We start from the raw sequence: 576,716 nt of genomic DNA, 5'->3' as shown, positions 1-576,716 counted from the left end.
TAAGGCCAGTAAATAAACTTTATCTTCATGTCTTTTTGAACAGTACCGTATTTGGTGAAAAAATCAGTTCAAATTTTTTGCCCGATCGGCGGGCAAAAACTAATTCTAAAAAATTCAGAGAGTGATCAGATAATGTTTTGAAGACGTGATTTTATCTAGATAGACGCTAGCGCTTCATTTAGCGCGGGCGCTTAATTTTCGGAATTTTTTTTCATTACCGTATAGGTTACAAGAGCGCAATTATTTGTTTACATTTTACCGGCAAGTTTTTTACCCCAAGATGGTACTCAGAATAGAATCCTATATGGCTTCTGATTGGATGATACAGGATTGGAATTACATTTAATCGAAAGCTTATCCAATTAGGTTTAAAAATTGCAGAAAATCATATTCACATTTTACGAAGTATAGAAAATATCCTCCATTTCTGCACGTCGGAGCCATTAAAAATATGCCTTTTTCATTAAGCGAAAAAAATAGACGATCTTTTTCAACTGCGTTTTAAGTCAATTTCTGCCGCATGACCCTATATATTTTTTTGGTTGTAATGCAACACTGGCATTTCTAGAAACAGGAACTGCAATCCGTTTTTCCCTAGTTTGTGTAGTCTTCGAGAAAAAAAATACGGAACACCAGTGGTACCCTATGGAAAATACATTACGAATAATTGCGCTCTTGTAACCTATACATGCTATAGAAAAAAGACATCTTTTTTTAATAAGGCTTTGAAAAATGTTTAAAATAGTCATTTTGCTCGGGAAAAATGTGAAACAGCGAGAAATGGGGTCAAATGGACTTTTCATCAACATGAATTCAAGCTATAGTCTGTTTCCTATTTGTGTTGATTTCCATATCTAAATCTAGGGTTTGCTCGAATGTCGACAAAGTATGAAGAGAATAGAACGATTTTGTGATATCTACTGTTTTAATGGAATAAAGCATGTGTATATCTTGAATTTGAAGATTCATTTTGGTTTTTAACCATAATGATCGTGACTCAGTTGCTATTCTAGCAAAAAGCTAATTTGGTGAAAATTGACCAAAAGGGTCCCCAAGCAAACACCAACGATTTAGTTAAATTGCAAAGTAGAAAAATTAATCTTGGCATTGGATATTGTAGTCCAAGAATAGTTTTTCTTGCCAAAGTAGTAATATTATCATATTTTCAAAATTTGGAAAAACTATAGTCTGTTTCAAAAACGTGTTTTTTCAAGAAATGGTTTCATTTAAAGCCATTCTTCAAAATTCGATGTAGCTTTTCCATACCAGAACGGTTTTGTCGACACTATGATCAGTGCTGGATGACCTTTGAAAAATAAGGCCAGTAAATAAACTTTATCTCCATGTCTTTTTGAACAGTACCGTATTTGGTGAAAAAATCAGTTCAAATTTTTGGCCCGATCGGCGGGCAAAAACTAATTCTCAAAATTCAGAGAGTGATCAGATAATGTTTTGAAGACGTGATTTTATCTAGATAGACGCTAGCGCTTCATTTAGCGCGGGCGCTTAATTTTCGGAATTTTTTTTCATTACCGTATAGGTTACAAGAGCGCAATTATTTGTTTACATTTTACCGGCAAGTTTTTTACCCCAAGATGGTACTCAGAATAGAATCCTATATGGCTTCTGATTGGATGATACAGGATTGGAATTACATTTAATCGAAAGCTTATCCAATTAGGTTTAAAAATTGCAGAAAATCATATTCACATTTTACGAAGTATAGAAAATATCCTCCATTTCTGCACGTCGGAGCCATTAAAAATATGCCTTTTTCATTAAGCGAAAAAAATAGACGATCTTTTTCAACTGCGTTTTAAGTCAATTTCTGCCGCATGACCCTATATATTTTTTTGGTTGTAATGCAACACTGGCATTTCTAGAAACAGGAACTGCAATCCGTTTTTCCCTAGTTTGTGTAGTCTTCGAGAAAAAAAATACGGAACACCAGTGGTACCCTATGGAAAATACATTACGAATAATTGCGCTCTTGTAACCTATACATGCTATAGAAAAAAGACATCTTTTTTTAATAAGGCTTTGAAAAATGTTTAAAATAGTCAATTTGCTCGGGAAAAATGTGAAACAGCGAGAAATGGGGTCAAATGGACTTTTCATCAACGTGAATTCAAGCTATAGTCTGTTTCCTATTTGTGTTAATTTCCATATCTAAATCTAGGGTTTGCTCGAATGTCGACAAAGTATGAAGAGAATAGAACGATTTTGTGATATCTACTGTTTTAATGGGATAAAGCATGTGTATATCTTGAATTTGAAGATTCATTTTGGTTTTTAACCATAATGATCGTGACTCAGTTGCTATTCTAGCAAAAAGCTAATTTGGTGAAAATTGACCAAAAGGGTCCCCAAGCAAACACCAACGATTTAGTTAAATTGCAAAGTAGAAAAATTAATCTTGGCATTGGATATTGTAGTCCAAGAATAGTTTTTCTTGCCAAAGTAGTAATATTATCATATTTTCAAAATTTGGAAAAACTATAGTCTGTTTCAAAAACGTGTTTTTTCAAGAAATGGTTTCATTTAAAGCCATTCTTCAAAATTCGATGTAGCTTTTCCATCTCAGAACGGTTTTGTCGACACTATGATCAGTGCTGGATGACCTTTGAAAAATAAGGCCAGTAAATAAACTTTATCTTCATGTCTTTTTGAACAGTACCGTATTTGGTGAAAAAATCAGTTCAAATTTTTGGCCCGATCGGCGGGCAAAAACTAATTCTCAAAATTCAGAGAGTGATCAGATAATGTTTTGAAGACGTGATTTTATCTAGATAGACGCTAGCGATTCATTTAGCGCGGGCGCTTAATTTTCGGAATTTTTTTTCATTACCGTATACATGCTATAGAAAAAAGACATCTTTTTTTAATAAGGCTTTGAAAAATGTTTAAAATAGTCATTTTGCTTGGGAAAAATGTGAAACACCGAGAAATGGGGTCAAATGGACTTTTCATCAACGTGAATTCAAGCTATAGTCTGTTTCCTATTTGTGTTGATTTCCATATCTAAATCTAGTGTTTGCTCGAATGTCGACAAAGTATGAAGAAAATAGAACGATTTTGTGATATCTACTGTTTTAATGGGATAAAGCATGTGTATATCTTGAATTTGAAGATTCATTTTGGTTTTTAACCATAATGATCGTGACTCAGTTGCTATTCTAGCAAAAAGCTAATTTGGTGAAAATTGACCAAAAGGGTCCCCAAGCAAACACCAACGATTTAGTTAAATTGCAAAGTAGAAAAATTAATCTTGGCATTGGATATTGTAGTCCAAGAATAGTTTTTCTTGCCAAAGTAGTAATATTATCATATTTTCAAAATTTGGAAAAACTATAGTCTGTTTCAAAAACGTGTTTTTTCAAGAAATGGTTTCATTTAAAGCCATTCTTCAAAATTCGATGTAGCTTTTCCATATCAGAACGGTTTTGTCGACACTATGATCAGTGCTGGATGACCTTTGAAAAATAAGGCCAGTAAATAAACTTTATCTTCATGTCTTTTTGAACAGTACCGTATTTGGTGAAAAAATCAGTTCAAATTTTTGGCCCGATCGGCGGGCAAAAACTAATTCTCAAAATTCAGAGAGTGATCAGATAATGTTTTGAAGACGTGATTTTATCTAGATAGACGCTAGCGCTTCATTTAGCGCGGGCGCTTAATTTTCGGAATTTTTTTTCATTACCGTATAGGTTACAAGAGCGCAATTATTTGTTTACATTTTACCGGCAAGTTTTTTACCCCAAGATGGTACTCAGAATAGAATCCTATATGGCTTCTGATGGGATGATACAGGATTGGAATTACATTTAATCGAAAGCTTATCCAATTAGGTTTAAAAATTGCAGAAAATCATATTCACATTTTACGAAGTATAGAAAATATCCTCCATTTCTGCACGTCGGAGCCATTAAAAATATGCCTTTTTCATTAAGCGAAAAAAATAGACGATCTTTTTCAACTGCGTTTTAAGTCAATTTCGGCCGCATGACCCTATATATTTTTTTGGTTGTAATGCAACACTGGCATTTCTAGAAACAGGAACTGCAATCCGTTTTTCCCTAGTTTGTGTACTTCGAGAAAAAAAATACGGAACACCAGTGGTACCCTATGGAAAATACATTACGAATAATTGCGCTCTTGTAACCTATACATGCTATAGAAAAAAGACATCTTTTTTTAATAAGGCTTTGAAAAATGTTTAAAATAGTCATTTTGCTCGGGAAAAATTTGAAACAGCGAGAAATGGGGTCAAATGGACTTTTCATCAACGTGAATTCAAGCTATAGTCTGTTTCCTATTTGTGTTGATTTCCATATCTAAATCTAGGGTTTGCTCGAATGTCGACAAAGTATGAAGAGAATAGAACGATTTTGTGATATCTACTGTTTTAATGGGATAAAGCATGTGTATATCTTGAATTTGAAGATTCATTTTGGTTTTTAACCATAATGATCGTGACTCAGTTGCTATTCTAGCAAAAAGCTAATTTGGTGAAAATTGACCAAAAGGGTCCCCAAGCAAACACCAACGATTTAGTTAAATTGCAAAGTAGAAAAATTAATCTTGGCATTGGATATTGTAGTCCAAGAATAGTTTTTCTTGCCAAAGTAGTAATATTATCATATTTTCAAAGTTTGGAAAAACTATAGTCTGTTTCAAAAACGTGTTTTTTTCAAGAAATGGTTTCATTTAAAGCCATTCTTCAAAATTCGATGTAGCTTTTCCATATCAGAACGGTTTTGTCGACACTATGATCAGTGCTGGATGACCTTTGAAAAATAAGGCCAGTAAATAAACTTTATCTTCATGTCTTTTTGAACAGTACCGTATTTGGTGAAAAAATCAGTTCAAATTTTTGGCCCGATCGGCGGGCAAAAACTAATTCTCAAAATTCAGAGAGTGATCAGATAATGTTTTGAAGACGTGATTTTATCTAGATAGACGCTAGCGCTTCATTTAGCGCGGGCGCTTAATTTTCGGAATTTTTTTTCATTACCGTATAGGTTACAAGAGCGCAATTATTTGTTTACATTTTACCGGCAAGTTTTTTACCCCAAGATGGTACTCAGAATAGAATCCTATATGGCTTCTGATTGGATGATACAGGATTGGAATTACATTTAATCGAAAGCTTATCCAATTAGGTTTAAAAATTGCAGAAAATCATATTCACATTTTACGAAGTATAGAAAATATCCTCCATTTCTGCACGTCGGAGCCATTAAAAATATGCCTTTTTCATTAAGCGAAAAAAATAGACGATCTTTTTCAACTGCGTTTTAAGTCAATTTCTGCCGCATGACCCTATATATTTTTTTGGTTGTAATGCAACACTGGCATTTCTAGAAACAGGAACTGCAATCCGTTTTTCCCTAGTTTGTGTAGTCTTCGAGAAAAAAAATACGGAACACCAGTGGTACCCTATGGAAAATACATTACGAATAATTGCGCTCTTGTAACCTATACATGCTATAGAAAAAAGACATCTTTTTTTAATAAGGCTTTGAAAAATGTTTAAAATAGTCATTTTGCTCGGGAAAAATGTGAAACAGCGAGAAATGGGGTCAAATGGACTTTTCATCAACGTGAATTCAAGCTATAGTCTGTTTCCTATTTGTGTTGATTTCCATATCTAAATCTAGGGTTTGCTCGAATGTCGACAAAGTATGAAGAGAATAGAACGATTTTGTGATATCTACTGTTTTAATGGGATAAAGCATGTGTATATCTTGAATTTGAAGATTCATTTTGGTTTTTAACCATAATGATCGTGACTCAGTTGCTATTCTAGCAAAAAGCTAATTTGGTGAAAATTGACCAAAAGGGTCCCCAAGCAAACACCAACGATTTAGTTAAATTGCAAAGTAGAAAAATTAATCTTGGCATTGGATATTGTAGTCCAAGAATAGTTTTTCTTGCCAAAGTAGTAATATTATCATATTTTCAAAGTTTGGAAAAACTATAGTCTGTTTCAAAAACGTGTTTTTTTCAAGAAATAATTTCATTTAAAGCCATTCTTCAAAATTCGATGTAGCTTTTCCATATCAGAACGGTTTTGTCGACACTATGATCAGTGCTGGATGACCTTTGAAAAATAAGGCCAGTAAATAAACTTTATCTTCATGTCTTTTTGAACAGTACCGTATTTGGTGAAAAAATCAGTTCAAATTTTTGGCCCGATCGGCGGGCAAAAACTAATTCTCAAAATTCAGAGAGTGATCAGATAATGTTTTGAAGACGTGATTTTATCTAGATAGACGCTAGCGCTTCATTTAGCGCGGGCGCTTAATTTTCGGAATTTTTTTTCATTACCGTATAGGTTACAAGAGCGCAATTATTTGTTTACATTTTACCGGCAAGTTTTTTACCCCAAGATGGTACTCAGAATAGAATCCTATATGGCTTCTGATTGGATGATACAGGATTGGAATTACATTTAATCGAAAGCTTATCCAATTAGGTTTAAAAATTGCAGAAAATCATATTCACATTTTACGAAGTATAGAAAATATCCTCCATTTCTGCACGTCGGAGCCATTAAAAATATGCCTTTTTCATTAAGCGAAAAAAATAGACGATCTTTTTCAACTGCGTTTTAAGTCAATTTCTGCCGCATGACCCTATATATTTTTTTGGTTGTAATGCAACACTGGCATTTCTAGAAACAGGAACTGCAATCCGTTTTTCCCTAGTTTGTGTAGTCTTCGAGAAAAAAAATACGGAACACCAGTGGTACCCTATGGAAAATACATTACGAATAATTGCGCTCTTGTAACCTATACATGCTATAGAAAAAAGACATCTTTTTTTAATAAGGCTTTGAAAAATGTTTAAAATAGTCATTTTGCTCGGGAAAAATTTGAAACAGCGAGAAATGGGGTCAAATGGACTTTTCATCAACGTGAATTCAAGCTATAGTCTGTTTCCTATTTGTGTTGATTTCCATATCTAAATCTAGGGTTTGCTCGAATGTCGACAAAGTATGAAGAGAATAGAACGATTTTGTGATATCTACTGTTTTAATGGGATAAAGCATGTGTATATCTTGAATTTGAAGATTCATTTTGGTTTTTAACCATAATGATCGTGACTCAGTTGCTATTCTAGCAAAAAGCTAATTTGGTGAAAATTGACCAAAAGGGTCCCCAAGCAAACACCAACGATTTAGTTAAATTGCAAAGTAGAAAAATTAATCTTGGCATTGGATATTGTAGTCCAAGAATAGTTTTTCTTGCCAAAGTAGTAATATTATCATATTTTCAAAGTTTGGAAAAACTATAGTCTGTTTCAAAAACGTGTTTTTTTCAAGAAATGGTTTCATTTAAAGCCATTCTTCAAAATTCGATGTAGCTTTTCCATATCAGAACGGTTTTGTCGACACTATGATCAGTGCTGGATGACCTTTGAAAAATAAGGCCAGTAAATAAACTTTATCTTCATGTCTTTTTGAACAGTACCGTATTTGGTGAAAAAATCAGTTCAAATTTTTGGCCCGATCGGCGGGCAAAAACTAATTCTCAAAATTCAGAGAGTGATCAGATAATGTTTTGAAGACGTGATTTTATCTAGATAGACGCTAGCGCTTCATTTAGCGCGGGCGCTTAATTTTCGGAATTTTTTTTCATTACCGTATAGGTTACAAGAGCGCAATTATTTGTTTACATTTTACCGGCAAGTTTTTTACCCCAAGATGGTACTCAGAATAGAATCCTATATGGCTTCTGATTGGATGATACAGGATTGGAATTACATTTAATCGAAAGCTTATCCAATTAGGTTTAAAAATTGCAGAAAATCATATTCACATTTTACGAAGTATAGAAAATATCCTCCATTTCTGCACGTCGGAGCCATTAAAAATATGCCTTTTTCATTAAGCGAAAAAAATAGACGATCTTTTTCAACTGCGTTTTAAGTCAATTTCTGCCGCATGACCCTATATATTTTTTTGGTTGTAATGCAACACTGGCATTTCTAGAAACAGGAACTGCAATCCGTTTTTCCCTAGTTTGTGTAGTCTTCGAGAAAAAAAATACGGAACACCAGTGGTACCCTATGGAAAATACATTACGAATAATTGCGCTCTTGTAACCTATACATGCTATAGAAAAAAGACATCTTTTTTTAATAAGGCTTTGAAAAATGTTTAAAATAGTCATTTTGCTCGGGAAAAATGTGAAACAGCGAGAAATGGGGTCAAATGGACTTTTCATCAACGTGAATTCAAGCTATAGTCTGTTTCCTATTTGTGTTGATTTCCATATCTAAATCTAGGGTTTGCTCGAATGTCGACAAAGTATGAAGAGAATAGAACGATTTTGTGATATCTACTGTTTTAATGGGATAAAGCATGTGTATATCTTGAATTTGAAGATTCATTTTGGTTTTTAACCATAATGATCGTGACTCAGTTGCTATTCTAGCAAAAAGCTAATTTGGTGAAAATTGACCAAAAGGGTCCCCAAGCAAACACCAACGATTTAGTTAAATTGCAAAGTAGAAAAATTAATCTTGGCATTGGATATTGTAGTCCAAGAATAGTTTTTCTTGCCAAAGTAGTAATATTATCATATTTTCAAAGTTTGGAAAAACTATAGTCTGTTTCAAAAACGTGTTTTTTTCAAGAAATGGTTTCATTTAAAGCCATTCTTCAAAATTCGATGTAGCTTTTCCATATCAGAACGGTTTTGTCGACACTATGATCAGTGCTGGATGACCTTTGAAAAATAAGGCCAGTAAATAAACTTTATCTTCATGTCTTTTTGAACAGTACCGTATTTGGTGAAAAAATCAGTTCAAATTTTTGGCCCGATCGGCGGGCAAAAACTAATTCTCAAAATTCAGAGAGTGATCAGATAATGTTTTGAAGACGTGATTTTATCTAGATAGACGCTAGCGCTTCATTTAGCGCGGGCGCTTAATTTTCGGAATTTTTTTTCATTACCGTATAGGTTACAAGAGCGCAATTATTTGTTTACATTTTACCGGCAAGTTTTTTACCCCAAGATGGTACTCAGAATAGAATCCTATATGGCTTCTGATTGGATGATACAGGATTGGAATTACATTTAATCGAAAGCTTATCCAATTAGGTTTAAAAATTGCAGAAAATCATATTCACATTTTACGAAGTATAGAAAATATCCTCCATTTCTGCACGTCGGAGCCATTAAAAATATGCCTTTTTCATTAAGCGAAAAAAATAGACGATCTTTTTCAACTGCGTTTTAAGTCAATTTCTGCCGCATGACCCTATATATTTTTTTGGTTGTAATGCAACACTGGCATTTCTAGAAACAGGAACTGCAATCCGTTTTTCCCTAGTTTGTGTAGTCTTCGAGAAAAAAAATACGGAACACCAGTGGTACCCTATGGAAAATACATTACGAATAATTGCGCTCTTGTAACCTATACATGCTATAGAAAAAAGACATCTTTTTTTAATAAGGCTTTGAAAAATGTTTAAAATAGTCATTTTGCTCGGGAAAAATGTGAAACAGCGAGAAATGGGGTCAAATGGACTTTTCATCAACGTGAATTCAAGCTATAGTCTGTTTCCTATTTGTGTTGATTTCCATATCTAAATCTAGGGTTTGCTCGAATGTCGACAAAGTATGAAGAGAATAGAACGATTTTGTGATATCTACTGTTTTAATGGGATAAAGCATGTGTATATCTTGAATTTGAAGATTCATTTTAGTTTTAGACCATAATGATCGTGACTCAGTTGCTATTCTAGCAAAAAGCTAATTTGGTGAAAATTGACCAAAAGGGTCCCCAAGCAAACACCAACGATTTAGTTAAATTGCAAAGTAGAAAAATTAATCTTGGCATTGGATATTGTAGTCCAAGAATAGTTTTTCTTGCCAAAGTAGTAATATTATCATATTTTCAAAGTTTGGAAAAACTATAGTCTGTTTCAAAAACGTGTTTTTTCAAGAAATGGTTTCATTTAAAGCCATTCTTCAAAATTCGATGTAGCTTTTCCATATCAGAACGGTTTTGTCGACACTATGATCAGTGCTGGATGACCTTTGAAAAATAAGGCCAGTAAATAAACTTTATCTTCATGTCTTTTTGAACAGTACCGTATTTGGTGAAAAAATCAGTTCAAATTTTTGGCCCGATCGGCGGGCAAAAACTAATTCTCAAAATTCAGAGAGTGATCAGATAATGTTTTGAAGACGTGATTTTATCTAGATAGACGCTAGCGCTTCATTTAGCGCGGGCGCTTAATTTTCGGAATTTTTTTTCATTACCGTATAGGTTACAAGAGCGCAATTATTTGTTTACATTTTACCGGCAAGTTTTTTACCCCAAGATGGTACTCAGAATAGAATCCTATATGGCTTCTGATTGGATGATACAGGATTGGAATTACATTTAATCGAAAGCTTATCCAATTAGGTTTAAAAATTGCAGAAAATCATATTCACATTTTACGAAGTATAGAAAATATCCTCCATTTCTGCACGTCGGAGCCATTAAAAATATGCCTTTTTCATTAAGCGAAAAAAATAGACGATCTTTTTCAACTGCGTTTTAAGTCAATTTCTGCCGCATGACCCTATATATTTTTTTGGTTGTAATGCAACACTGGCATTTCTAGAAACAGGAACTGCAATCCGTTTTTCCCTAGTTTGTGTAGTCTTCGAGAAAAAAAATACGGAACACCAGTGGTACCCTATGGAAAATACATTACGAATAATTGCGCTCTTGTAACCTATACATGCTATAGAAAAAAGACATCTTTTTTTAATAAGGCTTTGAAAAATGTTTAAAATAGTCATTTTGCTCGGGAAAAATGTGAAACAGCGAGAAATGGGGTCAAATGGACTTTTCATCAACGTGAATTCAAGCTATAGTCTGTTTCCTATTTGTGTTGATTTCCATATCTAAATCTAGGGTTTGCTCGAATGTCGACAAAGTATGAAGAGAATAGAACGATTTTGTGATATCTACTGTTTTAATGGGATAAAGCATGTGTATATCTTGAATTTGAAGATTCATTTTGGTTTTTAACCATAATGATCGTGACTCAGTTGCTATTCTAGCAAAAAGCTAATTTGGTGAAAATTGACCAAAAGGGTCCCCAAGCAAACACCAACGATTTAGTTAAATTGCAAAGTAGAAAAATTAATCTTGGCATTAGATATTGTAGTCCAAGAATAGTTTTTCTTGCCAAAGTAGTAATATTATCATATTTTCAAAATTTGGAAAAACTATAGTCTGTTTCAAAAACGTGTTTTTTCTAGAAATGGTTTCATTTAAAGCCATTCTTCAAAATTCGATGTAGCTTTTCCATATCAGAACGGTTTTGTCGACACTATGATCAGTGCTGGATGACCTTTGAAAAATAAGGCCAGTAAATAAACTTTATCTTCATGTCTTTTTGAACAGTACCGTATTTGGTGAAAAAATCAGTTCAAATTTTTGGCCCGATCGGCGGGCAAAAACTAATTCTCAAAATTCAGAGAGTGATCAGATAATGTTTTGAAGACGTGATTTTATCTAGATAGACGCTAGCGCTTCATTTAGCGCGGGCGCTTAATTTTCGGAATTTTTTTTCATTACCTTATAGGTTACAAGAGCTCAATTATTTATTTACATTTTACCGGCAAGTTTTTTACCCCAAGATGGTACTCAGAATAGAATCCTATATGGCTTCTGATTGGATGATACAGGATTGGAATTACATTTAATCGAAAGCTTATCCAATTAGGTTTAAAAATTGCAGAAAATCATATTCACATTTTACGAAGTATAGAAAATATCCTCCATTTCTGCACGTCGGAGCCATTAAAAATATGCCTTTTTCATTAAGCGAAAAAAATAGACGATCTTTTTCAACTGCGTTTTAAGTCAATTTCTGCCGCATGACCCTACATATTTTTTTTGGTTGTAATGCAACACTGGCATTTCTAGAAACAGGAACTGCAATCCGTTTTTCCCTAGTTTGTGTAGTCTTCGAGAAAAAAAATACGGAACACCAGTGGTACCCTATGGAAAATACATTACGAATAATTGCGCTCTTGTAACCTTTACATGCTATAGAAAAAAGACATCTTTTTTTAATAAGGCTTTGAAAAATGTTTAAAATAGTCATTTTGCTCGGGAAAAATGTGAAACAGCGAGAAATGGGGTCAAATGGACTTTTCATCAACGTGAATTCAAGCTATAGTCTGTTTCCTATTTGTGTTGATTTCCATATCTAAATCTAGGGTTTGCTCGAATGTCGACAAAGTATGAAGAGAATAGAACGATTTTGTGATATCTACTGTTTTAATGGGATAAAGCATGTGTATATCTTGAATTTGAAGATTCATTTTGGTTTTTAACCATAATGATCGTGACTCAGTTGCTATTCTAGCAAAAAGCTAATTTGGTGAAAATTGACCAAAAGGGTCCCCAAGCAAACACCAACGATTTAGTTAAATTGCAAAGTAGAAAAATTAATCTTGGCATTGGATATTGTAGTCCAAGAATAGTTTTTCTTGCCAAAGTAGTAATATTATCATATTTTCAAAATTTGGAAAAACTATATTCTGTTTCAAAAACGTGTTTTTTCAAGAAATGGTTTCATTTAAAGCCATTCTTCAAAATTCGATGTAGCTTTTCCATATCAGAACGGTTTTGTCGACACTATGATCAGTGCTGGATGACCTTTGAAAAATAAGGCCAGTAAATAAACTTTATCTTCATGTCTTTTTGAACAGTACCGTATTTGGTGAAAAAATCAGTTCAAATTTTTGGCCCGATCGGCGGGCAAAAACTAATTCTCAAAATTCAGAGAGTGATCAGATAATGTTTTGAAGACGTGATTTTATCTAGATAGACGCTAGCGCTTCATTTAGCGCGGGCGCTTAATTTTCGGAATTTTTTTTCATTACCTTATAGGTTACAAGAGCTCAATTATTTATTTACATTTTACCGGCAAGTTTTTTACCCCAAGATGGTACTCAGAATAGAATCCTATATGGCTTCTGATTGGATGATACAGGATTGGAATTACATTTAATCGAAAGCTTATCCAATTAGGTTTAAAAATTGCAGAAAATCATATTCACATTTTACGAAGTATAGAAAATATCCTCCATTTCTGCACGTCGGAGCCATTAAAAATATGCCTTTTTCATTAAGCGAAAAAAATAGACGATCTTTTTCAACTGCGTTTTAAGTCAATTTCTGCCGCATGACCCTATATATTTTTTTGGTTGTAATGCAACACTGGCATTTCTAGAAACAGGAACTGCAATTCGTTTTTCCCTAGTTTGTGTAGTCTTCGAGAAAAAAAATACGGAACACCAGTGGTACCCTATGGAAAATACATTACGAATAATTGCGCTCTTGTAACCTATACATGCTATAGAAAAAAGACATCTTTTTTTAATAAGGCTTTGAAAAATGTTTAAAAAAGTCATTTTGCTCGGGAAAAATGTGAAACAGCGAGAAATGGGGTCAAATGGACTTTTCATCAACGTGAATTCAAGCTATAGTCTGTTTCCTATTTGTGTTGATTTCCATATCTAAATCTAGGGTTTGCTCGAATGTCGACAAAGTATGAAGAGAATAGAACGATTTTGTGATATCTACTGTTTTAATGGGATAAAGCATGTGTATATCTTGAATTTGAAGATTCATTTTGGATTTTAACCATAATGATCGTGACTCAGTTGCTATTCTAGCAAAAAGCTAATTTGGTGAAAATTGACCAAAAGGGTCCCCAAGCAAACACCAACGATTTAGTTAAATTGCAAAGTAGAAAAATTAATCTTGGCATTGGATATTGTAGTCCAAGAATAGTTTTTCTTGCCAAAGTAGTAATATTATCATATTTTCAAAATTTGGAAAAACTATAGTCTGTTTCAAAAACGTGTTTTTTCAAGAAATGTTTTCATTTAAAGCCATTCTTCAAAATTCGATGTAGCTTTTCCATATCAGAACGGTTTTGTCGACACTATGATCAGTGCTGGATGACCTTTGAAAAATAAGGCCAGTAAATAAACTTTATCTTCATGTCTTTTTGAACAGTACCGTATTTGGTGAAAAAATCAGTTCAAATTTTTGGCCCGATCGGCGGGCAAAAACTAATTCTCAAAATTCAGAGAGTGATCAGATAATGTTTTGAAGACGTGATTTTATCTAGATAGACGCTAGCGCTTCATTTAGCGCGGGCGCTTAATTTTCGGAATTTTTTTTCATTACCGTATAGGTTACAAGAGCGCAATTATTTGTTTACATTTTACCGGCAAGTTTTTTACCCCAAGATGGTACTCAGAATAGAATCCTATATGGCTTCTGATTGGATGATACAGGATTGGAATTACATACAATCGAAAGCTTATCCAATTAGGTTTAAAAATTGCAGAAAATCATATTCACATTTTACGAAGTATAGAAAATATCCTCCATTTCTGCACGTCGGAGCCATTAAAAATATGCCTTTTTCATTAAGCGAAAAAAATAGACGATCTTTTTCAACTGCGTTTTAAGTCAATTTCTGCCGCATGACCCTATATATTTTTTTGGTTGTAATGCAACACTGGCATTTCTAAAAACAGGAACTGCAATCCGTTTTTCCCTAGTTTGTGTAGTCTTCGAGAAAAAAAATACGGAACACCAGTGGTACCCTATGGAAAATACATTACGAATAATTGCGCTCTTGTAACCTATACATGCTATAGAAAAAAGACATCTTTTTTTAATAAGGCTTTGAAAAATGTTTAAAATAGTCATTTTGCTCGGGAAAAATGTGAAACAGCGAGAAATGGGGTCAAATGGACTTTTCATCAACGTGAATTCAAGCTATAGTCTGTTTCCTATTTGTGTTGATTTCCATATCTAAATCTAGGGTTTGCTCGAATGTCGACAAAGTATGAAGAGAATAGAACGATTTTGTGATATCTACTGTTTTAATGGGATAAAGCATGTGTATATCTTGAATTTGAAGATTCATTTTGGTTTTTAACCATAATGATCGTGACTCAGTTGCTATTCTAGCAAAAAGCTAATTTGGTGAAAATTGACCAAAAGGGTCCCCAAGCAAACACCAACGATTTAGTTAAATTGCAAAGTAGAAAAATTAATCTTGGCATTGGATATTGTAGTCCAAGAATAGTTTTTCTTGCCAAAGTAGTAATATTATCATATTTTCAAAATTTGGAAAAACTATAGTCTGTTTCAAAAACGTGTTTTTTCAAGAAATGGTTTCATTTAAAGCCATTCTTCAAAATTCGATGTAGCTTTTCCATATCAGAACGGTTTTGTCGACACTATGATCAGTGCTGGATGACCTTTGAAAAATAAGGCCAGTAAATAAACTTTATCTTCATGTCTTTTTGAACAGTACCGTATTTGGTGAAAAAATCAGTTCAAATTTTTGGCCCGATCGGCGGGCAAAAACTAATTCTCAAAATTCAGAGAGTGATCAGATAATGTTTTGAAGACGTGATTTTATCTAGATAGACGCTAGCGCTTCATTTAGCGCGGGCGCTTAATTTTCGGAATTTTTTTTCATTACCGTATAGGTTACAAGAGCGCAATTATTTGTTTACATTTTACCGGCAAGTTTTTTACCCCAAGATGGTACTCAGAATAGAATCCTATATGGCTTCTGATTGGATGATACAGGATTGGAATTACATTTAATCGAAAGCTTATCCAATTAGGTTTAAAAATTGCAGAAAATCATATTCACATTTTACGAAGTATAGAAAATATCCTCCATTTCTGCACGTCGGAGCCATTAAAAATATGCCTTTTTCATTAAGCGAAAAAAATAGACGATCTTTTTCAACTGCGTTTTAAGTCAATTTCGGCCGCATGACCCTATATATTTTTTTGGTTGTAATGCAACACTGGCATTTCTAGAAACAGGAACTGCAATCCGTTTTTCCCTAGTTTGTGTAGTCTTCGAGAAAAAAAATACGGAACACCAGTGGTACCCTATGGAAAATACATTACGAATAATTGCGCTCTTGTAACCTATACATGCTATAGAAAAAAGACATCTTTTTTTAATAAGGCTTTGAAAAATGTTTAAAATAGTCATTTTGCTCGGGAAAAATGTGAAACAGCGAGAAATGGGGTCAAATGGACTTTTCATCAACGTGAATTCAAGCTATAGTCTGTTTCCTATTTGTGTTGATTTCCATATCTAAATCTAGGGTTTGCTCGAATGTCGACAAAGTATGAAGAGAATAGAACGATTTTGTGATATCTACTGTTTTAATGGGATAAAGCATGTGTATATCTTGAATTTGAAGATTCATTTTGGTTTTTAACCATAATGATCGTGACTCAGTTGCTATTCTAGCAAAAAGCTAATTTGGTGAAAATTGACCAAAAGGGTCCCCAAGCAAACACCAATGATTTAGTTAAATTGCAAAGTAGAAAAATTAATCTTGGCATTGGATATTGTAGTCCAAGAATAGTTTTTCTTGCCAAAGTAGTAATATTATCATATTTTCAAAATTTGGAAAAACTATAGTCTGTTTCAAAAACGTGTTTTTTCAAGAAATGGTTTCATTTAAAGCCATTCTTCAAAATTCGATGTAGCTTTTCCATATCAGAACGGTTTTGTCGACACTATGATCAGTGCTGGATGACCTTTGAAAAATAAGGCCAGTAAATAAACTTTATCTTCATGTCTTTTTGAACAGTACCGTATTTGGTGAAAAAATCAGTTCAAATTGTTGGCCCGATCGGCGGGCAAAAACTAATTCTCAAAATTCAGAGAGTGATCAGATAATGTTTTGAAGACGTGATTTTATCTAGATAGACGCTAGCGCTTCATTTAGCGCGGGCGCTTAATTTTCGGAATTTTTTTTCATTACCGTATAGGTTACAAGAGCGCAATTATTTGTTTACATTTTACCGGCAAGTTTTTTACCCCAAGATGGTACTCAGAATAGAATCCTATATGGCTTCTGATTGGATGATACAGGATTGGAATTACATTTAATCGAAAGCTTATCCAATTAGGTTTAAAAATTGCAGAAAATCATATTCACATTTTACGAAGTATAGAAAATATCCTCCATTTCTGCACGTCGGAGCCATTAAAAATATGCCTTTTTCATTAAGCGAAAAAAATAGACGATCTTTTTCAACTGCGTTTTAAGTCAATTTCTGCCGCATGACCCTATATATTTTTTTGGTTGTAATGCAACACTGGCATTTCTAGAAACAGGAACTGCAATCCGTTTTTCCCTAGTTTGTGTAGTCTTCGAGAAAAAAAATACGGAACACCAGTGGTACCCTATGGAAAATACATTACGAATAATTGCGCTCTTGTAACCTATACATGCTATAGAAAAAAGACATCTTTTTTTAATAAGGCTTTGAAAAATGTTTAAAATAGTCATTTTGCTCGGGAAAAATGTGAAACAGCGAGAAATGGGGTCAAATGGACTTTTCATCAACGTGAATTCAAGCTATAGTCTGTTTCCTTTTTGTGTTGATTTCCATATCTAAATCTAGGGTTTGCTCGAATGTCGACAAAGTATGAAGAGAATAGAACGATTTTGTGATATCTACTGTTTTAATGGGATAAAGCATGTGTATATCTTGAATTTGAAGATTCATTTTGGTTTTTAACCATAATGATCGTGACTCAGTTGCTATTCTAGCAAAAAGCTAATTTGGTGAAAATTGACCAAAAGGGTCCCCAAGCAAACACCAACGATTTAGTTAAATTGCAAAGTAGAAAAATTAATCTTGGCATTGGATATTGTAGTCCAAGAATAGTTTTTCTTGCCAAAGTAGTAATATTATCATATTTTCAAAATTTGGAAAAACTATAGTCTGTTTCAAAAACGTGTTTTTTCAAGAAATGGTTTCATTTAAAGCCATTCTTCAAAATTCGATGTAGCTTTTCCATATCAGAACGGTTTTGTCGACACTATGATCAGTGCTGGATGACCTTTGAAAAATAAGGCCAGTAAATAAACTTTATCTTCATGTCTTTTTGAACAGTACCGTATTTGGTGAAAAAATCAGTTCAAATTTTTGGCCCGATCGGCGGGCAAAAACTAATTCTCAAAATTCAGAGAGTGATCAGATAATGTTTTGAAGATGTGATTTTATCTAAATAGACGCTAGCGATTCATTTAGCGCGGGCGCTTAATTTTCGGAATTTTTTTTCATTACCGTATACATGCTATAGAAAAAAGACATCTTTTTTTAATAAGGCTTTGAAAAATGTTTAAAATAGTCATTTTGCTTGGGAAAAATGTGAAACACCGAGAAATGGGGTCAAATGGACTTTTCATCAACGTGAATTCAAGCTATAGTCTGTTTCCTATTTGTGTTGATTTCCATATCTAAATCTAGGGTTTGCTCGAATGTCGACAAAGTATGAAGAAAATAGAACGATTTTGTGATATCTACTGTTTTAATGGGATAAAGCATGTGTATATCTTGAATTTGAAGATTCATTTTGGTTTTTAACCATAATGATCGTGACTCAGTTGCTATTCTAGCAAAAAGCTAATTTGGTGAAAATTGACCAAAAGGGTCCCCAAGCAAACACCAACGATTTAGTTAAATTGCAAAGTAGAAAAATTAATCTTGGCATTGGATATTGTAGTCCAAGAATAGTTTTTCTTGCCAAAGTAGTAATATTATCATATTTTCAAAATTTGGAAAAACTATAGTCTGTTTCAAAAACGTGTTTTTTCAAGAAATGGTTTCATTTAAAGCCATTCTTCAAAATTCGATGTAGCTTTTCCATATCAGAACGGTTTTGTCGACACTATGATCAGTGCTGGATGACCTTTGAAAAATAAGGCCAGTAAATAAACTTTATCTTCATGTCTTTTTGAACAGTACCGTATTTGGTGAAAAAATCAGTTCAAATTTTTGGCCCGATCGGCGGGCAAAAACTAATTCTCAAAATTCAGAGAGTGATCAGATAATGTTTTGAAGATGTGATTTTATCTAAATAGACGCTAGCGATTCATTTAGCGCGGGCGCTTAATTTTCGGAATTTTTTTTCATTACCGTATACATGCTATAGAAAAAAGACATCTTTTTTTAATAAGGCTTTGAAAAATGTTTAAAATAGTCATTTTGCTTGGGAAAAATGTGAAACACCGAGAAATGGGGTCAAATGGACTTTTCATCAACGTGAATTCAAGCTATAGTCTGTTTCCTATTTGTGTTGATTTCCATATCTAAATCTAGGGTTTGCTCGAATGTCGACAAAGTATGAAGAAAATAGAACGATTTTGTGATATCTACTGTTTTAATGGGATAAAGCATGTGTATATCTTGAATTTGAAGATTCATTTTGGTTTTTAACCATAATGATCGTGACTCAGTTGCTATTCTAGCAAAAAGCTAATTTGGTGAAAATTGACCAAAAGGGTCCCCAAGCAAACACCAACGATTTAGTTAAATTGCAAAGTAGAAAAATTAATCTTGGCATTGGATATTGTAGTCCAAGAATAGTTTTTCTTGCCAAAGTAGTAATATTATCATATTTTCAAAATTTGGAAAAACTATAGTCTGTTTCAAAAACGTGTTTTTTCAAGAAATGGTTTCATTTAAAGCCATTCTTCAAAATTCGATGTAGCTTTTCCATATCAGAACGGTTTTGTCGACACTATGATCAGTGCTGGATGACCTTTGAAAAATAAGGCCAGTAAATAAACTTTATCTTCATGTCTTTTTGAACAGTACCGTATTTGGTGAAAAAATCAGTTCAAATTTTTGGCCCGATCGGCGGGCAAAAACTAATTCTCAAAATTCAGAGAGTGATCAGATAATGTTTTGAAGACGTGATTTTATCTAGATAGACGCTAGCGCTTCATTTAGCGCGGGCGCTTAATTTTCGGATTTTTTTTTCATTACCGTATAGGTTACAAGAGCGCAATTATTTGTTTACATTTTACCGGCAAGTTTTTTACCCCAAGATGGTACTCAGAATAGAATCCTATATGGCTTCTGATTGGATGATACAGGATTGGAATTACATTTAATCGAAAGCTTATCCAATTAGGTTTAAAAATTGCAGAAAATCATATTCACATTTTACGAAGTATAGAAAATATCCTCCATTTCTGCACGTCGGAGCCATTAAAAATATGCCTTTTTCATTAAGCGAAAAAAATAGACGATCTTTTTCAACTGCGTTTTAAGTCAATTTCTGCCGCATGACCCTATATATTTTTTTGGTTGTAATGCAACACTGGCATTTCTAGAAACAGGAACTGCAATCCGTTTTTCCCTAGTTTGTGTAGTCTTCGAGAAAAAAAATACGGAACACCAGTGGTACCCTATGGAAAATACATTACGAATAATTGCGCTCTTGTAACCTATACATGCTATAGAAAAAAGACATCTTTTTTTAATAAGGCTTTGAAAAATGTTTAAAATAGTCATTTTGCTCGGGAAAAATGTGAAACAGCGAGAAATGGGGTCAAATGGACTTTTCATCAACGTGAATTCAAGCTATAGTCTGTTTCCTATTTGTGTTGATTTCCATATCTAAATCTAGGGTTTGCTCGAATGTCGACAAAGTATGAAGAGAATAGAACGATTTTGTGATATCTACTGTTTTAATGGGATAAAGCATGTGTATATCTTGAATTTGAAGATTCATTTTGGTTTTTAACCATAATGATCGTGACTCAGTTGCTATTCTAGCAAAAAGCTAATTTGGTGAAAATTGACCAAAAGGGTCCCCAAGCAAACACCAACGATTTAGTTAAATTGCAAAGTAGAAAAATTAATCTTGGCATTGGATATTGTAGTCCAAGAATAGTTTTTCTTGCCAAAGTAGTAATATTATCATATTTTCAAAATTTGTAAAACTATAGTCTGTTTCAAAAACGTGTTTTTTCAAGAAATGGTTTCATTTAAAGCCATTCTTCAAAATTCGATGTAGCTTTTCCATATCAGAACGGTTTTGTCGACACTATGATCAGTGCTGGATGACCTTTGAAAAATAAGGCCAGTAAATAAACTTTATCTTCATGTCTTTTTGAACAGTACCGTATTTGGTGAAAAAATCAGTTCAAATTTTTGGCCCGATCGGCGGGCAAAAACTAATTCTCAAAATTCAGAGAGTGATCAGATAATGTTTTGAAGATGTGATTTTATCTAGATAGACGCTAGCGATTCATTTAGCGCGGGCGCTTAATTTTCGGAATTTTTTTTCATTACCGTATACATGCTATAGAAAAAAGACATCTTTTTTTAATAAGGCTTTGAAAAATGTTTAAAATAGTCATTTTGCTTGGGAAAAATGTGAAACACCGAGAAATGGGGTCAAATGGACTTTTCATCAACGTGAATTCAAGCTATAGTCTGTTTCCTATTTGTGTTGATTTCCATATCTAAATCTAGGGTTTGCTCGAATGTCGACAAAGTATGAAGAAAATAGAACGATTTTGTGATATCTACTGTTTTAATGGGATAAAGCATGTGTATATCTTGAATTTGAAGATTCATTTTGGTTTTTAACCATAATGATCGTGACTCAGTTGCTATTCTAGCAAAAAGCTAATTTGGTGAAAATTGACCAAAAGGGTCCCCAAGCAAACACCAACGATTTAGTTAAATTGCAAAGTAGAAAAATTAATCTTGGCATTGGATATTGTAGTCCAAGAATAGTTTTTCTTGCCAAAGTAGTAATATTATCATATTTTCAAAATTTGGAAAAACTATAGTCTGTTTCAAAAACGTGTTTTTTCAAGAAATGGTTTCATTTAAAGCCATTCTTCAAAATTCGATGTAGCTTTTCCATATCAGAACGGTTTTGTCGACACTATGATCAGTGCTGGATGACCTTTGAAAAATAAGGCCAGTAAATAAACTTTATCTTCATGTCTTTTTGAACAGTACCGTATTTGGTGAAAAAATCAGTTCAAATTTTTGGCCCGATCGGCGGGCAAAAACTAATTCTCAAAATTCAGAGAGTGATCAGATAATGTTTTGAAGACGTGATTTTATCTAGATAGACGCTAGCGCTTCATTTAGCGCGGGCGCTTAATTTTCGGAATTTTTTTTCATTACCGTATAGGTTACAAGAGCGCAATTATTTGTTTACATTTTACCGGCAAGTTTTTTACCCCAAGATGGTACTCAGAATAGAATCCTATATGGCTTCTGATTGGATGATACAGGATTGGAATTACATTTAATCGAAAGCTTATCCAATTAGGTTTAAAAATTGCAGAAAATCATATTCACATTTTACGAAGTATAGAAAATATCCTCCATTTCTGCACGTCGGAGCCATTAAAAATATGCCTTTTTCATTAAGCGAAAAAAATAGACGATCTTTTTCAACTGCGTTTTAAGTCAATTTCTGCCGCATGACCCTTTATATTTTTTTGGTTGTAATGCAACACTGGCATTTCTAGAAACAGGAACTGCAATCCGTTTTTCCCTAGTTTGTGTAGTCTTCGAGAAAAAAAATACGGAACACCAGTGGTACCCTATGGAAAATACATTACGAATAATTGCGCTCTTGTAACCTATACATGCTATAGAAAAAAGACATCTTTTTTAATAAGGCTTTGAAAAATGTTTAAAATAGTCATTTTGCTCGGGAAAAATGTGAAACAGCGAGAAATGGGGTCAAATGGACTTTTCATCAACGTGAATTCAAGCTATAGTCTGTTTCCTATTTGTGTTGATTTCCATATCTAAATCTAGGGTTTGCTCGAATGTCGACAAAGTATGAAGAGAATAGAACGATTTTGTGATATCTACTGTTTTAATGGGATAAAGCATGTGTATATCTTGAATTTGAAGATTCATTTTGGTTTTTAACCATAATGATCGTGACTCAGTTGCTATTCTAGCAAAAAGCTAATTTGGTGAAAATTGACCAAAAGGGTCCCCAAGCAAACACCAACGATTTAGTTAAATTGCAAAGTAGAAAAATTAATCTTGGCATTGGATATTGTAGTCCAAGAATAGTTTTTCTTGCCAAAGTAGTAATATTATCATATTTTCAAAATTTGGAAAAACTATAGTCTGTTTCAAAAACGTGTTTTTTCAAGAAATGGTTTCATTTAAAGCCATTCTTCAAAATTCGATGTAGCTTTTCCATATCAGAACGGTTTTGTCGACACTATGATCAGTGCTGGATGACCTTTGAAAAATAAGGCCAGTAAATAAACTTTATCTTCATGTCTTTTTGAACAGTACCGTATTTGGTGAAAAAATCAGTTCAAATTTTTGGCCCGATCGGCGGGCAAAAACTAATTCTCAAAATTCAGAGAGTGATCAGATAATGTTTTGAAGACGTGATTTTATCTAGATAGACGCTAGCGCTTCATTTAGCGCGGGCGCTTAATTTTCGGAATTTTTTTTCATTACCGTATAGGTTACAAGAGCGCAATTATTTGTTTACATTTTACCGGCAAGTTTTTTACCCCAAGATGGTACTCAGAATAGAATCCTATATGGCTTCTGATTGGATGATACAGGATTGGAATTACATTTAATCGAAAGCTTATCCAATTAGGTTTAAAAATTGCAGAAAATCATATTCACATTTTACGAAGTATAGAAAATATCCTCCATTTCTGCACGTCGGAGCCATTAAAAATATGCCTTTTTCATTAAGCGAAAAAAATAGACGAGCTTTTTCAACTGCGTTTTAAGTCAATTTCTGCCGCATGACCCTATATATTTTTTTGGTTGTAATGCAACACTGGCATTTCTAGAAACAGGAACTGCAATCCGTTTTTCCCTAGTTTGTGTAGTCTTCGAGAAAAAAAATACGGAACACCAGTGGTACCCTATGGAAAATACATTACGAATAATTGCGCTCTTGTAACCTATACATGCTATAGAAAAAAGACATATTTTTTTAATAAGGCTTTGAAAAATGTTTAAAATAGTCATTTTGCTCGGGAAAAATGTGAAACAGCGAGAAATGGGGTCAAATGGACTTTTCATCAACGTGAATTCAAGCTATAGTCTGTTTCCTATTTGTGTTGATTTCCATATCTAAATCTAGGGTTTGCTCGAATGTCGACAAAGTATGAAGAAAATAGAACGATTTTGTGATATCTACTGTTTTAATGGGATAAAGCATGTGTATATCTTGAATTTGAAGATTCATTTTGGTTTTTAACCATAATGATCGTGACTCAGTTGCTATTCTAGCAAAAAGCTAATTTGGTGAAAATTGACCAAAAGGGTCCCCAAGCAAACACCAACGATTTAGTTAAATTGCAAAGTAGAAAAATTAATCTTGGCATTGGATATTGTAGTCCAAGAATAGTTTTTCTTGCCAAAGTAGTAATATTATCATATTTTCAAAATTTGGAAAAACTATAGTCTGTTTCAAAAACGTGTTTTTTCAAGAAATGGTTTCATTTAAAGCCATTCTTCAAAATTCGATGTAGCTTTTCCATATCAGAACGGTTTTGTCGACACTATGATCAGTGCTGGATGACCTTTGAAAAATAAGGCCAGTAAATAAACTTTATCTTCATGTCTTTTTGAACAGTACCGTATTTGGTGAAAAAATCAGTTCAAATTTTTGGCCCGATCGGCGGGCAAAAACTAATTCTCAAAATTCAGAGAGTGATCAGATAATGTTTTGAAGACGTGATTTTATCTAGATAGACGCTAGCGCTTCATTTAGCGCGGGCGCTTAATTTTCGGAATTTTTTTTCATTACCGTATAGGTTACAAGAGCGCAATTATTTGTTTACATTTTACCGGCAAGTTTTTTACCCCAAGATGGTACTCAGAATAGAATCCTATATGGCTTCTGATTGAATGATACAGGATTGGAATTACATTTAATCGAAAGCTTATCCAATTAGGTTTAAAAATTGCAGAAAATCATATTCACATTTTACGAAGTATAGAAAATATCCTCCATTTCTGCACGTCGGAGCCATTAAAAATATGCCTTTTTCATTAAGCGAAAAAAATAGACGAGCTTTTTCAACTGCGTTTTAAGTCAATTTCTGCCGCATGACCCTATATATTTTTTTGGTTGTAATGCAACACTGGCATTTCTAGAAACAGGAACTGCAATCCGTTTTTCCCTAGTTTGTGTAGTCTTCGAGAAAAAAAATACGGAACACCAGTGGTACCCTATGGAAAATACATTACGAATAATTGCGCTCTTGTAACCTATACATGCTATAGAAAAAAGACATCTTTTTTTAATAAGGCTTTGAAAAATGTTTAAAATAGTCATTTTGCTCGGGAAAAATGTGAAACAGCGAGAAATGGGGTCAAATGGACTTTTCATCAACGTGAATTCAAGCTATAGTCTGTTTCCTATTTGTGTTGATTTCCATATCTAAATCTAGGGTTTGCTCGAATGTCGACAAAGTATGAAGAGAATAGAACGATTTTGTGATATCTACTGTTTTAATGGGATAAAGCATGTGTATATCTTGAATTTGAAGATTCATTTTGGTTTTTAACCATAATGATCGTGACTCAGTTGCTATTCTAGCAAAAAGCTAATTTGGTGAAAATTGACCAAAAGGGTCCCCAAGCAAACACCAACGATTTAGTTAAATTGCAAAGTAGAAAAATTAATCTTGGCATTGGATATTGTAGTCCAAGAATAGTTTGTCTTGCCAAAGTAGTAATATTATCATATTTTCAAAATTTGGAAAAACTATAGTCTGTTTCAAAAACGTGTTTTTTCAAGAAATGGTTTCATTTAAAGCCATTCTTCAAAATTCGATGTAGCTTTTCTATATCAGAACGGTTTTGTCGACACTATGATCAGTGCTGGATGACCTTTGAAAAATAAGGCCAGTAAATAAACTTTATCTTCATGTCTTTTTGAACAGTACCGTATTAGGTGAAAAAATCAGTTCAAATTTTTGGCCCGATCGGCGGGCAAAAACTAATTCTCAAAATTCAGAGAGTGATCAGATAATGTTTTGAAGACGTGATTTTATCTAGATAGACGCTAGCGCTTCATTTAGCGCGGGCGCTTAATTTTCGGATTTTTTTTTCATTACCGTATAGGTTACAAGAGCGCAATTATTTGTTTACATTTTACCGGCAAGTTTTTTACCCCAAGATGGTACTCAGAATAGAATCCTATATGGCTTCTGATTGGATGATACAGGATTGGAATTACATTTAATCGAAAGCTTATCCAATTAGGTTTAAAAATTGCAGAAAATCATATTCACATTTTACGAGGTATAGAAAATATCCTCCATTTCTGCACGTCGGAGCCATTAAAAATATGCCTTTTTCATTAAGCGAAAAAAATAGACGATCTTTTTCAACTGCGTTTTAAGTCAATTTCTGCCGCATGACCCTATATATTTTTTTGGTTGTAATGCAACACTGGCATTTCTAGAAACAGGAACTGCAATCCGTTTTTCCCTAGTTTGTGTAGTCTTCGAGAAGAAAATACGGAACACCAGTGGTACCCTATGGAAAATACATTACGAATAATTGCGCTCTTGTAACCTATACATGCTATAGAAAAAAGACATCTTTTTTTAATAAGGCTTTGAAAAATGTTTAAAATAGTCATTTTGCTCGGGAAAAATGTGAAACAGCGAGAAATGGGGTCAAATGGACTTTTCATCAACGTGAATTCAAGCTATAGTCTGTTTCCTATTTGTGTTGATTTCCATATCTAAATCTAGGGTTTGCTCGAATGTCGACAAAGTATGAAGAGAATAGAACGATTTTGTGATATCTACTGTTTTAATGGGATAAAACATGTGTATATCTTGAATTTGAAGATTCATTTTGGTTTTTAACCATAATGATCGTGACTCAGTTGCTATTCTAGCAAAAAGCTAATTTGGCGAAAATTCACCAAAAGGGTCCCCAAGCAAACACCAACGATTTAGTTAAATTGCAAAGTAGAAAAATTAATCTTGGCATTGGATATTGTAGTCCAAGAATAGTTTTTCTTGCCAAAGTAGTAATATTATCATATTTTCAAAATTTGGAAAAACTATAGTCTGTTTCAAAAACGTGTTTTTTTCAAGAAATGGTTTCATTTAAAGCCATTCTTCAAAATTCGATGTAGCTTTTCCATATCAGAACGGTTTTGTCGACACTATGATCAGTGCTGGATGACCTTTGAAAAATAAGGCCAGTGAATAAACTTTATCTTCATGTCTTTTTGAACAGTACCGTATTTGGTGAAAAAATCAGTTCAAATTTTTGGCCCGATCGAAGGGCAAAAACTAATTCTCAAAATTCAGAGAGTGATCAGATAATGTTTTGAAGACGTGATTTTATCTAGATAGACGCTAGCGCTTCATTTAGCGCGGGCGCTTAATTTTCGGAATTTTTTTTCATTACCGTATAGGTTACAAGAGCGCAATTATTTGTTTACATTTTACCGGCAAGTTTTTTACCCCAAGATGGTACTCAGAATAGAATCCTATATGGCTTCTGATTGGATGATACAGGATTGGAATTACATTTAATCGAAAGCTTATCCAATTAGGTTTAAAAATTGCAGAAAATCATATTCACATTTTACGAAGTATAGAAAATATCCTCCATTTCTGCACGTCGGAGCCATTAAAAATATGCCTTTTTCATTAAGCGAAAAAAATAGACGATCTTTTTCAACTGCGTTTTAAGTCAATTTCTGCCGCATGACCCTATATATTTTTTTGGTTGTAATGCAACACTGGCATTTCTAGAAACAGGAACTGCAATCCGTTTTTCCGTAGTTTGTGTAGTCTTTGAGAAAAAAAATACGGAACACCAGTGGTACCCTATGGAAAATACATTACGAATAATTGCGCTCTTGTAACCTATACATGCTATAGAAAAAAGACATCTTTTTTTAATAAGGCTTTGAAAAATGTTTAAAATAGTCATTTTGCTCGGGAAAAATGTGAAACAGCGAGAAATGGGGTCAAATGGACTTTTCATCAACGTGAATTCAAGCTATAGTCTGTTTCCTATTTGTGTTGATTTCCATATCTAAATCTAGGGTTTGCTCGAATGTCGACAAAGTATGAAGAGAATAGAACGATTTTGTGATATCTACTGTTTTAATGGGATAAAGCATGTGTATATCTTGAATTTGAAGATTAATTTTGGTTTTTAACCATAATGATCGTGACTCAGTTGCTATTCTAGCAAAAAGCTAATTTGGTGAAAATTGACCAAAAGGGTCCCCAAGCAAACACCAACGATTTAGTTAAATTGCAAAGTAGAAAAATTAATCTTGGCATTGGATATTGTAGTCCAAGAATAGTTTTTCTTGCCAAAGTAGTAATATTATCATATTTTCAAAATTTGGAAAAACTATAGTCTGTTTCAAAAACGTGTTTTTTCAAGAAATGGTTTCATTTAAAGCCATTCTTCAAAATTCGATGTAGCTTTTCCATATCAGAACGGTTTTGTCGACACTATGATCAGTGGTGGATGACCTTTGAAAAATAAGGCCAGTAAATAAACTTTATCTTCATGTCTTTTTGAACAGTACCGTATTTGGTGAAAAAATCAGTTCAAATTTTTTGGCCCGATCGGCGGGCAAAAACTAATTCTCAAAATTCAGAGAGTGATCAGATAATGTTTTAAAGACGTGATTTTATCTAGATAGACGCTAGCGCTTCATTTAGCGCGGGCGCTTAATTTTCGGAATTTTTTTTCATTACCGTATAGGTTACAAGAGCGCAATTATTTGTTTACATTTTACCGGCAAGTTTTTTACCCCAAGACGGTACTCAGAATAGAATCCTATATGGCTTCTGATTGGATGATACAGGATTGGAATTACATTTAATCGAAAGCTTATCCAATTAGGTTTAAAAATTGCAGAAAATCATATTCACATTTTACGAAGTATAGAAAATATCCTCCATTTCTGCACGTCGGAGCCATTAAAAATATGCCTTTTTCATTAAGCGAAAAAAATAGACGATCTTTTTCAACTGCGTTTTAAGTCAATTTCTGCCGCATGACCCTATATATTTTTTTGGTTGTAATGCAACACTGGCATTTCTAGAAACAGGAACTGCAATCGGTTTTTCCCTAGTTTGTGTAGTCTTCGAGAAAAAAAATACGGAACACCAGTGGTACCCTATGGAAAATACATTACGAATAATTGCGCTCTTGTAACCTATACATGCTATAGAAAAAAGACATCTTTTTTTAATAAGGCTTTGAAAAATGTTAAAAATAGTCATTTTGCTCGGGAAAATGTGAAACACCGAGAAATGGGGTCAAATGGACTTTTCATCAACGTGAATTCAAGCTATAGTCTGTTTCCTATTTGTGTTGATTTCCATATCTAAATCTAGGGTTTGCTCGAATGTCGACAAAGTATGAAGAGAATAGAACGATTTTGTGATATCTACTGTTTTAATGGGATAAAGCATGTGTATATCTTGAATTTGAAGATTCATTTTGGTTTTTAACCATAATGATCGTGACTCAGTTGCTATTCTAGCAAAAAGCTAATTTGGTGAAAATTGACCAAAAGGGTCCCCAAGCAAACACCAACGATTTAGTTAAATTGCAAAGTAGAAAAATTAATCTTGGCATTGGATATTGTAGTCCAAGAATAGTTTTTCTTGCCAAAGTAGTAATATTATCATATTTTCAAAATTTGGAAAAACTATAGTATGTTTCAAAAACGTGTTTTTTCAAGAAATGGTTTCATTTAAAGCCATTCTTCAAAATTCGATGTAGCTTTTCCATATCAGAACGGTTTTGTCGACACTATGATCAGTGCTGGATGACCTTTGAAAAATAAGGCCAGTAAATAAACTTTATCTTCATGTCTTTTTGAACAGTACCGTATTTGGTGAAAAAATCAGTTCAAATTTTTGGCCCGATCGGCGGGCAAAAACTAATTCTCAAAATTCAGAGAGTGATCAGATAATGTTTTGAAGACGTGATTTTATCTAGATAGACGCTAGCGCTTCATTTAGCGCGGGCGCTTAATTTTCGGAATTTTTTTTCATTACCGTATAGGTTACAAGAGCGCAATTATTTGTTTACATTTTACCGGCAAGTTTTTTACCCCAAGATGGTACTCAGAATAGAATCCTATATGGCTTCTGATTGAATGATACAGGATTGGAATTACATTTAATAGAAAGTTTATCCAATTAGGTTTAAAAATTGCAGAAAATCATATTCACATTTTACGAAGTATAGAAAATATCCTCCATTTCTGCACGTCGGAGCCATTAAAAATATGCCTTTTTCATTAAGCGAAAAAAATAGACGATCTTTTTCAACTGCGTTTTAAGTCAATTTCTGCCGCATGACCCTATATATTTTTTTGATTGTAATGCAACACTGGCATTTCTAGAAACAGGAACTGCAATCCGTTTTTCCCTAGTTTGTGTAGTCTTTGAGAGAAAAAATACGGAACACCAGTGGTACCCTATGGAAAATACATTACGAATAATTGCGCTCTTGTAACCTATACATGCTATAGAAAAAAGACATCTTTTTTTAATAAGGCTTTGAAAAATGTTTAAAATAGTCATTTTGCTCGGGAAAAATGTGAAACAGCGAGAAATAGGGTCAAATGGACTTTTCATCAACGTGAATTCAAGCTATAGTCTGTTTCCTATTTGTGTTGATTTCCATATCTAAATCTAGGGTTTGCTCGAATGTCGACAAAGTATGAAGAGAATAGAACGATTTTGTGATATCTACTGTTTTAATGGGATAAAGCATGTGTATATCTTGAATTTGAAGATTCATTTTGGTTTTTAACCATAATGATCGTGACTCAGTTGCTATTCTAGCAAAAAGCTAATTTGGTGAAAATTGACCAAAAGGGTCCCCAAGCAAACACCAACGATTTAGTTAAATTGCAAAGTAGAAAAATTAATCTTGGCATTGGATATTGTAGTCCAAGAATAGTTTTTCTTGCCAAAGTAGTAATATTATCATATTTTCAAAATTTGGAAAAACTATAGTCTGTTTCAAAAACGTGTTTTTTCAAGAAATGGTTTCATTTAAAGCCATTCTTCAAAATTCGATGTAGCTTTTCCATATCAGAACGGTTTTGTCGACACTATGATCAGTGCTGGATGACCTTTGAAAAATAAGGCCAGTAAATAAACTTTATCTTCATGTCTTTTTGAACAGTACCGTATTTGGTGAAAAAATCAGTTCAAATTTTTGGCCCGATCGGCGGGCAAAAACTAATTCTCAAAATTCAGAGAGTGATCAGATAATGTTTTGAAGACGTGATTTTATCTAGATAGACGCTAGCGCTTCATTTAGCGCGGGCGCTTAATTTTCGGAATTTTTTTTCATTACCGTATAGGTTACAAGAGCGCAATTATTTGTTTACATTTTACCGGCAAGTTTTTTACCCCAAGATGGTACTCAGAATAGAATCCTATATGGCTTCTGATTGGATGATACAGGATTGGAATTACATTTAATCGAAAGCTTATCCAATTAGGTTTAAAAATTGCAGAAAATCATATTCACATTTTACGAAGTATAGAAAATATCCTCCATTTCTGCACGTCGGAGCCATTAAAAATATGCCTTTTTCATTAAGCGAAAAAAATAGACGATCTTTTTCAACTGCGTTTTAAGTCAATTTCTGCCGCATGACCCTATATATTTTTTTGGTTGTAATGCAACACTGGCATTTCTAGAAACAGGAACTGCAATCGGTTTTTCCCTAGTTTGTGTAGTCTTCGAGAAAAAAAAATACGGAACACCAGTGGTACCCTATGGAAAATACATTACGAATAATTGCGCTCTTGTAACCTATACATGCTATAGAAAAAAGACATCTTTTTTTAATAAGGCTTTGAAAAATGTTTAAAATAGTCATTTTGCTCGGGAAAAATGTGAAACACCGAGAAATGGGGTCAAATGGACTTTTCATCAACGTGAATTCAAGCTATAGTCTGTTTCCTATTTGTGTTGATTTCCATGTTTGCTCGAATGTCGACAAAGTATGAAGAGAATAGAACGATTTTGTGATATCTACTGTTTTAATGGGATAAAGCATGTGTATATCTTGAATTTGAAGATTCATTTTGGTTTTTAACCATAATGATCGTGACTCAGTTGCTATTCTAGCAAAAAGCTAATTTGGTGAAAATTGACCAAAAGGGTTCCCAAGCAAACACCAACGATTTAGTTAAATTGCAAAGTAGAAAAATTAATCTTGGCATTGGATATTGTAGTCCAAGAATAGTTTTTCTTGCCAAAGTAGTAATATTATCATATTTTCAAAATTTGTAAAAACTATAGTCTGTTTCAAAAACGTGTTTTTTCAAGAAATGGTTTCATTTAAAGCCATTCTTCAAAATTCGATGTAGATTTTCCATATCAGAACGGTTTTGTCGACACTATGATCAGTGCTGGATGACCTTTGAAAAATAAGGCCAGTAAATAAACTTTATCTTCATGTCTTTTTGAACAGTACCGTATTTGGTGAAAAAATCAGTTCAAATTTTTTGGCCCGATCGGCGGGCAAAAACTAATTCTCAAAATTCAGAGAGTGATCAGATAATGTTTTGAAGATGTGATTTTATCTAGATAGACGCTAGCGCTTCATTTAGCGCGGGCGCTTAATTTTCGGAATTTTTTTTCATTACCGTATAGGTTACAAGAGCGCAATTATTTGTTTACATTTTACCGGCAAGTTTTTTACCCCAAGATGGTACTCAGAATAGAATCCTATATGGCTTCTGATTGGATGATACAGGATTGGAATTACATTTAATAGAAAGCTTTTCCAATTAGGTTTAAAAATTGCAGAAAATCATATTCACATTTTACGAAGTATAGAAAATATCCTCCATTTCTGCACGTCGGAGCCATTAAAAATATGCCTTTTTCATTAAGCGAAAAAAATAGACGATCTTTTTCAACTGCGTTTTAAGTCAATTTCTGCCGCATGACCCTATATATTTTTTTGGTTGTAATGCAACACTGGCATTTCTAGAAACAGGAACTGCAATCCGTTTTTCCCTAGTTTGTGTATTCTTCGAGAAAAAAAATACGGAACACCAGTGGTACCCTATGGAAAATACATTACGAATAATTGCGCTCTTGTAACCTATACATGCTATAGAAAAAAGACATCTTTTTTTAATAAGGCTTTGAAAAATGTTTAAAATAGTCATTTTGCTTGGGAAAAATGTGAAACAGCGAGAAATGGGGTCAAATGGACTTTTCATCAACGTGAATTCAAGCTATAGTCTGTTTCCTATTTGTGTTGATTTCCATATCTAAATCTAGGGTTTGCTCGAATGTCGACAAAGTATGAAGAGAATAGAACGATTTTGTGATATCTACTGTTTTAATGGGATAAAGCATGTGTATATCTTGAATTTGAAGATTCATTTTGGTTTTTAACCATAATGATCGTGACTCAGTTGCTATTCTAGCAAAAAGCTAATTTGGTGAAAATTGACCAAAAGGGTCCCCAAGCAAACACCAACGATTTAGTTAAATTGCAAAGTAGAAAAATTAAATCTTGGCATTGGATATTGTAGTCCAAGAATAGTTTTTCTTGCAAAAGTAGTAATATTATCATATTTTCAAAATTTGGAAAAACTATAGTCTGTTTCAAAAACGTGTTTTTTTCAAGAAATGGTTTCATTTAAAGCCATTCTTCAAAATTCGATGTAGCTTTTCCATATCAGAACGGTTTTGTCGACACTATGATCAGTGCTGGATGACCTTTGAAAAATAAGGCCAGTAAATAAACTTTATCTTCATGTCTTTTTGAACAGTACCGTATTTGGTGAAAAAATCAGTTCAAATTTTTGGCCCGATCGGCGGGCAAAAACTAATTCTCAAAATTCAGAGAGTGATCAGATAATGTTTTGAAGACGTGATTTTATCTAGATAGACGCTAGCGCTTCATTTAGCGCGGGCGCTTAATTTTCGGAATTTATTTTCATTACCGTATAGGTTACAAGAGCGCAATTATTTGTTTACATTTTATCGGCAAGTTTTTTACCCCAAGATGGTACTCAGAATAGAATCCTATATGGCTTCTGATTGGATGATACAGGATTGGAATTACATTTAATCGAAAGCTTATCCAATTAGGTTTAAAAATTGCAGAAAATCATATTCACATTTTACGAAGTATAGAAAATATCCTCCATTTCTGCACGTCGGAGCCATTAAAAATATGCCTTTTTCATTAAGCGAAAAAAATAGACGATCTTTTTCAACTGCGTTTTAAGTCAATTTCTGCCGCATGACCCTATATATTTTTTTGGTTGTAATGCAACACTGGCATTTCTAGAAACAGGAACTGCAATCCGTTTTTCCCTAGTTTGTGTAGTCTTCGAGAAAAAAAATACGGAACACCAGTGGTACCCTATGGAAAATACATTACGAATAATTGCGCTCTTGTAACCTATACATGCTATAGAAAAAAGACATCTTTTTTTAATAAGGCTTTGAAAAATGTTTAAAATAGTCATTTTGCTTGGGAAAAATGTGAAACAGCGAGAAATGGGGTCAAATGGACTTTTCATCAACGTGAATTCAAGCTATAGTCTGTTTCCTATTTGTGTTGATTTCCATATCTAAATCTAGGGTTTGCTCGAATGTCGACAAAGTATGAAGAGAATAGAACGATTTTGTGATATCTACTGTTTTAATGGGATAAAGCATGTGTATATCTTGAATTTGAAGATTCATTTTGGTTTTTAACCATAATGATCGTGACTCAGTTGCTATTCTAGCAAAAAGCTAATTTGGTGAAAATTGACCAAAAGGGTCCCCAAGCAAACACCAACGATTTAGTTAAATTGCAAAGTAGAAAAATTAAATCTTGGCATTGGATATTGTAGTCCAAGAATAGTTTTTCTTGCAAAAGTAGTAATATTATCATATTTTCAAAATTTGGAAAAACTATAGTCTGTTTCAAAAACGTGTTTTTTTCAAGAAATGGTTTCATTTAAAGCCATTCTTCAAAATTCGATGTAGCTTTTCCATATCAGAACGGTTTTGTCGACACTATGATCAGTGCTGGATGACCTTTGAAAAATAAGGCCAGTAAATAAACTTTATCTTCATGTCTTTTTGAACAGTACCGTATTTGGTGAAAAAATCAGTTCAAATTTTTGGCCCGATCGGCGGGCAAAAACTAATTCTCAAAATTCAGAGAGTGATCAGATAATGTTTTGAAGACGTGATTTTATCTAGATAGACGCTAGCGCTTCATTTAGCGCGGGCGCTTAATTTTCGGAATTTATTTTCATTACCGTATAGGTTACAAGAGCGCAATTATTTGTTTACATTTTATCGGCAAGTTTTTTACCCCAAGATGGTACTCAGAATAGAATCCTATATGGCTTCTGATTGGATGATACAGGATTGGAATTACATTTAATCGAAAGCTTATCCAATTAGGTTTAAAAATTGCAGAAAATCATATTCACATTTTACGAAGTATAGAAAATATCCTCCATTTCTGCACGTCGGAGCCATTAAAAATATGCCTTTTTCATTAAGCGAAAAAAAATAGACGATCTTTTTCAACTGCGTTTTAAGTCAATTTCTGCCGCATGACCCTATATATTTTTTTGGTTGTAATGCAACACTGGCATTTCTAGAAACAGGAACTGCAATCCGTTTGTGTAGTCTTCGAGAAAAAAATACGGAACACCAGTGGTACCCTATGGAAAATACATTACGAATAATTGCGCTCTTGTAACCTATACATGCTATAGAAAAAAGACATATTTTTTTAATAAGGCTTTGAAAAATGTTTAAAATAGTCATTTTGCTCGGGAAAAATGTGAAACAGCGAGAAATAAGGTCAAATGGACTTTTCATCAACGTGAATTCAAGCTATAGTCTGTTTCCTATTTGTGTTGATTTCCATATCTAAATCTAGGTTTTGCTCGAATGTCGACAAAGTATGAAGAGAATAGAACGATTTTGTGATATCTACTGTTTTAATGGGATAAAGCATGTGTATATCTTGAATTTGAAGATTCATTTTGGTTTTTAACCATAATGATCGTGACTCAGTTGCTATTCTAGCAAAAAGCTAATTTGGTGAAAATTGACCAAAAGGGTCCCCAAGCAAACACCAACGATTTAGTTAAATTGCAAAGTAGAAAAATTAATCTTCGCATTGGATATTGTAGTCCAAGAATAGTTTTTCTTGCCAAAGTAGTAATATTATCATATTTTCAAAATTTGGAAAAACTATAGTCTGTTTCAAAAACGTGTTGTTTCAAGAAATGTTTTCATTTAAAGCCATTCTTCAAAATTCGATGTAGCTTTTCCATATCAGAACGGTTTTGTCGACACTATGATCAGTGCTGGATGACCTTTGAAAAATAAGGCCAGTAAATAAACTTTATCTTCGTGTCTTTTTGAACAGTACCGTATTTGGTGAAAAAATCAGCTCAAATTTTTGGCCCGATCGGCGGGCAAAAACTAATTTTAAAAATTCAGAGAGTGATCAGATAATGTTTTGAAGACGTGATTTTATCTAGATAGACGCTAGCGCTTCATTTAGCGCGGGCGCTTAATTTTCGGAATTTTTTTTCATTACCGTATAGGTTACAAGAACGCAATTATTTGTTTACATTTTACCGGCAAGTTTTTTACCCCAAGATGGTACTCAGAATAGAATCCTATATGGCTTCTGATTGGATGATACAGGATTGGAATTACATTTAATCGAAAGCTTATCCAATTAGGTTTAAAAATTGCAGAAAATCATATTCACATTTTACGAAGTATAGAAAATATCCCCCATTTCTGCACGTCGGAGCCATTAAAAATATGCCTTTTTCATTAAGCGAAAAAAATGGACGATCTTTTTCAACTGCGTTTTAAGTCAATTTCTGCCGCATGACCCTATATATTTTTTTGATTGTAATGCAACACTGGCATTTCTAGAAACAGGAACTGCAATCCGTTTTTCCCTAGTTTGTGTAGTCTTCGAGAAAAAAAATACGGAACACCAGTGGTACCCTATGGAAAATACATTACGAATAATTGCGCTCTTGTAACCTATACATGCTATAGAAAAAAGACATCTTTTTTTAATAAGGCTTTGAAAAATGTTTAAAATAGTCATTTTGCTCGGGAAAAATGTGAAACAGCGAGAAATGGGGTCAAATGGACTTTTCATCAACGTGAATTCAAGCTATAGTCTGTTTCCTATTTGTGTTGATTTCCATATCTAAATCTAGGGTTTGCTCGAATGTCGACAAAGTATGAAGAGAATAGAACGATTTTGTGATATCTACTGTTTTAATGGGATAAAGCATGTGTATATCTTGAATTTAAAGATTCATTTTGGTTTTTAACCATAATGATCGTGACTCAGTTGCTATTCTAGCAAAAAGCTAATTTGGTGAAAATTGACCAAAAGGGTCCCCAAGCAAACACCAACGATTTAGTTAAATTGCAAAGTAGAAAAATTAATCTTGGCATTGGATATTGTAGTCCAAGAATAGTTTTTCTTGCCAAAGTAGTAATATTATCATATTTTCAAAATTTGGAAAAACTATAGTCTGTTTCAAAAACGTGTTTTTTTCAAGAAATGGTTTCATTTAAAGCCATTCTTCAAAATTCGATGTAGCTTTTCCATATCAGAACGGTTTTGTCGACACTATGATCAGTGCTGGATGACCTTTGAAAAATAAGGCCAGTAAATAAACTTTATCTTCATGTCTTTTTGAACAGTACCGTATTTGGTGAAAAAATCAGTTCAAATTTTTGACCCGATCGGCGGGCAAAAACTAATTCTCAAAATTCAGAGAGTGATCAGATAATGTTTTGAAGACGTGATTTTATCTAGATAGACGCTAGCGCTTCATTTAGCGCGGGCGCTTAATTTTCGGAATTTTTTTTCATTACCGTATAGGTTACAAGAGCGCAATTATTTGTTTACATTTTACCGGCAAGTTTTTTACCCCAAGATGGTACTCAGAATAGAATCCTATATGGCTTCTGATTGGATGATACAGGATTGGAATTACATTTAATCGAAAGCTTATACAATTAGGTTTAAAAATTGCAGAAAATCATATTCACATTTTACGAAGTATAGAAAATATCCTCCAATTCTGCACGTCGGAGCCATTAAAAATATGCCTTTTTCATTAAGCGAAAAAAATAGACGATCTTTTTTAACTGCGTTTTAAGTCAATTTCTGCCGCATGACCCTATATATTTTTTTGATTGTAATGCAACACTGGCATTTCTAGAAACAGGAACTGCAATCCGTTTTTCCCTAGTTTGTGTAGTCTTCGAGAAAAAAAATACGGAACACCAGTGGTACCCTATGGAAAATACATTACGAATAATTGCGCTCTTGTAACCTATACATGCTATAGAAAAAAGACATCTTTTTTTAATAAGGCTTTGAAAAATGTTTAAAATAGTCATTTTGCTCGGGAAAAATGTGAAACAGCGAGAAATGGGGTCAAATGGACTTTTCATCAACGTGAATTCAAGCTATAGTCTGTTTCCTATTTGTGTTGATTTCCATATCTAAATCTAGGGTTTGCTCGAATGTCGACAAAGTATGAAGAGAATAGAACGATTTTGTGATATCTACTGTTTTAATGGGATAAAGCATGTGTATATCTTGAATTTGAAGATTCATTTTGGTTTTTAACCATAATGATCGTGACTCAGTTGCTATTCTAGCAAAAAGCTAATTTGGTGAAAATTGACCAAAAGGGTCCCCAAGCAAACACCAACGATTTAGTTAAATTGCAAAGTAGAAAAATTAATCTTGGCATTGGATATTGTAGTCCAAGAATAGTTTTTCTTGCCAAAGTAGTAATATTATCATATTTTCAAAATTTGGAAAAACTATAGTCTGTTTCAAAAACGTGTTTTTTTCAAGAAATGGTTTCATTTAAAGCCATTCTTCAAAATTCGATGTAGCTTTTCCATATCAGAACGGTTTTGTCGACACTATGATCAGTGCTGGATGACCTTTGAAAAATAAGGCCAGTAAATAAACTTTATCTTCATGTCTTTTTGAACAGTACCGTATTTGGTGAAAAAATCAGTTCAAATTTTTGACCCGATCGGCGGGCAAAAACTAATTCTCAGAATTCAGAGAGTGATCAGATAATGTTTTGAAGACGTGATTTTATCTAGATAGACGCTAGCGCTTCATTTAGCGCGGGCGCTTAATTTTCGGAATTTTTTTTCATTACCGTATAGGTTACAAGAGCGCAATTATTTGTTTACATTTTACCGGCAAGTTTTTTACCCCAAGATGGTACTCAGAATAGAATCCTATATGGCTTCTGATTGGATGATACAGGATTGGAATTACATTTAATCGAAAGCTTATACAATTAGGTTTAAAAATTGCAGAAAATCATATTCACATTTTACGAAGTATAGAAAATATCCTCCAATTCTGCACGTCGGAGCCATTAAAAATATGCCTTTTTCATTAAGCGAAAAAAATAGACGATCTTTTTCAACTGCGTTTTAAGTCAATTTCTGCCGCATGACCCTATATATTTTTTTGATTGTAATGCAACACTGGCATTTCTAGAAACAGGAACTGCAATCCGTTTTTCCCTAGTTTGTGTAGTCTTTGAGAAAAAAAATACGGAACACCAGTGGTACCCTATGGAAAATACATTACGAATAATTGCGCTCTTGTAACCTATACATGCTATAGAAAAAAGACATCTTTTTTTAATAAGGCTTTGAAAAATGTTTAAAATAGTCATTTTGCTCGGGAAAAATGTGAAACAGCGAGAAATGGGGTCAAATGGACTTTTCATCAACGTGAATTCAAGCTATAGTCTGTTTCCTATTTGTGTTGATTTCCATATCTAAATCTAGGGTTTGCTCGAATGTCGACAAAGTATGAAGAGAATAGAACGATTTTGTGATATCTACTGTTTTAATGGGATAAAGCATGTGTATATCTTGAATTTGAAGATTCATTTTGGTTTTTAACCATAACGATCGTGACTCAGTTGCTATTCTAGCAAAAAGCTAATTTGGTGAAAATTGATTAAAAGGGTCCCCAAGCAAACACCAACGATTTAGTTAAATTGCAAAGTAGAAAAATTAATCTTGGCATTGGATATTGTAGTCCAAGAATAGTTTTTCTTGCCAAAGTAGTAATATTATCATATTTTCAAAATTTGGAAAAACTATAGTCTGTTTCAAAAACGTGTTTTTTCAAGAAATGGTTTCATTTAAAGCCATTCTTCAAAATTCGATGTAGCTTTTCCATATCAGACGGTTTTGTCGACACTATGATCAGTGCTGGATGACCTTTGAAAAATAAGGCTAGTGAATAAACTTTATCTTCATGTCTTTTTGAACAGTACCGTATTTGGTGAAAAAATCAGTTCATTTTTTTGGCCCGATCGGCGGGCAAAAACTAATTCTCAAAATTCAGAGAGTGATCAGATAATGTTTTGAAGACGTGATTTTATCTAGATAGACGCTAGCGCTTCATTTAGCGCGGGCGCTTAATTTTCGGAATTTATTTTCATTACCGTATAGGTTACAAGAGCGCAATTATTTGTTTACATTTTACCGGCAAGTTTTTTACCCCAAGATGGTACTCAGAATAGAATCCTATATGGCTTCTGATTGGATGATACAGGATTGGAATTACATTTAATCGAAAGCTTATCCAATTAGGTTTAAAAATTGCAGAAAATCATATTCACATTTTACGAAGTATAGAAAATATCCTCCATTTCTGCACGTCGGAGCCATTAAAAATATGCCTTTTTCATTAAGCGAAAAAAAATAGACGATCTTTTTCAACTGCGTTTTAAGTCAATTTCTGCCGCATGACCCTATATATTTTTTTGGTTGTAATGCAACACTGGCATTTCTAGAAACAGGAACTGCAATCCGTTTGTGTAGTCTTCGAGAAAAAAATACGGAACACCAGTGGTACCCTATGGAAAATACATTACGAATAATTGCGCTCTTGTAACCTATACATGCTATAGAAAAAAGACATATTTTTTTAATAAGGCTTTGAAAAATGTTTAAAATAGTCATTTTGCTCGGGAAAAATGTGAAACAGCGAGAAATGGGGTCAAATGGACTTTTCATCAACGTGAATTCAAGCTATAGTCTGTTTCCTATTTGTGTTGATTTCCATATCTAAATCTAGGGTTTGCTCGAATGTCGACAAAGTATGAAGAGAATAGAACGATTCTGTGATATCTACTGTTTTAATGGGATAAAGCATGTGTATATCTTGAATTTGAAGATTCATTTTGGTTTTTAACCATAATGATCGTGACTCAGTTGCTATTCTAGCAAAAAGCTAATTTGGTGAAAATTGACCAAAAGGGTCCCCAAGCAAACACCAACGATTTAGTTAAATTGCAAAGTAGAAAAATTAATCTTGGCATTGGATATTGTAGTCCAAGAATAGTTTTTCTTGCCAAAGTAGTAATATTATCATATTTTCAAAATTTGGAAAAACTATAGTCTGTTTCAAAAACGTGTTTTTTCAAGAAATGGTTTCATTTAAAGCCATTCTTCAAAATTCGATGTAGCTTTTCCATATCAGAACGGTTTTGTCGACACTACGATCAGTGCTGGATGACCTTTGAAAAATAAGGCCAGTAAATAAACTTTATCTTCATGTCTTTTTGAACAGTACCGTATTTGGTGAAAAAATCAGTTCAAATTTTTGGCCCGATCGGCGGGCAAAAACTAATTCTCAAAATTCAGAGAGTGATCAGATAATGTTTTGAAGACGTGATTTTATCTAGATAGACGCTAGCGCTTCATTTAGCGCGGGCGCTTAATTTTCGGAATTTTTTTTCATTACCGTATAGGTTACAAGAGCGCAATTATTTGTTTACATTTTACCGGCAAGTTTTTTACCCCAAGATGGTACTCATAATAGAATCCTATATGGCTTCTGATTGGATGATACACGATTGGAATTACATTTAATCGAAAGCTTATCCAATTAGGTTTAAAAATTGCAGAAAATCATATTCACATTTTACGAAGTATAGAAAATATCCTCCATTTCTGCACGTCGGAGCCATTAAAAATATGCCTTTTTCATTAAGCGAAAAAAATAGACGATCTTTTTCAACTGCGTTTTAAGTCCATTTCTGCCGCATGACCCTATATATTTTTTTGGTTGTAATGCAACACTGGCATTTCTAGAAACAGGAACTGCAATCCGTTTTTCCCTAGTTTGTGTAGTCTTCGAGAAAAAAAATACGGAACACCAGTGGTACCCTATGGAAAATACATTACGAATAATTGCGCTCTTGTAACCTATACATGCTATAGAAAAAAGACATCTTTTTTTAATAAGGCTTTGAAAAATGTTTAAAATAGTCATTTTGCTCGGGAAAAATGTGAAACAGCGAGAAATGGGGTCAAATGGACGTTTCATCAACGTGAATTCAAGCTATAGTCTGTTTCCTATTTGTGTTGATTTCCATATCTTAATCTAGGGTTTGCTCGAATGTCGACAAAGTATGAAGAGAATAGAACGATTTTGTGATATCTACTGTTTTAATGTGATAAAGCATGTGTATATCTTGAATTTGAAGATTCATTTTGGTTTTTAACCATAATGATCGTGACTCAGTTGCTATTCTAGCAAAAAGCTAATTTGGTGAAAATTGACCAAAAGGGTCCCCAAGCAAACACCAACGATTTAGTTAAATTGCAAAGTAGAAAAATTAATCTTGGCATTGGATATTGTAGTCCAAGAATAGTTTTTCTTGCCAAAGTAGTAATATTATCATATTTTCAAAATTTGGAAAAACTATAGTCTGTTTCAAAAACGTGTTTTTTTCAAGAAATGGTTTCATTTAAAGCCATTCTTCAAAATTCGATGTAGCTTTTCCATATCAGAACGGTTTTGTTGACACTATGATCAGTGCTGGATGATCTTTGAAAAATAAGGTCAGTAAATAAACTTTATCTTCATGTCTTTTTGAACAGTACCGTATTTGGTGAAAAAATCAGTTCAAATTTTTGGCCCGATCGGAAGGCAAAAACTAATTCTCAAAATTCAGAGAGTGATCAGATAATGTTTTGAAGACGTGATTTTATCTAGATAGACGCTAGCGCTTCATTTAGCGCGGGCGCTTAATTTTCGGAATTTTTTTCCATTACCGTATAGGTTACAAGAGCGCAATTATTTGTTTACATTTTACCGGCAAGTTTTTTACCCCAAGATGGTACTCAGAATAGAATCCTATATGGCTTCTGATTGGATGATACAGGATTGGAATTACATTTAATCGAAAGCTTATCCAATTAGGTTTAAAAATTGCAGAAAATCATATTCACATTTTACGAAGTATAGAAAATATCCCCCATTTCTGCACGTCGGAGCCATTAAAAATATGCCTTTTTCATTAAGCGAAAAAAATAGACGATCTTTTTCAACTGCGTTTTAAGTCAATTTCTGCCGCATGACCCTATATATTTTTTTGATTGTAATGCAACACTGGCATTTCTAGAAACAGGAACTGCAATCCGTTTTTCCCTAGTTTGTGTAGTCTTCGAGAAAAAAAATACGGAACACCAGTGGTACCCTATGGAAAATACATTACGAATAATTGCGCTCTTGTAACCTATACATGCTATAGAAAAAAGAAATCTTTTTTTAATAAGGCTTTGAAAAATGTTTAAAATAGTCATTTTGCTCGGGAAAAATGTGAAACAGCGAGAAATGGGGTCAAATGGACTTTTCATCAACGTGAATTCAAGCTATAGTCTGTTTCCTATTTGTGTTGATTTCCATATCTAAATCTAAGGTTTGCTCGAATGTCGACAAAGTATGAAGAGAATAGAACGATTTTGTGATATCTACTGTTTTAATGGGATAAAGCATGTGTATATCTTGAATTTGAAGATTCATTTTGGTTTTTAACCATAATGATCGTGACTCAGTTGCTATTCTAGCAAAAAGCTAATTTGGTGAAAATTGACCAAAAGGGTCCCCAAGCAAACACCAACGATTTAGTTAAATTGCAAAGTAGAAAAATTAATCTTGGCATTGGATATTGTAGTCCAAGAATAGTTTTTCTTGCCAAAGTAGTAATATTATCATATTTTCAAAATTTGGAAAAACTATAGTCTGTTTCAAAAACGTGTTTTTTCAAGAAATGGTTTCATTTAAAGCCATTCTTCAAAATTCGATGTAGCTTTTCCATATCAGAACGGTTTTGTCGACACTATGATCAGTGCTGGATGACCTTTGAAAAATAAGGCCAGTAAATAAACTTTATCTTCGTGTCTTTTTGAACAGTACCGTATTTGGTGAAAAAATCAGTTCAAATTTTTGGCCCGATCGGCGGGCAAAAACTAATTCTCAAAATTCAGAGAGTGATCAGATAATGTTTTGAAGACGTGATTTTATCTAGATAGACGCTAGCGCTTCATTTAGCGCGGGCGCTTAATTTTTTGGAATTTTTTTTCATTACCGTATAGGTTACAAGAGCGCAATTATTTGTTTTCATTTTACCGGCATGTTTTTTACCCCAAGATGGTACTCAGAATAGAATCCTATATGGCTTCTGATTGGATGATACAGGATTGGAATTACATTTAATCGAAAGCTTATACAATTAGGTTTAAAAATTGCAGAAAATCATATTCACATTTTACGAAGTATAGAAAATATCCCCCATTTCTGCACGTCGGAGCCATTAAAAATATGCCTTTTTCATTAAGCGAAAAAAATAGACGATCTTTTTCAACTGCGTTTTTAGTCAATTTCTGCCGCATGACCCTATATATTTTTTTGGTTGTAATGCAACACTGGCATTTCTAGAAACAGGAACTGCAATCCGTTTTTCCCTAGTTTGTGTAGTCTTCGAGAAAAAATATACGGAACACCAGTGGTACCCTATGGAAAATACATTACGAATAATTGCGCTCTTGTAACCTATACATGCTATAGAAAAAAGACATCTTTTTCTAATAAGGCTTTGAAAAATGTTTAAAATAGTCATTTTGCTCGGGAAAAATGTGAAACAGCGAGAAATGGGGTCAAATGGACTTTTCATCAACGTGAATTCAAGCTATAGTCTGTTTCCTATTTGTGTTGATTTCCATATCTAAATCTAGGGTTTGCTCGAATGTCGACAAAGTATGAAGAGAATAGAACGATTTTGTGATATCTACTGTTTTAATGGGATAAAGCATGTGTATATCTTTAATTTGAAGATTCCTTTTGGTTTTTAACCATAATGATCGTGACTCAGTTGCTATTCTAGCAAAAAGCTAATTTGGTGAAAATTGACCAAAAGGGTCCCCAAGCAAACACCAACGATTTAGTTAAATTGCAAAGTAGAAAAATTAATCTTGGCATTGGATATTGTAGTCCAAGAATAGTTTTTCTTGCCAAAATAGTAATATTATCATATTTTCAAAATTTGGAAAAACTATAGTCTGTTTCAAAAACGTGTTTTTTCAAGAAATGGTTTCATTTAAAGCCATTCTTCAAAATTCGATGTAGCTTTTCCATATCAGAACGGTTTTGTCGACACTATGATCAGTGCTGGATGACCTTTGAAAAATAAGGCCAGTAAATAAACTTTATCTTCATGTCTTTTTGAACAGTACCGTATTTGGTGAAAAAATCAGTTCAAATTTTTGGCCCGATCGGCGGGCAAAAACTAATTCTCAAAATTCAGAGAGTGATCAGATAATGTTTTGAAGACGTGATTTTATCTAGATAGACGCTAGCGCTTCATTTAGCGCGGGCGCTTAATTTTCGGAATTTTTTTTCATTACCGTATAGGTTACAAGAGCGCAATTATTTGTTTACATTTTACCGGCAAGTTTTTTACCCCAAGATGGTACTCAGAATAGAATCCTATATGGCTTCTGATTGGATGATACAGGATTGGAATTACATTTAATCGAAAGCTTATCCAATTAGGTTTAAAAATTGCAGAAAATCATATTCACATTTTACGAAGTATAGAAAATATCCTCCATTTCTGCACGTCGGAGCCATTAAAAATATGCCTTTTTCATTAAGCGAAAAAAATAGACGATCTTTTTCAACTGCGTTTTAAGTCAATTTCTGCTGCATGACCCTATATATTTTTTTGGTTGTAATGCAACACTGGCATTTCTAGAAACAGGAACTGCAATCCGTTTTTCCCTAGTTTGTGTAGTCTTCGAGAAAAAAAATACGGAACACCAGTGGTACCCTATGGAAAATACATTACGAATAATTGCGCTCTTGTAACCTATACATGCTATAGAAAAAAGACATCTTTTTTTAATAAGGCTTTGAAAAATGTTTAAAATAGTTATTTTGCTCGGGAAAAATGTGAAACAGCGAGAAATAGGGTCAAATGGACTTTTCATCAACGTGAAAACAAGCTATAGTCTGTTTCCTATTTGTGTTGATTTCCATATCTAAATCTAGGGTTTGCTCGAATGTCGACAAAGTATGAAGAGAATAGAACGATTTTGTGATATCTACTGTTTTAATGGGATAAAGCATGTGTATATCTTGAATTTGAAGATTCATTTTGTTTTTAACCATAATGATCGTGACTCAGTTGCTATTCTAGCAAAAAGCTAATTTGGTGAAAATTGACCAAAAGGGTCCCCAAGCAAACACCAACGATTTAGTTAAATTGCAAAGTAGAAAAATTAATCTTGGCATTGGATATTGTAGTCCAAGAATAGTTTTTCTTGCCAAAGTAGTAATATTATCATATTTTCAAAATTTGGAAAAACTATAGTCTGTTTCAAAAACGTGTTTTTTCAAGAAATGGTTTCATTTAAAGCCATTCTTCAAAATTCGATGTAGCTTTTCCATATCAGAACGGTTTTGTTGACACTATGATCAGTGCTGGATGACGTTTGAAAAATAAGGCCAGTAAATAAACTTTATCTTCATGTCTTTTTGAACAGTACCGTATTTGGTGAAAAAATCAGTTCAAATTTTTGGCCCGATCGGCGGGCAAAAACTAATTCTCAAAATTCAGAGAGTGATCAGATAATGTTTTGAAGACGTGATTTTATCTAGATAGACGCTAGCGCTTCATTTAGCGCGGGCGCTTAATTTTCGGATTTTTTTTTCATTACCGTATAGGTTACAAGAGCGCAATTATTTGTTTACATTTTACCGGCAAGTTTTTTACCCCAAGATGGTACTCAGAATAGAATCCTATATGGCTTCTGATTGGATGATACGGGATTGGAATTACATTTAATCGAAAGCTTATCCAATTAGGTTTAAAAATTGCAGAAAATCATATTCACATTTTACGAAGTATAGAAAATATCCTCCATTTCTGCACGTCGGAGCCATTAAAAATATGCCTTTTTCATTAAGCGAAAAAAATAGACGATCTTTTTCAACTGCGTTTTAAGTCAATTTCTGCCGCATGACCCTATATATTTTTTTGGTTGTAATGCAACACTGGCATTTCTAGAAACAGGAACTGCAATTCGTTTTTCCCTAGTTTGTGTAGTCTTTGAGAAAAAAAAATACGGAACACCAGTGGTACCCTATGGAAAATACATTACGAATAATTGCGCTCTTGTAACCTATACATGCTATAGAAAAAAGACATCTTTTTTTAATAAGGCTTTGAAAAATGTTTAAAATAGTCATTTTGCTCGGGAAAAATGTGAAACACCGAGAAATGGGGTCAAATGGACTTTTCATCAACGTGAATTCAAGCTATAGTCTGTTTCCTATTTGTGTTGATTTCCATATCTAAATCTAGGATTTGCTCGAATGTCGACAAAGTATGAAGAGAATAGAACGATTTTGTGATATCTACTGTTTTAATGGGATAAAGCATGTGTATATCTTGAATTTGAAGATTCATTTTGGTTTTTAACCATAATGATCGTGACTCAGTTGCTATTCTAGCAAAAAGCTAATTTGGTGAAAATTGACCAAAAGGGTCCCCAAGCAAACACCAACGATTTAGTTAAATTGCAAAGTAGAAAAATTAATCTTGGCATTGGATATTGTAGTCCAAGAATAGTTTTTCTTGCCAAAGTAGTAATATTATCATATTTTCAAAATTTGGAAAAACTATAGTCTGTTTCAAAAACGTGTTTTTTCAAGAAATGGTTTCATTTAAAGCCATTCTTCAAAATTCGATGTAGCTTTTCCATATCAGAACGGTTTTGTCGACACTATGATCAGTGCTGGATGACCTTTGAAAAATAAGGCCAGTAAATAAACTTTATCTTCATGTCTTTTTGAACAGTACCGTATTTGGTGAAAAAATCAGTTCAAATTTTTGGCCCGATCGGCGGGCAAAAACTAATTCTCAAAATTCAGAGAGTGATCAGATAATGTTTTGAAGACGTGATTTTATCTAGATAGACGCTAGCGCTTCATTTAGCGCGGGCGCTTAATTTTCGGAATTTTTTTTCATTACCGTATAGGTTACAAGAGCGCAATTATTTGTTTACATTTTACCGGCAAGTTTTTTACCCCAAGATGGTACTCAGAATAGAATCCTATATGGCTTCTGATTGGATGATACAGGATTGGAATTACATTTAATCGAAAGCTTATCCAATTAGGTTTAAAAATTGCAGAAAATCATATTCACATTTTACGAAGTATAGAAAATATCCTCCATTTCTGCACGTCGGAGCCATTAAAAATATGCCTTTTTCATTAAGCGAAAAAAATAGACGATCTTTTTCAACTGCGTTTTAAGTCAATTTCTGCCGCATGACCCTATATATTTTTTTGGTTGTAATGCAACACTGGCATTTCTAGAAACAGGAACTGCAATCCGTTTTTCCCTAGTTTGTGTAGTCTTCGAGAAAAAAAATACGGAACACCAGTGGTACCCTATGGAAAATACATTACGAATAATTGCGCTCTTGTAACCTATACATGCTATAGAAAAAAGACATCTTTTTTTAATAAGACTTTGAAAAATGTTTAAAATAGTCATTTTGCTCGGGAAAAATGTGAAACACCGAGAAATGGGGTCAAATGGACTTTTCATCAACGTGAATTCAAGCTATAGTCTGTTTCCTATTTGTGTTGATTTCCATATCTAAATCTAGGGTTTGCTCGAATGTCGACAAAGTATGAAGAGAATAGAACGATTTTGTGATATCTACTGTTTTAATGTGATAAAGCATGTGTATATCTTGAATTTGAAGATTCATTTTGGTTTTTAACCATAATGATCGTGACTCAGTTGCTATTCTAGCAAAAAGCTAATTTGGTGAAAATTGACCAAAAGGGTCCCCAAGCAAACACCAACGATTTAGTTAAATTGCAAAGTAGAAAAATTAATCTTGGCATTGGATATTGTAGTCCAAGAATAGTTTTTCTTGCCAAAGTAGTAATATTATCATATTTTCAAAATTTGGAAAAACTATAGTCTGTTTCAAAAACGTGTTTTTTCAAGAAATGGTTTCATTTAAAGCCATTCTTCAAAATTCGATGTAGCTTTTCCATATCAGAACGGTTTTGTCGACACTATGATCAGTGCTGGATGACCTTTGAAAAATAAGGCCAGTAAATAAACTTTATCTTCATGTCTTTTTGAACAGTACCGTATTTGGTGAAAAAATCAGTTCAAATTTTTGGCCCGATCGGCGGGCAAAAACTAATTCTCAAAATTCAGAGAGTGATCAGATAATGTTTTGAAGACGTGATTTTATCTAGATAGACGCTAGCGCTTCATTTAGCGCGGGCGCTTAATTTTCGGAATTTTTTTTCATTACCGTATAGGTTACAAGAGCGCAATTATTTGTTTACATTTTACCGGCAAGTTTTTTACCCCAAGATGGTACTCAGAATAGAATCCTATATGGCTTCTGATTGGATGATACAGGATTGGAATTACATTTAATCGAAAGCTTATCCAATTAGGTTTAAAAATTGCAGAAAATCATATTCACATTTTACGAAGTATAGAAAATATCCTCCATTTCTGCACGTCGGAGCCATTAAAAATATGCCTTTTTCATTAAGCGAAAAAAATAGACGATCTTTTTCAACTGCGTTTTAAGTCAATTTCTGCCGCATGACCCTATATATTTTTTTGGTTGTAATGCAACACTGGCATTTCTAGAAACAGGAACTGCAATCCGTTTTTCCCTAGTTTGTGTAGTCTTCGAGAAAAAAAATACGGAACACCAGTGGTACCCTATGGAAAATACATTACGAATAATTGCGCTCTTGTAACCTATACATGCTATAGAAAAAAGACATCTTTTTTTAATAAGGCTTTGAAAAATGTTTAAAATAGTCATTTTGCTCGGGAAAAATGTGAAACAGCGAGAAATGGGGTCAAATGGACTTTTCATCAACGTGAATTCAAGCTATAGTCTGTTTCCTATTTGTGTTGATTTCCATATCTAAATCTAGGGTTTGCTCGAATGTCGACAAAGTATGAAGAGAATAGAACGATTTTGTGATATCTACTGTTTTAATGGGATAAAGCATGTGTATATCTTGAATTTGAAGATTCATTTTGGTTTTTAACCATAATGATCGTGACTCAGTTGCTATTCTAGCAAAAAGCTAATTTGGTGAAAATTGACCAAAAGGGTCCCCAAGCAAACACCAACGATTAAGTTAAATTGCAAAGTAGAAAAATTAATCTTGGCATTGGATATTGTAGTCCAAGAATAGTTTTTCTTGCCAAAGTAGTAATATTATCATATTTTCAAAATTTGGAAAAACTATAGTCTGTTTCAAAAACGTGTTTTTTCAAGAAATGGTTTCATTTAAAGCCATTCTTCAAAATTCGATGTAGCTTTTCCATATCAGAACGGTTTTGTCGACACTATGATCAGTGCTGGATGACCTTTGAAAAATAAGGCCAGTAAATAAACTTTATCTTCATGTCTTTTTGAACAGTACCGTATTTGGTGAAAAAATCAGTTCAAATTTTTGGCCCGATCGGCGGGCAAAAACTAATTCTCAAAATTCAGAGAGTGATCAGATAATGTTTTGAAGACGTGATTTTATCTAGATAGACGCTAGCGCTTCATTTAGCGCGGGCGCTTAATTTTCGGAATTTTTTTTCATTACCGTATAGGTTACAAGAGCGCAATTATTTGTTTACATTTTACCGGCAAGTTTTTTACCCCAAGATGGTACTCAGAATAGAATCCTATATGGCTTCTGATTGGATGATACAGGATTGGAATTACATTTAATCGAAAGCTTATCCAATTAGGTTTAAAAATTGCAGAAAATCATATTCACATTTTACGAAGTATAGAAAATATCCTCCATTTCTGCACGTCGGAGCCATTAAAAATATGCCTTTTTCATTAAGCGAAAAAAATAGACGATCTTTTTCAACTGCGTTTTAAGTCAATTTCTGCCGCATGACCCTATATATTTTTTTGGTTGTAATGCAACACTGGCATTTCTAGAAACAGGAACTGCAATCCGTTTTTCCCTAGTTTGTGTAGTCTTCGAGAAAAAAAATACGGAACACCAGTGGTACCCTATGGAAAATACATTACGAATAATTGCGCTCTTGTAACCTATACATGCTATAGAAAAAAGACATCTTTTTTTAATAAGGCTTTGAAAAATGTTTAAAATAGTCATTTTGCTCGGGAAAAATGTGAAACAGCGAGAAATGGGGTCAAATGGACTTTTCATCAACGTGAATTCAAGCTATAGTCTGTTTCCTATTTGTGTTGATTTCCATATCTAAATCTAGGGTTTGCTCGAATGTCGACAAAGTATGAAGAGAATAGAACGATTTTGTGATATCTACTGTTTTAATGGGATAAAGCATGTGTATATCTTGAATTTGAAGATTCATTTTGGTTTTTAACCATAATGATCGTGACTCAGTTGCTATTCTAGCAAAAAGCTAATTTGGTGAAAATTGACCAAAAGGGTCCCCAAGCAAACACCAACGATTAAGTTAAATTGCAAAGTAGAAAAATTAATCTTGGCATTGGATATTGTAGTCCAAGAATAGTTTTTCTTGCCAAAGTAGTAATATTATCATATTTTCAAAATTTGGAAAAACTATAGTCTGTTTCAAAAACGTGTTTTTTCAAGAAATGGTTTCATTTAAAGCCATTCTTCAAAATTCGATGTAGCTTTTCCATATCAGAACGGTTTTGTCGACACTATGCTCAGTGCTGGATGACCTTTGAAAAATAAGGCCAGTAAATAAACTTTATCTTTATGTCTTTTTGAACAGTACCGTATTTGGTGAAAAAATCAGTTCAAATTTTTGGCCCGATCGGCGGGCAAAAACTAATTCTCAAAATTCAGAGAGTGATCAGATAATGTTTTGAAGACGTGATTTTATCTAGATAGACGCTAGCGCTTCATTTAGCGCGGGCGCTTAATTTTCGGAATTTTTTTTCATTACCGTATAGGTTACAAGAGCGCAATTATTTGTTTACATTTTACCGGCAAGTTTTTTACCCCAAGATGGTTCTCAGAATAGAATCCTATATGGCTTCTGATTGGATGATACAGGATTGGAATTACATTTAATCGAAAGCTTATCCAATTAGGTTTAAAAATTGCAGAAAATCATATTCACATTTTACGAAGTATAGAACATATCCTCCATTTCTGCACGTCGGAGCCATTAAAAATATGCCTTTTTCATTAAGCGAAAAAAATAGACGATCTTTTTCAACTGCGTTTTAAGTCAATTTCTGCCGCATGACCCTATATATTTTTTTGGTTGTAATGCAACACTGGCATTTCTAGAAACAGGAACTGCAATCCGTTTTTCCCTAGTTTGTGTAGTCTTCGAGAAAAAAAATACGGAACACCAGTGGTACCCTATGGAAAATACATTACGAATAATTGCGCTCTTGTAACCTATACATGCTATAGAAAAAAAGACATCTTTTTTTAATAAGGCTTTGAAAAATGTTTAAAATAGTCATTTTGCTCGGGGAAAATGTGAAACAGCGAGAAATGGGGTCAAATGGACTTTTCATCAACATGAATTCAAGCTATAGTCTGTTTCCTATTTGTGTTGATTTCCATTTCTAAATCTAGGGTTTGCTCGAATGTCGACAAAGTATGAAGAGAATAGAACGATTTTGTGATATCTACTGTTTTAATGGGATAAAGCATGTGTATATCTTGAATTTGAAGATTCATTTTGGTTTTTAACCATAATGATCGTGACTCAGTTGCTTTTCTAGCAAAAAGCTAATTTGGTGAAAATTGACCAAAAGGGTCCCAAAGCAAACACCAACGATTTAGTTAAATTGCAAAGTAGAAAAAATAATCTTGGCATTGGATATTGTAGTCCAAGAATAGTTTTTCTTGCCAAAGTAGTAATATTATCATATTTTCAAAATTTGGAAAAACTATAGTCTGTTTCAAAAACGTGTTTTTTCAAGAAATGGTTTCATTTAAAGCCATTCTTCAAAATTCGATGTAGCTTTTCCATATCAGAACGGTTTTGTCGACACTATGATCATTGCTGGATGACCTTTGAAAAATAAGGCCAGTAAATAAACTTTATCTTCATGTCTTTTTGAACAGTACCGTATTTGGTAAAAAAATCAGTTCAAATTTTTGACCCGATCGGCGGGCAAAAACTAATTCTCAAAATTCAGAGAGTGATCAGATAATGTTTTGAAGACGTGATTTTATCTAGATAGACGCTAGCGCTTCATTTAGCGCGGGCGCTTAATTCTCGGAATTTTTTTTCATTACCGTATAGAAAAAAGACATTTTTTTTAATAAGGCTTTGGAAAATGTTAAAAATAGTCATTTTGCTCGGGAAAAATGTGAAACAGCGAGAAATGGGGTCAAATGGACTTTTCATCAACGTGAATTCAAGCTATAGTCTGTTTCCTATTTGTGTTGATTTCCATATCTAAATCTAGGGTTTGCTCGAATGTCGACAAAGTATGAAGAGAATAGAACGATTTTGTGATATCTACTGTTTTAATGGGATAAAGCATGTGTATATCTTGAATTTGAAGATTCATTTTGGTTTTTAACCATAATGATCGTGACTCAGTTGCTATTCTAGCAAAAAGCTAATTTGGTGAAAATTGACCAAAAGGGTCCCCAAGCAAACACCAACGATTTAGTTAAATTGCAAAGTAGAAAAATTAATCTTGGCATTGGATATTGTAGTCCAAGAATAGTTTTTCTTGCCAAAGTAGTAATATTATCATATTTTCAAAATTTGGAAAAACTATAGTCTGTTTCAAAAACGTGTTTTTTCAAGAAATGGTTTCATTTAAAGCCATTCTTCAAAATTCGATGTAGCTTTTCCATATCAGAACGGTTTTGTCGACACTATGATCAGTGCTGGATGACCTTTGAAAAATAAGGCCAGTAAATAAACTTTATCTTCATGTCTTTTTGAACAGTACCGTATTTGGTGAAAAAATCAGTTCAAATTTTTGGCCCGATCGGCGGGCAAAAACTAATTCTCAAAATTCAGAGAGTGATCAGATAATGTTTTGAAGACGTGATTTTATCTAGATAGACGCTAGCGCTTCATTTAGCGCGGGCGCTTAATTTTCGGAATTTTTTTTCATTACCATGTAGGTTACAAGAGCGCAATTATTTGTTTACATTTTACCGGCAAGTTTTTTACCCCAAGATGGTACTCAGAATAGAATCCTATACGGCTTCTGATTGGATGATACAGGATTGGAATAACATTTAATCGAAAGTTTATCCAATTAGGTTTAAAAATTGCAGAAAATCATATTTACATTTTACGCAGTATAGAAAATATCCTCCATTTCTGCACGTCGGAGCCATTAAAAATATGCCTTTTTCATTAAGCGAAAAAAATAGACGATCGTTTTAACTGCGTTTTAAGTCAATTTCTGCCGCATGATCCTATATATTTTTTTGGTTGTAATACAAAAATGGCATTTCTAGTAACAGGAACTGCAATCCGTTTTTCCCTAGTTTGTGTAGTCTTCGAGAAAAAAAATACGGAACACCAGTGGTACCCTATGGAAAATGCATTACGAATAATTGCGCTCTTGTAACCTATAGAAAAAAGACATTTTTTTTTAGTAAGGCTTTGAAAAATGTTTAAAAAAGTCATTTTGCTCGGGAAAAATGTGAAACAGCGAGAAATGGGGTCAAATGGACTTTTCATCAACGTGAATTCAAGCTATAGTCTGTTTCCTATTTGTGTTGATTTCCATATCTAAATCTAGGGTTTGCTCGAATGTCGACAAAGTATGAAGAGAATAGAACGATTTTGTGATATCTACTGTTTTAATGGGATAAAGCATGTGTATATCTTGAATTTGAAGATTCATTTTGGTCTTTAACCATAATGATCGTGACTCAGTTGCTATTCTAGCAAAAAGCTAATTTGGTGAAAATTGACCAAAAGGGTCCCTAAGCAAACACTAACGATTTAGTTAAATTGCAAAGTAGAAAAATTAATCTTGGCATTAGATATTGTAGTCCAAGAATAGTTTTTCTTGCCAAAGTAGTAATATTATCATATTTTCAAAATTTGGAAAAACTATAGTCTGTTTCAAAAACGTGTTTTTTCAAGAAATGGTTTCATTTAAAGCCATTCTTCAAAATTCGATGTAGCTTTTCCATATCAGAACGGTTTTGTCGACACTATGATCAGTGCTGGATGACCTTTGAAAAATAAGGCCAGTAAATAAACTTTATCTTCATGTCTTTTTGAACAGTACCGTATTTGGTGAAAAAATCAGTTCAAATTTTTGGCCCGATCGGCGGGCAAAAACTAATTCTCAAAATTCAGAGAGTGATCAGATAATGTTTTGAAGACGTGATTTTATCTAGATAGACGCAAGCGCTTCATTTAGCGCGGGCGCTTAATTTTCGGAATTTTTTTTCATTACCGTATAGGTTACAAGAGCGCAATTATTTGTTTACATTTTACCGGCAAGTTTTTTACCCCAAGATGGTACTCAGAATAGAATCCTATATGGCTTCTGATTGGATGATACAGGATTGGAATTACATTTAATCGAAAGCTTATCCAATTAGGTTTAAAAATTGCAGAAAATCATATTCGCATTTTACGAAGTATAGAAAATATCCTCCATTTCTGCACGTCGGAGCCATTAAAAATATGCCTTTTTCATTAAGCGAAAAAAATAGACGATCTTTTTCAACTGCGTTTTAGGTCAATGTCTGCCGCATGACCCTATATATTTTTTTGGTTGTAATGCAACACTGGCATTTCTAGTAACAGGAACTGCAATCCGTTTTTCCCTAGTTTGTGTAGTCTTCGAGAAAAAAAATACGGAACACCAGTGGTTCCCTATGGAAAATGCATTACGAATAATTGCGCTCTTGTAACCGTATCATATCTCTATAGCAACTTTAAGATGCTAATGCTTATTCAACAGGTCAATTAATAAGCTATTGCGCATGTATATGAAAGGTGGTCATAGAAAGAACAGATGTATTCCGAATAACATCCGGTGTTCCGAAAGACTACGGACATCGTCCAATATATACTGCGTAAACCCTTAGGGGTTTACGCAATTACAAACAAAGAACCAATGAGTGACGTGTCATAATTGACACACAATTTACCAATGAAATTAAACAAAATCGATAGAAAATATTATTCCATCGACGAGATGTCGCCCTTCCTCCGACCAACGGGGTTTATCAACAGTTAAGTGTGACAATTATCACCTTTTACAGAAAGATCTGGTCCGAAAAGATCAATAGAAGACCACCGCTAGTCTCAATATTCATCAATATAATCAGAGACATATAATACAAGAGATTCGCAACTCTAGTAGAGTCTATATAACAGCCAATGAAATGACGTGGCCACCGGAAAGCCGATTAATCCGATGGATTTATGGGTAATAACCCGTATTGTTGTGTAAAAGGTTCTACGCCTCACGATTTTTCTAATGGATAATGCCGATACCTTTCACAGCTAAAGCATGCAAGTATATTTAAAAGTTACAAAAAACTAATTCTAATAATTTGTTATTGATAAAATGTGTTCTAATGATGAGATTAATCAAATACAAACAAAGTTAAAACTCGACCCATTTTACTTCACCTATTGCCGTAGAAACCATTTGATCTCCCAATTTTTTTCTTAAAACTAGAAAATATGCTAATAAATATATAATTTTATGGGCCAATAGTACTCCCAAATGTTGTTTCGTGAAAATAAGACTATTTTCGTAAAATTTGATCCAATAATGTGGCAATTTTTTCTGATTGATACCCGAATTTTTTTATTAAACTGGCTAAATATTGAAATTGTTCATGGACAAATTTCCTTAAATCAGTCCTTCTTTTTTGTGCGCTATGAAATTTATAGCCTGCATTTTGTTAGACATTTTATTCATTTTTCATTCTGTTTATAGCAAAGTTGTTAATTTTCTCCTATTCTGAAGTCATTGTTTTTTTCTTCTTTTTAGGGTGCCAAAGATGAACGAATGCAGTAAATTTACAAAAGGAGAAAAATTTTCCTAGTAAAGGAAACCTTCTGCTGGTCGTAATATTATGAATGAGCTTCATATGCATCTGTTGTCGTTTCAGACTACGCTTCTCGTTCAAAACATGAACCTAATTCATTTTTAAATTAAAATCGTATTGAGGACATTTCAATGGTGACTGCAAAAGATATATATATATATATATATATATATATATATATAAGTGCCTATAAATAGCAGCAGATGACGTACAAATCTATGGGAGTGTGGATTAATCAGTACAGAGATTAATTCAATTACACAAATAAAATTATAGATTGCCTAACAATGTAATTTTAACACACTATTTAGTATGTAAATATAAGAATGTTTAAAATATTTACAAAATGATGAAAATAAACGCAATATTTCGTTAGACTAACTAGCTTTATCAAGCGTGCATCTATCCAGGTGAAATCGGATGTAGATGATAAGAAACTTTTGCAGCTCAATGTATATGTTGCACTTGAATTTAGCTGCCTTGAAAATAATACATAATTTGGATGAAGTTCAAGATTTTTACAAAATTGGTAGTTGAAGTTAGCAACGTCCATTGGCCAATATTACAGGATAAAAAGGACGATGCTGTGTACTAAATTATTCTTTATCTTTCCTGTATCTTTTCTCATCTTATTCGTTAAGACCATCAGGTTCTAAAGTGTGGAGTTGGTGGATCCAAAAATTTTCTCTTCTCCTTCTCGCCGTGGTGTCCCACTCGGTGTTGACTTCTATGATTTGGAAAGTAACATTATCAAAAGAATGTTTCGTTGAACGAAGATGTCTTGTGAGAGGACAGTTTTTGTTGGTTTTGTACCATGAACGATGGTTATTGAGCCGAATATTAAATTTGTCCATTGTTTCTCCCACATACTGAATGCCACAAGTGTCACATGTTAATATATAAATTGAGTTCTCCGTTTTACAGTTGGAATTTGAGTAGATGGTATAATTTTGTTTAGTAACGGAGCTGATGAAAGAACTGCTTGTATTGGCAGCTTTACAAAGCAAGCAGTTCCTTCGACCACATTGTTTGTAGCAACCGGGAGATGGAGTAGGCTGCTTTGCTAATACAGATGTCACTAATTTGTCACGGATGTTTTAGGTCTTCTGAAGGCCATGACTGGTGGTGAGGAAAATACTTTTTTAAGATTTGAATCATTTTCTTTAATTTTCCAATGCTTCTGAACAATGGAAGACACATTTTTAAAATCAGGATGGTAAGTGAGTACAAGGGGTGTTCTGTTAGCTGCTTTATTCTTATCTTTGTACTCTAGAAGTTCTTGGCGACTAGTTTTGTTTGCTCTTTCGAAAGCGCTATCAATGATGTTGTTATTGTATCCTCGAACAACTAGATGTTTACGTAGTTGTCTAAGTCTAGCATTTTGCGTATTTTCAGTAGAGCATATTCTCTTGATTCGCAATGCCTGGCTGAATGGGATGCCACGGGAGCAGTGTTTAGGATGGCAACTTTTAGGAGAAAGGAATTGATGTTTGTCCGTTTGTTTGGTATGAAGGTCCGTTATAATGGTTCCGTTCTTGATGTAACTCGTAGTGTCGAGGAAGTTTATTTTCTCCATAGATGATTCATATGTAAATTTTATTGAATGGTGGAAAGAGTTACAGTGTCCTAGAAATTATATGTATATATATATATATATATATATATATATATATATATTTGATAATAAAAGATTTTATTTACACTAATGATTTGTATATGTATACACATAAACAATCTTACTTTTAAATTGCCATCTCTTTACCCCAGAATAAAAAGACAAAAACCGCTACAAATGATTAAAAGACAAAAACCACTACAAATGATTGTCTCGTGGAAACAAGGTTATAAAATAATTTTTAAATAGTGTCTTCCGTGTTGCTTTGATGTATGACCTGTGTCTTTTTTTTAGATTTTTTGTTGCTTCGAGGACACACATATCCATCTATGTATGCAGTATTGTCAATTGTTTTTGTTGGTGGGTCTCTCGCTTATGTTTTCGTCCTTTTCACTATCAACAAAGAGTTCGTTATCAGTTTATTCAACTAGGAGTATATCTAAGTCGTAACTATTAAGATTGTCATCCCACGAAATAAAATCGGAATTTTCCATATTGCGTGCACATGAATGAAGCTTTATTCAAATGAGAAATTAATTGTAATTTTCTTAAATATTAATTCTCAATACACACTTCGAACATGAAGAAACCATAAATTTACAGACAGTCATTTAAAAAAAAAACTCAATGCAAGCCTATATGATAAAACTGTCAAACAACACTTAGAAATCAAACATTTACCGACAACCCTACAGAAAAAAACTCAATGAAAGCCCTATAAATGAGGAATATAAAAATAAATAAAATTTTAATAATTTATAAATATCAAGAACAAAAAACAAAGCCTATCATGATTAACAATTAATTAACAAATAAATTAAGTTTTTTTCCATATTAATTAATTATACATTTTGTGACTTGTATTTTTGGAAAGAGTGCGGATACCTGTGGTGTGACAACTTCTTGTTTACAAGGTGTCAATTAAAACTCATTATTTATAACATGTTCGTGATTTACCTGGTCATCGAATAATTCAAACCTAATATACATGTCACACTGTGAAATTATGTCTCCGAGACAGGTGTATATTCAATAGAAACCCATTATGTAACTATCAAATAAAAAGAACTCTGACACAATTTATCAAGTGTTAATTATTCAATATCAGTTTTTTTTTATACAATATCAAATTATGTCTCTTTTTCAATAATACAAATCTAAAATCAAAATTACATTAAAATAAATAATTATAAATGTACTCAAATTATATTTAATTAATTATGATAAATTTAACACTGAAACAGTTTATGTTATGCTTAAACATTCGTCTTTACTTCGAGTACTTTTAATACTTTTATTAATGACTTTATTACCTAAGGAGATCTCGCGAGGTTTAACTAGTGGCCGCGTGTTATTACGGGATTTCGCCGAGTTGCGAATCTCTTGTATTATATGTCTCTGATATAATAAGGCACAAATCATTATCATTTCTTTATGATTTATAAATTGTCTTCAAACAATGCTCCCGTTGTCATTTGATTGTGTTGTTTTTAAATACGCAAAACTAAAATAAGTTATCGAACTATCAGTCATTCGATATCTCATTTACCGCCTATTTTATCCTAAAATTTTACAGCTTTCATTTGTACTTTGACAGGAATCGTTTTTTTATATCATGATTAAATAAGTTTTTTTTTGGTTTTTTTTTTGCAATAGTTGCATTTAACATATACGTTGCACATATGTCAATTGAAATAACATTGAAACAAGATTGAAGGTCATATAAGTCACAAAATTGATGTGACGAAGTAAATTTGTTTTAACATAATTCAAGAAGATTTGTATACGACAAATACATATTACACTAATGTTGATAGGAGCTCGTATCATGGAAAACCTATCTTTAAAAAATATAAGGCAATTGTACCCTGTACAACAAGACGAAGTCTAGACATACAGTTTTAGCGGAAATTTATATGATTCGTGTTTGAATAATGGAACATCTTGCACTTCTTTCTTATACATATTTTACGCAAAGTCTTTTACATGTATCATGTGTCCTTTAACAGCCGAGTCTAAAACATGTATCATTGTACTTGCTTTCCACACAGACGGAAAATAAGGAAAGAGGGGCAACATACATAAACTACCGTTATTGTTAAATCGCATTGATAAGTGTTTAAAACTCTAAATATGTTGAAATATTAAAGAATATTTTCCAATAAAAAAATAAAACAAAAAAGGTGACAAGCCCCCGTGTCTTTATATATATCTAGGCACATTTCTGATTTTACAATCTTTAACTCGCATCATGCTTATCGTTGAAGCTGTTAATATCAATTCCTTAGGTCCCTGGCGGATAAAAGTATTCGTCCCATTGGCTATCATATGACATCTTTTATTTTGCATACAACTCCCCCGTTCACTATGTTGTAATACCTATGCAGGTTGAACTTCATTTTTAAGGTTTATCTATTGAAGTTTTAGTTCTTTGGGTACCAAACGTGACCTTAATAATTTAATTAATTTGTAATTAATTAATTATGCAAGTTGCAAATCTGCAAGAATCTATCAATGCAAATGCCTATATATTCAAATGACTATTCAAAATGTGAGGTTATAATATAGTTCATAAATTAATACTCATTGTAAAAAATGCTTCAAAATAAAAAATCACAGGTGGATCAAATGTAAAAAGAAATGTTAAAGTGAATTGCTTTTGGCAAGAGACGCACACTCATTTCATGATTGTATCTACTAATCAATGCACATAAGTTTTGGACTAGTACTGCACCCGTATTAACTAGCATTGGTGGTCGCAGGTCATCTCCAGGTACTAAAAACAGTGATTTTTGTCGAGCCTGCGACTTTTGTCGCAGAAAGCTCGACATAGGGATAGTGATCCGGCGACGGCGGCGGCGGCGTTAGCTAACTTCTTAAAAGCTTTATATTTTAGAAGGTGGAAGGTCTGGATGCTTCATACTTTGTATATGGATGCCTCATGTTACGAAGTTTCCGTCAGTCACATGTCCAATGTCCTTGACCTCATTTTCATGGTTCAGTGACTACTTGAAAAAAAAGGTTAAGATTTTTTGTAATGTTAGATTCTCTCTTATTATAAGTAATAGGATAACTATATTTGGTATGTGCGTACCTTGCAAGGTCCTCATGCCCGACAGACAGTTTTCACTTGACCTCGACCTCATTTCATGGATCAGTGAACAAGGTTAAGATTTGGTGGTCAAGTCCATATCTCAGATACTATAAGCAATAGGTCTAGTATATTCGGTGTATGGAAGGACTGTAAGGTGTACATGTCCAACTGGCAGGTGTCATCTGACCTTGACCTCATTTTCATGGTTCAGTGGTTATAGTTAAGTTTTTGTGTTTTGGTCTGTTTTTCTTATACTGTATGCCATAGGTCTACTATATTTGGTGTATGGAATGATTGTAAGGTGTACATGTCTAACGAGCAGGTGTCATCTGACCTTGACCTCATTTTCATGGTTCAGTGGTCTAAGTTAAGTTTTTGAGTTTTGGTATTTTTTTCTAATACAATATGCAATAGTTCAACTATATTTGGTATGTGCGTACCTTGCAAGGTCCTCATGCCCGTCAGACAGTTTTCACTTGACCTCGACCTCATTTCATGGATCAATGAACAAGGTTAAGTTTTGGTGGTGAAGTCCATATCTCAGATACTATAAGCAATAGGTCTAGTATATTCGGTGTATGGAAGGACTGTAAGATGTTCATGTCCAACTGGCAGGTGTCATCTGACCTTGACCTCATTTTCATGGTTCAGTGGTTATAGTTAAGTTTTTGTGTTTTGGTCTGTATTTCTTATACTGTATGCCATAGGTCTACTATATTTGGTGTATGGAATGATTGTAAGGTGTACATGTCTAGCGGGCAGGTGTCATCTGACCTTGACCTCATTTTCATGGTTCAGTGGTCAAAGTTAAGTTTTTTGAGTTTTGGTCTTTTTTTCTAATACTATATGCAATAGTTCAACTATATTTGGTGCATGGAAATATTTTATGATCTTTTTGTCAGTCACGCAGGTTTTATTTGACCTTGACCTCATTTTCAAGGTTCATTGCTCAGTGTTAAGTTTTTGTGTTTTGGTCTGTTTTTCTTAAACTATAAGCAATAGGTCAACTATATTTGTTGTATGGAAGAATTGTTAGCTGTACATGCCTGCCCAGCATGGTTCATCTGACCTTGACCTCATTTTCATGGTTCATTGGTCAATGTTTAGTTTACTTGGTTAATGTTAAGTTTATGTGACAGTTGTAATAAAGCTTTATATTTAGGACTATCAACATAATATCAATGATTAGTAAAGAAGGCGAGACATTTCAGCGTCTGCAATCTTGTTTCTTATTGTATTTTTTTGTTGGGGGGGGGGGGGGGGGGGGGGGGGGTATGTAAAATACTGCTTTCATGTGATGCATCTACTTTTTAAGTTTGATGAACTTAGGTTCTAGTCTAGTTTGTTATGACAACAGTTATGCGCTGGAAAAAACTGCAGTTGCTATTTTCATTAACTAAGATAAAGATTGGGGTGCCCCTGCATGACCACTCTTACAATTTTCTGTAAATTTTTCAGTAAAAAAAGAATGTTGACACATATCATATGCTATGAGAATTCAAAGACGATTCAAGTAGATCAAATAAAAAATTAACCGAGCGTTCCGAGAAGGGTAAAGAGTACTCTAAGGGTTGCAAGCGCAACATGAGTTTAAAGGCTGTCAATCCTTCTAAATTTGCTACTAGATACACTCTTAGCAGATGAGATTAATCTTTAGCACTAAGATTGTGCCAAAACTAATTTAGGAGGGAGGTGGGTGTTCTTCAATTCTTAATATTATTTACGCCATTTGTTCTCTATTCTATATAAATTTTGCCCACCATTCTCTATTCTTTATATTCTAGAAGCCCACTATTCTCTATTCTTAACTTTTTGGCCTATCCTTTTCTTTTCTTTTCTATTCTTTATTTTTTTAACCCATTTTTCTCTATTCTGTAAACTCCATCCACACCCTCATAGAAGATGTCATTCTAGTTATCTACGTCTTTTTTATTTGCACTAAATTATTATGATTTTATTTCTTAATGTTATTTTTTTTCATTTCTTTTTTAAAAGTAGTGTCTTTTTCTAACCTAGGTTTGAATGTTTGATCTTGCTCCAGATTTTTTTCTTTTTCAATGCAGTTTCGTGTTCCATGCAAGTGGGCAATTTTTCTTCATAATCCAAAACTGTGTACTTATATATCAAGATAACACGATACCGAATGGCATATCTCCCGATTTCTAAAATTTTCGGCACACTTGTACTTTGAATCGAGTTACATCGGAATATGTAATAAAAAAAATGAGGGTCACCATTTTTGTTTTTTCGTAAATTTGATTAGAAAACGTCAATTTTGACGACAAATTTACATAGGGAAAATGTCTTGTTTTAACTTTTTTTTTATTTTTCAATACATTGATTTGTTCTTATATACGGAGAAAGGTTATCTCATTGGCACTCATACCACATCTTCTTATATCTAAAGACTAATAAACAGCTGCGCCATGTGCGCATGATACGCCCGTCGTCTTGTGTGTGAATTTTTATGCAATAAGCATAAATAGTTTCTGACATACGGCGTGACATGCGAAACCCCCCCCCCCCTTTTTTTTTACAAAAAACTCAATATCTCTAAAATAAAATGTTGAATCAAAACCAAAAAGTATACAGATCTTCAGATTAATATAACTAAGAAGTGTGTAAAATTTCAAGCAATAATCATAAATCGTTTTTGAGATACGGCGCGACATGTGAAACCCCCCCCCCCCCCACCTTTAAAAAAAAAATCAATATCTCAAAAATAAAATTTTGAATCAAAACCAAAAAGTATACAGATCTTTAGATTAATATAACTAAGAAGTGTGTAAGATTTTAAGCAATAATCATAAATCGTTTTAGAGATACGGCGCGACATGTGAAAAACCCCTCCCCCTTTTTTTACAAAATACTCAATAACTCAAAAATAAAATATTGAATCATCACCAAAAAGTATACAGATCTTAAGGTTAATATAACTAAGAAGTGTGTAAAGTTTTAAGCAATAATCATAAACTGTTTTTGAGATACGGCGCGACATGTGAAAAACCCCTCCCCCTTTTTTAACAAAATACTCAATATCTCTAAAATAAAATTTTGAATCATCACCAAAAAGTATACAGATCTTAAGATTAATATAACTAAGAAGTGTGTAAAGTTTTAAGCAATAATCATAAATTGTTTTTGAGATACGGCGCGACATGTGAAAAAAAACACACACCTGTTTTAGTTACTAAGTCCCGTAACTCAAAAAGTTTTAATCTTATTTTCACCAAAAAGTATACAGATCGTTTGACCATCATAAGAAACAACTATTTAAGTTTCATGAAATTTGGATAAGTCATTCTCAAGTTACGTTGCGACATGTTTACGCCGGACAGACAGACGGACAGACAGACAGACGGACAGACAGACGGACAGACAGACAGACGGACGGACGCCGGACATTTGTATAACATAATACGTCCCGTCAAAAATTTGACGGGCGTATAAAAACTAAAATAATATCCAGGATTGTATACTGAATCCATGCATCTAAGATGCATGAGTTTTGTATTAGTTGTTATTAGCTTTCAACTAGCTGTCAGTAACTGCGAGTACTCTAAGATATGTATAAGTACCCTTCCACGTCCACTCTGTTTTTGTTATATGTATTCTATTTATATCGATCTGATGAGTTAAGCCTTTTTTAACTGATTTCTACAGTTTATTCTTATGTTATACTATTACACCACTGTCCCAGGTTAAACTGGTCCGCCATTCCATCTTAAGCTTAGCACCGTTAGTGTAGCGATAAGTGAACACAACAGGGGTCCAGTTTACGTCTTAGGTTAGGGGGAGGGTTGGCGCCTTTAAACGAGTTTAACCTCGCCACATTCTGTATGTTCCTGTCCCGAGTCAAGTAGCCTGTAACTCAGTTTGTTGCTATGTAACATATTTGTTTTTCGTTCATTATTTTGTACATAAATTAGGTCGTTAGTTTTCTCGTTTGATTTGTTTTACCTATGTAATTTTGGGGCCTTTTATAGCTGCTTATGCGGTATGGGCTTTGCTCATTGTTGAAGGCAGTACAGTGACCTATAGATGTAAATTTCAGTGTCATTTGGTCTCTTGTGGAGAGTTGTATCATTGGCAATCATACCACATCCTCTTTTTTTTTATATATATATAGAAACACATATGTCATCATCCTTGTTTTTTTATATACATTGCTTCAAAGTTGACCGATACACTTCGAATTTGACAGAAAACGTGTGACGTTACAGAATAACGTAATTTGGTAAACAGTGATATTGAGGTACAATTTGAATTGATTGATTGATGGTTGCTCAAGGTCCGGTGGGAAATATTTCATGCATTTACAGGACGATAAAGTGCAATTTGAATTGTTGTGTCTGAAAAACCCATTTGGTGCAGCAGTCAAGAAAGGTTAAATATTCTGTTAGTTGTGAAAATTAAAAAGAAAATCAACACCCTGATACAATACACAATCTAAATATAGGATACTCTGTATGATGTAAACGTGTGGGTTGTGTGCTTAGTTAGTCGGACAAACCTTGCAAACTGTATGCAAAATTTCACTCAAATACACCAAGTTCAACAATCTGTTGTTCATGAAAAATTATTAAAGAAAAAATTATCCTGAGAATATATATGCACCCTCAATATAGGTAAAAAAATAAATCGGCGCAATATATTTCAAAATGCCAAATTAGGCAACCTGTCATAAAAAAAAAAGAAAAAAATTGACAAGATGCGAATCTTTAGTGTATGTACTAACACCAGGTACATCATTTAAAAGTTTAAGCTTAAAATCTGTACATAATCCTACGGAATCAGCCGTATAAACCTATACTAGTATACCAAGTGCGGGATGGACTGTCGAAAGGATACTGGTAAAACAATATGATCCCATTTAGCTAAGGGAACACAATTTATATTAGCATATATAATGATGTTCTATTTTATAAATTATTATAAATCATTTGGTGACAAAATATCTTTTTGTATAAGCAGTTCATAGTGGGATGGTAATTGGGAGATCTCAAATATAGCAAGCTAACATGTTCGTCATTTGGTCTTTGATGGAAAGTTGTTTAATTGGCAATCATACCACATCTCCTTATGTCATAATGGTTTGAGTTTTTTCAAGACTAACAAATACGTACTAGGAGACTGAACTATGTTGCTGTTATAGCTTAAATTTGACTATTGTTGTGAACATGTGATGTTATAATTTGATAGATTTAATACTTGCTATACTAAATATACTTATTAACTTTCATATTCAAGAGACCAACGAATCTTTACTAAAACTACTGTAACAGATTAGCAGTAAAAAAATACTTGTCCATCCTGCATTAGTCACGTGTTATCTTTGTCTTTGGTTTTGATTGTCGTTAATTGGCTGGTTGCTGTGTATATCCCACATTTCCATTTATGCAAATAAAGAAATAGCAACCCTTTTAATTTGCATAAGCACTTGTATACTTGTTAGAAAAACTCCTTATAAGACTGTGAATACTCTCGGGCTTTTCCCGACGCCTATGTGACCAATATGCCCCCCACAAAAAGGCACCTTTGCTAATCGTCTGCGAGTCGTTTTGTCTCCCCACTTTGTGAAAAGGTGCATTTTTTACCAGCTGTACCAGGCCTGTTCATCATGTCTAACTCAAACCACCAAAAACACACCCATCCCCGAAGATCAAAGTGCAAATTAATATGAATCTAAATAGACTATTTTCATATTACCGACGTTGGCTTCGGATTATATAATTTGTCGACTGGTTACCTTGGACATCATGGTACTCGGTCAAGTAAGAGCAACCAAAATAAGATAAATCAAACATATGATCGGTGTAATTTGAGGGGAAAGTTTACTGTTTTCCGGTGATTTTGTAGTGAAAAAAAATGTTAAGCAGGTAATTTTCCCCCAAAAGTGTACCGATTGAAAGCTTGGTTTTACTTCTTTAGCTTGCTCTTACCTGACTTGGTACCATGATGTCCAAGTTAACCAGTCGACAAATTATATAATCCGAAGTCAACGTCGGTAATATGAAAATAGTCTATTCAAAATGATTTTAAGATGTCGTTGGATTTTTGTCCCCCGCGCGATGCATTGATGGGGACATAGAAATACCGGGCGTCCGTCCTTCAGTCCGGTCTTGTTAGCTCTCTAACGTGTACAATTCTTGCCAGATTTTTATAAAACTTAAATATCAGGTATATATCAGCCTTGTTGCTGACAAGTTTCAAAAATCAGTGCCGACACACTGCTTATTGCATTGAGTAAAAACAAAAGGCGACTCAAAGACAAACACCAGTTTACAAGTATACGACATAAACATGAGGATGTCCGATGTTGACAGTAAACCGGATTTATTTTACATTTATTAATGACTTGCTATTTTTATTACCGGATTTCCCGTCCCGTTATTGATTTATTGTTATACTGTTATACTGCGGACGAGCGGGCGGGCTGCTCCAGTTGTTTCCGTGCGATGACTTATGAACCTTTCATCCAAAGGTTTTCAAATTATAATATGTTGTCACTGCTGACAAAATGGAGGTAGAGTTTGATATTGACGATTTACTTTACACCATTCAGCAACAACATTATTTTGATTTGAAATGAAATGCTAATCTTGATAAGAAATGTTTTAAAAATTTTGAGCCTTCGATTGGAACAAATACATGTTCTGGGAATTTTGTTTTATATCATTATACCTTTAAATAGGATAAAGTCAAGATCGGGAAACCAAAGGGCACCAATATTTTTTATTAAAATTTTGAATTGATTAAATACTTGCATATATCATTAGAATAAAACTGATACAGGATCAGGAATATTATTGAAATTGATGTAGTTTTTTTCATTAATGTTGGTCATTTTTTTTATTCTTGTTAAAACACGAAATACAGAGATTATACCTGATTCAAAAATTAAATTACTTGCTTTGCATCGAATCTATTATATCTGCTATGAGAAGCGGGGAAACTAGAATGTTTTTATATACAAAAGATAATTGTTTAAAAAACAGTTTTACTGTATATAATTTAAACATATTTTTAGATACAATGTTACAGTAACTGTTCTTATTTCTTCTTTAATTTTCTAGCATGTAAACTTTTAAATTATTTGCGTTTTTCAAAGTATTAACACGTTTTCACGAATACAAACTGCATGTTTAATTACAGAATGATACCGATGTCTTTATCTGGCATATTCTTGGCTTGCGTAGTTGGTATATTTGTATATCATCAATCTCTTTACAACATCTGGATTTTATTATACACAATTAGCGTTATTAGATCAATTTTGGTAATTAACACATACGGTTTTCCTTTTAAGGTACCCTGTAGTGCTAAATGATGAACCTTTTCACAGTCAGGGAAATCCCTTCATTTACCTACAAGTGACACATTTGTCACCTATTAAGGGATAGTTAATTCATACTCCTTCTTTATTGTATTATTAGACATTTGCAATTGTAAACATAAACATTCTGATAAAGTACATGTACGTGTATGTGCATACTCGTGTATTTTCAAATTATATAGGATCATGCAAAACACACGCCTTGGCTCAAGTTATATTGAAATAATTAATTTGTATTCTCTTGTTTAAAATGAAAAAGATCACAAATAAGCAGAAGCTAAACTAACTTTTTTCCAAGTCCACACCAAGATTGATAGACTTAAGCTTGGGTTGAGAAAACGAACCGTGTTTATCGATTTGATATTATTTATTCTAGTTTAGATTTCATTCCTGAATGACATCGTTGTTTTCATATTTTGAAGTACAAAAGGTAAAGGTGCTTACAATTTAGTACAGCGTTATTATAATAGTGCATTTCTTCCTACACCTGAGATTCTCACTGGACGTTTACACAAATCAATCCATCAAACCATTTATTATGTGTCTATAAGATGTAAAAAAAATATCAGTTTTACTGTTACAATTCATCGTCTCAGTTAAAGTTTCCGTTCTGATACAAGCATATCGAATTGTAAACTCTGTTGTAAAGAAAGTTATGAACATTTTAAAGCATTTGTGTTTTGCAAGCAAGATCTTAAAAAAAATCCCTTTTACTGTTTTAATACTTTCCATGGTTCTGGAGTAAAGCTTTGGAGATTTTCTTATTTATTCAAATAGAAAAAAAAATATCATCGGTCCGACATTTAAAAAGCACCCTGCCATTTTTTAATATCATTAATTATATCTTCAATCAGTTCTGTTTTGAATCGGGAAGAACAATATCGTCTTTGATTCAATTATTCGCTCGGTGTGCCTCTCTGAAACCATCAATACGTGAACTTTGCTGCAAAAATTACTATACAATATATGGATTTATTTTTTCCATAAATGCGAAATAATCGACACATCTTACAGCATTTACTAGGGTCTGGATGGGGTCTTTCATATCTGTATTCTATGATAATTTAGGTAATATTTCTCTATTTTTTTATATTTTATGTCCATTGTCATGATTATTTTCTATTCTGTATACATTAGACCCTTTTTATCTAATTTTTTGGGAGTAAATTATTTTCTTTCTTTTTCTTCTTTTAGCTCTAATCACGACCCTCATTTACGTTTGTTGTGCATGCGAGATATAAACTGCAGTCTCGCAAAGCTATATCTCTGTAAAGACCACTTAACAGTATCAATGTTTAATATGATAACTATGAAGTAAATAAAATGCATTTCTTTACGTACATGAATACATCCGACAAATGTTTGCAAAAATAAGCAAATATTTGTCAGCATTTACTTAGGTTGTAAATGTTTTATAAACCGCGGTCTCTCAAAACGTTGCATACCTGTGTAAAGATATGTTGCAAATATCAATATTTAGCAAAATAACCATAATACTGGAAAGTATTAGTAAATAAAATACATTTCTTTACAAACATGAACGATATCGACAAACGTTTGCAAATATAACACAAACATTTGACAGCATTTACATTGGTTGTAAATGTTTTATAAACCGCGGTCTCTCAAAACTTTGCATACGTCTGTAAAGATATGTTGTAAATATCGATATTTATCAAAATATTTATAATAATGGAAAGTATTTATTTAGTAAATAAAATACACTTCTTTACATACATAAACGATATCGAGAAACGTTTGCAAATATAACACAAACATTTGTGCCAATTAAAATTATATAATTAATACAAGTAAGACTTGCATTTGCCTTAAAAGATATAGCAGTACGTGATTATTTGTTTTCAAACACACCTTCTCTGTTTTGAAACTTATAAAGGTATGGATCTCGGCCTATCTGTTTGGTTGAATATAAATGTGAATTCATAGAGTTTCAAAATCAACAGTAAGCCCTATTTTTGTGTGTGTGTAAATAGTCTAATCTTTATAGATAGATGCTAAAATTAAAATCATTTTTCTTAATAAGAAGAAAAAAATGCAACTTAAGCACGCCTGAATGTAAAAAGGTGTACCCGACTTATTCGTTCACGATAAGAATTTACCGATTTCGGTATTTTAACAAAACTGTTTACGAGGGCAAATAAATAAATGAACGCTATCAAATCAACATTTAAATTACGTGGATTTTTCCAAAAGAATTTATGAGTATGCACCATCAGGATTCAAAAATATTTCAACCTGTCCTTATTAGATGTTATTTCATTATAATTCTTTAAACTTATAAGTCGAAGATGCTAGCTTTTGTGAATTGTATTAATAAGTATATAATATTAAGATGACAACCAAAAAAAAAAACTTCATACAAGGTCATCTTTATTCTCAAGTAGAAAGTTTATATAAATAGTTTATGCCGTAGCCACAGCCGGATTTGTATCCCTTGTATTGGATTCTTCTTTCATTCTTTCCAAAAATGATTAATCTAAGGTTAATATTTTTTTTTAATTTAAGCCACCGAGCTTGTTCATTTCTTACTATATAGAGATGAAGTTTTTTTTTTAGAAAATTAATGTTCTTTATTCTAATATATTGGCTGTATCTGCCTTTTACAAATAAGACAATAACATTAATTGAAAAAGGAGACGTGGAATGGTTTTCACTGAGAGGACTTTCAAACAAAGTCCAAATGAAATAGATTTGACCAACTATTGGTTACTATACACTTCACAATGAACAAAACCCATACCGTATCAAAATTGCCTGATTTATGACAAAATCATAAACAAATATGTCAGGCAGCAACTTACGATAGCCGCTATATTACATGTTCCTGACCAGGGACAGACACATATATATTGAGGCGGGCTTAAACATTTTTGTGAGCACTCAAACCTCCCTTAACATGGTGCCGTGGTGTAGCAATACAACATTTTTTTGGCAGAGAATGATAATTCATTTATATTTCATTTTATCTGAAAGTTGAAAGAGAATTCATTAATTCACTTAATGGTTCTAAATATTTAATGCGGAAAAATTCTCCTGCCATTACCTCCTTCAATCCCTCCACCCACAACCCATCCCCGAAATGTTCATCACTTTTATGCAAATGCTGACTAATGTTGTATGGTTAAAACATTTGGTTGAGGCAATCTAAAGTTTGAGAACAGAAACGACAGCTTTAGCTTTTTTTCATTTATAAAAGGGCATAACTCAAGAACGGTAACAGTGACGCTACCCAATTTATAACTTGATCTGTGTTTTGTGGTGATAAGCATTTCGTGTAAGTTTTAAAACATTTGGTTAAGGTATACTAAAGTTAGAGAACGGAAACCAATTATTGGGACTTTCTGGACGGACGGGAGAGACGGGTCGGACGGACATGGGTAACATTTAACGCTACGTCAGGGCAGAACAACAGGTCAGTAAAACAGTGACATGCCTTTCCGAAAGTTACAACATTTGCCAGCTTTTGTATATGCCGTATTCATATTGTATACATCAGGTATGTAAAAGATGTAATAGGACTGTGTTCAAGCCTTAATATTGTGTATACATCTTAAATGGTGTCAAGCGAATTGTATTTTTATCAAATGCATAATTAGATATTTGAACCTAATACTTTATTTTCTTTAAAAAGACGGCAAATAAATATAAATAATTTTGAAATTAGCAAGTTGCCATACAGTAAATTTGTCAACATGAGCAAGTTGCCGTACCCTAGACTTTATTTTTTATGGTCTATATTCTTTAAAAACGTTCATTTTGACAACTAACAATGACTAATTTCAGTAAATATGATGCCACACTATAATAATCTAAAAAAGTGTCTGGAAAAATAATGAAAAACAGTTGAATATCTTGCCAATGGGGCGACAGAGGACGATCGACCTCGAACTTTTCAGGTACTAAATGGCAAGTTCTTGTCTTAATTTTGTACTTATCGGCCTAATAATTTAAAGAATTATATATCAGAAAATCATTTCTTAAGCGGTACCCTCGTCAAATCAGTAGAAATGCTTTAAATTGAATGAATTCTTACCTTGTTTACTTTTTTCCTTTTCTCTCAGCTTCGTTAGTACCCAATTTCCGGTGGCGATGATACACAGTGATTACGCATTAAAAATATTTCATTCAACATATCCCGAATTTTTATTCATGAAACTATAAATATTTTGATATATATACATCTAAAAAAAACATCAAATAATTCAACCGGTATTTAAATATAAAAATAGGGTCCAAACAGAACCAGGGGCAAACCACAGGCGCTTGGGTATACACACTAAGAAACAAATGGGGGTTTGTCTCAGAGTTAGTAAAATCACTCGAAACTAGGTGAGACATGCGCAGTAGTGATAGATATGTAGTATAAATATAGAAAATTGAATATTTTAATCAACAAAAAAAAAATATTTAAAAAAAAATTTCTGTATCATATACCCAAGCGCCTGTGGGAACCACAGGCGCTTGGGTATATGATACAGCAATTTTTACTATCCACACTAAATGACTAAGTTAGTTGCCTTTTTGTTTCTTAGTGTGGATAGTAAAATGGGGGTTTGTCTCAGAGTTAGTAAAATAACTCGAAACTAGGTGAGACATGCGCAGTAGTGATAGATATGTAGTGAAAATATAGAAAATTGAATATTTTAAAAAACAAAAAAAAATATTAAAAAAAAATTTCTGTATCATATACCCAAGCGCCTGTGGGGCAAACGTGTAGGGTGCGAACGTGTATTGGGAGCGAACGGGCCCGATACCCCAAAACCCTAAAAGTCTAAACTGAAACTAGAACACATATATACAGTCTATTTATATCTATTTACGGACAAAGTATAAATTTTACAAACACGGCGAATAGTGCTTAACTTGAACAACCAATCAAATCATCAAATGTCGCTGTATCATGCTCCTTTCACATGTTTCTTACCATTCTAACCAGTGGAAAAAAACGATGAGTTCCGGAAAGACCGTTTAGTTGGTGAAGGAAAATTTCTCATTTAATACAATTTTGAGAAGAAGACAGTAACTATTTTTACGACAGCTACAAGATCACAGACAGAAAAGTTTGGTAAATATTTTTAGTATTCTTATTTTAATGACCGCGCACCTGCGAATTAACATGATTAATATTTTACAGAACATGATGCAGCGTCTGGTGTTTATGCAAATTATGTGTGCATTTGACATTTATGATCATTTATATGATTTTCGACCTGCAGATGACGGAGAACAATTGTTGTTTAACTGAATTATTATATTTGATTCAATAACTGTTATTTGAGATCTTGCAAATAAAATAATAAACACTTTTCCTTATTTGCAGACGTATTCCTAATAAGGGAGATAACTTATGAATTTGTCTATTAAAAAGAGTTACACTAATGTCCTGACAATGTCCTGACAAAGTCCTGACGGATATGAAAATGCTAATTACGTTTTCATTATTCAAAGGATTTACTTTAAATTTGGAACCAAGTAAGATGACAACATTTGTTTAATAAATAAAAGAAAAAAAAAGAAAAACAATATTTTTAAGAGTTAGAAAACTTGACCTGACCAACTTCGACTTTGAAATCACTAATGTCCTGACCGATATGAAACGGCTAAATACTTTTTTATTATTAACAGGATAGATTAATCAAAATCGTATTGGTCAGGTCAAGTTTTCTAACTCTAAAAATTTTTTTTTTTTCATTTTTTTCTTATATTTTTGTATTAAATGTTTTAATCTTCCTTGATATCGAATTTGAAGTCTATCCTGTTAATAATAAAAAAGTATTTAGCCCTTTCATATCGGTCAGGACATTAGTGATTTCAAAGTCGAAGTTGGTCAAGTCAAGTTTTCTAACTCTTAAAAATATTTTTTTAAATTTATTTTCTTTTATTTATTAAATAAATGTTGTCATCTTGCTTGGTTCCAAATTTAAAGTAAATCCTTTAAATAATGAAAACGTAATTAGCATTTTCATATCCGTCAGGACTTTGTCAGGACATTAGTGTTACCCTATTAAAAATGAACTGCTGCTTTAGTGCTTATTTTTATCAAGGTCGTATAACTAACATATATATTTATATATCAAAAACATAGAAAAGTATTAGGAATCATAACATATAAATATAAGTAGATGTGCAGTATATCGCGACTGTACTGTTACAACACAAATTGAAATACCCAAAAGACTATTATATGTCACATTTACTGTAGAATGACGGCTGTGTTCAGTCATGAGTTCAACCATACTGGTGTAACCGGAGAGCATGATTCTCATTACAAATCACTTTGTCTCCTCTAGGACTCGAACCCGGAACATGTGTTACAAGGCAGTGCTTTAACCCACTGAGCTAAAGAAGTACTTCCCTAGCTCAACTGCTTACGGTTGGCTACAAATGTATGTGCAATATATCTACTACATGTACTAAGGGAAGCAATTCCATCACATATCCCCCACCACAAGAGTCATCATACCATTGTGACTCTCCATCACATACCCTGGCTAGATATTTTCTCTATCGACCATGTTTTTTTTAGTTGGGCGCCAAATGTAACCAGATAGCATGAGGCTCTTAATCACAGGGTTGTGGTTTTGAGTCCTGGAGGAGACATGTGTTTTTGACATTAGAATCTTGAACTCTAAATTGTCATCAGTCTATTCAAGTTGCAAATAAATTAAAGCAAAAAGTATCAAAACTACTAAAACATATTTAGACCCAATCTATGAAGTTTATTGAAATAGATAATCTAAATAAATTGAAATACTCGTTCAAATGAACATTGAATATATTGTTGAAACTTGAATGTATTTGGCAGTCTAAATGTTTTTGGTTGCTGTAAAGGGTGAAATTTTCACAATTTTGTGGTTAATCGATATCAATAACCCTTGTGTAAAGTTGATTTTAAATGAAGATCAGAATCTTAAGACAAGAAAAACGTGAAAAAAACAGCATTGTGAACAGGTTTGGGGTTTCAAAATCAATCTCTTAATTTGAAACTCAGCAATGATAAAACACTTTGTTATTTTCATTTTTGTTGAGCCTGCAACATTTATATCAAGAAAGCGGGACACAGCGATCTTAGATTCCGTCAGTGGCTTCAAAATTTAGGTTTAGTCTGTGTATAAAGTTTTTTCAGACATCAATAACTTTGTCAAACCTTCATGGAATTTTATTTTCATTTTTCCATATTTAACTGATAAGTGGACTTATTTTTTTTACCGTTAACATTCAGGTTTAGTCTGAGGTTAAAGTTTTTCAGTCATCAATAGCTTTGTCAAACCTGTAATTTTATAAAATATGGACAGAAGCTTGTTTGTGACCAAAACCAGACAGAACCCCATACAAATTTTTTACTGTATAAATTTTGTTTCTTTGGGTTACTGTCTCATAAACATATACACTAATACACCTTTTATTTATAAGTATAAGCATTGTAAAATATAAATGAATAAAGTAAACATGATTTAAATTTTTTGATGCATAATTAATTAAAAAGTGTGTCATCAAATGAAATTGGCTGATTATTACCTTTTTTCGATACATATTTACGTTGGGGATTCACTAACCAACTGAAAAGAAAGAGGGGTACCCTGCCATGTCCTCTCTTTTTTATACGACAGCAAAAAATTTTAGGATTGGCTTTGGGGGGTTATGGCTCAAACCGTTTAGAAATTAGGGGCAAAAAAGTGAGAAAAGACAAGGGTGTCCTGGTTAATGGACAATTACTTAAGTACAAATTACAGTGTTAGGGAGGTAATTCAAATACAACTTTGAATTACCTCCCTTACACTGCTTTTAAATTATGTATAAAGAATTTTTGTATTGTTTTGAGGTGATTAGGTGTCAATTCATTTTTAGAAGTTACTATTTAATAATTTTAAAAATGCTGATTAGGCCAAGTAAATTTAATTAGTAGATTTTCATCCAAATTTTTGAAAAAAATGGGGTGGGTGGGAGGATTTTATTTTTTATTTTTTATTAGATATGAAACGCTCTTGTGACGTGTTCTTCATATATGCAAGTGTAATAATAAGGTTCTATCACATATATACATGTATAACGAATCAAACATACAAAGAAATGCAAAAACCATAATTTGAAACAGGAAGTTATTAAGCTTTTTGATAGCTTGTAAACGGTCAAGATTCCCACCCAAAAACCATATATATTCTTGTATGGGACAATATATCAAATCAAATGAAATATAGATGAAGTCCACGGGGCTAAATCCCAACCCCTTCTTTTTGAAAACTTCTAAACGGTTGAGATCCCCACCCCTAAACCATATATATTTTTGTATGGGACAATAAAACAAATCAAATGAAATTTAACGGAAGTCCACGGTGATAAACCCCACCCCCTTCTTTTTTAAAACTTGTAAACGGTTGAGATCCCCACCCCTAAACCATATATATTCTTGTATGGGACAATAAAACAAATCAATTGAAATTCAGGGGAAGTCCCCTGGGGTAACCCCCATCCCCTTCTTTTTGATAACTTGTAAACGGTCGAGATCCCCACCCCTGAACCATATATATTCTTGAATGGGACATTAAAACAAATCAAATGAAATTGAGGGGAAGTCCCCTGGGGTAATCCCCACCCCCTTCTTTTTGAAAACTTGTCAATGGTCAAGATCCCCACCCTGAAACCATATATATTCTTGTATGGGACAATAAAACTAATCAAATGAAGTAAAAGGCGAGTCCCCTGGGGTCACCCCAACCCCCTTTTTGAGAACTTGTAAACCGTCAAGATCCCCACCCCGAACCCATATATATTCTTGTAAGGGACAATAAATCAAATCAGATGAAATATAGAAGAAGTTCATTGGGGTAACCCCCACCCCCTTCTTTTTGATAACTTGTAAACGGTCGAGATCCCCACCCCTAAACCATATATATCCTTGAATGGGACAATAAAACAAATCAAATGAAATTGAGGGGAAGTCCCCTGGGGAAACCCCCACCCCCTTTTTTTTTAAAACTTGTTAACGGTCAAGATCCCCACCTCGAAACCATATATATTCTTGTATGGGACAATAAAACAAATCAAATGAAATATAAGGCGAGTCCCCTTGGGTCACCCCCACCCCCCTCCTGTTTGAGAACTTGTAAACAGTCGAGATCCTTACCCCTAAACCATATATACTCTTGTATGGGACAATAAAACAAATCAAATAAAATATAGGGGAAGTCCAGGGGGGTCACCCCCACCCCCCTTTTTTTTGAAAACTTGTAAACATCAAGATCCCCACCCCGAAACCATAAATATTCTTGTATGGGACAATAAAACAAATCAAATGAAATAAAAGGCGAGTCCCCTTGGGTCACCCCCACCACCCCTCCTGTTTGAGAACTTGTAAACAGTCGAGATCCTTACCCCTAAACCATATATATTCTTGTATGGGACAATAAAACTAATCAAATGAAATATAGGGGAAGTCCATTGGGGTAAACCCTACCCCCCTTTTTTTTTGATAACTTGTAAACGGTCAAGATTCCCACCCTGAAACCATATATATTCTTGTATGGGACAATATATCAAATCAAATGAAATATGGGGGAAGTCCACGGGGGTAAACACTACCCTCTTCTTTTTATACGACCGCAAAAATTGAAAATTTTTTGGTCGTATATTGGTATGACGTTGGCATCGTCGTCGTCGTTGTCTGGCGTCGTCCGGCGTCGTCTGAAGACACATTGGTTTTCGCACTCTAACTTTAGTTTAAGTGAATGGATCTCCATGAAATTTTACCATAAGGTTCAATACCACGAAAGGAAGGTGGGGATTGATTTTGGGGGTTATGGTACCAACAGTTAAGGAATTAGGGGCCAAAAAGGGGCCAAAAATAAGCATTTTTGTAACTTCCAGACAATAACTTGTGTGTAAGTGTATGGATCTCTCTGACATTGTACCACAAGGTTCCATATCACAAAGGGAAGGCTGTAATTGATTTTGGGGGTAATTGCCTCAAAATTTTAGGAATTAGGGGCCAAAAAAGGGGCAAAAAACAAGCATTTTTCTAGTTTCATGACAATAACTTGTGTGTAAGTGTTTGGATATTTCTGAAATTGTACTACAAGGTTCCATATCACAAAGGGAAAGCTGGAATTGAGTTTGGGGGTAATTGCCCAAAACGTTTAGGAATTGGGGGCCAAAAAGGGGCCAAAAATAAGCATTTTTCTAGTTTCCAGACAATAACTTGTGTTCAAGTGTATGGATCTCTCTGAAATTGTACTGCAAGGTACCATACCACAAAGGGAAGGCTGGGATTGAGTTTGGGGGTGATGAATCATAAGGGGGTTCAAAAAATTTGGGGGGGGGGGATTTTTTTTTTTCTTTTTTTTTCTTTTTTTCCTTTTTTTTTTCTTTTAAAATTTTCCATTTTAAGTTGGTTATTTCTGATTAATATTTAAAAGCAAATAATAATGATATGGTAGGAGATACACACCAAACAGGATGTGTAAATTATTATATAATAAGTATTGTGCAATAGCAAGAAATTTTCAATTGCACAGTATTGCACAATAGCAAGAAATCTTCAATTGCACAGTATTGCGCAATAGCAAGAAATCTTCAATTGCACAGTATTGCGCAATAGCAAGAAATATCCAATAGCACAATATTGCGCAATAGCAAGAAATTGTCAATTGTACAGTATTGCACAATAGCAAGAAATATTCAATTGCACAGTATTGTGCAAAAGAAGATACTTCGTATAAATTGCTTATTTCTTGATCAATTTCAATGGGGTTTTATTCTTGAATTCTTGGGGTTCTTTAATATGCTGAATCTAACCGTGTATTAAGTTTTTGGATTTTGGGCCCCGTTTTTAAATTGGTCCACATTGAGGTCCAAAGGGTCCAAAATTTAACTTTGTTTGATTTCATCAAAAATTGAATTATTGGGGTTCTTTGATATGCCGAATCTAACCGTGTATTTAGATTCTTAATTTTTGGTTCCGTTTTCAAATTGGTCTACATTAAGGTCCAAAGGGTCCAAAATTAAACTTAGTTTGATTTTAACAAAAATTGAATTTTTAGGGTACTTTGATATGCTGAATCTAAACATGTATTTAGATTTTTGATTTTTGGGCCCCGTTATCAACTTTGTCCACATTGAGGTCAAAAGGGTCCAAAATTAAACTTTGTTTGATTTCATCAAAAATTGAATTCTTGGGGTTCTTTGATATGCTGAATCTAACCATGTATTTAGATTTTTTATTTGTGGACCCGCTATCAAATTGGTTCATATTGAGGTCAAAAGGGTCCAAAATTAAACTTTGTTTGATTTCATCAAAAATTGATTTATTGGGGTTCTTTGATATGCCAAATCTTACCGTGTATTTAGATTTTTAATTTTGGGTCCCGTTTTTAAATTGGTCTACATTAAGGTCCAAAGGGTCCAAAATTAAACTTAGTTTGATTTTAACAAAAATTGAATTCTTGGGGTTCTTTGATATGCTGAATCTAAACATGTGTTTAGATTTTTGATTATGGGCCCAGTTTTCAAGTTGGTCCAAGTTGGGGTCCAAAATTAAACTTTGTTTGATTTCAACAAAAATTGAATATATGGGGTTCTTTGATATGCTGAATCTAAACATGTATTTAGATTTTAGATTTTTGGCCCAGTTTTCAAGTTGGTCCAAATTGGGGTCCAAAATTAAACTTTGTTTGATTTCAACAAAAATTGAATATATGGGGTTCTTTGATATGCTGAATCTTACCATGTATTTAGATTTTTTATTTGTGGGCCCGCTATCAAATTGGTTCATATTGAGGTCAAAAGGGTCCAAAATTAAACTTTGTTTGATTTCATCAAAAATTTAATTATTGGGGTTCTTTGATATGCCAAATCTAACAGTGTATTTAGATTTTTAATTTTGGGTCCCGTTTTTTAAATTGGTCTACATTAAGGTCCAAAGGGTCCAAAATTAAACTTAGTTTGATTTTAACAAAAATTGAATTTTTGGGGTTCTTTGATATGCTGAATCTAAACATGTGTTTAGATTTTTGATTATGGGACCAGTTTTCAAGTTGGTCCAAGTTGGGGTCCAAAATTAAACTTTGTTTGATTTCAACAAAAATTGAATATATGGGGTTCTTTGATATGCTGAATCTAAACCTGTATTTAGATTTTAGATTTTTGGCTTAGTTTTCAAGTTGGTCCAAATTGGGGTCCAAAATTAAACTTTGTTTGATTTCAACAAAAATTGAATATATGGGGTTCTTTGATATGCTGAATCTTACCATGTATTTAGATTTTTTATTGTGTGGGCCTGCTATCAAATTGGTTCATATTGAGGTCAAAAGGGTCCAAAATTAAACTTTGTTTGATTTATCAAAAATTGAATTATTGGGGTTCTTTGATATGCCAAATCTAACCGTGTTTTTAGATTTTTAATTTTGGGTCCCGTTTTTTAAATTGGTCTACATTAAGGTCCAAAGGGTCCAAAATTAAACTTAGTTTGATTTTAACAAAAATTGAATTCTTGGGGTACTTTGATATGCTGAATCTAAACATGTGTTTAGATTTTTGATTATGGGACCAGTTTTCAAGTTTGTCCAAGTTGGGGTCCAAAATTAAACTTTGTTTGATTTCAACTAAAATTGAATATATGGGGTTCTTTGATATGCTGAATCTAACCATGTATTTTGATTTTGGACATTGGACCATAATAGGTAAATTAAAAAAATTGAAGTTCTTAGACCACATTCTTTCTGTGTCAGAAACCTATGCTGTGTCAAATATTTAATCACAATCCAAATTCAGAGCTGTATCAAGCTTGAATGTTGTGTCCATACTTGCCCCAACTGTTCAGGGTTCGACCTCTGCGGTCGTATCAAGCTGCGCCCAGCGAAGCATTTTATTGAAAACTTGTAAACGGTTAAGATCCCCACCCCTAAACCATATGTATTCTTGTATGGGACAATAAAATAAAGCAAATTAAATTTAGGGGAAGTCCACTGGGGTAACCCCTACTCTCCTTTTTTTTTAAAACTTGTAAACAGTGAAGATCCCCGCCGTGAAACCATATATATTCTTGTATGTTACAATAGGAAGTACACCACTAATTCATGGCCCCATTGCTTTCTATGTTAAATTCCTCAATTTCAAGCAGGCACAGCTCTTTTATTTTAAGTTCAAATACAGTGACAATCATTGCATGTCACAGCAACACTTTATGGTGTCTTGTACTGAAAAAATCAACATACCTTTAATGGCATATACGAAAGAACTGGTTCCCGGAACTTCAGATGTTCCAAAACAGGTACTTCAGATTTGACAAACAGGCAAAATGTACCCTCTTTTTAAAATTTGGTGCAGTTTTTTAAATATTCAAATTTATAAGTCAAAAAGTGTTCTACAATGATCACTAGTCATTCAGCTTTCATTTGATACCAACAATACCTAAATATTTTACATATTTTGAAAGTTACACTCATGCGTAGGAACTATTTTGTGTTAAATATGTACTACTTTCTGGTATGTGCTTTCTGGCCGGGCCCGAATTAGTGGTGTTACACCTATAACAGAACCAAACTTGCTATATTGACTTCAGCTTTACTTTATATCATTCTATGATCTATTTCAACCAATAAAAAACATATAAAGCTTTAGTCCAAACACTATTTTATTAATTGTAAGCTCAAATTGGACTGGTAGTAACATATGGGTTATTCATAGAAAACTGCATATGGATATTACCAATGGCCAATAAACTTTTTTTATTCTCAATATCATTGTTCTATTTATTAAATTCTATTAGGAAAGCAATGTGCTTACCAATAGTCATATTTTTACCAGAGTTGTTCATTTAATAAAAATATATTAGTCCAAACCTAAGACATAATTGAGAATATTGTCCCCCCTTTTTTCTTCAAATTGGAAAAGGGGCATTTTTGGTATAAATCATACTTCTGTGGTACAATATAGATTATTAAGAGCAATTTATATATCCCTCAGCTGGATAACTTGCTAAACTGGTTCAAAATTGCATGTACAGTGAGATTTTGGAATTCTTACATGAGTATATACCAATTGCCTAGATTGTAAAAGGCTACCATAAGAAAACCAATAAAACTTGAAAAATCATTGGATTATTTGACAAGAGCTATTTTTTTACCATAAACAAGTCATAATATACATGTTTTATTGATTTCTATCCCAAATAATGCAAAAATAAGAACTTGGAGTCAAGTCTTAACTGCATGCATATTGTATGACCATAAAAGGTTAAAATACCTTATTATGTCAATTTATGAGCTGAAATTTCACTTAAACAGAATTGTTCATCCAAAAAAGATGATTAAACATGATTACTGACATCAAATATGACTAATTTTCATTGGAATAGGTACAACTTCTAAAAAATGAATTCCTGATGATTCTCTGTAATAGGAAGTACACCACTAATTCATGGCCCCATTGCTTTCTATGTTAAATTCCTCAATTTCAAGCAGGCACAGCTCTTTTATTTTAAGTTCAAATACAGTGACAATCATTGCATGTCACAGCAACACTTTATGGTGTCTTGTACTGAAAAAATCAACATACCTTTAATGGCATATACGAAAGAAATGGTTCCCGGAACTTCAGATGTTCCAAAACAGGTACTTCAGATTTGACAAACAGGCAAAATGTACCCTCTTTTTAAAATTTGGTGCAGTTTTTTAAATATTCAAATTTATAAGTCAAAAAGTGTTCTACAATGATCACTAGTCATTCAGCTTTCATTTGATACCAACAATACCTAAATATTTTACATATTTTGAAAGTTACACTCATGCGTAGGAACTATTTTGTGTTAAATATGTACTACTTTCTGGTATGTGCTTTCTGGCCGGGCCCGAATTAGTGGTGTTACACCAATAAAACAAATGAAATGAAATAAAAGGTGAGTTCCTTGGGGTCATTCCCACCTTCTTCCTGTTTAAGAACATGTAAATGGTCGAGATCCCTGCCCCTAAACCATATATATCCTTGTATGGGACAAAAAAACATATCATATGAAATAAAGGGCAGGTCCCCTGGGAAAATTAATCAGTTTGTGTGTGTTATATTTGAACATAAATTAAATATATATAGGGTTCTTTCAAGTGCTGAATCTGAACTTGTTTTTAATTAGATAATAATATTTTTATTATGAGATAACAAGTTTTTGACATTGATAGATAAGTTGCAGATCTGTATTATTTTTTGACACATGAAAGAAACAATATTAGCAACTATTAATTAAATTTGATTATAATATGGAAATAGATATAACATCATATCTGATTTTAGAGAAGTATTTTGCTGGTTTTTTACTGGTTTATGGAAATAAGTTTGAGTTATTTGTTTAGAAAAGTGATGTGTTTAATTGATAGATATAAAATCATATCTAATTTTAGAGATTTATGAGTAGTTAAGTCATATCTAATTTTAGAGAATTATTTTGGTGTTTTGTTACTGGTTCATGGAAATAAATTTGAGTTTTATCTTGTAAACGGTCGAGATCCCCACCCCTAAACCATATATATTCTTGTATGGGACAATAAAACAAATCAAACGAAATATTGGGGGAGTCCCTGGGACCACCCCCATCCCCCTTCTTTTTGGAAACTTGTAAACGGTCAAGATCCCCACCCTGAAACCATATATATTCTTGTATGGGACAATAAAACAAATCAAATGAAATATAAGGCGAGTCCCCTGGGGTCATCCCCACCCCATCCTGTTTGAGAACTTGTAAACGATTGAGATCCCCACCCCTAAACCATATATATTCTTGTATGGGACAATAACACTAATCAAATGAAATATAGGGGAAGTCCATGGGGTTAACCCCATCCCCTTCTTTTTGATAACTTGTAAACGGTCGAGATCCCCACCTCTGAACCATATATATTCTTGAATGGGACATTAAAACAAATCAAATGAAATTGAGGGGAAGTCCCCCGGGGTAATCCCCATCCCCTTCTTTTTGAAAACTTGTCAATGGTCAAGATCCCCACCCTGAAACCATATATATTCTTGTATGGGACAATAAAACTAATCAAATGAAGTAAAAGGCGAGTCCCCTGGGGTCACCCCAACCCCCTTTTTGAGAACTTGTAAACCGTCAAGATCCCCACCCCGAAACCATATATATTCTTGTAAGGGACAATAAATCAAATCAAATGAAATATAGAAGAAGTTCATTGGGGTAACCCCCACCCCCTTCTTTTTGATAACTTGTAAACGGTCGAGATCCCCACCCCTAAACCATATATATCCTTGAATGGGACAATAAAACAAATCAAATGAAATTGAGGGGAAGTCCCCTGGGGAAACCCCCACCCCCTTTTTTTTTGAAAACTTGTTAACGGTCAAGATCCCCACCCCGAAACCATATATATTCTTGTATGGGACAATAAAACAAATCAAATGAAATATAAGGCGAGTCCCCTTGGGTCACCCCCACCCCCCTCCTGTTTGAGAACTTGTAAACAGTCGAGATCTTTACCCCTAAACCATATATACTCTTGTATGGGACAATAAAACAAATCAAATAAAATATAGGGGAAGTCCAGGGGGGTCACCCCCACCCCCCTTTTTTTTGAAAACTTGTAAACGTCAAGATCCCCACCCCGAAACCATAAATATTCTTGTATGGGACAATAAAACAAATCAAATGAAATAAAAGGCGAGTCCCCTTGGGTCACCCCCACCACCCCTCCTGTTTGAGAACTTGTAAACAGTCGAGATCCTTACCGTTAAACCATATATATTCTTGTATGGGACAATAAAACTAATCAAATGAAATATAGGGGAAGTCCATTGGGGTAAACCCTACCCCCCTTTTTTTTGATAACTTGTAAACGGTCAAGATTCCCACCCTGAAACCATATATATTCTTGTATGGGACAATATATCAAATCAAATGAAATATGGGGGAAGTCCACGGGGGTAAACACTACCCTCTTCTTTTTGAAAACTTGTAAACGGTTAAGATCCCCACCCCTAAACCATATGTATTCTTGTATGGGATAATAAAATAAAGCAAATTAAATTGAGGGGAAGTCCACTGGGGTAACCCCCTACTCTCCTTTTTTTTTAAAACTTGTAAACAGTGAAGATCCCCGCCGTGAAACCATATATATTCTTGTATGTTACAATAAAACAAATGAAATGAAATAAAAGGTGAGTTCCTTGGGGTCATTCCCACCTTCTTCCTGTTTAAGAACATGTAAATGGTCGAGATCCCTGCCCCTAAACCATATATATCCTTGTATGGGACAAAAAAACATATCATATGAAATAAAGGGCAGGTCCCCTGGGAAAATTAATCAGTTTGTGTGTGTTATATTTGAACATAAATTAAATATATATAGGGTTCTTTCAAGTGCTGAATCTGAACTTGTTTTTAATTAGATAATAATCTATTTTTATTATGAGATAACAAGTTTTTGACATTGATAGATAAGTTGCAGATCTGTATTATTTTTTGACACATGAAAGAAACAATATTAGCAACTATTAATTAAATTTGATTATAATATGGAAATAGATATAACATCATATCTGATTTTAGAGAAGTATTTTGCTGGTTTTTTACTGGTTTATGGAAATAAGTTTGAGTTATTTGTTTAGAAAAGTGATGTGTTTAATTGATAGATATAAAATCATATCTAATTTTAGAGATTTATGAGTAGTTAAGTCATATCTAATTTTAGAGAATTATTTTGGTGTTTTGTTACTGGTTCATGGAAATAAATTTGAGTTTTATCTTGTAAACAGACGAGATCCCCACCCCTAAACCATATATATTCTTGTATGGGACAATAAAACAAATCAAACGAAATATTGGGGGAGTTCCTGGGACCACCCCCATCCCCCTTCTTTTTGAAAACTTGTAAACGGTCAAGATCCCCACCCTGAAACCATATATATTCTTGTATGGGACAATAAAACAAATCAAATGAAATATAAGGCGAGTCCCCTGGGGTCATCCCCACCCCATCCTGTTTGAGAACTTGTAAACGATCGAGATCCCCACCCCTAAACCATATATATTCTTGTATGGGACAATAACACTAATCAAATGAAATATAGGGGAAGTCCAGGGGGTCACCCCCAACCCCTTCTTTTTGATAACTTGTAAACGGTCGAGATCCCCACCCCTGAACCATATATATTCTTGTATGGGTCAATAAAACAAATCAAATGAAATATTGGGGAAGTCCATGGGGTTAACCCCCATCCCCTTCTTTTTGATAACTTGTAAACGGTCGAGATCCCCACCCCTGAACCATATATATTCTTGAATGGGACATTAAAACAAATCAAATGAAATTGAGGGGAAGTCCCCTGGGGTAATCCCCATCCCCTTCTTTTTGAAAACTTGTCAATGGTCAAGATCCCCACCCTGAAACCATATATATTCTTGTATGGGACAATAAAACTAATCAAATGAAGTAAAAGGTGAGTCCCCTGGGGTCACCCCAACCCCCTTTTTGAGAACTTGTAAACCGTCAAGATCCCCACCCCGAAACCATATATATTCTTGTAAGGGACAATAAATCAAATGAAATGAAATATAGAAGAAGTTCATTGGGGTAACCCCCACCCCCTTCTTTTTGATAACTTGTAAACGGTCGAGATCCCCACCCCTAAACCATATATATCCTTGAATGGGACAATAAAACAAATCAAATGAAATTGAGGGGAAGTCCCCTGGGGAAACCCCCACCCCCTTTTTTTTTGAAAACTTGTTAACGGTCAAGATCCCCACCCCGAAACCATATATATTCTTGTATGGGACAATAAAACAAATCAAATGAAATATAAGGCGAGTCCCCTTGGGTCACCCCCACCCCCCTCCTGTTTGAGAACTTGTAAACAGTCGAGATCTTTACCCCTAAACCATATATACTCTTGTATGGGACAATAAAACAAATCAAATAAAATATAGGGGAAGTCCAGGGGGGTCACCCCCACCCCCCTTTTTTTTGAAAACTTGTAAACGTCAAGATCCCCACCCCGAAACCATAAATATTCTTGTATGGGACAATAAAACAAATCAAATGAAATAAAAGGCGAGTCCCCTTGGGTCACCCCCACCACCCCTCCTGTTTGAGAACTTGTAAACAGTCGAGATCCTTACCGTTAAACCATATATATTCTTGTATGGGACAATAAAACTAATCAAATGAAATATAGGGGAAGTCCATTGGGGTAAACCCTACCCCCCTTTTTTTTGATAACTTGTAAACGGTCAAGATTCCCACCCTGAAACCATATATATTCTTGTATGGGACAATATATCAAATCAAATGAAATATGGGGGAAGTCCACGGGGGTAAACACTACCCTCTTCTTTTTGAAAACTTGTAAACGGTTAAGATCCCCACCCCTAAACCATATGTATTCTTGTATGGGATAATAAAATAAAGCAAATTAAATTGAGGGGAAGTCCACTGGGGTAACCCCCTACTCTCCTTTTTTTTTAAAACTTGTAAACAGTGAAGATCCCCGCCGTGAAACCATATATATTCTTGTATGTTACAATAAAACAAATGAAATGAAATAAAAGGTGAGTTCCTTGGGGTCATTCCCACCTTCTTCCTGTTTAAGAACATGTAAATGGTCGAGATCCCTGCCCCTAAACCATATATATCCTTGTATGGGACAAAAAAACATATCATATGAAATAAAGGGCAGGTCCCCTGGGAAAATTAATCAGTTTAAATTTGTGTGTGTTATATTTGAACATAAATTAAATATATATAGGGTTCTTTCAAGTGCTGAATCTGAACTTGTTTTTAATTAGATAATAATCTATTTTTATTATGAGATAACAAGTTTTTGACATTGATAGATAAGTTGCAGATCTGTATTATTTTTTGACACATGAAAGAAACAATATTAGCAACTATTAATTAAATTTGATTATAATATGGAAATAGATATAACATCATATCTGATTTTAGAGAAGTATTTTGCTGGTTTTTTACTGGTTTATGGAAATAAGTTTGAGTTATTTGTTTAGAAAAGTGATGTGTTTAATTGATAGATATAAAATCATATCTAATTTTAGAGATTTATGAGTAGTTAAGTCATATCTAATTTTAGAGAATTATTTTGGTGTTTTGTTACTGGTTCATGGAAATAAATTTGAGTTTTATCTTGTAAACAGACGAGATCCCCACCCCTAAACCATATATATTCTTGTATGGGACAATAAAACAAATCAAACGAAATATTGGGGGAGTTCCTGGGACCACCCCCATCCCCCTTCTTTTTGAAAACTTGTAAACGGTCAAGATCCCCACCCTGAAACCATATATATTCTTGTATGGGACAATAAAACAAATCAAATGAAATATAAGGCGAGTCCCCTGGGGTCATCCCCACCCCATCCTGTTTGAGAACTTGTAAACGATCGAGATCCCCACCCCTAAACCATATATATTCTTGTATGGGACAATAACACTAATCAAATGAAATATAGGGGAAGTCCAGGGGGTCACCCCCAACCCCTTCTTTTTGATAACTTGTAAACGGTCGAGATCCCCACCCCTGAACCATATATATTCTTGTATGGGTCAATAAAACAAATCAAATGAAATATTGGGGAAGTCCATGGGGTTAACCCCCATCCCCTTCTTTTTGATAACTTGTAAACGGTCGAGATCCCCACCCCTGAACCATATATATTCTTGAATGGGACATTAAAACAAATCAAATGAAATTGAGGGGAAGTCCCCTGGGGTAATCCCCATCCCCTTCTTTTTGAAAACTTGTCAATGGTCAAGATCCCCACCCTGAAACCATATATATTCTTGTATGGGACAATAAAACTAATCAAATGAAGTAAAAGGTGAGTCCCCTGGGGTCACCCCAACCCCCTTTTTGAGAACTTGTAAACCGTCAAGATCCCCACCCCGAAACCATATATATTCTTGTAAGGGACAATAAATCAAATCAAATGAAATATAGAAGAAGTTCATTGGGGTAACCCCCACCCCCTTCTTTTTGATAACTTGTAAACGGTCGAGATCCCCACCCCTAAACCATATATATCCTTGAATGGGACAATAAAACAAATCAAATGAAATTGAGGGGAAGTCCCCTGGGGAAACCCCCACCCCCTTTTTTTTTGAAAACTTGTTAACGGTCAAGATCCCCAAACAGAAACCATATATATTATTGTATGGGACAATAAAACAAATCAAATGAAATATAAGGCGAGTCCCCTTGGGTCACCCCCACCCCCCTCCTGTTTGAGAACTTGTAAACAGTCGAGATCCTTACCCCTAAACCATATATACTCTTGTATGGGACAATAAAACAAATCAAATAAAATATAGGGGAAGTCCAGGGGGGTCACCCCCACACCCCTTTTTTTTGAAAACTTGTAAACGTCAAGATCCCCACCCCGAAACCATATATATTCTTGTATGGGACAATAACACTAATCAAATGAAATATAGGGGAAGTCCAGGGGGTCACCCCCAACCCCTTCTTTTTGATAACTTGTAAACGGTCGAGATCCCCACCCCTGAACCATATATATTCTTGTATGGGTCAATAAAACAAATCAAATGAAATATTGGGGAAGTCCATGGGGTTAACCCCCATCCCCTTCTTTTTGATAACTTGTAAACGGTCGAGATCCCCACCCCTGAACCATATATATTCTTGAATGGGACATTAAAACAAATCAAATGAAATTGAGGGGAAGTCCCCTGGGGTAATCCCCATCCCCTTCTTTTTGAAAACTTGTCAATGGTCAAGATCCCCACCCTGAAACCATATATATTCTTGTATGGGACAATAAAACTAATCAAATGAAGTAAAAGGCGAGTCCCCTGGGGTCACCCCAACCCCCTTTTTGAGAACTTGTAAACCGTCAAGATCCCCACCCCGAAACCATATATATTCTTGTAAGGGACAATAAATCAAATCAAATGAAATATAGAAGAAGTTCATTGGGGTAACCCCCACCCCCTTCTTTTTGATAACTTGTAAACGGTCGAGATCCCCACCCCTAAACCATATATATCCTTGAATGGGACAATAAAACAAATCAAATGAAATTGAGGGGAAGTCCCCTGGGGAAACCCCCACCCCCTTTTTTTTTGAAAACTTGTTAACGGTCAAGATCCCCAAACCGAAACCATATATATTATTGTATGGGACAATAAAACAAATCAAATGAAATATAAGGCGAGTCCCCTTGGGTCACCCCCACCCCCCTCCTGTTTGAGAACTTGTAAACAGTCGAGATCCTTACCCCTAAACCATATATACTCTTGTATGGGACAATAAAACAAATCAAATAAAATATAGGGGAAGTCCAGGGGGGTCACCCCCACCCCCCTTTTTTTTGAAAACTTGTAAACGTCAAGATCCCCACCCCGAAACCATATATATTCTTGTATGGGACAATAAAACAAATCAAATGAAATAAAAGGCGAGTCCCCTTGGGTCACCCCCACCCCCCTCCTGTTTGAGAACTTGTAAACAGTCGAGATCCTTACCCCTAAACCATATATATTCTTGTATGGGACAATAAAACTAATCAAATGAAATATAGGGGAAGTCCATTGGGGTAACCCCTACCCCCCTTTTTTTTGATAACTTGTAAACGGTCAAGATTCCCACCCTGAAACCATATATATTCTTGTATGGGACAATATATCAAATCAAATGAAATATGGGGGAAGTCCACGGGGGTAAACATTACCCCCTTCTTTTTGAAAAACTTGTAAACGGTTAAGATTCCCACCCCTAAACCATATGTATTCTTGTATGGGACAATAAAATAAAGCAAATTAAATTGAGGGGAAGTCCACTGGGGTAACCCCTACTCTCTTTTTTTTTTAAAACTTGTAAACAGTCAAGATCCCCACCGTGAAACCATATATATTCTTGTATGTTACAATAAAACAAATGAAATGAAATAAAAGGTGAGTTCCTTGGGGTCATTCCCACCTTCTTCCTGTTTAAGAACATGTAAATGGTCGAGATCCCTGCCCCTAAACCATATATATCCTTGTATGGGACAAAAAAACATATCATATGAAATAAAGGGCAGGTCCCCTGGGAAAATTTATCAGTTTGTGTGTGTTATATTTGAACATAAATTAAATATACAGTACTACCTGTGACATTATCTTATTAATGGTGGCCATAAAAAATATGGTCACCATGATGGCCCTAAATGTCCATCATTATACCTCCTGTTGCTTAATTAATACACAAGGTATTTATCAAAAACTAGTCAAGGATAAAGGGAAATCATGACTGCATTGAAGTGTTAAAATTATATAACTTACAGGTAAAGTGTCTCAGGTAAAATATATGTGTGTGTCAAATTTAATAACTGTGATTATGACAAGAAAATTCTAAAATAAAATGAAATAATAAAACTAGTTGAACATATAGCTTCCTAACTTTTTTTTTGTAAAAATTTTCTCATGATTGTTTTGATGTTATACCTTTTAAATAATTCTATCAATTTAAGTTATTTTTTTACATGTATTTTTTGGCAAGTGAATAATAAATGAATATCATCTTCTAATATAATGCAAACTTTCACAATGCCTGCCTTTTTCAATTGAAAAGGTGTTTCTCAAATTAATTTTCTAAAATCAAAATTGTTTATACTTACTGCATTTAACATGGTTTAACAAATGTTTAAGATGATCTTAAGGACTTATTCTAAATAAAATTTAGGCAATTCATTATTTCTCTATTGAATAAATACATGTATATTCAAAATATTCATTACAGAAAAATTTGATAATATTTTTGTTGTCATATAAACATATTACAATTTAATCATGTTAATCAAATTTCTGACCAAAAAAAACCAAAAACAATCATTATAATGCAAAGAAATAACAATTTTATAAGAAATCAAAACACATCGAAAAAAAAATTATTAGGTTTTGCCCTCAGTTCTAATGAATTTTTTTTATAAAGGAGCCAATATTTTAAACGTGTTCCATGTTATAGAGGTTTAGCATTTCTTTTACTTTTTGTTCTTGGTTAAAATTGTATTCATAAGATTCCAGATTTTATGATAAACTGGTCAGAGACATAATTATGAGAAGGTAAACAATTTTCAAATAGATTATCTCTAAGTTGTTATGTTAATTTTACAAACAATTCTATCCTTTATAGAAGTTTTTATCCACCATTTTCTATTTCTAAATTATGACCACTAATTCTTTACTGAGTGAAGCATTTGAGTTTACTGTTTTCATCATAAGTTTTTATTTTATTTTCAAAAATTTTCTTATTTTTTTTCTTCAAATTCATTTTTAATCAAGGGCTTTAAAGAATCTAATTCATTCAAGTCCCTGCAATTATTAACTTTATCTAAAAGGCCTGAGTTGAGTGAAATGTTCTTTGCAAATGTATACCAAGAATATGTATCATGCATATGCCAGTCCTGCAGTTTGACAATATAATACACAGAACAAAAAGTGATTTAATTAATAGACCATAAAAATGTCACAATCTATATAGAAGTGTACTTTATTTTTTATGGAGACAAATTTTGCCTGTTAACTGACAAAATTAGCCAAACTGAATATAACATATTTGATAAGTTTACAATACACCTTTCCACTCTCCTGTCAATCATCAGTTAATTGACCAATCACATGTGGTAAATTTACCACATGTGTAAACATTTGGTAGCAGCACGTGTTGTCGGCCATAACCTCGGTCAAACATTCTTATCTAAACAGTTAATTTGATCTAACATTTCTTAAAATTTTCACAATTAAATCGTCCAGAATTTGTTTTTGGGAAAGGAATCAATGTTAGAGGGTAGAGGAAGGTCAATTTGTCAACTTGAAACAATAAAAAATTTGTTTCAATGTATGAAAGTTATTAATAAATCTGAATGAATGAGATATAACGAGTCCAGAACCAATCCTATATATACCAATACATATTCTTAGTATTAGATTTTATTTCATAATCTATTTTGTTCAATTCAATATTTTATCATAAATATTTGTTGTTTTTTAAGGTGTTTCGGTTAAGGTTTAACTACCAAGGCTTTTCCTCATCAGGTATCCCAAGCCTCTAACTAATAAAATAATCAGTTTCAAAAGGAAAGTTCAAAGCATCCATACGCATAGAATTTAAATATTCTGCATACAGGGATACGACACCTGGTAACTTTGTATTGTATATTTTCAAATATTCTGAAACACAATATTTCAATTGGTGTACAAACTGAGTTGAAATAGATATTTTTTGCATTAATTTAAAAGTTTAAACAATAAAACATGCAAGTTAGTACATGTATGCAAAATTTCTGGAAATTACAATTATAAGATAGTAAAGATTCAGCAACAAAATAATTGACACCTTTCCAATTTCAATTACATAGAACAATTCATCCCTAACTTTATTCAAATGTTAAAATATTTGTACTTGGAAGCAGTTTAAACTGAAAACTTCAGGGTATTGATCATCTTTTGGATTGACAGATTTTATACAAAATTTTAATTTTCCAATATAATATTTATACAAGAACTATTCCATGTTCTTTAACAATCAAATTGTTTTAGAGATAATGTAAGTTTTCCCACCTTAAAATTAATCTGGATGAAAAATTATATACAACATCATTGGAATGAGATGGAAATAAGAATTACTGATCTGAAAGTCTGCATGGAATGATGTAGTGAATCAGATATTTGTAGTCTTTTTGTGTACAAAATGTATAAAAATGAAAGTATTTACGTTTGTAATGCCCTCATCGCTAGCATTTTGTTATAAGACAGAGGGGAAACTGAAATAATAATAAAAAAATATATTTCAATAGATGCTTCATAACAAGTAAGATAATGTTTAATTTTGATATGACTTTGGTCTACTGTGAGAGTATTTGCTGATTGTACTTGACCTTTTTCAAATTTTGTGTATGAATTAAAAAAAAATGAAAGGAAGTTAGAAGTATCGGATATATTTTATTTTCTTTATTTGAAAAAAAGGTGAGTACATTGTGCAAAGATTCCTGTTAAGGACAAGAGGTGTAGAGTGGGGCTCACATATTCGCCGTTTTATGATTTTGAGGTGTAGAAACTTCAAAGAGTTGCTGAAATGGAAGAAATATGCCGGTAAATTATATTTTTATAACAAATATGATTATTTTTTAAACTTAGAAAAAATTTCGGCACTTACCGCAAAGGACCGAAAAACGGACAACGATTTTCGGCCAATTTCCTGAATGATAAAAAAGATTTCAAAGAAGTATTTCTTGGTAATTCTTTGACTGATTGCCCTAAATTTCAGTTCTTTACACCTTTGAAATGTCTGATATTCATCTATAAAGAAATTGATTTGATAAATATTGTTTAAAGCTGCAGTTATTTGGTTTTAAATAGATTTGTAAAAACGGCGAATATGTGTCCCCCTATGACAAAACATCAGGAAATTTCAAATAGCCTTTAATCTAACTTTTCAGATGAATTTTTTCCGAGAAACACGTTTTCAAGCTGAAAATATTTTGCTTTTGATGTTATCTTCACATAAAAATATCAGTATACTTCAAAAACTTAAAGGTCTGAACATAAACTGCAGAAAACATGGAAAATTATGGCGAAAATGAGCACTCCGCTCTATATAAATTTAAAACAAAGACGAACTACAATGACCAAATATTCATGTAAGCAAATAATAAATTAATTTTCTTTCCTTCTTTATTTTTTACTTAGTGATAGAATTTTAATTATCATAAGTTATCTATGGATATTAAAAAAGAAAACCGGTTAAATGTTATATGATAAATAATCTAATAGCTACTGGAGCAAGGATGCTTGTTTTACAAGTTGACCCATGCTGTGTTTTTCTACACAGTAAACACACTTATCAGCATTCATTAGCCATGCTTAATTAAATCTGTAATTTATCTTATCAATCATGCAATATTATATTCTATATCTAGTTGTTAGATTATATTTTTGGGGAATGAGGGTAATTTAATAGCTTGAAATTTGCAAAAGTATTTTAATTGTTTTTTTAATAAATCTTTTTATTCAGTATAAATAGACATAATTTCTTCAAAATGTCATAAATTTATCTCTCAACTCTTCAGGAGTAACTATTTCATCATACTTTAACACAAAAACAAATATATGAACAATATATTGCTCTTATTTCATATCTGTTATAACAAATTCTTCACTTTGTTATTATTCAATGTTCATAATAACCGCCATTTTGTTGATTAGCTTGACCTAGGATGCTGGGTTGCCATGTGTTGCTAAGGGGGGCGGGGCATACCAGTAGAAAATGGAAAGGTGTATTGTTTCAAAAAGCAAGACAATTTTTTCTTTTAATAATTTCTTTTCATAAGATTTACTTTATTCATATCAATATAGAGATAAGAACATTTTTCATTATGATTAGCATATATCAAAATTTGATGATAACTAGGTAGCCATTTGGAAAATTTAAGTCTCTAGTGATTCTTCATGCACAACTCCAGTTTTGAGATTTGCAAAAATATAAAAGATAAACAAAAATAGTTTATTCCTATACCATATAATGATATTTTTAGTTTTCCTGAATAATAATCATGAAAATAGATTGTACAACTTTGTTAACAATTTATTGTAAAAGGATTGATATTCATGATATTGATAATTTTAATTAGTTAAGAAACAGGCTTTTTAAATTACTTGCTTCATGGTTCCTTTAAACATATCATTTGCATGATTATAAGTTATAATTAATAATAATCCATTTAAAAATGCAAACAAACAATTGAATACCATGTACATCATGTACAATAACTTTTTTTACTGTAAAAATATTTTTTTTAAACATGTTAAAGGATTCTCTGTTTTGTTTTCAAATGCTAGTCAATAACTTTACTTATCTTTGAATTTTTGTCATTTCTACTCAAGATTCGTTCCAAGAAGAAATTAAAAGAATAAGAAGCAAAAAAAAAACATATAAAAAATAACATTATAAAAAAAAGGAAAATATGTAAATTTAAAGAGAGAAAAATCAACAAATGATATGAATTAACAAAGACTAAAACAACATTCTATTCTACATTTTAAAGAAAAGGTGATATGTCAATTTGAGAAGAAACCTGAGTTACCTGTACAGGTAAATTTTAATGAAACATACAAGCTGAAAACTTCAACCCTGATTGATTTCAACTTGTAACATAATTAGATAAAACATTAACCTATGTTTTATGACCCCAATAAATGTCCAACATCTCAAGATTGAATACCCCAATAAATGGCCACCATTAGATGGTGACCATACAAGAGGGTGGATATAACTAAGAGGAAGTCACAGGTTGTACTGTATATAGGGTTCTTTCAAGTGCTGAATCTGAACTTGTTTTTAATTAGATAATAATCTATTTTTATTATGAGATAACAAGTTTTTGACATTGATAGATAAGTTGCAGATCTGTATTATTTTTTGACACATGAAAGAAACAATATTAGCAACTATTAATTAAATTTGATTATGATATGGAAATAGATATAACATCATATCTGATTTTAGAGAAGTATTTTGCTGGTTTTTTACTGGTTTATGGAAATAAGTTTGAGTTATTTGTTTAGAAAAGAGATGTGTTTAATTGAACAATATAAAATCATATCTAATTTTAGAGATTTATGAGTAGTTAAGTCATATCTAATTTTAGAGAATTATTTTGGTGTTTTGTTACTGGTTCATGGAAATAAATTTGAGTTTTATCTTGTAAACGGTCGAGATCCCCACCCCTAAACCATATATATTCTTGTATGGGACAATAAAACAAATCAAACAAAATATTGGGGGAGTCCCTGGGACCACCCTCATCCCCCTTCTTTTTGAAAACTTGTAAACGGTCAAGATCCCCACCCTGAAACCATATATATTCTTGTATGGGACAATAAAACAAATCAAATGAAATATAAGGCGAGTCCCCTGGGGTCATCCCCACCCCATCCTGTTTGAGAACTTGTAAACGATCGAGATCCCCACCCCTAAACCATATATATTCTTGTATGGGACAATAACACTAATCAAATGAAATATAGGGGAAGTCCAGGGGGTCACCCCCACCCACCTTCTTTTTGATAACTTGTAAACGGTCGAGATCCCCACCCCTGAACCATATATATTCTTGTATGGGTCAATAAAACAAATCAAATGAAATATTGGGGAAGTCCATGGGGTTAACCCCCATCCCCTTCTTTTTGATAACTTGTAAACGGTCGAGATCCCCACCCCTGAACCATATATATTCTTGAATGGGACATTAAAACAAATCAAATGAAATTGAGGGGAAGTCCCCTGGGGTAACCCCCGTCCTCTTCTTTTTGAAAACTTGTAAATGGTCAAGATCCCCACCCTGAAACCATATATATTCTTGTATGGGACAATAAAACTAATCAAATGAAGTAAAAGGCGAGTCCCCTGGGGTCACCCCAACCCCCTTCTTTTTCAGAACTTGTAAACGGTCAAGATCCCCATCCCGAAACCATAAATATTCTTGTAAGGGACAATAAATCAAATCAAATGAAATATAGAAGAAGTCCATTGGGGTAACCCCCACCCCCTTCTTTTTGATAACTTGTAAACGGTCGAGATCTCCACCCCTAAACCATATATATCCTTGAATGGGACAATAAAACAAATCAAATGAAATTGAGGGGAAGTCCCCTGGGGAAACCCCCACCCCCTTTTTTTTTGAAAACTTGTTAACGGTCAAGATCCCCACCCCGAAATCATATATATTCTTGTATGGGACAATAAAACAAATCAAATGAAATATAAGGCGAGTCCCCTTGGGTCACCCCCACCCCCCTCCTGTTTGAGAACTTGTAAACAGTCGAGATCCTTACCCCTAAACCATATATACTCTTGTATGGGACAATAAAACAAATCAAATAAAATATAGGGAAAGTCCAGGGGGGTCACCTCCACCCCCCTTTTTTTTGAAAACTTGTAAATGTCAAGATCCCTACCCCGAAACCATATATATTCTTGTATGGGACAATAAAACAAATCAAATGAAATAAAAGGCGAGTCCCCTTGGGTCACCCCCACCCCCCTCCTGTTTGAGAACTTGTAAACAGACGAGATCCTTACCCCTAAACCATATATATTCTTGTATGGGACAATAAAACAAATCAAATGAAATATAGGTCACCCCCACCCCCCTTTTTTTTGAAAACTTGTAAACAGTCAAGATCCCCACCCCGAAACCATATATATTCTTGTAAGGGACAATAAATCAAATCAAATGAAATATAGAAGAAGTCCATTGGGGTAACCCCCACCCCCTTCTTTTTGATAACTTGTAAACGGTCGAGATCCCCACCCCTAAACCATATATATCCTTGAATGAGACAATAAAACAAATCAAATGAAATATAGGGGAAGTCCAGGGGGTCACCCCCACCCCCCTTTTTTTGAAAACTTGTAAACAGTCAAGATCCCCACGCCTAAACCATATATATTCTTGTATGGGACAATAAAACAAATCAAATGAAATATAAGGCGAGTCCCCTGGGGTCATCCCCACCCCATCCTGTTTGAGAACTTGTAAACGATCGAGATCCCCACCCCTAAACCATATATATTCTTGTATGGGACAATAAGACTAATCAAATGAAATATAGGGGAAGTCCAGGGGGTCACCCCCACCCACCTTCTTTTTGATAACTTGTAAACGGTCGAGATCCCCACCCCTGAACCATATATATTCTTGTATGGGTCAATAAAACAAATCAAATGAAATATTGGGGAAGTCCATGGGGGTAACCCCCATCCCCTTCTTTTTGATAACTTGTAAACGGTCGAGATCCCCACCCCTGAACCATATATATTCTTGAATGGGACATTAAAACAAATCAAATGAAATTGAGGGGAAGTCCCCTGGGGTAACCCCCACCCCCTTCTTTTTGAAAACTTGTAAATGGTCAAGATCCCCACCCTGAAACCATATATATTCTTGTATGGGACAATAAAACTAATCAAATGAAGTAAAAGGCGAGTCCCCTGGGGTCACCCCAACCCCCTTCTTTTTGAGAACTTGTAAACGGTCAAGATCCCCATCCCGAAACCATAAATATTCTTGTAAGGGACAATAAATCAAATCAAATGAAATATAGAAGAAGACCATTGGGGTAACCCCCACCCCCTTCTTTTTGATAACTTGTAAACGGTCGAGATCTCCACCCCTAAACCATATATATCCTTGAATGGGGCAATAAAACAAATCAAATGAAATTGAGGGGAAGTCCCCTGGGGAAACCCCCACCCCCTTTTTTTTTGAAAACTTGTTAACGGTCAAGATCCCCACCCCGAAATCATATATATTCTTGTATGGGACAATAAAACAAATCAAATGAAAAATAAGGCGAGTCCCCTTGGGTCACCCCCACCCCCCTCCTGATTGAGAACTTGTAAACAGTCGAGATCCTTACCCCTAAACCATATATACTCTTGTATGGGACAATAAAACAAATCAAATAAAATATAGGGGAAGTCCAGGGGGGTCACCCCCACCCCCCTTTTTTTTGAAAACTTGTAAACGTCAAGATCCCTACCCCAAAACCATATATATTCTTGTATGGGACAATAAAACAAATCAAATGAAATAAAAGGCGAGTCCCCTTGGGTCACCCCCAGCCCCCTCCCGTTTGAGAACTTGTAAACAGTCGAGATCCTTACCCCTAAACCATATATATTCTTGTATGGGACAATAAAACAAATCAAATGAAATATAGGTCACCCCCACCCCCTTTTTTTTTGAAAACTTGTAAACAGTCAAGATCCCCACCCCGAAACCATATATATTCTTGTAAGGGACAATAAATCAAATCAAATGAAATATAGAAGAAGTCCATTGGGGTAACCCCCACCCCCTTCTTTTTGATAACTTTTAAACGGTCGAGATCCCCACCCCTAAACCATATATATCCTTGAATGGGACAATAAAATTAATCAAATGAAATATAGGGGAAGTCCAGGGGGTAACCCCCACCCCCCTTTTTTTGAAAACTTGTAAACAGTCAAGATCCCCACCCCTAAACCATATATTTTTTGTATGGGACAATAAAACAAATCAAATGAAATAAAAGGCGAGTCCCCTGGGGTCACCCCACCCCCTCCTGTTTGAGAACTTGTAAACGGTCGAGATCCCCAACCCTAATCCATATATATTCTTGTATGGGACAATAAAACAAATCAAATGAAATATAGGGAAAGTCCATGGGGGTTACCCCCACCCCCTTTCTTTTTGATAACTTGTAAACGGTCGAGATCCGCACCCCTAAACCATATATATTCTTGAATGGGACAAGAAAACAAATCAAATGAAATTGAGGGAAAGTCCCCTGGGGTAACCCCCACCCCCTTTCTTTTTGAAAACTTGTAAATGGTCAAGATCCCCACCCCAAAACCATATATATTCTTGTATGGGACAATAAAACAAATCAAATGAAAGATAAGGTGAGTCCCCTTGGGTCACCCCACCCCCCTCCTGTTTAAGAATTTGTAAACGGTTGAGCTTTTCATTATTAATAAGATAATACCACATTGAGGTCCAAAGGGTCCTAAATTAAACTTTTGTTTAATTTCATCAAATATTGAATTGTTTGGTTCTTTGATATGCTGATTCTAACAATGTTTGAGTGTTAAATCATATCTAATTTTAGAGAACTTAGTCATCACTGGTTGTTGTTATTATATTATTGATTATAATTTTAAAAATTGCATCATATCTTATTTTAGAGAACTATTTATCCAGTTTGAGTTATTTCCATTTGCACAGAAAATACTATGGATAAAATTAACCTGTGTTTCATTTCAACATAAATTAAATATATATATATATAGGGTTCTTTCAAATGCTGAATCTAAACTCTATTTAAATATTAGATTTTTAGGCCCAGTTTTCAAGTTGGTCCAAATCAGGGTCCAAAATTAAACTTTGTTTGATTCAACAAAAATTGAATTTATGGGGTTCTTTGAAATGCTGAATCTAACCATGTATTGAGAGATTTGGATTGTGGGCTCCTTTATCAAATTGGTCCACATTGAGGTCCAAAGGGTCCTAGATTAAACTTTTGTCTGATTTCATCAAAAATTGAATTCTTGGGGTTCTTTGATATGCTGATTCTAACAGTCAGGGATATAACTCTATAGGGTTATTACAGAAAATAACTTGCATGTGTTATTGCAGATACTTTTATGAGTTGTCTACTCTTTAATCCTTAAATTTACTAAATCTGTAATAACATATGTTTGTTATTTGTAAAATAAATCATAAATATTTTTATTTCTAGTGGGCTCTAGAGAACTCTTGAAACTTTGCGCAGAAACTACCCTACTGAAAATGAGTACGGGATTCCACTGGATTTCCAGTGAAATTACACTGGTATTCAGTGGAAAAAAATATTCCGATGGAATCCCATCAGAATTTCATCCAAAACATCTGGAATATTTTTCACACTGTAATTCCAATGGAAAATCGGTGAAATTTCCAATGAAACTTCCAAAGATTTTCCAATTAATTTCCAGTGGAATATTATTGTTTATATTTCAGTGGAGTTTTGATTTAATGCAAATATTCCAGTGGAATTTTGGACTTAGAAATTTAAAGGAATATATACTTCTAATTTAAATTTTCAAATAATTAAGTGCATGATTATTATATAAAGGATTTAATTTGTAACATATAATTTGCTGGCCTGATAAGAAATTAAATATTATAATCATGATACTGTAATATATGGGATGTAATGAATATTTCATAAACCTACATATATACATGTATATGAAACATTTGTTCAAAAAATGTTACATGGTTAAATGTAATATGAAATCACTTGCCTAGTAACAAATGAAAATAATCATTTGGTCTGAAAGACCCCCCCCCCCCCCCCCCCCCCCCCCCACATATAAAATAAGTAAAATGGTAGCTCCTCAGATGTAGGGTGAATATAATGCATCACCATATAGCCTATGAGTATGACACATTGAAAGGATACATTTTAACTATTAAGAAATAAAATTAAATGTGCAATAATCAGATAATATAAATAAAGAAATGAATATTTTATATTTGGGTTGAGAATAAGATTCTGTTTGATTTAACGAACAAAAACAATTAAGATTCTTTTTGAAAAATGTGCATGGCTCTTAAAAGGGCCGTTTTAAAACAGTTCTGTTGCAGAAATTATCTTCAGACTGTACGAATTGTTAGGATAACTCCGTTTTTTTCTTCAAGTGACTGTACTGCCTACTGGCAACTGCCCTGCACTACAGTCTACATGTATACAATAATATAATTATTTCTCCTTTGACTCCATCATGTTAATTAACTGTTACTGGTCTACTGTTCTTTTGAGAAAAGTAAAGTGAACAACTTTCATTTTCCACATTGTTCTATAAACTGTTTCGGTATCTTAACTTTGTCGGTGTGATGAATTTTTCATCATTTTCATGTCCTGAACTCGGCACTGGAACTCGGGTCATATAAGTTAATCTATAGAAACATTTCACATATAATCCGCTCCAATCAATTGTATGCTAAATGTCAGTGTTTTGGCATAATTTGAGCAGAAAATTCGTGATACTGTAGTCTATAATGTTGTTTTTCAACACACATGTTTACATTCATGGAGGCTGCCATTTTTTTCTACCAGACTATATATATAACCGCTGATTTGATTGGATAACTCTATTTCCGGGATTTCCGATCGGCCAATCAGATAGTCGTTATCATTAATACACGGAATGTGTTCAAATTTGAAACTAAAAATATTGTACGAGTATGTATCCTGTCCAGCATTGTCCAGCTGTGGTTACATTAATCATGTTAATAATAATTAATACTCAACAACCTTCGATAAATAAAGAAATAGACATTAAAGGCAGAACATTTAGATATGACATTAGCTGTTGAATCAAGAATTTACGATGAGACGATGTGCTGATGTAGGGCAGACGTACAGCAGATACAGGTAATTTTTAAGAGATTTTACATTTGATTTTTACATCATGAATATTTTTAATAAAAATTAAAAAAAAAGATATACACCCCCTTTAGTTTCATTCATGGATTCTGTTAGTTCACACTTTGAGGATGACCATTTGGTGTTCTGAAAAGGGGGAGGTGGGAATGTAATAATTTTTATTATTCAATATTGAATTACATTGTGTGCCTTCACAATCAAGGAAAGATGTTTACAGTTTACTACACAATGTCAGGCACATTCAACTTCATTTTGTCATGTTCTGATTTGGATGGACATGCAACACAAAAAATCCCTAAACGTTAATATTGTGTTTTAGAGTCTTTATACTTAACTGAAAGAAGCTTCTTAATTATATATGTACATTGTATGATACATATCAGTAATATATGATGCATACAGGTCATGACCAGAATTAAAAATTATTAATAAAATGTTTTTTACATTTTTTTTTTAGGTTGTCCATATATTAAAAGGGATTGATCATGGTGAAGGTACAAAGCTGCAAAAATGATGACTGTGCATCGATCAATATCCACTCAATAATATGAAAACACGATGAAAACAAACGAACCAGCAGCAGAAAAGAAATTTAAGTATAAGATTATTGAAAGGTACTTATTGAATTATTTTTTCATCCTTCCCACACTTGAAATAAAAATACATTAATCATGTTAATCATTCACATCTATAAGCTGTAAACACATCTCAAAAACATTGATCTGATCATCATGCACAATGGTTAATCATGGCTATTATGTGAACAAAATGAGGTGTCTGGTATGCTTCAACCAGATAGTAAAACATCAACAAACACAACACAAAGGGAAAGATAATATGAGGCTAAATAAAAATATATGCGTTGTTCCAATTACCTTACCTACCTTTTTTTTTAGTCTTAACAATAGCCTACCCTAAAGATGTTTTTGTCATTTTTCAGTAAGTACTGTTTAAGTCAGAATGTTGCTCCCATAGACATGATAGACTCAATGTAAAAAAAAACCCATAAAATAAAAAAAATTCTTACCTACCTACCCTCATTTTTTTTTAAATGTAACTGGAACCACACATACTATTTTATTTGGCTTTGAGAGACACCTGATCCATGAACAATAAAAGTCTATTTTGATAAAAAGAGATGTGTGTTATAAGTCTAAGAGACAGCAACCCAACAACTATAGCCAAAGATATCTAGAGAACACATAGTCTTCAACAATAGACATACATGTGTCTAAATTGCTCTTAGTGTATAAATGTTGTGAATAAATTACACACAAACACAAATAAAATATGCCAGTAACATATATTTTTGAATAATTGCAGAAATGATAGACTCAATGTTAAAAAAAAACCATAAAATAAAAAAAATTCTTACCTACCTACCCTAATTTTTTTTTAAATGTAACTGGAACCACACATACTATTTTATTTGGCTTTGAGAGACACCTGATCCATGAACAATAAAAGTCTATTTTGATAAAAAGAGATGTGTATTATAAGTCTAAGAGACAGCAACCCAACAACTATAGCCAAAGATATCTAGAGAACACATAGTCTTCAACAATAGACATACATGTGTCTAAATTGCTCTTAGTGTATAAATGTTGTGAACAAATTACACACAAACACAAATAAAATATGCCAGTAACATTTTATTTTTGAATAATTGCAGACTGGAGCATGGTATTGTAATGTTATTTTAATTCAAAATTCTATGCATGTTATGATGTATGATTTTTTTTCTTTCAGATTAATCAATGAAGACTTAATGGAACAGGATTGGAATGCAGAAACTTTGGACTTAATTCATGAATAATATCAATGGATGATGAAGAAAGCTGACCAAACTGACGAAGTATTTCGTATGCATGTAAACTGGACATTTTTGTTTGTTTAATGCACAATAAACAAATTTGTAAAATTGAAAATTAAAACCATTTGTGAAAGATTTCAAGAGGACCAAAAGTTACCATGGACCTATGAATGATTTAACCAGAAAAATGATTTACATGTACAATTAAGTAAATAGATCTTTGACTAAAAAATGATAATTTATCAACGCTAATATTTTAAAGAGGTTGATCTTTTTGTTTAAAAGGTCTTCAATGTAGATGATGTATAAACTGTTGTAATTTCTTTAATTGTTGACTTGCATTAAAATGGTTATTGTCTTATTTCAAGTTTTCTTATTAATTCATTCAAAAATAAGCAGTGCATGCAAAATGATATCTAACATTTTAGTGGAATTGTCAATTTCCATTGAAATATCACTGGTTTGCTTTGTCTTCTAAAGAAAAATATGCATGAGAGCCTAAAACAACGGAGATAATGTTTATTTACATTACAATGCAACCATCAGTCAGGGTACTACTTGTACAAGTAATCTTTATTTACTTGAAGAAGTAAATAAAATATACTTATACATGTATAAGCTAATTATCATGATTATAATATTTGAATAATCTTCCCTTAATTTTCTCAAAAATTTACTTGTATAAGTAATGTTTTTTTTACAATCCCACAAAAATTCTCTAGTTTTGAGAAGTAAAAACATGCCTTTAACAATTTTTCTCAGGTAAGCTCATAATTTTTTATTAGAGTTCAATGTTTCATCTCATTAATTCAACAAAGAAACTGATTGAGCAAAGATCTTAAGTATTTGCCAAGGCCTTAAAAAATTGCCCCTTGGGGGCTTGTAAATGAGCAGTGTTCTGAAGATAACAGACAAATGAGATTTTCATTGTCCATGAAATTACACTTAAACGATTAGTAAAGACATCTGCAAAGGACAGAAAATTAAAAAATCTATTAGAGCAAAGAATTCCTAAGAATTCAAGAAGAGATAATAGGATGACTTTTTTACTTGTAAAAAACTCTGAATGACTAAGGGACATAACTAAGCCCAAATTTTTTTGGTTTCGTATAATGGTATGATGTCGTCGTCTGCGTCGTCCGAAGACACATTTGGTTTCCGGATAATAACTTTAGTTTTAGTTAATGGATCTCTATGAAATTTAATAAGAAGGTTCAATACCACAAAAGGAAGTTTGGGATTGATTTTGGAAGTTTTGGTACCAACAGTTTAGGAATTAGGGGCCAAAAACAAGCATTTTTGTAGTTTCCAGACAATAACTTGTGTGTAAGTGTATGGATCTCACTGACATTGTACCACAAGGTTCCATATCACAAAGGGAAGGCTGGGATTAAGTTTGGGGGTAATTGCCCAAACATGCAAGAATAAGGGGCCAAAAACAAGCATTTTTCTTGTTTCCAGACAATAACTTGTGTTTAAGTGTATGGATCTCTCTAAAATTGTACTACAAGGTTCCATACTACAAAGGGAAGGCTGGGATAGAGTTTGGGGGTAATTGCTTCAAAAGGGGGGGGGGGGGGGGGGGGGGGAGGTTCAAAAAGATTGGGGGGATTTTTTTTTCTTCAAAATTTTTCAAATTTCAAATTTTTTGAAAAGTTTCAAGAAGAAATCTTCAATTGCAAAGTATTGCGCAATAGATTTTTAAGATCTATGACCACATTTAATTTATGTAAAAAATTTGATCACAATCCAAATTCAGACAGTATCAAGCTTGAATATTGTGTCCAAATTTGCCCCAACTGTTCAGGGTTCCACCTCTGCGGTCGTATCAGGCTGCGCTCAACGAAGCATTTTATTTTTACCTATACAAGTAAATAAAATACACTTGTATGAGTATCCTACACATTTACTTATATAAGTATATTAGTATTTACTTCTTCAAAAATTACTTGTACAAGTAGTACCCCTGACTGACCATCTATAACCAAACAAAATGAGGAAAATAATCTTATGTTAAGTAAAAATGTTCAATTAGATAATTAAATATAGATATATGTAGCTCAGGTCCTTATGAACTCTCAGACAGGTTTATGATGTCATAGGTGGTGCACATTGATCGTCAATTAAAGTTACCATAAATAGACCTAAACAAGTCTGTCATTTTCTGACTTAATCAAAACACATTTTTATAATAAATACATTTTTGGACTTCTGTTAGTCAAAAACAAAAAACAACTTGTTTATGTCTGAGCTCTGACTGATGATTAAAATGGTCTGAAATATAAAGATGAATGCATTGTTTTAAACCTTTTGCTTATGAAACCAACAGTTTGTATATTGACTATTTTGACTCCAATATCTTTTTTTTATTTTATGGATACAGATATATTCGCTAATGATGAATAAAGTACAAAGCAACAACAATTCTGTAATTGCCGCTGTCTTGACATTATTGGTTTTTCAAGTAAGTATAAACATCTTTTAATATATATCGACCCGACTGAGGTGGATATATAGAAATTCACATGTGTATGTGTCCTACATTTCGTTCGTGTTTCACAATTTCGTTGCCAAGTGACAAAAAGAAAACATCTTCAACATGTTCAAGTTGATCAGATGAAATTGACTGAGCATATTAATTATTTGCATTGAGTGCTTTGAACAACTAACACAGGTATATATCGTGTTAGGCCTGTCATTTTTGTTTTCCTCTTTCAGGAATTATAATGATTATTGTCCTCAATCGGTAGGGAAAATTCCTGGTTTGTAGTAATTTAGTTTCTGGATGATGAATGATCCACCCTAAATGGAATGATTTTACCCCTTATCATATGTTAAGTTCGATTATCGTCATTTAAACAATTACCGCTCCACATTTATGGTCATTCATTGGTTGCTTCATTCCAAATTATAAGGTTGCCTGATGAAAATTATAACTTCGAATTTTATAATTTTAGATTTTTGCGTTCAAGAGTTATGATACTTGATTTGAGGGATATTTAAAAAAAAAATAGTTTCAAATTAGTTTATAAAACTAACATAAATGATCCATAGCACAAGAAAAGGCAGATATATATCTCATTCAAATCAATTGGAATAATACTTTATATTGTATTCAATACTTTTGCGGCTAAAATGTCCTTCAATTGTATCGTTGCCTGTTTAAGAAATGTTTGTGCCTTGGCTGAGGAAAAACAACCTCATATGACATAAAAGGCACGCAAACACGAAAAAGGAAAATTTATCCAGAATAGGACATTTGTAACTCGTCCTTGCAATATTGAATGTATACACGTTTTTTCATTTCAAAAGCATAACACGTCTCCAATAAAAAAAAAAACATTGAGCGAATTTCATTAGACAAAAAACTAATAGTTGTATGCCTTTTGTTATCCGCATTTCAGATTCACCTTTAGAATACTGTCGTATAAAAAAAAATGATAAACAAATTGATTCTTTTGTCCATAGAAAATGTATCTTAAACTACGAGCAGGGGTTAAAAAATCCACTAGCCCGACTCCCCGGACTAGACTATTACACCTCGGGCAATTAAAACTTGTAACCCAATATGCCCGACGGACTAGTCACAAAAAATTCTTGGCATTTCCAAAATAGAAAGTGGAAAATCCCCTCATCACTATTCTATATATATAGCTATCTTAGCCAAACAAATTCAATTACGTCATCCGGGAGTCCAAGAATTTGAACCCATGTTTTAAAAATAGAAGAACTAACTCTGGGTGGACCGGTATCATGTATTGATCGCAATTCACGTACTTTCAATATCAATTTCTCAGTACAGGGGGTATTGTACATTGCTTATGCCGAGATTTTCAATTAATTGTACTTGGGTGTATAATGTAATGATCGATATTGACCTGTCTTGTCGGACAGCTGTTGAGCTTGAAACCATGCACAAATTATTTCTAAATATTTTAGTACGGCCACCACATGAACTTTTTCAGTTTCAAAACGAAAAACGGTAGATGAAGGGGGTAATGAGGCTGAAAATTCATCCCAAAAAATGCCAAATACGACCAGGAAAAGCGGAAAAAAACATTTATAGTGTCATGGACAGAAAGATTCCCATTGGGCAAGGTCGGCTGTTACTGATGATAAACAAGAGATGATTTTTTGTGAATATTGCTGTTATATTTTCCTGATCAAGCAAATAAAAAATCTGCTTTGTATGTGGGAACAACAAATATGGGAATTGAATCACTGGTTTCACATGACAAGACCAATGAACATGTTTTCTGTGCCCGAAAATATATTATTTAACAACCCATAGTACAAGGGAAATCCAAAAAGATGTCTAGAGATCCTTGTTATAATTAATAAAACAAAAATTTATTTAATTTATTTTATTAGATACAGTGTATATTGCCGCCTTCAAAACAAAGGACACCTACTATGTATTATGCAACAAATTCTGAATTTGTAAGGCATACTCGGGCTAGCAGGCCAGTTTTGATTGGCTAGCAGTTCTACTAACAGGGCTAGTAAAATCCTGCTACCAACAAGTCCTGGGCTAGTGAGCTGTAACACAATTTTTTAACACCTGACGAGGTTTAGCAAGCTATAAACCAGATTTAACACCATTTTCAATGGAAAATGCCTGTATCAAGTCAGGAATAAGATAGTTCTTTTCCAATCGTTCAGTTGATTGATACAGTAACATTTGATTTTGTCAGTTTTTATGAACTTCCCATTTTTATATGAGGGAAAAAAATTTTGCGGTCGTATATTGGTGTCACATAGTCGTCTGCGTCGTCCGAAGACATTTGGTTTTCACACAATAACTTTAGTATAAGTAAATAGAAACCTATGAAATTTAAACACAAAGTTTATGACCACAAAAGGAAGGTTGGGATTGATTTTGGGGGTTATGGTCATAACAGTTTAGGAATTAAGGTCCAACAAGGGGCCCAAATAAGCATTTTTCTAGTTTCCAGACAATAACTTGTGGAATGGTTTAGGATCTCTCTGAAATTATACCACAAGTTTCCATACCACAAAGGGATGGACAAAATTGGCTTTGGAGGGTTATGGCTCAAACCGTTTAGGAATTAGGGGCAAAAAAGGGGGAAAAACAAGGGTTTCCTGGTTAATGAACAATTACTTAAGTAGAAAACATAATTTAAAAGCAGTGTAAGGGAAGTAATTCAAACACAACATTTTGAATGACCTCCCTTACACTGCTTTTAATTATGTATAAAGACATGTTGTATTGTATTGAGGTGATTAGCTGTCAATTTATTTTTAGAAGTTACTATTTTAAAATGCTGATGAAGGTAATTTAATTTTAGCCATGATTATGTATGTCATTTTCTATTTTAAGACTTTTATGATGTATTTAAATGGGTTATTATGGTTGCAAACTCCATTGGAAATTTGAATTGAGATTATGACCATATCTTGAGGGAAAGAATATTTTTTTGGAAAAGGGGGTGGGGGAGGTTAAAAAAAAATGGGGGTAGGGACAATTTGTTCTCAAGATTTCAGAAATTAAAAAGAAAATTTCTTCAAATATTTTTTTTTGGGGAGGGGGGGGGGGGGGGGTCAGTTCGCAACAGCATAGTGTATTTCACAAAAACAAAAAAAAATAATATAAATTCAAATCACATAACCAATTCAAGTACTTTGACTACAGTTATTCTGTGTCAGAAACCTATTATGTGTCAAATATTTAATTACAATCCAAATTCAGACCTGTATCAAGTGCGAATATTGTGTCCATTTTTGCCCTAACTGTTCAGGGTTGGACCTCTGCGTTCATATCCAGCGGCGCTCAGCGAAGCAATTTATTCAAATTACCTTGGAGATCTTTATTTTTGTTATACTTTTTCCAACAATTTTTGACTAGAAGACAAAATTAAAAGATCTCAATATCATTGAAGTTACTACAATGTAATCCAACAGTCAACACCAAACGAGAGAATCTCAATAGATAAAAACAAAACGAAAAAAAAACAAAAAAACAAAACTGGAACACAAAAGCATTATTTGACAAAACAAATATACAAAAAGAACACTGATTAGATTAGAAATCAAATTACCTTCACTAATAGATATGTCCATGTCTTACAGATAGTTTCTGTTGAATCGTACAGCTTAGTATGTCCTTCACAAGCCAACTGGAACATTCGGGCAAAATCAAAGTGTAACAGTACCTTGAAATACTTTTGTTTATACAACAATGTGGAAGAAAAGTATGTTGAGGGATGTGAAGGACCAGATTGGGATAGAAAAGGTATAGTAAAATGATATTTTTCAAGTTAACGAATAGTTCTAATTAGGCATGGGATGTTTACGTCCATTAGACAGTGAACAAGCGACCCAATCAAATGATGTCGTCAACAAAAGATTAACACTTGAAAGTCTTTGAGTTTCAAGAAACTATGATCAAGTGAACATGGTGAAGACACTAAAAGTTCTATTTCAAGTATTTGTACTGGAAAATATTAACATGATTAATATTAATATTTGTTTGGTATAAGATAGGTATAAGAAGAAAATGTACTTCAGGTTTTGTAATTATGTCAAAAACATTTTTTCTTAAAACATAGACTAAGTGCTATTGCCATGTGAAACATTGTAATGTCTAATTAGATTAAGTTAAATTAATTGAAATATCACTATTTATAAACCTGATAAAGATAAGATGTATTTTTTGTGTAAAGACGTTGTTGGAATGCTGTTTTGTTATGTACAAGCTGTACAACCCCATGTCTAATTAGTTGGAATGGATCAACTGTAGTAATGATAGGAATAATACACGATATATATTGTATGACCGGTTTGGAGGACTTCAATTCATGGATAAATATCAATTTCCATGATCAATGTCACAAAGTGTAACAGAGTAAACAGATACTAACGAAAATCAGCAGAAACCAAATGTGAAATTTAACAACTACATGTTAACAGGAATTATTGGATTTGAACTTTGTAGCTCCTAAAAGTAGCAATGCTATATGTATCAAGTTAGTTTAACCAAGAGGTAAACAGATGAAGGACCTCCACTTTTTTTACTATAGTATGCTAATGAAAAGAAAAAATGTAATATGACAGTTGTTTTCCATTCGTTTGATGTGTTTTAGCTTTTAAATCTGCCATTTATTAAAGCACTTTCCATTTTAAATTTTCCTTGGAATCCGGTATTTTTTTTTCTTAACTTTTTTATAAATTTCATGCGTCTGAAGCACCTTGCTTCATCAGATATGCTCATAGCCGAATATTTGAAAGCCGAAGATGTATAAGAAACGAAATAGTTGAAAAGCTATAACGAAGCCAGGGGTTAAAAAAATTTGTTACAGCTCACTAGCCCAGGACTTATTGGTAGCAGGATTTTACTAGCCCTGTTGAAAGAGCTGCTAGCCCATCAAAACTGACCTGCTAGCCCGAGTATACCTTTCAAATTTAGAGTGGGTGTCCCTTGTTTTGAATGCGGCATTATACACGGTATTTGATAAAATATATCAAATAAATTTTTGTTTTATTAATTATAACAAGGATCTCTAGACATCTTTTTGGATATCCCTTGTACTATGGGTTGTTAAATATTTTCGGGCACAGAAAACATGTTCATTGATATTGTCATGTTAAACCAGTGGTTCAATTCGTATATTTGTTGTTCCCACATACAAAGCAGACTTTTTATCAGCGTGATCGGGAAAATAACGGCAATATTCACAAAACATCATCTCTTGTTTATCATCAGTAACAGTCGACCTTGCCCATGGGGAATCTTTCTGTCCATGACACTATAAATGTTTTTTTCCGCTTTTCCTGGTCGTATTTGGCATTTTTTGGGATAAATTTTCAGCCTCATTACCCCCTTCATCTACCGTTTTTCGTTTTGAAACTGACAAAGTTCCTGTGGTGGCCGTACTAAAATGTTTAGAAATAATTTGTGCATGGTTTCAAGCTCAAATTAACAGCTGTCCGACAAGACAGGTCAATATCGATCATTACATCATACACCCAAGTACCATTTATTGAAAATCTCGGTATAAGCAATGTACAATACCCCCTGTACTGAGAAATTGATATTGAAAGTACGTGAATTGCGATCAATACATGATACCGGTCCACCCAGAGTTAGTTGTTCTATTTTTAAAACATGTACAAAATCGGTTAAAATTCTTGGAATCCCGGATGACGTACGTAATTGAATCTGATTGGCTAAGATAGAATAGTGATGAGGGGATTTTCCACTTACTATTTTGGAAATGCCAAGAATTGTTTGTTACTAGTCCGTCGGGCATATTCGGTTACAAGTTTTAATTGCCCGAAGTGTAAAAGTCTAGTCCCGGGCGTCGGGCTAGTGGATTTTTTAACCCCTGGAAGCGAAGATATGCTCCGCGTTATAGTTGACAATAATAAATTGTTAGGACATTCATATTTTTATGGTTTAACGGGATATGGTCTAGATCTATCGGCACTGGTTTAGCAATGTTTCATTTATTTTGTTATTTATTGTTCAAGTAGTCTTATGTTTTTTTAACATGTTTAATAATGCAGTGAATTGTGCATGCACATCATTTTAGGTGTACCTTTCTGTATCTTTAAAGTTAGTTGTTTGTGAATACGTTGTATTGTTACGTTATATATATTGTAATAAAAAAAATCCTGCAATCATAATGTAGAAGCGATGAACATGATAAATGTGTATGTATCTTTTATTGGTTTTATTAATTCTTTATTTTGTAACTGATCAGGTTTTAAGATGGTGCTATGCACATTAACATCATTTGTTTAATACATGTTGAATATTAGTATACGAAATATGCTCTTACAAAGTATTATGAAACATTTAACATTTACATGTAGGAATGTAGAGGTCTGATCCCGAACCAGGCCTGTGTTGAAGGCCGTAATTTGACCTATAATTGTTTACTTTTTACATATTGTGACTTGAATGGAGAGTTGTCTCATTGGCACTCATACCACATCTTATTTCTACCTAGATATACGTTTTGTATTATTTGATTTTATCATCTCTTAAACTTTTAAATAAGTTTTGGATTTTCAAATAGTTTGACCTCAAGCTTTACTGAAGGGATATATTTGGTTGAAATGCACATGTGGTGCAGTACAATTGTTACAGTGAACTTTATGAGATTTAGGCAGGGGTTCAAATTAGCAGTGGTTCGAGGTCCGTGACCTTCCACTGTTGCAATCGGACTTTCGTTTTGGTTACTAGTTACGCCCGACAGACCTTCGATCAGAAAGAAAATAAAACTTAATTTTGCCGACCTTTTTAACCACCAGTATTGTCATTTCAAAGCCATATTATCATTGAAATTTAGATTATAAAATTTTTCATTCCTGACCTTGCCGACAAGTGATAAAAGTTATTTTAAACCTTGTATTTCTTGGAAACACAAGGTTAAAAGTAGTTGCGACAAGTCACGTGGCAAATCATTTAGACTTTTTCGAACAAAATGAGTCTGTTTCGCTTTGGTGTCACGACTTCCAAGAGAAAGCCTGAAGATGATGAACGGTCTTCAATGTCTCCCTCGGGAACAAAACAAAAGAAACCAAATGAAGATGATGAACGGTCTTCAGAGTCATCATTGGGAACGAAACAAAAGAAATCAAATGAAGATATAACTAAAGACCAAAAATACGATCGTGAAAAATGGGAACGGCAATTTAAGCTCCACTGGAAGATCCATGAACCGTGGCTAAATTTTAACGAATATACTAGTCTAATGTCGTGTACATACTGTCAGAAGTTCCCCACCCATTCAGAAAAAGAAAGTGCACTTATCAGGGGAACACAAAATCTCAAAATACACCCAATAAAAATACACAAAGTGACACCCCAGCATTTATCTTGTTTAAAACAGTGAATCCACCAAAGTGACCCAAATTTCAAGTCTAAAGATTTATTGTCAGACACTAAACTTGGGCAATGTATTCTTAAGCAGCAATGTAAGCCTGATCAGTTAAATAGATATAAGGTCCTCTTCAACACTGCATACAGTCTTGCAAAAAAAGGGAAACCCTTCAGTAACTACGAATTTATTAATTTAAATGAATTTGAATTTCAAATAAATCATAGATCTAAATCAATTCATAAACATATACAGTGAGAGTCTAGAAATATGACTAAAGATACAAGACACTTTTACATCAATAATAGATTATGGTATAATTTTCAATAATTGAGACACCCTCCCCAATACCAAAAAAAAGATTATTGGAATTCATAATATAAAAGACAATTACAATACTGTCATTACATGTATTATTATACATGTTATACCACTGTAACACTGACAGTTTGTGCTACTATTATATGAAAGTGGTTGCCAGGCAATATATTTGTAAACTTAACAAAACATTACAAGCAGTTCAAATATGATGAAACAAGCTAATCTAACACCAAAAATTTTGTATCTTAATGAGTTATGAAATATTTCATGTAAAAGTGGGACCTGAGATTTAGGTTGTGGACCTTTCAGTTTGGAATGTCAAAGCTCCTGGACCTTCCAGTACCAAATGCTAATTTGAACCCCTGGATTTAGGTATTCTGCTATTTGGTTGCAGGCGATGAGAAAATTTACAATATTGGCTGATGTCATTCGGGAAGCTAACTTCAAATCACATGTGGAGTATAATTGGACAGTATATATATTTATATATATAAACATATAAAAAGTGTACAAAACAACACCAATATTAAAAAAAGGAAACATTAAATGTATCTACAAATATTTTGGATAACATATATCCTTCATCAGTATGATTAAGGGAATAATAGATAAGATTTTGAAGTGAAAGGATGCGTTTCTGTGAGCTCCTGATTGATAATCACCATGGTTTTACTAAACAGTTTTACTGTTGTTAAATCACTGTTTAATTCTTTTAATGCAACTGTACTTTTTAATGAAAGTAGTGAAAGTAGTTAATTAACTGATCAAGTTTTAGAAAATGAAAGTATTTCATTGAATTTATCAGCTGAAAATGTACCAGACTTTTTGCAAATATCTCCAAAGAAACATAGTGTAACTATTCATGTCTCATCACATATGATACAGGATGTTCAAAGAATTTTGGATAATGATTTAAATTTTATAAGGAGTCACTTTCAGTATGGAAATATATACAAAACTGTGAACAATTCAGTGACAGTAACACTATACGTAAGTACTGGTACAATTAATGTGCAAGGTCGCAATGTTTTTACTTGGATTGATACTTTTGTTGTTAAATGTGAATTACTTGAAAAGGAAATTATTTCATCTCAACCAAGGTCATCAACACCAGTTGAATTTATTTAAGACATTTCCAATAGCTCAATAGATTCAAATGTAGAAAACTCACAAATATCTGAAAATGAAAATCAAGAGGAGAGCCTCAATCTCCAAATGATTCAATAACTGAACTGAAATCAAATTATATCAGTACCAACTCTATATATGAAGGAAAAAGTTGGTGGAAATGACATAAGTGGTGGAAAGTCCTTGAAAGATTTTGAAATGGATTATGAAAGTTTGCTTATAGCAGCTCGTACTTGTAGTAACTCTGACTGTAACATTATAGTCTCAGGACTACCTCCCAGGAATGATGTAGATGTTTACAGGGCGAATGTGGTTTTAGAGAGATTATGTCAACACCTTGGACTGGTTTTTATAAGACAGTATGAAATGTATATGAGTGACAGCTTCAATCAAAACAAACATTTCTATGTTCATGATGGTATTCATTTCAATTCAAGAGGAACATCAAGATACATCAGAACAATAGATAACATAATAGGAATAATCAATTCACATGATGACTGTGAGAACTGTGGTGAACCGTTACCATAAAACATCCTTCTGTAGATTTAATATGAAAATTAAATGCTTCAAGTGTAATAGGTATGGCCACAAATTAAAATTTTGTACTGCTTGAAAAAATGGCAAAGAAGAAAATCAGGGGTTCAAATTAACATTTGGTACTGGAAGGTCCAGGACCTTTGACACTCCAAACTGAAAGGTCCACAACCTTAATCCTAGGTCCTACTTTTACATGAAATATTTCATAACTCAGTAACTAAGATACAAAATTAATGTGCTTTTGGTGTTAGGTTATACTGATCTTGTTTCATCATATTTAAAGAACTGCATGTAATGTTTTGTTAGTTTTACAAATAATTTCCAGGCCACCATATACATAAAGCACTACACTGTCAGTGTCACTGTGGTATAACATGTATAATAATAAATGTATTTGTCTTGTATATTATGAATTCCAATAATCTTTTTTTTTGTATTGGGGAGGGTGTCATTGTGGGTGGGTGTGTTGTCTCAATCATTGACAATTATACCATAATTTCAGGGCTCACACTACTTCAGAATCATAGGGAGAAGTGACTTCTCTTTTTGAAACTGATAGGGAGAAGTGGCGAGATTTGAAAGAGGAGTGTTCAAAGTTGCTCGCGGCGCTACAATGTTTGGTTTTAACTATAATACAAAGGGCTATATATGTATCTTTTTTTATATTTTTGTTAAATTTATTCCCGAGTATACAGTTAAAGTAAGAGTTCCAATTCAAAGCTGTTTAAGTTTATCATATCTATTTGCACAATTATTACATTAGTTGTCTTGTCAGAAACAACCAACTAAGTATCTAGCATTGATAAAAAAAGAACTTTTGTTTATACCAAAAAGGAAAAAAAAGTTGTTCAGGGGTTAAAATTTTTTGTTACAGCTCACGAGCCCAGGACTTATTGGTAGCAGGATTTTACTAGCCCTGTTGAAAGAGCTGCTAGCCCATCAAAACTGACCTGTTTGCCCGAGTATACCTTACAAATTCAGAGTGGGTGTCCCTTGTTTTGAATGCGGCATTATACACGGTATTTGATAAAATAAATCAAATAAATTTTTGTTTTATTAATTATATCAAGGATCTCTTAGACATCTTTTTGGATTTCCCTTGTACTATGGATTGTTAAATATTTTCGGGCACAGAAAACATGTTCATTGGTCTTGTCATGTGAAACCAGTGGTTCAATTCGTATATTTGTTGTTCCCACATACAAAGCAAACTTTATTAGCGTGATCAGGAAAATAACGGCAATATTCACAAAACATCATCCCTTGTTTATCATCAGTAACAGTCGACCTTGCCCATAGGGAATCTTTCTGTCCATGACACTATGTTTTTTTTTCCGCTTTTCCTGGTCGTATTTGGCATTTTGTGGGATAAATTTTCAGCCTCATTACCCCCTTCATCTACCGATTTTCGTTTTGAAACTGACAAAGTTTCTGTGGTGGCCGTACTAAAATGTTTAGAAATAATTTGTGCATGGTTTCAAGCTCAAATTAACAGCTGTCCGACAAGACAGGTCAATATCGATCATTACATCATACACCCAAGTACCATTAATTGAAAATCTCGGCATAAGCAATGTACAATACCCCCTGTACTGAGAAATTGATATTGAAAGTACGTGAATTGCGATCAATACATGATACCGGTCCAACCAGAGTTAGTTGTTCTATTTTTAAAACATGTATAAAATCGGTTCAAATTCTTGGAATCCCGGATGACGTAATTGAATCTGATTGGCTAAGAAAGAATAGTGATGAGGGGATTTTCCACTTACTATTTTGGAAATGCCAAGAATTTTTTGTTACTAGTCCGTCGGGCATATTCGGTTACAAGTTTTAATTGCCCGAAGTGTAAAAGTCTAGTCCCGGGCGTCGGGCTAGTGGATTGTTTAACCCCTGGTTGTTATATCAATTAAAATTCAATTAAAAAACTACTCTGTTATCATGTTTATGAAATTCAGTGTTTCTCATTAAAAAAACATATAGATTTAACAAAGTGAAGCTCTGCTGGGACATAATATAATGATATTAGTATAATAATAGTCCCAGAATTGAGCAACTTTAATAAATAAATTGAAACATTGCATATACATGAAAATATATTGACTGATTGTTGGTTGCTTAACGTCCAGTGGCAAATATGTCATGCATAATCAGGACGAGAACAAATTAACAATAAATACAATAGGTAGGTTCTGTAATAGAGGCGTCCGGGAGTAAGGTCGGAGAAATTGAGACTACCACGGGAAATGAGGGAATATTGGAAAGGCACAGAAATTTAGCCTTGCAACAGGCCACCTACGGACCCCTCAAAGAGTTGTTGCAAGGGTTCTTAACGTGCAAAGAGCTTGGCACTCTATTTACACGAGGCATCGGATTTAACGTCCACATTCTGACCTGACGTGGCTGGAAATTTGTACATCCCGCACAGCTAAACAGACGTTCCACTTTAGCAAGGGTTTTACTGCCGGTCGGAGGAAGACCAATGGTGACCATACTTCTATTCCCCTGTCACCCTTGGGGGGAGCATGAAAATTTATACATCATTCAAGTAGATCAAGTATTAAATGCGTGTGGAAAGCGTAATTTTTCCTTTTGCAATCAATATTATATTCTTCTGATGGGGTGGACAGTGGGTACCCTTCTCTCACCTCCCGCCCCTATCTCCCACCTCCCCCCACCTCCCTCAAAAGCTGTTGAACCCCTCTCTTCTGTCAGCTGTGCCATTCGTTCGTAGTCATTATCGTAAGAATCCGGATTTCGTTCATATCTGGTCCGTTTCCGATGAATGCTGTACAAATATTTCAATGGCCGACGAGAAAAATTACAAAAATAAACGATGTTTGAGACGCTATTTGGAAGGGAATATGGCGTTTTTAAAGCAATACATGGATAACAAATTTACTTAATGCATCTTTCATCACGTTCTAATAAATTAACAAACTTATTTTGCCGACAGTTAAAATGATTTGAAGTAAGCTCTCGAGGGGTATACAATAAAAATATGGCTTTGAAATGACGATACTGATAGTTAAAAAAGGTCAGCAAAGTTAATTTTTATTTTTTTCCAAATCGAAGGTCTGTCAAGCGTAGCTAGTAACCAAAACGAAAGTCCGATTGCAAAAGTGGAAGGTCACGGACCTCGGACCACCACTAATTTGAACCCCTGAAAATGCCAATTTTACATCTGTTTCAAACAAATTTGATGTACTGACAATATTATGTTCTGAATGCAATTTATTTCCATGCATGTGTAAATTATTTTCTTTTGTCACAAGGGCTTCAGATTTCTGAGAAAACTAGAAACACTAGAAAATCTATTAAAGAAAAGAATGAGAGTCATTTCTCACTTGACACAACCCAGGAAATGTCTACTGTCAAACTTTATAGTACTAATGATGGGTTGATTAGTTCTGATAATTTTAACACTGATTCTCAGACATCTGAACAGGATACATTACTTGGTATTAAACAGCATGATACAAACTGTGTAATGTTTGATGATGAGTCTAATGTAGATAATTTATTGTTACCTCTCCCTCAGGTCAGTTTAATGATTGATGTGAAATTATTCTATGTTTCTGTATTTACTTTGGCAATTATTGTTTGTATATATTATCTAATCAATTTAGAAAACCATGCATTGACAGGGAAACAAATAGACTTTAATGATAAGATTTTTAATTCTTATGGTTTTAGTAAATCCAAAGGTATAAGGATTTGTTCTCATAATGTTAATAGGATTGAAAGTAAATTTGAAGAAATTAAACATAACCTTATGTTTTCTGATAACCAACCTGATGTATTAGGATTGTGTGAAACATTTTTAACAAAACACACTACTGATAATGAATTACAAGTACCTGGATATGTATTTGAAAGAAAGGACAGAACATCACAAGGTGGGGTAGGTCTGATTGTTTATTTTTCTGAAACAATTAAATTTTAAAGAAAAAACAACATCGAAATAGGGGGTATTGAAACACTGTGGGTTGAAATTAAACCAGATTACAAAAAATCCTTTTTATTATGTTTTGTGTATAGGCCACCAAAGTCACTGATGGATTGGGTTGATGATTTTGAAAAAGAAATAAGAGTGGCAATGACCATGAATTGAGATATAACAATTACGGGTGATTTTAATTTTAATTTTAGAGCACCAAACAAACCTCCTAAAAAATGGCTGAATGTTTTAGAATCATACAATTTTCAACAACTGATTGTAGATGCCACAAGGGTAACAAAAGATTCTAGTACATTGATTGATCATATTTATGTCAATAATCCAAATATGGTACAGGAATCACATGTGTGTAGATATGCAATTAGTGACCATTATCCTATCTGTTTAACAAGGAAAGAAGCAAATATAGGAAAAAAGAATACACACAGTACAATTACTTACAGAAATTTCAAAAATTTCAACCAAAATGAATTTTTATTAGATCTGCAAACTACACCTTTTCATAAAATTGAATTTGAAGAAAACCCCTCTGACTTGTCTACAATTGTTTTATGATATGTTGAACAAGGCTTTAGATAAACATGCTCCTGTTGTTAAAAAGAGAGTTAAAAGGGACAGACAGCCTGAATGGTATAACAGTGAAATCATTTACGCTAGGAATATGAGAGATAAATATAATGCACTTGGTTTATGGAGTGAGTATAGATTTTGGAGAAATAAAACTAAACAAATTATAGATAACTCAAAAAAGAATTATTATAAAAATATGGTAAAAGACTCCAATGACCCTAAAACTTTATGGAAATGTCTTCACAGTCCCAGCAAACACAAAAACATCTTTAAAATGTTTTTAAAATGTTGTGTCTAATGTCATGAAAATATCACAAAAAAATGTGAGAAAAACATTAAATGTATGGTAGAATATATATCGCTAAAACGTTTTCTAATATATTTTCTAAAACATTTGCATAATATAATTAAAATGTTGTAAAGAAATGTCATGATAATGTGAAAAACAATGGCGTATAAAACATTTTGATAATCTTTTAAAAAATATTTTCTAGGAATATTTTCTGAACGTTTGAAAAACATCATGAACATCAAATAATGTTATAAAAATGTTTTTTGGATGTTTTCTTGCAAGTGAGACTGTGCCTAAAAAATGTTTTCAAAATGTTTTAAGAAGATGTTTTTGGTTGATATCTAGATCATATCAATATAAAAATTTCTGTACTTTTGATTGAGTTTCCTGCTTTTTTAAATTACAAATCATTAGTTAAATTAATTTATACACAGTGATTAATTCTATATACAAACAAGAATAAATCAGTTGTTTTGCTAAGCATATGAAATTCACAATTCAAAGTCTCTAAAAACAAGAAGTATCTACAAATTTTGACACATCCAAAATGGCAGACATAACTCATCATGGTCAAGCCACTTACCAAATATGAAGTCATTCTGTTCATCAGCATTACTAATTAAAGTAATGAAAAATTTGAGAACATTCAACATTTTGAAATACAATGTATAAGCAAACAGGAAACAGGTGCCAGATACAAAAATGTTGACACATCACAGTTCATCACTATCAAGCAGCTCATTAAATATGAACTCATCTTTATCAGCAGTTTTGGGAAAAACAGTGGTGAAATTATTTGTTGGACAAAATCCGACAAATATAGGTGGACAGACGACAGACAGTGCAAGAAAGCCCACATTCCAACCACAATAGTATAATGTTTAGTTTTTCACTCTCAACTTTTATTACCTATCTTATACACATCATGCATATGTCAACCTGAACATGCATGACATATATGCCATTGGACATTATGCAAACATTATACACATTTTTAAGTTCAAGTTACATTGACTAAAACTTGTGTGCCAAATTCAGATTTTTCAATACAACTTCTCTTTCTAAACTATAACGCTACACTTCTAATAGGGTTACATCTTAAGTCAATAATCATTGATAATTGGCTGAAGAGATGAGAACAAAACACCATTTTACATCAACTATTTGATTTATTTAAGAATACATTGAAAAAGTCAATCAATTGTCTTATTCAAAATCACTTGGAATGTCTTGTAGTGTCTTACAATGTCTTATATCTTTTTCTTGCTGTGCCATGCTTCTGAAAAAAAAATTAATCTTACATTCATATATAAACTTCTTGCACATTCCTTTATTATAGAACGATTCACGTTGCCTGAAGGATATACATCCCCTCCCCTTTAAAGTTTTGAAACAAATAACGATGATAGTCTGTCGGAAGGGGACGATAAATGGCTGACCGTGTTAAGAGAGAACAATATGCCACGCTGAACTTCATTTAGTTATTAAAAAAAAACACATAAAAAACTTTAGACTAGATATGTGTCCAGTCAAGAGTCTTATTTCATTATATTCGTTGATTGTTGTCTATCATAATTTTTTTCTTTTATTGTTTTGTATAAATCAGGCTGTTGTTTTTTTTTTTGTTTCTTTTAGTTTTCATTAAATGCATTGTATCATGTAGGGGCCTTTAAAAGCCCTGCTACATAATGTCATTAAACATCTTATTGTCCTTTTTAAGTGTTAAACTCTGTAGAGTGACATAGTTTATAACTTGTCATTTGTATCTTAGGGCATATGATACAGTCCTAGAAGTATACTATAGGCACATAATAACTTATCGAAGTGTTACGCATTGTTTTCGCAATGATGATAATAATATAACTTAACTTCCAAGAAACACGCAGATGTAATTAAATGAGTTGTTTATATGTATTTGAAATACTTCAAAGGAAAGCAAATATGTTGTTTATGAAAGCACACTGTTGGACTAAAAGATTGATTTAAATAAACAACTTGTTTCTATTTTGTCACCAAAAAAATAATTTATTCAAATATCCAGATAACTTTTCTGTATTGTATGCCCTTAATCTTGAATGTAATGCATTGTTTATGCTAAATATTTGAATTAAATATGGAATAACAGTAATTCTGTATGAAAATCTTACTTCAAAAAAAAATTCTCCTGAAAGGTTGTAGACATTCCAAAGAACCTGCGCCACTTCCAAATTGTAAACCTGCATATTAAACTTGTCCTTTGTGGCTTTTCTTTTAGCTCCTGTTAAAAAATAAAAGATACATTGTATGAACATTGTGTGTATGAAGCAATAAATATAATTTTAAGCAACAGTTTATATTATCTTGCTTGTACTGAAGACTTACATAGTCTTTGTAATGTTCATTAAGCTGTTAAGGGAAATTCAATTTAATGTTTTGCAAATACATACATACACTGATTTTACTAGAAAAAAAAATCTCCATATTCAAATGGTGCTTATATTAGTGTTATTGTAACTTGTTTGTGTGCCTCGGAAACAAGGTATTGAGTCATGCTTATTGGAATAGTTGTTGTTGGTTTAAGTCTGTCAAATTTCTTTTTTATAATGTGTATTTAATGTTGGCAGTTAGTTGTTTTGTTTCAATTGTGTTAGAAAAATTTAACATTTGTTTGTTAAGGCTTCAAAGTAGACTATATGGCATTGGTTTTCTCAGTTTGAAAGCCGTACAGTGATCTATAATTTCTTTTACCCAAGTCATTTAAATTCTGGTGGATAGCTGTCTCATACACCTTATCGCTATTTCAGTATTTGGAAATCTGTCCCGCTTGAACTTTTTTCGTCAGTATACGTCATACAATAATACACCTTATCACTATTCCCGATTGACCCGAGAATCTATCCTGCTTGAACTTTTGACGTCAAACAACAATAACTTTTCCATTGTGGCATCAGATATTTTTTATGATGACGTCAAAATTTTAAGGGAACTTGTGACAGTTGTGTGATGTCCAGTAATGGCGGACAAATAGCGATAAGGTGTATTACTTTCAATTGTGGTGTCAAATATTTTCTAATATGACGTCGACATTTTACGGGAAGTTTTGTGATGTCCATGGCCAGTAATGGCGGACAAATAGCGATAAGGTGTTTTGGCAATCAAACACACAAGCCACATATCCTTATAATTTTTTTATATCAATGAACAAATTCATAATTGGTGTACGTAGATGCTTGAACAGTGGCGGATTTAGGGGCCCTGACCCCCTTATGGAGCTAATTATAAGATAAATGTATAAACTATTTACAAGTATCACTCCAAACGTTTGCTTGCCTTGGGCAGGGGCCCCCCTTTTTTCAAAACCTTGATCCACACCTCCAGAAACAGATGTAATTTGGTTCCGATTATGATTGAACACACACAATGAATGCACAAGTTTCGTCTTAACAGATTAATCATTCTTACCAATTCTTACCAAGTGAGTATATATCACGTAACAAACAATTTTCTTGGCTCTCTTTGTTGATGTCCTGTCTTTTTCGAAATGCAAATTTCAAAATCATTTCCGGTGATAAAACAAAAGTCCATTCCGGAAAAGGTCGGTTTTCCGTAAGGCATATAAACGATACGAAAATTGAACTTAGTACAGTTACAGTTTTCATTTCCTAATTTCTAAAATACACACGAACGAAATGAATAAACATTAAAGAAAGGTGATTGTTTATTGATACATTATTGCTTAATTTAATGTTGACTCTTTTGAATTTTAATATAGGAAGGAATAAAATCTGACTTCAAGGATCTTCAAGATATCAATTAAGGATTTCAACCATAGTATCTTGCTTGTCATGATATTGATGAAATGTAGTACTATATATTATCCTGAAAAAAACGAGCTAATTCCACAAAACGTTGTTTGTGGGTGGGGTTTTGAATAAAGTTTAAATAAAATGTTATTTTTATATCCGTAAAATGTTGAATAAAATATCAGTAAGACTATTAAGTAATGTGTATGTCAGAATATTTTATAGAAAACATTAAGCTGATATTTTTCAGATGTTTTATGTAAAAAAAATTAATTTTACGTTATAAAACATTTTATGCAAATAGCAAAACTATATTTTCTTTAAAACATTTTTTTGCAGAATGTTTTTTGGATATTTGGAAAATATTTACTTTAAATGTTGTTAAAATATAAAATACCAATTGAAGAAAATATTATTTTTTTATATTAAAAAATATCTACGGGATATTTTAGAACAATGTTTGAGAACATGAATAAAAGATATTAGCAAATAATATTTTGTTAATGTTGTAAAAACATTTTACTTAAATGTTAGAAATAAAACATTTAAAAAACAATAAAATAAACATTTTTTTTATATTTAAATGATATCTTATTGAAATATTTTGTGAGAGACGTCCATATGACGTTTAGAAAATGTTTTTAAAATGTTGTGTGTTTGCCGGGGTCTGAACCCAAAAGTTAAAAATACACCATATGAGTTAGCCACAGAAGATAACAATACAACAAAAAGTAGAAAATCAATAGCAGAAACTTTTGATAACTTTTTCACTTCCTGTGCTGAAAAATTAAGAGAACAAGGAAGCTATACACCTGTAAACAAAGCAGATTTCAGTAATCTTGATAAATTTGTTAGACATAAACATGATAAATTTTCTATACCACCAGTGATCATGAATGAACTATTTAATGAGTTAACAAAACTTGATATAAACAAAGCATCTGGTATGGATAATATTGGACCAAAAATCCTAAGATTAAGTGCCCGTTTTATTGCATCACCTCTCACATACATATTTAACCGAATGATAGATACTGGCATATATCCTTCTTTACTGAAGAATGCTAAGGTAACACCAGTTTTCAAGGATGGTGACAAGCTTTTAGCAACAAATTACAGACCTATATCTGTTCTTCCAACTTTATCACAATTAATAGAAAGACATGTTTCTAATAATATGTACAAATACTTATCTAAACTTAAACTTTTACACCCTACACAATCTGGTTTCAGGCCGCAGCATTCTTGTCAAACTGCACTTATTAATATCATTGACAAATGGTTGCAAGAAATGAATGATGGTAATTTAAACCTAGCAATTTTATTAGATTTTAAAAAAGCTTTTGATTTGGTAGATCATGACATTCTTTGTTTAAAGCTTGAAATTTATGGATTTAGTGAGGCTACTGTTAGTTTTTTCAAGTCATACCTGAATAACAGAAAACAGCAGGTAAACATTTGTAATGTTTATTCTGAACAACAGCCTGTAAAAGTTGGTGTCCCCCAAGGTTCTATACTTGGTCCTCTATTGTTTGTGCTATTTATAAACGACCTTCCCTTATGCATTGAAAATTGTGAAACAGACCTATATGCTGATGACACCACTCTTCATAAATCAGGAAAAAACATAGAAATATACATGATGATGTTCAAGAAGATTTATACAGGGTTGAAGAGTGGTGCAAAATGAATAACATGTTCATTAATGCAAATAAAACAAAATGTTTGGTTACTGGAAAAAAGCAGAAACTATCAATTCAGACTTATCAACCAAACTTGATAATAAATTCAAAAGTATTACAAAATTCTTCATGTGAAAAATTATTAGGTGTTAGAATTGACAGCACACTTAACTGGAGAAATCAAATTGACCAAGTTTGTGCTAATATATCATCCAGAATATACCTTCTTTCTAAAATAAAGAAATTTTTAGATATAAATGCACGGAAAACATATTACAATGGGTATATTCTGCCCCTACTTGACTACTGCTGTATTATTTGGGGTGAGTGTAAAAATGAAGGGATAACAAGAATTTTAAAACTCCAAAAAAGGGCAGCAAGATTAATTCTAGATGCAGATCCTGTATCCCCTCAGCCCCCTTATTTAAAAAACTTGGGTGGATGACAGTTCACAATAGAATCAAATACCACAAATATTTACTTCTATATAAATGTATGCGTATGGAAGCACCAATGTACCTAGTTCAAAAGTTTAAACTGAAATCAGATAATAATCCTTACTCCTTGAGAGGTGTCACTCAAGGTAATCTGATAGTTCCTTAGCCAAAAGCTGAGCTATTTAAGAAATCTTTTGTTTATTCTGGATCAGTGTTATGGAATGGACTACCACACAAAATGCGTAAAGCTCAAAACACTTATACTTTTAAACAAAGTATCAAGAAGTACTTAACTCAGTCCTGATAAGATTATGTTTTCTACAATGTATTTTTATATTTTTTGTTTTTTTATTGTTATTTGATTTTTTGACTACATGTACATCTTGAACAGCTTTATATCTTATCATGTTAACAATATTACATTGAACTACTTGACTGTTAATTAACTATGTGTAAATATCTGTTTTTGATGGTATTGTAATTTGTATGTGAGGGCCTCAGGGAAGACTAGTTTATTGTAACTAACTGAGTTTACCCTCTTTAAATAAAGAATTTATTATTATTATTATTATTATGATGATGTAAAATTAATGATATCAGTCAATTCTGATTGAACTGAAACAATCTTTACAGCGGCCTCGTAAGGAAGATAGTTGACTAATAAATAGACGTTTGATATATTATTATAACATCGCCTTTATATGTTCCGATATATGACACTATACTAGTTATTGATCCCTATAGGTATCTTTCGAGGAGAAACCTCACCCCCAAATAAATAGGACACTATATATAAGTTGAAGTTTAGTAATTTTGATTTTCCATTTTCTTGTAACATTATAGGAAGTAAGCGAATATTTTCCGTGTCCTTTACCAGAGGACAATGTATACAGAAGCGTTACCAACCATTTAAGTTCCAGACCAATGAAAGCATGAGTGACTGTATCTTTGCTAAATCAATCTGTAGTGAAGAAGGACAAATTTTATACAAAGACTATTCAACAAAGGATGATAGAACATGCCGGTGTGATTATACAAAGAACTATTCATTTACAAAAACCCCAAGACATGCTTGCTATTGTATACCAACAGAAGAAGACTGTTCCTGCTACATTACATCCTGTCCAGTTAACTCAACCCTGACAACAGGTATATTTACTTTGAATTTCATATTAAGTTAATTATGAAATATTTAGATCTAGTAAAACGTTTCCAATCAATTATTGAAAAATAGAAATTTAAATAACCAATACCTTGCTAGGTTATGTTATTCTGTGACTAGACATGCTAGATGTGAGCAATTTTTCTAACAATTTTTTTTTATAGAACGAAATCTGAATTTTAGAACATATCAGTGTACTTCAAAATTCAAAACGAAATGGATTAACATTGACAGATATTTTATGGGCATTCATGATTGTTTTTCATATAGATTTGCATCAAATAATACATTTTTGTCGAGCCTGCGACTTTTGTCGCAAAAGCGAGACATAGCGATCCTACATTCCGTCGGCGGCGGCAGCGTCCACAAATATTCACTCTGTGGTTAAAGTTTTTGAAATTTTAATAACTTTCTTAAACTATCCTGAACTTCTACCAAACTTGGACAGTAGCTTGTTTATGATCATAAGATAGTATCCAGAAGTAAATTTTGTGAAAAAAAATTCCTGTTTATCCGTATTTTACTTATAAATGGACTTAGTTTTTCTGCCAGTTAACATTACATTCACTCTGTGGTAAATGTTGTAAAAATTTTAATAACTTTCTTAAACTATCCTGGATTTGTACCAAACTTTGACAGAAGCTTGTTTATGATCAAAAGCTAGTATCTAGAAGGAAATTTTGTCAAAATTTATTTCCTGTTTTTCCTTATATTACTTATAAATTGACTTAGTTTTTTTTCCAGTTAACATTACATATAGTCTGCAATTAAAGTTTATAAAACATTTATTAGATTCATAAACCATCTTCGATTTTTTCCAAACTTGGACAGAAGCTTCTTACAATCAAAAGATAGTATCTAGAGGAAAATTTTTAATAATTTTTTCCCCATTTTTGTTGAGCCTGTGACTAATATCAAAAGTAGGCGAGACACTGGGTTCCGCGGAACCCTTACAAATTTTGTAATAAAAAGGTGTATGTGACAATGTAATTGTTATTATTAAAAATGCAAACAATTAAATTACCCTGTAATTTTTTAATCATGATGCCTGGTATTGGTGAATGTGATCAAATTAACATCATTCTGACTAATGGGAACAATTTAAAATCAACAGCAGTTTACCGATGTTCCAATCTCATCAATCGATTAGGAAAATACATATTAAGGCGAAAAGGAGAAACCAGGAGGGGATTGCATGAACTCAAAAACAAAACAAAAAAAAAAGTTGCGTCAAAACTAAGATATCCTGCTATGCATGCATCACTTGCTATGCAAATGAATTTTTTATAAATGTCATTTTCGGAAATGATATACAATCGTCGAAGTTAAAGGTGAGACGATTCTTTTGGTGAACTTAAACTTCATAACATAGCGCTAGAGGGTTAATTCATTCTCAATCAAATCGAGTGTCATTTCTTAGAATAGGTAAACAATTGAGAATCCATGTTACATGTGCAATTCAAACAAGTGTACTGCAAAAGATAGAATTTCAGTCAATAAATGTATGCAACTATAATAACTGTTAGAAATTCCTGGATTTTCAATATTAATAACATTTGACAAGCTATAACACTTGGTATTTGAAACTGTATTATGTATCTGTACGTATTTTCTGTGTTTATTTTAGATTATGTTTGCACTCCAAACATGTATAAGGGAAAATCAAAATGTACAGACACAATACGGTAAGACTTCAAATGCCTCGTTTTAAAGATATGTTACAGCTTGATATTTTGTATGTGTTAACTAATATGAATTAAAATAAGCCTTTAATATATATATCAATAAAACATCAATTTCGTAAAACAACTGATGTTTGTCTTTCTCACATAACAACACAATTTAATCAGTTACTTGTCTTTCAATTGTATGAAAAATATAACCTGAAGGAAATAATTTCTTTACAATGACTAATCAATTTTTCTATTTAAGTCAAATGCTACTTATAAAAAATACATATATCTACTTATCTAGTAAATGTATTTCTTTGTCTGTTATTAAAGTGAAAAACTAACTGATTAAAAAAACTTGAAATAGTTCAAAGTACTAATTTATAAGGATTGTCTAACCCAGTAGTTGATAACATTCACTGTATTTTTTCGTTCTCAATGCTCTTCCCCTTTTATTTTTGCCTTTGTTTTTTAACTAGAGCTTCAGTTATGAGTCTTTCTTATTTTAGACAAAACGAGCTTTTGCGTTCACAATTATAAGGCTGGTATATTATGTTATAGTAAACGAATGATGTACTATAAATGCACATGTCATTTGCTCTGGTAACATAAATTGTCACCAAATTGTTAGTCAAGTAGATTAATTAGTTGCAAAAAGATCAACATACTTCAATACATATGTATTGAAAATCTCTTGTAGATATTCCAAAACAATAGAAGAAAAAAACCAAGTAAATATGGAAAAGGATAACTTGTGGCTTGATAACATATGTAAGTTACTACATTTCTTTGAAATTTCATAATCGTAAAAAAATATATAAACTAATTTTAAATCGAGATACATATTTAATGTAACATGTTTTCACACAGTGAAAATTATATTGAACTATCAACAACAATTATATACACATCCAGAAGAAGTGAAAAGCTTGGAAATTTTAATTTGTTTTTAACAGTGGAGGTCATTGTCAACCATCAATGCATGATCTACATTAAACATCACTTAAATTGAACTAGAATTAATATTGAATAATATAAATAAATAGTTGTAATTAGTCCCCTACCGATGAAGTCAAAGGGGACTTTAGGTTTGCACTCCGTCCGTCCGTCTGTCCGTCTATCTGTCCATCTCTCAGTCCGGCAAATCAGTTTTCCAGACTTTGTTTCTTCGTGCTTGAAGATATTGATTTGATATTTGGTTTATTGATTTATCATGACAAGTTACAGGTCAAGTTCAATTTTCACGATTTTAGCTTTTCTCTTTGTTCAGTTAAAGCCCTTTCCCTAGAATTAAATTTTTGATGACATACTTATTAATTAGTAGATTTCTGTTCAAAGGGAAATAACTCATTTTTTAAAAGATTTGATTTTTAAAAGACAAAATGACTTTTTGGATCTTTTTCCTTTTCTTTGGTAAATTGTTTGAAGAATTTAGTGGTAGGTTTGTTTTTCATTCTTGAATATATTGATTTGATAATTAGTATACAGTTTTATAATGACAAGTTACAGATCAAGTTGGAATTTTGTTCCAGTCTGATAATTTTGTGCAGAGTTATGGTCTTTGGACATAGAAAATTCACTTAAATAATCAGTTTTCAACAGTTTTTTTAGTCATGCTTGCAGATTTTGACTTGATATTTTTATGTAGTTTACACCATGACAAGTTATAGATCAAGTTAGAATTTCGTTCCATTACAATGAATTTGTAACCAGTAGGGGACTATGTATTGCCATGCAATACTCACAGAATGCTTGATATTTTCTCTGTCCCCCTTATTATTGAAATTTACACGGTAATAAATGAGGGATTGAGTACAAAGTAGGGACTCTGTGGGATTGCGACGTCAAAGACGTTATATCTGCCACTGTATAAAATATGAAAAAATGAACTTTCTTAAAACTGCCGAATCAATGTTTTGGAGGCAGAAAAGTTAAATAAAAGTAGATATCTATGAAGCAAAGATTGTATTTTGTTTCAAACTGTAATATATGTGCACAAAATAAAATATTTTTTCACCTTTATTTACGATTACGAAAGTGTGTTGATCGCGACGTTCGGGAAAGACGTCCGTTTTTTGGCAGCACTAAGCATATTTCGTCTGTTCTCACTTTAAACCAAGCCATCAGAAATACACCAGAGATGACTATAATGAAAGTCTTTTAGCTCATTAAGATTTTTAGGTTGGTATAAAGCTTCAATTCAACCATTAACTACCGTAAATTTTTCGATTTTTTCAGAATTACGAACAATATGTTATTTCCCCTGATATTCCCGAGGTTTATACTTAGTTCATTCGATTGTATGAAAGTTTTTCTTTTAGAAACCGGTCTTTTACTGCCAAACAATTTTAAAAGATAAAAGCGAATTCTGTTTGAAGTGAACGTTTTCGCTTTCAACGTCGTCCTGATGCAAACGTAAAAGTTGAAATAAAAATTACACTCTGAGATTACACTATCGGACATTTCGCTAGCAAACATAGATCTATAAATCGTTCATTACAGGTACATGACAGTTGTTGTTCATTCGTTTGATGTGTTTTATCATTTGATTTTGCCATTTGATTAGGGACTTTCCGATTGAATTTTCATCGGAGTTCAGTATTTTTCAGTGTGATTTTACTTTTTGCAAGCGTAGAAAAATAATTATGCAAACGATAAAAAAATTGAGATAAATCCGACAGGAAACCAAAGTATTTATAAGGTACGGCAGACAAAATAAATCTTGCTTCCCCGATCAAGGCTTTTTATAGACACGGAATAATAAATTTTGTGAACATTTATATCATCATGATCATGAAATAAATAGAAATAAGGAAATTATAGCATGTTAGATTGGTTACAAACACATTTATGCAAACATGAAGCAGCTGTTTCTAGACTGAACTGGTCAGTGGTAATACAGAACCGGGTTTTCAAGAACATGAAGAAAAAGAAAAAGACATTTAAAAAAAAAAAAGCAAATCAGAAAGAGTTTTAATTGAAATTGAAAAAAAAAGAATTTATAAAAATATAGTCTATAATATGTATATATTTATTTCCGAAAGCCGACAATAAAATGAAAGAAAAATATGTGATGCTTAAGAACATTGTCCAGGGCCGGCGTAACTTCAAGGAGGAAAATGAGTCAAATGCCTCATGTTGGAAATTTCCCGAAAAATAAAGTTGAAACAAAAGCTTGTCTTCATATCAACTTGTTTTCACGGAGAATGTCTTGCAAGAAGCAAGCTCCGTTTACCCCCTGCTGTCGCCCCTGTATGTTTTGCGTGATCCATGTTTCTGATTTACTTTTAGTTTTCAGTGTCGATTGTCTTTTGTTTGTACTTATGTGTCTTATCTGTACCCGGATTTGTCTTTTGTTCATTTATTGTCCTACATTATGACTATAGTCTTAGTGTAAATTTTCATTTGTAAATGTCTGGTTTCGCAATGTTGCATGTCCAACGATGTCCAGACATTGTTCGAAAAAAAATATTTTAAGAAGATATGATGCTATTGAACACAGAAAGAAATGGTCGTTTCTTCATGAAGAATTGAACTTTAACATTAAAGAATATACAAAACTGGCTCTCTTTTTTGTGTATTGCCATATGGCCTCTTACATTGAAGGGTTAAACTTGCATTAAGTCGTGTCCAGACAGACACTTCAATAGAAAATAAAGGAATATGGAGTAAACGTGCACGGGACCTAATCGCAAACATAGTCAATGCATAACAAAAATACAAATTATCAATGGTCAGGGTTTTTATTCCTGTTCATCTTGATAGTCGCTGGAGGGTCTTCAACAATGAAAGAATCATTAATACCATAAAATAAGGTCAAGATGGTCCCTAGTGTCGAATTAAGCGGTACTTTGGGTATAATACTGCACTGTCACTATATTCAAATTCAGTCATAAAAACAATTTACCAAAGTCTAAACACAATACAAGACAAGAAAACACAAGATCCGGTATTAATGATTATGAAAATTAACAATTAACAATTAATTGCGTTTAAGAGTAAGAAAGAGTCGGGGAAACGCTCAGAATGCACGATTTTGCGTCATTTTTTCAGAGCTTCTGGGGGCCTTGAGCGACCGCCAGACCCCTCGCCATTTTTTTCGCCTCGCTCTCACTTTGCTCGTCTAATATATTTTGCCTCACTTTTAAAAGAGGCTTGTTACGGCCCTGATTTAATACTGACAAACATGAAGCATTAGCACTGAATGGATTAAATTTTAATCCGATTAAAATCAACTTATTTACAAATGGGGTTTTGTTTGGACGTAATCAGTTACGCATGGAGCGTCACTTCTCTGTGTCCTTAAAAGGTCATTTCAACTTCTGTCGATTAAAGACGACCTTTGTGATAACAATATTCGAAAGCTTAACTTTGGTTTTCGTAAACTTTACAAAGAAAATTGAACATGTCCAAAACAAGAAACTGTAATTACCACAACAGTCTTCCTGTCCTTCATCCCGCAATTGTTTATTTTTGAAGACTATAAGTGAATGAATAATTTGATTTTCTATCTCAGTACCTGCGCATATATGAAATACTTGCCACTGAACATTGAACCAAGCAAAATCAATACCACACATCGTTTCATATATTAAAATCAATCTACAGATGATTAAGCATTTCTGAGTTGGTAAGACTCCCTTGTGTGATAGTTGGCGTTTTCATCCACCACCAGACAGATTTATTCAAATACAAAATGTTCATGAATTGAAATATTTCAATTGAAATAAAAAAAATAAATAACATCCTTTTATTCAACGAGTTTATTTCACTTGGAGGTAACAAATCCGAAGTATTTTAGAGTCTAAAATGATACTTATTGAATATTTCACAAACAAATTTACAAATATAATATATTGTATTGTTGGTGACAGTTTTAAAACAATATCCGCGGCAAAATACTATAAAATTTCAATTCAAAATTTTGCATTGAAAGACATCCTTAAAATAACTTTAACTAATATGTATCTGAAAAACCAAAAGTAGCTTTGCTTTCGGAGTCAAGTGTGGCGTCCAGTTCAAAGAACAAGTATACAGTATACGTCTTTTTCCTGCTATTTGGTCGGATTGATGTCTCTTTGGTAATTTCCCGTTTTCATTTTATTGGTTTTGGTAAAGTATGCTATTCTTCTTAATTGTTGTGGTACATGTGCATACCTGCAACAATTTACCCAAATAGCTGATATGACCCATAATTAGGTTTAATTTATTTTTTTAAGAAATGTCATAATGTTGTGGTTAGACCTTCAAAGTATATATACCTTAGAATATATCATACTTTTTATTTTGTTAATGATGAAGACTCTTTGGAAATAGTCCGAAAGACATTCAGGGAAATTAAGCTCTACCGTTTTCAGAAGAAGATACCAACATAATATTACCTTAACATGGTCATATTTAATATATGGTAATTCATAACATATAATGAGATTGCTCATATTTTAGTCCATATTTTGAAATGAATGTATAAGTGGCTGTGCGGGATGTATGAATACGCAGCCGGGGCCTCGGGAACAAAGAGTTTCACATTTCTGCACGTTAAGAACTTTTGCAACAACTCTTTTTTGGGTCCATGTGTGGCCTGCATGCTGATGCAAGGGAGAAAAACTATGTCCCTATTTCTTATACACACATTTTCAGCTGGTGGCTGTTGAAATTCCTCTACTTTTCCCCGATCAATCCCTATTACAGGACCTACCTTTTGAATCTATTGATATGTTGTTCTCATCTTGAATGTATTTGAAGTATTTGCCACTGTACATGAAACAAAATGCAATATATTTTCATCTTGACTCAAGAGTGAAAGGATATGTATAACGGAACATGACAGCAACGTTACAACAAAAATAATTTGAAATAAAAATTACAATAAACAAATTCAGGCACGCATCATATTCATTATGCACATAATTTGGTTATCATATTTACTGCAAATTTTAACTCAAAGGCGTTGAAAAAAAAGACACACAGCTTTGCTTCAAGTTATGTTTTTTGTTCTTAATCTATTATTACTACCTGAAATCTTGAAGTCATCATTATCTATGCAGAGGATTCATATGGAAAGATAGATTGAAATTAGTTTTCTTTGATTGTATCAATTAAAAAAATGGTAGAAAGGGTGGAGTCATGCAGTTCTTCTCCTTCCTCCTTCCCCTTCTTCCCCTTGACCCACAAACCGACCAATGGTAGCCTTACTTAATACTTGATGCACTTCTAAAAGAAGAAACTGGTATGTGTTTAAGTAATTTGGTCAAATAGTACATGTAAATAAAAAAAATTTAAAAAAAATGAAAATTTCGTTTTTCAATGTTTTGTGCAAAATAGTTCAATTTCCCATATTTCCCTGTGCGAATTAAGATTTGTATGCTTTACTGAAGAAGATTATCAACATTATTTTATGTCATGTTCTTTTTTAAACGATTTTTGGAGAAAAATTCATAATTTATTGCAAAAAGTAAATATAGAAAAAGCTATCACATTGAAAGATATTGTTTTTGGCTATAAAATATCTGATAAATATTATTTTGGCTTTAACTATCTTATTACTATTATTGGGTTTTCAATTTATAAATCCTACTATGTATCTGATCAGAAAATGAAAAGACTTGATGTTTTTTTGTCTATTCATTAGAGAATTTACAAAACGAATGTATTATTCAAAGAAGTTAGAAGAAGTTAAATTTTTAGTTAATGTTAAGAAACATTTATTAGATTGATGTTTTATTTATTAATATAATAGAATTGAAAATCATATTTATTCTTCACAAGAAGCTTGGACTTGTTGAAGACAATGTAACAAGCAACTGATAGAAATAAAGAAATTTAAAAAGAAAAAAAAAAGATTTGTATGTACAATGATCATACGCTATTAAAAATAATTAATTTTTGAAATCTTTCTGCTCATTCTCTGTATGACGTGTGCTGTGGTAGTTATATTACTAAGTCTTTAAGTATTTTTAATGGTAAATTGAAATGTTGGCAGACAAAATGTATATATTCATGAATACCATGCAGATGCTTGGGGTCAAAGGTCAAACATATAAATGAAAACTTTGGTCCTATTATATTTCTACCACCTATATATTTCAAATAAAACATGCTTTTTGTGTATTTATTTCACTTTTAAAAATCCCACAGAGTCCCTATACAAAGAATAAAATTTCCTGATGTCAACAATATGTACCATAATCCGAAAATGTGCCAAAAGTGATCGTTGTTATATAAAATATATCAAATATCAGTTATTTTTCATGAGGTATTTTGAGTGGAAGGTTCGCAGACTTAATGTACAACCTAACATATATTTTTATAAGTGAAATGTGGTATGAGTGCCAATGAGATAACTCTCCATCCAAGTCACAATTTGTAAAAGTAAACCATTATGGTGAAAGTACGGTCTTCAACACAGAGCCTTGGCTCGCACCGAACAGCAAGCTATAAAGGGTCCCAAAAATGATAAGTGTAAAACCATTTTTAAACAGGAAAACCAACGGTCCAATCTATATAAAAAAACGAGAAACGAGAAACACTTTTGAACCACATCAAATGGTTTAACTCAATCAAAAGACATATTAACACAAACAAGTGAGCATACACTGAACAAATAAATTTGTTTTATGACACAATGTAAATACAAAATTAATAAAATAAGGAGTGAGATGTTAAACAATATCAGAAAGACAACCATAACCTTGTACAAAATGCCGCAAATGTAATACATGTAATACATGTGTAATAAGGTTACTGAAAAAAAAACGAACATAGCTTGAATACCATTACATATCTTTTTAAACTTGTATACCATACAATAGAATAACATACATACCGATCTCCTAGATAAAGTCAGGACGGGGGATTCCATAACTTCCTTCATATTGACAAAATTGGGTGACAACCCAAGCAAACATAATAGATAAATGTGACAACACTTGGGATGCAACAGCCAAACTTCCGGTGCAACTGTGATCAACACCAGTTCTTGGTGGGGTTTGTGATGCTCATTTTGTAATGTTAACTTAAGTTTTGTATGCGGTGGTGTATCTTCAGTTGCTTTTTGGTTTTTTCATATATAGTTACCAGTTATTTTCGACTTCTGATATGTATGAGCTTGAATATTCCGTTTATATCTTTTTCCTCTCTTTTATGGAGGATTCTCTTGTATCTCTCTTATATTTGTAGACTCAGAACCTAGATGGAATGACACACCACTTGCAGCTTTTATATTGATGGTTGTTTGTCTCATAAGTATATTTGGTAAGTTCAAGGTAGTATTATATTACTGTGGATTCATTATTATTCGTGGGATACCAATTTTCGTTAATTTCGTGGGTAGAAGTGAACCACGAATTTCAATGTTTAACGAATAACGAATTCTCTATAGGTTTGTATGCAGACTTTGACAAACCACGAAATCAAGTATCCACGAAAAATCAAGTTTTCCTCAATCCACGAAAATTGGTACCAACGAAAATAAGTGAATCCACAGTATTATAGTGGTTGTTAGTTAAGTATCCCAAGTCAACATTTCCACGTCTCGCACTAATAAACATGATAAAAATAATTTTTTAGCTCAAATTTATTTATAGAATTACTTTATTATGAGTTATTGTCACTTGCATTTCTCAAAAAACTTAAAAATGACAAAAACTTCAAAACATGTTCTAATGTTACATGAGTAAACAAAATTATTGCTAATACAACCGACAAAACAACTATTTAAACAGAACATTTTAATTCATTTATATTTTCGTAGGGCACATTATTCCAACGGAAGAAAATTTAATAGCATTTTTATTTGCACAAAAATGGAAAACATTTTTGTAACATTCTATTTAAGAAATAAAAACATTTTGATACTTCTTATTTGAAAAAAAAAATAACTTGAAATATTTGATAGGGGTAATAGATACATGTACTACATGTACCAATATACTATCTAATTCCTTTATATTCATTTCTAAAATTGCTTATTGTTTAATATTGTCACTGTTGTATCTCAAAAATCTTGCAATTTTTCCAATGTTACGAAACAATATCGCTAAAGCATAACCCAAAAATATACTAAATAAAAAAAATAAAACACTAGTGGTGTCATAACAATTCACAAAATAGTTAAAAACTATTTGATCTGAACAAGCCAGCACATGTCCACTGTCACACTACTTTTGCGACACAATATTCAAAAGCAGCTTTAATATGCACAATCATGGACAATATTTGTTGTAACAATCCATTTTAAAGAAAACGTTTTTTTCCTTCTTTTTAAAAAAAAATAAATGAGAAAGATGTTTGAGTTTTCTGCACCAACATATACTGATTATAACTTTTTCAGTTGCAGGAGCATTAAATGTATTTGAAAATCAACACCAGATAATCAATACAGGTAGGTACATTTTAAGAAGAAAGAACAAAGTATACGAAAGTAAAAAAAGGAAAACAATCTTGCTACCGAAGCGCTTTTTACATGCATAATTGTAATCTCTTGATAAAGCGTCTGATGGTTTTTAAGATATTGCTGTATCCAAAAATTCAGTTTGTCCACTTGTTTTCATCAACCATTTCCTGAAATCATGTCACAATGCCTTATACTGCACATTAACCCTTTTAAAGTATTATTCTTGAATAATACATATCATAGCAAAGTTGACCTTAAACAAGTAAAACACAAGGATAGTGATTGGGTGGCGGCGTTAGCTAACTTCTTAAAAGCTTTATGTTTTTAGAAGGTGGAAGATCTGGATGCTTCATACTTTGTATATAGATGCCTTATGTTACGAAGTTTCAGTCTTTCACATGTCCATTGTCCTTGACCTCATTTTCATGGTTCAGTGACTCCTGGAAAAAAAAAGTTAATTTTTTTGTAATGTTAATTTCCCTCTTATTATGAGTAATAGGATAACTATATTTAGTATGTGCGTACCTTGCAAGGTCCTCTTGCCCGTCAGACAGTTTTCATCTGACGTCGACCTCATTTCATGGATCAGTGAACAAGGTTAAGTTTTCGTGGTCAAGTCAATATATCAGATACTATAAGCAATAGGTCTTCTATATTTGGTGTATGGAATGATTGTAAGGTGTACATGTCCAACTGGCAGGTGTCATCTGACCTTGACCTCATTTTCATGGTTCAGTGGTCAAAGTTAAATTTTTTAGTTTTGGTCTGTTTTTCTAATATTATATGCAATAGGTCAACTATATTTGTTGTATTGAAGGATTGTAAGGTGTATATGTTTGTCTGGCAGGTATCATCTGACCTTGACCTCATTTTCATGGTTCATTGGTCAATGTTAAGTTTTCATGGTTAAGTTTGTTTCTAAGATACTATAAGCAATAGGTCAACTATGTTTTGTCTATTGAATGATTGTAAGGTGTACATCTATTTCTCCTTTGGTTTATCTGACCTTGACCTCATTTTCTTGGATCATGTAAAGTTTATGTGATACTTGTAGTAAAGCTTTATATTTAGGACTATCAACATAAAATCAATGGTTGGTAAAGAAGGCAACATTTCAGCGTGTGCACTCTTGTTGTGTTTTGGTCTGTTTTTCTTATACTGCATGCAATGGGTCTACTATATTTGGTGTATGGAATGATTGTAAGGTGTACATGTCCAACTGGCAGGTGTCATCTGACCTTGACCTCATTTTCATGGTTTAGTGGTCAAAGTTAAGTGTTTTTGTGTTTTGGTCTGTTTTTCTTATACTGTATGCAATGGGTCTACTATATTTGGTGTATGGAATGATTGTAAGGTGTACATGTCCAACTGGCAGGTGTCATCAGACATTGACCTCATTTTCATGGTTTAGTGGTCAAAGTTAAGATTTTGAGTTTTGGTCTTTTTTTCTAATACTATATGCAATAGGTCAACTTTATTTGGTGTATGGAAATATTTTATGATGTACATGTCAGTCTCGCAGGTTTTATTTGACCTTGACCTCATTTTCAGGGTTCATTGCTCAGTGAAAAGTTTTTGTGTTTTGGTCTGTTTTTATACGACCGCAAAAATTGAAAATTTTTTGGTCGTATATTGGTATGACGTTGGCGTCGTCGTCGTCGTCGTCGTCGTCGTCGTCGTCGTCGTCTGGCGTCGTCCGGCGTCGTCCGAAGACACATTGGTTTTCGCACTCTAACTTTAGTTTAAGTGAATGGATCTCTATGAAATTTTACCATAAGGTTCAATACCACAAAAGGAAGGTTGGGATTGATTTTGGGGGTTATGGTACCAACAGTTAAGGAATTAGGGGCCAAAAAGGGGCCAAAAATAAGCATTTTTGTAACTTCCAGACATAACTTGTGTGTTAGTGTATGGATCTCTCTGACATTGTACCACAAGGTTCCATATCACACAGGGAATGCTGGGATTAATTTTGGGGGTAATTGCCTCAAAATATTAGGAATTAGGGGCCAAAAAAGGGGCAAAAAACAAGCATTTTTTTAGTTTCATGACAATAACTTGTGTGTAAGTGTATGGATCTTTCTGAAATTGTATTACAAGGTTCCATATCACAAAGGGAAAGCTGGAATTGAGTTTGGGGGTAATTGCCCAAAACGTTTAGGAATAAGGGGCCAAAAAGGGGCCAAAAATAAGCATTTTTCTAGTTTCCAGACAATAACTTGTGTTCAAGTGTATGGATCTCTCTGAAATTGTACCACGAGGTTCCATATCACACAGGGAATGCTGGGATTGATTTTGGGGGTAATTGCCCAAAACGTTTAGGAATAAGGGGCCAAAAAGGGGCCAAAAATAAGCATTTTTCTAGTTTCCAGACAATAACTTGTGTTCAAGTGTATGGATCTCTCTGAAATTGTACTGCAAGGTACCATACCACAAAGGGAAAGCTGGGATTGAGTTTGGGGGTGATGAATCATAAGGGGGTTCAAAGAATTTGGGGGGGGATTTTTTTTTTTTTCCTTTTTTTTTTCTTTTAAAATTTTCCATTTTAAGTTGGTTATTTCTGTTTTATATTTAAAAGCAAATAATAACGATATGGTAGGAGATACACACCAAACAGGATGTGTAAATTATTATAAAATAAGTATTGTGCAATAGCAAGAAATTTTCAATTGCACAGTATTGCACAATTGCAAGAAATCTTCAATTGCACAGTATTGCGCAATAGCAAGAAATCTTCAATTGCACAGTATTGTGCAATAGCAAGAAATATCCAATAGCACAATATTGCGCAATGGCAAGAAATTGTCAATTGTACAGTATTGCGCAATAGCAAGAAATATTCAATTGCACAGTATTGTTCAAAAGAAGATACTTCGTATAAATTGCTTATTTCTTGACCAATTTCAATGGGGTTTTATTCTTGAATTCTTGGGGTTCTTTAATATGCTGATTCTAACCGTGTATTAAGTTTTTGGATTTTGGGCCCCGTTTTTAAATTGGTCCACATTGAGGTCCAAAGGGTCCAAAATTAAACTTTGTTTGATTTCATCAAAAATTGAATTATTGGGGTTCTTTGATATGCCGAATCTAACCGTGTATTTAGATTCTTAATTTTTGGTTCTGTTTTCAAATTGGTCTACATTAAGGTCCAAAGGGTCCAAAATTAAACTTAGTTTGATTTTAACAAAAATTGAATTCTTAGGATTCTTTGATATGCTGAATCTAAACATGTATTTAGATTTTTGATTATGGGCCCAGTTTTCAAGTTGGTCCAAATCGGGGTCCAAAATTAAACTTTGTTTGATTTCAACAAAAATTGAATATATGGGGTTCTTTGATATGCTGAATCTAACCATGTATTTAGATTTTTGATTTTTGGGCCCCATTATCAACTTAGTCCACATTGAGGTCAAAAGGGTCCAAAATTAAACTTTGTTTGATTTCATCAAAAATTGAATTCTTGGGGTTCTTTGATATGCTGAATCTAACCATGAATTTAGATTTTGGATATTGGACCATAATAGTTGAATGTCCAATTTAAAATTTTTAAGTTCTTAGACCACATTCATTCTGTGTCAGAAACCTATGCTGTGTCAAATATTTAATCACAATCCAAATTCAGAGCTGTATTAAGCTTGAATGTTGTGTCCATACTTGCCCCAACTGTTCAGGGTTCGACCTCTGCGGTCGTATCAAGCTGCGCCCTGCGGAGCATTTTATTCTTAAACTATAAGCAATAGGTCAACTATATTTGTTGTATGGAAGGATTGTAAGGTGTACATGTCTGCCTGGTGTGGTTCATCTGATAGTGACCTCATTTTAATGGTTCATTGGTCAATGTTTAGTTTTCTTGGTTAAAACTGTTTCTTAGAAACTATAAGCAATAAGTCAACTATATGTAGTGAATTGAATGATTGTAAGGTGTACATGTATTTCTCGTTTGGTTTATCTGACCTTGACCTCATTTTTTTGGATCATGTTAAGTTAATGTGATAGTTGTAGGAAAGCTCTATATTTAGGACTTTCAACATAATATCAATGGTTAGTAAAGAAGGTGAGACATTTTAGCATGTGCACTTTTGTTTTATATATAGATAGTATTTTAAATCTTTGAAATATTTTTATATCATGAACATAAATAATAGATTAGTAATAAAGATATATATATATAACAACACAAACAATTATAATATGTTTGTGTATGATAACACACAATAACACACATTTCTGGCTCGCACAGGTAGTTAGTAACTTGGTTTGTCAGATACATCTACGGTATAATTTAGAAATAAAAGCAGAATTGATGATTGTTCCATTGAATATCAATATCCTTTGTTCTCACTTTTAAACATTGATAGAAAGTACTATTTTTCAACACATGCTATGTACAAATTGTTTCAGATACAGATGAAACAGATATCAGAAGAACAGAGTCGGCGAATACCATTAATGAAACTTATCATGAATCTGGTAAAAGTAATACATTTGATAAAACACATGGTATTTACAATTCAAAGAATATTTCAAATTTGAACGCTATGAATACATATGAATACAAATACCCCTAATATGTACTATACAGAAATCAAAACTAAAAGTTAAAAATCATGATGTGTAAAAGTGCAACCATTAAATTCAGTATCAATAATTGCATGCGTTTTGTGACTAGATATTTATTACCAATTGTTAATATTAAAGTAAATATACATGTAACCATAATTTAAAAAGCATTGAAAATCACTCTGCTACATATAGATCAAAAGTGTCTTTGAGTATCATAACTTCAAAAGTCTTTATAAATCTATATGTTGACAATGCAAGAAGAACTCTACATATTAAATATATATGTTGACAATGCCAGAAGAACTCTACTTATTAAATTCTCTAACATTCTTTATCTTAATTATGTTAATTGGAAACAATCATCACTTAAACGAACAAAAGTGAACTCCATCGCCGTATTTAGTTCCTCAGTAAAGCCTGCCTTAACATGATACTGCCATTATTTCTAAAAAAAAAAAAACCAAAAAAAAACCACCCAACTGCTTTACTTCATGTAGAATTGATTAGTTTTTGGTAAAACTGCACTTGTCTGACTTTGGTAGCAATACACAGTAAGGAAAAACACTTAAAATTGACACTCATAATTGTTTAACCACCCTCTTTCTCTTGCTTTTTAACTAATAAGACTTTATGTAAATGCATATTTATGGAATTCAATCACAATTTGATTTCCAATAGTTAAAATATTGAAATATAATCTCTTTTAGGTGTAACCATGGCAACAATCTGCATTTATTTGATCCAAAATATTGAGTAAAGAGGGCTGAGAATGTCACAAAAGTCTCCAAATTTTAGTCCAAACTAGAATTTAAAATCCATTATTATAGTGTTACATCTTCTGAAACATTGACATTTATCTCTCATTAGGTCAAATGGAAAGCATATTTATTTCTCCTCATTTTTCTTAAAATTGAATTAAAAAAGTTGAGCATCAATTATTTGTTGGAGAATCCTACAAAAATTTCTGCACTTTAGGACCGTCACACAGAAAATTACCTATAAATTACGCCAAAATGTTGATGTTCATATAAATCCACTTTGATTCTATATTTTTCCTAAATATCTATTTATTTTGACAATGTACAAAGTATCTATACTTCATTATATATATAGTTTATGATTAAAGAAGGGGAGAACAACTTGTAATTATTGATAATTTTGTGTAAAAAAATAATCCAGTATTAACTTGGAACAGTTATTAAATAACAGAATAAGTGGTTGAACATTTGGAAGATCTAGCGAAAGTTTAATATCAGGCAATCTTATCTTATTATACAGTTGAAATGGTAGGTTACACAAATTTCGTTGTTATGCTTGTTTTTATATACATCTACGGCTTATTTTTCTAATACAAGAAGAATGTATAATAGTTCTAAGAAATATCATTTATTCTTACTTTCAAAGAAGCCTGTCCTATATTCTAGAATATACTAGACAGATATTGTTTCAGATTCAGCTTTAACTGATGTCGAAAGAACAGAGTCGGTGGTAACAGTTGAAAAAGCGCATGGTATTTACAATTTTATAGCATATTAAAAATCATGAGCCGAATTATTTTGCTTGTTTTTAGCTCACCTGTCCGTTAACTTTTACAAAAAATCTTCTCCTCTGACTACTAGGCCAAAGTTAACCAAACTTGGCCACAATCATCTTCGGGGTATCTAGTTTAAAAAATGTGTCCGACGACCTCGTTTGCCAACCAACATGGCCGCCATGGCTAAAAATAGAACATAGGGGTAAAATGCAGTTTTTGGCTTATATCTCTGAAACCAAAGCATTTAGAGTAAATCTGACACGGGGGTAAAAATGTTCATCAGGTTTAAATCTATCTGCCCTGTCATTTTCAGACGAATCAGACAACCCGTTGTTGGGTTGCTGCCCCATAAATAGTAATTTTAAGGAAATTTTGCAGTTTTTGGTTATTATCTTGAATATTACTATAGATAGAGATAAACTGTAAACAGCAATAATGTTCAGCAAAGTAAGATCTACAAATAAATCCACATGACCAAAATTGTCAATTGACCCCTTAAGGAGTTATTGCCCTGTAAATGTTTGTAATCTTTTACAAAAATCTTCTCTCTGAAACTACTGAGACAAATTTAACCAAACTTGTCCACAATCATCATAAGGTATTTAGTTTAAAAAATGTGTCCGATGACCCTGCATGCCAACCAACATGGCGGTCATGGCTAAAAATAGAACATAGGGGTAAAATGCAGTTTCTGGCTTTTAACTCTGAAACTAAAGCCAAAGTATAATGGTTGCATTATTTCATGCATCAATTGTAAACAAAAATATCAGGTGAGCGACAGAGGCTCCTTGGAGCCTCTAGTTTTGTTTTCTTTTAATTTCAATTATTTTCACGTTTTTCTGTATACTATGAACATACAGTATTTGCAACCTTAGGCGTTACTGTTTGACGTGAACTTGACTGATTGGTGAATGGTCGGTGACGGATGTTTGACTGATTGATGAGTGATCGGTGACCCATAGAATCTGTCAGACAAGTCAAATAAGCTATGTGAGAGTTACCATGACAACGGTCAGCGATCGATCAGTAAATTAATGTTATGCACGGATCAGACGGATACGTATATATCTAAAATTCTTATGTAAACCGAACTCCACAGTGTTTACATTCGATGAACGTGGACCTCTACGAAGACACCTTTACTCGTTAATTTGTAATAAACTTGGTTGCAATAACAAATAGAAAAAATATAAATTACTTGTATATGCATCATATGTATTACTTCATATTCTTTTATTTAAAATTAAGCTAAATAAATAACATAAGTGCAGAATAATGATATGCTCAGAATGTTTATGTACCACTTGAACGCGATAAAATGTTATCATTTAAAATAAGTACTCTAGTTAGCAATTTCATGTCACTAGATGATAAAAGTAAAAATAGTATAACAGTGAAGATGCTTAGAGCTTTGTTTGTGTTGATTAAGAGTGTTGTTTTAAATATTGTTTTAAATAACATTACCCAGCAGGCACTCAAAGTTGATACAATGTTGTTTCTCAACATTGAAACAATGTCATATTTATGTTTGATTTTAAAAATTTTAATCAACGTTGAAGTTTCAACATCCATTCAACGTTGATCCAAGGTTGAATAGTAGTTGAAAGTACATAAATAAAATATATTATAAAGCTGCATACACATTTTGACCTGCTTTCCAAATTTGTGCTGTTGTTATTGATGGTAGACAGACAGCTGGACTGTGCAGGGTTTTTAAATGTCTTGGTTTTCCCCCCAAGACACATATGAACTAGATAGACAGGCTAAATGGGAGATGATCCAACATTCTGTGCTTGTACAAAGTCAATTATCTTGACCATAAATGTCAGATCTTAACATCTTTGTTGGCTTCTGTGTCTATTTTCTCAGTAAAGTTAGTGGTTGGTGTGATCTACTGTATTGTCCGATATATTTGGGAGTTCCTGTTAAATTTAATGAATCATGCGTATTTAGCTATTGAGAACAAGTAAAACTACAAGTAGGAATAGCTGAAATGATTGTGTGTGTCCACTTGTATAACGATAACTATATATAATTATCTATATGGTTATACAAGTGGACACACACCCTCATTTCATCTATTTCTACTTGTAGTTTTTCTTGTTCTGAATAGCTATAAAATACAAATGATTACAGTTTGCATAAAAATTATGAAACGCACTTTATTCCCACCACAGAAAGCATCACTAAACAGGAAGAAGATGTTGAACAGTTCTAAACACTTCTCACACGTTACAAGTTGTCCTTGTTAAGCGACTGACCAAATGTTAAGCCATTCTTTAAAGTAGTAGATCCCAAGAAAAGTGAAGACATTATTAGATCAAACAAGTGTACAGGATGATCGCAATACATATGAAAATAAGAAGATGCTGCATGACTGCTAACCAGACAACTCTCCACTAGAAACCAAATGTCCTTGATGATATATATATTACCCTCACACCTAAAGGCTATAATTGGTATAATCCATTACACGAATACAAATTTACTGAAGAACAACATTAACTATAGTAATACAATGATATTTCTTTTGATTCAAGATTTATTTTATAAATTCATTTGTTATCTTTGTCTCTTTTGTCCTTTTTGCATGTCAACTTTCTTCCACCACGTCGAGTTCTTTCTGCGGCAGACTTCAAGCAGGAGGAGTCTTTATCACATATTTGTTTCTCAGTGACATCTTCATACTTTTGCAGTATATTTAACCTCTAGAAAAGATAAGATGATAATAAATATAAATTGTATGTCCTGAAAAGATATCCTAAACTTGAGCCACCTTAAATTTGATTCTAGATATCATCAAGAAGCAATGAAAAATAAAACCATAATGGCAAAGCACATAAAGAAATAAGCTAATCATTAATAAAAAAAATATGAGAAATAAAAAAATACATAAATATTTACTATTGGTAGTTTTTGATATTAAATGAAGAAGCTTCTACTCGAGATTTGTAAAATTGCAGGTTTGACTTTGTAATTGATTACCCCGAAAATACTTTCCTTTCACGTTTTTTAATTGATAACTGCACAAGTCCATTAACATTTTTCGTGTGTGTGTTTGTTCGATTATTTTGTAATTCTTTATTTGTTATATTTCAATGTATTTCATGAGGGCCTCAGGGAAGATTAGTTTTGTAACTAACTGTGTAACCCTCTTTAAATAAAGAATTATTATTATTATTATCATCATTAAATAAAGAACTGCGCCATGAGCGCATGATAAGCCCGTATTTAACGCGGAACACAAAATACCTACCTTTGATGATTTTATAGATTGGAATTCCCAAAACTGAATTTTGATTTTGCTCCACTTCGATTCATTTCAGCCATTGCTTTGTTCGACAAACTTCTGTAAAATAGATAATACATGTTCACGATAATGGAAGGCTGTTGTAAGTTAACGTTCAGCGGCAGGTTAAATGCACATTCAGGACGAGTACATGATAATGTTTTAAGAATACGAAGTCTACGAATATTGTCAAGATAGTTTTCACTGTGTAAATAGATATAGGAAGATGTGGTATGAGTGCCAATGAGACAACTCTCCATCCAAGTTACAATTTATAAAAGTAAACCATTATAGGTCAAGGTACGGCCTTCAACACGGAGCATTGGCACACACCGAACAGCAAGCTATAAAGGGCCCCAAAAAATTAATAGTGTAAAACCATTCAAACGGAAAAACCAGTTCTCATTTATGCTAAACGCAATCTTGGCTACCTCCTTTATTCTGAGATCGGTTTATTCTTTTTATTGTATTATATTTAATTGTCTTAACCCTTCACGTAAATAATTGTCTTTGTAGAGAATACATGTTGTTGAATTTGTGTCTGCCTTGCATATGATAATGTTATTTTTCTTAGTAAACAAATTGCTGAAAGTTTCTAATGTATATAATATTGTAATTTTGTTGTTATTGTTTACTAAAAGTTGTGTCGTCTTTTTGTTTTTAAAACTTCTATTAAGGCGCATGGTCATGTTGATTTTAAAGTAGTCATAATTGATTGGGCGCACATGCTATGTTAACCTAATTTCTCGTATTACACAGAGATCGCCTGAAGATCAGATAAGGGTCAGACAGACTTGTTTTAAAAATAGAATGACTTGTGTAGTTGGTTAATTAGGTGAAAAGTTATGAATAAAATTGAGAATGGAAATGGGGAATGTGTCAAAGAGACAACAACCCGACCATAGAACAGACAACATTCAATTTTCCTCACACCCGTAGCCAGGGGGGTTCGAGGGGTTCGTACGAACCCTACCCCCTTGAAAACAAATAAGCACTGTTAAAGTCGACGCTCTGTTTGAATTGTAACTGTTAAAGCGAGCTTCGCGAGTCCATGTTACCACCCCCCCCCCTTGGAAATTCCTGGCTACGGGCCTGTTCCTTCTCATAGCGTGAAGTAATTGTACTTTGTGGTATTATTTAACGTAATTGTAAAAATAATATAAATTTCACATTTTATTAATTTTTAAATTCCTGCACATGATCGTTCAATATTTTGTTGTTCAGTCCAAATCTATTGTTTATAATCAACAATAGCATGCAGTTTACCTAGCCTTAAACTAAAAGTAGACACATATCTATAGTGTACGTGTTGGGAACACCAGATCACATTTACCAGTGTAAAGCGCTTTACACCCCCCTTTTTTCTTCAAGCATATTAATGTCTCAAATTTTACCTTAAGAGAAAACAAATATGCTTTCCACCTTAAATGCTCTTAAAAATAGTAAAATTGGTGGAAATTATATATTAAATTGTTTACTATGGCTCTTCTCTGTGTTCTACTATCTACATTTGTTGACGTTATATTTTTCTCTGATTGTGCAATACTGATACCAATTCAGCATTTCTTAATACAATTAATACATATGAAAAACCATTATAGCCACATAGAAACATCTACTTACCATAAGGATACTTGATAAACGGCAAGTTTCTTGTTCTTTGTTTTTCTATCTTTTAAACAGGAAAAGAGCGGGTATAAGTAATGCGCATGGGTAACTAACTTCCTGTTTAAATCCAGCGAAAATATGAATAAAAAAAACCCAAGATTTTTGTAAATAATCAATTATTACAAAATTAATGTCTTTACATGTTATCCGTATGTTATTATAAATTATTCATAAATATTATGTGAGATATTATTAATGCAGTTTATTTTTTTTCCAAGAAATTCAGTATCAAACAATATTACCCCCCCCCCCCACCCCCTATTTCAAAGAATTTATATTAAAAATATAAGATCTGATTTCATAATATTCTTGTGAAAATCGAAAACCTATTTTATTCTTGTCTTTATAAATATATACTGCTATAGTTATGCATGTACTGACTTGAGTTAATGATTTTTTTTATATAGGCCTACAGTAAATACTTATTAAAATGTCAATGTTGAATCAACCTTCCAATTTCAACGTTGAAATGATCAACGTTAATTCAACTTTGAATAAATGTTTATTACTCAACGTTGAAAATGTAACGTTGTTTCAACGTTGAATACACGTTGATCACCACTTCAACATCATTTCAACGTTTATTCAACGTTGAGTGCCTGCTGGGTAATTTCTTCTTTTGAAAAAAAGTAATGCAATTTTATTTGTAATTATTTATTTTAAAGGCCTCAAAGATAAGTCTTTTTATTAGAATTTAGACATAATCAGAATTAAAAAATCTTAAACTTTTGTTTTTGTGGAATAAGAATGCAGTTATTTCTTTATTTTAATACAAATTATAAACCGCTATATGATTTCAGTACTTTTTGTACATCAGAATTGGTTGTTTTTCATCAAATATGCTGAATTTAAGGGAAAAGATACTAAATTTTTGTACGCATTGCTTAAAATGCAAATAATTTTTTCTCATATTGGGAATAATGCAATGTCAATTGCAATCAGTCATTATAAATGCCTTAAGATATGTTCTCTTGTATAAAATGTGAATAATTGAAGGATAAATATGCATAAACTTTTGTTTTTGTTGAACAAGAATGCAATCATTTCTTCATTTTCATGGAATATATTGACCGCCATGGGATTTTTGTCATTTTTAAAGTTTAGGATTGGTCTTTTTTCATAAAATTAAAAGATAATCAGAGAAAATATACTTAAATGTTGTTCGCATTGTTTAAAAGTACCCAAATTATTCTTCTTTTAATAAAAATTATGCAATTCTATTTGTAATTAGTTATTTTAAAGGCCTCAAGATAAGTCTTTTTTTTAGAATTTAGATATAATCAGAATTAAAATACTTTAACTTTTGTTTTTGTGGAATAAGAATGCAGTTATTGCTTTATTTTAATACAAATTATAAACCGCCATAAGATTTCAGTACTTTTTGTACATCAGGATTGATTGTTTTTCATTAAATATGCTGAATTTTAGGGAAAAGATACTAAATTTTTGGACGTGTTGCCTAAAATGCAAATATTTCTTCTCATATTTGAAATAATGTAATGTCAATTGCAATCAGTCATTATAAATGCCTTTTGACAAGTAATTTTGTATAAAATGTGAATATTTGAAGGATAATAATGCATAAACTTTTGTTTTTGTTGAACAAGAATGCAATCATTTCTTCATTTTAATGGAAATTATTGACCGCCATTGGATTTTTGTACTTTTTATAGTTTAGGATTGGTTGTTTTTCATAAAATTAAAAGAATATCGGAGAAAACATACTAAAATTTTGTTCCCATTTTTAGCTCACCTGGCCCGAAGGGCCAAGTGAGCTTTTCTCATCACTTGGCGTCCATCTTCCGTCGTACGTCGTCGTCCGTCATCGTTAGCTTTTTACAAAAATCTTCTCCTCTGAAACCACTGGGCCAAATTTAACCAAACTTGGCCACAATCATCATTAGGGTATCTTGTTTAAAAAATGTGTCCGATGACCCCACCTTCCAACCAAGATGGCCGCCAAGGCTAAAAATAGAACATAGGGGTAAAATGAAGATTTTGGCTTATATCTCTGAAACCAAAGCATTTAGAGTAAATCTGACCTTGGGTAAAACTCATTATCAGGTCAAGATCTATCTGCCCTGAAATTTTCAGACAAATCTGACAACCTGTTGTTGGGTTGCTGCCCCTGAATTTGTAATTTTAAGGAAATTTTGCAGTTTTTGGTTATTATCTTGAATATTATTATAGATAGAGATAAACTGTAAACAGCAATAATGTTCAGCAAAGTAAGATCTACAAATAAGTTGTCATGACCAAAATTGTTAGTCGACCCCTTTAGGAGTTATTGCCCTTAATAGTCAATTTTTAACAATTTTTTGTAAATTTTTGTAATCTTTTACAAAAATCTTCTTCTCTGAAACTACTGAGACAAATTTAACCATACTTGGCAATAATCATTATTAGGGTATCTAGTTTCAAAAATTTGTCTGATGACCCCGCCTTCCAACCATCATGGCCGACTTGGTTAAAAATAGAACATAGGGGTAAAATGCAGTTTTTGGTTTATATCTCTGAAACTAAAGCATTTAGAGCAAATCTGACAGGTGGCAAAAATGTTCATCAGATTTAGATTTATCTGCCCTGAAATTTTCAGACAAATCCGACAACCCTTTGTTGGGTTGCTGCCCCTGAGTTAGTAATTTTACAAAAATTTTGCAGTTTTTTGTTATTATCTTAGATATCATTATAATACTATTAATTATGATTTTAACCTTATTTTACATGATTTCCAAAGCATCAGTAAATACAGGTGAGCGACACAGGCTCTTGAGAGCCTCTAGTATGAAATTACCAAAATTATTCTTCTTTTGATAAAAAATGATGCTATTTTATAATATTTGTAATTAGTTATTTTAAAGGCCTCAAGATAAGTCTTTTTTTTTAGAATTTAGATATAATCAGAATTAAAATACTTAAACTTTTGTTTTTGTGGAATAAGAATGCAGTTATTGCTTTATTTTAATACAAATTATAAACCGCCATAAGATTTCAGTACTTTTTGTACATCAGGATTGATTGTTTTTCATTAAATATGCTGAATTTTAGGGAAAAGATACTAAATTTTTGGACGTGTTGCCTTAAATGCAAATATTTCTTCTCATATTTGAAATAATGTAATGTCAATTGCAATCAGTCATTATAAATGCCTTTTGACAAGTAATTTTGTATAAAATGTGAATATTTGAAGGATAATTATGCATAAACTTTTGTTTTTGTTGAACAAGAATGCAATCATTTCTTCATTTTAATGGAAATTATTGACCGCCATTGGATTTTTGTACTTTTTATAGTTTAGGATTGGTTGTTTTTCATAAAATTAAAAGAATATCGGAGAAAACATACTAAAATTTTGTTCCCATTTTTAGCTCACCTGGCCCGAAGGGCCAAGTGAGCTTTTCTCATCACTTGGCGTCCATCTTCCGTCGTACGTCGTCATCCGTCATCGTTAGCTTTTTACAAAAATCTTCTCCTCTGAAACCACTGGGCCAAATTTAACCAAACTTGGCCACAATCATCATTAGGGTATCTTGTTTAAAAAATGTGTCCGATGACCCCACCTTCCAACCAAGATGGCCGCCAAGGCTAAAAATAGAACATAGGGGTAAAATGAAGATTTTGGCTTATATCTCTGAAACCAAAGCATTTAGAGTAAATCTGACCTTGGGTAAAACTCATTATCAGGTCAAGATCTATCTGCCCTGAAATTTTCAGACAAATCTGACAACCTGTTGTTGGGTTGCTGCCCCTGAATTTGTAATTTTAAGGAAATTTTGCAGTTTTTGGTTATTATCTTGAATATTATTATAGATAGAGATAAACTGTAAACAGCAATAATGTTCAGCAAAGTAAGATCTACAAATAAGTTGTCATGACCAAAATTGTTAGTCGACCCCTTTAGGAGTTATTGCCCTTAATAGTCAATTTTTAACAATTTTTTGTAAATTTTTGTAATCTTTTACAAAAATCTTCTTCTCTGAAACTACTGAGACAAATTTAACCATACTTGGCAATAATCACTATTAGGGTATCTAGTTTCAAAAATTTGTCTGATGACCCCGCCTTCCAACCATCATGGCCGACTTGGTTAAAAATAGAACATAGGGGTAAAATGCAGTTTTTGGTTTATATCTCTGAAACTAAAGCATTTAGAGCAAATCTGACAGGTGGCAAAAATGTTCATCAGATTTAGATTTATCTGCCCTGAAATTTTCAGACAAATCCGACAACCCTTTGTTGGGTTGCTGCCCCTGAGTTAGTAATTTTACAAAAATTTTGCAGTTTTTTGTTATTATCTTAGATATCATTATAATACTATTAATTATGATTTTAACCTTATTTTACATGATTTCCAAAGCATCAGTAAATACAGGTGAGCGACACAGGCTCTTGAGAGCCTCTAGTATGAAATTACCAAAATTATTCTTCTTTTGATAAAAAATGATGCTATTTTATAATATTTGTAATTAGTTATTTTAAAGGCCTCAAGATAAGTCTTTTTTTTTAGAATTTAGATATAATCAGAATTAAAATACTTAAACTTTTGTTTTTGTGGAATAAGAATGCAGTTATTGCTTTATTTTAATACAAATTATAAACCGCCATAAGATTTCAGTACTTTTTGTACATCAGGATTGATTGTTTTTCATTAAATATGCTGAATTTTAGGGAAAAGATACTAAATTTTTGGACGTGTTGCCTAAAATGCAAATATTTCTTCTCATATTTGAAATAATGTAATGTCAATTGCAATTAGTCATTATAAATGCCTTTTGACAAGTAATTTTGTATAAAATGTGAATATTTGAAGGATAATTATGCATAAACTTTTGTTTTTGTTGAACAAGAATGCAATCATTTCTTCATTTTAATGGAAATTATTGACCGCCATTGGATTTTTGTACTTTTTATAGTTTAGGATTGGTTGTTTTTCATAAAATTAAAAGAATATCGGAGAAAACATACTAAAATTTTGTTCCCATTTTTAGCTCACCTGGCCCGAAGGGCCAAGTGAGCTTTTCTCATCACTTGGCATCCATCGTCCGTCGTCTGTCGTCGTCCGTCATTGTTAGCTTTTTACAAAAATCTTCTCCTCTGAAACCATTGGGCCAAATTTAAGCAAACTTGGCCACAATCATCATTAGGGTATCTTGTTTAAAAAATGTGTCCGATGACCCCACCTTCCAACCAAGATGGCCGCCAAGGCTAAAAATAGAACATAGGGGTAAAATGAAGATTTTGGCTTATATCTCTGAAACCAAAGCATTTAGAGTAAATCTGACATAGGGTAAAACTCATTATCAGGTCAAGATCTATCTGCCCTGAAATTTTCAGACAAATCTGACAACCTGTTGTTGGGTTGCTGCCCCTGAATTTGTAATTTTAAGGAAATTTTGCAGTTTTTGGTTATTATCTTGAATATTATTATAGATAGAGATAAACTGTAAACAGCAATAATGTTCAGCAAAGTAAGATCTACAAATAAGTTGTCATGACCAAAATTGTTAGTCGACCCCTTTAGGAGTTATTGCCCTTAATAGTCAATTTTTAACAATTTTTTGTAAATTTTTGTAATCTTTTACAAAAATCTTCTTCTCTGAAACTACTGAGACAAATTTAACCATATTTGGCAATAATCATTATTAGGGTATCTAGTTTCAAAAATTAGTCTGATGACTCCGCCTTCCAACCATCATGGCCGACTTGGTTAAAAATAGAACATAGGGGTAAAATGCAGTTTTTGGTTTATATCTCTGAAACTAAAGCATTTAGAGCAAATCTGACAGGTGGCAAAAATGTTCATCAGATTTAGATTTATCTGCCCTGAAATTTTCAGACAAATCCGACAACCCTTTGTTGGGTTGCTGCCCCTGAGTTAGTAATTTTACAAACATTTTGCAGTTTTTTGTTATTATCTTAGATATCATTATAATACTATTAATTATGATTTTAACCTTATTTTACATGATTTCCAAAGCATCAGTAAATACAGGTGAGCAACACAGGCTCTTGAGAGCCTCTAGTTTGAAATTACCAAAATTATTCTTCTTTTGATAAAAAATGATGCTATTTTATAATATTTGTAATTACATATTTTAAAGGCCTCAAGATAAGTCTTTTTTTTTAGAATTTAGATATAATCAGAATTAAAATACTTAAACTTTTGTTTTTGTGGAATAAGAATGCAGTTATTGCTTTATTTTAATACAAATTATAAACCGTCAGAAGATTTTAGTACTTTTTGTACAATAGGATTGGTTGTTTTTCATAAAATATGCTGAATTTTAGGGAAAAGATACTAATTTTTTGTATGCGTTGCTAAAATGCAAATATTTCTTCTCATATTTGAAATAATGCAACGTCAATTGCAATCAGTCATTATAAATGCCTTTTGATAAGTAATTTTGTATAAAATGTGAATATTTGAAGGATAAATATGCATAAACTTATGTTTTTGTTTAACAAGAATGCAATCATTTCTTCATTTAAATGGAAATTATTGACCGCCATTGGATTTTTGTAATTTTTATAGTTTAGGATTGGTTGTTTTTCATAAAATTAAAAGATTATCAGAGAAAATATACTGAAATGTTGTTCGCATTGTTTAAAATCACCAAAAGTATCCCTCTTTTGATAAAAAATGATGCTATTTTATAATATTTGTAATTAGTTATTTTAAAGGCCTCAAGATAAGTCTTTTTTTAGAATTAAGATATAATCAGAATTAAAATACTTAAACTTTTGTTTTTGTGGAATAAGAATGCAGTTATTGCTTTATCTTAATACAAATTATAAACCGCCAGAAGATTTTAGTACTTTTTGTACATCAGGATTGGTTGTGTAAGTAATTTTGTATAAAATGTGAATATACTATAATATCTAAACAATATAAGACCACCGTTGATAGTAAACTATAGTAAATAGCACTGAAATTTACTTTTATAGTATATGTATGTTCATAGTATACAGATTGATAGTAAACTTGGAATTGATAGTAAATAGCAAATACACTTTATTTATATTATATGTATGTTCATAGTATACAGAAAATGCGAAAATAATTGTTCTGTCCCCAAGTACCTATGAAAATTATGTGTAATTTAAACAGTTCTAAATGGAAGTCTTGTCTTTGACTTATTAGTTTGTCCGACGACGGAAACAATATCAGGACATCTTTATTTTCATTTTCCTCCTAAAATAACCCAAAGGGAATAATCATAAGCAAGGATGACAAATGCGACTATGTACAGTACCTATAGGACACAAAGGCATGATGATTAATTTGGAAGGAAGAGAAGCGACACACAAAATGAGGTCTTCTCATTTAATAGTACAGATTATAGATATTGATAAACTGTAAACAGCAATAATGTACAGCATAGTAAAATCTACAAATAAGTCAACATGACCAAAACTGTCTCCTTAAGGAGTTATTATCAATTTTATCGTAAATTTTTGTAATCTTTTACAAAACTCTCCTCTGAAACTACTGGGCCAAATAGAATCAAGTTTGGCCACAATCATCATTGAGGTATCTAGTTTAAAAAATGTGTCCGATGATCCTGCTTGCCGACCAAAATGGCTGACATGGCTAGAAAATAGAACATAGGGGTAAAATGCAGTTTATGGCGTATATCTCTAAAACTAAAGCATTTAGAGCAAATCTGACAGTGGTAAAAATTGTTCATCAGGTTTAATTCTATCTGCTCTGATATTTTCAAACAAATCAAACAACCCGTTGTTTGGTTGCTGTCCCTGAATTGGTAATTTTAATAAATTTATCATTTTTTAAAATTATCTTGAATATTATTATAGATAGAGATAAACTGTAAACAGCAATAATACAAATAAGTTGAACATTTCTAAAATTGTGAATTGACTCCTTAAGGAGTTATTGCCCTTTATAGTCGACAATTTTTAACAATTTTTCGTAAATTTTTGTAATCTTTCTCATGAAGATAGAGAGAAACTAAACAGACTTCAATGATTAGGAATGTAAGATACAAAAAAGACAGAGATTTTTTTCATTAATTTTATACTGGTCTACAATGTTGGAGAGTGTTTTTTGTTGAACATGCATATAGACCAAGGTGAACGACACAGGCTCTAGAGGCTCAGAGCCTCTAGTTTGTCTGTCAAAACAACTAGTTTCTTTTACAAAGTTTTTACTGAATTTCGTCATCTTCCACTGAATCTAAAGGATTCAATTTCTGATACATTATGTGTTCTGGGTATATTTTTACACACCATTTAAGGATTATAATAAGAACACACTTTCTGAATTTTTTTCCAAACTGAAAGACACAAGGTTAATTTAAGATCAGTTTTACGTGTTCATTTTAGTAAATAGTGGTAGTTTTGAAGCCAACAAATAAATATTACATTGTGTAGATGTAGAGGTGCACAACATATTGAAACTTGGTAATATGAAAATAAGAAGATGAAGTATGATTGCCAATGAGACGACTATCCACCAAAGTTAAAATGAAGTGGATGTAAGCAATTATAGGCAACTGCATGGCCTTCAACAATGAGAAAACCCATCCTGTATAGTCCGCTATAAAAAAGCTCCAACATGAAAAATATGAAACAATTCAATAGAAATAACTAACCTCCTAATTTTTAACAAAACAATTTATGAAAAAACTAATGGCCTCATTTATAACAAAACAATTTTATGAAAAACAAATATAACAGACATGAACCAGTTGTTCAGTGGTTGTCGTTTGTTGGTGTGGTTCATAAGTGTTTCTGGTTTCTTGTTTTTTATATATATTAGACCATGTAGACCATGTAGACTGTTGGTTTTCCTGTTTTTACACTAGTAATTTTGGGGCACTTTATAGCTTGTTGTTCAGTGTGAGCCAAGGCTCGGTGTTGTAGGCCATAATTTGACCTATAATTGTTAACTTTTTATACATTGTGACTCGGATGGAGAGTTGTCTCATTGGCACTCATACCACATCTTCTTATTTATATGAACCAACGACAACAACTTGACTACAAGTTTCTGACTTGGGAAAGGCACATAAAAATGTGACCTGGTTAAACATCTTTGAGAGCGCTCAACCCTCCCCTAAACTGGGACAGTGGTGTAACAGCACAACGTAAGACCTGACTATAAAAATCAGTTGAAAGCGGTTTAACTCATCAGATCAATACAAAGAAAACCTTCAAACAAAAACACAGACAGGACATGGCAGGGTATATATCTATCCCTCATCCATAACAACAAAAAATGACACTAGGTTCAGTATATCTTAGGCTCATAATAATGTTTTGTCCAAGTAGTTGGTCCATATCGAAATGGGATCACTAATAATGAATTTGATCTAAATTATAAAATGTTATAATATATTTCATTAAAAATAATTGAGGTGGTATTTTACAAATCTGATCAGCTCAGGGTGACAGGTTTTAGCATTGTTTCGATATATATTTTTCCTAATTATTAATCTTTTGTTCAAAATCCAACAAAAACCATATATATTTACATGATACACTTATTATTTATTCCAGCTGAACTACCAACAGATGAGGTGAATTATTTACGAATGATTCATCTTATATTCAGAGTGGCTTGTCCAGTTGTCCGACTGACTTTTAACCATGAAATCCAACCTGACCAGTTACCTAAAACACTCAAAAAAAAGGAAGCAGTTATAAAGAATGAATACAGGAAGAAAGATGAGATCATTAATAAATTTGAATGGAATCTATTATACAGACCTGTTACAGGTAGGATTTAAACAAACGAAAAATGAATCAGCCAGATCCATATCGTTTACAGTTACCAAGTTAGATAACAAAAAATATTGCTAGATTGAGATTCTTCTTTTAGCCACTTAAACAATTGAATTAAAGGATATTTTGAAATATACCAATAAAACTTCACCCAACAGTACAGAAAACATAAAACATCCAATTGTAAATATAAGTTTTCTACAAAAGAAAGGTGATAGGTATCTTCATTGCATGCCAACTTTTCAGTCCCTCTATCTAACATTATTTTTATACTTTACCAAGTCTAAATAACTATTTTGTCTTGTACTGAGTTGTTACTCTGGCTTCTTCAGACAAAATCATGTCACGGAAAACAATTTTATTCATCTTGACTTGAAGAGCATATTTATCTCTCAACTATTGATACCCAGTTTCAGCATACTATTTTCATTGACAGGTATAAATGTGTGCACATATATTTACTATTTCCTTTGCTTAATGGTGCATAATATTTACCAAAATATCTAAAAGTAGTCATAAAATCAATTACAATTACTACTGAAATGACGATGATCTTTTTTTTTTGAAACATTGCTATAGATCCTTCACTGTTGAGAACACAAAATAATAAACAATCACAATTACATTTACAAAAATTCTGTTACTTCTTACTCTTATCAGTTTCAATTTTATCCCAGGAAAAAAAGTTACATCGGATTGTTTTGATATAAGACTCATGATATACCTGTTGCGTACACTGGCAAACATTGAAGTTGCTGATTTATATCCAGATAAATCTGATACAGAAATCAGTGCAATGCTGTCTAGAATCGAATACATTAGAAATGATGTAACCCAGAACTGTGAAGGCAAACTTTCAGAAGATCTGTTCAATAAATACTGGGATGATATCGCACAGGTTAGAAAAAACTTCTTTCCATTACAAAATTGTATGCAGTTTTTAACCGGATTTTCGAAGTAAAAATCGGTTATTGATTAGGGGAATGTACGGCGGGCGGTTGGGCGGGCGGCTGCCAAACAGTGTCCGTTCAATAACATGAAACCCCTTTGAAGAATTTTTTTCAAATTTAGATATGTTGTGTCCTGCGTCTATATGAAGGTCAAGTTCAATTTTCACGATTTTAGCTTTTCTCGTTGTTGAGTTATCGCCCTTTTTAATATCCATAAGTGGTACTTTTTGGTGATTGAGTTAGTTCCCTTTGAACAGAAATTTTTAATTATATACATAAAGTTTGATTACACTAAGCCTCTATAAATAATTTTCACCTGTTATCAGTTTAATACTTAGCATATGGTTAAAGTCTTATCTCACAATTTAATTATATTTGGAGTGACAGATTTATTTGAAAATGTTCTGTTTTCTAAGTGTTGATGATTAAAAGCTATATAGTTGTATAAATATAGTTAGAAATTTACTGTTCATTATTAGACATTTGGAAGATAATTACAGATAAGTTTTATAGATTTTTAAAAGACATTGTATTAATGATAAATAAAATTTTGGATTTTTTTCTCTTCTTTGGTAAATTGTTTGAAGAATTTTGTGGTAGGTGTGTTTGTTATTCTGTATAAACTAGTTTTTCTGAGTGCTATATATATAATTTTTTTTGTGTGTGTTAATTTTAATTTTTACTTGATCCTGTTTGCAAATTCATTAGATAATAATCTATTTTGATAACTTAAAAAGTTAAAGTTAAGATAAGTTGCAGATCTATATTAGTTTGTTACAAATGAAAGAAAAAATATTGGGAACTATGAACTATAAATATAAAGTTTGATTACACTAAGTAAGTGATTTTAAAATGATTTTATCCTTTTATCAAGATAACATAATGTGACCATCTGATAATTGTCAATCACTCAATTATAAATGGATTGACAGATTTATTTAAAAACTATTAATTATATTTGATTATAATTTAAGATTAAATATAACATCATATCTAATTACCTCATATCTAATTTTAGAGTCTATGGTTAAATCATAACTAATTTTAGATTTACATTATTGGTTCATGGAAATAAGTTTTAAGTTATTTTCTTTTGAATAGAAATGGTTTAACTAAGAAGTATTTAATCAAAAATGGAATTCTTGGGGTTCTTTGATATGCTGATTCTAGCAATGTACTTAGATTTTTTATATTGGACCATAATAGGGAAATGTCCAATTTCAAATTTTTCAGGTCTTTGACCACATTTTTTTTGTGTCACAAACCCATGCTGTGTCAAATATTCAATCACAATCCAAATTCAGAGTTGTTTTAAGCTTAAATGTTGTGTCCATACTTGCTCAACTGTTCAGGGTTCGACCTCTGCAGGAAAATCCGGTTTGCTGTTTCTCTGACAGCCTCTTTTCTTATGTTTGTTTTACACATTGTTGATAATAGGATATTTGAATTGTTGGTTTTTATAAAAGGCCTCTTCGGGTGAATATGAAATACAACTATAAAAGTTTTTTTTGTGGAAGAGGAGCTTTAATTATAACTGATGTAGCTCTGATAAATAAGGAACAAACAAAGCAAAACGACAAAAAATGAAATTGAGGTTTCCTTTTTGTTATTCCTATTTTGAAAGATTTCAATTGATCGAATTGTCGCTAACAGCAAGATACAGTTATGTTACTGAGCCAATGTTTGCTAAATATAAAACATTGAATTATAAAAAGAAGAGATGTGGTATTATTTCAAGTGAGACAACTGTCTGCTAAAGTTATAACGAAGTTGATGTTAGCAATTATGGGAAACTGTAGGGCCTCCAAGAATGAGAAAACCTATACTGTATAGTCTGTTATTAAAGGCCCTGACATGAAAAATATGAAGTAATTCAATTCAGAAAAGTTGTAAAGTAGGAAGGTTTTTAAACTGAACTTGTCTAAAATTCTTCACTGTACTAAGTTTCTATGCAATATATAATAGTAACCTTATCCTTGTTTAGTTTATATAAGGATCTGTCAGTATTTAGCCTTAAGCAATCTTATTGAAAGCACTTTATCTCCTATCTTATTTGATGCAAAATGATTCCTTCGCTTCATATTTATTGAGGATTTCCTTAATTATTTTGCTTAATGTATATATACTGTGGATTCATTTATTTTAGTGGGTACCAATTTTTGTGGATTAAGGAAAACTTGCATGTTCGTGGATATTTAATTTCGTGGTTTTACCGAAGTCTGCATACAAGCCTATAGAAATTTGGTATTTGTTGAACATTAAATTTCGTAGTTCACCTGTACCCACGAAAGTCACGAAAATTGGTATCCCACGAATAATAATGAATCCACAGTATATATATATATTTTATTTTATAGTGCAACCTGATATTACATAATAATTCAACATATTTAAGTACATTATTTACATATCAGCCAGCCTTCAAAGACTTGTAATGCACTGCTATTAAACGCTATCACAATAATTACATGTGCAAAAAAAAGATAAAAAGATATTTAACGTAATTTCTCAGGTCTTTAAATTCAAATAGAAATTAATTGTTCTCTAATTTTTGTTATATCAATTATATAATTCCATACATATTTACTGTTAGTTGTAACAGGAACATATATATTGACGGGACTTGACACTACCTGATTGTAGTCGATTTTATCGTCGTGCCATAGTTAATAAAGATACGATACAGAAACGGACATGTGTTAAAAACGGACTCGCTATTATCCTAATAATTTCTGATATTATCAATAAAATGTCATTCAAACTAGTTTTATAGTGATGCTAGTGTATCAAACTTGTATTCTGTCACTTCAAATTTGTTAAAATCGCAAGCATTTCATCACAGAATTGTGCAGAATGCAACCAGGTAATAAAAAAATGGCGGCCATTGCCGCGATGATTTACAAATTCCCAAACTATTATAAAACACTTCACATCAAATAAATCAAACTTATTTTGGTAATTTTATATGACAAAATATATCTACTAAATGATAAATCTTGTATTTATTTACAATTAGAGTTATGTGGTTTATTTGTTGAGCAGTTCTGATAGTTTTTCAGTCAGACGCTACCAAAATCGGTAAATCTTGGGAAGTCTCAATTTTATACTGAAAAGCGTATCAGATTCATTTCCCGTTAGATATACTGTTCCCAGGTTGTAAGTAGTAAGTCTAAGATGAGTAATTCATCGTCATTTACTAATGATAAGTTGATAGATATGCGCATGTGAAAGTCAGCAAAAAAAGTGTTCCGTTTTGATAAGTACCGAGGGCACTGAATAAGAAAAATGTTTTTCGTCTATAACCGCCGAGGGAGATTTGCATGCTTTACAAAAAACGTCTGTTACCCGGGATTCCACGGTATCATCCTTTTTCAATCTCCAATGGATATGTTTCACTTTTCATTCTAGCGATTGCAGAACGTTGTTGTCTTGACAAGACTGACCTGCTTAATGTATATTGTTAATTTTAAGTTTTTGTGTACAATATTTGTCAAAGTGTTTAATATACTTCTTCAGAAGAGATGACATCATTTAACTGGGTTGATGCCATTGCTGGTTGAGGTTTCTCAGGATACTCAGGATGGTCTACCCAAGAAAAAGATAACCTTTTCTGTATTTGGCCAAACTTTTTCGGAATTTGGGGTCCTCGAAGCCCTTCAAATTCGTAATTTTGTTTTTATAATATTTATGATTCGAGCGTAACTGATGAGTCTTTTGTATACTAAACGTGGGTCTGGCTTGCACAATTTTAATAATGATATCTATGATGAGTATATTTAAAGATGAATGCAAAGTATGCATATCATAAATCCCAAATTATATTTAAGATTTATTTGAATAAGGTGTAATTCCTACATGAAACATGAGTGATGATATCATTAAAAACATCATACAGTTTTTTTTTACTGAGAAATTTAATACGATCATTGTATCAACAATTTCATGTCCATAGAATTGGTAACTGTTTAATGAAACTTTTTTCATACAGGCAGTATTTAAATTGGTATATTCACATGGTATTGCAGAGGGCAGAGAGAAGAATCTACTGATAAGTAAGTTACACATGCTGAAAAATCCGCATAAAGTATCTGCAATGTTCGACATTTTTTATCCATGTTTTACAACTTTTGAATACTATCACTACTGGACGAAAAAACAACTGTCCATACCAGTAACAGTCGTTCTAAGACTGATAATGTTTGTTAAAGTTGTAACAGTTGTTAAATATCACTGCTGCAGTTATTTTGTAACTGTCCCAACTTTAAGAGTGTTTGTCTATAACATAAATCGACTGCAACAACGCTAGAAATAACTGTCACAGTCATTAAAGGACTGATACAACTATTTTAAAGTTGTAACAGTTGATTTACAACTGTCCCAACTCAAAATACGTTGTAACAGTCATAAATAAACTGATTAAATGCCTAAAAGGTTGTCACAGTCATAATAAGACTGCTGCAACCATTTGAAAGTTGTAACAGTTATTTAATAACTGTCCCAACACGGAAAACGTTGAAACAGTCATAAATAAACTGTTTAAACGCCGAAAAGGTTTTAACAGTAAAAATATGATTGCTACAACCATTACATAGTCATAGCTAATTTATAAGTGTAGCAACTTGCAAACAATGATCGTCATTAAGATTTAAAAGTCACGGATACAAAATTTCTGACAGTCAGGGATAGGTTAAATTATTTGTCAAAGAGACACAACTATCACACCCATTTAAAACATTAATTTTAGATAGAAATTGATTTAAAAAAATATTATTTTGAAATATTTGCCGCTGAACATTTTGGTATTCCCCGCTTATTTAGTGAATGTGCTAAATTTATATAATTATTTAACACTCCCTCGCCTCTCATCTCATCGAACAAAATCGGAACCGTCACTAGATACCTGCAATTTCACACAGGACGGTTTTATTCGCATTTAAAACTACTTACAGATAAATCGAAAAAGGTTACCAAATATATGTGTAACAAAATGTATCTTTAACTGTATTAACAGTTGACAATTTTCAATATTATCTAAATAAAAACTTTTTATTTTTTTTTAAATTAGTTAGGTGTGAAATCATTCATGCATACAAGGTTGTCTTCAATACCCGTAGTTTTACGAATCACATTACTAACGGTCAATATACAGGATATACTGTAAACCTAGCGGGGAACTCCGAATATACACACTTGTCAAACTTATCCCCAAATTAAACTGCTTAATTTTCTCCCGGGGGGCTTATTTCACACACTTAATTATTTTGAGCTTTTATTTGGGGCTACATTTTTTTCCTTGCAAAATTATAAATATTGCCGTATTAACCATTTTGATTTCTATACATATAAAAAAAAAATCAAAGCTATGATGAACATTTAACGCATCTTTTGCAGCTATGGAAAAACAAAAATACTCTTAAATCTATCTAAATTTGATTTATTTTACTGTATTTTATTTTTGAATAGTTCAATATTGACTCGACTTTGTATTGTATATTGTAACGAGTGGTCTATTTGAAGTTCAAATGTCCTTGATAAATAGCACTTCGGCATTCATTCATGATTGACTGAGGTAAAAATATTATCACTCGAGATCATTCATATTTTCACCGGATTTTTCTCAACCAATTTACCAAAAGTATTTATAAATAGATGGACGTACTGTACAAGACCGACAAAATAACTAGCGCCAGTGAAAGTTGAAATGTTCAAAACAGCAAACTCGCATTGTTTCAGACAAGGAAATCAAATCTTCTTTTATTTATTCACATAACGGTTTAGGACTTGTTGTATTCTTTAGACTCCGGTCTTGTTAAATTCTACAGACTGACATCAGATTCTCTTTTGTGGTTTCAGTTGATCAGATGTCGTACTAACCATGCTAACGTTCAGTGGCGGATCCAGAGGGGGGGTCCCGGGGGTTGGAACCCTCCCCCCTTTTTTTGGACGATCAATGCATTTGAATGGGGATTTATAGTTGGAACCCCCTTTTAAAAATGGCTGGATCCGCCCCTGACGTTTATCCAAAATATTTTCCAATTTCTATTTTTTAAATTCAATTTATTTAATCATATAAATGCTTGTCCAATATTGATATATATTATTCAACCAGTAAAGAAAACTTTAACAGTTTTACTAGATGTAATGGAAATTTTAAGATGGTCACTTTTATAAATTAGGCAAATGGGTCCATTATTCTAATTATATTCATCTTCAATCAGTGATGAAAACAGTACATATGTATTACCAGCAGAACTTACATTGACTTATTTGGGCGCTCCTAAGAAAAAAAAATCATTGATTAATTAAATCATACTTTTTTTTTGGACTCACTTTAACAATGTTTAATAGGAGGATGGACATACAATAAGTATTCTGGCACTGGTCTGAGTGAAAATATATAATCTGGCTGCCTATATGTTGGAAATTAATATTCTGACCTTATCAAATTTGCCAATTCAGTTGCTTACTTCTATGTCATTGGGTTTTCGGTGAAAAATTGTCTAATTTGTAAACAAGTACCACATCATTTTATTTATTAAATAATGATCTTATTAAAAAAAAATGCAGTTCTATTTAACATTATTGTGTCGATATTTTGAGCAATTATGTTTTCAGCTGTGTATCACCATCAATGATCACTTGTTCTCCAATGAATGAATCTGTCGTAAAGTTTTCACGTGTTTAGACGTATAGATATATGTTGACCTCTAGATTGTTATTTAGTTGTTGTTGGGTTGATGTCATATAGTAGCAGTTTACTCAATTTCACCAGTTTATTATCATATGTTTTAGTCTATTTGTCATGTTTGTATTACATAGGCTTTTCACACCATGCTATATATATATATGTATAATGTACAAACATAGTCGATACATTAATTCTAATTGTACAGCCACAAAAAAAATGTCCAATTCTCATCCCTTTCTTCAGTCAGGGATATAAGTCTATAGGGTTATTACAGAAAATAACTTGCATGTGTTATTACAGATACTTTTATGAGTTGTCTACTCTTTAATCCTTAAATTTACTAAATCTGTAATAACATATGTTTGTTATTTGTAAAATAAATCATAAATATTTTTATTTTTAGTGGGCTCTAGGGAACTCTTGAAACTTTGCACAGAACCTAAATGCATAGCCTTGATAACTAACTATTAATTTAGATTAATATATTTTTCATTAACCATGGTAAATCAATGAGACAAGGCTTTTAAGTAATTAACTTAGCTGTGATAACAAGGCTTAGTTATTAAAGGCATGCAACTTATTAAATGAGACACTTGGGAATTACTGGGAAGCTTGCGCAGAACCTCATTACATGCTCTGATCATTACTTCTTACAATAAATTAAAATACATTGTAATTGAGCATGATCTACGTCTGAGCAAATGCTTTGAAGTGATGTAGAGAAGCTATAATAACACCCTTTAGTTATTACAGGCATATTTGTTCTGTAATAACATAGGTGTGATATGCATGATTGGCAAACTATGAACTGTTATATCTTTCTATGGTTAAGTATACATAAAGACAGTAGCAATATCAATAGAAATTGTATACATTTTAACAAAACTAATGATGTATATTGTCCCTTTGGAACATGTAACATACATATGTTATCACAGTTCTTTGATTTTTTTGTCCACAATAACAAGCATATGATATTTTTCTCTAATAACCCTATAGAGTTATATCCTTGACTGTTTTTGAAACCACTTTTTGTATATTTTTTTTTTCATTTCAGGTTGGTTATTTCTTTTGCTAGAAGTTTTTAAAATCATAGCAAATTAAAACCCCGAAAATATGCTTCCACACATAAATATTATAACTAAATTATAACAAACATGACAAACAGCTCACTAATAGTGCATAATACATGTATGCCTTTGTAATGCTTATTGTGTACATGGTGTATATTGAAAATGTTGCTAAACATCTTGGGATATATATTTAGAAGGCATTTATTCAAAAGCAGATAGAATGGATTTGTAGAAAATCATGAATAAGGGCAGAAACCTGTTAATATTGGATCACCTATAAGTCTTTGGTAAACCATAATACATTTGTCATCACTCATGTTTCAACATGTTCAATGGGTCTGTAAACATGATAAAAATGGGAGACATCAGAAATTATCATCAAGGAACAATTTTTTCAAATTCTAAACATGCTTAACTGTAACTTTGAGGCCCTATATAGCTTGCTGTTCAGTGTGAGTCAAGGCTCTGTGTTGAAGACTGTACTTTGACCTATAATGGTTTACTTTTTCAAAATTTTTGACTTGGATGGAAAGTTGTCTCATTGGCAATCATACCACATCTTCTTATATCTATTAACTGACCCAATTTTATTGCCAACTGATTATTTGTTGCTTTTGTATAGAAATCAAACTTGGGTTTCTCATCTAAACTTGTTTACATTGTGTTACATCATCCAATATGGCTAGGCCTGTTATAGGTTTTTCATTATCATGATTATGTGGTACTGATTTTGCTCATTGTTGAAGGATGTGCAGTTACTAACAATTACATCACATGGTCTACAGTTGATGGTTGTATCATTGAAAATCATACCACATCTCCTTATTCTGGTTATTGTACATTCATGACATTATACATGTTATACAAGACTACAATATTATCAAATGAATTATAACAATTGTTAATAGTTGTCCGACTTTTGTTAACAAAAAGCAGCTATAATCAACATGGTAGAGATGATCAATGGTGATGTAACAAGAGTGACTGTGCACATGCTGAAATGTCATATCTGCTTTGCCTACATGTAAAATTGAATTAATGTTGAATGTAAAAAATGTAATACATGTATGAAGGTTTTACTACATGTACAAGTATCACATAAACTTTCCATTATCAATTACCTTTGAAAATGAAGTCATGGTCAAATTACCCATGCCAGACAGATGATGTACACCCTACAAATAGTATCTGTGAAATAGACTTAACATCCAAACCATGAAAACTAAACATTGCCCAATGAAACATGAAAATGAGGTCATGGTCAGATTTAAAACCTCCCAATCAAACTTGTACTTACGAAAATATCCAATACGCCAAAAATAGTGATCCTATACATGTCATGCATTATGCATGTACATGTACATGTAGTTTATAGCGTCTGAGAAACATTGGGAAATAGACCAAACCACAAAAACTAAACATTGTTCAATGAACCATGACATTTTCATTGAGGTCAAAGTCTGATGCAAGTCTTGCAGTCAGATATATTCACCTTAATTACAATCATTTCATACACCAAATATAGTTGACCTACCATTCCTACTGCTTGTAGTATCTGAGAAACAAACTTGACAAAGTAACTGAAATAACCTTAAACACTGATCCATGAAATGAAGTCAAGGTCAGGTTAACCTTGCCTGACAGACAATGAGACATGTAGACCTTTCAAGATACCTATATATATATATATAGCATATAAATTTATCCAATTACTCATTATGCATGTTATACATGTAAGAGAGTATTTCACTGTATGACTGTTCAAACAGTAATATATTTCTCAAACAGTCAGTGAACCATGAAAACAAGGTAAAGTGTAACGGACAAGTTACTAACAGAAACTTCATAACATAAAGAAGTATCCAGGTCTTTAAGCTTCTAAAATGTACCTAGTGAAGCTTTATACAAATAGGTTACGCTGTAGCCGCTGCCAGATTGTAATACCTTTTTCTTGCATACTTCAACTTTTGTTGCAGGCGGGACAATAAAATTATACTTTGAAGTACATGGTTTATTTGTTTAATATGCTTGGGCACTAATTTAGATTTTTATTTAATTCTAATTCAGACTTAAAGTACAGCAGGCAGTCATTTGACACTAAACAATTGTGACGGACTACGAGAGACCCTCATGGGTGGTTAAGGTCTTTTTACACACCCTGGTGGTAGTTAACAATTGCAATGCCAACATAAACTTCAGATGCGATATACATGCACTGTTTTGTAAATTTCACTGAAAGTGAAACTAGAAATTCACATTATCCAAATTGTTATTATATTAAAATGACTGATTATCCACTAAAGTATTCATGAATTCAGATATGATGCACTATTATTATTAATATTCACTGAAACTATGAATTTTCATTATTCATGTTATTCCAAATGGCTATTTCAAATGAATAATTATCCAAGGTATTCATGGAATTCAGATACAATGTATGATTGCACTATTAATATGCACTGAAACTATGAAATCTTGTTATTCCAAATTCATTATTGATATACCAAATGTATAATTATCATGATTATCCAAGTTATTTAGTCATCTAGTACTGTGGTCCTCCTTTAATACAATTTGTTAGTTTCCTATTTGTACAATGCACAATTTTTTTCTTGTCCAATTTAATCCTAACATCACAACATGCACAAGTCATCACTCATCATCATCATGGAATAATGCTGCAAGTGCTATTCAATATTTCCAAAAACGATAAATAACTAGCACAAAATAATGAATTAATCCACTGTTTCACAATTTGCAGCTATAAGAGTGACTCAGTGACATCTATATTTCCAAAGTGCACATGTAGCAGGCTTCATATTCTAAGTGGGAATCATGCTCAAGCCAATATGAATCTACAAAAAAAAATATACATTGAGACTAAAGTACAGTAAAATTTTAACTAACATAATACTATATACATTGTACGGTAGAAGAAAGTCAATTACAATAACTGTATTTACCTAGATGAAAACTAGCAATCCTCATTTGATTGACAAAAAATTTCTAGGACTTATACAAATATATTTTTAAGTCCCAATTTTAAACAAGAAGAATAAATCTCTTTAGGGGGTCTAAATTCTATATATGGTGTTGTCTTTTTTCCTACATTAATGATTTTTTATGTGTGACTGTGTACTTTCATTGAAGGGTTACTGTCTTATTGAGGCTCACATCATACTTTATTTCATCAATTCTTTAAAGTCAGACATCATGGACATAGCTATTCCTCTCTAAAACACAACAGGTTATTGCTTTTGTTCATGTTTATATGAAATAGATTGATACTACAGAGAAAAGTTTAAAGAATGAAAAAAATAATTAAATGAATAAATGCACTGTTACTATATAGATGCTATTGACTTTCCCTTTGTCGAGTGCATATAATGAATAAACCTTTGTGATGTAAATGTAGAATCTTTGTCCTAAGGTTAATCAGGATAATATATTTACTGTTCCAAGGCTTAACCCTTCCTGTTAATGTTTTAAATCCTTGAGTTTAATTTAACATCTTTTGTGTTACCCGGTATACTTTTTACTTATTACAGCTTGTATTAAATAATGCTTTGCAGCTCAAACAACACTTTCTTTATTTTATTTTAGTTATTTACCCAATTTTATTTTGATAAATCAATACTCGGATAACTTTTAAAATATGCATTTTTTGTATTCAAAATAATATTATATCCTGCTGTTTCATATTTTTCTTAAATTATAATTTATTTTAAAAAAATTATCAAAATTTTGAAGAGGACAATTATAATTTGTGGACATCATTATAAAATCATCTTCAATATATACCCATGACAGTTTAAAATTCCTCCCCAAGGCAATAAACTATTGTGTGTCTTAATCTGTATATTAGCTATAGCATGTATATAAGAATTCCTGATTATTACCTATCCAGTGTTAACATCCTGATTATTACCTATTTTAATGTCACATTTGCATGGTCATTAATTCATGTTCAGTAAATACATATATTTTAATTATTTATTTTGAATTTGAATAAAAGGTATTTTTAAACTAAATTATTAGACATACAATGCAGTTAACACAGTAAATTTTATGACAACTTACTAGATAATACAATATCTATAAAAAATATTTTGAGCTTCATAAAATACTTTAAAAAAGTTTACACCATGTTTAGATAAAAAAAATATGCTTACAGATAGATTTGTTTGTCATGTTTACCCCACATATTGAATGTTAAACATAAAATAATTATGTAGAAAAGGCAAAAAATCTGCAGTCAGATGTGAATGCACATGATGAAAGGAGATGTGGGATATAATTATATATCAATGATGCATCAACCCAACAGTAAGGCAACAATAAAGTAACCAAAACACAATTTAACACACAAATTTGACTCATGAATAGAAAGTCCTTTAATCATTTTAATGGTGGAATAAATAAAAAGACCCTTGAATGTTACTACTAGATAACATTTATGGCATAAATGAATTTTGACTAACCATGCTACAGGGCACAATTTATATAAAAATTTCACATGAAAATATATAGTTCAGGTTCAAAGTATTTACAAATGTATAGTGATTTAATATTCTAAGTTAAATCTAAAAAGAATATAGTTATGATGCTAACTTTGCTCTTTTAATATGTTTTTTATTTCTTTTTAACTTAAAACCATGTACATGTAGCAATTAACATGATGAAATATTTATAGATATTGTATTCATTGTAATTATTCATTTTGAGAAAAGATGCAACAACCTCCACAACCCTTGTTCAATATGAATCCTTAAGTACATGATGAAACAATTACTAATTGAATTAGCACATTTTGTTTAATCAACTGTGTTTAAATGGCAACTGTTATGACTCTGTGCATGGTTTCAGGAACATTAATTTAATAATATTGTTTTATTTTGATGATTAATGTTATTTTGAACCATCTAATAATACATGTATTCACTTTCAATGCCTAATATATTATCAAATATATTCATGTTTTGTTGTCCATGATTTGGGAATTATTTTAGAAATTGAATGAAAATGCATACTTCATGTACTTGCTAAATAAGTCACTAAAATGAATAATTTTCATAAAATTTTATGGTCATATCATATGTTTTTGTACACCGTCATATTAATTTGTACTATGCATGTTTTTTCAATGGAAATTGTGACGTCACAATGCATTATTAATAGAATGAAAACTATCAGCTGATAAAGCAAAACCAGGAAAATACTTGTAATCCAGCATTAGTAACACAATTATATGGATATGTACATGTAAGGATTGGTTGGTTGTTGGTTATAAAAAGTCCAGTGACAAGTATGTCATGCAAATTTAAGACTAGAGAGTTAACAATACATTAACATACAATATGTACATGATGTAAAGGTCCGGTAAAAGGCCATCCCACACAACAAAAGTTAACCAATGCCCCACATGTTAGAGTTTAACAGTAAGACGATGAAGATCAAGAGTAACTTTTTTTATTCCCTTGACCTTGTCACCCTTGGGGTGATGTATGTAAAGTAAATAAGGGATTAAATGACATACACATGATAAAAGGGGGAGGGGGAATGGTGTCATACATGAATTTCAATGATGCACAACTTTTCCAAGCCCAAATCCTAACTTTGCCTTGGAACATGCCATTATGCACGAGTGTGGTGATATAGATCGTCGATTCATAGCCTGTCTGTAGGAAGAACAAATGTGCACATTTTCCCTTCAAAATCTTGGATCCATGATTATTCGATAGACATGCTTTAAAATATTATTCATTTCTACTCACCGATTGTAATTTCCAGCTCAGCTTATATTGTACATGTGGTCTAACACCTGTAGTTTCCTGTGTAAAATATAGTTTGCCGACCTGCAGGTCCAGTTTGCCGACAAGAAAATAAAGAGGGTAAATCGTTCACGGTGAAGAATTGTTTTCCGTTTTTAATGAAACTTGACAGATTTAATTAATTATTTTTTTTTTATTATCGGAAATATCCCCCATGGAGAGTAATTCAAATTAAAACTGTTTTATTATGCTGTACAATATTGGTAACTTAGTCATATTCTTTAAATTTACTTCAGGTACACCGACGGTACATTTTCTATTCCGCAGAATTTATCAAAACTTTTTCAAATATAAATTTGAATGAATTCATTAGCATCTTCTGCAATAATATTAAAACTCCATTTTTAAATAAAGGCTTCTGGTATGTAAAACCAGTTATGAACAAATCTAAATAGATAAAATAAAAAGTAAAGTAAAGATACCTAAAGGAAAGTCAAACGCACATGTCAAAAATAAACGGACAATGCTATGGCAATAAACGGAAAACGACAAAAGACAAACAACGATCGCAAAATAAATAAATAAAAAACAAAACAAGTCAACAACCGCACAATAGATAATAATAGTATAAATTATGGGCTATTTCACAACTATATCAAATCTTGAGAGCCGGGTGAAACTTTTTTTTTTTTTTACACTGAGTTGCTACCGTGACGCTAAAATATTTGTCGACTGCAACAACCTATGAAATGTTTGTTTTAAACATTTAACGACTGTAGCAACGTTTTAAAATTTGTAATAAACATTTTATGACTGTAACAACCTTTAAAAAGTTGTAACAAACATTTTACAACTGTCCCAACTCTAAAAAAGTTGTAACAAACATTTTTTGACTGCATCAACGTCTGAAAAGTTGACCCAAACACATTTCAACTGTCCCAACTATTAAAAGGTTGGGACAAACATTATACAACTGCCACAACTTTTGGAAAGACTGTAATAAATAGTATTTGACTGTGACAACCCCGTAAACCACTGCAACAGTCCTTAAATGACTGTTGATAACATTTTTTGATTTTCACAACCCATAAAAGTGTTGGGACAGACATTAATCAACTGTATCAGTTTCTTTGACAGTCATCTTCAGTCTTCCACAAACTAAGACAGTTGTACAACGACTGTTACTGGTATGGACAGTTGTATTTTCGTCCAGTAGTGTATAAACATGATAAAACCACTGTACATGTACTTATGCTACAACAAGCACTCATTCCAAGAAAAGATTTCTTGGTAATTATATAAACAAGACGTATTAGACGGAATCTTCCTTTGAAATTTCGATATGAAAAATTACAGGTTCATTAGGGTAGTCAATTACTTTTAATCACAATGGATTGATTGATTCTTGTTTAATGCCACTTTCAACACTATTGTACTATTTCGTGGCTGTAATTTTTATTGGTGGAGGAAGCCAGAGTGATCAGATTGAACCACCAACCTTAGGTAGGAAAACTAACAATCCTAGTCTGAATTAAGATTGAAGTCGAGTGCACCTGTCCGTTGCAGGATTCGAACTCACAACCTCAGTGTTGACTGGCTAGTGATACAGTAGTTGGACTACTTTTTTTAACCCTCAATGTTACTGCTTTATCGTACAAAAAGAACCTGAAGCATTGAATTTTTGTTTCTTTTTTCTATTACATTTTTCACCTTTCATATTTTGAGCCTGCCAATATTTCTATTTATGTTTTGATCAGTAAATGCATTATTTGTGTACTAGGAGACTTTTTTGTAAAAGCAACTCCAATTATTTCTGAATCCGAGAAATGTCTCTCAAATGTATTATTTTGTTATGTGATGATTTATATGAATGAATATTGTTAAAATTGAGTTCAGAATAAGTTGAAGCTATCAACTATTAGATTTATACATTTTGATATGATATCATGATCTGTACAGATTAATGTAAGGTTTTGTCCTGTCCCAGGTAACTTTAAATTGCATTTCTAAAAAAAAAATATCAAGATTGTGGCACCTCAAATCAACTTCCAACAAGTTGGACGTGAGTTCAAAAAAATTACTTATAAAGGTGATATACTAAAGAAATATTTAATGTGTCTTAGTGATTTTGAATACTGACTTATTTCATCTGCACTTTTTCATATACAAAAAACACAGATCAGGCATTATTTGGAATGACTATCAACTCTGGAAAATACATTTAATTGTAAAAAAATTTGCTATTTATTTTTTAAAACGTTTTCAAAAAAACAATAACTTAAAGACACAGATATTCAGACAATATTTATGCACTTGTTAGAATATGTCTTTTATATATGACATCTTGCATGGTCCAGAGCTCCAGATAAGCTGCGTATTTGCGTGATCACGCAATAAAAATAATTAAAAACCCAATGCAATTGCCCATTGCAGGGTTCAATAACCCAATTAATTCAAAGGAAAACCCAATTATATGCCAAAAACATGGGTTCTTAACGTTTTTATTCGCTATCGTTTGCGTTATTTACCCTTACTTGATTACAGTCGTCGCGTAAATCTATTTTTATAATATTTATAATTGGAAATGTCCTTTCGTTCTAAAAATAGAGCCCTGCATCAAGTAGCTGTAATGGGTCCCTGTTGGAATTTTCCGTTGCTCAAAAGGTACACGTGTTTATGAAAACATTTCGATCTTCTAGGCGTTTATCCAATTAGCGTGTGACATGCTGTCATATTTTTTCGAATTGCTCGGGATTTATCATAACATACAATGAATTAAAACGAAAGTAAATGTCCGGTAAAAATATTGAATAGAAGCATGTTTTCGGCTTCTTTTTGATAGCTGAGGGAAAGTTATGATTATAACAAGACTCAGCTAGTGATTTTAGGAAGCGGCCATTGAACGCACGGGCGTGTTTGTGTATCCCGCAATGGTGGTAAGTCGTGCACTTAAGGACATTTTTTATTTTATTTTTCTGTGGACTTAGCTTTGTTTTTTTATTACTGTGTATTGTCAAGCTTGGTTACTCATAATTGTTTCTCAGTCACTGAATGTACGATGTTGTTCCATACTGGAGTAGCTGCGGAACCGTAGCTCTCAGGTCCTTATGCTATTTTTTGACTATTTGCGGACCCAAATAGTCAAAAAAAAAACATGAGGACCTAAGAGCTACGGTTCCGCAGCTAATACTGGAGTAGCTGACCCGGTTTGTTTACATTCAAATTCTAATGGCTTCAAAACCACGTGACACATTGAATCGTGATTTCCAATCAAATTGCGCTATTGTCAATTAGGGGATTTTTTAGTCTAAGGCAATTACATTATTTGTTTTTATGATATTGCTTTGAAATAGTTTGCAATAAATTGGGGGTTTATTCAATAGGAAACCTCATTATCAGCCATGAAATTCGACATCAATGGAATTTTATATGAATATTTACTTATGGTCAAAATATCGATCTCTTTATATTGAACCAAAATTTTTTTTTATGAAAAACATATGAATATTTTTTTTTATTAACCTACTCTATATTCCTGAACAAAAATATGGCATGATTATCGTTTGTTTCCCAAAGTTTTTCTTTCAATTTGGATGGTTTTTTTCGCGGGAAAATCGCGTAAGACGTAAGGTGCTTGCCATTTTGAAATTCTTAAAAATACGATTTGCTTGGCCTGTTCGGTCTGCAATTAAGATTGATGACGCTTAATGGAATGTAAACAAAGCAATAGGGGCCGGAAAAGGGATTTTCTAAAGTTCTGGAATGTTTTTAGGCATTCGGAAGTCAGGTTTGAAACGGCCATTAGAAAATTGGCATTTTGTACAATACTTTAGAAAAACAATGAAAACATAACTTTAGAAATGTTTTTTTATTTAGAAGAGTAGAAAAAATGTATTCTGCACTAATTTTGTACGCTGGTATTAGCGTAGTGACGTCAATGCGGAGTTTTCCTGTGTGATAAGTACAATAACAAAATCCGAACGAACCAACATTATGACCGATTATAGACTACGGTAGGATACCATAACGAGAACATATTGCTAGAGCGATAAACACGGGGTTCTGTCAAAAACGAAATCAGTTGGAAAAAGTGAAAGGCCAAATCAATTATGACATATGTAGTTTGAAAGCATCGGAAACCAAAAGTTCTGATAAGGGACAACTTAACCCAGATTTATGTAAATTGAACTAAACGAAAACAGTTTATATATTATTTTTTTTTTCATTTTAGTTGATGAGTGAATTCACATATCCGTTTTTTACTACGTCAATGCAGCTTGACACTTTCTTTGTTTTGGTCTAATTGTTCTAGATGCTTAAGATAGTTGTCTTATTGGCAAGTGCAGTATAACATTGTCATTTAGTCATTTATTTACTTGATGTTGCAGAATTATTTGTAAATTTAAGTTGAATGTGGTCTCCGTCATTATAAACCACCCTATAAACCTCAAGGTTTTGGGGTATATCTTAAATCTGGAAACTACTTTAAATAGATTAGACCGTTGGTTTTCCCGTTTGAATGGTTTTACACTAGTAATTTTTGGGGCCCTTTATAGCTTACTGTTCGGTGTGAGCCAAGGCTCCGTGTTGAAGACCGTACTGTGACCTATAATGGTTTACTTTTATAAATTTTGACTTGGATGGAGAGTTGTCTCATTGGCACTCATGCCACATCTTCTTAGATCTACTTAGCCACACTTACCACAACTATAATTAAACTATAGGGTGATCATATGGGATCTAGAAAGGCAATTAGTTCCTGTCCAACTAGTGACACCAGCTGCAGTTTACATAAGTTTTAAGAAAATACAAAACTGACAGAACGTCTAAAACGGGACACAAATTAAATATACAATTGCTCGTCAGTGAATAAACCAAATAAAACAGCTAGCACATATTCTACAAAGAAACACATTTAAGATGGAAACACATCTGGGGTTGATATAATGTGGTTATAACATGCCTAAATATTGAATATTGTGTTGATGAAAAAACCCAATACATTAAGGAGCTTGGTGGTGAAAAACCCAATTTGATATTTGCTTGAGGGGTGAATTGGAATTGATAATGCAATTAAAAAACTTTATCACCCAATTACATAAAAAAATGGTGGGTAAAAACCCCAATTTGTGAATTCTTATCTGGAGCTCTGATGGTCGCTTTTTTCGTTACACCATATATAGAGAAATTTAGAGGAAAGCAAGAAAATTTGACGTTCATTTGAAATTTGACCAATGAAAAACTGCATTCAAGCCATACGTTGTTAAAAAAAAATATTAAAAAAGTAATCGATCAGGAAAAGTTCAAATTGGGTAAGAATTAGAGAAAAGATTTCATTTCTAATTCGAATGGATTTAAATAATTTGCTTATACATTTTTTTTTGGCTGAAATTAATTATATCAAACTGGTGACGAGTTAATTATTCATAATCGTATAAACAAACAAAGCAGAGCTATCAATCATAATAATTTAGACTGAAAGAGTATATATATATATATATATGATTTTCTCTCTCTTTGAGGGTCAGTCTTAATTTGGAGGAGTCGGGTGTGAATGGTTGATGTGGTTTGTTGTACAGTTTCGTATTTTTTTTATGATTCTTGCTATACATATGATGTTATATATTGTTTTTATTATTATTTATTCAAGGTAGACTACATATGTTGAGCTCAATTGATTTAGACAAACATAAGATATGTAGATACATTGATATGTCTGGAACATATCCTGCTACGATACTTCAAAAAATAATATCTGAATATTGCACATTAACGGAACAAACAATAGAAGGCATTCTAAGATCGGAAAAACATTATCTGTATCATAAACGATTCGTAACAGAATCATGTTGTGTATGTAACGCCAATGATGTGCTTTTCTGTACGTACACCAAAGTAATTCCAGAAAGGCTGTGGGACATCATGTATGAGTGGAAAGAGGATATTGATTCACATATCTGTCCATCTAATCTAGAAAAATGCTGTGAAAGATTTATTCCTAAAATGATTGATAAGTGTGATTTATCAGTGACTGTACCATTGGTGCTTAACATTCCTGATATGTTGGCATTTGTAATAAATCGATTATACGTGAATTTCGATACGTTTCTTATGAATAACAAGCATGCAATATACCATTCCATGGAGAAAAAAAGGTGTTGTAATTGTGTCAAGGATCCTACTGAAAAAATATTATTCAATAAAAAAGAATGGAATAAACTATTTAGAAAGGAAGATAGTGTATCTTGTAAGATTTCCCCTAAGGATTATTGCTGTAAGTACTCTGTGATAAACAATATTAAATTGTCAAACGTTGACGAAATATTATTGTCCAAAATTTGTCATGTCACAGGCCCTATTAGTGTTCTTAATCTGATTGGACAAGATACGTTTTTATACTTTTTAAACTGGACTGTTGATGAACAAGCATTAAGTGGGGCAATAACAGAACTATTGTATGTGATAGAAGATGAAACCTTTCGCAATGATATGTTACAACGAATATCATCCTGCAACCTTCATCAACTGTATGAGAATAATGTAAAAGTTGATGTACCGAGATGGATTTCAAAGCAATTGCAAAATCACAAGGTATGTTTTAATTCTTATCAAACTGATTATAAATAGTATTATTTTATTGTCAGTTAAATACAATTGCATATTATAATGTAGTTTTTGGAACATTTTCTATACTAATAGTCTATATTGAATATTAATGCTGTTATACAAAGCTGATGTTAATCTGATTTTGTAGGCAACCTCAGAAACACTGTTCCCAATGTTTGTATTCGATAAAGGTATACTATGTTTATTAATAATGTTTAATTGAGAAATGAAGTTCAAATTTATGAAGTAAAAAAGACTGTTGTTTTCATTGTAACTTTGACGATTGTCAGTTGTCTACATCACGGTTGCAATTTCTCTTTCAGTGTCGATGACCATATGCATGGTTTCATTGGTCATTTGTTTCTTATGCTATTTTTTTGTACTTTCAAACATTAATTTTTCGCTTGACACCAGTAAATAGGCTCAGCAAGTATGATTGTCTTTCTAAGTTCCCCCTAAAAAACATGATATTAAAACATTGTTGAACTTTTTAGCATTGTGGGTTATCACCATTCTACTGTCAACTGTTAATCATGAAATTAAAACAGGACAATACACCTTCAACACTGATATTGACAAAAAAATCCAACAAACTAATTTGTTGGCAATAATTTATGTTAAAATATAAAAATGAATGACACTGATTTCGATGCTAATCTTTTTTCCAAAACCAATTACCAAGTACACATCAGACAACATATTTACAAAGAATATTTAATAAAATTATGTGAGCATCAATCAATTAGAAGCAATATTAGTTTATGGATGTTTAATTCTCATTATTATTAAGATACAAATCAAATTACAATCAAAATAAGTGTGAACAGCTTTTACTAAAAAAGGGACATTCTTGTAATTGAATAGTTTCCGAATTTGGATCTTCTTATTTTTTTATTCTTGGTATTTATTTTCACCATGTTCATATAACAAGTTATTTGATTCGTAAAATTTGTTTTTTAGTTCTTATCTGTGCATAATTTTAAACCAACGAGGGAATTTTCATTAGGTAGTTTGTTTTATGGGGACGGGAAATTTACTTTGGGATTTGTTTTTTAAACCATAGCTTATGTTTATAGATGATCTTAATGTGAAGAGTCTACAGATTCCAACAGATTTTTCTCTACCTAATAGAACGTTAGTACAATTTTTTTCATAACAATATATATTCATGATAATTGTTACATATGGCATAATTTAAAACTACAAATAAATAAATACTCACTATATAACACACTTTTGTTGCAATTTGTAAGTAACAAAAATGCTTTTGTAATACAGTCCTTTATGTCCATTTAAATGAAGAAGAAAAAAACATTATATGCAGTGTCGATGAAAACGATATAAGATCTAAATGAAAAAGACTTCTATATTAGTGTAATTCAATTTTTTTTCAACCGTTTACTACATATGTTTTTGCGGAAAATCTGTTTATTTATTTGTGGTGAAACAGTGTTTTTCTTTTCAAGCATCTATCTCACGCTGTTTACCTGCAATCAATTGAGGAACCTTCTCCAAATATTTCTTTTCGAATTTTGATATGATGTTCATGATGACAAAATCGATATTGATTATATAGATAATTACTAGAATTATGGAGCAACTGTCTTTTAAAGAAGATAGCACTATGTATTGTTTTGTTCACTAATAAGAGTGCCGAAAAAATGGTGATCAATTTTTATTTTGGACACCTACATTTGCATATCAAGAGTTATTCTCTTTGACTGATTGAAAAAGTCACGATCTGTAAATTTAGTGCGTGAACACATCATCAAATACCATTAAATTATATTATGTGGTTGTTGAGGGGCGATTTGATAGAACCTATCAATACCGCTAACATTCAAAAGCTATCGTCTTTGATTACTTTGATAAAAGAAAGAAAAAACAGATATACTGTCATTTTGACAGCATGTTGTCTTATATACGACGTGATGCAAGCAGCAATTAACAAATCAATGGGTTATTGGTATGTTTGTTAAGGTTCTGTATTTGTTCTTACAGTACTTTGTTTTTGTTTGTAGCAAATAGATGAGTATGAGTGCCTACAATATTTATTCAATGCAATATTCTAAACTGCCTTAAACAAGTACTGCACCTTTTCAGAATCCATTACTCATTTGACACCTGTGACATTGAAAAAAGACATAACGAAAAAAACCTCTCGTGCCTCTCCATTTTTAGAAGGAGTTTATCCCAAGATTACAGAAACTATTACCATGTTGCCTTGTAACTACCTTGTTTTTGAAAAAACATAAATTTGCAAAATTCAGAAAATAGTGGTTATTTCAAGAGTTTAAGCATGTATAATACAAAGCATAATATGGAATCATTGATGTAAAAGAAATATTCATTAGTAAATATATTTGAGGTATTTATTGACAACCATGTTATTCTAGTTTATTCTATGCCAATTAAAGTAATGTAATTTTTTTTTAGCAGACAATTTAGGGATCTCACTGACGAAGAAAACAAATTTTTAGTTATAGTTCATGCACTTACAGCAATCGTTTGTCCTGTAATAAAAGATGAATATCAGAAACTATGTCCTGAAAAAGAGTTTGAAAAAATCCGTACAGATATTTACAAACATCAAGCAACACGTCGCAGTAAGGATTTTGGCAATGATAAAAATATCAGCCAAAAGTCAAACATATACCTTACACGAAAACAACAAGTACAACTTTTTTCCCCAAGAGGTGAGTTTTTTATTACAGTTGGTAAAACTTTTCACATTCACACTATTTTGTGAAGAATGCAAGGTTTTGTTATTTCTATTGATACATTAATTTCTTATTTCTTCTATTTATATAACATAACAATCCAAAGTTGTGCGCAACTCTATCATGTCTATGTCTTTCAGTAGAGCTTTCTTACATTTTGACGCAAGGTACGAACGAACGTAAAGGGAGCACGTATTACATTTCCACAATAACAATTAAGAGTCTTTGTATCTCTGGTAAAACAGAATTCTTTTATAAATAAAATTCATCTTTCAAAAATAAGCTTATCGCAAATAATACACAATTTTAATATCTGAAAATAAAGAAAAAATAGTGTCAAATACACTTACGTCCGATACGTTACTTATGTTAACCACGATTACACATATTTGCGCGGGAATTGTTCAAGCATGAGTATCACGGTTAATATTTAATGAAATTATTGAAGTAAGTTACTTTAAATTTCTCAGAAAATTGTCAACGTGGATCATCGAGATTTGCAAGACCAGGATGCTACAATGTTTTGAAAAAGTAATATGAAATAAATCAAGAAAAGAAAAGTGTTTTTCTATTAATGTTAGTGTTAAATGTGAAAAAAAGTAATGTGACTCTTGTGATTGCAGGCAACAAATGTGAAACTAATACTATATATAAATGCTAATTCAGTTTAATATGAACGTTACAAAGTTCACACTGATTAACAAGCATTATGTTTAAAAAAAAAGAAGAAAAACAAAAAGTTATGTAGAAACCATTCAACTTCGAAAGGGGGAGTGGGTTCCCAGGTAGCACAAACACATTTTATTGATATTTTTAAAATATATTGCAAAATGTCACAAAAATATCATTCAGAAATATTGTTTTGACGTGAAATGTATGGCTGTACTAATGTGAATAGCATATTTTCAGCTGATATTTGTTCTGAATGTTTAAAGAACATTTTTTTTAAATATTTTGATTTTATATTTAAATAACATAATTTTGATATCATTCAGTGTCAATTGAAAATATCCAGAAAACATACATATCAAACGTTATCCAAAAATATCCTTTTCATGTCTAAAATATGTTTTATGGATGTCTACCAAATGTTTTTAAAATATCAGAGGCAAGTTTAGGTAGAAATATCTCTTGAAAATGTAAATTAAATATTTCAACAATGTTTTATGGATGTCTTCCCAATATTCTTAAAACATCTTGGTTAAATGTTTGTAAAAAACATTATATAAATATTCAAAAAACGTTTTATGTTGAGGCCAACTCTCAGCTTGCAGATATATCATGCATATTTAGACTTACATTTATCAGCTCTCCTCCAGGGCACCTGTTTCTTGTTCTATCATTATATGTAGTGTAATGTAGACTGTTTATTTTTTTATTTTGTTTTGCAATGCGATTGTTTTTCTCCGACTTGTGGAAATTTGAATTTTTGGTTGATATTTTTCAAACTCTTTCAAACAATTAAGAGCAGTCAAAGCATGACATTGCATACTGCCCACACAAAAGCATTGATAGAATAGCTTATTCATATGACAGGACGACTGTCAATGAATATTGAATTTTCCTGAATAGCATTTAAACATTTTATTAATTATTCAGAGTCTGTATCTTCTACTGCGAGCCTCCTCTTCTTGTTAGCCTTCTGAAGAAGAAATAATACATAAATGTTTAAACTCAATTGAGATTTAAGCTTTTAAGCCGATATCAGGTCAAACATTATGAAAAAAATTGTATTATAATAATTAGATTACAGGTATGTCGTTATTTAGATTATGATATAGATTCAGGAAACAGAACTATGTCAAAAAACCTTCTAACTAAATAAAGAATTCAAGTGAAAAATACAAAGTCAAATCTAAATCAAAGTGACACTTAGCATTGACAGTAATATTAAACATTTTATGCATATATATCTGCGAATTTCTAATCCGATGTAGCATAAAGGATGGCTATTATGTTACTTACTTAAAGTTATTCATTCTTGGCTATCAAATGGTAGAATGCATTTTGTCCCATCTCCATTTCCATGCATTTTGAAGCCAGAATATTTTCAATGACTATTAAAATTCCTTTTGCACTCTGCTTTAATTTGTCTTCTGTAGTTCTCAAATGCCAGATCTATAAATTTATATGAGAATGTAAAATTGTATATTAAAAAGAAACTCTACTTCAAGTAATTCATACACGAATCTGTCTGCAAATTTGTAGAAGACTTTTTCCGTATGATATTTTTTTCACATTTTACCCCCTTTTTTCACATATACATGATATACATGCCATTTCATTTTGTTTAAAATATATCTTTTTCACTTTTCCATGATATCTTAATGTTTAATTATAACACTGCATACATATAATTTAAAGAAGTAGCGTCTTCAACTTTTTGTGATATTTACTCCTACAAACTATTCAAATACAGATTTTGTTTTGCCAAAGTTTTGCCGAGCACAAAAAAGCAAGATTCAGTCGAGTCCATATATCAATTACGATTTTTTAAAATAACAACTTACATGTTTCTTTCTCTTTGAACTGTGATTTTCTCTTTTAGTTTTCTTTGTTTTCACTGCTTTCGGAAGTTACAAATAGACGACAGGAAATAACCTCAAAAATGACCATCCCATTACATTTAGATTTTCTATAATCTTAATTACCATAGCAACTATCTTTGAAATGTGTCCAACATCTGGTTAATCTATCAGAATGTGTTTGATTAACAGAATGGTTGTATCAAATATCACTCTGTATATATTTGTTTATTATGTTTCATCAATTAAAGTTGAACGAAAAAAGTTATAATAATACACGATTGAAATGTTCCTCAAAGGTTAAAATTATCTGGGACTAGTATAATAGTCCCAGAAATTATCAAGGAGATTATCTCATATAACCTCTTTGGAACTATAAAAATGAGGAGTCATTCATGTTAATGTGATATCTAAAAAATATTTCTTTTTCATATCAAACACTTGCTTCACTCAAATATTACTAACAAACATTTGACAAACATTTCTGTCATACATCTTACAAATATCTAGAAGACATATTATGTTAAAATGTTTATAAAAGGGTCTCCAACTAATATTTTCTAAATAAAATCGAAAAAATATTTTGTTAAGACAGTTATTTAAATATTCATTAGATATTACCAGCTTATATTTTTAATTAGGACAAGAAATTTATTTAGATGTTACATCAAAAAGATATTTTATTATACATCAAACCTATGCTTAACGCAGATATTAATCAAAAATGTTTTATAAACATTTCTTTTACACATCTTACAAATATATATTATAATTATAATATAAAAATGTCCATCAGATATTGTTTTAATATTGTAAAGAAATATTTCTTCGACATGAAACTGTTCTCATTTATAAAACTGTCTTTTAAACGTTTAAAAAACATCAGCAAAAAATATTTATTTATTTATTATAAAAAAATATTTACAAAAAATGTTTTTATATTTGCAATCAAACATTGGGATGAAATGTTATTAGTAAAATATCATTCACACCTAATTTCTGATGTAAACAAAATGTCTTTAAAATATTTTTGTGAAAATATTTCTGATAAACATATATGCAACCAGTCAATAATATCATGAAAATATTTTGTGTTAGCTGGGTTTATGGTTTTTTGTCTGAGTCAAATTTTTTTGTCTTTTTCGACGCTATCAATCAATTTTTTTTCTACAAAATTTTAACACTATAAGGTATGGGGGAAATCTGGATTCAGAATGATTCAAATGCTCGTTCCCTTACACTCAAAGTAAAAACGAAAAGCTTGGATGTTTTGGAAAATTAAACCGTCTTTCTCTCTGTGTGTGGCATACTTATATATAACAGAACAAGGCAAAGATCTAGAATTGGAGGCTAGGAATGTGTCTGTTGAGTAGAGGTACTCTGGTTCGCCTCACTCCTAATCTGCCTTTGAGCTATAATTATAGATCAACTAATTATATACTAGTACATGAAGGTCGTTTTGTCATTTACATACACATTTGAACACCTAAATGTATACCAGGAAAATAAATCTCCAATTTAGCATTTTATATATTGTGGATTTCATAATGACGATTAAACAGTAAACATGTTTGGAAGATAGATGCCTAATGGTCACTCAACTTCTAGTGGCTAATATTTCATGAATGTTCAGGACCAAACACAATAACACGCTGAAAGAACGGTTACATAGGAGAGCCTAACTCCAGTGTATGGCCACATCACAAGGCAACAATGAGTATTACCAAGGAGAAGCGCCGATTCACTGCAATTTATTAAACGAGCACCGGCATATGACATAATATGGAGGTCATCTTTTTTCTTCATTTTATTATTTTGGACGTTGCAAATATTTGAATTTAGGAAGTATTTGGTTTTTTTTATGAGAGGGAAGAAGACAATTCATTTGCTTTGGTAATTTCTTACGTTAAATTATGCAAAGGGGTTGGAGCATTTTTGTTTTTGTTTTAGGGGTATTTTTTTCGTCTGATGAGCCAGTATTTAGGAAATTTTGTAAAGTTACCTCCTTCCACCTGGTGGTTATATATTTTTACCTATTGTACGTCCCAAAATCCGCCATCTCACGAAAAAGTCTTAATTTAACAAGTTTCGTTGCATGTAGGGTAATGATCCTTAATAGGCTAACATTATGATGAAACGCCAACGAAGTTCCATGACGATTATTTAAATATGTCAAAATAAAGGATCCCTAAAACGAGTCTTACGTATGATTCGTCAAGCGTACGTACCTTTCGTCAAATTGTAAAAAAGCTCTATTAAGCGGGACTGGTTGTTTATGTGTATAAAAGTGTGCAGAAAACTTTTCTGTACATTTGAATTTTGCTCAATTTAGTTTTACGATTAGCAAAATTAGTCCTCCCAGATAAATCTACCATGCCCACAATGTAAAGGCAATACAATATTGGCTTTTCCAGTAAAACCATGTCAACAAAAACATTCCCCAATTATAAAATTTCTACTTGTTTTGCTTTTTGTGCTTTCATAGTCTTCGTGAAAATGTATTACAAAATTGTCACTCTTAGTATATATATCACAATGTAGTGTGCTTAGTACAGAATTAAATCAGATATTCAAGTAAAATTTCAGACTTTTGATGTACCACCTTTATTCAATACCAAAAGCTTTTTAAGATTAAAAATTAAAGTTGTGATTAAAAGATTTACTTTTGTTATTATGTAAGTTTGAATTGACTCATGTTGTAAATACAATTTTTTTATTTTTAGAGGAAGAATCGAGGAACTTTGATTTAAATCTGATGATTTACATTTTAAGAAGAAAAACCGAAGAGGAAGGACAAAAAGAGTATGTCGATCATTTAAAAGTCATCGATGCAATCAGACAAGAAATTTTCCAAAGCAGTAGCGGAGTTTTAGATGAAAAAAAGTTCCAAGTAATCCTGAAACTCATTACAAAGGTATTCATTTAGAAAAACAAGGACGCTGAAAAATTATATAACTGTATGAAATTATTTGTATATTTCTATTTTAAATGCAATTATTTATCATTAAATAACCTTGTTTTAACATTCTGCATGTTTTCTGTTAATTTAGTTTTAATAACATGCACAACACATTCGACTAAATAGAATCGACGATTTATGTGAAGTTGTCATATATTTATTTTTGACATAGAATTTTAATAATTTTTTTTACTTGATTGTCGATTTTCTTTTGATTTAGCTGTTGCATTTGAAAAATTTTTGTATATTGATTATAATGCAAAATGAAAACGATGAATTGGTTTTTACTTATGCACAAGAAGAAATTTTTATAATATAACAGAGTATCATTATCATTATAGGCTTTAGTGCATTTTGGAGAAGAACTGTATAAGGAAAAAATAGCAAGTCTACACCGTATTAGTCTAGGTCAGTAAAATAATATCATTCATGATGTTTATTTTCGTCATCTCAGTTGGCAAAGGAGAATAAATAATCTGTCAGTTGTAAGCATTGTTTGTCTTTCATAAGATCATTAATTGCATTGAATACATACATTGTCTGTACTGTATATGTACATTTTTTCACGAGTTCTTATTCTCATGATTCTGATATTGTCGACAAATTCACATGTATTTAACTCTAGGTACGTTGTATTTCAAAAAATATCAGAACATAAGTAAATGACTTATATTTGTAAAAAATTTCCTCAACAGTATGAAACACAATAAACAAAGATTATTCAATCATCTAATCAGTCGTCTGGTTTGATAGATGGCAACGTTCAGTTGTTTCAAATTATCATAGACACAATGGATCATGCATTATGTGTAAACACAACAAATCAGATTTAGGATAAGTCATTTATGACCTATTTTGAAAAAAAGGAAATGAATGAGAAGTGATTTTTGACATTGATTTCAAGTATTTTGAAAAATAAAAAAGGAAAGGTTAGTCAGCAGTTCAAGGAAATGAATATAACTGTTAGAAATAAAGAATGTATCAAGATATATGATGACAACATGAAAATTAAAAAGGACGAAGATATCAAGGGTTTTTATCAGAAACCATTGATTGATGGACATCATAACAAAAAGGCAAAACACAAACAGACAAAAAAACACGCACAGAAAACTCAACAATGAGAAACATCAATCCCTCAGAAGCTCATGAGTGAACTTATGCAGTCATGAAGGGTAACCAATTTCTGATCCTCAAATTGAAACAACATGTAATCATCGCAAGTTAGACATTAGGTAGTCTGTTGCATTTTGGTGACGGAATGCCTATATGATCAGATGATAGTACTTTAGATTTTTTTATATTAGGTTTTTTTGCATTTTACACCATATGAACAATATTAAAAATAAGTTAAAACTTTATTTTTAATTTTTGTCTGTAATATTTTCCAAAGGAAATATTGATGTGAAATTGAAATCTTTATTTTTAATTGTAGACATGGTATATTTACTGTGAAATTGATACTAACATCGTCATTGAGGAAATAATTACATTTTACTTACTGCTATATTGTGCTATAATAATTGTGATTCAAGAGCGATACAGAAAGTACAATAACAAAACTATGCGTGTTTATCAGGCATGGGGTAATGCAAATTTGTAATTGTAATGCATAGTAATGCATTATATTTTTCCAAGTAATTGCATGTAATGTGTAATGCAGCAATTTTTGCATTACATGTAATTGTAATTTAATGCATTACTTGAGAAAAAAGTTGTGTAATTTCATGCATTACATTGCATTACATGGCATTACTTTTTCAGATACTTGATATCTTTCACATATTCTTGGAGATTTAGCTAAGGCAGAATTTAAGATTTCTGGATTAATTAAGAACATTTGTAATCATTTGGATGTTGATTTTTTTAATTTGAAAAGCATTACTGTAAATTAAAAGTGTTTTATTGTTGTCAAAACATTAATGAATACCTTGTCATGATTAAATAACAGAAAATTGACCATTGTAATAAAACACTAATTAGTTTGTTTTACAATCAATCTTTTCATCATTTATATCATGATTATGACACTTGGTCATAAATTAATCTCTTTGTTTTATTATTTAAATAGGAAAGAAGTTCTTAGTAAATATTTTTGATTGGAATTAATAAAACAAATGTATATTTATAAAAGTGAAGTTAACATTAGTTAAAACAAATATTAAACTTCATCTCTGTAATTTCTTTTTAGAGAAAACACAGAGATGTATACCTTGAAACCCTTATGATGCTAAAATGTAATAGTTGTATTGAATAAACTTTTTACTTGAAACTTACATTTAATATGTATACGGAACAGTTATTGCATATGCTATAATCTTTTGTGACTTCATGTTGTTTATCAAGATGTTTGATTTTTTGTCGAGCCTGCGACTTTTGTCGCAGAAAGCTCGACATAGGGATAGTGATCCGGGGGCAGCAACGGCGGCGTTAGCTAACTTCTTAAAAGCTTTATATTTTAGAAGGTGGAAGACCTGGATGCTTCATACTTTGTATATAGATGCCTCATGTTACGAAGTTTCCGTCAGTCACATGTCCAAAGATCTTGACCTCATTTTCATGGTTCAGTGACTACTTGAAAAAAAAGTTAAGATTTTTTGTAATGTTAAATTCTCTCTTATTATAAGTAATAGGATAACTATATTTGGTATGTGCGTACCTTGCAAAGTCCTCATGCCCTTCAGACAGTTTTCACTTGACCTCGACCTCATTTCATGGATCAATGAACAAGGTTAAGTTTTGGTGGTCAAGTCCATATCTCAGATACTATAAGCAATATGTCTAGTATATTCTGTGTATGGAAGGACCGTAAGGTGTACATGTCAAACTGGCAGGTGTCATCTGACCTTGACCTCATTTTCATGGTTCAATGGTTATAGTTAAAATTTTGTGTTTTGGTCTGTTTTTCTTATACTGTATGCAATAGGTCTACTATATTTGGTGTATGGAATGATTGTAAGGTGTACATGTCTATTTGGCAGGTGTCATCTGACCTTGACCTCATTTTCATGGTTCATTGGTCAATGTTTAGTTTTCTTGGTTAATGTTAAGTTTATGTGACAGTTGTAATAAAGCTTTATATTTAGGACTATCAACATAATATCAATGATTAGTAAAGAAGGCGAGACATTTCAGCATGTGCACTCTTGTTTTTCACTTTATGAAAAAAACATTTACAAATGTAATGTGTAATTCAATGCATTACTTTGTAAAAGTAATTGTAATATAATGCATTACTTTGATAAATGCATGTACTAGTAATTGTAATTGTAATATAATGCATTACATTGCAATGTAATTTGCCCCATGCCTGGTGTTTATTGGATGCCAGTTCTTTTCACAATGCCTCAACCTGATAAAAATTTTGAGTTTTGTTTTAAAATTTCTCTATTTTGTTATTCATGATACAAATATAAATAAAGGGGCACATGCTGTCAAATTCATGTTCACCGATTTGACTCATATTTGATTAAAACATTTATCCAAATTATAAAAAGTCTAAAATAAACAATATACTGGGCATGGGCTCGATAATATGTAGCTTCATTTTGTGTCTATTTAAGTCTAGACGCCATCTAATTAACTGTCTAGGTGACCCCAGAACACATCCGATTGCCATATCAGCGATATTAACATAAGTATAGATATAAATAGATATCAGACTTGTGCATTAGGAATTTTCTAGGTCTGTTTAATATCATATTATAGATTGAAAATATATGTTAATCATCGTTTTTACCTGTATAAGAATGATTTTTTGTGGATCGAATCAGTCAATCAAATGATTTACCTTTGTTTTTATTTCAATGTTGACATTCTGTTCATTTGATAATTGAACATGCACAATGCATGCTGTAACCATCTCTAGCTAAGGGGTTAAATTGAAATTCACATGAATACAGATTCAATGAGGTCCAATTATTCACTTGCAAGTGAATAATTCATTATCAATGTTTCTTAGCTTATTTTGACACAATTGAACCATACTGCCTGCTACAGGCGATATATTATTTCACTATTTCACTTTCATTATTGATTGAACAAAAAAAAAATCATATTTTATATTTTTTATATATCTCGTAGCTAGTGCCCCTTTAACATAAAAATATTTAAATGCAAAGCGAAATCATTTAATACATTTACGCGTAAATGAAGTCAAAGACTTACAATATTTTATGTTTCCAGTTAATGTTCGTTTAACATACACAAAACTAGAGAGAAAAATGTTTAAATCTTCCGCAGTGTACTTCTTTTTTTTTTTTTTCAATTTCAAATGAATCAAAATATGGTTTTATCGAGCCTGCTACTTTTGTTGCAGAAAGCTCGTCATAGGGATAGTGATAAGGCAGCAGTGGCATTTACTGACTTCTTAAAAGCTTAATATTTTGGAAGGTGGAAGAATTGGATGCTTCATACTTTGTATATAGAATCCTTATGTATATAAATAAAATATATATATATATATAAATAAAATCTTATAATAAAAAAGCTAAATGTGGTTGTTTAATATGATGTATGCCTTTTTGTCTCGCTTGACAGAGTCAATAAGTGAGACATAGGTATGCTGTTTCCGGCAACGGCGGCGTTAACAATGTATTAGTTTGTGATTAGGTCTAGTTTATGGTGAACCACTAGTGGTAAGTCAAAGATATTTGGTATGCAGTTGTATTAGTATTGGCACATCTCATTACCATTGGAATTATTTGGCCCTGCCCCCTCAGTTATGGTATATTGACTTTTGCTTAGTTTTCGTGTATTAGTTTGTGATTAGGTCAGTTTATGGGGAACTACTAGTGGTAAGTTAATGATAATTGGTATGCAGTTGTACAAGCATTTGCATATCTCATTTCCATGAAGATTATGTGGCCCCGCTCCCTCAGTCATGGTCTATTGACTTTAAAACTTTTGATTAGTTATCATGTATTAGTTTGTGATTAGGTCGGTTTATGGTGAACCACTAGTGGTAGGCCAAAGATATTTGGTATGCAGTTGTATTAGCATTGGCACATCTCATTACCATGGAGATTATTTGACCACCACATTAATGGGCATTAGGTTTTCTGGTCTGTGTGTCTGTTTGTTCGTCAGTCCGTCTGTCCTGCTTCAGGTTAAAAATTTTGGTCAAGGTATTTTTTGATGAAGGTGAAGTTCTATCAACTTGAAACTTAGTACACATGTTCCCTATGATATGATCTTTATAATTTCAATGCCACATTAGATTTTTTACCCCATTTTCACGATCCACTGAACATAGAAAATGATAGTGTGAGTGGGGCATCCATGTACTTTGGACACATTCTTGTTTGAACTTTTTTTCTTTTGATCTATTCTATTCTATAGAAAATGTCAAATATTTCCAATTATGTCAGATGTATCTATTATAATGACATTGTATATATCTTGCATGTATTATATTGTATATAAAAAAGAAGATGTGGTATGATTCCCAATGAGACAACTCTCCACAAGGGACCAAATGACACAGAAATTAACAACTATAGGTCACCGTACGGCCTTCAACAATGATCAAAGCCCATACCGCATAGTCAGCTATAACAGGCCCGAAATGACAAATGTAAAACAATTCAAATGAGAAAACTAACGGCCTAATTTATGTACAAAAAAATGAATGAAAAACAATTATGTAACACATCAACAAACGACAACTACTGAATTACATGCTCCTTACTTGGGACAGGCATATACATTCAGAATGTGGCGGGGTTAAACATATATGTATGTCTTGTATTTGTTTTAATTGTTGGAAATGAAAAAAATCATAATTAAAATAATAATGTGATCAGCTTCTGCTTCTCCAACAAACCATCCTGTTTCACTCTTCAAAGGAAGTATGCTGCATCTAAATCGTGCCAGTATAGAACATACAGCATGTGCGAGGTAAGTCCAACATATGTTTCACATTTATATTCTTATATGTCCTCAATTTCGGAAAGTTTTTTCCTTTAAGTGGAACAAAACATGTAAAGTGCCTTTTACAATAGAAATATCACAAACCAGTTTTTGGTGGAAATAATCTTCCATGGTAATGTGTGTCTAAAATGAGTACGATACAAGATGTAAACAGTTTTTATTTTGAAATTTTTGAAATTACTCTGTATTCAATACAACAGAATTATTTTTATTAAGCTATGTACGTTATTTTATTTAACGGCATTATGTCCAAGGTTAAAGTTTTCTTTCTTATTTTGTTTTTACATCTCTACCCCCTTTTTATACGACCGCAAAAAAATTTTGTGGTCGTATATTGGTATGACGTTGGCGTCGTCGTCGTCGTCGTCGTCGTCGTCCGGCGTCGTCGTCCGAAGACACATTGGTTTTCGCACTCTAACTTTAGTTTAAGTGAATGGATCTTTTTGAAATTTGACCATAAGGTTAAATACCACAAAAGGAAGGTTGGGATTGATTTTGGGGGTTATGGTACAAACAGTTAAGGAATTAGGGGCCAAAAAGGGGCCAAAAATAAGCATTTTCTAGTTTCCAGACAATAACTGTGGAACGGTGTATGGATCTCTCTGAAATTATACTACAAGTTTACATACCACAAAGGGATGGTTAGGATTTGCTTTGGGGGGTTATGGCTCAAACCGTTTAGGAATTAGGGGCAAAAAAGGGGGAAAACAAAGGTTGTCCTGGTTAATGGACAAATACTTGAGTACAAAACATAATTTAAAGCAGTGTAAGGGAGATAAATCAAATACATCATTGAAATTATCTCCCTTACACTGCTTTTAAATTATGTATAAAGTAATGGTTAATGAACAATAAAGATAATTTAATACAGTGTAAGGGAGGTAATCCAAATACAACGTTTTGGTTACTTCCCTTACACTGCTTTTAAATTATGTTTAAAGAAATGCATATTTATAAAGGAAGACCAGTAAAAATATCTGCAAATGTTGCATCTTTTTTTTTTTACAAAAAAATCCATATGAAAGATTTGACACTATATTTTTAATTCTATTATAAAATAGATTAAGTTAGCACTATGGTAAATTTAAATGGGTAATTATGGTTGCCAACTCCATTGGAAATTTGAATTGAGATTATGACCATATCTTGAGGGAAAGAATTTTTTGCGGGAAAAAAGGGGGGGGGGGGATAAAAAGAAATTGTGGGAGGTCAATTTTTTCTCATTTCAGATTTCAGAAATTAAAAAGAATTATTCTTCAAATATTATTTTTTTTTGAAAAATTTCAAATTGCACAGTATGGCGCATTAGATTTGTAAAATCTTTGATCACATTTATTTATTTGTTATGCCGAATCTAACAGTGTATTTAGATATTTAATTTTGGTCCAGTTTTCAAATTTGTCTACATAAAGGTCCAAAGGGTCCAAAATTAAACTTTGTTTGATTTTAGCAAAAACTGAATATATGAGGTTCTTTGATATGCTGAATCTAAACATGTATTTAGATTTTTGATTATGGGCCCAGTTTTCAAGTTGGTCCAAATTGGGGTCCAAAATTAAACTTTGTTTGATATCAACAAAAATTGAATATATGAGGTTCTTTGATATGCTCAATCTAACCATGTATTTAGATTTTTTATTTGTGGGCCCCGCTATCAAATTGGTTCATATTGAGGTCAAAAGGGTCCAAAATTAAACTTTGTTTGATTTCATCAAAAATTGAACTATTGGGGTTCTTTGATATGCCAAATCTAACCGTGTTTTTAGATTTTTAATTTGGGTCCCGTTTTTTAAATTGGTCTTCATTGAGGTCCAGAGGGTCCAAAATTAAACTTATTTTGATTTTAACAAAAATTGAATTCTTGCGGTTCTTTGATATGCTGAATCTAAACATGTGTTTAGATTTTTGATTATGGGCCCAGTTTTCAAGTTGGTCCAAGTTGGGGTCCAAAATTAAACTTTTTTTGATTTCAACAAAAATTGAATATATGGGGTTCTTTGATATGCTGAATCTAACCATGAATTTAGATTTTTTATTTGTGGGCCCCGCTATCAAATTGGTTCATATTGAGGTCAAAAGGGTCCAAAATTAAACTTTGTTTGATTTCATCAAAAATTGAATTATTGGGGTTCTTTGATATGCCAAATCTAACCGTGTATTTAGATTTTTAATTTTAAGTCCCGTTTTTTAAATTGGTCTACATTAAGGTCCAAAGGGTCCAAAATTAAACTTAGTTTGATTTTAGCCAAAATTGAATTCTTGGGGTTCTTTGATATGCTGAATCTAAACATGTGTTTAGATTTTTGATTATGGGCCCAGTTTTCAAGTTTGTCCAAGTTGGGGTCCAAAATTAAACTTTGTTTGATTTTAACAAAAATTGAATATATGGGGTTCTTTGATATGCTGAATCTAACCATGTATTTTGATTTTGGACATTGGACCATAATAGGTAAATTAAAAAAATTCAAGTTCTAAGACCACATTCTTTCTGTGTCAGAAACCTATGCTGTGTCAAATATTTAATAACAATCCAAATTCAGAGCTGTATCAAGCTTGAATGTTGTGTCCATACTTGCCCCAACTGTGTAGGGTTCGACCTCTGCGGTCGTATCAAGCTGCGCCCCAGCGAAGCATTTTATTATTAGCTGACCTGGCTCAAAAGGGCCAAGTGAGCTTTTCTCATCACTTGGTGTTCGTCATCAGTCATGCAACTAATGTTCCTGTTGTGGTCAGTACAGCTTTCCACTGCAATACTAGTTTAAACTATCGAAAAATTAGTAGTGAACTCTACCATTAACCAAGTGAGAAGTAAAAAATATATAACCAGCCTGTTTTCGTTTAGATATTAAGTGTCGAGATAACATATTGTTGCCAATTCCATCATTTTAAGCAAATATAGGAAGATATCATACCTTAGTCTGTTATTTTTTTCTTGTTTTATGACGGTTCCTTCATTTCAACAAAAGTGTTTTCAAGATTTAATATTAATTAATCTTAGTCTGAAATAAGTAATTATCAATTATGTATTTCATGTATTTGGCATTTGGCCGTATCTATAATTGGCAGGAACTGCACAAACTCCATTGAGTTACGATTAAATTCCAATTTATATATTGGGGAGGTCAAACATCATCACGCTATACTAGTATCAAGATTTGCAAAATTCGGAGATGCATAATTAAGTAAATCTACAATTTTTATGCTGCAATTTTTGCATTGTTTCTTTTGGTCTTCTATCAAAATATTTTTGGTTTTAATGTCCTGATTGAATATCGATTTAATAAACTTGCTTACATCAATTTTATCAAGTGTCATTCTAATTGCATGTAAGTATATACGAAACATTAAATTGAACAGTACACGTGGACCAATATAAAAGACATTGCGATTTTAATATAAATATGACGATATATTCTAAGTTCACTAAGAAGTTGCAAATAACTGCTATTGTACTGAAGTAAAGGATTATTACCAAACGCGAATGAAAATAAAATCATTACATCTTAATTTTCTTTTTGAACTCAATTAATGTTCTGATTAGTTTCATAAATAGCTGAGAGCCTATTGTCTTTAAAAAAAAATAGGGGGCGGAGCTTCATGTGCTATCGGTACACCAACATTCCTCTAAGATTCTCTTTGGATTTCATGTTAATTATCAAAGCACTGCAGAGTATTGACCACTGTTTTCATCTAACAAAACAATACTTTTAAAGCAAATTATCTAATTAAAACATCAAAATAAAAAAAGGCAATTTATGTTACCAGAAGGTAATATATTTATTTTTATGTATTTGTTGAAATGGACAAAAAAAGTTAGCCAAAACTATCAAAATGTAGTTGGAACATTGTCAAAAGGAATGCGTGGTCTGAAGCAAATTTTTATATTACTTTAATCTACACAATGCATCTAATAAATCAAGAAAACTCGGTATTTTCTAGACCGATTCGAATCAAACAAAACAGTTTGAATGGATTAAAAGTTCACAGTCAATTGAGTATATGTCGGGGTTAATTATTGCATGATACATAATCATTACTGAATTTAAGTGTTATTTGTTATATCAAAATACTATATGTACCAAAAATATTGACCTTAAAAAAACTGAAGTAAATGAAATTTAATCTGAAAAGGTCATTTTGAGCTTAGCAGCTTCTAAACAGTCGAAACAATATTAAATGAGGTTAAGTTTTACTGCATTATTTTCCCCCCAAACCCCCAAAAAACACAGAAAGAAGCTTTTCAGAATAATGCTTTGTTAATATTGTTGTTTATCTTTAGTTTAAGTGATTTCCTACTTTAGTATCTGCTATATTATTTTCGAAGGAAAAGTTGGGTTCAACTAAAAAAAAAAAAAGTTGAAAATCAATATTCCAAACAATGTAATCCTAAGAGCAGCGTTTTAGTATTGTGCATATAAAACAGGTACTTTTATTGGATTAGATATGTCTCACAAATTTCATCCTATTAAGAGAAACCTTATTGACTTATCAAAAAAACATAATTGTATAGTATTTTATTTATATGATAAAGTGTAAATATTTTCATCCTGTCAAATTCATTTTCCGCATTTCCTTTCCTGCGAATATAATCATATCCATTAATATTGTTGACTAATACTGGGTTTTGACGTCCTTGTTCAAATGATTTGTAAAGCGTGTTACATTTAACGTCCTGTAAAATTTCTGTCAATAATTGGAATTGTTTCAATTTTCAATTTTATCCACCGTTGCAATATGGGTGTTGGGAGTGCAATTTGCTATGATACATTTTAACATATTTTATCACAAAAAGTAGAAAGATTCTTGATCTTATTTTATACATTTTATATATACATGATATATGGAAACATATCTCTTGTCTGAAACACAGACACATTATATCTTACCAAACATTTTGGCAAATTCGTGTACGAATACAGTGTTATAACACGGTGGAAGCTTAAAGAAACATGCTCTGAATACTATTTTGTTTGTTTGACAACATATTGTTTATTAGCATATACATCTTTTAAATTTCAACGCTGTTGAATACTGTCACTTTAAATTTCAAAATATTTTTCCTTAATCAAATTGGTAATTGTATTCAAAGGATTAGTCAGTACATTATGGTTTATTGTACACTGAAAATAAAACGATACTGTTATAATGAACGATAATAATTTGATAAAAACGATTAAAGAATAAGAAAAAATGTTAAACGATGTTATTATAACCGCCTCCCTGTAAAAATAAAGCATAATTATGTGCAAACATGTATGTTTAAATTCTGCTTAGATACCACAAAAAATTGACGAGTTTTACAACACCAGATTTTAAAGGGGCAGTTTGAGATCCTAAATGCACGGCAGATGTCACTGTCTCGTGCTGGGTAATTTTCTATGAGGAAGTAAGTGATATGCATATTATGGAGACAATTAACCAATTAGATATATGTTGTGTTCTTTGTAATTTAGAACTATTTACATTTTGTAGAAATGAACATATTACTTTATTAAGTCTCCCAAACGAAGTTTGGGAAGACTTATTGTTTTTGCTCAGTTCTTATTATTATTATTATTCTTCTTCTTCTTCTTCTTCTTCTTCTTCCGCCGCTTTTAAATTTGAACTTGTCCGCACCCGTTCTCCAAAACCGCTTGTCAGATTAACTTAGGGTTTCACAATATGTTAGACTAACATGTCTAGTGGTGCAATCAGGGTTTTGTTTGTGCAATGGGGTTTATAAAGGGGTACTTTGAGGGGCAAAAAGAAAAGAGGGTTTTACTATAGAACCCTATGGGATTTTATTTTTTTAAATTTTCAAATGATTATAAATTGAAAACCGTTTGTGATAGACACAATCTTTTTAATTGAAAATGTTCTAAATGATAAAGCCCATTAAATGAAATACAGGGTTAGTCCCCAGGGGTCACCCCCACCCCCTGCCATTTAAGAAAGTTCTAATACCTTGTAAGTGGTAAAGATCCCCACCCCTAAACCATATATATTCTGGTTTGTCATGCTAAGATGGTTTGAATGACATACAGGGTTAGTCCCCAGGGGTCATCCCGACCCCCTGCCATTTGAGAAAGTTCTTATATCTTGTAAATGGTCGAGATCCCCACCCCTAAACCATATATATTCTGGTTTGTCATGATAAAGCACATCAAATGTAATACAGGGTTAGTCCCCAGGGGTCATCCCCACCCCCTGCCATTTAAGAAAGTTCTAATATCTTCTAAGTGGTCAAGATCCCCACCCCTAAACCATATATATTCTGGTTTGTCATGCTAAGATGGTTTGAATGATATACAGGGTTAGTCCCCAGGGGTCATCCCGACCCCCTGCCATTTGAGAAAGTTCTAATATCTTGTAAATGGTCGAGATCCCCACCCCTAAACCATATATATTCTGGTTTGTCATGATAAAGCACCTCAAATGAAATACAGGGTTAGTCCCCAGGGGTCACCCCCACCCCCTGCCATTTAAGAAAGTTCTAATATCTTGTAAGTGGTCAAGATCCCCACCCCTAAACCATATATATTCTGGTTTGTCATGCTAAGATGGTTTGAATGATATACAGGGTTAGTCCCCAGGGGTCATCCCGACCCCCTGCCATTTGAGAAAGTTCTAATATCTTGTAAATGGTCGAGATCCCCACCCCTAAACCATATATATTCTGGTTTGTCATGATAAAGCACATCAAATGTTATACAGGGTTAGTCCCCAGGGGTCACCCCCACCCCCTGCAATTTAAGAAAGTTCTAATATTTTGTAAGTGGTCAAGATCCCCACCCCTAAACCATATATATTCTGGTTTGTCATGCTAAGATGGTTTGAATGATATACAGGGTTAGTCCCCAGGGGTCATCCCGACCCCCTGCCATTTGAGAAAGTTTCTAATATCTTGTAAATGGTCGAGATCCCCACCCCTAAACCATATATATTCTGGTTTGTCATGACAAAGCACATCAAATGAAATACAGGGTTAGTCCCCAGGGGTCACCCCCACCCCCTGCCATTTAAGAAAGTTTTAATATCTTGTAAGTGGTCAAGATCCCCACCCCTAAACCATATATATTCTGGTTTGTCATGCTAAGATGGTTTGAATGATATACAGGGTTAGTCCCCAGGGGTCATCCCGACCCCCTGCCATTTGAGAAAGTTCTAATATCTTGTAAATGGTCGAGATCCCCAACCTTAAACCATATATATATTCTGGTTTGTCATGATAAAGCACATCAAATGAAATACAGGGTTAGTCCCCAGGGGTCATCCCAACCCCCTGCCATTTGAGAAAGTTTCAATATCTTGTAAATGGTTGAGATCCCCACCCCTAAACCATATATATTCCTATTTGTCATGTCTCGAACATTTGAATGACGTATACGGTCAGTCCCCAGGGGTTCCCCCCACCCCCAATGTTCTAATATCTTGTAAATGGTTGAGATCCCCACCCCTAAACCATATATATTCCTGTTCGTCATGTAATGAACATTTGAATGACGTATAGGGCCAGTCCCCAGGGGTTCCTCCCCACCCCCAATGTTCTAGTATCTTGTAAATGGTCGAGATCCCCACCCCTAAACCATATATATTCTGGTTTGTCATGCCAAGATGATTTGAATGATATACAAGGTTAGTCCCCAGGCATCACTAATGCATATAACTTTACTGGACCAAACCAATTTTCACTGGACGTTGCCCAATGTCAGCCGACCCTGGGAATTACGAATTATGGGAGCTTCGTTTGGGAGACTTCGTAACAGCATCCTGTTACAATCATTTCTTGTTTGTGAATATATTCGATGAATAAAGGCAGCAGTAGTATACCGGTGTTCAAAAGTCATAAATCGATTGTTAGAAAACAAATCCAGGTTATAAATTAAAACCGAGAGAAACGCACAAATTATAAGAGAAGTGCAACAAACGCCAACATACATAGAAAGGAACTATTTGATAACTTATATAAATTTGCTGACTTGGTACAGGACATGTTAAGAAACAATTTTGGGTTCAACCTGGCTTTATGGCTAGCCAAACCTCCCGCGAATATAGCAATGTTATGTAATATCGCTACGTGACAGAAATACAGCACAAACACACACAAGAACACTCATCACAGAGAAACGCAAAAACAAATAATATAATAGTCGACACAACATGCAAACCACAAAACAACAACGAACATCTTCCATCAACGACAGACACCACAAACAGTGATGCACTTATGTACCGAAAATGTAATCTTGAATTTCACACACTTATTTTCACAACACCAGTCCAAACAATTTTCAAAAATATGGGCATCATATGTATACATGAAGATACTATTGAAATAAATGGACAGAGATTAATGTAAAACTACATTAACTTTTATTCCAAATATAATTTTTACTTATTTCCTGATTTTAGTTTTCAATAAACATGATGAAATATATGTATAATTTCCTGTCAATGAATGTGATCAAATAACAAATATTTCCTCAATGAGTTTCATATCTGTTATGAACATTTCATCGTAATGGCAAGACTGTGCATATGTTTTGTTATATTTATAATAGTTATTAGACGAAATGATGGCAATATGTGCGAATTTAAGACTGAAAGGTAGGTCTTTGTAGTCAAGAGGGATTTTGTGTCGCATGTTGGGTGATGCAGGACTAGCAGGAGACAATTATTTTTCGATGCATTTAGTTTTTGCATGTATCTCACATTTTGTTTGATGACTTGACTTGATAAATGTTGCGAATTCATTTAGAATTTTGATACCTATTGTTGCCTCTTTCTACCGTGCAAGATTTACAACTGATTGGAATCGATAATTTGCTTCTATAACCCATGATTCTACTGTAGATGAATTACCAACTTGTATTTGATATAAACAGAGTAGTAGGTGTGAGTATATTCTTGGAGAAAGTACCTAGCATACAGGTTTAACATTTAATATTATTTAATCTCGGTAAAAATCTCTTATTCGCTTTGTTCAGTACAGTCATTATTGACTTTCCTTTAAAAACGATACTTGTTTTTTTTCATCAATCAATATGAAACTTATAGTAATTGCTAGGTTTAGAAATATTAAGTCATAATAGAATGAAGAAATTTCGAAAACTTTTAAATTATGGTAACAAAATGTTTTACAATATAGTTCAGATGAGCCATTCTTTCACCAATGTTTTAAAATGATGAAACATGTACGCAATAGTATATTTAGAAGCTTTAAATCTTAATTCAGAAAACATTTACAGTTTAGATTGATTAATAATTTAGATTATAGGATAGTTATATATGTTAAGAGGATTTTGGGTGTCTTTTAGTGGTCAACGTAAAAGGGTATGTTGTGCTGATTTTGAAGCAAAAGAGGATGATTGTATAGGTAAGTAGTTTTATAATATTTGTCAGCATGTGTGTATCAATGCATCTTCTTAACAAATCATGTGCTAAAAGCAGCTGCAGTCGGTTTCACAAAAAAACTTACACTCTTTTGGTTATATAATGTGTACTTATTCAGGGTTATATCTCGTCTATATACCAGCTTTGATAAGTGTTTGGTATTACTATAAATTTTCACTTTTTCGTACTATGAACAACAAAATTATTTATTTTGAATAAAATATTTCCATTCTCCATTTAAACTGTATACCTTACCACCAAATTATTTTCATTTACCTGTGTATATTATTGAATATGGCGGCTTTTTGTTCATGGTTATTGTTGTTTTTTTTTAAATAACATCTACCAGCAGTATACTACTGTTGTTTTTATTTATTCACCCCTTATTGTATTGATTTTGTATTTACATTGTATCATAGATCAAATTTATTCGTTCAGTGTATGTTCACTAGTGTTAATATGTCTTTTGATTGAGTTAAGCCCTTTCAATTGATATTTTATAGTGTGTCTTTCTATGTTGTGATGTTACACTATTGTTTCAGATAAGGGTGAAGGTTGGTACCTATTATAACGTTTAAACCCGCTGCATTTGTTTGCACCTGTCCTAAGTCAGGAATCTGATGTTCAGCAGTTGTCGTATGTTGATGTGGTTCATAAGTGTTTCTCGTTTCTCGTTTTTTATATAGATTAAATTGTTGGTTTTCCCGTTAGAATGGTTTTACACTAGTCATTTTTTGGGGCCCTTTATAGCTTGCTGTTCGGTTTGAGCCAAGGCTCCGTGTTGAAGACCGTACTTTAACCTATAATGGTTTACTTTTACAAATTGTGACTTGGATGGAGAGTTGTCTCATTGGCACTCATACCACATCTTCTCATATCTATTTACAACTAAGATTGATCGTAAGTATACTGAATTGCTCATGACTAACGATCAATCGTAGTCGTAAGTTTTTTTTGTGAAACCGGCTCCTGTGCATTTATGAAATGATGTATGTCCTAGGACATTGAGAATAGAAGGTCGAACATTTTAAAGGTAAACACAAATGATAGTATGCTTCGAAAACCAAACTGTCATCAATTGAAATGAGTTGTTTAAGTAATACTGATTTGTTGGTATAACGCATGAACCATGCAAACAAAAAATAAAATTACCAAAAAGGTACCAAAAAGGAACATTGGAGAACTCAAATGTCAAATACGAACTGACTATTCAATGCCCCAAAAATGAAAAACCGGAAAAAGACAAACAATAATACACAAAATACAACACAGCAATCCAAAAAGCATCACGAACCCCACCAACAATTGTAAGTCAATATCAAAGACTAATTTGATTTGATCTAGACTTCAACCTTTGCTACAACATGTATAACTTCATATTGGTAGATGACACAGACATACAGTCTTTTGCATCGGGTTGAAGCCATATGACATTAAAAAAGTGTCAACCAGAAATCACTTTGAGCAAACGGCAAGTTGCCAATTTTCCACTTATTTCATTTTGAAATCACCAGAACAATAACTTTGCATTCGCTGTGCAGTAATCTATTTTATGAAACTAGAAAAACTACTTTGTAAACCGAAAGTAGCGAATTATTACCCTTATTTCAATCAAAAGTAAATAGGCACCTTTAATTTCATGAATAACCTTGAAATGTAGTTCATCAAACATACTAAACTTCTTATCATACGTCATAACGGACGCGCTTTGTGTCTAAATACATATAAATAAGCTATTTTTGTCACTGGCAGACACTTTTGAGTCACTAATTAACCCACATTTTTAAAAGTTAGATTAATGCAGTAAATGTATTTTTTTAGTCAGAGTAAGATTAGCTTTCTCATGACTCCAGGGTAGATGTTTTATTTTAAATATTTTCCCCAACGAAAGTGACTGAGAAAGATAGAAAGATCTTCAATGGTTTTACTAATCAATTGATACAGTTCTAGCAGCATTCCCTATTTTTTAATTAAACATACAAGTAAAAATAATTAAAGATCTTTCAGAATGTTAAATTTTACAGCTTGTTCCAAAGGATACACATCGCAAACGGGACAAAACTGCAGACCATGTCTGAACAACACGTATGGTGAAAGATGTAGATACGATTGTTCTTGCTCTGTATTAGAAATGTTTGTATCATCTTATCTTAATTTTAATTTATGCATAAAAAAAAAACAACAAAAAACAACAAAAAACATAGGATACCGACAATTAATCTACGAGGGTGACCCAATAATGATCCATCTACAGAAGTTAACAATTGTACAAATATATCAAACAAATCATCAATTGAATAATAATGTATTTACCATTAGTATTTTAAGACACTCATGCTAACGACATAATCAATTTAGTATTGGACCTATCTGACAAACACATTTTGCATTTTAAATAGGCTGCAACACATAGTTTACATACAACGATATTTCAGATGCAATTGTGTCTGATCAACAGATGATATAATATGAACCATGCTTAAATCTGTAATACTTCAGATACTTCTCGCTACTTTCAACGTTTCGTTAACGTAGGACACATATATTGCAATAATGTTAAGAACAAAGGCGGTTATGTAAATCTATACACATGTACATGTAGGCGTACAGGAAATAATGTTTGTTTTGAAACAAAGCGTTTACATAGTGTTGATATAGTTTTCATTTCATGTAACATTTTGTAATTGCAGTTGTGATGTCGTGGAAGGCTGTGTTGAAATGCAAACCACAACTGGAATTTCAGTGCATAAAACGTCTAGTAGGTAATTTTATCAATGATAATTTAACTCAAATCAAACGAGACTAATTTCATTGCACCCACTTAATGTTTCTTCCGTAATGCTCGAAGCCAAAATATATATAGAAAAAAATAACATTGCCTAGTAAATACTGCTAGTCCGGTCGATCGGTGAAAAAATTGCTCAAATAATGAGGAAAGCACCAAATTTTGCATGATGGTACATTTTTGTGTACTGAGCAATATTAACTATGGACCCATCTCAACATTTAATATGGCGGCTTATTTCAAGATGGCCGCCATACATTCTAAAATATTTTCCAGTATTGCTCAAACCACTGTTGATTTGATGCTGGAAGCACAAAATTCACTATATTTGAATGATTTGGTGAACTTAGCAAGATTTTGTTTTGATCTATCTTTGAAATTCAAAATGGCGGCTATTTTTAAAAATGGCCGCCTTGAAAAATAAGCAAATATTCATTATTGAGAATTGACCTGAATTTAATCATTTTATTAAAGTATAGTGTCATTTAGTCTCTGTTCCAGTTCTGTCCTTTTGATTTTGCCTGGCTTGTCATTTCATATACAAAGTAGTAGCTTTCGTTAAAAGCTGCAATATTTTTTTGTCTTGGGTCACACATAAAAGCTGTGATTTGAGATTTATCTGCCGTAAGATATTATTCAGTGTCTATCTTATTTCTTGGGTTGCAATATTTTGCAATTTGAGATATTATACTGTGATTTGAGAACTGTATAAACACATATCAGTGAAATGGCAGGAATTGAGGACAACAAGGACAAGAACATTGAAATGGCAGAAACTGAATCACTTGGGGATATGAAGAAACCCACAGCTGAAGACACTTTAACAGAGGACAAATCAGAAATGACTATTCAACAATTGTACCAAGAATGTTTAGCAGATAGGAAATATAATGCCCAAAGAACAGCTGAATTTGACCGCAATATAAAACAGAGCGAAGCGTGAATTGATAAAATATGTGTTGGTCTCATAACGATGCAAGCTGAACAGAAAGAGGCAATGAATATTGATAATGAACAGATGGGAGCAATATCTCAGCAACTTCAGCAGTCTGAAGACAGGATAGACCACAAGGCTAGTGGTAAGCGCTTGTCGGAATTGACGGTCAGACCAATGAGAAATTCAATGTTGTAGTGAGACCGATGGACAAGCTGACAACAACTGAGGAAGGAGACACAGTTCAATTTAAAAGTGCATTTGAACAGCAGGGTACTTTCCAATAAATGGCATCTGTTGTAAGTGAATTAGTGGACAAGCGAAATAAAGAAGTTAAAATTCCTGCAATGGACACATCATCTAAGCCAATATTTGACCTTAACCAGTACAACGCAGGTACACCAAAAATACATAACAAACTCCCTGCCTTGGGTCTTTCCCCAATTTGTTCACATGAACCATCAACCGCACCAACTCTGTTGAAGGCAAATTTGGTGTCTTCACCTAAAGTTGGAAGTCCTATGTCAGGGCCCATGGTCCTGCATGAGACAGTTCAAATTATTCAACAACAACCTCCATTTAAGAACATACTAGAAACCTCTAGCTCTGATCAAGGATACCAGCAAATGGCTTATGTGTCTTCTTACGCACACTTACTACCTACAATGAGTCAATCATATTTGGTTTAGAGCAGCACACCATTACAGAAACAATTGGCTGCAAGTGGATCCTATCAAGTTTCTCCAATGCTGACTGCAGTGCCTTCTAACAGTACCATCCCTGTCGAGTCAATGGCAAATCCTCCTCCTCCCACATTTATGACTCCAATTATGACAACCTCGTCAGCTCCTGGAGCTCTAACAGGCTTGCCACAACAGCAAGCTGACTCCACTGACCGATCCAGGAAAGGGCAGAGGAAACCAAAAGAGCGTGGCAACAGCTCTTCTTCAGACTCCTCTCTGGAGAGAGAATATACCCGATGGCAAGAAAATTCCGGTGTAAGGGACCGGAGCCGAAGCCCACAGCTCCCAAAAATGCAAATATTCAATGCAAGAGGATCCATAACTTGGGAGGCGTTCATTTACCAATTTGAACGGACTGCCGGTAGACGACAATGGGAAAACAGGAAAAAGGTGTGTAGGCTCCTAGATTGCCTGGCCGATGTTGCCTTGGAGTACGCTCGCAAGGTAAACACAGATGATGATTCCAAGGCCTTTAGAAAAGCATTGAAGCAGCGCTTCAGCAAAAAAGACGATGAGACCAGATTGAAACCAAAGCATTCCTCCGAGGATATAAAGACAAAGATTCTGCAAGGCATGTAATAGAAAGGAACCCAGAAACGATCAACAAGGCGTTAGAACAATTGATAAACCTCAATAGCCAACCAGATGGCGATATATGGATAAAAAAATTGCCAATTATGCCCATCGGCAAGTCTTCTTTGCTGATGGCGTAGTATCACTGACCGATAAAGGGAATATGAGCAGTCCTTTGGAAAATGAGGTGCGTAATCTCACTCAAATTGTCACAAAACTAGCTGATGTTATGCTTTCAACTAATCAGCGTAACCGTGGATTTGCCGATCAATATAACCTTGGGCCTTCTGATCAATATAATCGTGGAAGATCACCAGTTCAATGGAAGATCACCTGATCAATATACACGTGGAAGATCCCCTGAGCAATGTAATCGCGATAGATCGCCAGATAGAAATACATCCAAGTTTAACGCCTATCGACCAACAACACCCCCACCAAGCCAGAGATCATATAGTCCCTAAGGACAACGGTCACCATCTCCACGGAGAAACTCCAGAAATCTCGGTTATTTCAGGCACCGGTCACCTTCACCAGGATACAGAGCAAATCAAAGCGCAATCCCAACAACGGAGTCTTTAAACAGCAACGGGTCGGGCCAGTAGGCCAACGCTCGACTCCCAAGTCTATTGGCCATGAAACATCACCTCATGACAAAGCCGAACAGAGGCCCACGTCCTCGTCTGATATTGTCATCAGACGAACCATTGGAAAACGCCTAGCAGTACGAGGTACTTTATATGACCAGAATGTGAGCATGATTGTGGACACTGCTGCTATGATAACATTAGTGAATGAGAAATTAATTCCAGCAGATAATGAAGATTCGGAGACCATAACGCTACGTGGATTAGGTTAACAGCTGGTTACTGGGAAGATTATAAAGAACCCCTCTCTCGACATTGATAGAGTAAACATACAATGGGATGTGTGCAAAGCGCCGTTAACAGACGATGTTATACTTGGGCTAGATATTTTGGACACACTGGGCGCAGTGATAAATCTGAGTACTCCCACACTTACCATCAACAACAAAGTGATAAATGCGGCATTTGTTAACAGTGGAGATGAGATTTCAATTCAGCAAGTTTGCATAAAACGAACCATCACAGTTCCGCCAAACTCTGAAATGACTGTTACCATTAAAACTAATAAAAGTGCTGACCAGGAATTCATTTTAGAACCATGCCCGCTGACTAGTTGCGTATTGGTTTCGCACGTAGTTGGAAAAGGAAATAGTTGTCCCTTAACCATTTTTTATGATGGCAATCGTCACATCCGAAGAAAGGTACACCTATTGGTCACATAGAATAATTTGACGACATAGTGAGTACGGCAGATGAAAACCCGATAAGTGACGTAAGACATGGCATTGAAGAGACACAAGACAAGGTGCCCTCGGCACTGCCTCAAAGTTCAGATAAGTTACCTAATATGCCACCACATTTAACCGACCTATATCAACGTTCAATCGACTCACTTCAACCTATTTCATTCATTCCATTAAAACTCAAAGCGATCAAAGAACAATTACAATAACATGTTACATATTGATTAACATTTTGATTTTCACTATTTGCTTTTGTATATGCTGCCATATTTGCAAATGTATGCGTTCTAGAAATAACCAAACTATTTTATTTATATTTTAAAATTAATTGATAACAAATTCAAGAACATGAAGACCATTTTTAAAGAATCATTACTTTAATTTCCGAAATTATATAGAATACCTTGTGGACAATCTTGATATTTAAAACGTTTTTCCGCCATTTTGAAAATGGCAGCCATATTAGATTTTCTGAGTGGGTCCATAGCTGAAATCAAAGGGTATACAACCAAGAACTACTGTGCAAAGTCTCATGCTTTCCTCATCAAGTGAGCAATTCTGCTCTATATCTGCACCAATCAGCCGGACTATGCTGAATTGAATGAAATAAGAGTATTGCATAACTCGAGCAAGGAATAAGCGATACACACACGGAAGTACTTCCTTAATTTCGATTTAATTCCAATTTCAATAAAACACAATTAAAGTCATTCAAATATTTCATTTACTTTCTGTTAATTTTTTTTTAGCCGAATTCAAATAGAAAAAAATAAGGGTTTTCAAACTTTTATTTTAAAGAGTAGCCTTTCATTGTATATATGTTGCGTTAGGATTATTAACGTATAGAGCCACACCTGTTTTATTGATAGACTTGTAAATATATTATACTTTACTTTGTAATTTTTAGAAGAAATATCACCAGTACGGATCATACAAACAATAATCAATTATGCATATGGTATTAATTCTACAAAGACAACAATTTTTTCTGGTATACTAACTTTTTTCATCAGACTAATTTATTCCTTTCCATGAGTTCTGACCTAGTTGATCGATTTTCATCATTTCCAACGATTTGTACGCTAAATAGCAAACTGTAATGGCATTGATGTTTTTTTTTTTGTTCAACCCATTTCTACAATTTCTTTAAAGTCGGCTTCATTCTATTTTCGGAAAGAATAGCAGTCTGATGAATTATCAAGAGTTATTACTGATTCGAAAGGTTGTAAAGATAAAACAGCGAAATGAGACATCAACACAAAACCAACTTCTTTGTATGACACATTACAACAGTTTTAAGACTTTTTACATTTTCATATATGAACAAAAAAATGGACACACTATTCGACAATACTCGTGAAGTCCAGGATAGCTTCAGTTCTGTTTACTTTTCCAATTACTACATATGTTAGATAACAATAAAAATTTGACTAGGAAAATATGATTCCATACCGGACTTTGATAGTTCGTATTGTATGGATTTTTTTTTTAAGTCTATTCTTTTATATTTGAATTAGCTGTTTTTCGTAAACTATTGATTTTGATTTAGTCATTGTTATCTTCTCTTTTTAAATGCTTTCATGACAATGGACGAAACAGAAACGTAAATATCTTCTGAAACATTGTCATGTCATAGAGTGATGAATATACTAAACGAAAAATTGGTGACGAATAGAGTACAGATAAAACGAAACCAAACTATTTCAATCTTTCAACCTGACCTGTATGAACAATGTATGAATTAGCCCGACAAGCGACTCATTTTAGCAACACTATTTAAAGTAAAAAAATTCCACACACACATACACAACATACAATACACAAACAAATCAGATGTTTTACATGTGTCTATTGTAGATACTACGACTTTACAAAGTGACCTAGATGAAAGTACAAAAATGACAGTCACGGACGAAAGTGAACATGGTATGCATTTATTATTGCACCATATTCTACATTAGTGGTAGGAATCTTAAGGAGTCTTTAGCGTTTTGTCGCTGATAAAAAAAGTCTTGCTAAATTGGTATTAATTGATAAACAAATATTGATTAATTCTTATTTGCTAATTGTCAGATATATGGTATGCATATTTATTAAAAAAATATATTCAACAATAAAGGAACGAACACGAAGAAGGTTCTTGATTGATAGGAATGGAAATTTGGATTACAAATTTTAGGCTGAAATAAGGCCACGCCGTTTATTTGTGCTTTTTAAGACTATGCCAGACATCATCATGATTATGTTTGCTTTCAGAGGTTTAGTTTTTGATCTTTGTAGAATTAATAGTCGATACAAGTTGTTAACTACTAGTACTTATGAGATATATCGCTATTTCAGGACAGCTTTCAACAGAAATGATTTTTAACGTAACATTGTCAGTTGTAGTAGGAGTTTTTGGTGTATGTTTATGCTTCATTTTGTGCAAATATAAGTCTGCGACAAAAAGGAAAAACAAAGCAATCATTCAAGTACCAATCCCTCCATTACCTGAAAGTAATCATATTATCGAAATGGAGGATCGTTTATATGAAATAATCAATGACGCAGATATGCATGATGACCAGCATCTTCGGCAAATACAAATGCAAATATCTTCAGATTATATCGACGCAATAAGCGCACCAAACAGCACAGGTAGTGGTAAAAGCAAAATTGAGGTGAATCATAATCCTCCATGCCAATATCTGTCATCTGCTGAGACGACATATAATGAAAGCAAGGTAGATTGTTGTCCTTTGTCAAGTAGCGATACGTCCTCATCGTCTGGTGAAGAAAATGAGGACACAACACAAGATTACTTAAATCCATATCAACCAGTAATAGAAATGACATCACCCGAAAAAGGAGAGTATCTTACATTAGCAACAGTACACATGCTAGACAGTAATTTGCCTGATTACAAATCATGTGCAATAAATAATAAATGAGTTTGCATTTTCAAAAATGCAGGTAATATATATGCATTACCACCCAGAAAAGTAAATTTCTATTCAGTTAGTTCTCTTATTATCAGTCTGTAATTTATCGTCACAATAAAATACTAGTTTTCTGTTCATATTTGTATTTCAAATAAAATGCAAACAAGAACAACCACGTTTGTTTAAAATTATGTCTAAGAAACAAACGGTTTCATTATCTGAATTGAAGAAATGAAAAATCAATTGCTAGATAATGTTTGAAATAGGTAAAAATGAATATAAGAATCCAAAGTGCAATCTAGATTAAAGCATAAGAATCTTGTATATGTACACAGGGAGACATTGAAGACTTAGTACTATAAATTATCATTCTTTAAATAGAAAAAAAAGTGTTGATTGGAAAGAAACCCTTAAAATCATTGCAATACAATTGAATTTTCCTACGCAATCATTTTCGTCGTCTCCTGGGAGAGTATTTTTTTCAATTGTTTGCTTAGTTTACACATATTTTACTTGCATACATATACATTTGATAATACACATGTCAAACAGAAGTTCATGAAGTCTGTGTTAAGCATGCATCATCATCATCATCATCATCATCATCATCATCATCATCATCATCATCATCATCATCATCATCATCATCATCATCATCATCATCATCATCATCATCATCATCATCATCATCATCATCATCATCATCATCATCATCATCATCATCATCATCTATTTTTATTATATCAAGAAATTATGTGAAATCATTTTATTTGATATATTGTTTTTTGGAATATCATAGTCCTTTTATAAGTTGTTCTAATGACATCATCATCATCATCATCATCATCATCATCATCATCATCATCATCATCATCATCATCATCATCATCATCATCGTCTATTATTATTATATCAAGAAATTATGTGAAATCATTTTATTTGATATATTGTTTTTTGGAATATCATAATCCTTTTAAAAGTTGTTCTAATGACACTTAATTTTCATCATTGTCTTATTTGTTAATCTACATTTTCTCAAAAAATCTCTTCGCCGCTTTGTGTTAATCAGGACTTTTCATGGTTTTGTTCAAAGTGTGTCGTGTTACTGTGTCTATTTCCGATGATACTGATGGCCGCAACATTAACATACTAATAAAGCACGTTTAAGATATCTTATCAATTCTAAATGTAAAGAGTTTTTGTAAAATATTTCATACCAAGTACATATGTATAATTATGTTCCATTATACACATTAGTGTCGCATTCTGTATAAAATAAAAAGATGTGGTATGATTGCAAATGAGACAACTATACACTAGAGACCAACTGTGTTAATTTCAAGAAATCTAGCGATATAATTAATTGTAATATAGTTCATGGAGGACACTTTCTTTACTCCTATTCCTTTTCTTTAGTTTTATTGGATGCTGACCTCGACAAATACATTGAACTTTGTGTTTAAAATGTTCATGTAATTGGTAAACAGTTCACAGAAAAAAAACAAAAACAAAAAAAATTGCATTCTAGAAGCAACATGTATTTGTAACAAATGCAGAAAACTTCGTGAACCGTTTCTTAATTTTCAATAGAATTTTTAATCGCTTAAATGATAGAGCTAATGCTTTATTCATAACTCAGACTATTATTTACAAAGATAAGTGACACTTAAAAGCTTATAAATGTTGTTAATGTAAAGAACAATTAGAAATTACTGTTGATGAAAACATAAAAGTTCATATGAAAGTTTATGTATGAAAATGAAAAAGAATTAACAATATCCATATGAATTATGTAAATGCAGACTGTTTATGAAGTTGATACTTATCAATGCTTATATGTGCGAGCGTATGAATAAAATCTGATATGAAAAAAAAAATATTAATCTTAATAAATTTCTTGGATTAATACATTAAAACACTATGATTATGATTTATATAATGATTTTAAAATTTAATGAAAGCAATGTCGGTATGACAACCTTCTATTCTGGTTATGCTTTAGTTGAATGTTAATAATGAAAACTGTGTTGTTTATATGTATATAATATTCTTTTCGTTTTATATATACGCACATGCTAGTTTGTTTATAATTACTAAACAGAGTTACAATTGAAGTGACTTTTTATTTCTTTCTAGTTTTCTTATACAGAACTAGACAATCGTGTGTGTATTTATTTGTAGATAAATATGAAATTAAAAGTTGTCTTTAATGTAAACATGATTGGCAGTTGATAAGCAAAATTTGTGTTGCTATGCACGATATGAACGTCATCAAAAAAGAATATTGATTAAAATATTCATATTATAGTTTACTCCATGTATGAAAGAAAGTTTTTTAAAAAAATTGCCAAATTCATACATGTCATACTTCAGATAAAAAAGAACCATTACAAAAAAAATGTTGCTTAGCACTATTTTGTTTTCTACGTGGTTGATAAACCTGAAGTTCAATTGAAATAACTTGTATTTCTTACTGCAAGTTATTCTTATATGCCAATCAGTTTTTGTTTTTATTCTAATATGTACAATAAAATATTTGTTTTTATAGGTCTCTTTATTTTAATCATTTTTGTCTGTTGCTAAGCATTATTTGTGTTGCTATGCTCAATATGAACATCGACAGGAAGAATAATGATGACTTGAATATCATATAAGACTGAAAAAGAATTTATGGAAGCTAGATTTTCAAATATTGCTATTATTGAATATCGCAGAGGGCAAAACTAATCAATTTTTTAACTGTTGCTAGGCAACAATTTTGTTGCATGGATGTTGCTAGGCATTTTAGTAAACTGAAATTAAGGTGACCATTTGTTCGTAACTTCAGATTCATCTTAAGCAAACAACAACATTTTGATTTATGCTCATTTGTATATAGATAAAACAATCTATCAGTGATAATTTGGTTATTTAATAAAACCGTTACCTTCAACCGGAACATAAACAAATCATTGTTTTCTCAAGTTTCCATACAAGGGCAATGATATGAATATCAGCTAATTTTGGAGGAGTTAAAAACGCCCCATATCATATTGTGTCCTTTAAAACACATTAAATTTTATTTGAGCTGATTTTTCTATCAATTGCTACTCTTAAACTAAAATCCGTGAAACCGAAAAAGCAAGTTGTCTCGAAAAAAAGTTTCTGATAGTAGTAAGCGTTGAAAATGGCTTAACGAACACAGTTCCTAGAATAAGAAATTACCATGACAGCTCAAGCCATTGTTGAGCAAACAACAGATGAAATAGCCTATGTCAACTATTGCTACAAGTTAATATCATTCTGCAATACACGATTAGACGATGCTTTCGTGTACAAATGTCTGAAAGCAGTTGTAGGCGTTAATTTTTTTTTCTTTCAATATGACTGTAGATGTTATAATTTATGTCCTCGCTTTAATTATGTTTGCACACTGCTTTATTATGTTTTCTTAATCACCAATCTGTATGATATGATGACAACTCTTTGCGAGTATTGTACATGAAAACGACAAAAGTATAAAGAAGTGGTGGCAATCACCAACGCTATTAATCAACAAAACAGAAGAAAACAGAGCTGTATTCCTTACTTAGTACAGGGATTTTCAGAAGTTAATGGTTGGTTAACCTGGTTTTATAGCTAACGAAATATTCCACTTTTATGACAGTTGTTTAGAGTTTTGTTATATTGACAAATTTGGTGAACAACCAAAATTCTTTAGAGGTTTTAGATCAAATACATGCTTTTGATGGTCCTTTTAATTCTGTTGACAGTTATGATTTTTCTACTCTCTACACTACACTTCCACTAAATCTTATCAAGAAAAAGTTTTCATATTTAATTAAATGGTCTTTTGAAAAATCTCATTGCAAATTTATTTGCTGTAACTCGTTTAAAGCCTTTTTTCTGTAACGAAAAAGGAAAGTATGCTAGATACACTTACTGGAAATGTGAAGATATGATTGAAGCTTTAAATTTTCTCCTGGACACCATATATGTACGTTTCGGCGATAAAGTGTATCGACAAGTAGTAGGTATTCCTATGGACACTAACTGCGCCCCTTTAATAGCAGATTCATTCCTGTGTTGCTATGAATCTCAGTTTATGACCAAACTCAGTAAAGACACGTCATTGTTACATTTGGTTGATACATTCAACAATACCTACCGTTATCTTGATGATATTTTTTCGTTAATAAATCCAGAGTTCTCTAAATATACTACCGAAATTTACCCAAAGGAACTTACTTTAACTTAATCTAACATAAACAGCAGTAGTTGTCCTTTTCTAGATTTAGACATTTCAATTTCTAATAGGAAACTCTATACTAAAATTTACGACAAAAGAGACAATTTTTAATTCCCTATTGTTAATTTTCCTTTTTTAGACGGCGATGTTCCTTTGGCTCCATCATACGGTGTTTGTATATCCCAACTCGTTCGTTATGCCCGTGTGTGTAGTGATGTTATTGATTTTTAGTAACGTAATCAATGCATCACTGGTCAATTATTAAGTCAGGGATTTCGTTACCATAAATTACTTTAAACTATTACTAAATTCTTTCATAGATACAAAGATTTAATTAGTAAATTTGGCTGTACTTGTAGAAAACTTATTAAAAACTATATTTCACATCCTAAATTTTACGGTAATATTGTACTAAAAGCGCGGAAATCACTATGTGATCCGTATCATGTTTCCGGAAATGAAACGGAGTTCACGTCTTTGTTTTTTTATCTACTTGTTATATACACTTATTTTTATATCCGACACGTTTGGTAAATCTGTAAAAGCAAAATGTTGTACAATTTCTCATGAAATTTGTAACTTTACGACACCAAAGCGTAAGTTAACTTGTAGCATATTTTTCTTTATATATGTATAAACCTTTTCTGACAAGTATAATATTTTTAAGTCTTTCTAAACAGTTGACAAACATTCTTTTTGGTCTTTTTACATGAATTGTTTATCATACTTTTTTTTACATTAATTCTTAAATCCAGCGTGCTGATTTGTATTTCCTTTGCTTTTATTAAGATGTTTTCTCTTGAAAAGTATTTAATTTGCGTTTTTTTTTTATTGTAAATTACTCACTTCGATTCGTGAAAAAAGGCGACTATTTTGTACTGTAAACCTACAAGCGCATGTGATACTGTTTTTTTCTGTAACCGAATTATTTGATTACATCTATTATGAACTTTGAATTTGCTTAGACTATTATGACAATCATTGTATGACACAAGTTGAATATTTAACACTTCATTTAACAAAAAGAAAAATGATGATTTAAAACCAAATATTTTGTTTTTAGTATTGATAATTTATTGTGTACTGTCATGCTAAATTTTTGTAATGCTTATTGTTAGTAAGAATTGCTTATTTTGTATTTTTCAGTTTTTCACCCTCTCCGGAGGTTTGTTTATCAAGTAAAGAATTTGAAGTTTTATTAGTCTTTCTTGTGAGCCATAACAATCCGTGTAAACTCATCGAACCTTTAAACAAACTTATTAGTAAAGGTTATCTTACCAATGTTGTATTTAGATCTTTGAATATAGTTTACATTGGCACAAATATCGATTTTGTCATCAGCAAATTAAAACATAACTAGATTTGTATTCTTTTCAAACGGGATGTATAAATACACATCCACGTTCATTTTTCTATATAGAGGTTAACTCCTAACTATCCTACTGCCTGTCAATACTTTTATTTTTCAAATTGGCATTGCACAAGTCATGTCTTCTTTGACTGTCCATGACGTTAAAATACTAAATCCCTGGGATGTGTTTTAGTTGATTTTAGTCTCTGATGCATGATTTTTTATTATTAATTGTTTTTGGCTTTTAACTAGCTTTGAGTATCTGCGAGTACTCTCAAATCGTACTTTCTTGTTAATTTGACCTGTTGATATATTTGTAATACTTTTTTGTTATTTAATGTTTACTTATTGAAGGTTATATCTCGTCTCTCTATTTTTAGTGTGTGCCAGCTTTGATAAGTGTTTGGTAAGACTATAAATGTTAACTTCTGTTCTCGTACTATGAACAATAAAATTATTAATTTTGTAAAATATATTTCCGTTCTCCATTTATACTGTATACCTAACAACAAAATTATTTTTATTTACCATGTACCTGTGTACATTATTCTATTTGGCGGCATTTTGTTCAAGGTTATGGTTGTTTTCTGAAATTGTTTAACATCTAACCCCTTATTTCATTCATTTTGTATTTACATTGTGTCATAGATCAAATTTATTCGTTCAGTGTATGTTCACTTGTGTTAATATGTCTTTCGATTGAGTTAAGCCATTTCAATTGCTGTTTTATAGTGTGTCTTTCTATGTTGTGATGTTACACTATTGTTTCAGATAAGGATGAAGGTTGGTACCTATTAAAACGTTTATACCCGCTGCATTTGTTTGCACCTGTCCTAAGTCAGGAATCTGATGTTCAGTAGTTGTCGTTTGTTTATGTGGTTCATAAGTGTTTCTCGTTTCTCGTTTTTTATATAGATTAGACCGTTGGTTTTCCCGTTTGAATGGTTTTACACTAGTCATTTATTGGGCCCTTTATAGCTTGCTGTTCGGTGTGAGCCAAGGCTCCGTGTTGAAGACCGTACTTTGACTTATAATGGTTAACTTTTACAAATTGTGACTTGGATGGAGAGTTGTCTCATTGGCACTCATACCACATCTTTTTATATCTATAAAACGTTAATTTGACAATAATTGGGATCCAGCAGCTAAAACTGTTTAAACATACACCATAGACATACAACACAACTGGCCTAAAAATTCAAACAAAGTTATATATTGATTTAACAATAATGCCAACAAAGAAAAAGTAGTCGATAGCAACTTTTTAAATTTGACAATGACGTCAACAAAAACAGCGTTAGTCGTTGATAGTATATACACTTTCTCGATAAAATAGAAATTTATTAATTATTCATACAAGGCTGAGCGAAATATATACACTGTAAAAACCCTTTGTGTCCAAATTGCACCTTAGGACCCACCTGCAGCAGGAATGCCAAAACTTAAAGAGTAAAAACACGATGTCGGGGTGCAGAAATACCTAATTACGTTAAAAGTCATACGACCGAAAGAAACGTAATAGCTAGAAGATATATTTATGAAAATTAGAATATGTGGTATGATTGCATTGAGACAACTCTCAACAAAAGGACAAACGACAACCACTGATTTTCCGGCTCCTGACTTGGGGTATGCACATTCAAAATGTTGCGGGGTTAAACTAGTTTAGAGGTGCAAACCCTCCCCTAACCTGAGACAGTGGCGTAACAGTACAACATAAGAACAAACTGTAAACTGTAAAAATCAGTTGAAAAGGGCTTAACTCAGCAAATAGATAGAGAGCAGAAATACATCTAACAAAAACACACAGTGGACGTGGCAGAGTACTTATACATCCCTACAACAACAGACACTTCTTACAGATATGAGAATACACGCAGTTACTCACAGCTCGTTCAAAGCCAATAATAACTAATAAAAAACATCATGCATCTAAGACTCAAATACAAATCAGTACAGATTCAACATCTAATGGGTTTAGTATAAAGACGTCATTAACAGTCAGAGAAAAGCATGACCTTGTGCAATGCCAAGATACCGTTATCGACAGATTTTAGAGCCATGAATGTGCACACAATTATGTTCTATCACGATGGTTAAGTTTGTCCGAAAAACTAACGGCTTTGTATATCTCTATATGTATATAAATTTATACTCTAAGTAGACGAAGTCACATTACATTCCGCAAATTAAGTTATGTGCCTTACAGTTGCGCCGTTTTAAACTTACTTTAGATATATGAGTGAGTTGCTGTTTTTTTTTATCAACATTCTGGGTAAAATATTACATGAATATTCAGCATATTAGACCAAATGACACAACCCGTGTGTTAGGTAGTTTTGCCATTGCTAGTACTAAAAAGTTCTACAATATTGTACTGAAAGCATACATGTTATGTTTGGGGGACTAGCGTTGTCAGAGCAGAATCAATAGTCCTGTTGGTACATGCAACAGTGTCCTCCAATTTTTCTGATATTTGTCTGTAATTGCATGAGGCAGCCTTCATATACGAAAATTTCAAGAAGAATAAAGGTAGAATTGTGCTTTGAATTTAAACTTTGCTGTTTATTGATTGGTTGCTACAATGTAACTTTATCACAATATCCCATTCTCAGTTTTATCTATTGTGTTGTATGTTTTACTTTAGCATGAACACATAAAAACAAACGAGAAATTATAACGTGTAATAAAATGAAAACATAAAGAAACGAAACTAAACATAAACGTTACAAAACCGTAAAAAATATTTACAAAGACATCCGATTTCTAAAACAGGCATTCAATACAACATAATCATATGACAACACATTACGCCTTTTGGATTTCAAATCATACAATGAGAAATAAGCAGCCTTCGTGCCTTCGTGTATTATCTGTACATTATTTCGCAATTTTAGTTCGTTTGTCTTTTTTTCAATGGTGAATTATCTCTTTCGGGAATACCATTTTAAAGGGATTCTTGGTGTAAATTCTTTTGTTTGAAGTGAAGTGTTTTATGAACATGTGTTTTTCTCCAATGTGACATGAATTATAAGTTAATACCTGTGACAAGTAACAAACATATGATTCAAAATATGGAGATACCTGTATTGTATTTTAATCTTCGTAAAACGTAGATTTTACTGTCGCAAATTGAGTTTACTCAGCGTAGCGTAGTTTTATGAAGGCCATGATAAAAATACAATACAGCTTTTTTCCATTCTTATGACACAAGTTTAAATAAATTCCATTTATCAATAATAAACTATTTTGGCCTAAAAATGCCATAAATGAAAAAGTCCGAAAAATTTGGCACAGACCACAATTAATTTCCCTATTTGTTCTTTAAAATGTTTTGTCACATTAAAAATTTGCAGCATTTTGTTTGATTAATCTTTTGTGTGTAAAATGTACAGTACACATTCCAAAATATATCAAAAATTCCGAAAAATTGCACTTTTACAGCTCACATATTTAGCAAATACACATTCATTTCCCTATGGACAAGTCAAAAGATGTTCCGAAAACTGTTAATATAACCTTTTTGCACCTGGCCTCATCATTCATTCCGAAGAAAAAAACACATCAGTTAAAATACAACATCCAAACATTTATTTCAACTTCTTTCATTTCCACCAAAAAAAAACGTAGAAATGAATGCGAAAGGGAAAGAAAATAATAAAGAAGAAATGCATTATAATTCAAGGGGTCATTAATTGAGGTCTTGTGCCTATTAGAACCGTTTCCTTCATTAAAATACCAACACAATAGCACGCAATATTAACTTAATTCAATTTCCTTTCCTTCGCCAAAACACTTTTACAATGTATGAATGTCACAAATATTTATGTTTGATGATTACAGGAATATAAAACAGAAATGTATATGTATTGTATACGTCATTCCTACTGTATCCTAACACATACATACACACATCTGAAAGTCTAGCAAAAATAGATAGTACTACCCTTTTCAATAAGTAAATCATCAATAAACTGAAAGACATCAAAAGACAGTTTTTATTTCGATTGTTTTTAGATTAATAATTGATGATATAACGAGTAGAGGCATGGTGTGGAATCTCTTTTTATGAATTTCATTTGGAATCACATTTTTAATCAAAATTCCTATATATGCAGTTGCCTATTCAACCAGATTATGTTATCTTTTCTCGGCTATAAAAGTGTTTAAGACATATAAATTTAAAAGAATAATGGTAAGAAATATACTGATCATTGTTTTACTGTACCAAACACACGACGATTAGAAAATTAAATTGAGGGTTAACCCGGTAATTCTTAAAAGTAGGTAAAATGTTTTTTTTTTTTTTTTTTTTATACACAACAAATGACGATTTAAAAAATCATAAATGCAGAAATCCATTCTTGTGACGTTTATTGTAGCTGCAGTTGCTAAGAGTAAGTAAGCAAATATTGATCAATACAGTATTTCTTCCTAGAACACATTTTGCCTAAAAATAGAATTGAGAATGGAAACATGGAATGTGTCAAAGGGACACCCGACCAAAGAGCAGAAAACAGCCCAAGGCAACCGATGGGCCTTCAACGCAGCAGGAAAATCTCACACCAGTAGCTTTCATGTCAAATAAGATAGTTGAAAATTGTTTGCCATTTAATGACAGTTGTCTTGTGAAAACGATTTGATGAGTAAGTACTTTAGTAACTACGATACATTAATGCCAGCAAGAATGTCATGAATAGTTTGGCATGGACAACGATCAGGTATGGACGATTATACCATATTGAACCCAGACTTATAATATCAGAAATGATTAACTTAAAAACAGACAGTCACTTAATTTATTATCCAATGAAGGTGTTTGATAATCGTTGGTGAAAGGGAAACACACAGGAATAGCGAAGTTCTTATTTTTTTTAAGTGAACTTGAGCCCCGTACAATGGATAAGCGCCATACCTTTTCGTTGTTTGATTAAGGTCAAAAGGGAAATGTGTTATTTCAGTCAAGAACAATTCAACAAATTCAATATAAAAAACCACAATGCAAGTCTACCAGATTTAAGAGCGGGACATTTTGACTGCAATTTTCAAAATATATGACTGTAAATTGTTTATATCGAAAACCTGCGTTGAGGTGACCGACTTCTGACAGGGTAATTGAAGAAAAAAGTTAAAAGGGAAATATATCTTCAGCCTTCTACGTGAATGGAATATAAAATTAATTAAATCTTGAAAAGCATATTCAATCACTCATATTTCATGTATTTCTTCTATTGATTACTTTACATAGAATCAACAAATTTATTTCTTTAAAAAGGGAGAACGTATGGGTTATGTTTTGCTGTCTTTCAAAATTATTCATATAAAAAAGCTGAGTTTTTTTACTAGATCGGACGCTTCAATATTCAAAAATACTCCAGTTTTCAAACTAAATAAATGAATTCTAAGCCTCGGCAATAATGCAAATACCCAATTAGATTTACTTCCTGATTTAAATATGTTGTACAATGCCCGGCCATAAAATGTGATTAAATGAGTAATTATTTCCTTAATAAGTTTCATATCTACATCATGATGGTGAGAGAATGTGTTTGGTTTGTATTATTGTTTACACTTATTCCACGCGCTGGAAGTCAAAAGTGTATTTATAGTACTGAAAGGTAAGTTAAAAAACACGAATGTTTTTTTTGTATTCATATGTCATTTGATATATAAAAAGTGTCAAATTTCTTCATCTAACATGTCTAAGTTTTGTTAATTTTACCTTTTTTACTAATCCGGACTCGTGAAATAATTTCAACTAATAAGGACTAATATGACTCTTCGGATCAACGATTCATACCCTATTATAAATGTTTCATTTTTATGTCATTTACCATCATGTGTTGATATAAGTTTGTAAGTAGTTGTGAGAATGTTATAGACACATTTTCTGCAGCATAAAACTTTTAAGTTTTATCCCAAGTAAGTGATTGAATATTGGTCAAATTCTCGTGTACGCTTGATGTTTTATATATATTTGTTTCTTTCCTATATAAAGAAAAAATGAAACTATTCTTCAATTTGAACAAAATAAAGAGATGTGGTATAATTGCCAATGAGACAACTATCCATTAAAGTTCAAATAAAGTGGATGTAAGCAATTACAGACAACCTTATGGCCTTCAACAATGAATAAAACCCATACCATGTAGTCGGCTATAAAAGGTCCCGACATGAAAAATATGAAACTATTCAACTGAGAAAACTAACGGCCTAATTTATAACAAAAGCACTTCGAAAAATAAATATGTCAGACGTGAACTTACGACAACCACTGAACTATAGGCTCTTGACTTGGGACAGGCACATACAGAATCTGGTGGGGTTATACATGTTTGTGTGCGCTCAACCTTCCCCTAACATAGGATATTGGTGTAACAGCACAACATAAGAAATCACTGTAAAAATCAATTTAAAAAGGCTTTTCTCATCAGATTGATGCAAAGAAAAACATAAAAAACACAGACAGGGCGTGGCAAGGTATATACTCATCCCTAACAACAAAAAGGACACTACGTACAGATCTGAGAGTAATAGCAGTTTCTACCAGCTAGTTCAAAGCCACTAACAATTTATAAAAAAAAAACATGTATCTAAGATTAAAATATCAATCTGTACACATCCGCCATCCAATGGATTTAGTGTAAAGACATCATTAACAGTCAGAGAAAACATGACCTTGTGCAATGCCAAAATATAGGTATTCCGTTTGAAATAGGTTTTCTACTGGTATTGCCAAACTTGCAAACCAAATTTTTGTATCTATGGAAGAATACAGTAAAAGTTTTAAGTAATTTGTGGTGACGAAATCCCTGACTTATTAAGTTACCAGTAATACAGAACTTATGCTCATTGATATCCTAAACATCACTACAGATACAGGCTTAACGAACAAGTTGAGATATAAAAACACCGTAATATGCTACCAGAGGAACATCACCGTCCAAAAAAGAAAAATTAACAATAGGGAAAGTAAAATCATCCCTTTTATCAATTTATTAAAATTTAGACGCGTTTTTACTAAGTTTGGCAATAAACTAAGATTGTGAACAATACAAGAACAAGTCTGCTATTAAAGGGGCACAATTGGTACCCATAGGAATACCTAAAATCTGTCGATCAATGTTATTGCCGAAATGTATATAAATGTTGTCAATGAGAAAATATATGGCTTTAATCATCTCATCACACCTCCAATAGGTATATCTAGCAAATTTATCTTTCTCGTTTGAGAAAAAAAGGCTGTATATGAGTTGCAGCAAATAAATTTGCAACGAGATTTATCGAACTAAAATTTAATTGAACAGAAAAAAACTTTTGTTTGATAAGATTGTGTAGAAGTGTAGGGTAAAGAGCGGAAAGTCAAAACTGTCGACCGAATCAAAAGGATCACCAAAAGCACTCACTTTATTTAATAGATCCAAATATTTGTTTTCACTCAAAGGAAAATTAACTCAACCATTTTTATTACAACAACATGATCAGGTTGGCGTCAGTTTACCGGAAGCATGGGAAGTAAATTTCCCAACTCATTCGGTATTCAAGAGCTTGCAGCTGCTACTCAGACTTTGTAAAACATCACCAGTGTCTGGGCAGAAAGTTGATGAATCAGGGTATTTCAAAGAACCTCTCGTCCTTTTTTTTTAAAAGTTCATCGGAAGATACCAATACCTTGTTGATAAATATTCCGTATCAACTTCGCAAATAATACACGATGGTTTTGAAGTATAGATTCTAGGTACTGACGTTGTTTATCATCTTAATAACGTGTTATAGTATTCATTTATTTGTCTTTGTAAAATATTACTTTAACGGTTTAGTCTATTTTTGGTAAATCCATTTGACGTGGCTCGGTACTTATACATCCCGTCATTGTGTTATTGTGCTTTGGTAAATTTTTCTATTCTTGTCTTTCGTTTTTGCTAATGTGCTTTGTCTATAAGCCTTTTTGTTTTTCTGTGTTGACATATTTGTTTGTTTTTATTTTGATTAAGATTATAACTCAAGGTTGACTGCTGTACCCCTATTTTTGACATTTTTACCTATCATGTCTGTTTATTTTGTTCACACATCGTTGTCAATGTAATGGAATTTGATGTGACTGTCATATAAGTGAGAGGTTTAGCTAGATAAAAAAAACCAGGTTTAGCTATAGGTATAAGGGGAGGGTTTATATCTCACTAAACACGTTAAACCCCGCCGCATTTTTTGCGCCTGTCCCAAGTCAGGAGCCTCTGGCATTTGTTAGTCTTGTATTATTTTTAATTTTAGTTCATTTATATGTTTTGGAGTTTAGTCTGACGTCCATTTTCACTGAACTAGTACACATTTTTGTTTAGGGGCCAGCTGAAGCCCGCCTCCGGGTGCGGGATTTTCTCGCTTTGTTGAAGACCCATTGGTGCCCTTCGGCTGTTTTTTGGCTCTCTGGTCGGGTTGTTGTCTCATTGACACATTCCCCATTTCCATTCTAAATTTTATTAATTAACCATTTTCTACTTAAGAAAATGCCCGTACTTAGTCATGAATATGACAGTTGTTATCCATTCGTCTGATGTGTTTGAGCTTTTGATTTTGCCATTTGCTTAGGGTCTTTCCGTTTAGAATTTTCCTCGGAGTTCGGTATTTTTGTTATTTTACTTTTTGGTCTAGTCAGAAGCCTTTGGCCTTTGTTAGTCTTGTATGTTCTTTTAATTTTAGTTCATTTATATGTGTTGGAGTTTAGTGTGACGTCTATTTTCAATGAACTAGTACACATTTGTGTTTAGTAACCAGCTGAAGCCCGCCTCTTGGTGTGGGATTTTCTCGCTGTGCTGAAGACCCATTCGTGGCCTTGGGCTTGTTTTCTGGTCTTTGGTCGTTGTCTCTTGTTGTTGACACATTCCCAAATTTCCATTCTCGATTCTATAAGTTACAAAGATATTTGAGGACACAACAATATTTTACCAACACATACTCTACGTTTATTTTGTGCCCGTTTTGTAAACATTTTATTGCAACATTAAGAAAAAAAACCATTATTTATAGATTCAAAAAGTCCATATAACGCTAATGACCCTTGCTTAAAAAGCAAGATTACAACTCGAGTATTGATTGTTACACCGATGTCAAATTTGTAATACTATGATCGTGTGTAATAGTGCCCAACTGTATAAATAATGTCTAACGAATTTGAGAATGATAATAAGAAATGTATTATTCTTTTAGATATATCATAAGACTATATGATCGATATAAAGAAGATTTAAAATATCTTTCAGTTGGGTAAAAAGAATTGCATGTTGTGCCGATTATGAAGCAAAAGAGGGCGATTGTGTTGGTTAGTTATCATTTTTGTTATATATGTTTACATGTGGACTATTGTATCATATATCAAGGAAATACAAATATAATTACTCTAAATATCAGCACAACAATGTTCAATCTGCAAATTTGCGGAAGCAAATTTTTGTTCTTCCCTCGCCGGGATTCGAACTCCTGCTATTTGGATATCGAGACAAAACCACCTGCACTGTGTCCAGCGCTCTAGACCACATGGCCACCTAGACTGAACTAATAATTCAGCTGTCGGTAGCCTAGTGTTACCTTTCCTCGTCAGTAGAATCTAGAGTTGTAACACAGTACATGATATATTAGGCATGAAAATGGAATTAATTGCAGATTAGCTAAATATCAATCGTAAAGGATCGTAAGATACATATCATCGGACATAAGAAATGGAAGGTGAATATTAAAAAAAAAGTTGAATTAGTAATTAAAAGTATCATGCTTTCAACGCTAAATGTGAAGTAAATTGGTTTAGTTATAAAGATATTTGACGATACAACAGCAATGTCGTGTTGATAGTTCAATTTTCAGACGTAACCACTACGGTTACCAAAGTTCTATTCAGACATAATCGTGTGCACTGTTTCCCTCTGAAAATAATGCACACAGTTGTTATCCATTCATTTGATGTGATTTAGCTTTTAATTTTGCCATTTGATTAGGGACTTTCCGTTTTGAATTTTCCTCGGAGTTCGGTATTTTTGTGATTTTACTTTACACTACGAAACACATGTAACTATGTACTGTGTTTTCCTAAACACCTAATCAGAATTCTATAAAAAGTCCTCGGAATTTTCACAGTATAATGTCACAGTGCACCTTATATTCTGTTTTTAATTTTTCTTTGGGGTTTCCCTTACTAAAGCATTGCTGTTGCATGTGAGATAAATTATATTTTACCTTTAAATTGGTTTTGCAGCAGATTTATAAGATTGAAAATATAAAACAAAAAAATCAAAGATCTGTCATGGTTGATAGAATGCTTAATTTTACAGCTTGTTCTAAAGATACAATCAGATAAAGGGATACAATGCATACCTTGTAAGAAGAACTCGTATGGTGACAGATGTGGACTTGATTGTCTTTGTTCAATTTTTGAAATGTATTTACACACTGTGTTTGCAAGTAAAAAAAAACATATAATATCAGCTGTTGAATTAGGCAGAAAAAAACCACCAAGATGGTGCCTGTCTACTCATATAGAAATAAAGAGATGTGGTATGATTGCCAATGAGACAACATTTGAAAAGAGACCAAAAGACACAGAAATTAACAACTATAGGTCACCATACGGCCTGGGACAGTTGTGTACCAATATAACATAAAACATACTATGAAAATCAGTTGAAAAGGACTTAAGTCATCAGATCGATACAAAGCAGAATAACATCTAACAAAAACATAGTGGACGTGCCAGGGTACTGCCTATTTTGGTAATATTTCAAAGTTAATGACAATCAAATTGTAAAAAAAAACACAATACATGATCAAGTCATCAATAATACATAATTAACCATCACACATTTGTGTCGCCCAAACTAACAACATTAGTTGTACTGTAGCATACGATCTATTTCAGCTACACATAACGCATATTTAATAAGCGATTAAACATTATAAACATTAAGTCATATTTCAATTAAGATTTATTTGGGTAAACGAGAAGTTAATGAAAATATGAAATATGTCCTTTCCGGGAGACTTTATCAAGTTAAGACGCCTGTTTTGTAGTTAAAGTGTATGTATTTGAGTATATTTTTATCAAAATCTATAAGCCTTCCAGTATAGTTGCAAGTTTCAAATGAAAAAGGATTCAAATAATGTTGTAAACTTAAATTGCAGCTGTGACAACGTTAAAGGGTGCGTTTTTTCAATAACAGAAATTTCTGTGTCTGAAACGTCAGGTTAGTAAATTATAGCTTAAATGTCCCACACTGATAATTTTAAACATTTGCTCGTTTTTCTATTTTGTGACATTTGAAAACTGACAAACAAGTTACAGTAGAGATAAAATTCCAAATATGTGAGAAAACAATTTTTATAAACGACCAAACTATGTACACCATAATTTGAAAGTCAGGTATATTCAACTTGTCGTAGCCGCAACCCCGTCATTTTTGTCCCGATATTAACTCATTACCGGAGTTTTTATTATCATGAACAGCACACGATACAACCAGAAGAACAGGAACTTATGTCCCTTCCCGAGCACCAGAGGTAACACTCCACAGTAAGAAAATATAATTAAATTTGAACCACAATATGTTTAATCATCTTCTATTCCTGGTTTGCTAATACATTAAACCAACTGTGGCATATGTATATAATCAGTATCTTCGATAAATTTGATTTTCAAATATTAAAATGGTGAAATAAAATTCTTTTTTTTTTGTATCCATGGCAACATTCTGCATTTATTTACAATAAAATATTGCAAAAAGAGGGATGAAAACGTAACATATTTCCCCAACATTTGGTTTAAACTAGAATTTCATTCCCTTTGAGTGATACATTTTCTGAAATTATTGACATGAATCGACCAAATGAGCCAATTAAAAGTGGTAGTCTTTTGCCACATTTTTCGTAAAATTTACTCAAAAAGTTCGTGTGCCAAAAAGTTGGAAAAAACATTCCAATTTCCGGAAAAATGTCTGGTATGGATATGTAAATACGGACTGTCATACAGAAAATAGCCCATAATACATACATAACACAATCTTGATGTTCCTATAAACCTACTATGAAGGCTATATTAATCCTCAGCTATCCACCAATTAATTTGATTGTACACTAGCTTTCATATTTGAAAAATCTACAGGGGCCAAATTGCGAACCTAAACACCTAACTGTAGAGTGCTACCTAAATCCACTGGTCAATTTGGCAAAGTTCGTGTTATTTTATCAGTTTTCGGTGTAGTTTTCCAGACTTATCTTTTAGACTAGATGTTGTCTGTTTGTTTCCTAGCGTTCCTACATTCCTTCGTCGGCAGTGGCGTGAACATTTAGGTACATCCTGTGGTTGAAGTTTTTTTAAACATCAATAACTTTGTAAAATTTTTTATGGAATTGTATGAAATTTGGACAGAATCTTGTTAATAACCAAAATACAGTATCAAGAGCAAAATTTTGGAAAATATTGATTTTAATTTTTCCATATTTAATTAAAAATGCGCTTGGTGTTTTTACAGTAAACAAGTTTGTTAATTTTTTATGGAATTTTCTGAAATTTAGACAGAAGCTTGTTTATTACCAAAAGACAGTACCTTGAACAAAATTTTGAAAAATATTGATTTTTACTTTTCAGTCTTTTACTGCTAAATGCACTTATTTTTTTTTTTTACAGTAGACAAATAAATACAGTCTTAGGTTAAAGTTTTTCAGTCATCAAAAACTTAAAACCGTCTCAAACCTTCATGGAATTTTATAGAATTTGGACACACACTTCTTTATTACCAAAAGACAGTATACAGAGCTAAATTTGAAGTATTTATTTTCATTTTTCCGTATTTTACTGGTAAATGCACTTAATTCTTTTTATAGTAAAAAAGTAGATACAGTCTGAGATTTTAAAGTTTTTCAGTCATCAAAAACTTAGTCAAACCTTCATGGAATTTTATGAAATTTGGACAGAAGCTTAGTTTCTTTTAACAAGTAGATGCTACCAGGAGAAAAGTTTTTAACACACCAATTACTTTGTCAAACCTTCATAGAATTTTATGATACTTTGGCACACGCTTTTTTATGATTAAGAGATAATGTCTGAAGCAAACTTTTGAAAATATATTTTTTTCATTTTCAGTATTTTTTGATAGATGGACTTTTTTACAATTAACATTTACAGACAGTCTGGGATTAAACGTTTTTTACATGATCAATGTGTAAACCTTCAATGATTGTTATGAAACTTGGACAAAAAGCTAGTCTTTAAGACTATGAAATAGCATCTAAAAAAAACGTTTTTTTTTTTTTTTAAGTTCTGTATTTTTAGAACTGATAAATGGACTCACTTTTTAAGTCAATATTACACGTTTATACTGACAGCAGCAATGGCAGGCGAGACACAGAGTGTCTGAAAACCTTTTTACGATTTATTATTATGGTTTTGAAATATATTTTTTTTATGAAAATCTTAAACTAAAATTGAGAATTTAAATGGGGAATGTGTCAAAGAGACAACAACCCGACCAAAGAGCAGAAAAAAGCCCAAAGCCACCAATGTGTCTTCAATATAGCGAGATAATGCCGCACCCGGAGGCGGGCTTCAGCTGGCCCCTAAACAAAAATGTCTACCAGTTCAGTGAAAATGGACGTTATATTGTATACACGAACTTGATAAAACATATGAAAACAACATTTTGTTAATTGAGTGCGTCCGAAGTACTTTTTTAAGGAATTAGCTTTATCATGAACGCTCAAAGACAAATATTCAAAAGAAAAGGATGTATAAAAACGGAAACAGTTGAAGGGCTTTATGACCAGCAAGCTCCTAAAAGCCAAATATATCTAAGGTCAATAGAAAGCTTTACATGGCCTTCATAGAGCATATCAAAACCGGTGTAAGAAAGTGCAGATTTTCGTTAAGTGTGTGGTAATAAACACCTAATGTATTACTATTTGCATATTCAAAATGTCAAATATGTTATATGTAAAGAAACAATTTTAAACAATTAAAAACAATTAAACCATTGTCGTGACGTCAGCTTGTTCATTTACCGTGGATTCTTTTTCTAGAATCAACGCTTCCTAAATCTGTCGCTGAAATTGACTCACCAAATTTTATATTATTGTTTCCTTTGTGTGCCTAATTTCATTAAGTTTGAATTGGCTAATTTACTGACTTCTGTTCACTAATGGAATTTATTTAAAAACTTACCTTTATTTTTTGTAATTTTTATATGCCTTCACTGGGAGTCGAATCCCTTCTTGAAATCTGTTATGTGTAACTAATACCAACACATCGACGAAACCTCTCGTCTACCAATGGGATTGCAATTTAGATGTCTATTTTATATATATAAATGAACATGTGATACACATCGGTACAAGGGACACATAGGCCTTGTTCCTTTATATATAAATAATAGGCAATCGTATAATATAAGTTAGTAGCCGCGCGGATAACATGGTTAAGATCAATGAGTTAAAGAGTCAAGTTAAAGGTAGAGACTTGTCAGTTTAGGTTCGAATTCCTGTATGTTCTTTGTTGTCCCTAATCTTTAGTTTTTCCGTTTATTTTATTTTGTATGTTATTGTGGATATTTTTGTAGTAATAACGTGTTTTCCCCTTTATTTTTGGATTATTATTGGCTATTTCACGTATTTAAAACGAAAATGATTTCTTTCAATTTGTCCATTTTTGTTTTATAAATATAGTACAATTTCATCAGTTTTACTACATAATTTTCCAAATGTTTATTCGCAAATCCCAATGCGAGTAAATCATGATGTGCTTAGAATTAGTCTTCATGCTAGAAATTTCGGTAACATACTTAGTATATATACATGTACCTAGAAATAAGTTCGAATATGTCCTTTTTTTGTAAATTACGGATAATATTCAAATGCCTGATAATTTAAAGACAGACGTCTTATGTTATATTTGTATTTCTCTAACCAATTAATAGTGAATATAGATTTATTAATGCATCGTTGAACATGACAACGTGGTTATTTAAACTCACTTACAATACCTTCTAATTAAGAAAAGGCTTTAATTTTGAAAAGACATCAACACAATAGTTTAAGTTATAGATACAATGGATAGGCGTTGATTCATGAAAAACAAACCATTCGCCCTCCGGGCTCATGATTTCTTTTTCAAGAATCAACGCTTATCCATTGTATCTATATTACATAATTAATATAAACAATTGAAGGTCTTTCAAACCATTTCAAAATGGGAAGGAAATTTAGTGCTGGTGTCAAGGCATCAAAGAACAAATTTGTTAAAGAACAAATTCCTGGATATTTTGATAAAACTGAACTCCCTCTTATTTGTTATATTTACAAGAAATCTACCCGGAAATTTGTGTTTAATTATAGCCAAGTCTGTAAAGATGTAAATATCAGTGCACAAACACCTACGTCATGTCATTGCAGTAATTCCGAATACACTTATGGCCCCATTTCCCATGTTATAACAGGAGACCTTAACATCGTTCGCGACCGAGTTTTAAAATCATTCCTCGGTAAAGGACCTAAATATCGCCCCCCGTCAATTATTAATTGGAATGAGTGTCGTAATATCATCCACGACTCACTTCGTGCTTACTGTTTGAAATGGATAAAACGGGGAAAAGCTGACAAAAAATCTTTGGACTCTTTTTTTAATTCAGTAATGAAGATAGTTGATATACGTATACAACATTTTAAAGAACATTTTACTCTTAACAACAACCATAAAAATCCTATTTCTCGTATCAAACATAAACTAAAAGAACTAGCCAAGGAACTTGTTTTTGTCCCGGCTGATAAAGCTGCTAATAATATCATTATAGTTTGACGTAAATTTTACATTGAGGTTCTGCAAAAGGAAATCACGAATTCACCAACATTCATACTGACTTCATTTTCAGAAAACGATATCTGTAACAAACATAAACTATTAGCTACTTCTTTACAAGCAGAACCAAATACAATGAAAGTCCCAACTATGTACTGGCTTCCGAAGCTACACAAATCACCTTACAAATATAGATTTATTTCGTCTTCAAGTCATTGTTCCACTACTAAATTGTCTATTCTACTTACTAGTACACTTGGTACAATCAAAAACCTGATAATAAATTGTTCAAATAAGGCCTTTGAAAAAAGTGGAATTAATTACTTTTGGAGTGTCAAAAACTCATTGAAGTACTTGATAAATTACATGCATATATTGGTGATTTTGAATCTGTTCAAAGTTTTGATTTTTCTACCCTATATACCACTTTGCCTCATATTCTTATTAAGAAAAAATTCACACACCTAATTAAATGGGCATTTAAAAAGTCGGAATGCGAATACATATGTTCAAACTCTTTTAGGTCATTTTTAAGTAGCAACAAACAAAAGAACTATGTCAATTGGACATGCTTTGATACTATATCTGCCCTTGAATTTTTACTTGATAACATTTTTGTTCGCTTTGGAGATTCCGTATATCGTCAAGTTATCGGAATTCCAATGGGGACTAACTGTGCACCACTTATTGCGGACCTGTTTTTGTATTGTTATGAGTTACAATTTTTGACTAAAATCAGCAAAGACCCATCGAAACAACATCTGATACAAAAATTTAACAATACTTTTAGATATTTGGATGATATATTGGCTCTCAATAATGACGACTTCAATATGTATACTAAAGAAATTTATCCTGTTGAACTTACTTTATTAAAAGCTAATACTTACAATGACCACTGTCCTTTCCTCGATCTTGATATCTATATCATTAACGGGAAGCTTGATACAAAAATGTATGATAAAAGAGATGATTTTTCATTTTCTATCGTTAATTATCCATTTTTAGATGGTGACGTTCCCTTGTCACCATCTAATGGTGTTTATATATCTCAACTTGTACGATTCGCTCGTGTATGTGACAACGTATTAGATTTTAGAGAGAGAAATTTATGTATTACTGAAAAATTATTACACCAGGGTTTTCGATATCATAAACTAGTCAAAACATTTACTAAATTTTATCATCGGTACAAGGACATCATTCGTAAATATAACTCAACATGCAGACATCTTATACGTTCGGGTATTTCACGTCCAATCTTTTATGGTAATATTCTTTACAAAGCACAAAAATGTCAGTATTCACCTCAAAAGCTAACAAAACCTTTAAACAGACTTATTAAGAAGGGATATAGTTACGATACTGTTGTCAGGTCATTAAAGATTGCATATTTTGGCTTTAATATTGATTCACTTATAGGGTCTTTGCATCGGAATTAAACACATTTGTTCTGAAACCAGTTGTTGGCATGACACGGGTTGTGTTCTTCTCATGTATTTTGTGACGGTATAATGCTAGACCCCTAACGGGAGGGATTGTGCCTGATATTCATATGATGAAGACATAATCTTTCAATCAGTTTAATTGAGGTCTGGAGCTGGCATGTCAGTAACTGCTAGTAGTCTGTTGTTATTTATGTATAATTGTCATTTTGTTGATTGTCTTTTGTTTCCTATTCTGACATCGGACTCGGACTTCTCTTATACTGAGTTTTACTGTGCGAACTGTTGTGCGTTTGTTTTTACTACATTGGCTAGAAGTATAGGGGGAGGGTTGATCTCAAAAAACATGTTTAACCCCGCCGCATTTTTGCGCCTGTCCCAAGTCAGGAGCCTCTGGCCTTTGTTAGTCTTGTATCATTTTTAATTTTAGTTTCCTGTGTATAATTTGGAGTTTAGTATGACGTCCATTATCACTGAACTAGTATACATATTTGTTTAGGGGCCAGCTGAAGGACGCCTCCGGGTGCCGGAGTTTCTCGCTGCATTGAAGACCCATTGGTGGCCTTCGGCTGTTGTCTGCTCTATGGTCGGGTCGTTGTCTCTTTGACACATTCCCCATTTCCATTCTCAATTTTATACCTCTTTATTTCCTGTTTCCAAAATCAAACAGAGATTTAGGTATTTTATAATGAAACAATGGAGATAAAAGTCAACTTCCGGTTTACTTTTATTAACTCTTGGGATAAATAATAGCTTATATTGAAATTGAAATAAGTCCAAAATGTATGGTTTCCATAAACTTCTGCTCGAAATAAGGGAGGAAATGTGTTACTCTTGGATATGGTTCTAGGTTCTATCAATCGATATTAATACAAAATAGTAATTCCGGGTTTAAATAAGGTACTTTTCTCTAGACTACTTTACTTTAATTTCTTTTTTGTCAAATATATCATTGCTCAAGTTTTTTTTGTCAATGATTTTCAAGGAAAGCAGCAACAAAATTGGAAATGCTTGAGCTTAAAATATATATGTAACATTATTTTTCATATGATGACTTGATTGATATAATACAACACAGCCACAATGGGTCTCATAATGAATCTACTAAATACTGTTATTGTTATCTGACATGAACACTTTTAAAAACAAGAATTTTGCAACGTCTGTAATTACAAACATTTTTGTACATGCATTGAATGAAAACAAATAGTTAGCTCAATGTTAATATACCTCTTTGAATGACTAAGATATCATAATTTTAACCATACCAGAGGAAAGGCTCGAAACATAATCAGTTGGTCTTACTGTTAGTGCAACAAACGACTCGTAATTACTAGCGTGTTCTGTAGATTGGAAGTGCACATATGGTAAATAAACACCAGCACCCATCATAGCAATAAACGGGGGAAGTTGAATTGCATGTTTTTGCAATAATTTCAGATGGAAATATTGTGTTTTGTTTCTAGTGAACAGTAGATAATAGGGATCCGATAAATCTATCCACAACTCATTTTCTCACATGTCTCGTGTGAATTTTACAACGCTCCCTTAAGTTTTACTACCTTGTCTTCTAAATGAATATGTGTTACACTTCTTAGTAACATTTGTTAGCACCATTTAATGCAACTTGTATTCTTTGTATCAGCAGCTGTAACACCGAAAAACGGTAATATTGTTTCACATTGTTTACCCATACTTCTGTCGAGCGAAATTGTACTTAAAAAGTTTGAACTCGCGGTTATCACCTTTATATGCTTTTAAAGCGTGAATAAAAGAAAAGTCAAACAACAATCACACATTTGTCTTTCAAAAATACATTGAGGCGTCAAAACACTTTCGGTTGCTATCTTTACATCTAATTTCATAATTGATTCAATGTTGATTCTGGACGCTGCAATTTTTCTACTTAATTTCATTCGAAAGAACTCGGGTTTTATTAAACACAACCGGAAAACTGTGAACGGAGTGCAAATGCCAAAGATATTGAAAGACGATTAAGGATTTGTTGACTGTGATCAGAAGACTTATTCATAATTGATATTCACTAAATCCATGTTGTGTTATCTGTATAACATGTCAGCTATTTTCATTTATTACCAAAAAAGAAAAAAATCAACATTAAAAAAAATGAATATTCTTTGACTCGTCTTATATATTCCATTTTAATCGTTTCTTCAATCAATAGTCATTTCACGTTTATACATTTTATTGAATTCTCATAAATGTGGACCAAGAATGAATACCGGTGTTTGAAATGTAATTTCTCTCTTAGATACTACGAATTTACCTAGGATACTAGATGAAACAACAACCGAAAAAAGCGCAGAAAATAGTTTACAAGGTATGCTACTATGATTACATGTACACCATGTCTTAAGGATGTTCGGTACTCTGTTTTGAAATAACAAGCTTTTTAAAAGACTGTTATAAATTGAAAGTATGTAAATAAAGGAACTAAAAAAGCAGAAAAAAATGAAGGGTCCGTGTGCTTGTTTCCGAGATATAAGCCATTGGAAATTTGGCGGATAGTGATTCTCTCTAGATTTTTCTTAAAATTAACATAGGCACCTTTTTTCTTTAAAAAAAACTTTACAAAAATAACAAGGATTTTATAAGATTTTCAATTATGGCTTTTTAAGCTACAGCTAATAAAATTATGAAAAAAAAGTAGGGGTTAGTGGGCAAATTTTTTTAAAAGCACTACATGGATAAAACAAGAGGATTGCGAATATCTGGCAAAAATTAAAAAACAGGAGGAGCGAACATCCTGAAGGTAAGCAATGTTGAGGACATTCACCATTTTGCTTGTCTTGCTTTTATGAAATTATTATGATGTCATATTCATGAAATACAAATGAATATGTTGTTCGACTTATAGTTTACGTTTTTATGGTTTTTTGAAATATTTTTATTTATGAAAATTGTAATTGTATAGTGTATACATGGACTTAATAAAATATATAATTTAGATTTTGTGAATTTGAAAGGATGTATAAAAACTTAAACAGTCGAAGAACTTTATTACCAACAATGACTTAGAATAATTGCCAAGTCCATCTTAGGTCAATAGAAAGCTTGCCAGGTCCCAGAGAGAGGATGATCATACCGAGTCGCAGAAGGAATGCTTGTTTAAGATTTATCAAACCTTTCACGGTCCGTGTGTATTACTATGTCAGGAAGAGAAGATTATGTGTGTGATAATAAACACCTTGTTTATTGGTGATTGCTTATTCAAAATATCAAACATGTCATGTGTATCCAGAAACAATATCAAACAATTAACAACTAACTATTCACAAAAACAATTAAAGATCTTTCCACCCATCTCAAATTGGAAAGACAAAATCAGTTCTGGTGTAAAAAAATATCTTATTATTCACTGATTCCAAAAACAAACATAGATTTAAGTATTTTTTACTTAAGTGATGGAGAAAAACACCAACTTCTGATTTATCTTAGCAGCTATCATATCTAATGATTATAGCTGACTTTACTATCATACTCTATGAATTTCTGTTTTAGAAAAAAAAAATTTGTTACTTTCGGTTTACACAATGTTTTTACATGGATTATAAGAAATGATTGTAGGATGTATCAATTGATATTAGTTTAAACATGGTTATTCTCGGTGTATGCAAGGTATCTTTAAGCTTATATTTGTCCATGTCAAATGTCTACTTACCAAATGCAAAATACCTTTTGGCTTTATTATGTACCAGGATAAAAATTAGAGTAAAGTTCAAAATCTACAATAGCAAAATAACATTTGACCTTATTCTGAAATTCAAGGTCATAGGTTGTAAATCTGAAATTTAAGAACCTTCTACTGCCAAACAACACACTTTCACTATTAAACAGCAGAAGGTACATTTATAAGTAATATTATGAAATTTTGACATGTCGTGACCAACAAATTAACACAAGCTTACTTTTACTCGACAACTCGTACGGATTTTAAAGAGCTATCTAATTAGAATTAGTTCATGTATTTGCTCCTGTTCCGATACAAGTATAAAACGGTGAATATATTTATTTAAAGTCTTTGTTTTTCTTTTCCCAAATTTAAACCACAGTATTATCAATTATTTCATAACTTTTAAATAATTGTCAGTTATCTTTGAACATATTGAAATTGTTCTCTTCTTTCAATCATTCCCATATTGTTTATCCTATATAAAACTAAATGGCAAAGCTTTGACCCTAAAATTGAACTTTGCATCAACAGTTGAAAAAAATTCGTCAAAGAAAATTTTAAAGCCAAAAAGTTCGTTTGCAAGGTTGCATAACCACGATAGCCAGTTAGGGGTTATTAGCTTACCTGGCCCGAAATTTGTCATATTGTTATTGCCCTTTCATGGAGATGCAGATGGCTCTTTAGAACCTCTAGTTATTTTTATAACATTGATAACTGAAAAATCTTTAACAGTTAACACCACCAAAACCGGATGTTCTCTATGTAATATGCGCATTTTAGATTAAATTGTTTAATGAACAATATGTATTTGAAAAACTACTTATTTTTGAATCCACCTTTAACTCTTCTTCATACGACAAAGTTTGTACATTTTCTATCTCACTGAAACTGAGAGACATTCTTGCTGTCTTTTTTTACCCATGCGACCCTATATGTATTCTCACTCGTGTACGTTTAGTAATGACTGTCATATACTTATACATATTCAGTAAGTGATTTAACATCCAACTTTACTTTGCATAATGATAAAGATAGTCTGTTTAACGTGTGAACAAGTAAAATCTCACGTAAATGTCTTTTCACTGGAATGTTTTATATTATTTGACTTGTCCAAAATGTCAATGTTAAAGTTCGTTTTGTCAATGATTACAAAGGAAAACAACTGCATACTTAGAACCAAGTATTTAAGTAATATTATTTCTCATAGTATGACTTGATTGATATAATACAACGCAGCCACGACAGTTTTCATAAAGCATGTGCCAAATACAGGTATTGTTTTTTTTTTTATATTGTCAAGAATCAGTGTTACAACAATAATTTTGCAAGGTCTTTAATGACATATTTTATATTTGCATATAAAAGTGTAAATTCCTAATGAAAAATGTTTGTAACATTTTTTTTATAACATTTAATGCAATTTATATTCTTTTTATCATTAGCCGTTAACATCAAAAGCCATTGATATTGTTTACACATTGTTTACTAGTACTTGTGTCGAGCGAATTTATATTTAAAATGTTTGACCTCTCGGTTTCCACCTGTATATGCTATAAGATCTTGAATAAATGAAAAGACACACCAGAAATGCACATTGTGTCCATCATTTATATGACGTGGTGTCAAAACACGTTCAGTTGATATCTTTACAGCTCATTTTATAATCGATTCGAGTTGTCACATTATATTGGGCGCTGCCTTATTTTCTATTTAATTTCATATGAAAGAACTCGGGGTTTATTTGATACAACCGGAATATTGAGAACGGAGTGCAAATGCAAAATATATTGAAAGACGACATATGATTGATCGACTCTTATCAGAAGACTTCTTTATAATTTATTTTTATCAAATTTATGTTGTAATTTTCTGTATAGCATATCAATTAATTTGTATTTATCACCAGAAAGAAAAATCAGCATTTTCCACAATATATATTCTTTGAACCTTTTTTAATATTTTATTTCAATCTTTTCTTTAATCAATATTTTTTAATTGTTTTTGTACTTGCAATTTCAGGACTATTGTCCAGAGATATAATTTCATACTATACATTATCACTTATTGTGGCTGTTTTCGGAATATGTGTATGTTTCCTTTTTCCCTTCTCGCTTCAATCTTAAAACGTTGTAAAATGTGTATTGTAAGCCAACAAATTGTTTTAAAAGATTTGTTTAAAACTTAATCTTTTAATATCATGTTTAGTTTTAAACATCTAAAAATAGAAAATAAATTTTCTAAAAATGTTACCGGGAACATGAGGAAGTAATGTGACTTTACTATAAATAACCACTTTGTAATGTTTAATTTTAATCAAGGAAACGAAAGTAAAACTTCTGATAAAGAGCAGATTTGTTTTCGGTTTAGCAGTACCACCAATTGTTATACACATATGGTGTATTTATACCGGACGCAAAATATGTACAAACACTTGTTGGAATACCAAGAAAGAGACAGTGTTTTCCAATCCGTTATCGAGACATAGCATGATAGATTATTCAAAAACTTTAAGGGTTTGCAGTTTGTGTTCTACTAACGAGACCTAACAGAGGGTGAAAAGCTTAGAGGAATCTTATAAACAAAATTCAGCAATACCTGCATGATCTGCAACTTACACAGTCATGGTCAAAAACAATTCCTGAATCTTTAAACAATATCGTCAAAAAATATCTGCATCTGACAAATTTTCAAAAGTTCTATAGCGCAATCAAAATTGGTGTTTATGTTAGCCTGATGCCATTCAAGTAAACATTTTCTATCATCTGATTTCATTGGGTCCGGAATACAAAACTTGATATCTGGAAGATAATTACAACTGTGTATGTCATGTTATACAGATGAGAAAAGCAACCTTGCTGTAGCTCGTATTAATTTTGTAATTTAAGGTAACTCCGAGAGCGCATCTGATGTAATATTGAGTGAGTCAGTAGTTTTAACGTAGCATGACGGAACCCCAACCTTTTTTGCTACTTTTCGAGCGGTCTTTTGATGATATCGCTGTGGTATAAGTTTTTTTCTAAATATTGAAAGAGTGTCTCCTTTGTAAGTTGCTAGATAAAACCTATTACAATAAGTATTATTAATATTTATTCCAATTGAAAAGAGCTCAATGCCATATCATTTTTCCAACGGATCTTCATTCCTTCACTTCAACAATTTTGAAGGGAAACTATATCAAATATATGCAGCCTGATGGAATTCTCTTGAAATTTAAAACCTCGCCATACTGTAAACAATCAATTATTTTTTTGCTCTCTAGAGGTGAAATATTCGAAGTATATCAATTGTCGAGAATTAGTAAAACTATGGTCTTCCAATCAATAGATATGTCACGAGAATTACAAAACATTGAAATAGGTGGCTGCGAATGAAAGGGACTAAAAGCAAAATAAAGTATCACCGAAAATAAGTTGTTTTCAGTAAACTTCCATTAAAAAAATATTTGCCATGATTTTCCTTAAAAAGGTTGCAATAATTAATCAACTGGCGCAGCATATACTATTGTTGTTTAATATTGATAATGGAGTGTTTTCACTACTTTTTCATTCTTCTCGTGTCATTTTGATTTTAATCGTTTCATCCGACAATAATTTTTTTCATACGATTTCAAAACTCTCCTTGAAAGCTATTGACATTGCTGTGACAACCTCCTGATCAGGTCCGATGAATCATGAACCGTGTGATAGTCTGTGATATTCTTTACAACACAGATAAATAACAAGCATAACGGTGTTCAATATCATATGTAGATCATGCACTACTAATTCCTTGAACGATACATTGTACCGAGTAATCGATGTACTAAATATATGCGCATGATTTGATCACAACACATGTAGGTCATAGAAATATGTCTGTCGTCTTTTATTGTTACTCGACGTCTTTATTAATTTAGGTCACCCTTAGCGTCTCTTTCCAAATCTATACGAAATTGATTATGACTTTATTCTCTGTGGCGATGTAAATTGTTATTCTTCGAACTTTGTATAAAAGTGACACCTAACATCCACGTATTCCAAAAAAATCTTATTCGGAAGACTCCGTATACATACTATTAGTATTTCATTGTAATTATATTACAAAATATTGATCACATGATGCTAGTATTACTATACTTACATCGATCCGACACTAATGTAGTGTTTCGGCGGTTTTTGTATTATATGCTAATGATAAATGTATAACATTTATGCATGGGTTTAAGCATTGTAGGCCCGCCATCATCAGGGATTTACCTATCAATTTATTTTAATTTTGTCGTTGTCAATAGATCTGCTATAATGTTATGCTTTTCATAATCTATTATTGGTTTGCTTTAAAATATTTCGTTGCAAACCGCATCCTGTTTTAGTAGATCCCAATGATTAATGCATTGTTTTAATTTATGAATGCATGGATTGAATTTCGTTGCCAATACTAAAGGAGTTTCCTTTGTGTGTTTTTTGGCCTTTTTTCTGATTAAATCAGATCTATTGCATGATATGTTTAAATAAAAACGAGTCCTTAACCAATCCAAATATCTCAATACAATTCCTAAGACACGATTCTCTTTTTCTTGTAACAGCATACATCTTCAGAGATGTTGAAATAAGAGCGAGTCCTTAAGCAATCCAAACATCTCAATATTATCTCTAGGACAAAATCTTCTATTTTTGTAACAGTATATATCTTCAGAGAATCAATGTTAGATCTCATTATCTCATCATTAAATACATCTATAGTTTATTTTCATATATTTAAATATTTGAAATAGTCGGTCAATATTACTATTAGTTTCGTTTTGAACCAAACTATATAGGCAAGTATCTATTTTATTATTACTTCAATAGTTAAATCATACACGCATATATACGCATAGATAATGGTAAGAAATAATTGATTTGATGATATTATTTCACCTGGTGTTTCGGTTTAGGTTTTATATTACCTAGGCATTATACTCATCAGGTACCCTAGCCTTACAGCAACATGATTAAAATAAACGAAATTTCTGGGGCACTTTGTATAAAAGTGACATCTAACATCCACGTATTCCAACATCAATCCGAATTCCGACAGCAAAAAATCTTATTCGGAAGACTCCGTATACATACTGTTAGTATTTCATTGTAATTATATTATAAAATATTGATCACATGATGCTTGTATTACTAGACTTGCAATTGCTTTACATCAATCCGACACTAATTTAGTGTTTCGGCGGTTTTTGTATTATATGCTAATGATAAATGTATAACATTTATGAATGGGTTTAAGCATTGTAGGCCCGCCATCATCAGGGATTTACATATCAATTTATATTTAATTTTGTCGTTGTCAATAGATCTGCTATATTTTTATGCTTTTTTTTAAGCTATTATTGGTTTGCTTTAAAATATTTCGTTGCAAACCGCATCCTTTTTTAGTAGATCCCAATGTTTACTAATGCATTGTTTTAATTTATGAATGCATGGATTGAATTTCGTTGCCAATACTAAAGGAATTTCCTTTGTGTGTTTTTTTACCTTTTTTCTGATTACATCAGATCTATTGCATGATAATGACTAATTTATGTACTTTTCGATTTCAATCTCCTTTCATCCTCTTTTTATTAATTTCAATCTGAACTGTAACAAAATATATTGTAAATCAACATCATTATTTGTTGTTCTAATGTATCTGATAACTTCGCCTTTGATAAACCCTGCAAACACGTGTTGACTGTGACAGCTTTTACGATCTAGATAAAGGAAGGCATTTGTCGGTTTAAAGTGTGTTTTCACATCCAAGATATTTTCATTAGAAAACCTAGTTCCTTTGAAAATATTAACATCAAGAAATATTATTTCTTTAGATGAAAATTCTAGTGTGAATTTCAGGAACGGATGATGATTATTTGCTAACTCTAACAAATCCTTTATTTCCTTCCAGTCGCCGTGATATATTAATATAATATCATCACGATACCTTCCATAGAAAAAGATATTTTTTCTATGTTCAAACTTAGAAAGAATTTCTTTCATAATTTTATACATGAGTATATCACAGATTTCCAGGCTTTGCACTGCTCCTATCGCGGCGCCTATTTTTTGCTTATAAAGCTGTCCATTAAAATCAAAAACGTTGTTCTCTAAAATTGGTCTGAGGAGATAGATTAAATCATCCGTAGGTGGGCATTTGATTTTGCAATCTGATTTATCAAACTGATCATACGAAATTCTAACTGCCGATAATAATTCATTAATCGGGCAATTAGTGTACATTGATACTACATCAAAGCTACACAGCCAGCAATCTGCATTAGGCTTAATCCTTTCCAACTGGTATATTAGATCAGATGTATCCTTTATATAGGTGTGTTGTTTTTGTACCATAGGTACGTAAAATAATCGATATAGCGTCCAATAAATTCTGTGACAGTACCAATTTGAGATATGATTGGCCGACATGGCGGCATTATGTTATCAATGTTAAACCCATATTTATTGATTTTTACTAATTCCGATTCAATTAATCGGTGTATTTTAGGCAAGATATGCATATACCCAGGCCCATAATCAATTTGATTACCATTATTAAGGTAATTAAATGTGGAGTAATCTATTATAACACCTTTGGTGTACATGCCTTTGACATATGTATTGATATTACATCTAAGTGCTTTTAGGTCAAAGTTTTCCAATTTGTTGTAATGTTGTGTATTTAATTGGCGATCGCCTTCAAGAAGGTAATTGAACTTATCTAAAATAACAACATTATTACTTTTATCGGCTTTCTTAATGATTAATGGTTCATCATTTAACACAGAAGAAATGCCGGACCTCTGTGAAACACTTAGATTGTTTCGAAATTTTCGAATTTGCATTGAAGATAGTTCGTGCTTTGTATTAAACAGGTAATTTTCAAGGGTGTTGCAGGTTAAAGGTGGCGTGTGTCCAGATTTAACTCTGAAGGGATGAATATGATCCAAGTTACCATGATATAAGTAACGACATCTCATTTTTCTGGCTAATTCATCGAAATCATGTAATAAGTCCTGCTTTGCCCTTTTGACTGATGGTGAAGGAATGGATTTCAAACCTCCGGAAAATACCAAATACTCGTCATCAGTTAATTTTCTATGCGAAAGATTAACAACCTGTTTTCTAGCTTATGATAGCATAAATTTTAGTTACTTTGCTGCATTGCAGCTTTAGTTTTCAGCCTTCGTTTATGTTTATTTCTTTTAGCATATTTCTTATAATGTGTAGCCATATCTGTGATCACAGAGACTAGTATCTGAAAGACTATTATCAATGCAATATCAACAAAACGAAATGGTAGGAGGCGTGGTGTATTTGCCTAAACTGATTTTCATTGGCTCAGTTACTTCCGTAATTATGTTAAGAGTAATAAGTACTTCAATACATACCACTTTAATGGAAAATATAAATTCCAAAATTACATTATAAATAAAAACAATAAATATTATTGTTTTTCTTCATTAGGTATCAAGTGCCAAGCACTAGTTATTTCAAATAAACAAATAAAATATTTTTTGTTTATTCCTAATTCTGATCACGAGAAAATGCAAAAATATCTTTCGATTTATATGTCCTAATCATCAAATGTTTCATTGGAAAAAGCTTTATGTGTGCTTTAGATTTCCAAAGATTTCACATGAGGAATATCCTCAGTGTTTCTCTTTAAACGTGATAATATATGCATTTTCTTCAGAATCTGTTTTTAACAACAACATGTTTGAAATACTAATGTTACAATAACGCCAATTATGTGAATCAGACAGGATTGACCAAAGGTGCCGTACTTCCTTTCCCGAAACAATAAATCACTTATTGAACTGAGTAAGCGAATTGTTTCAATGACATTTAACATATGTTAATGTTTGACAAGCTTTTCCGTCGTAATGGCATCGCCAAAATGATTTATAGGAACAAGGTTAATTAGTATCGAATTCCAGAAAGATTAAGAACACGGATCACCAACTAAATGATGATACAAGGGAAGGTGCCAGTGGGACACAGTCCCAAATGCAAACTTTGTATAAAAGTGACACCTAACATCCACGTATTCCAACATCAATCCGAATTCCGACAGCAAAAAATCTTATTCGGAAGACTCCGTATACATACTATTAGTATTTCATTGTAATTATATTACAAAATATTGATCACATGATGCTAGTATTACTGGACTTGCAATTGCTTTACATCAATCCGACACTAATTTAGTGTTTTGGCGGTTTTTGAATTATATGCTAATGATAAATGTATAACATTTATGAATGGGTTTAAGCATTGTAGGCCCGCCATCATCAGGGTATACCTATCAATTTATATTTAATTTTGTCGTTGTCAATAGATCTGCTATATTTTTATGCTTTTTATAAGCTATTATTGGTTTGCTTTAAAATATTTCGTTGCAAACCGCATCCTTTTTTAGTTGATCCCAATGTTTACTAATGCATTGTTTTAATTTAGGAATGCATGGATTGAATTTCGTTGCCAATACTTAAGGAATTTCCTTTGTGTGTTTTTTTACCTTTTTTCTGATTACATCAGATCTATTGCATGATAATGCCTCATTTATGTACTTTTCGATTTCAATCTCCTTGTATCCTCTTTTTATTAATTTCAATCTGAACTGTAACAAAATATATTGTAAATCAACATCATTATTTGTTGTTCTAATGTATCTGATAACTTCGCCCTTGATAAACCCTGCAAACACGTTTTGACTGTGACAGCTTTTACGATCTAGATAAAGGAAGGCATTTGTCGGTTTAAAGTGTGTTTTCACATCCAAGATATTTTCATTAGAAAACCTAGATCCTTTGAAAATATTAACATCAAGAAATATTATTTCTTTAGATGAAAATTCTAGTGTGAATTTCAGGAACGGATGATGATTATTTGCTAACTCTAACAAATCCTTTATTTCCTTCCAGTCGCCGTGATATATTAATATAATATCATCACGATACCTTCCATAGAAAAAGATATTTTTTCTATGTTCAAACTTAGAAAGAATTTCTTTCATAATTTTATACATGAGTATATCATAGATTTCCAGGCTTGGCACTGCTCCTATCGCGGCGCCTATTTTTTGCTTATAAAGCTGTCCATTAAAATCAAAAATGTTGTTCTCTAAAATTGATCTGAGGAGATAGATTAAATCATCCGTAGGTGGGCATTTGATTTTGCAATCTGATTTATCAAACTGATCATACGAAATTCTAACTGCCGATAATAATTCATTAATCGGGCAATTAGTGTACATTGATACTACATCAAAGCTACACAGCCAGCAATCTGCATTAGGCTTAATCCTTTCCAACTTGTATATTAGATCAGACGTATCCTTTATATAAGTGTGTTGTTTTTGTACCATAGGTACGTAAAATAATCGATATAGCGTCCAATAAATTCTGTGACAGTACCAATCTGAGATATGATTGGCCGACATGGCGGCATTATGTTATCAATGTTAAACCCATATTTATTGATTTTTACTAATTCCGATTCATTTAATCGGAGTATTTTAGGAAAGATATGCATATACCCAGGCCCATAATCAATTTGATTACCATTATTAAGGTAATTAAATGTGGAGTAATCTATAACACCTTTGGTGTACATGCCTTTGACATATGTATTGATATTACATCTAAGTGCTTTTAGGTCTAAGTTTTCCAATTTGTTGTAATGTTGTGTATTTAATTGGCGATCGCCTTCAAGAAGGTAATTGACCTTATCTAAAATAACAACATTATTACTTTTATCGGCTTTCTTAATGATTAATGGTTCATCATTTAACACAGAAGAAATGCCGGACCTCTGTGAAACACTTGTTTGATAAGCTTTTCCGTCGTAATGGCATCGCCAAAATTATTTATCGGAACAAGGTTAATTACAGTCCTTGGATGGTGTAAACTTCCCACTTACACCATACACCATTACACCATTTACCATACACCATTACATCATTCGCCTTGTGCCATTACACCATACACGTTACACCTTTGCACCATACACCTTACACATTACACCATACACCATTCCCCATTCAATCTACACGATCCGAAATTACCCATGATGCAATTAAATTTCAAAGAAAGCGTGCGACTACAAAATTATTTATTTGTTTAAAAAACAAATTTTGATCACAATATTGTAAATTAATGTATAGAATTGAAACTCCGTGGTCATGCCTATGATGGTTATATAAACAATACAGATTAAATATATATATACATGTATTTGTAAATAAAGTACGCATAAAACTTTGCTTGTAATGCAAATTTATCCGCGATCTGCCTATCTATAAATTAAAAACAATATTGTTTACAATGCTATTATTATCGGTTTTCAAATGTAGCGTAAATCTTATAAACTTGGTTTTCAGATAAAATCGACAAACAATGCCCAAAACGAATAGTACTTAGATCATATAAAATAATCATGATAATTGAAAGCAATATTGGTGTACAGTTAATTAATCATGCGTTTGGCCAGCGTAGTAATAATATTTCTTTTTCTGCACCAATCAACAGTGCAAGTATGCATGTCCTTTTTTTGTTCAAATAATTGAATCATCACAAAAAATCAGTAGTTTTCACATCTCAGACTGGCTCCAATATAACATTTTTTTTTTAATGTCTCAGGAACATATATATATTATCTGTAGTTTTGATACTTCAGGCTGACTGGTACATGTACAACAAAATTATTTTAACGCATCAACTAAAAATGACGATATTTGCACTTAATTATAAAGTTGAGAATGGAAATGGGGAATGTGTCAATCTCTTAATTTATATAGGGTTGAAAAATTTGGTAATATTTTTGTCCTCTTTTTATCAAAAATATCGTCTCGCAACAAATTTCATTAATATTGATACCTCAGGCTGACTCATATAACAAAATTATTTTAATGCATCAAACAAAACTCACCATATTTTCACTTTATTATGTAAATCTAAATAGCCACATAGTAAATCAGCAATATTTTGATGTCAGGATTGATTGTGTAATACAAATGACAGCAACATTGCAATACAACATGTACAATGACAACAAAAATTTGTCCCCATCAATCTAGATAGCCAGCATGTCCTCTTTGTATTCAAAATATGGTCTCGCAACAAAATTTCAATAGTTTGGATACATCAGGCTGACTCGTATAACAAAATTATTTTAACGCATCAACCAAATCTGACCATATTTGCACTTTATTATGTAAATCTATATAGTCGCATAGTAAATCAACAATATTTTGATGTCAAAATGGATTGCATTACACAAATGACAGCAACATTGCAACACAATGACAACAAAAATTTGTCCCCATCAATCTAGATTGCCAGCATGTCCTCTTTTTATTCAAAATATTGTCTCGCAACAAAATTTCAGAAATTTTGATACCTCAGGATGACTTATAAAACAAAATTATTTTAACGCATCAACCAAAACTGACCATATTTGCACTTTTTTATGTAAATCTATATAGCCGCATAGTAAATCAGCTATATTTTGAATTCAAAATGGATTGTATAATACAAATGACAGCAACATTGCAACACAATGACAACAACAATTATCCCCATCAATATAGATTGCCAGCATGTCCTCTTTTTAATCAAAAAAATTGTCTCGCAAAAAAATTTCAGTAATTTTTATACCTCAGGCTGACTAGTATAACAAAATTATTTTAACGCATCAACAAAAACTGACCATTTTTACACTTTATTATGTATATCTATATAGCCATAGTAAATCAGCAATATCTTGATGTCAGGATGGATTGTATAATACAAATGACAGCAACATTGCAATACAATGACAACAAAAATTTGTCCCCATCAATCTAGATATCCAGCATGCCCTCTTTTTATTCAAAATATTGTCTCGCAAGAAAATTTCAGTAGTTTTGATATCTCAGGCTGACTTGTATAACAAAATTATTTTAAAGCATCAACCAAAACTGACTATATTTGCACTTTTGATATTATGTATATATATATACAGCCACATAGTAAATCAGCTATATTTTATTGTCAGAATGCATTGTATAATACAAATGACAGCAACATTGCAACACAATGGCAACAAAAATTATCCCCATCAATCTAGATTGCCAGCATGTCTCTTTTTATTCAAAATATTGTCTCGCTAAAAAATTTCAGTAATTTTGATACCTAAGGCTGACTAGTTTAACAAAATTATTTAAACGCATCAACAAAAACTGACCATATTTGCATTTTATTATGTATATCTATATACATGTAGCCACAAAGTCTAATCAACAATTTCTTGATGTCAGGATGGATTGTATAATACAAATGACAGTAACATTGCAATACAAAGACAACAAAAATTTGTCCGCATCAATCTAGATAGCCAGCATGTCCTCTTTTTATTCAAAATTTTGTCTCGAAAGAAAATTTCAGTGGTTTAAATACCTCAGGCTGACTCGTATAACAAAATTATTTGAACGAATCAACCAAAAATGACCAAATTTTCACTTTATTATGTAAATCTATATAGCCGCATAGTAAATCAGCAATATCTTGATGTCAGGATGGATTGTATAATACAAATGACAGCAACATTGCATTACAATGACAACAAAAATTTGTCCCCATCAATCTGGATAGATAGCATGTCCTCTTTTTATTCAAAATATTGTCTCGCAACAAAATTTCAGTAATTTTTATACCTCAGGCTTACTAGTATAACAACATTATTTTAACGCATCAACAAAAACTGACCATTTTTACACTTTATTATGTAAATCTATATAGCCATAGTAAATCAGCAATATCTTGATGTCAGGATGGATTGTATAATACAAATGACAGCAACATTGCAACACAATGGCAACAAAAATTATCCCCATCAATCTAGATTGCCAGCATGTCTCGTTTTATTCAAAATATTGTCTCGCAAGAAAATTTCAGTGGTTTAAATACCTCAGGCTGACTCGTATAACAAAATTATTTGAACGAATCAACCAAAAATGACCAAATTTTCACTTTATTATGTAAATCCATATAGCCGCATAGTAAATCAGCAATATCTTGATGTCAGGATGGATTGTATAATACAAATGACAGCAACATTGCATTACAATGACAACAAAAATTTGTCCCCATCAATCTGGATAGCCAGCATGTCCTCTTTTTATTCAAAATATTGTCTCGCAAGAAAATTTCAGTAGTTTCGATACCTCAGGCTGACTCGTATAACAAAATTATTTTAACGCATCAACCAAAACTGACCATATTTTCACTTTACAATGTAAATCTATATAGCCGCATAGTAAATCAGCAATATTTTGATGTCAGGATGGATTGTGTAATACGAATGACAGCAACATTGCAATACAGCATGTACAATGACAACAAAAATTTGTCCCCATCAATCTAGATTGCCAGCATGTCCTCTTTTTATTCAAAATATTGTCTCGCAACAAAATTTCAGTAATTTTGATACCTCAGGATGACTTATAAAACAAAATTATTTTAACGCATCAACCAAAACTGACCATATTTGCACTTTATTATGTAAATCTATATAGCCGCATAGTAAATCAGCTATATTTTGAATTCAAAATGGATTTTATAATACAAATGACAGCAACATTGCAACACAATGACAACAACAATTATCCCCATCAATATAGATTGCCAGCATGTCCTCTTTTTATTCAAAATATTGTCTCGCAAAAAAATTTCAGTAATTTTTATACCTCAGGCTGACTAGTATAACAAAATTATTTTAACGCATCAACAAAAACTGACCATTTTTACACTTTATTATGTATATCTATATAGCCATAGTAAATCAGCAATATCTTGATGTCAGGATGGATTGTGTAATACGAATGACAGCAACATTGCAATACAGCATGTACAATGACAACAAAAATTTGTCCCCATCAATCTAGATTGCCAGCATGTCCTCTTTTTTTTTCAAAATATTGTCTCGCAACAAAATTTCAGTAGTTTTAATACCTCAGGTTGACTCGTATAACAAAATTGTTTTAACGAATCAACCAAAACTGACCATATTTGCACTTTATTATGTAAATCTATATAGCCGCATAGTAAATCAACAATATTTTGATGTCAGAATCGATTGCATTATACAAATGACAGCAATATTGCAACACAATGACAACAAAAATTTGTCCCCATTAATCTAGATTGCCAGCATGTCCTCTTTTTTTTTCAAAATATTGTCTCGCAACAAAATTTCAGTAGTTTCGATACCTCAGGCTGACTAGTATAACAAAATTATTTTAACGCATCAACCAAAACTGACCACATTTTCACTTTATTATGTAAATCTATATAGCCGCATAGTAAATCAGCAATATCTTGATGTCTGAATGAATTGTATAGGTGTAATACCACCATTGATTTTCCCCTATTAGTCTTTGTTAAATTTGCACTTTTCAAAAAATTGTGCAGAATTTATCTTTGTTTCAAATAAAGAAATACTTGGCATGAGTAAAGTTTGATCCTGTCCAGTACTATAGAAAAAAATTCACATAACATTTCATTGCATATAAGAAAATAACCATCACTGGAAGTTAACCAATCAAATTTTCCCCCTTTTTTAACCTGTATACAAGCTTTAGTAACCATGTAACCTCAAGTTTCCAAAATATTCTATAGAAACCCCAAATAAAAAAATAATGGTGCTTTGAAATACCCAAGATATATGTTTATGACCCAGAAATGTTTTACTGCAATGAAATGTAGGATCAATTACCTACAACTGTCAAATTCAAGGGAATATTTTTTTTCGACCTATTTTCGTATGCAACCGGATGTGACGTACTATGATTTGGTGGTATTACACCTAAAGAAGACTTTTTTGTTAAATAAACTGAATGTGACTTTTTTCCTTTGTTATACTGGTTATTTCAAGCATTCCTGTCAAGTTTTGTCATAATCAGTTCAATAGTTTGAGAAAAATCTAGTATAATGTAAGACGACATCTGCAGCGATTCGAGCTAAATTTCTTCGAAAAATCCAAACCAAGCCGCATCATGATAGAATATAGTGTGGACCAATAAATGATCAAATATTTATCTCATCTGCCTACAAACAGTTGAATATGATACAAAAGATGACTTTAGGATGATAAATACTACCAATGGAACTCTTTGTCTTCCTTATAAGGTCTCTTTTGGTCCATTTATACCTCTCATTTCCTCAAAATTTCTACTTTATAGGCCAATAAATAAAAATTTTGGGGTAACTTTCACTCATTTATGATAGAAATGTTATAATAAATGATTAATTGAAGTATTCAAGCTGAATGAACTATCCGTATAAAAGTTTACTGTCTCCAAGGAGGTTTCAATAAGTCCTTACGTAAAACTTAAATTTACGCCGCGTTTCAGAGAGGGACATAAAAAGCTTCTCTTTTGGTGAATAATTTGTTGTTACTGCTTTAAAAATAATTTCATTTACTTAAAACTATATATTTATTAAAGTATTTCTTAGGAAAAATTTTCTAGTATAGCAGAATATAAGAAAAAAGGAGAAAAAGCTCCCCAAAACTCTAAGTATGGCTTATTCTGTCAACTAATATTCATGGTAAAGTCCTATTTCAAGGAAATTTTCTCATAAAATGTGTTTTGGAGACTCAATCCACTCAGAATATTTCATTATTAGTAATATTTCACTTAAATAGCAAGAAATTTAACACATGAGAGTACTCACAAGGTCAAAGGTGCATGTACAGCTTCCTATATTAGGTGTAATACCACCATTGATTTTCCCCTATTAGTCTTTGTTAAATTTGCACTTTTCAAAAAATTGTGCAGAATTTATCTTTGTTTCAAATAAAGAAATACTTGGCATGAGTAAATTTTGATCCTGTCCAGTACTATAGAAAAAAATTCACATAACATTTCATTGCATATAAGAAAATAACCATCACTGGAAGTTAACCAATCAAATTTTCCCCCTTTTTAACCTGTATACAAGCTTTAGTAACCATGTAACCTCAAGTTTCCAAAATATTCTATAGAAACCCCAAATAAAAAAATAATGGTGCTTTGAAATACCCAAGATATATGTTTATGACCCAGAAATGTTTTACTGCAATGAAATGTAGGATCAATTACCTACAACTGTCAAATTCAAGGGAATATTTTTTTTCGACCTATTTTCGTATGCAACCGGATGTGACGTACTATGATTTGGTGGTATTACACCTAAAATACCAATGACAGCAACATTGCAACACAATGACAACAACAATTATCCCCATCAATCTAGATTGCCAGCATGTCCTCTTTTTATTCAAAATATTGTCTCGCAACAAAATTTCAGTAATTTTGATACCTCAGGATGACTCATAAAACAAAATTATTTTAACGCATCAACCAAAACTGACCATATTTGCACTTTATTATGTAAATCTATATAGCCGCATAGTAAATCAGCTATATTTTGATGTCAAAATGGATTGTATAATACAAATGACAGCAACATTGCAACACAATGACAACAACAATTATCCCCATCAATCTAGATTGCCAGCATGTCCTCTTTTTATTCAAAATATTGTCTCGCAACAAAATTTCAGTAATTTTTATACCTCAGGCTTACTAGTATAACAACATTATTTTAACGCATCAACAAAAACTGACCATTTTTACACTTTATTATGTAAATCTATATAGCCATAGTAAATCAGCAATATCTTGATGTCAGGATGGATTGTATAATACAAATGACAGCAACATTGCAACACAATGGCAACAAAAATTATCCCCATCAATCTAGATTGCCAGCATATCTCGTTTTATTCAAAATATTGTCTCGCAAGAAAATTTCAGTAATTTTGATACCTAAGGCTGACTAATATAACAAAATTATTTAAACGCATCAACAAAAACTGACCATATTTGCATTTTATTATGTATATCTATAAACATGTAGCCACAAAGTCTAATCAACAATTTCTTGATGTCAGGATGGATTGTATAATACAAATGACAGTAACATTGCAATACAAAGACAACAAAAATTTGTCCCCATCAATCTAGATAGCCAGCATGTCCTCTTTTTATTCAAAATTTTGTCTCGAAAGAAAATTTCAGTGGTTTAAATACCTCAGGCTGACTCGTATAACAAAATTATTTGAACGAATCAACCAAAACTGACCATATTTGCACTTTATTATGTAAATCTATATAGCCGCATAGTAAATCAACAATATTTTGATGTCAAAATCGATTGCATTATACAAATGACAGCAATATTGCAACACAATGACAACAAAAATTTGTCCCCATTAATCTAGATTGCCAGCATGTCCTCTTTTTTTTCAAAATATTGTCTCGCAACAAAATTTCAGTAGTTTCGATACCTCAGGCTGACTCGTATAACAAAATTATTTTAACGCATCAACCAAAACTGAATATATTTTCACTTTATTATGTAAATCTATATAGCCGCATAGTAAATCAGCAATATCTTGATGTCAGGATGGATTGTATAATACCAATGACAGCAACATTGCAATACAATGACAACAAAAATTTGTCCCCATCAATCTAGATAGCCAGCATGTCCTCTTTTTATTCAAAATATTGTCTCGCAAGATAATTTCAGTAGTTTCGATACCTCAGGTTGACTCGTATAACAAAATTATTTGAACGAATCAACCAAAACTGACCATATTTGCACTTTATAATGTAAATCTATATAGCCGCATAGTAAATCAACAATATTTTGATGTCAGAATGGATTGCAATATACGAATGACAGCAACATTGCAACACATTGACAACAAAAATTTATCCCCATCAATCTAGATTGCCAGCATGTCCTCTTTTTATTCAAAATATTGTCTCGCAACAAAATTTCAGTAATTTTTATACCTCAGGCTGACTAGTATATCAAAATTATTTTAACGCATCAACAAAAACTGACAATTTTTGCACTTTATTATGTATATCTATATAGCCACATAGTAAATCAGCAATATCTTGATGTCAGGATGGATTGTATAATACAAATGACAGCAACAGTGCAATACAATAACAGCAACAGTGCAATACAATGACAACAAAAATTTGTCCTCATCAATCTAGATAGCCAGCATGTCCTATTTTTATTTAAAATATTGTCTCGCAAGAAAATTTTAGTAGTTTTTATACCTCAGGCTGACTCGTATAACAATTTTTTTTTAAAGCATCAACCAAAACTGACCATATATATTTGCACTTTATTATGTAAATCTGTATAGCCGCATAGTAAATCAGCAATATTTTGATGTCAGGATGGATTATTAAATACAAATGACAGCAACATTGCAACACAATGACAACAAAAATTTGTCCCCATCAATTTAGATAGCCAGCATGTCCTCTTTTTATTCAAAATATTGTCTCGCAACAAAATGTCAGTAGTTTTGATACCTCAGGCTGACTTGTATAACAAAATTATTTTAAAGCATCAACCAAAACTCAAAAAGTTTTATATTTACACCTATGCTTATGAACATTTTTGTTTTAAATATGTACTACTTTCCAGTATGTTCTTTTTTAACCGGGCCCGATTTGGTGGTGTAACGTCTTACAAAGTCTATCCAAATTATTTTTGCAAATTATTCCGCTCAAGCCGGTGCTAGGGGCCGTCTTAAACTTGCAGTGAGGTGAGAGTTCTTTTGCTCCGTGTTGAAGGCCTCACTGTTATAGCAACAATTTTAGCGCTGTTCCTTTTCTTTTTGTGTGTTGTTTGCTGTGCATGTACTGATTTTGTGTCATGGATGGATACCCCATATTCTTCGTTTTTCTATTTGATAAAGGTGAAGCAAAAACCTATATGTCAGAATTGGCATAGATTTTCGATCTATCATTAGCGTATTTAAAGCAATAGAAAGTTTGGGCTTCAAAAGTCAACAAAATTATTGATTTTATACAGAAAATTCGCCTTCTGAAAGTGTTAATTTATAACACATAATACACGGATATATAGCAAAATCATTTTTTTAAATACTGTAAAAAAGTCATTTTGATGTACTCAGTGGTATTGTCATAAAGTGTGTTTAAGTGAACCATGGTGTAACAAACATCGAATTCCCTCACAAAATCTTATCAGATGCCATAGCAATTGTTCTTACGTCGAACAGTTACGATGATATCACCAGCCAGTAGTCAGCACTTCAGAATCTGTTAGCATTTATATGGTCATGAATTTAAATTAACTGTTAACAAAACTTGCACTTTTCGAAATACAAAGGATTTTCTTCCCCAGGAATAGATTACCTTAGCTGTAATTGGCAAAACCTGTTCTAAACGCTGTTCATCTTCTTGCTTTATTTGGCGTTTTTAAACTTGTATTATTTGAGCGTCACTGATGAGTCTTTTGTAGTTTGGCGTACGAAATTTTAATCCTTGTATCTATGATGAATTTATTTATCAGATTTAGCAATCCTCCTTCCATGACTGTCATAGCGGCTGGATAATAAACAAACATTTTTTTTCCCAAATCGTAGCGAAACAAAACAGGAACAGTACAACAATGTACCAGATTTACACATAACTGTTTACAAATATTTACAAATATTTATGTTGTAGTGTATCATATATAGTAATATTATCACAGATACATAGATAAATGATTTCTTTCTTCAATCAAGTTCCGGTTACCATTACTAAAATATTTGCATATCATTATAAAGTAATGTTACTCTTTCATGTGCAAAGTTTATTTCTGCGTTGTTATAGTGTTTTTCTTCAATAAATATAATTTGTTTAAACGACCTAAGTAGTAGAGCACTTAAAAAAGTGTAGGTTAAACTTTCGAAAACGCATGTTAGTACTTTAAAAAATTTTTTTTCAAACTATCGTATTTTAATCTTTAAGGATGTTTGATACTCTGATTCAAAATAACAAGCTTTTTAAAAGACTGTTATAAATTGATAGTATATAAATAAAGAAACTGAAAGAGCAGAAAAACATGAAGGGTCCGTGAGCTTGTTTTCAAGATATAAACCAAATTGAAAATTTGGCGGGAAGTGATTCTCTCTAGATTTTTCATACATTTAACATAGGCACCTTTTTCTTTCAAAAAACAATGAAAAAATAACAAGGATTTTATAAGATTTTCAAATATGGCTTTTTAAACTATATGTAAAAAAAAAATATGAAAAGAAAAGTAAGTGTTTGCGGGCAAAATGTTTTAATGGCACTACATGGATAAAACTAGAGGATTCCGAATATCTTTCAAAAAATCAAAAGTAAGAGGAGCGAACATACTTAAAATGTTGTTTTTTTTCAAACTATCGTATTTTAATCTTAAATATCTGTTCAGCTGATTATGATTTTAACTACTTATAGTTTACACATTATTAAAGTTTAGTTCAGTTTATGTTCCATTGTCAGAAATACCTCCGAAACCAAATCTCCTTTGGAAATTCGAAAAGACAACAGAAAAGGGGGGAAAAGATTAAAGACAAATTCCAGCGGCATGCAAATTTTTAATTGTTAATTGTTTTTGTAGTTCAGTTTGCACAATCGTCATATATGAATTTAAAGGCTTTTTTAAAAGGCTTATTTCATTTGGCGGCATTTTGTCCAAGCTTATGGTTGTCTTTCTGATATTTTTTTTTACATCTAACCCCCTTGTTTTATAAATTTTGTATTTACATTGTGTCATAGATCAAATTTATTCGTTCAATGTATGTTCACTTGTTTTTGTTTATATGTCTTTTTTTGATCGAGTTACTGAACGAATAAGTTTGATATATATATGCTTATTATGTAAAGCTCGAAGACTACAAAAACATTTCTCAAGTGAGTTGAGACGCATACACATAGTATCGACCAGCTAATTCGTGATATTGACTTATGTAGTGTCGATTTCGGTCATACCACTTGAATTGAAACTTAATCGCTAAGGAATTAAAAATTTCCTTAGTATAGGAGGTGGGTTGTATTATTTAGTTTTTTTGGGGAGTGGGGGTTATATTTTTTTTTATTTGCCCCCCATTATTATACAAAGATAAAATGAGTATGGGAAATCTTGGTAAAAACTGGAATGTTAAAATTAGTCGACACACCATACAAATATAACATGAGGAATTTTAAATCTCAATTAAATATATTGATATAAGTGTTGGGAGTTTTATCTTAAAAAGTGAATTAATAAAAATTCTGAACTACAAGAAAAATTCAAAACGGAAAGGGCCTTATCAAATGTCAAAATCAAAAGCTCAAACACATCAAACGAATGGAAATCAAATGTCATAATCCTGACTTGGGACAACACCACAAGTAATTAAAGATGAACTAATTCAAAACTAGGAAATTCTTTTCTAATTATGATCAATTTAGTTAATGAAACCATGTGTAACGTTATTTTCATTTCTTTCTCACACGTCAATGATTTCATCTTTTATTTAAATATTAACTTTATAACATTCAAATTATTATTTTCTAAGTAAACATAATTTACTGAATCGATATGTTAATGTTTGTTGCTATACAATTATGTGATGATAACTTGCCGTATTAAGAAGTATATATATGTGCATTTAATTTTAAATGCCAACCAAAATTATATACCTAGTCAGATCATGATACTCGTTGTAACGTTTAAAACCATGACTATTTTTTTCAGTAATTCAAATATTATAATAATATGTATTTCATGTTTTATTAACAAAAAAATAGTATTTAATTCATCCTCACAACATCAGCCAATTGACAGATAATACCTGTTAAAACTCATTGCATCCTTTCTTTAATTTTTCAATTTGTTGGATGACCATCTGTACGACCAACTTTGGATGTTATTTACTCATGGATTACCTATTTATATATTTTTTTTTTTTTTGGTTTTTAAAGACATCATTGTTCTAGACATATTTTATTAGTAAATTTTGGTAAAATATACATATTATTTCTTATGCTCCGTTTAATCTCACAATTGCAATTATTCAATATTTTTTAGAAGCTGTAAAATGGAACCAAAGGTGAATATTTATTTTCATATATTAAATCAAAATACATTTTGCATGGTGTGAGGGACATAGAAGTAAATAACGTTGCTTATTTTACACAATATATATTTTAATCAAAACTGCTTTTGCACTGTGCATGACTTCAATTACTAAAATGTTTAAAATACATAAAAGAAATATAAAATATAAATCAATTGTTTTAAAAACAATTGTTAACGGTCTTTCCTCTCCGAAACATGATTGATTTAATTAATTAATTGATTGATTGATTGATTGATTGATTGATTGATTGATTGATTGATTTATTGGCTAGTTGGCTGATATAGTAATTAAACACATGGGATAGAGTCTCTTGGAACAAGCCAAAAAGAAACAAATGAGATTTTGGACCCGTATTAAACAGATTGATTGATTGATTGATTGATTGATTGATTGATTGATTGATTGATTGATTGATTGATTGATTGATTGATTGATTGATTGATTGATTGAAAGTTTGCATGGCACTCTCTCTATGCGAGGAATCGGACTTAACGTAAATATTCTGAGCGAACGTGGCTGCGTATTTGTACATCTGGACAGCCAAACGGACGGCCAGGATTTCCTTATGAATAAAAATCCTTACATCTTCATTTTATAAATGTTCTCTTTTTTCTACGGGAACTCTGACTTCATGTTGTTTTTTTTTTTATTTGTTGTGTGTGCATTTTAGTTGAGCTTGTAGGAAAACTGAGAAACATTTTGTCGTGGAAGTTCAACTTTCTTTATTTGGATATGGAATTTTTTATTCTAAATTTAGGTCCGCGCGCGCGGTGGTGTTTGTGAAGTCACGTGACGCTCAAATATATATGTCTGGAGTTAATAACTAAGAAATTGAAATATTAATATCTTTTCAGGGGAGTCCGTTGAACAGAGCACATGTGTATTGATCAGAGAAACACGATAACTATTGTTTTTATTTTGTACTGGTCATTGATGTCGGATTATGCATGCATTTTACGTACACATGTTTACGGGAGCACAGATTTGTAATTTAATGCATGTTTAGAAATTTGATTGTAGGATTTCAGTAATATTTATGAACTTGCGTGCGATTTCTACGACATTGATTTTAATTTCGCAATCAAGCAGACCGAACGTGTCTCATCGATTAATTTCAGAAAATACATGAATTGGAGCAGATTTTTGCAGGGATGGATTTCTATTTCAGAAATTTGTAGCATTTTACAGTAAAAAAGCGATTTTCTTTTCATAGAAGTGGGATAACTAGTTCTTTAATTTGTAATATTAAAAGTGACAGAGGAGATCAAATAACAAGGAAAAGACAAAATTTAGAATATGACCTTGACCTTTGACCTTGGCCTCAATTTCATTTAAATGAACCAAGGAACTCAAATCAATATAACTTAGGTCTCTATCACTTACCATTTATGCTATACATTTATATATCCCTTATGTCAAATACAGAAGGGGAAATAACTCTCATATGGAGTTAACATATCGCTTCGGTCAAAATTGGACAAAACATCCTGAGGATATAACGAGCAATTTGGTAAAATAAATTTGTCGCTTTCTTTTACGGTTACGGAGGAGATGCATGCACAAGGAAAACAGTGTTCAGGGAGATAACTCCTACAAAAAAAAGTATTCGGTTAAGCAGGGTCAATTTCAAATGCGCATAAACTGTTCGATATCATATACGAAACATCTAAGCGACATCTTGCGAAACAAAAATTTATCGCAAGAACAAAATTTGGCGGAAGAAAAAAAAAAATTAAAAACCAATTGTTCAAAGAACAATTGAAGGTCTTTCCACATCAATTTTCTAAATAATTGATTAGAAGCTAATTCTGGTTTACTCAAAGCTACTATTGGCGTCCAATCATAGGTTTCTTCATGCTGATTCAATAAACATATGGTTTCTATAGACTTTTGCCTGAAATAAGGGAGATAATTGTCAACATCCGGTTTAGAAAATGTCACTTCCGGTCTCCTATGATAGCTTTATTTACACTGATTCCAAAAATATATGGTTTATATATACTTTTGCCTGTAAAAAGGGAGATAATTGGCTACTTCCGGTTTAGAAAATGTCACTTTCGGTCTCATATGATAGCTTTATTTACACTGATTCCAAAAATATATGGTTTATATATACTTAAGCCTGTAATAAGGAAGATAATATGCTACTTACGGTTTATAAAATGTCACTTCCGGTCTCAAATGATAGATTAATGTATGACCATTCAAAAAATATATGATTTCTATGTACTTCTACATGAAATAAGTGCAAAAATGACTACTTCCGGTTCACTCAAGGTCACTTCCGGTTGCCATTTTTCAAGTTCATATGTCACCCAACATTTTGCAAAAGATCTTATGGCTTTATCATGTACCAATATGAAGTAATAATCAATTTACCTTAAAATAAAACATTTCAGGGGCAATAAATCCAATAAGATGTCGCTGGATTGTCTCAGACCAAATGTATCATATCTTTATCACAATATAACAAACATTTTGCACTTATTCTTTAATATATAACATTAAAAATATCGGAGAAAATGCAAAAACAAGCAAAAGACAAAATTCAGAACATGACCTTGACCTTTGACCTTGACCTCATTTTCGAAGTTAGGATCCAAGGACCCTAAATAAAAAGACTATAGGTTTATACGGCTGACAGTTTATGAGTAACAAAAACATAACGACAAATTTATTTGATAAAGGTAGATAACTCCTATAAAATTTCATCGAATCGCTTCGATCCAAATTAGCCAAAAATTCCTGAGGATTTAACGAACAATTTAGAAAAAGAATTTTTCGATATCTTTTTTTTGTTACGAAGGAGATGCACACACTTGATAAACAGTGAATAGGGAGATAACTCTTACAAAGATAATTGTTCGTCTTAGCAGGGTGAAATTTAAAAGCGCATAAACTATACGATACAATATGAGAAATATCTAAGCGACATATTGCGAAACAAATATTTATCGCAAGAACAAAATTTGGCGGAAGAAAAAAAAAATAATAATAATAATAATAATAATAATAATAATCAGAACAAATACAATAGGTCTTTCCACAGAAAAGTGGAAAGACCTAAAAATCAGAGGAAAACCAATAGGTCTTTCCACAGAAAAGTGGAAAGACCTAATTAAAAACCAATTGTTCAGAGAACAATTGAAGGTCTTTCCACCCATAAAGATCTATTTTGATATAGAACTATTAAAATTCGGTTTAAAATATCATATCCAGCGTCAAATGATAGCTTATTGTACACTGATTCCAAAAATATATGGTTTCTATACATTTTTTTTCGAAATAAGGGAGATACATTGTTACTTCCGGTTTGAAAAATGTCACTTCCGGGTTTTTTTTTATAGTTTACCTGATACTGATTCCAAAAATATATGGTTTAATATACTTTACATTAAATAATTACAAAAAAATAGCTACTTCCGGTTTACACATGGTCACTTCCGGTTGGCTTTTCCATGGTCAAGTGGCTTGCAACGTAATGCAAAAAGTCCCATGGCTTTATCATGTATACATATGAGGTAAAAGCAAAGGTCAATATCTAGAACGTCAAATTTACCTATGACCTTGAGGTCAATTTCAAGGTCATAAACCAAGGGCTTCAAATCAAAAGACCAGAGGTCTTAATTATATATGGTTAATGAGTTATATCACTATATGCCTAATTTTTAATATAAGAGGAGAGAAAACTCCAATTTAATGTTAATGTACCCTTTCAACCAAAATTTATGTGTTACGACATGTCGCAACTTACAATTTAGTAAAAAAATGTTGTCGATATCTTATACAGTTTTTGAAAAGAATTGAAAATAAGCCAAAATCAAAATTTAAAATATGACCTCTGACCTCTGACCTTGACCTAATTTTCATTCTTTTGGACCAAGGACCTCAAATCAAAAGCGCCTAGGTCTCTATCACTTATGGTTTACCAGTTAGAAATGCATATTACTTATATCACATGCATAAGGGGAAATAACTGTCATATGGAGTGTTCATATCGCTTCGGTCAAATTAGGACAAATCATGCGAAGGATATAACGAGCAATTTTATAAAATAAATTTGTCGCTTTCTTTTGCCGTTACGGAGTAGATGTAGTCACAAGGAAAACAGTGTTTGGGGAGATAACTCTTACAAAGAAAATTGTTCGGCTTAGAATGGGTGAAAATAAAAAGCGCATAAACTGTATGATACTATATAAGAAATATCTTAGCGACATATTGCGAAACAAAAATGTTACGTGAGAATAAAATTTGGCGGAAGAAAATAATAATAATAATCAGAACAAAAACAATAGGTCTTTCCACAGAAAAGTGGAAAGACCTAATTAACACCAATTGTTCAGAGAACAATTGAAGGTCTTTCCACCCATAAAGATCAATTTTGATATAGAACTATGAAAATTCAGTTTGAAATATCATATCCAGCGTCAAATGATAGCTTATTGTACACTGATTCCAAAAATATATGGTTTCTATACATTTTTTTCTAAATAAGGGAGATAAATTGTTACTTCCGGTTTGGAATATGTCACTTCCGGTTTTATTTGATAGTTTACTTGATACTAATTCCAAAAATATATTGTTCAATATACTTTTACATTAAATAATTACAAAAAATAGCTACTTCCGGTTTACACCAGGTCACTTCCGGTTGGCTTTTCCATGGTCAGGTGGCTTGCAACGTAATGCAAAAAGTCCCATGGCTTTATTATGTATACATATAAACTAAAAGCAAAGGTCAAAATCTAGAACGTCAATTTTACCTATGACCTTGAGTTCAATTTCAAGGTCATAAACCCAGGGCTTCTAATCAAAAGACCATAGGTCTTTATTATATATGGTTAATGAGTTATATCACTATATGCCTAATTTTTAATATAAGAGGGGGGAAAACTCCAATTTAATGTTAGCGTACCCTTTCAACCAAAATGTATGTGTTCGACATGTCGCAACTTACAATTTAGTAAAAATATGTTGTCGATATCTTATACGGTTTTTGAAAAGAATTGAAAATAAGCCAAAATCAAAAGTTAAAATATGACCTTGACCTCTGACCTTGACCTAATTTTCTTATTTTTGGATCAAAGACCTCAAATCAAAAGATCCTAGGTCTCTATCACTTATGGTTTACAAGATAAATGCATATCACTTATATCAAATGCATAAGGGGAAATAACTGTCATATGGAGTGTTCATATCGCTTCGGTCAAAATAGTACAAATCATGCGAAGGATATAACGAGCAATCTTATAAAATAAATTTGTCGTTCTTTTAAGGTTACGGAAGAGATGCAGTCACAAGGAAAACAGTGTTCAGTGAGATAACTCCTACAAAGAAAAGTATTTGGTTAAGTGGAAGGACCTAATAATCAGAACAAATTCAATAGGTCTTTCCACAGAAAAGTGGAAAGACTTAAATACACGCACATTTTATATTTGATATATGTAGGTTTACTATAAATAAGAAGATGTGCCAATGAGACAACTATCCATCCAAGTCACAATGTGTAATAAATAGGTAAACAATTATAGGTCAAAGTACGGCCTTCAACACGGAGCCTTGGCTCACACCGAACAGCAAGCTATAAAGGGCCCCAAAAAGACTAGTGTAAAACAATTCAAACAAGAAAACCAACGGTCTAATCTATATAAAAAACGAGAAACGAGAAACACGTAAGAACCACAACAACAAACGACAACCACTGAACAACAGGCTGACTTAGCACTAGTTCACTTATCCATTTATTTTGTTTAACTATAATATCTTGTTAAAATCAATAAAAGTAGTATTCCCTTTGCATAGTTTGTCCGAGTAAAATTTAATATTCTTGTATTTCTGGCAATGAACTTTGTCCTTATGGAGATAATTCAGTAGTGTAAAATCTTCAATGACAAATTTTCCTAAAAAGGAAACACTAGTGATGAAGATGTACACTAAGAAATTTCTTGCACAAGAAATTGTTCACTCTGAATAAATAAACGTTTACATTAACACACTGTTGAAAATACATTTTCTACATAGATGCGTGTTTTATTAGTGTTGCATATTTTCTTTTACCTCCACGAAATAGCCCAATTATATACCATTGACAAAATTTTCATTTAAAAACAAAACATTTCACGTTTTTTTTTTTCAAACATGAGAGGAATTCATTTTAGCGTATCGCAAACTGACGTAACTGTCGCGGATATGGGTGAAATATTGGTGGTGGAATAACTTTTGAGTAGAGTGTGGGGGTGTTTTTTTTTTTTTTTCTTTTTTTTTGGGGGGGGGGGGAGGGGGGTAGTGTTGAAGGGCAAAACAGGGAAAAGGGAATCTTTTCCATATACAAATTAGTGGAGTTTAGAGAGTTCAGATCTTTAGCTGGATACGTGTTGGGTTTTATATGTGATGATGATACCTTTTTCTCCATCGCTTCTTTAGGAATATATATTTGGTTTTTTTCGATTTTACATATGTCCATGCTACGATTTTGCAAAATTATTTTTTCAAGTCGTTTATTGATCGTCATTGGAGATACTTTTGTGAAGATTTGGAAGTTGGGGTCGTATGCAAAACAAGGAATGAGGTAGCTTTTCCACATGTAATGGAGTATAGGGTTTTTAGACAACTCAGTACGATAGTCGGCTGAAAATGTAGGTGTGAAGAAAAACGTATTTCCATTTTGAAATACATACTTTACAATGAAAAACGATGTAAAACTATTTGCTTCGTTTGGACCTAATTAGTGTTCCATTGTTGTCTTTGTTTTAATTGTAGATAACGCTGTACAAAAACAAGAAATTTGGAGGAAGAAGCAACGAATTTACAAATCATGTCCAGATTTGCTTGACCCTGGCTTCGATGACATTACGTCGGGTGTTAAATGCAAAAGAGGAGTGTATGTTTAACTATCAAATCATGTATTAGTTTAACATATATATAGCATGTATAGATGCCAATTTTATTAGAAAGATTAAAGTCAATCAGAGAATATTTGAAGTGAACTTTCACATACAAATTTCATTTGTCAATTGCATTACAATAAATAGTAACACTCAATAAATATAAACCAAATATTTCTTGAAAACAAAACCTAATTTTTCAAAGGAACTATATTTACGGTGACAGACATTTGCCAGCGTACAAAATATTCTTATATATGCCCTAGTTCATGTAGCCAAGAGATCACAAATAAAGTGTTTTAGCGATATTTTTTTAACATTGTCATAAAACGGGAGGTTTGTCATGCCTGAAACCAGGTTCAACCCACCATTGTTTCTTAAAATGACCTATACCAAGTCAGGAATATGGCAGTTGTTATCAAATAGTTCGTTTCTATGTGCGTTGGCGTTTGTTTTTGTTGCACTTCGGTGTTCCTGTTGTTCCTTTGTTTTCCTCTTATAGTTGATGTTTTTCCCTCGGTTTTGGTTTGTAACCCGGATTTGTTTTCTCTCAATCGATTTATGACTTTTGAACACCGGTATACTACTGTTGCCTTTATACATAGAAAAAACTCCATGTAGTCCACTTATGTATACAATTTCGATTTATCGTCTGTTTTATGTTTAAATGTTAAAGGTGGATACTGTATCAGTTTAAGAACTACAAAGGACGTATATTTGTCATAGAAAAAGGAGAGGTTTACGATAAGTTCTCAAAGTATTTCCAAGACCGAGCGTCATCTTTAAAACTGCTAGATGGCTACGTATGTATACTACGTACTTTACACAACAAACACTTATTGTTCTATAATATCATTCGAACAATATCAAACAAAGTTTCCAATTATCATATCTACGATTGATTACTTAGAACTTTAGACTATAATACACTATCTCCCTAAAGTGTTATATAATACTTATGGTCATTTATATTTCTATATATAGTTATTGCTTAAAAAAACAATCGAATTTGAAACAAATATATACGACAAAAGAGAAAATTTCAACTTTTCCATAACAAACTTCCCCTTTTTATATGATGTTCCTCTTTTTGCATCCTACATGGCGTTTACATATGGTTTTCTAGAATATGTCATAATAAGGATGAATTCAATGAGTTAATTCATACATTAACATAGACAGTGCTTTTACAGGGTAACAGATAACGCAGACTTTTGAATATTTTTACAGTCTCAGCACTATTGGCTATTTCGGTCAGTTTTTATTGTTAAGAGTGCACGGAGAGAACCATCGACTTTCGACAGGAAAACTGACAATCCTTGTTAATTAAGATTGGAGTCTAGCGCACCTGCCACATGCGGGATTTGAACTAACAACCTTAGTGTTGACAGGCTAGTGATACAGTAGTTGAACTACTTAGACCATCCGGCCACCGCGACCCCTTAACATAGAGAGTGCTTTTACAGGGTAACAGATAACGCAGACTTTTGAACATTTTCAAAAAATTTTACAGCCTCAGTTTGTTTTCTGCATAAATATATATTTTGAAACATTCAAAGTTTAACAGCAAAGCCTAAATGCCTGATAAACTAACTAATGTAGTTGACATGGTTCTCTCTTCCGATGATCTGACTATATGAAAATATATTGACCTCTCATATATACTGTTGATTTCAATAAAATTTGATGATGAAAATTCATGAAACCTATTTGAAGTGTCGTTTCGCGAACGGGGGTATTCATCTAACAGCAGTATAGCAGCTACTTTAGCTATCTTTCGGAAAGAACGATCATTTGTGGTCTCTTCTTTCCAAATTATGCGCGGTCTTCTGATAATAATAAGATGTTGTATGATTGCCAATGAGACAAATTGACGTTGATGTAAGCAACTATATGTCACCTTGCTCTATTTAGTTGTCATCATGGCTAGACTGTTCATATGACAAGGGATATGTTACAATTGACGTAGCCACAAATCCGTTGTCCTCGATAGTGACATCACCGAAGAGACATTTCTCCAAATTTGTACTTGCCATGATCACAATAATGGGTGCCACATGTGGGTTCTATAGCAGGATCTGCATATCCTGCCTTATCCCTTAGATCACCAAGATGAAGAAGGTGATCGCTACAACGGCTAGGTTTCACAAGAAATAAAAAGATACCAGGATAATACAATTCATCTTGTTTTATCTAAATCCAAGTTTTCAGTACGAAAACTACTTTAGAAAGATATGTATATTCAACAAGCATTCCTTAAACACAGTTTGCATGAACCCGTCTCAGTTTTTAGAGTTAAAAATAGATATTAGAATTACAAAAAGAACGTTTATCATTGCAAGAGTAATATAAACTATAAAGACAAAATGTCTGAAACGTACATGAACTAAACTGTTGCAGACAAATATACAAGTAGACAAAAGAGTTGTATCACAAACGATAACTAATTTGATCTACTGTTTTATGGTTTCACCGAAGAACCTTTGAGTGTAGGGTGTGAACATACATTTATTCCGGGTGGTCTCTGACTTTCATTGACGAAGTAGAACACCTTGATTACCTGACACAATAGTTACGTCATCTCAGAAGTTTTGGATGGGGTTTACAGAATAGGGAATAACGGACCTTCATATAAGATATGTGATGGAAGATACTTTATTTTAGGATTTCACTGAAGAGCCAGAGTGTACAGTCTATGCTGACAATTTTAGCGGGCGGTCTCTGACATTTACTGATGATGAAGAAAACCTTAAATGGTACAAATTTGATAACAAAATATCATCAATTGAGGTGAAAAGTGGCGCGTAAGTATCTGTTCTACTATGAGTAATTACCTTTGACCATTAGTACTGCCCCCATGAAAATATTTGACACATGCTCAATAAGATATTTGTGACTTCTACTTTGAATTTTGCTGTATTCATTACTTGATATCTCTTGTGATATAATGTTAAGAATAAACGTATCATTGATGAAGTTGTTCTCTATATCGCATTGTGGCTTTTACTGTTTATCTTTTTCATGCATACAATTTTGGGGAATTGTACGTATATGAAATTGAATACCTAATTACATAAATGTAAGGAAAGATGTACATCTTACAGTTTCAAAATATAATTGGCATTCTGTAATGGTAAACAACACTAATTAGGAATAATGATACCATTTTGATAAAAAGGTTACAGTAAGTTCAAAAGGAAAATAATGCTTAATAAATTTGGTGCAACCGAAGAGGTAGCCTGCATTTACCGACAACAGAAATGTATCATGATACAATGATTATTGTCTATAAACAATTGGTTGTTTCACTAGGTGGGTTGGATATCAACATCCTAACTTTAGGGGAGATCAAAGTCTGTTTCTGAAAGGGAGATATGAAGCTACTGATAAACCAAATGATGTAGGCGGATTTAAGGATGACAGGATTTCGTCATTTAGCCAGATAATTTTGGTAATTATCAGATTAGATTAGTTTCACTTATTCAATTCTTAAAAGTAACAATCATTTATACGCAGAAATATTTTTTTCAAACTAAAGAAAAATCAACGCGAATACTACAGACAACACAACGACCAACCGTAAAAATACAGGAAAGACCAAGTCGTAACTCTACACAGAAAAGTACATTTTGAGAAACACCAAAAACCATGAGCTGAAAATTTATTTAAAAAAAAGGTATTTTGTGTCACAAATAAACAACTATAAACATTTCAGGATGTTTTTTCTCCATCTTTAAAAAAACCTGTTTCCGATGCTAACTGTGTAGCAAAACAACTGTTTGATGATATGCAATATTATAGAAAAAACGAAAATCAAACTGAAAAACAAAAGTATACAAAACATCAAAAACCGGGATGAATGCTTGTGAAATTGAACGAATTTCGTATCGATACTTCTTTTTTTTTTTATCTTTATATGAAACCATTGTATTAAACATTAAATATAACAACAGAGAATACTTGGTTTACGTGGTTATTAATCTCTATTGTGCCAACAATATGGTAGATTACACAGAATTACAAAACTGATTCTAAATACTACTGGTAAATCCTTCCACAACTTCGTTGCAAAGATATATTACTCATTTCTTAATACCTACTTATATTCGGTGCTTTCGCCATCTTCATTGTTACATGTACCTTCAGAGCAATCATTATCACTGTTAAAGAAACCAGCAGCTGGGGTTAAGATGAAGCTGCGGCAGATTGATTATGACTTGGATAAAGCACATATCCTCAGGACCCCTACGTCCGTGTTCAGCTGGACTCAAGTGAATAATACCTCAGAAGAGCAGAATGTAACAAAAACAGACGAAATAACCATAACAAGAGAAGATACATATGAATTCAGATGGGACAGAGCAGCTAAAGTATCAAGTAGGATATAAGTTAAAGGAAGGTCTATGGCAAGACATTTTGCTATTAATCTAACTTCAAGACATCTAATAAACTTTATAAGGTATCTTATATAATTTTCTTTATAAGATATCTCATAAATTATATGAGATATCTTAAAAACTATATGAGATATCTTATCAACTATATAAGATATCTTATAAACTATATAAAATATCTTATAAAGTATACTTTATAAGATATCTTATAAACTTTAGAAGATATCTTATAAAGTATATAAGATATCTTATAAACTATATGAGATATCTCATATAATATATAAGATATCTTATATAGTATATATATATATAGGATTTAAGATATCTCATATAATATATAAGATATCTTTTAAAACTTAAATTATATAAGATATCTTATATATTAAATGAGATATCTTATATATTATATGAGATATCTTGAAATTCGAATAAATAGTAAAACGGCTTGCCATAATGTTTGCTCCTCTTTTTCAAATAACAAGCGCTTTAAAAGACTGTTATAAATTAACAGTATATAAATAACGAAACTCAAAAAGCAGAAAAAAAATGATTGGTCCGTGTCAAAAATCATAATCATAATCAATTGAAAATTTGGTGGGAAATGGTTCTCTCTAGATTTTTCATACATATAACATTGGCACCTGTTTACTTTCATAAACTATGAAAAATAACAAAGATTTTATAAGATTTTCAAAAATGGATTTTTGTAACTCTATGTAATCAAAATATGAAAAGAAAAATAGGGTTAGCGGGCAAAATTGTTATTGGCGCTATGAATAAAACTAGAGGATTCCGAATATCTGAAAAAAAGTCAAAAACAAGAATACCGAACATCCTTGATAAGGAAAATACACTTGATGCGTCGTTGCGCTTTTATTGATCTACCTTCATCGTGATCGTTAAAACCAACAAAACAAATGTTATCGAATAGTCTATAATACTTGAATACTGCAGGGTTGTGCGACAAAATGGACATAAATTGAAGATTCAAATCCAACTACTGTCAACTTTGCTCAAGAGTGTTGGGACTCTTGATTAGTAGAGAAATTAAGAGTATTTTAAAGAATTTATTGACAGAAATTGCATGATAGATAGATCAATTATTAGCTTAGCTGTTGAAAAGTAAAAAATCATAGAGTTGTCACAAGTAAAGCAATATTCATTCATAGTAAAAAAAAATGTCGTCAAAACATTTTGTTGCCTAAATTTAACGTTTCCAGACGATCGGAATTTGGGACTTGGAAATAAAAAAAAATAATAATAAAAAACCTCGTGACAGGTTTGCGAGTATAATCGCTATAAAAGAAGATAGTACTATAAACAGCATCAGTCAAAATTAAAAAATCAAATTAGACATAATAATATTAGTTACACAGTGTGATAGTGACCTAATACGATATATATGGGGTGAGAGCGAAGCGAAGCTCGAATCTCATATGGAATTTACTGAGCCCATATATACCGTATTAGGTCACTAGCACACTATGTAACGAATTTATCTTACCGACTATCTTAACATGTGTCATTTAGACTAGTGTCCTATCAAAGTTATCAAGTCTTCAATATAAAGAACCTACTTCCATTGGTCATTATAAAAATGCAAACGCCAACAATAACAACTTGTTAGCTTTTAAATGTGTTTTCTGCATTTATTGTCAATCGTTCATCATCAATTTCTTCGTCTTTCGTCCGGGCGAAATGTTTTAAGGATGTTTGCTACTCTGTTTCAATATAGCAAGTTGTTTAAAAGACTGTTCCCAGCAAACACACAACATTTTAAAAACATTTTTTAAATGTCATATGGACGTCTCTCACAAAATATTTCAATAAGATATCATTTAAACATAAAAAAAATGTTTATTTTATTGTTTTTGAAATGTTTTATTTCTAACATTTAAGTAAAATGTTTTTACAACATTAACAAAATATTATTAGCTAATATCTTTTATTCATGTTCTCAAACATTGTTCTAAAATATCCCGTAGATATTTTATAATATAAAAAAAATAATATTTTCTTCAATTGGTATTTTATATTTTAACAACATTTAAAGTAAATATTTTCCAAATATCCAAAAAACATTCTGCAAAAAAATGTTTTACAGAAAATATAGTTTTGCTATTTGCATAAAATGTTTTATAACGTAAAATTAAAATGTTTTACATAAAACATCTGAAAAATATCAGCTAAATGTTTTCTATAAAATATTCTGACATACACATTACTTAATAGTCTTACTGATATTTTATTCAACATTTTACGGATATAAAAATAACATTTTATTTAAACTTTATTCAAAACCCCACACACAACGTTTTGTGGAATTAGCTCCTTTTTTCAGGATAAGATATAGTACTACATTTCATCAATATCATGACAAGCAAGATACTATGGTTGAAATCCTTAATTGATATCTTGAAGATCCTTGAAGTCAGATTTTATTCCTTCTTATATTAAAATTCAAAAGAGTCAACATTAAATTAAGCAATAATGTATTAATAAACAATCACCTTTTTTGTTTAATGTTTATTCATTTCGTTCGTGTATATTTTAGAAATTAAGAAATGAAAACTGTATATGTACTAAGTTCAATTTTCGTATCGTTTAAATGTCTTACGGAAAACCGACCTTTTCCGGAATCGACTTTTGTTTTATCACCGGAAATGATTTTGAAATTTGAATTTCGAAACGAAGACAGGATGTCAACAAAGAGAGCCAAGAAAATTGTTTGTTACGCGATATATACTCACTTGGTAAGAATGATTAATCTGTTAAGATGAACTTGTGCATTCATCGTGTGTGTTCAATCATAATCGGAACCAAATTACATCTGTTTCTGGAGGTGCGGATCAAGGTTTTGAAAAAAGGGGGCCCCCTGCCCAAGGCAAGCAAACGTTTGGAGTGATACTTGCAAATAGTCTATACATTTATCTTATAAGTAGCTCCATAAGGGGGTCGGGGCCCCTAAATCCGCCACTGTTCAAGCATCTACGTACACCAATTATGAATTTGTTCATTGATATAAAAAAATTATAAGGATATGTGGCTTGTGTGTTTGATTGCCAATACACCTTATCGCTATTTGTCCGCCATTACTGGCCATGGACATCACAAAAGTTCCCATAAAATGTTGACGTCATATTAGAAAATATTTGACACCACAATTGAAAGTAATACACCTTGTCCTTATCGCTATTTGTCCGCCATTACTGCACATCACACAACTGTCACAAGTTTCCTTAAAATTTTGACGTCATCATTAAAAATATCTGATGCCACAATGGAAAAGTGATTGTTGTTTGACGTCAAAAGTTCAAGCAGGATAGATTCTCGGATCAAGCGGGAATAGCGATAAGGTGTATTATTGTATGACGTATGCTGACGTAAAAAGTTCAAGCGGGACAGATTTCCAAATACTGAAATAGCGATAAGGTGTATGAGACAGCTATCCACCAGAATTTAAATGACTTGGATAAAAGAAATTATAGGTCACTGTACAGCTTTCAAAACTGAGAAAACCAATGCCATATAGTCCACTTTGAAGCCTTGACAAACAAATGTTAAATTTTTCTCAACACAATTGAAACAAAACAACTAACTGCCTACATTAAATACACATTATGAAAAAATTTGACAGACTTAAACCAACAACAACTATTGCAATAAGCATGACTCAATACCTTGTTTCCGAGGCACACAAACAAGTTACAATAACACTAATATAAGCACCATTTGAATATGGAGATTTTTTTTCTAGTAAAATCAGTGTATGTATGTATTTGCAAAACAGTAATTTAAATTTCCCTTAACAGCTTAATGAACATTACAAAGACTATGTAAGACTTCAGTACAAGCAAGATAATATAAACTGTTGCTTAAAATTATATTTATTGCTTCATACACACAATGTACATACAATCAGGAACATATATATTGACGGGACTTGACACTACCTGATTGTAGTCGATTTTATCGTCGTGCCATAGATAATAAAGATACGATACAGAAACGGACATGTGTTAAAAACGGACTCGCTATTATCCTAATTATTTCTGATATTATCAATAAAATGTCATTCAAACTAGTTTTATAGTGATGCTAGTGTATCAAACTTGTATTCTGTCACTTCAAATTTGTTAAAATCGCAAGCATTTCATCACAGAATTGTGCAGAATGCAAACCAGGTAATAAAAAAATGGCGGCCATTGCCGCGATGATTTTCAAATTCCCAAACTATTATAAAACACTTCACATCAAATAAATCAAACTTATTTTGGTAATTTTATATGACAAAATATATCTACTAAATGATAAAACTTGTATTTATTTACAATTAGAGTTATGTGGTTTATTTGTTGAGCAGTTCTGATAGTTTTTCAGTCAGACGCTACCAAAATCCGTAAATCTTGGGAAGTCTCGGGGAGTCCGAGATTTTATCAATTTTATACTGAAAAGCGTATCAGATTCATTTCCCGTTAGATATACTGTTCCCAGATACAATGTATCTTTTATTTTTTAACAGGAGCTAAAAGAAAAGCCACAAAGGACAAGTTCAATATGCAGGTTTACAATTTGGAAGTGGTGCAGGTTCTTTGGAATGTCTACAACCTTTCAGGAGAATTTTTTTTTGAAGTAAGATTTTCATACAGAATTACTGTTATTCCATATTTAATTCAAATATTTAGCATAAACAATGCATTACATTCAAGATTAAGGGCATACAATACAGAAAAGATATCTGGATATTTGAATAAATTATTTTTTTTGTGACAAAATAGAAACAAGTTGTTTATTTAAATCAATCTTTTAGTCCAACAGTTTGCTTTCAAAAACAACATATTTGCTTTCCTTTGAAGTATTTCAAATACATATAAACAACTCATTTAATGACATCTGTGTGTTTCTCGGAAGTTAAGTTATATTATTATCATCATTGTGAAAACAATGCTTAACACTTCGATAAGTTATTATGTGCCTATAGTATACTTCTAGGACTGTATCATATGCCCTTAGATACAAATGACAAGTTATAAACTATGTCACTCTACAGAGTTTAACACTTAAAAAGGACAATAAGATGTTTAATGACATTATGTAGCAGGGCTTTTAAAGGCCCCTACATGATACAATGCATTTAATGAAAACTAAATAAAAACAAGAAAAACAACAGCCTGATTTATACAAAACAATAAAAGAAAAAAAATATGATAGACAACAATCAACGAGTATAATGAAATAAGACTCTTGACTGGACACATATCTAGTCTAAAGTTTTTTATGTGTTTTTTTTTTAATAACTTAATGAAGTTTAGCGTGGCATATTGCTCTCTCTTAACACGGTCAGTCATTTATCGTCCCCTTCCGACAGACTATCATCGTTATTTGTTTCAAAACTTTAAAGGGGAGGGGATGTATATCCTTCAGGCAACGTGAATCGTTCTATAATAAAGGAATGTGCAAGAAGTTTATATATGAATGTAAGATTAATTTTTTTTTCAGAAGCATGGCACAGCAAGAAAAAGATATAAGACACTACAAGACATTCCAAGTGATTTTGAATAAGACAATTGATTGACTTTTTCAATGTATTCTTAAATAAATCAAATAGTTGATGTAAAATGGTGTTTTGTTCTCATCTCTTCAGCCAATTATCAATGATTATTGACTTAAGATTTAACCCTATTAGAAGTGTAGCATTTTAGTTTAGAAAGAGAAGTTGTATTGAAAAATCTGAATTTGGGACACAAGTTTTAGTCAATGTAACTTGAACTTAAAAATGTGGATAATGTTTGCATAATGTTCATTGGCATACATGTCATGCATGTTCAGGTTGACATATGCATGATGTGTATAAGATAGGTAATAAAAGTTGAGAGTGAAAAACTAAAAATTATACCATTGTGGTTAGAATGTGGGCTTTCTTGCACTGTCTGTCGTCTGTCCACCTATATTTGTCGGATTTTGTCCAACAAATATTTTCATCACTGTTTTTCCCAAAACTGCTGATCAAGATGAGGTCATATTTAATGTTGAATGTTCTCAAATTTTTCATTACTTTAATTAGTAATGCTGATGAACAGAATGACTTCATATTTGGTAAGTGGCTTGACCATGATGAGTTGTGTCTGCCATTTTGGATGTGTCAACATTTGTAGATACTTCTTGTTTTTAGAGACTTTGAATTGTGAATTTCATATGCTTAGCAAAACAACTGATTTATTCTTGTTTGTATATAGAATTAATCACTGTGTATAAATTAATTTAACTAATGATTTGTTATTTAAAAAAGCAGGAAACTCAATCAGAAGTACAGAAATTTTTATATTGATATGATCTAGATATCAACCAAAAACATCTTCTTAAAACATTTTGAAAACATTTTTTAGGCACAGTCTCACTTGCAAGAAAACATCCAAAAAACATTTCTATAACATTATTTGATGTTCATGATGTTTTTCAAACGTTCAGAAAATATTTCTAGAAAATATTTTTTAAAAGATTATCAAAATGTTTTATACGCCATTGTTTTTCACATTATCATGATATTTCTTTACAACATTTTAATTATATTATGCATATATTTTAGAAAATATATTAGAAAACGTTTTAGCGATATATATTCTACCATACATTTAATGTTTTTCTCACGTTTTTTTGTGATATTTTCATGACATTAGACACAACATTTTAAAAACATTTTAAAGATGTTTTTGTGTTTGCTGGGTTATAGATTAATTGTATATAAATAAATTAACTAAACAAGCAGAAAAAAAGGAAGGGTCCGTGTGCTTGTTTTCGAGATATAAGCCATTGAAAATTTGGCGGGAAATGATTCTCTCTTGATTTTTCATACATTCAACATTGGTACCTTTTTTCATTCAAAAACTATGAAAAAATAACAAGGATTTTATAAGATTTTCAAAAATGACATTTTAAACTATATGTAATCATATTATGGAGAGAAAAGTAGGGGTTAGTGGGCAAAAATTTTTAATGGCACTACATGGATAAAACCCGAGGATTCCGAATATCTGGCAAAAATTCAAAAACAAGAGGAGCGAACATCCTTAAGATTTTTTCTCAACGCTGTGTTGTTTTTATAAAGGGACGTAATACCACTATACTAACCGTGTTTTTTTTCAATTTGCAGCTTTAAAACTTCGTAAATCATTATGGAATGTATCTCCCTAATGCATAGCTCTAATCTCTTGTGAGGGTTTGTCAATTATGTTGGTCCTTTTCGATTATTCTATTAGTTTAGCTCTTTAACTTTACTATTAGGTTTTAGTTTTCAAATATTTTGACCTCGAGCATCATTGAAGGGACTTTGATTGTCGATTTGATTTTGATTCTGGTTCTGCCCTTAAAACGTAGCCAATCGCTCTAAGGGTGCCTTCTGAGAAAAGAAATTACCCTGCCATTTTCAAGTCTTATGTAGACGAAACGCGCGTCTGGCGTATTAAATTATAAGCCTGGTACCTTTGATAACTATTTCAAAAGCTGGAGAAAATATTAGGTGCAGTAACAGGAGGACCTTTCAATGTGATGTTATATAATTCGTCAAATTTTTCTGGTTATAAATTTGAGATAAATAAAAAAAGTATGCAAATAACATCAACAGTACCAATATTATTGAACCAGATGCACATTTGTACAATTAATGTCACATCAGAGAAGCTCGTTTTCAAAAACCTTATACAAACATTGAAGAGCTGATAAACCCCTAAAGGATCAGATGACAGCAAAATCCGGACAAGGAATCAGAGCTATGCACAAGGAACAATATCTCATTACAGCAACAATGACAGGAAAGGTTGGAATTCCGTTAGTTGGTGAAACAGAAGTCAGTATTAGCGCTGAGATGTCTGTTAGTATGGGGAGTACTGCAGGAACAAAAAAGTCAAAAACTAAAAAATTGGTTGCAGAGTATCCGTCAAAAATCCCGCGGTATTCCACGTATGTATAATTTAATAAAAAAAAATAATAATGTATGTCTACCTATTCCTGTACGCAATTAGCCAATATACATAAATATCATGGTACAAATGATAATATATAATAAACATTCAGGTTCCATTTTTCATCCTTGCATATAAAAACATAATAAATAAGTTGGCACAATAAATAAAGTATAAATTTAGTTAACATAAACATGAATTTACTCGTCAGCAGAAATTGTGGCTGTTTTGATGAGGTAAAACATCACACCCGGTTTTGATGGGGTTCGTGTTGCTCAGTCTTTAGTTTTCTATGTTGTTTTTTGTGTACTATTGTTTGTCTTTTGGCCTTTTTCTTTTTTTTTTTTTTTTTGCCATGGCGTTGCCAGTTTATTTTCGACTTATGAGTTTGGATGTTCCTTAGGTATCTTTCGCCTCTCTTTTAGAATAATAAATACATAGTTTAAACATATGAGCTGAGTTGGATAGAAATCGACCTTTTGCAAATTAATATCAATACATCTGTTAACCTATTTCGGGTTGAACAAATCACTACGGAAAGTATGTAACTGTTAGCAAATTGAGTTGTAATAAAAACCCTACAAAACAGAACAACATTCATCTTTTATTTCGTATTTGAATGTTCTAAAATCAACCAAAGCCTTATGTATGTACATGTGTACGTGTACTTGCATAAGGTCGATTTCTATCCGATGCAGCTAATATTTTATTTGCTTAAATATGCAAAAGGGATGAGACACAAGTTAATCAAACTTATAAAGTCTTCTCCCATGTACATGTACAATTTATACCAATAGAATTTTTACAAAGCATGCATGCAAAAAATACATTGTGGATATGTAAAAAGATGATGTGTGATGATGTGAATGGTTGTGCTTAATATACATGTATATGCACTTTAGTGTGCTATATTACACAATTAGAAACCTCTTTGACTCTATAATAAATTCATTCACATTCTTTAATATTCTTTAATTTTCATCATTAATTAATGACGAATCACCGGAGGTTAAGATGTTCAAATTTAGTGGAGAGTTCTCTGGTAACCAGTTCAGATTATTAAATAGTTTGATTCTTATATTCGCATAATAAGGACATTCAAAAAAGAAATGATATGAATCTTAACGCTAAGCACCACAGCTACAAGACGGAGATTATGTTAAGATCATAATTCAAAAAAGAGGCTGAGCATCTAAGTTGAGTCAAAATGATGTTGAGTTTACGATTGCCAAATTCATAATGTTTAGGTACTTGGGCTTATGAATTCATTTTAAGACTGTTTCATTCGGTTTTATTTTTACCTAAAGAGTCAATGTTGCGGATCACCTCATTGAGGTTATTCCACAGTCGTATAGTTGATGGTATGAAGGATTCTTGGGTCAGTGAAAGTATACAAAAAGGGTATATTATAATCATTATATAATAAATACATATATAATTTTATTATTCAAAGTTATCAACAAGATACAAGAAAAAAGAACGAATAACAGACAAAATCAACACTAATTTAAACAAAGTGCAATGAGATAAAGTGCAATAAATTATACAAAACACACTAATCAATACACAACAGAAACTAAAAATAAAACATTTCAATACATTACTTTTGATCTAAGAAAGTACAGCTCAACACAGAAATGTAAAAGTAGTCGATCTCACATATGACACAGTTTAATATCAAGCGGTCTACCTCATAATCCAATTAATGTGTAGCTGGTATGCTACATCACGAGTATTTTAAAGCATGCACAGCTTTTTATATCGTATTCAATACACTTATCAGACAAATGAAGTATATTATTCTATATGTGTCAGTTGTGCAACTGAAACAATTTATCTTGTATAAACTTAAGATTTTCACAAGGGTTAATTCCAAAAATAAAAACGGAAATACAAATTGTTGGACGATTTTAGGCAAAATATAAATATTTTCCAATCAAACGCCCTCTAACGCCCCTTGAATTCACCACTGTCTCTTAAGCCTTGTGTTGACAGTGAAGTTACCATTTTGCTCTATCTATATAGATTAAATGCCCAATATATATTATATAATGTTAATCTGCGTCTTCTTTCTACGGGCCTCGTAAGAACACCTTTGCTCGATGTAATATTTCAAGAAAGCCATTCAAGTATACCAAAATTTATTGACAATTGCTGAAAACTGTTAGCAAATGAACATTTTTGTTTTGTCTGAATTCCCATTGTACTCTAAATATTTTTATATGAGTCAAAGTGTTCTCAGTACGAAACAGCATATCTCAAAATGGTTCTCTCCATGACTAGCTATCAAAAGAGAAAATCTTAACAAAATAAAAAAAGTTATTACTTTTTTTGTTCTTGGTAACAACTGTCTGCAGTGTTAGGTATTGGTCCAATATGAGTATACTATTGTTTCAGAAAAGGGAGAAGGTTTGGTACCATTAAAACGTTTAATCCCGCTGCAAATGTTTGCACCTGTCCTAAGTCAGGAATCTGATTACAGTAGTTGTCGTCTGTTTATGTAGTTCATACGTGTTTCTCGTTTCTCGTTTTTATATAGATTAGACCGTTGGTTTTTCCGTTTCAATGGTTTTACACTAGTAATTTTTTGGGGCCCTTTATAGCTTGCTGTTCGGTGTGAGCCAATGCTCCGTGTTGAAGGCCGTACTGTGACCTATAATGGTTTACTTTTATAAATTGTTACTTGGATGGAGAGTTGTCTCATTGGCACTCATACCACATCTTCTTATATCTATATATCTGCATGTACAATTTTAGCCAGTAAGAAACTTTTAAAATTTTACCTGCTAAACAAATCTTTTAATGAAATTGATATCTTTTTCTATAATTGTAGAGTTTCGATGACATCGAAGTTAACCGAAGGAAATATCAACATTCCATTCACTGCCGTATTGTATTACGGAGATGACACAGAACGCATGATAACAGAAAGGGGTGTGTTTTATGGATGCCAGTACTTTGATTTTCACACTGAGTTCAACGAAACAAAAGTGTCAACTTAAACATTCCGTACCTTTTGTATTTTTGCAAATGGACTTGATGGGATGGGTGTTGGGGTCCTTCATTTTTGTTTTCTTTTATCTTTTAGGTAATGATCTCTATTATTTTTATTTTTTCCTTATAATCCTCTATTCTTTAGGGAGCTACCATTTGATTTTTAGGGGGGGGGGGGGGGGGGGGCTAGGATGAAATTTGAAAAAAAGGCAGAACAGAAGTTTTGAGTATAAAAAAAGGCAGGATGAGCAACTTGGCAAAAAAAAAAGGCAGGATGACAAACTATGTATAAAAAGTCAGGATAACATAACCCCCCCCCCCCCTAAAAATCAAATGGTAGCTCCCTTACATTGTAGCACCCCATTATTCTCTGCTCTTTGTTCTTGGTCCTATTTTTCTATATTCTGTATTTTTTTTAAATCCATTTTTCTTTAGATTCGGCTCATTCTTCTCTATTATGTAAAGCCCATCAAGACCTTCAACTATAACAAACAATTTGGTCTTTTCATATTATACCACATATCTATGTTCATGTAGTTAGTATGCTTGATTTTTCTTATAATATATATTAAATATGTAAGTAGATGTTTATATGTTGTGTTTCTTGGTGTTCAACACCACTTCCAATGGCATTGGATATATCATTCTTAGTTAGTTGTATATATTAGAAGAGAGAACTACCGAATTTCGTCAGGAAAACTAGTAAATCTTGTCCGTTTGGGTCGACGAAGTCCCGGTCCTTGGTTCGAACTGAAAAACATCAGAGTTGATAGTCTAGTGATTAATGTAGATAAATGAATAAGACCATTCGTACACTGATCGCGAGATCCCCGAAAAAGTGGGTGCCTATAAAGTGCGAAAAGAAATAGAAACGAAAAGAAACGAAACGAAACGAAAAGAAACGAAACGAAATCAACATAAAACGAAACGAAACGAAATAGGAACCAACGAAAAGAAAAGAAACGAAACGAAACGAAATAGAAATAAAATTTAAATCAGTCAAATTGAATATTAAGCCGATTATATTTATAAATAGTATTGTCTAGTTTGATACAATTTCTTTTAAAATTGGGAAAAAAACTGTGAAATTCAGCGTAATCGTTAACAAGCTGTGGTTTAGGAATTTAAACACAATATATAATATTTGATTATGAACTCTATATGTTATACTAGAAAGACACGATTAGACACGGACCATTTGACTTTATTGGAGAAAGGAGGGGGGGGGGGTCTTTTTTAGAAAAATATCCTGGCCCTGATTTAGGTAAAACAAATTATCTGTCCAGCCAGCAATTGGATTAAAAAAAATAATCCAAGTTGCCCACATTTTTCCAATAGAAAAAAAAAATCCCAAATAAATTTTCTACATTGAACAATGAAAACAATAATCTGTCCCGCGTAGCGTTCGAAAAAAAAATCCCGGTCCACATGAAAAGACCAGACTCCCCCTCCCCCAAAAAAAGTCAAATGGTCCGTGCCTAAGTCGGTTTTAAAACTTGGATGCTCCAGTTAACCATTAAACAGCTAGGATGACAACTGTAGGAACGTTAATTCCGATATACCAGTCAGCATGGTCAGTGTTGCCTCACCCTCACGAAAAACCACAAAATAGTGGAGAAGCAGCAGATAACAATTTTCCAAACGACAAATTCCTATATAAGCGTGTGGGAATATGGAACTCCTATGACATCGAAATTAACCCAAGGAAATATCAACATTCCATTCACTGCCATATTGTATTACGGAAATGACACAGAACGCACAATAACAGAAAAGGGTGTGTTTTATGGATGCCAGTACTTTGATTTTCATACTGAGTTCAACGAAACAAAAGTGTCAACTTAAACATTCCGTACCTTTTGTATTTTTGCAAAGGGATTTGATGGGATGGGTGTTGGGGTCCTCATTTTTGTTTTCTTTTATCTTTTAGGTAATGTTTCTCTATTATTTGTATTTTTTCCTTATAATTCTCTATTCTTTAGGGAGCTACCATTTGATTTTAATGGGTGGGTGGGGGGGTAGGATGAAATTTGAAAAAAAGGCAGAACAGAAGCTTTGAGTAAAAAAAAGGGCAGGATGAGCAACTTGGCAAAAAAAAGGCAGGATGACAAATTATGTATTAAAGTCATGATAAACTAATAAAAAAAGGCAAGACCGAATAAAGTGAAAAATAAAAAGGCCCCCCCCCCCCCCCCCCCCCCCCCACCCCCCCCCCCCCCCCCCCCCCCCCCCCCCCCCCCCCCCCCCCCCCCCCCCCCCCCCCCCATAAAAATCAAATGGTAGCTCCCTTACATTGTGGCACCCCATTATTCGCTGTTCTTTATTCTTGGTCCTATTTTTCTATATTCTGTATTTCTTTAATCCATTTTCTTTAGATTCGGCCCATTCTTATCTATTATGTAAAGCCCATCAAGACCTTCAACTATAACAAACAATTTGGTCTTTTCATTATATACCACATATGTATGTGCATGTAGTTATTATGCTTCTTTTTATAATATATTTAAAAATATGCACTGTTTGAATTGTTTTACAATAGCCCTTTTGGGGCCCTTTATAGCTTGCTATTCGGTGTGAGCCAAGGCTCCGTGTTGAAGGCCGTACTTTGACCTATAATTGTTTACTTTTTATACTTTGTGACTTGGATGGAGAGTTGTCTCATTGGCATTCATACCACATCTTCTTATTCATAAGTAGATGTTTGTATGTTGTGTTTCTTGGTTTTCAACACCACTTCCAATGGCATTGGATATATCATTCTTGTTAGTTGTGTATATTGGAAGAGAGAACTATCAAATTTCGTCAGGAAAACTAGTATATCTTGTCCGTTTGGGTCGAAGTCCCGGTCCTTGGTTCGAACTGACAACATCATAGTTGATAGGCTAGTGATCCATGCAGATAAATGAATAAGACCATTCGGACACTGATCGCGAGATCCCCGAAAGTAGGTGAAAACCCTTTTTTATGCCCCCACCTACGATAGTAGAGGGGTTCAGGTTAAGGTAGTTTTTTATGAAGTTTGAAGTCCAATCAACTTGAAACTTGGTACACATGTTCCCTATGATATGATCTTTCTAATTTTAATGCCAAATTAGAGTTTTGACCCCAATTTCACGGTCCACTGAACATAGAAAATGATAGTGCGAGTGGGGCATCCGTGTACTATGGACACATTCTTGTTTATTTTTCTTTGATAACAGTTAAAAGTAATATTTTCAAGCGTGAATACTATCAATAAATATTTCAAACAGAAAAAAATCTGACAATGAATCATTCGAAGGCAGTGGGTCGACTTGACATTAAAGACTGTAATGATTTTATCTAAAAGTTGCACAACAATCTTCCACAGAATCAGCTAGTACGCAATAATGTTACAAACTTATTTACAAATCCCATGTTGATTTTTATTTTGCAGATATCATGTTTATTGTGTTAAATCTGTTACTAAATGTGTTATAGGATATTTTCTATTTATTATACTTATAGATTTTGATTGGTTAATACGAGGGAGGCAATTTACTCTATCCTATGGTAAATACTCTATTACCCTTCACGGAGACGCTTGATCAAGTGTGCGCTTTATTATATACGGATGGTTGTTATGTACAAGACGTCATAGTTTATTACTTTGAATTTGAAATTTAATATACAGTAATAACAGAACATTCAGTATAATAAATTAAATAACACCTATCTGAGATGGTGATAGAGCAGATTGTTACCCCTCGAAAAGACATTGTCAACCTTGGCTTCGCCTCAGTTGACAATGTTTTCTCGGGGTAACAATATGCTCTATCACCCTCTCAACTATGTGTTATTTGTATAATGATTTGATTTAACATGTTTAATATAATAAACATGCATTATCATAATGGTTTTTTTAATGCTTATAAACGTTTTGTGTTTGTTCTTTAATGACAATACAGAGTAACGAATTTTAATATCAATACGATTTTTCATTGTGACTTTATGTCTAAATTCGGGAATCTCAACAGCCATGCATACGTCAGATTGTGTTGAGCGCCATGATCTTGGTCCGAACGTGATCTTTGTCCGAAATGTCCTGAATTGCACTAACAGTCATGTATACCACCTGATATGTTAACAGCTAGATGGAAAACATATATATTTACATATTTTATCGACCTTAAATTAAAAAATGTAATCGATGAAATGTTATCGATTGTCTTGAACTTGTTTAGGTTAATTGTAATTTACGGTACTATTACTCTGCATTACAAAAAGCTCCGATTGTAATGTTTGTTTTGAGAACCATATAAAATATGATTACCTATTCCTTCAGAATAAATCACCGTAATGTACTTAAATTATAATCAATGAAAAAACTTCTAGTCACAACAAAACCGTGACCTAACGATCCCTAGAAACTAATAAGATATTGCATCTTCCTAAATTGTACGTGTTCTGTTATGAAAAATTGTTGAATTAGTTATTTAAGAAACATATGTATTTACAGTCATTGTGGTAAGCTGTTGTTAAAAAAAATGTATGATACATTAGCGATATTCTTTGTTATCCATAAAAAGAACAGTCTGAAATTCATTGACAAATATTTGGATTATATTATAGATTGATTGATTGTTAGTTGCTGAACGTGCAGTGGCAAATATTTCATGCATGTTCAGGACGACTATACTTTAGAAATCGTAAGCGGAAAATAATATGTGTCGAAGTCGAAGGACAGATGTCACGATACAATTCACCATTGCTCTAGAAAAGACAAACAATTTTACACTCCGAACAGTAAGCTATGAAGGGCCCCAAAATGACTAGTGTAAAACAATTCAAACAGGAAAACCAACGGTCTAATCTATATACAAAACGAGAAACACCCATTAACCACACCAACAAAACGACAATCACTGAACAACAGGCTCCTGACTTAGGACAAGTGCATAAAAATGCAGCGGGTTTAAACGTTTTAACAGTCGCCAATTGTCACCCTAACCTAAGACAGTAGTGCAACATTACAACATAAAAGGACACACTATAAAATATCAATTGAAATGGCTTAACTCGACCAAAAAGACATTAAAAAATTAAACATGTTTGTGAGCACTCAACACTCCCCTTAACCTGGTCAGTGGTGTAACAGGACAACATAAGTACAAACTATAAAAATCAGTTGCAAATGGCTTAACTCAATTGATCGGTACTATAAGCACAAAAAAAAACTAACTATTATAAAAACCATAAGTACACATATATAGTTTTGCTTGAGTATCGGTCTAGTATACTTTCAGTTCGCGTCAATAATTGCATAGCTGTATTGCCTTCGGAAATTCTTTAAGTTTATGTATACTTACTCGGTGTGAGCCAACGCTCCGTGTTGAAGGCCGTACTTTATTCCCCATTTCCATTCTCAATTTTATTTAACCTATCATTGTTTACTTTTTACACATTGTGACTTGGATGGAGAGTTGTCTCATTGGCACTCATACCACATCTTCTTATTTATATTTACAGTGTGGGCGTTTATCACGGATAGAAACTTTAGGAATTTATTCTTCATGCAGTGGAGTAGACCGAAAAGTGTGTGTGGGGGGACTTCTGAAAGGGAAAAGCACCCCTTTCCCCAAATAAAAAAAAATTCTATTGTCTTAAAGTCTAGTATAGGTAGTCATTGTCCTCTATTATTTTCAGTTTTCGTCTGTAATATTGTATGTTGTAAAAAAGGGGGTGTGCCTTTTTGCGCCCTTACTCCGGTTCTCCTGGCATATTCAAATAGCAAGTCGTACGTGCAGATAACCAAGGTGCTCCTAATTTCAAAGCATCATACACACAATAACTCAGGCATACTTTATTACTTTAACGTGAAGGAACCAGAGAGCAGAGATTCGTTGGGTTGTTTTAACTAGTATTGAGAACGGTTTAGGCTTAAAGGGACTCGCGGATCGAACCTGTAATAGGATTTAGCATAACTGACGATCTGTTATACAAGGTATGTGTACTTTAAGAAGCTGGTGACAGCCCTTTAAATTGGTCTTAAAAGGCAATGAAACCCCTAAAATGTTCATAAAAGTCATTAAGTACTAAACGATACAGTCAAAAATGAGGGGTTTAAAAAAAACTAAGGGTACGAATTATCAATAAAAAAAAGGTGAACTCTCCAAGGTGTCTTTTTTTGGGAAAAGGGCAAATAAAGATCATTTTAATAGTGACCACTATACTATTCTTTCTCCCGTCCAAACTATGTATCTTTCATCGCGTATAGCTTTGATATGTATGTGTCTGTGTATTTTGCAATTATTGCAGATCGGCAGCTAAACTGTGTTGATAGACACGGCTTCAATAATTAGTACTACCAGTTTTAAAAATCATATATACGTACGCATAGTTGAAGTTTTAGCAGCCTTTACACAAAATTACTGTCGACGGAAACCTCAGACTTTCAGCATGATCAAAATATAGAGCTATATATAGATGTATGCGTATTCAGAAAGAAGTATAATGAATTTAATAAGATGTGTGGTTGTTTAATCATGTTTATCGCAAAAGAAGAGATATGTCCTCTAAAAGTTACATAATATAAAATGTGCCTTCTTCTTCTTCTTCTTCTTCAGGGGCCACCCCCTTATGGAGCTTCATATGATAATAATATGATAAATGCATAGACTTTTCACAAATATCACTCCAAACGTTGGCTTAACAGCCTTCCATCTTTTCAAAATCCTGGATACGCACTTGATGCATGGTGGCGGCAATTTATAATTTTAAAACATTCAATAGCTATGTAACGCATACTTCTATAATTTTAATGCATGGAACCTTGATTTGCTCGTACAAGTAACATGAGTAATTCATCATACAACCTGACATAGTCTTCATATATAAATTGTTAGGCCCTTTCTTGATTTTTTTTTTCTAATCAGTCTAGTCAGCGGGTATTATTTTTCGGTTGCAAAAATGCCACGCCAAAGGATCAAATAAATGTGTGAAAATGGTCAATTTATATAATTTTGTAAAATAGCAACCAATGCGCTTTGAAGCATTCTGTTGTTGAGTGGCTTTACCCATAATATCTGCCTTCTATTTCTTCTGTCTGTATAACCTTCCGTTGAGGTCAGGAACACCAAGAAATGTCTTGTATCAGTAAGTTACAGATTCTCCGTAGGTCCTCTCAGAGATACATTTATACACGACCCAAGTGTCACACACTCATTTCCAAATTTGATCAATACCATAATTCCTTAAAATCTAAAACTGGTCTCACCACCATAAGAGGGTCTGGATGGGGATCCTTAGTTTCTGTATTCTTTAGATTTTTAGGGCACTTTTCTTTATCTTTAAACATAACGCTTATGATGTGAAATTCTCATGAACCAGATTAAATGAGATTTTACTATTACCGGCATTTTTTTCTGTAACTTATATGATTTCTTTATTCTGTACCTCGTTCATTTCTGTAAATAGTTTTGATTACCTAATTCTTTTATTTTCGACAGTTATTCTGTATTCTTCATGTTCTTTAGCACCCAAATATTCTCTACATTTTATATTTTTTGCACATTTTTCTCCGTTTATTTTCTGCCATTATTCTCTATTCTGTATCGTGACCATGTATACCACATCCAGACTGTCCTATAGGCATACAATTTATAGAATAAAAAGAGGAGAATAACTTGCCATCACCTTCATAACTGAAGATATAATATATATGTTTTGAAGTTACTGATCACTAAGAAAAATTACTACAGGTCGTTGATGTCACACAAGTTTTCGGAGTCCCTCCAACAATTTTAATCTCTTTAGCTGATGACATAATTCATTAGATAGTCTTTGTAATGTCTGTTAGTTGTTCTGTACTTAAGTTTTCACCACTGAAATGAAGCAGTCAAAAATCAGAAGCAGAAAAGATTCTTGGTTTCCAAAAAGTTCATGCCAATTCCATTCACCAAGTAAACGAATAAATTCCACTTTGGGCCGAGATATTTATGGGACGACGTCAACAATAGATTACCGGAAGTACGCTTTTAACCCATTAAATTATAATTTTGGAATATCAGGGGAAGGTTGTATTTGCCAGATAGTAAGTAAATAAATACACATTAGCTTTTTAAAAACACATTGTAGGATGATGTTGATTGAAATATATAGCTTTGAGACCAACATTAAAATTTAATGTCAGCAAGTTAGGATTTCTGGAAAGCTACCATCTCCCGAAGTCTAAAAACCACGATCGATGATATTTTTTTGTAAACAAAAGCAGCATTTTTATCAACAAAAACAGCCTTATATTTACTGCTCTCTTGTATGTGCTAGTTACGATTCAGGAATTCCAATCATTTTCAATGGAAATCTCTAGGTGTTTATTTCCCATAGACAGATTAACATGAAAATTATACATTCATTTGGCTAGAATTTACGTCAACATGCTCAATCTCATTATCTGCTACATCTGGGACCACAAAAATGCTATAAAATAATACTGCTGAATGAACAGTCTATAGATTTGTGCAATTAACTAAAAATAAACTACACAAAACATGCAAAACACTTAATATATAAACAAGTTGCTTTTTTTAAAAAAAGAAATGCAATCGTAAACCCAAATGCTAGTTTGGCATTAAATATTAGATAATTGTTTTTTTTTTATAAGAGTTAGTTTCTAGGCTTATGTTCAAATACAAATGTGAAGAAATTTAATCAATTAATGATTATTTGTGCTTAAAAAAAGAAATGCAATACGTGAAACTTAATAGCTGTTTTTATTAAGAAAAATTATTTAAGGAAAACAAAAGGAAGAATTTTTTTTTGGCGAGCTACCTTTTGATAAATTATTTATGGATTTAAAAATACAGTAAGTGGGAGACACCTTCAATGTCGTCCCTCCTCTGGGTACGGTGGGGAGAAAAAGATTTTTATTGTTGCGAGCAACCATTTGATGAAATATAACTGGGTATAAGAAATTTTTTAAGTAAGAAAGGAGAAAGACAGGAGAAAGATTTTACCGCACGACCATTTGATGAATTAAAAATGGATTTAGGATTATTGTATTAAGAAAGACAAGACAAATGTATTAAGAAAGGCAGGACAAATGTATTAAGAACAGAACAAATAGCAGATTTTATTTATTTAGTAAGGGGTACATGTAAATCTCTTAGTTAATTTATCTTAAACCGGTGTTTTGCATTTGCGCCGATCTGCATCTCACTTGTGACGATTTTTTCTTTCAATTGCACCAGTTTTATACGAGAGCATGACATATGTAAGGTATCCTAAAGTATTTAACGACTAAAAAAAACCCATTTAAAAACATAATTATAATAAGAAAAAAAATCATTAACCTCGCAAGATCTTTCTATGATTTTTTTTTAGTATTTATATTGTCCTATTTTTTCCAAATTAGATTACTAAAAAATCATTTGAATAGACTATTGTCTCATTCGTAAAGTCTACATCTCACTCCACCTGCATGGACTTTCAATGTAGCCATTATGTCAACATATGGTAACAACAGGCGTCGCTCTATATAATTAAGATTCTCTCAGTATCAATTATAAATAATTTTATACTCACTTACTGTCTTGTAATCTAATTAATTAGTACAACAACCGATTTGTTTTTGCAACACAACTTTAACATCACAAAGAAACACTTACAACCCATACACCGTAGCTGTTATATAAGACATCAAAGAAAGTTTAGTTTACACAGTTATGAGAACAGTTGACCAGGAGCTTTTAATTAATTAGATAACGCATTTACATCGGTACATTATCACAATGGTCACACAAAGCTCTGCTACTTGTGGTCAAAATTATAAAAATATAACATAAATAAAACAAACTTCAAAATTTCCTAAAAACTATTTTACATGCATAAAACCTAAGTATCAATTATCCTGTGTCTTTCAAAATCTCCTTGCACTATTTTACATTTTCATATTTAATATATTAAAACCGAAAATTCATCATCTGATCATTTTCAAGAAATAATAATAATTTTTTTTTATTTTGACGAACATTTTGAAGAGCCTTCAGGGGTTCAAATTAGCGGTGGTCCGAGGTCCGCGACTTTCCACTTTTGCAATCGGACTTTCGACTTGGTTACTAGCTACGCCCGACGGACCATCGACTTGAAAGAAAATAAAGAAATAACTTTGAAAACCTTTTTACCAAAGTCTCCAAATAAACGATCTCAAAACTTATATCATCTTTATTATTCATGACAGCGATGTTAATTTTGTTCAACCGCTAGCTCAGGGTCCGACACTTACGGTTGTCCGATTGCCCGGGGCAAGCTAATGCCGTATTCGAACAAGTAAAAACATCATCTTGGTTGTCCGATCGGGCAAGTGAAAAAAAGTGTTATATGATTAAAATTTCACAAAATCAATAGTGTCTGTTGTTTTGTCCATAGATTACTCAGTGATAACACCGCACAGTCGAGTAAAGTGGTCTTAACCCCCCTTCAATGCGTATATTTCGTCAATTGTTCGCACTGAATTCCCCATTTTACCAAAAATAGATCACGTTTAAAAATATTGGCCAATCAGGCGGCCGCGGCGTTGCTTTGCCATTATCGTTATCCATCGGGACACCACTCGGGCGTTTCCGACGCACGTGTTATTCCCACCGACCAATGGAAAGCGGAGGTCTATTTTCGTTGTTCTAACTTTATAATTTGACATCGGATGTGTATTTCCCTAAGATGGAAAAACGTAAAAGCTTGAAAGAGAAAATGAAATTAAACTTTAACAAATTTGTCAGTTGTTGTCAGTTTATCAAGAAGGGTTATTTGAAATGGCATTTCTTAGATAAATTATTATGAAATAAGTATCTCTATGTAAATAATCCAATTCCCGTATATTCATCGATCTTTTCCCTCCCTCCTCGGCTCATATATGCCTCATAGTATATTTTCATACTCCATAATCAATTTACACCCCATATACATGATAACTATATTTTATCTGCATGTACTACATTACAACCACTAAAATAGCATGTAAAAGTTTGGGCATGTAGATTTCACTTTCGGACAAGTAAAAGTAATAGGGCACTTGCCCAACTGGACAAGTTGGTATAAAAGTTAATGTCGAACCCTGTAGCTTTATACAGAAAATCGCCGACAAGTAAGTTCAAGTAAGGTGTAAATTCGAGTAAAATCGTATCTGACTTGACAAAAACAACATTGAAAAACAATGGATGCCATGAAGACAATTACAATATCGGGTCCAATTCCGGAAGCGGATTAGGGTAATTCCGGATTTTGGCGATCAACTACATAAAAAAAAAATTCCAGGCAGGTGACAAAATATATCTATGATTATGAAATATAAACACTAGAATTGAAAACCAAAAGATATATGGAAAAGAAAGAAAAAGCAGAAAATATTTTATACAGAAACTCAAAATTACTTTTTGGCAAATTTTAATGTCAAAATCCAATACAATGTGACAGTATAAATTTTCTTTATCAGTGATAAATGCTGATAATGCATGTAGATGTTTTTAAAGTGTAAACATATTACTGCAATTTCAAGGGGTAATTTTTTCTCAATTTAAATTTTGAAGGGCCTGTTAAAATAGCTGGAAGTTTCTTATTTTATTTTCACAGATAGTACAACTAGATATGATACCTGAATGTAAGCAAATCAGCAAAAGCTCCAGTGGACTTTACAATCGAGCTGAAATACGTGTGAGCCCTGAGATAATCATGGCATAATTAGCAATTTAATATCAATCGTTGAGACAACACACCCATCCACAGTGACACCTTCCCCAATACCAAAAAAAAAAAAGATTACTTGAATTAATTATATACAAGACAATTACATTTATCGTGAAAAACCGTGAAACAAACAATGAAATAAGCTAACCTTATACCAAAAGCACATTAATTTTGTATCTAACTGAGTTATGAAATATTTTAAGTAAAAGTAGGACCTGGAATTTAGGTTGTGGACCTTTCAGTTTGGAGAGTCAAAGGTCCTGGACCTTCCAGTACCAAATGTTAATTTGAACCCCTGGCCTTAATTACTACAGGTTATAATTAGGTAATCTGTTCCCTGGCCCAGATAACTATAAATAGAAATAATTTTTTCTTATCTCTGCCTGCATCTGTCATCACTCGGTGTCTATAAATAGACATTTGATATCATGCTTATCGCTGACCCTGTTAAGTCTGCTGAAATTGCATGCATGATTAATTTTAAGGTTATCGATCGTAATTAAAGCTGCACATTTAATGCTTGAAGTATTATTTCTTTCATCTGCATGGTCAAATGTATTTTTTTTTTAAATATATTTTAGATTTAGATTTCAGTTTTAGTTTTTTTTCATATTCAATATCTTTTTATTCACATTCTAATAACGAAAAAGGATCCAGATATACCTATAACAATCTGATTTGTTATTTTAATCAAGGAGGTTATATGACTTCCTTGTTTTTTAAAAAGGAAATAATGTTGCAATATTTAAACAAAGAAAATAACTGTATTTCAATTTGCAATGTACTTTCATAATTAATTTAAACGTTATTTTTAATAAATGATATTTTTTTCGAAAAATCCTAGTTTTTAACATCCATTCAAGGACGTATAATAGATTATATATACGTCCTTGGTCTATACTAGACGTAAAATTTTAATAAAATGCAAGAAAGACTTCTTTTTAATTTCAGTATAAAAAAAATGAATTAGCCTGCTTTGTACATCAAGTACATCTTCCCTAGACTCAAAATCTTAGGGGTTTACGCAAAAATCTCTTTGGAATAATTATATATAATCTAGTGAAAAAATCATGTTTTATAACATATTTTAACTTCAAATACGCAGATACTAGTGACTACAGAAGATCCTTTTGTTTTGGGATTCCGTGTCCATGCAATTTTTTTATTTCCCTGAACAATTTAGCACCTTGAACTTAAGTTTTTTATTGATCATGGACAGAAACATGACTCGCAACCAAAGCAGTTAAGCACTGAAAAGTTAATAAACTGTTTAAGAATCTGATATTTTTTTTTTAAATTCCTTATCATTATTATTCATATTCGAATAATTTTTTCTCTTTGCATGTTTTGATTTTGTCCTTTTTTTTCTTCTGATATATGCAAACAAATCTTTTTGGTGCACTTTTAAATGGAAGATTACTCAATATTATATTCTTTCTTAAAAGAGGTACTGCCTTTCCAGTTTTCAAATTATATATAATGATCTAGAATTAGAGCTTTTGTATCATTTGGCAAAAAAAAATGTTTGGTCTTTTGACAGTTATTTTAGATTTAATATATAAGTCTGAAAATTAAACCCAACATTGTTAGAATTAGATTTTTATGCTAACGTATTATTGTCCCTCAAAGGGATTAGAACTCACACCTCTGATACACTGCAGCACCAATTGCTTACATGTAGCCTCATGTTCAGCGCTCTAGACCACTCGACCACATCCGCTATATAAAAATATAACTTCAATAGTCGTAGTATTACCTTGTCCCGTAAGGCGAATATAGAGATAGACATAAGACATGTGTTTTAAGCATGTGTAGATGTTATATTATTTTTTTATACACAATGTATTTTTATTTGTCAGCAATCTAACTCAACAAATTTTATATACCGTACGGGATAATAATTCAACTATATCATGTATATAGATATATATATATATATATTATAAAAGAGGGACGAAAGATACCAGAGGGACAGTCAAACTCATAGATCGAAAACAAACTGACAACGCCATGTCCAAAAATAAAAAGACAAACAGGCAAATATTAGTACAGATGACACAACATAGAAAACTAAAGACTAAGCAACACGAACCCCACCAAAAACGGGGGGTGATCTCAGGTGCTCCGGAAGGGTAAGCAGATCCTGCTCCACATGTGGCACCCGTCGTGTTGCTTATGTTATTACAAATCCGGTAAATAGTCTTATTCGGTAAGTCACACTCGTGAAAAGGGAAGGGTATTGTAGTTAAGACTTAAGGAACATTTCCGATATCATCTGTGAAACGGTTATTCCATAACGGTCAACCAACTCGTGATGGCGTCCGTAAAATTTACGAAGGGATGACTTCAACTTCACCATTTGGAACTCTTGGCTTAATAACATGTAAAACAAATTTATTACATGTATTATGTGGATTTGTGTTTTTCATTGGGATACCAATTTTCGTGGATTTTGTGGTTACATGCATGTACATGTATATAATTATAAGCCTACGTGAATCATGAATTCAAATGTTCAACAAAGTGTAAGTTTTCTATAGGCTAGTACAATGTATACCATGTATACATGTACATACAGACTTTGGCAAAACCATGAAATTAAGTATCCCAGTGGTTCCTAAGTCTTTGAGAAATCAACTGGACATTTGATCCAACAAACCATTCTACTTACCTGGACCAGACTCTCTTATAGGCCATTTACACATATGATTTGGTCAAAATTCAAAATTTTAATGCTCATTTGGTCTAGTAATGCATATCACTTAAATGGACCAGACCAATTTTTACTGGACTTTGCCCAATGTCCGGCAACCTTGGGAATGACTGATATCCAAGAACAATTTTTCCTCAATCCACGAAAATTGGTACCCACAAAAGTAAATGAATCCACAGTACATGATGTTTAATATATTAATAATAATAATAATAATAATTCTTTGTTTAAAGAGGGTTGACATTAGTTAGGAATCTGTGTAATCAAGTGGCTTCATTTACAACTTGGGTGCTCAACATACAACATGTACAATGAAGATAATCCTTTATGGAAACATGTTCTGATTGTCAACATTCAGTTGCATGAAAAGTCTGACCTATATTTTATATGTAGATATTTATAACTAGATTTACATTTATGATCATGATGATTATGATTATTAGGTAGAATAACTTGGTTTCTTCCCCTGAATTATATTTCTTTCTTGTAACAAAAAATATATGTGCATTCAAATTATTTGTTTAGTTTATATACAAGTATTGTAACAATATTTTGACTTTTGTTATTTATACATGTATGGGCGTTTTTCAATAAAAACGTGATTTCTTGTCCCAGTCACTTTTTTAAAAATGTGTTTGATCTTTACAAGTAATTTTTTGTGCAGTCAGTACATTTAATTAGATATAACATTTTTAAGCAAAGAAACATACTATTTTTTAGAGGGATTAATAAGATATTGATTCCTGAATGGTTCAATATAATCAAAATGGCATGTCCCTAGACCTCCTATTCAACATTCATACTCTAACATGTCTAAAATATTGTAATAAAAGGTAGAAATAAATGTTATTTCTACTTAATATTATAACTTCTTTAATTATTCAAAAGTATGTTTAGAGCCAACATATTATAATAAACAGTTTTTGACAAAGGATTTTTAATTTTAGAAGGTGTGTCCCTGAAATTCCTGACAAAATGTCCACTACCAAACGAAGTCATTAAATTTTGCTAATAAACAGTTTTATAAAATTAATGTTTGCAAGATTTATAAACATTAGGGTCTTGCAATAGAAGTGATGCTTTTATAACGGCAGTTAAATTGTTGGCAAAAAAAAATTGAGCACATCAAATGGACCAGAGTGATACTGTATTTTTTTTAATGTCCACTACGAAACGGGTCAAATCTCCTTCAGTATCTGGTTTTAAAATTATGAAAAAAATATCAGTGTACGGCTTTGTATGTGCTTTGGTGAATAGAATAATTTTTGTTACTATTACAATATAGGGATTGCGAGGAAAAAATAAAACATGTGAATATGTCCACTACGTAATGGTCAACTACGAAACAAGTACGAGAGAAAAACGTTTCGTAGTGGACACTACCACTACCATGCAGTCGTTTTTGACTTTTTTTTTCAATTATATTCGTGCAAAACAAATAACAAGGGATAATTTCATGTAATTTTCAGTATGTTTTTATCAACATAGAATAGGGTTGATGTCAACTACGAAACTTTTTGTCCACTACGAAACGGTTTTGTCAACTACAATACTCATCAAAATGTCCACTACGTAACATGAGTTGTACCTTCATATGTGAAGTACTTTCTAATCTTTATCGATAAAAAAATGGTTCTCCAATTCAGAAAAAATTAGATCTTTCTAGTATATAAAGTAAAACAAACTGAAATGTCAATAGGAGACATTAAAATGCCATAAAGATGTGCGTTAAGAAGCAGTTTCTTAGTGGACAAATGTCCCCTACGAAATGGTACATAAATTATGAAAAAAAATATCATTTTGAAGAGTATTTAAGATTGCACTTTTTATTTTCAAACAAGTCTATAATAGAGGAATTTAAAATAACTCTTGAAATAAAATTTTAGACAAGTTGATTTTCCCATTTTTTTTAGGTCTGAAATTCACACTTTTATTGAAACGGTTACGCCCGTATAATACATATACATGCAACAGTATATATACATGTATACACAATTTGCGGTTTTTATCCAACGCAATCATACATGTAGGTTTGAACGTTGTTTTCAATTTAGACTTGTGTACACATATATCATTTATATATATATACCGTAAACAGACACAAATTTTTTTTGCCTTGTATATATCATGTATATATATAATATAATTTACAGATCTAACACTGTTGGACTGTTATTTAGACGAATTATATATACAGATAGTGTTTTCAGCCTTGTATCACCATCACTGGTGATCTGATGGATAAAATCTGTTGTAGAGTTGTCACTGGTTCAGACGTACTTATTACATAATATATATATATACATGTACATGGCAAAAAAAAAATTATATTTCTGTTTACGGTTACCTGACCGACTCTAATTTGAGCACCGCCCCCAAGTAATTTTATTTCCATTGTGAAGATAAGAATTAACTGAACTCGTGTCAAAAGCGAAGTTAAGAGTTGCCACTAAATTTAATCAATTGCCTGATACATCCCAATGTTCACAAATTGGCACACTAAAAGATCCTTGAAGCAAAATTTAAGAAAAGAGCACTAATAAATCCTCTTTAAATTTACTGAAATATAATATTTATAAAGATTTGAACAACATGTACATCCAGCATAGTAATTTAGGAATAATTGTCTAAAAAATTAAAGAAATGTAGCAGAGTTCTTGAAATCTTTTTTCCCCTGGTGGTCCTTAACTTATTAAGGGAAATGCGCTGGTTTTCACTATCATTTCTATTTCAAAATACTGAAATTGTGCCGGTCCTTTGCAAATTTTGGTGGTCAAAACCTTGGGACCACCACTTTTCGAGAACTCTAAATTGTAGGACCCCACATTCAGACCCTCATACATGTACATGTATATATGACAATATACTAGTTGTTGAAATGCGTCTCAAACCATGAGTTTTATAAACATGATATAAATGATTGGCACATTAATGAAAACATTATAGATTCAGAATAAATAATTAATGCCGCATATTAATTGATAAAAATGCAAGTACATTATATATACATTATATATTGTACAGGACACCTATTTATTGAGAGCACTTACACATCTCCCTATGAGCATGATGAGTGCCATTTACTAATAATTTGCCTGTTATTATAAACCAATAAAGTTCTATATATATACTTCATTTGCTCGCTCATTATTTTCTATTCTGTAAACCCCATCCAGAGCCTCTTACATGAAGCTAATAGAACAAAATTTACCCAATATCAGTGGCCAAATTAGGGGGGGGGGGGGGGGGGGGGCTAGGGCCAGGTCCCCCCCACCCATAAGGGAGCTACATGAATGGTAAATGCATAGACTTATTACATTTTCTACTAATGTTGCCTTGTTCATGTTGTTTGGGATCATCTCCCCTTTTTCAAAAGTCATGGATCCGCATCTGAAGATATAATAGAGATTTAAAAATTCTGCTGCTAATAATTTTAAAAATCAACTATTTCAAAAATCATATTTATTTATTTACAGATGCGTAACATTTAAATTACTCTATAGTATAGCCAGTGTAACACTGATAGCTGTTAGTACTGGTACACGTTGTATATATATAAATAAGAAGATGTGCATGTTTTTACAACTTAAACTGTCATTTAATGACCTTTAATGAACCCCAGTTGTTCAGCTTGTTCTTCATTTACATAATTATCTTAATTGTATCTATGAATCTATTTAATGTAGCACAGGATAGCCTTATAATCACTAAATATGGAAATATAATGAATAAAGGACAGATTATAGATTGCATACAGACTAAAATAAATAATATTAATTACCTATATAGTTCAGCAAGTTACCAGTACTCATAAAATCAATTTGTAAAGATTTAAATAAGTTACTATTTCCTTGACCTAATATTGCCTTTTTTATTTTAAAGTTGTAATTATACAACACATGTAAAATAAACTCTTAAAATTATTTGCTAATAGAGTTTTCTTACAAATTTCTTGATGTGCCCCATTTATCAGATTTGGGGAATTATCTGATTTAACTATATATCTGCAGGGGTTTTTATTATCTTTAATTAGGACTGGTACTTTTCAAATTTGTAGGAGTTTTTTTTCTACATCTGTATATTCATGATATTTACGAATACTTATAAATAATTCTATAAAAAGTCAAATTTTTTTGTAGTTTATCAGAACATTATATAATTAATATCATGAATATAGTGTACATGTATAACAGTAAAAATATCAGGTACTCACTGCCTCTCTGTAGAAAGCCTGATGTCACTACTTAAATTTATATCTTGTTAGCTATATTGGTGAACTAAATTTTATTTCATCCATGTCAACATGGTCAACAGGAACGACTTTTACTTTTCCATTTTTAATTTGACAAATTTATGTAGAACCACCTGGCAAAGACTCATTTTTGATGATTATAGAATTACACATTTTTCCTAGATGTTATGGATGTGTAAACTAGACCATTCAGGCCTCTACAATAACTTTTTTTTCCAACTTGCCCAATAGGACAAGTAAACATCAAAACTTACTTGTCCGAATGAAATTGTAATTTGTCCAAAAAAAATAACTTAATATTAACCTTTTTTGCATTTTAAGTTGATTCAATGAACATAAGAATATAATTTGATTTATATCTCTTGATATCCTTTTAAAAAATATGAGTCGAGAACAACTGAATCAAGTCATGTCACAGGATTTAGGTTCTAGTTTTCATTAATGCCAAAGTCTCATCAGACTCTGCACATGAGGCACAGTCTGGTAGGCCTGTCAGTCTACACTCATTTGGTTTGTATCCTGGTCTTTCATGTTGTTAAAATATTGATTATTATGATTAATGCCTTACAACAAACAGCTTTGTTTTTAATATATTAAAATGTTTATTCAAATGCAATCAAGTATTGTTTTGTCAACATATGATCAAATATGATTCTGTGAATTTTCTAAGACTGGTTTCCCAGAATATTACGCGTTTTATCTGTTATAAAGTATCTGTCAAAGAACCAGTTTTAAATTATCGATTGCAAGTAAACATGTCAAATTAATATTTGTTTTTATCTTTTCTTGTTTTTTGTTTATTACTCAATACTTTGTTCATCAAAGTTGGATTTAATTTATTTTCTACAAAATGATTTTACTTGTCCCGTCGGACAACCTTGATCTAGCTTTTACTTGTCCGACCTTTTTTTCCTCTGGTACTGGACAATCGGACAAGCGTTATTGTCGAGCCCTGCCATTGCTGCCAATTAATTCACAAACTGAAATAAAGTCCAAAGGATTTTTATGTAAAGTTTGTGTGTCCACAGTCAAGTTTACACATCAAGCAGTGACCTCTAGAAAAAAACTTGTTCATAATTAATCATTATAAGTCTAAAAAGCAAACATTTTTTATTTTTCTTTCATTTCAATTTCAACAGGATTACATTCACAGTTAAATCAACATAGTGTTTAATTAGCCTCCTTAGGTTTTGAAAAGTAGTTTCACAACATCGCCTACCGAAGTGTAAAACAAGGAAAAAATTCTAATGAACCAATCCCTTTTAAGTATTCGTAGATCATATATAAGAATTATATATCAATCATAGGGGCCTCAGTGTCGGAGCGGTCTAAGTAGTCATTCTACTGTATCACTAGCCTGTCAACACTGAGGTTGTGAGTTCGAATCCCAAACATGGCAGGTGCGCATGACTCCAATCTTAATTGAATGGAAATGGCAGTTTTCCTACCAAAGGTTGGTGTATCTCTCCGGTACTCCGGCTTCTAATCCACCAATAAAAACTAACAGCTACCAAATAGCACAATAGTGCTGAAAGTGGCATTAAACACCAATCAATCAATATATCTCATTATTATACGCCCGTTTACGGTATACCGTTGTCCGTCTGTCCGTCCGTCTGTCCATCCGTCTGTCCGTCGTCAACATGTCGGACATTAACTCAAAAATGCTTTAACCAATTTGCATAAAACTTTGGTGAATTGTTTATATCTATTGACGTGAGCTCCCTTTCGTTTTTTATAAAATTTAGATTTTACGTTTCCGAGTTATGGGGTTTTATTCATTAAAAAAAGGGGGATTTTCCAGTTTTATACGACCGCAAAAAAATTTTTGTGGTCGTATATTGGTATGACGTTGGCGTCGTCGTCGTCGTCGTCTGGCATCGTCCGGCGTAGTCCGAAGACACATTGGTTTTCGCACTCTATCTTTAGTTTAAGTGAATGGATCTCTATGAAATTTTACCACAAGGTTCAATACCACAAAAGGAAGGTTGGGATTGATTTTGGGGGTTATGGTACCAACAGTAAAGGAATTAGGGGCCAAAAAGGGGCCAAAAATAAGCATTTTTGTAACTTCCAGACATAACTTGTGTGTTAGTGTATGGATCTCTCTGACATTGTACCACAAGGTTCCATATCACAAAAGAAATGCTGGGATTGATTTTGGGGGTAATTGCCTCAAAATTTTAGGAATTAGGGGCCAAAAAAGGGGCAAAAAACAAGCATTTTTCTAGTTTCATGACAATAACTTGTGTGTAAGTGTATGGATCTTTCTGAAATTGTACTACAAGGTTCCATATCACAAAGGGAAAGCTGGAATTGAGTTTGGGGGTAATTGCCCTAAACGTTTAGGAATTGGGGGCCAAAAAGGGGCCAAAAATAAGCATTTTTCTAGTTTCCAGACAATAACTTGTGTTCAAGTGTATGGATCTCTCTGAAATTGTACTGCAAGGTACCATACCACAAAGGGAAGGCTGGGATTGATGATTGGGGTAATTGCCTCAATATTTTAGGAATAAGGGGCCAAAAAGGGGCAAAAAACAAGCATTTTTCTAGTTTCAGGACAATAACTTGTGTGTAAGTGTATGGATCTTTCTGAAATTGTACTGTAAGGTTCCATATCACAAAGGGAAAGCTGGGTTTGAGTTTGGGGGTAATTGCCCTAAATGTTTAGGAATTTGGGGCCAAAAAGGGGCCCAAAAACACATTTTTCTAGTTTCCAGACAATAACTTGTGTTCAAGTGTATGGATCTCTCTGAAATTGTACTGCAAGGTACCATACCACAAAGGGAAGGCTGGGATTGAGTTTGGGGGTGATGAATCATAAGGGGGTTCTAAAAATTTAGGGGGAGGATTTTTTTTTTTCCCTTTTTTTGTTTTTTTCCTTTTTTTTTCTTTTAAAATTTTCCATTTTAAGTTGGTTATTTCTGATTTATATTTAAAAGCAAATAATAATGATATGGTAGGAGATACACACCAAACAGGATGTGTAAATTATTATATAATAAGTATTGTGCAATAGCAAGAAATTTTCAATTGCACAGTATTGCACAATAGCAAGAAATCTTCAATTGCACAGCATTGCGCAATAGCAAGAATTCTTCAATTGCACAGTATTGCGCAATAGCAAGAAATATCCAATAGCACAATATTGCGCAATAGCAAGAAATTGTCAATTGTACAGTATTGCGCAATAGCAAGAAATATTTAATTGCACAGTATTGTGCAAAAGAAGATACTTTGTATAAATTGCTTATTTCTTGACCAATTTCAATGGGGTTTCATTCTTGAATTCTTGGGGTTCCTTAATATCCTGAATCTAACCGTGTTTTTAGTTTTTGGATTTTGGGCCCCATTTTTAAATTGGTCCACATTGAGGTCCAAAGGGTCCAAAATTAAACTTTGTTTGATTTCATCAAAAATTGAATTATTGGGGTTCTTTGACATGCTGAATCTAACCCTGTATTTAGATTCTTAATTTTTGGTTCCGTTTTCAAATTGGTCTACAATAAGGTCCAAAGGGTCCAAAATTAAACTTAGTTTGATTTTAACAAAAATTGAATTCTTAGGGTTCTTTGATATGCTGAATCTAAACATGTATTTAGATTTTTGATTATGGGCCCAGTTTTCAAGTTGGTCCAAATCAGGGTCCAAAATTAAACTTTGTTTGATTTCAACAAAAATTGAATATATGGGGTTCTTTGATTTGCTGAATCTAACCATGTATTTAGAATTTTGATTTTTGGGCCCGGTTATCAACTTTGTCCACATTGAGGTCAAAAGGGTCCAAAATTAAACTTTGTTTGATTTCATCAAAAATTGAATTCTTGGGGTTCGTTGATATGCTGAATCTAACCATGTATTTAGATTTTGGATATTGGACCATAATAGGTGAATGTCCAATTTAAAATTTTTAAGTTCTTAGACCACATTCATTCTGTGTCAGAAACCTATGCTGTGTCAAATATTTAATCACAATCCAAATGCAAATGTATCAAGCTTGAATGTTGTGTCCATACTTGCCCCAACTGTTCAGGGTTCGACCTCTGCGGTCGTATCAAGCTGCGCCCTGCGGAGCATTTTATTGGACAATAATTCAAGAATGCTTTCACCAACTTGCAAGAAATTGTGGTGAATTGTTTATATCTATTGACATGAGCTACCTTTCAATTTTTATAAATTTTAGATTTTACGTTTCCGAGTTGCAGGGTTTTATTCATGAAAAAAGGGGGGATTTTCCAGTTTTCGGACAAAAACTCAAAAATGCTTTCAGCAATTCTAATGAAACTTTGGTGAATTGTTTGTATGTATTGATGTAAGCTCCCTTTAGAATTTTATAAATTTTACATTTTACATTTCTGAGTTATGGGGTTTTATTCATTAAAAAAAGGGGTGATTTTCCAGTTTTCGATGATGTTGTCACCAATTCTCATGAAACTTTGGTGAATTGTTTATATCTATTGATGTAAGCTCCTTTTTTATTTTCATAAATTTCTAATATGACATTGAGAATTAATTGAACTTTATTTGTTTATAGTCTGACAACAGATTTACTAAGTATTGCACAACAGCAAGAAATCTTTAATTGAATATAAATTCAATTCATATAACCAATTTCAAGATCTTTGACTACATTTATTCAGAAACCTATAATATGTCAAATATTTAATTACAATCCAAATTCGAACCTGAATCAAGCTTGAATATTGTGTCCATTTTTGTCCCAACTGTTCAGGGTTGGACCTCTGCGGGCGTATCTAGCTGCACTCAGCGAAGCAGTTTATTTTTATATTGATGCACATCATGCACATGTAGAACTGTAGCTGCACATGTACATGTACATTTATTTATATATCTTTCTGCATGTATACAGAGTATATAAATACATCTTTCAAGTAAGATAATTTTGTAAGTACTTGCGTTTCCTATAAGGATTTCCTTGACAAACAGAAGTCACTTAAAAGGAAGCTACAGTTTGTATTGTCCCTAACCATAGGTGCTTAACCTTAATGCTAAATTCAGAGTTAAAATCATCTCTTTGAAAATTTTCCAGATGCAGCCTTCACGATATACTTTAATTTTGAGTCAAACATGCCCGAAGCTCAGTTTTTGAAAATTTTAGTTGGATTCTGTTGGCTTGTAGAGAAGAATTTTACAAGCGTGAAAGCAATTTTACAAGCCAATGCCGTAGGACTTGTGGTTAAGTGTGAAGACTGCAGATGACATCACAACTTGGTTAATTGTGCCATTTAATGACAGGAAAAACCTTATTTATCATCTGTTTGAGTATGGGTATTATTTTCTATGTTCCTCACAGTACCACACCCTCTGTATCCCCCCTTTTTGTATATACTCTTCATTGTTTATTCTTTCAAAATATCATGCAGAGCCAAATTTGGGACTTAATCAGACGGCTGGAAAATGAAAGCCATAGTTATCATCATCTTCAGAGCAGGAATGCTATTTTCTGCATTCTTAACATTGCCTCACCCTCTGTTTCTTTTCCCTCTTTTACACATGCTTTTGATTTTTAAATTTGAATTAAAAAATTTCTTTCTCAATCAGATGACTTGAAAACCCTTCATTATCATCAGCTGCACACCAAAAATGGTCCATTGCTGGATTAGGAAGATTAATTTCTTTTTCCCCCTTTTTTTACATTTCTTAATTTCTTAATTTTTGTGTTCCTCAAGGGACCTCTTGTTGTCATAATTATGCAGGATCATGTTTCATTATATCAATATATGAATAATTATGCAGCAGTATTTAGAAATGACCCATGTTCACTTACTGAGAAATCAGTAAATTTTTTCAAGTAAGTCTAATGATTAATTATTCTCAAAGGTTACATATATATACATCTATGTATCCAAAACTACATTGACATTTAACAGTGGCATAAGGAAAATTGTGGAACTGATAATCGTATGATAGTTGCATCAGTAAAGAAGGATTTAGGAGATGTATACTATATACATTGACTTCTTAAGCTAGACCGTCATGTTAACTGCATTGATGATAAATAAGGGAGGGGGAGATGTACTGGTAGTCTGTATGAGGTGATTTGTGCTTCCTTACTATCGTTTAATTTCTAATTACAAAATGTATAACCTTTGTTGAATGTTTCCATAATTGATTGCATGATATTGTATATGTATGTCATATAATTAGCTACCTGTAAAAGAAAATCAGTATAATTTAAATACATGTTTTTAATTTAAGAAATGGAAATTCCCTCTACTTCAAAAACTATATATAATAAGCTACATGTAGCTAATATACAACTGATCAACCATGTACATGTAGTTGTAATAATGACCTACAAATGTACTTTCATATCTGGAGTATAAACATGTATTGTACCTTTATACATAAAACTTAAAAGGTTTCCTGAAATATAATAAATGTTTTCTTTTACCAACTACTAATGAAAAAATATTGATTAATTCTTTATTGATTTACTTCCAGATTTTACAGCATGCCATTGTAATTTGTGTCACATTCAGCAGCAGACACAGAGACTTAAGGTTTGTTGTCATTGGTTATTACTTATTTTTGCGTCTGCCATTAATTTGTGATGGAGAAATCATTAAATGATACTTTATTCAAACTGTTTATGTTTAATTTTTAATGGAGACGTAAATGCATAAACATGAACGTTAAATGAATGGTGTATATATATATATATTTATATGCAAAGTTTACATGTACTTGCAATATATTGGTCTTGAGAGATAGGTAGATGTTTTTTTAAAAGTACATGTACATGTAGACAGTATATGTGTTTAGTGCCTTTAAATAACAAAAATACTGGTGATGGTTTGAGCCTTTATCTTGTCTCAAGAGGAGATCTTGAATTAGTAAATAATTACACGGTATTTGTAGGGGAATAAAAGTATAAAAAGACACTCAAATTGAAGGATAAATGGTAATTATTGTACATTATTGAATGTGAACTTAGCATACCATGCCCTTGGTATAAACTTTATCACTAAAATGATTGTGCAGTCAAAACCCATATCATTTATATAGTCATTATATCTACATGTAGCACTCGCTTTTTTTTTATCTTGGAAACATATTTATTTTTGCACTTTATAAAGATCTATTGAAACACGCAATATTAGTTAGTATATTCCAGAGGCAGGGGATTTAGGGAGGAGAGGGGGCAGGGGGCCCAGGCCCCCCTTATGGAGCTTTATATATGATAAATGCATAGACTTTACTTCTACATGTTCTATTCAACTGATATCTTCAGACTGAGGATGTATTAAAATCCCCCACACTGACCCTCAATTGATTTCTTTATTCAGAGGATATCTTAAAATTAATTTACTCTGAGTAGGTATTAAAAAACTCCCACAGTGACCCTCAATGGATTCCTTTACTCAGAGGATGTATTAAAATCTTGAATTATTTCTTTATAGTGCTAAGACTTCCCTAAACATAGCTGTGTGTAAAAGAATGGAAGTTGTTATATCATTAATGACATTTTGATTATAAAGTGACCACTTCCTCTAGGATTGACTGAAATTAAAGACTAGTAATTGATATTATTACACTGGTCAGTCTTGACAATTTAAAGCACTGACCATTCATCTTTTGTGGGAGTGTGGGTTTTTGCTTAGGACACATATTCAATTTTAATCAGAACAAACTATTTCTTTTTAATGATATTTAATACAGGAATAAGATTGTATGGGAAATTCAAATTTTTTTGGTATTTTCTTTAGAAATTAACAAGTTGAATTTAACTTCCTTTATTATAAATAATTCTTTTTTCAAGAAATAAACAAACATTTTTAAGAATTTCTTAAAAGAAAAAGCCATGGCCTCTCATTGAGATATGAATGGTGTTTAGTAGAACTTTGGATCTGAACTTTGATTGATTTTGTAAACCAAATGGAATTATATATGGATGTATACATGTGTACAATTGATATATACATCTACATATGAAAATTAAAACTTTAGATTTATCATGTATTTATTTATTTTTGTACACAAAGACAAAAGGTTCCTACTTTAAGTCTTATAGGACAAATTTAAAAAAAATACATATTTGTATTTCTTTTAACCTCAATTTAACACCTTCCCCAAATTGTAATTGGCATTTTTGGTAAAACAAAATAGTATCAAAATTGGAGTTTTCCACATATATTCATGGTATAAACAGATTCCTTTCTACCATATTTTCTGTATGGAAGAAACTTTAAACACACACAATATTTTGTTAAATTGCTTTAGATCCTGAAAATAGAAATTGAACTATGCTGTACCAATATTCTCTGTAGGATATTTTGAAATAAAATCAAATAAATAGACATTTAGCAAATTATTTATATAATATGTGCCTTGCAAGAGAAATCTGAAGGGCTATATGTTTTTTATTTTCTTGCTTGACCTTTAACTACATGTATGTTACATGACCCCAAGCATCTGCATGAATATTAACATTTTTCTGATTTCAATCTACTGTAAAAGGACACATGACTTTTTACTTGTTTGATTACTTTAACACCAATCATGCAGTAAATAAGGTTAAATGTTGCATAAATTAAATTATTGTTCATGCATCATGTACATGTGTACACCAAAATCTAAGTTTATGGAGAAAAAAGGGAAGCATTTAAAAATAAAATATTCTGAATACTTTGCAAAATGATATTTGCAGATATTTTGGTATTATGGTATTTTCTGTTTTGCTTTCAAGTACTTAACTAATTGACCACATGTTCATGATATTTAGATTGATTGATTGGTTGTTGATGTTTAACTCCACTTAACAAGCCAAAGTGCCCAGAGATAATCACTGACCTAAGCCAGAAAAACTGACAATCCTAGTCAATTAAGACTAGAGTCTAATGTACCTGCCACGTGCAAGGTTAGAACTCAAAACCTAACGGGCTAGTGATACAGTGGATGAACACCACTCGGCCACTAAAGGCCCCATATGATATTAAAAACAATCGTTTCTTATTTTAGAAATTAACCGTGAGTAACTCTTTGTTTAAGGTCTAAAAAAGGACATTGGTCACTGTTATATTCAGATGTTATGTAAAATTGAGTTAAAGTTGGTAAATTTTGTACATGTATGTAGATTGAGAAAAAAATATAGATTGTTTACAGATAAAATTATTGTCTAAATATTGTCAGGAATTATTTGAAATATATTTCAAGTAGTATCTCGTTAAGTCTATGTGAAATTTAGCTTGTGATTCATATACATGTATTATATGTAAAGAAACACATCTACAATAAGAGGCATAGTAAGTCCCCATTGGAATACCAGTCACTTGATGGTAATCTGTTTCTTCAAAACAGATAAATAATTATCAAGAAAAAAGTTTGTTGCATGTCCAATTACAATCTTTTTTAAATTATAAATCAAAGTACTGAAGTACTGAACATCGGATGACCACAAGTTCTTGAGGATGGTCAAAAGCACTTGTCTCAGAAAAAAACCCAACATATCTCTTTACCTGAAACTGAGGTTAATGTACAGAGATATATTTTTTTCTAGACAAGTGCGTGCGAGTATGATGAATAAATGACAGGAAATTCAACTTCACCGTAATAACTATTATATTGTAGTGATACAAATCAGTATACACTGATTTGTTGTTATATATTATATTAAAATAACAGTTACATATATATATGATTTGCATCCGTTTGTATATCATTCTATTCTACTGTTCTAATAATAGTGCAATGCAAGTGCATGGTGGACATTTTTCTGTAAAAATTCGATTTTTCTAAGATTGGATACGAGTAGGCATTCATATTTTCCCGCAAAAACAATTACAGAGTTACCGGTCCTGTCGCAAAACGTTCTTTGAGATATTCTTCCGCATGCTTTAACACAATTTTTCGGTACGTGTGCATTGATATTATCAATGATTTTTTACTTATATATATATATCTAACTACAAAACATTTTCACATTATTAATTTATGTTTTAAACAAAAATATTTTTATCAGTATTCATTGAAGAGATGTATTTATATCAAATGACAAGGAATGTTATTTTGCACTCGTTTATGTGCGCATATTTATCATGTTTATAGATCGGTTACAAACCCAAACCTAATTTACATAATGGAAATCTAGGCGATAGCAATACATCGGAATGACCTCAAGGTCATCGCGATGTAAAAATACAAGATATATGCCAATGAGACAGCAACCCGATGATTAAAATAGTCAAAAGATATTATTTATTTTCATCCCTGAAGAAGGAATTGTAACAATTTTAACAAATACAGTTCATGTAGTTACACCCACATTTATCGAAAGGCCAATACATCACACAGGAAATATTTTGTTTGATAAGATATTGTGGTAATGTTACGTCATGTGGTATGTAGTGTACAGAGTACAGTAAATATAAAACCACATACATGTATTTCTGAAAATATCTTAGTGTACATTCTTTAGGCATAGGTTAATAAACTGTTTACTTTTTGATATACATTGTTGACATAGCTGTACATGTTATAAAGTAAGTTGGACAGGACTGAAATTCCAAAAGTTTTAAGAATTGTATTTTTTCAAGTTGATTGTAATAGTCTGTTATATTACTTTGACTTGACCTTATTTGGTTCATTGATCAACCTTAAGATTTCATATTTCAAGAAGAGTTCAGTTTCTCAGTTACTACTAAAACAAGGAATTATTTGAATCTGGAATAATTTTGAATTCTGGAAAATTGATAAAAAAAATAATGAAATCTAACCCAACTAAATAAGGTTAGCCATAGAAATAAGAAGATGTGGTATGAGTGCCAATGAGACGATTCCCCTTCCAAGTCACAATGTGTAAAAAGTAAACAATTATAGGTCAAATTACGCATGCATGGCTAAGGGGGGTTATTTAGTTAGTTGAACTTAGTTCATACTGAAATATCAATCAAATTAACTTTAACCCATGGCTAACCCACTAAAGTTTGGTTAGTTTACATCATACTATTTTCCAGAATTCAAAATTATCCAAGATTCAAATAATTCCTTGTTTTAACTAAAAGTACACACGTATCCGTATAAGTAGTTTGTAGAGTGCAGAATAAATTTAGTGAAGGTGACATTACTGTCCAAAAGGGTTCACTTGACCTAACATCATTTTTATTGTTCATTTAAAATGCAGGGGTTAATTTGAAATTATATTTTTTAGGCAGGGGCCTGTAAGATTGGAAAAAGTTTATACAATTATTCATCAACTTGGATGGCAAATTTCAGGATAAACTTGACTTTTGAATAATTTTCATTGGGACTACATGGGGCCTCTAGTTGTACCCTTATTGTGTTACAGATTAATGCCTGTGATGTTAAGTTTCTTGCTGATGTCAATTGATCATTAACTTTATTTGATACATAAGATGCATCTTTTATATTCACCTCCTTGTTGCAAACATATAAACTCTGGCCTGAATATTCATAAAATATTTGCCACTGGAAGTTCAGCAAACAACAATTAATCAATCATTAATCTGATTCTGAAATGTCTAGTCTTCATTAAAGATCAAATTTATAAAAGTATTTTGTTTTCAATTGTACTATATTTCATTGCAAAACAAGGAAAGGTAAACTTCTAGTCAAAATTTCCCACCTCGTGATAGCATTATGGTATATTGAAAAGGATAGAAACTCTCATTAAAGAATACCTTACATTTTTTTAACATGTTTAATCATATATGCTACTGAAAATTATGGATAACAATTCTAGGAAATGTATTATTTGTCAACTTATCTGGGGGTATATATGGATGGGGTTTGCAGAATGGAGAACTACATGGATGAGCAATATACTACAGAAAAATTGGCTAAAAAAAGAAAGAATAGAGAAAGAAAAGCCAAAATAAAATATATAATGGAGAATAATGGGGTGCTAAAATGTAAAGAATAGAAAATAATTGGCAAAATTTTTAAAGAATCTATAGATAAAAGTTACGGATAAAATTAAAGAATACATAAGTCAGGAGCCTCTAGCCTTTGTTAGTCTTGTATTATTTTTAATTTTAGTTTCTTGTGTACAATTTGGAGTTTAGTATGGCGTTCATTATCACTGAACTAGTATATATATTTGTTTAGGGGCCAGCTGAAGGACGCCTCCGGGTGCGGTAATTTCTCGCTGCATTGAAGATCTGTTGGTGACCTTCTGCTGTTGTCTGTTCTATGGTCGGGTTGTTGTCTCTTTGGCACATTCCCCATTTCCATTCTCAATTTTATAATCATGATAATTGAAGGACCCCCATCCAAACCCTCTTATCTTATAAGGAAATCTCATGATTTTTATCCTCTTTCAGTTACGTACAGACACCAGGAAGAAAAATCAAGTGTTGCATACACTAAGGTTAGGTTAAGATCAAATGATTTTTTGAATATAGTTGAAGTGTTCACTAAAACATCAAGGTCAGAAATATGAAACAAATTCGTTATAACTACATCTGTGTATAGATGAATCAGTTTACATACTTTTGTATTATAATTGCCATAGGATAGGGTTTACAGCTTTTCATTGACCTTTGAAAAATTTTACAGTAAGTAATTATAAACAATATTAGTATTGTTCTAGTTGACTCATATTTGACTAAGCCCATTGTGTACAGTTATCAGTTATCTAGCATATTGTGTACCGGTATATGGTGCTGATTTTTATATGTCGGTGCTAATTTTACCAAGTGACTTTAAAATTGTAGTTTTCAGATACGATATTTCCTGCTTATTGTTAATTTTACTCACATCTAGATGAATTAAAATGATATTATTGATGAAAGATACACATAATTTGAAAGATATTAAATCTGTGATACAACTAAGACAGTTCTACAAAATCGTTAAAATTGAGAATGGAAATGGGGAATGTGTCAAAGAGACAACAACCCGGCCAAAGAGCAGAAGATAGCAGAAGGCTTACTGATTGGGCATAACCAAAAGTATTTAGGGTTTTACACATTGTTAACTGATCTTTACTGTTTATTGTTAATCCAGTAATGGTAACGGAATGTAGCATTTAAAAATTATATTACCAAAGATATGCTAAACAAATTGCATCAACTGAGTCCTCAGAAAATATAAAGATACAAACAAAAAAATAACACATTGTCCAGAAAGACGGACTTGGTACATACACAAAATGGATTGAAATCCCAGTCTTACGTGTGCAGAAATCTCCTGAATAGTATTAGTATTCAAAAAGTGATTGTTGTAAATTCAGAAATTATTGTGTGCATTTATCATTTTGTTTATTATTGCGCATGCGATATTTGAAAAATGGACAAAAATGCAAGATTAATTATTGCAATTTCCAGAAAATCTCCAAACAGTTACATGCATCAGATATCAGAATGTGAGTTCTTATTATTGCAATATTCATCAAATAGCATTATTCACATCAATAAAAACTTCACGATAATTTCTGAATTTATAGTACATTTTTGTATTAGTATTGTTAGAGTGATGTTTTATCTTTCTTTTCTTTTTCAGAACATGGATATGGAGCCAGTCGGGAAAACCTGATATAAGTGTTATTGTGATCTAAAATGTGATAAATTTAAACCAGATTCCCCATTTCTTGAGATTATTTATAGTGATTGTGTAATAAAAGGACTAATAATGGGTGAATTCATAGCTCCGTGGAATCTCCTCCAACTGGCGTTGATCTCTGTTTATCCTATGTATATGTCTTTCTTTAGGATAGCTAATGGTAAGTTAGGACATAAACAATACAGTATGTTTAAGACATAACAATACATGTACAAAACATTTTAGACATAAACCATACAGTATGTTGAAGACATAAACAATACAGTTATTACAGTACATTTAAGACATAAACAATACAGTACATTTAGGACATAAACAATAAATGTACACTAGTACATTTAAGATATATACAATACAGTACCGTATGTTTAAGACATAAGCAATACATGTACAGTACATTTAAGACATAAATAATACAGTAAGTTTAAGACATAAACATAACAGTCAGTCACACGTCAGGGGTAATACTTTTGCAATACATTTTACTTTTACAATACATTTTTATTTACTTAAAGATGCAAGTAATATTTACTTGTATAAGTAAGAATGTAAGATTTTTATCTTATTTTCAAGGTTTGAATTTCAATTGTCTCCCCTTAAAATAATGTTCTTCAAAAATTTACTTTACAAGTAATTTTTTTTACAACCCCTTAAATTCTTAAGTTTTGGGAGGTTAAGTAGAAGTTAACAAAGTTCTATAGATCGCTGTACAGCTTTCAATAATGAGCAAAATCATACCACATAGTAAGCTATAAAAAGTTCCAAAATGACAAATGTAATGCAATTCAAACGAGAAAACTAATGGCCTGATTTATGTACAAAACAAAAAAACAGAAACAAATATGATCATGTGATGATGTACAGCAACAAACCTCAAGCACCTGACCACTGATTTACAGGCTCCTAACGTGATTTTTCAGGTATGTCAATGTTGGTTCTACATGTATATGTAGTCTTTGGTAGTCATCCTGGTAGTTTGTGTACCAGTTCTCTTTATTATACTGTATCATATCTTTTTCAGGTATGTCACTGTTGGCTCTATATGTAGACCTCCTGATAGTTTGTGTACCAGTTCTCTTTATACAAATGAAGTTGGGAGGATATCATCAGAAAGGAATTGTGGGATTGTTTTCTCAACATGTTCCTATTGCGAAAGGTAGTAGACTTTTATGAGAATTCTTTCAGAATATGAAAACAAAATATCTAATCTCATACCACATATTGTGTGATTTATGTTGGGCTTGTTGTGTTAGGGAGTTTAGCCTTAAACAATAATTTTTGACTAATTTGCTTGTCCATTTTATAATTTTTTCAAAGATCTTCTACTTTGAAACTACTGAACCAATTTCAATAAAATTTTGGGTGAATGATTCTTATATGTGCATCTAGTATAAAATTTGTGTTTTTATTTTTTAATCAGACAACAAACATGGCCACCATGGCTAAATACAATGTAGTGGGAAAAATGCATTAAATGTCTTATATCTTGAAAATCATAATAGATACAGAAAATATGACGGGGGGCCTCAGCATGCTCAGTGACAGATTGCTCGGAGTAGTTAACTACTTGTGCAGAAGAACTGGTGATTGCCCTGATCGGTCAAGTGAACATCTGAAATCGTTTGCGAAATTGTAGATGGTATTTTATTGAATCTATGCGAACAAGTTACAAAATTGTTGCTGACCTTGTTTCCATCCGTTTACTGACAAAATCAAGAACGAGGCTCGACCATATGCTTTCAATAAACACAATCTATAAATGCCAATGGTTTTCTTTCTAATCAGCTTTTAAAGTCGCCCAAGGCAACCATTTCAGTAGACTAAATTGAGGGCTGCAATAGTCATGATAGTGCTAAAATCAAAATCAAACAAGATACTCCTATTATCACATTGCATTGCATCAATTTATTTTTGGATAAAATTCCAGGTGAGCAATACAGACTCCTGAGGGCCTCTTGTATGTTATATCTCTAAAAAGATTATATCAAAATTGTACTCTTATAAAAGAATAGTTCAATTATCAGATAAGTCAAAATCATCTCTTCTGTCATCAACCCACCCTCATTGTTATTTACAAGATATGAGACAGACTTACATTTTTGTAATTGTATCTGTTGAATTCTTTATCATGTTTATGTCAAGTTCAATGGAATAGATAGGAACTTGAATATTAGATATTTATCTTCATCTACAGTGTTGACTTGTGTAAAGTTGTTAACCTATCTTGTAAGTGTACTGTACATTTGTTGTGACGTCCTTTGAGTGGTACACTTTAACTCATATTTACAGGTGCAGCTTAAACACTGATTTTGTAGGTTAACACGTTCATAAGATATGCTGTGAGCTTGGTGAATCCTCAATGTCTACCTCGTCTAGAGGAATTGTGTTCCAAGTTTTGTTTTTGTTTTTTACCTTTTTTATTATACCCCTACGATGATAGGGGGGGGGCCCTGAATATGTATGAAATATTTGCCGCTGGATGTTAAGCAACCAACAATCAATCAATCTTATATGGGGGGGGGGGGGTAAATTGAATTCACCTTGTCCATCTTTTGGTCTGTTCGACTGTTTGTCCAACAAATATTTCTGTCACACTCTTCTCAGTTACCATGGTTACCAATGAACAGAATGACTTTATGTTTTGGTCAACAGCTTGACAGTAATTTGTTTTAACATGTGAACACTTTTCAGATCTGTTCACTTCCTATTTGACGATAATTCAAATTTTCAATATGTTGATTGAACTTACAATTTTTGTCACGTTTTTCTGAAGTACTACTTTATATTTAGTCATCAACTTGACAGTGAATTACTAGGTATGATTAGCAGGACAATGAGTACATTCTTAAATAACACTTTTAATATTAACAAAAAAGTCTTTTAAACCTCATTATTAAGGGAATAAACCACTGTCTTAGGTTTGGAGGAGGGTTAGGCACCAGCAAATTAGTTTAACCCTGTCACATTCTATATGTGCATATCCCAAGTCAGGAGCCTGTAGTTCAGTGGTTGTCCTTGCTTCGTGTCTGTCATATTTGTTTTTCGTAAATTGTTTTGTTATAAATGAGGCCGTTAGAATTGAATTGTTTCATATTTTTCATGTCAGGGCCTTATTTAGCTGACTATATGGTATGTGTTTTCTCATTGTTGAAGGCCGTATGGTTGCCTATAATTGCTTACATCCACTTTATTTGATCTTTGGTGGATAGTTGTCTCATTGGCAATCATACCACATCTCTTTATTTTTATATTGATATATTTGCGGGAGGCCAAAATGGTATGGACAATTTGATTATTTCAAACAGTAAACATACATGTCAGATAATTAGGCTGTTGATTTGCCAAACATGCACCCTCTATTCCTAAAATCTTTCCCCTTAGGTGCCCTTTGTAATGCATTAAGGGATGGCTAGTTAAAATTGAGAGTATAGGGAAATAACAAGTCACTATTACTGAAATATGTAAAGCTTCAAGTTTTAATCACTTAATGTTTTGAAGTAATAAACTAAAAAAATAAAATTTCCACTTAAGAACCCCATAAATGTGCAAGTAGAAAATATTTGGAACAAAACAGGATGTGATCCTTATGTAATATATAAACATCAAGTTCTTATCACTTAAGGTTTAAGATATATATGAAAAGTAAAACAACAAAAATGATGGACTCCAAAGAAATTTCAAAATGGAAATAATTCCCTTATCAAATGGCAAAGTCAAAAGATAAGACACATCAAATGAATAGAAAACTTATATACATGTATATATATATATATATATAAAATGATCATGCTACCAAGAAATCTTTGTTTTCTGCAAAAGAATACAGAAGCATCATCATCTATAATACTTACTTAGAAAAATTGTCTTTGTTTGTCACTTCTCTTACCACCAAGTTAAATCATCTGTTTGATTGATTGATTGATTGTTAGAGTTTAACACCACTTTCAGCACTCTTGGTTATATATGGTAGTCAGTTTTTATCGGTGGATGAAGCCATAGTGCCCAGAGAGAATCACTACTTGGCTACCGTGGCCCCTCATCAGTATGAAATGTGTTCTGTAGCTAGCATGCACAGTTAACAATTATTTTGAAAAGAAATTAATTTGCTTTTGTACTTTCTGCCATCTGATTCCAATTTATGGTAATTCTGCAGTTTCTGTGTATAAAGCACATTGTCAGTAAAAATTTGACTTAAAACCAGCAACATACACTGTACATGTGTATTCAACACATTGAACTACATGTAACAACATACAATCAGGGTTACTACTTGTACAAGTTATCTTTATTTACTTGAAGAAGAAAATAATAATACACTTATAGAAGTTAATTTTGTTATGTCCGTTTTTTTCTCATAAGGTTTGAATAATCTCCCCTTAATTTTCTCAAAAATTTACTTGTATCAGTAATTTTTTTTTACAATCCCTAAAATTCTCAAGTTTTGAGATGTATAAACATGCCTTTAAAATTTTTTCTCTGGTTAGCTCATAATTTTTTATTCAGAGTTCAATGTTTCATCTCATTAATTCAACAAAGAAACTAATTGAGCAAAGATCTTAAGTAATTGCGCAAGGCTTTCAAAAATTGCCTCTTGGGGACTTGTAAATGAGCAGTGTTCTGAAGATAACAGACAAATGAGATTTTCATTGTCCATGAAATTACACTTAAATGATTAGTAAAGACATCTAAAAAGGACAGACAATTAAAAATTCTATTAGAGCAAGGAAGTCCTGTGAAATTCAAGAAAAGAAGATAGTATGACTTCTTTACTTGTATAAGTAAAAAAATCTGAATGTCTAAGGGACATAACCATGATAACTAAGCCAATTAAATAAACAAGTTAATAAAATACACTTGTACAAGTATCTTACAAATTTACTTATATAAGTATATTAATATTTACCTCTTCAAGTAAATGAAAATAACTTGTACAAGTAGTACCCCTCACTGACATACCTATATAGCTAAATGTAATGAGATTTGTCCAAAAAAAAAAAAAAAAATTTAAGCAACAATACACCACATTCTTAAATGAAAATAAAATGGGTCTAAAACTAACAAAATTGTTTTCAATACAGTATGAGTTTTGCTTAATGTTGAAGGCAATCAAATGACATCTTACTTTGAAATTTAATTGATTGATTGATTGATTGATTGTTGTTGTTAAATGCACTTTCAGCACTCTAGGTTATATCATTGAGGTGCCAGTTTAAATTAGAAAGGAGGTTGGAGTACCTCAAAAGAACCAATAACCTTGGCAGGAAAACTAGCCATAGTAGTCATTTAAGATAGGAATCTAACACACTTTGCCAATAATTTATATGCTATGTTGTATATTTCAGGTATAGGTGTGGCATTACTGATTGACCTCTTCTTGACCTGCGTTTACCTTGCTCCTTTGATCTGCCATGTTGGTTTATATGCTATGTTGTATATTTCAGGTATAGGTGTGGCATTACTGATTGACCTCTTCTTGACCTGAGTTTACCTAGCTCCTTTGATCTGCCATGTTGGTTTATTTGCTATGTTGTATATTTCAGGTATAGGTGTGGCATTACTGATTGACCTCTTTTTGACCTGCGTTTACCTTGCTCCTTTGATCTGCCATGTTGGTTTATATGCTATGTTGTATATTTCAGGTATAGGTGTGGCATTACTGATTGACCTCTTCTTGACCTGAGTTTACCTAGCTCCTTTGATCTGCCATGTTGGTTTATTTGCTATGTTGTATATTTCAGGTATAGGTGTGGCATTACTGATTGACCTCTTTTTGACCTGCGTTTACCTTGCTCCTTTGATCTGCCATGTTGGTTTATATGCTATGTTGTATATTTCAGGTATAGGTGTGGCATTACTGATTGACCTCTTCTTGACCTGTGTTTACCTAGCTCCTTTGATCTGCCATGTTGGTTTATATGCCATGTTGTCAATGGTGGAGAAACCCTATGTATGGGGTACCTGTAGCAATGATTGGAATACAAATCAGTGTTTTGATCATGAGACTACAACGTAAGTATCTTGTGAATTAGAGGTAGAAATAGTTTACCGACCCTCAAAACTGATGAATTCATTTTGAATACTGTGCACTCTGAAATTTTTTGGGTGTGTTGACAGAGTAAGCATATCCGTTTATGCATACACAACCCAACATGGAAATTAAGACTTTTAATTAAAAATGTCATAATAGGGAATAGCTCACATTCAGTGTATTTTTTATATCATACCACGAATCTGGTGTCTCAAGAAAGACTGAAAATATCTGCCACGAACTGAGACACAGCACATTTAAAGACTTGGACAACTTATACTAAAATGAAAGAAAAAAAAAATTATTGAACATATTTAAATTTCTAAATTTTTATGGAAGTCTTGAAAAAAACTATATATATAACAGTTATATGTGATATATCCACAAAGTATCAGTATCACAAAATCCTATTAGGTAAAACAAAATATATACAGGTCTTTATTGTTACAAGCTAACCATAATTTTTATTACTGACCATGAACAATTTTTGGAAAATAAAAAATTGGGTTATCTCTCTTGGTATGATGTTCCTATCTGTGTAAAAAAAAATGAATTGATTGAAAACTTCTTCCAAGATTTAGTTTCTTACTTTTAACCACTTTAAGTATTGCTAATTGGCATCATTGTTCCTGGAACAAAATTGAATATCATTGAAATGCTGACAGACAGACCTAATTTTATCATGGGGATGTTTATAAATGGGTTTATTTTGTCTTTTTATCAATTAGGTATTTTTGTTTTGTTTTATTGTTCATTTCATGTTGCACCTTGTGGGCCCCATTGATTTTAAATACAAATTGGAAACTATTCTTCTCTTCTGCAATCATGGTAATACACTAATTAGATACTGTAAATCAACATATTTTTCTGAATGTGTATCATCAGTGAGACAGCTATCTAATAATCCACCATAGACCAAATGACATGAATGTAGGCAACTAAAGGTCACCATACAGCCTTCATCAATGAACAAAATCCATTCTATATTGTACATGTTGAAAGCTTTAAAAGGGTCTGACATGACAAAATATGAAAGAATTTAAACAAGAAAACCAACGTATCTAGCTGAAATCACTACAATTTGTTTTTGTGATTTTCTAACATGTAACAGACCATCCAAGTAAGGGCTATTCCACAAACCAGAAATAAATGTATGAGAGGGGGGGGGGGGGGGGGGGGTGTTGGAAGGCACTTTTTATTTAACCCCACCATGCATAAAACTTTAGTTGATTATTACATATGATTGTAAAGGCTGTTTGTCTAATATAACCACCACCCATCAAATTTTAATAAAAGTGCCTTCCTGCACTCTCATTCAATTAATTCTGGAAAAGTCCTTAGATATATATATATATATATATATATTGATATCATTTTTATACTTTCAAAAGTCATAAACTAAACCGCTCTCGAAAATGATTAACATGTCAATATTTTTATAATTTAAGTAGTTTTATTGGTTTTATGATGAACGATCATGGATGAATTTTTATTTACAGTGAATCAGTCCAAACTTTTATAGGTAGACAAAATGACGCCCGTCTGCCTGAACAGGAATTCTTCGAGTAAGTATAGGTTTTCTTGATTGTTTAAGCTTTATCTAATGCAGATGATTGTTCCCTATTTTGTCTAAGTTTGTGGTAAAGGAATAAATGAAGATGTGGTCACATAAGGTGAAACACATGCATGTATTGTGTCCTATGGACACATATGTCCTGTAGACACATATTCCTGTTCATATTTTATTTAACAAGAATTGACAATACGAAAAAAAATAGGAAAAATTGAAGTGAAATTTTTAACTTTGTTGACATTCATATACAAGGATAATTAAAGATGACCAAAGTTTGAAACTTTTTCAACAATTATATTCACCTTATTTTTTTACTTGTCAAAGGTGCAAAAATAAATTGCTCTAGAAATTTGTTGCTTTACATAATATTTCGTTTATATTAGTATTACATTCAAACAGAATAGATTTAATATTTTTTTTCTATTTTCAGTTATAGTTATCTTCAGGAAGTTCCTTACATCTCTAACATAACAGAATTTCCAGTGTGGCATTTTTCAGAGGCATTCCAAAAGGTCAACTTCTCTCTGGCTCCAATAGCATTGCTTGTCACATGGTTGTTAGTGTTTCTATTTATAGCATTTGGACCTAGAGTGTGTGGATGGGTAAGATTTATTACTTTTGTTTGTAAAATAAAGAGAGCTTGATGTCTTTTGAATGTTATGTTCATAAACAAGAGGCGTAAGATATAAATGGGAAAATCAAAAACTGATAAGTTGAAGATAGACCTTCAAAATCATAGGTATACTAAATACCAAAAGCGATGAAAAGAAAAATAACAATCTACAAGGCATTACATGAATACTACAGACTGAACAACACAAACCATTATTTATCATGCTGTAGCCTGACTATCTGTTTGCACTTAAGTTGTTTTCATGGATTTTAGTTTCACAATTTCAAATGCCAAACCTGTTCATGAAATTTTATTGTCGCTCTATTAGTTGATTCCAATCCTCCTGAAATATGAATTTTTTAATATTTTTCTTGATTTTATCTAAATCTCGAAATTATTGATAATATCTCACTTTACAGTATTTCATTTAATTCAGTGTTTGTTGATTTCCTTGGTATCGAGGGAGAGCACGAATTTGAATGTTTAACAAAGTATACATTTTCTATAGGCCAGTAAACAAAGAGAGACAAAAGATACCAAAGGGACATTCAAACTCAATAAGTAGAGGAAAAAAATTGACAAACCCATGGCAAAAAACAAAAAAACGACCAACAGAGAAACAACATTATTCAAAACACAACATAGAAAACTAGAGACTGAGCAACTAGACACCATCAAAATCTGGGGTGACCCCAGGTGCTCTGGAAGGGTATGCATACCCTGCACCACATGTGGCATCCGTAAACAAACAAACTTTTGCCAACCCAAGAAATCATCAGGAAAATACAATTATACTCTATCCACCAAAAATTGGAACTCACAGGAAGGAAGTTGATTTGTTGATGTGGAAAATTAAAAAAAATCCTTTATAGTTGTGTTTTTTTATGTTTTCAGATTCTGTTTCTCCTTGGACCAGCAAGTTTAGCCTTGTTATTTGCTGTGATGGGTTATGGATATAAAAACTTAGATCCAAATAATACAGGAAAATTCTTGAAGCAGTTCTATAAGCTTGACTTCACAGGATTTGTTGATCCAAAGGCAAATCCTTCTGTTATAGATGTAAGTTACTATTTCTTCTAAGTATTAGCCTCCTTTAAGTAGGAGTACCTCCATATGGAGTTTATACCCTTTGTAATGTTATGAAATGCTTCTCACCTCTACTCTACACTGCAGTGAACCAGTATTTATACCAATATACTTCCCAACAAGCAGGACAAGGGAAATAATTCATTTTAAATTGTAATTTTAAATCAGATTCTGGCTTTAGGAAGTTTAATTCTAGAAAGTCCTATAGTTGAACCACAAATTCAAGAGTCCAACAAATAACTTTTTACCTATAGGTTTGTATGCAAGATTTGTCAAACTGCAAGTTCTTAATTCCTTCCATCACGTCAAAATTAGCATAAATTTCAAATTTTGACCAATTTCAATAAATAACACGCAAAATTTTGTGAATTTTTCATTAAGTTGAATTCATACATTTCTTTCAAATTGAAATTCAAAATTAAAACAAATAACAATTTAAGAATATTATTTATTCAAATTGTTAGGCATAACCTGAATTTCAATTTCCGCTAAGCACACGGCATTAAGGAGTAAGAGCAAAGACTGGTCGGCTCAGAGTCAGAATAGTGTGTCCTGGTAAGGTGACATGTCATCCTGTGAACTGTTACCTTGTGAACTAGCACGTTAAAAATCCGGCTCAGCGTGTCGGTCTAGTACAAAGCAGGGTTAATATTTCATATTACATTAATATCAATGAATATGTCATCATCATCAATTTCCTAACATTTTCATTCTTTTTGTTTCAGGACTGGATTCATGGATTTAATTTGTTGATGTTTGGTTTACCAGTCTGGACAGCTATACCAGTGTCAATAGGAAAATGGGTTGGAAAAGGTCGTATAAGTCGAAATGTGTAAGTGGTTTGAAAATAAGACCTTGAAATTTATAGCAGAAAATGTGCATTAAATGGGGGAGATAGATATATAATTAATGTCAGATAGCAGTTTTCTCTTGATATAGATGACTTTCGAGTTTTTACACTTTCTGGTACATTTCCTGTGACACAATGCTTATGTTATTATGTCACAGTAAGAACCAATTGTTTTACGTCGTCATTTACTCCATTTAACCTTGGGTCAACCAGGGTAAAAAGTAATATAGAAAAAACACCGAACTCCAAGGAAAATTCTAAACAGAAAATTTCTTATTAAATGGCAAAATCAGCTCAAACACATCAAACGAATGGAAAACAACTGCCATATTCCTGACTTGGTACAGGCATTTTCTTATGTAGAAAATGGTGGATTAACTCATTCATAAAAAAACAACTGGAGATTGGCGTATTTAATGCTTTTGACCAACTTTCTTTAGAAGATAATCCATTGTTTCCAACTTCTCAGTAATATATGTTTATGATTTAAAACAAATTATTGATGAATTCAAATAAGAGAAGATTCCTTGTTTGATATTATACTATTACTGTCTTTTGAGGAGGTAAATATGTGATTTACAAAATGATGAATTGTTCGAAATACTAAGGATTTTCTTATCCCAGGCATAGATTACCTTAGCCGTATTTGGCATAACCTTTTGGAATTTTGGGTCCTCAATGCTCTTCAACTTTGTACTTGTTTGGCTTTATAAATATTTTGATCTGAGCGTCACTGATGAGTCTTATGTAGACGAAACGCGTGCTGGCGTCATGGATTTTTCTAGCATTCCACAGGGTCCGGTATTCGGACCCATTCCCAACTGCAAAAACCCTACATTTTTCCCAATTTTGGGAGTTTTGATCACAAAATTCTGTTTCATCTTTATTAATCATGACAGAAATGTTTATTTTATTCAACCGCTTTATGCCAAAAATCGCCAACAAGTACTGTGTAAATCCAAGTTGAAACATAATTTGACAAAACAACATTTACAAACAATGGCTGCCATGAATAAACAGGAAGTGTGGGAAAATACTCAAACCAGATCAATTCCGGAAACGGATACGGCTATAATTCCGGGTTTGTCGATCAAATACAGTAAATAAAAATTAAAAGAACCAAGCATGTGACAGCTATCATATATAGCAACACTAAAATTGAAAACTAAAAGATATATAAAAAAGAAAATAGAAACAGGATATATTTTATACAGAACTCAAAATATTTGAGTTCACAAATTTTCATGTCAAAATCAAAAAAATGTAACAATCCTTTAAGAACTAATTTTTTTTTATACTCAGATAAATTTTAATGCCTTGTTGTTATATTTAAAAACCAAGAAGGTGTAGTCCTTTGTTTTCACCAACAAAAAAAAATTTGAATGAACTAAACACACTATAAAACTAACATCTGGTATGTTGGTTGTTTTTCCCAATTTCATTGAAAACCGTGTTAAAAAATTCCCAAAACTGGCCAGGGTCCTTTTTCCCAAAATACCCAGATAAAACCCTGGGCGTATTAAATTATAAGCCTGGTACCTTTGATAACTATTTATTGACTTGAAAAACTGATATTCACCAAGGACAAGGACGGAAGTGAATATCAGTTTTTTAAGTGAATTAAACCACATATTTACTGAAACAAAAGACAGTAATTGTTTAAATGGTCAACGAAGAAAAAATTTCTATGACTTGTATACTGACTTTTGTAAAACATGTAAAACCAGGAAATCAAATATCCACAAAAATACAACTTTTCCCTTATCCACAAAATTTGGTATCCACAAAAATGAATGAATCCACAGTGTCAATGTTTTGCTTCAAACTGAAATAGTAAAGAATATTTCTCAATTAAAAGGAGAAGGTGTAAAAAGAATATATTAGGGCCTAGATGGGTGGTCCTTTATATCTTTATTGTTTAAATTTTTGGACTACTTTTCTCTATTCTTTATCTTTCTGCCCATTATTCTCTATTCTTTATATGTTAACACCCCATTATTCTCTATTCTTTATATGTTAGCACCCCATTATTCTCTATGCTTTATATAACACCCCATTATTCTCTATTCTTTATATCTTAGCACCCCATTATTCTCTATGCTTTATATAACACCCCATTATTCTCTATTCTTTATATCTTAGCACCCCATTATATTCTCTATTCTTTATATATTAGCACCCCATTATTCTCTATTCTTTATATGTTAACACCCCATTATTCACTTTTCTTTATTTATTTAGCCCTTTAATCTGCACCTTTTGCCCATTATTCTCTTTTCTGTAAACCCCATCTAGACCCTCAGATATAGTATCACATCCATAACACAATCTCAGTGTGTGAAACCTTTTTTTCTTAGAACAGTCAGGGAACTTACTTAAATGAGTGATTTTCTAAATCACTGATTCAAGTATCATTATGTCCATAAAGGTTGGAAGTAAGAGTTGTCTTTCTTTAATAATCACCTATTTAAGTAGTACAAATTAATCACTAGACTAAGTGATTTAATTTTATTGTAGCTTTAAATAAAGAATACTAATGATCCAGGGACTAATTATGTTGCTAAATTTATCAGAACCAACATCTGTGTTGATAGGATGACCGGGTCATGTCAGGTGATGACCTTGTACTAAATCTAGGACAATGACATAAAAATCACTTGTTTAAGTATCATACCTCAACTTCCTTCCAAAAAATCACTTCTTTAAGTATCATTATTTTAATAACCCCCTCTAATTTCAACACCCCCGAACAGTGAAATTTTGATTGCGAACAGTAGAATTTTATTACATAATCTATAAGATGAAACCTTGAATTTTACAGGAAAAATACTCCCACTGCTGGGAAAAATCTGTTAAGAAAGTATCAGTTCGTTATGTCAAGCCATTTTTATAGCATTTTTTCAACTAAAATAGAATTTGCAGCTAAATGATTGCATCAAAGGCATAAACCTTGCTGCTTAAAAGAAGCAAAAAGTTAATGTTTTTCAATTTTACTAATGAAAAGATATTATCTAAACCTATGTGTTTAAAATTTTGGTAAAACTACAAAATCACAATTTGTGACAAAACTTCTAATTTGCTACTTAAATAAGTGATTTAAAAATCACTTATTTCAATAAGTCCCCTGACTGTAGAACTCGCCAATTTGGCGAGCAGCTTTTCATTTCAACTCGCCAAATTGAAATCCCACTTGCCATCTTGGCTAGTTTCCAAAATTTTGAAAGATTATTTTGGCGACCTTTTTCTTCCTTTCGTGTTATTTAAAAGCTGAATAAATAGGCTTCATATTTTTCCATGCTGTTCTATTAAATATCCATTTTTAGAATTAAGTTTTTGTTTACTGTTTATAGGAAATTTACTCTCGATTCAATCTTCAAAACATATTTTAAAATTACATTGACAACATGCATAAAGAAAGTGAAAGTGAAAGTAAATTTCTATGTCTATAAAACACATTTTGATTAGTTTAAGTTTTTCATACAACTGTCATATAGTCAATCAGAACACATGTAACATAATATGTATCATCTGGGTTCCTGTTTAAACAGAAGTCATGGATAACAGTATAGATTTTGCGGGAAAACGATCTTTTTGCTTGCATGATTCAAAGTCGCCGCAGAAGAGTCACTCACCACAAGGGCGAGTTCTATTGAATCTGGACTCGCCAAATACAATTCTTATTCGCATTTGGCGAGTTAGCAAACGGAGGTTTCACACACTGCAATCTATTAGAAAATGTTTTCAGAAAGCACCACATTCAAACAATATAGCATCATGTTGCCATGGGAAGAATGCTGATAAAATTTGTAAGAAACAGAAGTAAAAATTCATGTAGAAAATTTCTGGTTCAATATGAAATTATGTTTTATATTATAGAAATTGGCTGGTGGTTATTTTTGTGTATGCCTGTATAGTGCAAGTTCCGCAGTTGGCAATGGCGCCATATCTAGGAAACCTACTGGAGACAAAAAATGTAGCTATTACAGAGACAATTTTTAAAGGTATGACGGTATTTCTTGATTTACAACTTCTTAGAAATGTAGCTGTTCGTTGGCTGAGACTTTTGTTGCAATATGATTTATTATGATTTTTTTCAAAATCTATAAAAAAAAAATCACATGCACTACTCAAAGTTTGGTTTAAATGGTACCTGGAAACAGCTTGACTGAAAATTTTATGGGTAATCCAAAGGGTATCACAGCATTTCTGTGTTGACATGAATTATCATTGATATGGTCACAACTGTTTACAAAACTTTGAATTTTTTTAAATGCTCAGGATTTTCTACCAAAGGAATAGATTACTTTAGCTGTATTTGGCAAAACTTTGGAATTTTGGGTCCTCAATGCTCTTCAACTTGGTACTTTATTTTGGCTTTTTAACTTTTTTCATTGGAGCATCACTGATGAGTCTTTTGTAGATGAAATAAGTGTCTGTCTTACAAAATTTAAATCCTGGTATCTATGATGAGTTTATTTAAAGTTTTGACTAATACATAAATTCATTTGATTTACATTTTATGCATAATTTTCCATGTTAATTATTTTAAAGATGTCTGGTTATATAGAAATTGTGTAAAATGATATAAAGAGCCTCTCTCCTAGTAGGAATCCCTTCTAATATTTCCCAATGGACAAGTTTTTTGCAGTAAATTTATTTAAAAAAACATTGTTGGTCAACTGAGAATTGAACTAAAACATCAGATAAAAGATATGTGCTGCCCCCTATTGCAAAGTAATGGTCAACTGTATGTGTCAGAACATTCAGAACATCCTGGATCACCTGAGTTCACTCCCCTTTCTGAGCTTGGTTCCTGTTGCTCAATCTAGTTATCTGCAGGTTGTTGTTTTTACAAGATGGCTGACACTGTGGAACACAGTTTGATATAAGGCTCAATGAGGGAAACAGGAATAGATCAGAAAACATCTGGTGGTGCACAACCAATTCATAAACTCAGTGGAAAAAACACTGTCAATCATACTTATACTAATAAAACAATTCCTCTCCACACTCATCTGTGTCCACACTTGTTTTTCTTGCCAAAAAAGATTACTGGTATGGAAAAATGATTGAAATACTGATTTTCTGACAAAAATGTACATAAAAAAATACAATGAATTGTACATAACAAAAACATCCTGTGCATATCTGTATTGTTTGTAAAAAGGTGAAGGAATTGTTTAAAAATTGATTTTGTATCTATTTTTATTTTTATACAAACAGGCCTGGCGAGTAAGTCTGTTAACTTCACCCTATTATTTTGCATGCCATTCCTATTTCAGGTTGTAATTAACAGTTTTATGTTGACATTTTCAGTATGATAAATATCATTAAATTCAGTCTTTTTCATTGGTGTAGACATGGTCATGTGTCACAAAAAATCATGTACGTGTCTGCTGGTGATTTTAGAGTTGCATCTTTATTTGTCTTAAAATTCTTCAATATCTCCATTGCAACAAATAGAATGGTAACTTTTCAAGAAGATATCATCATGATAAATGAAATAGCCATGAATTTAAATACTCAACAAAGTACAAGTTTGCTAATGGCTTGTAAGCTGCCTTTAGCAAAACCATGAAAGGAAATATTCATGAAAGTACAATTTTTCCTCAATCCTAGAAAATTGGTACCAAAGAAAAAAAAGAAGAATCCACAGTTATCCCCTCTTTACAGTTTCTACAGAGAATTATCAAGAAATAGATTTCAATTCTTGAAGAAATTCATTGAAGGGACAAAGCTTAACTCGCTAGAATTTAAATTTTACCGAGAATCCTTGGGGAATATGAGATCATTGATGAGGAATATAACATGACATCATGAAGGCAGTAGGGATTTCAGAATTGAATAAAGAGATTAGTGGTATACTTCAATGAGACAGTTATATAAGAATTGGGAGATGTGGTATGATTGCCGGCGAGACAGCTATTCACCATAGTTCAAATGACTAGGATAAAATCAATTATAGTTCACTGTATGGCAATCAACAATGAGAAAAACCCATACTGTATAGTCAGCTATAAAAAAGGAATGTAGCTTAACATTTACCATACTGAAAATGAAAGTATACTACTAACTAGAGAATATGATTTATCATGACAGTTTACATATATGTAGATTGCAGAGAGTAGAATATTAAGTTTAAGTAGTTATTATGATTTTATTTTATCATTTGCTGATTCATATGTTTCTTGACACTCATTGTTTTTACCATGAAATCACAAATTGACCTTCAAACCTTCAAATTCAATACTGATATCTTACAAGTATGTAAGGCTTTTTCGTGGGCTTTCAGGTTCTAAGGAAAAAACACTGCTTTTAGGAACTCATAGGTGCTTGTATATGAATGTATTTAATACCTCCATGAAGAATTCTATAGTCAGTCTGTCTGTCTGTCCATTTGTTCGGCTTGTATAAGGTTAAAGCTTTTGGTCACAGTAGTTTACTATGAAGTTGTGGATACATCAACTTGAAATTTAGTACACATGTTCATTATGATGTGAATTTTATGCCAAATAAGGGTTTGATTCCTATTTCACGGCTCACTGAACATAAAAATATAATGCGAGCCATGATGTTCTATGGACAATGATTCTTATTTTACCTTGTTTGGTAAGAACAGTAACCATGGAGATAACCAGTTGATATCAGGATCAGGGAAAGGTCATACAATTGATCAATACAAGCTGTCAATCATTTCCCTCAGTTTTGGCATAATAAAAGTAATTCATTTGGTCTGCATTTTGTACCTCTAATGATATTCAATGGTGACTTTGGGAAGGGAACACCATGCCTTTATTATGCAGCTATTTATCTAACAGCTGCATCTGTAATGAACCCGTACTAAATTAAGTGATCTGTTACATAAGGGGGCTTGACTTTCGTAAAGGGACATAACTCAGAAAAAATTAAATCAAGTTAGTGTCAACCAATTTCAAAGCTTATTTGTTTGGTTGCTGTCTCTTTGGTGTATACCCCAACTCTCCTTGTACATGTTGTATTCATATAAATTCTGAAAAACACAGATTATTTTAATCACAAGAATGTTTAAAAACCATTTATAGAATTGAACAATTACAACCGCATTAATGATTTTAAGAGTGATCTTCCTTAAATTCTTTCAAAAATGCTGAAATCTTTCCTGAATTATTGAAAGGATTTTTGGGTAGATGTACATAGCATAAGCAGTCCAAAGAATTTTAAATTAATCACATCAAACATTTATCATAGCTTTGGTTGATTTGCAAGTTGCAGCACCTGCTTTTTATGTTGTAAATAAAGCATGATTGTTTCAGGTATTCAGTTTGTAGTTGGATTTGTTTTGATGGTTTTATTTGTTTTTGGTTTTGTTTTTGTGTGTTTTTGTTTTGGTTCAAATTCTTTACAAATTATATCTGTCATCCATTTTGAATCAGGATATCAGTCACAACCTATTATATATATGATTTAAAAAAGTAAAACAAAAATACCGAGCTCCAAGCTAAATTCAAAAAGGGGAAGTCCATAAAAACTGACAAATTCAATGTTGTCAACCAACAGAATGAGTGGAAAACAACTGTCAAATTCCTGACTTGGTACATGCATTTTCCAGAAAAAAAATAGTGGGTTAAATCAGCTTTAGTAGCTAGCTCAACCTCCTACTTGCATGACAGTTGCTTATGATTTTAATAAAGTAAAAATATGAAGAAGACATTAGAATTAAGTAGATTAGAAAAACAAAAGATATGGGGTATCCATCCATGACACAAAATATGTACATGCACAGCAAAAAACACACAAAAAGCAAAGGAACAACGCTTTTATTGCTGTTCTTCATCTCAAAGTCACAGTGAGGCCTCTAACACAGAGCAAAAAAACTCTCACCTCACTGCAAGTTTAAGACAGCCCCTAGCACCAGCTGGAGCAGAATTCTAAGCAAAAACAATTTGAATAGGCTTTGTAAGATGTAACACCACCAAATGGGCACGGTCAAAAAAGAACATACTGGAAAGTAGTACATATTTAAAACAAGATAGTTCCTACGCATAGGTGTAAATATAAAGCTATGTAGAATAAAGGTACACATAAGCTTACCTTGCTCAATGGTCTGTTGTGACCCTTTATCAAAAATGTTTGTCCGTTTTTTCGGTTATTTTTCTAAATTTTCTAAACCGTGTCTTACTCTTCTCGGTAATAAGAATGTATTGCCCCTTTGGTATTTCATGCTTTTTGATTTTTTTGCTCCATTTATACTATGTATTCATCTATTTAAAATATGTATTGCGGCAGTCTACCCATATAAATATAATAAACAATATGTTTATAATTTTTGAAGTTTATTCAGTTCAAACAAATAAAGATACTTAGAATTAAACGTTTTGTTAATACATGTAGCACGTTTATGGCACAGCCAGCTTAAGCTTGCAGCAAATCACTAATTGTTAGTTTGAAAGAGATTGCTCTGAGTTAAAAACAAAAATATAACATCTAAGTGTGAATATAGAAAAAAGGAAAAGGGAGTTCATATTTTTTATCAGAGATGTTACTTTAAATTTTAACCTTGGTTTAAAATTATAAAAAGATGTCTGGCACCAATATTTGAACACTACAAATTTAGGACTATCTATGTACCAAAAAAAAGGGAAAATGACTTTTGATAGAAAGGTCATTTATTCAAAGACAAGGTCACAGCAACCATAAAGAGACATACATAATTAAGTGGAAAGTCTCTTAAATTTTGCATCCATTTTTGATCAAGTTTTGTTTGTTAAAGTCTCTTAGGAAGATAAAAGCGTCTAGTGATCATGCATATGGTGATTGATGTCAAAATGTCTAAGGTTGTCACAACCACATCACTAAAACTCTAATTGTATTCAGTGAGAAGCTTTGTTTTCACAACAACATCACTAAAACTCTTATTGTATTCAGTGAGAAGCTTTGTTTTCACAACAACATCACTAAAACCTTTATTGTATTCAGTGAGAAGCTTTGTTTTCACAACAACATCACTAAAACTCTTATTGTATTCAGTGAGAAGCTTTGTTGACATAATCTGTTGTTTTGTTTCAGGTTTTAAGGTTGTATTTCACAGTATGCCTGCAGCGTTCGCTATTTTGAAGGTTCCACCTGTGTATGCCATGCTGTTCTATCTATCCATGTTTATTTCTGGTGTGATGTTTTTGGTAAGTAAAGATAATTTTTATGCCATGCCGGGATAGTAGAGTGGCATTATGTTTTTTATAGTCTGTAAAAAACCAGGTGCCATTACCAGAAAAAATCTAGTTTATAATTTGGAGTAGTTTAGGGCGCAGGTGACTCCAACTGATTGGTGGCAATAAGTTTGAGAATTGTTCAAACAATCTTTTTTTAAATCTCTACTCCAATCTGACTAGGATTGTCAGTTTTCCTATCGAAGGTTGGTGGTTTTCTCCGGGCACTCTGGCTTCCTCCCCCAATAAAACTGGCCGCCACGAAATAGCCCAAAAGCGGTGCCTAAAAGTGGCGTTAAAACACCAAAAATAAAAAAATCAAATCTTTTTTAAAATATAAAAAAAAATTGTCATAATTAAGGATAGTTTTAGTCATGGTTAAAGTAATAAAATTGAAAATGGAAATGGGGAATGTGTCAGAGAGACAACAACCCGACCAAAGAGCAGAAAACAGTCAAAGGCCACCAATGGGTCTTCAACACAGCGAGAAAATCCCGCACCAAGAGGCGGGCTTCAGCTGGCCCCTAAACAAAATTGTGTACTAGTTCAATGAAAATGGACGACACACTAAACTCCAAAACATATAAATGTTTATTTCATTGACTATCAGAACCATTAATTGCATTCGGATTGAGAATTTTTCAAAAAACATTAGGCAACATTGGGGAATTTTTTGCTGAAAAACAAGATTGAAATAAACATCTCGATGAAGCTACTATAGAGCAAAGTTTGGAACCTAAGGAGATGATGTCGCTCTCTTCGCCTGATGTGGTGACCCCTGAAATTATTGATATTTACAAACCTTTAATTGTTGTTTAATATTGCGATTATTTTTAGTGCAGAGGGATAGGAAAAAATTTTATCCTGATTTTTACGTAAAATAAATAATATCCTGGTACTAAATGAAAAATTAAGTTATTTACCATTTTCTCTTGAACTTAAAAAAATGTATATTTGTTAACAAGTAGTTTGAAGGAAAAAAACCTAAATTATGAATTTAGTGTAAATAGATATAAAAAGGGACATTCAAACTCATAGGTTGAAAATAAACTAACAACGCCAATGCAAAAAAGAAAAATACCAACAAACAAACAACAGTATACAAAACACAACAAAGAAAACAAACTAAAGACTGAGCAACACTAACCCCATCAAAACTGGGGGGTGATCTCAGGTGCTCCGGAAGGGTAAGCAGATCCTGCTCCACATTTCGCACCCGTCACCCTAATGGAAAAATTTCCTTCAAAAGATCACATATTAATAGATCAATTACAAGTTTTTTTCTATTGAAATGAGTTTCACCGTTCTCGGGTCAACCAGTGCAAATAAGGTCATTGAACAATCAGCTGTTATTGTGACATTAGCATTGTGACATTGGCATTGTGATATTGGCCTTGTGACATTGGCCTTGTGACATTGGCCTTGTGTCATTGGCCTTGTGTCATTGGCCTTGTGACATTGGCATTGTGTCATCGGCATCATGACATCGGCATTGTGACATCGGCATTGTGACATTGGCCTTGTGACATTGGCATTGTGACATTGGCAATATACAATTAACACAAACTTTAAAATGTACTATATGGCTCATTCTACAATTGAAACCCAGTACTAATATTAAAAAAATAAATTCTAAACTAAAGATTGGAATTCTTGTTTCATTTTAGTGCATTGCTGTGATGACAATAGTTGACAACATAGTGGACAGTTTAACAACAAGATATGCCAGATTTACTGATCGTAGATGTTGTACCACATTTGTTACCAGTTTCTTGTTAATTTTGCTCCTTATGGGATTTGGTGTTCTACATATGTCAAAGGTAAGAATAATTATCAGACCTATTTCTTGTGTCTGGCTGAAGAAAGTGAGCCATAATTAGTTAAGATAGACATAGGGGCATTATCTTTTTGGGTCTGTGCGTCCTTTCGTTCGTTCATCCGTCTGTCACGCTTCAGGTTAAAGTTTTTGGTCAAGGTAGTTTTTTTATAAAGTTGGAAGTCCAATCAACTTGAAACTTAGTACACATGTTCCCTATGATATGATCTCTCTAATTTTAATGCCAAATTAGAATTTTTACCCCAATTTAATTTTTTTTTCAAATAAAAAGAAAAGAAGGGGTTAGCAGGCAAAATTTTTTATGGCACTACATGGATAAAACTAGAGGATTCTGAATATCTGACAAAAAGTCAAGAACAAGATCATTGAACATCCTTTACTTGTTTTTAATTTTAATAGGGGATTGAGATGTTAGAAAATTGTCTCATCAAAGCAGTTTTTATAGACTGGGGAGTAAATAGTTTTGTTCAATTTTAAGATTCAAATTTGCATGATTATTTTTCAGCCAAATTTACACATGATGGACTATTTTTAGGTTGGAAGCCTTTTTATAGAAAGTGATTTTCTTTTTTTTAGGTTGGAAACTATTTTATAGAATGATTGTAGGGCTATTCCATTAAAATGTATGTGGGAGGGTAGGAAGGGACTTTCAAAATATCCCTACAACCAAGAACCATTTTTTAGATAATTTTGCATAATTGTAATAGATGCATATATACTGAAAAAAAGACCCATGACCCACATTTAATAATTAAACTTCCCTTCCTACCCTCCCACATACATTTTAATTGAATAGCCCTTATCTATTATTAGGTTGGAAACCATTTTGTAGAAAGTGATTTCATTTATTTTTAGATTGGAAACCATTTTATAGAAAGTGATTTCATTTTTTTTAGGTTGGAAACCATTTTATAGAAAGTGATTTTATCTATTTTTAGATTTGAAACCATTTTGTAGAAAGTGATTTCATCTATTTTTAGGTTGGAAACCATTTTGTAGAATGTGATTTTATCTATTTTGGGGTTGGGAAACCATTTTCTAGAGAGTGATTTTTTTATATTTTTAGGTTGGGATTTACCTGGTAGTTCTGATGGACCAGTCAGTTGTTAGATTGAGATTTATTATTGTAATACTCCTAGCTATTTCCTTAATACTTGTTTATGGTAAGTTTTATTATTGACACATCTCAGGGTTTTCACTCTTATTTTGATTGTAAACAATTAAAAATGAAGCACATTTAATCAATCATGCATGATCCTGCATTGCTACGGTTTCACAAAAATAGATACACACATTTAATTTTGAATTTGCAATATGTAGTTCTATCTAAAGTACACCTTGGTTGGATTTTGTCATTTTCTCCTGTCCACAGTGAGCAAAAACACAAGGTTGGCAAAAGCACAAGATATTCCCCCTATGCTGACTATTAGGTGTAATACCACCATTGATTTTCCCCTATTTGTCTTTGTTAAATTTGCACTTTTCAAAAAATTGTGCAGAATTTATCTTTGTTTCAAATAAAGAAATACTTGGCATGAGTAAAGTTTTATCCTGTCCAGTACTATAGAAAAAATTTCACATAACATTTCATTGCATATAAGAAAAATAACCATCACTGGAAGTTAACCAATCAAATTTTCCCCTTTTATTAACCTGTGTACAAGCTTTAGTAACCATGTAACCTCAAGTTTCCAAAATATTCTATAGAAACCCCAAATAAAATAATAATGGTGCTTTTAAATACTCAAGATATATGTTTATGACCCAGAAATGTTTTACTGTAGTGAAATGTAGGATTAATTACCTACAACTGTCAAATTCAAGGGAATATTTTTTTTGGACCTATTTTCGAATGCAACAGGATGTGACGTACTATGATTTGGTGGTATTACACCTTTATAAATTTGACATGCCATCTCTTTTCTTTCATGGTAAAAGAGAGGTGAAAGATACCAAATGGATATTCATACTCATAAGTTGAAGACAAACTGACAACATTAAATGTAAAACTGTAAATTCAGAAATAATTGCGAGGTTTTTATTATTGCGAATAATGAGACTTGGTGAGAATCGCAATAATAAGAACTTGCATTCTGATATCTTATACATAGATCTGTATGCTTATTTCTGAAATCGCAAAAATGAATCACACATTTATGTCCATTCTTCAAAAATGAAAAACCGAATATCGCAATGATTAATGTAGCAATAATTCCTGAATTTACAGTATAACATATGTTATATAGATAAGTGATGTTTGGTTTAAGCTTTTTTCACAAAACCCAAGAGTAAAGTTTGTGGATAAGAGTCAACAGTGGAGAGGTGGAAATTACATAATCCACACCTGTCCACCTGAGATGTAGTGTAGCTAATCAACAACTGTGCTATGGGTAGTCAAGGTCGTTAAACACCCCCTAGTAGTAGCTTTGTTGCTGATTTCTCTTAATAGTGCATTGATTTTGTCTTTTTAGTGAAGCAGACATTTTCCATTGGTGAAAGAGTGATCATCAGTATCTGGTGTGGACTGGCCTCCATTTCTGCAGCTGTAAGTTATCACTAGAATACCTAGCAAATTTGCGAAGTTTTAGGAAAAAAATATAATATGATTGGCAAATTATTATCCATTCCTTGGTTGCCACAACTAATCACCCGCTATAAAGCTAATAACCAAGGAATGGATAATGATATGACGGTCACGGTAGATTTTCGAAAACATCACTAATTTACTAGAAATAGGGGAGATTTACCATTTAGGTCTACTAGTGTATACAGACCTATATTTATACTATGGATTCGGAAATAGTCATGGGATACAAATGTGTTTTATGTATGTAAAAAGGTTTACCATGAATATTAGTGAGGCTCCAGTAGGTCACCCTGTAGGTCACAAGGTCAAATTTAATATCGCCTCAGGTCACAAGGTCACTTATAAGCAAATAAAACATTTACATTACTAATAAACTGTTTTGAACATTTTGGAATATCACAGTTTCTTTTAGATGTGACATCAGGTCTCAAGGTCGCCTTCCAAGCCCATTTAGGTCACAGGTCAGCTTTGACCATGTTGGAACCACATAAGTATTCAACAAAATAAAAGTTTTAGAATTTTTTAAGAATCGAAAATTGAAGAATTCAGGAATAATACAACTATTCTGAATGTATGAAAATGAAAGACTTTAAAACAGATGATTCCTATAGCTAGTCCCATGAAATATAACATTCTAAGGCCAAAAAAAAATATGCCTGTTTAGTGTTACATCATCCAAAAAAATATTTTTTGCAACATGATTTTGAGTTATGTGGTCCGTTTTTCCATGGTCCAAGTTGTTCATGGGCCAAATTAACCCGTATTTCTAATGATTGGATTATTTCCCTTGGTTTTTGTTGGAAATAAAATGGCAGCAAAATGATTTTATCATCACACAAGTTGCCAGTTTCCTTAAAACTGCTATCATAAGCATGATAGTGGGTACGCTTTTGAGACGAGTTCAGTTAATCTTTCCCTTTACAATGGAAATAAAATGGCTTAGGGTCAGTGATTTACGGATTTTAAATTAGGGACGGTCGGGTAACCTTAAACAGACATATATATTTTTTTTTGGCCTAAGGGATAAGAAGGATGTTAAATGTACCAAAAATATTTTTTCCCGACAGGTTTGGCCATAGACATTGCAATATTAAAACTCTGATAAATTTAATTGAGAATGGAAATTGGGAATGTGTCAAAGAAACAACAACCTAACTAAAGAGCAGAAAACAGCCCAAAGCCACCAATGAGTCTTCAATGCAGCAAGAAACTCACACACCAAGACACGAGCTTCAGCTGGGCCCTAAACAATAGTGTATACTAGTTCAGCGAAATGGACGCCAAACTAAACTCTGAAACATATAAATGAACTAAAATTAAAAAAACATACAAGACTAACAAAGGCTAGAGGATAGGAGCATATATGTAACAGGGTTAAACATGTTTTGTAAGATCTCAAAAGCAACCATTTGCAACATGTGGAATATCATATGCTTTTATCTAATAATCAATAAAGTGTATTTCTAGAGTACTATGCTGAGCATGGTCACTTTATTATATGTAAACAAGTTAAAAGTGCAATTTTATGGTAAGGATTTTGAATTATTTCTCACTGGGATTGGAGTACTTTTTACGCTAGACAAATCCGTGCTTTAAATTGTTGTGTTCTATTGTGATAGATATCATCACTTTCCTTTTTTAGGGCCTGTGGATATATAATTTCCAGCAAACCATCAACCAAAAAGTCAGCTACAACAATTACTATCTAACAGACGTATGGGTACTGATTAGTTGGATAATCTCAGCTATTCCTTATATAGCCATCCCAGCAGCTGTGTTACATAGCTGTATGTCGTATGACGGCTCCTGTAATGAGGTATGTATTTTTGCTTGCTGTTCGGTGTGAGCATCTGTGTTACATAGCTGTGTGTCGTATGACGGCTCCTGTAATGAGGTAATTTTGATGATCTCAGCTATTCCTTATATAACCATCCCAGCAGCTGTGTTATATAGCTGTATGTCGTATGATGGCTCCTGTAATGAGGTATGTATTTCTTTTCATTTTATGAGTTTTGATGGACAGGAATATTGGTATTCAACTCGACACTATTGGTAATAAAGAATAAATTTTTGCCCCTTTCATTTTTATCTTATGAATAAAAGGAGATGTGAATAGGACCACATCCTAATCACAAAAACAACTACAGATATAACGGAGCTCTTAAACAATAAACAGGTGTCTATTCAATATGTTAAGCTCTTCATCATCAAGAGTTTTTGAAATTGTTAAAATAGTAAACTTATTCAAGCCTTTCAATGTTATGTTAATTTTATTGATAAATGAACAGGTAACTATAATCTGGACACTTTAGTACAGAAATGTCACTTGTGATGTCACTATGGTGTCATAAACATGTTGAAATTTACATATATTTGCCAAAAAATGGCCAGGGTTTAAAAATGTTTGTAACAGCTCACTAGCCAAGGACTTATAGGTAGCAGGATTTACTAGTCCTGTTGATAGAACTACTAGCCCAGCAAATCAAACCTGATAGCCCGAACTCCCAACGAATGTTTGAGTCAGCTCAATATTTTCATCTGATTCAAATTTCGATCCTGTAAGACTTTCATAGTCACAAAGGCAATCATTGTTAAAATTTTGGCATCATCACAATGCCTGAATAATTTACATTAAAACGATACTAAACTTCAGAAGACTTTTGATATAATTTTGATGTTCTGACGTAAACTGTTAAATTGACAGTCCACATACGAAATGTTAAAAAACTAGTGAAATAAAATATGCCTTAAACTCTTAATATTTAAAATGCAATATCACGCTGTCAGAACTGTACTTCCTTTTTTCAAAAAAACATTTTTCCTATTACCGGATGTTGACTTGTCAATAATAAAACACAGACCAAAGATGGACTCAAAACTCCGTGTGCGCTGTTGAAGTTGTCTATTCAGTTTATGTAGTTCTTTCCACATAATTTCTTCTTGAAAATACTTGAAATGAACGTTGAGATAAAGGTATCTATGATAATGCTTGCATTTTTGTAGAATACGGATTCAAAATTAAATCTCTGACCTGCACATGCTCACACGTGTATCAGTTTCAACAACGTGGTTCTGACGAATTTTCATTTAACTTTTTTTTTTTAATTAATCATTAACTTAGAATTTTAACATGTATTTCTGAAAGGCTAATTAAATCATTCTTACTAAGTAACAGTTCACATCAATCAATGCATTGTACAATACGCTAAGTACGAAGAAATCGATAATGATAGTACAGGAATAATTGCAATCAATACACGATACCGGTCCACCCAGAGTCATTTGTTCTATTTTTAAAACATACAAAATCAGTTCAAATTCTTGGAAACCCGGAAACCCGGATGACGTAATTGAATTTGATTGGCTAAGTTAGAATAGAGATGAAGGGATTTTCCAGTTTGTGTTTTGGAAACACCAAGAATTTTTTGTTACTAGTCTGTCGGGCATATTTGGTTACAAGTTTTGATTACCTGAGGTGTAAATGCTTTAGTCCCGGGCTTCGGGCTAGTGGATTTCTTAACCCCTGATGGTGATGTCACTCATAGTTTTTGGTCAAAATATATATGAGCAACAGATTTACTGAAAAAGATATTTCATAATGGCAAAACAGCTAAAAAAAAGCTCCATGTGAAAAATATACGAGATATGACTCACAACTAACCACTCTTTTATACCTAATGATTGCAAAAAATGAAAACAACAAGTAATATATTTCATACGTCCAAAGCACTTTTCTGGATTTACCTTCATCAGGAACACTCAAAAGCCAAATATTTGAAAGCCAAGGATGTATAAGAACTGAAACAGTTGAAGAGCTATATAAACAAAAAGGACCTTAACAAATAGCCAAATTCATCTAAGGCCAACTTTGCCTGAGGGAGTTGTAACCTTAGTTTCTTTATATTTTCAAAATTTATAAACGGACAATTTCAGAAAAATTTGTTATAAATCATGTCTGTACCGATTTACTGACTACTGAGCTGATGATTACCTTGGGGACTGATTTGCCAAAATACAAGTGCAGGATATTTAGATAAGTTTTGATATTATTTTCATTGCAGAAAGTACATTACTTGATGTGTGGTTCTGAAGAAGATGACCGACAGCAGGACTATGATGGGTACTACCCTGCCCCGGAGCCAACAGCCCCACCCTACACCTACATGGATAACAATGAATACCTCTACCCCATGAATAATCTGTCTAAAAACTATGATTCAGAAATGGAACCACTCAATACGAACCTTAGACATACTAATATGTAAATGTATATGTAGTATTAAATTTGAATTGATTTGAAAATTCTTTTGTTAATGATTTAAGGGAATGTCCGATCTGATTCAAATACAGGGTTTGTGTCCATGCTTTGCTCACAAGGATCTGACAACACTCTGTTCTTATGATTACATAAGCCAATGAAATTTCTGCCTTCAAAATTTGGAAAGTGTTTATCATTAGGAACAAACCTGAAGATCCTAAAAGTCTTTGAATCAGAAGGTGAAATGGAGAGTTGTCACATTCTTGTAAGCTAAGTGTGGACACAGAAAAAAGGCAAACAAAAAGTACATTTTTTAGGAAACAAACATTGAGATTAAGCAATTCATTTTTATTGAATGAACAATTTTTTTTTGATTGTTGTAAAGAAAATAGAAATGCAATTGTTTAAAAGAAAATGAATGAAATTATTCTCGAATTGATTAAATAGGGAATTGTGTTTTTTGTTGAGATAAATAATGCACAGTTTATTTAAGGCATAACCTGAGCTGATCGGATAGAAATCAACCTAATGCAAGTGAACATATACATATACATGTATAAGACTTTAATTTATTTTGGAACATTCAAATACGAAATGAAGATGAGTATTAGTCTATTTTGTAGGGTTCTTATAACGACTCAATTTTCAAACAGTTACAGACTTTGCATAGCGATTTTTTCAACCCGAAATAGGATAACAGATGTATTGATATTCATTTGCATAAGGTTGATTTCTATGCGACACAGCTCATATGATTGTCTCTTATGATATGTTATTGTACATCTTTGCATAATAATACGATATGCTGAAATTGTCTTATTTCCCCAAGATTTATTATATTAATTTTTAATACAAGTACATTGTATATTCATCACCACGCTAAACTATCAAAAACATTTATGGCAGCATTCTTCGATACTCCATTCCTGCTTATAATCACTGTTAACTGCTTAAGATAGTTTGCAAAACATATAAATCGCTGCATATACTGTTAATTAATAATGCTTAAAAAAATCTTAACAACGATGGTTTCTAGATGTTATCCATTATACAGTTAAAGGTTTATATTTATCAATCATATTGTGGATTCATTTATTTTCATGGATATCAATTTTTTGTGGATTGAGGAAATTTGTGTTTTTGTGGATATTTGATTTTATAGTTTATCCAAAGTCTCCATACTATAGAAAATATGTACTTCGTTGAATTTTAAATTGTGTAAACCTATACACTATAAACTATGAAAATTGGTATCTCACAAGTAATAATTTAATTTTGGATGTAACGCGTCTTCTGATTGGCTGACGTTGTTTTGTTTATCAGCTCATAGACATAATTTTGTCATGTGACCGTGACGTCATCAACATTTTTTCATGGTTTTCTCCGGTTTAAAATGGAATTTAGAATTAAATTATAAGAAATGACTGTAATATTTTTTCTGTCTATTCAAAAAAACATAAAAAATGTGGTGCACACTTAAAAATAACCCGCTACGCGGGTTATTCAGTGTGCACCACATTTTTGATGTTATTTCTTCATAGACAGAAAAAATATTACATTCATTCCTTTAATATAAAATGAACTGTACATCTTGAGGTCAAGGAACAGTAGATGGGCTATGTCTCAGATTTTGGTAAAATTTGGCATACAACTTTGGCTCATTAAACATTAACTGAAAATTGAAAAAAGTAATGCATTTATCTCTTTAAGTATCTGAAATGTTGCTGATTGAATTGTATTGAAAGCACATAAACGTTCTTAAATTTGTCATAAAATTATTAAATCTCCAACTTCAAATTCATAAGATTTTTTTTTTTTAAAAACTATATGTTGTTGATACTTACATTCTCGTTTTAATGATATAAAATAATAATAGGGTTAAGAGTGAAGAAACAAATTAATAATAGGGTTAAGAGTGAAGAAACAAAATAATAATATGGTTAAGAGTGAAGAAACAAATTAATAATAGGGTTAAGAGTGAAGAAACTCATCATAGATGCCAGAATTATATTTGGTCAAGGACAAATTGTCCAAAGAATTTCTCTCATTATGTCTACTATGTAAGCTTGTGCTGTGTATTTGCTGCTTTGTTTGCAGTACGCCCCATTATGAACATTTTTCAAAGGTTATGGTAGCTTATTTAAACAGTTGCATAATGAATATTGTTTTTTTAATTCTCATTACAATGGATGATATTTTGATCCAGTGTGGATTTAGGAAAAATTGTATTTTTCTTGGATATTTGATTTTGTGGTTTTGCCAAAGTCATCATGCAAGCCCATATAATTTTTTTTATTCGTTCAACATTGAAAATCATGGTTTACTTATATCCACAAAAATTGGTACCCAACGAATAATAATGAACCCACATTTGAACAAGTTGCATATTCATTGTTGCCACAAATAATTGTTCCAAAGTTATGCCCCTTGAGTTATCTCAAAGTGGGAAAATTGTTTGCAGATAAATTCTTTTTCTAAAAGAACCTTTTTACTTTACCACATAACAACAGTGAAATACTGGTCAAGCTTTATTTTTGCTGTGGCCACAATTACTGTTATTAAAATAATGAAAAAGTTTCTTGATGTTAAGTTCACTGTGTAGTTCACATTTAAGACTTTTAAACTTTGTTACCTTACCAAGTTTGGTAATTTCCAGCAACTTCTGTAGCAGACTTATGTCCCTTGAATTAACTTAAAATGGTGAAATTGATGGTTTCTAGATTGAAACATTAATTTCAGATGAGCTTGAATTGTAAAGGTTGTATTTTTTTTATCTCTTTGTCATTGTGCTGTTAGAGAAGGATCTGTTGTATATAGATAAAGAAGAAGTGTGTTCCTACCACAAACAGCTTGAAGGACATTTACATTATTCTAGTCAGCTTTTGTTAGCTATGGTGTAATAATTAGTTTTAAAACATATTATGGATATTTACAGATTTAGCTGACAAATGTATTAAATTCTTGAAATTCACTGAACAATTTTTTTAAAAATAAGAGTTGTTGTAAAAGCAGTGATGCCTTGTTTACCTCTATACTATTAAGAGTTCAGGATCTCTTTTCTCAAAGAATATTGTGACAAATATTGATTGTAAGTTATACTCATATGTTCATGATGTTCAACAGGGAATAAGCTTTACAGGGGCCCAGTAGCCAATGCTACTAAAAATTTGTATGAGCCCTTACTTTTTACAGAATATTCCCATATGGTCAATACAAAATTTTCACATTTGGTCAGTTGGGTCCCTGGATTTTAAAGCTTATTCCTGGTTCAAGCTTCTTTTTTTTCTGAAAAGATTTTTTCTGAAATGAGTCCCAGGTACATGTATTTATATTACAAAAAGTCTTAACTGTAAGAATTCAAAATAAATTTGACATATATCGACACAATTAATTTTAAAGGCCCACCGATATCTTAACAGTTTTATTAAACATATATGTCTTTGTTAGTTTTTACATATTTAATTAATTATGTATTTGTAGTTTGAAGATAAGATATGTATTGTCATTTCATCATTTTATTATTATGAATAATCATTGTTTTTATCTATCACATTTGTACAAAATCATATAGTCATTAAAGATGCAGAAGTATATACTCATAAATTCATTTCATTTAACTTATCTTACTGTACTTGCACAGTTCATAAGAAATGTGCTTAATACCTGCAGTTATGCAAACAGTTGAAAATGTAAATAGAGTTTGAAATCAGCCATGGAAATCAAGACTTTAAAAAAATGCAAAGTGGTAATTTTTGCTAATTATCCATTTGTCTGAATTTGATCTTTAAGGATGTTAGCTGTTCTGTTTCAGTATACCAAGCTTTCTAAAAGACTTATAAATTGATAATGTATACAAAAAAACAATACTAAAAAAGCAGAAAAAAATGAAAAGGTCTGTGTCCATGTTTTTATACGACCGCAAAAAATTTTTGCGGTCGTATATTGGTATGACGTTGGCGTCGTCGTCTGGCGTCGTCCGGCGTCGTCCGAAGACACATTGGTTTTCGCACTCTAACTTTAGTTTAAGTGAATGGATCTCTATGAAATTTTACCATAAGGTTTAATACCATAAAAGGAAGGTTGGGATTGATTTTGGGGGTTATGGTACCAACAGTTAAGGAATTAGGGGCCAAAAAGGGGCCAAAAATAAGCATTTTTGTAACTTCCAGACATAACTTGTGTTTTAGTGTATGGATCTCTCTGACATTGTACCACAAGGTTCCATATCACACAGGGAATGCTGGGATTGATTTTGGGGGTAATTGCCTCAAAATATTAGGAATTAGGGGCCAAAAAAGGGGCAAAAACAAGCATTTTTCTAGTTTCATGACAATAACTTGTGTGTAAGTGTATGGATCTTTCTGAAATTGTACTACAAGGTTCCATATCACAAAGGGAAAGCTGGAATTGAGTTTGGGGGTAATTGCCCGAAACGTTTAGGATTTAGGGGCAAAAAAGGGGCCAAAAATAAGCATTTTTCTAGTTTCCAGACAATAACTTGTGTTCAAGTGTATGGATCTCTCTGAAATTGTACTGCAAGGTACCATACCACAAAGGGAAGGCTGGGATTGAGTTTGGGGGTGATGAATCATAAGGGGGTTCAAAAAATTTGGGGGGGGATTTTTTTTTTTTTCCTTTTTTTTCTTTTTTTCTTTTTTTTTTCTTTTAAAATTTTCCATTTTAAGTTGGTTATTTCTGTTTTATATTTAAAAGCAAATGATATGATAGGAGATACACACCAAACAGGATGTGTAAATTATTATATAATAAGTATTGTGCAATAGCAAGAAATTTTCAATTGCACAGTATTGCACAATAGCAAGAAATCTTCAATTGCACAGTATTGTGCAATAGCAAGAAATATCCAATAGCACAATATAGCGCAATAGCAAGAAATTGTCAATTGTACAGTATTGCGCAATAGCAAGAAATATTCAATTGCACAGTATTGTGCAAAAGAAGATACTTCGTATAAATTGCTTATTTCTTGACCAATTTCAATGGGGTTTATTCTTGAATTCTTGGGGTTCTTTAATATGCTGATTCTAACCATGTATTAAGTTTTTGGATTTTGGGCCCCGTTTATAAATTGGTCCACATTGAGGTCCAAAGGGTCCAAAACTAAACTTTGTTTGATTTCATCAAAAATTGAATTATTGGGGTTCTTTGATATGCCGAATCTAACCGTGTATTTAGATTCTTAATTTTTGATTCCGTTTTCAAATTGGTCTACATTAAGGTCCAAAGGGTCCAAAATTAAACTTAGTTTGATTTTAACAAAAATTGAATTCTTAGGGTTCTTTGATATGCTGAATCTAAACATGTATTTAGATTTTTGATTATGGGCCCAGTTTTCAAGTTGGTCCAAATCGGGGTCCAAAATTAAACTTTGTTTGATTTCAACAAAAATTGATAATATGGGGTTCTTTGATATGCTGAATCTAACCATGTATTTAGATTTTGGATTTTTGGGCCCCATTATCAACTTTGTCCACATTGAGGTCAAAAGGGTCCAAAATTAAACTTTGTTTGATTTCATCAAAAATTGAATTCTTGGGGTTCTTTGATATGCTGAATCTAACCATGTATTTAGATTTTGGATATTGGACCATAATAGGTGAATGTCCAATTTAAAATTTTTAAGTTCTTAGGCCACATTCATTCTGTGTCAGAAACCTATACTGTGTCAAATATTTAATCACAATCCAAATTCAGAGCTGTATCAAGCTTGAATGTTGTGTCCATACTTGCCCCAACTGTTCAGGGTTCGACCTCTGCGGTCGTATCAAGCTGCGCCCTGCGGAGCATTTTATTGAGATATAAGCAGATAATAATTTGACAGGAAATAATTTTCTACCTTTTTCATATATTTATTATTCGCCCCTTTTCCTTTCACAAACTATCATGACTGAAAAATAATAAGGATTTTATAAGATTTAAAACACAAAATTGTTTTTTAACTTACATGTATATATAATCAAATTATGAAAAGATTATCAAATGTAGAGGTTAGGGGGCAACATTTTTAACGGCACTACATTGATTAACTAGAGGATAACAAATATCTGACAAAAACGAAACCATCAAACATCCTAAAGGAAGACTAGATAGAAAGATGAGAAAAAGCCTAATATAAAACCTAAAACCTTGGTATTTTTCAGAAATCGCAAATCTAACCTCCAAAGAAAATAAACCCTTTTACATTATTTTGGGGCAAGTTTTGTACATTGATTCTGAAATTAAAATTTTAATACTTCTGGCATGTTATTGGCTCACCTCAATAAAGTTTTGGAGGCAAATCTTTGATGTGCTTTTTCCAGTACGGCTGCATCAGCAGTTGTTAAAGTTGGTGATTAGGTCAGTTTAATGGGAACCAATAATGGTTTAGAGGAATATATTTGGTAGGCAGTTGTATAACCATTGGGAGATTATTTGGTCCAGCCCTCCAAGTCATAGTCCATTTGACTTTCAGAATTTTGTATACTTTAGTAAACAATACAAGTTTTAAAAAATTAAGGGCTCTCTTGACAACAGATTAATTTCATTATAAGGCACATTTCTTGCAGACAGTTGCAGTTCTTCATTGAATAATGTTTTTCTTTCCTTATATTGTTATGTAAATATTTTATCATGATGCAAATGGATTTTCAATTACCTAACCGATTGATATTTTAATATTTTATGATAGTTGTCAATTGTTTGATTATTAACATCATTGGTAAATAAAATCTATTATTATCAAGAGTGTATTGCATAGTTTTTGTCTCGCCTTGACGGAGTCAAAAAGCGAGACATAGGTATGCTGTTGTCGGCGTCTGCGATGGCGAAGGCGGCGGCGGCGTCAACAATGTATTAGTTTGTGATTAGGTCTAGTTCATGGTGAACTACTAGTGGTAGGTCAATGATATTTGGTATGCAGTTGTATTAGCATTGGCACATCTTATTACCATGGAGATTATTTGGCCCTGCCCCCTCAGTCAAGGTCTATTGACTTTGAAACTTTTCATAGTTTACATGTATTAGTTTGTGATTAGGTCAGTTCATGGGGAACCACTAGTGGTAGGTCAATGATATTTGGTATGCAGTTTTATAAGCATTGGCATATCTCATTTCCATGGAGATTATTTGGCTCCGCCCCCTTAGTCATGGTCTATAGACTTTGAAAATTTTGCTTAGTTAACATGAATTAGTTTGTGATTAGGTCAGTTCAAGGGGAACCATTAGTGGTAGGCCAATGTTAATTGGTGTTCAGTTGTATAGGCATTACTACATCTCATTTCCATGGAGAATATTTGGCCCCACCCCCTCAGTCACGGTCTATTGACTTTGTAACTTTTGCTTAGTTTACATGTATTAGTTTGTCAGTTTAAGATGAACTGCTAATGTTAAGTCAATGATATATGGTATGCAAATGTATTGGCATTTGCAAGTATCGTTTCCATGGAGATTATATAGCCCCACCCCTGATCATTGTTCATTGACTGAAACTTTTACATAGTTTAAAAGTAAATGTTTGTGTTTAGGTTTGTTTAAAGGGAACGACTTATGATAAGTCAATGGTATTTGGTATGCAGTTGTATTAGCATTGGCACATCTCATTCCATGGAGATTGTTTAGCCATGTACCTTCAGTCATGGTTCATCGACTTTGAATATTTGCATAACTTACATGTTAAAGTATTGCTATTTTAATTTCAACATTTGCATTATCAAAATTACAAAAAGGCGAGACATATCTCTGTGTTAACAGTTTATCCTTTATCGGGAAACGGTCATATGACTCATTCTGAAGGGGTAATGACAGAAATAGTATTTGAGATTCAGGCCATCGTTTCACAAAGAATCGTACGATTTACGTTTACGATTAAACTTACGTTAAGCGTAAGATTTTACCTACGAGTGTTTCACAAAGGTGATTGTAAACGTAACGTAAACGTAACGTAAACTTACGATTACAATGAAAAATGGGTGCTTTCTTTCACAGCCGCGGTTATGTCTAAAAAAAGAATCGTTCTTTCAAAACCAGGAAGAAAATTCATATCCTCGTAGTTTGAAATGGTTTGTTTGTATGGTAAATAGGTTTTGTGAGGTTAACATGGTAAGTATCCCGTCTAGTTTAAAGATGTTTTTTTGCTTTGGTATTATTAGAAAAAAATTGGCTGGTGGTGGTTTTTTTTCCAAGCCGAGCGTCTGTTTTTGCTGTTGTTGAAGAATGATGAAGTCATAAAAAAAAATCCAGACAATTGCATTAGGACTTCGACATTTCTTGATTCCAAATCAATATGAATTTCTAAATGGTTAACACGAAATTATACGTATCTTCAAATGTTAATAATAAATGAACTGGTATAAAATTCGTTAAGTCTTGTGATTCTGATGCATGTCAAGGCTTTTTTAAAAGAGGAACCTACTGACAAGACAACATTAAGACTTGTACATGTAAAAAGTATCTGCATATTTTCATTTCATCTATTATAATGCTATGCATTTGCTACTGTGTCATCCAAAAATATGGTCATCAGAAAAAAAAAATAAAGCGTTTGGTAAAGCATTTTTTATTTATTTTTATTATTTCCTATATTGTTCTATAAAAGAAACGTTGTTCCTAAATAATTCTGTAAAAAATATACATTAAAAAGTAAACGTTTTTTGAAACAGTAACAACACATTATTTACTAAAAGGATCTATTATATGTTCCTATCTTGAACTCTGAGTTAACACAAGATATAGGTTAGGCCTTATTATTGAAACCTCCAATGACCATGGGGTCGATAAACTTTTATAACGGATAGTTAATTCAACTTGAACATTTCAATTACTCATTCATTGTCACATATGATAGTAACTCCAAAATTTTGATTTATTAACCTAAAAAGTAAAAATTTGGAGGACATTAGAGGTATAAATGGACCAATAGGGATCTTATATGAAACAATGAGGAACCTTAGTGGTTTTTATCATCTTAGAAACCTCTCTGCTTTGGATTATTTTAAAACGGAAGCAGTTGAGATGGTGAAAAGTTTTTACATTAAAAAATTCAATCTTCCATGCAAAAAATTAATGCGCTTCAAAAATCAGATGAAAATTAAAATCAAGCAGAACTAGACACTTATGAAGCTCTTAAAATACAAGGTATAGGAGATGAGTCTGATTTGTTTGACTCTATAACTGTTAAGAGAGGGCTTACATAGGCTATGCCTGTTGCCCTATCCAATTCAATTTATTTGAATAAAATACTGTTTAAACTAAATAACTGTTAAGCTTTTAGGTCCTGAGGGTTATGTTAATGTGTGATCAGTCAGGGGCGGATCCAGCCATTTATAAAAAAGTGTGTAGGGGGTCCTAACCCAGACTGAAGGGGGGTTCCAACTATATTTCCTCATTCAAATGCATTGATCGTCACAAAAAGGGGGTTCTAACCCCCAGAACCCTCCCCTAGATCCAGCACTGTCAGTGAACTTGATTTTCTGAGTTACATATACAGAACATAAATTTGTTAAATGGTGGTAAAAGATATTTTCATTTGTAATGCCCTTCTTTACTCAAATATATTTTGAACCCCCTTGAAATATGTAAACTACTTATTTATGTGCCAAACAAATGATCCCCTCACTTTAAATTTATAAAAAAATTGAATCCCCCTTTTCCACTTTCAGAAAAACTTGATCCCCCCTACATTTTGACCAGCCCCCCCTCCCAGGTAAAAAATGATAAGTCCCTAAATGTCTACGTATTTTTTATTAATTTTTTTTTGTATCTGGGGGTTGTAGTTTTCCAAGATTTTTTTTCATTCGAGTCATGTTAGTTTATTTTTTTTAATTTGTGTATCTATAAAGGGCGAATCTTAACTCCCACTGATGCACACCCGTTTGCCTTAATTACTTTACGATTGTGCTATGGCCGTAATTCAATTTAACTATAAAAAGAGATATCAAGAATATAAAAGGGTCGTCGCGGGGTTTCCTTCTCATCTGTTTTATTTTTATTTTTTCTATATTCTTTTTAAATTTTGCACATTATTCTCAATTCTGTACATTATTATCTGTCCTTGTTATTTTGGCCTATTTTTCTCGATTCTTTATTTTCTTAATCCATTTCCTGTAATGTTAGCCCCTTATATTCTCTATTCTATAAACTCCAATCAGACCCTCTATAACTTTTTTAAATTACAGAACCAGTCAGCAGTTTGTTGCTTATCATTAATGTGAAATAAATAAATTGATGCATTAACAAGAAATGGTGCATGAATATGTGTCCATAGAACACCAATCCCCCATTCGCACTATACATATCCATGTTAATTTGCATATTTTGTTAAACAGTTCTCTGCATCATGAGTTTCATTTTGATGTGATCTTAAAGTAACTTAAACCCAAAATTTAACCTCACACACGCTTTAATTGACATTTTATTGTAAAAAAAACTCAATTGAAATCTTGGTCAATCCATAAAGACAAGTGGCGATAAGGGTCTTTTTTTAGACCCGTCGCAATTTTCATTTAATTTTTCATGTTGTAACCGTCGGGAAATCGTGACACTGTTGTATTTATTTTATATAAGATTGAGAATGGAAACGGTATTCTGTTTGTAGCATGTAGATGTATAATGGGGTGGGGTGATAAAGGCGAATAGGACATGTACTTTTTAAGTATTACACAAACTTAAGTGCATACTTTTTGGAAATTGTTTTTATATTCTAATTATTTTTTCGAATCAAACTCGAAGGAAAATGTCAAAGATACACAAAATCTCGTAGTATTCAAGAGAATTTTGTAACGTAATAGGGGCCTAGATGGACGAGTTGTTTAAGTAGTTCAACTACAATGTTCACTCTGAGCCTTTCAGGACTACTCGTGTCTGTATTTTGACCTCAATTAACCTGGATTCGCATAGAGTAATAAAAGTGGCGTTAAACATCAAATAAATCAATCTCAATATAACGTAACGAACATCAAGAATCTCTTATGGAATACGATATATATTTATCCTTTGGTTTATGGAGAAATAGTTCATCATTATATTTGTTTCATAATCTCATACATCTACGCCATATCTAAATTCTATAAATGATATTCACACATTTTGTCTCGTGCTATAGGTAGAGTCCATAAAATGATTTTTTTTCCTGCATGAGAAGTATACTTTTACATTTCTGTCGTAACAATTGTCGTATATGAACTAATATACGTTTTGTCTTTCAACCCCCAATGAATCGACTGCCGGTGTAGATAAAGATTGCACTGCCTAATCCTCTCTCGTCAGGAAGTAAATCCCTCGCTGAAGTGGTCGTCAGTTCGGATGTGCTGGATGTATACATACGCAGTCATGTCCGCTTAATATGGAAAACGATGCCCCGTCACACAGTGCATACGAATTTCACACTCTCTAACAGTTAAGATTCTTTGTTATTACATAATTATGGGTCTGTCGGTGTCAGAATGCAAGGCAACTTTTTTGCCCTATCCAATATGTCATCTTTTAAAGAAATGCATTTATACTTGCCAACTTACCTTGCAAAATTGACATTTTTCCCGTATGCATGAAATTTTGCCATTGTACAATTTCCTGCCAAGTAATATAACAAAGTATGTTGATGCAATTTACGGATTATTTGTTAATATCTTTGTTTGTAATTTTTGACAAAGGCAACCATATTTTTATGTATAGGAACAGTGAAAAGGATAAATCGAGAGGAACATCATGTTGAATAACGGAAAACATACAGCGATAGCGAAATGAATATTAGTTCGAGCTGTTATATAACTACTATATAATTACAAAGAGAGGGAAATTAGGGGCTGCCTTGGTAAATTATCAAATTGCTTCATTTTGATTGGGGGCTGGTCATTTGTAACTGAAGAGTATTAATAATAATAATTAGTATTGAGAACTTGATGAGGAGGGGTGAATTTTTATGTCTTTGAAAGTGGGGACTTGAATTTATTTTCTTTCATCAAGGTGGGAACTTAGAGAAATTCCAATGTTTCCTTCCATCCACTTGAATGCTTGAAAATAAGAATCTCATCACCTTTACAAAAAAAAAAAAAAACAGATTTAGGATTTAAAAAAATAGGATTTTCATGCCTACAACATTCTTAATTTGAAAATAAATTTTTATAGGTATAAACAAAAAAACAATCACATTATGGCAAAGTGAATGATCATACTTTTCAATTAAAACTAGAATTATAGAAATGTGTTTAATCAGAAAGAACCTAACAGGTATTGAGTACGGGGTTGCAGCATACATTTTATACCTTTAAAAAGAACGCGAGCCTGATATATTAAGCGCATGGCAACTGGTGTATTTACATTGAAACTATGGATTCATACCATTACATTCATGTATTCAATTATCGTTTTCTCAATTTCTAAACTGTCATTTGTTTTAAATAATCGTAATGTATTTACAAAAATTTCTACTCAATAAAGGGCACCGTCAACCGCGGAAATAGTGTATAACCACAGGACTACAATAGATAGGGAATGATGGCAATTTTAGCTTAGCATACATATTCATTATTAACTTCATAAACTCCGTGTGAACTCAGTATGACATAGTAACTAGTAACTAGTACATAAGCGTTTCTAATTTTCTTGTGTGAGAATATTTTGTACAAATTGTTGTACAGAGACAGAGTTACGTATCCCTTCATGAGTTATTGAAACTGAAAGCACATACATGTATCCCTGGCTATATAGTGCTGTGCTAGCTGAATCACTTATAAGTTTTTATGGTCAATTATTTGGACTTTTGAAAGCAAGGACAAGGTGCTCGATCATTTAATTTAAATAAAAATAAACTCAAATGTAGAAATGGTTTTACCGACGTAAGATCTAAGATTGTCGTACGATTTTTTGTGAAACGATGGCCAGGTCCCAAAGGCCATCAAAAATTATTCTTTTAATTTCCCTAAAAAGAATTTGGCCAATGATGGCTAATCCAGAAAAGGGCTTTGGACGCATGACATTAATGAAATGTTATTTTCATTTAATCACTTATACATGTGTTCTTTCTTACCTAACAGGAGAATGTATTGATCAAGTTTATATGAGTAATTCAATGATTTAAAAAAGTCGATTAACAACTCCAACGTAAAAAGTAAAACTATCGAATCACATAGTTTTTCAGAAGTCAGACATGACCTTCCTACTATCTAACATATCATTTACAACCTGTTCATGAATATTCATGAGTACATAAAGGGGATTAATATGATATAAAGTAATTGATCGATTGATTGATTAATGTTTGCATTATACCACCTGAGCAGAAAAAGGTTATGTCATGGCGAAGTCACTGATGTATATGAAAATAAAAAGACTGTGGTATGATTGCCATTGAGACAACCTTCCACTAGATAACAAATGACGTAGAAGTTAGAAACTGTTTGTCACCTTACGACCTTTAACATTAAGCAAAACCCAAACTGCATAGCAAGCTATATATAAAAGATCCCGACATGACAAATGTAAAACAATAAACAAATATGATATACAACAACAAACGACAACCGCTGAAAAACAGGATCCTTGGATTGACAGTGGTGTAACAGTTCCACATAAGAACACACTGTGAAAATGAGTTGAAAGGGGTTTGACTCATTAGATCGATACAAAGCAACAAAACTAACACAAAGACAAAAAGAGACAACATATCGACCTTTGAGTAGTCACAGTTACTAAAATCTTGTTCAAAGCCAATAACTAATAATAAAAATCATGTTCCCAAGACATGACTGGTATGTAATAAAGAGCACACACGATCATACAGAGATTTCGGTGAATTAGCCGTTTCAGAAACTACAGGATGGAGGGTAATTTTATTGTTCATATCCCAAAATGAAAATAACGTCACGTCATTTGTTGAGTTTCCAATGTTTAGGCCGTTCACAACGTTTTGGTGTACACTTTTGAAAAGATTATCCAGAATGCAACAAAGAACACAAACGATCATTCAAAGGTTTTGGAGAATTGTTAATATATACACATAAATAATGTTCCGGGATTAAACAGAAGTTTAAGTTCTCAACTCTAAATCCCCCTAGCCTAGGACAGTGGTGCAACAGCACAACATATATTAAAAGAACAAACTAACAATCAGTTGCAAATGGCTTGACCCTTCCGATTGGCACGACGCACACAAAAAAACATAACTAAAATAAAGATTATCGAAAGGGAAGTTATTCAAAGTCGATTACAACAAATGAATAAATCATGTTCGCCTAGTCTTAAGTATAAATCTGTATACATCCAACGAATTTAGTAAAAGGCGTCATAAACAGCCCGAGAAAAGCATGAACTATTAACAACAGTACAAAGTATAGATAGAAGGTAAAACCATACGTTTTTATAATACAAATATAAAGCAATACACTTTTAGTTATGTTTGAATTCATGAGAAATAAAGGTAATGTACTTACCGGTAAACAAACATTAAGAAATCGCACTACTGTGTCCTTTTCCATTTAGGCACTGGTAACGATTACGTTGAAAGCGTAACAATAACGAGACATTTTTGTTACGTGTATGATTAATTACCAGAACAAGGTCAGCTTAGTATTACCAATTAATTACGGACGTAACAAAAAAAAAAAAAAGAGGCGAAAGATACCAAAGGAATATTCAATCTCATAAGTCGAAAACAAACTGACGATGCCATGGCAAAAAAAACCCCGGAAAAATGAAGGAAAGACAAACAACCATACACATATCACAACATAGAAAGCAAAACGAACCCCACCAAAAACAAGGGATGTGCTCGGGAAGGGTAAGTAGATACTGCTCTACATGTGGTACCCGTCGTGTTGCTCATGTAAGTACAAACCTGATGATTAGTCTAATTCGGTTGGTCATATTCGAAGAAAAGAGGACGGGGTTGTGGTTACGATAATTGGAACATTTTCGTCGTCATCTGTGAAACAGATTTCCATAAAGGTCAACCAACTCGTGATGGCGTCCGTAAACTGTTTGAAGGGATGAAGTTAACTTCACCAATTGGAACACTTGGTTCAATATCTTGCTTGAAAGTAGCGACCCTCTATCAAGATAGGAAGTGAAAGCTCTGGAATATCGTATCAACTAAGAGATATATACTCCATATGCAGGCGCTGGTGGAATATTGCTACATAAAAATTTAAAGTTCACAACTATGACGCTGAAATCATTTTTTTTTTTTGTCGTATAGTTTTGTTCTCAACCGACCTTCGATGTCATCAATTTCTAGATGTAAGTCAAGATATGAAGCAGACTTTACTGTATCTGTTGTATTCTTTATTTCAAGTTCGATGTGATCGATGCGTTCAACATAGTCATCAAACTTTGAATTATTTAATGAAAGGACATTATCGATACATCGGAACATGAAGTGAAAGGATAATGATAGTTTTTTTCTTCCTCAAAAACTCATGTACGAGTCAGTCTCATATGAATAAAGGAACAAGTTGACAAAAAGAGCAGTACAGTTGGTTCCCATGGGATTACTGATTGTTGAAAAACACGTTCTCCGAAAGTAAAACATATGTTGTCAATAAAGAAATCAAGCATCTTGATAAAGTCAGTTTCAGAGAACCTTTTGTTTGATTTTTTTTACAAAATACGATGTATCTACAGTTACTTTGCGTTCTTGTTACAATTGATTTATTTAAACTTTAACAGACTTTGGTGTTGTTGCTGAATTCTCCGATGCACATGGTGATTTCAATTATTATTTTAATTATTACATTTCAACAAATTATGTTAAAATAATCTTTAAGTATAAGTTGTTTCAATGTTCTTCGAGAGAGTTTGGTAGTGCCAATTGCAAAGAACATAGCTTAATGGTTCAATCTTTAAAAGAAAAGAGTTCACCTCTTGTATTAAACTAACCACCTACCTTTAATACTGTCACTGCTATCTTATAAGAGAAAAGAAGTTATTCCCGTTACCAATTTTTGTTTGGGTGAAAAAAATCAAACTGTGGATGTGTTGACTCAAAACTCCCCAAAAAATTAAGATTCGAATGTGTAAAACAGTAGTTGTATAACGAAGTTCTCGAAAAATTAATGCATCAAAAACGAAGTTTGGAAGTTGTGATCTCAGCAGGTAACCAACAAAATGTGAACTTGTATATGCGTGTGTCCACGGAAGACGTAATTTCGTTTCAAAATCGGATGGACGTCCAAACCAACAAAACTTTACGACGAAAACATTAATATTTTTACGATCAAATTAGCATTTTTACCCGATTTACGTCACTGTAAGATGGTATTACATGTACGTCCAAAAGGGGCATTGCATAATGGAATTGCTTGGTGTGCAAAACCAAATTTATAATTTCATTCTTAAGAACTTCCGTGTAGTTATATGACTGCTGAGGCATTGCCTCTTCTCACATAATTGTGAAAACTGCTGAATTAAGAAGATGAATATCGATTTCGAGTTATTAAATTTCATGTTAGGGAATGCGGGTTTTAAAGCACGTATATATTGAAGAAGTTGCCCGAGGACTATCAGATCAGTTGTCAGTACTGCGGTACTAACAGAATTTATAACAAACTTTTTTAAAATTGTCCGATTATAAATTTAAAAATTAATAAGAAACTAATTAAGTTTGCCTTAGATGAATTTTGCTATTATTCTTAGGTCTATTTTGGTCAGATATTGAGCATTCCTGATGGATGAAGGTCAACCCAGAAAAGCTCTTCGGACGCATGCATTTTATATAGTGTTGCTGGTGGATTATCAGTCCCCGAGAATATCATCAGCTCAGTAGTCAGTACTTCAGTATTGACATGATTTATAACAAATCTTTCTAAAATTGCCCGATTATAAATTTAGAAATTATTAAGAAACAAAGGCAAAGTTGTCCTTAGGTGCATATGGATTTGGTATTATTTTTAGGTCCTTTTTTTATTATATAGCTCTTTAACTTCTTTTTACATCCTTTGCTTTCAAATATTCGGCTTTGGGTGTTCCTGATGAAGGTAAATCCAGAAAAGCGCTTCGGATGCATGCTATTTAAAACATATCTAATTTTTTTCTAAATACTGTTATATCAGAAATTATTGCGTGCATTTATTATTGCGATTTTTTAAGAATTAACAAAAATGTGAGTTTAATTATTGCGATTTTAAGAAAAGCTACATACAGATATATGTATTTGATATCAGAATGCGAATTCTTATTATTGCGATACTCAAGTATTCACATTATTCGCATATATTAAAAATGTCTGAATTTACAGTATGCTTGTTCTTGATCTATAAAAATGAATAAAAAGTGAAAGTCACCGAAAGTCATAGCCTTGAACTAGGATCACAATTACTACTTAAACATACGCGAGGATCAGGATGGGGTGAAAATAGAGAACAAAGGACCATAAAATAAAGAATAGAGAACAAAAGGTAAAGCAAATAAAGAATAGACGATAATAAGCGGCTAAACAAAAAAATGTAGACTTTAGAATAATGGACAAAAAAATAAAGATTAGAGAAAAAAGGCTTAAAAAGTAAAGAATATAAAAATGAAGGTCCCCACCCAGATCCTCATAAAATAGTTCATTTACCTTTTGCTGTTGATTCGATAGTTGCGGGTGTAAATAATTTGTAGTTTTGCTTACAACAGAAAAGTTGGAGGTCTTTTTCATTTCCCGAATGGAAATATGATGACAAGCTGACACCATCCTCGATGTTTCTTCTATTGTTAATTTTGCCCCACTAGCAATTGTATGTGTAATCCTAAGATTATAAAACCTCCACCGATACATTAGATGTTTACATACATTACTTGATGATGTTAAACATAGAGAAAATAAACCAATAATGAAAATGAACAACCTTATTATATAAAAGTAGTAATGTTTGTTTATGCATCAATTAAATTAATCCGTTAAAGGAATGTTTAATTTCAGCTTTTTTTATGTTATGGCTAATCAAGTGATGCTTTAAGGGGTATACTATATAAGAAAAAATATACAGTTGTTGAACTGCATTAAACAGACGGTCACAGAAGCATCATGTTGTTTTCTTTCTTACTTTTGCTTGGTTGTACCCAACTTTGCCTTGGAACTGCACCGCCTCGATATGACGATGACGAGGATGTATGTATGAACAATTTAACTCAGTGGGCGAATTTATTTAGACAAATACTATTATAAATAAGGAATTTTATTTCATATTTATGAAAATGTTTGATAAAAAAGTACCAGTGACTTTAAGGGTTGTACAGCTTTGCATTGGAACTGCACCGACTCAATATGACGACGATGAATATGAATGTATGAACAATTTAACTTCATGGGCGAAAGGAAGGTTGTCTCATTGGCAATCATATCACGATTATATCCTTATTTTTATAATTTATGAAGACAAGTGCTTTTATTTATAAGGGATTTTATTCGAAAAGAAGTTGTTCATTACAGCTGTATTTAAGGTAGTAGATCTATATAATGGAATGCAAGTCTTTTAATGCAGTAATGAGTTTCTTGTAAAAGAAAGTTTCATGCTTTTTAAGAGAGTTATAATCATATGTATCTTAATAGCTTATTAACTACATGTCTTTGATAACCGTTCCAGTAACGTTCGGGATGTTGGCTGCTCGGTTTTGAAATAACAAGCTTTTTAAAATACTTTTATATATTGCCTCGAGTAGCATTGAAAAGACATTTATTGTCGAAATGCACATCTGGTGCAGAACCGTTAAAATTAATATAAATTGATAATAACTATATGAATAACGGAATTAAAAAAGCAAAAATAAATTTAAAAAAAGGGAAAGGCCCGTGTCCATGCTTTCGAGATATATTAAACCCATTTAAAATTTGGGAAATGAATTTTTAGAATTCTCATATATTTTACCTTGGCACCTTTTTTCTTTCAAAAACTATAAAAAAATAACAAGGATTTCATCAGATTTACACAAAAATTGCTTTTTAAATTATATGTAATAAGATTATGACAAGAAAAGCAAGATTTAGCGGGAAAATTTTTAAATGGCACTACATGAATAAAAACAGAGGAATTCTATTATCTGAAACAAGGTAAAAAAAAAAAACAAGACCAGCAAAAATCATTAAGAGCGTAAATATATTCTGTGTATCTTATTAGCTTAAAATGCATATCTTATAACATGGTTGCTACAACCGTTCAAGTGACTTTTAAGATTTTTGTTCCTCAACCTGTTTGTGTACTTCCGTAATATGCAACATACAAGAACACAGTTAACTCTTTAAAAATCAGCTGAACTTTTTAATCAATACTATTACTAAATAGAAATCAGTCTTCTCAATGATCAAATCTAGTGTTTGTTAAACTGTTATATATCCAATGAAGTTAATCTTGTAAATTGTGTGGTTTAAATTTCTTGAAATTTTATTTATTTGTCAACATTTTGTCAAATTTTATGAAAATTAAACGAGCCAAATCTATTTTAGTCAAAGTGTTGGATACCCACTTAAATTCCTAATGAATTTATTTAAACATCCTGAATGAGCTTGGTGCTGATTTTTGAAAACCCGGTGTCTATAAATGTAATGGCGGATGTAAAAAAATACCCTATTTGATTGCTTAAATTTATGAATTCCTTTAAAATTCTATCAAAATCATCAATTATTTATAAAACAAATACAACTGTCTGTAGTAAAATTCCGTAAAATAAGGTAAGATCTGTTTCTCATTCAACTGCAGAGTCGCGACAACTTACATTTGTTCGCAAGGTGCAGTACACCTGAATTTGAAATTTCCATTTGGATAATATAATATTAATATGAGCTAGCATTAGTAATATTTATAACAAGCAATATATACTAAGATAGTGTATATTTCCTTTTTTTAAATAACTGGTCAAATCGTTCAGGAGATAAATATCTGTGCTCTTTCAAAACAAAGAAAACAGGATGTAAAAATAGCTGCCACATATGAAACTAGGATTATTTTTTTTTTTACTTAAATTAAAAATCTACAATGTTGTTGTTTTGATTTAAAAAATTGTTGCATTTTTTGTTGCGAGATTTGTATTTCCATCAATTAAAAAGATGTTTCATATACTAATTAGACCAAGATGCATTGTAAAATGACACAAGGCAATAAGTGAAGTACATTAACTAGTTACAAACAAAACTGGAAAAAAAAAAACAAAACTGCAATTTATCAGACAAAATAAATGTAAATATATTCTAAGACAAATAAATGATCTCTCTTTCAAATAAAATTTTCAGGATGTCGTTTAAAGCATAAACCTCAGGGACATATAACATAAAACTCATTAATTGTTTTCATAAGTATTGTTATTGATATATATTTAGAAGTTGTATTTCTGTTTAAATGATTTACTTTTTTTAATTTGGGTCTTCAATGCTCTTCAACTTCGTACTTTATTTGGCTTTTAAACTTTGTTGGTTTGAGCGTCACTGATGAGTGTTTTGTAGACGGAAAGATCGTCTGCCGTACAAAATTTCAATCCTGGTATCTATGATAAGTTTATTTAATATTCTTTTACAGGACTACAAACCAGATACAGCGTACAAGCCGTCACCACCGAAATATAGACCAGGTAAATACCAGTTATAAACTAAATGCAATATACATAAAATGGGTAACAGAAATAACCATGACTATTGGAAGTACAGCAGACTTACATTCATTCGTCCGTGTAAAAATATAATCATATATATCTTTACTTCAATAAAGGTATACACACGATTGGTAAACCATCAAATATCAACCAAACGGTTAAGCGAGAAAAAACACTTTACTGGAACTTCCTGTTGAGCTTTTCTGGTATCAAATATCAACAATATAGAAAGGAGCAGTAGGTCGATTTTTCATCAATTTATTGTCAATCTGTGGTGTTTTTTTTATTAGATAGAAGAATGTCATTACATAGATAACTAAATGCGAGCTTGTCTCGTTTATTACTCGGACCAATGTAATTTAAAATGCCGTCTCGCTTTTGATAAACGAATTCACAGATTGACAATTAATTGGTGAAAAGTCTGCCTACTGTATCTATATCTTTTATATTTTATACTAGAAAACAGGAAGTCCCAGTTAAGTTTTTTTCTCACTTAACCATTTGGTTGAGATTTGATGATTAACAATGCGTGATACAGGTATATTTAGTTAAAGAGACATTCCCGGAAGTTTGTTTCTCTCAAGATAACACAAGTTTAGATCAACAACATCTTGTAATATTGATTAAAAAATGTAGTTTTCCGTTTCTAAAATAAAAACTTATGTGTTAATAATAACAACAGCTGTGATGCAAAAAGGGAACAAGTACATATTACATATATTTTATTTCAGTAAACCCCTGTTTAAGGATGCAAAGTAAATACAATGGGCAATGTAAACCAATGTTACAAGTACATATAACATATATTCTATTTCAGAAAACCCCTGTTTAAAGACGCCATGTAAATACAATTGGGAATGTAAATCATTGTAACAAGTACATAAAATATATTTTTCATTTTAGGGGTTTAAAGAAGCCATGTAAATACATTGGAGAATGTTAACCAAAGTAACTAGTACAGTCAAACTTGGTAAAGATGCCACTTGTTAATAAAACAAACTTGTGTTATAATACCATTAATTTCAGGCACCTCTATAGTGCATGTTTTTGAGATTGAATCTCTATTGAAATACAACTCTCTTATGAGACCACTCTTTTGCTCTCCCTTAAGTGGTTTCTTAAAACAGGTTTTACTATACATATAACATATATTTTATTTCAGTAAACCCCTGTTTAAAGAAGCCATGTAAATACAATGGACAATGTAAACCCAATGGTAGCTCCTACAAATGTATCTGCAGAGGTGGATATTATGGATACAATTGTAATCTGAGTATGTTATATATATCTCTTTGAGTTTAGAATGAAGACTGATCTGTTTTATGTTGATTTAAAATTTTCCACCTACGAATGTGTCTGCAGGGGTTGATATTACGGAATCCGATACAATTGTATTCAAAGTATGTTATATATATCATTTTGAGTTTATAATGCAGACTGATCTTCCCTATATTTATTTAAAATATTAAGGATGGTGAGAAGACGCGCTGCTAGAAATTCCACCAGGAACACTTTGTATCTAAAGTTAAAAAAAAAGGGAAAATATCCGGACAAGCATTCAAGGAAAAACAAACATTGTCCTGGAGAGAAAGACTTATGAATTAAGCTATTTCATGTATAACTAATACCAAGAGGCTTTAACCACAGATGAAGGTGTCAAACCACCAATTAAACAAACAGGCTTTTAGAATATATGTAAAAGTAGTCCTTCTCTGACATAAAATAACGCTTTGGATGTAGTACTTTACATACAATAGAAAATAAAGACTTAAATGAAACGTTTGCTGACTGAGATTATATTTGGATCATTTAGAGCCAACAGTTTGTTAAAGTAATTAACCATTTTGCCTATTGAAGTATATATTGTTTGACAGCAACTCATTTGTTCCACACGTTGGGAAGAGTGGGGGGATTGCAAAAATGAACAGGGTCGGATCATTCTTCAAAGTAACTATTTACTGCATAACATGATCATTTTGGGTGAAAACGGTAGGAAAAAAAACGAATTTGATAGCCATGAACAAGGAAATCAAGTAAACTTGCATGTTTTCCATTTGAATAAACTCATCACAGATATCAGGATCAAATTTTGTGCGCCAGACGCGCTTTTCGTCTAAAAAAGACTCATCAGTGACGCTCGAATAAAAAAAGTTAAAAAGTCAAATAAAGTTCGAAGTTGACGAGCATTGAGCATGCTGATGACCCAAAATTCCGAAACGTTTTGAACAAAGTATAACAACACAACTGTCATGACTGTGTAAAATATGAAAAAAACGCTATCCAAACCTGCTCTTTTCTATTTGATTTAAAAAAAAAAACCAACCAACCTTTCGCAGCAATTGGCCTTGTAGAGAGATTTTGATTATTATTATCGTTTAATGTATGTTCAGTACAGGATTTAATGCTATATTTGCAATTTTATTGATGTATAAACGCCTTGACTGAATAACATTTTGTATGAAGTGTGGAAGCCCTTCATACAAAACGTGCCTTGGTCAGTGTTTTTTTCTCTCTTGTTTTTCTATGCATTGTTGTGACATTGTCAAGGGAAGCACATGTTGTAATTTGTTAATAAAATCTAATTTTGGAATGCCTCTCTATTTATGTCAGCTTATCTTCAGTAAGGATTTTTCTGAATCATACAATAGACATCGGATTCTTATGAAACATGTATGTAATGTAATATCTTGTTTATTCATGATTTTTTGTATTATATTTTAAACATCATTTATTTTTTAGAAAACGCCTGTAAACCAAACCCTTGTAAAAATAAAAGTAAATGTGTACCTGTTGGTAAAACTTTTAAATGTATATGTAGACTTGGAAATTTTGGTAGACTTTGCGAAAGTAAGTATTGATATGCGTTAATTTAATTGAAACGAACGCAGATTTACTGTACAATTTCACATAGTTACTTCCTATAATTTTCTTTGAATATCATTGTTTAAAAGGCGTACACGCGGAAATCGTGTATAGTTTATACATGGTAAGTGGGCGTGCTTTATTTTAAATACACGGTCATTGGGCGTGATTTATTTCAATAGTCCTAATGCTGTGTACTTTCATCAAATGCGACTCAGAAACAAAATTCTAGGAAATCAAATTTATGTATTTAAGACAACAAAAAAAGAAAACCATGTAATGCCAACTTTGCCTCACTTTCTTTAAATGACTTCAAAATATGGAAACATTTTACATGAAATTAAATCCATTTGCTACGCTTAGTTCTTCATTTTTTTTTTCTATTTCTAGAAAATGTATGTAGCCCTAATCCTTGTAAGAACAGAGGAAAATGCGTTCCCTGGGGAAAGACAGGATATAAATGTAAATGTGGTGGAGGATACTCAGGTCCTAGATGTGAAGGTGAGACATTTATTTTTTATCAATATTTAAAAATTTCACATTCATTCAAATGTCAGGGTCAATACATTTGCATGACCGATGATTTATAAATTTGGTGAAGTCTTAGGATTGGATATTTCCAATCCACTTTTGAGCGACGCCTTATCACAGGATATATCTTGTCAACATATGTTATAGGAGTAACCAATACTGACTACTGGGTTGGATATACCCCCGAAACAAAACGTCCAACAACAGTGACATATTTTCAGAGGCAAAGATACCAGACTTAAACTTTGGTTCACAAGATGCGATCCGTTTACATTAGACTCCACAGTGCTGCTCAAACAGTTATTATTCTATAACAACTACGTATGCAATGCAAAACAAAGCAAAATGTTAGCGTGCAATAATATATCATATTGCATTAGTGTAAATAAAGATTAAGAACAACGACGTCACCAGTGACAACAATATGTTTAAAACAGTAATTCAAGCTTCGCTATATCTTTCAGGTTTAATCCACCATTTTCTACATAAGGAAATGCATGTACCAAGTCAGGAATATGACAGTTGTTTTTTCATTCGTTTGATGTTTTTTAATTGTTTGAACTTCGGATTTTGTTATTTCATAAGTGACATTCCGATTTGAATTTTCCTTGGAGTGCGGTATTTTCGTTATTTCATATTTTTTTTTTATGAATATTGATGCTTACTGTAAACCAACTTATTTTTGCGCATACTTTTTTTTCGCGTTAAGTTCTTTCAAGCCTATTTCGCAATCTTCTAATATTCACGAAAATTTAGATTCACGTTATGTTTCTACTCGCGTAAGTCCCAAAAATAAATTGCTCGCGAAAATTAGTTGGTTTACAATATTATTCTAGGTAGAATATATATTTCATTCACAATATGATATGAAAATCTACTCGAGACAATATTCCCCTTTATTCATGTAACAATTGCCTAGCATTTATAAAGACTTTATACACGAGAGATATTTTTCTATGATAGAATAAAAACAAATGACCTTCACATTTCTAGTTATTGAAAAATCTACACCTGAAACCATAACTGCTACTCCGTAAAATATATTTGATATGATGAATTCTACAGTTTTCATTTCTTATCATTAGTACACGTTTGTAAACCTAATCCATGCAAGAACAAAGGAAGATGTTATCCCGATGGCAAGACAGGATATAAATGTAAATGTGTCGGAGGATACTCAGGACCTACATGTCAAGGTAGGACATTGACCTATATTATAGATGTACGTAACATTGATGAACAAACCAAGTTATCCGTTAATCCAAGTAAGAATAGCATTCATTTTGAACCCATTGTATGTAAATATTGATAGCTTTATCAAATTTGATTGATTGAGACTTACCCATATGACATTGTAGTATGAAAAAAGTAATATCTTGGATCGTTATCAAATATAGATAAACACTAAAAATAAGAGTATATGAAAAAAAAACCTCTCGTATTCCTGACTCATACATGAGCCAGAAAAGATGAATTAAATCATGATTAATAGAGCCGTATATATTACTGGTGACATATTCTTTGAAGGATTATTAGTGTAAATGTCCAATAAAATGCACTAATCGTAGCCAACGTTTAGCATAGAAAATATTCAAGTATTCTTTAGATCACATTAAAATTAACCAGAGGGGCAAATAATCCAGTAGGCCCTGCTCAACACTTGAATATTAATCAGTCCAACTTGAATGGACTTTAGTGAATGCTCCGTAAGCCAATCTGGGAAACGAATGGAGACCTTAAGCTGAGATGTGGTTGTACTATTGTCTACTAGTTGTCTTTCTATGAGGCGCACGGCCTTTCATGTAGAAGAATTTATAATTTCATTCTAAAGTCATTCTAGTATTTAGTCATACCACTACCTCATTATTTGCGCTGCTATTACGTGCTGAACGAATAACTAATGGTTTACGAGTACTCGAAGTGTATTCATGATCATAGAAATGAATGTTTTGTCAACTATTTTATTGATTTCTAAATTATTTTAAAAATAGGATATCCGAATATCAACAAAACTCAAACATAAAAATAAACTATTATCGAAGTCATACTGTAACCATGTAAATAGTCATCATGACAGGATCATCATTTATCATCATTTATCTTCAATCGATATAACAAATCATTAAACCGCTCTCAAAAACAATGAATGGCACACTCAACTTTGTCCAAAAAAAGATGTCGTTTGGATTGTAATTATATATCGTCGGTCTCATGCCCCATTACTCAATTATCAGAATTTGAAGTTAAAGAGAGCCTTTTGGTCATAAAGACCGGGAAGAAAGCAAATGACGTCATTTTTTAAACATTAGTGCTATTATTTCAGAAATGTTTGCAATGCTTTTATGTTTTTTAAATTTCGACTGATTAGAAAAAATTTTTGTATGCAGCATTTTTTGAAGTCGCATTACTTAATCTGGTACTCTTTTTAAAAGTATTTTGCTCTTTTTACAGAAAACGCTTGTATCCCTAACCCTTGTAGCAATGGAGGGAAATGTTCAGCTGACAAATTTGGAGACTACACATGCGATTGTCGTCCTGGTTATTTTGGTCCAGAATGTGAGAGTAAGTTTAAGGGGGTTATATCGCATAATATGGGACAACTGACAATCTTGATAGAGAGTTGCTGCTCACAAGTAAGCTATCAAACCAAGAGTTTCAAGTTGTAAAAATGAAATCATCCCTTTGTAAATTTAACGGACGCCATCACAAGTTGGTTGACCGTTATGGAATATCTGTTTCACAGATGACAACACATATGTTCCAATTGTCGTAACTACAATCCCGTCCCCTTTTCACAGATTGTGACCTACCGAATTAGACTTATCACCGGGTTTGTACTAACATTAGCAATATGACGGGTGCCACATGTGGAGCAATGTCTGCTTACCCTTCCGGAGCACCTAAGATCACTCAAGATGTTTAGTGGGTTCGTGTTGCTCAGTCTTTAGTTTACTATGCTGTGTTTTGTGAACTGTTTGTCTGTTGGTGTTTTTCTTTTTTAGCCATGGTGGTATCAGTTTTTTTTCGACTTATGAGTTTGAATGTCGCTTTGGTATCTTTCGCCTCTCTTAAAAATCAGTGACACGTTATGTCAACTTTGTTCATAAATATATTGACATGAATATTTAAATTCTATTTCACATAACTGCCTAATTGACGAAACTGCTTTTTTGAAAACGCATTAATGATTTGAAGTGTTCGCACCCTTACCAATTTTAACCCGTAAGTTATTTTCCCTATTTGCATTCTCGTTCAAAGGAGGAGTTGTAATAATTGAACATGCTTGACTAAAACAAAACATCTGGCTTTCGAAACTTTTTGGCTAGATCGTAACTTATGAAAAGTTATTTAAAAAAGAACTGGTAATTCGACCTTTGAAATCATCCCCGGGGTTTAATGCTATTATGTCAGCTATTCTGCAAGTGGACTTTCTGTCCCCGATACTACCATCAGCCAACAAGTTGCAATATTTTTAAGAACATAACACTTTATAAAGCATCCATTCCTAAAGGAACAAGACCGACCGCGTTGACAGGATGAGCGTCTCCTGCTATACATGCATCACAACCACAAAACTAAATGTATGATGTTGCATCTAATCTTATGAAATTTCAATGATATATAAGTTTTATTTCTCATTAATAGAATATGTGTGCGCCCCTAATCCATGTAGAAACAATGGAAAATGCTCCTCTGACGGCAGCGGTGGTTACAAATGTAAATGTACTGGAGGATACTCAGGTCCTACATGTAATGGTAAGGTTTTATATAGTGTAATATACATCTTCGCATTTACATCTGGTAGGATACGTTAGAATATTTACTTATATCAACCGTAAGCTTTTTGATTCATTATAATGAAGTTGTATGGATTCAAATTTGTAAATGTATCCATTTCTGCATGAAGGTCGGGGAAACTTGAACTGTCACTAGCAAATGAGGGTATTAAGGAGGCATAATCTTCCCTTTTGTTGAAACAATTTAGTAAACAAAAAAAAAGAATGGATAAAAGATAGTTCAAGCTTCAGAACAATATCAACAACGAGACTTTTGCTTTACCTGACGTGTATGTATCCCAATCTGATCAAAATACAGATCACGTTTTCAAGCTTTGCTAACACGAATCTGAAATCGCTCCATTCTATTTTCTGTTTTTAAGACCTCTCGGGATCCTCTGGTTTTGTCGGACTATTACACACCTTCAAAAACTTTAAAGCTTTAGATTTAATTGGCTGAGCTAATAATTACCAGAACAAAAAGTAAAACGGATCGTTGTCAAATCCTTGTCAGCAAAGCTTAATCACAGGATCTGTATTTTAATCAGATTGGTATGTATACTAGTATACATATTTGTTTAGGGGGCAGCTGAAGGATGCCTCCGGGTGCGGGAGTTTCTCGCTGCATTGAAGACCCATTGGTGGCCTTCGGCTGTTGTCTGCTCTATGGTCGGGTTGTTGTCTCTTTGACACATTCCCCATTTTCATTCTCAATTTTATCCATGTAATATATCTTTTAAAAAGATTCCAAAATAAAATTCGAACTACTCAAAACGTAAAACAAACGGCTAAGAGCTTAAGACATACCTGGCTAAGGAATCATAGTTCTCCTTGTCCATAGTGATTCGTCATGGATGGATACTACATATCCTTTGTTTTTTCTACTACACATTCAAACACTTTTTCTTATTTAAATAAAAAAAAATTGCAATTGATTATAAAACTTTTGTTAACATTTGCATTCTTTTCTCATTTTATACTAGTACATGTTTGTAAACCCAATCCATGTGAGAACAGAGGAAAATGTATCCCAAGAGGCAATGGTTACAAATGTAACTGTAAAGGTGGATATTCGGGCCCAACTTGTGGAGGTTAGATAACAATTAATGTATAATCATGTCCGGTATATGTAAATAAAAATGTAAAATAAATTACTTCTCAACCAGGTTCGAACGATTTTGTCCCACGTTAAAGTCAATGATAATTTATTTTTTCGAAAAAGGCATTTAAAAGTTAAATGAATCTGAATATGCTAGCATACACATGGGTGAAATGTGAAAAGTGAAATACACAAATTGTAATATCGGTTAAAATTTACAACTAGGAAAATCAATTGCATGAACCCCAAAATCGCTATGCATATATATTTGAAAAAAAAACACTTATCACAGAAACGATTTGCCACTCATCATCATATCAATGATTTCTTGTGTGCACTGACGACGATACACAAGGATTTCTGTTTAATGATAGTCATTTGTAATTCGATACACTCAAAACTATATACAAGTGAGTAATAAATATCCAATAACTGTTAGGTTTTAGTTTTTCATAAATTTGCTGAAACCCATTAAAAAAACTCGTTATTTAATATGGTGACAAGTTTATCATCTATGTTTTGATGTGTTAAAAACTCTTTAAAGTCTTTGATAAGCTACACTATTTTGAAGATAATGTTAACTCTATTGTTTATTTGATTTCTCTATTTTGTATATTACTGTACCTAGCAGTCATTTGAAAAAAAATCCTATCGAATGAAATAATGTTATGAATAATCTGGTTGTACCTTTGGCTATTGTAGTCCTTACAATGCGTTTAAGATAACAGATCAATTTTCAGAATAAGTTTTTTTTTCTAATTCGTAGCCGAATTAACCTTTTTCTGACATCTCTTTTGTTTAATCAACGTGTGGTTAATATGAACTGAGTTCTTCATTAAAAATTCAATTATGACGTCAAATTTTCTCTGAATTTCCTAATGTGACGTCACGAAAAAGACGCCTATGCCTGATATTTTACACATCTTCGTGTAGATTATTGGAAAAGGAGAATTAAGTTTTGGCTGCTTATCGTCTAAAATCATTGAAAAAAAAAAGATTCTACCACCAGATCTCGTGTAAAACGACATTTCTCCAATCTCGACAGTTAAATCTTAAATATTTGAAACGCCCAGCTAGCTTCGCTTTCAAAATTTGATAATTTAACTGTTTCGGGTGGAGAAATATCGTATCATACTCGATGCAGTGGTAGAATCTTTATTTATGATTTAACAGAACATGTATGTAAACCTAACCCATGCCAGAACAAAGGCCGTTGTTATCCCGAAGGACGCGATGGTTACAGATGTAAGTGTGTAGGCGGATATTCTGGTCCTACTTGCGATGGTAAGATACCAGTTAACGGATATATATACTGTGGATTCATTTATTTTCATGGGTACCAATTTTCGTGGATTGAGGAACAAATGTTGGTTCGTGGTTATATAATTTCGAGGATTTGCCAAAAATCTGCGTAAAGACCTTAATGAAATGTTTACTTTTTTAAACATTCAAATTTGTGGTACACCTTTATTCACGAAATCATTGAAAATTGGAATTCAACGAATAATACTGAATCCATAGTATAGTGCAAAGGACAGTTAAAGACATGTGTATCATTAGGAAAAAAAATTCCCACTGAAAAGGGGGGGGGGGGAGGGGGCGGGGGTCCAGACATTCCTCTGGATCCGCTTATGAAAACAAAAAGTATTACAGAGTATTTTCAGATCCTTGTAAGCAGAGCTTGGATACAGAATCTGTATTTTAATCAGATTGGTGTCGTATGTGAAGCTATGGTAAAGTTATGTGGAATTTAAAATCGACAACTCTTCTGGCACGTAATTAAATAACAGAAGCTGTATCAATACCAGGATAAAGTTATATGATATTACTTTCAAGGGTAAATTAGTTCATTGGTACTTGATGGTAATCAGATAAATATGTTCATAATATCTAAAAAAGTATAATTGGGTAATAATCAATGCAGAAAATTACATTCAAATAAAGATAAAATCACCTGATGGTAAATATAAAAGTCTTGATTAGGGGATCTTTATTTCTGTACTCTTTACATTTTCCGGCATTTTTCTTAATCATTAAAACTAACGCTTTTTCTGATTTTATTATATTTTTTTCTGCTATTATACGATTTGATTTCTATATTCTGTACATTGTTCATTTCTATAATTACTATTGTATTACTTTGTCTTTTATTTTTCACTGTTATTCCCTATATTTTTGCTAATTTTTCTCTATCCTTTTTTTTGCTAATTTTTCTCTATTCATCATATCTTTTTGCAATTATTCTTTATTCTGTAAACCCCATCCCTGACCCTTAAATATAAATGAGTAAGCAAATACAAATGTACAAATGCTCTAAACGTGTGAAAATGATGGGTTGACATCTGTCAGACTATACTTCAACTAATTTGTTCATATTGCAAAATGAAAACAAAATTAGTTATTCCTTCAACGAGCATAATGTCGGGAACAGTTGTTACATGTTACCTTTACATGATGTTATACAGCAAGACATAACATATACAGTCAACCAAATGTATTTCACGGGAAACTCTTTACATGATCTGACTTCTATGTCAATATGAAAACAAAACCTTGAAATTGCAAGCAAGAACAGTCTAAAAGAGGGGCGAAAGATACCAGAGGAACATTCAAACTCATAAATGAAAAATAAACTGACAACGCCATGGCTAAAAATGAAAAAGACAAACAGACAAAACAATAGTACACAAAACACAACATAGAAAACTAAAGACTAAGCAACACGAACCCCACCAAAAACTGGGGGTGATCTCAGGTGCTCCAGAAGGGTAAACAGATCCTATATTCTAAAGTGGGAGAGACCATGTGGGAAATAAAAGTTCGATTTTAGTAACAATCTTTGAAACGAAAATTCCTCTACAGGCAAACAAAATGCATTCAGGATTTTCTTAAGTTCTTTTCACAATTTTGTATATTAATTCCATTTATGCTAATTCATATTTTGCGTTTAATTTTGTTACTTATTTCAACAATTTTATATCATACAAGCTTTCTTACATTGTTTGTTTATAAATTAAATAATCATTAAGAAACTTAGGTTTCAACTCCCTCAGGCAAAGTTAACCGCAAATGGATTTGGCTATTATTTCAAGATTCTTATACATCCCTGGCTTTCAAATGATCGGATTTGAGCGATCCTATTGAAGGTAATTTCATAAAAGCGCTACGGATGCATGACAATTATAAGTTATTGTTTTCATTCTTTAGAAAATGTATGTAAACCCAATCCATGTCAGAACAGAGGCAGGTGTTACCCTGACAACAGTGATGATGGTTTTAAATGTAAATGTGTCGGAGGATACTCAGGTCCCACATGTGAAGGTTAGATAATTTTATACTTTATGTTAAAATGTTAAATTTTGACTGGTTAATGCCAGGGAGATGATTATATATGTAAATGTGAAGGTTAGATATTATTAAACTTGTTAAAATACCAGATTTTGATTGGTATATACGAGGGAGGTGGTTATAAATGTAAATGTGTCAGAGGACACTCAGGTCCTACATGTGAAGGTTATATATTATCATACTTCATGTTAAAATGTTAGATTTTGATTGGTTTATACAAAGAGATGGTTTTAAATGTAAATTAGTCGGGTGATACTCAGGTCCCACATGTGAAGGTCAGATAATATTATACGTAATGTTTAAATGCCAGATTTTGATTGGTTAAAACGAAGGAGGTGGTTATAAATGTAAATGTGTCGTAGGATACTTAGGTACTTTTTGCGAAGGTAAGTTATTTTTATACTTTATGTTGAAATGCTAGGTTTTGATTTGGTAATGCGAGGGAAATGGTTATAAGTGTAAATTTTCCGGGTGAAACTCAGGTTCTACATGTGAAGGTTAGATATTATTATACTTCATGTTAAAATGCCAGATTTTGAACACATTATCAATAGTTATTCCACTCCAGATAAGTTCTGAAATTACACAACTTTTTTCAGTACGTCAGAAACCTGTTGAAGCTATTTTGGGTCCTGTTTAAACAATGTATTGGGATTACAATTTTTCATACTTATGCCCTTTGTTAGTGCGACACTTGACACAAACATGAAGTTGTCTAAAATACTGTTTTTTTTTTTCGGATTGCACTAAGTAGCGATAAGGTGTAAACTGTCTCCTTGATTATTTTGTTCAATTGTAAAATGAAAGTCATACTTGTCGTTCCTTAATACTATCGGGTGGAAGAAATGCAAGTTTAATTAAGCTTTAGTTTTATTCTTCTCTGATCTTTCCAAGTATTTAGGTTTACATTAATATATGATATATACCACATTTTAATGTGAAAATTCTTTTTTGAAGATAAACCAAATCCATGTAATTCTAAGCCATGCAAAAACGGAGGAAAATGTATTTATAATGGAAGAACTTATACCTGCAAATGTGCTTATGGATACCGTGGCAGACATTGTACTGATAAAGCATGTACGTAAAAAATGTATTTTAATTCAATCATCTATATCTGAGAGTCTGGATGGGGTCTGGAGAGTAATAGACAAAAAGCGCTAAATAATGGGCTAAAAATAAAGAATTAAAAAAAAATAGGGAAAATATTAAAGAAAGGCGAAAGATACCAGGAATATTCAAATCATCAGTCGAAAACAGACTGACAATGCCATGGTAAAAACCAAAAACGACGAAAAGATAAACACAATTGAGAAAACTAAAGGCTTGAAAGAGAATACTCGAGTGTAAAATGTAAAGAATAAAGTATAATGGACAAAATAGATTTTGTATAGAATACATGGTCCAAAAAATAAAAAAATAAAGCCCATTCAGACCATCATATCTGAAAGTTATACAGGGAATTACAAATAAAACGTTTTGGTGCAGCTCTTTTGTCAAGAATTTGGAAGGACTGAGGCAAAGTAATCCAAATTTAAATATTAGTACCTGTATATTTTTACTGATGCAATTTTTTGATTTCTTCGAAAGACTTAATATTTTTGAGATAGTTTGTTTTTTAAGCAAAGGTGTTTCAACTTACGGACTTTTCATCTAGTTTAACACAGTTGCTTTGATATCTTTTACTTCGTAAAAACGATTGGTTTCACGACAAAAAAAAACTCCAGCATGGTTATGAGGATGAATGAGTGAAACCAACAATGTAGTCAATCTACAGTAACAGTCACGATAATTTAAATAGTGTGTTTGATAACTGAAACCCGATTGAATTATGCTTGTTCTAGAATTTCTTATTTGAAGAAGTGGATAGAAGCATAGCAAGCATTGGTTTTCTTCATATTTATTGTCATATATATTGTGTAAAAAACAATGTTGAATATATTTAAACTATTATTTTTGCAAGGATTTGCAATTATAGAAACAAAAGTTATCAATTGAAAATTATTAAAAAGTTAATTGGTAATTTACATAATTTCTGTTTGTTTATTGTTACCCGTCGGTGGTCCACAACCTTGACTACCCATGAGAGTCTCGCACGGTAGACGTAATAATACAATTAAAACATTTATCCTTCCCAATACAATTGTCCAGTTGCAAATATTCAAAAAGGTATAAAGGACTAACAAATACAATCAGCAACATTCAGAAAGGGACATAGAAAAGATATTGGATCAGTTATAGTTTAATGTTTGCTTATTATTTGGTGATAGAAAGCAAATTCCATGCCGTATAGCAAGATATGAAAGGCCCCGAAATGACAAATTTTAAACAGATCAAACGAGAAAACTAACGACCTGATAAATGCTGAATTCAGACACGCGGATAATGTTGGGTAACATATTTTAGCAAATATATCGTTCTTTACACAAAAAAACCCCGATTATTTAATAAGAAATTACACGAAGGTTTATATTTCTCTGTTTTTTTCTACAAGATTTATAACTTGAAAGACATAACCTTATTGTTGTCAGATACACAAAAAAAAAAGAAAAACAAATACGTGCTTCCCATCTTAAGTTTCTGTTTTGAAGATAAACCAAACCCTTGTGTTGTTTCAAAGCCATGTAAAAACAGAGGAAAGTGTATTTGGAATGGAAAAACTTATAGCTGCAAATGCGCTTATGGATACAGTGGCAGACATTGTTCTATAAAATCATGTTTGTATTAAAATAACAAAATTCCAATATTTATGTCTAACAATCATGCATGGATCTCAAATTGAGACGGATTTTGCGCAGTTTTTCCTGCAAATGAAGAAATGTCAAAGCCTGAATCAAATTATTCCAACTTCAAACATACTTTAACCGATGTATATTCTTTTCTTGTCGAAAACCACTTAACAATAATACTTTTGAGATTCTCAAATTCAATTATCATATCGTCATCTAAAAGATCTTAACATAAAAATAACATCGCACAACATTTCATACATTTTATGAAATACTTGGCCTTTTAACTTTTTTGATTTGCACTTCGCTTTTTATACGAAACGCGCGTCTGGCGTACGAATTCATAATCCTGGTATCTTTGATGTGTTTTTTAACATTCAATAGATGACTGTACATGATGATTAATTTCATTTTTGTAGATAAACCAAATCCTTGTGCTTCAAGGCCTTGCAAAAATGGAGGAAGGTGTACTGTTAAAGGAAACGGATATGTGTGTAAATGTACTAAAGGATACAGTGGCAAATATTGTGCTCTTAAATCACGTACGTATCAAATATTGTGCTCTTAAATCACGAACGTATCGAATATGGTGCTCTTAAATCATGTAAGTATCGAATATGGTACTCTTAAATCATGTACGTATCGAATATGGTGCTCTCAAATCATGTACGTATCGAATATGGTGCTCTCAAATCATGTACGTATCGAATATGGTGCTCTTAGAACATGTACTTATTAAGTAGTGTGATCTTAAATCACGTACGTATCAATCAAAGAGAAGCCTTCAATATTGATAATGATGATGGGTAGCTGTTAAAAGATCAGTTTCAAATTAATTGTATATGCAAGCCAAGAACATGATTGTGCGGTAGAAATATGAACCCTACCATGTACTATACGGATACGCTAAGCGTGAATTTTAACGTACTTACTTACAAGGTAAATTCCACAGGAAGATATGTCACCGTACCAGGAAATATCAGTTTGAGTGGAATTCACGTTACAAATATGCACCAAAGAACACAGGTGCGGGGTAATATCAACTTTTTTTTCAAACTATATTGAACAAAATATCTGACAAATGCTGTCATAAAACTGCAATATATATCTCCGAATTATACAGAAACAATACAAACATTCTAACAACATTTGGCATACCAAATCCTATGTGAGATGACTTGGCGTGAAGAATTGTATGACTAGGTAACATTTTTTTTTGGTAGATTGATAACCAATTCGATCAATGTTGACACACTGACAAAAGAGAAAAAAAAAGTAGTACATATACATGAACATAGATTGATTGATTGATTGTTGGTTGCTTAAGTCCAGTGGCAAATATTTCATGCATATTCAGGACGAGAACAAGTTCACAATAAATACAATAGGTAGGTTCTGTAATAGGGGCTTCCGGGATTAAGGTCGGAGAAATTTAGACTGCCACGGGAAATGAGGGTATATTGGATAGGGACAGAAATTTAGCCTTGCAACAGGTCACCTACGGACCCCTCAAAGAGTTGTTGCAAGGGTTCTTAACGTGCAAAGAACGTGGCACTTTCTTTACACGAGGCATCGGATTTAACGTCCCCATTCTGACTGGACGTGGCTGCAAATTTGTACATCCCGCACAGCCAAACGGACGCCCCACCTTAGCACGGGTTTTACTGCCGGTCGGAGGAAGACCAATTGTGACCATACTTCTATTCCCCAGTCACCCTTGGGGTCATGAACATAGAAGTTGTATGAATAAAACATACACCAAGACAGTAAAAAGAATGAAGAGCATATTATGTCCTTCCGTTTTTCTAAAAAAAAAAAAAAGCATTCAACCTCAGTGAAGTTAAAGTGTTTAATTTTTCTCTTTCTTCAGCTAAAAAAAAGAGAGGCTAAAGATACCAATGGGACATTCAAAATCATAAGTAGAAAATAAACTGACAACAAAGTACTTATCACCACAGTTGACCAGAACAAGTATATAAAGTCATATGCTAAAAGATATTATTTTATAAGAACAAGATAGCTTGTCTTAACAACTTGTAAAAAGATTATACCTATATTGACATATAAATATTTGGCAATATAAGAGGGTCTGGTCGGGGGAACCTTCATTTCTGTATTCTTTAATCCTTTGTCCCATGTTTCACTATTTGTATGTTTTGGTCAATTATTCTCTATTTCTTTATATCTTAACACTCAATTTTTCTCTATTCTTAATTCTTTTTTCATTTTTCTCTATGCTTTTTTTTTACCCTTTATTTTGTATCTTTAGTCAAGTATTCTCTATTCTGTAAACCCTCTCCAAACCCTCATATAAGAAACGACTATGAAATTTCCAAACATTTAAACAGGCTATGATTTATTCATATTGATATCAATTCAATGATTTATCTATATTGATATCACATGCTATGATTTATCCATATTGGTATCACATGTTATGCTTTATCCATACTGATATCACATGTTATGATTTATCCATACTGATATCACATGTTATGATTTATCCATACTGATATCACATGTTATGATTTATCCATACTGATATCACATGTTATGATTTATCCATATTGTTATTACATGCTATGATTTATCCATATTGATATCACATGCTATGTTTTATCCATACTGATATCACATGTTATGATTTATCCATACTGATATCGCATGCTATTATTTATACATACTGATATCACATGATATGATTTATCCATATTGCTATCACATGCTATGATTTATCCATATTGATATCACATGTTATGATTTATACATACTGATATAACATGCTATGATTTATACATATGTATAGCACGTGCTATGATTTATCCATATTGATATAAAATGTTATGATTTATCCATATTCATAATAATTGAAATATTTTTATTTTGCAGCACCATCCTATGACGACGAAGAGTATTAAGTAAAACCTAGAATTTTAAAATTGTTTTTCATTATTAAAGGATATTTGATATTCATGTACATATGTTTTCTTTCTTTCTTATGATCAAATAACGTTGCGTTGTCAGTTTATTTTGGACTTATAAATTTGAATGTCCCTTTGATACATTTCGTCTCTCTTTTTTAAAGATTTTTATAGTCATAGGTCTTGTTAATTAATTCTTGATTTGGCCTTATTCCCTATGTAGCTTAAGATAATTTCTGAAACATCAGCGGAAATACAAAAAAAAGTTATTTTCATTTCATAATGTCCTGCATATGTGTTAAAAAACGCATCTAAAATATCAGTCTTATAATTGTATACGCCAGACTCCGTGTCATCTAAAAAAATCATCCTTAATGCGCCAGTCAAAAAACTTAAAAGGCCAAATCAAGTACAAAATTTAAGAGCATTTTAGACCAACAATTCTATAATTCTATAAGGTCTTCTATTCCTGTAATAGTCGATGAATTGTAACCCTATTTGGCATTGAGATATCATGAAAACACCGACAGGATCCAGTTTAAAGAAGTAAGCCATCACTCACAGAGCCAACAATTGTTATATTAGGGTCTGGATGGAGTTTACAGAATAGAGAATAATCGGCAATAAATTCTGAATAAAAAGCAAAATATATAAAGAATAGAGAAAAATAGGTATACCAAATACAGAATAGAGAAAAATAGGTATACGAAAATACAGAATGCGGTGCTTAAGTATGAAGAATAGAGAATAATTAGGTAAAATTTATAAACAGAAAAAATGGCCCAAAAAATTAATGTAGAAATGAAGAACCCCTATCCAGATCCTCTTATATTTCTGGCGAATTGAGGAATTTGTCACGTTCTATACATCGTGTACCTGTCTCTCAATAAATAATTTAATTTTGGATGTAACACGTCATCTGATAGGCTGAAAGTTTTTTGTCTATTAGCTCATAGACATAATTTTGTCATGTGACCCGACGTCATCAACGTTTTTTTCATGATTTACTCCTTAAAAATTGAATTTAGAATTAAATCATAAGCAATATTTTTCTATCTATTCGAAGTAACCTAAAAATGTGGTGCACACTTTTAAATAACGCGCTACGCGGGTTATTCATTGTGAACCACATTTTTGATGTTATTTGTTCATAGTCAGAAAAAATATAACAGTCATACATTAATAAAACACACTTTGCAAATTTATTTTATTAAACTCCAACATTATCTTATATTGATGGCTGTGTCATAATGCAAATAAATTTCTGTCTATTCGAATAATATTGATGGCTGTGTCATAATGCAAATAAATTTCTAATACTGATGGCCGTGTCATAATGCAAGCATATCTTTTATATTGATTGATGTGATAATACCAGTATACGTCTAATATTAATAGGTGTGTCACAATACTAGTAAACGTCTAATATTGATGGGCGTGTCATAATACCAGTAAACGTCTTGTATTGATGGGCGTGTTATCACAGCAGCATACTCCCAATACTGATAGCCATATCATATGAGCTGCGTCGGATAGAAATACAAATGAATACCAATGCAATTATTAACCTATTTCAAGTTGAAAAAAAACCTCTACGGAAAGTCTGTAACTGTTTGAAAATTGAGTTGTTATAAGAACCCTACAAAACAGATCAAAATTCATCTTTTATTTTGTATTTGAATGTTCCAAAATCATTTAAAGTCTTATACATGTGTACGTATACGTGCGCTTGCATAAGTCCATTTCTATCCAACGCAGCACATATATAATGCAATTATACCTCTAATAGTGATGGGCATGCAATAATACCAGTATACTTCTTATATTGATTGGCGTGTCATCATGCAAGGATACATTTTATATTAATGGGCGTGTTATATACCAGTATAAGTCTAATATCAATAGGCGTGTCACGATACTAGAATACGCCTGATATTGATGGGCGTGTCATAATAAGTATACAAATTAAGGTAAATCAGGAACTGATAACTCGTTTAAAAAGGGGAAACGTGTGTGATACCAATACAATGGAGAATAACACTAATACACAAGATTTCAGTCAAAATAGCATAGACTTGAACAGGACTTCAACTGAACAAAATAACCAGCTTGTTTTTCACTTGTTCCGTTGCTTGATAGCAATGGAGTTCGGTATTTTTGTTATACTGATTTTGATTAACCCCACAGAAAGTAACTTTTCCAAGTAATAACAACACTTATACATCTTTATCTTTAAGAGTAAGTAGGCATGTACAGCAACTACAAAGAAAAGAACCAAAACCAAAAAGCCCCTTCTTTAAAGGCAAGGTGGATTTCAAGGCCTTCTGGACACAGTTTAGGTTATTGAGTAACAGGTTCATTTGGTACAGTGATAGACAAATGCAGGAGCTCATTTTAAATTGTAATAGAGATGAATCCAAAATATATGAGCTGCGTCGGATACAAATCGAACTTATGCAAGTACTCGTTTACATGTACATTCAAAGACTTTGATTGGTTTTTGAACATTCAAATACGAAATAAAAGATGAATTTAGGTTTGTTTTATAGGGTTCATATATTAAACTCAACTTTCAAACAGATACAGACTTTGCAGAGAGATTATTTCAACCCGAAATAAGTTAACGAATGTATTGATATTCATTTGCATAAGGTCGATTTCTATCCGACGCAGCTCATTTATGTTAATGAGCTTCCTGCGTCCTTACACGAAAACATAAAATGAAATACTTGACGCCATGTTTCAGATATGTTGAATTATATTTTACCAGAGACTTAAAGGACCTATTTGCACTTGATTAAACGGGGTCGCAAAGAAGTATCAAGGAACATTCTTCTCCTGTTGGGGGATTTTAGGTAAGGCCTACACAGAAGTCAATGACTTGAGGTTGTTGGACCATTTAAAAACAAAAAAAAAACCAAACACTTTCTTAAGGGTCTGTCAGACCAGTCACTAGCTACTGAGGTCCTCATACAGAAACCAGCTACATTGCAAGATGCAATAGATATAGTCTCATGGAACGAGTGTTGTAGGAAAAATGTAGAAAAAAACTGTAATGTCAGACAGGTAAATATCGATGAAAATGCATAGCACAAGTGATAACGGAAGAATTCGATGTATGTAGGACGGCGAGCCAAACTCAGTATGTCACTCATTCAGAATTTAAAATGGACATAGAAGATGTAAAAAAGGAGCTAATAGATATAAGAAGATGTGGTATGAGTGCCAATGAGACAACTCTCCATCCAAGTCAAAATTTATAAAAGTAAACAATTATAGGTGAAAGTACGGTCTTCAACACGGAACCTTGGCTCACACCGAATAGCAAGCTATAAAGGGCCCCAAAAATTACTAGTGTAAAACCATTCAAACGGGAAAACCAACGGTCTAATCTATATAAAAAACGAGAAACGAGAAACACTTATGAACCACATCAACAAACGACAACAACTTAACATCAGATTAAGGGAAGAATAATCAAAGTAACATGTTATACTGCTATGAAATGTTAAACAATTTAAGAAAAACAACATGCTCGAACAAAAATATCAGCCATTTGCAATTACTTTAAACACAGGTAAATGAAATAATTTTGTTGTTAGGTATACGTGTACAGTTCAAATAGAGAAAGGAAATATTTTTACAAAATAAATAATTTTGATGTTCATAGTACGAAGTGAAAATTTATAGTAATACCAAACACTTATCAAAGCTGGTATAATAAAAAAAATATAATACAATATTTATAAAGCGCATTATATAATAACAACAATTACTCTAAGCGCTTCACATTTGAAAATAAATAAAATACAAAAATACATAAAACATAAATTACAAAGCACCAACTTACAAGAATCAAACAAGCCTATGAAAATTAATAAAATACTAAAAATGAAAAATGCATGTACCCTAAAATATACAAAAAACAGTCTAAAACTAATGCAGTCAATTAAAAGTATATGAAATCTACAAGAAATTCTTAAAAGCAGTTCGAAATAAGTGAGTCTTGAGTTGCTTTATAAAAACATCTAAAGAATTTACACTCCGCAAGGACGATGGCAAACTGTTCCAGAGTGTAGGTGCAGCCTTGTCAAAACGCCTCACACCGTAGTTTTTCGTTAGGACGTCATTCGGGGGATGTAAGAGCATACAATTTTCCGACCTGAGGGATCTACTGGGTTTGTAATGCGTAATTAAATCTTGAAGGTAGCTAGGAGCCTTGCCATGCTGGGCTTTGTACACATATAAAAGAAGTTTATATTGGCAATGGTAATGTATGGGTAGCCAGTGTAACGATATTAGAACAGGCGTAATTGAGTCAAATTTCCTTTTTCGTGTAATCAAACGTGCTGCTGTATTTTGGACCGGCTGTAACTTACTGATAATGTTTGTGTTAGTACCGTACAAAAATGCATTGCCATAGTCCAGCCTTGGTGTAACTAGGGAGCATACTAGTGTTTAACAGGATTCTACTGAAATTAAAGATCGAATTCGACCAATATTCCGAATTTGGTAAAAACAAGCCTTAGTGATCGCACTGGCTTGATGTTCCATACTGATGGTTTTATCAAAGTACATTCCCAGATTTTTCACACAAGAAACGTCGTTTAACACAGTTCCATCAAATGTCAGACCGAAATCGGAAAGATGCTTCAATTGATGTTTTGGTGCAAAAATGATTAAGTCTGTTTTGTCTTCATTAAGTTTCAGCATGTTGGCACTCATGTATATAGACCAGATATAACACTGAATAACATTATATAACAAAAAAGCATTACAATTAGTATCAACAGGTCAAATAAACAAGAAAGTACGATTTGAGAGTACTCGCAGTTAAAAGCCAAAAACAATTAATAAATAAAAAGCATGCATCAGAGACTAAAATCAACTAAAACATGGATGTTGAAAACATAAAGCAAGGATTTTATAAGATAAGAAATTTGGTTAAAAATGATAAGCAAGATTGATTTCATTAGGGTCTTTTAAATAGACATTATATACGAAAGAAATCGCAATCTAATGTAGACGGCAGTAACAGAGCCCGAAAATGTTATTCATGCCAACAAGAGGGACATTCAAGTAGAAATTGTCCTTTCTCAAGAGAAAAAAAAAGAGGGAACCTAGAAAATATGAATCCTTTTGGGAGGGAACCAGTTTGGATTTACTAGACACGATAATCTGAATTAGTTACAACAAAGTGATTTAGTCTATGGATCAAATCTAAGATCATTTTTTGTGTAAATTCTGAGAGATTTTTTATAATGTAGATATGCAACATGTGTGATTTTTTGTAAGTGATACACCTGTAAAAAGTAATTTGATATTTTATTGAGCTACTTGTAATATGAGTTTATCCACTGAGTATACAATATAGAATGGAAATGAACAATTTTTACACTTTATAAAATATATAATAGTGGTATTGATATTGTTTTTAGAGAATACCTGTGATATTTTTCATCAAACAGCTAGAATGTATTTGTCATATTGGCGTTGTTGTACTATATATTTTTTGCAGTAGATCTGTTTAATACTTTTTTGATGGGAAGCTGCTTTCGATGGTGTATATTTGTAATATGGGATTTATTGTTGTGGTGCGAGAATAAGTCTAGACTTAACGTTAGTCTTGATTGATTGCAATATACATTTTGTTACACCATGAGTATGGTGTCTGCATCCTTTTAGATATTGTTTGGGAATACTGATTACTAATTATAATTGATTGTACTTTTGTTCTTATTTTTTTCTTATGTTTATATGATTCATCAGTATCAAAGATGTGGATAGGTTTATACCGGGTTACCCTTGTGGTATGGAACTTGATAAGAAAATATTTCATGTATTTTTATTTGTATTCATATTTTGTATGGAATCTCCGCTAGAATCATTTTGGTATCATTTTGGCATTGGAATTTACAACATTAAAATCATTTGATTTGATTTGAAATTTGAATTAAATGCAGTGTATAAGAGAAAGGGCATTTATACACTGTGAATGTAGGGAAGGCGTCATCATAGTAACTGGTCTTTTTTAGACTGACCACTTACAGTTATCCTTTTTGTATTTTAAGATCATCTCCCCGGAGTGACGATCAAATCAAAGTTGGATTGATAGATATTATTTTTGTATCTCCAGAAATATTGTTTGGAGATCCTTGTTTGAAAAAGTTCAACATTAAAGAGATTTTTCTTGGTGAGTTTCACACAATAGCTATTTGGTAAGTGGATAAAAATGTTTATTCACAATGTGCATGTATACATAAATATGAATTGATATAATGCCAAATACATAGTTCTTTTCTTTAAATAAGAGAATAAGAGCGGGAAACATTCATGCTGTGAACTGTGTACAAGTAAACGTTGTTGTAATTCCTGCTGTATGTTACCTTTTGAAAAGCTATTTTTGTCAGAAGAAGTTCCTGACGAGGAGCAGGCAAATTCTGCTGTATCAGATAGTGATACAGAAGACTACAATTTGTTCAAGTATGAATACTCTGAAGACCTTGATATTGCTTTAAAAATACAAGAAAATACAAGATGATTAAAAAATTGGATTATGTATTTTGTCTTTCTCTGTGCTTGGTTCCTTATGATGTACTTATTCAATTAAAGACTTGATCTTCAAAAATTTCCTTATTATTGAATTTTCGTACAAAAACCTCCTTACAATTGCAGTATTGTCACTCTGGGTTCATGACATTCCTACGGCTGTCAGTGTGACTAAAAAGAGATGAGGGTATAAGAAAATGAGACAGCAACCCAAATGACACACATCATAAGATGTATCGTCTACATATAAAGTCTACATTATAAAAATAAGGAGATATGGTATGATTGCCATTGAGACAACTATCCACCAGACTTCAAATACGTTGATATAAGCAATTATAGGACAACGTATAACAATGACAAAACCCATACATTAAGTCGGCTATAAAAGACATGAAAAATGTAAAACAATCTAAAAGAGAAACCCATGTATGTCAACCAGGGTTACCGATTCACCTGACTTTGACCTCATTTCATTAAAAAGTGATCAAGGTCAATTTTTTTAGGGTCAAGTCTGCATCTCAGATACTAAAGTAAAGAATAAACTATAATTGATATGGAATATTTGTATGGTGTACATGTCAGTCTGGTTGGTTTCTGACCTTGACCTTTCATGATTTATTGATCAACATTCAGTATTGATTGAAACTGTTTCTCAAATACTATGATCAACATCTCAACTATCTTTGGTGTATAGAATTATTACTATAGATAAATGTCCTTTTGGCGAGGTTCATATGAATTTGACATTTTTTTCATGGAATTTGATAATCATGATAATGTTATATTTGGGATATCTAGTTAAATGTTAAAAACTTTCAACATGAAATTCAAACATATCAGAAAAGCAGAGGGTAAGGACTTCAGTCAGTCTTTTTCAATACACTAGTAAAATAGGATGTCAAAAAGAAGCAAACAAAAGATGATTGAACAGAAAGCCATTATTCTACTATGAGAACAGAGACTAGTTCTTAGAATAATTAGGAGGTTATTACTGAATACTAATGATATTGCAAGTATATCAAGTGAAAAGATATATCCTCAATTTCGCTTCACCAATATCGCTTTTCACAAGCTTTGTAAAAAGGAAGGCAACAGTAGTATACCGCTGTTCAATAGTCATAATTCGATTAAGGAAAAACAAATCCGGGTGCTGTGTTCCAGAAAATAATGTTCTGAATATGTATTAATTTTCATAGGGAATGACAGCATGCACACCATTCTGCAGTTAAAAAAAAATCTACAAGGTCTGATTTGACCTAGAGGACTTGGAAGGTGACACGGTATTTTCTGTATACGACATATTTGGTTTTGGAGATGAAAGAACACACTACATTATGAGTTTGTCAGATAACACTGGTTTAGCAGGTAATAATAACCTATTAGTTAAATGATAATAAATAAAGGCAACAGTAGTATACAGGTGCTCGAAAGTCATAAATCGATTGAGAGAAAACAAATCCGGGTTACAAACTAAAACCGAGGAAAAAATCAACTATAAAATGAAAAAAAATGAACAACAGGAACACTGAAGTGCAACAAAAAAACGCCAACATACATAGAAACGAACTATTTGTTAACAACTGCAATATTCCTGACTTGGTACAGGACATTTTAAGAAAAGAAATGGTGGGTTGAACCTGGTTTAATGGCTAGCCAAACCTCCCGCTTTATGACAATGTTAACAAATATCACTGAATTGACAATACTACGTGACAGAAATACAGCAAAAACACACATGAGAACATTCATCACAGAGAAACGCACACAACGTGCAAACCGCAGAACAACAACAAACATATTCCATCAACAACAGACACCACAGGATATAAAAAAAAGTGACGCGCTTACGTAACTAACATGCAATCTCGAACTTTATACAATTATTTTCACAATACTCGTCCAAACAATTTTCATGACAATAATAGTGTTGAAAGGCAATTTTATAATTATTTGGACTACAAACGATAAGACATATCACATTATGTAACCGAAACAATAACAATTAATCAAAAATTAATACATGTATGTTGGATGTACTAAGTACCGAGACACGTAGTATAGCAAAGCAAATTCACACTCGGTATAACAGTCATATTCGGGAATATGACAATGATGGTATTGAAAGGCAATTTTATAATTATTTGGACAGCAAACGATAAGACATAACACATTATTCAACCGAAACCATAACAGACACATCAAAAATAAATACATGAATGTTGGATGTACAAAAGGTATCTAGTCATTTCGTATCATAACCATTTCGAACCATTGCCATCTCGTTCCCAAAATTACCATTTCGTACCATGAATTTACCATTTCGTACGATGAATATAAACCATTTCGTACCAAAAGAAACCATTTCGTACAAAAAAAAAAACCCATTCCGTACCATATGGAAAAAAAGATTTACAATTCCGTACCATATGGAAAAATGCTTTACTATTTCGTACCATATGGAAAAAAAGCTTTACCATTTCGTACCATATGAGACAAATTGCAGTATCATTTCGTACTATATGAAAATTGAACTTTATCATATCACACTTGGTGCAAGAAAAATATTCAGTTTTAAATGAAAGATGAAATACCGTTAAACTTTTCGTATTTTTTTATTAATAAAGAATTTACATGTAACTTGTATTTAATGTGGTGTGATTGTCAATTAAACAGCTATTTGAATTTTTCCATGTATATGACAAATTATTTACAATGTAAGGCACAAATTGTATAACCATTATGATTCAGCAAGACCAATCGACTAATGACGCACTAACCGTGTTTTAACTTTACATATTTTTGAGAATAATTTGCTTCTTCAACACTAACATGGTGCGAAATGGTATACATTATAATTTCCCATATGGTACTAAATAGTAAACATTATAATCTTCCATATGGTACGTAATGGTATACATTATAATCTTCCTTATGGAACGAAATGGTCATTTTACGAATTGGTTATGGTACCAAATGGTTTTTGTTATGGTACCAAATGGGTGGTACGAAATGGTTATGGTACGAAATGACTATGATTCGTACAAAATTGGAGCATTTTCTGCGTAAGGAGCACACTCCTGTATTTGAAATAAATATAGTGTGAATATGCATCAATAACGTATCAATTGAGATATGTAAACACCATACGACGGAGCAGCGGGTCTGTTAATGCTGAGAAATGGGAAATTGATAATTGGGAAGTTGAAATCATCCCGTTTGTCATAAATTTTAGTGTGAAGTCGTCCATCTGTGTCAATATTGAGGAAAATATCAAGGTATTAAACAGTCCTTCTTGCATCAGTAGTATCCTTAATTTCAAGTTCACTGGGGTATATGAGATGCAAGTTTTGACTGAAATATGGGTTATTTAGTGATAAGACATCATCAATATAGCTGAAAGTCAAATTAAAGAATTTTGCAAGGTGATTTTTCTTTTTGTCTTTTAGAAGATTCTGAAGGAATTCTGTTTCATAGGAGTACAAAAACAAGTCGACCAGAAGGGGTGCACAATTATTACTCATTGGAATACTGACTGTCTGTTGAAATATCAATCATCCAAACTCAACGAATATATTGTCGATTAAAATGTCCAGCATTTTGATATTATCATTTTCACTGTATTTTTTGATAGAATCAGTGTGGTTCTTCACAAAATAAGAATTATTATAACCAAAAACAAGAAATTTATATCTACGGTTCCCATTTTTATAGAAAACGCTCTGTTTAATGAGATGGTGAAGGAGATCTTTCAATTGAGCATGGGGAACAGTAGTGTAAAGCGTAGAAAAATCAAAGGTCCTAATATTGCTGCAATATTGCATACGTAATTGCAATAGCCATTGTTTTGTCCTATAAATAATCATCATAATTGATAATGAAAGACTCAATTTGATGTGAATTCTTTACCCAGTCATGGGGATACGGTTGTAAATGTGAATAGGAACAAGATACACAAAATATATAGTACATGAAGTTACCATTGAATTTCCTTTACAATAAACATGGAGTGAAGGAATATATATAATAATAATCGAAGATAATTTGCTATTTTTTAAATAGAATGATTGCACTACGAATTCCACCTTTCCTCAAGTTATTTTTTTCAATTTGGTTTGACTGATTCTACCACAAAACTTCTATTACTTTTAGAGCTTCTATGATCAAGCACACATTGTCAACGGTTGGACCATTTGCGCTAACTTGATCCTTAACAACTATTTTTTCTTTCTGTTATTTCGGAACTTCATCTACATTTATACGTTTGTAACCCACTAGAATGTTATCTCCATATTACCCTTTTCACCTTTTAAACTTTTTAGTCAATTTCTCGTTTTGTTCCATTAACAAAAATAACCCTTCATCTGCAATAAAGTAATGATGCTAGAAGTATGAAGACTCTTGCTTTACTTTTTTACCAAAGTAAAAGATGAAAATTGTAACGGATAAAGATAAAACGTATACTGTTTAGACAGTGAAAAGGCATCTTAAATACAAATAAACTTTTCCTTTTTTATAAACGAATTAATTGATGTGTTATACAAACCAAATAATTGTTCAAGTACATCCTTCAAATTAACGTATTATGTTTAGTAGAGCGCTTATGTTAAGTTGACAGATGAGGATAGTTGAAGGACTTTTAAGAAGTTTGTGTCTCCTAAGGCACTCGAAAAAAATTATACGTTGTTGAAAACTGTGACAAAATATTCAATAAAGTTGTAGAGCAATGAATTTATATAATCATGAAAGAAAGTCGTCACCGCTTCACACATTACTGGTTGTTTAATCTTACAGAGCTTGTAAACATTCTGCAGACTGAACCTTTTCAAAGTGGTGATAATTTTCAAGATGATGTATGGAATATTAAACTTTCTGAAATTCATAAAGCGAGTAGGAAAAGAGATAATTTAATTCTAGCCTTTATAGTTGTGCAGTTATTTTGTATTTCATTGGCAGTTGTAGTCAATTTCGTGTATTTGAATGGTAAGTATATAAACAGTGTTAAAGTAACTTATACAGTCGTTATTTATTAAAATAGTCTATAGGTCTTTAATATCGTGAGCAATTTTTCCAGATACAATTAAATATTTTCCATCTGCAACGAATTCGAAAAAGGTAAAAAAAAAATAAATAAATAAACCAAATGTGCTAAAAATACTTTCAACATAAATAAAAACCCTATTAAAACCTACTTATTTAAATATCATTTAAACGATTATCAATTGTTGCAGATGCGGTTACAACATGCAGTTGATTTTTAATTTCGAGAAAATATATAAACATTTTATAAATTTGTTTGCTTAATTTTACCTGTTTTCACAAAAAATTGTCTCGATCTTTTGATATAAAATTGTCATGTCACTTTTGGTGTCATTTTCCATTCATTTTGGCGATACAGATAACGTTTGATACGAAACTTTTGATTGGTTATTCGTTAGATAAAGATGTTCATTCTTAAAATGAACTACACAAATTATTATCTCTCATTTTTTTACAAGATTTCTAAATAAATAATGTCAGTTTGTTTTAAAAGTTATTTGCATTAGAAATTAAAGAAAAATTTACATCTATGTGATAAATTTTGATTGTATTTGTATATTAAAATGCGTTTTTATACCGTACATAGTAAATATCATGTTTTGCTATCTATAGTAAATGTGTCCATGAGACACTTTGGCGATTAATAAGTTACAAAGGTAAATGAGTCCATACGAATTCAATATTAATCCGACTTACGTTCATACAACTGGTTTAAACATTAATCTGCCTTGTCTGTATAAATAAACAGTCTCTAACAGTCTCTAATCTTTAAAGGTAGATTCAGCTTCTTTGATGGAGAGTTGTCTCATTGGCACTCATACCACCTCTTCTTATATCTATCTAAAATATAGTTAATAAGAAACTGTTTAAAACGTAGGTTTTCATTTAACTCGTCTAACTACCATGGCAATATCCGACATTTTTGTAGTCAGCGGGGTTTGGTGACGCATTGATGCCACGCCATCCTGTTATACAGTAAAAAGTTTCTATGAGTCACCATACATGAGCAAGTCAATTGAAAAAAAAAAAAAAATAAGACATGAATGCAGAATTTTATTACTATAGTAAACGGCAAGTGACAAATATAACACGCGGTTTAATAAACACTGCGGGAGTACATGTCTACCAGTCTTTGCTGCTACTTCCACATGCTTGGCAGAAACAGCAAATTCCATTTAAAAGTATTTTCATAAATTGAAACCACACAACTCCGAGTTCTATGCTAGCATCATACATCTAGAAAAATACAGTTTAATTTATAGATGACTGTTGATGCTGATACTTTTGAATCATTGTACACATTAAGGTGGCATATAACACTACAGGGAGATAACTCTGTAAAAATTAGCTGAAGTTTCAAAATATTTAGCTTCTCAATGATCAAAATCAGTGTTTGTCAAACTGCTTTATTATCAATACAATTTTTCCGACAAAGTGTATTGCACAAGTTTTTTGATTTTTTTTATATTTTTGTCTAAGGGTCAAAATAAATATTTTGTCAAAATTTTATGAAAAGAGCCAAATTAATTTTAGTCAAGGTGTTTGTTACCACTTAAAAAATTGAATATTTTGTATTATTTATAATATAATCAATAATCTATTCCAGATAATATAGAAAGAAGTGTAAGACTAGAAAAGCAGATACATCAATGGACAATTAATACCTCAAAACTTACAAGTCTAGACAAACAAGGTCAATTATCATGTAAGTTCACGTAGACTTAAATTAAATAATCTTCTCAAATATTTAAGTACGAAGAAAACTGATAATTTTCTCGGCAAACTTCAGACAAAATCATATCATATAAAAACAAACATATGATTCCGATTACCGGGCTTATCTCACGTGTTTTTTTAACAACCATATAAGGTAAAATTCGAAACAAAACTTTCGGAGAGTCGAATATAAATAGCACGTTTAAGAAGATAAAACGCACGCTCATTAGGGATAACTTTATTTAACAGAGGTTTGTAATAAAAAAAAAATACAGTTTTGCTAATATGCCTTCTCATTGACGTATACTCCTTACCTCGGTTTATTCAAAAAGGTCTTACCATTTATTTTTTCCTTCTATATAATACATTTCATTTTATTAAAGATGGCAGTGATATGGAAGAACTGTTTAAAGGTGATAAGGGATCTAGAGGCAAAGCGGGTGCTAATGGTAATCAAGGCAACGCTAGTGAAAAAGGAGAGAAAGGTGAAAGAGGCGACAATGGACTTATAGGACCAATTGGCAGACAGGGCGTTAAAGGCGAAAAAGGAAACAATGGTTTTGTAGGATCAAAAGGTCAAATTGGAGATAAAGGAACAATTGGTGAAAAGGGATCAACAGGGATAAAAGGTCGAAACGGAGAAAAAGGCATAAAAGGCAAAAATGGACCAATGGGAGATAGAGGCGTAACAGGCGAAAAAGGATCAATGGGAGATAAAGGCGTAACAGGCGAAAATGGACCAAATGGAGATAAAGGAACAGTTGGTGAAAAAGGACCAACAGGGAAGAAAGGACCAATTGGAGAAAAAGGCGAAAAAGGAACAATCGGAGATAAAGGCCCAGATGGTGCAAAAGGTCTAGACGCAGAAAAGGGTGTAGCTGGCGTTAAAGGTACAGAGGGTCAAAAGGGTTCAAAGGGCGAGATGGGATCATCTGGCATAATTGGTCCTACCGGAAACAAAGGTGTAAATGGTACAAAGGGAGTCACTGGTGTTAAAGGTCAAATGGGGGAAACTGGACTACCTGGCTTGAAAGGTGAACACGGCGAAAAGGGTATCAATGGAGACATGGGTACTACAGGACAGAAAGGTGCATTTGGTTACAATGGTCAAAGTGTTCAATTATATACAACTCGTTTAAGGTCAGGACAATTTCAATAGAAACGTTTGTGTTAAAGTACAAAGTGTATTAATAATGTTTTGAGTAATTGTAAGGACTCATGTTATAATTTTTTTTTATTCCGTTTCGTCAAAAGTTTGAGACCGATTATACACAGATCAACTAAGGCTTAGACTAATTAAATTGAAACAGTTGTGTTAAAGTATTAAAGGTATCACTAAAGCACTAAATAGTAGTAGTCACTCCTGATATAAATTGGTCCATACTTTAAGACGTATGAATATCAAGACAACAGTAATGATAATGTTATATTCCTGCTAAACGTTCATGTATTACATACATGAGAACCAACAGGGGCCTAGGATCGTTAAAAAAGTAATTGAACATACAGCTTTATGAGTTTTCGTTGTGATAGACACTATACATCAGTATGTTTTTTCTTTACAAAAGTATATGCAAATAAATTGTGTGTATTATACTGCAACTGTGCTGTTGGCACAGTCACATTGTATTGCATCTTTATTAATTTGTGATCTGCAGCCACTGACCATTTATCTCCATTTTTATGTCGTTAGCAATGCGCTTCCGTCGAATTTTCTTTATGACGTTACTCTAAATAAAAAATAATATGGTTTCTCTCAAATATTTCAATAAAAACAGGTGTAGGAATTGTAGTATAAACAAAATAACCGTTAATTGATTAGAACTATATACACGTTTCTTTCTATATAGTAAACACTCGTTTACTGGCTATTCGAACAAAAGTCAGTTTATTGTTTTCCGAGACACTAACTATTTCTCTTCGCTTCGCGTCGGCAAATAGTTAGTGTCTCGAGGAACAATAAACCTGCATTTGTCCTCATAGCCAGGAGTAAGTGTAAACTATTGTACCTCTGTATGTATTTTCGTTATAAAAATATAGACGAAAACCTTAATTATTTTTACGGAATTGTCTAAAAAAAGACTATTTACGGGTTATTATTCTAAAACAACTATTAATTGGGTATAAACTATATATTGGAAGAAAACATTTTCGTAAACAAATCTATTTACATGAGGGACGAAAGATACCAGAGGGACAGTCAAACTCATAGATCGAAAACAAACTGACAACGCCATGGCCAAAAATAAAAAGACAAATAGACAAATAATAGTACAGATGACACAACATAGAAAACTAAAGACTAAGCAACATGAACCCCACCAAAAACTGGGGGTGATCTCAGATGCTCCGGAACGGTAAGCAGATCCTGCTCCACATGTGGCACCCGTCGTGTTGCTCAAGTTATATACCTATTTACCGAAAGCGAACATTTTCCCGTACTTTCTGTATAACAAACCACACATTAACTGGTATTAGTTTGCATGTTTCTAAAGTCGATTCATTTTTTTTTCAAATCAGAATGAAATTTATAGATTTTATATGTGAAAGAAAATGTTTGCTTCTATTTATAGTACTGGTGTGTCATTTTATATATTTTATTTTAGGAGCAGGTGGGGAAAAGGGCGAAAAGGGAAGTGTTAGAGAACCAGGTATGATATCGATATATTCGATATTTCAGAATCTGAAAAAAGCCGGGATATTTTTGTTTGTTTGAAGAGTAGTTCATGATTTATCTTCATATTGATTACACAGACCCAAAACCAAACCAGCGAAATTCACTCATTCATCTTAACGTATGAATACAAATACATGAGATACCATAAAATAATTGAGTACTCCAAACGTGGAGATAGTAAAACCTAAATGCTTCGAAAGATTTCAAACTTTAATGAACAGTGAATTGATAAAAAAAAAGATGGTCTGATCAAAGGAAGATGTGGGCTAAACATATTTTGCTCAATTATCTGACAAACACAATCTAAATTCTTCTGTAAAACAGTCGTTTGCTCAAAAGGAACACTACACATGAAAATAATCAAAAATCTAAATATAGAAGATAAAAACTCTCTAAACTAAAAATAGAGATGGTTATTATTAACTTTTAAATACAAATAATTCTTTAATGTTGTTTGACAAATAACAAAATAAAATGACACAAAATTATCAATAGATATTTCAAGGTGTTTGTATTTGTCTATGTTACTGTTATTCTGACTTGAATCCGACTATTCTCCTCTCTATTATGTATATGTTTTAAATAGTTATTATTATACGTGTTATATAAACATTGCAGTTTAAATATGAATATTTATGTTTTTTAAAGCTAAGAAAGTGGCCTGTGGATCTGGTTGGGGTCGGTTTATGGGAAGTTGTTATAACTTTCAATTGAATTCAAAAAAGACATGGAATGAAGCAAAAGTAAGTTTAAATGAAATAAAATATCAAATGATTTTTTGTTGTTATTAAAATGTTATGTGTCAGTTTATTTAAACACTGCCCTTACGTATGAACTACATTTGAAAACTTAATCCGCCTATCTATTCTATATTCATGCCAGACGCTTTAAGTTACATCTTTATGTAATTGAGTACCAAGAATATAAAAGAATTTATTATTTATTTAACTAGTTCGCGTAAAATAATGCTGGTACATTCTTCCATCCATCTACCCCTATCTGTCTGTCAATCTATCCATTTATCAAAATATCTATTTCATTTGCAGTGCATGCTTCAGTTAAAAAAAGATAAAAAAACAATAGGAGCAATCATAGAATAACTCCAGAGGTATTGTGAAATTACCTACTCTATGGACAGTGTGAATCAAATAGGGATACTAAACAAATCCAAAGATTTTTTGAAATACATACAATTTAAGTCTCCCTCACCTGATAAACAAGGACGGTCAACTTAGATACTTATTTCTTGTTTCAGGGATGGATAAGTTATACTTCTCTGATTCAAAAACAAAATTCTATAAACAATGGCGACAGTAGTTAACCGATTTTCATTTTTTTCGTTAATCGAACAAGGTAACAAAGTCTAAGGCAATCACAAAAACTCAAAAATAGACCAGGCAGGGTGCCTGGATAGTGTAAACGTCTTCTGATCTGCATTCATCTTCCGCCATGCTAATCCGCATTCAGTTAAAATGTCACAAACGAGAATATGACACAACTGTTTTGTAAAGATCTGACACCGAGAAATGATATCGATATTGAGACAAAGACACATCGTATCGACCAACCCAATCTTGATGGTGACCGTAAAACCTACTCAGAGTCGATAACAGCCGTTCTATCTCATAATTTTGTTTCAGTTTTTTGTGTTAGGAACACGCCCCTGTAAATAATTGAGATATGTTAACACCATATGATGGAGCAGAAGTTATGCTACCACTGAGAAATGGGAAGTGGACAATTGCAAAGCTGAAATCATTAAGTTTGCAATAAATTATAGTTTGGTGTCGTCAACCGGTGTCGAGGAAAACATCCTATGACGAAGACATTCTACTTTCGGTAGTATCCTTAATCTCAAGCACACTGGAATATAAGAGATTAAAACCGACATTATTGAGATGCCTGGTAATTTATTGACAATTTAGGAGGACGTTTTTTCAACAATCGATTGGTATTAATATTAGAACCAACTGTGCGCCTCTTTTTGCCGACTCGTTCCTTTGTGCAAGTGAGGTGTACTTCATACAGTAGATTATCAGGAAAAATGAATAAAAAGCTAGCATTATCTTTAACTTCAAGTTCTGCTATCAAGGTCATTTCCTCTCATTTCATAATTCAAACTTTGGTGACTGCTTTGAACGCATCTATCCCATAAGATATGAAATAAAGGATCCGACAGAGGCAGTTAAGTCTATTTCATATATCTTGTCTAACATCTATAAATGAGAGACACAACTTTACGACAAACGAGATGATTTCAGCATCCCAATTGTGAACTTTCTATTTCTACGTTGCACAAATCCATCAGTTCCTGCATAGGGGATATACATTAATCTGTAAATGCGATATTCGAGAGCTTGCGCTTACAAGGAAACAATTAAACAAAGGGTTTCAAGTTGTCCAGATGAATTCAACCCTTCGTAAGTTTCACAGACACCGTCATTAATTGGTTGATCTTTATATAATATATGTGTCACAGATGACCACGGATATGATCAATTTGTCGTTATCACAAATCCATCCTCTTTCTCCGAATGTGACTTCACTGAATTAGACTAATTACTGAATATGTTCTTACATGAGCAACACGACAGGTATAATGTGATGCAGGATATGCTTAGCCTTCCGCAGCATTTGAGATCAACCCCGATTTTTGATGGGTTGATATTGGTCAGTCTTTGGTGTTTCTATGTAGTGTTTTGCAGACTGGTCTGTTTGTCTTTTCACCGTTTTCGATTTTTGGCAAATTGCCAGATTCACTTCAATTTTTGAGTTGGAAAGTGTGTTTTGTTTTAGGCACAGATTTTTGTAAAGAAAAAAGTGTTTGTTTAAATTGGAATAATCAAACACTATCTTTAATTAAAGATTCAGCTACCATCAATGTAATAAAGTTACACCGGGTTATGCTAGAGTTTCCAAGACAACTTCAATCCAGCCCAACACAATGAAAAATATAGGTGTTAGATTATCCAAAGCATTACCTCAACAAACTTACTTATTGGAACCAATTCAAACTTCCAAAAACAATTTTCTAACGGCTAAATGTTTGATTAAAAACAAAAACAACAAAGCCTCTATACAAATTATAAATCCCACAAACGAAATAATAAAACTGTGCCCTGGTTTGATTATAGCTACTATTAATGAGGTAGATACTACAAGTATATTGTCTTTAGATGATAATCAATCGGAAAATAAATCAAAAACTTCATCTTTAAATTCAGTGCAGCAAACATCTTCCACTCAGTCTGATCTTCACTTTGATTTTTCAAAAAGTGATTTAACTGATCAACAAAAACAAAAATTAACTAAATTTTTAAATAAAAATAGAGATGTTTTTGCAACTAGCCTAAAAGAACTAGGTAAAACAAGTGTTTATCATCATAAAATTGATACAGGAAATTCTAAGCCAATTAAATCTCGGCCTTATCGAACATCACCAGCAGCTAAACAAGAAATTCAAAGGCAAATAGATGAACTTTTAAAATATGACATTATTGAACCATCAACAAGTGAATATAGTTCACCAATTGTCCTAGTAAAGAAAAAAGATAATAGTTGGAGAATGTGTATTGATTTTAGAAAAGTTGACTCCCAAAGTGTAGTTCAGGAATATCCTCTTCCTCGTTTAGATGATGTTTTTGATGCTATAGGTCAATCAAATGCTACAATTTACTCAAGACTTGATTTGACCATGGCCTATTATCAAATGCCTTTGGAAGAAAATTCAAAACACAAAACAGCCTTTATTACACATGATAATTTGTATCAATTTAAAAGAATGCCTTATGGTCTAAACAATGCCTGCCAAAGTTTTCAATCTTTAATGACTCAAGTTTTAAGAGGTCTTACATGGAAACATTGTTTAGTCTATGTTGACGATGTCATTATTTGGTCTAAAGATTTCGATTCTCATTTACATCATTTAGAATTAATCTTCAATAGGTTAAAAACAGCAAACCTTAAATTAAGACCAAATAAATGTGAATTTGCTAAACCAGAAATCTTATATTTAGGACACATTATCTCTAAAGAAGGTATTCAGGTTGACACATCTAAAACCAAAGCTGTTGAAACTTTTCCTATTCCGAACAATCAACATGATGTTCGAAGTTTTTTGGGTTTGTGCAACTACTACAGAAAATTTGTTAAAGGCTATGCAAAAATTGCGTCTCCTTTAAATAGGTTACTTACAAAGGATTCTCCTTTCAAATGGACTTCAGATTGCCAAAAAACTTTTGAAACTTTAAAAACTGCTTTGACATCAACTCCTGTTCTAAAGTTTCCAAATTTTAACAAGCCATTCATTATATCATGTGATGCTTCAGGTTCCGCTATAGGTTACATTTTATCACAATTTGGAGAAGACAAAAAATAACATGTTATTGGTTATGGAGGTAGAGCATTATCTCCAGCAGAAAAAAATTATACGGTTACAGAACAAGAAATGTTAGCACTAGTGTCATCCGTTGCATATTTTCATGTTTATCTTATAAGTAACAAATTTACGGTGTATACAGATCACAAAGCACTATCTTGGTTACAAACTATTAAACATACAAATTCAAGATTAATTAGGTGGGCTTTAAAACTCCAGGAATACAATTTTGAGGTAATTCATAGACCAGGTTCACGTAATCAACATTGTGATAGTTTATCCAGGCGTGATTATAATAATATAGATCACAATTCTGACTCAATGACTGAAATAACATTTGTTTTCCCCGAAGAAACTTTGGAACAAATTACAAATAATTCTGAAAATATTTCAGTTTATTTTTTAGATGAAATATCAACTTTGCAAAAAGCATGCCCATATTTTGGACCAATTATTGATTTCTTAGAAAAAGGAGTGTTACCCAATGACAAAAAAAGAGCTCATGCAATACCGTATGAAACTAGTCAATATGAAATTTTGAATGGTACATTGTATCATTTTTTCCAACCAAGAACTAAAATTAAAATTTCAAAGAATCAATTAATAAAACAGGTAGCTATTCCTGAACCTTTGCGAAATGATATTTTATTGTCATGTCATGATCAAAAAGCCGGAGGTTCGCATTTAGGAGTTCAAAGAACTTATGAAGCTATAAAAAAAAGATACTTTTGGCCAAAAATGTATCAAAATGTCTATGATTATGTAACCAGCTGTCAAATTTGTCAAACAGTTAAAAAAGATAGTACTGCTAAAAAAGCACCTTTAAAACCTTTACCAATTAACGGTCCTTTTGCTCGACTGCACATGGATGTTTTAAGTGGATTGCCAACTTCAAATGAAAAATATAAATATATTTTATTAATAACAGATTCTTTCTCGCACTGGTGCGAATGTTTCCCAATGAGAACGCAAGAAGCAGAAGAAATTGCAAATATCTTATATTCTCAAATTTTTACTAGATATGGAGCTTGTCGTTATTTGGTGTCTGATAGACATGCAAGTAATATGAGTAAACTAGTTAACATCTTATGTAAAATGTTCAATGTTACACAACACTTTACTAGTTCGTATCATCCACAAAGTAATGTTGCCTGTGAAAGAACAAATGCTACTTTGGCACAATCATTAAGAGCTTACTGTTCTAAAGAACAAACAAATTGGCCAGATATTTTACCCAGTATCATGATGGCGTTCAGAATGAGTCCTTGTACACAATCAACGGGGTTTTCTCCGTATTACATGATTTTTGGAAGAGAAATGCCTCTACCTATCGATACAGCGTTAATTCCAGAGGAATTAATAACCCAATCACCGGAAAAATATATGGATCAATTGATAAATAGAATAAAAATTATTCAAGATATTGCAAAATCAAATTTAGAAGAAGCTCAACAGAAAAGTAAAATTTATTATGACAAATCTACTAAACAACCAAAATTTAAAGTTGGAGATCATGTTTTACTCAAGGTTGAAAAAGTTCAAGTAGGAAAGAAAAAGAAGTTAGAACCTAAATGGACGGGTCCATTTTCTATCATTGAGCAGAAGCATGATTTAATATATAAATTATTAAATTTACAAACACTTCGACCGACCAAGTCGTTCATTCATGCAAACAGACTAAAATTATATAAAGATCCAAATGATTTTAGACCACCTCCTAATCGATTAATCAACAATGATGAAACGGACAAAGATCATGACAATAATGATCAAGAAATACAAGATAAAACTGATGAATTAATTCAAAATGAGAATCAAAATCATTCTCAAAACAAGGTCAATGATGAAAACTCACAGAGTACTCAAAGTCAGAACAATTCAAATGAATGGTATGAAGTAGATAAATTATTTAGTTAAATGGACAGATAATTCAGACCCATCATGGGAGCCACAAGAAAACATAAGTCCAGCATTAAAAGAAGCATTTCATTCAGAAAAAGCGCGCAAACGATTAAAAAAAAAAACGAAAATAAGCAAATGAAATAAGCATTGACTATTCATTAGTGGTAAACTAATGGCAAACACATTCAACTTGCTTACCTATGTCTAAATTGTCCCTTATTTAGAAAACTGGAAATAAATTCATTCCCCTTATTTTGACCACCAGAAACAAATTAATGTTTTTTTTATATTGTAGGCATGCCAAGATTTGGATTTGTGTTTTTGCCATTTTTGTTATTTGCCTTACTTTTGACAACGTCAAATGCAGATCAACAGAGACTCAATTATGGAGTTATATTTCAAAAACAATCGAATGTTGATTTTGCAACAGATTATTGGACACATGTATATGAGATTCCAATGTATTTAGATTTGCAACATACTTTAGTAACTAAATGTCCAAAATTAGCCGGTTATCAGTGCGATTCTCATAACAAGATGGTTTCACAAATAAATTATATGAGATCATATATGAATTCCCAAATTCAAGAAACAAAATCGTTAGTAGATAAGTTGGTACCGAAGCTAAATAAAACTTTAATAGGTAAATCAAAGCGAAGCCTTTTACCTTTTTTGGAGGATTGTTTGGTTTAGCTACGGAAAAACAACTACGGAAATTAGCTACTCATATTAATTCATTAACCTCTGAAAATAATAAAATCTCCTCTGCATTAAAACAATATGGAGGAAGTTTAACATCATTTGTTACCCAAACTGAAAATAGACTAGACAATGCAATGAAAGCTATAAAACAAAACCACCAAGCTTTTAGTTTTTTGAATACTCTTATTCAAAGGGATTTTCAAAATCTTGATAAACATTATACTGATTATTTTCAAATATTAACTGATCAAACTCAAGATACAAATACTATCCAAAATTATATAACTGATTTAAAAACGTCTATAGTAAGTTTACTTGAAGGTAAACTATCTCCTCTACTTCTCAAGCCTGAAGTTATCCAGCAGACGATATTTGATGTTCAATATATTTGGAATACCAATTAAACGGGATATAAAATCTTAACTACAAACCCTCATTATTATTACAATTATGCTAAATATGTTGTTTTACAAAATGATACAAAATTATATTTGGCTGTTCAGTTTCCATTAACAACCCATGGCAAAATCTTTGAAACATATAAAATAAAATCATTTCCCGTAGAAATAACCAACAAAACTTTACACTCTACTCAACTTATAAATTTACCTCAATATATCATTATAACCAATGACCGCAATTATTATTCAACTCTTACTTCTGAACAAATAAGTACATGTAAAAGTTCTAATCCAAAACATTGTAATTTTGTTCCCTTGTTTAAATCATCAAAAACAATCGAATGTGCTTTTCACATTTTTAACAATGATAAACCCAATATAAAATCCTCTTGTGATTTTAAAATTTTGCCTAATTCCATTTCCCCACATATTGAACAAATAACTGATGATTCTGTTTTGATCTATAGACTTGAAACGTTGAATTTAAAATGTAATTCTCAAAATACAACGGTTCCTGGTTGTTCCTTTTGTGTATTTAAAATCCCCTGTCATTGTATTTTACTGTCAAATCCTTCTAATTTCACAAGTAAAATAGCACTTTGTGAAGATGAAATAAATGATTTTACAAAACTACATCCAGTCAATTTAGCAATTTTGCAACATTTCTTTGACGATAAGAAACTTTCAAATATTCTTGCTAACACAACTTTTACTAATCCCATTACAGTCTCCTTGCCAGAATTTAATATTTACAAAAACAAAATGAACCACATATTTGCCAAAGATGAAAATTATCATCTAAGTCTTAAAAAATTAGTTCAAAGAGTTAAAAATCAAAACATTATATATTCTACTTTGGCTGATTCTATGGTTGATGGACAAATAGATCTTGACTTTCAACAATGGCCAACTACAAATGACATATTGTCCTTAGTCTCTATAATTATCACATCAATAAATACAGTTGTTTTAATTTGGCTATTTTATAAATTCAAAATCATAGCAACTGCAATTGCTTTGTATCAACCTGTTCAAACGTCAGCTACCACTATTCCAATTTTTGAATTTGAATCCCCCACAACAACAACATCTTCTTCTTGGATAAACGTCTTAGATTCAAATTTCAAATGGGACCACGGCATTTTTGCATTTTCATTTTTATCCTTTTTATTAATCATTGTTTTGATATTTAAATCTATCAAACGCTCTGATATGCATACAAAATTATGTTTAGAAATTACTACTGGATTTCAATGTATCTGCATTCCAATTATATCAATGCCTTTATGTCCAATATTTTGGGACATTCAATATCCAACCATAATTGACAATTTATCAGTTGTTAATTACCTCAGACCTAAATTGCACGTCTCTTATCCCAATTTCATAATCAAGAACAAGAATACTCTACAATCAATCGTCATACCTGATACAATTAAACTTAATGTTTTTCAAGCTTGTGCATTAAGGTCAATGCTCAAACATCCATTCTCAGTTTATATAATATTATTACATCATAATATTAAGTACCCCATTGACAACCCAAATGTAGATACTAAAATCAAAAACGTCAATAAATCAACAAATCAAATGACAAACTTATATCCAGCATTATACTAATTCGTATTTTTCTATTTCCCAGGTTCCACAGATTTACAAGATGTTGAAAAATTTTCGCCATCACAAATTTGGAATAAGTTATCAAATAATCACTTCGATATTGATTATCTCCAAAGTATACAATATTTATTATCATATGATTTTGACCCTTTTGAATCTTCAAGTTTGCAATCTTTTTGTTTAGATACCATTTCTAATAATCCAAGTATATATATCCCTAAATTACCACCTCGTATACACTTGCACATTGATTATTTTCATGAATTAAAGCAATCATACATAGCAAATGCCAATAGTTATTACCGTTAATCAAAATGGAAATCATCTGTAAGTTTGAAAATCGAACAATACTTTTATCTCAAGAAGATAATACGTTTATTAGTTTGTCGGAATATTTTAAAGCTTTAGAGCGCTTTAATGAGAATGAAGTAGACTTATCTTTATTTGATCTTTCTGCATTTCAAACGCTTAGACAAAAGGTAACACATAATTTGAATATTCCTCTCGATAAAGATATTTTAATTAAAATTGTTAAACTAGTTTCTTTTCTGAACATATCTGAGGACAATTTTAAACAATTATTACCATTTCCTCATATATCTATCCATAATATCCAATTGTTCTTACCGTTTATTCATTGTTTATTGATTTTACATTTCCCAAATATCGCAAAAGATTGGGCAATCAGAGGTAGACTTCCATTATCATTATTAAGTGATCCTCTAATTTCCTACAATAAATTCAAGCGTGCGTATAGAAACGCAAAATGCTTGCATGAATATAAAGTTAAAATTTTAGCTCAATGCCGTTGCCTTCAATGTACAAAATTCAGACATAATTTATCCTGGTATGACCAAGAAGCACCTTTTCATGAGGAAAATTATGTTCCTTGCTTTGCAATGCGAGGAAAGTTAATTAACTTTGCAAAAACATCTTAAAATACATGTATATTGACCTTGCTTGAATAGCATTTACATAACGATAATCGTTTGTTTTAAAATGTTCATTTAATCAAGGATCATAAAAAAAAAAAAATTACTATGTACAATTGTAAATAAAAAGGCCTTTTATTGTTCATAATGATTGTGTTATTTAATATATTGTATTACTCATGTTAAAATCTCATGTTTATATCGTATGACTTATTATATTCTCATTATACCATTGTATCATAATATATATATAAAAAAAAAAAAAAAAAAAAAAAAAAAAAAACAACAAGAAAGAAAAAAAAAAAAAGAAAAATAATAATAAAAAAAATATATTTTATTCCTCTTATATGTAATATTCTTTTTCTCAATATATGTATGTATAATATTTTAATATATGATTGGTGGAACAATTATTGGTATCAATATGCTGTTATTAAGAATGGAAATTGAGTTTCTCAATTCCACAAAGACTGTTATATAACTTATTAGTCATTACAAGTTATAGATAAACAAATTTATAACAATTTCTATCATAATGAAAATCTAATAATGTATTCTGGGACAAATAGCAGATGCGACATAAGGTTAATTAGTTTCTGTTTACTTGATGGTCAAATATTGTACACACATAAGATTAATACTAATTAAACAATTATCGTAAACATCTGGTTGTTTTGGCAATACTTCGAAATTCTATTAGTAGTGGTCAAGACATCAAAGATAATTTGATAATCAGTAATTACAATAAAGTCTATAAAAGCCTAGGTTTACAATTTGTGTTCAATTCGAACACTTATTGTATTCTAGGTAAGTTTGAAATAATTTGAAATAAACTATTTATTCTTAAGATAATTTCTAAAAGTTAATTTTATTTATTTTTCATTAAAGAAAGTTTTTAGATCATAAGTACTGTATTCATAATAACTGTTTTATTATATTAAGAACAATTAAAAATGTATGTTTCATTTTTATTAATGTTTCAATTTACAAATACTTTGGAAAAAACAATGTATTAAATAATAACTTATATTGTAATGTTTTAACTTTATTCTTCATTAAACAATTCGAACACTTATTGTATTCTAGCTTTTCCTGTTGCTGATTCCGGCCTATCTACCAATTGATTGTGAGTTTGTTTCCCCCTCATTGTGACATACGTCAATACTTTAGCAAGGATTATAAAACACAGTAACAATTGTCACAATATTATTACGAAAAAACAAGGTCCGTGATCCCCAGTTTTTATATTGAGATTTGAAATTACATTGACCCAGAAGTCTTTTACAGAAGTCTAAGAAAAATATATCGTCCAACATTTAGACACCCCAGCTACCTTAAATGATGTTGATGTAAGCAATTATTATAGGCAACCATACGGCCTTCAACAACGAGAAAAATCCGTACCGTATAGTCGGTTATAAAAAGCCCCGTAGACCTTATTTTCTTCACCCCTCCTCCTTCTTCCCCTACCTTTTACTACTCCTGAATGATACACAAAAGCACAACAAAAGAAAACAAATTTCGCCTTTCCTTTCGAAATAGGAATTTGATAAAGAAAAAATAACACGTTCTATTTTTATCATACATGTGTAGTTTCAGTTTCAACCATGTTTCTAAATTTAGATTTTACTTTCCCCAAAAATTGCGGACGGAATAGAAGACACCTGTTTATTTTCTGCACCCTGAAAACTGAGATTTGGATGACATAGATTTTACTTATTCTGAGATAAATGTAATAGTGCTCAATTCTTAGTTTCTGAGTGTGTAATGTTTTGTGAACGGAATCTGATGTTTTTTTTTTTGCTGTTGGCTTTTTCTTCGGCTTATAAATGTTGTACTAGTAGTGGTCGATTACCCTAATATTATCTTTTATACTTTTTACATAAATAATAAAGTATAAAACATCATAAAATTTTCAATTGTATAAAAACGGACATGCCAACGTCTTTCTAGTTCAACACACAAATGCACATGCAATACCTACAATTTTACGCTGTGAACAATGTGAATTTCATTCAAAACTATGGTTTTTCAAAAAATATTGTGGGGTCAAATCTGGTTTGATTTTAATGAATTTGATACGAATAGAAGCAGAATTGTCACTGGTTTATTTGTTTATTTGGTTATAATTTTGTTGTTTAGGCGTTTTTACCTTCTGTTGAAATAAACACGAGTCGTATTGTGTACCTGCTCCTGCGTGTCTAAAACAAAAACAGTGGTAATAGAGTCAGACTAACTCACAATAGGATACTCACATTTCTGATTGGAATCATTATAATAATGTCTTTGAAGTTTTGAGATGGCACAGGAATACTTGTTTTGATTCATGATAGACCGCACGAAGTCATTTTTCTTTCATGTGCCCATTTTTCCTTTCTTGGAGTAGGGGAGATAACCCGCGTAACTAACGACGCACGTTTTTTATCCTAAATTCCGCTAGAGGCGTGCAATTACGTACACTTCGCCTTAAGTGTCAGAAGTGTTGTTGATTTTAAATTCCACATAACTTTACCATAGCTTCACATACGACACCAATCTGATTAAAATACAGATTCTGTATCCACGTTATGCTTACAAGGATCTGAAAAGTCTGTAATACTTTCTGTTTTAAAGGTCATTCTGGATCATCTGGCTTTGTTCTAATGATACACACCTTCAAAAATTTGTAGGCAGGAATTTGATTGCCTGATATAATAAACATCAGAACAGAAAGTAGAATGGAGTGTTTTCAGGTTCTTGTAAGCAAAGCTTGGACACATGATATGTATTTTAATCAGATTAATATGATGCTTCTTTAACTGTCGTTTGCACTCTTACCAAAAGTCATTAATACTATGGATTCTGTATTATTCGTTGGATACCAATTTTCGATGATTTCGTGAATATAGGTGAACCACGAATTTAAATGTTTAAAGAAGTAAAGATTTTATAAAGGCATTTATGCAGACTTTGACAAATCCTCGAAAACCACGAACCTACATTTCTTCCTCAATCCACGAAAATTGGAACCCATGAAAATAAATGAATCCACAGTATATATATTCGTTAACTGGTATCTTACCATCGCAAGTAGGACCAGAATATCCGCCTACACACTTACATCTGTAACCATCGTGTCCTTCGGGATAACAACAGTCTTTGTTCTGGCATGGGTATTATTTTTCAAGTGACACTACCTTTTAAGTATTACTGACAATGAGACAAAGCACTAGGACCAGCAAAATTCATATGAAATAAGAGAGACAAGGAGACAAATATCCACCAGTAACTATACCATGTATATACCAGGAGCTTTTTTAAATAGGATACTTATGTAATGAATTCAACAGTAAGACAACCATCCTGCAGAGAACAGGGACCTACATGCACATATAAAATAAGGAAATGAGGTAAAATTGCCATTGAAAAAGCTGGCTATCAGGGACCAGGGCATACGTGTACCTATAACGTAAGAAAATGAGTTATAATGGCCAATGAGACAGCGATCTACCGGGGTCCACGGACATAAAAGTCCATAAAAAATAAGGAAATAAGGTATAATGCATGAGATAGCTATCTACCAGGGACCATGGACCATGTACATACATGTACATATAAAACAAGGAAATGAGGTATAATGACAAAAGAGACAGCTAGCTACAAGGGATCAGGGACATAGATGTACATATAAAATTAAGAAATAAGTTATAAATGACAAGGGACATGCATGTACATATAAAAGAAGGAAATGGAGTATAATGGCCAATGAGACAGCTATCTACCAGGGATCAGGGACATATATGTACATATAAATAAGGAACTACGGTATAATGGCCAGTGAAACAGCTGCCTACCAGGGACATACATGTACATATGAAATAAGGAAATGAGGTATAATGGCCATTGAGACAGCTATCTACCAGGGACCAGGGACATACATGTGCATATAAAATAAGGAAATGAGGTAAAATGGCCAATGAGACAGCCATCTACCAGGAATCAGGGAGATACATATACATATAAAATAAGAAATTGATGTATAATGGTCAATGAGACAGCTATTTACCAGGGACCAAGGGCATACATGTACATATCACATTAGGAAATGAGGTATAATGGCCAGTTAAACTCCTATCAAACAGGGATCAGGGAGACACATATACATATAAAATAAGCAATTGAGGTAAAATGGCCAATGAGACAGCTATTTACCAGGGACCAAGGGCATACATGGACATATCACCTTAGGAAATGAGGTAAAATGGCCAGTGAGACAGCTATCTACCAGGGATCAGGGACATACATGTACATATTAAATATGGAAATAAGGTATAATGGCCAATGAGGCAGCTATCTTCCATGGACTAGGGACATACATGTTCATATAAAATAAGGAAGGGGTATGATGGCCAATGGGAAAGCTATTAACCAGGGACAGGGAGATACATATACATATGAAAAAAGGAATTGAGGTATAATGGCCAATAAGACAGCTATGTACAAGGGACAAAGGGCATACATGTACATATTACATTAGAAAATGAGGTATAATGGCCAGTGAGACAGCTATCTACCAGGGACCAGGGACATACATGTACATGTTAGATATGGAAATGAGGTATAATGGCTAATGAGACAGCTATTTACCAGGGACCAAGGAAATTCATGTGCATCTAAGGAGGAGTAGTGTAATTGATATTAACACAACTATCCACTAGTACCAAGGAGATACATATACAAGCATGATGTTGTATTATTGCCAGTGAGACAACCATCTTACCGCGAATAAGGACTTGGACATTGTTGATTTTAGCAACTATATGTCACATTACGGTCTTTAACAATGAGCAAAGCCCATACAATTTTGTAACTTTAATAGGCTTCTCCATGAAACAGTTCAAACAATGACCAAATTCCTGGTTGATCAATGTTTAAGCCTAAAAACATCAACCTTTTGACATAACTAGACGTTTACCATGTCCCTTATCTTTATATGCAATGCTAAGATTTCAAGTCAGGAATATGACAGTTGTTATTCATTCGTTTGATGTGTTTGAGCTTTTGATTTTGCCATTTCAGTAGGGACTTTCCTTTCTGAATTTTCCTCGGAGTTCAGTATTTTTTGTGAATTTACTTTTTTCTCACAAATATATTCTTATCACAAATATCCCATTAGCAAGTTTTTTTTCTAAGTTTGTGTGTTACCATGTGTCTCTGTTTAAGTTTGATCTTTGGCTGAACTCTTTACCACGTAAATCACATCATAAGGTTTACACCAGTATGTGTTCTTACGGAGCCCTGTTGGTCTCACACAGATTATAAAGTGTCTTTTAAAGTCCTGCGCTGAAGATGTGTAAAGTCTAGCGCTGGAGATGTAAAGTCTAGCGCTAGAGATGTAAAGTCTAGCGCTGGAGATGTAAAGTCCAGCGCTGAAGATGTACAGTCTAGCGCTGGAGATGTAAAGTCCAGCGCTGGAGATCTAAAGTCTAGCGCTGGAGATGTAAAGTCAAGCGCTGAAGATGTAAAGTCTAGCGCTGGGGATGTAAAGTCTAGCGCTGGAGATGTGTAAAATCTAGCGCTGGAGATATGCAAAGTCTAGCGCTGGAGATGTAAAGTCAAGCGCTGGAGATGTAAAATCAAGCGCTGGAGATGTAAAGTCTAGCGCTGAAGATGTAAAATCAAGCGCTGGAGATGTAAAGTCAAGCGCTGAAGATGTAAAGTCAAGCGCTGGAGATGTAAAGTCAAGCGCTGAAGATGTAAAGTCTAGCGCTGGAGATGTAAAGTCCAGCGCTGAAGATGTTAAGTCCAGCGCTGGAGATGTAAAGTCAAGCGCTGGAGATGTAAAGTCTAGCGCTGGAGATGTAAAATCAAACGAATTATACGAATTCCAAACAAAAAGAAATTAGAAAATTCAGCAAAGAGTCAGAAACTCACTAAAAATAGTAAGAAAATACCAAAACGAGAATAAAAAAAAATTATAGACGGAAGAAGAAATGAAGCACACTATGACCAGCAAACAACCATTAGATAGCTGATAGTGGGGGCATAAAGAACCCTCAGATAGCTGATAGAGAGCATAAAAAACCACATCTCCAGCGCTAGACTTTACATCTCCAGCGCTAGACTTTACATCTCCAGCGCTTGACTTTACATCTTCAGCGCTAGACTTTAGATCTCCAGCCCTGGACTTTACATCTCCAGCGCTAGACTTTACATCTTCAGCGCTGGACTTTACATCTCCAGCGCTAGACTTTACATCTCTAGCGCTAGACTTTACATCTCCAGCGCTAAACTTTACACATCTTCGGCGCAGGACTTTAAAAGACACTTTATAATCTGTGTGAGACCAACAGGGCTCCGTATGTTCTAATGTGATTTTTAAAATTTCAATAAAGTCGAAATCCTTTACCTCGTTAATCACATTTGTGAGGTTTATAACTAGTAAGTATTATAATATCTGTTTGCAAGTTTTGATTCACAATAAAGTCATTATCGCATACATTTGTACACGACATTAATTTGTAACAAATATCATCTGTATGTGTAATTATGTTTACAGGTACGACAGATACGTCATCCGTTACCACATACAAGACATTTGTAACGAATATCACCTGTATGTGTTATCATGTGTACTGGTATGTCATTACACTGACTTAATCCTTTACTATATACATCAACGTTGAATGATTTATTACCAGTATGTATCCTCATGTTCGTTAGAACTTCTCGACTCTGACTAAACCCTCTACTACACGCATCACAGTTGAATGGTTTATTCCCAGTATATGCTCTCATGAACTTCTCGACTTTGACTTAACCCATTTCTACATACATCACAGTTGGATGGTTTATTCCCAGTATATACTCTCATGAATTTCTCAACTCTGACTTAACCCTTTACTACATACATCAAAGTTGAATGGTGAATGGGTTGTTCCCAGTATATACTCTCATGAAGTTCTCAATTCTGACTTTACCCTTTACTACATACATCACCGTTGCACGGTTTATTACCAGTATGTATTCTCATATACATTTGAACATGTTGAACTTCTCGTTTCTGTCTAAATCCTCTACTACATGCATCACCATTAAATGGTTTATTACAAGTATGTATTCTCATGTGCGTTTGAACTTCTTGACTTTGACTTAATCCTCTACTACATGCATCACCATTAAATGGTTTATTATAAGTATATATTCTCGTGTGCCTTTGAACTTCTCGACTCTGACTTAACCCTTTAATACAAACATCACTGTTGAATGGTTTATTACAAGTATGTATTCTTATGTGCGTTTAATGTTTTCGACTCTGACCAAACCCTTTATCACATCCATGATAAGTACAAAAAATATCATCAGAATGTAGTCTCATGTGTAACTAGGTATAATTTTTGATAGTAACTAAATATTTTAGCAATTTAAAATTGTCACATGTGTAATGTTCATTTTTGTTTCTCATGTGTTCTCATGTGTGTCCACAGGTTACCAACATGAGTAAATCCTTTACCACAAACCTCACATTTATAAGGTTTATCACTAGTGTGTGCTTATGTGCATGATGTGTGCCTGTAATGATGTATTCGTAGGTTATAAAGCAGAGTAAATCCTTTACCACATACCTCACACTTATAACATGAAAAGCATCTATCACCAGTGTGTGTCTTAATATCTGCCTGTAAAGATTGATTCATATTAAAAGCTTTGCCACAAACATCATATTTTTAAGGTTTGTTACCTCTATGTGTTCCGTGATGTCTCTGTACGGACGAATTTTTGGCAAACCCGTTACTACATACAACACATTTATAATGTATAACTGTTTTATGCATTCTGATATGTCACGTGTGTTGATTCAAGTTGCCATGGAAAATAAACCTTTCAAACATAAATCACATTTTTAAGGTAGGTCATTAATGGCATCAGTGTGTGTTCTCATGTTGGCTTTCCATACTTCTTCCAACTAAACCCTGTTCCTCATACATCACATCGTTGAGGTTTATATCAAGTGTGTATTCTAAAATTTTCCTGTAATGATTGGTAATTGATAATCACATACATCACAGTTGTAAGGTTAACCATAGGAATCACCATGATCACTGGTATGTGTTAACATGTGAGTCTTTACACCATGATCACTGGTATGTGTTTGTATGTGAGTCTTTACACCATGGTCACTGGTATGTGTTTGTATGTGAGTCTTTACACCATGATCACTGGTATGTGTTTGTATATGAGTCTTTACACCATGATCACTGGTATGTGTTTGTATGTGAGTCTTTACACCATGATCACTGGTATGTGTTTGTATGTGAGTCTTTACACCATGATCACTGGTATGTGTTAGTATGTGAGTCTTTACACCATGATCACTGGTATGTGTTAATATGTGAGTCTTTACACCATCATCACTGGTATGTGTTAACGTATGAGTCTTTACACCATGATCACTGGTATATGTTAACGTCTGAGTCTTTACACCATTATCATTTGCATGTGTTAACAGTCTTTAAACCATGATCACTGGTATGTATAAACATGTGGGTCTTTTTACAATGATTACTTGTAAGTGTTAAGGTTCATGTAGACCCTTTGAATAAAATGGCTGCATTTTCACCCCAAAAGTTACTCTGAGTACAGACTAACCTGAGTGTCTGGAAAATTTTTAAGGCATAGCATGCCCTAGATAAATAAAATTCAAATACATTTTCTGTATTAGAAAGTCAAAAACTTAACTGAATTTTGCAGTGCATTTTTTTTATTACTCCAAAAGGTGCCAAGTTAAGTTCGGAAAGAGGTTTGAGAACTTTCTCACAGGTTATATTTAGTAATTGAAGTGAACTGTATTGATTGACATGGACAATAGAGAGACAATAGATACCTAACAATAATTGGTGATTTAAACTGTGTACCTGAGTGGACCATATCAAGTGAAACTCAACTGTTTGTTAATTTTATCATGTTCTGAAGGGACGAAAAAAAGTGCACAGCAAAATCCAGATAAGTTTTAAATTTTCCAAAACATAAAATGCATTTATTTTTTATTTATCTAGGGCATGTTATACTTTAAAACTTTTCCAGATGTACAGGTTAGTATGTACTCAGAGTAAATTTTGAGGTAAAAACTCAGCCATTTTAGCCAAAGGGTCAACATAAACCTTAATATGTGAGTCTTTATACCATGATCACTGGTATGTGTTAACATTTGAGTCTTTATACAATGATCAATGGTATGTGTTAACGTGAGAGGTTTAACACCATGATCACTTGTATGTGTTAATATGTGAGTCTTTATACCATGATCAGGTGAATGTGTTAATTTTTTAGTCTTTACACCATGATCACTGGCATGTGTTAACATGCTAGTCTTTACACCACGATCACTGTCATGTGTTTTCATGTGAGTCTTAACGACATGATCACTGATATGTGTTAACATGTGGGTCTTTACCTCATGATCACTGGTATGTGTTAACATGTGAGTCTTTACCTCACGATCACTAATATTAGTTAACATGTGAGTCTTAACACCATGCTCACTGGTATAAGTTAACATGTGGAAATTTTTATTCTAATAAAATGATTAATTACTCAGAAAGAGTTTTACATTCTTGCAATATTTTGTTTTACTTCAGTGTTTCAAAAAAGGAAGGTGTAGGTGCACATTGAATTTAAACGAATATTTTAGTTATCTAGTGACAGGTTTTAAGTTTAGAATTGATGAGTTTGAACTCTTTCTATTATAGTAGAGTTTTATCATTTATTTTACCTAGAACAGTAGCTTTTAAATATTCTGAAAGCTTAGTGCATAACGATACTTCCCAACTTCATGAATTTTCATGACAGTTTTGGTTGGCTAATCCTCCCCCTCCCTCGAGTTATTTGAATCGTGCTCATTGGAACTAGGTTGAAAGGCAACTATATACGAGAAAGGCTTTGTTTAATTCTGACCTCTTTTTATAGCAAGGGGAGAGTTTTGTAGCAGAATTCTCTTTTGGTTTTTTAGAGGGCCGACTTTAGCAGATTCCTAATTTTATCCTTAATGGACACTAGAAAGGCTTGTTTGTTAGCTGACTCTGTTTATATATTACCATTTATATAGTGTGCTTCTCAATACTAGTTTGACACTTTTTTTTGGCTGACCTTCGGTTTGTCGGGTTAATTTTATGCAATTACATTTTTAGAATTTCTACCTTGATAATTCTTAAAATTGTTTATTGAATTGAACTATTGTGTTGTGTGATACCATTTCATCAGTTTAATCATATGTTTTTATGATACATGTATTTTCATGATTTCGAAAGTAATTTGGAAATTTTTATTCTAATAAAAATGATTAATTACTGAGAAGAATTTTATATTCTAGCAAGATTTTTTTTTTACTTCACTGTTTCAAAATTGTTAACCATAGTTTTGTTATACATTTTCTAATTGAATCATCATTTGAAATCTACTCACTTGCATTTATCTGTTAAATTACATACCTGCAATATTCACTTCAAGATTGGTTTTCACACGATCAACACTTAGTTATTTTAAAAACAATGTATTTGATTTCGAGTTGAAGCGTCAATCAACAATTTCGATAGATTTAAGAGAAAAATTGTAACCCTCCCACCCGTACCCTAAATATAATAATGTGTTATACTATGAACTACTAGTTTAGGGTTAATTTTATGCAATTACATTTTTAGAATTTCTACCTTCTTATTCTTAAAATTGTTTATCGAATTGAACTATTGTGTTGTATGATACCATATCATCAGTCTAATAAAATGTTTTTATGATACATGTATTTTCATGGTTTCAAAAGTAATTCGAGTCTTCACACCACGATCACTAGCATGTGTTATCATGTAAGTCTTAACGACAGGATCACTGATATGTGTTAACATGTGAGTCTTTACCTCACGATTACTGGCATGTGTTAACATGCAAGTCTTTACACCACGATCACTGGTATGTGTTAACATTTGAGTCTTTACACAATGATCACTGGTATGCGTTTACGTGTGAGTCTTTACACCACGATCACTGGCATGTGTTACCATGTGAATCTCAACACCATAATCACTGATATGTGTTAACATATGAGTCTTTACACCATGATCACTGGTATGTGTTAACATGTGAGTCTTTATACCATGATCACTGACAAGTGTTAACATGTGAGTCTTTATACCATGATCACTGGCATGTGTTAAAATGTGAGCCTTTATAACCTGATCACTTGTATGTGTTAATATGTAAGTGTTTATACCATGATCACTGAAATGTGTTAACATGTGAGTCTTTATACCATGATCACTGGCATGTGTTAACACGTGAGTCTTTATACCATGATCACTGACAATTGTTAACATGTGAGTTTTTATACCATGATCACTGGCATGTGTTAAAATGTGAGACTTTATACCATGATCACTTGTATGTGTTGATATGTGAGTCTTTACACCATCATCACTGGTATGTGTTAACGTATGAGTCTTTACACCATCATCACTGACAATTGTTAACATGTGAGTTTTTATACCATGATCACTGGTATGTGTTAACATGTGAGTCTTTATACCATGATCACTGACAAGTGTTAACATGTGAGTCTTTATACCATGATCACTGGCATGTGTTTAAATGTGAGATTTTATATTCTGATCACTTGTATGTGTTAATATGTAAGTGTTTATACCATGATCACTGAAATGTGTTAACATGTGAGTCTTTATACCATGATCACTGGCATGTGTTAACACGTGAGTCTTTATACCATGATCACTGACAATTGTTAACATGTGAGTTTTTATACCATGATCACTGGCATGTGTTAAAATGTGAGACTTTATACCATGATCACTTGTATGTGTTAACATGTAAGTGTTTATACCATGATCACTGAAATGTGATAACATGTGAGTCTTTACACCATGATCCTGGTATGTATTAACATGTGAATCTTAACACCATGATCACTGGTATATGTGTTAACATATGAGTCTTTACACCATGATCACTGGTATGTGTTAACATGTGAGTCTTTATACCATGATCACTGGTATGTGTTAACATGTGAGTCTTTATACCATGATCACTGGTATGTGTTAACATGTGAGTCTTTATACCATGATCACTGTATTTGTTAATATGTGATTTTTCACATCATGATCACTGTTTTAGTTAATATGTTAGTCTATACAGCAAGAAAAAAACTAAACCTTTTATTAAATCCATCACTTTTATATGGATTATCACCATGATCACCCGTATGAACTGTAGTGTGTGTCCGTAATGATTGTTAGTTACTAAACTCTTTACCACAGACATCACATTTTGTCACATTTTGTCGCCTGCATGTGTTACCATGTGCAATTTGTCCGAACCCTTTACTACAAACATCACATTTATAAGGTTTGTCGCCTGCATTTGTTACCATGTATCTCCGTCAATCCAAACTCTGAAATAACTTTTTAACGCATATATCACATGTATAATGTCTATCACTAGTATGAATTCTAATGTGTTCCTGCAATGATTGATTATAACTAAACATGTATCACATTTTCGGGGTTTACATGGTCCATTCAAGTAGGACTTCTACTGAGGCTCTGTTATTTCTGACTTTGACAAAATACTTGAACACTTATATTGAATTTATTGGTTTCTTTATAGCACGAACTCTTGTGTTTGCATCGAAATGATATTGAACAGTTGAATCACACGATTTTGCATAGGTTTATGTCCTTTCTTGTCCTCTATTGTATGTCTCTGACAGGTCATTAGGTTGTTTGGGGGGAGATAACCATGGAACAAGCTATATCCAAATTTTCAGATTTTTATTGATTTCTGTGTTGTTCCCCGTCGGACACATTAAATGGAGCTACAGTTTGAACGGTAGAGGACATCTTGAGTCAGCAGACTAAAACATAATTTTGAAATACACTAGAAAACGTAAAATATAGGCTTACATTTAAGTAAGTGCTCACTTTGATTCTAGCTAGAACTCAATAGATAATGATAAATCAAGTACAAGAGGGATAGAAGCCATATTTTAGCAGACTAAAGTTTGGGTTATTGTAATTAGGCCATCACAATTAAATAACTATCCACAGTATTTGTCCTTTTTAAGTTATGATGGAAGTATAGTTATCAACATTTGCAATAGTTTTATTACCAAATATTATTTGTTAAGGCACCACAGGTAGTCATAATAGTCTACCCTAGAACACATGGTAGACACATACTTGATACAAACGCTTCTGCTGACACCTAAACTAAGTCAAGTGCAAAGTAAAGAAGGGAAAACAATGAGTTTTGCAAGTAAGTGCTTGCGCCTGCTCAACGTTAGTACTGTTCAACAAGATAAGAACTGTAAGCCGGTGTTGCATGTACCCGGAAGTACAGACATCATCTTTTGAAGTCAACCCCTAATCGTTCGGAAAGATCAAAATAGCCTTTTTTGGCTCTTGAATTAAAAGAAAATACAGAAGGACAACTAGCCCTTTGGATCCTAGACCTTGTTCAATATCCGACGGTAACACAACACAGAGCAGGTAGACTGCATACTAATGCCGATGAATTATCAAGAATATCCGATGCACAATCATCTTTTACTGAATATCAACCCATCATTGAACATAGTAAACTGGACCTAATTACTTGCGGCAGATTTAGTTTGTGTACAAGAGCCAGAAATCAACGGGAAGTTGATACTATGCTGCCTGTATCAATTTGACGTACAGCATCTGAAGATGGAGGATATAATTGGATAGAGGCTTATATTAAAAAAAAATCATCGAAGAGCAGAAAAAAACGAAGAGTTGAAAAAGTTCATTGAATGGTTTAAACACGGTTATATCGGACGGACTTAAACCCCCTAATGGAGCTAAAATTGCACGCTAATTGGTATTGAATGCCTACTATTTCAGAATTACGTTAAAATATGTGGAATATACAAAACAAAAAAAAACCGCGAGAGAACATTCTAAGGAAAGTGAGGGCAATAACACTCTGAGATTCCAGAAGAAAGAGTGCACATGTATAAACGTTGTCCTTTACCACTTACAGAACAAAAGAACCAGTACATGTTAATGGTAATTCATCGATTTACTTAGTGGATCATAGATTTACCCTTTAGACTTTTAGCTGTAAACCAACACGAGAAAGAGATTGTAGCATACATACAAGATCTTATTTTATACATGATATTAGGGATAATCTGAAATGAGCACAACAATGACAAAAGAGAGATTATGATATCAAGGCAAAATTCACAAATTGCGCAAGGGACGCTATTTACAAACGGGATTTAGTAACAAAAATGGATCAGTCTAAACTGAAATCGCCAAGGAAAGGACCCTATATAGTCACTTAAGTGATTACTCCTGTTTTATTTCAAATAAGGGGAAGAGAGAAAAGTTGGCTCGTTCACCACGATCGCTTGAAAATGTGTTCAGACGGCGAATTTCCGGTGTGGCTACAACGGAAAGGATCTGACTTATGTAAACTGATCCGAGAAACAGACTCAACACAACCTGAGGACACATACACATATATCAATTTAGAGTCATTATTTGACGAGTCGAGTCCAAACACATCGGAACTTCCGATGATCCGTGATGCGTCAATAGTGCCATCGGATGTTCCGATGTAGTGTGAAACTACGTTTTTTTAAGTTGATCTGTACACAAAACAAAAAAAAGAATTATGCACTGATATGGATAATAATATGAAATGATGCAAAGTTATGATTAAAAGCTTTTTTCAAATAGTTCCTTCTCCATGGCCAATTTTCTTCCTTTATTTCAAGTAATGCACTGCCTTTATTTTGATTAAAATATATTTCACTTTTATTGGAAATTAGAATATAAAATACGTTGTTTTGATTTGATACAACCGGTTATTTTGTCATATGAAGATACAAAATCAAATTCTTTTCTACATTATTGTCAGCATTAATTACTTATGCCACAATTTGTCCTTCTATTGGAAATATTATACCTATATAATTAGTGCAAACACAATAATTGCAGATAGATCGTATGACATTAATATGAGCAATACGATTTGATAGTTTTTATGTCGTGCTAAGATTAAGAAACAAAGATGAAGACAATATAAAAGGAACCAATATAATTCATAAGTCATTACAAACTGCAAAACACAAGAGATTCTGAAATGACACACACGTTAACAAAAAAAAAATTAATAAAAAACGAAACAAACTACACATAAAACTGTGGTGATCTCAAAATTGAAAGCTAAGCAGATCATCACCCACTTAATGTGCCAGTATTTCTTTATTTTCCTGAAATATGCATGAGTTATGAAATCAGTATGTGACTTACTCAAGATCCACTGTTTTGAAAAGAATAAGAGCAATACTAGAATACTTTGCGGTATGAAAATAGAAAGCTGACTTATTTTGAAGTGGCTCGTTTCTTGTTTTTGTTTTTTTTTCTGCAGTACGCATTTTTAAATGCGTGTATCGAACTACGGTAGCGTGTTCTACATCTCAAGAAAAATCGCATAAACTAATAATTTTGACACATAAGAACGCAGACCTATTAGAAATCACCCTTTTCCGATGTCAATGAACTATATTCAACGCATATTCACTTTAAAAAACAAGAATATGTCCAGGACTTCAGCTATAAATACATTGTAACAGCGTGGTTTGTTTATTTTACACTTAGACAAACATTAAAGCATATGTCGATAATTGATGAGTATAGTACATATAGAAGGTCCTTACATGTATGAATTTGTTTCATATTTCTGAAATTCACTAAAGAAACACTTAAAATAGTAATTAGTAGTATGATTGTCAAGAAAACATTAATCTTTAAAAAAAAAAGATCGATTTATTAGGTACCTTTAAGTAGAAATTAGTTTTACGGTCAAAATCACTAATTGTTTGCTGTTTCGTTGTCCCTATTCACTGGCGACATGTTTGCACGCTCTTATATATTTAGATACCAGTTAAGTCTCCTGAGCTGTAATTTTATCGATTGTGTCTTATTTCCGATTGTGACATTTTGACTGAGTTTGACTTCACCTATCAGGAGACGATTATTCTGTCGACGCACTTGTTCACGCTCCTTTTTGAGTATATGAAGTCTAGTGCAGCATGAAGTTGTATACATTATATAAAAAATTTAGTTCAAATGATTATCATTATGTGCACTTTTTAGATTAAATTTAAATTTATCGTTTTCTCCCTGATATCATTAAGAATCGTTACCTATTGACCATTTATTTTATAATGGTATTCCAATTTGAAAATTTGTGAGATGAAATCCAATATAAGAGCTCAAAAAGTTAATTGTATGGAGACAATCCGTTTCTATCAGTTTTTAAATATACATCTACAGCAGAAACCAACACTTTGCACGAATAACTGATCCAATAGTCTATGTTCATGTTAGTGGTAAAAAGTTGTTGGTATCTTTTTTTTTTTTATCTTTCCATAAAATAAGGCAAAACATTGCAAAACATCCCGATAATGGTATAAAATAAGAACAAGTATGCTTTGGCAAATCTAAATGATAGTACATGAAATTGATTGCAAAAATCTCTATGTGTTCGAGATTTATTATTTTTGTTCCTTTTTTTATTATTATGTCACCCGATCGACAATGCTGGGTGACATATTGCTATTCCTTAGTTTCTTTTTTCCTATTTTGTAATCACCAAAACGGGGTTGCCTTAGCAAAAACCGTTCATGTGTGTTCATTGCTCAAAAAAAAAATTTTATAAAAAAAAAGATAGTTGCTAATGAGACAACTCTTCACAAGACACCAAATAACACAGAAATTAACAACTTTAGGTCACCGTGCGACCTTCAACAATGACCAAGCCCATAACGCATAGTCAGCTATTGAAGGCCCCGAAATGACAAATGTAAACCAATTCAAACGATAAATCTAACGGTCTAATATATGTACAAAATAATGAACGAAAAACAAATATGTAAATTGGAAATACGTCAACTTGAAAAAAGATGTTGGCACATCCGAACAAGACACTTCAAGAAAGGAAAAACAGTATGTCTTTGATCGTATCAAAGAAGAATGGGAACAGACTGACAAGAACAAACAGTTCCTACAAACCAATACAAGAGAATTAACCAACGTCTTAGAAAGACTTTTGTCAACTACATTCTACCAGACATCAAACGTCTGTAAATTTTTAAATATTGAAAAAAAAATATTCATTGATGTCCAGCAGGCCTTGTAGTTTGAGTGATATCCTTAATTTCAAATTCACTTGGAAATATGAGATATATAGTCTCAGGAAGGGTAAAAGTCTATAGATCAATTTCATATAGATGATACATTTGCAATGGATATAAGAGCATTTTTAGTATAGAATTTAAGTCAAATAAATCAGCAAAATGTAGAATGTCACACGTGAAGCAGGATCTGCCTAACCTTCCGGAGCGGCTGATATTGCAGAGAGGTTTTGGGTTTGGTTTTTTTTGCGGGGGATGGGGCACGGATTGTGTTTCTGATTCTTTCTATGAATAACTGCAAAAATTCTCATCCAGTAACTAACTGCAGGTGATACAGGAATATAACTTTGAGCTTAAACTTTGATTTGAATGATTACTTGCTCATAAATCAAAAACAATATCGCAATATTGTTTATTACCCGTTAATACCGGAATTGTTATATCTCTATTCATTACTTGAATTTGACTTTGACATGAAGAACAGCAATACAAGCTCAATTCGTTTGCATTTTTATGTGTTTGTTGATGAGAAATTCTACTATGTTTTTTTGTCATTCGCGTATACCCATATACATTTTTTTTTCTAATAATGATTTCCACTCAATTTGTTGCGATTTGCTATATCCGTCAAATTCAATTTTAACTAGACTGATTATGACTGACGAATGTTCCAAAAAAGTTGAAAAAAATAATACTACCCAAAATGAATGGTCATTTTATAGGTGTAAGGTTTGTAGCTAGTACGTTATAAAACCGCACAAATAACTCCATGGGTTAAACTATACTTAATGTAATGATATATCTTTAAATAATTAGTCGTGAACGAAGATGTGTCATTGCATATTTGACAAAGAGACATGTAAATATATTTTTTGGCCACATTTAATAGACATACGACTTGTCGTTAATTTCGTTGAACGGATGATGTAAAATGTAAGGTAAGTAAACCTATTTCGGAGACCCATATAAAAAGTCAATAGTAAAAATAAACCGCGGTTAATGAATAAGCTGACGTTACAGGAATGGTTTCAATGCAAATCAAAGAAACTAGATCATATCCCCATGATTGAATAACTATGATGTCACAATTGTCCTTTAAGAAAACATCATTAATATGCTTACTAACATTATTGTTTGACTAGTGAACTTCTAATAGATGTCTGTGTGATATTTCTGTTGCTTTTTTCAAAGTACGTAGTATTTCGCGCCAGCTGTTGTATAAAAAACTGAATAAGTGATGACGATTGATGACTATCAAACGTTCAGTGGTAAATAAAATGTTAATTCGAGAACGAAAACATGTTCATACCAAATTAAAATGAACAGTACTGTACACTTTGTGCTAAAGGTTAACCAGAAATGAGTTTTTATTGCAAATGTCTTTACACAAAGAGAGAGCAATAAAATAGTAGCGCCCTGTATCCTCGGTAGATGTTAAGATTTGTCAACCCTAGACCAATTAATTTTCAGTCGAGTAATAACCATTCCCATGTTGACAATTATGGACGTCTACCTAGAAGAAATTAATAACTGTACATTGTGATGGAAAAAATCCTCTACTCCTAAAATTAAAATGAATGTTTAACAGTTTGCTATGTACAGAATGATATAAGGAAAAATAAAAAGTTTCTCTAAAATGTCTTAATTTTTTAGTTGAACTATTTTAATTATAGCAACCATTTCCGCCCATTTATCTGAATCTTGTAAATATGTTATAATCATTTATTCGGGTTGTTTGTATATGTTTTGCATTAAAGAGAACCATATAAAAGTTTCAGTGAAATGACAGGACTCGAATTGAGAAAATGCATCACCAGGAAAATTTGTTTTTTGTTCTACGAAAATTCAATGAAACGGGTGAATTTCCATTGATTTTTTTATTGGAAATATAGAGTGCATGCGTCAACAAAAAATATCTAAATACGCTTTATAAGTTATGTTGTGCACAAACACACTGTATTTCTATTTTACTTTCTTATCGTGTCTTATAATCGAGTTGAATTTGAAGTCCGTTTTTATGTTGAAACAATTGACTTTATATTCGGAAACTAATATGGACCATATGGACAGAACTTACTTGTTTTAAGAAAAAAAAAATAATCTACAAATAAGTTTATTGATTGAATATATCATAAAGTGTTACATTGTTACTTAAACTGGTAAACTGGCACCCTCCAATGCAAACAGATAAAACCCTCTATCTGAAAAATAAATTATAATCTATGAATGGAAGGACGCATGTCGTTAAACAAATTCAGACACTAGAAAGGATGTAATATCACATTGTTTTGAATATATCACTTAACCGACAACCCCAACACTCCAATTCCCCCAATAAGGAAAAGGTTTCTAGATATATTCATGCATTTTCCATGTTCGTTTATTACTGATGTTTATCTAATGTTCTCGTTTTTTCTATAAATTAAAAAGTAGCAGACCTTGACAGATATTTATTATAACCCGCTATGTCATTGAAACCATACATGTGGAGAGTGTAGTTTGTCCCTTCATTTCCTGTATAAAATCTGTCGTATATAGCATATACCGTTTCGTGTTTATGTCCTCTATCATGTCTATGTCATATCTGATCTTATAGGCTTTTTACTGCCGTGTGATTGATTGATTGATTGGTGTTTTGACGCCACTTTCGACATCTTGTGCTATTTTGTAGCGGTCATTTTAAGTTTGTGGAGGAAGCCAGAGTGCCTGGAGAGAACGACTGACATTTAATAGGAAAATTGACAAACCTAGTCAATTTAGATTAGAGTAGATTGCACCTGTCAAATTCAAACTCACAACGTCAGTGTTGACTGGCTAGTGATATAATAGTTCGACTACTTAATTAGACCAATCGATCACCGAAGCCCCCTGTTGCAGTATGATTTAAATGTTGTCATTTCCTGTGAAAATGAATAAAATTGCAGATCATTATCTTCTGAAACACCAGAACAAGGCGTAAAAAGCAATTCAAAATGATGATGAGCTATGTAAATGGAAGAGTACATAAAAAAGACACATACAGTTTGTTTTTAATTGCAAAACAAAAAAGGCAATGTCTTTAACTATGCACATCAACAACATCGTATTGTAAGCTTTAAAAGACCCATGACATTACATGACGTGGAAAAATCCAAACGAGAAAACCATCCGAATAATCCATAAATGAAACACAAATATGATATATAGCAGTTTGTATAATCGCTGGATTGCAGGATAAAGACTTGGGACAGTAACAAACGACAGTGGCCGGTGATAAATGAGTTATTGCGTATTCAACACGCGTCAGTTCTGGTAAACACAAAAGTTAAACAGTCTTCAGATCGGTACGAAAAATACAACAAACCAGTCTTTTGATTCTTAAATATTTTTAAGAATTCATTAGTATAGAATATTTGTTCTAGTGTTTACTTTGGCTAACTGCAAAGTATTAGAATATCTAAGTAAAAACAGTTGACTTTCGGTTAAGATGGAACAATACTTTAATTTTGAAAAAGCTTACAATCAGAATGATCAAATAACAAAACAATTTTTAAGCCTAAGTTCCTCCCTGACGTCGCAAAAACCATTCGTGTAGTCATTCCAAGCTCTATAAAAGTCGGTACATTTATTAAGTCTTCTTTGTTTTACCTACAATATATATATTAATTTTATTAAACAAATATGTTTGCAATATTATTGTCACATGTGTAAAGATTGCCTGCAGACATTCGAATAACAGATATAAGATAATTAAACCAAATCTGAAACAAATGTGATAAAAATTACAAAGTTGTCATTAAATATAACATTATGCAGTTCACTATATCAAGTAGAATTAGTGTAGTTACAAGGCATCGACCATGCATTCCCGTCCCGAGGAGAGAGGATGAGGGTTGTCATGGTTTATTATTTACAAAATCTGCTGAATTCCATATTTTGTCAAGGAATATTTTCAGAAAGGAAGGGGGAAAAAATATTTTTCATAGAAAATTAGGAGGAAAAAAACTTTAATATAATTTGCAAAAAAATCAACTCGCCTGATATTGCTTCTAAACATACCAACACCTTTTGTCTTGGGGTGAGGTGACTACCCAAGAGACTATCAGGTTACAAAAAAAAATCACTTTATTTTTAAAATCAATCTGTTTCTATTGTATCCTACTGTTACACCAAAACCGTTGCACCCAAAGTATTTAACTATAAACAAGCATTGCAAGATCTTGATTTAGAACAATACCTAAAAAACCCTTTGACATGTGACTGTTCCCAATCGCATTATATTTACAGCCCCTCTGGTCATGTTATTATTGGGGATCTAAATATGATTCAACATTAAAATCTCCGAAAGGTGATATCTCTTGGTCCTAAGTTTAGAGAACCCCAACACATCAATTGGAACCATAACTTCAAAATAATTATGGTTTCCATTGCGGACAAAGCCAGAGCATGGGCTAAACGAGAAGAAGTTAAACTGGACAATTTGTCAGAATTGGTCAAAACAATCAGGTCTCCGATAAAACGTCGCATTCATAAGTTGAAAAACTGTTTGAATGATCGACCAACGTCCGTTTTCAGAGACAAAGAGGCTGTGAAATGTCTATCATCTCTTCACGATAAGTATGTTGTTGTTCCTGCTGACAAAGAAAATTGTCTTTGTATGTAAATCGTACTACTGCGAGTGTCTTGTAAAAGAATAAGGAATAAATGAGCACTCAGGTAATCCCACATACAAAACATATCATTTGATAAGGATGAGATTTTGGCGAATCATAAGTCTTTCATGGCTTCTATGAACACTACATTGAACAACAAATCGGAAGATTTACCTTCTTTGTATTGGATACCTAAGCTTCACAAAATTCCGACAAACAACGGTTAATTGCCAGCTCATCTGCATGTTCGACTAAAGAATTGCCAATTATATTGACAAAAAATCTGTCAGCAGTGAAAGAGGGTCTTCAGAAATACCGTGAAATTGTTTACTCGCGTAGTGGTATTAACCATAGGTGGATTCTAAAAAAACTCTAACGAACTTCTGGATATTTTTAAATCTCGATCTTTTTCTGAAATTAGTTCTATCAAAACTTTTGATTTTTTAACCACCATTCCCCATGTGAAATTGAAAAATCGTCCAAAAGAAATAATCAACAATGCTTTTCAACATAAAAATTGTAGCATACGCTATAAATTTATTTCTTTGGGATACCATACGGCATATTTTGTTAATAGTGAACAAAAAGGTAAAACATGCTACACAGAAAAACAAGTGATCAGTATGCTGGAGTTTCTTATTGACAACATATTCGTTGAATTTGGAGGTATACCAACTTCACGTGCATATGGGATATACGTTTCCCAACTTATTCGGTATTCAAGAGCTTGCAGCTTCTGCTCAAAATTTGTAAAACGTCACCAGTGTCTGAGCAGAAAGTTCATGAACCAGGGGTATGTCATAGAACGTCTCGTCCTTTTTCTAAAAAAAGTTTCACAAATAATACACGATGGTCTTGAAGTATAGATTCTGGGTACTGACGTTGTTTATCATATTAATAACGTGCTATAGTATTCTTTTATTTGTCTTTATGAATATTACCTTTACTGTTTAGTCTGTTTTGGTGATGTCCATTTGACGTGGCTCTGTACTTATACATCCCGTCATTGTGTTATTGTTCTATGGTAAAACAAATTTAGTGTTCTTGTCTTTCATTTTTGCTAATGTGCTTTGTCTATATGCCCTTTTGTGTTTCTTTGTTACATATGACGTGGCTCTGTACTTATACATTCCGTCATTGTGTTATTGTGCTATGGTAAATTTTTATTCTTGCCTTTCATTTTTGCTAATTTGCTTTGTTAAAATGCATTTTTGGGTTTCTTTGTTACATATGACGTGGCTCTGTACTTATACATCTCGTTATTATGCTATGGTTATTTCTATTCTTGTCTTTCATTTTTGCTAATGTACTTTGTCTATATGCCTTTTTGTGCTTCTTTGTTACATATTTGTTTGTTTTCATAGTGATTAAGATTATAACACAATGTTAATAGCTGTACCCCTATTTTTGACATTTTTACCTTTATTATGTCTGTTTGTTTTGTTAACACATCGTTGTCAACATAATGTAATTTGATGCGACTGTCATACAAATGAGAGGTTTAGCTAGCTATGAAACCAGGTTTAATCCACTATTTTTTACATAAGAAAATGCCTGTACCAAGTCAGGAATATGACAGTTGTAATCCATTCGTTTGATGTGAATGAGTTTTTGATTTTGCAATTTGACGATGGAGTATTTTTGTTATTTTACTTTTTCCCAAGCCAATAATCGTAAATAAGATCAAAACTTAATCAGTATATATAAATCATAATTCAAACTGTAAATCAAATCATTCAACTGAAATAGCTAATGATAATTGGAAATGAAGATTAAGTAGATAGATTTTCGAAAATCAGAAAAGTTTGGATTGTTAATGGATAGAACATCATCAATATATCTGAATGTAACATTAAATGATCTTGCTTCTTTGAACCGACAGTAACAATGCTCTTACTTCGCCAATAAAATCTATTTCTACTTCAATTATTTTTTCTCTGTTATAATCAGTTTTAACTTCACAAATAATGCCTCATGACGTGAGTTAGGAGCTGACACAAAATATGTAATTAACGTAACTGTAAACATTTTAATGGTGTAATCAATATCTCTTTTGGGTGTTTTTCTTTTAAAGTCGACCATAATTGATATTTGTTTAAAATAAGGTTCGGTGCACATTGTTTTTATCGAGGAACAAGGACATTAAAAAAATTTTTATATATTGATACATGTACAAAGTAGTGCTAATCCTGGTCCAAAATAAACTTAGCGTTGAGCAGAATAGACCAAATATAACTTGTTAACAACTCAGCATGTTCAGGTCAAATGTAACAAAACTGTTTTGGAAGTTTCCTTGAGGAGCGGAACTGTCTGAATGAGATTCACGGCAGTCGCAAAAACATTTCTGGAACTATGTCTGCTTTCTGTGCTTTCTTGATTTTGGACCAAAGACCAAACAAAACAGTAATAAAACTCCTGGCAACGAAGTTAACTTGCTATACAGGCGGTATATTATTGTTTATCACATTTTGCATTTATTTCATTTAGTTTAACAATATGTAAAGACTTCAAGCATTAATTGTCTGGAAACAATTACCGTCCCACATTGGTTTTTTTAATTTTTACTGTCTATAGATCAAACAATCTCAATATCATTGTTAAATACTGTTTAATTTAAATTTTACATGTACCAAGTCGGGAACATGGCAGTTGTTTTTCACTTGTTCCGTAGATAAATATCATTTGATTTTGTCAGTTCTTATGGACTTTCACTATTTGTATGTGTATGAATATGACTAATCATAAGATGATAATTCAGTTGAAGAAATGCAATATTCAACAATAGTATAAGTTTAATATGCTCTAATAGATTGGTATATATTTTATCTTCCATTGGCAACTCACACATCTTTAGCATGTGTAATTATCTATTAGTACAGCTTTGAACATATACATATGAATTACTACTAGTAACTTCGTCATTTCAATACCAGCCGATTCGAAGTTAACAATATTCGTCATATTTTCCAAATAAACAGAACTAAATACATAGTCATTAATTCGTGTAAAGTATCTCTTTTGTTCTATCTTCCGTTAGAATCCCAATCTGAACAAATCGTACGTGTAGTCTTTTATGTGCGCTCAATGATATCACTTTCTACTTCATCGATAATTTCCAAATTGCTATAGTGTATATGTCTTACATGTAAGTTGTAGACAGCTTATTTTAAATATGGTTATATTATAGACAGCTCCAAAATATAATACGATACTAAAAAAAACCTTGAAATTAGCAATTAACTATAACATATTTCTATTAGTGCTTTTAAATACGTAAACATGTTAAAATATATTATCTCTTACGAAAACAATGATACCACAACGCTATGCAATTTAATTGTTCATTAGTGGCAATGCTTAGAAATGAAACAAAAAACACTGTCATTCGAGATTCTGATAATTCATGAAATAATAAATAAACACTATTGCAAGACAAATCATTTATAATTAATAGACAATCAATCAATTGGTTTTGTTTTGCAGGAAAAGGGTATTGAGTACATTTATCCTTTATTTTAATTTCCGTAAAGCAATTGATTTGAACATCGTCCCTTTTACAACTGATACCAATTAATTGTGTACTATAAGTCAAAAAGGATTTTTTCTCCAATTAAACCTCTCCAAGTTTGATATATTTTAAACCATAAATATCTCGTTGTTCATTCAAAATTAAGTACGATATGTAGATGCATGTATTAACATGCAAATATTTAAGGCAAAATTAAAAAATAAAAAGAGACCAAAACAAAAACAAAAACTTAACATTGACCAATTAACCATGAAAATGAGGTCAAGGTCAGATGAAACTTGCCAGACTGACTGACACTGACTATACACAGGGGGTAGCAATTGAAATTAATGGATTTACACATTTATGTTTACTATTATATAATTAACGAAATCGACATTTTCTTGAACGTGTCTTAAAATTTTATAAACATTGGATAAGCTGCATTCACGACTTGCTAAATAGCGATAAACAATTTAGTCTCACGGTTATATACCAGATATCCTTACAAAACAGAACAGATATTATCGTTTTGAAATAATACTAATACGGGCATACCTATCAATACTACTATTGAAGTCAACTATTTTTATATATATTCGTTCCTATCTACTTGATATGGTATTTAAATTCTAGTACTACTATGCACTTTCGATTTTATTAGTGGATACAAATATCTGCCAATATCGTTATTTAAAAGATATATCAAAACATAAGGAACAAAACGGTTTTTTTCAAAGATTTATTTCTACAACCAACTTATTTATATTCTTTCTGTATAGACATTTGTTATTTTAAAGAAAAACATACACGATTGATTAACGAACAGCACAGTATTTACCTTTTTTCAACCGTAAAATGATGGAAATTCTTCAACACTCCTTTGGTTGTTAAGCAGACCTGTTCCTTTTATTTGAATCAAAGCCAAATATTTTCAAAGTTTGGCCAAAAAAAATGTCAAATATAAGTCCATAATGTTGATGTCAAATCTAAAAATGAATACGACGCATGATGTAATATGTAACCGCCAAAAGCTAGACACCATTCAAAATTGAACGGATGACCTAGACATTTGTTATGTACAATTAGTGAAATACATGAAACTTTCAAATGAAACAAGAACCTGTGATTTATTAAACTCGTGTACAATCACCGCTAATACGCAAATTATTGAAAATAATGACAACCTGCAGTATTTGACAATAATATGATTTCAATTTTCAACTTAATCTAATCCATTATACATGTACCATAGATGTATGGCTTGTGAACATTGTTCGATAAGTACTATCTGAAGAAATGGCAATCCTTAGATTACAAATTCATAGTGAACACATTCTGAAAGAGATAATGCATTTGCGAACTTGACTGTTTTTCGTGAAAGATTTTTTTCTTTCTTATATATTGATGAGGTTTGGATGTCTCTATTCGATATCCTCAGAATCAAGATTCTCGGAACGTCTTGAAAATTTTCGATCATTTTTACAGGTACTTATTTATGTCTTTGATACGGCCCCTCTACGGATAGGCTACCACGTGACATTATATATTTCAACAATCAAAGTTCATTTGTAGATTGGAAAGTAAAACAATAATGACAAGGTTGCAGTCAAATAATCATTTATATGTTAGAACCTATTTGCCTTTTGATAAAATATATGTGTTTTTAATAATATGAATATTTATTAAATCCGGTATAATAATAACGCAATTATATAATTATGCTTTGGGACGGTCCCTCTACGCGTTGTGTGTGTAGTATTTAATATTGCGTACTGTTGTGATTTGTGACAATAAACCTTGGAATAGTTTATCGATATATAATGACCAAGAATAAACTGATTTTTTCTGAACGTGTATCATTTGATATTTTGTAATTCCATCATAGCATGGGAAAATGTTGGAAACCATGAAGAAAATAAAGAAAACGATATTTCTATCAAAATATTTATCTTAGGTCGGAAACACAGTTGTTGGAAAGCAGAAAGATAATAAAACAAAAGGATTTTTCTGTAAAAAAAATATCTAATTTCATTAAAAGATACTACCAGACTAAGAGAATATTCATTATTAAGTTTAAAATGAGACTGAATTTATTCTTGAAAGACTATATTCCAAATTGTCATATATATGTCTCACAGGTTTGACCAAGTCTTTACATTTATGAAAATTATATGCAACGTATGAGCACCAATGAGCAGATATGCGTACCCAAAGTTAGCTAAATACCTTAATTTTAAACAGTCGTGAATGAAAAAATGCTTGCATAGTTTCAATTCACATGGATTTCAAATTCTTGCATCTCACAAAACACGTTATTAATATTTTACAATAATCAAAACAATCATAATGTTAATTATTTTATACTGTTTTAGTATGGATTTATATGTCTTGCTCATATATTTTGTATAGCAATATATTCATATAGTGGAATGTTAGACTTTAAAAAGAGATTGATTTGATAAATAAAATGTCCATCCGTAAATACTTGACGTTTGTGTTTATTAATATTCTATTCTAAATTTTCGGAAAAAGTTCACTGACAGGAATGTATGTTTAATATAAAATTTCAATTCTTTTTTGTTTGTTTGTTCATAGATATAAGAAGATGTGGTATGAGTGCCAATGAGACAACTCTCCATCCAAATCACAATTTGTTAAAGTAAACCATTATAGGTCAAAGTACGGCCTTCAACACAGAGCCTTGGCTCACACCGAACAGTTTTTAATAGTTCAACCTTATACTATGAATGATACGGTTTTTAAAACTGTATCCATTGTGTTGACCAGCTATCTTACACGTCATAATTCATTCACATTATACATCAACATATTCACACGCACACTATCGGTTTGCGTTCACAAAAATTCCGGATAAAATGTCAATTAATCCGGTGTCAAAACACTTGAGGTAGGTAGTTTAACATCCGAATTCAACTATTAGATAAATATATGTGATGACGCAAATGCGTATTCTTATCCAGAGTATCAGTGCGTATGCTTTCTATTTACAATTAATTGCGAAAAAATACTACGTGTATGCATAAATATTAATTTCACTCGTGAATTCGAATTTTTGCTTTTCTTATCTATATTCAGGACACCACAGTAAGAGCTTGACATGTGATTTTCAAGCACGGTCAACATTACTTACGGTATTCTGACCTCTAGCTGTTTCTCTTTTGTTTTCTTTTTTGATTCACTATCTATTATAAACTTTGACATTTTCGAAATGCTAAGGATTTTCTATCCAAGGAATAAATAACTTAACTTCGTTTGTTATATTTGGCATTTTTAACTTTTTTATTCGAGCGTCACTGATGATTCTTTGTAGATTTAACTCGCGTCTGGCGTACAACATTTTCATCCTGGTATCTTTTTATATCTACATATCTTTTTATATAAATTGAAATCCTTAAAATTTGAGATGTTTTATGAGACTAAAATAAGTCTCTATGTAAGAGGTCCCAATGAAACTGGTGTGTTACTCTCAAGAAAAACATACGAAACATTTTTATAAGGTGCATGCCACAGAGTTTCACTTCTCATGGAAATTGGACTTTTCTATACAACATCTACCATGAGTACAGACAGCTTCAATAACGAGTTGAGAATATGAAGGCATCCATGCAGGAAACAAAATATGAAGATATGATAGATAAAATAACACACCCATATTAAAAAGCAAACTGAGTGCTTAGTTTTATATTGCGATTGGTTTGTGCAATTTGCATTAGATATCCGGTTTGTAGAAACTGGGATTTGCAAAAGGGTTATGAAAAAAATGATGTACATTCCCAAGTAATAAATAAAATAGTCAGGCTTTAAAATGCAATTAAAATAGTAGCTGTATATATACACTTTTCTATTCACAACTATCCAACATTGCTTTCAACTGACTTGTACAAGAATCTACACACACTTGCATATTTCTAATAAATGAGATTTAAAATCATCATTATCTTATTTTATTTACAGTCAATTAGTTCAATTCAACAGCAAATAAAAATTCAGCAACAATTTGTTTGGTGACGTCAGCGGTCTTGGGTTCATGTATTGCTTTTTTTTTTAAAGAAAGCAACTTGTTTCAAAACTAGATCTATATTTAGTTTAAATAACCTCTTCTTCACTGACGCTTAAAATTAAGAAATTTCGATTAGTCACAACACAGACTGAATGCATGTGTATTGACGACATAAGTAACAGTGATAAATCAATTTAACAAATATATTATCAACAGAAATAAAGCTTAAAAAATAAATACATGTTTATAGCGTACCATTATCTTCAATGATGATTTGTATCATGTTCTGCATGGTAAAACACCAAAATTGAACAGGTGAGATAAAAAAAAAATTCAGTGAGGAAATCGCTTACTTTACTCTTAAAAATGTAGTTTATTTATCTGAAAAGAGTGCTCATCTGAAAACACCTTCATAATATTGATGGTCTACTTGCCTTTTGAGGTCGTACGCCTAACTTGCTATGATTTAACGTGTTTAGATGATGATATGGTCAGCTGCTGTGCACCGAGTTACGTCTTACATAATTTATACCAATTTCAAGGATTTTAATCTAAAAATGCAAAATATATTTACAAAAATCTACCAGGAAATATGTGTTTAATTACAGCAAAGTGTGTAAAGATGTAGATATCAGTGACAATACACCTACGTCATGAAATTGCAGTAATTCCGAATACATTTATGGCCTCGGTTCCCATGTTATAACAGGAGACCTTAGCATCGTTCGTGACCGAGAGTTGAAATCATTCCTCAGTAAAGGACCTAAATATCGTCCCCTGTCAATTAATAATTGGAATGAGTGTCGTAACATCATCCACGTGCTTCCAAATTGATAATCTATACATGTTTAAAGTTGCCCTTTCAATCATGAAGAAATTATTAAGAAACTTCTTCATGCCAACGTGATTGATCTATTTTTTGCTGGCCCCTAAATAAAAATGTATACTAGTTCAGTGAAAATGGACGTCATACTAAACTCCAAAACATAAAAGAACTAAAATAAAAAAAAAACATACAAGACTTCCAAAGGCCAGAGGCTCCTGACTTGGGACAGGCGCAAAATTGCGGCGGGGTTAAACATGTTTTGTGAGATTTCAACCCTCCCCCTATACCTCTAGCCAATGTAGAATAAAGAAACACACAGCAATACGCACAGTAAAACCCAGTTTAAAAGAAGTCCGAGTCCAATGTCAGAAAAGATAACAAAAGAAACTAAGCAAAATGACAATGAAACATAAATTAACAAGGGACTACTAGCAGTTTCTGACATGCCAGCTCCAGACCTCAATTAAACTGATTGAAAGATTATGTCTTCATCATATGAAAATCAAGCACAATCCCTCCCGTTAGGGGTTTAGTATCATACCATCATAAAATATATGAGAAGAACATTACCCGTATCATGCCAACAACTGGTTTTAGAATACATGTGTTTATTTCCGATGCAAAGACCCTATGAGTGAATCAACATTAACACTAAAATATGGATGTAAAAAACCTGAACGTATAAGATGTCTGCATGTTGATTTATATTTACGAATGATGTCCTTGTACCGATGATAAAATTTAGTAAATATTTTGACTAGTTTGTGATATCGTAAACCCTGGTGTAATAATTTTTCAGTAATACAGAGTTTTTTCTTTCGTTAAAATCAAATACGATGTTACATACACGAGCAAATCGAACAAGTTGAGATATATAAACACCATAAGATGGTGACAAGGGAACGTCACCATCTAAAAATGGATAATTAACAATAGGAAATAAAAAATCATCTCTTTTATCATAAATTTTGGTATTAAGCTTCCCGTTAAAGATATAGATGTCAAGATGCAGGAATGGGCAGTGTTCATTGTTAGTATTAGCTTTATTCAAAGTCAGTTCGGCAGGATAAATCTCTTTAGTGTACATACTGAAGTCGTCATTATTGAGAGCCAATATATCATCCAAATATTTAAAAGTGTTATTAAATTTTTGAATTAGATGTTGTTTCGATGGGTCTTTGCTGATTTTAATCATAAATTGTAACTCATAACAATACAGAAATAGGTCCGCAATAAGTGGTGCACAGTTAGACCCCATGGGAATTCCGATAACTTGACAATATACGGAATCTCCATAGCGAACAAAAATGTTGTCTAGTAAAAATTCAGGGGCAGTTATAGTGTCAAAGCAGGTCCAATTGACATAGTTCCTTTGTTTGTTGTTACTAAAAAATGACCTAAAAGAGTTTGAACATATATATTCGCATTCTGACTTTTTAAATGCCCATTTAATTAGGTGTGTGAATTTTTTCTAAAAAAGATTATGAGGCAAAGTGGTATATAGGGTAGAAAAATCAAAACTTTGAACAGATTCGAAATCACCAATATGAGCATGCAATTTATCACGTACTTCCAACGAATATTTGACACTCCAAAAGTAATTAATTCCACTATTTTCAAAAGCCTTATTTGAACAATTTATTACCAAGTGTACTAGTAAGTAGAATAATTAGTTTAGTAGTGGAACAATGGCTTGAAGACGAAATAAATCTATATTTGTAAGGAGTTTTGTGCAGCTTTGGAAGCCAGTACATAGTTGGAACTTTCATTGTATTTGGTTCTGCTTGTAAAGAGGTAGCTAACAGTTTATGTTTGTTACAGATGTCATTTTCCGAAAATGGAGTCAGTTGGAATGTTGGTGAATTCGTGATTTCCTTTTTCAAGACCTCAATGTAAAATTTACGTCAAACAATAATGATATTACTACTTTAGCAGCCTTATCACCCGGGACAAAAACAAATTCCTTGACGAGTTCTTTTAGCTTATGTTTGATACGAAAAATAGGGCTATTATGGCTGTTGTTATTAGTAAAATGTTCTTTATAAGGTTGAATACGTACATCAACTATGTTCATTACTGAATTAAAAAAAGAATCTAATGATTTCTTGTCAGCTTTTTCTCGTTTTATCCATTTAGAGCAGTGAGTCGTGGATGACTACTGAGCTGATGGTTCCATTGGAGACGACAAACAGTCTACCAGCAGCGGTGTCGACCCAGTGCTAATAAATGAAATACACATTTTATAAATTGTGTGCGTTCGAAATGCTTTTTTGTATTCACATTTTGTAATAATCTTTATCAGAAACTCTAAATAAAATCCTGCGATATTTCCCATATATATCAACACAAAGCTTCAAATTCCCCTCTGGGTGTCATTTACGCGCAGTTACTTTGAATATTGATAGTATAGTCAATATATTTTTCTAATAAATTATAGACGTTAAGTCAACACGAAAAAAAAATAATATAAAACTTCAACTTTTGATCGGCACTGTTTATGCCGTGAAGATTCATGAAAGAAAGTATATCTGAAACATGTATGTTGATGAAATTCACATTCATTTCCCTTGGTAAAGTATGAAATTTTGTGGTTGAACAAATCTTTTTATCTCCCCTACACAAGGGAAATACATGTATAGTGTTCATATTTCAAGAAGTAGATATCCGTCACGTTTCCTGGCAATTTGAGTACATGGATTTTTTTTTTAAACTCGTGAAAAGATTGAACTTCATATTATTTATATATGATTCATAGTTGAAAAAAATCACCATACATTAACACACAGTTTGATAGTATGAGAATGTTAACATAGTAATTCCCGAATTTTTGCATTTGTTTGGATATTCTATTCTTGTTTTGTCACAATCAACAAAAGTGTATAAACATTCGTTGAACATTTAAACTCGCGGTTAACCTTAATCCACAAAATTCATGAATATTTTATACCCGGAAATTTAATCGAAAAAACACAGCCTAGTGCTTACTAAAACACAGTTAAGTGTGAAAGAGAAGACTCAGAACACACAAATTGTCAATGTGTTGTCATACGCACAAATGTATACGTACAAAAGCTACTTGTACTTGATATAATTGTGTTAATAAAGCAACTAGAATTTTTCCCTTATGATGGATAAAATTCTTAATATTATTTGTTAATATCAACTCATAAAGATGAATAGCCCTAATTCTACTAAACGTAATTCGAGCAGAGCTTTTTTAAAGAATAAAGATTGGTAACCTTATCTCACCAGTTTACACAAGCGTTTAAGCCCCTTTGAAACCAAAAAAACAAGGAAAGGTTGCTTAACGTGCTCATGTTTATCTACTTATTCACTAGTTGACCGAATGTGTTTGACTCTTTTCTAAAACAGCGGAGGTGATAGCTCAAGTAGCACTCTAACTGAAATTTAAAAAATCTAAAATTTAAAATTGATACTTTAAGTCGGAAGAGCATTAGTTAAGGAACAACATAAAATAAACATATTGATATGTTTTGGAGCTCGTTTTCAAAATATTTAATTTTTAAAGAATGGCAAGAAAAGGCTGACTCGGACTTTTACCTTATATTTGCATAGGAATTATTTGGTTCTCAAATCGAAAGAAAAGAAATATAGAATCTGCCTAAATTTTGGTAAATGACCTTTTATAAGCTATTGAAGTCTTATTTGAAAAGACAAATTGGTGTTATGGAGCAAAAAAGTTTTCCCTGTTTCGTGGGAAGTGCCAACATCTGACGAAAATGCCTAAATCTGACCTAAGTATATCATTTAAGAAAATGTCTGCTTGTTTAGACAACCACTTTGAAATCTCAACAGTCCGAGGTAGAGAAAAACACTGTTCATGGGATTAAGATAAAAGATAATCGTTGCTCCATCACACCAACTACATAATATGATTTTCAATTGCGTTAAAAAAACCCAAGCACTCATATTCTTACAATATTATGTATTGAGATAAGTCAGTGTTAAGGGTGTTGCGGCCTAATTTCTGTGTTTTTCAACAAAGATAAAAGTAAACTACGAACTCATTTTCAACTTAATATACGTGCACACTACACGTGGGCGAAGAACCATTGCACCCGCAATACTGTTTAGTACAATACATTGTTTCGAGAATCATCGCTTTGAAAGTTACAACTGACAAAATCAGAAATTCGAAGTATAAATTGGCTTGCATTTCCTATATATCAGTGACAAAACTCGTTGAATGATAGCATGACAACTCTAATTAGATTGATTTGGACTGGACAAAATAAACATAGCGCAACATATCACATTCAATATTATGATTGATTTGGACTAAACACAAATTAACTCAACCCAACCTATCACATTTTTAATCATTATTGATACGTTTTTGAATAAAAAATATAGTAAACGTTCTGCGATATTTTATAGACAAAATTCACATATATTTTTTGCAAATTTAATCGTTACATGAAAATGAACTGGGCAAATGTAAGTATGTTTCATTTTTGATAACCTTTGTCAGGGAGATTTAATATGGTTGACATTTCAATTTCAAAAGCCATTTTCTGTACCAAGTACTGTTATCTGTTTGAAATATATATGAGTTACCAACATCCAATAGCTCAAATGTTATAGGAAATGAACTCATGCATTATGTTTGTATCGAGTTTATCCAAATAAGTCTTCCATATTCGTTAAGCAGTTTCTCGCTTTATTGTAGGAAGATATGTTGGTATATTTTTTTTGAATTGATAACACATATGTTTTTCTTTCTACATGATAAATATTTTATTCTTATTATCGTTCCATATTAACAACTTTCATAACAATATTTCAAAAGTTGTCCGACATTATTGGTATTATGAACTGGTATAAGATCGATAAAATCAAAACTTTAATATTCAGTACAACAATTATGCATATATGCTGCTCCTCATCTCAACCTTCCTTTTCTTTTAACTTGCAAAATTCTTATGTACTAGTTAAACAAGTACTTGGGCTTGCAGGTGTAGTCACTTCGATGACCATTCATGCGTTTGTTGAATGGCTGTTCTGTCTCGCCAATATACTGCATGCCACATCGACACTGAAGAAGGTATACAACATTCTGTGTTTTGCAAGTTACATTACAAAATATAGTGTACACAGACCCAGTGGAGTGGCAAGTAAATGTTTGAGTATTCAGTATTTGTTGGCAAGTCAGACATCGTCTGTTACCACACGACTTGCACCATCCTGCAGTTGAACAGCTTTTATTAGAAGAGACGTCAGCTTTCACAAATAAGTCTTTCAGACTTGCTGGTCTCCGAAAAGCTAAGACAGGAGGATTGGGAAAGATCTTGGACAATTTTGGATGCTTGGCAAGCTCTCAGAGTAAAGCGGATTTGCTCCTCTGAGGAGGCTGTCACTAAACGGTTACAGGAACTTCGCGGTTTTTTTACCAAACGAGGTTATAAGAAATTGGACATAGATAAGGGATTTGCGCGTGCTAATAAGAACAGCCGCAATGACCTATTACAGTACAAACAGAAGAGGCGCAGTGATGTTAAGGCAATTTCGATTAGATTTGGTCAGGGGGAGGTAACTCCGCAAAGACCTCATTAAATATTCATATATTCATTAATGGCGATGAGACCGAAAGCTGCGTCTGTCGATAAAAATGCAGATTACAAATTACATACATGCATTTGAATTAAAAACGGGTATCAATATGGTGTAATTTATTACCTGAAACGTGAATATTGTATGTGTGTGGCTTAATTATATTGTGAACGGTTGCATTAGCTGTTTTTCTTGCGGAGATTGTCCGCTTGCGGGACCCCGCCTCCCTTTGAGGATCAACCAATCAGAAGACGATCGCCGTCGGAAAGATGCTTGTGGTTTGCAGAATGGAAAGCACCTTGCTGCGGAAAATATTTTCACTTCTACGTGAAAATGTAACAAGAAAAGTAAGTTTAAGACACAAAATTTGTAAAATATATGAAACATACATTGTTTCTTTTGTTAATCATTCCTTTCAGATGGCGCAAAAAGGGCACAGTATCAGAAAAAAACGAGTTCAGTGTTAGAAAGTATGATATACACGTGGTCAAAACGAAAGTAGACTGGAAAAAATTTATGAAATTAGAATAATTTATAGAATCTAGTCAGTAAATGAACAGAATATCGAAGTTCTCTGCATCTTGCCAAGATCCCATTCTCAACACTCGCCCTGTAATTCGTTCCTAATTTACGTTTTGAGGCATCCTGTCGGGTAAATTTTAACACTGGCTCCACAGTTGCTTCGGAGCCCGGTGCCCACATTGCTGGAGCCGGGATCCCTACTCCAAAAGCATTGAGACCAAACTCTGGAGCCTTGGGCACACAACCTTGTTCGAATGAACCATGAGCCCCTAATTTGGAGCCTGGGACACAAGAAACCCTGATCCCTTAATTTGGAGCCCACAGACCATGAAGTTATCCCCCCAATTCCAGTCTCAAGTCCAGAGTACAATATTTTTTGCTGAAGGCTTTGGGTATTTTTCAACACCCTATTTTTATAGATTCCTACTTGAAGTTGAAAGCGTCAAAAGCAAAAAACAGCATGAAATTCTTTCATAGATGTCATAATTATTTGGACTTATCCTGTGAACCTTGCATCTTTCTCTGATAAATGCCTGCACCTTGGATAAATTATCTTAGAAATAATATTTTTCACATGTACTCAAAGTCATCAATATGACCAATAGCAAACTTATATACTTTTTTGATTGAATTGACCAATTTAAATGCATAGTCCAAATTATATAATATTATGATTTCTTGAAAGGTAGATTTGTTGATTTTATACTGTGAACCCTTCATATATATATATATCACTATATATATGACAGTCCATCTTAGGAAGGCATCACAGCAAACAATTAAAGAAGCCTTTCATGACAAAATATTATTGGACTAATAGATATATTATGTAGTTTGTTAATCATGACTGCCCACCTTGACATGTTCTTTTTAGATATTACGTTATCATCAGTATTTAGATTAAAGTAACACTGCATGCATGCAGTTGATATCTATATACATGTACATACCTCAGTTATAGCAAACATTGTCAAGGCAGTAAATTGTTAAGTACTGTAAATTCAGAAAGAATTGCGAGGTTTTCATGAATGTGAATAATGCGACTGGATAAGTATCACAATAATAAAAACTCACATTCTGGTATCAGATACATGTATCTGTATACAGATTTTCCTGTCACAGAATTTGCAATATTAAATTAACCTCATATTTTTGTCCTTTCTTTCAAAAATCACAATAATGAATGCACAATAATTTAAGAATATACAGTAAAGATTCTAAGAAACATTTTTACTATTATATTATAGATATAAGAAGATGTGGTATGAGTGCCTATGTGACAACTCTCCATCTAAGTCACAATTTGTAAAAGTAAACCATTATAGGTCAAAGTACGGTCTTCAACACGGAGCCTTGGCTCGCACCGATCGCGAACAGCAAGCTATAAAGGGCCCCAAAAATGACTAGTGTTTAACCATTCAAACGGTATAAACCAACAGTCTAATCTATATAAAAAACGAGAAACGAAAAACACTTATGAACCACATCAATAAATGACAACTACTAAATATCTGATATTGAATTAGAAAAGTAGGGCATTAAAATTCAGGATTTATGAACAGGAAAGATCAAGAGAAAGCTTAATTTTTGACTTTGACAAGTATTGGATATGCATATACCAACCATTTATCTTTATATTATTTTTTTTTTGGGGGGTGGGGGTGGGGGGGGGGGGGGGAGGTTCTGTCTAGGTACAATGATCAATTTTTAGCTGGGTATATATACTGAACAATGAAAATTTCATTTTGGTCGAATCATGAAGCAGAGCTACTGTAAATGTACCAGCCTGTTAAGTCTTAAATACAAACAAGGTAGGCTTGCTTTATTTGAGCATGTTGAGGTACATGTAGTTGTAGATTAACACTAAATCAGTGACGAATCCAGAAATTTTCAAAAGTGGTGGCCCACTGACTGCCTAAGAGGGCGCCCGCTCCAGTCATGCTTCAGTGAGTCCCTATATAATCAACCAAATTTTTACCACAAAAGCCCCCCCTCCCTAAATCTGCCTCTGTAAATATTGCTTGTATTTTTTTCTTAGTTTTATATAGTTCTTGGAACACCTCAAACACTATAGGCCCTAGAGACCAACAAATTACAGAATAAATTTATACAAGTACATGATATACAGTGACATTTAGTTGCTAACATCTACATGATCTACTTTATTTCTTTATTTGGTCTCTGGTAGATAGTTGTCTCATTGGCATGATTGGGTAATCAAACCACATACATGTTGTATTATTTTTAATGAGGCCTGGAACTATCCATGGATTTTGTGTTGCCATATAATAAAACAAAAGTCAGACAATTTTTGGACTTTACAATGCAACAGAAAATGTGTGTTAATTTTTTGTTAAATGGTTTTAAAAATGTAGTACTTTTTATACGCCCGTTTACGGGACGTATTATGGTATACCGCCGTCTGTCTGTCTGTCTGTCGTCAACATGTCGGACATTAACTCAAAAACGCTTTAACTAATTTGCATAAAACTTTAATGAATTGTTTATATCTATTGAAGTGAGCTCCCTTTCGTTTTTTATAAATTTTAGATTGTATGTTTCCGAGTTACAGGGTTTTATTCATAAAAAAAGGGGGGTTTTCCAGTTTTCGGGAAAAAAAATCAAAAATGCTTTCAGCAGTTCGTAGGAAACTTTGGTGAATTGTTTATATCATTGATGTAAGCTCCGTTTAGAATTTTATAAATTTAACATTTTACATTTCTGAGTTATGGGGGTTTTATTCATTAAAAAAGGGGATTTTCCAGTTTTCGGACAATAACTCAAAAATGCTGTCACCAATTCTCATGAAACGTTGGTGAATTGTATATATCTATTGATGTAAGCTCCCTTTACATTTTCATCAATTTCTAATATGACATTGAGAATTAATTGAACTTTATTTGTTTATAGTCTGACAACAGATTTACTAAGTACTGCGCAACAGCACAGTGTATTGCACAACAGCAAGAAATCTTTAATTGAATTTAAATTCAATTCATATAACCAATTTCAAGTTCTTTGATTACATTTATTCAAAAACCTATAATATGTCAAATATTTAATACAATCCAAATTCAGACCTGTATCAAGCTTGAATATTGTGTCCATTTTTGCCCCAACTGTTCAGGGTTGAACCTCTGCGGGCGTATCCAGCTGCGCTCAGCGAAGCAGTTTATTTATAAATGTTAAAGATGCTTGGGAGTTTTTCATAATCTTAGTAAAGGTTAAAGTTGTTCCCTAAAAACATAGAAATTACATTGGACACATGAATTGCTACAATCTGTGGGTGTTTTTATGGCCTGCTCTAGGCAAGGAGAGCATTTAGTGCTGTCTGTCCAGCCAAATTTTAGTTTCCGCAATTACTTTATTATGTCTCAGGCAAGTTTTATGAAACTCATACACAAAACGCAGACAGATTTTCGGTTGTGATTCATTTACCGTTCTAGAGTTATGCCTCTTTTTAACTTGGAAAATTGCAAAGCTTCAGCGGGGGCATTCATGTCCTATCTTTTATTGTAGAGTGATTTTTGTTCCAAAATGATCTATCTAGACATGGTTCCTGTTACCAAATTTTCAAACACTTGACTTTTTATACGCTTGTCAAAGACGGGACATATCAACTGTACCAATGTCCATGATGTCCATCTGTCTGTCAACATTTTGTAAGATAAATTAAATTTGATGTAATTTGATCACAATAATATCAAGATTTTATTTTGAAAAATTTTGGCTGTAAATAACGTTAAAGATAAACATTTTACTCTATTTGATGCCAAGAAGCTACAAAATGAGATATGAGAGATAAAAAATTAAGGCTCATTTGATCATGTTGATGCTAACGGTAGCGAAAACCATAACCCCCTCCTCTGGAAGTTAAATGGTTGCTCCCTTAGGAAATTATTTATGGCTGCTGTGGTTTTAAATTAAATATATATTTTAACAAAGGTTGGTGTTCATGGTGTAGGGTTTCATTCTTACAAATAGTATTAAAATACCAGAGTTCTCAAAAAACGGTTGTCCGCAGGTTTTGACTACCAATAATTTTCAAATGACTGATGCAAGTTTGGTATTTTGCAATAGAAATAAAGTGAGGACTAGCCGATTTTCTTTAAGGACCACCAGGGAAAAAAGATTTCTAGAGCTCTTTGTCCAGTTGTCAGTGTCTACAATTAAACCATGACAGCCATGAAATCAGATTCTATCAATTCTTAATGGACAAGATAGTATTTTAAATGGATCAATTAGAAATGTTCAAAATAAAGCCAGCAGACCTTATACATGTACGTCTGTAAAAAAAAGGATCTGTTTATGTATTAAATAATTATTTTCTCTTATTTTTAGTTGACCTGTCAAATGCAAGATACAGAGTCCCACTTTGCTGAAGTATTTAAAAAAGCTTTAAAATGGTTGGAATTAGGAAAGCTTTATTATTTGAACAGGTAAATTGATGCATTTTACTTTTTGCTCTTTATTAAAACTGGTGATAAAATGTGGCATGACTGCAAATGAGACTACTATCCACCAAATGATGCAGATGTATGCATCTATATATAGGTTGCTTTGCTGTCTTCAACAATTAGCAAAACCCATACCATATTAAGCTATACAAGCCCCCTTTTTCCCCCCTTACCTTGGACAGAAGTGTATCATTACAACATAGGAACAAACTGTTAACAATGGTCAAAGTTGGTAAACAAGGCTCGACTAAATCGTCGGATCAACACGTAGCACAAACAAAAAGGCACAAAGAAAGTACTTGCAGTTACTGAAAGCTAGTTCAAATATAATTACAAGTTATGGAAAAGGCATGTTTGTGATACAAAAAATTCATCAGCTCACATCAATAGATTTGGTTTAAATGAACGAGCCCATATTTAAATATTATTGAACATTTTACTATACAAATACAGGTGTACAGATAATCTATACTTAGAGAAAGCTACATGTATAGTATAGGAATATTTAATCTTCTGGTATCCTGCTTCTGTTGCTTGGAAACAGTTATGTTTAAACAGTCTGTATGTATATTTTCCTGAAAGAGCAATAATTAGTCTTGCACTTTTGTTCTGTTTTCAATGGTCGCAATAATAAACGCATGCAATAATTTCTGAATTTACATGATTATATATCATAAAGGCTCTTGTAATACTAGTAGATATGCTTAAATCTGGTTTAGGATAATATTTTTTACATTTATTTGCAATTATCTATAACATTTTTTATTTTAGGAAACAGATATGAATGAATGAAGATTTGTATCCCTCTTCAATTCATCTGAAAACCTGATGATTGAGCGGTCTTGCTAAAAATGTACATAAGGAGTCAGATGGGCTAGTGCATTCATTTCCATAATCTGGACTCAGTAACTGTTCAAGGGTAAGTAGTTGTAACAAAAGTTTGATGTTATACTTATTTGTTATTTAGTAGAGACAACAAAAGAAGAAGACTTTAAAAATATTTTGCCTTTTTCATGGTCGAATTACTTTTCAGGTCGAATGACATAGCCTGTTTCAGCACTACAGTACAGTGCATGAGTGTTTTATCGGACACCCTGCTCTTTTTAATATGTCCGTCAACTGACAGAAAATGAAAAACCATCATAGTCAGTAAATCTTGTTAACTTTTAATTTTACCAAATTATAAAGAATTAGGCTTTGCATTAATTTCCACTAATTTCGTTCAGGAGTTATGGGACTTTAAAATTTGACATAAAAAGCAATATTTCATGTTTTGCACTTTAACAATTTATGAAGAATGTTTTCCTTATTTACAATTTTGATTCTGGTGTTCTATAGTTCTGATACTTTCATCTTAACAAATGTGCCTCTGTATGTTATTTTTTTGTTTTGTTTACTACCAGTATAGCTAGGACAAATGAATATACAGAACTTTTCGTTACTGCATTAGGGAAATTACTAGTTCTAATTTTGTGGAAAATTAAAGGAACATCAAAATCCTTATTATATACAAACTATTGATCTGCATATGTATTGTTAAAGAACAATCATCCTGCAAAGTAGTAAAGTTCAAATTTAAAAACTGCAAGTGTGTGCTTGAAAAACCATATACTGGTACCTAGCATGAATAATTTCACCAAACTTAAACAAATGACAAAGTTAAAATTCCTGTGATTTGAAGAAAATATAAAGAAAGACAATGAATCCTGATAAAATGCACAACAGTAATATATTTACTTATGCCTTTTATAATGTAAAAAGTTCTAGCCTTAAAAATGAGGACTTGCTCAATCAAAAACCATTAACACTATGTAGGGTGGACTAACATTGGAAGAACAATCACTTTTCTCATACTCTTCTTTGAATGGGGTATAACATGAACAGTTTGGGGGTTATATGTTGATCCTCTATTGACACATTATTGGTCTGTTGCCTAGATTTTTACTTTTATGTTAAAACTGCTGTATTTGCATTCTGTTTATTGCTTGTGGGATAATGTTCTGTTTAGTTTATGGGTTTATTAATTTTTGTATTTTTTCTATTTCAGCTTTACTCAATACCTGAGTGTAAATTTCCAGTTACTATTTACAATGATTTATGTGTAACCTAAATTTCATATTGTTACACTTCTTCGTCACTGGTCAGATAGAATTAGACACATCTCTGGAGAAGAAAAAAATCTTTTGTATCGTTCAAGATAGAATTAATGAAAAGGATCAAGAACTAATACAACTATATGCTTGTAGTACAGATGTAAATTTTTAGGAAATTTTTCAAACTGAAGCTACACTTTAAAGCTTTCCGAAAAATATATTGAACCAGGAGACGTATAAGCTACAATTTAATTTTAAGATGACACTGCACATTCTTAGTTGTTTATTTCTCAATGAATAGTTAGTTTATAGCATAAGTTATTGTGACCCTATTTATCTGTTATAATGATATTTACTTCATTTTTAAAAAATTGCATTAAAATTTGTTTATGATCAATGATTCAGAAAAACAGTGTTTGTTTGTTTTCTTTAGAAAATTTAATACCAAGAGTGGAGGTCTTTGAAATAGAAATCTATGGATTTTCTTTTCTTTATGGAGTAAAATGGTATTTCATGTATATGTTGTATCAAAAATGTTAATACAAGAAAAAAATTACATATCAACTACTAACCCCCTTCCTTGTATGAACAATATCATGACTAGACATATCACATATTATGATCTGCATTCCTTATAAAATAAAAAATAAGAAAATATGATATCATTACCAATGAGACAACTCTCCACAAGACAAAAGGACACAGAAATTTAAAAACATCTGCAGGTCACTGTATGGCCTTCAACAATGAGCAAATCCCATATCAATTTTTCATGCTTATAGTATATCTACTTTGTACTTTTTTATTGATATTGATTGGGCATGAAAATCATAAGGTGATATGATTGCCACTGAAAGAATCTCTATGGAGAATGGTGTGATTGTTAAGTTGATCAAAGTGCATATAAATTGCTAAATATACATTGTAGATTAAATATATATAGATACATGGTCTCAAAATAGAATAAAAAGATATTTGTACAAGACATAAACACGGGTATAATTTGAATTCTCACCTTCCTCATTTCTATCCTGTTTGAGCTGAGTAACAAAACAGATTATGTTTTGTCCTCCATACACTGCAAAGAATGAGATGTCTTTTTGCCATTGACACAACTACCCATTAGAGTTAAAATGAAGTAGATGTACGTGTAAGCAAATATACTTAGCCACTGTAAAGCCCTCAAAAATGAGAAAACCCATACTGTAGTATCGGCTATAAAAGGCCCCAGTCTAGTAAATGTGATATAATTCCATAAGACGGACATTAACCAACGACAACCACTGCACTAAAGGCTTGTGACTTGGAATAGGCACATACAGAATGTGGTGGGGTTAAACATTTTTGTGAGTGCTCAAACTTTAACCTGGAAGAGTAGTGGAACACAGCATAGAACAATTTCATAAATTTCACTTGAATATTGACCACATGATTTCAGTGTGTTATTAAAATTCTAGAGTAGTGTAAATTTTACTGGATCAGTGGAGTAGAAAATAAAATTAAAAAAACAACTGAACCAGTTGTGGGAGTGTTTATAGTACAGCAAACAATTTGTATATTCTGAGAGCCTAGCTCAGTTGCGTGATTCTTCCCTATATTATCTTTTCCATTACCAATTTCTGCCACTTCAAACATTTACCAAAGTACATAATTTTTCACACTGACTTTGAGAGTGGTGTCTGCTGAAAATTTTGTTGTCTAAAAAATGCAGACTTATATGAATGCAGGTCAACTGTAATCCAGGCAAATATCCATACAAATAAGAATTATGACTGGAATCAGGTAGGTTTTGCACAATTAAAAAAACAGAGTTTTTACGAAACGGGACAGTGCGACAGCCAAATTTTGATTTCTTTTTATATTTCATGAATGAAGAATTATTTTTTACATTTAACATTAAGATAGTATCCCACCTTCATAGATTATTCTTTTTATTGGGCAGATTAGCTCTTTTATTTATATATATACGAGATAATAACTAGCAAAATTATATTTTTTATTTCTAATAACGAATTTTACTGATGAACGGACTTTGACGGTTTTTTCAGTTTACATTTTAATACATGGTGGGAAAGGAGGGTGCTTCATGAAATGTTGTGATTCTTGGACATTTATAGCTTCTTCAAGTTCAAGAAATAGCATTTGTAGAGAACGTTTCGATATCTTAATTTTGTATTTTGATAAAATTTTAGCAGGCAACATTACACTTTACACTGATGACCGTGCCCCCCCCCCCCCCCCCCCCCCCATACACACACACTCACCGTGACTGATGGCAGCAATCACAGACGAGACTCAAAGGAGGGGATGAATTCATGAATCCTTTTAGTATTTTTATTCTCCCAAATTTAATCTTGTGTAAACCTTAATTGAATTCACGAACTATATAATAAAAAAAAATGCACACTAGTCTAAAAGTAAAAGCAAATCTGGGAAAGTACTGTTGTTTTAAGGTCTTTTTAACAAATTATTTTTTTATTCTTTCAAGGATTAAAGTTGCAAATATATATATTTAATGAAAAAATGAACTAATATATCTCCAGTATTAGTTAATACAAATAAAACATTACTTGAAGTCCGTAGTTAAAAATACGCGGCATTTATGCTTTTCCGGAGTTTTGTCCGCTATTGAGTACAGCCGATCACGTCATCAAAGCGTTTGTTGATAATGAACGTAAAACAATAATAAACGGTACTCGATTAAAAAATTAAAAAGTCCAGTGTGTTACTGAAGATGGATTTACTTGATTGGACATGATTTAAAACGACTGATATCTCTTTTAAAAGAAAACTGCTATCAAAACACTGGTATGCGTTCATATCATTGAGATATCATAGTATGAAATGGGGATTTCGTTAAAACATCACATTTTTCATCGGATTTACATTAATTTTTACCGTAAGACAGTATAGTTCAATCTTTGGATAGCATTTGTTAGAAAATATACATTCAATGTAATGTACGACCTTCAGTGGCGATTCGGGTATTTCACTTTCGATATGAAAAACCCATGCAAGATTAAATATAGGTCTTTATGTTTCATTCTACGATCTCTGTTTTCCTGATTTTTTTGCCATTTTCTTATAATATGCACTTCAATATAACATGCAATTTTACGCTTTTTTCTTGTAAAGTGCCTTAATATCACTGCGGGCGCAGCAAAATAGTTCCGTTTGTTTTAACATACAATCCCGCCTTTACTAACCTTTCACGTTTGATCCGTGCCAATTGGCAAACTATTGCCAAGCACCCAAAATTGTCCAAGATCTTTCCCAATCCTCCTGTCTTAGCTTTTCGGAGACCAGCAAGTCTCAAAGACTTATTTGTTAAAGCTGACGTCTCTTCTAATAAAAGCTGTTCAACTGCAGGATGGTGCAAGTCGTGTGGTAACAGACGATGTCTGACTTGCCAACAAATACTGAATACTCAAACGTTTACTTGCCACTCCACTGGGTCTGTGTACACTATATTTTGTAATGTAACTTGCAAAACACAGAATGTATTATACCTTCTTCGGTGTCGATGTGGCATGCAGTATATTGGCGAGACAGAACAGCCATTCAACAAACGCATGAATGGTCATCGAAGTGACTACACATGCAAGCCCGACCTCCCCGTAAGTCGTCATTTGAGATCACCTGGGTACGCCCAAGCTGATCTCAAAAACCTTACAATCACAATCATAGACCACAACGAGGGTTGGTCAAGGGCCGAAAGACTTGCTCGGGAAAGGTTTTGGATAAGAAAGCTAAGGACAGTTTCCCCAGAGGGCATAAATGAAAAAAACATAGAATGAGTCACTCATTTTCCCTACCATCACTCATTTTCCTGACATCATTTGTTTCCAGTTACTCCGGCTTCCTTACTTGACCCTTACAGTTTTAAGGATTCTTTTGGAATTTTTTGAATTTTACTAGTTTAAATACAAGGGTTCTTTTCATTTGGTATGGATGTACAAGTACGCATCCACGTCCATTTTTTTAACCTTATCCAAAAATTACTATTATTTTTTCTTTTCATTATAAAACTGCTATTTATCTGGGATGATAAAAGCCTCTGTTTGACATATTTTACCAGCTTATATCGATCAGTGCTGTTTTTTGGGAATGTATTTACACGCAGTTGTTGTAACATCTTAACTGACGTCATTTTGGAATTTTAGAGTTGTGCCTGTTCATATCTCTAATTACTATTTTCATTTTAGGCATGTCTTTGAGTCGTTTTTTGAAAATTTTAAAAGTTTATTAGCGTCTCTACATATGATGTTCGGGTGAAACTGTTTCACTTTATTATTGTATAGAATTCAAGATTGCTATAGTTTAATAATCAGAATAGATTGATCTGATTCATTTTACATCGTGCTCGTACTGATGAAGGATATCTGTTATCCGAAATATTTATAGTTACATTTGTTCGTTTATTGTCAGTTTTTGGTGATGTTGTACCCTTTTAGACTGGTTATATATTATATTTTGTAGTGTACTGTATCATATTTATATGATCCATCGCCCCGTAAGATTTATCGTTGGCTATTATTCAGTCATTTTATATATATATATATATATATATATATATATATATATATATGCATAATTGTTGTACTGAATATTAAAGTTTTGATTTTATCGATCTTATACCAGTTCATAATACCAATAATGTCGGACAACTTTTGAAATATTGTTATGAAAGTTGTTAATATGGAACGATAATAAGAATAAAATATTTATCATGTAGAAAGAAAAACATATGTGTTATCAATTCAAAAAAAATATACCAACATATCTTCCTACAATAAAGCGAGAAACTGCTTAACGAATATGGAAGACTTATTTGGATAAACTCGATACAAACATAATGCATGAGTTCATTTCCTATAACATTTGAGCTATTGGATGTTGGTAACTCATATATATTTCAAACAGATAACAGTACTTGGTACAGAAAATGGCTTTTGAAATTGAAATGTCAACCATATTAAATCTCCCTGACAAAGGTTATCAAAAATGAAACATACTTACATTTGCCCAGTTCATTTTCATGTAACGATTAAATTTGCAAAAAATATATGTGAATTTTGTCTATAAAATATCGCAGAACGTTTACTATATTTTTTATTCAAAAACGTATCAATAATGATTAAAAATGTGATAGGTTGGGTTGAGTTAATTTGTGTTTAGTCCAAATCAATCATAATATTGAATGTGATATGTTGCGCTATGTTTATTTTGTCCAGTCCAAATCAATCTAATTAGAGTTGTCATGCTATCATTCAACGAGTTTTGTCACTGATATATAGGAAATGCAAGCCAATTTATACTTCGAATTTCTGATTTTGTCAGTTGTAACTTTCAAAGCGATGATTCTCGAAACAATGTATTGTACTAAACAATATTGCGGGTGCAATGGTTCTTCGCCCACGTGTAGTGTGCACGTATATTAAGTTGAAAATGAGTTCGTAGTTTACTTTTATCTTTGTTGAAAAACACAGAAATTAGGCCGCAACACCCTTAACACTGACTTATCTCAATACATAATATTGTAAGAATATGAGTGCTTGGGTTTTTTTAACGCAATTGAAAATCATATTATGTAGTTGGTGTGATGGAGCAACGATTATCTTTTATCTTAATCCCATGAACAGTGTTTTTCTCTACCTCGGACTGTTGAGATTTCAAAGTGGTTGTCTAAACAAGCAGACATTTTCTTAAATGATATACTTAGGTCAGATTTAGGCATTTTTGTCAGATGTTGGCACTTCCCACGAAACAGGGAAAACTTTTTTGCTCCATAACACCAATTTGTCTTTTCAAATAAGACTTCAATAGCTTATAAAAGGTCATTTACCAAAATTTAGGCAGATTCTATATTTCTTTTCTTTCGATTTGAGAACCAAATAATTCCTATGCAAATATAAGGTAAAAGTCCGAGTCAGCCTTTTCTTGCCATTCTTTAAAAATTAAATATTTTGAAAACGAGCTCCAAAACATATCAATATGTTTATTTTATGTTGTTCCTTAACTAATGCTCTTCCGACTTAAAGTATCAATTTTAAATTTTAGATTTTTTAAATTTCAGTTAGAGTGCTACTTGAGCTATCACCTCCGCTGTTTTAGAAAAGAGTCAAACACATTCGGTCAACTAGTGAATAAGTAGATAAACATGAGCACGTTAAGCAACCTTTCCTTGTTTTTTTTGGTTTCAAAGGGGCTTAAACGCTTGTGTAAACTGGTGAGATAAGGTTACCAATCTTTATTCTTTAAAAAAGCTCTGCTCGAATTACGTTTAGTAGAATTAGGGCTATTCATCTTTATGAGTTGATATTAACAAATAATATTAAGAATTTTATCCATCATAAGGGAAAAATTCTAGTTGCTTTATTAACACAATTATATCAAGTACAAGTAGCTTTTGTACGTATACATTTGTGCGTATGACAACACATTGACAATTTGTGTGTTCTGAGTCTTCTCTTTCACACTTAACTGTGTTTTAGTAAGCACTAGGCTGTGTTTTTTCGATTAAATTTCCGGGTATAAAATATTCATGAATTTTGTGGATTAAGGTTAACCGCGAGTTTAAATGTTCAACGAATGTTTATACACTTTTGTTGATTGTGACAAAACAAGAATAGAATATCCAAACAAATGCAAAAATTCGGGAATTACTATGTTAACATTCTCATACTATCAAACTGTGTGTTAATGTATGGTGATTTTTTTCAACTATGAATCATATATAAATAGTATGAAGTTCAATCTTTTCACGAGTTTAAAAAAAAAATCCATGTACTCAAATTGCCAGGAAACGTGACGGATATCTACTTCTTGAAATATGAACACTATACATGTATTTCCCTTGTGTAGGGGAGATAAAAAGATTTGTTCAACCACAAAATTTCATACTTTACCAAGGGAAATGAATGTGAATTTCATCAACATACATGTTTCAGATATACTTTCTTTCATGAATCTTCACGGCATAAACAGTGCCGATCAAAAGTTGAAGTTTTATATTATTTTTTTTTCGTGTTGACTTAACGTCTATAATTTATTAGAAAAATATATTGACTATACTATCAATATTCAAAGTAACTGCGCGTAAATGACACCCAGAGGGGAATTTGAAGCTTTGTGTTGATATATATGGGAAATATCGCAGGATTTTATTTAGAGTTTCTGATAAAAATTATTACAAAATGTGAATACAAAAAAGCATTTCGAACGCACACAATTTATAAAATGTGTATTTCATTTATTAGCACTGGGTCGACACCGCTGCTGGTAGACTGTTTGTCGTCTCCAATGGAACCATCAGCTCAGTAGTCATCCACGACTCACTGCTCTAAATGGATAAAACGAGAAAAAGCTGACAAGAAATCATTAGATTCTTTTTTTAATTCAGTAATGAACATAGTTGATGTACGTATTCAACCTTTTAAAGAACATTTTACTAATAACAACAGCCATAATAGCCCTATTTTTCGTATCAAACATAAGCTAAAAGAACTCGTCAAGGAATTTGTTTTTGTCCCGGGTGATAAGGCTGCTAAAGTAGTAATATCATTATTGTTTGACGTAAATTTTACATTGAGGTCTTGAAAAAGGAAATCACGAATTCACCAACATTCCAACTGACTCCATTTTCGGAAAATGACATCTGTAACAAACATAAACTGTTAGCTACCTCTTTACAAGCAGAACCAAATACAATGAAAGTTCCAACTATGTACTGGCTTCCAAAGCTGCACAAAACTCCTTACAAATATAGATTTATTTCGTCTTCAAGCCATTGTTCCACTACTAAACTAATTATTCTACTTACTAGTACACTTGGTAATAAATTGTTCAAATAAGGCTTTTGAAAATAGTGGAATTAATTACTTTTGGAGTGTCAAATATTCGTTGGAAGTACGTGATAAATTGCATGCTCATATTGGTGATTTCGAATCTGTTCAAAGTTTTGATTTTTCTACCCTATATACCACTTTGCCTCATAATCTTTTTTAGAAAAAATTCACACACCTAATTAAATGGGCATTTAAAAAGTCAGAATGCGAATATATATGTTCAAACTCTTTTAGGTCATTTTTTAGTAACAACAAACAAAGGAACTATGTCAATTGGACCTGCTTTGACACTATAACTGCCCCTGAATTTTTACTAGACAACATTTTTGTTCGCTATGGAGATTCCGTATATTGTCAAGTTATCGGAATTCCCATGGGGTCTAACTGTGCACCACTTATTGCGGACCTATTTCTGTATTGTTATGAGTTACAATTTATGATTAAAATCAGCAAAGACCCATCGAAACAACATCTAATTCAAAAATTTAATAACACTTTTAAATATTTGGATGATATATTGGCTCTCAATAATGACGACTTCAGTATGTACACTAAAGAGATTTATCCTGCCGAACTGACTTTGAATAAAGCTAATACTAACAATGAACACTGCCCATTCCTGCATCTTGACATCTATATCTTTAACGGGAAGCTTAATACCAAAATTTATGATAAAAGAGATGATTTTTTATTTCCTATTGTTAATTATCCATTTTTAGATGGTGACGTTCCCTTGTCACCATCTTATGGTGTTTATATATCTCAACTTGTTCGATTTGCTCGTGTATGTAACATCGTATTTGATTTTAACGAAAGAAAAAACTCTGTATTACTGAAAAATTATTACACCAGGGTTTACGATATCACAAACTAGTCAAAACATTTACTAAATTTTATCATCGGTACAAGGACATCATTCGTAAATATAAATCAACATGCAGACATCTTATACGTTCAGGTTTTTTACATCCATATTTTAGTGTTAATGTTGATTCACTCATAGGGTCTTTGCATCGGAAATAAACACATGTATTCTAAAACCAGTTGTTGGCATGATACGGGTAATGTTCTTCTCATATATTTTATGATGGTATGATACTAAACCCCTAACGGGAGGGATTGTGCTTGATTTTCATATGATGAAGACATAATCTTTCAATCAGTTTAATTGAGGTCTGGAGCTGGCATGTCAGAAACTGCTAGTAGTCCCTTGTTAATTTATGTATCATTGTCATTTTGCTTAGTTTCTTTTGTTATCTTTTCTGACATTGGACTCGGACTTCTTTTAAACTGGGTTTTACTGTGCGTATTGCTGTGTGTTTCTTTATTCTACATTGGCTAGAGGTATAGGGGGAGGGTTGAAATCTCACAAAACATGTTTAACCCCGCCGCAATTTTGCGCCTGTCCCAAGTCAGGAGCCTCTGGCCTTTGGAAGTCTTGTATGTTTTTTTTTTATTTTAGTTCTTTTATGTTTTGGAGTTTAGTATGACGTCCATTTTCACTGAACTAGTATACATTTTTATTTAGGGGCCAGCAAAAAATAGATCAATCACGTTGGCATGAAGAAGTTTCTTAATAATTTCTTCATGATTGAAAGGGCAACTTTAAACATGTATAGATTATCAATTTGGAAGCACGTGGATGATGTTACGACACTCATTCCAATTATTAATTGACAGGGGACGATATTTAGGTCCTTTACTGAGGAATGATTTCAACTCTCGGTCACGAACGATGCTAAGGTCTCCTGTTATAACATGGGAACCGAGGCCATAAATGTATTCGGAATTACTGCAATTTCATGACGTAGGTGTATTGTCACTGATATCTACATCTTTACACACTTTGCTGTAATTAAACACATATTTCCTGGTAGATTTTTGTAAATATATTTTGCATTTTTAGATTAAAATCCTTGAAATTGGTATAAATTATGTAAGACGTAACTCGGTGCACAGCAGCTGACCATATCATCATCTAAACACGTTAAATCATAGCAAGTTAGGCGTACGACCTCAAAAGGCAAGTAGACCATCAATATTATGAAGGTGTTTTCAGATGAGCACTCTTTTCAGATAAATAAACTACATTTTTAAGAGTAAAGTAAGCGATTTCCTCACTGAATTTTTTTTTTATCTCACCTGTTCAATTTTGGTGTTTTACCATGCAGAACATGATACAAATCATCATTGAAGATAATGGTACGCTATAAACATGTATTTATTTTTTAAGCTTTATTTCTGTTGATAATATATTTGTTAAATTGATTAATCACTGTTACTTATGTCGTCAATACACATGCATTCAGTCTGTGTTGTGACTAATCGAAATTTCTTAATTTTAAGCGTCAGTGAAGAAGAGGCTATTTAAACTAAATATAGATCTAGTTTTGAAACAAGTTGCTTTCTTTAAAAAAAAAAGCAATACATGAACCCAAGACCGCTGACGTCACCAAACAAATTGTTGCTGAATTTTTATTTGCTGTTGAATTGAACTAATTGACTGTAAATAAAATAAGATAATGATGATTTTAAATCTCATTTATTAGAAATATGCAAGTGTGTGTAGATTCTTGTACAAGTCAGTTGAAAGCAATGTTGGATAGTTGTGAATAGAAAAGTGTATATATACAGCTACTATTTTAATTGCATTTTAAAGCCTGACTATTTTATTTATTACTTGGGAATGTACATCATTTTTTTCATAACCCTTTTGCAAATCCCAGTTTCTACAAACCGGATATCTAATGCAAATTGCACAAACCAATCGCAATATAAAACTAAGCACTCAGTTTGCTTTTTAATATGGGTGTGTTATTTTATCTATCATATCTTCATATTTTGTTTCCTGCATGGATGCCTTCATATTCTCAACTCGTTATTGAAGCTGTCTGTACTCATGGTAGATGTTGTATAGAAAAGTCCAATTTCCATGAGAAGTGAAACTCTGTGGCATGCACCTTATAAAAATGTTTCGTATGTTTTTCTTGAGAGTAACACACCAGTTTCATTGGGACCTCTTACATAGAGACTTATTTTAGTCTCATAAAACATCTCAAATTTTAAGGATTTCAATTTATATAAAAAGATATGTAGATATAAAAAGATACCAGGATGAAAATGTTGTACGCCAGACGCGAGTTAAATCTACAAAGAATCATCAGTGACGCTCGAATAAAAAAGTTAAAAATGCCAAATATAACAAACGAAGTTAAGTTATTTATTCCTTGGATAGAAAATCCTTAGCATTTCGAAAATGTCAAAGTTTATAATAGATAGTGAATCAAAAAAGAAAACAAAAGAGAAACAGCTAGAGGTCAGAATACCGTAAGTAATGTTGACCGTGCTTGAAAATCACATGTCAAGCTCTTACTGTGGTGTCCTGAATATAGATAAGAAAAGCAAAAATTCGAATTCACGAGTGAAATTAATATTTATGCATACACGTAGTATTTTTTCGCAATTAATTGTAAATAGAAAGCATACGCACTGATACTCTGGATAAGAATACGCATTTGCGTCATCACATATATTTATCTAATAGTTGAATTCGGATGTTAAACTACCTACCTCAAGTGTTTTGACACCGGATTAATTGACATTTTATCCGGAATTTTTGTGAACGCAAACCGATAGTGTGCGTGTGAATATGTTGATGTATAATGTGAATGAATTATGACGTGTAAGATAGCTGGTCAACACAATGGATACAGTTTTAAAAACCGTATCATTCATAGTATAAGGTTGAACTATTAAAAACTGTTCGGTGTGAGCCAAGGCTCTGTGTTGAAGGCCGTACTTTGACCTATAATGGTTTACTTTAACAAATTGTGATTTGGATGGAGAGTTGTCTCATTGGCACTCATACCACATCTTCTTATATCTATGAACAAACAAACAAAAAAGAATTGAAATTTTATATTAAACATACATTCCTGTCAGTGAACTTTTTCCGAAAATTTAGAATAGAATATTAATAAACACAAACGTCAAGTATTTACGGATGGACATTTTATTTATCAAATCAATCTCTTTTTAAAGTCTAACATTCCACTATATGAATATATTGCTATACAAAATATATGAGCAAGACATATAAATCCATACTAAAACAGTATAAAATAATTAACATTATGATTGTTTTGATTATTGTAAAATATTAATAACGTGTTTTGTGAGATGCAAGAATTTGAAATCCATGTGAATTGAAACTATGCAAGCATTTTTTCATTCACGACTGTTTAAAATTAAGGTATTTAGCTAACTTTGGGTACGCATATCTGCTCATTGGTGCTCATACGTTGCATATAATTTTCATAAATGTAAAGACTTGGTCAAACCTGTGAGACATATATATGACAATTTGGAATATAGTCTTTCAAGAATAAATTCAGTCTCATTTTAAACTTAATAATGAATATTCTCTTAGTCTGGTAGTATCTTTTAATGAAATTAGATATTTTTTTTACAGAAAAATCCTTTTGTTTTATTATCTTTCTGCTTTCCAACAACTGTGTTTCCGACCTAAGATAAATATTTTGATAGAAATATCGTTTTCTTTATTTTCTTCATGGTTTCCAACATTTTCCCATGCTATGATGGAATTACAAAATATCAAATGATACACGTTCAGAAAAAATCAGTTTATTCTTGGTCATTATATATCGATAAACTATTCCAAGGTTTATTGTCACAAATCACAACAGTACGCAATATTAAATACTACACACACAATGCGTAGAGGGACCGTCCCAAAGCATAATTATATAATTGCGTTATTATTATACCGGATTTAATAAATATTCATATTATTAAAAACACATATATTTTATCAAAAGGCAAATAGGTTCTAACATATAAATGATTATTTGACTGCAACCTTGTCATTATTGTTTTACTTTCCAATCTACAAATGAACTTTGATTGTTGAAATATATAATGTCACGTGGTAGCCTATCCGTAGAGGGGCCGTATCAAAGACATAAATAAGTACCTGTAAAAATGATCGAAAATTTTCAAGACGTTCCGAGAATCTTGATTCTGAGGATATCGAATAGAGACATCCAAACCTCATCAATATATAAGAAAGAAAAAAATCTTTCACGAGAAACAGTCAAGTTCGCAAATGCATTATCTCTTTCAGAATGTGTTCACTATGAATTTGTAATCTAAGGATTGCCATTTCTTCAGATAGTACTTATCGAACAATGTTCACAAGCCATACATCTATGGTACATGTATAATGGATTAGATTAAGTTGAAAATTGAAATCATATTATTGTCAAATACTGCAGGTTGTCATTATTTTCAATAATTTGCGTATTAGCGGTGATTGTACACGAGTTTAATAAATCACAGGTTCTTGTTTCATTTGAAAGTTTCATGTATTTCACTAATTGTACATAACAAATGTCTAGGTCATCCGTTCAATTTTGAATGGTGTCTAGCTTTTGGCGGTTACATATTACATCATGCGTCGTATTCATTTTTAGATTTGACATCAACATTATGGACTTATATTTGACATTTTTTTTGGCCAAACTTTGAAAATATTTGGCTTTGATTCAAATAAAAGGAACAGGTCTGCTTAACAACCAAAGGAGTGTTGAAGAATTTCCATCATTTTACGGTTGAAAAAAGGTAAATACTGTGCTGTTCGTTAATCAATCGTGTATGTTTTTCTTTAAAATAACAAATGTCTATACAGAAAGAATATAAATAAGTTGGTTGTAGAAATAAATCTTTGAAAAAAACCGTTTTGTTCCTTATGTTTTGATATATCTTTTAAATAACGATATTGGCAGATATTTGTATCCACTAATAAAATCGAAAGTGCATAGTAGTACTAGAATTTAAATACCATATCAAGTAGATAGGAACGAATATATATAAAAATAGTTGACTTCAATAGTAGTATTGATAGGTATGCCCGTATTAGTATTATTTCAAAACGATAATATCTGTTCTGTTTTGTAAGGATATCTGGTATATAACCGTGAGACTAAATTGTTTATCGCTATTTAGCAAGTCGTGAATGCAGCTTATCCAATGTTTATAAAATTTTAAGACACGTTCAAGAAAATGTCGATTTCGTTAATTATATAATAGTAAACATAAATGTGTAAATCCATTAATTTCAATTGCTACCCCCTGTGTATAGTCAGTGTCAGTCAGTCTGGCAAGTTTCATCTGACCTTGACCTCATTTTCATGGTTAATTGGTCAATGTTAAGTTTTTGTTTTTGTTTTGGTCTCTTTTTATTTTTTAATTTTGCCTTAAATATTTGCATGTTAATACATGCATCTACATATCGTACTTAATTTTGAATGAACAACGAGATATTTATGGTTTAAAATATATCAAACTTGGAGAGGTTTAATTGGAGAAAAAATCCTTTTTGACTTATAGTTTACAATTAATTGGTATCAGTTGTAAAAGGGACGATGTTCAAATCAATTGCTTTACGGAAATTAAAATAAAGGATAAATGTACTCAATACCCTTTTCCTGCAAAACAAAACCAATTGATTGATTGTCTATTAATTATAAATGATTTGTCTTGCAATAGTGTTTATTTATTATTTCATGAATTATCAGAATCTCGAATGACAGTGTTTTTTGTTTCATTTCTAAGCATTGCCACTAATGAACAATTAAATTGCATAGCGTTGTGGTATCATTGTTTTCGTAAGAGATAATATATTTTAACATGTTTACGTATTTAAAAGCACTAATAGAAATATGTTATAGTTAATTGCTAATTTCAAGGTTTTTTTTAGTATCGTATTATATTTTGGAGCTGTCTATAATATAACCATATTTAAAATAAGCTGTCTACAACTTACATGTAAGACATATACACTATAGCAATTTGGAAATTATCGATGAAGTAGAAAGTGATATCATTGAGCGCACATAAAAGACTACACGTACGATTTGTTCAGATTGGGATTCTAACGGAAGATAGAACAAAAGAGATACTTTACACGAATTAATGACTATGTATTTAGTTCTGTTTATTTGGAAAATATGACGAATATTGTTAACTTCGAATCGGCTGGTATTGAAATGACGAAGTTACTAGTAGTAATTCATATGTATATGTTCAAAGCTGTACTAATAGATAATTACACATGCTAAAGATGTGTGAGTTGCCAATGGAAGATAAAATATATACCAATCTATTAGAGCATATTAAACTTATACTATTGTTGAATATTGCATTTCTTCAACTGAATTATCATCTTATGATTAGTCATATTCATACACATACAAATAGTGAAAGTCCATAAGAACTGACAAAATCAAATGATATTTATCTACGGAACAAGTGAAAAACAACTGCCATGTTCCCGACTTGGTACATGTAAAATTTAAATTAAACAGTATTTAACAATGATATTGAGATTGTTTGATCTATAGACAGTAAAAATTAAAAAAACTAATGTGGGACGGTAATTGTTTCCAGACAATTAATGCTTGAAGTCTTTACATATTGTTAAACTAAATGAAATAAATGCAAAATGTGATAAACAATAATATACCGCCTGTATAGCAAGTTAACTTCGTTGCCAGGAGTTTTATTACTGTTTTGTTTGGTCTTTGGTCCAAAATCAAGAAAGCACAGAAAGCAGACATAGTTCCAGAAATGTTTTTGCGACTGCCGTGAATCTGATTCAGACAGTTCCGCTCCTCAAGGAAACTTCCAAAACAGTTTTGTTACATTTGACCTGAACATGCTGAGTTGTTAACAAGTTATATTTGGTCTATTCTGCTCAACGCTAAGTTTATTTTGGACCAGGATTAGCACTACTTTGTACATGTATCAATATATAAAATTTTTTTTAATGTCCTTGTTCCTCGATAAAAACAATGTGCACCGAACCTTATTTTAAACAAATATCAATTATGGTCGACTTTAAAAGAAAAACACCCAAAAGAGATATTGATTACACCATTAAAATGTTTACAGTTACGTTAATTACATATTTTGTGTCAGCTCCTAACTCACGTCATGAGGCATTATTTGTAAAGTTAAAACTGATTATAACAGAGAAAAAATAATTGAAGTAGAAATAGATTTTATTGGCGAAGTAAGAGCATTGTTACTGTCGGTTCAAAGAAGCAAGATCATTTAATGTTACATTCAGATATATTGATGATGTTCTATCCATTAACAATCCAAACTTTTCTGATTTTCGAAAATCTATCTACTTAATCTTCATTTCCAATTATCATTAGCTATTTCAGTTGAATGATTTGATTTACAGTTTGAATTATGATTTATATATACTGATTAAGTTTTGATCTTATTTACGATTATTGGCTTGGGAAAAAGTAAAATAACAAAAATACTCCATCGTCAAATTGCAAAATCAAAAACTCATTCACATCAAACGAATGGATTACAACTGTCATATTCCTGACTTGGTACAGGCATTTTCTTATGTAAAAAATAGTGGATTAAACCTGGTTTCATAGCTAGCTAAACCTCTCATTTGTATGACAGTCGCATCAAATTACATTATGTTGACAACGATGTGTTAACAAAACAAACAGACATAATAAAGGTAAAAATGTCAAAAATAGGGGTACAGCTATTAACATTGTGTTATAATCTTAATCACTATGAAAACAAACAAATATGTAACAAAGAAGCACAAAAAGGCATATAGACAAAGTACATTAGCAAAAATGAAAGACAAGAATAGAAATAACCATAGCATAATAACGAGATGTATAAGTACAGAGCCACGTCATATGTAACAAAGAAACCCAAAAATGCATTTTAACAAAGCAAATTAGCAAAAATGAAAGGCAAGAATAAAAATTTACCATAGCACAATAACACAATGACGGAATGTATAAGTACAGAGCCACGTCATATGTAACAAAGAAACACAAAAGGGCATATAGACAAAGCACATTAGCAAAAATGAAAGACAAGAATACTAAATTTGTTTTACCATAGAACAATAACACAATGACGGGATGTATAAGTACAGAGCCACGTCAAATGGACATCACCAAAACAGACTAAACAGTAAAGGTAATATTCATAAGGACAAATAAAAGAATACTATAGCACGTTATTAATATGATAAACAACGTCAGTACCCAGAATCTATACTTCAAGACCATCGTGTATTATTTGTGAAACTTTTTTTAGAAAAAGGACGAGACGTTCTATGACATACCCCTGGTTCATGAACTTTCTGCTCAGACACTGGTGACGTTTTACAAATTTTGAGCAGAAGCTGCAAGCTCTTGAATACCGAATAAGTTGGGAAACGTATATCCCATATGCACGTGAAGTTGGTATACCTCCAAATTCAACGAATATGTTGTCAATAAGAAACTCCAGCATACTGATCACTTGTTTTTCTGTGTAGCATGTTTTACCTTTTTGTTCACTATTAACAAAATATGCCGTATGGTATCCCAAAGAAATAAATTTATAGCGTATGCTACAATTTTTATGTTGAAAAGCATTGTTGATTATTTCTTTTGGACGATTTTTCAATTTCACATGGGGAATGGTGGTTAAAAAATCAAAAGTTTTGATAGAACTAATTTCAGAAAAAGATCGAGATTTAAAAATATCCAGAAGTTCGTTAGAGTTTTTTTAGAATCCACCTATGGTTAATACCACTACGCGAGTAAACAATTTCACGGTATTTCTGAAGACCCTCTTTCACTGCTGACAGATTTTTTGTCAATATAATTGGCAATTCTTTAGTCGAACATGCAGATGAGCTGGCAATTAACCGTTGTTTGTCGGAATTTTGTGAAGCTTAGGTATCCAATACAAAGAAGGTAAATCTTCCGATTTGTTGTTCAATGTAGTGTTCATAGAAGCCATGAAAGACTTATGATTCGCCAAAATCTCATCCTTATCAAATGATATGTTTTGTATGTGGGATTACCTGAGTGCTCATTTATTCCTTATTCTTTTACAAGACACTCGCAGTAGTACGATTTACATACAAAGACAATTTTCTTTGTCAGCAGGAACAACAACATACTTATCGTGAAGAGATGATAGACATTTCACAGCCTCTTTGTCTCTGAAAACGGACGTTGGTCGATCATTCAAACAGTTTTTCAACTTATGAATGCGACGTTTTATCGGAGACCTGATTGTTTTGACCAATTCTGACAAATTGTCCAGTTTAACTTCTTCTCGTTTAGCCCATGCTCTGGCTTTGTCCGCAATGGAAACCATAATTATTTTGAAGTTATGGTTCCAATTGATGTGTTGGGGTTCTCTAAACTTAGGACCAAGAGATATCACCTTTCGGAGATTTTAATGTTGAATCATATTTAGATCCCCAATAATAACATGACCAGAGGGGCTGTAAATATAATGCGATTGGGAACAGTCACATGTCAAAGGGTTTTTTAGGTATTGTTCTAAATCAAGATCTTGCAATGCTTGTTTATAGTTAAATACTTTGGGTGCAACGGTTTTGGTGTAACAGTAGGATACAATAGAAACAGATTGATTTTAAAAATAAAGTGATTTTTTTTTGTAACCTGATAGTCTCTTGGGTAGTCACCTCACCCCAAGACAAAAGGTGTTGGTATGTTTAGAAGCAATATCAGGCGAGTTGATTTTTTTGCAAATTATATTAAAGTTTTTTTCCTCCTAATTTTCTATGAAAAATATTTTTTCCCCCTTCCTTTCTGAAAATATTCCTTGACAAAATATGGAATTCAGCAGATTTTGTAAATAATAAACCATGACAACCCTCATCCTCTCTCCTCGGGACGGGAATGCATGGTCGATGCCTTGTAACTACACTAATTCTACTTGATATAGTGAACTGCATAATGTTATATTTAATGACAACTTTGTAATTTTTATCACATTTGTTTCAGATTTGGTTTAATTATCTTATATCTGTTATTCGAATGTCTGCAGGCAATCTTTACACATGTGACAATAATATTGCAAACATATTTGTTTAATAAAATTAATATATATATTGTAGGTAAAACAAAGAAGACTTAATAAATGTACCGACTTTTATAGAGCTTGGAATGACTACACGAATGGTTTTTGCGACGTCAGGGAGGAACTTAGGCTTAAAAATTGTTTTGTTATTTGATCATTCTGATTGTAAGCTTTTTCAAAATTAAAGTATTGTTCCATCTTAACCGAAAGTCAACTGTTTTTACTTAGATATTCTAATACTTTGCAGTTAGCCAAAGTAAACACTAGAACAAATATTCTATACTAATGAATTCTTAAAAATATTTAAGAATCAAAAGACTGGTTTGTTGTATTTTTCGTACCGATCTGAAGACTGTTTAACTTTTGTGTTTACCAGAACTGACGCGTGTTGAATACGCAATAACTCATTTATCACCGGCCACTGTCGTTTGTTACTGTCCCAAGTCTTTATCCTGCAATCCAGCGATTATACAAACTGCTATATATCATATTTGTGTTTCATTTATGGATTATTCGGATGGTTTTCTCGTTTGGATTTTTCCACGTCATGTAATGCCATGGGTCTTTTAAAGCTTACAATACGATGTTGTTGATGTGCATAGTTAAAGACATTGCCTTTTTTGTTTTGCAATTAAAAACAAACTGTATGTGTCTTTTTTATGTACTCTTCCATTTACATAGCTCATCATCATTTTGAATTGCTTTTTACGCCTTGTTCTGGTGTTTCAGAAGATAATGATCTGCAATTTTATTCATTTTCACAGGAAATGACAACATTTAAATCATACTGCAACAGGGGGCTTCGGTGATCGATTGGTCTAATTAAGTAGTCGAACTATTATATCACTAGCCAGTCAACACTGACGTTGTGAGTTTGAATTTGACAGGTGCAATCTACTCTAATCTAAATTGACTAGGTTTGTCAATTTTCCTATTAAATGTCAGTAGTTCTCTCCAGGCACTCTGGCTTCCTCCACAAACTTAAAATGACCGCTACAAAATAGCACAAGATGTCGAAAGTGGCGTCAAAACACCAATCAATCAATCAATCACACGGCAGTAAAAAGCCTATAAGATCAGATATGACATAGACATGATAGAGGACATAAACACGAAACGGTATATGCTATATACGACAGATTTTATACAGGAAATGAAGGGACAAACTACACTCTCCACATGTATGGTTTCAATGACATAGCGGGTTATAATAAATATCTGTCAAGGTCTGCTACTTTTTAATTTATAGAAAAAACGAGAACATTAGATAAACATCAGTAATAAACGAACATGGAAAATGCATGAATATATCTAGAAACCTTTTCCTTATTGGGGGAATTGGAGTGTTGGGGTTGTCGGTTAAGTGATATATTCAAAACAATGTGATATTACATCCTTTCTAGTGTCTGAATTTGTTTAACGACATGCGTCCTTCCATTCATAGATTATAATTTATTTTTCAGATAGAGGGTTTTATCTGTTTGCATTGGAGGGTGCCAGTTTACCAGTTTAAGTAACAATGTAACACTTTATGATATATTCAATCAATAAACTTATTTGTAGATTTTTTTTTTTTTCTTAAAACAAGTAAGTTCTGTCCATATGGTCCATATTAGTTTCCGAATATAAAGTCAATTGTTTCAACATAAAAACGGACTTCAAATTCAACTCGATTATAAGACACGATAAGAAAGTAAAATAGAAATACAGTGTGTTTGTGCACAACATAACTTATAAAGCGTATTTAGATATTTTTTGTTGACGCATGCACTCTATATTTCCAATAAAAAAATCAATGGAAATTCACCCGTTTCATTGAATTTTCGTAGAACAAAAAACAAATTTTCCTGGTGATGCATTTTCTCAATTCGAGTCCTGTCATTTCACTGAAACTTTTATATGGTTCTCTTTAATGCAAAACATATACAAACAACCCGAATAAATGATTATAACATATTTACAAGATTCAGATAAATGGGCGGAAATGGTTGCTATAATTAAAATAGTTCAACTAAAAAATTAAGACATTTTAGAGAAACTTTTTATTTTTCCTTATATCATTCTGTACATAGCAAACTGTTAAACATTCATTTTAATTTTAGGAGTAGAGGATTTTTTCCATCACAATGTACAGTTATTAATTTCTTCTAGGTAGACGTCCATAATTGTCAACATGGGAATGGTTATTACTCGACTGAAAATTAATTGGTCTAGGGTTGACAAATCTTAACATCTACCGAGGATACAGGGCGCTACTATTTTATTGCTCTCTCTTTGTGTAAAGACATTTGCAATAAAAACTCATTTCTGGTTAACCTTTAGCACAAAGTGTACAGTACTGTTCATTTTAATTTGGTATGAACATGTTTTCGTTCTCGAATTAACATTTTATTTACCACTGAACGTTTGATAGTCATCAATCGTCATCACTTATTCAGTTTTTTATACAACAGCTGGCGCGAAATACTACGTACTTTGAAAAAAGCAACAGAAATATCACACAGACATCTATTAGAAGTTCACTAGTCAAACAATAATGTTAGTAAGCATATTAATGATGTTTTCTTAAAGGACAATTGTGACATCATAGTTATTCAATCATGGGGATATGATCTAGTTTCTTTGATTTGCATTGAAACCATTCCTGTAACGTCAGCTTATTCATTAACCGCGGTTTATTTTTACTATTGACTTTTTATATGGGTCTCCGAAATAGGTTCACTTACCTTACATTTTACATCATCCGTTCAACGAAATTAACGACAAGTCGTATGTCTATTAAATGTGGCCAAAAAATATATTTACATGTCTCTTTGTCAAATATGCAATGACACATCTTCGTTCACGACTAATTATTTAAAGATATATCATTACATTAAGTATAGTTTAACCCATGGAGTTATTTGTGCGGTTTTATAACGTACTAGCTACAAACCTTACACCTATAAAATGACCATTCATTTTGGGTAGTATTATTTTTTTCAACTTTTTTGGAACATTCGTCAGTCATAATCAGTCTAGTTAAAATTGAATTTGACGGATATAGCAAATCGCAACAAATTGAGTGGAAATCATTATTAGAAAAAAAAATGTATATGGGTATACGCGAATGACAAAAAAACATAGTAGAATTTCTCATCAACAAACACATAAAAATGCAAACGAATTGAGCTTGTATTGCTGTTCTTCATGTCAAAGTCAAATTCAAGTAATGAATAGAGATATAACAATTCCGGTATTAACGGGTAATAAACAATATTGCGATATTGTTTTTGATTTATGAGCAAGTAATCATTCAAATCAAAGTTTAAGCTCAAAGTTATATTCCTGTATCACCTGCAGTTAGTTACTGGATGAGAATTTTTGCAGTTATTCATAGAAAGAATCAGAAACACAATCCGTGCCCCATCCCCCGCAAAAAAAACCAAACCCAAAACCTCTCTGCAATATCAGCCGCTCCGGAAGGTTAGGCAGATCCTGCTTCACGTGTGACATTCTACATTTTGCTGATTTATTTGACTTAAATTCTATACTAAAAATGCTCTTATATCCATTGCAAATGTATCATCTATATGAAATTGATCTATAGACTTTTACCCTTCCTGAGACTATATATCTCATATTTCCAAGTGAATTTGAAATTAAGGATATCACTCAAACTACAAGGCCTGCTGGACATCAATGAATATTTTTTTTTCAATATTTAAAAATTTACAGACGTTTGATGTCTGGTAGAATGTAGTTGACAAAAGTCTTTCTAAGACGTTGGTTAATTCTCTTGTATTGGTTTGTAGGAACTGTTTGTTCTTGTCAGTCTGTTCCCATTCTTCTTTGATACGATCAAAGACATACTGTTTTTCCTTTCTTGAAGTGTCTTGTTCGGATGTGCCAACATCTTTTTTCAAGTTGACGTATTTCCAATTGCTTTTTTTCAAGTTCATGTTTAAAGGTTTCGATATCTTTGTTCTTTTTTTCAATTTCTTGTTTAAGTTTATTCTCTAGTTGTTTCTCATCGGCTTCGTGTATCTAAAAACAATATAGAACATTAAAATATTAAAAGTAATCACCTATGATAATGGGAAGTACAAAAGACCACATTAAATAGACAGACTTACAACCAAAGTCAAACTAAAACGAACATTAGAGGTTTCGGATGACCTGACTTGGTATTGGCACTCATTGTATTGGGTAAAACGTGTTTAACGTGCCTGTACTTATTGGGATCGTTTGCCATTGATTGGATACTGCCATCCATTGAAAAAAAATTAGGAACACTATTTTGAACAGGTTTTATTAAGTCTGAAAAGAATTTTTCAGGTTTGCTACGTATAAAGTACAATAGGTACGTAACTCACCCGGTAGTGTTGTTTTGGGTATAATTTAATGCAGGAGCCTTAAGTTGTCGTTTGTTGCTGTGTTACATATTTGTTTTTCGTTCATTATTTTGTACATATATTAGACCGTTAGATTTATCGTTTGAATTGGTTTACATTTGTCATTTCGGGGCCTTCAATAGCTGACTATGCGTTATGGGCTTGGTCATTGTTGAAGGTCGCACGGTGACCTAAAGTTGTTAATTTCTGTGTTATTTGGTGTCTTGTGAAGAGTTGTCTCATTAGCAACTATCTTTTTTTTTATAAAATTTTTTTTTTGAGCAATGAACACACATGAACGGTTTTTGCTAAGGCAACCCCGTTTTGGTGATTACAAAATAGGAAAAAAGAAACTAAGGAATAGCAATATGTCACCCAGCATTGTCGATCGGGTGACATAATAATAAAAAAAGGAACAAAAATAATAAATCTCGAACACATAGAGATTTTTGCAATCAATTTCATGTACTATCATTTAGATTTGCCAAAGCATACTTGTTCTTATTTTATACCATTATCGGGATGTTTTGCAATGTTTTGCCTTATTTTATGGAAAGATAAAAAAAAAAAAGATACCAACAACTTTTTACCACTAACATGAACATAGACTATTGGATCAGTTATTCGTGCAAAGTGTTGGTTTCTGCTGTAGATGTATATTTAAAAACTGATAGAAACGGATTGTCTCCATACAATTAACTTTTTGAGCTCTTATATTGGATTTCATCTCACAAATTTTCAAATTGGAATACCATTATAAAATAAATGGTCAATAGGTAACGATTCTTAATGATATCAGGGAGAAAACGATAAATTTAAATTTAATCTAAAAAGTGCACATAATGATAATCATTTGAACTAAATGTTTTATATAATGTATACAACTTCATGCTGCACTAGACTTCATATACTCAAAAAGGAGCGTGAACAAGTGCGTCGACAGAATAATCGTCTCCTGATAGGTGAAGTCAAACTCAGTCAAAATGTCACAATCGGAAATAAGACACAATCGATAAAATTACAGCTCAGGAGACTTAACTGGTATCTAAATATATAAGAGCGTGCAAACATGTCGCCAGTGAATAGGGACAACGAAACAGCAAACAATTAGTGATTTTGACCGTAAAACTAATTTCTACTTAAAGGTACCTAATAAATCGATCTTTTTTTTTTAAAGATTAATGTTTTCTTGACAATCATACAACTAATTACTATTTTAAGTGTTTCTTTAGTGAATTTCAGAAATATGAAACAAATTCATACATGTAAGGACCTTCTATATGTACTATACTCATCAATTATCGACATATGCTTTAATGTTTGTCTAAGTGTAAAATAAACAAACCACGCTGTTACAATGTATTTATAGCTGAAGTCCTGGACATATTCTTGTTTTTTAAAGTGAATATGCGTTGAATATAGTTCATTGACATCGGAAAAGGGTGATTTCTAATAGGTCTGCGTTCTTATGTGTCAAAATTATTAGTTTATGCGATTTTTCTTGAGATGTAGAACACGCTACCGTAGTTCGATACACGCATTTAAAAATGCGTACTGCAGAAAAAAAAACAAAAACAAGAAACGAGCCACTTCAAAATAAGTCAGCTTTCTATTTTCATACCGCAAAGTATTCTAGTATTGCTCTTATTCTTTTCAAAACAGTGGATCTTGAGTAAGTCACATACTGATTTCATAACTCATGCATATTTCAGGAAAATAAAGAAATACTGGCACATTAAGTGGGTGATGATCTGCTTAGCTTTCAATTTTGAGATCACCACAGTTTTATGTGTAGTTTGTTTCGTTTTTTATTAATTTTTTTTTTGTTAACGTGTGTGTCATTTCAGAATCTCTTGTGTTTTGCAGTTTGTAATGACTTATGAATTATATTGGTTCCTTTTATATTGTCTTCATCTTTGTTTCTTAATCTTAGCACGACATAAAAACTATCAAATCGTATTGCTCATATTAATGTCATACGATCTATCTGCAATTATTGTGTTTGCACTAATTATATAGGTATAATATTTCCAATAGAAGGACAAATTGTGGCATAAGTAATTAATGCTGACAATAATGTAGAAAAGAATTTGATTTTGTATCTTCATATGACAAAATAACCGGTTGTATCAAATCAAAACAACGTATTTTATATTCTAATTTCCAATAAAAGTGAAATATATTTTAATCAAAATAAAGGCAGTGCATTACTTGAAATAAAGGAAGAAAATTGGCCATGGAGAAGGAACTATTTGAAAAAAGCTTTAAATCATAACTTTGCATCATTTCATATTATTATCCATATCAGTGCATAATTCTTTTTTTTGTTTTGTGTACAGATCAACTTTAAAAAACGTAGTTTCACACTACATCGGAACATCCGATGGCACTATTGACGCATCACGGATCATCGGAAGTTCCGATGTGTTTGGACTCGACTCGTCAAATAATGACTCTAAATTGATATATGTGTATGTGTCCTCAGGTTGTGTTGAGTCTGTTTCTCGGATCAGTTTACATAAGTCAGATCCTTTCCGTTGTAGCCACACCGGAAATTCGCCGTCTGAACACATTTTCAAGCGATCGTGGTGAACGAGCCAACTTTTCTCTCTTCCCCTTATTTGAAATAAAACAGGAGTAATCACTTAAGTGACTATATAGGGTCCTTTCCTTGGCGATTTCAGTTTAGACTGATCCATTTTTGTTACTAAATCCCGTTTGTAAATAGCGTCCCTTGCGCAATTTGTGAATTTTGCCTTGATATCATAATCTCTCTTTTGTCATTGTTGTGCTCATTTCAGATTATCCCTAATATCATGTATAAAATAAGATCTTGTATGTATGCTACAATCTCTTTCTCGTGTTGGTTTACAGCTAAAAGTCTAAAGGGTAAATCTATGATCCACTAAGTAAATCGATGAATTACCATTAACATGTACTGGTTCTTTTGTTCTGTAAGTGGTAAAGGACAACGTTTATACATGTGCACTCTTTCTTCTGGAATCTCAGAGTGTTATTGCCCTCACTTTCCTTAGAATGTTCTCTCGCGGTTTTTTTTTGTTTTGTATATTCCACATATTTTAACGTAATTCTGAAATAGTAGGCATTCAATACCAATTAGCGTGCAATTTTAGCTCCATTAGGGGGTTTAAGTCCGTCCGATATAACCGTGTTTAAACCATTCAATGAACTTTTTCAACTCTTCGTTTTTTTCTGCTCTTCGATGATTTTTTTTTAATATAAGCCTCTATCCAATTATATCCTCCATCTTCAGATGCTGTACGTCAAATTGATACAGGCAGCATAGTATCAACTTCCCGTTGATTTCTGGCTCTTGTACACAAACTAAATCTGCCGCAAGTAATTAGGTCCAGTTTACTATGTTCAATGATGGGTTGATATTCAGTAAAAGATGATTGTGCATCGGATATTCTTGATAATTCATCGGAATTAGTATGCAGTCTACCTGCTCTGTGTTGTGTTACCGTCGGATATTGAACAAGGTCTAGGATCCAAAGGGCTAGTTGTCCTTCTGTATTTTCTTTTAATTCAAGAGCCAAAAAAGGCTATTTTGATCTTTCCGAACGATTAGGGGTTGACTTCAAAAGATGATGTCTGTACTTCCGGGTACATGCAACACCGGCTTACAGTTCTTATCTTGTTGAACAGTACTAACGTTGAGCAGGCGCAAGCACTTACTTGCAAAACTCATTGTTTTCCCTTCTTTACTTTGCACTTGACTTAGTTTAGGTGTCAGCAGAAGCGTTTGTATCAAGTATGTGTCTACCATGTGTTCTAGGGTAGACTATTATGACTACCTGTGGTGCCTTAACAAATAATATTTGGTAATAAAACTATTGCAAATGTTGATAACTATACTTCCATCATAACTTAAAAAGGACAAATACTGTGGATAGTTATTTAATTGTGATGGCCTAATTACAATAACCCAAACTTTAGTCTGCTAAAATATGGCTTCTATCCCTCTTGTACTTGATTTATCATTATCTATTGAGTTCTAGCTAGAATCAAAGTGAGCACTTACTTAAATGTAAGCCTATATTTTACGTTTTCTAGTGTATTTCAAAATTATGTTTTAGTCTGCTGACTCAAGATGTCCTCTACCGTTCAAACTGTAGCTCCATTTAATGTGTCCGACGGGGAACAACACAGAAATCAATAAAAATCTGAAAATTTGGATATAGCTTGTTCCATGGTTATCTCCCCCCAAACAACCTAATGACCTGTCAGAGACATACAATAGAGGACAAGAAAGGACATAAACCTATGCAAAATCGTGTGATTCAACTGTTCAATATCATTTCGATGCAAACACAAGAGTTCGTGCTATAAAGAAACCAATAAATTCAATATAAGTGTTCAAGTATTTTGTCAAAGTCAGAAATAACAGAGCCTCAGTAGAAGTCCTACTTGAATGGACCATGTAAACCCCGAAAATGTGATACATGTTTAGTTATAATCAATCATTGCAGGAACACATTAGAATTCATACTAGTGATAGACATTATACATGTGATATATGCGTTAAAAAGTTATTTCAGAGTTTGGATTGACGGAGATACATGGTAACAAATGCAGGCGACAAACCTTATAAATGTGATGTTTGTAGTAAAGGGTTCGGACAAATTGCACATGGTAACACATGCAGGCGACAAAATGTGACAAAATGTGATGTCTGTGGTAAAGAGTTTAGTAACTAACAATCATTACGGACACACACTACAGTTCATACGGGTGATCATGGTGATAATCCATATAAAAGTGATGGATTTGATAAAAGGTTTAGTTTTTTTCTTGCTGTATAGACTAACATATTAACTAAAACAGTGATCATGATGTGAAAAATCACATATTAACAAATACAGTGATCATGGTATAAAGACTCACATGTTAACACATACCAGTGATCATGGTATAAAGACTCACATGTTAACACATACCAGTGATCATGGTATAAAGACTCACATGTTAACACATACCAGTGATCATGGTGTAAAGACTCATATGTTAACACATATACCAGTGATCATGGTGTTAAGATTCACATGTTAATACATACCAGGATCATGGTGTAAAGACTCACATGTTATCACATTTCAGTGATCATGGTATAAACACTTACATGTTAACACATACAAGTGATCATGGTATAAAGTCTCACATTTTTAACACATGCCAGTGATCATGGTATAAAAACTCACATGTTAACAATTGTCAGTGATCATGGTATAAAGACTCACGTGTTAACACATGCCAGTGATCATGGTATAAAGACTCACATGTTAACACATTTCAGTGATCATGGTATAAACACTTACATATTAACACATACAAGTGATCAGGTTATAAAATCTCACATTTAAACACATGCCAGTGATCATGGTATAAAGACTCACATGTTAACACTTGTCAGTGATCATGGTATAAAGACTCACATGTTAACACATACCAGTGATCATGGTATAAAAACTCACATGTTAACAATTGTCAGTGATGATGGTGTAAAGACTCATACGTTAACACATACCAGTGATGATGGTGTAAAGACTCACATATCAACACATACAAGTGATCATGGTATAAAGTCTCACATTTTAACACATGCCAGTGATCATGGTATAAAAACTCACATGTTAACAATTGTCAGTGATCATGGTATAAAGACTCACGTGTTAACACATGCCAGTGATCATGGTATAAAGACTCACATGTTAACACATTTCAGTGATCATGGTATAAACACTTACATATTAACACATACAAGTGATCAGGTTATAAAGGCTCACATTTTAACACATGCCAGTGATCATGGTATAAAGACTCACATGTTAACACTTGTCAGTGATCATGGTATAAAGACTCACATGTTAACACATACCAGTGATCATGGTGTAAAGACTCATATGTTAACACATATCAGTGATTATGGTGTTGAGATTCACATGGTAACACATGCCAGTGATCGTGGTGTAAAGACTCACACGTAAACGCATACCAGTGATCATTGTGTAAAAACTCAAATGTTAACACATACCAGTGATCGTGGTGTAAAGACTTGCATGTTAACACATGCCAGTAATCGTGAGGTAAAGACTCACATGTTAACACATATCAGTGATCCTGTCGTTAAGACTTACATGATAACACATGCTAGTGATCGTGGTGTGAAGACTCGAATTACTTTTGAAACCATGAAAATACATGTATCATAAAAACATTTTATTAGACTGATGATATGGTATCATACAACACAATAGTTCAATTCGATAAACAATTTTAAGAATAAGAAGGTAGAAATTCTAAAAATGTAATTGCATAAAATTAACCCTAAACTAGTAGTTCATAGTATAACACATTATTATATTTAGGGTACGGGTGGGAGGGTTACAATTTTTCTCTTAAATCTATCGAAATTGTTGATTGACGCTTCAACTCGAAATCAAATACATTGTTTTTAAAATAACTAAGTGTTGATCGTGTGAAAACCAATCTTGAAGTGAATATTGCAGGTATGTAATTTAACAGATAAATGCAAGTGAGTAGATTTCAAATGATGATTCAATTAGAAAATGTATAACAAAACTATGGTTAACAATTTTGAAACAGTGAAGTAAAAAAAAAATCTTGCAAGAATATAAAATTCTTCTCAGTAATTAATCATTTTTATTAGAATAAAAATTTCCAAATTACTTTCGAAATCATGAAAATACATGTATCATAAAAACATATGATTAAACTGATGAAATGGTATCACACAACACAATAGTTCAATTCAATAAACAATTTTAAGAATTATCAAGGTAGAAATTCTAAAAATGTAATTGCATAAAATTAACCCGACAAACCGAAGGTCAGCCAAAAAAAAGTGTCAAACTAGTATTGAGAAGCACACTATATAAATGGTAATATATAAACAGAGTCAGCTAACAAACAAGCCTTTCTAGTGTCCATTAAGGATAAAATTAGGAATCTGCTAAAGTCGGCCCTCTAAAAAACCAAAAGAGAATTCTGCTACAAAACTCTCCCCTTGCTATAAAAAGAGGTCAGAATTAAACAAAGCCTTTCTCGTATATAGTTGCCTTTCAACCTAGTTCCAATGAGCACGATTCAAATAACTCGAGGGAGGGGGAGGATTAGCCAACCAAAACTGTCATGAAAATTCATGAAGTTGGGAAGTATCGTTATGCACTAAGCTTTCAGAATATTTAAAAGCTACTGTTCTAGGTAAAATAAATGATAAAACTCTACTATAATAGAAAGAGTTCAAACTCATCAATTCTAAACTTAAAACCTGTCACTAGATAACTAAAATATTCGTTTAAATTCAATGTGCACCTACACCTTCCTTTTTTGAAACACTGAAGTAAAACAAAATATTGCAAGAATGTAAAACTCTTTCTGAGTAATTAATCATTTTATTAGAATAAAAATTTCCACATGTTAACTTATACCAGTGAACATGGTGTTAAGACTCACATGTTAACTAATATTAGTGATCGTGAGGTAAAGACTCACATGTTAACACATACCAGTGATCATGAGGTAAAGACCCACATGTTAACACATATCAGTGATCATGTCGTTAAGACTCACATGATAACACATGACAGTGATCGTGGTGTAAAGACTAGCATGTTAACACATGCCAGTGATCATGGTGTAAAGACTAAAAAATTAACACATTCACCTGATCATGGTATAAAGACTCACATATTAACACATACAAGTGATCATGGTGTTAAACCTCTCACGTTAACACATACCATTGATCATTGTATAAAGACTCAAATGTTAACACATACCAGTGATCATGGTATAAAGACTCACATATTAAGGTTTATGTTGACCCTTTGGCTAAAATGGCTGAGTTTTTACCTCAAAATTTACTCTGAGTACATACTAACCTGTACATCTGGAAAAGTTTTAAAGTATAACATGCCCTAGATAAATAAAAAATAAATGCATTTTATGTTTTGGAAAATTTAAAACTTATCTGGATTTTGCTGTGCACTTTTTTTCGTCCCTTCAGAACATGATAAAATTAACAAACAGTTGAGTTTCACTTGATATGGTCCACTCAGGTACACAGTTTAAATCACCAATTATTGTTAGGTATCTATTGTCTCTCTATTGTCCATGTCAATCAATACAGTTCACTTCAATTACTAAATATAACCTGTGAGAAAGTTCTCAAACCTCTTTCCGAACTTAACTTGGCACCTTTTGGAGTAATAAAAAAAATGCACTGCAAAATTCAGTTAAGTTTTTGACTTTCTAATACAGAAAATGTATTTGAATTTTATTTATCTAGGGCATGCTATGCCTTAAAAATTTTCCAGACACTCAGGTTAGTCTGTACTCAGAGTAACTTTTGGGGTGAAAATGCAGCCATTTTATTCAAAGGGTCTACATGAACCTTAACACTTACAAGTAATCATTGTAAAAAGACCCACATGTTTATACATACCAGTGATCATGGTTTAAAGACTGTTAACACATGCAAATGATAATGGTGTAAAGACTCAGACGTTAACATATACCAGTGATCATGGTGTAAAGACTCATACGTTAACACATACCAGTGATGATGGTGTAAAGACTCACATATTAACACATACCAGTGATCATGGTGTAAAGACTCACATACTAACACATACCAGTGATCATGGTGTAAAGACTCACATACAAACACATACCAGTGATCATGGTGTAAAGACTCACATACAAACACATACCAGTGATCATGGTGTAAAGACTCACATACAAACACATACCAGTGATCATGGTGTAAAGACTCACATACAAACACATACCAGTGACCATGGTGTAAAGACTCACATACAAACACATACCAGTGATCATGGTGTAAAGACTCACATGTTAACACATACCAGTGATCATGGTGATTCCTATGGTTAACCTTACAACTGTGATGTATGTGATTATCAATTACCAATCATTACAGGAAAATTTTAGAATACACACTTGATATAAACCTCAACGATGTGATGTATGAGGAACAGGGTTTAGTTGGAAGAAGTATGGAAAGCCAACATGAGAACACACACTGATGCCATTAATGACCTACCTTAAAAATGTGATTTATGTTTGAAAGGTTTATTTTCCATGGCAACTTGAATCAACACACGTGACATATCAGAATGCATAAAACAGTTATACATTATAAATGTGTTGTATGTAGTAACGGGTTTGCCAAAAATTCGTCCGTACAGAGACATCACGGAACACATAGAGGTAACAAACCTTAAAAATATGATGTTTGTGGCAAAGCTTTTAATATGAATCAATCTTTACAGGCAGATATTAAGACACACACTGGTGATAGATGCTTTTCATGTTATAAGTGTGAGGTATGTGGTAAAGGATTTACTCTGCTTTATAACCTACGAATACATCATTACAGGCACACATCATGCACATAAGCACACACTAGTGATAAACCTTATAAATGTGAGGTTTGTGGTAAAGGATTTACTCATGTTGGTAACCTGTGGACACACATGAGAACACATGAGAAACAAAAATGAACATTATACATGTGACAATTTTAAATTGCTAAAATATTTAGTTACTATCAAAAATTATACCTAGTTACACATGAGACTACATTCTGATGATATTTTTTGTACTTATCATGGATGTGATAAAGGGTTTGGTCAGAGTCGAAAACATTAAACGCACATAAGAATACATACTTGTAATAAACCATTCAACAGTGATGTTTGTATTAAAGGGTTAAGTCAGAGTCGAGAAGTTCAAAGGCACACGAGAATATATACTTATAATAAACCATTTAATGGTGATGCATGTAGTAGAGGATTAATTCAGAGTCAAGAAGTTCAAACGCACATGAGAATACATACTTGTAATAAACCATTTAATGGTGATGCATGTAGTAGAGGATTTAGACAGAAACGAGAAGTTCAACATGTTCAAATGTATATGAGAATACATACTGGTAATAAACCGTGCAACGGTGATGTATGTAGTAAAGGGTAAAGTCAGAATTGAGAACTTCATGAGAGTATATACTGGGAACAACCCATTCACCATTCAACTTTGATGTATGTAGTAAAGGGTTAAGTCAGAGTTGAGAAATTCATGAGAGTATATACTGGGAATAAACCATCCAACTGTGATGTATGTAGAAATGGGTTAAGTCAAAGTCGAGAAGTTCATGAGAGCATATACTGGGAATAAACCATTCAACTGTGATGCGTGTAGTAGAGGGTCTAGTCAGAGTCGAGAAGTTCTAACGAACATGAGGATACATACTGGTAATAAATCATTCAACGTTGATGTATATAGTAAAGGGTTAAGTCAGTGTAATGACATACCAGTACACATGATAACACATACAGGTGATATTCGTTACAAATGTCTTGTATGTGGTAACGGATGACGTATCTGTCGTACCTGTAAACATAATTACACATACAGATGATATTTGTTACAAATTAATGTCGTGTACAAATGTATGCGATAATGACTTTATTGTGAATCAAAACTTGCAAACAGATATTATAATACTTACTAGTTATAAACCTCACAAATGTGATTAACGAGGTAAAGGATTTCGACTTTATTGAAATTTTAAAAATCACATTAGAACATACGGAGCCCTGTTGGTCTCACACAGATTATAAAGTGTCTTTTAAAGTCCTGCGCCGAAGATGTGTAAAGTTTAGCGCTGGAGATGTAAAGTCTAGCGCTAGAGATGTAAAGTCTAGCGCTGGAGATGTAAAGTCCAGCGCTGAAGATGTAAAGTCTAGCGCTGGAGATGTAAAGTCCAGGGCTAGAGATCTAAAGTCTAGCGCTGGAGATGTAAAGTCAAGCGCTGAAGATGTAAAGTCTAGCGCTGGAGATGTAAAGTCCAGCGCTGAAGATGTAAAGTCAAGCGCTGGAGATGTAAAGTCTAGCGCTGGAGATGTAAAGTCTAGCGCTGGAGATGTAAAATCAATCGAATTATACGAATTCCAAACAAAAAGAAATTAGAAAATTCAGTAAAGAGTCAGAAACTCACTAAAATAAGTAAGAAAATACCAAAACGAGAATAAAAAAAAATTATAGACGGAAGAAGAAATGAAGCACACTATGACCAGCAAACAACCATTAGATAGCTGATAGTGGGGGCATAAAGAACCCTCAGATAGCTGATAGAGAGCATAAAAAACCCTCAGATAGCTGATAGTGGGCATAAAGAACCCTCAGATAGCTGATACTGGGCATAAAGAACCCTTAGATAGCTGATAGTGGACATAAAGAACCCTTAGATAACTGATAGTGGGCATAAATAACCCTTAAATAGTTGATAGTGGGCATTACGCAGCAAAGAACAAAACAGCCTCAGATAGCTGATAGTGGGCATAACGAACCCTCAGATAGCTGATAGTGGGCATAGCGAACCCCTAGATAGCTAATATGGGGCATAAGGAACCCTTAGCTAGCTGAAAATGGGCATAAAGAACCCTTAGATAGCTGATAGTGGACATAAAGAACCCTTAGATAACTGATAGTGGGCATAAAAAACCCTTAAATAGTTGATAGTGGGCATTACGCAGCAAAGAACAAAACAGCCTCAGATAGCTGATAGTGGGCATAACGAACCCTCAGATAGCTGATAGTGGGCATAGCGAACCCCTAGATAGCTAATATGGGGCATAAGGAACCCTTAGCTAGCTGAAAATGGGCATAAAGAACCCTTAGATAGCTGATAGTGGGCATAAAGAACCCTTAGATAGTTGATAGTGGGCATTACGCAGCAAAGAACAAAACACCCTCAAATAGCTGATAGTGGGCAAAGCGAACCCTCAGATAACTGATAGTGGGCATAACAAAATCTTAGATAGCTGATAGTGGTCATAACGAACCCTCAGATAGATGATAGTGGGCATAACGAACCCTTAAATAGCTGATAATGTGCATAACGAACCCTTAGATAGCTGGTAGTGGGCAAAGCGAACCCTCAGATAGCTGATAGTGGGCATAACGAACCCTTAGATAGCTGATAGTTGGCATAACGAACCTTTAAAAAGCTGCATTCTGGTACAGGATTGTGTGAATGTTCGCCAACGTCGCCAACGTCGCCAACATTTACAAAATCATTACTGTTCGCCAACGTCGCCAACGTCGCCAACATTTACGAAATCATTACTATTCGCCAACGTCGCCAACATTTACGAAATCATTACTATTCGCCAACGTCGCCAACATTTACGAAATCATTACTGTTCGCCAACGTCGCCAACGTCGCCAACCTTTATGAAATCAATACTGTTCGCCAACGTCGCCAACCTTTATTCTATTCTATTCACTATCAGCTATCAAATGGTTCGTTATGCCCACTATCAGCTATCTATGGGTTTTTTATGTCCACTATCAGCTATCTTAGGGTTCTTTATGCCCATTTTCAGCTAGCTAAGGATTCCTTATGCCCACTATCAGCTATCTAGGGGTTCGTTATGCCCACTATCAGCTATCTAAGGATTCGTTATGCCCACTACCAGCTATCTGAGGGTTCGTTATGCCCACTATCAGCTATCTTAGGGTTCGTTATTCCAACTATCAGCTATATAAGGTTTTTTATGCCCACTATCAGCTATCTAAGGGTTCTTTATGCCCACTATCAGCCATCTGAGGGTTCGCTTTGCCCACAAACAGCTATCTGAGGGTCCGTTATGCCCACTATTAGCTATCTAGGGGTTTGCTATGCCCACTATCAGCTATCTGAGGGTTCGTTATGCTCACTTTTAGCTATTAAGGGGTTCGTTATTCCCACTATCAGCTATCTGAGGGTTCTTTATGCCCACTATCAGCTATCTAAGAGTTCTTTATGCCCACTATAAGCCATCTGAGGGTTCGCTTTGCCCACAAACACATATCTGAGGGTCCGTTATGCCCACTATTAGCTATCTAGGGGTTTGCTATGCCCACTATCAGCTATCTGAGGGTTCGTTATGCTCACTTTTAGCTATCAAGGGGTTCGTTATTCCCACTATCAGCTATCTGAGGGTTCGTTATGCCCACTATCAGCTATCTGAGGGTTCTTTATGCCCACTTTCAGCTATCTGAGGGTTCTTTATGCTCACTATCAGCTATCTGAGGGTTCTTTATGCCCCCACTATCAGCTATCTAATGGTCATTTGCTGGTCATAGTGTGCTTCATTTCTTCTTCCGTCTATAATTTTTTTTATTCTCGTTTTGGTATTTTCTTACTATTTTTAGTGAGTTTCTGACTCTTTGCTGAATTTTCTAATTTCTTTTTGTTTGGAATTCGTATAATTCGTTTGATTTTACATCTCCAGCGCTAGACTTTACATCTCCAGCGCTTGACTTTACATCTCCAGCGCTGGACTTAACATCTTCAGCGCTGGACTTTACATCTCCAGCGCTAGACTTTACATCTTCAGCGCTTGACTTTACATCTCCAGCGCTTGACTTTACATCTTCAGCGCTTGACTTTACATCTCCAGCGCTTGATTTTACATCTTCAGCGCTAGACTTTACATCTCCAGCGCTTGATTTTACATCTCCAGCGCTTGACTTTACATCTCCAGCGCTAGACTTTGCATATCTCCAGCGCTAGATTTTACACATCTCCAGCGCTAGACTTTACATCCCCAGCGCTAGACTTTACATCTTCAGCGCTTGACTTTACATCTCCAGCGCTAGACTTTAGATCTCCAGCGCTGGACTTTACATCTCCAGCGCTAGACTGTACATCTTCAGCGCTGGACTTTACATCTCCAGCGCTAGACTTTACATCTCTAGCGCTAGACTTTACATCTCCAGCGCTAGACTTTACACATCTTCAGCGCAGGACTTTAAAAGACACTTTATAATCTGTGTGAGACCAACAGGGCTCCGTAAGAACACATACTGGTGTAAACCTTATGATGTGATTTACGTGGTAAAGAGTTCAGCCAAAGATCAAACTTAAACAGAGACACATGGTAACACACAAACTTAGAAAAAAAACTTGCTAATGGGATATTTGTGATAAGAATATATTTGTGAGAAAAAAGTAAATTCACAAAAAATACTGAACTCCGAGGAAAATTCAGAAAGGAAAGTCCCTACTGAAATGGCAAAATCAAAAGCTCAAACACATCAAACGAATGAATAACAACTGTCATATTCCTGACTTGAAATCTTAGCATTGCATATAAAGATAAGGGACATGGTAAACGTCTAGTTATGTCAAAAGGTTGATGTTTTTAGGCTTAAACATTGATCAACCAGGAATTTGGTCATTGTTTGAACTGTTTCATGGAGAAGCCTATTAAAGTTACAAAATTGTATGGGCTTTGCTCATTGTTAAAGACCGTAATGTGACATATAGTTGCTAAAATCAACAATGTCCAAGTCCTTATTCGCGGTAAGATGGTTGTCTCACTGGCAATAATACAACATCATGCTTGTATATGTATCTCCTTGGTACTAGTGGATAGTTGTGTTAATATCAATTACACTACTCCTCCTTAGATGCACATGAATTTCCTTGGTCCCTGGTAAATAGCTGTCTCATTAGCCATTATACCTCATTTCCATATCTAACATGTACATGTATGTCCCTGGTCCCTGGTAGATAGCTGTCTCACTGGCCATTATACCTCATTTTCTAATGTAATATGTACATGTATGCCCTTTGTCCCTTGTACATAGCTGTCTTATTGGCCATTATACCTCAATTCCTTTTTTCATATGTATATGTATCTCCCTGTCCCTGGTTAATAGCTTTCCCATTGGCCATCATACCCCTTCCTTATTTTATATGAACATGTATGTCCCTAGTCCATGGAAGATAGCTGCCTCATTGGCCATTATACCTTATTTCCATATTTAATATGTACATGTATGTCCCTGATCCCTGGTAGATAGCTGTCTCACTGGCCATTTTACCTCATTTCCTAAGGTGATATGTCCATGTATGCCCTTGGTCCCTGGTAAATAGCTGTCCCATTGGCCATTTTACCTCAATTGCTTATTTTATATGTATATGTGTCTCCCTGATCCCTGTTTGATAGGAGTTTAACTGGCCATTATACCTCATTTCCTAATGTGATATGTACATGTATGCCCTTGGTCCCTGGTAAATAGCTGTCTCATTGACCATTATACATCAATTCCTTATTTTATATGTATATGTATCTCCCTGATTCCTGGTAGATGGCTGTCTCATTGGCCATTTTACCTCATTTCCTTATTTTATATGCACATGTATGTCCCTGGTCCCTGGTAGATAGCTGTCTCAATGGCCATTATACCTCATTTCCTTATTTCATATGTACATGTATGTCCCTGGTAGGCAGCTGTTTCACTGGCCATTATACCGTAGTTCCTTATTTATATGTACATATATGTCCCTGATCCCTGGTAGATAGCTGTCTCATTGGCCATTATACTCCATTTCCTTCTTTTATATGTACATGCATGTCCCTGGTCATTTATAACTTATTTCTTAATTTTATATGTACATCTATGTCCCTGATCCCTTGTAGCTAGCTGTCTCTTTTGTCATTATACCTCATTTCCTTGTTTTATATGTACATGTATGTACATGGTCCATGGTCCCTGGTAGATAGCTATCTCATGCATTATACCTTATTTCCTTATTTTTTATGGACTTTTATGTCCGTGGACCCCGGTAGATCGCTGTCTCATTGGCCATTATAACTCATTTTCTTACGTTATAGGTACACGTATGCCCTGGTCCCTGATAGCCAGCTTTTTCAATGGCAATTTTACCTCATTTCCTTATTTTATATGTGCATGTAGGTCCCTGTTCTCTGCAGGATGGTTGTCTTACTGTTGAATTCATTACATAAGTATCCTATTTAAAAAAGCTCCTGGTATATACATGGTATAGTTACTGGTGGATATTTGTCTCCTTGTCTCTCTTATTTCATATGAATTTTGCTGGTCCTAGTGCTTTGTCTCATTGTCAGTAATACTTAAAAGGTAGTGTCACTTGAAAAATAATACCCATGCCAGAACAAAGACTGTTGTTATCCCGAAGGACACGATGGTTACAGATGTAAGTGTGTAGGCGGATATTCTGGTCCTACTTGCGATGGTAAGATACCAGTTAACGAATATATATACTGTGGATTCATTTATTTTCATGGGTTCCAATTTTCGTGGATTGAGGAAGAAATGTAGGTTCGTGGTTTTCGAGGATTTGTCAAAGTCTGCATAAATGCCTTTATAAAATCTTTACTTCTTTAAACATTTAAATTCGTGGTTCACCTATATTCACGAAATCATCGAAAATTGGTATCCAACGAATAATACAGAATCCATAGTATTAATGACTTTTGGTAAGAGTGCAAACGACAGTTAAAGAAGCATCATATTAATCTGATTAAAATACATATCATGTGTCCAAGCTTTGCTTACAAGAACCTGAAAACACTCCATTCTACTTTCTGTTCTGATGTTTATTATATCAGGCAATCAAATTCCTGCCTACAAATTTTTGAAGGTGTGTATCATTAGAACAAAGCCAGATGATCCAGAATGACCTTTAAAACAGAAAGTATTACAGACTTTTCAGATCCTTGTAAGCATAACGTGGATACAGATTCTGTATTTTAATCAGATTGGTGTCGTATGTGAAGCTATGGTAAAGTTATGTGGAATTTAAAATCAACAACACTTCTGACACTTAAGGCGAAGTGTACGTAATTGCACGCCTCTAGCGGAATTTAGGATAAAAAACGTGCGTCGTTAGTTACGCGGGTTATCTCCCCTACTCCAAGAAAGGAAAAATGGGCACATGAAAGAAAAATGACTTCGTGCGGTCTATCATGAATCAAAACAAGTATTCCTGTGCCATCTCAAAACTTCAAAGACATTATTATAATGATTCCAATCAGAAATGTGAGTATCCTATTGTGAGTTAGTCTGACTCTATTACCACTGTTTTTGTTTTAGACACGCAGGAGCAGGTACACAATACGACTCGTGTTTATTTCAACAGAAGGTAAAAACGCCTAAACAACAAAATTATAACCAAATAAACAAATAAACCAGTGACAATTCTGCTTCTATTCGTATCAAATTCATTAAAATCAAACCAGATTTGACCCCACAATATTTTTTGAAAAACCATAGTTTTGAATGAAATTCACATTGTTCACAGCGTAAAATTGTAGGTATTGCATGTGCATTTGTGTGTTGAACTAGAAAGACGTTGGCATGTCCGTTTTTATACAATTGAAAATTTTATGATGTTTTATATTTTATTATTTATGTAAAAAGTATAAAAGATAATATTAGGGTAATCGACCACTACTAGTACAACATTTATAAGCCGAAGAAAAAGCCAACAGCAAAAAAAAAAACATCAGATTCCGTTCACAAAACATTACACACTCAGAAACTAAGAATTGAGCACTATTACATTTATCTCAGAATAAGTAAAATCTATGTCATCCAAATCTCAGTTTTCAGGGTGCAGAAAATAAACAGGTGTCTTCTATTCCGTCCGCAATTTTTGGGGAAAGTAAAATCTAAATTTAGAAACATGGTTGAAACTGAAACTACACATGTATGATAAAAATAGAACGTGTTATTTTTTCTTTATCAAATTCCTATTTCGAAAGGAAAGGCGAAATTTGTTTTCTTTTGTTGTGCTTTTGTGTATCATTCAGGAGTAGTAAAAGGTAGGGGAAGAAGGAGGAGGGGTGAAGAAAATAAGGTCTACGGGGCTTTTTATAACCGACTATACGGTACGGATTTTTCTCGTTGTTGAAGGCCGTATGGTTGCCTATAATAATTGCTTACATCAACATCATTTAAGGTAGCTGGGGTGTCTAAATGTTGGACGATATATTTTTCTTAGACTTCTGTAAAAGACTTCTGGGTCAATGTAATTTCAAATCTCAATATAAAAACTGGGGATCACGGACCTTGTTTTTTCGTAATAATATTGTGACAATTGTTACTGTGTTTTATAATCCTTGCTAAAGTATTGACGTATGTCACAATGAGGGGGAAACAAACTCACAATCAATTGGTAGATAGGCCGGAATCAGCAACAGGAAAAGCTAGAATACAATAAGTGTTCGAATTGTTTAATGAAGAATAAAGTTAAAACATTACAATATAAGTTATTATTTAATACATTGTTTTTTCCAAAGTATTTGTAAATTGAAACATTAATAAAAATGAAACATACATTTTTAATTGTTCTTAATATAATAAAACAGTTATAATGAATACAGTACTTATGATCTAAAAACTTTCTTTAATGAAAAATAAATAAAATTAACTTTTAGAAATTATCTTAAGAATAAATAGTTTATTTCAAATTATTTCAAACTTACCTAGAATACAATAAGTGTTCGAATTGAACACAAATTGTAAACCTAGGCTTTTATAGACTTTATTGTAATTACTGATTATCAAATTATCTTTGATGTCTTGACCACTACTAATAGAATTTCGAAGTATTGCCAAAACAACCAGATGTTTACGATAATTGTTTAATTAGTATTAATCTTATGTGTGTACAATATTTGACCATCAAGTAAACAGAAACTAATTAACCTTATGTCGCATCTGCTATTTGTCCCAGAATACATTATTAGATTTTCATTATGATAGAAATTGTTATAAATTTGTTTATCTATAACTTGTAATGACTAATAAGTTATATAACAGTCTTTGTGGAATTGAGAAACTCAATTTCCATTCTTAATAACAGCATATTGATACCAATAATCTATATAAATATCAGGAATAGTTAGATGAATAGTTTACAACATAGTTTGTCCAAAAGTCATGTCAAATCTACTTTTATAATTTAAAGCATCAACAATCTATACCTTATATTTCATTAATGAAACAATAGCAATATAAAACACAATTTTACATTACAATAATTGCCCTCCCTTTAAAAGATGATTGTTCCACCAATCATATATTAAAATATTATACATACATATATTGAGAAAAAGAATATTACATATAAGAGGAATAAAATATATTTTTTTTATTATTATTTTTCTTTTTTTTTTCTTTCTTTCTTGTTGTTTTTTTTTTTTTTTTTTTTTTTTTTTTTATATATATATTATGATACAATGGTATAATGAGAATATAATAAGTCATACGATATAAACATGAGATTTTAACATGAGTAATACAATATATTAAATAACACAATCATTATGAACAATAAAAGGCCTTTTTATTTACAATTGTACATAGTAATTTTTTTTTTTTATGATCCTTGATTAAATGAACATTTTAAAACAAACGATTATCGTTATGTAAATGCTATTCAAGCAAGGTCAATATACATGTATTTTAAGATGTTTTTGCAAAGTTAATTAACTTTCCTCGCATTGCAAAGCAAGGAACATAATTTTCCTCATGAAAAGGTGCTTCTTGGTCATACCAGGATAAATTATGTCTGAATTTTGTACATTGAAGGCAACGGCATTGAGCTAAAATTTTAACTTTATATTCATGCAAGCATTTTGCGTTTCTATACGCACGCTTGAATTTATTGTAGGAAATTAGAGGATCACTTAATAATGATAATGGAAGTCTACCTCTGATTGCCCAATCTTTTGCGATATTTGGGAAATGTAAAATCAATAAACAATGAATAAACGGTAAGAACAATTGGATATTATGGATAGATATATGAGGAAATGGTAATAATTGTTTAAAATTGTCCTCAGATATGTTCAGAAAAGAAACTAGTTTAACAATTTTAATTAAAATATCTTTATCGAGAGGAATATTCAAATTATGTGTTACCTTTTGTCTAAGCGTTTGAAATGCAGAAAGATCAAATAAAGATAAGTCTACTTCATTCTCATTAAAGCGCTCTAAAGCTTTAAAATATTCCGACAAACTAATAAACGTATTATCTTCTTGAGATAAAAGTATTGTTCGATTTTCAAACTTACAGATGATTTCCATTTTGATTAACGGTAATAACTATTGGCATTTGCTATGTATGATTGCTTTAATTCATGAAAATAATCAATGTGCAAGTGTATACGAGGTGGTAATTTAGGGATATATATACTTGGATTATTAGAAATGGTATCTAAACAAAAAGATTGCAAACTTGAAGATTCAAAAGGGTCAAAATCATATGATAATAAATATTGTATACTTTGGAGATAATCAATATCGAAGTGATTATTTGATAACTTATTCCAAATTTGTGATGGCGAAAATTTTTCAACATCTTGTAAATCTGTGGAACCTGGGAAATAGAAAAATACGAATTAGTATAATGCTGGATATAAGTTTGTCATTTGATTTGTTGATTTATTGACGTTTTTGATTTTAGTATCTACATTTGGGTTGTCAATGGGGTACTTAATATTATGATGTAATAATATTATATAAACTGAGAATGGATGTTTGAGCATTGACCTTAATGCACAAGCTTGAAAAACATTAAGTTTAATTGTATCAGGTATGACGATTGATTGTAGAGTATTCTTGTTCTTGATTATGAAATTGGGATAAGAGACGTGCAATTTAGGTCTGAGGTAATTAACAACTGATAAATTGTCAATTATGGTTGGATATTGAATGTCCCAAAATATTGGACATAAAGGCATTGATATAATTGGAATGCAGATACATTGAAATCCAGTAGTAATTTCTAAACATAATTTTGTATGCATATCAGAGCGTTTGATAGATTTAAATATCAAAACAATGATTAATAAAAAGGATAAAAATGAAAATGCAAAAATGCCGTGGTCCCATTTGAAATTTGAATCTAAGACGTTTATCCAAGAAGAAGATGTTGTTGTTGTGGGGGATTCAAATTCAAAAATTGGAATAGTGGTAGCTGACGTTTGAACAGGTTGATACAAAGCAATTGCAGTTGCTATGATTTTGAATTTATAAAATAGCCAAATTAAAACAACTGTATTTATTGATGTGATAATTATAGAGACTAAGGACAATATGTCATTTGTAGTTGGCCATTGTTGAAAGTCAAGATCTATTTGTCCATCAACCATAGAATCAGCCAAAGTAGAATATATAATGTTTTGATTTTTAACTCTTTGAACTAATTTTTTAAGACTTAGATGATAATTTTCATCTTTGGCAAATATGTGGTTCATTTTGTTTTTGTAAATATTAAATTCTGGCAAGGAGACTGTAATGGGATTAGTAAAAGTTGTGTTAGCAAGAATATTTGAAAGTTTCTTATCGTCAAAGAAATGTTGCAAAATTGCTAAATTGACTGGATGTAGTTTTGTAAAATCATTTATTTCATCTTCACAAAGTGCTATTTTACTTGTGAAATTAGAAGGATTTGACAGTAAAATACAATGACAGGGGATTTTAAATACACAAAAGGAACAACCAGGAACCGTTGTATTTTGAGAATTACATTTTAAATTCAACGTTTCAAGTCTATAGATCAAAACAGAATCATCAGTTATTTGTTCAATATGTGGGGAAATGGAATTAGGCAAAATTTTAAAATCACAAGAGGATTTTATATTGGGTTTATCATTGTTAAAAATGTGAAAAGCACATTCGATTGTTTTTGATGATTTAAACAAGGGAACAAAATTACAATGTTTTGGATTAGAACTTTTACATGTACTTATTTGTTCAGAAGTAAGAGTTGAATAATAATTGCGGTCATTGGTTATAATGATATATTGAGGTAAATTTATAAGTTGAGTAGAGTGTAAAGTTTTGTTGGTTATTTCTACGGGAAATGATTTTATTTTATATGTTTCAAAGATTTTGCCATGGGTTGTTAATGGAAACTGAACAGCCAAATATAATTTTGTATCATTTTGTAAAACAACATATTTAGCATAATTGTAATAATAATGAGGGTTTGTAGTTAAGATTTTATATCCCGTATAATTGGTATTCAAAATATATTGAACATCAAATATCGTCTGCTGGATAACTTCAGGCTTGAGAAGTAGAGGAGATAGTTTACCTTCAAGTAAACTTACTATAGACGTTTTTAAATCAGTTATATAATTTTGGATAGTATTTGTATCTTGAGTTTGATCAGTTAATATTTGAAAATAATCAGTATAATGTTTATCAAGATTTTGAAAATCCCTTTGAATAAGAGTATTCAAAAAACTAAAAGCTTGGTGGTTTTGTTTTATAGCTTTCATTGCATTGTCTAGTCTATTTTCAGTTTGGGTAACAAATGATGTTAAACTTCCTCCATATTGTTTTAATGCAGAGGAGATTTTATTATTTTCAGAGGTTAATGAATTAATATGAGTAGCTAATTTCCGTAGTTGTTTTTCCGTAGCTAAACCAAACAATCCTCCAAAAATATTTCCTACAAAAGGTAAAAGGCTTCGCTTTGATTTACCTATTAAAGTTTTATTTAGCTTCGGTACCAACTTATCTACTAACGATTTTGTTTCTTGAATTTGGGAATTCATATATGATCTCATATAACTTATTTGTGAAACCATCTTGTTATGAGAATCGCACTGATAACCGGCTAATTTTGGACATTTAGTTACTAAAGTATGTTGCAAATCTAAATACATTGGAATCTCATATACATGTGTCCAATAATCTGTTGCAAAATCAACATTCGATTGTTTTTGAAATATAACTCCATAATTGAGTCTCTGTTGATCTGCATTTGACGTTGTCAAAAGTAAGGCAAATAACAAAAATGGCAAAAACACAAATCCAAATCTTGGCATGCCTACAATATAAAAAAAACATTAATTTGTTTCTGGTGGTCAAAATAAGGGGAATGAATTTATTTCCAGTTTTCTAAATAAGGGACAATTTAGACATAGGTAAGCAAGTTGAATGTGTTTGCCATTAGTTTACCACTAATGAATAGTCAATGCTTATTTCATTTGCTTATTTTCGTTTTTTTTTTAATCGTTTGCGCGCTTTTTCTGAATGAAATGCTTCTTTTAATGCTGGACTTATGTTTTCTTGTGGCTCCCATGATGGGTCTGAATTATCTGTCCATTTAACTAAATAATTTATCTACTTCATACCATTCATTTGAATTGTTCTGACTTTGAGTACTCTGTGAGTTTTCATCATTGACCTTGTTTTGAGAATTATTTTGATTCTCATTTTGAATTAATTCATCAGTTTTATCTTGTATTTCTTGATCATTATTGTCATGATCTTTGTCCGTTTCATCATTGTTGATTAATCGATTAGGAGGTGGTCTAAAATCATTTGGATCTTTATATAATTTTAGTCTGTTTGCATGAATGAACGACTTGGTCGGTCGAAGTGTTTGTAAATTTAATAATTTATATATTAAATCATGCTTCTGCTCAATGATAGAAAATGGACCCGTCCATTTAGGTTCTAACTTCTTTTTCTTTCCTACTTGAACTTTTTCAACCTTGAGTAAAACATGATCTCCAACTTTAAATTTTGGTTGTTTAGTAGATTTGTCATAATAAATTTTACTTTTCTGTTGAGCTTCTTCTAAATTTGATTTTGCAATATCTTGAATAATTTTTATTCTATTTATCAATTGATCCATATATTTTTCCGGTGATTGGGTTATTAATTCCTCTGGAATTAACGCTGTATCGATAGGTAGAGGCATTTCTCTTCCAAAAATCATGTAATACGGAGAAAACCCCGTTGATTGTGTACAAGGACTCATTCTGAACGCCATCATGATACTGGGTAAAATATCTGGCCAATTTGTTTGTTCTTTAGAACAGTAAGCTCTTAATGATTGTGCCAAAGTAGCATTTGTTCTTTCACAGGCAACATTACTTTGTGGATGATACGAACTAGTAAAGTGTTGTGTAACATTGAACATTTTACATAAGATGTTAACTAGTTTACTCATATTACTTGCATGTCTATCAGACACCAAATAACGACAAGCTCCATATCTAGTAAAAATTTGAGAATATAAGATATTTGCAATTTCTTCTGCTTCTTGCGTTCTCATTGGGAAACATTCGCACCAGTGCGAGAAAGAATCTGTTATTAATAAAATATATTTATATTTTTCATTTGAAGTTGGCAATCCACTTAAAACATCCATGTGCAGTCGAGCAAAAGGACCGTTAATTGGTAAAGGTTTTAAAGGTGCTTTTTTAGCAGTACTATCTTTTTTAACTGTTTGACAAATTTGACAGCTGGTTACATAATCATAGACATTTTGATACATTTTTGGCCAAAAGTATCTTTTTTTTATAGCTTCATAAGTTCTTTGAACTCCTAAATGCGAACCTCCGGCTTTTTGATCATGACATGACAATAAAATATCATTTCGCAAAGGTTCAGGAATAGCTACCTGTTTTATTAATTGATTCTTTGAAATTTTAATTTTAGTTCTTGGTTGGAAAAAATGATACAATGTACCATTCAAAATTTCATATTGACTAGTTTCATACGGTATTGCATGAGCTCTTTTTTTGTCATTGGGTAACACTCCTTTTTCTAAGAAATCAATAATTGGTCCAAAATATGGGCATGCTTTTTGCAAAGTTGATATTTCATCTAAAAAATAAACTGAAATATTTTCAGAATTATTTGTAATTTGTTCCAAAGTTTCTTCGGGGAAAACAAATGTTATTTCAGTCATTGAGTCAGAATTGTGATCTATATTATTATAATCACGCCTGGATAAACTATCACAATGTTGATTACGTGAACCTGGTCTATGAATTACCTCAAAATTGTATTCCTGGAGTTTTAAAGCCCACCTAATTAATCTTGAATTTGTATGTTTAATAGTTTGTAACCAAGATAGTGCTTTGTGATCTGTATACACCGTAAATTTGTTACTTATAAGATAAACATGAAAATATGCAACGGATGACACTAGTGCTAACATTTCTTGTTCTGTAACCGTATAATTTTTTTCTGCTGGAGATAATGCTCTACCTCCATAACCAATAACATGTTCTTTTTTGTCTTCTCCAAATTGTGATAAAATGTAACCTATAGCGGAACCTGAAGCATCACATGATATAATGAATGGCTTGTTAAAATTTGGAAACTTTAGAACAGGAGTTGATGTCAAAGCAGTTTTTAAAGTTTCAAAAGTTTTTTGGCAATCTGAAGTCCATTTGAAAGGAGAATCCTTTGTAAGTAACCTATTTAAAGGAGACGCAATTTTTGCATAGCCTTTAACAAATTTTCTGTAGTAGTTGCACAAACCCAAAAAACTTCGAACATCATGTTGATTGTTCGGAATAGGAAAAGTTTCAACAGCTTTGGTTTTAGATGTGTCAACCTGAATACCTTCTTTAGAGATAATGTGTCCTAAATATAAGATTTCTGGTTTAGCAAATTCACATTTATTTGGTCTTAATTTAAGGTTTGCTGTTTTTAACCTATTGAAGATTAATTCTAAATGATGTAAATGAGAATCGAAATCTTTAGACCAAATAATGACATCGTCAACATAGACTAAACAATGTTTCCATGTAAGACCTCTTAAAACTTGAGTCATTAAAGATTGAAAACTTTGGCAGGCATTGTTTAGACCATAAGGCATTCTTTTAAATTGATACAAATTATCATGTGTAATAAAGGCTGTTTTGTGTTTTGAATTTTCTTCCAAAGGCATTTGATAATAGGCCATGGTCAAATCAAGTCTTGAGTAAATTGTAGCATTTGATTGACCTATAGCATCAAAAACATCATCTAAACGAGGAAGAGGATATTCCTGAACTACACTTTGGGAGTTAACTTTTCTAAAATCAATACACATTCTCCAACTATTATCTTTTTTCTTTACTAGGACAATTGGTGAACTATATTCACTTGTTGATGGTTCAATAATGTCATATTTTAAAAGTTCATCTATTTGCCTTTGAATTTCTTGTTTAGCTGCTGGTGATGTTCGATAAGGCCGAGATTTAATTGGCTTAGAATTTCCTGTATCAATTTTATGATGATAAACACTTGTTTTACCTAGTTCTTTTAGGCTAGTTGCAAAAACATCTCTATTTTTATTTAAAAATTTAGTTAATTTTTGTTTTTGTTGATCAGTTAAATCACTTTTTGAAAAATCAAAGTGAAGATCAGACTGAGTGGAAGATGTTTGCTGCACTGAATTTAAAGATGAAGTTTTTGATTTATTTTCCGATTGATTATCATCTAAAGACAATATACTTGTAGTATCTACCTCATTAATAGTAGCTATAATCAAACCAGGGCACAGTTTTATTATTTCGTTTGTGGGATTTATAATTTGTATAGAGGCTTTGTTGTTTTTGTTTTTAATCAAACATTTAGCCGTTAGAAAATTGTTTTTGGAAGTTTGAATTGGTTCCAATAAGTAAGTTTGTTGAGGTAATGCTTTGGATAATCTAACACCTATATTTTTCATTGGGTTGGGCTGGATTGAAGTTGTCTTGGAAACTCTAGCATAACCCGGTGTAACTTTTATTACATTGATGGTAGCTGAATCTTTAATTAAAGATAGTGTTTGATTATTCCAATTTAAACAAACACTTTTTTCTTTACAAAAATCTGTGCCTAAAACAAAACACACTTTCCAACTCAAAAATTGAAGTGAATCTGGCAATTTGCCAAAAATCGAAAACGGTGAAAAGACAAACAGACCAGTCTGCAAAACACTACATAGAAACACCAAAGACTGACCAATATCAACCCATCAAAAATCGGGGTTGATCTCAAATGCTGCGGAAGGCTAAGCATATCCTGCATCACATTATACCTGTCGTGTTGCTCATGTAAGAACATATTCAGTAATTAGTCTAATTCAGTGAAGTCACATTCGGAGAAAGAGGATGGATTTGTGATAACGACAAATTGATCATATCCGTGGTCATCTGTGACACATATATTATATAAAGATCAACCAATTAATGACGGTGTCTGTGAAACTTACGAAGGGTTGAATTCATCTGGACAACTTGAAACCCTTTGTTTAATTGTTTCCTTGTAAGCGCAAGCTCTCGAATATCGCATTTACAGATTAATGTATATCCCCTATGCAGGAACTGATGGATTTGTGCAACGTAGAAATAGAAAGTTCACAATTGGGATGCTGAAATCATCTCGTTTGTCGTAAAGTTGTGTCTCTCATTTATAGATGTTAGACAAGATATATGAAATAGACTTAACTGCCTCTGTCGGATCCTTTATTTCATATCTTATGGGATAGATGCGTTCAAAGCAGTCACCAAAGTTTGAATTATGAAATGAGAGGAAATGACCTTGATAGCAGAACTTGAAGTTAAAGATAATGCTAGCTTTTTATTCATTTTTCCTGATAATCTACTGTATGAAGTACACCTCACTTGCACAAAGGAACGAGTCGGCAAAAAGAGGCGCACAGTTGGTTCTAATATTAATACCAATCGATTGTTGAAAAAACGTCCTCCTAAATTGTCAATAAATTACCAGGCATCTCAATAATGTCGGTTTTAATCTCTTATATTCCAGTGTGCTTGAGATTAAGGATACTACCGAAAGTAGAATGTCTTCGTCATAGGATGTTTTCCTCGACACCGGTTGACGACACCAAACTATAATTTATTGCAAACTTAATGATTTCAGCTTTGCAATTGTCCACTTCCCATTTCTCAGTGGTAGCATAACTTCTGCTCCATCATATGGTGTTAACATATCTCAATTATTTACAGGGGCGTGTTCCTAACACAAAAAACTGAAACAAAATTATGAGATAGAACGGCTGTTATCGACTCTGAGTAGGTTTTACGGTCACCATCAAGATTGGGTTGGTCGATACGATGTGTCTTTGTCTCAATATCGATATCATTTCTCGGTGTCAGATCTTTACAAAACAGTTGTGTCATATTCTCGTTTGTGACATTTTAACTGAATGCGGATTAGCATGGCGGAAGATGAATGCAGATCAGAAGACGTTTACACTATCCAGGCACCCTGCCTGGTCTATTTTTGAGTTTTTGTGATTGCCTTAGACTTTGTTACCTTGTTCGATTAACGACAAAATGAAAATCGGTTAACTACTGTCGCCATTGTTTATAGAATTTTGTTTTTGAATCAGAGAAGTATAACTTATCCATCCCTGAAACAAGAAATAAGTATCTAAGTTGACCGTCCTTGTTTATCAGGTGAGGGAGACTTAAATTGTATGTATTTCAAAAAATCTTTGGATTTGTTTAGTATCCCTATTTGATTCACACTGTCCATAGAGTAGGTAATTTCACAATACCTCTGGAGTTATTCTATGATTGCTCCTATTGTTTTTTTATCTTTTTTTAACTGAAGCATGCACTGCAAATGAAATAGATATTTTGATAAATGGATAGATTGACAGACAGATAGGGGTAGATGGATGGAAGAATGTACCAGCATTATTTTACGCGAACTAGTTAAATAAATAATAAATTCTTTTATATTCTTGGTACTCAATTACATAAAGATGTAACTTAAAGCGTCTGGCATGAATATAGAATAATTAGGCGGATTAAGTTTTCAAATGTAGTTCATACGTAAGGGCAGTGTTTAAATAAACTGACACATAACATTTTAATAACAACAAAAAATCATTTGATATTTTATTTCATTTAAACTTACTTTTGCTTCATTCCATGTCTTTTTTGAATTCAATTGAAAGTTATAACAACTTCCCATAAACCGACCCCAACCAGATCCACAGGCCACTTTCTTAGCTTTAAAAAACATAAATATTCATATTTAAACTGCAATGTTTATATAACACGTATAATAATAACTATTTAAAACAAATACATAATAGAGAGGAGAATAGTCGGATTCAAGTCAGAATAACAGTAACATAGACAAATACAAACACCTTGAAATATCTATTGATAATTTTGTGTCATTTTATTTTGTTATTTGTCAAACAACATTAAAGAATTATTTGTATTTAAAAGTTAATAATAACCATCTCTATTTTTAGTTTAGAGAGTTTTTATCTTCTATATTTAGATTTTTGATTATTTTCATGTGTAGTGTTCCTTTTGAGCAAACGACTGTTTTACAGAAGAATTTAGATTGTGTTTGTCAGATAATTGAGCAAAATATGTTTAGCCCACATCTTCCTTTGATCAGACCATCTTTTTTTTTATCAATTCACTGTTCATTAAAGTTTGAAATCTTTCGAAGCATTTAGGTTTTACTATCTCCACGTTTGGAGTACTCAATTATTTTATGGTATCTCATGTATTTGTATTCATACGTTAAGATGAATGAGTGAATTTCGCTGGTTTGGTTTTGGGTCTGTGTAATCAATATGAAGATAAATCATGAACTACTCTTCAAACAAACAAAAATATCCCGGCTTTTTTCAGATTCTGAAATATCGAATATATCGATATCATACCTGGTTCTCTAACACTTCCCTTTTCGCCCTTTTCCCCACCTGCTCCTAAAATAAAATATATAAAATGACACACCAGTACTATAAATAGAAGCAAACATTTTCTTTCACATACAAAATCTATAAATTTCATTCTGATTTGAAAAAAAAATGAATCGACTTTAGAAACATGCAAACTAATACCAGTTAATGTGTGGTTTGTTATACAGAAAGTACGGGAAAATGTTCGCTTTCGGTAAATAGGTATATAACTTGAGCAACACGACGGGTGCCACATGTGGAGCAGGATCTGCTTACCGTTCCGGAGCATCTGAGATCACCCCCAGTTTTTGGTGGGGTTCATGTTGCTTAGTCTTTAGTTTTCTATGTTGTGTCATCTGTACTATTATTTGTCTATTTGTCTTTTTATTTTTGGCCATGGCGTTGTCAGTTTGTTTTCGATCTATGAGTTTGACTGTCCCTCTGGTATCTTTCGTCCCTCATGTAAATAGATTTGTTTACGAAAATGTTTTCTTCCAATATATAGTTTATACCCAATTAATAGTTGTTTTAGAATAATAACCCGTAAATAGTCTTTTTTAGACAATTCCGTAAAAATAATTAAGATTTTCGTCTATATTTTTATAACGAAAATACATACAGAGGTACAATAGTTTACACTTACTCCTGGCTATGAGGACAAATGCAGGTTTATTGTTCCTCGAGACACTAACTATTTGCCGACGCGAAGCGAAGAGAAATAGTTAGTGTCTCGGAAAACAATAAACTGACTTTTGTTCGAATAGCCAGTAAACGAGTGTTTACTATATAGAAAGAAACGTGTATATAGTTCTAATCAATTAACGGTTATTTTGTTTATACTACAATTCCTACACCTGTTTTTATTGAAATATTTGAGAGAAACCATATTATTTTTTATTTAGAGTAACGTCATAAAGAAAATTCGACGGAAGCGCATTGCTAACGACATAAAAATGGAGATAAATGGTCAGTGGCTGCAGATCACAAATTAATAAAGATGCAATACAATGTGACTGTGCCAACAGCACAGTTGCAGTATAATACACACACTTTATTTGCATATACTTTTGTAAAGAAAAAACATACTGATGTATAGTGTCTATCACAACGAAAACTCATAAAGCTGTATGTTCAATTACTTTTTTAACGATCCTAGGCCCCTGTTGGTTCTCATGTATGTAATACATGAACGTTTAGCAGGAATATAACATTATCATTACTGTTGTCTTGATATTCATACGTCTTAAAGTATGGACCAATTTATATCAGGAGTGACTACTACTATTTAGTGCTTTAGTGATACCTTTAATACTTTAACACAACTGTTTCAATTTAATTAGTCTAAGCCTTAGTTGATCTGTGTATAATCGGTCTCAAACTTTTGACGAAACGGAATAAAAAAAAATTATAACATGAGTCCTTACAATTACTCAAAACATTATTAATACACTTTGTACTTTAACACAAACGTTTCTATTGAAATTGTCCTGACCTTAAACGAGTTGTATATAATTGAACACTTTGACCATTGTAACCAAATGCACCTTTCTGTCCTGTAGTACCCATGTCTCCATTGATACCCTTTTCGCCGTGTTCACCTTTCAAGCCAGGTAGTCCAGTTTCCCCCATTTGACCTTTAACACCAGTGACTCCCTTTGTACCATTTACACCTTTGTTTCCGGTAGGACCAATTATGCCAGATGATCCCATCTCGCCCTTTGAACCCTTTTGACCCTCTGTACCTTTAACGCCAGCTACACCCTTTTCTGCGTCTAGACCTTTTGCACCATCTGGGCCTTTATCTCCGATTGTTCCTTTTTCGCCTTTTTCTCCAATTGGTCCTTTCTTCCCTGTTGGTCCTTTTTCACCAACTGTTCCTTTATCTCCATTTGGTCCATTTTCGCCTGTTACGCCTTTATCTCCCATTGATCCTTTTTCGCCTGTTACGCCTCTATCTCCCATTGGTCCATTTTTGCCTTTTATGCCTTTTTCTCCGTTTCGACCTTTTATCCCTGTTGATCCCTTTTCACCAATTGTTCCTTTATCTCCAATTTGACCTTTTGATCCTACAAAACCATTGTTTCCTTTTTCGCCTTTAACGCCCTGTCTGCCAATTGGTCCTATAAGTCCATTGTCGCCTCTTTCACCTTTCTCTCCTTTTTCACTAGCGTTGCCTTGATTACCATTAGCACCCGCTTTGCCTCTAGATCCCTTATCACCTTTAAACAGTTCTTCCATATCACTGCCATCTTTAATAAAATGAAATGTATTATATAGAAGGAAAAAATAAATGGTAAGACCTTTTTGAATAAACCGAGGTAAGGAGTATACGTCAATGAGAAGGCATATTAGCAAAACTGTATTTTTTTTTTATTACAAACCTCTGTTAAATAAAGTTATCCCTAATGAGCGTGCGTTTTATCTTCTTAAACGTGCTATTTATATTCGACTCTCCGAAAGTTTTGTTTCGAATTTTACCTTATATGGTTGTTAAAAAAACACGTGAGATAAGCCCGGTAATCGGAATCATATGTTTGTTTTTATATGATATGATTTTGTCTGAAGTTTGCCGAGAAAATTATCAGTTTTCTTCGTACTTAAATATTTGAGAAGATTATTTAATTTAAGTCTACGTGAACTTACATGATAATTGACCTTGTTTGTCTAGACTTGTAAGTTTTGAGGTATTAATTGTCCATTGATGTATCTGCTTTTCTAGTCTTACACTTCTTTCTATATTATCTGGAATAGATTATTGATTATATTATAAATAATACAAAATATTCAATTTTTTAAGTGGTAACAAACACCTTGACTAAAATTAATTTGGCTCTTTTCATAAAATTTTGACAAAATATTTATTTTGACCCTTAGACAAAAATATAAAAAAAATCAAAAAACTTGTGCAATACACTTTGTCGGAAAAATTGTATTGATAATAAAGCAGTTTGACAAACACTGATTTTGATCATTGAGAAGCTAAATATTTTAAAACTTCAGCTAATTTTTACAGAGTTATCTCCCTGTAGTGTTATATGCCACCTTAATGTGTACAATGATTCAAAAGTATCAGCATCAACAGTCATCTATAAATTAAACTGTATTTTTCTAGATGTATGATGCTAGCATAGAACTCGGAGTTGTGTGGTTTCAATTTATGAAAATACTTTTAAATGGAATTTGCTGTTTCTGCCAAGCATGTGGAAGTAGCAGCAAAGACTGGTAGACATGTACTCCCGCAGTGTTTATTAAACCGCGTGTTATATTTGTCACTTGCCGTTTACTATAGTAATAAAATTCTGCATTCATGTCTTATTTTTTTTTTTTTTCAATTGACTTGCTCATGTATGGTGACTCATAGAAACTTTTTACTGTATAACAGGATGGCGTGGCATCAATGCGTCACCAAACCCCGCTGACTACAAAAATGTCGGATATTGCCATGGTAGTTAGACGAGTTAAATGAAAACCTACGTTTTAAACAGTTTCTTATTAACTATATTTTAGATAGATATAAGAAGAGGTGGTATGAGTGCCAATGAGACAACTCTCCATCAAAGAAGCTGAATCTACCTTTAAAGATTAGAGACTGTTAGAGACTGTTTATTTATACAGACAAGGCAGATTAATGTTTAAACCAGTTGTATGAACGTAAGTCGGATTAATATTGAATTCGTATGGACTCATTTACCTTTGTAACTTATTAATCGCCAAAGTGTCTCATGGACACATTTACTATAGATAGCAAAACATGATATTTACTATGTACGGTATAAAAACGCATTTTAATATACAAATACAATCAAAATTTATCACATAGATGTAAATTTTTCTTTAATTTCTAATGCAAATAACTTTTAAAACAAACTGACATTATTTATTTAGAAATCTTGTAAAAAAATGAGAGATAATAATTTGTGTAGTTCATTTTAAGAATGAACATCTTTATCTAACGAATAACCAATCAAAAGTTTCGTATCAAACGTTATCTGTATCGCCAAAATGAATGGAAAATGACACCAAAAGTGACATGACAATTTTATATCAAAAGATCGAGACAATTTTTTGTGAAAACAGGTAAAATTAAGCAAACAAATTTATAAAATGTTTATATATTTTCTCGAAATTAAAAATCAACTGCATGTTGTAACCGCATCTGCAACAATTGATAATCGTTTAAATGATATTTAAATAAGTAGGTTTTAATAGGGTTTTTATTTATGTTGAAAGTATTTTTAGCACATTTGGTTTATTTATTTATTTTTTTTTTTACCTTTTTCGAATTCGTTGCAGATGGAAAATATTTAATTGTATCTGGAAAAATTGCTCACGATATTAAAGACCTATAGACTATTTTAATAAATAACGACTGTATAAGTTACTTTAACACTGTTTATATACTTACCATTAAAATACACGAAATTGACTACAACTGCCAATGAAATACAAAATAACTGCACAACTATAAAGGCTAGAATTAAATTATCTCTTTTCCTACTCGCTTTATGAATTTCAGAAAGTTTAATATTCCATACATCATCTTGAAAATTATCACCACTTTGAAAAGGTTCAGTCTGCAGAATGTTTACAAGCTCTGTAAGATTAAACAACCAGTAATGTGTGAAGCGGTGACGACTTTCTTTCATGATTATATAAATTCATTGCTCTACAACTTTATTGAATATTTTGTCACAGTTTTCAACAACGTATAATTTTTTTCGAGTGCCTTAGGAGACACAAACTTCTTAAAAGTCCTTCAACTATCCTCATCTGTCAACTTAACATAAGCGCTCTACTAAACATAATACGTTAATTTGAAGGATGTACTTGAACAATTATTTGGTTTGTATAACACATCAATTAATTCGTTTATAAAAAAGGAAAAGTTTATTTGTATTTAAGATGCTTTTTCACTGTCTAAACAGTATACGTTTTATCTTTATCCGTTACAATTTTCATCTTTTACTTTGGTAAAAAAGTAAAGCAAGAGTCTTCATACTTCTAGCATCATTACTTTATTGCAGATGAAGGGTTATTTTTGTTAATGGAACAAAACGAGAAATTGACTAAAAAGTTTAAAAGGTGAAAAGGGTAATATGGAGATAACATTCTAGTGGGTTACAAACGTATAAATGTAGATGAAGTTCCGAAATAACAGAAAGAAAAAATAGTTGTTAAGGATCAAGTTAGCGCAAATGGTCCAACCGTTGACAATGTGTGCTTGATCATAGAAGCTCTAAAAGTAATAGAAGTTTTGTGGTAGAATCAGTCAAACCAAATTGAAAAAAATAACTTGAGGAAAGGTGGAATTCGTAGTGCAATCATTCTATTTAAAAAATAGCAAATTATCTTCGATTATTATTATATATATTCCTTCACTCCATGTTTATTGTAAAGGAAATTCAATGGTAACTTCATGTACTATATATTTTGTGTATCTTGTTCCTATTCACATTTACAACCGTATCCCCATGACTGGGTAAAGAATTCACATCAAATTGAGTCTTTCATTATCAATTATGATGATTATTTATAGGACAAAACAATGGCTATTGCAATTACGTATGCAATATTGCAGCAATATTAGGACCTTTGATTTTTCTACGCTTTACACTACTGTTTCCCATGCTCAATTGAAAGATCTCCTTCACCATCTCATTAAACAGAGCGTTTTCTATAAAAATGGGAACCGTAGATATAAATTTCTTGTTTTTGGTTATAATAATTCTTATTTTGTGAAGAACCACACTGATTCTATCAAAAAATACAGTGAAAATGATAATATCAAAATGCTGGACATTTTAATCGACAATATATTCGTTGAGTTTGGATGATTGATATTTCAACAGACAGTCAGTATTCCAATGAGTAATAATTGTGCACCCCTTCTGGTCGACTTGTTTTTGTACTCCTATGAAACAGAATTCCTTCAGAATCTTCTAAAAGACAAAAAGAAAAATCACCTTGCAAAATTCTTTAATTTGACTTTCAGCTATATTGATGATGTCTTATCACTAAATAACCCATATTTCAGTCAAAACTTGCATCTCATATACCCCAGTGAACTTGAAATTAAGGATACTACTGATGCAAGAAGGACTGTTTAATACCTTGATATTTTCCTCAATATTGACACAGATGGACGACTTCACACTAAAATTTATGACAAACGGGATGATTTCAACTTCCCAATTATCAATTTCCCATTTCTCAGCATTAACAGACCCGCTGCTCCGTCGTATGGTGTTTACATATCTCAATTGATACGTTATTGATGCATATTCACACTATATTTATTTCAAATACAGGAGTGTGCTCCTTACGCAGAAAATGCTCCAATTTTGTACGAATCATAGTCATTTCGTACCATAACCATTTCGTACCACCCATTTGGTACCATAACAAAAACCATTTGGTACCATAACCAATTCGTAAAATGACCATTTCGTTCCATAAGGAAGATTATAATGTATACCATTACGTACCATATGGAAGATTATAATGTTTACCATTTAGTACCATATGGGAAATTATAATGTATACCATTTCGCACCATGTTAGTGTTGAAGAAGCAAATTATTCTCAAAAATATGTAAAGTTAAAACACGGTTAGTGCGTCATTAGTCGATTGGTCTTGCTGAATCATAATGGTTATACAATTTGTGCCTTACATTGTAAATAATTTGTCATATACATGGAAAAATTCAAATAGCTGTTTAATTGACAATCACACCACATTAAATACAAGTTACATGTAAATTCTTTATTAATAAAAAAATACGAAAAGTTTAACGGTATTTCATCTTTCATTTAAAACTGAATATTTTTCTTGCACCAAGTGTGATATGATAAAGTTCAATTTTCATATAGTACGAAATGATACTGCAATTTGTCTCATATGGTACGAAATGGTAAAGCTTTTTTTCCATATGGTACGAAATAGTAAAGCATTTTTCCATATGGTACGGAATTGTAAATCTTTTTTTCCATATGGTACGGAATGGGTTTTTTTTTTGTACGAAATGGTTTCTTTTGGTACGAAATGGTTTATATTCATCGTACGAAATGGTAAATTCATGGTACGAAATGGTAATTTTGGGAACGAGATGGCAATGGTTCGAAATGGTTATGATACGAAATGACTAGATACCTTTTGTACATCCAACATTCATGTATTTATTTTTGATGTGTCTGTTATGGTTTCGGTTGAATAATGTGTTATGTCTTATCGTTTGCTGTCCAAATAATTATAAAATTGCCTTTCAATACCATCATTGTCATATTCCCGAATATGACTGTTATACCGAGTGTGAATTTGCTTTGCTATACTACGTGTCTCGGTACTTAGTACATCCAACATACATGTATTAATTTTTGATTAATTGTTATTGTTTCGGTTACATAATGTGATATGTCTTATCGTTTGTAGTCCAAATAATTATAAAATTGCCTTTCAACACTATTATTGTCATGAAAATTGTTTGGACGAGTATTGTGAAAATAATTGTATAAAGTTCGAGATTGCATGTTAGTTACGTAAGCGCGTCACTTTTTTTTATATCCTGTGGTGTCTGTTGTTGATGGAATATGTTTGTTGTTGTTCTGCGGTTTGCACGTTGTGTGCGTTTCTCTGTGATGAATGTTCTCATGTGTGTTTTTGCTGTATTTCTGTCACGTAGTATTGTCAATTCAGTGATATTTGTTAACATTGTCATAAAGCGGGAGGTTTGGCTAGCCATTAAACCAGGTTCAACCCACCATTTCTTTTCTTAAAATGTCCTGTACCAAGTCAGGAATATTGCAGTTGTTAACAAATAGTTCGTTTCTATGTATGTTGGCGTTTGTTTTTGTTGCCCTTCGGTGTTCCTGTTGTTCATTTTTTTCATTTTATAGTTGATTTTTTCCTCGATTTTAGTTTGTAACCCGGATTTGTTTTCTCTCAATCGATTTATGACTTTCGAACACCGGTATTCTACTGTTGCCTTTATTTATTATCATTTAACTAATAGGTTATTATTACCTGCTATACCAGTGTTATCTGACAAACTCAGAATGTAGTGTGTTCTTTCATCTCCAAAACCAAATATGTCGTATAAAGAAAATACCGTGTCAACTTCCAAATCCTCTAGGTCAAATCGGACCTTGTAGATTTTTTTTTAACTGCAGAATGGTGTGCATCCTGTCATTCCCTATGAAAATTAATACATATTCAGAACATTATTTTCTGGAACACAGCACCCGGATTTGTTTTTGCTTAATCGAATTATGACTATTGAACAGCGGTATACTACTGTTGCCTTCCTTTTAACAAAGCTTGTGAAAAGCGATATTGGTGAAGCGAAATTGAGGATATATCTTTTCACTTGATATACTTGAAATATCATTAGTATTCAGTATTAACCTCCTAATTATTCTAAGAACTAGTCTCTGTCCTCATAGTAGTAGTATTTGGCTTTCTGTTCAATCATCTTTTGTTTGCTTCTTTTTGACATCTTATTTTACTAGTGTATTGAAAAAGACTGACTGGAGTCCTTACCCTCTGCTTTTCTGACATGTTTGAATTTCATGTTGAAAGTTTTTAACATTTAACTAGATATCCCAAATATAACATTATCATGATTATCAAATTCCATGAAAAAAATGTCAAATTCATATGAACCTCGCCAAAAGGACATTTATCTATGGTAATAATTCTATACACCAAAGATAGTTGAGATGTTGATCATAGTATTTGGGAAACAGTTTCAATCAATACTGAATGTTGATCAATAAATCATGAAAGGTCAAGGTCAGAAACCAACCAGATTGACATGTACACTATACAAATATTACATACCAATCATAGTTTATTCTTTACTTTAGTATCTGAGATGCAGACTTGACCCTAAAAAAATTGACCTTGATCACTGTTTAATGAAATAAGGTCAAAGTCAGGTGAATCGGTAACCCTGGTTGACAGACATGGGTTTCTCTTTTAAATTGTTTTACATTTTTCATGTCTTTTATAGCGGACTTAATGTATGGGTTTTTGTCATTGTTGTACGTTGTCCTATAATTGCTTATATCAACGTATTTGAAGTCTGGTGGACAGTTGTCTCAATGGCAATCATACCATATCTCCTTATTTTTATAATGTAGACTTTATATGTAGACGATACATCTTATGATGTGTGTCATTTGGGTTGCTGTCTCATTTTCTTATACCCTCATCTCTTTTTAGTCACACTGACAGCCGTAGGAATGTCATGAACCCAGAGTGACAATACTGCAATTGTAAGGAGGTTTTTGTACGAAAATTCAATAATAAGGAAATTTTTGAAGATCAAGTCTTTAATTGAATAAGTACATCATAAGGAACCAAACACAGAGAAAGACAAAATACACAATCCAATTTTTAAATCATCTTGTATTTTCTTGTATTTTTAAAGCAGCATCAAGGTCTTCAGAGTATTCATACTTGAACAAATTGTAGTCTTCTGTATCACTATCTGATACAGCAGAATTTGCCTGCTCCTTGTCAGGAACTTCTTCTGACAAAAAAAGCTTTTTTATTATGTAACCGAAACAATAACAATTAATCAAAAATTAATACATGTATGTTGGATGTACTAAGTACCGAGACACGTAGTATAGCAAAGCAAATTCACACTCGGTATAACAGTCATATTCGGGAATATGACAATGATGGTATTGAAAGGCAATTTTATAATTATTTGGACAGCAAACGATAAGACATAACACATTATTCAACCGAAACCATAACAGACACATCAAAAATAAATACATGAATGTTGGATGTACAAAAGGTATCTAGTCATTTCGTATCATAACCATTTCGAACCATTGCCATCTCGTTCCCAAAATTACCATTTCGTACCATGAATTTACCATTTCGTACGATGAATATAAACCATTTCGTACCAAAAGAAACCATTTCGTACAAAAAAAAAAACCCATTCCGTACCATATGGAAAAAAAGATTTACAATTCCGTACCATATGGAAAAATGCTTTACTATTTCGTACCATATGGAAAAAAAGCTTTACCATTTCGTACCATATGAGACAAATTGCAGTATCATTTCGTACTATATGAAAATTGAACTTTATCATATCACACTTGGTGCAAGAAAAATATTCAGTTTTAAATGAAAGATGAAATACCGTTAAACTTTTCGTATTTTTTTATTAATAAAGAATTTACATGTAACTTGTATTTAATGTGGTGTGATTGCCAATTAAACAGCTATTTGAATTTTTCCATGTATATGACAAATTATTTACAATGTAAGGCACAAATTGTATAACCATTATGATTCAGCAAGACCAATCGACTAATGACGCACTAACCGTGTTTTAACTTTACATATTTTTGAGAATAATTTGCTTCTTCAACACTAACATGGTGCGAAATGGTATACATTATAATTTCCCATATGGTACTAAATGGTAAACATTATAATCTCACATATGGTACGTAATGGTATACATTATAATCTTCCTTATGGAACGAAATGGTCATTTTACGAATTGGTTATGGTACCAAATGGTTTTTGTTATGGTACCAAATGGGTGGTACGAAATGGTTATGGTACGAAATGACTATGATTCGTACAAAATTGGAGCATTTTCTGCGTAAGGAGCACACTCCTGTATTTGAAATCAATATAGTGTGAATATGCATCAATAACGTATCAATTGAGATATGTAAACACCATACGACGGAGCAGCGGGTCTGTTAATGCTGAGAAATGGGAAATTGATAATTGGGAAGTTGAAATCATCCCGTTTGTCATAAATTTTAGTGTGAAGTCGTCCATCTGTGTCAATATTGAGGAAAATATCAAGGTATTAAACAGTCCTTCTTGCATCAGTAGTATCCTTAATTTCAAGTTCACTGGGGTATATGAGATGCAAGTTTTGACTGAAATATGGGTTATTTAGTGATAAGACATCATCAATATAGCTGAAAGTCAAATTAAAGAATTTTGCAAGGTGATTTTTCTTTTTGTCTTTTAGAAGATTCTGAAGGAATTCTGTTTCATAGGAGTACAAAAACAAGTCGACCAGAAGGGGTGCACAATTATTACTCATTGGAATACTGACTGTCTGTTGAAATATCAATCATCCAAACTCAACGAATATATTGTCGATTAAAATGTCCAGCATTTTGATATTATCATTTTCACTGTATTTTTTGATAGAATCAGTGTGGTTCTTCACAAAATAAGAATTATTATAACCAAAAACAAGAAATTTATATCTACGGTTCCAATTTTTATAGAAAACGCTCTGTTTAATGAGATGGTGAAGGAGATCTTTCAATTGAGCATGGGGAACAGTAGTGTAAAGCGTAGAAAAATCAAAGGTCCTAATATTGCTGCAATATTGCATACGTAATTGCAATAGCCATTGTTTTGTCCTATAAATAATCATCATAATTGATAATGAAAGACTCAATTTGATGTGAATTCTTTACCCAGTCATGGGGATACGGTTGTAAATGTGAATAGGAACAAGATACACAAAATATATAGTACATGAAGTTACCATTGAATTTCCTTTACAATAAACATGGAGTGAAGGAATATATATAATAATAATCGAAGATAATTTGCTATTTTTTAAATAGAATGATTGAACTACGAATTCCACCTTTCCTCAAGTTATTTTTTTCAATTTGGTTTGACTGATTCTACCACAAAACTTCTATTACTTTTAGAGCTTCTATGATCAAGCACACATTGTCAACGGTTAGACCATTTGCGCTAACTTGATCCTTAACAACTATTTTTTCTTTCTGTTATTTCGGAACTTCATCTACATTTATACGTTTGTAACCCACTAGAATGTTATCTCCATATTACCCTTTTCACCTTTTAAACTTTTTAGTCAATTTCTCGTTTTGTTCCATTAACAAAAATAACCCTTCATCTGCAATAAAGTAATGATGCTAGAAGTATGAAGACTCTTGCTTTACTTTTTTACCAAAGTAAAAGATGAAAATTGTAACGGATAAAGATAAAACGTATACTGTTTAGACAGTGAAAAGGCATCTTAAATACAAATAAACTTTTCCTTTTTTATAAACGAATTAATTGATGTGTTATACAAACCAAATAATTGTTCAAGTACATCCTTCAAATTAACGTATTATGTTTAGTAGAGCGCTTATGTTAAGTTGACAGATGAGGATAGTTGAAGGACTTTTAAGAAGTTTGTGTCTCCTAAGGCACTCGAAAAAAATTATACGTTGTTGAAAACTGTGACAAAATATTCAATAAAGTTGTAGAGCAATGAATTTATATAATCATGAAAGAAAGTCGTCACCGCTTCACACATTACTGGTTGTTTAATCTTACAGAAGGCAGATTTAAAAAGCAACGTCATCATTAAAAATGGGTGAACAAGTTGAGCTTGTAAACATTCTGCAGACTGAACCTTTTCAAAGTGGTGATAATTTTAAAGATGATGTATGGAATATTAAACTTTCTGAAATTCATAAAGCGAGTAGGAAAAGAGATAATTTAATTCTAGCCTTTATAGTTGTGCAGTTATTTTGTATTTCATTGGCAGTTGTAGTCAATTTCGTGTATTTGAATGGTAAGTTTATAAACAGTGTTAAAGTAACTTATACAGTCGTTATTTATTAAAATAGTCTATAGGTCTTTAATATCGTGAGCAATTTTTCCAGATACAATTAAATATTTTCCATCTGCAACGAATTCGAAAAAGGTAAAAAAAAATAAATAAATAAACCAAATGTGCTAAAAAGACTTTCAACATAAATAAAAACCCTATTAAAACCTACTTATTTAAATATCATTTAAACGATTATCAATTGTTGCAGATGCGGTTACAACATGCAGTTGATTTTTAATTTCGAGAAAATATATAAACATTTTATAAATTTGTTTGCTTAATTTTACCTGTTTTCACAAAAAATTGTCTCGATCTTTTGATATAAAATTGTCATGTCACTTTTGGTGTCATTTTCCATTCATTTTGGCGATACAGATAACGTTTGATACGAAACTTTTGATTGGTTATTCGTTAGATAAAGGTGTTCATTCTTAAAATGAACTACACAAATTATTATCTCTCATTTTTTTACAAGATTTCTAAATAAATAATGTCAGTTTGTTTTAAAAGTTATTTGCATTAGAAATTAAAGAAAAATTTACATCTATGTGATAAATTTTGATTGTATTTGTATATTAAAATGCGTTTTTATACCGTACATAGTAAATATCATGTTTTGCTATCTATAGTAAATGTGTCCATGAGACAATTTGGCGATTAATAAGTTACAAAGGTAAATGAGTCCATACGAATTCAATATTAATCCGACTTACGTTCATACAACTGGTTTAAACATTAATCTGCCTTGTCTGTATAAATAAACAGTCTCTAACAGTCTCTAATCTTTAAAGGTAGATTCAGCTTCTTTGATGGAGAGTTGTCTCATTGGCACTCATACCACCTCTTCTTATATCTATCTAAAATATAGTTAATAAGAAACTGTTTAAAACGTAGGTTTTCATTTAACTCGTCTAACTACCATGGCAATATCCGACATTTTTGTAGTCAGCGGGGTTTGGTGACGCATTGATGCCACGCCATCCTGTTATACAGTAAACAGTTTCTATGAGTCACCATACATGAGCAAGTCAATTGAAAAAAAAAAAAATAAGACATGAATGCAGAATTTTATTACTATAGTAAACGGCAAGTGACAAATATAACACGCGGTTTAATAAACACTGCGGGAGTACATGTCTACCAGTCTTTGCTGCTACTTCCACATGCTTGGCAGAAACAGCAAATTCCATTTAAAAGTATTTTCATAAATTGAAACCACACAACTCCGAGTTCTATGCTAGCATCATACATCTAGAAAAATACAGTTTAATTTATAGATGACTGTTGATGCTGATACTTTTGAATCATTGTACACATTAAGGTGGCATATAACACTACAGGGAGATAACTCTGTAAAAATTAGCTGAAGTTTTAAAATATTTAGCTTCTCAATGATCAAAATCAGTGTTTGTCAAACTGCTTTATTATCAATACAATTTTTCCGACAAAGTGTATTGCACAAGTTTTTTGATTTTTTTTATATTTTTGTCTAAGGGTCAAAATAAATATTTTGTCAAAATTTTATGAAAAGAGCCAAATTAATTTTAGTCAAGGTGTTTGTTACCACTTAAAAAATTGAATATTTTGTATTATTTATAATATAATCAATAATCTATTCCAGATAATATAGAAAGAAGTGTAAGACTAGAAAAGCAGATACATCAATGGACAATTGATACCTCAAAACTTACAAGTCTAGACAAACAAGGTCAATTATCATGTAAGTTCACGTAGACTTAAATTAAATAATCTTCTCAAATATTTAAGTACGAAGAAAACTGATAATTTTCTCGGCAAACTTCAGACAAAATCATATCATATAAAAACAAACATATGATTCCGATTACCGGGCTTATCTCACGTGTTTTTTTAACAACCATATAAGGTAAAATTCGAAACAAAACTTTCGGAGAGTCGAATATAAATAGCACGTTTAAGAAGATAAAACGCACGCTCATTAGGGATAACTTTATTTAACAGAGGTTTGTAATAAAAAAAAAAATACAGTTTTGCTAATATGCCTTCTCATTGACGTATACTCCTTACCTCGGTTTATTCAAAAAGGTCTTACCATTTATTTTTTCCTTCTATATAATACATTTCATTTTATTAAAGATGGCAGTGATATGGAAGAACTGTTTAAAGGTGATAAGGGAGCTAGAGGCAAAGCGGGTGCTGATGGTAATCAAGGCAACGCTGGTGAAAAAGGAGAGAAAGGTGAAAGAGGCGACAATGGACTTATAGGACCAATTGGCAGACAGGGCGTTAAAGGCGAAAAAGGAAACAATGGTTTTGTAGGATCAAAAGGTCAAATTGGAGATAAAGGAACAATTGGTGAAAAGGGATCAACAGGGATAAAAGGTCGAAACGGAGAAAAAGGCATAAAAGGCAAAAATGGACCAATGGGAGATAGAGGCGTAACAGGCGAAAAAGGATCAATGGGAGATAAAGGCGTAACAGGCGAAAATGGACCAAATGGAGATAAAGGAACAGTTGGTGAAAAAGGACCAACAGGGAAGAAAGGACCAATTGGAGAAAAAGGCGAAAAAGGAACAATCGGAGATAAAGGCCCAGATGGTGCAAAAGGTCTAGACGCAGAAAAGGGTGTAGCTGGCGTTAAAGGTACAGAGGGTCAAAAGGGTTCAAAGGGCGAGATGGGATCATCTGGCATAATTGGTCCTACCGGAAACAAAGGTGTAAATGGTACAAAGGGAGTCACTGGTGTTAAAGGTCAAATGGGGGAAACTGGAGTACCTGGCTTGAAAGGTGAACACGGCGAAAAGGGTATCAATGGAGACATGGGTACTACAGGACAGAAAGGTGCATTTGGTTACAATGGTCAAAGTGTTCAATTATATACAACTCGTTTAAGGTCAGGACAATTTCAATAGAAACGTTTGTGTTAAAGTACAAAGTGTATTAATAATGTTTTGAGTAATTGTAAGGACTCATGTTATAATTTTTTTTTATTCCGTTTCGTCAAAAGTTTGAGACCGATTATACACAGATCAACTAAGGCTTAGACTAATTAAATTGAAACAGTTGTGTTAAAGTATTAAAGGTATCACTAAAGCACTAAATAGTAGTAGTCACTCCTGATATAAATTGGTCCATACTTTAAGACGTATGAATATCAAGACAACAGTAATGATAATGTTATATTCCTGCTAAACGTTCATGTATTACATACATGAGAACCAACAGGGGCCTAGGATCGTTAAAAAAGTAATTGAACATACAGCTTTATGAGTTTTCGTTGTGATAGACACTATACATCAGTATGTTTTTTCTTTACAAAAGTATATGCAAATAAAGTGTGTGTATTATACTGCAACTGTGCTGTTGGCACAGTCACATTGTATTGCATCTTTATTAATTTGTGATCTGCAGCCACTGACCATTTATCTCCATTTTTATGTCGTTAGCAATGCGCTTCCGTCGAATTTTCTTTATGACGTTACTCTAAATAAAAAATAATATGGTTTCTCTCAAATATTTCAATAAAAACAGGTGTAGGAATTGTAGTATAAACAAAATAACCGTTAATTGATTAGAACTATATACACGTTTCTTTCTATATAGTAAACACTCGTTTACTGGCTATTCGAACAAAAGTCAGTTTATTGTTTTCCGAGACACTAACTATTTCTCTTCGCTTCGCGTCGGCAAATAGTTAGTGTCTCGAGGAACAATAAACCTGCATTTGTCCTCATAGCCAGGAGTAAGTGTAAACTATTGTACCTCTGTATGTATTTTCGTTATAAAAATATAGACGAAAATCTTAATTATTTTTACGGAATTGTCTAAAAAAGACTATTTACGGGTTATTATTCTAAAACAACTATTAATTGGGTATAAACTATATATTGGAAGAAAACATTTTCGTAAACAAATCTATTTACATGAGGGACGAAAGATACCAGAGGGACAGTCAAACTCATAGATCGAAAACAAACTGACAACGCCATGGCCAAAAATAAAAAGACAAATAGACAAATAATAGTACAGATGACACAACATAGAAAACTAAAGACTAAGCAACATGAACCCCACCAAAAACTGGGGGTGATCTCAGATGCTCCGGAACGGTAAGCAGATCCTGCTCCACATGTGGCACCCGTCGTGTTGCTCAAGTTATATACCTATTTACCGAAAGCGAACATTTTCCCGTACTTTCTGTATAACAAACCACACATTAACTGGTATTAGTTTGCATGTTTCTAAAGTCGATTCATTTTTTTTTCAAATCAGAATGAAATTTATAGATTTTGTATGTGAAAGAAAATGTTTGCTTCTATTTATAGTACTGGTGTGTCATTTTATATATTTTATTTTAGGAGCAGGTGGGGAAAAGGGCGAAAAGGGAAGTGTTAGAGAACCAGGTATGATATCGATATATTCGATATTTCAGAATCTGAAAAAAGCCGGGATATTTTTGTTTGTTTGAAGAGTAGTTCATGATTTATCTTCATATTGATTACACAGACCCAAAACCAAACCAGCGAAATTCACTCATTCATCTTAAAGTATGAATACAAATACATGAGATACCATAAAATAATTGAGTACTCCAAACGTGGAGATAGTAAAACCTAAATGCTTCGAAAGATTTCAAACTTTAATGAACAGTGAATTGATAAAAAAAAAGATGGTCTGATCAAAGGAAGATGTGGGCTAAACATATTTTGCTCAATTATCTGACAAACACAATCTAAATTCTTCTGTAAAACAGTCGTTTGCTCAAAAGGAACACTACACATGAAAATAATCAAAAATCTAAATATAGAAGATAAAAACTCTCTAAACTAAAAATAGAGATGGTTATTATTAACTTTTAAATACAAATAATTCTTTAATGTTGTTTGACAAATAACACAATAAAATGACACAAAATTATCAATAGATATTTCAAGGTGTTTGTATTTGTCTATGTTACTGTTATTCTGACTTGAATCCGACTATTCTCCTCTCTATTATGTATATGTATTAAATAGTTATTATTATACGTGTTATATAAACATTGCAGTTTAAATATGAATATTTATGTTTTTTAAAGCTAAGAAAGTGGCCTGTGGATCTGGTTGGGGTCGGTTTATGGGAAGTTGTTATAACTTTCAATTGAATTCAAAAAAGACATGGAATGAAGCAAAAGTAAGTTTAAATGAAATAAAATATCAAATGATTTTTTGTTGTTGTTAAAATGTTATGTGTCAGTTTATTTAAACACTGCCCTTACGTATGAACTACATTTGAAAACTTAATCCGCATATCTATTCTATATTCATGCCAGACGCTTTAAGTTACATCTTTATGTAATTGAGTACCAAGAATATAAAAGAATTTATTATTCATTTAACTAGTTCGCGTAAAATAATGCTGGTACATTCTTCCATCCATCTACCCCTATCTGTCTGTCAATCTATCCATTTATCAATATATCTATTTCATTTGCAGTGCATGCTTCAGTTAAAAAAAGATAAAAAAAAACAATAGGAGCAATCATAGAATAACAACAGAGGTATTGTGAAATTACCTACTCTATGGACAGTGTGAATCAAATAGGGATACTAAACAAATCCAAAGATTTTTTGAAATACATACAATTTAAGTCTCCCTCACCTGATAAACAAGGACGGTCAACTTAGATACTTATTTCTTGTTTCAGGGATGGATAAGTTATACTTCTCTGATTCAAAAACAAAATTCTATAAACAATGGCGACAGTAGTTAACCGATTTTCATTTTTTTCGTTAATCGAACAAGGTAACAAAGTCTAAGGCAATCACAAAAACTCAAAAATAGACCAGGCAGGGTGCCTGGATAGTGTAAACGTCTTCTGATCTGCATTTATCTTCCGCCATGCTAATCCGCATTCAGTTAAAATGTCACAAACGAGAATATGACACAACTGTTTTGTAAAGATCTGACACCGAGAAATGATATCGATATTGAGACAAAGACACATCGTATCGACCAACCCAATCTTGATGGTGACCGTAAAACCTACTCAGAGTCGATAACAGCCGTTCTATCTCATAATTTTGTTTCAGTTTTTTGTGTTAGGAACACGCCCCTGTAAATAATTGAGATATGTTAACACCATATGATGGAGCAGAAGTTATGCTACCACTGAGAAATGGGAAGTGGACAATTGCAAAGCTGAAATCATTAAGTTTGCAATAAATTATAGTTTGGTGTCGTCAACCGGTGTCGAGGAAAACATCCTATGACGAAGACATTCTACTTTCGGTAGTATCCTTAATCTCAAGCACACTGGAATATAAGAGATTAAAACCGACATTATTGAGATGCCTGGTAATTTATTGACAATTTAGGAGGACGTTTTTTCAACAATCGATTGGTATTAATATTAGAACCAACTGTGCGCCTCTTTTTGCCGACTCGTTCCTTTGTGCAAGTGAGGTGTACTTCATACAGTAGATTATCAGGAAAAATGAATAAAAAGCTAGCATTATCTTTAACTTCAAGTTCTGCTATCAAGGTCATTTCCTCTCATTTCATAATTCAAACTTTGGTGACTGCTTTGAACGCATCTATCCCATAAGATATGAAATAAAGGATCCGACAGAGGCAGTTAAGTCTATTTCATATATCTTGTCTAACATCTATAAATGAGAGACACAACTTTACGACAAACGAGATGATTTCAGCATCCCAATTGTGAACTTTCTATTTATACGTTGCACAAATCCATCAGTTCCTGCATAGGGGATATACATTAATCTGTAAATGCGATATTTGAGAGCTTGCGCTTACAAGGAAACAATTAAACAAAGGGTTTCAAGTTGTCAAGATGAATTCAACCCTTCGTAAGTTTCACAGACACCGTCATTAATTGGTTGATCTTTATATAATATATGTGTCACAGATGACCACGGATATGATCAATTTGTCGTTATCACAAATCCATCCTCTTTCTCCGAATGTGACTTCACTGAATTAGACTAATTACTGAATATGTTCTTACATGAGCAACACGACAGGTATAATGTGATGCAGGATATGTTTAGCCTTCCGCAGCATTTGAGATCAACCCCGATTTTTGATGGGTTGATATTGGTCAGTCTTTGGTGTTTCTATGTAGTGTTTTGCAGACTGGTCTGTTTGTCTTTTCACCGTTTTCGATTTTTGGCAAATTGCCAGATTCACTTCAATTTTTGAGTTGGAAAGTGTGTTTGATATCAATAGCCTTATTTTTACAAATAAAACAAACAAACAATAATTTTAATAATTGTAATTTTTTATTAACTGTGTATTTGCATTCAGGTGTCACAGGTCAAATTTATTCGTTCAAATTAAAAATTACGTTTTTTGATTGAGTTAAGACTTCCAATTGATATTTTATAGTGTGTTTTTCTATGTTGTGATGTTATACTATTGTTTCAGAAAAGGGAGAAGGTTTGGTACCATTAAAACGTTTAATCCCGCTGAAAATGTTTGCACCTGTCCTAAGTCAGGAATCTGATTATAGTAGTTGTCGTCTGTTTATGTAGTTCATACGTGTTTCTCGTTTCTCGCTTTTATATAGATTAGACCGTTGGTTTTTCCGTTTGAATGGTTTTACACTAGTAATTTTTTGGGGCCCTTTATAGCTTGCTGTTCGGTGTGAGCCAATGCTCCGTGTTGAAGGCCGTACCTTGACCTATAATGGTTTACTTTTATAAATTGTAACTTGGATGGAGAGTTGTCTCATTGGCACTCATACCACATCTTCCTATATCAAAACAAACAACACCATGGATAAAATAAATTGATTCTAATATTAATATACAGTTACAAGCAAGTATAGAAATCAAAAGATTAAAAACAAACATGGCGAACCCCAACAAACTTTTATGTGCTTCTGAATGATGGTAAGCAGTTACTGCTACAAAGCAGCCATGTAAATGCTATTTTGTGTTTAGTTATGTCAACATATAATTAGACTGATTTTTATTCATGCCTCATCTACATTGTTTAAGATAGACTGTCAGAGGAAAGGAGGTTTCCTTGTAAAAATTGAGGATGCTGTTGAAAATTGGTTTTTGAAATCTTTTGTCAGTGGTAAGTTTGTTATAAATTACCATTATCCTTCTTACGGACAGTAGCATGTAATGTTTGTTATTATTATACTGCAATTTGTCTTTTAATGTTAACTTTGTTTGTGCACATTCTGTAAATTCCACGCGAATGAACTTATGCTTAAACGTAACTGTGATAATAATAAGGTTTAAAACCCCTCTTGACGCTTAATTTTCTTATCTTCATTTCGTGTTTGTACAGTGCATTCAAGTGTTTAATATCATTCCTCCACGACCAATGAACCATGACCATGAACGTACCTGCTGAATGTTATCACGGAAACGTGTCACTCTCAATGAAAACATTTAATTAGTGATGGTTGCATCTCAGGTTTTAGCAGGTAAATGGATATCCTTTCATCTAACATCTCGGATTTATTTTAACAGTTAAATACATATCCCTTCATCGAACATCTCGGTTTTTAACAGTTAAATACGTATTCCTTCTTCGAACATCTCGGGTTTTAACAGTTAAATATATATCCTTTCATCTAACATCTCGGGTTTTAACAGTTAAATGTATATCCCTTCATCGAACATCTCGGGTTTAACAGTTAAATATATATCCCTTCAGCGAACATCTCGGGGTTTAACAGTTAAATGTATATTCCTGCATCGAACATCTCGGGTTTTAACAGTTAAATGTATGAGGGTCGTAATGGGGGTACCTTCATGATGAATAACTGTAAGAAATCTGGCCAAATGACGTTAACGGTAATTTTTGGTTCATGACGATAAAATGTACACTTTCTTTATGACGATAAAAAAATCATCGACTGATTTTGACGAATCACGTTAAATTCTTTCCAAAAATAACGGTAACGTTTAATTATTTGAGACCTCTGACGAATCACGATAAGGACATTTTGACAAATCACCATAAAATTTTAACCAATTTGACGCTAACGGTAGCCGAAAATCACCGTTTGACGCCTGACGGTAAAGGGCATTCCTACCCTCATGTATATCCCTTTATCGAACATCTCAGGTTTTAACAGTTAAATGTATATCCCTTCATAGAACATCTTATCAAGGGCATGGTATTTTAACTTTGTTTTATTTGTTTTAGGCGGAAGTGTTTGGATTGGAGCACATGATTCAACGCGAGAATCTCGTTTTATTTGGGTCTCTGACAATACACCGGTTACGTTTAGTGATTGGAGTCCTAACCAGCCGGATAATTGGAGAAATGGTGAAGACTGTGTTCATTTTCAAAGCGGGTCAAATAAATGGAATGACGCCAGATGTTTGCACAAAATGGGATACATTTGTGAAAAACATTAAATGCAAAAATAATGTGATGCTAAAGAGAGAAATTAGTTAAATCTATAGAAAGTTGTTCATTATCTATATGCTTTTTTTTGTCAAAACGAAACACTTGTCATTGATCAGTAATATTTGAGTTAAGAGGTTATTTAAATGTAAGTGCTAATATTTCCAAAAACTTCATAGAAAATCCTTTTCCTCTTCCTCTTCCTCTTCCTCCTCCCAAGCGGAGAGATACAGTCAAGTAGGATTATTTGACGCACCTGCTACAGGTATAATTTTTAAAAATCAGAGAAATATAATACAATTGTATCATATATCTCTGTATAAATGAAATAATTGGCATGTAAAAACATAATTTAAAAGTGAAGTGTCAAACATCTATCAGTGCCGTTTCCATTGCAGAAAAATTGTTTGTTTGTCAATTTATACGGATAGGTTTTCATTTCAGCTTAATGGTACTGGCAATTTTGGGCTCTTAAAATTTCCTGTCTCAAGCTGAGCAGGTTTTGTAAATAAAGAAGTTAGTAATTTCTGTAATTTTCAACAGTTTGTAGATGTAGCTTATCCAGAACATTGGTTAAATCCATCTGGTGTTTCCAGTTAACCTAATATGTGACTTTGCAAGAAAGGGGGAAGGGTCATCTAGTACAGTTTTTTATATTATTATATTTGGAAACCCAGCTTTGTCATTCAAAGCATGTTTGTTGACATTTTTCTGTTAACTTGTAGGCCATTTGATGTATTGTTCTTTCCTAGCTACCAAGGCGTCAGTAACATCAATTAATACTCTTGACACAGTTGATTTGTCAAAACCCATAGTGTCTGCGACTACTTGCATCTGACTTCCACTGTAAAAACGAAGGGCAATCATGACTTGCTGTTCAACTTTCAAGGCTGTACTTTTACTGCTACTTATCTCCAAATCGTCTCTCAACTCATTTGCAAAAAACATCAATGGTTTATCTACCAAACCTGTATCTTTGTTGTAGTTGTTCATCACTTAATCCTTTATCTAATGGATAAAAGCCTCGATAATGCCTTTCTCTCCTAAATCTAGGCGGATGAAACATTGCAGTTGCAACCATTTTGGATATCTTAATCATATAAGTACAATTTAATACACCTCGAAGAGGTTGATTAATTTTAACGACAGTTTAGGCATTTTTAACGTGGTGTTAAAATTAACGACAAGTTGAACAACACACTAATCATATTATTATTTTTATTGGAATGATTAAGAATTTTTAACGACTCGTTAGTACTAACGGCAAGTTGAACAACAGACCCATGGTTTCTTTAATTCTACCATTAATGTGGTATTAGGTTTTTGTGACTACAATCATTGTTTCAAATGACCTAAATTGCGTTGTCAGTTTCTCTTTCTAGGATTTTAAAAACAAAATATGGAGTCGTCGACTTCGATTTGTCTCTCTTTTCGTTCAAGATGAAAATAGTTCTCACTAATTTACATTTCAATTAGTTCTCATCTGTCGTTACCAGAACCTCAAGGTTTCTCACATCAACCGACAATTTGTATCTATATTAAAGACTTTAAATCATATGAAATAGAGTGGTTTCGGTGTTTAAAAAAATGGATCTGTTTCATAGCCCCAAAATTAATATACAATATATAGCATTCGTTGAGTACCAAAAAAGGAAAGTAAATCAGTGAAAATCCTGCAAAAAGTTATTCGATGAATTTTTTGGCACTTGATTTAACGCAGATTCAAAGATCAATGTTTTTATACACTGTTTTTATAATATATATCCTGCCCTTTTTTTTATCTTATTTTGTTAAGGAAGAAAGAGCTTAAATGCAAAAAATAGAATGCAAAAATTCGACGTTTAAAAACGAGAACAAAAAAACGTCACACAGTTAGAATGTGCATTAGGACTATACTGTTTGGGTAAACATATAAACGACGTTCTTTGAGACTTCGAAAGAAAATAAAACATAACTCAAAAAGGCCTTTAGATATAAATCAAAGTTTTCTACGCTCTACCTTTCCTGAAAAACGAGAGGAATAGAAGCTACATTTTTAATAGACGAAAACAATGCAAATTTGTCGCGTGTCAATTTAATCAAGATGAAGGTAAATGCTATTAACTGCTTCGATATTACGGAATACCCTCAGAAACTGGACACAGTGGAGTCAACAAGATACTTTAATTGAAAGAAAATGTAAGTTGCATAGGCCAGCAATGTATCAAACTATCTTTATGAAAGTAAACAGTTTCCTCTAGTTGAGGAAGTCGATCTGCCGGACAGAACCAACAACTATGGGATTCAACTAGGAGTCATAGTTGATGAATATCGGGGTCGAACAAACCGTGCAAAACCATGTTCGAACTCACTAAATCAGTTTTGACAGGCTAGTGCTATCATCAAGAAAAGATATGACATAATGTAATTAAATAGACGCAAATAATGCAGTCAAAATCAGCTAAACAGGTTGCAATTCTATAAATATAGACAATGCAATTTCCCGATGGAATTCCCTTTATGGCTAAAACTGTGCCACTTTTACTAGGAAGTTTCGTGTAAAATTATATCCCAGAACGTAAAGTTGACATGCACTACTGTTTTATTCAAAGGTCAAAATATAGCGCTATAATTATTGTAAACTTATCCTATGTGCATGTTTTCTGACATGAAATGTCTAGAACCTGTTTGAAACTATTCTTATAACAAATTAAAAGCACTTCAGAATACTATACATGTAAAGTTTAGTAGTTAATCATTCCAAAATTCAAGATTATATAAAGTATCTAATCCTGCCTTTGCCTCCAGTCCACATCTTACTATATGCCTATTTGTCAATTAAAATTAACAGTTTCTACCTCAAATGGTCAGTGTAGAAATATTGTCACAATAATATCATCTCAAACTATATATCTAACATAATTTAGCTAATATACGAACAAGAAGTGTTTAAACAAAGCCATATTTTCAAAAGTTGTATGTATAAAGTTACCAGTTTTTTGTATGACTACACTTAAAGTTTTATAGAACTGACTGCTAACATCTGTTTTTTGCATAATTTCAAAGCACAGTTATTGTTTTCTATACAAAAAACCTTTAAAATAATAAATTCATAGCATTTACAGGTTAAATTGTCTGTTATGTGAACCAGGGGGGAAGCATTTTTCTGGGGGTTTTTTTTGCCACTGGAGCCTCACATTTGCTAAATTATTCTGCTTTTTCTGTGAATATTGAATATTCAATACATATTTAGGATAGAACAAACTATTGCTAGTTTTACTGAGGTATTTTTGTATTTCTAGCTTGTACTTTTTTATGCCGCGGTCACAAAAAAGCACATTCAGGTGTTACGGCTTACTTTTGGGTTATCGACAGAACAAAAACACCCCAAAAACAATATTCAGGAAGGATCTATGAGTTTCAATGATTGCAAAGAGTAAAACAATTCAAATTACAAATATGCATACATTCAGAATTTATTTTTAATTCAGGCTTTTAAGTAAACTATGCATACTGTAAACTGTGAATTTATGCTGCGTCATCATAGTTAAGGCCCAGGATTTTCTCAATCTTCATGAAATATTCATGAAACTTTGTATTTGAGTTAATTTCATTTAAATCTCTGATATAAACCAGATTTGGTGAAAATCTATATGTTCTCTTTTTTCACCCTATATAATTTAAAAAAAAAATTCAGATGATTACGTACCCATTATGCATCGCGTAAAATCTAAATAGAAAATAATTGTCTGACCTATTGGTGACTTACCAATCATACGTCAAACTTTGACGAACACATCTTTACATGATACACATTAAATTGGAGTTCATATTTATCGATACTAACATTAAAATACCTTTGACCAAATAATATCCATTATTGTAGGTACACTTTGAAAACGCACTTCAACTACTTTCATTGAAAACCACAATCATCTTGTGTTTAATTTGATAAAGTACATACTTAAAAATTTGCACATGGATTGGAAATATCAAGGTCTGTATAAATAGATATAAAGATAAATCCAAAATATTCGCACGTAACACATGTATAACGTGTTTATTGTTAATTACTTACAAGGTGAAATATTGGGGATTAATTTATTTTCGTGGGTTCCAATTTTCGTGCATTTCTGAAAAATGGTATTATCGTCAATATTTGATTTCATGGTTTACAAAGAGAGAATAGTCTATTTTCAATTCCGGTGAATGTTTGAATTTTAGGTTTCCCCATCCTCACCAAATCATCGAAGATTGGTACCCCACACATAATAAAGAATTTACAGTAAAGCAAATGCGAATAGTCTTTCAACGACTGCTGTTGGCCACATTAAACCCTTTTTGGGCTGTCAGTCACCATCAACCGTAGTACTCTTGTACATATGCAAAATGCAAATTTTAATGTTCATGGCATGTGTTTTGAAATGACTGTAATCCATTGAGGTCAAAACAATTCTGTGTTATGTGATTGACATTTCTTATAGCAACTACATGTCTGAAGAAATGTCATAGACTTATTTGCAGCATCTTGTTTTAACATTTTCTGTATCACGAACATGTTGAAGATAATATACCCTCGGGAACTAGCTTGTTCACAGTACTCATGTCGATATGGCCGCATAAATTATGGGTATCTCGGTTTCGAATCGAACAAATCATAACCTTTAAGAGCTTTGGTGTCTCAAAGTAAGAATAATGTGTCTCAAAAGGTTAAATTGATTTGCATATTGAAAACAATGCTGTAATTTTAACCAAAATCTTGATTTAGGGAATATTATCATCGTTTGAAATGAATGTTGGAGTGAGGTCAAAATACAATCTCAAAATGTCATTCCGATTACTAAACATCTTGAACATTGATTTAATACGATATCTTTCATAACAGTCACTTGTAACTTAAAACTAAACACCTTGTAAATATCTCGTACTCTATGTTCATGTACTTATTCATATTCATTGTTTCCAGTCATTTTCGCTTTTCTCTTTTTCGCTGGAAAAAAAGATGACATCTTAATTCTATTTTTAAATTTATTTCCATGAGTCCTTTGTGTTTGTTTCATCGAATCATGTTAAATTAGAGGCAACTAGTTAGTCTTCGGTATGCGTCCTTTCTTAATTGAACACAACCAATATGTCAAAAAGCACGTTTAGCGTAGAAATGTATAAGCCTGTTATCGTAGATGAATTTTATAACAATTGTCTTGATACCACTGCTGATGGTCGTTTCATCAAAGCTATAACAAGTCAATTATCCAATTATCCTGTGTTGACATGAAATATGATTGATACGTCACTTTTTGTTAAATTCATTGTTCATAAAACTTTGAAATCATTCAGAATACTAAGGGGTTAATCTATCCCTATGCCAAATGGCCTTAAAATGATATGTAACTGTTAGAACTTTTGTTTCATTGGTCCACATTTGAAATTGGTTTGGTTTTTCTAAATGTTATGACTACAGCGCAACTGATGAGACGAAACGCGCACATGGCGTAAAAAAATAAAAACGTGGTTCCTTTGTTGAAGTTTTACCGACGTTCAAAACATCATTACTCTTTTAACAAGATACAAATCAAGGGAAAAATAATTACTGACTTGACCTCAAAATGGAGTTAGACTAGATGCGTTAAAGCAGGTTTTGTTCTCCGTTAATTTTTTGGCCTAAAAATAGAATCCAATCAAAAGTATAAAATTAAATGCATCACATCTAGCCGTTCTGCATCTTAACAACTATTCGGAAGAAAATTTCAAATTTTACAAGAACATATAACATTTATACAAATATTTCAAATTATTCAAACATGTTAAAAGTTCATTAAGACCCCTGATATTCGATTTGGAATAGAATGTGTTAACACTATAACATGGACACTGTGAATAAAGCAAATACTGATAATAATAGCCTAACTGTTTAAAACAGAATATTACTATACGTTATTTACTCTCAAATATGTCCATGTCAACAGGATATGTTTTAGTTTTTCTACGTTAGCAGTAAAAGAAAAAGTAATTACAATGCACCGCTATAAAACATGTTTGTCTAAAAAAATGCAGCCAGTATACGCACGTTATCAGCTATTAAAACTTACCAAAACAATAATTCAACTAAAAGAATAAGAAGATGTGGAATGATTACCAATGAGACAACTCTCCACAAGAGGCCAAAAGACGCAGAAATTAACTACTATAGGTCAGCGTAGGCCTTCAACAATTAGTAAAACCCATATCGCACGTCAGCTATAAAAGGCTGTTGTTTTTGTATGTGTTATGTTGAAGTTGTCTTGGAATTCTGTGACCACCATCTTTCATATCGTTTACGTATATTGTAAACCAACTTATTTTCGCGGATACTTTATTTTGCGTTAAGTCCTTTCTAGCCCATTTCGAGGCGATTCAATTTCGTGATTCTCAAATTTATTTGATGTAGTTAAATAAGGAAAGATCCAAGTTTTACATGTTCGCGACGATTTATATTCGCGTTATTTTTTTACTCGCGAAAGTCGCGAAAATAAATCGCTCGCGAAAAATTAGGTGGTTAACAGTATGTAGGATTGGTTTCCATTAATACGTTTTGGAATATTATGGTCGGAATTTACCTTTTATGAACAATTGTTTTGAGGGCCTGACCAGTCAACGAAAAAAATCTTTATAGTGGCTCTTTTCTTTCATTTTTCGAAGTTGACATCCTTCTCTTATCAATACCCGAACAAGCTAAACACATGACCAACCCATCTCCATTTTTTTATTTGTATTTGGCACTTCTATTTGTAATCCTACTAATGTCTGCACCAGCCTAAACTCCAGACTTTATTTGAATTTGAGCGATGGAAGACATGCTTGTCTTTTTTTTTGAGCGGATGATAACAATTTATGTGGTCTTGTCTTAGAATTTTACTGATTTTTTGGTACAAACTCTACTTATTTTTGTATAGGGGGGTTACAATTGTGTCATCCATAGTATATTAGCTCAAAACTAAAAGTTCTATAAATATATCAAAGTTTCCATCAATACATGTTGCTTTCATATACAAAATTTGTAAAAAGTTTATAACTCAATGATATTAAACAGTCTATTAAAGGGAATAGAAATGTTTTTATAAAGAGTGTATTAAACAACAGATAAGCTACTTTTGCATTACTAACATAGTGCGGGTAATAAAGAAGCCGTTACATAACAGTGCATGGACCTTAATGTTTCTCACAAATATAATAAAAAGTTTTTGAACATGAATTATCATTCCATCTGTATGCTACATCAGGATTCATACATGTACAGTCCTCCTTGTTGCCAGAATTGTTTGGTTCGCCAGGGTACCAGTCAGTATAGGCAAGTGGTGTATTGTCAGCTTCCCATACAAAACGTCCTTCTCGTACAAAATCGTGTGCCCCAATCCAAACATTACCTGAGGACTTATCTTAAAACAAACATTATGTTTAACAGAACTATTGTCATAGAAATTTGAGAATGAAGTATGAAAACCAAGAAGATAAAAGAATTCAGTTATGTCACACTTAGTACTTTATTTTGCGTTTTTAGCGTTTTTTATTCGAGCGTTACTAATGATTCTATTGCAGACGAAACGCGCGTCTGGCGTACACAATTTCAAGCCAGTTTATATGTTGATTTTATTCATATGTTGCTTCAAATTATCAGTTTTACTTTTAAAAAATATTCTCTGTTTGCTTATATTCATCATCATATAAATCGGGCATTAGATAGATTTTAGAATTACCTGAGCTTAATCTCTGAATTTTACACAAACTACCTAAATCGCGCGTCAACAACATATTAATACGTAATCGAAAATGCATTAAGGATGTTTGCTCCTCCTGTTTTTGAATTTTTGCCAGATATTCGGAATCCTCTGGTTTTATCCATGTAGTATCATTAAAAAAATTTCCCCGCTAACCCCTATTTTTCTTTTCATTTTTTTATTACATATAGTTTTAAAAGCCATATTTGAAAATCCTATAAAATCCTTGTTATTTTTTCATATTTTTTAAAAGAAAAAGGGTGCCAATGTTAAATGTATGAAAAGTCTAGAGAGAACTATTTCCCGCCAAATTTTCAATGGTTTATATCTCAAAAACAAGCACACAGACCCCTAATTTTTTTCTGCTTTTTTAGTTCCTTTATTTATATACTATCAATTTATAACAGTATTTTAAAAAGCTTGTTATTTTGAAACCGAGTAGCGAACATCCTTAAGTCTTGTTTTAAAATATAGTGGTATTTTAAATAGCTATGCCTTTTAATAATGTTCCTGTCCCTAAATAGAAAGAGGTCACATCTTTTTTTTTGTCATTTTCAAAATTTAAAGTGTATACATGATAGATCAACATTATAGTAATTATGAATAGTGTATACAAGTATTTACTGCTATAGAAAAAAGTACTTACCGGTTTTTATATATGATTTCAAGAACCAATTTTCAAAGGCATTGTCAATTTTCACAAGAAATTCTCCCATATTCTGACAATCAATCTGCAAAATACCTTCACTGAAATTCGTGTTGAAGTAGCAATAGTAAATAAGGTTGAAGATTACAGTATTTATGATGTTAATCGACTATTTTCATATTACCGACTTTTGACCCCGGATTATATAATTTTTCGACAGATTACCTTTTCTGTGGTGGGACATCCTGGTACTCGGTCAAGTAAGAGCATTCAAAAAAAGTAAAATCAAACATATAAAAGGTGTAATTTGTTTTCCGATGTTTTTGTCGTGTAAAGAAAATGTAAAGCAGTTAATTTTCCACAAAAATTGTACCGATTGAAAGCCTGATTTTACTTCTTTACCTTGCTTTCACTTGACTTGGTACCAGGATGTCATACCACAGAAAAGGTAACATGTCGAAAAATTATATTATCCGGAGTCAAAAGTCGGTAATATGATCATAGTCTATTGTACAAAAAGTTATCGGACTAAATTAGTAAACCTTTTCTGTTTTTTTAAAAAGCACAACAAATATGCTACCATTATACATGTTATATTTTGAATTTAATCTTGTATATTTTCGAAAATGAAAACAAAATAAGTCTAACATAAAAACAGATAAGATTTATAGAATAATGTTATATTTAGCTTTCGATAATGACTGGACAAGCAAGAAGAGTCCGCTTTGTCGAGGTAATATTCCAGCTAATGAAGTTGTTATCAAAAATATAAATGGCATTACTTTTTAATCCGGAATTCATTGGAAAACATTGCTGCATTGTTAAATGATGTCATTGCCTAAGATTTTCGATATATTGTATCACGTCATGTTGAAAACCAGACATATGTCTTTGGGAAAAATATTAGTTTACTCGTACAAAAGGTTGCAATACTTGGTTTTATTGTAGGATATACCATTCATTTCATTGTCAAAATGACGCTGATTGCCATGTTAAACGTATTTGAGTGAACACCAAATATATATATCGATGAAAACGTAAATAAAATAATCACATATATTAAGCAAGATGAAATATACCTTTATTTTGAATGGAAATCGATGAAGTAGGGAAGAGAGTGTGAAGAATCTGAATATCTTACAGTTTTATTTTACATTAACATCATGAATTTTTTTTCAAATCAGGTGCTTGGCGTTCTTGTCTTATCTTTACAATTATATCAAATTGTTTTATAACTATTCGAACCTTTGCATCATTCCATGTCTTCCTTGATTGGAATTGAAAGTGGTAACAACTATTCATTAACTGTTCCCATCCAGATCCACACCTTACTGTAATAGCTAAAAAAACACACATATTTCTATTAACGCATTAAATGAGAATATTATGGCTTTGTCCTTCTTTTAAGGGAAACATGTTTACAATACAAAAGAGTCATATCTGAATCCTGAGTTGATCAGGGACGAGTGTAACATTTGACAGCCACCTCAAAAGAAATTAGATTAATGTTTAACATTTAAATTTTTCTATTTAGGTAAATTGATATCGCTAACCATTTTAATATGAAGGTTCGTATCTGTTATAAAGTTCACAAACAAATAGAGCAGATATATGATGATTGACATTTAAAAGTATGATACATGTGTACGCCATACGACACAAAGTATGATACATGTGTACACTAGACTACACAAAGTATGAAACATGTGTACGCCATACGACACAAAGTTTTGAATAAGATAGATCTGCAATTTCTTTTAAAAGGGATCGCTCAGATTATATTTTACGGGGTCAATTCTTAAACGAATTAACGTTCACCCGATTCTGAAAGGGGCATTACCGATTATTCCGACACACCAATTAGATAATGAATTGATTTGTTTGAACGATTTAAAGAAAAAAGAAATATCGAGATAATATTTCGATGTATAAGGTCAGTTCGGTTTAACTCTGAAACGTTAATGAAGTATTATTGACTCGCAAATAAATAATTCAACCTCATTTGAAAACGTATTTATTCTGTCTTTAATTTGAACCTTAGCTGGAGATGGCTGGCGCATATGTTTAACATGTGCAGTTAGTAAAAACAAATGATGCAATATTGTCAACGAAACAAGGAAGCCACCAGAAAAATGTATTTCGTTGACTCATCCGGCCTAAAAAAATTTGTTTATATAAAGAAAATGATGACATGCATACTTTTAAAAACACGAAATCAAACAAACCTAGAAAACGCCATAAAACCTTTGAACTTGTTTGTCTGCTTATTCATACTAAATTGTATGTTTTAATCAGGTCATATCACAATCGACAGTCTGCAAAGGTCATTTCGATGGTTAATTATACATGTTATATGGAGTCTAGTCTAGCATACGTAAGAAATGCTGAGATGTTATTACAAGTCAATATTTCTATTGAACTCTTTATATTTGTGATGCATGTTTAAGCAAGTTAAAGATCAAATTCGTGAATTTGAGAGCTAAAGCCCCTTTAAATCACTAATTGGTTTATGTTCGTTTCTATTTTGATTTTTGTACAAGGTAATACATTGGTGTCCATAGAGTTAAAAATGACCATACAGCATGCATATTTCTTTTATCTATGCATCTAGATTGAAACGACCGTTACTTACAAATGATTTTTCTAATCTTTGAAGACTATGATTGATGATATAATTACATAAAAAAACTCAGAAAGTCTATCCAAAGAGTAAACTATTTGGCTTTGTTAACATTAGAAAACTTAGAAATTACTATTACCTACTAATAATTATTTTGATAAATCACTATACATTTAACGATCTGCAGATTTGGATAAAAATATCAAGATTTAGTTTGAGTTTTCAGTAAAACTATTCTTATCTTTATATTTTGTTCCGCATACATTACAAATTCGTTTAAAAATAAATAAAGCAGTGGCGCAATTGAGAGGGCGCCATATAAAAAGACATAATAGATATAAGAAGATGTGGTATGAGTGCCAATGAGACAACTCACCATCCAAGTCACAATTTGTAAAAGTAAACTAGTTTAGGTCAAAGTACGGCCTTCAACACGGAGCCTTGGCTCACACCGAACAGCAAGCTATAAAGGGCCCAAAAAATTACTAGTGTAAAACCATTGAAACAGGAATACAAACGATCTAATCTATATAAAAAACGAGAAACGAGAAACACTTATGAACCACATCAACAAACGACAACCACTGAACATCAGGTTACTGACTTAGGACAGGTGCATGAACCTGTTTGAATATCTATTTTTCATATCTGTGAACTGTCATTGGTAATTTTTTTAATCAATAAATTTATAAAATAGTATATTCAATCTTACTATTTTAGTTATTCGTCAATATACTTTTATTGCATTTTACTTCGCATTATTTCCTTCTTTTTAATGTACATTGATATTCTTTTTCAATTTAAAACTACAAATTCAAGACCCAGATTTACCAGACTTGTTCGGTTACTATCACACTGACGTTTATCCCACACTCTTTGATATTATTTGAGTTGGTGGGTTACTGTCATACTGAGGTTTTTCATATACTCAACGATAGAGATATGAGTGGTTGGGTGACTTTCACATTGATGGTTATTACACACTCATTGACAGATAGGAACATTCTAGTTTAATTGTGCACAGCTTTGGATGTTACCGTTTCTTATTTCAATCGAAAATTTAACAGTTAAATATTGACCTGATAGCGTATTTAGATACCTGATTCTTCAGGACTTCCCTTTTCACCCTTTTGTCCTCGTTCTCCTGCAATTAATAGTTATAAATATACATTTAGAAATTTAGAAATTATGTAGAAATTATGGTTTCAAATCACACAAGCAGAGTTGACCTTATATTGATTTGTCTAAAGTTAAAGGTTTCTTCTTTTAGATTTCTGTGAAACATAATTAATATCTCAAAGAGATGTTTTCACTTGCAATATAACGAATGTACATACTAACTATGAAATAAAAAAAAAGATATTCCTTACATTTTACTCATGTTACTTTTGTAAACATTTATTAATTCACATCATATATACCATGGATTTAAAATATACTTAAACCTGTCAATATAAGTGTTTATTAAATATCGTGTGTGGGAAATTTTTTTATAAGGTTGCTATTTCTATTTAATTTGAGATTATGCTATCTCTATATGTGTCTTTATGACCAACAAGAGTTCCGAATTGGGAATAAAGTTTAAAATATTTTCAATTCGTATCAGACCGACAATGAATTTGATATAGGCGTTGAGACAAGTAGATACTTTAGAAAAGTGTGATTTCTGCCGCTAATCCGTACGTTCCTTTTAAGAATTAAATAAGTACAACATTCATCATAATGAAAATGGGTAACGATAATATGTTGAATATATGTAAAGGCAAAAAAATTTGTTTGTCAGCTATGTGACATATAACTCATAACACATTTCATGATTTTACATTTGACATAAATTGATCTACTGTTTTCTGTAATATAAACTATTAAAATATACAATCATAATAGATCAATGCCGAGTTGTTAGTTATGGCTGAGACACACCGGTTATCCCGAGGTCAAAAGGCGTTAATGACTTAAATAAACAATTGGTTCCTTCTGTGACGTATTAACATAAGCATTGTGACTTTTAAATGTACAGGACAATGCACGAATTTGAAAGTCGTCTTTTATTATAAATTTGTACATAGTTTATCAAACAGATCATATATTTCAAACATTCAATTTCAAACAATTTTGATAGTCCCACCTGCTTGACCTTTGTCGCCAATAGGACCTTTATTTCCTATTAAGCCCTTGTCACCTTTGATACCCTTTTCGCCATGTTCACCATTTAAGCCAGAATGTCCATTTTCCCCATTTTGACCTTTATCACCTTTTGGTCCTTTTTCTCCAGCCTGTCCTCTGCTTCCAGTAGAACCAACTAGACCAGTTAGACCCCTATCACCCTTAGAACCCTTTTCACCAACCGCACCTTTGTCTCCATTTGGACCTTTTGTGCCAACTGCACCTTTCTCGCCGGTTACGCCTTTCCTACCACTTGTCCCTAAATCTCTATTGTAACCTATGTCGCCAGCCGAACCTTTTATGCTTTTTTCTCCCATTGGTCCTTTTTCATCTTTAATATAAAATAATGAGATATGGTATGTTTGCCAATTAGACAACTATCCACTAGAATTCAAATGAAGAGTTATAAGCAATTAAACGTCATCCCATGGATTTCAACAGTGAGAAAAACACATACTGTATAGTGAGCTATAACAGATGAAAAATGTAAAACAATTCAAACGAGAAAACTAACGGCATAATTTATAACAAAACAACTTTCGATAACCATTGAATTACAGGGTTCTGACGTGGGATAGGCTCATATATAATATGGCGGGGTTACACATGTTTGTGAACCCCCTCTCTCCTTTCTAATTTGGGACAGTGGTGTAATAGCACAACATATAAAGGAACTTTAAAATCAGTTGCAGTTGAATTAAATCAAAAGATCAGTCCGAAACACGAAAAGAATCAACAGAAGATAATAGACACAAAGCACCAATATGAGAGTACTCGTATTCACTGAAAATTAGTGCAAAGCCAGTATGTAGAAATAATTTTTAAACATGTGTCAAACAACTTGAATTCAGAGTGATAACTGCTGCTACCCTTTAGAAAAAAAGTCATTTATAATTGTGTCTGCAAATTTGGTAGAATCTATTGTATGTCAATAGAATAAATTTGATTAAAAAATAAAAGGTCTTTAAAGCCAACATGAATTGAAATATCTTTTGAAAGGTAGTTTATTTTACCTAATTGATTTGACAACGTGTGAACTTGTTTTTCTAAACCGGAAGTATTTAATGCCAATTGTTGCATCTGCTTGTCTAGTTTTGAGCTCTTTTCCATATAGTACGCTGAAATACAATGTAAAAGTACATATCTAATATCAATGAAATTTATGTACTTAAGGGAGGAAATATTAATTAATAATAATCGAATCAAGTGCCTGGATGGTAAATTATTTTTGAAATATTAAATGAATGTTGATGTTTTGACCTGGCATTGTCTTAATTGCAATGTTTATAAATTGTGTTTTATTTATAAATTCCAAATTAGCATGTCTATATATGGTAATTGTAGTAAACTCTTCTGTTGTCCATATTTTTGTAGGATTTTCTATTTGGACACTGTTATAACACCGGTTCTTGGGAATATCTTATACTCAAATTAAACATCAATAACATTCAAAACGATTTAGTCCATTGCGGGTTTCCTTCAACACTATTTTGACATCTGTATTTCAGCTTGTCGGACTCCTTCCTTATTTAATGTATGATCTTAGTTTTTTTAATTTTCTGAAGTCAATGTAAAATAGTTAGCTGGAAATGAACAAACCAACAAACCAACAAACGTTCTTAAAGAATCTAGACTTAAATGGATTGTATAAAATTTTAAGCCGAAAGAAAATGACGAACAAAATTTAAACAAACATGTTAAAAGGGAAGTGACATGGAGATGCTCATTTCCCAGATCTATCTCTTTTGTAATTGTTTTTCATTTTTTTTCTTTTTTCCTAGATCCCACCTTTTAACTCCAAATATCACACATCCGTAATTTTTTACCCCTGTATTCAAAATACTAATAAAAGAATTTTAGTCTTAAATGGTCATTTTGATCAGAACATTATCTGAAAAGTTTTAACAAAAACCATTATTCAGTAATTTTCAGTCATTAAGTAAATTTTCAGACTTATCAACTGCGTTAAATTCTGTATGGTTCAGACAGTTCAGTAGCTTTAAACAAAATTCAGTATGATGTAATGGTAAACAAAAAATACTGAATGTAGTCTGAAACTATTTTAATTGACTGCAAGAAAATGATCTGAACAGTAATGGATTTTCCGTAGTCGATAAGTTTGAAAATGGACTGAAAGACTGAAAATAACTGAATGATTTATTGTTGATATCAACATACAAAGACTGTTAAGAGCTGTTTAGATAAAAAAAAGTTCGTTTTAAAACAAAAGTGTTTGATTAGTGAAAGCGAATCTTCCCTTTAATAACGTAACATGTAGTTAACTTTTTTGAAAGAATTGTGATTTATAAATCTAAAAAGGGTTATCAGTAGGTATTTTTACTCACAGACTATAATAATGAAGCACTTATACGTCTCTGACAACCATAGTCATGAAATGTTTTTATATTCAGAAATTTGTACAAGTTTACAGAAACTTGGATTTAAAACGTTTAATGAGTAATGTGAAGTTGTTTTAACTTTGATAATCAATGTATAAAGTTTTATAATGTTAGTGCATGATAATTCAGATTTTTATGGTTGGATGTGTATTATTTTATGTGTAAATATAAAACATTTTGTATGTTTTATGACAACCATTAAGTGACACGTAAGTAATACATTTGTATCAGAATAGAAAAAGTTTCCAAAACTAAAAATGTGTATAATCAACACCACAAATAAAAGGAACAACAATCAGTCATTATACATGTGTACCTTAAAGTTTATATAACTTGGGCATATCTACCTTTCAGATGCATGGCAACGACTACAACTGCAAGTGAAAAAACAACCAATAGTATCACAGTCAAGACTCATATTAATTTACCTTTTTTTCTAGCCGCTTTGCGAATTTCAGCAAATTTACAATCCTCCTCTTTAGTTCCAATACTTTCTCTGGTTTTAAGTTCAAATGTATTCCAGTCTTCAGTTTGTAGAATGTTAACAAGTGCAACTTCTTCGCTCATTTTTAGTGGTTATGCTACTCCTTCCGAAAATTCTCCGAAGTTGATTTAAAACAACTTTCTTTTTGAAGTGAAATTAAAAATATCTTACAAATTCCTTTGATAATAAGTATAACATAAGATAAATTCCCTTCAAATTTATGAGAATGTGTAAACAAAGTCTCTGTCTGTCAAACGTAATTCATTATTTCCTTTTCAGAAGAGATAAGTACTTTTGATAAGATTTCCGAGTACTTTCAAATGCTATCTTCGTTTAAGTGAGGGTCATTATACATCATATATTAATTACAATCTATAAAAGATTACTACTCCCCGTTTTTTATGGGGTTCAGGTTTTCTCCGTCTGTAGTTTTCGATACTGTGTTACGTTGACCTTTGTTAGTATATTGGTTGTTTTTCTTTTCTTTTCTTTTTTTTCTTTTTGTTTGCAATGGCGTTATCGGTTTGAACTCCACGTATGCGTTGGAATAACCCATTGGAATCTTAAGTCGTCTTTAAAAAAAACGTTAACATTGGCAGGCAATGCACATATAGGTCCGTTCTAAGAGTTATATCGAATATACAGCAACATCATGAAACAAATAACCGAGAGATATCAAGGTTACCTTCACAATGTATTGAAAAAAGAAAAACAGTTTACCATAAGAAATACAAAGATATGGTTTTATTGCAAATGATAGAACAACCGACCAGAGTTTTAAAAGTGATATCGGGGATGCGCCAACGATACAGCAACATCATAAAACAAATAACCAAGCGATATCAGGAGGTTTACTTATGAAATACGGCCTTAAAAGGGTATCTTCACAATATATTGGCACCAAGGAAAGAATAGTACCCAGAAGAAATACGGAGATATAGTTGTTTTGCCAAAGATAGTCCAAAAGTAAATGGATGTGAGCTGCAATCGGTGTCCGTATGGCCTTTAACCATATAAGCATAACGTATGACAATACTTAAAAAAAGCATAGCCATGGATAGTCCATCAAGATATTTCGGGACGTCTACCAGATAGTCTCTTTGAGAATGCAAGTGTTTTATTTGATCGATTTGATGAGCTGTATTTAAAACAAATGGACCGTCTATGGACAAAACTTGGACTGTCAACATGAATTATACCGTTTGTTCGGCCTTTATCCATGTTATCCATGCTCGTCGACTAATCTGGGTCTTTGTTGCGTGATAGAATTAATATAAAAATAAGGAGATGTGGTATGATTGCCCATGAGACAACTATCCACCCAAGTTCAAATGAAGTGAATGTAAGCAATTATAGGCAACTGCACGACCTTCAACAATGAGAAAAACCGATACCGTAAAATGTCATTTGGGAATGTTTCTCGAGATTATATGTGTATCAAGCCCGGATTCTTTTCTCGTGATAATATCGGTCTATGTATCTTTATTTATGACGATCTTTAAATTAACAATTTTACTTTCCTTCTCAGACTTTAAAAGGTCATGTCAAGATGTGCAAGCATTTAAATATCACTATTTGTATTGTCGACCGTATCAATGCTTATAACATATGTCACTGGACATGAAATAAACAGCAATCTACCAATATAAAGGCACTTAATTGTCATGGTACATGATTTGGACTTTTTGTTTCAATGTTTGCACTGGATATTCAATGTTCTATGTTAATACTTGATTAACACTACTGTGATTTTTTCACATTTTTTTTTTTTTTTCACTCTTATAAAATCCTCCAACTTTACAGAAATAGATTACCTTATAGCTGTATTAAGCAAAACGTTTAGGAATGTATGGTACTTAATGCTCTTCAACTTCGTACTTGTTTTGCCTTTTCGACATTTTTTTTATTCGAGCGTCATTGATGAGTCTTTTTTAGACGTAAAGCGTGTCTGACGCAAACACACTATTTCAATCCTAGTATCTATGATGAGTTTATTTACTATCCATACTTAATAACAACTTCGATTTCTATTGGTTTCTATTTGCTTAATCTTTAGTTTACTATGTTGTGCTGTTTTTCTTCGGATAATGACTGTAACAAGACAGTTGTTTTCCGCTTAATCTGTTTATTGGTAGCTGTCGATTTTGTCAGTTTAATGGACTTTGGCTTTTGGATTTGTCTTGGAGTCCAATATTTTTGATTTTTGTTATAGTTTTTTTTTATATTGTTGTTTGTCTTTTTTCGTTTTTGTTTTGTTTTGCAAAGATAACATAATTCGAAAGGAAAACAGAACGTGTTGTCAAATTCCGTAAATATCTTATTATAGGTTAAATGTCAGTTAATTTTAAACTGGCGCTCCATAAGAAAATTACTGTATCTCCCTTCGCGTTTTCTTTTGCTATCTGAATTATTCTACCAACAACAACGACAAATTGAATAAGTGAGTAAACGATTTATATGTTCATGTATATTGTATTGCACAACTAATGACAAATTTTTAAAAACTATTTCATCACATAATCAAAACTACAATCAATGCTGCCGAAACATATCATATGATTTGTTTTGTAAATTTGACTGTCCTTCTAAAATAAAATATAAAACAAAATCACACTGTAATGATTTTTTACATTTACTTTAATTACTGTGAGTTGATAAGAATGTATTTCAATATAAAATATAGTTAAACATATAAATAATATATAGATTTGACCGGGTGCGACTTTTTACCCCAATATACCCCAACATACCCCAATATACCCCAATATACATCAAAAAACAGTTTCAACAAAATATTATTGAATAATAATAGCATTTTAGGCATTTCCATGTTATTTTAACACCAACAATACTTTATTTTATAAATATATTTAATTTTAAATCACTTTTTTTATTGAAACTTGTTCCGTTCTTGTCAGCCGCTTACGATCACAAAATGACTTTTTACCCCAATATACCCAAATATACTCCAAAATAAAGTTTCAGTGCAACATTCATGTTCTGGAATGATATTTTAACCATATTTATTTCAAAAAAAAATCCAATGCACATTTGTGTGCATTTAGAAGCTTTTTAAACTATAGTTAACTCGAATACTGATAATGGTTTATATATCGGAATGAAATTATTTCTAAGTACAAATATTTTTTACATACAAATAGATAGTGAAGTTAACCTCCTTTAGTGTTTCTCTATAGAATGATGATTAATTCTGTTCTCTGATAGGAAATCCGACAAGTACACTGTTTCAATTATTTAAGAGTATGTAAATTTATATGATTAAAAATTGGAAAACGATTTTCTTTCTCAAATCTTGTGGAGTCCCCTGGATATCTTAAACTTTCTCCTCTTTTAACAGAACATCAAAAGCATTTTCCTCGGACAATTGTATCATTCAAGTTGTTTAATTCTTATAGAATAGCTATATATACCTTTGTAATAGCAAAAATGCGAATTTGTATAGAAAATTTTATTTTAGAAAAAAAAATCAAAATCATTCGAAAAAAAAAACACCAATTTTTTATAACCCGATTAATTCACTCCTCGCCATATCGATATCTCCTATACTTATGACGTACCCGTCATAGAGCACAGAAATATAAAGATTGAATTAGCAAATATGTGTCTTCATTTTTTTCTTCCTCAGTCAACGATTAGTAAGACACAAGACACAATTCAAGTTTCTTTTCCTGATTTTAAAAACAATTTTAAAGCATTCTGAATATTAATAAAGTAGATGTGAGATATTCAATGAAACAGCAATCAAGATATATTACAGATTTTCAACATCTTCAATCATGATAAATAAAGCAGCCAAGATATTTGAGTGCACTCTTTTTTTTTATTGATAAATTTTTTGTGCTTAATTAAAGATTGTAAAGTGCCGATTTTTTTTCTGCATAATACTTTTGATATGTTCGCAATGAAAAAAAAAACCCTTTGCCTCAGTAATTTCAAGATTTTATAGTGTATTATTTCGCCATAAATACAAATTTTATTGTCAATTTAGCGGTATTTCTAACATTGCCTATAAGACAGAGATTTGGCTTGCCATAAAACCAGGTTCAACCCACCATTGTTAAATAGAATTGGATTCACTGTAACTCCATTTACCGGTAAATTTCATTAATCTCTTGGACAAAAAAAAACCACCTTTCTCCGACATGGATTTTTTACCTTTACAAGCTAAAAAATTACCATAGAGCAAATTACATGGATGATTAATATTGACCATTTGGTATAGGCATATGTCCGTGTTCAAAGCGATACGTACATGCAGGACATACATTATTTTGTTGAATAAAATCAAATCTACAAATGGGTGCCGTAGGAGGACCACTGGAGTTTTGAGCAAGGATTTCTTGGCATGTAACAGATCGAAAACTCGGGGTTATGATATTTCATGTATATTTTGAACACATGGAGGGTAACCCCGGCATCCTTTGCAAAAAAAAAAAAAAAAATTTCTTCTATGTGCCTTCGGACTTTATGTTTTGAATTGTAGTTCCACTTTCCATATTCGGTATTTATTCTGAGTCAAGTGCCTGTGCGGAGACTCCAAGCAGACAACACGCATGTGTATAACGGCATTGTAGATTTTCTTATAAAATAACGAGAGTTGCCGGTCCGGTACACGAATAGATCGGTTAGAAAGCTAGGTTTTAATTTTTAAATTAATTAGATTGGAAAGCTTAATTCGAGGGTTGAAAATAGAGAGCGCAAAAAAGGGGGTTGGGGGTGTTCCACAGGGAATATTTTTATTTTATAAACGCTACATTTGAAAGGTTTATATTTTTCTATTTAATCTTTAACTAGTAATGGATGCCGTAGGAGGGACGGCATCGGAGTTTTGAGCAAGGATTTCTTGGCATGACAAACAATTTCAGATGTTGGTCCGAGAAGCGTGAACACACCGACCTGACCAACATAGAATTTCCGCTGACCAATGTCCTAACTGAGTGAAAGATACAAACATTTTATAAACATAAAAAGAAAACTTTAAATGTTTAACATATAAGGATTATATATTATTTTCAAAGAAAACAAATATTTGAGAAAATATTTCCAAATTTGAGAAAAAATTTCGAGTTTTATTTTAGAAAAAAACATCATATAGAAAACAAAACACAAAATGCATTTACAATCTCAAAATTTTAAGGGAGAAAAAAGAAATTGCAAAAATTTACCGGTATATTTTTAGGTTCGTTCGTTCGGGTTGTTAGTGTAACCTTCGTCAATACATGAATAAAGAACCCGTGTTTTAAAAGCCTCTAAATGCACAAAAAATGTAAACAGTTGTGTCCAATTTTAATATATCTGCTTGTTATATCATTCCTTATCGTGGAAATTGTGTTGAAACTGTTTATTCGAGTATATTTGGGTATATTGGGGTAAAAAGTCATTTTGTGATCGTAAGCGGCTGACATGAACAGAAATAGTTACGAGGGAAAAAGTGATTTAAAATTAAATATATTCATAAAATAAAGTATTAATGTCGTTAAAATAACATTTAAATGCCTAGTGTAACATTGTTATTCAACCAAATTATGTTTAATCTGCTTTTTGAGGTATATTGGGGTATGTTGGGGTATATTGGGGTATATTGGGGTAAAAAGTCACGCCGGATTTGACCCAGGGAAAAAAAATATGGAACGCCTATATAACATCTATAATTTGTTTACAATTAAGAAATAAACATTGTTGTGAATCCATGACAAATCGTCCCACTGGCAAATCGCCCCACACCTAATCGCCCCACTTTTTCACCAACTCGCCCCACTTTCTAAAAAATCGCCCCACTCTTGTTTACCAACTCACCCCACTTATGAAAAAGGGTAAAATCCCATTGAAAATAGGTTGGATAACTTGCCCCACTTATGAAAAGGGTTAAAAATCCCGCTGAAATAAGGTCTGCCAACTCGCCCCACTCATGACAAATAGATAAACCACGATGAATTCAGTAATGCCAACTCGCCCCACTTATGAAAAAAGATGCAATCCCGTTGTATATCTATGTTCCTGCCCCACTTACAAATAAAATCAATACCTATAAAAACCTTATATATAAACATGTTTTTGTAGTTCTTTTCTTTTTGTTGAAATAAAGCAGAAAGAAGTGAGTATCAGTATTTCTGCGACTTGAATGCTAACTAGCCCCACTTGTGAAACATAGAAAAATCCTGATGAATTGAGTCATGCCAACTCGTACCACTTATGAAAAAGGAAGTAATGCCGTTGAATTTATGTCTGCCAATTCAGCCCACTGATAAATAAAAGTATGTACAGAATTAAAGCCTACCAACTAGCCCCACTTATGAATAAAAGAATTAAACTGTAATGAATTTAGGCCTATTCGCCCCACTTGTGAAAACGTTAGAAATGCATCATGTTTATTGTTATTTACTTTTGGTTGAAATAAAGCAGAAAGAAGTAAGCATCAGCATTTATGTGACGTTTTTTTTTACTGGTAAATATATTCAATGTTTTATAAGATAAGTCAAGAATCATGTCATTGTGTGTTTACATAATTTTACTCTCAGATGACAGGTTTGCACATCTACATAAGTACGCATAACAATAACATTTTAAACAAACATACATTAAATCAATTATGACAAGCACTGGCATGATAACATAAAACTAAGTACTAGATAAAATGTCAGCACTAGAAACATGAACATGAATACACATGTATGGCATACAATAGATTGTCATTAGATAGTTCAGTAGCTGTCTGCTTCCACGACTGGACCGTTGACACGACCACACTGGCGTAAGAGTCTGGTTGTAGATATGCTGCCTGCAGCACAGCACAAGAATAAACAGTAGACATGGTAAATGGTCGGGTTTTTGTCTCTTTGACACATTCCCCATTTCCATTCTCAATTTTATGACAAAGGCTACTTTACTTTTTATAATTTTGAAACCAAGCCATAAATTTCTCAATTTTCATTGTTTTCAAACCATAAACAAAAATTACCGATCAATTTTTCATCAACAACAAAACCTGCTTTGACTAGAATTAATGGACATTCTCTTTGATATTTACTTGAAAGTAATATTTGCCTTTCACTGATTGCTCGTTAGTGTTTAATTATTATTAATTCAAAGACAAAAGTAACCAATCCGTTTAGTGCTTGAAAACAAATTGTTGTTAATTGAAATCCTTCAATTGTTATGATAAAATATCGGATTATGATACAATTATTGAATTAACAGGTTTCTTTTCAATTGTTATGCAAATAACTAAGCTTACAAGAATAAAGTTATTCTTCAATAATATGAAAATTACATGATAATAAATAATGTATTTACAATTATATTTTAAGAAAGTGCAACATCATTTAATTTCAATATTAATAATTAATAAATTTTCGTTTTTTTTTTTGTATTCTGTGTAGATTAGTTTTTATTTAAGTGGGGCCATTTTTTTAAAAAGTGGGGCGAGTTGGTAAACCAGTTTGGGGCGATTTTTTTAAAAGTGGGGCGAGTTGGTGAAAAAGTGGGGTGATTTGGTGTGGGGCGATTTGCCAGTGGGGCGATTTGTCCTGCTTCTCATTGTTGTATCAAAAAGAAAATGAAATACGAGAAACGTTTAATCAAGAATGATATAGATAAAGAGACAATTGCAAAAAAAAAAAAGATTTTATATCTAAACAGTTAGGAGACTTATTGAAATAGGTGATTTTTAAATCACTTATTTAAATAGCAACTTCGAAGTTTTGTCACAAATTGTGATTTTGTAGTTTTACCAAAATTTTAAACACATAGGTCTAGATGATATCTTTTCTTTAGTAAAATTGAAAAAAAAATGAACTTTTTGCTTCTTTTAAGCAGCAAGGCTTATGCCTTTGATGCAATCATTTAGCTGCAAATTCTATTTTAGTTGAAAAAATGCTTTAAAAATGGCTTTACATAATGAACTGATACTTTCTTAACAGATTTTTCCCAGCATCTGACATGACCCGGCCATCCTATCAACACAGATGTTGGTTCTGATAATTTTAGCAACATAATTAGTCCCTGGATCATTAATATTCTATATTTAAAGCTACAATAAAATTAAATCACTTAGTCATGTTAGTCTAGTTATTAATTTGTACTACTTAAATAGGTAATTATTAAAGAAAGACAACTCTTACTTCCAACCTTTATGGACATTAATGTTACTTGAATCAGTGATTTAGAAAATCACTCATTTAAGTAAGTCCCTTGACTGCTAAAAGGGATCAAGATTGTTAAAAAATAATAAATGTGTTGTTCCTCCGAAATACAGTTGGTTGCAGACCAAGCATTACATAAAGTAAACGCAAGTTAAACCCGCGTGCACATATTTCTTTAGTTAACTTCAATTTTCGCGTTTACTATAATTACATTAACGCGGTCAAAATGGAAATTTCTAATGTCTACCCGAGTAAAGGGGCGTTTACTCTGTGTCCGTTTAGTCAGTAGTAAACGGGCGTTTACTTCAGATTTCACAAGTTTATTTTTACGTGCACTTAAAAGTAAACAGGCGTTTACTATAGATTTCATATTCACCCCTAGACGTTAGGCTACAAACAAAATCAATCAACCTACATAATATATTATCAGTCTACTATTCCAAAAAGAGAACTTCTCATACTTTTCATTATAAAGTATATGCATCAGTCATGTGAGTGTTGGATAATGCCGTTAAATAGTTTTGTTTAAAATACAAACCAGCACGAACTACCAACTTTAGTGACGGTTCATTATTATGGATACAGAGAGGAAATGATGGCGCTCTACAAATATTTTGTTATACATTTCAGTCCCTATTGCAATGTCCTGACATAAAAATATTACTGATTTTCTATGCAGCTATATAGATTTACATAATAAAGTGCAAATATGGTCAGTTTTGGTTGATGCCGACAAATAATTTTGTTATACAAATCAGTCTGATGTATGAAAACTACTGATATTTGTTTACTATTCAATATTTTAAATGAAAAAAGGACATGCTGTCTCTCTAAATTGATGTGAACAAATTTTGTAGTCATTGTGTTCCAATATTGCTATCAGTTGTATTATACAATCTATCCTTACAAGAAAATATTACTGATTTACTATGCGACTATAAGATTTACATATTAAGTGCAAATATGGTCGGTTTTGGTTGATGCGGACAAATAATTTTGTTATACAAGTCAGTCAAAGGTATAAAAAGTACTGAAATTTGTTAACGAATCAATATTTTGAATAAAAGGAGGATATGCCATGATATGCTGGCACTCTAAATTAAGGCGGACAAAATTTTGTAGTCATTGTGTTCCAATATTGCTGTCATTTGTATTATACAGGTCATCCTGACATAAAAATATAACTCATTTACTATGTGGCTATAGATTTGCATGATAAAGTGCAAATATGGTCAGTTTTGGTTGATGCGGTCAAATAATTTTGTTATACAAATCAGTCTGAGGTATGAAAAACTACTGAAATTTGTTAACGAATTACTATTTTGAATAAAAGGAGGACATGCTGGAACTCTAAATTGATGCGAACAAAATTTTGTAGTCATTATGTTCCAATATTGCTGTCATTTGTATTATACAGTTCATCCTAACATAAACAGTCAGGGGCATTACTTAAACAAGTAACTTTTAAAATTACCTATACAAGTAATGTTGAAACCAAGGCTATTTTAAATATTACTTATATAAGTAACTTTTCTAAATATTATTTTTATAGGTGTCCAATTATAAAGATTTTACTAGCTTTAACAATTTTTTACAGTTGTCTGGTTATTTTTCCTATGAAATCTAAAATCTAATCCTTCTGAAACACTAATTGCTTTTCTGACCCACTTATCTTTCATATCTACGCTTTTGGGTCAAAGATTGGTCTCTTGGGACTATTAAAATATCATTTTCCTTGAAAATCTTGAAGGTAGACAGATATAAATAGATAGAAACTTGTGATTTAATTATGACTTGTAGTTATTTATAATTTGTAACCCAAAACAATTACATATGTTCCTTAAATAAGTGTTATTACAAATACTTTCAAGGATGTATAAAATAACTTATTCAAGTAATATTTTTGTCATTATTTTTAAAGTAACCCTTTATCTCTATACTCCTCTCAAATTTAAAAAATTCGTAATTTTATGATATAAAATGATGTAAAAATTCATGCAAACTACATTTAGTTCATGCTTCTATTGAAATTTAAAATAACTCTATTGAGTAATTTTATAATTTTTAAAAACAAAAATTACCTATATAAGTAACAAAAAATAATAACTTAAGTTACGCCCCTGACTGATAAAAATATAACTCATTTACTATGGGGCTATATACATGGTATAGATTTGCATGATCATGATGATAAAGTGCAAATATGGTCAGTTTTGATTGATGAGGTCAAATATGGTCTGTTTTGGTTGATGCGATCAAATAATTTTGTTATACGAGTCAGTCTGAGATATCAAAACTACTGAAATTTGTTTACGATTCAATATTTTGAATAAAAGATGACATGCTGGCACTCTAAATTGATGCCAACAAAATTTTGTAGTCATTCTGTTTCAATATTGTTGTCATTTGTATTATATAGTCCCTCCTGACATAAAAATATTACTGATTTTCTATGCAGCTATATAGATTTACATAATAAAGTGCAAATATGGTCAGTTTTGGTTGATGCGGACAAATAATTTTTTTTTATACAAGTCAGTCTGATGTATGAAAACTACTGATATTTGTTCATGATTCAATATTTTGAATAAAAAGAGGACATGCTGGCACTCTAAATTGATGCGAACAAATTTTGTAGTCATAGTGTTCCAATATTGCTATCATTAGTATTATACAGTCAGAGCTCCAGATAAGAATTCACAAATTGGGGTTTTTACCCACCATTTTTTTATGTAATTGGGTGATAAAGTTTTGAAATTGCATTATCAATTCCAATTCACCCCTCAAGCAAATATCAAATTGGGTTTTCACCACCAAGCTCCTTAAATATTGGGTTTTTTCATCAACACAATATTGAATGTTTAGGCATGTTATAATCACATTATATCAACCCCATGCAGATGTTTTTCCATCTTAAACGTTCTGCCAGTTTTGTATTTTCTCACAACTTATAGAAACTGCAACTGGTGTCACTAGTTGGACAGTTACTAATTACCTTTCTAGATCCCATATGATCACCCTACAATTTAGTTGGGGTAGGCGTGGCTAAGTGTTTAGATTTTTATGTAATATATGTGAAATTTAGGTGCTGTAAGAAAGTTTTGCAAGTCCTTTCACCTATTTGCCAGATCTACTTTTTAATAAAAATAATAAGTAGTTCCCAGATTTAAGATATACCCCAAAACCTTGACCAGGTTTATAGGTTTAATGACGGAGACCACATTCAACTTAAATTTACAGAGTTAAATTTACAAATAATTCTGCAACATCAAATAAATAAATGACAATGTTAAACTACACTTGCCAATAAGACAACTATCATAAGCATACAGAACAATAAGACCAAAACAAAGAAAGTGTCAAGATGCATTAATTGACGTAAAAAACGGATATGTGTATTCGCTCATCAACTAAAATGAAAAAAACAATATATAAACTAAAATTATACTTGAATGTTTTTGTTTAATTTAATTTACATAAATCTGGGTTAAGTTGTCCCAGTTGATTAGAACTTTTGGTTTCTGATGCTTTCCAACTACATATATCATGTCATAATTGATTTGGCCTTTCACTTTTTCCAGCTGATTTCGTTCTTGAAAAAACCCCGTGTTTATCGTTCTAGCAATGTTCTCGTTAAGGTACGCAAACGGGTCTTGTTATCATCATAATAACTTTCCCTAAAGTATCAAAAAGAAGCTGATAACATGCTTCTATTCAATATTTTTATCGGATATTTACTTTCGTTTTAATTCATTGTATGTTATGATAAATCCCGAGCAATTCGAAAAAAATATGACAACAAGACAAACGCTAATTGGATAAACGCCGAGAAGATCGAAATGTTTTCATAAACACGTGTACCTTTTGAGCAACGGACAATTCCAACAGGGACCCATTTCGGCTACTTAATGCAGGGCTCTATTTTTAGAACGAAAGGAAATTTCCAATTATAAATATTATAAAAATAGATTTACGCGACGACTGTAATCAGATAAGGGTAAATAACGCAAACAATAGCGAATAAAAACGTTAAGAACTCATGGTTTTGGCATATAATTGGGTTTTCCTTTGAATGAATTGGGTTTTTGAACCCTGCAATGGGCAATTGCATTGGGTTTTTAATTATTTGTATTACGTGATCACGCAAATACGCAGCTTATCTGGAGCTCTGAATACAGTTCATCCTGACATAAAAATATAACTCATTTACTATGCGGCTATATAGATTTGCATGATAAAGTACAAATATTGTCCAGTTTGGTTGATGAGGTCAAATATGGTCAGTTTTGGTTGAAGCGGTCAAATAATTTTGTCATACGAGTCAGTCTAAGATATCAAAACTACTGAAATTTGTTTACGATTCAATATTTTGAATAAAAAGAAGACATGCTGGCACTCTAAATTGATGCGAAAAATATTTTGTAGTCATTGTGTTCCAATATTGCTGTCATTTGTATTATACAGTCCATCCTGACATATAAATATAACTCATTTACTATGTGGCTATATAGATTTGCATGATTAAGAGCAAATATGGTCAGTTTTGGTTGAAGCGGTCAAATATGGTCAGTTTTGGTTGATTTTTTTATACGAGTCAGTCTGAGATATCAAAACTACTGAAATTTGTTAACGATTCAATATTTTGAATAAAAAAAGGACATGCTGACACTCTAAATTAATGTGAAAAAAGTTTTGTAGTCATTGTGTTGCAATATTGCTGTCACTTGTATTATACAGTTCATCCTGACATATTTGATTTGATTTGATTTTTGGTGTTTTAACCCCACTTTTAAGCACCACTTTTGGGCTATTTTGTGGCGGCCAGTTTTTATTAATGGAGGAAGCCGGAGTGCCCGGAGAAAACCACTGATCTTCGATAGGAAAACTGACAATCCTAGTCAATTAAGATTGGAGTCGAGTGCACCCGCACGAGCAGGGTTCGAACTCACAACCTCAGTGTTGACTGGCTAGTGATTACAATAGTAACTACTTAGACCACTCGGCCACCGAGGCCCCTCATGCTGACATAAAAACATAACTCATTTACTATGCGGCTATATAGATTTGCATGATAAAGTGCAAATATGGTCAGTTTTGGTTGATGAGGTCCAATATGGTCAGTTTTGGTTGATGCGGTCAAATAATTTTGTTATACAAGTCAGTCTGAGATATCAACATGATCAAAACCACTGAAATTTGTTTACGATTCAATATTTTGAATGAAAAGAGGACATGCTGGCACTCTAAATTGATGCGAACAAATTTTGTAGTCATTGTGTTTCAATATTGCTATCAGTTGTATTAAACAATCTATCCTTACATGAAAATATTACTGATTTACTATGTGACTTTAAGATTTACATATAAAGTGCAAATATGGTCTGTATTGGTTGATGCGATCAAATAATTTTGTTTTACAAGTCAGTCTGAGGTATGAAAAGTACTGAAATTTGTTAACGAATCAATATTTTGAATAAAAGGCGGACATGATGGCACTCTAAATTGATGCGAACAAAATTTGTAGTCTTTGGGTTCCAATATTGCTGTCATTTGTATTATACAGTTGATCCTGACATAAAAGTATAACTCATTTACAAACAATGTACTATACGGCGATTGATTTGCATGATAAAGTGCAAATATGGTCAGTTTTGGTTGATGAGGTCAAATATGGTCAGTTTTCGCTGATGCGGTCAAATAATTTTGTTATACAAGTCAATCTGAGGTATGAAAACTACTGAAATTTCTCATCGAATCAATAATTTGAATAAAAGGAGGACATGCTGGCACTCTAAATTGATGCGAACAAAATTTTGTAGTCATTGTGTTCCAATGTTGCTGTCATTTACACAGAGTGCAAATATGGTCAGTTTTGGTTGATGAGGTCAATTATGGTCAGTTTTGGTTGATGCGGTCAAATAATTTTGTTATACGAGTCAGTCTGAGATATCAAAACTACTGAAATTTGTTTACGATTCAATATTTTGAATGAAAAGAGGACATGCTGGCACTCTTAATTGATGCGAACAAATTTTTGTAGTCATTGTGATCCAATATTGTTGTCATTTGTATTATATAGTCCCTCCTGACATAAAAATATTACTGATTTTCTATGCAGCCATATAGATTTACATAATAAAGTGCAAATATGGTCAGTTTTGGTTGAAGCGGACAAATAATTCTGTTATACAAGTCTGTCTGATCCGACTCTGATGTATGAAAACTACTGATATTTGTTTACGATTCAATATTTTGAATAAAAGAGGACATGCTGGCACTCTAAATTGATGCGAACAAAATTTTGTAGTCATTGTGTTTCAATATTGCTATCATTAGTATTATACAATCCATCCTTACATAAAAATATTACTGTTTTACTATGCGACTATAAGAATTACCTAAGTGCAAATATGGTCTGTATTGGTTGATGCGGACAAATAATTTTGTTATACGAGTCAGTCTCAGATATCAAAACTACTGAAATTTGTTTACGATTCAATATTTTGAATGAAAAGAGGACATGCTGGCACTCTAAATTGATGCGAACAAATTTTGTAGTCATTGTGTTTCAATATTGCTATCAGTTGTATTATACAATCTATCCTTACATGAAAATATTACTGATTTACTATGTGACTTTAAGATTTACATATAAAGTGCAAATATGGTTTGTTTTAGTTGATGCAGACAAATCATTTTGTTATATGAGTCAGTCTGAGGTATGAAAACTACCGAAATTTGTTTACGATTCAATATTTTGAATAAAAAGAAGACATGGGGGCACTCTAAATTGATGCGAACAAAATTGTGTAGTCATTGTGTTCCAATATTGCTGTCATTTGTATTATACAGTCCATCCTGACATAAAAATATTACTCATTTACTCTGTTGCTTAATAGATTTGCATGATTGAGAGCAAATATGGTCAGTTTTGGTTGATGTGGTCAAAAAATTTTGTTATACAAGTCAGTCTGAGATATTAAAACTACTGAAATTTGTTTACGATTCAATATTTTCAATAAAAAGAGGACATGCTGACACTCTCAATTGATGCAAACAAAATTTTGTAGTCATTGTATTCCAATATTGCTGTCATTTGTATTATACAATCCTTCCTGACATCAAAATATAACTCATTTACTATGCGGCTATATAGATTTTCATGATAAAGTGCAAATATGGTCAGTTTTGTTTGATGCAGACAAATCATTTTGTTATATGAGTCAGTCTGAGGTATGAAAACTACCAAATTTTGTTTACGATTTAATATTTTGAATAAAAAGAAGACATGCTGGCACTCTTAATTGATGCGAACAAAATTTTGTAGTCATTGTGTTCCAATATTGCTGTCATTTGTATTATACAGTCCATCCTGACATATAAATATAACTCGTTTACTATGTGGCTATATAGATTTGCATGATTAAGTGCAAATATGGTCCGTTTTGGTTGAAGCGGTCAAATATGGTAAGTTTTAGTTGATGCGGTCAAATAATTTTTTTATACGAGTCAGTCTGAGATATCAAAACTACTGAAATTTGTTTACGATTCAATATTTTGAATAAAAAGAGGACATGCTGACACTCTAAATTGATGTGAATAAAATTTTGTAGTCATTGTGTTTCAATATTGCTATCATTTGTATTATACAATCCATCCTTACATAAAAATATTAGTGTTTTACTATTCGACTATAAGAATTACATAATAAGTGCAAATATGATCTGTTTTGGTTGCTGCGGAGAAATCATTTTGTTATATGAGTCAGTCTGAGGTATGAAAACTACCTAAATTTGTTTCGATTCAATATTTTGAATAAAAAGAAAACATGCTGGCTCTCTAAATTGATGCGAACAAAATTTTGTAGTCATTGTGTTCCAATATTGCTGTCATTTGTATTATACAGTCCATCCTGACATAAAAATATAACTGATTTACTATGCGGCTATATAGATTTACTTGATAAAAGCAAATATGGTCATTTTTGGTTAATGAGATCAAATAATTTTGTTTTACGGGTCATCCTGAGTCAGCCAGTCTGAGATGTGAAAACTGTTGGATTTTGGTGATGATTAAATTATTTGAATAAAAGAAGGACATGCTTGAACTGGTTATTTGTGAAGAAAAAGAAATTAACTATGATTTAATTTTCAATTGATTAAAGAGGTGTAATAACATTATTAATTAACTGTAATCGTCAATATGTCAACCGAAAATGACCAGTTGGTCATTTAATTTTGATGTACCTTATCATTTGATATTTAAGGTCAGTGTATCCAGGATACGATGAAAATCTGCATTTACGCACGTTTACTACAAACAGTAAACATACATTTACTATTGACGAAAATAGAAGACGCGCTTTTTGCGTTAACGCGGAGGTAAATGCGAAAGTTAACACCCGTTTACTTTTTGATGTCTACTGAAATTTCGGAGTTAGTGTACAGTAAGCGCGGCGTTTACATGAAGTGCACGCGAGTAAACACCACATTAACTTTTTCCGCCCGTCTGCATGTAATGCTTGGTCTGCACCCAACTGTATATGGGTTTGCGGAAGTTTAAGATAATTAGTCCCCTACTGACAAAGTCGAAGGGGACTTTAGGTTTGCACTCAGTCCGTCTGTCTGTCTGTCCGTCTGTCCGTCTGTCCATCCGTCAGGCATTTCAACGTTGAAACAACGTTGAATCAACGTTAATCTGTAAAGTTGAAAAGACGTTGAATTAACTGTTGGTTTTGAAAGGTGAAACAACGTTGAATATCTGACATTGAAACAACGTTATATTTTCAACATTGTATCAACGTTGATATTTCCGTGAATTGAGGTTGAAACCTTATATTGAAACAACGTCACCCGAATAATGCATCAACATTGATTCATGTTGAAATAAGCAATTTGTTGCTTGTTTTTGGTTCATCTGTCATATTTGTTTGTCGTTTAGGCGGTTGGTTTTTTCTCGTTTGAATTGTTTAAATCAAATTGTGTCCGGGTGTCCTATCGCGGACTATACGGTGTGGTGTTTGCTTATTGTTGAAGGCCGTTCAGTTACCTCCACGTCTATTGGACTCTGGTGGATATTTGTCTCAATGACAATTATACCCCATCTCCTTATATCTATAATACTTAGTAACCACAAAAGATATTGAAGCCACATGACTCAGCAAGATTTGAAACAAAACAGTACAATAGATGTCAAGTTATAACAAAAGCTCATATAGCCAAAAGGTGATCTGGTAAATGAATACAAATAATCTCTTAATCATTTTTAATAGTTTCGTGAAAATAAATTGGGTGTATTCTCCAAACTCCTCCAACCATATCTAGTGCATGATCCTTCTTTAATTTAGCTTCTGTTATTTTTGTGTAGGCATCCATTACTTTTTCTGAAAAACAAAACAACCACAAATAAAAAATATAAATATTTTGTAAACAAGTTAACAATAGTTAACAATTACGTAGAACGTCAAAGGCATGGAATAAAATGTTATATAAGGCCAGTTTTTTATATTAATTTACTGGTTTACATAAACGCTGATCCTTTTTTACATATTTTCGCTCCTGTACACGTAGCAATGCCACCTATCTCGAGCACCAGGATCTATTGTACAAATGCCACCTGTTTCGAGCACCAGGATCTATTGTAACTATGCCACCCATCTCGAGCACCAGGATCTATTGTAACAATGCAACAAATCTCCAGCACCAGGTTCTATTGTTAAAATTCCACCTGTCTCGGGCACCAGGATCTATTGTACAAATGCCACATATTTCAAGCACCAGGATCTGTTGTAACAATGCCACCCATCTCGGGCACCAGGATCTATTGTAACAATGCCACCAATCTCGAGCACCAGGATCTATTGTAACAATGCCATCCATCTCGAGCACCAGGATTTATTGTAACAATGCCACCCATCTCGAGCACCAGGATCTATTGTAACAATGCCAAAAATCTCGAGCACCAGGTTCTATTGTTAAAATGCCACTCATCTCGAGCACCAGGATCTATTGTACAAATGCCACATATTTCAAGCACCAGGATCTGTTGTTACAATGCCACCCATCTCGGGCACCAGGATCTATTGTAACAATGCCACCAATCTCGAGCTCCAGGATCTATTGTAACTGCCACTCATCTCTAGCACCAGGATCTATTGTACGAATGCCACCTATTTCGAGCACCAGAATCTGTTTTAACAATGCCACCTATTTCGAGCACCAGAATCTGTTTTAACAATGCCACAATCTCGGGCACCAGGATCTATTGTTAAAATGCCACCTATCTCGAGCACAAGGATCTATTGTTACAATGCCACGCATCTCGAGCACCAGGATCTATTGTAACAATGCCACCTATCTCCAGCACCATGATCTATTGTAACAATGCCACCATTTCGAGCACCAGGATCTATTATAACAATGCCACCCATCTCGAGCACCAGAATCTATTGTAACAATGCCACGCATCTCGAGCACCATGATCTATTGAAACAATGCTACCCATCCCATGCACAAGAATCTATTGCTAAAATGCCACCCATCTCAAGCACAAGTATCTATTGCAGACGGTTTTGTTTTAAATTTGATATGCATTAAAAAAATATTAATACAAATCAAATCAAATGTCTTTATTCCTAATTAAAGGGCCAATATAGAGCATATAAATCAACACAAATCACAAAGTTCATGCAGTATCAACACAAACAACACTTGTACACATGCAATCTAACATACATACTGATTATTGAAAATAAAAAAAAAAAAAATTAAAAAAAAAATACATACCTTGACAGAATTTACCTATATCATTAAATCTTTTTTTCCATGATCATCATCGCCAAGCAATATTTCAAATTAGTAAAATACGGTCAAAGAATAAAAAGAAATCAATTAAAATTTCAGAGCATAGTTGACAATAATTAAAATAGTGTGATTATGGATGACGGGTTAAAATTTTAGATAAAAAAGGGGGAGATGATAATCTTACTTCGCAAAAGTTCCTTTTCTTTAACAAACCAGCAGTAAATAACTAAAATGACCTGTAAGTAGGCTGAGTATGGTGTTTCCAGATTATAGTACATATTTATACAGAAGTGCAGTCATAAATTTGAACGTACAACAAAAAAGAAGATGTACACACTAAAGTCAGTAATGATATCCCTACAACATACACTATGGCGAGATTTTCAAAATATACACGTTTGTGCATTTATAATCTCCCAATGTTAACATCACACAAACATTAAAAGACAATTAATACAGCAACGGATATTAATTAAAAGAAACACTTGCATTTCTATGAATTCTTCTTTGATGAAAACGGTCCTAAATATTGTCCAGGAAAATTATACAATATCCGCGTTTGAAAAAGGCGGTCACACACGTGCGGTCATACATTAATCATCATCATGTCACGTGATAATTTATCAATAGATTATTGGGAGTGCTAATCCTCGTGTATCAGTTGTGTAGATGTCGCACTTTCACATGCTGTGTCTTATTTTTTATTAAAATATTTCCGGATAATAACAAATTAGTTAGTAGCATATTTCGACGAATGATAATTTAAATTTGTACACTTTTATGATTTTGATAAACATCTCGGTTTTGTAATATTCCTAATTTTACTAGATATTGTACAAAAAAAAATGAAAGGAAACATTGGTTACAATTTTGTATAGCAAAATCCTTATTTAAGAACTTTTGTTGATACAATAACAAAGGATGTACAACTATAATGATTCACCTTTAACGCTGATGGTGAATAACTTTTTACACCGATGCATACAATTTTTTTTCTGGACGAACCTCCATCGTCGTCATGTCAACCAACATTTAACGTTGAAACAACATATTTATTTCAGCCTAACTTCAACATTGAAAATTCAACAAAAATTCAACGTCGAATCAACTTACTTTCTGCAACGTAACTTCGACGTTGCTGTTACAACGTTGAAACAATGTTGAAGCAACGTCATGAGGAAATATCAACCACATTTCAACGCTGAAATGACGTTGCGTGCTGGTTGGGATGCTTATTACCATAAATTTCAAATCAAGTTTGAATTTGGATGATGTCACTGTTGCGGTGTTGTAGTTACGGTTCTATTTCTGCTGATTTTACGTTTCCGTTTTCTACCTCAACCAAATGTTATGAAACTAATACACAAGGCTTATAACCACAAACTCAAATCCATTTTAATTTTTTGTGGCGTCACTTTTATTGTTTTGAGTTATACCCCTTTATCACGTTATATGAAAGCAGGGGCATAATAAGTGTCCAATGGACTTTACGATCCAAACTGAATAACAACTTCGGTTTGGTTTTTCGATCTGATTGCTTAGACTTTAGTTTTCTCTGTTGTGTTGTGAAAATGCATGTAACAGGTCATGAATACGATGGTTGTTTTCCGCTTGATCTATTGATTGATAGCTGAAGTTTCATTTACTTCGCCTTTTTGATTTGCCTTGGAGTTTTTTTTAGAAAATGTTTTGATATACTTTATTTTTGTATACTGTTGATATTCTTTTAGTGATTTTTTTACATCAGCAAATTACCTGTCTTCCCTTTTATGTACTTTTAAATGTAACATAGAATATGCCAAACTATTGAGAAGATAACATAATTCGAAAGAGAGACAGAACGCGATGTCTAATTCCGCAAAAATGTTATCACAGGTTTAAAGACAGATAAATTTAAACTAGCACTCCATAAGTAAATTACTGTTATTATCCCCTTTGTGTTTATATCTTTTTCTTTTTAAATCATTCTCCCCGAAAATTTGAATAAGTGAGTACTCGATTTATATGTTCATATATATTGTATTGCACAACTAATGGCGTTTTTTTTAAAATTATTACTTAACAAAATCAAAACTACAAACAATGCTTCCGAAACATAAATGCATATTTGTTTTGTAAATTTTACCTTTCCTTCTTTCTTCTGCAATCAACTGTCTGATTATTCTGCCACTGTGTGTTGCGCATGAAGTCAAAAGAAAAAATTGAAATATATACAGTTTTGCAAATGTTTTGTGAGAGTTAAAATCCTATATACAGGTGCTCTTTAAAAACAATGTTTTTGTCTATTTTGTAAGCCGAGCCTTGAAGCATTCAAGACTCGGGGCGGTGATAGTGAAAAGTGGTAAGGCATTCCATTCCCGTATGGATTTTTGGGTAGAATGACATTTTCCTTGTGTCTGTTCTACAAAGGGGAACCTGGTAACATCCAGTACTAGTTGCTCTTTATGTTCGGCTTATTGGAATTAGCCTAGATGTTGCATCTATGTTAACTAGACCATTAGTGATTTTGTACATCATACACATCCTTGTTGTTGATCTTCTCTCTTCTAATTGCTGCTACTCCAGTTGTTTTATGATGGCGTCAACCGATGATGTGTTACGATATTTGTTGGTAACAGACCTAGCCCCTCTGCGTTGTACCATCTCAATTTTCTTCTTGTTGTTTTGTTGATGGTGGTCCCAAACTGCGCTTGCGTATTCTAGTGTTGGTCTTACTAATGACTTGTATACAATTTCATTCTGTTGTTTGTTGTTGATATTTAAATTTCTTTTTAGGAACCCAATAGTTGTATTTGCTTTTTAACAGATGTTATGTATATGGGTACTCCAATTTAAGTCTGAGCTGATGGTAACTCCAAGACATTTTGCAGATGATACTCTCTCAAGAACATGGCCGTGTAGGATGTAATCTTTTGTGGTGGGATTTCTTTTCTTGCTGATGGTCATGACATTGCATTTGTCTGCGTTGAACATTATGAGCTATCTATGTTCCCAGTTTGGTAATTTATTCAAGTCCTCTTGCAGTGTTGCGGTATCTGCATCTGTTGTTATTGTGAGGTAAATGATATTGTCGTCGGCAAACAATCTTGGTCTAGATTGAACTCCCTCTGGCATATCATTGATGTAGTAGAGGAAAAGAGCGGGACCTAGGACTGAACCCTGTGGTACACCTGATTCAACATCAATGAGGCCAGAGCTTACTCCTTCAACCACAACTGACTGTTGTCTCCCACTTAGGAATCTGAGAATCCATCTGTTGGTTTTTAACTTCAATCCCGTATTTCTTAGTTTATGGATCAGAAGTGAATGGCGTACTTTGTCAAAGGCCTTGGAGAAGTCCATAATTAAGCAATTTGTTTGCTTTCCTTCATCTAGGTTTTGTGTTATATCAGCTATGAACTCGATGAGTTGAGTTTCACATGATAATTTTTAGCGGAACCCATGCTGCATAGGATTATGTGTTCCATGATTTTGCAGGCTATACACGTTAAAGAAACTGGACGGTAGTTTTCTGCTTTATACTTTTGACCTTTTTTGAAGATAGGACAGACGTTGGCCAATTTCCAGTCTATTGGTAATTCTCCAGATTCATACGACTTTTGAAAGATGGTACTGAATATTGGTGCTATTTCGGTAGCTAGTTCGTTTAGAACCTTAGATATAATTTGGTCTGGACCAGCTGCTTTGTGCGGATTTATATTTTTTAGTATTTTCAATATTCCATTATCGGTGTTGTTAACTTCTGGCATAGATGGATAGTTTTTGTTTAAAGATCCACATCTATCTTGGAATTCCTCGTTTCAGAAGCTTGTTCTTTCAGAAAAAGCGGACTGGAACTGTTGATTAAGTATATTTGCTTTATCTAAAGCGTCTGAATGCAGTAGACCATCTTTTTTCAGTGGCGAGACATCATTTCCGTCACTTCTTTTGTGCTTTATGAATGTCCAGAATCTCTTCATACAGCCACGATTTTCGATGATGTTATCCTCTGGTGGTGTTACAATAGATTCCACATACTTCCAGTATGACCTCCTTAGACCTTGTTGTACCTGGCGCTTGATTGTTTTGTATTTCTCAGAGTCTTTTTCATCATAAGATTTCTTCTTTTTCTTATAAAGCCGATCTCTCTTTCGGATGAGTGGTTTGAGATCTTTCGATATCCATGATGGGCTGTCTTTAGTTCTTGCCTGTTTGTGCGGGATATTCAAATTGACGCTTTTCTCTAAACTTGTTTTAAATACTATCCATATGTCGTTGATGTTACTATTGCTTGTTGTCGTTGTTACAATTTCATTTTTAATATTATTTATGTCGTCCCTAATCTTATCCCAAATTGCCTTGTTGTATAGAGGAATCTTTCTTGCCGCTTGCTTTTTCTTGAAGTAATGACATATTTCGGCAAAGACGATGTCATGATCAGATACCCCTGGTAGTATTTCCACCCTCGTAAAACTATTAGGATGATTTGTTATTAATTAGTCAAGTGTGTTTGTCTGCCTTGTTGGTTCTTCAACAATCTGTGAAAAACCATTATCATCCAGTATATCTCCGAATCTTTGATGTATTCCAACATGTTGTGTGTTGTCTTTTATACATTTTGCTTTCCAGTCCCATCCAGGAACGTTGAAATCGCCACCTGAAAATATGAAGCAGTTCTTTATACTTGCTGTTTGGTCGATGCTTCTTTTGTATTCCAAATATCCTGATTCATTTGCTTAATTGATGTAATTAACTATGGAAAAATCCAAGTTTTACATATTTGCGACGATTTATATTCGCGTTTTTTTTCTACTCGCGAAAATAAATCGCTCGCGAAAATTATTTGGTTTACAGTATACATGTTTTTCTGGCCAGCCAGTTCTTATTTACACCAGATAATTTCACAATCTGTGTCGAGCTCTGGAACAGGTGAACTCATGTATGTATCTTTTATGGCAATAAGTACACCTCCTCCACTTAGCTGTCTGTCTTTCCGGTTTATCTTGTAGCCTGATGGAAAAATCTGTGAGTCCTTTATGGAAGAGTCAATCCAAGTTTCGGTTCCTATCACAATATCTGGGTGTGTGCTCTTTACAAGATTTTTAACTTGGCATTGTTTTGTCTTTATTGACTGAAAGTTTACATTTAATATTCTTAATGGTGTGGTATTTTCTTCTTTTTTTTTGTAACAATTCTTACTTGATCTATCGAGTGTTGAAGAATGGATAGGTTTTATTCTAGATTCAGTAAGAGATGGACTTTTCAAGGATGTATCTGATAGTATGCTGTAGTGGTTTGACGTACTGAATGACAGGTCATAACACAATGTTGAATAGTTTGGGCATTCACACAAGACACAGTCCCAAGCTAATGCACTATCATTTTACAGAAATATCATAATACCCGCTATGCATTGATTGACAGTGTATGTGGTACCATTGATTGCAAGTGTCGCAAACAATACCTCGATCATCCCATTTCATAGGTTCATCGCATGTACCGCATTGGTAGATTGACTGGTTTGGGCCTGGATTTAAGTTGACATCATTTGATATAGCAATCGGGGGTCATAGACAAAAAGGTCCAAAGAATGTCGTCTCTGCTTACACACTGTTTCTGATTTATGTGTTCAGTTTGTTGTCTCGCCTTGACGGAGTCAAAAAGCGAGACATAGGTATGCTGTTTCCGGCGTTGGCGACGGCGACGGCAATGGCGTCAACAATGTATTAGTTTGTGATTAGGTCTAGTTCATGGTGATCCACTAGTGGTAGGTCAATGATATTTGGTATGCAGTTGTATTAGCATTGGCACATCTCATTACCATGGAGATTATTTGGCCCCGCCCCCTCAGTCAAGGTCTATTGACTTTGAAACTTTTCAAAGTTTACATGTATTAGTTTGTGATTAGGTCAATTTATGGGGAACCACTAGTGGTAGGTCAATGATATTTGGTATGCAGTTGTATTAGCATTGGCACATCTCATTACCATGGAGATTATTTGGCCCCGCCCCCTCAGTCAAGGTTTGTGATTAGGTCAATTTATGGGGAACCACTAGTGGTAGGTCAATGATATTTGGTATGCAGTTGTATTAGCATTGGCACATATCATTACCATGGAGATTATTTGGCCCCGCCCCCTCCGTCAAGGTCTATTGACTTTGAAACTTTTCATAGTTTACATGTATAAGTTTGTGATTAGGTCAATTTATGGGGAACCACTAGTGGAAGGTCAATGATATTTGGTATACAGTTGTATAAGCATTGGCATATCTCATTTCCATGGAGATTATTTGGCTCCGACACCTTAGTCATGGTCTATAGACTTTGAAAATTTTGCTAAGTTAACATGAATTAGTTCGTGATTAGGTTAGTTCAAGGGGAACCATTAGTGGTAGGCCAATGTTAATTTGTGTTCAGTTGTATAAGCATTAGCACATCTCATTTCCATGGAGAATATTTAGCCCCGCCCCCTCAGTCATGGTCTATTGACTTTGAAACTTTTGCTTAGTTTACATGTATTAGTTTGTGATTAGATCAGTTTAAGATGACCTGCTAATGTTAAGTCTATGATATTTGGTATGCAAATGTATTGGCATTTGCAAATATCGTTTCCATGGAGATTATATAGCCCCACCCCTGATCATGATTCATTAACTTTGAAACTTTTACATAGTTTACAAGTCAATGTTTGTGTTTAGGTTTGTTTAATAAGTCAGTGGTATTTGGTATGCAGTTGTATTAGCATTGGCACATCTCATTCCATGGAGATTGTTTAGCCATGTACCTTCAGTCATGGTTCATCGACTTTGAATATTTGCATAACTTACTTGATAAAGTATTGCTATTTTAATTTCAACATTTGCATTATCAAAATTACAAAAAGGCGAGACATATCTCTGTGATAACAGTTTATTTAGTGAGGTCGTGATATTTTATCATGGCAAATGAAAGGCCATTGATCTTGGTGTTATTGCAAATGACAAATTTATTATCCACATCTGGTTGGGTTAAAATACTGAGGGCCAGCATATATGAGTACAAAATATTTGACGAGATACAAGCATTTTATTCCTTATGCAGTGTAGCAATGAGTCAAAATGATGGATGTAAATATTGACCTGTTGACGATCTGTCTACTGCTGTTGGATTCCCAAGGAATGAGTCTACTTCCTTGAAAGGATCCTTTTTGCTCTAAGGAACGATCTACTCCCTTAAAAAGCAATCGAACTTCCTAAGGATAATACACCCCTTTGTTAAAGTTTTCAGGTATGACCGTTTGTGATCGTTGTTTACAAAAGTTGACAGGTAAACACTTCAAACTCAAGATTTTAATGCTGTCGATGATATTGAAAAAGTGAGCTTTTTATTGTATGATGAAATGTTATGTGTAACTATCGATTGCCTTACCACCTTTTTCACAGTAGAATTAAGTTGAATAAGAGGATTTCAAACACAATTTTTGAAGACTCAAAATTTTCCGCCTGTAATTTAGCGCATGCGTAACACAGCTATTTACTGTTTTCATATATATAAACACTAGTTAACTTTTCAATTATAATGATTGTACTACAATTTTTCACATCTAAGCCCGACCATAAGTCTAATTGTTGTCAGGTGATAAGAATTTATTTCAATCTGAAATACAGCATAACACATATCAATGTATGTATCTGATTAAATTTAATGATGTTTCGGTTGATTAAGAAAAATAAATTTATGAAACGCAAGGATAACATGTATAATTAGTTTTCAATTAAATAAAACATTGTTGTGTAAAACCGAATCTGAAAATGTGAAAAATGGTAAATAAAGAATGACGCAGAGACAATTAAGGTTGAATTTATTTTCTACAAAAGAGGAATCAAGATGGTTACACAATAATAATAATAATAGTAATAATAATAATAATAATAATAATAATAATAACGCAAATCATAATAATAATAATAATAATAATAATAATAATCATAATCATAATCATAATCATAATCATAATAATAATCATAATATTACTAATATCGGACAGAAATCTCAAAATAGCTAAGTCTTATCTGATTGGTTAATTAAAGAATGCGTCAACAACTAAGACTTTTGAAAATCTTTTATAATGTCTGTAGTTAAAAGGAGAGAATACAAATAATATGTGAATTTGTCGACATACAGCTTTTAATTTTACTTGTCCAATCGGGCAGTTCACTGTGGCGGTTACTTGCCCAATGACGACTTTCATTTGTCTCGTCCAATCAGACATCTCCTTATTTCAATCGGCAATCCTCGGGTGATTTCGCTACTCTTTTTCTATCTTGATGATGGTACGGAATCGGCCGAGTTATGACGATTTGTAACTGCCTCGATGATGTACATCTTTTTAAAAATCTCCTAATGACATAAGGCGCGAAGATAGAGAAAAAAACAAATTTAATGACGCAAAAAAAGACAACAAGTGTATATAAGAGGGATAATCCTTGAATGGTATGAACCAATCTTTTCTAAAAACTTATTGATGTTTACTAAATATTAACCTTAGATATTTAGATATTCAAAATTGAATTAACTGATTTATGCTTATTTTTCTTTTGTTAAGACTCAAGGCCAGACAAAAAAAAAAGCGGACAAGAAGGGGCAAAAGACAGAAAATGACTGACAACAAAAATACAGCAGGTTCAATGGATGTGTCCCTTAGTCATAATCCAGATCACTTTATAAAGGAAGAAACGAGATGCAATAATGGGGGTAACAATTGCACTTGTCAACTGTGTTGTAAAAGATTGGAAAGGAAAGGAAAGACAGAGAATAAGTGTCAATTGTGTGGTAAAGAATGGAAAAGACATGACAAGTCCGAGAGTATTTGTCAAGTGTGTGTTAAAGGATGGAAAAGTGAAGAAACGTCCGAAGATCAACCTAGTGAATTACAGACACATATAATTCGGCATACTGCTAATAAACCTTATAAATGTGAGGTATGTGGTAAACATTTTAATCAACGATATCCCTTACGAATGCATATGAGAATACACATTGATGATAAACCTTTTAATTGTGACGTTTGTGGGAAAGCGTTTAAACGATCTAGTCAACTAAAGTCACACATGCGTATACACAATTATGATAAAATTTTTACCTGTGGTGTTTGTGGTAAAGGGTTTATACGATCCAGTCAATTACAGACACACATGATTAATCACACTGATAATAATCCTTATGATTGCGGGGTATGTGGTAAACCTTTTAATCAACGACAGGACTGACGGAGACATATGAGAATACACACTGGTGATCAACCTTTTAACTGTGATGTATGTGGTAAAGATTTTAATCAACGACAGAACTTACAGAGACATATAAGAATACACACTGGTGATAAACCTTTTAACTGTGATGTATGCGGTAAAGGTTTTAGTCTTAAACAGCTCTTAAAGTCACACATGCGTATACACAATGATGATAAACCTTTTAACTGTGACGTTTGTGGAAAAGATTTTAGACGACCTAGTCAATTACAGACACACATGATAAATCACACTGGTAATAAACCTTATACGTGTGATGTATGTAGTAAAGGTTTTATTTCTAAGCAGCACTTAAATTCACACATGCGTATACACACTGGAGATAAACCTTTTAAATGTGACGTATGTGATAAAAGTTTTTGTCAAAATATTGTCTTACAGAAACACATTAGAACTCATTCTGGTGTCAAACCATATATATGTGATGTATGTAGTAAAGGATTTAGTCGACGTGATGCCTTAAAGAGACATATGTGAACACATACGTTTGAATAACATTAAAATATGTATGTAATGAAGTATTTCGCCAACAACAAGATTTACTAATACACATGGGAACGCATACTGACGAAAAACTCTATACATGCAAAATATGTGGTAAATCTTTCAGTCACAAATGCCATTTAAAGATACACACAAGAAAACACACGGGTGAAAAACCTTTTAACTGTGATGTATGCAGTAAACGGTTTAGCCAACGATCAAAACTACGTTTCCATTTGAAACTTCACACTGGTGAAAAACATAATTTAAGTGTAGTGTATGCGGTAGAAGATTTCGTCAAACTAGTGAGTTAAAGAATCACACGAGAACACATACTGGTGAAAAACCGTATATGTGCGATGTGTGTGGTAAAGGATTTAGTCGGATTGATACCTTAAAGGGGCATATGAGAACGCATGCAGGTGATTAACCTCATAGATGTGATGTATGTGAAATCAAATTTCGTCATAGGCAAGACTTACGGATGCATATGAGAACGCACTGACAAATCCTAAACATACGTTTCTTGGACATGATAGCGTTAAGTGTTTAGTATCATATACAAGTTTCAGATACTAATATACAGATAATAAACGTCTGCCTAATCGAATGTGACAAGTTAAACTTGGAAACAAAAATAGATACATGAAATCCTTACTAAATAAAATTGAAAATGGAAATGGGGAATGTGTCAAAGAGACAACAACCCGACCATAGAGCAGACAACAGCCGAAGGCCACCAATGGGTCTTCAATGCAGCGAGAAACTCCCGCACCCGGAGGCGTCCTTCAGCTGGCCCCTAAACAAATATGTATACTAGTTCAGTGATAATGGACGTCATACTAAACTCCAAATTATACACAAGAAACTAAAATTAAAAATGAAGCCATGGAACACAAGAAAGCAAACTATAATTGGAAATATATTGATGATCAAATCTTTGATACTACCAAAATTTATATTTTTGGCTACTCCGTGTTAGACCTGGGGAAATTAAAAATGTAATTGTAATTAGCTGTAATTAATTACATTTTTTGAAAGTTATTCAATGTAATGTGTAATTGAGCATATTTTAATTAAATGTAATTGAAAGTAATGAATTGAATTGCATTTTTCTTTTCAATTACTTTGAAATACATTGCATTTTTCTTTTCAATTACTTTGAATTACATTTAAATAATTTATAAATTGGCTTTTCTGATGCAACTTGTAGATATTTTTTCCTTCATTTAATATGCATTCATTCTTCTTAATACTTTTTAAACATTTATTATTTCTCAAAGTATTTTATTAATCATTACAGCATGTATAATAATCATAATTTGTACTTAATTCACCAGTATCATGTATTGTTCCAGACAAAGTCATTTAGGAGATTGGAAGCTGTTGTATTTTTATTTTAGTAGCTATTTTACAACACTGAAAGCTTCATAGGTTTCCAAATTAACTTCAATCTCTCTGCCGAACTGGCAGATTATTCCTTCCAAATATTTCAAAAATCTGGGCAAAATTATTTTGTCTTTAACATAAATTTAGATAATGTTAAATCATTTACAGAATTTGAAAAAAATACAAGATTTGGGTGAAAACAGGGGGAGGTTTAAAAAAGATTAAAGATCTTTTTTTTCAATTATCAGAAAACTGTGGAAATAGATACATTTTATAAACATTTGCAACGACAGTTTATTCTTTCAAAAACTGGGTAGCAAGTGGATTGGTATATGAACGACATACTGGATAGTGAGGAAACGTTATCAGATGTTTGTATTTTAGAAATATTAAGCAATAAGTCAAATTTGATTGCAGAGTTTAAGACATTAAAATACTCCATCCCAATAAGTTCTAATTAAAAAAAAACTCTATAAGATAGTGAAATCAATATTAATAAGGGGAAATAAACAAATACAAACAAATGATATTTATTACTATTTTTGACAATTTTAGGATTTTGCATTTATTTGCCTCAAATTCATACAAATATTCAACACGTACAATAATATAGTTATTACTCAGTTTAAATATTGTACAACCTATTTGAATTTTGATACTTTTGTATACATGTACTTCAAACTTGTGGCATATTGAACACAGTAGCTTAACAGCTCATCATTATTCTGTTATATTATTTGATAAGATTCTGTTGATTCCACTAGTACTTGATAAAGAGGCTAAAGCTGGGCATTTGCGTTGTCGTTTTGTTATTTCTGACATGTTTTTAAGAGGCAAATGCTGGGCCGTTGCCTGGTCGTTTCGTTATGTCTGACATGTTTGTAAAACTTTCTGTGCCCGGAACATTACCCATTCGGCTGTAGAGACAAGGGAAGAATGTCAACATGATCAGCTCATGAAACATCAATTTGAATATCAAAACAATGATCCAAACACCCATGACTACATCATGTATATTACAAAACATATACTGTATGCAGCAGTGTCCAAAAGGGACGAAATCAGATACAAAGCCTGTTTAAGATCATGTTTCTTCCATTTCAGAAACATCTTGCATTGTCTTAAATCACGTTTTCTGTGTTTAGATGTACTGTTTAGTTTTTATACGACCGCAAAAAAATTTTTGTGGTCGTATATTGGTATGACGTTGGCGTCGTCGTCGTCCGGCGTCGTCGTCGTCGTCGTCGTCGTCGTCGTCGTCGTCGTCCGGCGTCGTCCGGCGTCGTCAGAAGACACATTGGTTTTCGCACTCTAACTTTAGTTTAAGGGAATGGATCTTTATGAAATTTTACCACAAGGTTCAATACCACAAAAGGAAGGTTGGGATTGATTTTGAGGGTTATGGTAATAACAGTAAAGGAATTAGGGGCCAAAAAGGGGCCAAAAATAAGCATTTTTGTAACTTCCAGACATAACTTGTGTGTTAGTGTATGGATCTCTCTGACATTGTACCACAAGGTTCCATATCACTAAAGGAATGCTGGGATTGATTTTGGGGGTAATTGCCTCAAAATTTTAGGAATTAGGGGCCAAAAAAGGGGCAAAAAACAAGCATTTTTCTAGTTTCATGACAATAACTTGTGTGTAAGTGTATGGATCTTTCTGAAATTGTACTACATGGTTCCATATCACAAAGGGAAAGCTGGGTTTGAGTTTGGGGGTAATTGCCCTAAACGTTTAGGAATTTGGGGCCAAAAAGGGGCCAAAAAACACATTTTTTTCTAGTTTCCAGACAATAACTTGTGTTCAAGTGTATGGATCTCTCTGAAATTGTACTGCAAGGTACCATACCACAAAGGGAAGGCTGGGATTGAGTTTGGGGGTGATGAATCATAATGGGGGTTCAAAAAATTTTGGGGGGGGATTTATTTTTTTTTCCTTTTTTTTTTCTTTTTTTCCTTTTTTGTTTCTTTTAAAATTTTCCATTTTAAGTTGGTTATTTCTGATTTATATTTAAAATCAAATAATAATGATATGGTAGGAGATACACACCAAACAGGATGTGTAAATTATTATATAATAAGTATTGTGCAATAGCAAGAAATTTTCAATTGCACAGTATTGCACAATAGCAAGAAATCTTCAATTGCACAGTATTGCGCAATAGCAAGAAATCTTCAATTGCACAGTATTGCGCAATAGCAAGAAATATCCAATAGCACAATATTGCACAATAGCAAGAAATTGTCAATTGTACAGTATTGCGCAATAGCAAGAAATATTTAATAGCACAGGATTGTGCAAAAGAAGATACTTCCTATAAATTGCTTATTTCTTGACCAATTTCAATGGGGTTTTATTCTTGATTTCATGGGGTTCTTTAATATGCTGAATATAACCGTGTATTTAGTTTTTGGATTTTGGGCCCCGTTTTTAAATTGGTCCACATTGAGGTCCAAAGGGTCAAAAATTAAACTTTGTTTGATTTCATCAAAAATTGAATTATTGGGGTTCTTTGATATGCCGAATCTAACTGTGTATTTAGATTCTTAAATTTTGGTTCCGTTTTCAAATTGGTCTACATTAAGGTCCAAAGGGTCCAAAATTAAACTTAGTTTGATTTTAACAAAAATTGAATTCTTAGGGTTCTTTGATATGCTGAATCTAAACATGTATTTAGATTTTTGATTATGGGCCCAGTTTTCAAGTTGGTCCAAATCGGGGTCCAAAATTAAACTTTGTTTGATTTCAACAAAAATTGAATATATGTGGTTCTTTGATATGCTGAA

At 32.3% G+C, this 576,716-nt stretch overlaps 7 protein-coding genes and 6 long non-coding RNA genes across 22 annotated transcripts in view; 9 read left to right on the top strand and 4 right to left on the bottom strand.

The window, feature by feature from the left end:
* Positions 1 to 103,715: 103,715 nt before the first annotated feature.
* On the top strand, positions 103,716 to 106,404 carry LOC127721366 (uncharacterized). Its single transcript, XR_007991182.1, has 3 exons — positions 103,716 to 104,376; positions 104,846 to 105,002; positions 106,138 to 106,404. It is a non-coding gene; the product is annotated as an uncharacterized LOC127721366 (long non-coding RNA).
* Positions 106,405 to 124,007: 17,603 nt separating this feature from the next.
* Positions 124,008 to 126,361, bottom strand: LOC127721370 (uncharacterized). The gene is made up of 3 exons (XR_007991186.1): positions 126,310 to 126,361; positions 125,006 to 125,115; positions 124,008 to 124,137 (listed from the first exon to the last, which is right to left on the bottom strand). It is a non-coding gene; the product is annotated as an uncharacterized LOC127721370 (long non-coding RNA).
* Positions 126,362 to 162,575: 36,214 nt separating this feature from the next.
* On the top strand, positions 162,576 to 184,902 carry LOC127722281 (uncharacterized). The gene is made up of 6 exons (XM_052229173.1): positions 162,576 to 162,681; positions 166,722 to 166,785; positions 181,919 to 182,859; positions 183,023 to 183,065; positions 183,951 to 184,008; positions 184,896 to 184,902. The coding sequence occupies exons 1-6, from the start codon at positions 162,580 to 162,582 to the stop codon at positions 184,900 to 184,902; spliced, it is 1,215 nt and encodes a 404-aa protein (XP_052085133.1). The 5' UTR covers positions 162,576 to 162,579.
* Positions 184,903 to 187,084: 2,182 nt separating this feature from the next.
* LOC127721382 (uncharacterized) lies at positions 187,085 to 188,279 on the bottom strand. Its single transcript, XR_007991200.1, has 3 exons — positions 188,105 to 188,279; positions 187,560 to 187,712; positions 187,085 to 187,236 (listed from the first exon to the last, which is right to left on the bottom strand). It is a non-coding gene; the product is annotated as an uncharacterized LOC127721382 (long non-coding RNA).
* A 14,212-nt stretch (positions 188,280 to 202,491) lies between these two features.
* LOC127721371 (uncharacterized) lies at positions 202,492 to 204,497 on the bottom strand. Its single transcript, XR_007991187.1, has 2 exons — positions 203,956 to 204,497; positions 202,492 to 203,418 (listed from the first exon to the last, which is right to left on the bottom strand). It is a non-coding gene; the product is annotated as an uncharacterized LOC127721371 (long non-coding RNA).
* A 69,284-nt stretch (positions 204,498 to 273,781) lies between these two features.
* On the top strand, positions 273,782 to 286,314 carry LOC127721372 (uncharacterized). The gene is made up of 5 exons (XR_007991188.1): positions 273,782 to 273,915; positions 274,424 to 274,562; positions 275,281 to 275,488; positions 283,302 to 283,461; positions 286,297 to 286,314. It is a non-coding gene; the product is annotated as an uncharacterized LOC127721372 (long non-coding RNA).
* LOC127721365 (uncharacterized) lies at positions 277,654 to 281,124 on the top strand. Its single transcript, XR_007991181.1, has 3 exons — positions 277,654 to 278,258; positions 280,028 to 280,137; positions 281,005 to 281,124. It is a non-coding gene; the product is annotated as an uncharacterized LOC127721365 (long non-coding RNA).
* Positions 286,315 to 294,472: 8,158 nt separating the features above from the next.
* On the top strand, positions 294,473 to 353,422 carry LOC127721352 (sodium- and chloride-dependent GABA transporter 2-like). 2 transcript variants are annotated; one of them, XM_052228101.1, is made up of 17 exons: positions 294,473 to 294,507; positions 311,585 to 311,643; positions 317,422 to 317,468; positions 318,602 to 318,821; positions 319,683 to 319,817; positions 324,499 to 324,670; positions 326,189 to 326,254; positions 326,693 to 326,864; positions 327,770 to 327,934; positions 328,687 to 328,793; positions 332,688 to 332,812; positions 337,857 to 337,969; positions 339,664 to 339,816; positions 340,900 to 340,996; positions 342,305 to 342,378; positions 344,063 to 344,236; positions 346,482 to 353,422. In XM_052228101.1, the coding sequence occupies exons 4-17, from the start codon at positions 318,731 to 318,733 to the stop codon at positions 346,683 to 346,685; spliced, it is 1,848 nt and encodes a 615-aa protein (XP_052084061.1). In that variant the 5' UTR covers positions 294,473 to 294,507; positions 311,585 to 311,643; positions 317,422 to 317,468; positions 318,602 to 318,730; the 3' UTR covers positions 346,686 to 353,422. The 2 variants fall into 2 exon arrangements, with proteins under 2 accessions (XP_052084061.1, XP_052084060.1); XM_052228100.1 differs by lacking the exon at positions 317,422 to 317,468.
* Positions 353,423 to 364,640: 11,218 nt separating this feature from the next.
* On the top strand, positions 364,641 to 384,550 carry LOC127721353 (adhesive plaque matrix protein 2). Of its 6 annotated transcripts, XM_052228102.1 has the most exons (15): positions 364,641 to 364,757; positions 367,156 to 367,207; positions 368,391 to 368,501; positions 369,968 to 370,075; positions 370,481 to 370,591; positions 371,707 to 371,817; positions 373,073 to 373,183; positions 374,267 to 374,377; positions 375,381 to 375,488; positions 376,670 to 376,780; positions 378,704 to 378,817; positions 379,802 to 379,924; positions 381,436 to 381,561; positions 381,993 to 382,115; positions 384,463 to 384,550. In XM_052228102.1, exons 1-15 carry the CDS (start codon positions 364,674 to 364,676, stop codon positions 384,489 to 384,491), a joined length of 1,533 nt encoding a protein of 510 aa, XP_052084062.1. In that variant the 5' UTR covers positions 364,641 to 364,673; the 3' UTR covers positions 384,492 to 384,550. The 6 variants fall into 6 exon arrangements, with proteins under 6 accessions (XP_052084062.1, XP_052084063.1, XP_052084064.1 ...); XM_052228103.1 differs by lacking the exon at positions 376,670 to 376,780; XM_052228104.1 differs by lacking the exon at positions 381,436 to 381,561.
* Positions 384,551 to 395,859: 11,309 nt separating this feature from the next.
* Positions 395,860 to 527,839, top strand: LOC127721355 (macrophage receptor MARCO-like). 4 transcript variants are annotated; one of them, XM_052228111.1, is made up of 7 exons: positions 395,860 to 396,026; positions 520,041 to 520,139; positions 520,535 to 521,239; positions 522,757 to 522,801; positions 523,476 to 523,570; positions 526,402 to 526,483; positions 527,570 to 527,839. In XM_052228111.1, the coding sequence occupies exons 3-7, from the start codon at positions 520,546 to 520,548 to the stop codon at positions 527,782 to 527,784; spliced, it is 1,131 nt and encodes a 376-aa protein (XP_052084071.1). In that variant the 5' UTR covers positions 395,860 to 396,026; positions 520,041 to 520,139; positions 520,535 to 520,545; the 3' UTR covers positions 527,785 to 527,839. The 4 variants fall into 4 exon arrangements, with proteins under 4 accessions (XP_052084071.1, XP_052084072.1, XP_052084070.1 ...); XM_052228112.1 differs by lacking the exon at positions 520,041 to 520,139 and adding an exon at positions 397,690 to 397,788; XM_052228110.1 differs by lacking the exon at positions 395,860 to 396,026 and adding an exon at positions 518,081 to 518,380 and having other exon boundaries at positions 520,535 to 521,041.
* Positions 398,194 to 398,958, top strand: LOC127722280 (collagen alpha-1(XXV) chain-like). Its single transcript, XM_052229172.1, has one exon. The coding sequence runs from the start codon at positions 398,194 to 398,196 to the stop codon at positions 398,956 to 398,958; it is 765 nt and encodes a 254-aa protein (XP_052085132.1).
* Positions 504,774 to 509,087, bottom strand: LOC127722279 (macrophage receptor MARCO-like). Its single transcript, XM_052229171.1, has 6 exons — positions 508,946 to 509,087; positions 508,422 to 508,520; positions 507,323 to 508,027; positions 505,761 to 505,805; positions 504,992 to 505,086; positions 504,774 to 504,782 (listed from the first exon to the last, which is right to left on the bottom strand). Exons 1-6 carry the CDS (start codon positions 509,085 to 509,087, stop codon positions 504,774 to 504,776), a joined length of 1,095 nt encoding a protein of 364 aa, XP_052085131.1.
* A 43,892-nt stretch (positions 527,840 to 571,731) lies between the features above and the next one.
* Positions 571,732 to 576,716, top strand: part of LOC127722278 (zinc finger protein 234-like) — a 16,489-nt gene continuing 11,504 nt past the window's right edge. Inside the window, exon 1 of the mRNA XM_052229169.1 lies at positions 571,732 to 572,530. Within this exon, the coding sequence (XP_052085129.1) occupies positions 572,023 to 572,530 (508 nt within the window). The 5' untranslated portion in view covers positions 571,732 to 572,022. The remainder of the gene's footprint in view (positions 572,531 to 576,716) is intronic.

This window comes from Mytilus californianus, unplaced genomic scaffold (assembly GCF_021869535.1).
Source record: "Mytilus californianus isolate M0D057914Y unplaced genomic scaffold, xbMytCali1.0.p SCAF_12, whole genome shotgun sequence".
Taxonomy (NCBI): Eukaryota; Metazoa; Mollusca; class Bivalvia; order Mytilida; family Mytilidae; genus Mytilus; species Mytilus californianus.
The sequence above is the reverse complement of the archived record's forward strand: the minus strand, read 5'-3'. Positions and strand labels throughout refer to the sequence as shown.

Excerpts from the sequence above, each read along its gene's own strand:
- LOC127722281 (XM_052229173.1), top strand. The coding sequence starts at position 162,580 with ATGCTGTCTAGAATCGAATACATTAGAAATGATGTAACCCAGAACTGT. Across the intron at positions 182,860-183,022 it reads AGCAATTGCAAAATCACAAG|GCAACCTCAGAAACACTGTT; the intron begins GTATGTTTTAAT and ends CTGATTTTGTAG. Across the intron at positions 183,066-183,950 it reads AATGTTTGTATTCGATAAAG|ATGATCTTAATGTGAAGAGT; the intron begins GTATACTATGTT and ends TTATGTTTATAG.
- LOC127721352 (XM_052228100.1), top strand. The coding sequence starts at position 318,731 with ATGGGTGAATTCATAGCTCCGTGGAATCTCCTCCAACTGGCGTTGATC. Across the intron at positions 319,818-324,498 it reads ACATGTTCCTATTGCGAAAG|GTATAGGTGTGGCATTACTG; the intron begins GTAGTAGACTTT and ends TGTATATTTCAG. Across the intron at positions 324,671-326,188 it reads TTTGATCATGAGACTACAAC|TGAATCAGTCCAAACTTTTA; the intron begins GTAAGTATCTTG and ends TTTTATTTACAG.
- LOC127721353 (XM_052228102.1), top strand. The coding sequence starts at position 364,674 with ATGTTGTTTTCTTTCTTACTTTTGCTTGGTTGTACCCAACTTTGCCTT. Across the intron at positions 374,378-375,380 it reads CTCAGGTCCTACATGTAATG|TACATGTTTGTAAACCCAAT; the intron begins GTAAGGTTTTAT and ends ATTTTATACTAG. Across the intron at positions 382,116-384,462 it reads ATATTGTGCTCTTAAATCAC|CACCATCCTATGACGACGAA; the intron begins GTACGTATCAAA and ends TTTATTTTGCAG.
- LOC127722280 (XM_052229172.1), top strand. The coding sequence starts at position 398,194 with ATGGAAGAACTGTTTAAAGGTGATAAGGGATCTAGAGGCAAAGCGGGT.
- LOC127722279 (XM_052229171.1), bottom strand. The coding sequence starts at position 509,087 with ATGAATGCAGAATTTTATTACTATAGTAAACGGCAAGTGACAAATATA. Across the intron at positions 508,028-508,421 it reads CAAACAAGGTCAATTATCAT|ATGGCAGTGATATGGAAGAA; the intron begins GTAAGTTCACGT and ends ATTTTATTAAAG. Across the intron at positions 505,087-505,760 it reads GGGAAGTGTTAGAGAACCAG|CTAAGAAAGTGGCCTGTGGA; the intron begins GTATGATATCGA and ends TGTTTTTTAAAG.
- LOC127721355 (XM_052228109.1), top strand. The coding sequence starts at position 518,176 with ATGGGTGAACAAGTTGAGCTTGTAAACATTCTGCAGACTGAACCTTTT. Across the intron at positions 521,240-522,756 it reads GGGTACTACAGGACAGAAAG|GAGCAGGTGGGGAAAAGGGC; the intron begins GTGCATTTGGTT and ends ATTTTATTTTAG. Across the intron at positions 522,802-523,475 it reads GGGAAGTGTTAGAGAACCAG|CTAAGAAAGTGGCCTGTGGA; the intron begins GTATGATATCGA and ends TGTTTTTTAAAG.